This window comes from Gorilla gorilla, chromosome 15 (genome assembly GCF_029281585.2).
Source record: "Gorilla gorilla gorilla isolate KB3781 chromosome 15, NHGRI_mGorGor1-v2.1_pri, whole genome shotgun sequence".
NCBI classification, from domain to species: Eukaryota; Metazoa; Chordata; class Mammalia; order Primates; family Hominidae; genus Gorilla; species Gorilla gorilla.
This window is the reverse complement of record NC_073239.2, coordinates 126653834-127230549: the sequence shown is the minus strand read 5'-3', so window position 1 is coordinate 127230549 and position 576716 is coordinate 126653834.

Genomic DNA, 576716 nt, shown 5'->3' with positions numbered 1-576716 from the left:
TATTAAGAAGGAGATATCTACACCGCTATCTGTATAAACATGGAAATATCTACACCGCTATGTGTATAAACATGGAAATATCTACACCGCTATCTGTATAAACATGGAAATATCTACACTGCTACCTGTATAAACATTGAAATATCAGCCCCGCTATCTGTATGAACATGGAAATATCTACACCGCCATCTGTATGAACATGGAAAAATCTTCACCGCCATCTGTATGAACATGGATATGTCTACACAGCCGTCTGGATGAACATGGAAATATCTACACCGCTATCTGTATGAACATGAAAATATCTACACCGCTATCTGTGTAAACATGCATACGTCTTCACCGCTATCTGTAAAAACATGGAAATATCCACACCGCTATCTGTATGAACATGGAAATATCTACACCGCTACCTGTATAAACACGGAAATATATACACCGCTATCTGCATGAAAATGGAAATATCTACAAAGCTATCTGCATATACATGGAAATATTTACACAGCTATCTCTTTGCACATGGAAATAACTACACCGCTATCTCTATAAACATGTAAATATCTACACCACCATCTGTATGAACATGGAATTATCTGCACTGCCATCTGTATGAACATATAAATATCTACACCGCCATCTGTATTAAGAAGGAGATATCTACACCGCTATCTGTATAAACATGGAAATATCTACACCGCTAACTGTATGAACATGGAAATATCTACACCGCTACCTGTATAAACACGGAAATATGTACACCGCTACCTGTATAAACATGGAAGTATCAGCAGTGCTATCGGTATGAACATGGCAATATCTACACGGCTATCTGTATGAACATGGAAATATCTAAACCGCTATCTGTATTAACATGGAAATATCTACACCACTATCTGTATGGACATGGAAATAGCTACACAGCCATCTGGATGAACATGGAAATATCTACACCGCTATCTGTATGAACATGGATATATCTACCCAGCCATCAGGATGAACATGGAAATATCTACACCGCTATCTGTATGAACATGGAAATACATACACCGCTATCTGTATGAACATGGAAATATCTACACCGCTATCTGCATGAACATGGAAACATCTACACTGCTATCCTTGTAAACATGCATACATCTTCACCGCTATCTGTACAAAAATGGAAATATCTACACCGCTATCTGTATGAACATGGAAATAGCTACACCGCTATCTGTATGAACATGGAAATATCTACACCACTATCTGTATGAACATGGAAATATCTACACCGCTATCTGTATGAACATGGATATATCTACACAGCCATCTGGATGAACATGGAAATATCTACACCGCTATCTGTATGAACATGGAAAAATCTACACCACTATCTGTATGAACATGGAAATATCTACACCGCCATATGTATGAACATGGAAATATCTGCACCGCCATCTGTATGAACATGGATATATCTACACCGCTATCTGTATGAACATGGAAATAGCTACACAGCCATCTGGATGAACATGGAAATATCTACACCGCTATCGGTATGAACATGGCAATATCTACACGGCTATCTGTATGAACATGGAAATATCTACACCGCTATCTTTATGAACATGGAAATGTCTTCACCGCCATCTGTATGAACATTGATATATCTACACAGCCATCTGAATGAACATGGAAATACCTACACCGCTATCTGTATGAACATGGAAATATCTACACAGCCATCTGGATGAACATGGAAATATCCACACCGCTATCTGTATGAACGTGGAAATACATACACCGCTATCTGTATGAACATGGAAATATCTACACCGCTATCTGTATGAACATGGAAATATCTACACCGCTATCTGTATGAACATGGAAATATCTACACCGCTATCTGTATGAACTTGGAAATATCTTCACCGCCATCTGTATGAACATGGATATATCATCACAGCCATCTGGATGAACGTGGAAATATCTACACCGCTATCTGTATGAACATGGAAATATCTACACCGCTATCTGCATGAAAATGGAAATATCTAAACAACTATCTGCATATAAATGGAAATATCTACACAGCTATCTCTTTGCACATGGAAATAACTACACCGCTATCTCTATAAACATGGAAATATCTACACCACCATCTGTATGAACATGGAAATATATACACCGCCATCTGTATTAAGAAGGAGATATCTACACCGCTATCTGTATAAACATGGAAATATCTACACCGCTATCTGTATAAACCCGGAAATATGTACCTCGCTACCTGTATAAACATGGAAGTATCAGCACCGCTATCGGTATGAACATGGCAATATCTACACGGTTATCTGTATGAACATGGAAATATCTACACCGCTATCTGTATAAACATGGAAATATCTACACCGCTATCTTTATGAACATGGAAATATCTACACCGCTAACTGTTTGAACAGGGAAATATATACACCGCTATATGCATGAAAACGGAAATATCTACACAGCTATCTGCTTATACATGGAAATATCTACACAGCTATCTCTTTACACATGGAAATAACTACACCGCTATCTGTGTGAACATGGAAATATCTACACCGCCATCTGTATGAACATGGAAATATCTGCACCGCCAACTGTATGAACATTTAAATATCTACACCGCCATCTGTATTAAGATGGAGATATCTACACCACTATCTGCATAAACATGGAAATATCTACACCGCTATCTGTATAAACATGGAAATATCTACACCGCTATATGCATAAACATGGAAATAACTACACTGCTATCTGTATAAACATGGAAATATCTACACCGCTACCTGTGTAAACATGGAAATGTCAGCACCGTTATCAGTATGAACATGGAAGTTTCTACACCGCCATCTGTATGAACATGGAAATATCTTCACCGCCATCCATATGAACATGGAAATATCTGCTCCGCCATCTGTATGAACATATAAATATCTACACCGCCATCTGTATTAAGATGGAGATATCTACACCGCTATCTGTATAAACATGGAAATATCTACACCGCTATGTGTATAAACATGGAAATATCTACACCGCTACCTGTATAAACATGGAAGTATCAGCACTGCTATCAGTATGAACATGGCAATATCTACACGGTTATCTGTATGAACATGGAAATATCTACACCGCTATCTGTATGAACATGGAAATGTCTTCACCGCCGTCTGTATTAACATGGATATATCTACACAGCCATCTGGATGAACATGGAAATATCTACACCACTATCTGTATAAACATGGAAATATCTACACCGCTACCTGTATAAACATGGAAATATCAGCACCGCTATCTGTATGTACATGGAAATATCTACACCGCCGTCTGTATGAGCATGGAAATATCGTCACCGCCATCTCTATGAACATGGATATATCTACACAGCCATCTGTATGAACATGGAAATATCTTCACCGCCATCTGTATGAACATGGATATGTCTACACAGCCGTCTGTATGAACATTGAAATATCTACACCGCTATCTGTGTAAACATGCATATATCTTCACCGCTATCTGTATAAACATGGAAATATCTACACCGCTATCTGTATGGACATGGAAATATCTACACCGCTATCTGTTTGAACATGGAAATATCTACACCGCTATCTGCATGAAAATGGAAGTATCTACACAACTATCTGCATATAAATGGAAATATCTACAGAGCTATCTCTTTGCACATGGAAATAACTACACCGCTATCTCTATAAACATGGAAATATCTACACCGCCATCTGTATGAACATGGAAATATCTACACCGCCATCTGTATTAAGAAGGAGATATCTACACCACTATCTGTATAAACATGGAAATATCTACACCGCTATCTGTATGAACATGGAAATATCTTCACCGCCATCTGTATGAACATGGATATATCTACACAGCCATCTGGATGAACATGGAAATATCTGCACCGCTATCTGTATGAAGATGGAGATATCTACACCGCTATCTGTACAAACATCGAAATATCTACACCACTATCTGTATGAACATGGAAATATCTACACCGCTATCTGTTTGAACAGGGAAGTATATACACCGCTATCTGCTTGAAAATTGAAATACCTACACAGCTATCTGCATATACTTGGGAATATCTACACAGCTATCTCTTTACACATGGAAATAACTACACCGCTATCTGTATGAACATGGAAATTGATACACCGCCATCTGTATGAACATGGAAATATCTGCACCACCATCTGAATGAACATATAAATATCTACACCGCCATCTGTATTAAGATGGAGATATCTACACCGCTATCTGTATAAACATGGAAATATCTACACCGCTATGTGTATAAACATGGAAATATCTACACCGCTACCTGTATAAACATGGAAATATCAGCACCGCTATCAGTATGAACATGGAAGTAACTACACCGCCATCTATATGAACATGGAAATAACTTCACCGCCATCTGTATGAACATGGAAATATCTGCACCGACATCTGTATGAACATATAAATATATACACCGCCATCTGTATTAAGATGGAGATATCTACACCGCTATCTGTATGAACATGGAAATATCTACACCGCTATGTGTATAAACATGGAAATATCTACAATGCTACCTGTATAAACATGGAAATATCAGCACCGCTATCTGTATGAAGATGGAAATATCTACACCGCCATCAGTACGAACTTGGAAATATCTGCACCGCCATCTGAATGAACATATAAATATCTACACCGCCATCTGTATTAAGATGGAGATATCTACACCGCTATCTGTATAAACATGGAAATATCTACACCGCTATGTGTATAAACATGGAAATATCTACACCGCTATCTGCATAAACATGGAAATATCTACACCGCTACCTGTATAAACATGGAAATATCAGCACCGCTATCAGTATGAACATGGAAGTATCTACACCGCCATCTGTATGAACATGGAAATATCTTCACCGCCATCTGTATGAACATGGAAATAACTGCACCGCCATCTGTATGAACATATAAATATCTACACCGCCATGTGTATTAAGATGGAGATATCTACACCGCTATCTGTATAAACATGGAAATATCTACACCGCTATGTGTATAAACATGGAAATATCTACACCACTATCTGTATAAACATGGAAATATCTACACTGCTACCTGTATAAACATGGAAATATCAGCACCGCTATCTGCATGAACATGGAATTATCTACACCGCCATCTGTATGAACCTGGAAAAATCTTCACCGCCATCTGTATGAACATGGATATATCTACACAGCCATCTGTATGAACATGGAAATATCTTCACCGCCATCTGTATGAACATGGATATGTCTACACAGCCGTCAGGATGAACATGGAAATATCTACACCGCTATCTGTATGAACATGGAAATATCTACACCGCAATCTGTGTAAACATGCATACATCTTCACCGCTATCTGTATAAACATGGAAATATCCACAACGCTATCTGTATGAACATGGAAATATCTACACCGCTATCTGTTTGAACATGGAAATATCTACACCGCTATTTGCATTAAAATGGAAATATCTACACAGCTATCTGCATTTACATGGAAATATCAACACAGCTATCTCTTTGCACATGGAAATAACTACACCGCTATCTCTATAAACATGGAAATATCTACACCACCATCTGTATGAACATGGAAATATCTGCACCGCCATCTGTATGAACATATAAATATCTACACCGCCATCTGTATTAAGAAGGAGATATCTACACCGCAATCTGTATAAACATGGAAATATCTACACCGCTATCTGTATGAACATGGAAATATCTACACCGCTACCTGTAGAAACACGGAAATATGTACACCGCTACCTGTATAAACATGGAAGTATCAGTACCGCAATCGGTATGAACATGGCAATATCTACATGGCTATCTGTATGAACATGGAAATAGCTACACCGCTATCTGTATGAACATGGAAATATCTACACCACTATCTGTATGAACATGGAAATAGCTACACAGCCATCTGGATGAACATGGAAATATCTTCACCGCTATCTGTATGAACATGGAAATACATACACCTCTATCTGTATGAACATGGAAATATCTACACCGCTATCTGTATGAACATGGAAATATCTACACCGCCATCTGTATGAACATGGAAATATCTTCACCGCCATCTGTATGAACATGGATATATCTACACAGCCATCTGGATGAACATGGAAATATATGCACCGCTATCTGTATGAACATGGAAATATCTACACCGCTATCTGTATGAACATGGATATATCTACACAGCCATCTGGATGAACATGGATATATCTACACCGCTATCTGTGTAAACATGCATACATCTTCACCGCTATCTGTATAAACATGGAAATATCTACACTGCTATCTTTATGAACATGGAAATATCTACACCTCTAACTGTTTGAACAGGGAAATATATACACCGCTATCTGCATGAAAATGGAAATGTCTACACAGCTATCTGCATATACATGGAAATATCTACACAGCTATCTCTTTACACATGGAAATAACTACACCGCTATCTGTATGAACATGGAAATATCTACACCGCCATCTGTATGAACATGGAAATATCTGCACCGCCATCTGAATGAACATATAAATATCTACACCGCCATCTGTATTAAGATGGAGATATCTACACCGCTATCTGTATAAACATGGAAATATCTACACCGCTATGTGTATAAACATGGAAATATCTACACCGCTACCTGTATAAACATGGAAATATCAGCACCGCTATCAGTATGAACATGGAAGTATCTACACCGCCATCTGTATGAACATGGAAATATCTTCACCGCCATCTGTATGAACATGGAAATATCTGCACCGCCATCTGTATGAACATATAAATATCTACACCGCCATCTGCATTAAGATGGAGATATCTACACCGCTATCTGTTTGAACATGGAAATATCTACACTGCTATCTGTATGAACATATAAATATCTGCACCGCCATCTGTATTAAGAAGGAAATATCTACACCGCTATCTGTATAAACATGGAAATATCTACACCGCTATCTGTATGAACATGGAAATATCTACACCGCTACCTGTATGAACACGGAAATATGTACACCGCTACCTGTATAAACATGGAAGTATCAGCAGCGCTATCGGTATGAACATGGCAATATCTACACTGCTTTCTGTATGAACATGGAAATATCTACACCGCTACCTGTATGAACATGGAAATATCAACACCACTATCTGTATGAACATGGAAATAGCTACACAGCCATCTGGATGAACATGGAAATATGTACACCGCTATCTGTATGAACATGGATATACCTACACAGGCATCTGGATGAACATGAAAATATCTACACCGCTATCTGTATGAACATGGGAATACATTCACCGCTATCTGTATGAACATGGAAATATCTACACCGCTATCTGTATGAACATGGAAATATCTACACCGCTATCAGTATGAACATGGAAATATCTACACAGCTATCTGTATGAACATGGAAATATGTTCACTGCCGTCTGTATGAACATGGATATATCTACACAGCCATCTGGATGAACATGGAAATATCTACACCGCTATATATATGAACATGGAAATACATTCACCGCTATCTGTATGAACATGGAAATATCTACACCGATATCTGTATGAACATGGAAATATCTACACCGCTATCTGTATGAACACGGAAATATCTTCACCGCCATCTGTATGAACATGGATATATCTACACAGCCATCTGGATGAACATGGAAATATCTACACCGCCATCTGTATGAACATGGATATATCTGCACCGCCATCAGTAAGAACATTTAAATATCTACACCGCCATCTGTATTAAGATGGAGATATCTACACCACTATCTGCATAAACATGGAAATATCTACACCGCTATGTCTATAAACATGGAAATATCTAGACTGCTATCTGTATAAACATGGAAATATCTACACCGCTACCTGTATAAACATGGAAATTGCACCGCTATCAGTATGAACATGGAAGTTTCTACACCGCCATCTGTATGAACATGGAAATATCTTCACCGCCATCCGTATGAACATGGAAATATCTGCACCGCCATCTGTATGAACATATAAATATCTACACCGCCATCTGTATTAAGATGGAGATATCTACACCGCTATCTGTACAAACATGGAAATATCTACACCGCTATGTGTATAAACATGGAAATATCTACACCGCTACCTGTATCAACACGGAAGTATCAGCACCGCTATCAGTATGAATTTGGCAATATCTACACGGCTATCTGTATGAACATGGAAATATCTACACCGCTATCTGTATGAACATGGAAATGTCTTCACCGCCATCTGTATGAACATGAATATATCTACACAGCCATCTGGATGAACATGGAAATATCTACACCGCTATCTGTATGAACATGGAAATATCTACACCGCTATCTGTATGAACATGGAAATATCTACACAGCCATCTGGATGAACATGGAAATATCTACACCGCTATCTGTATGAACATGGAAATACATACACCGATATCTGTATGAACATGGAAATATCTACACCTCTATCTGTATGAACATGGAAATATCTACACCGCTATCTGTATGAACATGGAAATATCTACACCGCTATCTGTATGAACATGGATATATCTACACAGCCATCTGGATGAACGTGGAAATATCTACACCGCTATCTGTGTAAACATGCATACAACTTCAGCGCTATCTGTATAAACATGGAATCTACATCGCTATCTTTATGAACATGGAAATATCTACACCGCTTACTGTTTGAACAGGGAAATATATACACCGCTATCTGCATGAAAATGGAAATATCTACACCGCTATCTGTATGAAAATGGAAATACATACACCGCTATCTGTATGAACATGGAAATATCTACACCGCTATGTGTATAAACATGGAAATATCTACACCGCTATCTGTATAAACATGGAAATATCTACACCGCTACATGTATAAACATGGAAATATCAGCCCCGCTATCTGTATGAACATGGAAATATCTACAAGGCCATCTGTATGAACATGGAAATATCTTCACCGCCATCTGTAGGAACATGGATATATCTACACAGCCATCTGTATGAACATGGAAATATCTACACCGCTATCTGTATGAACATGGAAATATCTACACCGCTATCTGTATGAACATGGAAATATCTTCACTGACATCTGTATGAACATGGATATGTCTACACAGCCATCTGTATGAACATTTAAATATCTACACCGCCATCTGTATTAAGAATTAGATATCTACACAACGATCTGCATAAACATGGAAGTATCTACACCGCTATGTGTATAAGCATGGAAATATCTACACCGCTATCTGTATAAACATGGAAATATCTACACCGCTACCTGTATAAACATGGAAATATCAGCACCGCTATCAGTATGAACATGGAAGTTTCTACACCGCCATCTGTATGAACATGGAAATATCTTCACCGCCATCCGTATGAACATGGAAATATCGTCACCGCCATCTGTATGAACATGGATATATCTACACAGCCATCTGTATGAACATGGAAATATCTTCACTGCCATCTGTATGAACATGGATATGTCTACACAGCCGTCTGGATGAACATGGAAATATCTACCCCGCTATCTGTGTAAACATGCATACATCTTCACCGCTATCAGTATAAACATGGAAATATCTACACCGCTATCTGTATCAACATGGAGATATCTACTCCGCTATCTGTTTGAACATGGAAATATCTACACCGCTATCTGCATGAAAATGGAAATATCTACACAGCTATCTGCATATACATGGAAATATCTACACAGCTATCTCTTTACACATGGAAATAACTACACCGCTATCTGTATGAACATGGAAATATCTACACCGCCATCTGTATGAACATGGAAATATCTGCACCGCCATCTGTATGAACATGTAAATATCTACACCGCCATCTGTATTAAGATGGAGATATCTACACCGCTATCTGAAACAACATGGAAATGTCTACACTACTATCTGTATAAACATGGAAATATCTACACCACTATCTGTATAAACATGGAAATATCTACACCGCTACCTGTATAAACTTGGAAATATCAGCATCGCTATCTGTATGAACATGGAAATATCTACACCGCTATCTGTATGAACATGGAAATATCTACACCGCTATCTGTATGAACATGGAAATATCTACAAAGATGTCTGAATCAACATGGAAATTTCTGCACCGCTATCTGTTTGAACATGTAAATATCTACACCGCTATCTGCATGAAAATGGAAATATCTACAAAGCAATCTGCATATACATGGAAATATCTACACAGCCATCTCTTTACACATGGAAATAACTACACCGCTATATCTATAAACATGGAAATATCTACACTGCCATCTGTATAAACATGGAAATAGCCTCAATGCCATATGTATGAACATATAGATATCTACACCGCCATCTGAATTAAGATGGAGATATCTACACCGCTATCTGTATAAACATGGAAATATCTACACCGCTGCCTGTATAAACATGGAAATATCAGCACCGCTATCTGTATGAACATGGAAATATCTTCACCGCTTCCTGTATGAACATGGAAATATCTACACCGCTATCTGTATGAACATGGAAATATCTACACCGCTATCTGTATGAACATGGATATATCTACACAGCCATCTGGATGAACATGGAAATATCTACTCCGCTATCTGTATGAACATGGAAATATCTACACAGCTATCTGTATGAACATGGACATATCTACACAGCCAACTGGATGAACATGGAAAGATCTACACCGCTATCTGTGTAAACATGCATACATCTTCACCGCAGTCTGTATAAACATGGAAATATCTACACCGCTATCTGTATGAACATGGAGATATCTACACCGCTATCTGTATGAACATGGAAATATCTACACTGCTATCTGTTTGAACATGGAAATATCTACACCGCTATCTGCTTGAAAATGGAAATATCTACACTGCTATCTGCATATACATGGAAATATCTACACAGCTATCTCTTTACACATGGAAATAACTACACCGCTTTCTGTATGAACATGGAAATATCTACACCGCCATCTGTATGAACATGGAAATATCTGCACCGCCATCTGTATGAACATATAAAAATCTACACCGCCATCTGTATTAAGATGGAGATATCTACACCGCTATCTGCATAAACATGGAAATATCTACACCGCTATCTGTATAAACATGGAAATATCTACACCGCTATCTGTATAAACATGGAAATATCTAAACAGCTATCTGCATGAAAATGGAAATATCTACACAGCTATCTGCATATACATGTAAATATCTACACAGCTATCTCTTTGCACATGGAAATAACTACACCGCTATCTCTATAAACATGGAAATATCTACAGCGCCATCTGTATGAACATGGATATATCTACACAGCCCTCTGGATGATCATGGAAATCTCCACAACGCTATCTGTTGAAATATTCATACATCTTCACCGCTGTCTGTATAAACTTGGAAATATCTACACCGCTATCTGTATGAACATGGAAATATCTACACCGCTATCTGTATGAACATGGAAATATCTACTCCTCTATCTGAATGAACATGGAAATATCTACACCGCTATCGGTTTGAACATGGAAATATCTACACCGCTATCTGTATGAACATTGAAATACCTTCACCGCCATCTGTATGAACATGGATATGTCTACTCAGCCATCTAGATGAACATGGAAATATCTACACCGCGATCTGTATGAACATGGAAATATCTACACCGCTATCTGTTTAAACATGCATACATCATCACCGCTATCTGTATAAACATGGAAATATCTACACCGCTATCTGTATGAACATGGAAATATCTACACCGCTATCTGTTTGAACATGGAAATATCTAAACCGCTATCTGCATGAAAATGGAAATATCTACAGAGCTATCTGCATATACATGGAAATACCTACGCATATATCTCTTTTCACATGGAAATAACTACACCGCTATCTGTATGAACATGGAAATATCTACACCGCCATCTGTATGAACATGGAAATATCTGCACCGCAATCTGTATGAACATATAAATAACTACACGGCCATCTGTATTAAGATAGAAATATCTACACCGCTATCTGTATAAACATTGAAATATCTACTCCGCTATCTGTATAAACATGGAAATATCTACACCGCTACCTGTATAATCATGGAAATATCTACACCGCTACCTGTATAAACATGGAAATATCAGCACCGCTATCTGTATGAACATGGAAATATCTGCCCCTCTATCAATATGAACATGGAAATATCTTCACCGCCATCTGTATGAACATGGATATATCTACACAGCCATCTGGATGAACATGGAAATATCTACACCGCTATCTGCATGAACATGGAAATATCTACACCGCTACCTGTATAAACCTGGAAATATCAGCACCGCTATCTGTATGAACATGGAAATATCTACACCGCTATCTCTATGAACATGGAAATATCTACACCGCTATCTGTATGAACATGGAAATAGCTACAACGCTATCTGTATGAACACGGAAATATCTACACCACTATCTGTATGAACATGTAAATATCTACACCGCCATCTGTATGAACATGGATATATCTACACAGCCATCTGGATGAACATGGAAATATCTACACCGCTATCTGCATGAACATGGAAATATCTACACTGCTATCTGTGTAAATATGCATACATCTTCGCAATCTGTATAAGCATGGAGATATCTACACCGCTATCGTATGAACATGGAAATATCTACACCGCTATCTGTTTGAACATTTAAATATCTAAACCGTTATCAGCATGAAAATGGAAATCTCTAAACAGCTATCTGCAAATACATGGAAATATCTACACAGCTATCTCTTTACACATGGAAATAACTACACCGCTATCTGTATGAACATGGAAATATCTACACCGCCACCTGTATGAACATGGAAATATCTGCACAGCCATCTGTATGAACATATAAATATCTACACCGCCATCTGTATTAAGATGGAGATATCTACACCGCTATCTGTAAAAACATGGAAATATCTACACTGCTATCTGTATAAACATGGAAATATCTACACTGCTATCTGTATAAACATGGAAATATCTACACCGCCACCTGTATAAACATGGAAATATCAGCACCGCTATCTGTAAGAACATGGAAATAACCCGTCTATCTGTATGAACATGGAAATATCAACACCGGTATCTCTATGAACATGGAAATATTTACACCGCTATCTGTTTGAACATGGAAATATCTAAACCGCTATCTGCATGAAAATGGAAATATCTACACAGCTATCTGCATATACATGGAAATATCTACACAGCTATCTCTTTACAAATGGAAATAACTACACCGCTATCTGTATGAACATGGAAATATCTTCACCGCCATCTGTATGAACATGGATATATCTACACAGCCATCTGGATGAACATGGGAATATCTACACCGCTATCTGTATGAACATGGAAATATCTACACCGCTATGTGTGTAAACATGCATACATCTTCACCGCTATCTGTATAAACATGGAAATATCTGCACTGCTATCTGCATGAACATGGAAATATCTACACCGCTATCTGTTTGAACATGGAAATATCTACACCGCTATCTGCATGAAAATGGAAATATCTACACAGCGATCTGCATATACATGGAAATATCTACAAAGCTATATCTTTACACATGGAAATAACTACAGCGCTATCTCCATAAACATGGAAATATCTACTCCACCATCTGTATGAACATGGAAATATCTGCACCGCCATCTGTATGAACATATAAATATCTACTCCGCCATCTATATTAAGATGGAGATATCTACACCGCTATCTGTATAAACTTGGAAATATCTACACCGCTATATGTATAAACATGGAAATATCTACACCGCTATCTGTATGAACATGGAAATATCTACACCGCTATCTGTATAAACATTTAAATATCAGCACCGCTATCTGTATGAACATGGAAATATCTACACCGCTATCTGTATGAACATGGAAATAACTACACCGCTATATCTATAAACATGGAAATATCTACACCGCCATCTGTATGAACATGGAAGTATCTGCACCGCCATCTGTATGAACATATAAATATCTACACCGCCATCTGTATTAAGAAGGAAATATCTAAACCGCTATCTGTATAAACATGGAAATATCTACACCGCTTCCTGCATAAACATGGAAATATCAGCACCGCTATCTGTATGAACATGGAAATATCTACACCGCTATCTGTATGAACATGGAAATATCTACACAGCTATCTGTATAAACATGGAAATAACTACACCGCTATCTGTATGAACATGGAAATATCTACACCGCTATCCGTTTGAACATGGAAATATCTACACCGCTATCTGCATGAAAATGGAAATTTCTACACTGCTATCTGCATATACATTTAAACACCTACACAGCTATCTCTTTACACATGGAAATAACTACACCGCTATCTGTATGAACATGGAAATATCTACACCGCCATCTGTATGAACATGGAAATATCTGCACCGCCATCTGTATGAACTTATAAATATCTACACCGCCATCTGTATTAAGATGGAGATATCTATACTTCTATCTGTATAAACATGGAAATATCTACACCGCTATCTGTATAAACATGGAAATATCTACACCGCTATCTGTATAAACATGGAAATATCTACAACACTACCTGTATAAACATGGAAATATCTACACCGCTATCTCTATAACCATGGAAATATCTACACCGCTATCTGTATAAACATGGAAATATCCACACTGCTATCTGTATAGACATGGAAATATCTACACCGCTACCTGTATAAACATGGAAATATCAGCACCGCTATCTGTATGAACATGGAAATATCAGCCACCCTATCTGTATGAACATGGAAATATCTACACCACTATCTGTATGAACATGGAAATATCTACACCGCTATCTGTATGAACATGGAAATATCTTCACCGCCATCTGTATGAACATGGATATATCTACACAGCCATATGGATGAACATGGAAATATCTACACCGCTATCTGCATGAACATGGAAATAGCTACACCGTTATCTGTATGAACATGGAAATAGCTACACCGCCATCTGTATAAACATGGAAATATCTACACCACTATCTGAATGAACATGGAAATATCTACACCGCTATCTGTGTAAACATGCATACATCTTCACCGCTATCTGTATAAACATGGAAATATCTACACCGCTATCTGTATGAACATGGAAATATCTACACCGCTATCTGTTTGAACATGGAAATATCTAAACCGCTATCTGCAGGAAAATGGAAATATCTACACAGCTATCTGCATATACATGTAAATATCTACACAGCTAACTCTTTGCACATGGAAATAACTACAACGCTATCTGTATGAACATGGAAATATCTGCACCGCCATCTGTATGAACATGGAAATATCTGCACGGCCATCTGTATGAACATATAAATATCTACACTGCCATCTGTATTAAGATGGAGATATCTACACCGCTATCTGTATAAACATGGAAATCTCTACACCGCTATCTGTATAAACGTGGAAATATCTACACCGCTACCTGTATAAACATGGAAATATCAGCACCGCTTTCTGTATGAACATGGAAATATCAGCCCCTCCATCTGTATGAACATGGAAATATCTACACCACAATCTGTATGAACATGGAAATATCTACACCGCTATCTGTATGAACATGGAAATATCCACACCGCTATCTGTATAGACATGGAAATATCTACACCGCTATCTGTATAAACATGGAAATATCTCCACCGCTATCTGTGTAAACATGGAAATATCTCCACTGCTATCTGTGTAAACATGGAAATATCTACACCGCTATCTGTACAAACAAGGAAATATCTACACAGCCATCTATAGGTATATGTAAATATCTACACCGTTATCTGTATACACATGGAATTATCTACACCGCTATCTGTATGAACATGGAAATGTCTACACCTCTATCTGTGTAAACATGGAAATATCTACACCGCTATCTGTGTAAACATGGAAATATCTACACCGCTATCTCTATAAACATGGAAATATCCACAGAGCCATCTATATAAACATGGAAATATCTACACTACGCTCTGTATAAACATGGAAATATCTACACTGATATCTCTATAAACATGGAAATAACTACACCGCTATCTCTATAAACATGGAAATATCTACACCGCTATCTGTGTAAACATGGAAATATCTACACCGCTGTCTGTGTAAACATGGAAATACCTACACCGCTATATTTATAAACATGGAAATATCTACACCGCCATCTGTATGGGTATGGAAATATCTACACCGCCATCTGTATAAACATGGAAATATCGACACCCTTATGTGTATAAAGATGGAAATATCTACACTGCTATCTGTAAAAACATGGAAATATCTACAACGCCATCTGTATGAACATGGAAATGTCTAAACCGCTAACTCTATAAACATGGAAATATCTACAGCGCTATGTGTTGGAACATAGAAATATCTACACCGCTTTCTGTATAAACATGGAAATATCTACACCGCTATCTGCATAAAAGTGGAAATATCTTCACCGCTATCTGCATAAACTTGGAAATATCTACACCACACTCTTGTAAACATGGAAATATCTAAAAAAACAACTGCGGGAACATGGAAATATCTACACCGCTATCTCTATAAACATGGAAATATCTACACCGCTATCTGTATAAACTTGGAAATATCTACACAGCCATCTGTAGGAACATGTAAATATCTACACAGTTATCTGTATACACATGGAAATATCTACACCGCTATCTGTATAAACATGGAAATATCTACACCGCTATCTGTGTAAACTTGGAAATATCTACACCGCTATCTGTGTAAACATGGAAATATCTACACCGCTATCTCTAAAAACATGGAAAGATCTACACCATTATGGGTATAAAGATGGAAATATCTACACGGCTATCTGTATAAACATGGAAATATCTACACCGCCATCTGTATGAACGTGGAAATGTCTAAACCGCCATCTCTATAAACATGTAAATATCTACACCGCCCTCTGTAGGAACATGGAAATATCTACAACGCTATCTGTTTAAACATTGAAATATCTACACCGCTATGTGCCTAAAAGTGGAAATATCTACACCGCTATCTGCATAAACTTGGAAATACCTACACCGCTATCTGTGTAAACATGGAAATATCTAAACCACCAACTGTAGGAACATGGAAATATCTACACCACTATCTCCACAAACATTGACATATCTACACCGCTATCTGTATAAACATGGAAATATCTACACAGCCATCTGTAGGAACATGTAAATATCTACACCACTATCTCTATAAACATGGAAATATCTACACTGCTATCTGTATAAACATGGAATTATCTACACCGCTATCTGTGTAAACATGGAAAGATCTACACCGCTATCTCTGAAAACATGGAAAGATCTACACCATTATGTGTATAAAGACGGAAATATCTACACCGCTATCTGTATAAACATGGAACTATCTACGCAGCCATCTGTAGGAACATGTAAATATCTACACAGTTATCTGTATACACATGGAAATATCTACACCGCTATCTGTATAAACATGGAAATATCTACACCGCTATCTGTGTAAACATGGAAATATCTACACCGCTATCTGTGTAAACATGGAAATATCTACACCGCCGTCTCTTAAAACTTGGAAATATCTTCACCGTTATGTGTATAAACATGGAAATATCTTCACCGTCATCTGTATGAACATGGAAATATCTACACTGCCATCGATATAAACATGGAAATATCTACACCGCCATCTGTTTGAACATGAAAATATCTACACCGCCAACTCTATAAACATTGAAATATCTACACCGCTATCTGTATAAACATGGAAATATCTACACCACTCTCTGTGTAAACATGGAAATATCTACACTGCTATCTGTGTAAACATGGAAGTATCTACACCGCTATCTCTATAAACATGGAAATATCTTCACCGCCTTCTGTATGAACATGGAAATATCTACATCGCCATCTGTATAAACATGGAAATATCTACACTGCTGTCTCTATAAACATGGAAATATCAACAATGCTATCTGTATAAACATGGAAATATCTACACCGCTATCTGTATAAACATGGAAATATCTACACCGCTATCTGTATAAACATGGAAATATCTAAACCGCTATCTCTATAAACATGGAAATATCTACACCGCTATCTGTATAAACATGGAAATATCTACACCGCTATCTGTGTAAACATGGAAATATCTACACCACTATCTGTGTAAACATGGAAATATCTACACCGCTATCTGTACAAACATGGAAATATCTACACAGCCATCTGTAGGAATATGTAAATATCTACACCGTTATCTCTATACACATGGAATTATCTACACAGCTATCTGTATGAAGATGGAAATATCTACACCGCTATCTGTGTAAACATTGAAATATCTACACCGCTATCTGTGTAAACATGGAGATATCTACACCGCTATCTCTATAAACATGGAAATATCCTCACAGCCATCCACATAAACATGGAAATATCTACACTACGCTCTGTATAAACCTGGAAATATCTACACTGATATCTCTATTAACATGGAAACATCTACACCGCTATCTCTATAAACATGGAAATATCTACACCGCTATCTGTGTAAACATGGAAATATCTACACCGCTTTCTGTGTAAACATGGAAATACCTACACCGCTATATCTATAAACATGGAAATATCTACAGCGCCATCTGTATGGGTATGGAAATATCTACACCGCCATCTGTATAAACATGGAAATATCTACACCGTTATCTGTGTACACATGGAATTATCTACACCGCTATCTGTATAAACTTGGAAATATCTACAATGCTATCTGCGTAAACATGGAAAATCTACACCGCTATCTCTATATACATGCAAATATCTACACCGCTATCTGTGTAAACATGGCAATATCTACACCGATATCTCTGTAAACATGGAAATATCTACACCGCTATCTCTGTAAACATGGAAATATCTACAGAGTCATCTGTATAAACATGGAAATATCTACACCGCTATCTGTGTAAACATGGAAATATCTACACCGCTATCTCTAAAAACATGGAAAGATCTACACCATTATGTGTATAAAGACGGAAATATCTACACCGGTATCTGTATAAACATGGAAATATCTACACCGCCATCTATATGAACGTGGAAATGTCTAAACCGCCATCTCTATAAACATGTAAATATCTACACCGCCCTCTGTAGGAACATGGAAATATCTACAACGCTATCTGTTTAAACATTGAAATATCTACACGGCTATATGCCAAAAAGTGGAAATATCTACAACGCTATCTGCACAAACTTGGAAATACCTACACCGCTATCTGTGTACACATGGAAATATCTACACCACCAACTGTAGGAACATGAAAATATCTACACCGCTATCTGTATGAACATGGAAATACCTTCACCGCCATCTGTATGAACAAGGATATATCTACACAGCCATATGGATGAACATGGAAATATCTACACCGCTATCTGCATGAACATGGAAATAGCTACGCTATCTGTATGAACATGGAAATAGCTACACCGCCATCTGTATGAACATGGAAATATCTGCACCGCCATCTGTATGAACATATAAATATCTACACCGCCATCCGTATTAAGATGGAGATATGTACACCTCTATCTGTATACACCTGGAAATATCTACAGCGCTCTCTGTATAAACATGGAAATATCCACACCGCTATCTGTATAAACATGGAAATATCCACACCGCTACCTGTATAAACATGGAAATATCAGCACCGCTATCTGTATGAACATGGAAATATCTACACCGCTATCTGTACGAACATGGAAATATCTACACCGCTTTCTGTATGAACATGGAAATAGCTACACCGCTATCTGTATGAACATGGAAATATCTACACCACTATCTGTATGAACATGGAAATATCTACACCGCTATCTGTATGAACATGGATATATCTACACAGCCATCTGGATGAACATGGAAATATCTACACCACTATCTGTATGAACATGGAAATATCTACACCGCTATCTGTGTAAACATGCATACATCTTCACCGCTATCTGTATAAACATGGAAATATCTACACCGCTATCTGTATGAACATGGAAATATCTACACCGCTATCTGTTTGAACATGGAAATATCTAAACCGCTATCTGCATGAAAATGGAAATATCTACACAGCTATCTGCATATACATGTAAATATCTACACAGCTATCTCTTTGCACATGGAAATAACTACACCGCTATCTGTATGAACATGGAAATATCTACACCGCCATCTGTATGAACATGGAAATATCTGCACGGCCATCTGTATGAACACATAAATATCTACACTGCCATCTGTATTAAGATGGAGATATCTACACCGCTATCTGTATAAACATGGAAATATCTACACCGCTATCTGTATAAACATGGAAATATCTACACCGCTACCTGTATAAACATGGACATATCAGCACCGCTTTCTGTATAAACATGGAAATATCAGCCCCTCTATCTGAATGAACATAGAAATATCTACACCACTATCTGTATGAACATGGAAATATCTACACCGCTATCTGTATGAACATGGAAATATCCACACTGCTATCTGTATAGACATGGAAATATCTACACCGCTATCTGTATAAACATGGAAATATCTACACCGCTATCTGTGTAAACATGGAAATATCTACACCGCTATCTGTGTAAACATGGAAATATCTACACCGCTATCTGTACAAACATGGAAATATCTACACAGCCCTCTGTAGGAATATGTAAATATCTACACCGTTATCTGTGTAAACATGGAAATATCTACACCGCTATCTGTGTAAACATGGAGATATCTACACCGCTATCTCTATAAACATGGAAATATCCACACAGCCATCCATATAAACATGGAAATATCTACACTACGCTCTGTATAAACATGGAAATATCTACACCGCTTTCTGTGTAAACATGGAAATACCTACACCGCTATATCTATAAACATGGAAATATCTACACCGCCATCTGTATGGGTATGGAAATATCTACACCGCCATCTGTATAAACATGGAAATATCTACACCGTTATCTGTGTACACATGGAATTATCTACACCGCTTTCTGTATAAGCTTGGAAATATCTACAATGCTATCTGCGTAAACATGGAAATATCTACACCGCTATCTCTATATACATGCAAATATCTACACCGCTATCTGTGTAAACATGGTAATATCTACACCGATATCTCTGTAAACATGGAAATATCTACACCGCTATCTCTGTTAACATGGAAATATCTACAGAGTCATCTGTATAAACATGGAAATATCTACACCGCTATCTGTGTAAACATGGAAATATCTACACCGCTATCTCTAAAAACATGGAAAGATCTACACCATTATGTGTATAAAGACGGAAATATCTACACCGCTATCTGTATAAACATGGAAATATCTACTCCGCCATCTGTATGAACGTGGAAATGTCTAAACCGCCATCTCTATAAACATGTAAATATCTACACCGCCCTCTGTAGGAACATGGAAATATCTACAACGCTATCTGTTTAAACATTGAAATATCTACACTGCTATCTGCCTAAAAGTGGAAATATCTACACCGCTATCTGCATAAACTTGGAAATACCTACACCGCTATCTGTGTACACATGGAAATATCTGCACCACCAACTGTAGGAACATGAAAGTATCTACACCGCCAACTCTATAAACATTGAAATATCTACACCGCTATCTGTATAAACATGGAAATACCTACACCGCCTTCTGTGTAAACATGGAAATATCTACAGCGCCATATGTATAAACATGGAAATATCTTCAACTCCATCTGTATGAACATGGAATTATCTACACTGCCATCTGTATGAACATGGATACATCTACACCGCTATCTGTATAAACATGGAAATATCTACACCGCCATCGGTAGGAAAATGAAAATATCTACACCGCCATCTGTATGAACAGGGAACTATGTACACCACCATCTGTATCAACATGAAAATACCTACACCGCCATCTGTATCACAATGGAAATATCTGCACCGCCATCTCTATAACAATGTAAATATCTAAACCGCCGTCTGTATGGAAATGGAAAAATCTACACCACCATCTGTATAAAGGTGGAAATAACTACACTGCTATCTGTGTGAACATGGATATATCTACAACGCTATCTGTAAAAACATGGAAATATCTACACCTCCATCTGTATAATCATGGAAATATCTACACCGCCATCTGTAGAAACATGGAAATATCTACACCGCCATCTCTATAAACATGGGAATATCTTCACAGCTATCTGTATAAACATTTAAATATCTACACCGCCATCTCTATAAACATAGAAATATCTACACCGCCATCTGTATGAACATGGAAATATGTACACCGCCATCTGTATAAATGTGGAAATATCTACACCGCTATCTGTATGAACATGGCAATATGTACACCGCTACCTGTATTAACATGGAAAATCTACACCGCTATCTGTATAAACATGGAATTATCTACATCGCTGTCTCTATAAACATGGAAATATGTGCGCCGCTATCTCTATAAATATTGAAATATATACACCTCTGTCTCTATAAACATGGAAATATCTACAATGCTATCTGTATAAACATGGAAATATCTACACCGCTATCTGTATAAACATGGAAATATCTACACCGCTATCTCTATAAACATGGATATATCTACACCGCTATCTCTATTAACATGGAAATATCTACACCACTATCTGTATGAACATGGAAATATCCACACCGCTATCTGTATAGACATGGAAGTATCTACACCGGTAACTGTATAAACATGGAAATATCTACACCGCTATCGGTATAAATGTCTGTATTTGCTCTTAATTTATACCCAAGGCTGGGATGTTTCATATGATAAAAAGACCAAATACAGAAATAGACTATATTTGGTCTGGCAATTGATCTCTGCAATAATCAAACCTCAAAGACAATCAAACCTGAAATCTAAGCTACATATTAAATAGCTTGGTTTTTAGGTTGCACGTTGCTGTGTATGCTGGCTTCATAGAAAATGCAAGTAGCAATGGCCATTTTTTAATAGTCATTAGCCTTGAAGCTCTCCTACTTTTGAATCACATAGAAATAGAAATCAAATCTCACTATATTTTTTTTTTGAAACAGGGTCTGGCTTGGTTGCCCAGGCTGAAGAGCAGGGCATGATCTTGGCTCACACCTCTGCCTCTCGGACTCAAGCCATCCTCCCACCTCAGCCTTGGAGTAGCTGGGACCACAGGCATGTGCCACCATACCCAGCTAATATTTTTATTTTTGTACAAATGGGGTTTGTCATCTTTCCCAGGCAGGCCTCAAACTCCAAGACTCAAGCAATCCACCTGCCTTGAATTCCCAAAGTACTGGGTTTACAGGCGACAGCCACTACGCCCAGCAACTAAACTTCTAAAAATCAATTTAACATAAAATTATCTAAGCGTGCAAGGAAAGATAAGAAGCCTAAGGAACCAGTGAGTTGAAGAATAAATGCAGTTTAAATCATACATGTAAACAACATGATGTGATGTGGTAGGAATCATCTAACATGCTTTAAAGCATGAGTAAAAGGTCTTTACTTAGAAAACTGGATCTTAGTTTAGGATATCTTTAGATAAGAGTATGAAAAGTCATATCATATTGATAAGTAAAGTGCTTCCTTTGGCTAATTTTAAGGATAGGACATTTACTTTCATATAATTCATAGGAATCTTAGACTTAAAAATAAAATTTCCCTTCTCAAATCCTTACTTTCATACATTTTTTGCATTTCTTTCACTTTTGTGTTAATGGCCTATGTCTCAACATATTCTATTAAGCCTTCTGGAAACACATACTTTGTTTCCAGCCTCTTCAGAGAACCATCACTCCAATTCCTAGGCTTCTGAAGAAGCAGACCCAAGCTTATAGTTATTACATATTTCCAAATCTAGGTGACCAACAAAAATTGATACTTTTCCCATCATACCTTTAAGTTAATAATCAGGTGTATGCTGAGAGGTAAGGACCCAAGAGTGTTGGTTGTCTAATTCTGCAGCTGTATAAACAAATCTTAATGCTTGAAAATATTCAAAGGTTATTCTCACGTTGATTGTTGGTAACTATGTGTAACAACATGAAAAGAAAAAAAAATCAAAGAATTACGTCTGAGGATAATACACAATCTCTAAGGGTAAGAAGAGCAACAAAAATTCTGCTTCAATTACCACTGAAATAATATATTTATCCTGTAAAATCTATGGTGGCTGGTTGTAAAAACTAGGCATTAGCAAACTGATAAAGACTTTTTAATGAAACCATTATGAAACATAGTTTTTAAAAAGTTAAATACACCCACACCAGTTTTTCACATTCTTTGGGCTGCTTTAATGCTGCCATTAAATAATTGATTTAGTTGTGACATAGATCCTATGTTCCATGGAGTCTACCATTCATAAAGATGCAATGTAAGGTAACAAAAATATAAATTGTGTGTGTGGGGGGGAGAAGTCAAGAGTATTTTTATGTGACAGAAGTTAAGTTGTTATCAGTGTAAAATAGTCTGTTACAAATACAGGACTCTGTATGTTAGTTTCACTAACCAGAAAGAAAGAAATTACAGCAGATACACACACACACACCAAAAAAGGGAAAAGAAACAAAGCTTAGCACCACAGAAAACCACCAAACTAGAGGGATAAACAATAAGAAAGGAAGAAGTGAACAAGTAATCTAAAAAACAACTAATGAAATGATAGAAGGAAGTCCTAATTTATCAATAATAAACTTGAATAGAAGTGGATTAAACTCTACTTAAAAGATATAAAGTGGATGAATGGATTCAGATAGCAAAACCCACCTATATGCTGCCTACATGATACTTACCTCACTATTAAAGACAAATAGACTGAAAGTGAAGAGATGGAAAAATATATTTTATGCAAACAAATGAAAAGCAAGCAGGAGTAGCCACAGTCATGTCATATTTTAAAAGGCTTTAAATAAAAAAACTATATAAAAAAAGAATGTCACTGTATAATGAAATGATAAAAGGCCCAATTCAATAAGAGGACATAACATATATATTACTTAGGTGTAACTATATATGTACCCAACACCAGAACAACCAGATATATAAAGCAAATATTAGATTTAAAGGTAGAGATAGACTGCAATACAATATTAGTAGGAAATTTCAACACTCCACTTTAAAAATGGACAGATTCTATGAAGAGAAAATCAACCAAAAAATGACAGACTCAAACTATACCATAGACCAAATGGACCTAGCAGGTAAAGAAGATCTCACCTGATATGGTTTGGCTGTATATCCCCACCGAAATCTCATCTTGATTATAGCTCCCATAATTCATACATGTTGTGGGAGGGAACCAGTGGGAGATAATTGAATCATGGGGGCGGTTCCCCCATACTGTTCTTGTGGTAGTGAATACGTCTAACAAGATCTGATGGTTTTATAAGGGGGAACCCTTTCACTTGGTTCTCAATTCTATTTTGTTTGCTACCATGTAAGATGTGTCTTTCGCCTTCCATCATGATTGGGAGACCTCCCCAGCCACGTGGAACTATGAGTCCACTAAACCTCTTTTTCTCTGTAAATTACCCAGTCTCGGGTATGTCTTTATCAGCAGTATGAAAACAGACTAATACATCATCCAACAGCTGCAGAATACAAATTATTCTCAACTGTACACCAAACATTCTCTAGGACCAATCATACATTATGACACATAATAAGTCTTAACAAACTTAAGAAGACAGATATCATATGAAGTATCTTTTCTGATTCCAGGGATATAAAGCCAGAAATCAACAACAGGAAAGCCCTTGGAAATTTTATAAAAACATGGAAATTAAATAGCACGCACCCAAGAAATCAATAGGTCTCATTAAGACATTAATAGGAAAATTTCAAAAGTCACTGAGACAAGTAAGAATGAAAATCCAACATACCCAAACCTATGGAACGTAGCAAAAGCAGTTCTAAGAGGGAAATTTATAGCAATAAAAGCCTACACCAAAAAAGAAGAAAGATTTTCAAATCACAAAGCAAAATTATACACTTCAAGTAACTAGAACATCAAAAACAAACTAAACCCAAAATTGGTAGAAGGAAGGAAATAATAAAGCTCACAGCAGATATAAATGAAACAGACACTAAAAAATATTTCAAAAGATAAATAAGACAAAGTGTAAAGGTAAAACTGACAAACCTTTAGCTAAACTAAGACAAAAGGAGAGAAAATTCAAATAAATAAAAGATGAAAAAGGAGACATTACAACTGATACACCACAGAAATAGAAGGGATTGTAAGACATTACTCATAACTATATGCCAACAAATTTGATAGTGTAGAATAAAATGAATAAATTTCTGCACACATACAACTACCCAGATTAAATTGTGAGGAAATATAACATCTGAACACATCAAGAATGAGTTTGGAAATTGAATCAATAATAAAACATCTTCCATCAAAACAACAACAACAACAACCAACACCCAGGACCTGATGTCTTCACTGCTGAATTCTACCAAACAGTTAAAGAATAACTACCAATTCTCCACAAACTTTTCCACAAAAGTAATGAGGAAGGAATACTTCCATACTCATCTTATGAGGCTCGCAACATCCTGATTCTAAAACCAGACAAAGACACGCACAAAATGAAAATAACAGGCCAATATTCCTGAAGAACATAGATACAAAAGTTCTCAACAAGATACAAGTGAACTGACTTCGACAGCACACTAAAAAGAGTATTCACTATAATCAAGTGGGGTTCATCCCAGGGATGAAAGGATGGCTTAACATGCACAAATCAGTAAATATGATACACCACCACAATAGAAAGAAGAACAAAAACCATGTGATCATTTCAACAGATGCAAAAAGAACACTTGACAAAAGTCAACATTCCTTTATGATAAAAACTGTCAAGAAAGTAGGTATAGGAGTGTACCTCAACGCAGTAAAGGCCATAGGTGACAAACCCACAGCTAACATCTTATTTATGGTGAATAGTTAAATGCTTTTCCTCTTTGATATGGAGGAAGACAAGGATGTCAACTTCTACCACTTCTATTTAGCATAGTACTGGAGGTCAGAGCCAGAGCAATTAGACAAAAGAAATAAATAAGAGGGATCCAAACTGGAAAGAAGGAAGTCAGATTGTTTCTGTTTGTAGAAAATGTGATCTCACATACATATGTATACATCTATATATATGATCATATAGATATATATGATCTCTCTCTCTTTAGGGTTCTTTCTATATATACTTATATAGAGTGAGAACCCTAAAGACTTGACCAAAAACTACTAGAAATCATAAATAAATTCAGTAAAGTTGTAGTATACAAAATCAACACAGAAAATTCCGTGGTGTTTCTATACACTAATAGTGAACTATCTGAAAAAGTCATCAAGAAAGGAATTCCATTTACAATAGCTACCAATAAATCTGCAGATAAATTTAATCAAGGTCGTGAAAGATCTCTTCAATGAAAACTATAACACACTGATGGAAAAATTTACGATCCACAAAAAATGGACACTATATACTCATGGAATGGAAGAATTGATACTATTGAAATGACCATACTAACAAAATGCCCTACAGATTCAATGCAATCCCTATCAAAATACCAATGAAATTCTTCACAGAAATAGAAAAAAATACCCTAAAATTTGTATGAAACCAGAAAAGACCCCAAATAACCAAAGCAATCCTGTGCAAAAATAACAAAGCTGGAGGCACCACACTACCTGACTTCAAAATATACTACAAAGCCATAGTAAGCAAAACAGCATGGCACTGCCATAAAGCAAACACATAGACCAATGGAAGAGAATATACAGCTCAGAAATAAATTCTCATACCTAAAGTCAACTGATTTTCAAAAAAGGAGTCAAGAGCACACACAGGGGTAAAGACAGTCTCTTCATTAAATGGTACTGAGAAGATTGGATATCTACATGTGGGATAATGAAATTAGACCCCTATCTTTTACCTTATACAAAAATCAACTCAAATGCGATTAAAGACCTAAAGGTAAGATTGAAAACTATGAAAAACTACTAGAAGATAACATGTGGGAAATTCTCTATAACTTTGGGTTCTACAAGGATTTTTTAAATGAGACGTCAAAAGCACAGGCAACAAAAGCAAAAAGAGATAAATGGGGTTTCATCAAACTAAAATGCTTTTGCACAGCAAAGGAAACTTAACAGAGTGAAAAAACAACTTACAGAATGGGATACAATATTTGCAAACTATACATCTGCTAAGGAGTTAATGCCCAGATTATATAACAAACTTAAACAACTCAACAGCAAAAACATAAATAACTTATTTAAAAATGGGCAAAACTGGGAGGCTGAGGCAGGCGGATTGCCTGAGGTCAGGAGTTTGAGACCAGCCTGACCAATATGGTGAAATCATTTCTCTACTAAAAATACAAAAATTTAGCCAAACATGATGGCGTGTGCCTGTAACCCCAGCTACTCAGCAGGCTGAGGCAGGGGAATTGCTTGAACCAGGGAGATGGAGGTTGCCGTGAGCCCCGATTGCACCACTGCACTCCAGCTTGGGCAACAGACCAAGACTCCTTCGCAAAAAAAAAAAAAAAAAAAAGGACAAAATAAACTAAAAGAAATGCCACAAGAGAAAATATAGAAAGGGTCAAGACGAATATATAATAAAATCATGTTCAACATCACTAACCATCAGAGAAATGCAAATCAAAACCGCAATGAGATACCAGTTCACCCATTAGAATGGCTATTAGCAAAAAGGTAAAAGATAACAAGAGTTGGCAAGGAAGTGGAGAAAACGGAACACTTACGCACTGTTGATGGGGTTGTAAACTAGTACAACCATTAAGCAAAACTTTATGGAAGTTCGCTAAAAAATAAAAAATAAAAAAAAAAACAATCATTCGATCACATAACCCAGCAATCCCACTACTGGGTATATATCCATAGGAAATGAAATCATTGTGTTTGAAAAATATCTGCACTCTTATGTTTACTGTAGCACTATTTCTAATAATCAGATATGGAATCAACCTATGTGTATAAAAACAAACAAGTGAATTATATATATATAATATATATTATGTATATTATATATAATACATATTATGTATATTATATATAATATATTATGTATAATATATAATATATTATATATTAATATATTATTAATATTAATGTATTATATATTAATATTAATAATATTAATAATAAATAATAAGTATTATTTAATAATTATTAATAATTAATAATAATTAATAATAATTAATACTAATATTAATTATTATTAATATATAACATATATTATATGTATAATATACATTATATATTATGTATATTTTATATATAATACATATTATGTATATTATATACATAATATATATTATGTATATTATAATATATATAATGTATAATGTATATAATATACGTTATGTATATTATATATAATATACATTATGTATGTTATGTATATTATATATCACATATAATATATATTATTATTATATATAATTATATATAATTATAATTATAATTATATATAATTTTATGTGTAATTATAATTATGCATAAAATTAATTATAATTACATATAATTTTATGTGTAATTATAATTATACATAAAATTATATATGTATATATATATATATATATATGGACACACAATGAAATACTATTCAGCCATAAAAAAAGAATGAAATTCTGCCAGTTGCAACAACATGGATGACCCTGTAGGATACAATGTTAAGTGAAATAAGCCAGACACAGAAAGCAAATACCGCATGATCTTGCTCATATGTGGAATCTTAAAAAAAAAAATGTTAATAGAGAAGTAGAGTAGAATAGTGGTTACCAAACAGTGAGGAAGAAGCGGGGAGGGCAAAATGGAGATAGATTGGTTAACAGTTATGAAATCACAATTATATAGGAAGAATAAGTTGTAGTGTTCTTTGCAAAGCAGGGTGACTATAGTTAAAAGTAAAGTATTGTATATTACAAAGTATCTAGAAGAAAGGATTTTGAAATTTCTTATTAAAAAGAAATGATGAATGCATGAGGTAATTAATACACTAACTATCCTTATTGGATCATTAGACAACATACATATTCATTGAAACATCAAATTGTATCCTATAAATCTATATAATTACAATGTGAAAATTTTTTAAAAATAAATTAATGAATTAAATAACAATTTTAAAATGTTCTCAATCACCAATGCAAAGTTTAGGAGCTTTGTTCTTGACTCAGCCTTAAGACTGAAAACTAATGTGTTAGAAATATTTGTAGATCCTCTCAATTTTGAAAGAATCCTAGCTAAACTACTGAAATATAAAATATATTCTATGTAATATGCTCTTAGGTATATTCTTAGGTGAACTCTGCTTTTAGATGAAGCTTATAAAAATGAAAAACGTATCTGAAATAAAATTTTAAAGTATTTGGAAAATTACAGCTTAATCTCTTAAAGACAAATTTTCTGTACAGTAACCTTTTTATGTGCTTTTGAAATGGGGTATACAATTATTTTCCCTGATGTGAGACAAAATATAGAAAGTTGGCATTTTATCTAAGAAGTTAACTTAGGAAGAAAGAGTGAGAGGCAGAGGAATGAGGGAAGAAAGGAAGGCTGATGATGGGATACCTTATCAAGTTGCCTAATGCTGTATTGGAACCTAATAGGCCTTCTAAGGAGTTTTATTACATAATGCAAGACTCCTCAATCTGGGAGGAGGAAAGGGACACCTACATGAGCATCCCACCTGCTTAAGTAAGAGCAGCCACAAACTGTGGGCCATTCCAGGTAAGTATCATATCACACCTGCACCAACTAGTCAAAGCCTGGGTCAAAGCCTGTGCAGAACTGATCGCTACAGCAGAGGCTAAAACAAGAAATGGGGCTAAGAGAGTGAAAAGCAGTGCCCATATGTATCCAAAAACAGGTTGAAGATATCTTTAGGAAGGAACAGATAATTTTTTTTATTCATACAATAACAGATGCATATGAACTCCTCGACTAGTCACCCATTCCTGTCAGCCCTTGGGCTTCATAACTAAATCATTCTTCCTTTGTAATCCAGTCCCACATTTTCAGCTATCTCTATATGTTTATTATCTGAAATATTTCTTTGCTCTATACTCTTCCCCTAGTCTTCAACCAATTTCTTTCTTTATTGTCCCAACCCACAGACTGTTATTTCCACTTTGATGTCCCATAGAAGCTTCAAGGGTTTGAAATACCTAAAAAAACAACTCATCTTTCTCCCTAAAACTCCCTCTCCTTCTCCCACTTCAAAATTTCAACTAATGGCTCCCCCTGTTATTCCCACCAGAATCCTGAATGATCCCTGTTTCTCCTCATTCACTCCATACATGTAAATCTCATTAACGTTACTTTCTAGATATTTCATGAATCCTTTCCATTCATTCTGTACTAGAAAGTGTTCCCAGTTTAGACCCTGGTGGTTGGTGGCCTCTTACCTAGGCGCTCTCTCTCTCTCTCTCTCTCTCTCTCTCTCTCTGTGGGTGTGGGTGTGGGTGTGTGTGTCCTGAGAATTTATTTACTTCTGGTTTTTGTTTGTTTTTTAGTATCCAGAATCTACAGGGAACTTAAATCAATTAGAAAAAAAAATAACCCAATTAAAAAATGGGCAAAGGACATGAACAAACACTTCTCAAAAGAACACATACAAATGGCCAACAAATACACGAAAAAAAAAATGCTTAGAATCACTAATCATCAGAAAAATGCAAATCAAAACACAATGAGATACCATTTCATACTGGTTGGAATGGCTATTATTAAAAAGTCAAAATACAACAGATGCCAGCAGGGCTGTAGACAAGAGGAAGTGTCTGTATATTTTTAGCTATAGCCCTACTTCAAACGTGTCCCCATTACAGCCAAAAGAGCGGCCTATCTAAAGGACTGTTCTGATCAGCTCACTTACCTGACTGAAACCTTCAGTGACTCCCATGGCCTGCAGGTCAATGCACTAATTCATGACTATAACATCTGAGATATCCTTGATCTGGCTACTGGTCTAGCCCTCTCTGACTCACGCTTTATAAACCATGCATTCTGGAACTTTTTAGTTGTTTCCCACATCAGCATGCTACTTCCCATCCATGTAGATTTGCAGAGACCTCCTCATCTTTTTAATTCCCAGTTCCCACTCTCAACATGGGCCATCTCCTACCCACACTTCAAAACCTAAGCAAAACAACACCTTCCGTGACACCTCCATGCTGAGTCAGATGCCATCCCCTTTGTATTGTAGTTCTTTGCTTGTGTGCCTTTGTCTCACTTTGTTCTCTTTAAAATAAACTCCATGAGGACAATGATCACCTGCTATTTGTGTTAATATCTGCACCTAGTGGCATAGTGTCTGGAGTATAGTAGGATCTATTTTCAAGGAAAAAAAGATTATATCTATACCAATAGACATGAATTAGCGCTTTTTTTTTTTTTAAAGATAAGCTCCCTTTGAACTAAGTCAATGTTTACAAGAAGAGTTATACTAAAAAGTTCACTTTTGCTGCTTACGTTTCATTTATTTCAGGCAATTAATTCATTGTTATTGGTAAATCGATACTTTTTATTGATACTGAAAGAGAGAAATAAACTAATGACTATCTCTGTTAGAGTAGATTTGTTCATATCTATCAGTAAAATGTTAATTATCTGAAAGTCAATAATAAAACATAAACTGTGATCTTAAATGTTTTTTAGGGGCTCAAAAATAATTAGAATTCATGTCAGCATATAAAAAAAGATCAGAGTATTTTTAAGATATGATAAAATTTTATTTTAGTTTCTTAATAGGGATTTTTGTGACCTTATAGAGTTCAACTAATTATAATTTTAAAAATAGGATTTATAGAGTTTTAGAATTAGAAACAATTTATAGATTATTTTATTTTTCTTTTGAGTAATCAGGTCATCAGAAGATCAAGGAACACCTATAATGTCACTAGATCCTAATTTAATTTAAATTTTAGAATCCAGGTATTCTAACTCCTGTCTTGATACTATTTCTACTTTATTATGTTGCTTCCCAGGGCTTTAAAAAATAAAAGCTGGGAAATTACATTTGCTTTGCATATACAGCACCAATTATCAAATTCAGCATAAAAGCATAACATGTATACATCAAAAAGAAAACATAAAAACTTCAAATTAAAAGCATCTCAAAACAATTGAATATAATAGGGAAACCTTATACAAATGCAACACTCACCCATTAATAAAAAGAAACCAATTGGAGAAAAAAGAAATTCAATATAAACATGTTTGAATATAACCTAATTCATTTTAATCCAATGCTTCAAATTGAAAAAAATTAGCACTAGTGTTATTTTCCTTTATCATTACAATCTTGCTTTTCATTACATTATGCTATGTTTTGTATTAAACATAAAATCAATTTTTCACCTAGCATGTGTTAACATGCTAGAAATACAGAGTCACCATATTGGAAATCAGTAGAAAGTGTCTTTGTTTCTACTTTTTTTTCTTTGAAAAAGCTTTGGGAAAAAAAATCATTTACAATGTTTAATTTTAATAACTTAAAGAATGTAATTGATTTTTGTTTGTTTTTGACATGGAGTTTCACTCTTGTCACTCAGGCTGGAGTACAATGGCATGATCTCGGCTCACTGTAACCTCCACCTCCCAGGTTCAAATGATTCTCCTGTCTCAGCCTCCCGAGTAGCTGGGATGACAGGCACTGGCCACCACACCCGGCTAATTTTTGTATTTTTAGTAGAGATGGGGTTTCATCATGTTGGCCAGGCTGGTCTCAAACTCCTGACCTCAGGCGATCCGCCAACCTCGGCCTCCCAAAGAGCTGGGACTACAGGCGTGAGCCACCGTGCCCAGCCAATTGAATAGTTTTTAACTCAGAGGATAAATGCTTGAGGGGATGGAAAGCCCATTCCTCATGACGTGATTATTTCACACTGCATGCCTGTATCAAAACATCTCATGTACCCCACAAATATATAAACCTCCTATGTACCCACAAAAATTTTATAAAATAATGAAAATATTTTAAAACTAAAAAAAGGGTTTTTTAATTAAGCAACTTTATTTAAATAAAATCATTCTTCCTCATCCTCAGTCCTGGGATCTACCAGAAAGAATTAGCAACATCTTAAAGATGACAAAGTGTTAAAGATAAGCTGCTATTAAGTAAAAGTGTGAAGTGTGGAGGGGACAAGCTGGATGCCTGAACCATTTTGTTCTATCTTTAGGACAGTGAAAGAGCAAGAAGCAGGGTTGGGTGGGGGACACATATTCTGTTGAGCATTGTCAACACTATATTCACTGAAATTCATCTGCATGCTTGTATGTATACTTTTGATTCGCCTGATACACTGAAAATTATATGAAATTGTTCTCTATTCTTTAGATAATTATAATCTAAGTGCTAATATGAAGCTTAGAATTTATATGAAATATGTATGCCCACAACAAGACATTTCAGCTATTTCCTAGATAATAATCTCACTTCACCCTGCACAAAACAGGCACATGATCATGTCACTCTGACCTGGTTTGAGTCCAAGGAGGCTTTTGTTTTTAAAATAATTTAGGTTAGTAGTTAAAATATGAACTTTGGGCCAGGAGTGGGAGCTCATGCCTATAATCCCAGCACTTCGGGAGGCTGAGGCGGGCGGATGACTTGAAGTCAGGAGTAGGAGACTGGACTGGCCAACATGCTGAAACCCCATCTCTACTAAAAAAAAAAAATAGAAAACTTAGCTGGGTGTGGTGGCGGGCACCTATAATCCCAGCTACTTGGGAGACTGAGGCAGGAGAATTGCTTGAGCCTGGGAAGTGGAGGTTGCAGTGAGCAGAGATCTTACCACTACACTCCAAAACAAACAACAAACAAAAAAATTCTAGAGTCACACTGAAAATCTTAACAACCTGCTTCTACTACCCATTTTTTAATTTTTATTTTGACCTGATTTTAGATTGATAGCAAAATGCACAAATAACACAAAGTGCCCCCTATGTCCCTCACCCTACTTCCCCTAATGCTAACATTTTCAGAGCCATCCTTATTTGCTCTATAAAAGAGCAGAGTTCTCCTTTTAGAGATTTGGAAAGATTATTAAAAGATAAGTTACAAAATACAGTACCTGACACGTATAAAATATTAAATAAATACTAGCCATGCTTAATTATTTTGTTTTAAGTCTATATGAGTCAAGTTTTAGTAGAAATATGGGCTAGAAAAAAAAACAGAAAGCGGGACTCTGTGATCCGACTTGGGCTTATAGAACAGAATGCACTAGTTTGTTCTCATGCTGCTAATAAAGTCATACCCAAGACCGGGTAATTTAGAAAGGAAAGAGGTTTAAGGAACTCACAATTCCACATGGCTGGGGAGGCCTCACAGTCACGGCAGAAGGCAAAAAAGAAGCAAAGGCACATCTTAAATGGTAGCAGAGAAGAAAGCTTGTGTAGAGAAGCTCCCATTTTAAAAGCATCAGATCTCGTGAGACTTATTCGCTACCAGGAGAACAGTAGGGGGAACCCGCCCCTATGATTCAATGATCTCCACCTGACTCCATCCTTGACATGCGGGGATAATTACAATCAAGGTGAGATTCGGGTGGAGACACAGCCGAATCATATCAATGACTAATGAGAGTTACGTCCAGAACCTAATGAAAACCTGTCTGAGGCCACATTCCCTGTAAAGCAGATTTGAGATAGAGATTTGTGTAGAGAATATTTAACTGGGTAAAATCCTAGGAACCAACAACTGTGGCGAAAAAGCTGAATTGGATAAAGGGAGTTGAGATGTGAGGCAGTCACAACAAATACCTCAGCTAATCTCAAGGGGGAGCTGAGAAGCTGGGGCGACCCTTCAGAGTTGCCCTAAATTGAGGCAGGAGTATGGAGTTTTAATACCTTTCACTGGCCATTCTTCAGATACGAGTTGTCCCCAAGGATGGACATCAGCTTGACAAGTTATTAATTAGATCTCCTGAGAATAAATTCTAGAGAGAATCAGCTGAGAGGCATGATTTGCCAACACTCCCAATAGCTGGGCAAACTTCAGTTTTGAGGGAGGATTTGGGTCACACACAAAAGTCTCCACAACCAATTATTCATGGGAAATTCTATGTAGGCAGAGCTATTTCATGGCCAGTTAATCAAAACTACATAATCTATTTGGTTAAGCAAAAGAAATTAAAAAGATAAAATAAAACCTATATATTAACACTCAAAAGTTTTTAATGCATTTCCCTTGCATTTCATATGTTTTGCCTTGCATTTCATATGTTTTGCCTTGCATTTGTTTATTTGCTTTCAAGAACCTTTAGAGAACAATAATTACTAATATAATATGGAGTAGCACAGCATAGACGAGGGAAGCTAACTCTCTCCCTTTTCCCAGAACCTGGAACAGCTAAAGATCCTAAGCATTGTCAGCTTTGGTATCTGACATAGTTTGGATGTTTGTCCCCTTCAAATCTCACGTTAAAATGTGATCCCCAATGTTGGAGATAGATGCCTCCTGAATGGCTTGGTGCTGTCCTCTTGGTAATGAATGAGTTCTTACCCTGTGAGTTCATGCGATATCTGGTTGTTTAAAAGAGACTGACACCTCCTCCCTGTCTCTCTTGCTTCCTCTCTCACCATGTGATATGCTGGTTTCCCTTCACCTTCCACCATGATTGGAAGGTTCCTGAGACCCTCCCTGGAAGCAGGTGCCAGTACTATGCTTCATGTACAGTCTTCACAACAAGGAGCCAAATAAACCGCATTTCTTTATAAATTACCCAGCCTCAGGTATTTCTTTATAACAATGCAAATGGGCTAACAGAGTATCATTCATGGACAGTGAGTGTATTAGTCAATTTTCATGCTGCTGATAAAGACATACCCAAGACTGGGTCATTTATAAAGAAAAAGAGGTTTAATGAATTCACAGTTCCACATGGCTGAGGAGGCCTCACAGTTATGGCAGAAGGCGAAAGGCGCATCTTACATGGCAGCAGGCAAACAGCAAATGAGAACCAAGTGAAAGGCGAAAGGGGTTTCCCCTTATAAAACCATCAGATCTCATGAGACTTATTCACTACCACTAGAACAGTGTGGGGAAAACTGCCCCCATGATCCACTTACCTCTCACTGGGTCCCTCCCACAACATGTGAATTATGGGAGCTACAGTGCAAGATGAGATTTCAGTGGGGACACAGCCAAACCATATCAGACAGTAATAACTTTCAATTAAATATAGCTAGACTTTCTGTCAGTGGGTCACAGCAGTCTAGAGAACACATTGAAAAACTCTGGGAACAGCAGATATAGAGGTCAGATCTAGAGATTTTGAACAAAGTTTAGTGCTACAATGCATTGGTGACCACAGACAAAAGGTGTCTGTTGTTGTTATAGTTTGTTTTCTGTCTTGTTTTTCATCATGGGAGGACAAAAAGAAAAAATGGGGGCAATGGTGAAGGAGAAATGAAAAAGACCTGCTTTTCTATGGGTGGAAGTGACTAAACGAGAGAATAAATTTGGATCACACAACAAATGCAAATCAAGTTAGAAGCATGAAAGGCATGATTAAGGCCATGGTTCTAATAGAGATCAGCCAGCGGAACCAGGATCATGCCACACCGAGAGAGGCTGCAGAGCCATTGCCTTCTCTCCTGTCAAAGCTAAATTAATGAAATGGAACTCACAGAAGCACTATGTAATCAAATATTGGTGGGACACAAGCAAATTCTGAAAAAGTTTCATTGATCAGTGATAATATCTTTTGGTGTAAATATCTCCTCAAAACATTTCAGGAAAAAAAAATAAAGCTATAATTTTACTTTAGAAATATTTAACTTTGTTATACTAGTTTACTTATTTTTTACCTAATACTTCTGATATATTGTTATGTAGGTTAAAGATGCTCGATTCATGCCACTGTGGAAACCACACATAATTTAGGCAATAATGCAAATTCTTTTCAAATTCTTTTATCAGTGTATTCACTTTATTTTTATTTCAAACACAATACAAAATTACAGGATGCTATCAAAGTGATGCTACAAAACCCCACTAAAATTTTTTCAATTCTTCAAATCACACACTTACACACACACACACACACACACCACATGCATTCCCCGTACAGACCTTTTTTTGGGGGGCCTGAGTAAATAATTGCATTTTATTTTCAATTTTTCATTTTGAAATAATTAAAGACTTACCAAAAATGTTGCAAAACTACGTGCCTCTTTGAAGTAAAGTCTTGAAAAAGTTGTTTGGTATATCCTTTATAGTAATAAAAGAAAACACGTGTATATTCTGTTGATTAAAGGCATGCTGAGATCGTCAGACATGTGACTTCATCAGAGACTCCAATATAGAGCGCAGCTGTAACGACATCCTAAGAGTGTTCTAACTGAAATGTGTTGGAAGAAGGTTCTAATTTTTTTCAACCCTTCTCAAGTTGGCACTCAGCAGATTTCCACTCTATAAAAGTAACTCCTGCTCTGCAACTAATGTTCACAGATAAGCTCCAAACATATTTACAGCTCCATTTAAGTATAATGTACACACAGTAAAATTCACCCTTTTCAATGTGCAATTTAATGGGTTATGGCAGATGAATATCATCATTTGACCACAATCATGATCAAGATACAGAAAATCTGCATCATCACAAAACGTTTTCTTTTGCTGTTTTGCATTTGATCTTTTCTCCATTCCTGAACACAGGCAACCACTAATCTGCTTCTGTTTCTACAGTTTGCATTTTCTAGAGTATCCTATTAGTGGAATGATACATTGGTGTCTTTCATGTCTAGCTTCTTTCACTGAGCATAATGCTTTTGATATTCATTTATATTGCTGTTGTATCAGTTTGCTCCTTTTTATTGTTGAGTGGTACTCCATCTACAACTGGTTTATCCATTTACAAGTTGATGGACACATCTGCTATGAACTTCAAGGATGAGGCTTGGTACGGATATGTTTTTATTTATTTTGAGTCGCAGTGGAATTATTTGGCTATATGATCAGTACTAAGTTTAACATTAAAAGAAACTGCCAAACTGCTTTCCAAAATGTCTGTACCATTTTGAAGTCCCACTAGCCAGGTGTGAATAGCAATTCTTCACATCATGTGGTATGGTCAGTTCTGCTCGTGTCAGCCACTCCAGTGGGTGTACAGTGGTACCTCAATGTGGTTTTAACTTGCATTTCCCTGATGACGGGTAACGTTAAGTATCTTTTCATTTGTGTATTGGACATCATCTCTTTTTAAATTAAAATATCTGTACAAATATTTGGCCCATTTAGGTCAAAATATTACGTTAAATGAGTTATTTGTGTTTTGTTATTTAGTTTTTTAGTTATGTGTACATTCTAGATGAAAGTTCTTTATCAGACATATTTAAAATTATTCTGTCCCAATCTGTGGTTTGCCTTTTCATTTTTTGATGCTATGTTTTAAGTTGCAAAAGTCTTAATTTCATGAAGTCCAACTTACTATTTTTTTCCATTTTCATCCATCCTTTTCTTATCTAAAAAATTTTTAGCTATAGTAAGATTATTAAAAATTTTTCCTATTCAGTAAGCTTTATACATTTTATATTTACATTATGTATAAAATACATGTTGAGTTAATTTGAGGATATGGTGTGAGGTAATTCTGAAGTTCATATTCTCCATTTAATATCCAATTTTAATAGTACCATCTTTATAAAGACATTGATTTCCTTATTGAAATATTTTGGCAACTTTGGCCATGTAAGGCAGGATATATTTCTAAATTATTTATTCTGTTTCACTGATATATATGTCTTCTTCATGCCAGTAAGTTTACTGTACTGTTTAGTGTAGCTTTACAATATGTCTTGAAATTTGGAAAGTTTTCCAACTTTATTCTTCTTTCTAAAACATGCTCTGGCTATTCTAGGACTTCTGCATTTAAAAAAAAAATTAGAATCAGCTTTGTAATTTCTCCAAAAAGGCCTATAGGTTTGACTGGGATTGTGCCAAATCTGGAGATCAGTTTCAGAAGAATTATCATCTAATAAGTATGACATGTATATTTACCAATGAACTTGATACATATTTCTACCTATTCAATCTCTCGTATTAGTGATTTAGAAATTTTGGATCAGCATACCTTTTATTAAATTTATTCTCAATTATTTTATTATTTTTGAGGCTATTATAAGTTAAATTGCTTACATAATTTTATTTTCTAATTGGTGTTGATTGTGTATAGAAACACAATTGATTTTATTTATTGATCTTTCATCCTACAACTTTGTTAAATTCACTTCATACCTCTAGCACACTTCTGCAGATGCCTAAGGATTTTCTATGTATATGTTTACATCACGTGAGAATAGTATTTTTCTTTCTTCCCAACTTGGGTGTCACTTATTTCTTATTTTCTTTTCTTTTCTCTTTATTTCTTTCTTCTTTCTGTCCATTCCTCCTTCCTTCCCTTCTTTCTTTCTCCCTGTTTTAGAATCATTTTTGTAATTTATCCAAAAGGACCTATAAGGTTTCATGGGAATTCCACTAAATCTAGAGATCAATTTCAGGAGAATTATCATCTCATAAGTATTAAATATTTATCAATGAACTTGGTATATATTTCCACTTATTTAATATTGAATGCAATACTTTAAAGAACTAGGGAGAGAGGACATCATTGCATTTTTCATAATCTTATGTAGAAAGTATTAAGGCTTTCACCATTTTAAGTAAGATGTTTGCTATAGATTTTTTGTAAACACATAATCAGTTTGAAAATGTACTTTTCTATCCTCAGTTTGCTGGGAGTTTTTAATTTAAAAAATGTGTTACATTTTGTAAATTCCTTTTTTGCATCTATTGAGAGTGTCACGTGATTTTTCTTTTTTCTGTCAGCATGGTAGATTTTCAGTTGTTGAAACCAACTTGAGATAAACCCCACTTGGTTAAAACACATTATCATTTTTAAATATTCCTAGACTCAATTTGCTAATATTGTATTAAGAATGTTGCATCTAAGTTCATAATGGTTATCAGTCTGTCATTTTTGAGTTGTGATATCTGTATTTGTTTCTGATATCGAGAGAATCCACGTAAAACATCTACTTCTGTCATCAGTAATAATCTGACCAGGGATAACACCAACAGTTAGAGAGGAACCTGTCATTACCTGTGGCAGCAGAGATATCAGAGATTCCAAAAAGAAAAGCAAGGTTAAAATTTCAAATATAATCACATGAAATATCAGAAAGCCAGGGGATAGAAATATAGGAGAGCAAAATCTTAGAGGTCAAAACAAGTGGTTAAGTACTGCACATGATAATAAAAAGTAAAATCTTTTCCTAAGGCAGAGCCTGGCTGCTGCCTAGCTTCTTTGACAATTCTTGGTAGGCTTTCATGGCTTTATAAGGGCTTATACTTTAGGTAAAGTTATAGTCAGGGAAACGGTGGGTGTAGGTTGGCTCTGTAGAAATGAAGCATTACAGGAGCACTGCAGTGAGAAAGAAACTGATACTGATGATACTTCGGTCACACTAATAATACATGCTAATGATAATCATAGCAATCATGGTAATGACAGAAAATATATATATAATATTAATATGCTTCTATTTGCACATATACATATGTGAATAGAAACATTGATTTAAAGACATGAAAGTATAGAAATAGCCTACACCTGATAAAGATATGCTCATACACAATAACAAACCTCAGTATAAACAGAGATTTTGATGTATCACAGAATTCTGCAATAGATCACAATTTTGACACTATGGGAAGTGTCATTTTCAGAACTTTTCTTTATCTCCATTATCTCCATTCTCTATTTCCAACATTCCTGGAGACTGAACTCAAGGATCAGTAAATATTCTCAACCTTAACCATAGCAGACTTCATTCATCCCATATATGCTTGTTATTTTTCCCCATTGACAGAAGGCATTGTACCATGAAATATACAACATATCTCTGACACACCTGACGAAAACAAACAATGGGGAAAGATTGACTATTTAATAAATGGTGATGGGAAAACTGGCTAGCCAAATGAAGAAAGCTGAAAGTGGACCCCTTCCTTACACCTTATAAAATAATTAACTCAAGATGGATTAAAGACTTAAACATAAGATCTAAAACCATAAAAACTCTAGAAGACAACCTAGCCAATACCATTCAGAACATAGGCATAGGCAAAGACTTCACGACTAAAACACCAAAAGCAGTGGCAACAAAAGCCAAAATTGAGAAATGGGATCTAATTAAACTAAAGATAGCTTCTGCACAGCAAAAGACACTATCATCGGAGTGAACACACAACCTACAGAGTGGGAGAAAATTTTTGCAATCTATCCATCTAACAAAGGGCTAATATCCAGAATCTACAAGGAACTTAAACAAATTTACAAGAAAAAAACAACCCCATCAAAAAGTGGGAAAAGGATATGAACAGACACTTCTCAAAAGAAGACATTTATGCGGCCAATAAACACATGAGAAAAAGCTCATCATAGGCTGGGCGTGGTGGCTCACGCCTGTAATCCCATCACTTTGGGAGGCCAAGGCGAGTGGATCACAAGGTCAGGAGTTTGAGACTTGCCTGGCCACTATGGTGAAACTCTGTCTCTACCAAAAACACACAAAAAAACTTTAGCCAGGCGTGGTGGTATATATCTGTAATCCCAGCTACTCAAGAGGCTAAGGCAGGAGAATTGCTTGAACCCATTAGGTGGAGGTTGCAGTGAGCCGAAATTGTGCCACTGCACTCCACCCTGGGTGACAGAGTGAGGCTGTCTCGAAGAAAAAAAAAAAAAGCTCATCACCCCTGGTCCAATGAGATACCATCTCGCGCCAGTTAGAATGGCAATCATTAAAAAGTCAGGAAACAACAGGTGCTAGAGAGGATGTGGAGAAATAGGAATGCTTTTACACTGTTGGTGGGAGTGTAAATTAGTTCAACCATTGTGGAAGACAGTGTAGCAATTCCTCAAGGATCCAGAACTAGAAATATCATTTGACCTAACAGTCTCATTACTAGGTACACATCCAAAGGATTATAAATCATTCTACTATAAAGACACATTCACACATATGTTTATTGCAGCACTATTCACAAGAGCAAAGACTAGGAACCAACCCAAATGCCCATCAATGATAGACTGGATAAAGAATATGTGGCACATATACACCATGAAATACCATGCAGCTATAAAAAAGGATGGATTAATGTCTTTTGCAGAGACATGGATGAAGCTGGAAACCATCATTCTCAGCAAACTATCACAAGAACAGAAAACCAAACACCACATGTTCTCACTCATAAGTGGGAGTTGAACAATGAGAACACATAGACACAGGGAGGGGAACATCACACACTGGGGCCTGTCAGTGGGTAGGAAGGAAAGAGGAGGGATAGCATTAGGAGAAATACTTAATGTAGATGACGAGTTGATGGGTGCAGCAAACCACGACAGCACATGTATACCTATTTCACAAAACTGCAAGTTCTGCAAATGTATCCCAGAACTTAAAGTGTATGTATGTGTGTATATATATATACACACAAATGTAAATGTAAATGTAAATAAATTGAAAATGGTAAAAATAGAAATATGTTTCCTACACAAATAGTGACATAATAAAGCAAGATAGAATGTATGTTTGAGTTAAACAAAATTGCTTAGAAGACAACTTGAATTCCATTCCAAGGAACTAGTTTTCAAAAGTTTACAACCAGATTTCAGTTTGGCAAAAGGCAACAATGCTGTTTTGAAAATAATTTCTGAAAAGAGCTTCCCCAGCAGTTCCAAATGGCAGTCCTGATACAAGGAAGTAGGGGCAATTTTGTTACCACCAGGAACACTGAATTTATTTTCAGACCTTGAAATTCTGGGAGGCCCTCGAATAATAATCAACTACAATATTTTACTTTACATAGAAATATTGTTTTAATGTTAATATAAAAGCTTGTATATGAACTAAAATTGTCAATCTGCCACTTTTAAGAAAGAAGAATCCATTATGTCCCTAATCTATAGTGAGTTGATATGTTCCATAAGCAGTTCTGGAAGGAGGCTACACTTAGAGCATAAATTGGTATAGATCGCTTTGCTCTCACAGATAGCGACACAATATTTTCTGCTGAATGGGAAAAAGTTTGAAGGCATAAATCAAGATAAAGCAATCATCTGACAAAGAATTACAAAGAGGCCCCATACCTTTTTCTTAGTGAACTCCATGTGACACATTGATTTTCCACTGAAGATAAAAGCCAAAATCATGTGTCATCAATAGAAAGCAAGCAAAACTATTTGGTTCAATATGTTATGGTACTTAACAAAAAAAACTTGCAGAGAAAAGACAAATCTAAAATGTTGCACATGATTCAAACAAGTCTGGATCAGAAGAGACATTTCAGAGGTCACTGCTAGAGAGTCAAGGATACATTAGAGAGAAATAAACTCCTGCTTTTTTGTTTATCTACTTACATACACAGATACTGTCTGATGAAGATGATTGATATCAGGTATGGTATTTGATGGTATAGTCATTTACAAAATAATTCATCCCTTATGATCTAATGCAATTTTCTTCATATTACACGTGTATATTTAAATACTTCCTTGTGAAGTGGAGGCTAGCCAGGCTGCTGTTAGCATATCCAGTACATTTCTGCAAATTCCAAAATGGCAAATCCCACAGTTGAAATTTCAACCTCTCTAGCGTCCCTCGGCTGGAGTGCATAATCACGGCAAAAGTCTGCAACATCAGAGGTGGCCGCCACAGACACAAAGTCTATGTTTCTCATTCCATTCTACCAAATCTATTCAGCAGTATGGGTGAGGGGGCTTGGCAGTATCTATGAGCAGAAACCATTCAAATGGCTGGTATATGTGCTTCCGGGGAAACTAAGGGGAAAAAAGAGAGAGGGAGGGAGGGAGGGAACAAGAAAGAAGAAGGAAACTCAAGGAGAGAGGAAGGGAAGGAGGCTGGCAAGAAGGGATGGAGGGAGCAAGGGAGGGAGGAATAAAGGAAGGAAGTAACACCAAGTTTCAAAATTGGCCACGGACTGAGAAGGATTAAGAGACAAACGGAATTGAAAGCATTTATGTTCATACTCGGTATTTTTCTTACCCATTCTTGCAAATTAGTAATTTAAAAATTTTCATTTCCACAAATCCACGTGTTTTCTTGTTCCTCTCTCTCCGCTCTTTTTCCTTCTTTCCTTCCTGCCTTTCTTCTTTCTTTTCAACATAGGTTATATAAATGTGTGAGAGCTATCACTAGTCTACATTAATCATCAGGATTTTCCTGTATATTTCCAATTAAGATGACCCATAATAATATTCTACTGTAATTTTGGAGGGTCCAAAATACTAGATGGCATTTAGTGTTTTGGAAATCATGACAAGTCTAACAGGACTTTAAAAAACCTATCAAGACATCTGATGTGTTTTCTTGCCCATACACTCTTTAATGAGGTCTGCTTGACCCTTTCTTCTTCCCTTCTCTAGTCATGGGTTCTTCACACTGAAAACTAAGCTTTGCATCAGTGTTTGACGAACAGGTGACATAATAAACTTCAGTTACATTTTAAATTCAGCTCAAGATGGTAGATGAGAAATCTAAGATTGTGAAGTGAGATTTAGCATGCTGTTCAGTATGCAACAAATCTGAGTGTTGCTCACACAGGATTCATACCAACAGGCTCCTTCCAAAACCTTTCAATGCAAATTCTAGCAAATGCACACTTGGAAGAAAAATGTTCCATGAAGTTGTATATGTAAATTTATACTTTCAGCATTTATGTATATAATTTCAGGGGAAGTGGGATCAACTTAACATTATTAAACATAGTCCAATGATATTTACAACATAACTTCAGAAACATTTTATTACTAGAAGTATTTTAAAAAGGATGTACCATTTAGGATTTAAGACACACCTCACAAATGAAAAAACAAATGAGATTATAAACAACATTTTTAAAAAAATTATGCCATCTTTTCACTACAAAATCCTCCTGGGGGAAAAATATCTTTTCCTTCATTATTAAAGGATGTTATCAGAGCACAGTGGAATTCTTTCAGATTTAGTCAGAAGGTTCTCTGGAGTTGACAGATCTATTGGAGAATATTTTCTTTGAAAGTCCATGTCCTTTCCCCAGGCCTACATCATATATAAATAAACATTTCAGAAAAGGGGCCATGTTAAGAAAAAGTGGGTTGAAGATTGTAAGACCTGGTTCCTGGGTGCCAAATAATTCACAAGTTGGAATAAGCTGGGTTTCTGTAACACTTCTCTATGACTGCCATTGATACTGAACTATGCCAAGGAACTAAGTCCTACCAAGGAAAAGCAGGAGGAAAACAGGTGTAAGAAAACATTTCCTGTCAGTGTGTCCAGAGATAGCATGAGTCAACAGCGGCTCCTCATGAAGCCATCGATTCGTAACACTGGAGTATCTAGAATGCATCTGGGTCGAATTATTAAAAAGAAAGTTCTTCTCAAGCTAGTTGTAATGGTAGCTAATTTAAAAAATTAATGTTCTGCGATTCTGATAAAAACCTATGTGGTGAACCAACAATAAAGGCGGCTGGAGATATTGGTATGAAATAGTTATTTTTCCTTATATACCTGGACGTTCATGTAAGAAATTATACTTTTGGAAGGTCTGTCATATTCTCAGTGTATAAGAGTTGAATCATTTTTAGAAGTTATTGTCAGAATTTTGCTTTAATAGTGCAGTAAAGTGTGCATTCTCTCTCTCTCATTTTCATTCAACAGCCTCTACAAATTGAGCCTGGCTCAAAGGTCTTTCCCTCTTGGAATATGACTCCTCCCCTGTCCCTCTACATAGGCTGTTCTATAACAAATTATTTTGCTGTCTTGATTTTTCAGAGACCTCATGCTAGTAGTAGAGAGCCAGGAGAAAGTGAGATGTCCTATATAAAAGGCCTGCTAGAAAAAGAAATCAGCACTGAGTTCTAAGGATACTGAACAACTTTTTAAAAAACAAGCAAGCCATATTAAACACATTAGTTACAACCAAATTAGATAAAACCATGAAAATTATCCAAGAAGAAAAAGTACATCACCTGTCTAGGTTTAAAATTGCTTAAGGCTGCCATCCAAGGACCATCTATGATAACAAATACAGTAGTCTGTATTGACACAAAGTTTTAGTGATAGACGTAATTACATTCTTCTGCTGGTGGTGTTCTAGAATAAATGGAATATCTGCTGATCAAATCTGAATGCATCCCATAATATTAGCATGTAGGATCCCAGATCTGCAGGCACTATCTCTTTCTCAGATCTACACTTTGAATATTATGTTAGTTAAAATGAGAAGTATGTTAGAAAATGTCTTTTACAAAAGAAATATTGGCTGAGTATGGTGGCTCATGCCTGTAATCCCAACACTCTGGGAGGCCAAGGTGAGAAGATCTCTTGAGCTCAAGAATTTGAGAGCAGCTTGGGCAACATATCTATAAAAAATTTTAAAACTTAGCCGGTGTGGTGGTGCACACCTATAGGCACAGCTACTTCAGAGGCTGAATCAAGAGGATCACTTGAGCTTGGGAGTTTGAGGTTGCAGTGAACTATGAACATGGCACTGAACTCCAGTCTGGGCAACAGAGTGAGAACTTGTCTTCAAAAAAATAAAAAAGAAGAAAAAAATAGGAAATATTGTGTTCACATATGCTATGGTACTCTTTCTTATATAAACTATTTCTTTGCAGTATTCTAGAGGATTTAAGACAAATTTACCACTGAATAATTTCATATGGTATATTATTGCATTAGTATAGTATGTTATTATATAATTAGTATAAGTGACCAGTGCTGCAACAACCACATTCCAAAAAGTATTGTGATCCTCCAAAATTACAATGTCTAAATGACATTATTCTCCTTCATGAGACCATTATACCTTAATTTTTCAGCACCATGAAAATCTACAAATGCCCTCTAAAATATATTTAGAAAACGTGGGGAAAAAATAGATACAGTTTCAGAAGATACATATATTTTGAAAATTAGCCTTTTTGGAATAAATTATTCTTTATGACATATAAATAAACACATTTTTCAGACTGGCGGGGTAACATTTGCATCAGTCAAAATAATTAGATTACTAAAACCTGTAATCTTATTAGAAAAATGGTTTATTCAGAGAATCATTGGAATTATTAGCCTTCAAGCTGCTATAGATTGAATCTGATCAAAATAATTAAGATAATATTATTTCATTTTTCAGTATAATATCTCCTTAGTATTTTTGTTTCTTATTTAATATGTGATTATATTTACTTCTGTGAATAATATGGATGAAGATCATTACAGTGTCAAGATCACTGGGTTCAGAGCACAGAAACCTCAAGTCTATTCTTTTTTCTTAAATACCTGTAAGACTTTAAAGAAGACAGAGTTTCTGGACTCTAATTTCTCTATCTGTAGAATAAATGGGTTAGACCAAATAACTCCTTTCTGCTTATAAATTTTCTAATTATATGACTGAGCTTACACCTGGAAAACAGTCTATCTCCTGTATAAATTAATGATAGAAATGAAAACCACCACGTTTCATGAAATTAACCACATAAATATCAACATCAACTGCTCAGAAGGACTTAAGTGCAAGTATCACAGGAATTCTGAAGCACAGAGAACTAAATATAAGAAATGTAACACTCTTCGTATTTTCAAAGAAGATTTTAATAATATATGTAAACACAGTAGCCTGTTCATAAGAAAAAAGAAAAGGGACGTCTTAGCATATTCAGGGTTCAACCAAAACTACTACTGGAATGTAAGTCAAAGTAATATTCACCTAACTGTCATAATTGGCATGAATAATTTTAAGTAAAACACTTTTATTTGATATTAAATGTGAACAATAAGCCAAAACAGAGAAAATTAATAAATTGATCATTTATTGAAACTGAAATAAAAATATATAATTATTGAAGCCTCTTATATACATAAACCAATCATTGCTTAAATGAGCTGACATACTGGCTCCATAGTTTTATGTCACTAAGGAACTCTTTTGAACACAATAAAGAAACCAGAATTGAGCACAGAGAATGATGAACTGGGAAGTTCATGGCTTTCTATCTACTAATTAGGAGTACAATCATTCAGTCAAACAGCCACTCAACAAACATTTAGCATACAGCTTCTGGATACCAGGTACTGGTGTAGGTGCTAGAGCAACAAGGAAATAGTCCCTGCATTCAGTGAGCTCACAGGCAAGTAAACAAGTAAGTATAAAGACTGCATGACTGATTGGGAGCGGTGGTTCATGCCTGTAATCCCAGCACTTTGGGAGGCCATCGTGGGCAGATCACGAGGTCAAGAGATCGAGACCATCCTGGCCAACATAGTGAAACCCCGTCTCTACTAAAAATACAAAAATTAGCTGGGCACGGTGGTGCACGCCTGTAGTTACTTGGGAGGCTGAGGCAAGAGAATCAGTTGAACCTGGAAGGCAAAGGTTGCAGTGAGCTGAGATCACACCACTGCACTCCAGCCTGGTGACAGAGTGAGACTCTGTCTCAAAAAAAAAAAAAGACTCCATGATAAATGTGTATCTACAAAGGGCACAAAGGAATGAGTAGCTAATCCCCAAAGCCATATGGAGCAGTCAGTATAAGCTTCAGGAAAAGAAACTGAAGTAAAAAGCTAACCTGAATCTGAAAAAAATGAGTAGGTATTTTCCAAGCACGTTTCAGGGGAAAAGTTGCAGGATGCAGAAGTCCTCCCAAGTACAAAAAGAGAATGAACTCTGGACAACTGGCAATTTATGGCACACAGGAATCAGTAAATGTAGGGATGAGAGGCACACAGAAACATGGGCAAAAACAGGAATTTTGACTTTATTCCATAAATCATGGAAAGCCACCAATGGGTTTTAAGTAATAAAATACTAAGACCAGGTTTGCATTTTAGAAAGATCAATTTGATTTCAGTGAGGAGGTCCAAAAATGAGAGCAGCAAGGCCAGATAGAAGTCCTGCTGCAACTAGCTATGGTTAGAGATGCAGACCAAAACTAAGGTGAAATCATTTAGAAGAAAGAACGTGGATATAAGAGCCATTGGTTTGGCCTCTCCACATCATTTTTCTAATTTTATTTTCATTTATTTATTTATTTATTTTTTGAGACAGAGTCTCGCTCTGTCACCCAGGCTGGAGTGCAGTGGCGTGATCTTGGCTCACTGCAAGTTCTGCCTCCCGGGTTCACACTATTCTCCTGCCTCAGCCTCCCGAGTAGCTGGGACTACAGGCACGCGCCACCACGCCCAGCTAATTTTTTCTATTTTTTAGTAGAGATGGGGTTTCACCGTGTTAGCCAGGATGGTCTCGATCTCCTGACCTCGTGATCCACCCACCTCGGCCTCCCAATGTGCTGGGATTACAGGCTTGAGCCACCATGCCCAGCTGGCCTCTCCACATCTTTACTGTTATACTGATAACATGGGGATGAAAATAAATATTATTTGTATTTAAACTATTATTGTTATGTGAAAATTAAACAAATAACATACTATGATAACATCGGAGGTTCAAGAAATATTAAGTCTTGAAAATAGGAAAGATGAAAGGAAGGAAACAGGGAGTGGGGAGGAAAGTAGGAGAAAGGAGAGAATATAGGAATGAGAGAGGAGGAAAATAATAAGAAAGAAGTAGAAAGCTAGGTACGGTGGCTCATGACTGTAATCCCAGCGCTTTGGGAGGCCGAGTCAGGCAGATCACAAGGTCAGGAGTTCAAGACCAGCCTGGCCAATATGGTGAAACCTTGTCTCCACTAAAAATACAAAAATTAGCTGGGTGTGGTGGCAGGCACCTATAGTCCCAGCTACTCGGGAGGCTGAGGCAGGAGAATCACTTGACCCTGGGAGGCAGAGGTTGCAGTGAGCTGAGATCACACCACTGCACTCCAGCCTGGGTGACAGAGAAAGATGCTGTCTCAAAAAAAAAAAAAAAAGAAAAAAAAAAAAGAAAGAAGTAGAAAAAGATATAGTATTTCTTAATCAGAAGAAGCTACTCTTATTTTTCAATACTCTACCTTTCTAATGTATCACTGACAAGGAAAGGTCTTGAATAATTGACTGAAGTCAGAATAGGTAAGGCACTCTACCTGTGGATACATGAGAGGCCTTAAAAAGTTCATGGAAAATGTATATTATGAAAAAAACTATGCAAAGGTTTCAAGTTTGGCAGCAAAATAAACTCATACTAATTTATTATAGCATGTTTGAACAGGATCTAGTTTGAGACAGTAAGAAGGAGTAGACATTAGTTTGAAAAGAGCCCCTAGCAGAGCAATGTAAATTCTGCTAAAATTGAAGCAAGAACAAACATTAGATTATGATGAAGCTTGAGTGAAAGAATGGTGAAATCACTGATGCTTTACAAGAAGCTTGAGGGGACAATGCACCAAAGAAATCAGTAGTTCACAAGCGGACAGCTTTTTTAAAGAAGAAACGAGATGATGTGGAAGATGAAGTCCACAGGGACAGATCATCCATATCAATTTGCAAGGAAAAAAATTAATCTTGTTTGTGCCCTAATTGAAGAGGACTGATAATCAACAGCACAAACAATAGCCAACATCATAGACATCTTAATTGGTTCAGCTTACACAGTTCTGACTAAAAAATTAAAGTTGAACCAACTTTCCACTGCATGGGTGCCAAAAGTGTTGTGCTCAGATCAGCTGCAGACAAGAGGAGAGCTCTCAATGGAAATTTTAAAGAACTAGGGTCAAGATCCTGAAGGATTTCTTTGAAGAATTGTAACAGAAGATAAAACATGGCTTTCCCAGTATGATCCTGAGGGCAAAAGACAATCAAAGCAATGGCTACCAAAGGTGGAAGTGGTCCAGTCAAAGCTAAAGGGGATCACTCAAGAGCAAAGGTCACGGCAACAGTTTTTTGGGGACATTCCAGGCATTTTGCTTGTTGACTTTGTGGAAGGTCAAAGAACAATAATATCTGCATATCATGAGAGTGTTTTGAATAAGTTAGCCAAAGTTTTAGGGCAAAATACCTGGGAAAGCTTTAGCAGACAGTCCTCTAACACCACAATGTTTCTGCTCATTCCTGTCATCAAGCAAAGGCAATTTTGTGAGAGTCTCAATGGGAAATTGTCAGGCATCCACCTTACAGCTCTGATTTGGCTCCTTCTGACTTCTTTTTGTTTCCCAATCTCAACAAATGTGGAAAGGGCACCCATTTTTCTTAAGTTAATAATGTATAAGAGACTGCATTGACATTGTTAAGTTCCCAGGACCATCAGTTCTTTAGGGATGAAAACCGAAGATCACATTTTCAATGTTTATCTTTTAACTTCATTTTTCCACAAACTTTTTGAAGTTTCTCCATACAAATGTCTCCATACAAATGAGCACTTGCAAAATAAGCAGAGAGTCTCATTCAATGGACAGAAAGTTCTGTGCCATCTAAAAATTATCTTAAGCAAGTTCAATGTGTAGCAACAGACTGTATTGAGAAATATCAGTTAGGTTGACTTCTGCAATGACCATGATGGAGTAACAAGAACTAGACTTTCTCTCCCTCCTGAAACAACCAAAAAAATGGCCAAAATGTATGCCACAAAAGTTTGCAAGACCCTGTAAAGTCAGTCTCAAACAAGGTGAGCCTATCAACTGCCCTAATTTACGCCTGGAGAAAGTTTTCCAGCCCACTACTGCAGGAGAAAAGCCCAAGAGGAGCCCATTGTTCTCCCTGAGCTGAGGGGACAGAGCTCAGAGTCCACAGAAACCATGTTGACATGAGCTCTCAGGACAAGGTTTCCGAGAAGAAGGGGCTGCACAGAAAGAGAACTCCAGAGCTCTGCAAAGGGTCCCCCTAAAGTACATAGCTAAGTAATTGTTAGGACAGGCCTAGAGAAAAGTACCTACGGTTGGGGAAACAACACCCAGATAAGATGAAAAGTAACAGTACACATGCTCACCAAGGTCCAGTAATAGTGCTTATTTTATCAGCCAAACCAGAAACACCTCAAGATTCCCAGGGATACCCAGAAGGATCTTGCCTCACTAGTTGGGAGTGATTAGCTCTAAAATGAGAACTGGTCTGATCCCACCTAATGAATTTTTAAAGCAAGACCAAAAAGAGTCAAACTCTTTCCAACTAAACTTAAATACATACCAATACAAAGATCAAGAATATTTATATATACTTCCAGCACTCAATAAGATAAAAGTCACCATATCTGACATCCAGACACAGTTTAGCAGAGACACAACAGTAACAACAAAAGACAGAAGAACGTGGCTCATAATAAGGAGAAAAATCACTGAGTCAGAACTGATCCAGAGTAAATCAAGGTGCCAGAGTTATAAGTTAAGAACATTCAAATGCTTATTGAAACAGTATTCTATATGTTCTAAAATAGAGACATGCAAGATACACTAAAGGAGGCTGGGCGCAGTGGCTCACGCCTGTAATCTCAGCATTTTGCGAGGCCGAGGCAGGTGGATCACGAAGTCAGGAGTTCAGGACCAGCCTGACCAATATGGTGAAATCCCATCTCTACTAAAAATACAAAAATTAGCGGGGCATAGTAGCATGCGGCTGTAGTCCCAGCTACATGGTAGGCTGATAGCACGTTAGTCATTAAAGAAGAAAAGATAGACACCTCTCAAAATAAAATAGAGAGAGAAAATAAATTTTTAAAAAACATGAACAGAGCAATAGTAGACAGTACATTTCAAGTAACTGAATTTACGTGTAATCTCAGTTCCCAAAGGAGAGGAGAGGGAAGATGTGAAAACATTTGGGACTTTGAGTCAGGCAAAGCTTTCTTTGATATGACCCCACAGCATGATTTATATAATAATATATTGATAAGAAGAACTCATCAAATTTAAAAAAAAGAATCTGCTCTTCAAAAGAATCTATTAAGAGACTGAAAAGACAAGCTGCAGGCTGGGAGAAAATATTTGCAATTCATATATCTGATGAAAGGCTTGCATCAAAAATATATTTTAAAAGCTCAAAATTTAATAATGAAAAACAAACAACCCCATTTAAAACTTGGGTGAAAGACTGGAACAGACATTTCAAAGTAGACATTTGTTTGGTAAATAAGCACATATGCTCAACATAATTCATGCTTAGGGCAATGCAAATTAAAACCAAAATGAGACGCCACTATCTATTTTTAAATAGCTAAGATTAGCATGACTGATAACAGCCAAGCACTGGCTTGGATGTGGAGAAGCTGAAACTCTCATACACTGCTGATGGGAATACAAAAAAGTGTAACCTTTGAAAAACAGTTTAAGAGTCCCTTAAAAAGTTAAACATACTTCTGCCGTAAGACTCAGCCATTGCACTCCTGGGTATTTACCCAAGAGAGATAAAAGTAGGTGTTCATATAATGATATCAACACAAATGTTCATAGCACATGTATTCATAATAGCCCAAACTAGAAACAGTCTAAATATCAATCAATACATTAATGAATTAACTTGCTTTATCCGAATTAATTATGGATACATACTATAACATGAATGAATCTCAAAATAACTATACTAAGTGAAACAAGGCAGACTCTAGAGGTAAAACATGCAGAGAAAAAAACATAAAATGTCAGACAAAAAAGTGCATAGTGTAAAATTTTATTTATATACATTTTTTGACTGTATAAATTACTGTCCAGTGACAGAAAGCAGTTTGGTGGTTTTTAAGGGCCAGGAATGAGGGGCCAGAGAAATGTATTATAAAGAGGCATCAGGAAACTGGAGGTGAAGTATATTTCCATCACCTCGATTGTGTGCTGATGGTTTCTAAACTTTCAATATTTTTAGTTTATTATATGTTATACAAAATAAAGCTTGTAATAAAAATCAAAAGATTGAGCCATCCTTATTTTCTCTATAAAAGAGCAGAATTCTCCTTTTAGAGATTTGGAAAGATTATTAAAAGGTAAGTTACAAAATACAGTACCTGACACGTATAAAATATTAAATAAATACTAGCCATGCTTAATTATTTTGTTTTAAGTCTATATGAGTCAAGTTTTAGTAGAAATATGGGCTAGAAAAAAAAAAACAGAAAGCGGGACTCTGTGATCCGACTTGGGCTTATAGAACAGAATGCACTAGTTTGTTCTCATGCTGCTAATAAAGTCATACCCAAGACCGGGTAATTTAGAAAGGAAAGAGGTTTAAGGAACTCACAATTCCACATGGCTGGGGAGGCCTCATAGTCACGGCAGAAGGCAAAAAAGAAGCAAAGGCACATCTTAAATGGTAGCAGAGAAGAAAGCTTGTGTAGGGAAACTCCCATTTTAAAAGCATAAGATCTCGTGAGACTTATTCGCTACCAGGAGAACAGTAGGGGGAACCCGCCCCTATGATTCAATGATCTCCACCTGACTCCATCCTTGACATGCGGGGATAATTACAATCAAGGTGAGATTCGGGTGGAGACACAGCCGAATCATATCAATGACTAATGAGAGTTATGTCCAGAACCTAATGAAAACCTGTCTGAGGCCACATTCCCTGTAAAGCAGATTTGAGATAGAGATTTGTGTAGAGAACATTTAACTGGGTAAAATCCTAGGAGCCAACAACTGTGGCGAAAAAGCTGAATTGGACAAAGGGAGTTGAGGTGTGAGGCAGTCACAACAAATACCTCAGCTAATCTCAAGGGGGAGCAGAGAAGCAGGGGTGACCCTTCAGAGTTGCCCTAAATTGAGGCAGGAGTATGGAGTTTTAATACCTTTCACTGGCCATTCTTCAGATACGAGTTGTCCCCAAGGATGGACATCAGCTTGACAAGTTATTAATTAGATCTCCTGAGAATAAATTCTAGAGAGAATCAGCTGAGAGGCATGATTTGCCAACACTCCCAATAGCTGGGCAAACTTCAGTTTTGAGGGAGGATTTGGGTCACACACAAAAGTCTCCACAACCAATTATTCATGGGAAATTCTATGTAGGCAGAGCTATTTCATGGCCAGTTAATCAAAACTACATAATCTATTTGGTTAAGCAAAAGAAATTAAAAAGATAAAATAAAACCTATATATTAACACTCAAAAGTTTTTAATGCATTTCCCTTGCATTTCATATGTTTTGCCTTGCATTTCATATGTTTTGCCTTGCATTTGTTTATTTGCTTTCAAGAACCTTTAGAGAACAATAATTACTAATATAATATGGAGTAGCACAGCATAGACGAGGGAAGCTAACTCTCTCCCTTTTCCCAGAACCTGGAACAGCTAAAGATCCTAAGCATTGTCAGCTTTGGTATCTGACATAGTTTGGATGTTTGTCCCCTTCAAATCTCACGTTAAAATGTGATCCCCAATGTTGGAGATAGATGCCTCCTGAATGGCTTGGTGCTGTCCTCTTGGTAATGAATGAGTTCTTACCCTGTGAGTTCATGCGATATCTGGTTGTTTAAAAGAGACTGACACCTCCTCCCTGTCTCTCTTGCTTCCTCTCTCACCATGTGATATGCTGGTTTCCCTTCACCTTCCACCATGATTGGAAGGTTCCTGAGGCCCTCCCTGGAAGCAGGTGCCAGTACTATGCTTCACGTACAGCCTTCAGAACAAGGAGCCAAATAAACCTCATTTCTTTATTAATTACCCAACCTCAGGTATTTCTTTATAACAATGCAAATGGGATAACAGAGTATCATTCATGGGCAGTGAGTGTATTAGTCAATTTTCATGCTGCTGATAAAGACATACCCAAGACTGGGTCATTTATAAAGAAAAAGAGGTTTAATGAATTCACATATCTGCACCGCTAGCTGTATAAATATGGAAATATCTTCACTGCTACCTGTACAAATATGGAAATATCTACAGCGCTACCTGTATAAACATGGAAATATCTACACCGCTATCTGTATAAACATGGAAATATCTACACCGCTATCTCTAAACATGGAAATATCTACAGCGCTATCCGTATGAACATGGAAATATCTACACCGCTATCTGTATAAACAAGGAAATAACTACACCGCCATCTCTATAAACATGGATATACCTACAGGGCCATCTGTATAAACATGGAAATAACTACACCGCTATCTGTATATACATGGAAATATATACACCGCTATCTCTATAAACATGGAAATATCTACACCGTTATCTATATAAACATGGAAATAACTACACCTCTATCTCTATAAACATGGAAATATCTACACTGCTATCTGCATAAACATGGAAATATCTAAACCGCTACCTGTAAAACAGGGAAATATCTACACCGCTATCTCTATAAACATTGAAACATCTACACTGCTATCTTTATAAACATTGAAATACCTACACTGCTATTTGTATAAACATGGAAATATCTACAACGCTATCTCTATAAACATGGAAATAACTACACCGCTATCTCTATAAACGTGGAAATATCTACACCACCATCTGTATGAACATGGAATTATCTACAACGTCATCTGTATGAACATTGAAATATCTTCACCGCTATCTGTATAAACATGGAAATATCTACACCGCTATCTGTATATACATGGAAATATCAACACCGCTATCTCTATCAACATGGAAATATCTACACCGCTATCTCTATAAACATTGAAATACCTACACCGCCATCTGGATCGACATGAAAATATCTACACCGCCATCTGTATAAACATGGAAATATCTACACTGCTATCTGTATTAAGATGGAAATAACTACACCGCCATCGATATAAACATGGAAATATCTAAACCGCCATCTGTATGAACATGGAAATATCTACAGGGCAATTTCTATAAAGATGGAAGTATCTACACCGCAATCTGTTTAAACATGGAAATATCTACACCTCTATCTGTATTAAGATGGAAATATCTACACTGCCATCTCTATAAAGATGGAAATATCTACACCGCCATCTGTATGAACATGGAAATATCTACACCGCTATCTGAATATATATGGAAATATCTACACGGCTATCTCTATAAACATGGAAATATCTAAACTGCTACCTGTAAAACAGGGAAATATCTACACCACTATCTCTATAAACATTGAAATATCTACACTGCAATCTTTATAAACATTGAAATACCTACACTGCTATTTGTATAAACATGGAAATATCTGCAACGCTATCTCTATAAACTTGGAAATAACTACACCGCTATCTCTATAAACGTGGAAATATCTACACCGCCAACTGTATGAACATGGAAATATCTACAACGCCATCTGTATGAACATTGAAATATCTACACCGCTATCTGTATAAACATGGAAATATCTACACCGCTATCTGTATATACATGGAAATATCTACACCGCTATCTCTATCAACTTGGAAATATCTACACCGCTCTCTCTATAAACATGGAAATACCTACACCGCCATCTGTATCGACATGAAAATATCTACACCGCCATCTGCATAAACATAGAAATATCTACACCGCTATCTGTATTAAGATGGAAATATCTACACCGCCATCTTTATAAACATGGAAATATCTACACCACCATCTGTATGAATATGGAAATATCTACAGCGCAATCTCTATAAAGATGGAAATATCTACACCGCCGTCTGTTTAAACATGGAAATATCTACACCTCTATCTGTATTAAGATGGAAATATCTACACTGCCATCTCTATAAAGATGGAAATATCTACAACGCCATCCCTATGAACATGGAAATATCTACACTGCCATCTGTATAAACATGGAAATATCTACACAGCTATCTGTAAAAACATGGAAATATCTACAGCGTAATGTGTATAAACATGGAAATACCTGCCCCGCTATCTGTATTAACATGGAAATATCTACACCGCCATCTGTATGAACGTGGAAATATCTACACCGCCAACTCTGTAAACATGGAAATATCTACACCGCCATCTGTAGGAACATGGAAATATCTACAACGCTATCACTATAAACATGGAAATGTCTACAACGCCATCTGTATATACATGGAAATATGTACACCGCTATCTGTATAAACATGGAAATATCTACACCGCTATCTGTATATACATGGAAATATCTACACCGCTATCTCTATCAACTTGGAAATATCTACACCGCTCTCTCTATAAACATGGAAATACCTACACCGCCATCTGTATCGACATGAAAATATCTACACCGCCATCTGCATAAACATAGAAATATCTACACTGCTATCTGTATTAAGATGGAAATATCTACACCGCCATCTATATAAACATGGAAATATCTACACCGCCATCTGTATGAATATGGAAATATCTACAGCGCAATCTCTATAAAGATGGAAATATCTACACCGCCATCTGTTTAAACATGGAAATATCTACAACTCTATCTGTATTAAGATGGAAATATCTACACTGCCACCTCTATAAAGATGGAAATATATACAACGCCATCCCTATGAACATGGAAATATCTACACCGCCATCTGTATAAACATGGAAATATCTACACAGCTATCTGTAAAAACATGGAAATATCTACAGCGTAATGTGTATAAACATGGAAATACCTGCCCCGCTATCTGTATTAACATGGAAATATCTACACCGCCATCTGTATGAACGTGGAAATATCTACACCGCCAACTCTGTAAACATGGAAATATCCACACCGCCATCTGTAGGAACATGGAAATATCTACAACGCTATCTCTATAAACTTGGAAATGTCTGCAACGCCATCTGTATATACATGGAAATACGTACACCGCTATCTGGATAAACATGGAAATATCTACACCGCTATATTTATAAACACGGAAATATCTACACCGCAATTTGTATGCACATGGAAATATCTACAGCACCATCTGTAGGAACATGGAAATGTCTAAACCGCTATCTCTATAAACTTGGAAATACCTACACGGCTATCTGTATAAACATGGAAATATCTACACCACAATCTCTATAAACGTGGAAATGTCTACACCGATATCTGTATAAACAAGGAAATACATACAAAGCTATTTGTATAAACATGGAAATATCTACTCCGCTATCTGTGTAAACATGGAAATATCTACACCGCTATCAGTATAAACATGGAAATATCTACAATGCTATCTGTATAAACATGGAAATATCTACACCGCTGTCTCTGTAAACATGGAAATATCTACACCGCTATCTCTTAAAACATGGAAATATCTACAACGTAATGTGTACAAACATGGAAATACCTACACCGCTATCTGTATAAACATAGAAATATCTACACCGCCATCTGTATGAACATGCAAATATCTTCACCGCCATCTGTATGAACATGGAAATATCTACACCGCCATCTGTATGAACATGCAAATATCTTCACCGCCATCTGTATGAACATGGAAATATCTACACTGTCATCTGTATGAACATGGAAATATCCACACTGCTATCTGTATGAACATGGAAATATCTGCTACTCTATCTCTATAAACATGGAAATGTCTACACCGCTAACTGTGTAAAGAAGGAAATATCTACACTGCCATCTCTATAAACATGGAAATATCTACACTTCCATCTGTATAAACACGGAAATATCTACACAGCCATGTGTACATACATGGAAATATTTACTCCGCTATCCGTATAAACATGGAAATATCTACAGCGTTATCTATATAAACATGGAAATAACTACAACGCTATCTCTATAAACATGGATATATCTACACCGCTATCTGTATAAACATGGAAATATCTACACTGCTATCTGCGAAACAGAGAAATACCTACACCGCTATCTGAATAAGCATGGAAATATCTTCACCACCATCTTTATTAACATGGAAATATCTACACAGCCATCTGTATAAACATGGAAATACCTACACCGCTATGTGTATAAACATGGAAATATCTAGAACGCCTTCTATATAAACATGGAAATATCTACACCGCCATCTCTATAAACATGGAAATATCTACACCGCCATGTGTATAAACATGGAAATATCTACACCGCTATCTGTATGAACATGGAAATATCTACACAGCCTCTGTATAAACATGGAAATATCTACACCGCCATCTCTATAAACATGGAAATATCTACACCGCCATCTGTATGAAAATGGAAATATCTACACCGCCAACCGTATAAACATGGAAATATCTACACCGCTATCAGTATGAACATGGAAATATCTACACCACTATCTGTATAAACGTGGAAGTATCTACACCGCTATCTGTGTAAACATGGAAATATCTACATCGCTGTCTGTTAAAACTTGGAAATATCTGAACCGTTATGTGTGTAAACATGGAAATATCTTCACCGCCATCTGTATGAACATGGAATTATCTACACTGCCATCTATATAAACATGGAAATTTCTACACCGCCATCTGTAGGAACATGGAAATATCTACACCACCATCTGAATGAACATGCAAATATCTTCACCGCCATCTGTATGAACATGGAAATATCTATACCGCCATCTGCATGAATTTGGAAATATCTACACCGCTAACTGTATGAACATGGAAATATCTGCACCGCTATCTCTATGAACATGGAAATATCTACACCGCTATCTGTATAAAAAAGGAAATATCTACACTGCCATCTCTATAAACATGGAAATATCTTCACCGCCATTTGTATGAACATGGAAACATTTACATCGCCATGTGTATGAACATGGAAATATCTACACCGCTATCTGTATAAAAATTGAAATATCTACACCGATATCTCTAAAAACATGGAAATATCTACACCGCTTTCTGTATAAACATGGAAATATCTACACAGCCATCTGTATAAACATGGAAATATCTACACCGCTATCTGTGTAAACATGGAAATATCTACACCGATATCTCTGTAAACATGGAAATATCTACACCGATTTCTGTATAAACATGAAAATATCTACACCACTATCTGTGTGAACATGGAAATAACTACACCGTTATCTGTGTGAACATGGAAATATCTACACCGCTATCTCTATAAACATGGAAATATCCTCACCTCCATCGGTAAGAACATGGAAATATCTACACTGCCATCTGTATGAACATGGAAATATCTACACCACTATCTCTCTAAACATGGAGATATCTACACCGCTATTTGTATAAACATATAAAAATCTACACAGCCATCTGTAGGAATATGTAAATATCTACACCTTTATCTGTATACACATGGAATTATCTACAATGCTATCTGTATGAACATGGAAATATCTACACCGCTATATGTGCACACATGGAAATATCTACACCGCTATCTCCATAAACATGGAAATATCTACAACGCTATCCGTATAAACATGGAAATATCTACACAGCCATCTGTAGGAACATGTAAATATCTACACCGTGATCTGTATACACATGGAAATATGTACACCGCTATCTGTATAAACATGAAATATCTACTGCGCTATCTGTGTAAACATGGAAATATCTACACCGCTATCTGTGTAAACATGGAATTATCTACACTGCTATCTGTATGAAGATGGATATATCTACACAGCCATCTGTAGGAATATGTAAATATCTACACCGTTATCTATATACACATGGAATTATCTACATCGCTATCTGTATGAACATGGAAATATCTACACCGCTATCTGTGTAAACATGGAAATATCTACACCGCTTTCTCTATAAACATGGAAATATCTACACAGCCATCCATATAAACATGGAAATATCTACACTGCGATCTGTATAAACCTGGAAATATCTACACCGATATCTCTATAAACATGGAAATATCTTCACCGCTACCTGTATAAACATGGAAATATCTGCAACGTTATGTGTATAAACATGGAACTATCTACACCGCTATCTCTATAAACATGGAAATAACTACAGTGCTCTGTGTATAAACATGGAAATATCTAGCCCGCCTTCTTTATAAACATGGCAATATCTACACCGCCATCTCTATATACATGGCAATATCTAAACCGCCATCTCTATGAACATTTAAATATGTACACCGCCATCTCTATAAAGATTTAAATATGTACACCGCCATCAGTATGAACTTAGAAATATCTACACAGCTATGTGTAAAAACGTGGAAATATCTACTCCGCTATCTCTATATACATGGCAATATCTACACTACTCTCTGTATAAACATGGAAATATCTACACTGATATCCCTATAAAGATGGAAATACCTACACCGCTATGTGTATAAAGATGGAAATATCTACACTGCTATCTCTATAAACATGGAAATATCTACACCGATATCCCTATAAACGTGGAAATATCTACACCGCTATGTGTATAAAGATGGAAATATCTACTCCGCTGTCTGTGTAAACATGGAAATATCTACACCGCTTTCTGTGTAAACATGGAAATATCTACACCGCTATCTCCACAAACATGGAAATATCTTCACTGCCATCTCTATAAACATGGAAATATCTACACCGCAATCTGCATAAAGATGGAAATATCTACAACGCCATCAGTATAAACATGGAAATATCTACACCGCCATCTGTATGAACATGGAAATATCTACACAGCCATCTGTATGAACATGGAAATATCTACACCGCCATCTGTATGAACATGCAAATATCTTCACTGCCACCTGTATGAAGATGGAAATAACAACGCCGTCTGTATGAACATGGAAATATCTACACTGATATCTGTATGAACTTGGAAATATCTACACCGCTATCTCTATATTCATGGACATATCTACAGCATTATCTGTATAAGCATGGAAATAACTTCACCGCTATCTCTATAAACATGAATACATCTACACCGTTATCTGTATAAATATGGAAATATCTACACCGCTATCCGTGAAACTGGGAAATATCCACACCGCTATCTCTATAAACACGGAAATATCTACACCACTATCTCTACAATCATGGAAATATCAACAACACTACCACTATAAACATGGAAATATCTAGAGAGCAATGTGTATGAAATGGAAATATCTACACCGCTATCTCTATAAACATGTAAATATCTACACCGCCTTCTGTATGAACATGGAAATATCTACCCGCCATCTGTATAAACACAGAAATATTTATACCGCCATCTCTATACACATGGAAATATCTACACCGCTATCTGTGTAAACATGGAAATATCTACACCGCTATCTGTATGAACATGGAAATATCTACACCGCTATCTGTATAAACATGGAAATATCTACACCGCTATCTGTATAAAGATGTAAATATCTACACCGCTATCTTCATAAACATGGAAATACCTACACCGCCATCTGTATGAACATGGAAATATCTACACAGCCATCTGTATGAACATGGAAATATCTACACCGCCATCTGTATGAACATGCAAATATCTTCACTGCCACCTGTATGAAGATGGAAATATCAACAACGCCATCTGTATGAACATGGAAATATCTACACTGATATCTGTATGAACTTGGAAATATCTACACCGCTATCTCTATAAACATGGACATATCTACAGCGTTATCTGTATAAGCATGGAAATAACTACACCGCTATCTCTATATACATGAATATATCTACACCGTTATCTGTATAAACATGGAAATATCTACACCGCTATCTGTGAAACTGGGAAATATCCACACCGCTATCTCTATAAACACGGAAATATCTACACCACTATCTCTACAATCATGGAAATACCTACAACACTACCTCCATAAACATGCAAATATATAGAGAGCAATGTGTATAAACAAGGAAATATCTACACCGCTATCTCTATAAACACGGAAATATCTACACCGCCATCTGTATGAACATGGAAATATCTACCCGCCATCTGTATAAACACAGAAATATTTATACCGCCATCTCTATACACATGGAAGTATCTACACTGCTATCTGTTTAAACATGGAAATATCCACACCGCTATGTGTATGAACATGGAAATATCTACACCGCTATCTGTATAAACATGGAAATATCTACACCGCTATCTATATAAAGATGTAAATATCTACACCGCTATCTTCATAAACATGGAAATATCTACACCGCCATCTGTATGAACATGGAAATATCTACACAGCCATCTGTGTGAACATGGAAATATCTACACTGCCATCTGTATGAACATGCAAATATCTTCACTGCCACCTGTATGAAGATGGAAATATCAACAACGCCATCTGTATGAACATGGAAATATCTACACTGATATCTGTATGAACTTGGAAATATCTACACCGCTATCTCTATAAACATGGACATATCTACAGCGTTATCTGAATAAGCATGGAAATAACTACACCGCTATCTCTATAAATATGAATATATCTACACCGTTATCTGTATAAACATTGAAATATCTACACTGCTATCCGTGAAACTGGGAAATATCCACACCGCTATCTCTATAAACACGGAAATATCTACACTGCTATCTGTATAAACATGGAAATATCTACACTGCTATCTGTATAACGAAGTAAATATCTACACCGCTATCTTCATAAACATGGGAATATCTACACCGCCATCTTAATAAACATGGAAATATCTACACTGCAATCTGTATGAACATGGAAATATCTACACTTCCATCTCTATAAACATGGAAATATCTACACCGTTCTCTGTGTAACCATCGAAATATCTACACTGCTATCTGTCTAAACGTGGAAATATCTACACCGCTATCTGTGTAAACATGGAAATATCTACACAGCTATCTCTAAAAACATGGAAATATCTACACCCCTATCTGTTTAAATATGGAAATATCTACACCGCAATGTCTATGAACATGGAAATATCTACACAGCCATCTGTATGAACATGGAAATGTCTAAACCGCCAGCTGTATAAACATGGAAATATCTACAACGCTATCTGCATAAAAGTGGAAATATCTCCACCGCTATCTGCATAAACTTGGAAATATCTACACCACTATCTGTGTAAACATTGAAATGGCTACACCACCAATTATAGGAACATGGAAATATCTACACAGCTATCTCTATAACCATGGAAATATGTACAAAGCTAACTGTATAAAGATGGAAATATCTACACAGCCATCTGTAGGAACATGTAAATATCTACACCATTATCTGTATACACATGGAAATATCTACACCGCTATCTGTATAAAGATGGAAATATCTACTCCGCTATCTGTGTAAACATGGAAATATCTACACTGCTATCTGTGTAAACATGGAAATATGTACACCGCTATCTCCATAAACATGGAAATACGTACACCGCCATCTGTATGAACATGGAAATATCTACACCGTCATCTGTATGAACATGGATACATCTACACCGCTATCTGTATAAACATGGAAATATCTACACCGATATCTCTATAAACATGGAAATATCTACACCGCCATCTATATGAACATGGAAATGTCCAAACCGCCAACTCTATAAACATGGAAATATCTACAGCGCCTTGTGTAGGAACATGGAAATATCTGCACCGCTTTCTGTTTAAACATGGAAATACCTACACCGCTATCTGCATAAAATTGGAAATATCTACACCGCTATCTGCATAAACTTGGAAATATCTACAGCACTATCTGTGTAAACATGGAAATATCTACCCCACCAACTGTAGGAACATGGAAATACCTACACCGCTATCTCTATAATCATGAGAATATCTACACCGCTATGTGTATAAACATGGAAATACCTACACAGCCATCTGTAGGAACATGTAAATATCTACACCATTATCTGTATACACATGTAAATATCTACACCGCTATCTGTATACACATGGAAATATCTACACCGCTATCTCTTAAAACTTGGAAATATCTACACCGTTATGTGTATAAACAAGGAAATATCTTCACCGCCATCTGTATGAACATGGAAATATCTCCACTGCCAACTATATAAACATGGAAATATCTACACCGCCAACTCTATTAACATGGAAATATCTACACCACTATCTGTATAAACATGGAAACATCTACACCGCTATCTGTGTAAACATGGAAATGTCTACACCGCTATCTGTGTAAACATGGAAATGTCTACACCGCTATCTGTGTAAACATGGAAATATCTACACCACGAATTGCAGGAACATGGAAATATCTACACCGCTATCTCTGTAAACATGGAAATATCTACACTGCTATCTGTATAAACATGGAAATATCTACACAGCCACTTGTAGGAATATGTAAATATCTACACCGTTATCTGTGTACACATGGAAGTATCTACACTGCTATCTGTATAAACATGGAAATATCTACACCGCTATCTCTATAACCATGGAAATATCTACACCGCTATCTGTATAAACATGGAAATATCCACACCGATATCTGTATAGACATGGAAATATCTACACCGCTATCTGTATAAACATGGAAATATCTACACCGCTATCTGTGTAAACATGGAAATATCTACACCGCTATCTGTGTAAACATGGAAATAGCTACACCGCTATCTGTACAAACATGGAAATATCTACACAGCCATCTGTAGGAATATGTAAATATATACACCGTTATCTGTATACACATGGAATTACCTACACCGCTATCTGTATGAACATGGAAATGTCTACACCGCTATCTGTGTAAACATGGAAATATCTACACCGCTATCTGTGTAAACATGGAGATATCTACACCGCTATCTCTATAAACATGGAAATATCCACACAGCCATCTATATAAACATGGAAATATCTACACCACTCTCTGTATAAACCTGGAAATATCTACACTGATATCTCAATAAACATGGAAATATCTACACCGCTATCTCTATAAACATGGAAATATCTACACCGCTATCTGTGTAAACGTGGAAATATCTACACCGCTGTCAGTGTAAACATGGAAATACCTATACCGCTATATCTATAAACATGGAAATATCTACACCGCCATCAGTATGAACATGGAAATATCTACACCGTTATGTGTATAAAGATGGAAATATCTACACTGCTATCTGTAAAAACATGGAAATATCTACACCGCCATCTGTATGGGTATGGAAATATCTACACCGCCATCTGTATAAACATGGAAATATCTACACCGTTATGTGTATAAAGATGGAAATATCTACACTGCTATCTGTAAAAACATGGAAATATCTACACCGCCATCTGTATGAACATGGAAATATCTACACCGCTATCAGTGTAAACATGCATACATCTTTACCGCTATCTGTATAAACATGGAAATATCTACACCGCTATCTGAATGAACATGGAAATATCTACACCGCTATCTGCTTGAACATGGAAATGTCTACACCGCTATCTGCATGAAAATGTAAATATCTACACAGCTATCTGCATATACATGGAAATATCTACAAAGCTATCTGTTTACACATGGAAATAACTACACCACTATCTCTATAAACATGGAAATATCTACACCGCCATCTGTATGAACATGGAAATATCTGCACCGCCATCTGTATGAACATATAAATATCTACACCGCCATCTCTATTAAGATGGAGATATCTACACCGCTATCTGTATAAACGTGGAAATATCCACACCGCTATCTGTATAAACATGGAAGTATCTACACCGCCATCTGTATTAAGATGGAGATATCTACACCGCTATCTGTACGAACATGGAAATATCTACACCGCTATCTGTATGAACATGGAAATAGCAGCACCGCTATCTGTATGAACATGGAAATATCTACAGCACTATCTGTATGAACATGGAAATATGTACACCGCAATCTGTATGAACATGGATATATCTACACAGCCATCTGGATGAACATGGAAATATCTACACCGCTATCTGTATGAACATGGAAATATCTACACCGCTATCTGTGTAAACATGCATATATCTTCACCGCTATCTGTATAAACATGGATATATCTACACCGCTATCTGTATGAACATGGAAATATCTACACCGCTATCTGACCATGTAAATATCTAAACCGCTATCTGCATGAAAATGGAAATATCTACACAGCTGTCTGCATATACATGGAAATATCTACACAGCTATCTCTTAAAACATGGAAATAACTACACCGCTATCTGTATGAACATGGAAATATCTACACCGCCATCTGTATGAACATGGAAATATCTGCACGAACATCTCTATGAACATGGAAATATTTTCACCGCCATCTCTATGAACATGGATATGTCTACACAGCCATCTGGATGAACATGGAAATATCTACACCGCGATCTGTATGAACATGGAAATATCTACACCGCTATCTGTGTAAACATGCATACGCCTTCACTGCTATCTACATAAACATGGAAATATCTACACCGCTATCTGTATGAACATGGAAATATCTACACCGCAATCTGTTTGAACATGGAAATATCTAAACCGATATCTGTATGAACATGGAAATCTCTTCACCGCCATCTGTATGAACATGGATATGTCTACACAGCCATCTGGATTAACATGGAAATATCTACACCGTGATCTGTATGAACATGGAAATATCTACACCGCTATCTGTGTAAACATGCATACATCTTCACCGCTATATGTATAAACATGGAAATATCTACACCGCTATCTGTATGAACATGGAAATATCTACACCGCTATCTTTTTGAACGTGGAAATATCTACACCGCTATCTGCATGAAAATAGAAATATCTACACAGCTATCTGCATATACATGGAAATATCTACAAAGCTATCTCTATACACGTGGAAATAACTACACCGCTATCTCTATAAACATGGAAATATCTACACCACCATCTTTACGAACATGGAAATAACTGCACCGCCATCTGTATGAACATATAAATATCTACACCGCTATCTGTATTGAGATGGAGTTATCTTCACCTCTATCTGTATAAACTTGGAAATATCAGCACCGCTATCTGTATGAACATGGAAATATCTACACCACTATCTCTATGAACATGGAAATATCTACACCGCTATCTGTATGAACATGGAAATATCTACACCACTATCTCTATGAACATGGAACTACATACACCGCTATCTGTATGAACATGGAAATATCTACACCGCTATCTGTATGAACATGGAAATACATACACCGCCATCTGTATGAACATGGAAATAGCTACACCGCAATCTGTATAAACATGGAAATATCTACACCGCTATCTGTTTAAACATGGAAATATCTACACCGCTATCTGTATAAACATGGAAATATCAGCACCGCTATCAGTATGAACATGGAAATATCTGCACCGCTATCTGTATAAACATGGAAATATCAGCACCGCTATCAGTATGAACATGGAAATATCTGCACCGCTATCTGTATGAACATGGAAATATCTTCACCGCCATCAGTATGAACATGGATATATCTACACAGCCATCTGTATGCACATAGAAATATCTACACCGCTATCTGAATGAACATGGAAATATCTACACCGCTATCTCCATGAACATGGAAATATCTACACCGCTATCTGTTTGAACATGGAAATATCTAAACCGCTATCTGCATGAAAATGGAAATATCTACACAGCTATCTGCATATACATGGAAATATCTACACAGCTATCTCTTTACACATGGAAATAACTACACCGCTATCTGTATGAACATGGAAATATCTTCACCGCCATCTGTATGAACATGGATATATCTACACAGCCATCTGGATGAGCATGGAAATATCTACACTGCTATCTGTATGAACATGGAAATATCTACACCGCCATCTGTATGAACATGGAAATATCTGCAACGACATCTGTATGAACATATAAATATCTACACGGCCATCTGTATTAATATTGAGATATCTACACCGTTATCTGTATAAACATGGAAATATCTACACCGCTATCTGTATAAACATGGAAATATCTACACAGCTATCTGTATAAACATGGAAATATCTACCCCGCTACCTGTAGAAACATGGAAATATCAGCACCGCTATCTGTATGAACATGGAAATATCAGCCCCTCTATCTGTATGAACATGGAAATATCTACACCGCTATCTGTATGAACATGGAAATATCTACACCGCTATCTGTATGAACATGGAAATATCTTCACCGCCATCTGTATGAACATGGATATGTCTACACAGCCATCTGGATGTACATGGAAATATCTACACCGCTATCTGTATGAACATGGAAATAGCTACACCGCTATCTGTATAAACATGGAAATATCTACTCCGCTACCTGTATAAACATGGAAATATCAGCACCGCTATCGGTATGAACATGGAAATATCTACACCGCTATCTGTATGAACATGGAAATATCTACACCGCTATCTCTATGAACATGGAAATATCTTCAACGTCATCTGTATGAACATGGATATATATACACAGCCATCTGTATGAACATGGAAATATCTACACTGCTATCTGTATGAACATGGAAATATCTAAACCGATATCTGTATGAACATGGAAATCTCTTCACCGCCATCTGTATGAACATGGATATGTCTACACAGCCATCTGGATTAACATGGAAATATCTACACCGTGATCTGTATGAACATGGAAATATCTACACCGCTATCTGTGTAAACATGCATACATCTTCACCGCTATCTGTATAAACATGGAAATATCTACACCGCTATCTGTATGAACATGGAAATATCTACACCGCTATCTGTTTGAACATGGAAATATCTACACCGCTATCTGCATGAAAATAGAAATATCTACACAGCTATCTGCATATACATGGTAATATCTACAATGCTATCTCTATACACGTGGAAATAACTACACCGCTATCTCTATAACCATGGAAATATCTACACCGCCATCTGTACGAACATGGAAATAACTGCACCGCCATCTGTATGAACATATAAATATCTACACCGCCATCTGTATTAAGATGGAGTTATCTTCACCTCTATCTGTATAAACTTGGAAATATCAGCACCGCTATCTGTATGAACATGGAAATATCTACACCACTATCTCTATGAACATGGAAATATCTACACCGCTATCTGTATGAACATGGAAATATCTTCACCGCTATCTGTATGAACATGGAAATACATACACCGCTATCTGTATGAACATGGAAATATCTACAACGCTATCTGTATGAACATGGAAATACATACACCGCCATCTGTATGAACATGGAAATAGCTACACCGCAATCTGTATAAACATGGAAATATCTACACCGCTATCTGTTTAAACATGGAAATATCTACACCGCTATCTGTATAAACATGGAAATATCAGCACCGCTATCAGTATGAACATGGAAATATCTGCACCGCTATCTGTATGAACATGGAAATATCTACACTGCTATCTGTATGAACATGGAAATATCTTCACCGCCATCAATATGAACATGGATAGATCTACACAGCCATCTGTATGCACATAGAAATATCTACACCGCTATCTGAATGAACATGGAAATATCTACACCGCTATCTCTATGAACATGGAAATATCTACACCGCTATCTGTTTGAACATGGAAATATCTAAACCGCTATCTGCATGAAAATGGAAATATCTACACAGCTATCTGCATATACATGGAAATATCTACACAGCTATCTCTTTACACATGGAAATAACTACACCGCTATCTGTACGAACATGGAAATATCTTCACCGCCATCTGTATGAACATTGATATATCTACACAGCCATCTGGATGAGCATGGAAATATCTACACCGCTATCTGTATGCACATGGAAATATCTACACCGCCATCTGTATGAACATGGAAATATCTGCAATGACATCTGTATGAACATATAAATATCTACACGGCCATCTGTATTAAGATGGAGATATCTACACCGTTATCTGTATAAACATGGAAATATCTACACGGCTATCTGTATAAACATGGAAATATCTACACCGCTATCTGTATAAACATGGAAAGATCTACCCCGCTACCTGTAGAAACATGGAAATATCAGCACCGCTATCTGTATGAACATGTAAATATCAGCCCCTCTATCTGTATGAACATGGAAATATCTACACCGCTATCTGTATGAACATGGAAATATCTACACCGCTATCTGTATGAACATGGAAAAATCTTCACCGCCATCTGTATGAACATGGATAAATCTACACAGCCATCTGGATGAACATGGAAATATCCACACCGCTATCTGTATGAACATGGAAATAGCTACACCGCTATCTGTATAAACATGGAAATATCTACACCGCTACCTGTATAAACATGGAAATATCAGCACCGCTATCTGTATGAACAAGGAAATATCTACACCGCCATCTGTATGAACATGGAAATATCTGCAACGACATCTGTATGAACATATAAATATCTACACGGCCATCTGTATTAAGATGGAGATATCTACAGCGTTATCTGTATAAACATGGAAATATCTACACCGCTATCTGTATAAACATGGAAATACCTACACCGCTATCTGTATAAACATGGAAATATCTACCCCGCTACCTGTAGAAACATGGAAATATCAGCACCGCTATCTGTATGAACATGGATATATCTACACAGCCATCTGGATGTACAGGGAAATATCTACACCGCTATCTGTATGAACATGGAAATATCTACACCGCTATCTGTATGAACATGGAAATATCATCACCGCCATCTGTATGAACATGGATATATCTACACAGCCATCTGGATGTACAGGGAAATATCTACACCGCTATCTGTATGAACATGGAAATAGCTACACCGCTATCTGTATAAACATGGAAATATCTACTCCGCTACCTGTATAAACATGGAAATATCAGCACCGCTATCGGTATGAACATGGAAATATCTACACCGCTATCTGTGTGAACATGGAAATATCTACACCGCTATCTCTATGAACATGGAAATAACTTCAACGTCATCTGTATGAACCTGGATATATACACACAGCCATCTGTATGAACACGGAAACATCTACACCGCTATCTGTTTGAACATGGAAATATCTAAACCGCTATCTGCATGAAAATGGAAATATCTACACAGCTATCTGCATACACATGGAAATATCTACACAGCTATCTCTTTACACATGGAAATAACTACACCGCTATCTGTATGAACATGGAAATATCTTCACCGCCATCTGTATGAACATGGATATATCTACACAGCCATCTGGATGAGCATGGAAATATCTACACCGCTATCTGTATGAACATGGAAATATCTACACCGCCATCTGTATGAACATGGAAATATCTGCAACGACATCTGTATGAACATATAAATATCTACACGGCCATCTGTATTAAGATGGAGATATCTACACCGTTATCTGTATAAACATGGAAATATCTACACGGCTATCTGTATAAACATGGAAATATCTACACCGCTATCTGTATAAACATGGAAATATCTACCCCGCTACCTGAAGAAACATGGAAATATCAGCACCGCTATCTGTATGAACATGTAAATATCAGCCCCTCTATCTGTATGAACATGGAAATATCTACACCGCTATCTGTATGAACATGGAAATATCTACACCGCTATCTGTATGAACATGGAAAAATCTTCACCGCCATCTGTATGAACATGGATATATCTACACAGCCATCTGGATGAACATGGAAATATCCACACCGCTATCTGTATGAACATGGAAATAGCTACACCGCTATCTGTATAAACATGGAAATATCTACCCCGCTACCTGTAGAAACATGGAAATATCAGCACCGCTATCTGTATGAACATGGAAATATCAGCCCCTCTATCTGTATGAACATGGAAATATCTACACCGCTATCTGTATGAACATGGAAATATCTACACCGCTATCTGTATGAACATGGAAATATCTTCACAGCCATCTGTATGAACATGCATATATCTACACAGCCATCTGGATGTACATGGAAATATCTACACCGCTATCTGTATGAACATGGAAATAGCTACACCGCAATCTGTATAAACATGGAAATATCTACTCCGCTACCTGTATAAACATGGAAATATCAGCACCGCTATCGGTATGAACATGGAAATATGTACACCGCTATCTGTAGGAACATGGAAATATCTACACCGCTATCTCTATGAACATGGAAATAACTTCAACGTCATCTGTATGAACCTGGACATATATACACAGCCATCTGTATGAACACGGAAATATCTACACCGCTATCTGTATGAACATGGAAATATCTAAACCGATATCTGTATGAACATGGAAATATCTTCACCGCCATCTGTATGAACATGGATATGTCTACACAGCCATCTGGATTAACATGGAAATATCTACACCGTGATCTGTATGAACATGGAAATATCTTCACCGCTATCTGTATAAACATGGAAATATCTACACCTCCGTCTGTATGAACATGGAAATATCTACACCGCTATCTGTTTGAACATGGAAATATCTAAACCGCTATCTGCATGAAAATAGAAATATCTACACAGCTATCTACATATACATGGAAATATCTACAAAGCTATCTCTATACACATGGAAATAACTACACCGCTATCTCTATAAACATGGAAATATCTACACCGCCATCTGAATGAACATGGAAATAACTGCACCGCCATCTGTATGAACATATAAATATCTACACCGCCATCTGTATTAAGATGGAGATATCTTCACCGCTATCTGTATAAACTTGGAAATATCAGCACCGCTATCTGTACGAACATGGAAATATCAACACCGCTATCTCTATTAACATGGAAATATCTACACCGCTATCTGTATGAACATGGAAATATCTACACCGCTATCTGTATGAACATGGAAATACATACACCGCTATCTGTATGAACATGGAAATATCTACACCGCTATCTGTATGAACATGGAAATACATACACTGCTATCTGTATGAACATGGAAATATCTACACCGCTATCTGTATAAACATGGAAATATCTACACCGCTATCTGTTTAAACATGGAAATATCTACACCGCTATCTGTATAAACTTGGAAATATCAGCACCGCTATCAGTATGAACATGGAAATATCTGCACCGCTATCTGTATGAACATGGAAATATCTACACCGCTATCTGTTTGAACATGGAAATATCTTCACCGCCATCAGTATGAACATGGATATATCTACACAGCCATCTGTATGCACATGGAAATATCTACGCCGCTATCTGTATGAACATGGAAATTTCTACACCGCTATCTCTATGAACATGGAAATATCTACACCGCTATGTGTTTGAACATGGAAATATATAAACCGCTATCTGCATGAAAATGGAAATATCTACACAGCTATCTGCATATGCATGGAAATATCTACACAGCTATCTCTTTACACATGGAAATAACTACACCGCTATCTGTATGAACATGGAAATATCTTCACCGCCATCTGTATGAACATGGAAATATCTACACCGCTATCTGTATGAACATGGAAATATATACACGGCTATCTGTGTAAACATGCATACGTCTTCACCGCTATCTGTATAAACATGGAAATATCTACACTGCTATCTGCATGAACATGGAAATATCTACACCGCTATCTGTTTGAACATGGAAATATCTTCACCGCTTTCTGCATGAACATGGAAATATCTACACCGCTATCTGTACGAACATGGAAATATCTACACCGCTATCTGTACAAAGATGGAAATATCTACACCGCCATCTGTGTAAACATGGAAATATCTACACTGCTATCTGCATAAGGATGGAAATGTCTACACCACCACCTGTATGAACATGGAAATATCTACACCGCTATCTGTATGATCATGGAAATATCTACACCGCTATCTGTGTAAACATGCATACATCTTCACCGCTATCTGTATAAACATGGAAATATCTACACCGCTATCTGTATGAACATGGAAATATCTACACCGCTATCTGTATGAACACGGAAATATCTACACCGCTATCTGTGTAAACATGCATACATCTTCACCGCTATCTGTATAAACATGGAAATATCTACACCGCTATCTGTATGAACATGGAAATATCTACACTGCTATCTGTTTGAACATGGAAATATCTAAACCGCTATCTGCATGAAAATGGAAATATCTACACAACTATCTGCATATACATGGAAGTATCTATACAGCTATATCTTTACACATGGAAATAACTACACCGCTATCTGTATGAACATGGAAATATCTGCACGGCCATCTGTATGAACATATAAATATCTACACCGCCATCTGTATTAAGATGGAGATATCTACACCGCTATCTGTATAAACATGGAAATATCTACACCGCTATCTGTATAAACATGGAAATATCTACACCGCTATCTGTATAAACATGGAAATATCTACACCGCTACCTGTAAAAACATGGAAATATCAGCACTGCTATCTGTATGAACATGGAAATATCAGCCCCTCTATCTGTATGAATATGGAAATATCTACACCACACTCTGTATGAACATGGAAATATCTACACCGCCAACTCTATAAACATGGAAATATCTAAACCGCTATCTGTATAAACATGGAAATATTTACTTCGCCATCTGTGTAAACATGGAAATATCTACACTGCTATCTTTGTAAACATGGAAAAATATACAACTCTATCTCTGTAAACATGGAAATATATACACCGTTATGTATATAACCATGGAAATATCTACACCGAAATGTGTAAGAGCATGAAAATATCTACACTGCTATCTGTATAAACATGGAAATATCTACACCGATATCTCTATAAACATGGAAATATCTACAACGCTTTCTGTGTAAACATAGAAACTTCTACACTGCTATCTGTGTAAACATGGAAATATCTACACCGCTATCTGTATAAACATGGAAATATCTACACCGATATCTCTATAAGCATGGAAATACCTACACCACTATCTCTAAAAACATGGAAATATCTACACCGCTACCTGTGTAAACATGGAAATATCTACACCGATATCTCTATAATCATGGAAATACCTTCAACGCCATCTGTTTGAACATGGAATTATCTACACCGCAATCTGTATGAACATGGATACATCTACACCGCTATCTGTATAAACATGGAAATATCTACACCGATATCTCTATAAACATGGAAATATCTACACCGCCATCTGTATGAACATGGAAATGTCCAAACCGCCAACTCTATAAACATGGAAATATCTACAGCGCCTTGTGTAGGAACATGGAAATATCTGCACAGCTTTCTGTTTAAACATGGAAATACCTACACCGCTATCTGCATAAATTTGGAAATATCTACACCGCTATCTGCATAAACTTGGAAATATCTACAGCACTATCTGTGTAAACATGGAAATATCTACAACACCAACTGTAGGAACATGGAAATACTTACACCGCTATCTCTATAATCATGGGAATATCTAAACCGCTATTTGTATAAACAAGGAAATACCTACACAGCCATCTGTAGGAACATGTATATATCTACACCATTATCTGTATACACATGTAAATATCTACACCGCTATCTGTATACACATGGAAATATCTACACCGCTATCTCTTAAAACTTGGAAATATCTACACCGTTATGTGTATAAACATGGAAATATCTTCACCGCCATCTGTATGAACATGGAAATATCTCCGCTGCCAACTATATAAACATGGAAATATCTACACCGCCAACTCTATTAACATGGAAATATCAACACCACTATCTGTATAAACATGTAAACATCTACACGGCTATCTGTGTAAACATGGAAATGTCTACACCGCTATCTGTGAAAACATGGAAATGTCTACACCGCTATCTGAGTAAACATGGAAATATCTACACCACCAATTGTAGGAACATGGAAATATCTACACCGCTATCTCCGTAAACATGGAAATATCTACACTGCTATCTGTATAAACATGGAAATATCTACACAGCCACTTGTAGGAATATGTAAATGTCTACACCGTTATCTGTGTACACATGGAATTATCTACACTGCTATCTGTATAAACATGGAAATATCTACACCGCTATCTCTATAACCATGGAAATATCTACACCGCTATCTGTATAAACATGGAAATATCCACACCGCTATCTGTATAGACATGGAAATATCTACACCGCTATCTGTATAAACATGGAAATATCTACACCGCTATCTGTGTAAACATGGAAATATCTACACCACTATCTGTGTAAACATGGAAATATCTACACTGCTATCTGTACAAACATGGAAATATCTACACAGCCCTCTGTAGGAATATGTAAATATCTACACCGTTATCTGTATACACATGGAATTATCTACACCGCAATCTGTATGAACATGGAAATGTCTACACCGCTGTCTGTGTAAACATGGAAATATCTACACCGCTATCTGTGTAAACATGGAGATATCTACACCGCTATCTCTATAAACATGGAAATATCCACACAGCCATCTATATAAACATGGAAATATCTACACTACTCTCTGTATAAACCTGGAAATATCTACACTGATATCTCTATAAACATGGAAATATCTACACCGCTATCTCTATAAACATGGAAATATCTACACCGCTATCTGGGTAAACATGGAAATATCTACACCGCTGTCTGTGTAAACATGGAAATACCTACACCGCTATATCTATAAACATGGAAATATCTACACCGCCATCTGTATGGGTATGGAAATATCTACACAGCCATCTGTATAAACATCGAAATATCTACACCGTTATGTGTATAAAGATGGAAATATCTACACTGCTATCTGTAAAAACATGGAAATATCTACACCGCCATCTGTATGAACATGGAAATATCTACACCGCTATCAGTGTAAACATGCATACATCTTCCCCGCTATCTGTATAAACATGGAAATATCTACAACGCTATCTGAATGAACATGGAAATATCTGCACCGCTATCTGCATGAAAATGTAAATATCTACACAGCTATCTGCATATACATGGAAATATCTACAAAGCTATCTCTTTACACATGGAAATAACTACACCACTATCTCTATAAACATGAAAATATCTACACCGCCATCTGTATGAACATGGAAATATCTGCACCGCCATCTGTATGAACATATAAATATCTACACCGCCATCTCTATTAAGATGGAGATATCTACACCGCTATCTGTATAAACGTGGAAATATCTACACCGCTATCTGTACGAACATGGAAATATCTACACCGCTATCTGTATGAACATGGAAATAGCTGCACCGCTATCTGTATGAACATGGAAATATCTACAGCACTATCTGTATGAACATGGAAATATGTACACCGCTATCTGTATGAACATGGATATATCTACACAGCCATCTGGATGAACATGGAAATATCTACACCGCTATCTGTATGAACATGGAAATATCTACACCGCTATCTGTGTAAACATGCATACATCTTCACTGCTATCTGTATAAACATGGATATATCTACACCGCTATCTGTATGAACATGGAAATATCTACACCGCTATCTGTTTGACCATGTAAATATCTAAACCTCTATCTGCATGAAAATGGAATTATCTACACAGCTATCTGCATATACATGGAAATATCTACACAGCTATCTCTTTAAACATGGAAATAACTACACCGCTATCTGTATGAACATGGAAATATCTACACCGCCATCTGTATGAACATGGAAATATCTGCACGAACATCTGTATGAACATGGAAATATCTTCACCGCCATCTGCATGAACTTGGATATGTCTACACAGCCATCTGGATGAACATGGAAATATCTACACCGCGATCTGTGTGAACATGGAAATATCTGCAACGACATCTGTATGAACATATAAATATCTGCATGGCCATCTGTATTAAGATGGAGATATCTACACCGTTATCTGTATAAACATGGAAATATCTACACCGCTATCTGTATAAACATGGAAATATCTACACCGCTATCTGTACAAACATGGAAATATCTACCCAGCTACCTGTAGAAACATGGAAATATCAGCACCGCTATCTGTATGAACATGGAAATATCAGCCCCTCTATCTGTATGAACATGGAAATATCTACACCGCTATCTGTATGAACATGGAAATATCTACACCGCTATCTGTATGAACATGGAAATATCTTCACCGACATCTGTATGAACATGGATATATCTACACAGCCATCTGGATGAACATGGAAATATCTACACCGCTATCTGTATGAACATGGAAATAGCTACACCGCTATCTGTATAAACATGGAAATATCTACACCGCTACCTGTATAAACATGGAAATATCAGCACCGCTATCGGTATGAACATGGAAATATCTACCCCGCTATCTGTATGAACATGGAAATATCTACACCGCTATCTCTATGAACATGGAAATATCTTCAACGCCATCTGTATGAACATGGATATATATACACAGCCATCTGTATGAACATGGAAATATCTACACAGCTATCTGTATGAACATGGAAATATCTACACCGATATCTGTATGAACATGGAAATATCTTCACCGCCATCTGTATGAACATGGATATGTCTACACAGCCAACTGGATTAACATGGAAATATCTACACCGTGATCTGTATGAACATGGAAATATCTACACCGCTATCTGTGGAAACATGCATACATCTTCACCGCTATCTGTATGAACATGGAAATATCTACACCGCTATCTGTTTGAACATGGAAATATCTAAACCGTTATCTGCATGAAAATAGAAATATCTACACAGCTATCTGCATATACATGGAAATATCTACAAAGCTATCTCTATACACATGGAAATAACTACACCGCTATCTCTATAAACATGGAAATATCTACACCGCCATCTGTATGAACATGGAAATAACTGCACCGCCATCTGTATGAACATATAAATATCTACACCGCCATCTGTATTAAGATGGAGATATCTTCACCGCTATCTGTATAAACTTGGAAATATCAGCACCGCTATCTGTATGAACATGGAAATATCTACACCGCTATCTCTATGAACATGGAAATATCTACACCGCTATCTGTATGAACATGGAAATATCTACACCGCTATCTGTATGAACATGGAAATACATACACCGCTATCTGTATGAACATGGAAATATCTACACCGCAATCTGTATGAACATGGAAATACATACACCGCTATCTGTATGAACATGGAAATAGCTACACCGCAATCAGTATAAAAATGGAAATATCTACACCGCTATCTGTTTAAACATGGAAATATCTACACCGCTATCTGTATAAACATGGAAATATCGGCACCGATATCAGTATGAACATGGAAATATCTGCACCGCTATCTGTATGAACATGGAAATATCTACACCGCTATCTGTATGAACATGGAAATATCTTCACCGCCATCAGTATGGACATGGATATATCTACACAGCCATTTGTATGCACATGGAAATATCTACACCGCTATCTGTATGAACATGGAAATATCTACACCGCTATCTCTATGAACATGGAAATATCTACACCGCTATCTGTTTGAACATGGAAATATCTAAACCGCTATCTGCATGAAAATGGAAATATCTACACAGCTATCTGCATATACATGGAAATAACTACACAGCTATCTCCTTACACATGGAAATAACTACACCGCTATCTGTATGAACTTGGAAATATCTTCACCGCCATCTGTATGAACATGGATATATCTACACAGCCATCTGGATGAGCATGGAAATATCTACACCGCTATCTGTATGAACATGGAAATATTTACACGGCTATCTGTGTAAACATGCATACATCTTCACCGCTATCTGTATAAACATGGAAATATCTACACTGCTATCTGCATGAACATGGAAATATCTACACCGCTATCTGTTTGAACATGGAAATATCTACACTGCTATCTGCATGAAAATGGAAATATCTACACAGCGATCTGCATATAGATGGAAATATCTACAAAGCTATCTCTTTACACATGGAAATAACTACAGCGCTATCTCTATAAACATGCAAATATCTACACCGCCATCTGTATGAACATGGAAATATCTGCACCGCCATCTGTATGAAGATATAAATATCTACACCCCCATCTATATTAAGATGGAGATATCTACACCGCTATCTGTATAAACTTGGAAATATCTACACCGCTATAAGTATAAACATGGAAATATCTACACTGCTATCTGTATAAACATGGAAATAGCTACACCGCTACCTGTATAAACATGGAAATATCAGCACCGTTATCTGTATGAACATGGAAATATCTACACCGCTATCTCTATGAAGATGGAAATATCTACACCGCTATCTGTACGAACATGGAAATATCTACACTGCTATCTGTATGAACATGGAAATATCTACACCACTATCTGTATGAACATGGAAATATCTACACTGCTATCTGTATGAACATGGAAATATCTACACCGCTATCTGTATGAACATGGATATGTCTACACAGCCATCTGGATGAACATGGAAATATCTACGCCGCTATTGGTATGAACATGGAAATAGCTACACCGCTATCAGTATGAACATGGAAATATCTGCACCGCCATCTGTATGTACATATAAATATCTACTCCGCCATCTGTATTAAGAAGGAGATATCTACACCGCTATCAGTATAAACATGGAAATATCTACACCGCTATCTGTATAAACATGGAAATATCTACACCGCTATCTGTATGAACATGGAAATATCAGCACCGCTATCAGTATGAACATGGAAATATCTGCACCGCTATCTGGATGAACATGGAAATATCTACACCGCTATCTGTATAAACATGGAAATATCTACACCGCTATCTGTATAAACATGGAAATATCTACACCGCTATCTGTATAAACATGGAAATATCTACACCGCTATCTGTTTGAACATGGAAATATCTTCACCGCCATCTGTATGAACATGGATACATCTACACAGCCATCTGGATGAGCATGGAAATATCTACACCGCAATCTGAATGAACATGGAAATATCTACAACGCTATCTTTGTAAACATGCATACATCTTCACCGCTATCTGTATAAACATGGAAATATCTACACTGATATCTGCATGAACATGGATATATCTACACAGCCATCTGGATGAACATGGAAATATCTACACCGCTATCTGTATGGACATGGAAATATCTACACCGCTATCTGTTTGAACATGGAAATATCTAAACCGCTATCTGCATGAAAATGGAAATATCTACAAAGCTATCTGCATATACATGGAAATATCTACACAGCTATCTCTTTACACATGGAAATAACTACACCGCTATCTGTATGAACATGGAAATATCTTCACCGCCATCTGTATGAACATGGATATATCTACACAGCCATCTGGAAGAGCATGGAAATATCTACACCGCTATCTGTATGAACATGGAAATATATACACCGCTATCTGTGTAAACATGCATACATCTTCACCGCTATCTGTATAAACATGGAAATATCTACACTGCTATCTGCATGAACATGGAAATATCTACACCGCTATCTGCATGAAAATGGAACTATCTACACAGCGATCTGCATATACATGGAAATATCTACAAAGCTATCTCTTTACACATGGAAATAACTACAGCGCTATCTCTATAAACATGCAAATATCTACACTGCCATCTGTATGAACATATAAATATCTGCACCGCCATCTGTATGAAGATATAAATATCTACACCCCCATCTATATTAAGATGGAAATATCTACACCACTATCTGTATGAACATGGAAATATCTACACCGCTATCTGTATGAACATGGAAATATCTACACCGCTATCTGTGTAAACATGCATACATCTTCACCGCTATCTGTATAAACATGGAAATATCTACAACGCTATCTGTATGAACATGGAAATATCTACACCGCTATCTGTATGAACACGGAAATATCTACACCGCTATCTGTGTAAACATGCATACATCTTCACCGCTATCTGTATAAACATGGAAATATCTACACCGCTATCTGTTTGAACATGGAAATATCTAAACCGCTATCTGCATGAAAATGGAAATATCTACACAACTATCTGCATATACATGGAAGTATCTACACAGCTATATCTTTACACATGGAAATAACTACACCGCTATCTGTATGAACATGGAAATATCTGCACGGCCATCTGTATGAACATATAAATATCTACACCGCCATCTGTATTAAGATGGAGATATCTACACCGCTATCTGTATAAACATGGAAATATCTACACCGCTATCTGTATAAACATGGAAATATCTACACCGCTTTCTGTATAAACATGGAAATATCTATACCGCTACCTGTAAAAACATGGAAATATCAGCACCGCTATCTGTATGAACATGGAAATATCAGCCCCTCTATCTGTATGAATATGGAAATATCTACACCACACTCTGTATGAACATGGAAATATCTACACCGCTACCTGTATAAACATGGAAATATCAGCCCCACTATCTGTATGAACTTGGAAATATCTACACCGCTTTCTCTATGAACATGGAAATATCTACACGGCTATCTGTATGAACATGGAAATAGCTACAACGCTATCTGTATGAACATGGAAATATCTACACCGCTATCTGTATGAACATGGATATATCTACACAGCCATCTGAATGAACATGGAAATATCTACACCGCTATCTGCATGAACATGGAAATATCTACACGGCTATCTGGATGAAAATGGAAATATCTACACAGCGATCTGCATATACATGGAAATATCCACAAAGCTATATATTTACACATGGAAATAACTACAGCGCTATCTCTCTAAACATGGAAATATCTACTCCACCATCTGTATGAACATGGAAATATCTGCACCGCCATCTGTATGAACATATAAATATCTACACCACCATCTATATTAAGATGGAGATATCTACACTGCTATCTGTGTAAACTTGGAAATATCTACACCGCTATCTGTATAAACATGGAAATATCTACACCGCTATCTGTATAAACTTGGAAATATCTACACCGCTACCTGTATAAACATTTAAATATCAGCACCGCTATCTGTATGAACATGGAAATACCTACACCGCTATCTCTATGAACATGGAAATATCTACACCGCTATCTGTATGAACATGGAAATAGCTACACCGCTATCTGTATGAACATGGAAATATCTACACCACTACCTGTATGAACATGGAAATATCTACACCTCTATCTCTATGAACATGGATATATCTACACAGCCATCTGGATGAACATGGAAATATCTACACCGCTATCTGTTTGAACATGTAAATATCTTCACCGCTATCTGCATGAAAGTGGAAATATCTACACAGCTATCTGCATATACATGGAAATATCTACACAGCTATCTCTTTACACATGGAAATAACTACACCGCTATATCTATAAACATGGAAATATCTACACCGCCATCTGTATGAACATGGAAGTATCTGCACCGCCATGTGTATTAAGAGGGAAATATCTAAACCGCTATCTGTATAAACATGGAAATATCTTCACCGCTACCTGTATAAACATGGAAATATCAGCACCGCTATCTGTATGAACATGGAAATACCTTCACCGCCATCTGTATGAACATGGATATGTCTACTCAGCCATCTAGATGAACATGGAAATATCTAAACCGCGATCTGTATGAACATGGAAATATCTAAACCGCTATCTGTGTAAACATGCATACATCATCACCGCTATCTGTATAAACATGGAAATATCTACACCGCTATCTGTATGAACATGGAAATATCTTCCCCGCCATCTGTATGAACATGGATATATCTACACAGCCATCTGGATGAACATGGAAATATCTACACCGCCCTCTGTATTAAGATGGAGATATCTACACCACTATCTGCATAAACATGGAAATATCTACACCGCTATCTGTATAGACATGGAAATATCTACACCGCTATCTGTTTGAACATGGAAATATCTAAACCGCTATCTGCAAAATTATGGGAATATCTACAGAGCTATCTGCATATACATGGAAATACCTACACATCTATCTCTTTACACATGGAAATAACTACACCGCTATCTATATGAACATGGAAATATCTACCCCGCCATCTGTATGAACATGGAAATATCTGCACCACCATCTGTATGAGCATATAAATAACTACACGGCCATCTGTATTAAGATAGAAATATCTACACCGCTGTCTGTATAAACATGGAAATATCTACACAGCTATCTGTATAAACATGGAAATATCTACACCGCTACCTGTATAAACATGGAAATATCTACACCGCTACCTGTATAAACATGGAAATATCAGCACCGCTATCTGTATGAACATGGAAATATCAGCCCCTCTATCTGTACGAACATGGAAATATCTTCACCGCCATCTGTATGAACATGGATATATCTACACAGCCATCTGGATGAACATGGAAATATCTACACCGCTATCTGTATGAACATGGAAATAGCTACACCGCTATCTGTATGAAGATGTAAATATCTACACCGCTACCTGTATAAACATGGAAATAGCACCACCGCTATCTGTATGAACATGGCAATATCTACACCGCTATCTGTATGAACATGGAAATATCTACACCGCTATCTGTATGAACATGGAAACAGCTACACCGCTATCTGTATGAACATGGAAATATCTACACCACTATCTGTATGAACATGGAAATATCTACACCGCTATCTGTATGAACATGGATATAACTACACAGCCATCTGGATGAACATGGAAATATCTACACCGCTATCTGTATGAACATGGAAATATCTACACTGCTATCTGTGTAAACATGCATACATATTCACCGCTATCTGTATAAACATGGAAATATCTACACCGCTATCTGTATGAACATGGAAATATCTACATCGCTATCTGTTTGAACATGGAAATATCTAAACCGCTCTCTGCATGAAAATAGAAATATCTACACAGCTATCTGCATATACATGGAAATATCTACAAAGCTATCTCTTTACACATGGAAATAACTACACCGCTATCTCTATAAACATGGAAATATCTACACCGCCATCTGTATGAACATGGAAATATCTGCACCGCCATCTGTATGAACATATAAATAGCTACACCGCCATCTGTATTAAGATGGAGATATCTTCACCGCTATCTGTATAAACTTGGAAATACCTACACCGCTATCTGTATAAACATGGAAATATCTACACCGCTATCTGAATAAAGATGGAAATAACTACACCGCTACCTGTATAAACATGGAAATATCAGCACCGCTATCTGTATGAACATGGAAATATCTACACCGCTATCTCTATCAGCATGGAAATATCTACACCGCTATCTGTAAGAACATGGAAATATCTACACCGCTATCTGCATGAACATGGAAATATCTACACCGCTATCTGTGTATATATGCATATATCTTCGCAATCTGTATAAGCATGGAAATATCTACACCGCTATCTGTATGAACATGGAAATATCTACACCGCTATCTGTTTGAACATTTAAATATCTAAACCGCTATCAGCATGAAAATGGAAATCTCTACACAGCTATCTGCAAATACATGGAAATATCTACACCGCTATCTCTTTACACATGGAAATAACTACACCGCTATCTGTATGAACATGGAAATATCTACTCCGCTATCTGTTTGAACATTTAAATATCTAAACCGCTATCAGCATGAAAATGGAAATCTCTACACAGCTATCTGCAAATACATGGAAATATCTACACCGCTATCTCTTTACACATGGAAATAACTACACCGCTATCTCTATAAACATGGAAATATCTACACCGCCATCTGTATGAACATGGAAATATCTGCACCGCCATCTGTATGAACATATAAATAGCTACACCGCCATCTGCATTAAGATGGAGATATCTTCACCGCTATCTGTATAAACTTGGAAATACCTACAAAGCTATCTGTATAAACATGGAAATATCTACACCGCTATCTGAATAAACATGGAAATAACTACACCGCTACCTGTATAAACATGGAAATATCAGCACCGCTATCTGTAAGAACATGGAAATATCTACACCGCTATCTGCATGAACATGGAAATATCTACACCGCTATCTGTGTATATATGCATATATCTTCGCAATCTGTATAAGCATGGAAATATCTACACCGCTATCTGTATGAACATGGAAATATCTACACCGCTATCTGTTTGAACATTTAAATATCTAAACCGCTATCAGCATGAAAATGGAAATCTCTACACAGCTATCTGCAAATACATGGAAATATCTACACCGCTATCTCTTTACACATGGAAATAACTACACCGCTATCTGTATGAACATGGAAATATCTACACCGCCATCTGTATGAACATGGAAATATCTGCACCGCCATCTGTATGAACATATAAATATCTACTCCGCCATCTGTATTAAGATGGAGATATCTACAGCGCTATCTGTAAAAACATGGAAATATCTACACCGCCATCTGTATAAACATGGAAATATCTACACTGCTATCTGTATAAACATGGAAGTATCTACACCGCTACCTGTATAAATATGGAAATATCAGCACCGCTATCTGTAACAACATGGAAATAACCCCTCTATCTATATGAACATGGATATATCTACACCGGTATCTCAATGAACATGGAAATATCTACACCGCTATCTGTTTGAACATGGAAATATCTAAACCGCTATCTGCAGGAAAATGGAAATATCTACACAGCTATCTGCATATACATGGAAATATCTACACAGCTATCTCTTTACAAATGGAAATAACTACACCGCTATCTGTATGAACATGGAAATATCTTCACCGCCATCTGTATGAACATGGATATATCTACACCGCTATCTGTATGAACATGGAAATAGCTACACCGCTATCTGTATGAACATGGAAATATCTACACCACTACCTGTATGAACATGGAAATATCTACACCTCTATCTCTATGAACTTGGATATATCTAAACAGCCATCTGGATGACCATGGAAATATCTACACCGCTATCTGTTTGAACATGTAAATATCTACACCACTATCTGCATGAAAGTGGAAATATCTACACAGCTATCTGCATATACATGGAAATATCTACACAGCTATCTCTTTACACATGGAAATAACTACACCGCTATATCTATAAACATGGAAGTATCTGCACCGCCATCTGTATGAACATATAAATATCTACACCGCCATCTGTATTAAGAAGGAAATATCTAAACCGCTATCTGTATAAACATGGAAATATCTACAGCGCTGCCTGTATAAACATGGAAATATCAGCACCGCTATCTGTATGAACATGGTAATATCTACACCGCTATCTGTATGAACATGGAAATATCTACACCGCTATCTGTTTGAACATGGAAATATCAGCACCGCTATCTGTATGAACATGGAAATATCAGCCCCTCTATCTGTATGAATATGGAAATATCTACACCACACTCTGCATGAACATGGAAATATCTACACCGCTATCTGTATGAACATGGAATTATCTTCACCGCCATCTGTATGAACATGGATATGTCTACACAGCCATCTGGATGAACATGGAAATATCTACGCAGCTATCGCTATGAACATGGAAATAGCTACACCGCTATCTGTATGAACATGGAAATATCTGCACCGCCATCTGTATGTACATATAAATATCTACTCCGCCATCTGTATTAAGAAGGAGATATCTACACAGCTATCTGTATAAACATGGAAATATCTACACCACTACCTGTATAAACATGGAAATAGCACCGCTATCTGTATGAACATGGAAATATCTACACCGCTATCTGTTTGAACTTGGAAATATCTACACCGCTATCTGTATAAACATGGAAATATCTACACCACTATCTGTATAAACATGGAAATATCTACACCGCTATCTGTATAAACGTGGAAATATCTACAACGCTACCTGTATAAACATGGAAATATCAGCAGCGCTATCTGCATGAACATGGAAATAGCCCCTCTATCTGTATGAACATGGAGATATCTACAACGCTATGTGTATGAACATGGAAATATCTACACCGCTATCTGTATGAATATGGATATATCTACACAGCCATCTGGATGAACATGGAAATATCTACACAGCTATCTGTATGAACATGGAAATATCTACACCGCTATCTGTGTAAATATGCATACATCTTCACCGCAATCTGTATAAACATGGAAATATCTACACCTCTATCTGTATGAACATGGAAATATCTACACCGCTGTCTTTTTGAACATGGAAATATCTACACCGCTATCTGTGTAAACATGCATACATCTTCACCGCTATCTGTATAAACATGGAAATATCTACACTGCTATCTGTATGAACATGGAAATATCTACACCGCTATCTGTATGAACATGGAAATATCTACACCGCTATCTGTGTAAACATGCATACATCTTCACCGCTATCTGTATAAACATGGAAATATCTACACTGCTACCTGTATAAACAAGGAAATATCAGCACCGCTATATGTATGAACACGGAAATAACTACACCGCTATCTGTATGAACATGGAAATATCTACACCGCTATCTGTATGAACATGGAAATATCTACACCGCTATCTGTATGAACATGGAAATATCTACACCGCTATCTGTTTGAACATGGAAATATCTACACCGCTGTGTGCATGAAAATGGAAATATCTACACAGCTATCTGCATATGCATGGAAATATCTACACAGCTACCTCTTTACACATGGAAATAACTACACCACTATCTGTATGAACATGGAAATATCTGCACGGCCATCTGTATGAACATATATATATCTACACAGCCATCTGTATTAAGATGGAGATATCTACACCGCTATCTGTATAAACATGGAAATATCTACACAGCTATCTGTATAAACATGGAAATATCTACACCGTTATCTGTATAAACATGGAAATATCTACACCGCTACCTGTAAAAACATGGAAATATCAGCACCGCTATCTGTATGAACATGGAAATATCAGCCCCTGTATCTGTGTGAACATGGAAATATCTACACCACTATCTGAACATGGAATTATCTTCACCGCCATCTGTATGAACATGGATATGTCTACACAGCCATCTGGATGAACATGGAAATATCTACACCGCTATCTGTATGAACATGGAAATAGCTACACCGCTATCTGTATGAACATGGAAATATCTGAACCGCAATCTGTATGTACATATAAATATCTACTCCGCCATCTGTATTAAGATGGAGATATCTACACCGCTATCTGTATAAACATGGAAATATCTACACCGCTATCAGTATAAACATGGAAATATCTACACCGCTATGTGTATAAACATGGAAATATCTACACCGCTACCTGTATAAACATGGAAATATCTACACCGCTATCTGTATGAACATGGAAATATCTACACCGCTATCTGTATGAACATGGAAATATCTACACCGCTATCTGTACGAACATGGAAATATCTACACCGCTATCTGTATGAACATGGAAATATCTTCACCGCTATCTGTATGAACATGGAAATATCTACACCGCTATCTGTATTAACATGGAAATATATACACCGCTATCTGTATGAACATGGAAATATCTACACCGCTATCTGAACATGGAAATATCTACACCGCTGTCTGCATGAAAATGGAAATATCTACACAGCTATCTGCATATACATGTAAATATGTACACAGCTGTCTCTTTACACGTGGAAATAACTACACCGCTATCTCTATAAACATGGAAATATCTACTCCACCATCTGTATGAACATGGAAATATCTTCACTGCCATCTGTATGAACATATAAATATCTACCCCGCCATATGTATTAAGGAGATATCTACACCGCTATCTGTATAAACATGGAAATATCTACACCGCTATCTATATAAACATGGAAATATCTACACCGCTATCTGTATAAAAATGGAAATATCAGCACCGCTATCAGTATGAACATGGAAATATCTGCACCGCCATCTGTGTGAACATGGAAATATCTACACCGCTATCTGTATTAACATGGAGATATCTACACCGCTATCTGTATGAACATGGAAATATCTACACCACTATCTGTATGAACATGGATATATCTACACAGCCATCTGGATGAACATGGAAATATCTACACCGCTATCTGTTTGAACATGGAAATACCTAAACCGCTATCTGCATGAAAATAGAAATATCTACACAGCTCTCTGCATTTACATGGAAATATCTACAAACCTATCTCTTTACACATGGAAATAACTACACCGCTATCTCTATAAACATGGAAATATCTACACCGCCATCTGTATGAACATGGAAATATCTGCACTGCCATCTGTATGAACATATAAATATCTACACCGCCATCTGTATTAAGATGGAGATATCTACACCGCTATCTGCTTGAACATGTAAATATCTACACTGCTATCTGTATGAACATGGAAATATCTACACCGCTATCTGTATGAACATGGAAATATCTACACCGCTATCTGTATGAGCATGGATATATCTACACAGCCATCTGGATGAACATGGAAATATCTACACCGCTATCTGTATGAAAATGAAAATATCTACACCGCTATCTGTATAAACATGGAAATATCTACACAGCCATCTGGATGAACATGGAAATATCTACACCGCTATCTGTGTAAACATGCATACATCTTCACCGCAGTCTGTATAAACATGGAAATATCTACACCGCTGTCTGTATGAACATGGAAATATCTGCACCGCCATCTGTGTGAACATGGAAATATCTACACCGCTATCTGTATGAACATGGAGATATCTACACCGCTATCTGTATGAACATGGAAATATCTACACCACAAACTGTATGAACATGGAAATATCTTCACCGCCATCTGTATGAATATGGATATGTCTACACAGCGATCTGGATGAACATGGAAATATCTACACCGCGATCTGTATGAACATGGAAATATCTACACCGCTATCTGTGTAAACATGCATACATTTCACCGCTATCTGTATAAACATGGAAATATCTACACCGCTATCTGTATGAACATGGAAATATCTACACCGCTATCTGTATGAACATGGATATATCTACACAGCCATCTGGATGAACATGGAAATATCTACACCGCTATCTGTTTGAACATGGAAATATCTAAACCGCTATCTGCATGAAAATAGAAATATCTACACAGCTCTCTGCATATACATGGAAATATCTACAAACCTATCTCTTTACACATGGAAATAACTACACCGCTATCTCTATAAACATGGAAATATCTACACCGCCATCTGTATGAACGTGGAAATATCTGCACTGCCATCTGTATGAACATATAAATATCTACACCGCCATCTGTATTAAGATGGAGATATCTACACCGCTATCTGTTTGAACATGTAAATATCTACACTGCTATCTGTATGAACATGGAAATATCTACACCGCTATCTGTATGAACATGGAAATATCTACACTGCTATCTGTATTTAGAAGGAGATACCTACACCGCTATCTGTATAAACATGGAAATATCTACACCGCTATCTGTATAAACATGGAAATATCTACAATGCTATCTGTATAAACATGGAAATATCTACACCGCTTCCTGTATAAACATGGAAATATCAGCTCCGCTATCGGTATTAACATGGAAATATCTACACCGCTATCTGTATGAACATGGAAATATCTACACCACTATCTGTATGAACCTGGAAATATCTTCACCGTCATCTGTATGAACATGGATATATCTACACAGCCATCTGTATGAACATGGAAATATCTACACCGATATATGTATGAACATGGAAATATCTACACCGTTATCTGTATGAACATGGAAATATCTTCACCGCCATCTGTATGAACATGGATATATCTACACAGCCATCTGGATGAACATGGAAATACCAACACAGCTATCTGTATGAACATGGAAATATATACACCGCTATCTGTGTAAACATGCATACATCTTCACTGCTATCTGTATAAACATGGAAATATCTACACTGCTATCTGTATGAACATGGAAATATCTACACCGCTATCTGTATTAACATGGATATATCTACACAACCATCTGGATGAACATGGAAATATCTACACCGCTATCTGTATGAACATGGAAATAGCTACACCACTATCTGTTTGAAAATGGAAATATCTAAACCGCTATCTGCATGAAAATGGAAATATCTACACAGCTATCTGCATATACATGGAAATATCTGCACAGCTATCTCTTTACACATGGAAATAACTACACCGCTATCTGTATGAACATGGAAATATCTGCACGGCCATCTGTATGAACATATAAATATCTACACCGCCATCTGTATTAAGATGGAGATATCTACACCGCTATCTGTTTGAACATGGAAATATCTACACTGCTATCTGTATGAACATGGAAATATCTACACCGCTATCTGTATGAACATGGATATATCTACACAGCCATCTGGATGAACATGGAAATATCTACACCGCTATCTGTATGAAAATGAAAATATCTACACCGCTATCTGTATAAACATGGAAATATCTACACAGCCATCTGGATGAACATGGAAATATCTACACCGCTATCTGTGTAAACATGCATACATCTTCACCGCAGTCTGTATAAACATGGAAATATCTACACCGCTGTCTGTATGAACATGGAAATATCTACACCGCTATCTCTATGAACATGGAAATATCTACACCGCTATCTGTTTGAAGATGGAAATATCTACACTGCTATCTGCATATACATGGAAATATCTACACAGCTATCTGTTTACACATGGAAATAACTACACCGCTATTTGTATGAACATGGAAATATCTACACCGCCATCTGTATGAACATGGAAATATCTGCACTGCCATCTGTATGAACATATAAATATCTACACCGCCATCTGTATTAAGATGGAGATATCTACACCGCTATCTGCATAAACATGGAAATATCTACACCGCTATCTGTATAAACATGGAAATAACTACACCGCTATCTGTACAAACATGGAAATATCTACACTGCTACCTGTATAAACATGGATATATCAGCACCACTATTTGTATGAACATGGAAATATATACAACGCTATCTGTATGAACATGGAAATATCTACACCGCTATCAGTATGAACATGGAAATAGCTACACCGCTATCTGTATGAACATGGAAATATCTACACCGCTATCTATTTGAACAAGGAAATATCTACACCGCTGTCTGCATGAAAACGGAAATATCTACACAGCTATCTGCATATACATGGAAATATCTACACAGCTATCTCTTTACACATGGAAATAACTACACCGCTATCTCTATAAGCATGGAAATATCTACTTCGCCATCTGTATGAACATGGAAATATCTGCACCGACATCTGTATGAACTTATAAATATCTACACTGCCATCTGTATTAAGAAGGAGATACCTACACCGCTATCTGTATAAACATGGAAATATCTACACCGCTATCTGTATAAACATGGAAATATCTACAACGCTATCTGTATAAACATGGAAATATCTACACCGCTTCCTGTATAAACATAGAAATATCAGCACCGCTATCGGTATTAACATGGAAATATCTACACCGCTATCTGTATGAACATGGAAATATCTACACCGCTATCTGTATGAACCTGGAAATATCTTCACCGTCATCTGTATGAACATGGATATATCTACACAGCCATCTGTATGAACATGGAAATATCTACACCGATATCTGTATGAACATGGAAATATCTACACCGTTATCTGTATGAACATGGAAATATCTTCACCGCCATCTGTATGAACATTGATATATCTACACAGCCATCTGGATGAACATGGAAATACCTACACAGCTATCTGTATGAACATAGAAATATATACACCGCTATCTGTGTAAACATGCATACATCTTCACCGCTATCTGTATAAACATGGAAATATCTACACTGCTATCTGTATGAACATGGAAATATCTACACCGCTATCTGTATTAACATGGATATATCTACACAACCATCTGGATGAACATGGAAATATCTACACCGCTATCTGTATGAACATGGAAATAGCTACACCGCTATCAGTTTGAAAGTGGAAATATCTAAACCGCTATCTGCATGAAAATGGAAATATCTACACAGCTATCTGCATATACATGGAAATATCTGCACAGCTATCTCTTTACACATGGAAATAACTACACCGCTATCTGTATGAACATGGAAATATCTGCACGGCCATCTGTATGAACATATAAATATCTACACCCCCATCTGTATTAAGATGGAATTACCTACACCGATATCTGTATAAACATGGAAATATCTACACCGCTATCTGTATAAACATGATAATATCTACACCGCTACCTGTATAAACATGGAAATATCAGCACCGCTATCTGTATGAACATGGAAATATCAGCCCCTCTATCTGTATGAACATGGAAATATCTACAACGCTATCTGTATGAACATGGAAATATCTACACCGCTAGATGTATGAACATGGAATTATCTACAACGCCATCTGTGTGAACATGGATATGTCTACACAGCCATCTGGAGGAACATGGAATTATCTACACCGCTATCTGTATGAACATGGAAATAGCTGCTCCGCTAACTGTATGAACATGGAAATAGCTGCTCCGCTATGTGTATGAACATGGAAATATCTGCACCGCTATATGTATGAACATGGAAATATCTACACCGCTATCTGTTTGAACATGGAAATATCTACACCGCTGTCTGCATGAAAATGTAAATATCTACACAGATATCTGCATATACATGGAAATATCTACACAGCTATCTCTATACACATGGAAATAACTACACCGCTATCTCTAAAAACATGGAAATATCTACACCGCCATCTGTTTGAACATGGAAATATCTGCACCGCCATCTGTATGAACATATAAATATCTACACCGCCATCTGTATTAAGAAGGAGATATCTGCACCGCTATCTGTATAAACCTGGAAATATCTACACCGCTATCTGTATAAACATGGAAATATCTACCCCGCTATCTGTATAAACCTGGAAATATCTACACCGCTACCTGTATAAACATGGAAATAGCTACACCGCTATCTGTATGAACATGGAAATATCTACACCACTATCTGTATGAACATGGAAATAACTACACCGCTATCTGTATGAACATGGATATATCTACACAGCCATCTGGATGGACATGGAAATATCTACACCGCTATCTGTATGAACATGGAAATATCTACACCGCTATCTGTATGAACATGGAAATATCTACACCGCTATCTGTATGAACATGGAAATATCTACACCGCTGTTTGAACTTGGAAATATCTAAACCGCTATCTGCATGAAAATGGAAATATCTACAGAACTATCTGCATATACGTGGAAATATCTACACAGCTATCTCTTTACACATGGAAATACCTACACCGCTATCTGTATGAACATGGAAATATCTGCACAGCCATCTGTATGAACATATAAATATCTACACCGCCATCTGTATTAAGATGGAGATATCTACACCGCTATCTGTATAAACATGGAAATATCTACACCGCTATCTGTATAAACATGGAAATATCTACACAGTTATCTGTAAAAACATGGAAATTTCTACACCGCTACCTGTAAAAACATGGAAATATCAGCACCGCTATCTGTATGAACATGGAAATATCAGCCCCTCTATCTGTGTGAACATGGAAATATCTGCACCACTATCTGTATGAACATGGAAATATCTACACCGCTATCTGTATGGACATGGAATTATCTTCACCGCCATCTGTATGAACATGGATAAGTCTACACAGCCATCTGGATGAACATGGAAATATCTACACCGCTATCTGTATGAACATGGAAATAGCTACACCGCTATCTGTATGAACATGGAAATATCTGCACCGCCATCTGTATGTACATATAAATATCTACTCCGCCATCTGTATTAAGATGGAGATATCTACACCGCTATCTGTATAAACATGGAAATACCTACACCGCTATCTGTATGAACATGGAAATACCTACACCGCTATCTGTATGAACATGGAAATATATACACCGCTATCTGTATGAACATGGAAATATCTACACCGCTATCTGTTTGAACATGGAAATATCTAAACCGCTTTCTGCATGAAAATGGAAATATCTACACAGCTGTCTGCATATACATGGAAATATCTATACAGCTATCTCTTTACACGGGGAAATAACTGCAACGCTATCTCTATAATCATGGAAATTTCTACACCGCCATCTGTATGAACATGGAAATATCTTCACTGCCATCTGTATGAACATATAAATATCTACACCGCCATCTGTATTAAGATGGAGATATCTACACCGCTATCTGTTTGAACATGGAAATATCTACACTGCTATCTGTATGAACATGGAAATATCTGCACCGCTATCTGTATGAACATGATAATATCTACACCGCTACCTGTATACACATGGAAATATCAGCACCGCTATCTGTATGAACATGGAAATATCAGCCCCTCTATCTGTATGAACATGGAAATATCTACAACGCTATCTGTATGAACATGGAAATATCTACACCGCAATCTGTATGAACATGGAAATATCTTCACCGCCATCTGTATGAATATGGATATGTCTACACAGCGATCTGGATGAACATGGAAATATCTACACCGCGATCTGTATGAACATGGAAATATCTACACCGCTATCTGTGTAAACATGCATACATTTCACCGCTATCTGTATAAACATGGAAATATCTACACCGCTATCTGTATGAACATGGAAATATCTACACCGCTATCTGTATGAACATGGATATATCTACACAGCCATCTGGATGAACATGGAAATATCTACACCGCTATCTGTTTGAACATGGAAATATCTAAACCGCTTTCTGCATGAAAATAGAAATATCTAAACAGCTATCTGCATATACATGGAAATAACTACAAACCTATCTCTTTACACATGGAAATAACTACACCGCTATCTCTATAAACATGGAAATATCTACACGGCCATCTGTATGAACATGGAAATATCTGCACTGCCATCTGTATGAACATATAAATATCTACACAGCCATCTGTATTAAGATGGAGATATCTACACCGCTATCTGTTTGAACATGGAAATATCTACACTGCTATCTGTATGAACATGGAAATATCTGCACCGCTATCTGTATGAACATGGATATATCTACACAGCCATCTGGATGAACTTGGAAATATCTGCACCGCTATATGTATGAACATGGAAATATCTACACCGCTATCTGTTTGAACATGGAAATATCTACACCGCTGTCTGCATGAAAATGTAAATATCTACACAGATATCTGCATATACATGGAAATATCTACACAGCTATCTCTATACACATGGAAATAACTACACCGCTATCTCTAAAAACATGGAAATATCTACACCGCCATCTGTTTGAACATGGAAATATCTGCACCGCCATCTCTATGAACATATAAATATCTACACCGCCATCTGTATTAAGAAGGAGATATCTGCACCGCTATCTGTATAAACCTGGAAATATCTACACCGCTATCTGTATAAACATGGAAATATCTACCCCGCTATCTGTATAAACCTGGAAATATCTACACCGCTACCTGTATAAACATGGAAATAGCTACACCGCTATCTGTATGAACATGGAAATATCTACACCACTATCTGTATGAACATGGAAATAACTACACTGCTATCTGTATGAACATGGATATATCTACACAGCCATCTGGATGGACATGGAAATATCTACACCGCTATCTGTATGAACATGGAAATATCTACACCGCTATCTGTATGAACATGGAAATATCTACACCGCTATCTGTATGAACATGGAAATATCAAAACCGCTGTTTGAACTTGGAAATATCTAAACCGCTATCTGCATGAAAATGGAAATATCTACAGAACTATCTGCATATACGTGGAAATATCTACACAGCTATCTCTTTACACATGGAAATAACTACACCGCTATCTGTATGAACATGGAAATATCTGCACAGCCATCTGTATGAACATATAAATATCTACACCGCCATCTGTATTAAGATGGAGATATCTACACCGCTATCTGTATAAACATGGAAATATCTACACCGCTATCTGTAAAAACATGGAAATATCTACACCGCTACCTGTAAAAACATGGAAATATCAGCACCGCTATCTGTATGAACATGGAAATATCAGCCCCTCTATCTGTGTTAACATGGAAATATCTGCACAACTATCTGTATGAACAGGGAAATATCTACACCGCTATCTGTATGGACATGGAATTATCTTCACCGCCATCTGTATGAACATGGATATGTCTACACAGCCATCTGGATGAACATGGAAATATCTACACCGCTATCTGTATGAACATGGAAATAGCTACACCGCTATCTGTATGAACATGGAAATATCTACACCGCCATCTGTATGTACATATAAATATGTACTCCGCCATCTGTATTAAGATGGAGATATCTACACCGCTATCTGTATGAACATGGAAATACCTACACCGCTATCTGTATGAACATGGAAATATCTACACCGCTATCTGTATGAACATGGAAATATATACACCGCTATCTGTATGAACATGGAAATATCTACACCGCTATCTGTTTGAACATGGAAATATCTAAACCGCTGTCTGCATGAAAATGGAAATATCTACACAGCTGTCTGCATATACATGGAAATATCTATACAGCTATCTCTTTACACGGGGAAATAACTGCACCGCTATCTCTATAAACATGGAAATTTCTACACCGCCATCTGTATGAACATGGAAATATCTTCACTGCCATCTGTATGAACATATAAATATCTACACCGCCATCTGTATTAAGATGGAGATATCTACACCGCTATCTGTTTGAACATGGACATATCTACACTGCTATCTGTATGAACATGGAAATATCTGCACCGCTATCTGTATGAACATGATAATATCTACACCGCTACCTGTATACACATGGAAATATCAGCACCGCTATCTGTATGAACATGGAAATATCAGCCCCTCTATCTGTATGAACATGGAAATATCTACAACGCTATCTGTATGAACATGGAAATATCTACACCGCAATCTGTATGAACATGGAAATATATTCACCGCCATCTGTATGAATATGGATATGTCTACACAGCGATCTGGATGAACATGGAAATATCTACACCGCGATCTGTATGAACATGGAAATATCTACACCGCTATCTGTATGCACATGGATATATCTACACAGCCATCTGGATGAACATGGAAATATCTACACCGCTATCTGTTTGAACATGGAAATATCTAAACCGCTTTATGCATGAAAAGAGAAATATCTAAACAGCTATCTGCATATACGTGGAAATAACTACAAACCTATCTCTTTACACATGGAAATAACTACACCGCTATCTCTATAAACATGGAAATATCTACACCGCCATCTGTATTAACATGGAAATATCTGCACTGCCATCTGTATGAACATATAAATATCTACACAGCCATCTGTATTAAGATGGAAATATCTACACCGCTATCTGTTTGAACATGGAAATATCTACACTGCTATCTGTATGAACATGGAAATATCTGCACCGCTATCTGTATGAACATGGAAAAATCTACACCGCTATCTGTATGAACATGGATATATCTACACAGCCATCTGGATGAACTTGGAAATATCTACACCGCTATCTGTATGAACATGGAAATATCTATACCGCTATCTGTATAAACATGGAAATATCTACACAGCCATCTGGATGAACATGGAAATATCTACACCGCTATCTGTGTAAACATGCATACATCTTCACCGCAGTCTGTATCAACATGGAAATATCTACACCGCTATCTGTATGAACATGGAAATATCTACACCGCTATCTGTTTGAAGATGGAAATATCTACACCGCTATCTGTATGAACATGGATATATCTACACCGCTATCTACATGAACATGGAAATATCGACTCCGCTATCTGTGTAAACATGCATACATCTTCACTGCAATCTGTATAAGCATGGAAATATCTACACCGCTATCTTTATGAACATGGAAATATCTACACTGCTATCTGTATGGACATGGAATTATCTTCACCGCCATCTGTATGAACATGGATATGTCTACACAGCCATCTGGATGAACATGGAAATATCTACACCGCTATCTGTATGAACATGGAAATAGCTACACCGCTATCTGTATGAACATGGAAATATCTGCACCGCCATCTGTATGTACATATAAATATCTACTCCGACATCTGTATTAAGATGGAGATATCTACACCGCTATCTGTATAAACATGGAAATACCTACACCGCTATCTGTATGAACATGGAAATATCTACACCGCTATCTGTATGAACATGGAAATATCTAGACCGCTATCTGTTTGAACATGGAAATATCTAAACCGCTGTCTGCATGAAAATGGAAATATCTACACAGTTGTCTGCATATACATGGAAATATCTATACAGCTATCTCTTTACACGGGGAAATAACTGCACCGCTATCTCTATAAACATGGAAATTTCTACACCGCCATCTGTATGAACATGGAAATATCTTCACTGCCATCTGTATGGACATATAACTATCTACACCGCCATCTGTAATAAGATGGAGATATCTACACCGCTATCTGTTTGAACATGGAAATATCTACACTGCTATCTGTATGAACATGGAAATATCTGCACCGCTATCTGTATGAACATGATAATATCTACACCGCTAACTGTATACACATGGAAATATCAGCACCGCTATCTGTATGAACATGGAAATATCAGCCCCTCTATCTGTATGAACATGGAAATATCTACAACGCTATCTGTATGAACATGGAAATATCTACACCGCAATCTGTATGAACATGGAAATATCTTCACCGCCATCTGTATGAATATGGATATGTCTACACAGCGATCTGGATGAACATGGAAATATCTACACCGCGATCTGTATGAACATGGAAATATCTACACCGCTATCTGAGTAAACATGCATACATTTCACCGCTATCTGTATAAACATGGAAATATCTACACCGCTATCTGTATGAACATGGAAATATCTACACCGCTATCTGTATGAACATGGATATATCTACACAGCCATCTGGATGAACATGGAAATATCTACACCGCTATCTGTTTGAACATGGAAATATCTAAACCACTTTCTGCATGAAAAGAGAAATATCTAAACAGCTATCTGCATATACGTGGAAATAACTACAAACCTATCTCTTTACACATGGAAATAACTACACCGCTATCTCTATAAACATGGAAATATCTACACCGCCATCTGTATGAACATGGAAATATCTGCACTGCCATCTGTATGAACATATAAATATCTACACAGCCATCTGTATTAAGATGGAGATATCTACACCGCTATCTGTTTGAACATGGAAATATCTACACTGCTATCTGTATGAACATGGAAATATCTGCACCGCTATCTGTATGAACATGGAAAAATCTACACCGCTATCTGTATGAACATGGATATATCTACACAGCCATCTGGATGAACTTGGAAATATCTACACCGCTATCTGTATGAACATGGAAATATCTATACCGCTATCTGTATAAACATGGAAATATCTACACAGCCATCTGGATGAACATGGAAATATCTACACCGCTATCTGTGTAAACATGCATACATCTTCACCGCAGTCTGTATCAACATGGAAATATCTACACCGCTATCTGTATGAACATGGAAATATCTACACCGCTATCTGTTTGAAGATGGAAATATCTACACCGCTATCTGTATGAACATGGATATATCTACACCGCTATCTACATGAACATGGAAATATCAACTCCGCTATCTGTGTAAACATGCATACATCTTCACTGCAATCTGTATAAGCATGGAAATATCTACACCGCTATCTTTATGAACATGGAAATATCTACACTGCTATCTGTATGAACATGGAAATATCTGCACCGCTATCTGTATGAACATGGAAATATCTACACCGCTATCTGTATGAACATGGATATATCTACACAGCCATCTGGATGAACTTGGAAATATCTGCACCGCTATATGTATGATCATGGAAATATCTACACCGCTATCTGTTTGAACATGGAAATATCTACACCGCTGTCTGCATGAAAATGTAAATATCTACAGAGATATCTGCATATACATGGAAATATCTACACAGCTATCTCTATACACATGGAAATAACTACACCGCTATCTCTAAAAACATGGAAATATCTACACCGCCATCTGTTTGAACATGGAAATATCTGCACCGCCATCTGTATGAACATATAAATATCTACACCGCCATCTGTATTAAGAAGGAGATATCTGCACCGCTATCTGTATAAACCTGGAAATATCTACACCGCTATCTGTATAAACATGGAAATATCTACCCCGCTATCTGTATAAACCTGGAAATATCTACACCGCTACCTGTATAAACATGAAAATAGCTACACCGCTATCTGTATGAACATGGAAATATCTACACCACTATCTGTATGAACATGGAAATAACTACACTGCTATCTGTATGAACATGGACATATCTACACAGCCATCTGGATGGACATGGAAATATCTACACCGCTATCTGTATGAACATGGAAATATCTACACCGCTATCTGTATGAACATGGAAGTATCTACACCGCTATCTGTATGAACATGGAAATATCTACACCGCTGTTTGAACTTGGAAATATCTAAACCGCTATCTGCATGAAAATGGAAATATCTACAGAACTATCTGCATATACGTGGAAATATCTACACAGCTATCTCTTTACGCATGGAAATAACTACACCGCTATCTGTATGAACATGGAAATATCTGCACAGCCATCTGTATGAGCATATAAATATCTACACCGCCATCTGTATTAAGATGGAGATATCTACACCGCTATCTGTATAAACATGGAAATATCTACACCGCTATCTGTATAAACATGGAAATATCTACACAGTTATCTGTAAAAACATGGAAATATCTACACCGCTACCTGTAAAAACATGGAAATATCAGCACCGCTATCTGTATGAACATGGAAATATCAGCCCCTCTATCTGTGTGAACATGGAAATATCTGCACCACTATCTGTATGAACATGGAAATATCTACACCGCTATCTGTATGGACATGGAATTATCTTCACCGCCATCTGTATGAACATGGATATGTCTACACAGCCATCTGGATGAACATGGAAATATCTACACCGCTATCTGTATGAACATGGAAATAGCTACACCGCTATCTGTATGAACATGGAAATATCTGCACCGCCCTCTGTATGTACATATAAATATCTACTCCGCCATCTGTATTAAGATGGAGATATCTACACCGCTATCTGTATAAACATGGAAATACCTACACCGCTATCTGTATGAACATGGAAATATCTACACCGCTATCTGTATGAACATGGAAATATATACACCGCTATCTGTATGAACATGGAAATATCTACACCGCTATCTGTTTGAACATGGAAATATCAAAACCGCTGTCTGCATGAAAATGGAAATATCTACACAGATGTCTGCATATACATGGAAATATCTATACAGCTATCTCTTTACACGGGGAAATGACTGCACCGCTATCTCTATAAACATGGAAATTTCTACACCGCCATCTGTATGAACATGGAAATATCTTCACTGCCATCTGTATGAACATATAAATATCTACACCGCCATCTGTATTAAGATGCAGATATCTACACCGCTATCTGTTTGAAGATGGAAATATCTACACTGCTATCTGTATGAACATGGAAATATCTGCACCGCTATCTGTATGAACATGATAATATCTACACCGCTACCTGTATACACATGGAAATATCAGCACCGCTATCTGTATGAACATGGAAATATCAGCCCCTCTATCTGTATGAACATGGAAATATCTACAACGCTATCTGTATGAACATGGAAATATCTTCACCGCCATCTGTATGAATATGGATATGTCTACACAGCGATCTGGATGAACATGGAAATATCTACACCGCGATCTGTATGAACATGGAAATATCTACACCGCTATCTGAGTAAACATGCATACATTTCACCGCTATCTGTATAAACATGGAAATATCTACACCGCTATCTGTATGAACATGGAAATATCTACACCGCTATCTGTATGAACATGGATATATCTACACAGCCATCTGGATGAACATGGAAATATCTACACCGCTATCTGTTTGAACATGGAAATATCTAAACCGCTTTCTGCATGAAAAGAGAAATATCTAAACAGCTATCTGCATATACGTGGAAATAACTACAAACCTATCTCTTTACACATGGAAATAACTACACCGCTATCTCTATAAACATGGAAATGTCTACACCGCCATCTGTATGAACATATAAATATCTACACAGCCATCTGTATTAAGATGGAGATATCTACACCGCTATCTGTTTGAACATGGAAATATCTACACTGCTATCTGTATGAACATGGAAATATCTGCACCGCTATCTGTATGAACATGGAAATATCTACACCGCTATCTGTATGAACATGGATATATCTACACAGCCATCTGGATGAACTTGGAAATATCTACACCGCTATCTGTATGAACATGGAAATATCTATACCGCTATCTGTATAAACATGGAAATATCTACACAGCCATCTGGATGAACATGGAAATATCTACACCGCTATCTGTGTAAACATGCATACATCTTCACCGCAGTCTGTATCAACATGGAAATATCTACACCGCTATCTGAACATGGAAATATCTACACCGCTATCTGTTTGAAGATGGAAATATCTACACCGCCATCTGTATGAACATGGATATATCTACACCGCTATCTACATGAACATGGAAATATCAACTCCGCTATCTGTGTAAACATGCATACATCTTCACTGCAATCTGTATAAGCATGGAAATATCTACACCGCTATCTTTATGAACATGGAAATATCTACACCGCTATCTGTTTGAACATGGAAATATCTAAACCGCTATCAGCATGAAAATGGAAATATCTACACAGCAATCTCTTTACACATGGAAATAACTACACTGCTATCTGTATGAACATGGAAATATCTACTCCGCCATCTGTATTAAGATGGAGATATCTACACTGCTATCTGTAAAAACATGGAAATATCTACACCGCTATCTGTATAAACATGGAAATATCTACACTGCTATCTGTATAAACATGGAAATATCTACACCGCTACCTGTATAAACATGGAAATATCAGCACCGCTATCTGTAAGAACATGGAAATAACCCCTCTATCTGTATGAACATGGAAATATCTACACCGGTATCTCTATGAACATGGAAATATCTACACCGCTATCTGTTTGAACATGGAAATATCTAAACCGCTATCTGCATGAAAGTGGAAATATCTACACAGCTATCTGCATATACATGGAAATATCTACACCGCTATCTCTTTATACATGGAAATAACTACACTGCTATCTGTATGAACATGGAAATATCTACACCGCTATCTGCATGAAAATGGAAATATCTACACAGCGATCTGCATATACATGGAAATATCTACAAAGCTATCTCTTTACACATGGAAATAACTACAGCGCTATCTCTATAAACATGCAAATATCTACACTGCCATCTGTATGAACTTGGAAATATCTGCACCGCCATCTGTATGAAGATATAAATATCTACACTCCCATCTATATTAAGATGGAGATATCTACACCGCTATCTGTATAAACTTGGAAATATCTACACCGCTATATGTATAAACATGGAAATATCTACACCGCTATCTGTATAAACATGGAAATATCTACACCGTTATCTGTATGAACATGGAAATATCTACACCGCTATCTCTATGAAGATGGAAATATCTACACCGCTATCTGTATAAACATGGAAATATCTACACCGCTATCTGTATGAACATGGAAATATCTACACCGCTATCTGTATGAACATGGAAATGTCTACACCGCTATCTGTATGAACATGGAAATATCTACACCGCTATCTGTATGAACATGGAAATATCTACACCGCTATCTGTATGAACATGGAAATATCTACACCGCCATCTGTATGAACATCTAAATATCTACACCGCCATCTGTATGAACATGGAAATATCTACACCGCTAACTGTTTGAACATGGAAATATTTACACCGCCATCTCTATAAACTTGGAAATATCTACACCGCTATCTGTATGAACTTGGAAATATCTACACTGCTATCTGTATAAAATTGAGATAATCTACACCACTATCTCTACAAACTTGGAAATATCTACACTGTTATCTGTATAAACATGAAAATATCTACACCGCTATCTGTATAAACATGGAAATATCTTCACCGCTATCTGTATAAACATGGAAATATCTACAACGCTGTCTCTATAAACTTGGAAATAACTACACCACTATCTCTATAAACATGGAAATAACTGGACCGCCATCTCCATAAACATGGAAATATATACACCACCATCTGTATAAACATGGAAATATCTATACCGCTAACTGTATGAACATGGAAATATCTACACCGCTATCTGTATGAACATGGAAATATCTACACCGCTATCTGTATGAACATGGAAATATCTACACCGCTATCTGTATGAACATGGAAATACCTACACCGCTATCTGTACGAAGATGGAAATAGCTACACGGCTATCTGTATGAACATGCACATATCTACACAGCTATCTGTATATCAATGGAAATATCTACACTGCTATCTCTATAAACATGGAAATAACTACACCGCTATCTGTATAAACATGGAAATGGCAACACCGCCACCTGTATGAACATGGAATTATCAACACTGTCATCCGTACGAACATGGAAATATCTACACAGCCATCACTATGAACATGTAAATATCTACACCGCCATCTGTATGAACAAGGAAATATGTACACCGCTAACTGTATGAACATGGAAATATCTGCACCGCTACCTGTATGAACATGGAAATATCTACACCACTATCTGTATGAACATGGAAATATCTACACCGCTATCTGTATGAACATGGAAATATCTACACCGCTATCTGTATGAACATGGAAATATCTACACCGCTATCTGTATGAACATGCAAATATCTACACAGCTATCTGTATATCAGTGGAAATATCTACACTGCTATCTCTATAAACATGGAAATTACTACACTGCTATCTGTATAAACGTGGAAATGTCTCCACCGCCATCTCTATGAACATGGAAATATCTACACCGCCATTTGTATGAACATGGAAATAACTACACCGCCATCTGTATGAACATGGAAATATCTAAACAGCCATCTCTATAAACGTGGAAATATCTACATCGCTATCTGTATGAACTTGGAAATATCTACACTGATCTCGGTATAAAATTGAAATTATCTACACCACTATCTCTATAAACATGGAAATATCTACACTGCTATCTGTATAAACGTGGAAATATCTACTCCGCTATCTGTATAAACATGGAAATATCTTCACCGCTATCTGTATAAACATGGAAATATCTAGACCGCCATCTCTATAAACATTGAAATATCTTCACCGCCATCTGTATAAACATGGAAATATCTATACCGCTATCTGCATAAACATGGAAATATCTTCACCGCTATCTGCATAAACATGGAAATACCTACACCGCCATCTCTATGAACATGGAAATATCTACACCGACATCCGAACGAACATGGAAATATCTACACCGCCATCTGTATGAACACGGAAATATCTACAACGCTAACTGTATGGACATGGAAATATCTACACCGCTATTGGTATGAACATGGAAATATCTACACCACTATCTGCATGAACATGGAAATATCTACACCGCTATCTGTATGAACATGGAAATATCTACACAGCTATCTGTATATAATTGAAATTATCTACACCACTATCTCTATAAACATGGAAATAACTACACTGCTATCTGTATAAACATGGAAATATCTACACCGCCATCTCTATGAACATGGTAATATCTACACCGCCATTTGTATGAACATGGAAATATCTACACTTCCATCTCTTTGAACTTGGAAATATCTACACCGCCATTTGTATGACCATGGAAATAACTACACCGCCATCTGTATGAACATGGAAATATCTTCAGCGCCCTCTGTATGAACATGGATATATCTACACTGGCATCTGGATGAACATGGAAATATCTACACAGCTATCTGCATATACACGGAAATATCTACACAGATTTCTCTATAAATATGGTAATAACTACAGCGCTATCTCTATAAACTTCGAAATATCTACACCGCCATCTGTATGAACATGGAAATATCTACACCGCCATCTGTACGAACAAGGACATATCTACACCGCCATCTGTATTTAGATGGAAATATCTACACCGCTATCAGTATAAACATGGAAATATCCGCACCGCTATCTGTATAAACATGGAAATATCTACACCGCTCTCTGCATAAACCTGGAAATATCCACACCGCTATCTGTGTAAACATGGAAATGTCTACACCGCTATCTCTGTAAACATGGAAATATCTACACCCCAATCTGTTTAAACATGAAAATATCTACACCGCCATCTCTATAAACATGGAAATATCTACACCGCCATCTGTATGAACATGGAAATATCTATACCGCAATCTCTATACACGTGGAAATATCTACACCGCTATCTGTATGAACTTGGAAATATCTACACTGCTATCTGTATAAAATTGAAATTATCTACACCCCTATCTCTATAAACATGGAAATATCTACACTCTTATATGTATAAACATGGAAATATCTACACCGCTATCTGTATAAACATGGAAATATCTTCACCGCTACATGTATAAACATGGAAATATCTATAACGCTGTCTCTATAAACTTGGAAATAACTACACCACTATGTCTATAAACATGGAAACATCTAGACCGCCATCTGTATAAACATGGAAATACCTACACCACCATCTGTATAAACATGGAAATATCTATACCGCTATCTGCATAAACATGGAAATATCTACACCGCCATCTCTATGAACATGGAAATATCTACACCGCCATCTGTACGAACATGGAAATATCTACACCGCCAGCTGTATGAACATGTAAATACCTACACCGCCATCTGTATGAACATGGAAATATCTACACCTCCAACTGTATGAACATGGAAATATCTACACCGCTATCTGTATGAACATGGAAATATCTACACCGTTATCTGTATGAACATGGAAATATCTACACCGCTATCTGTATGAACATGGAAATATCTACACCACTCTCTGTACGAACATGGAAATATCTACACCGCTATCGATATGAACATGCAAATATCTACACAGCTATCTGTATATCAATGGAAATATCTACACTGCTATCTCTATAAAGATAGAAATAACTACACTGCTATCTGTATAAACATGGAAATATCTACACCGCCACCTGTATGAACATGGAAATGTCTACACTGCCATCCGTACGAACATGGAAATATCTACACCGCCATCTCTATGAACATGGAAATATCTACACCGCCATTTGTATGAACATGGAAATATCTACACCGCCATCAGTATGAACATGGAAATATCTACACTGCCATCTCTATAAACGTGGAAATATCTACATCGCTATCTGTATGAACTTGGAAATATCTACACTGCTCTCGGTATAAAATTGAAATTATCTACACCACTATCTCTATAAACATGGAAATATCTACACTGCTATCTGTATAAACATGGAAATATCTACACTGCTATCTGTATAAACATGGAAATATCTTCACCGCTATCTGTATAAACATGGAAATATCTAGACCGCCATCTCTATGAACATTGAATTCTCTACACCACCATCTGTATAAACATGGAAATATCTATACCGCTATCTGCATAAACATGGAAATATCTACACCGCCATCTCTATGAACATGGAAATATCTACACCGACATCCGTACGAACATGGAAATATCTACACCGCCATCTGTATGAACATGGAAATATCTACAACGCTAACTGTATGGACATGGATATATCTATACTCCTATTGGTATGAACATGGAATTATCTACACTGCCATCCGTACGAACATGGAAATATCTACACCGCCATCACTATGAACATGTAAATATCTACACCGCCATCTGTATGAACATGGAAATATCTACACCGCTAACTGTATGAACATGGAAATATCTGCACCGCCATCTGTATGAACATGGAAATATCTACACCGCTATCTGTATGAACATGGAAATATCTACACCGCTATCTGTATGAACATGGAAATATCTACACCGCTATCTGTATGAACATGGAAATATCTACACCGCTATCTGTATGAACATGCAAATATCTACACAGCTATCTGTATATCAATGGAAATATCTACGCTGCTATCTCTATAAACATGGAAATTACTACACTGCTATCTGTATAAACATGGAAATGTCTCCACCGCCATCTCTATGAACATGGAAATATCTACACCGCCATTTGTATGAACATGGAAATAACTACACCGCCATCTGTATGAACATGGAAATATCTACACCGCCATCTCTATAAACGTGGAAATATCTACACCGCTATCTGTATGAACTTGGAAATATCTACACTGATCTCGGTATAAAATTGAAATTATCTACACCACTATCACCATAAACATGGAAATATCTACACTGCTATCTGTATAAACATGGAAATATCTACACCGCTATCTGTATAAACATGGAAATATCTTCACCGCTATCTGTATAAACATGGAAATATCTAGACCGCCATCTCTATAAACATTGAAATATCTACACCACCATCTGTGTAAACATGGAAATATCTGTACCGCTATCTGCATAAACATGGAAATATCTACACCGCCATCTCTATGAACATGGAAATACCTACACCGCCATCTGTACGAACATGGAAATATCTACACCGCCATCTGTATGAACATGTAAATATCTACACCGCCATCGGTATGAACATGGAAATATCTACAACGCTAACTGTATGGACATGGAAATATCTACACCGCTATTGGTATGAACATGGAAATATCTACACCACTATCTGCATGAACATGGAAATATCTACACCGCTATCTGTATGAACATGGAAATATCTACACAGCTATCTGTATATAATTGAAATTATCTACACCACTATCTCTATAAACATGGAAATAACTACACTGCTATCTGTATAAACATGGAAATATCTACACCGCCATCTCTATGAACATGGTAATATCTACACCGCCATTTGTATGAACATGGAAATATCTACACTGCCATCTCTATGAACATGGAAATATCTACACCGCCATTTGTATGACCATGGAAATAACTACACCGCCATCTGTATGAAGATGGAAATATCTTCACCGCCCTCTGTATGAACATGGATATATCTACACCGGCATCTGGATGAACATGGAAATATCTACACAGCTATCTGCATATACATGGAAATATCTACACAGATTTCTCTATAAATATGGTAATAACTACAGCGCTATCTCAATAAACTTCGAAATATCTACACCGCCATCTGTATGAACATGGAAATATCTACACCGCCATCTGTACGAACAAGGACATATCTACACCGCCATCTGTATTAAGATGGAAATATCTACACCGCTACCTGTATAAACATGGAAATATCCGCACCGCTATCTGTATAAACATGGAAATATCTACACCGCTATCTGCATAAATTTGGAAATATCCACACCGCTATCTGTGTAAACATGGAAATGTCTACACCGCTATCTCTGTAAACATGGAAATATCTACACCCCAATCTGTTTAAACATGAAAATATCTACACCGCCATCTGTGTAAACATGGGAATATCTACACCGCCATCTCTGTAAACATGGAAATATCTACACCGCCATCTCTTTGAACATGGAAATATCTACACCGCCATCTGTACAAACATGGACATATCTACAAAGCCATCTATATTAAGATGGAAATATCTACACCGCTATCTGTATAAACATGGAAATATCTTCTCCGCTATCTGTATAAACATGGAAATATCCACAGCGCTGTCTCTATAAACTTGGAAATAACTACACCACTATCTCTGTAAACATGGAAATATCTAGACCGCCATCTCTATAAACATGGAAATATCTACACCACCATCTGTATAAACATGGAAATATCTATACCGCTATCTGCATAAACAAGGAAATAACTACACCGCCATCTCTATGAAAATGGAAATATCTACACCGCCATCTGTACGAACATGGAAATATCTACACCGCCATCTGCATGAACATGTAAATATCTACACCGCCATCTGTATGAACATGGAAATATCTTCACCACCATCTGTACAAACATGGACATATCTACAAAGCCATCTGTATTAAGATGGAAATATCTACACCGCTATCTGTATAAACATGAAAATATCTGCCCAACTATCTGTATAAACATGGAAATATCCGCACCGCTATCTGTATAAACATGGAAATATCTACACCGCTATCTGCATAAACATGGAAATATCCACACCGCTATCTGTGTAAACATGGAAATGTCTACACCGCTATCTGTGTAAACATGGAAATATCTACACCGCCATCTGTGTAAACATGAAAATATCTACACCGCCATCTCTATAAACATGGAAATATCTACACCGCCATCTGTATGAACATGGAAATATCTACACCGCCATCTCTATAAACGTGGAAATATCTACACCGCTATCTGTATGAACTTGGAAATATCTACACTGCTATCTGTATAAAATTGAAATTATCTACACCACTATCTCTATAAACATGGAAATATCTACACTGTTATATGTATAAACATGGAAATATCTGCACCGCTATCTGTATAAACTTGGAAATATCTTCACCGCTATCTGTATAAACATGGAAATATCTACAACGCTGTCTCTATAAACTTGGAAATAACTACACCACTATCTCTATAAACATGGAAATATCTAGACCGCCATCTCTATAAACATGGAAATATCTACACCACCATCTGTATAAACATGGAAATATCTATACCGCTATCTGCATAAACATGGAAATATCTACACCGCCATCTCTATGAACAAGGTAATATCTACACCGCCATCTGTACAAACATGGACATATCTACAAAGCCATCTATATTTAGATGGAAATATCTACACCGCTATCTGTATAAACATGGAAATATATGCCCAACTATCTGTATAAACATGGAAATATCCGCACCTCTATCTGTATAAACATGGAAATTTCTACACCGCTATCTGCATAAACATGGAAATATCCACACCGCTCTCTGTGCAAACATGGAAATGTCTACACCGCTATCTGTGTAAACATGTAAATATCTACACCGCCATCTGTGTAAATATGAAAATATCTACACCGCCATCTCTATAAACATGGAAATATCTACACCGCCATCTGTATGAACATGGAGATATCTACACCGCCATCTCTATAAACGTGGAAATATCCACACCGCTATCTGTATGAACTTGGAAATAACTACAGTGCTCTCGGTATAAAATTGAAATTATCTACACCACTATCTCTATAAACATGGAAATATCTACTCTGCTATCTGTATAAACATGGAAATATCTACACCGCTATCTGTATAAACATGGAAATATCTTCACCGCTATCTGTATAAACATGGAAATATCTACAGCGCTGTCTCTATAAACCTGGAAATAACTACACCACTATCTCTGTAAACATGGAAATATCTAGACCGCCATCTCTATAAACATGGAAATATCTACACCACCATCTGTATAAACATGGAAATATCTACACCGCCATCTGTACGAACATGTAAATATCTACATCGCCATCTGTATGAACACGGGAATATCTACACCGCCAACTGTATGAACATGGAAATATCTACACCGCTATCTGTATGAACATGGAAATATCTACACCGTTATCTGTATGAACATCGAAATATCTACACCGCTATCTGTATGAACATGGAAATATCTACACTGCTATCTGTATGAACATGGAAATATCTACACCGCTATCTGTATGAACATGCAAATATCCACACAGCTATCTGTATATCAATGGAAATATCTACACTGCTATCTCTATAAACATGGAAATAACTACACTGCTATCTGCATAAACATGGAAATATCTACACTGCCACCTGAATGAACATGGAAATATCTACAATGCCATCCGTACGAACATGGAAATATCTACACCGCCATTTGTATGAACATGTAAATATCTACACCGCCATCTGTATGAACATGGAAATATCTATACCGCTAACTGTTTGGACATGGAAATATCTACACCGCCGTCTGTATGAACTTGGAAATATCTACACCACCATCTCTATAAACTTGGAAATATCTACACCGCTATCTGTATGAACTTGGAAATATCTACACTGCTATCTGTATAAAATTGAAATAATCTACACCACTATCTCTATAAACATGGACATATCTACATTGTTATCGGTAAATATGAAAATATCTACACCGCTATCTGTATAAACATGGAAATATCTTCACCGCTATCTGTATAAACATGGAAATATCTACAACGCTGTCTCTATAAACTTGGAAATAACTACACCACTATCTCTATAAACATGGAAATAACTGGACCGCCATCTCTATAAACATGGAAATATCTACACCACCATCTGTATAAACATGGAAATACCTATACCGCTAACTGTATGAACATGGAAATATCTACACAGCTATCTGTATGAACATGGAAATATCTACACCGTTATCTGTATGAACATGGAAATATCTACACCGCTATCTGTATGAACATGGAAATACCTACACCACTATCTGTACGAAGATGGAAATAGCTACACCGCTATCTCTATGAACATGCACATATCTACACAGCTATCTGTATATCAATGGAAATATCTACACTGCTGTCTCTATAAACATGGAAATAACTACACTGCTATCTGTATAAACATGGAAATGCCTACACCGCCACCTGTATGAACATGGAATTATCTATACTGCCATCCGTACGCACATGGAAATATCTACACCGCCATCACTATGAACATGTAAATATCTACACCGCCATCTGTATGAACATGGAAATATCTTCACCGCTAACTGTATGAACATGGAAATATCTGAAACGCTATCTGTATGAACATGGAAATATCTACACCGCTATCTGTATGAACATGGAAATATCTACAACGCTATCTGTATGAACATGGAAATATCTACACCGCTATCTGTATGAACATGGAAATATCTACACCGCTATCTGTATGAACATGCAAATATCTACACAGCTATCTGTATATCAATGGAAATATCTACACTGCTATCTCTATAAACATGGAAATTACTACACTGCTATCTGTATAACCATGGAAATGTCTCAACCGCCATCTCTATGAACATGGAAATATCTACACGGCCATTTGTATGAACACGGAAATAACTACACCGCCATCTGCATGAACATGGAAATAACTACACCGCCATCTCTATAAACGTGGAAATATCTACATCGCTATCTGTATGAACTTGGAAATATCTACACTGCTATCTGTATAAACATGGAAATATCTACACCGCTATCTGTATGAACATGGAAATATCTACACCGCTATCTGTATGAACTTGGAAATATCTACACCGCTATCTGTATGAACATGCAAATATCTACAGAGCTATCTGTATGTCAATGGAAATATCTACACTGCTATCTCTATAAACATGGAAATAACTACACTGCTATCTGTATAAACATGGAAATATCTACACCGCCACTTGTATGAACATGGAAATATCCACACTGCCATCCGTACGAACATGGAAATCTCTACACCGCCATCTGTATGAACATGTAAATATCTACACCGCCATCTGTATGAACATGGAAATATCTACAACGCTAAATGTATGGACATGGAAATATCTACACCGCTTTTGGTATGAACATGGAAATATCTACACCGCTATCTGCATGAACATGGAAATATCTACAGCGCTATCTGTATGAACATGGAAATATCTACACCGCTATCTGTATGAACATGGAAATATCTACACCGCTATCTGTATGAACATGCAAATATCTACACAGCTATCTGCATAAAATTGAAATTATATACACCACTATCTCTATAAACATGGAAATAACTGCACTGCTATCTGTATAAACATGGAAATATCTACACCGCCATCTCTATGAACATGGTAATACCTACACCGCCATTTGTATGAACATGGAAATATCTACACTGCCATCTCTATGAACATGGAAATATCAACACCGCCATTTGTATGAACATGGAAATAACTACACCGAAATCTGTATGAACATGGAAATATATTCACCGCCCTCTGTATGAACATGGATATGTCTACACCGGCATCTGGATGAACATGGAAATATCTACACAGCTATCTGCATATACATGGAAATATCTACACAGATTTCTCTATAAATATGGTAATAACTACAGCGCTATCTCTATAAACTTCGAAATATCTACACCGCCATCTGTATGAACATGGAAATATCTACACCGCCATCTTTACGAACAAGGACATATCTACACCGCCATCTGTATTAAGATGGAAATAACTACACCACTATCTGAATAAACATGGAAATATCCGCACCGCTATCTGTATAAACATGGAAATATCTACACCGCTATCTGCATAAACATGGAAATATCCACACCGCTATCTGTGTAAACATGGAAATGTCTACACCGCTATCTGTGTAAACATGGAAATATCTACACCGCCATCTGTGTAAACATGAAAATATCTACATTGCCATCTCTATAAACATGGAAATATCTACACCGCCATCTGTATGAACATGGAAATATCTACATCGCCTTCTCTATAAACGTGGAAATATCTACACCGCTATCTGTATGAACTTGGAAATATCTACACTGCTATCTGTATAAAATTGAAATTATCTACACCACTATCTCTATAAACATGGAAATATCTACACTGTTATCTGTATAAACATGGAAATATCTGCACCGCTATCTGTATAAACATGGAAATATCTACACCGCTATCTCTATAAACATGGAAATATCTACACCGCCATCTCTATAAACATTGAAATATCTACACCACCATCTGTATAAACATGGGAATATCTATACCGCTATCTGCATAAACATGGAAATATCTACAACGCCATCTCTATGAACATGGAAATAACTACACCGCCATCTGTACGAACAAGGAAATATCTACACCGCCATCTGTATGAACATGTAAATATCTACACCGCCATCTGTATGAACATGGAAATATCTACACCGCTAACTGTATGATCATGGAAATATCTACACCGCTATCTGTATGAACATGAAAATATCTACACCGTTATCTGTATGAACATGGAAATAACTACACTGCTATCTGTATGAACAAGGAAATATCTCCCCGCTATTTGTACGAACATGGAAATATCTACACCGCTATCTGTATGAACATGGAAATATCTACAGAGCTATCTGTATGTCAATGGAAATATCTACACTGCTATCTCTATAAACATGGAAATAACTACACTGCTATCTGTATAAACATGGAAATATCTATACCGCCACTTGTATGAACATGGAAATATCTACACTGCCATCCGTACGAACATGGAAATATCTACACCGCCATCTGTATGAACATGTAAATACCTTCACCGCCATCTGTATGAACATGGAAATATCTGCACCTCTAACTGTATGAACATGGAAATATCTACACCGCTATCTGAATGAACATGGAAATATCTACACAGCTATCTGCATATACACGGAAATATCTACACAGATTTCTCTATAAATATGGTAATAACTACAGCGCTATCTCAATAAACTTCGAAATATCTACACCGCCATCTGTATGAACATGGAAATATCTACACCGCCATCTGTAAGAACAAGGACATATCTACACCGCCATCTGTATTAAGATGGAAATATCTACACCGCTACCTGTATAAACATGGAAATATCCGCACCGCTATCTGTATAAACATGGAAATATCTACACCGCTATCTGCATAAATTTGGAAATATCCACACCGCTATCTGTGTAAACATGGAAATGTCTACACCGCTATCTCTGTAAACATGGAAATATCTACACCCCAATCTGTTTAAACATCATAATATCTACACCGCCATCTCTATAAACATGGAAATATCTACACCGCCATCTGTATGAACATGGAAATATCTATACCGCCATCTCTATACACGTGGAAATATCTACACCGCTATCTGTATGAACTTGGAAATATCTACACTGCTATCTGTATAAAATTGAAATTATCTACACCCCTATCTCTATAAACATGGAAATATCTACACTCTTATATGTATAAACATGGAAATATCTACACCGCTATCTGTATAAACATGGAAATATCTTCACCGCTACATGTATGAACATGGAAATAACTATAACGCTGTCTCTATAAACTTGGAAATAACTACACCACTATCTCTATAAACATGGAAACATCTAGACCGCCATCTGTATAAACATGGAAATACCTACACCACCATCTGTATAAACATGGAAATATCTATACCGCTATCTGCATAAACATGGAAATATCTACACCGCCATCTCTATGAACATGGAAATATCTACACCGCCATCTGTATGAACATGGAAATATCTACACCGCCATCTGTATGAACATGTAAATACCTACACCGCCATCTGTATGAACATGGAAATATCTACACCTCCAACTGTATGAACATGGAAATATCTACACCGCTATCTGTATGAACATGGAAATATCTACACCGTTATCTGTATGAACATGGAAATATCTACACCGCTATCTGTATGAACATGGAAATATCTACACCGCTCTCTGTACGAACATGGAAATATCTACACCGCTATCGATATGAACATGCAAATATCTACACAGCTATCTGTATATCAATGGAAATATCTACACTGCTATCTCTATAAAGATAGAAATAACTACACTGCTATCTGTATAAACATGGAAATATCTACACCGCCACCTGTATGAACATGGAAATGTCTACACTGCCATCCGTACGAACATGGAAACATCTACACCGCCATCTCTATGAAGATGGAAATATCTACACCGCCATTTGTATGAACATGGAAATATCTACACCGCCATCAGTATGAACATGGAAATATCTACACTGCCATCTCTATAAACGTGGAAATATCTACATCGCTATCTGTATGAACTTGGAAATACCTACACTGCTCTCGGTATAAAATTGAAATTATCTACACCACTATCTCTATAAACATGGAAATATCTACACTGCTATCGGTATAAACATGGAAATATCTACACTGCTATCTGTATAAACATGGAAATATCTTCACCGCTATCTGCATAAACATGGAAATATCTACACCGCCATCTCTATGAACATGGAAATATCTACAGCGACATCCGTACGAACATGGAAATATCTACACCGCCATCTGTATGAACATGGAAATATCTACAACGCTAACTGTATGGACATGGAAATATCTACACTCCTATTGGTATGAACATGGAAATATCTACACCACTATCTGCATGAACATGGAAATATCTACACCGCTATCTGTATGAACATGGAAATATATACACAGCTATCTGTATATAATTGAAATTATCTACACCACTATCTCTATAAACATGGAAATAACTACACTGCTATCTGTATAAACATGGAAATATCTACACGTCCATCTCTATGAACTTGGAAATATCTACACCGCCATTTGTATGACCATGGAAATAACTACACCGCCATCTGTATGAACATGGAAATATCTTCAGCGTCCTCTGTATGAACATGGATATATCTACACTGGCATCTGGATGAACATGGAAATATCTACACAGCTATCTGCATATACACGGAAATATCTACACAGATTTCTCTATAAATATGGTAATAACTACAGCGCTATCTCTATAAACTTCGAAATATCTACACCGCCATCTGTATGAACATGGAAATATCTACACCGCCATCTGTACGAACAAGGACATATCTACACCGCCATCTGTATTTAGATGGAAATATCTACACCGCTATCTGTATAAACATGGAAATATCCGCACCGCTATCTGTATAAACATGGAAATATCTACACCGCTCTCTGCATAAACCTGGAAATATCCACACCGCTATCTGTGTAAACATGGAAATGTCTACACCGCTATCTCTGTAAACATGGAAATATCTACACCCCAATCTGTTTAAACATGAAAATATCTACACCGCCATCTCTATAAACATGGAAATATCTACACCGCCATCTGTATGAACATGGAAATATCTATACCGCCATCTCTATACACGTGGAAATATCTACACCGCTATCTGTATGAACTTGGAAATATCTACACTGCTATCTGTATAAAATTGAAATTATCTACACCCCTATCTCTATAAACATGGAAATATCTACACTCTTATATGTATAAACATGGAAATATCTACACCGCTATCTGTATAAACATGGAAATATCTTCACCGCTACATGTATAAACATGGAAATATCTATAACGCTGTCTCTATAAACTTGGAAATAACTACACCACTATCTCTATAAACATGGAAACATCTAGACCGCCATCTGTATAAACATGGAAATACCTACACCACCATCTGTATAAACATGGAAATATCTATACCGCTATCTGCATAAACATGGAAATATCTACACCGCCATATCTATGAACATGGAAATATCTACACCGCCATCTGTACGAACATGGAAATATCTACACCGCCATCTGTATGAACATGTAAATACCTACACCGCCATCTGTATGAACATGGAAATATCTACACCTCCAACTGTATGAACATGGAAATATCTACACCGCTATCTGTATGAACATGGAAATATCTACACCGTTATCTGTGTGAACATGGAAATATCTACACCGCTATCTGTATGAACATGGAAATATCTACACCACTCTCTGTACGAACATGGAAATATCTACACCGCTATCGATATGAACATGCAAATATCTACACAGCTATCTGTATATCAATGGAAATATCTACACTGCTATCTCTATAAAGATAGAAATAACTACACTGCTATCTGTATAAACATGGAAATATCTACACCGCCACCTGTATGAACATGGAAATGTCTACACTGCCATCCGTACGAACATGGAAATATCTACACCGCCATCTCTATGAACATGGAAATATCTACACCGCCATTTGTATGAACATGGAAATATCTACACCGCCATCAGTATGAACATGGAAATATCTACACTGCCATCTCTATAAACGTGGAAATATCTACATCGCTATCTGTATGAACTTGGAAATATCTACACTGCTCTCGGTATAAAATTGAAATTATCTACACCACTATCTCTATAAACATGGAAATATCTACACTGCTATCTGTATAAACATGGAAATATCTACACTGCTATCTGTATAAACATGGAAATATCTTCACCGCTATCTGTATAAACATGGAAATATCTAGACCGCCATCTCTATGAACATTGAATTCTCTACACCACCATCTGTATAAACATGGAAATATCTATACCGCTATCTGCATAAACATGGAAATATCTACACCGCCATCTCTATGAACATGGAAATATCTACACCGACATCCGTACGAACATGGAAATATCTACACCGCCATCTGTATGAACATGGAAATATCTACAACGCTAACTGTATGGACATGGAAATATCTATACTCCTATTGGTATGAACATGGAATTATCTACACTGCCATCCGTACGAACATGGAAATATCTACACCGCCATCACTATGAACATGTAAATATCTACACCGCCATCTGTATGAACATGGAAATATCTACACCGCTAACTGTATGAACATGGAAATATCTGCACCGCCATCTGTATGAACATGGAAATATCTACACCGCTATCTGTATGAACATGGAAATATCTACACCGCTATCTGTATGAACATGGAAATATCTACACCGCTATCTGTATGAACATGGAAATATCTACACCGCTATCTGTATGAACATGCAAATATCTACACAGCTATCTGTATATCAATGGAAATATCAACGCTGCTATCTCTATAAACATGGAAATTACTACACTGCTATCTGTATAAACATGGAAATGTCTCCACCGCCATCTCTATGAACATGGAAATATCTACACCGCCATTTGTATGAACATGGAAATAACTACACCGCCATCTGTATGAACATGGAAATATCTACACCGCCATCTCTATAAACGTGGAAATATCTACACCGCTATCTGTATGAACTTGGAAATATCTACACTGATCTCGGTATAAAATTGAAATTATCTACACCACTATCACTATAAACATGGAAATATCTACACTGCTATCTGTATAAACATGGAAATATCTACACCGCTATCTGTATAAACATGGAAATATCTTCACCGCTATCTGTATAAACATGGAAATATCTAGACCGCCATCTCTATAAACATTGAAATATCTACACCACCATCTGTGTAAACATGGAAATATCTGTACTGCTATCTGCATAAACATGGAAATATCTACACCGCCATCTCTATGAACATGGAAATACCTACACCGCCATCTGTACGAACATGGAAATATCTACACCGCCATCTGTATGAACATGTAAATATCTACACCGCCATCGGTATGAACATGGAAATATCTACAACGCTAACTGTATGGACATGGAAATATCTACACCGCTATTGGTATGAACATGGAAATATCTACACCACTATCTGCATGAACATGGAAATATCTACACCGCTATCTGTATGAACATGGAAATATCTACACAGCTTTCTGTATATAATTGAAATTATCTACACCACTATCTCTATAAACATGGAAATAACTACACTGCTATCTGTATAAACATGGAAATATCTACACCGCCATCTCTATGAACATGGTAATATCTACACCGCCATTTGTATGAACATGGAAATATCTACACTGCCATCTCTATGAACATGGAAATATCTACACCGCCATTTGTATGACCATGGAAATAACTACACCGCCATCTGTATGAAGATGGAAATATCTTCACCGCCCTCTGTATGAACATGGATATATCTACACCGGCATCTGGATGAACATGGAAATATCTACACAGCTATCTGCATATACATGGAAATATCTACACAGATTTCTCTATAAATATGGTAATAACTACAGCGCTATCTCAATAAACTTCGAAATATCTACACCGCCATCTGTATGAACATGGAAATATCTACACCGCCATCTGTACGAACAAGGACATATCTACACCGCCATCTGTATTAAGATGGAAATATCTACACCGCTACCTGTATAAACATGGAAATATCCGCACCGCTATCTGTATAAACATGGAAATATCTACACCGCTATCTGCATAAATTTGGAAATATCCACACCGCTATCTGTGTAAACATGGAAATGTCTACAACGCTATCTCTGTAAACATGGAAATATCTACACCCCAATCTGTTTAAACATGAAAATATCTACACCGCCATCTGTGTAAACATGGGAATATCTACACCGCCATCTCTGTAAACATGGAAATATCTACACCGCCATCTCTTTGAACATGGAAATATCTACACCGCCATCTGTACAAACATGGACATATCTACAAAGCTATCTATATTAAGATGGAAATATCTACACCGCTATCTGTATAAACATGGAAATATCTTCTCCGCTATCTGTATAAACATGGAAATATCTACAGCGCTGTCTCTATAAACTTGGAAATAACTACACCACTATCTCTGTAAACATGGAAATATCTAGACCGCCATCTCTATAAACATGGAAATATCTACACCACCATCTGTATAAACATGGAAATATCTATACCGCTATCTGCATAAACAAGGAAATAACTACACCGCCATCTCTATGAAAATGGAAATATCTACACCGCCATCTGTACGAACATGGAAATATCTACACCGCCATCTGCATGAACATGTAAATATCTACACCGCCATCTGTATGAACATGGAAATATCTACACCGCCATCTGTACAAACATGGACATATCTACAAAGCCATCTGTATTAAGATGGAAATATCTACACCGCTATCTGTATAAACATGAAAATATCTGCCCAACTATCTGTAGAAACATGGAAATATCCGCACCGCTATCTGTATAAACATGGAAATATCTACACCGCTATCTGCATAAACATGGAAATATCCACACCGCTATCTGTGTAAACATGGAAATGTCTACACCGCTATCTGTGTAAACATGGAAATATCTACACCGCCATCTGTGTAAACATGAAAATATCTACACCGCCATCTCTATAAACATGGAAATATCTACACCGCCATCTGTATGAACATGGAAATATCTACACCGCCATCTCTATAAACGTGGAAATATCTACACCGCTATCTGTATGAACTTGGAAATATCTACACTGCTATCTGTATAAAATTGAAATTATCTACACCACTATCTCTATAAACATGGAAATATCTACACTGTTATCTGTATAAACATGGAAATATCTGCACCGCTATCTGTATAAACTTGGAAATATCTTCACCGCTATCTGTATAAACATGGAAATATCTACAACGCTGTCTCTATAAACTTGGAAATAACTACACCACTATCTCTATAAACATGGAAATATCTAGACCGCCATCTCTATAAACATGGAAATATCTACACCACCATCTGTATAAACATGGAAATATCTATACCGCTATCTGCATAAACATGGAAATATCTACACCGCCATCTCTATGAACAAGGTAATATCTACACCGCCATCTGTACAAACATGGACATATCTACAAAGCCATCTATATTTAGATGGAAATATCTACACCGCTATCTGTATAAACATGGAAATATCTGCCCAACTATCTGTATAAACATGGAAATATCCGCACCTCTATCTGTATAAACATGGAAATTTCTACACCGCTATCTGCATAAACATGGAAATATCCACACCGCTCTCTGTGCAAACATGGAAATGTCTACACCGCTATCTGTGTAAACATGTAAATATCGACACCGCCATCTGTGTAAATATGAAAATATCTACACCGCCATCTCTATAAACATGGAAATATCTACACCGCCATCTGTATGAACATGGAGATATCTACACCGCCATCTCTATAAACGTGGAAATATCCACACCGCTATCTGTATGAACTTGGAAATAACTACAGTGCTCTCGGTATAAAATTGAAATTATCTACACCACTATCTCTATAAACATGGAAATATCTACTCTGCTATCTGTATAAACATGGAAATATCTACACCGCTATCTGTATAAACATGGAAATATCTTCACCGCTATCTGTATAAACATGGAAATATCTACAGCGCTGTCTCTATAAACCTGGAAATAACTACACCACTATCTCTGTAAACATGGAAATATCTAGACCGCCATCTCTATAAACATGGAAATATCTACACCACCATCTGTATAAACATGGAAATATCTACACCGCCATCTGTACGAACATGTAAATATCTACATCGCCATCTGTATGAACACGGGAATATCTACACCGCCAACTGTATGAACATGGAAATATCTACACCGCTATCTGTATGAACATGGAAATATCTACACCGTTATCTGTATGAACATCGAAATATCTACACCGCTATCTGTATGAACATGGAAATATCTACACCGCTATCTGTATGAACATGGAAATATCTACACCGCTATCTGTATGAACATGCAAATATCCACACAGCTATCTGTATATCAATGGAAATATCTACACTGCTATCTCTATAAACATGGAAATAACTACACTGCTATCTGCATAAACATGGAAATATCTACACTGCCACCTGAATGAACATGGAAATATCTACAATGCCATCCGTACGAACATGGAAATATCTACACCGCCATTTGTATGAACATGTAAATATCTACACCGCCATCTGTATGAACATGGAAATATCTATACCGCTAACTGTTTGGACATGGAAATATCTACACCGCCGTCTGTATGAACTTGGAAATATCTACACCACCATCTCTATAAACTTGGAAATATCTACACCGCTATCTGTATGAACTTGGAAATATCTACACTGCTATCTGTATAAAATTGAAATAATCTACACCACTATCTCTATAAACATGGACATATCTACACTGTTATCGGTAAATATGAAAATATCTACACCGCTATCTGTATAAACATGGAAATATCTTCACCGCTATCTGTATAAACATGGAAATATCTACAACGCTGTCTCTATAAACATTGAAATATCTACACCACCATCTGTGTAAACATGGAAATATCTGTACTGCTATCTGCATAAACATGGAAATATCTACACCGCCATCTCTATGAACATGGAAATACCTACACCGCCATCTGTACGAACATGGAAATATCTACACCGCCATCTGTATGAACATGTAAATATCTACACCGCCATCGGTATGAACATGGAAATATCTACAACGCTAACTGTATGGACATGGAAATATCTACACCGCTATTGGTATGAACATGGAAATATCTACACCACTATCTGCATGAACATGGAAATATCTACACCGCTATCTGTATGAACATGGAAATATCTACACAGCTTTCTGTATATAATTGAAATTATCTACACCACTATCTCTATAAACATGGAAATAACTACACTGCTATCTGTATAAACATGGAAATATCTACACCGCCATCTCTATGAACATGGTAATATCTACACCGCCATTTGTATGAACATGGAAATATCTACACTGCCATCTCTATGAACATGGAAATATCTACACCGCCATTTGTATGACCATGGAAATAACTACACCGCCATCTGTATGAAGATGGAAATATCTTCACCGCCCTCTGTATGAACATGGATATATCTACACCGGCATCTGGATGAACATGGAAATATCTACACAGCTATCTGCATATACATGGAAATATCTACACAGATTTCTCTATAAATATGGTAATAACTACAGCGCTATCTCAATAAACTTCGAAATATCTACACCGCCATCTGTATGAACGTGGAAATATCTACACCGCCATCTGTACGAACAAGGACATATCTACACCGCCATCTGTATTAAGATGGAAATATCTACACCGCTACCTGTATAAACATGGAAATATCCGCACCGCTATCTGTATAAACATGGAAATATCTACACCGCTATCTGCATAAATTTGGAAATATCCACACCGCTATCTGTGTAAACATGGAAATGTCTACAACGCTATCTCTGTAAACATGGAAATATCTACACCCCAATCTGTTTAAACATGAAAATATCTACACCGCCATCTGTGTAAACATGGGAATATCTACACCGCCATCTCTGTAAACATGGAAATATCTACACCGCCATCTCTTTGAACATGGAAATATCTACACCGCCATCTGTACAAACATGGACATATCTACAAAGCCATCTATATTAAGATGGAAATATCTACACCGCTATCTGTATAAACATGGAAATATCTTCTCCGCTATCTGTATAAACATGGAAATATCTACAGCGCTGTCTCTATAAACTTGGAAATAACTACACCACTATCTCTGTAAACATGGAAATATCTAGACCGCCATCTCTATAAACATGGAAATATCTACACCACCATCTGTATAAACATGGAAATATCTATACCGCTATCTGCATAAACAAGGAAATAACTACACCGCCATCTCTATGAAAATGGAAATATCTACACCGCCATCTGTACGAACATGGAAATATCTACACCGCCATCTGCATGAACATGTAAATATCTACACCGCCATCTGTATGAACATGGAAATATCTACACCGCCATCTGTACAAACATGGACATATCTACAAAGCCATCTGTATTAAGATGGAAATATCTACACCGCTATCTGTATAAACATGAAAATATCTGCCCAACTATCTGTAGAAACATGGAAATATCCGCACCGCTATCTGTATAAACATGGAAATATCTACACCGCTATCTGCATAAACATGGAAATATCCACACCGCTATCTGTGTAAACATGGAAATGTCTACACCGCTATCTGTGTAAACATGGAAATATCTACACCGCCATCTGTGTAAACATGAAAATATCTACACCGCCATCTCTATAAACATGGAAATATCTACACCGCCATCTGTATGAACATGGAAATATCTACACCGCCATCTCTATAAACGTGGAAATATCTACACCGCTATCTGTATGAACTTGGAAATATCTACACTGCTATCTGTATAAAATTGAAATTATCTACACCACTATCTCTATAAACATGGAAATATCTACACTGTTATCTGTATAAACATGGAAATATCTGCACCGCTATCTGTATAAACTTGGAAATATCTTCACCGCTATCTGTATAAACATGGAAATATCTACAACGCTGTCTCTATAAACTTGGAAATAACTACACCACTATCTCTATAAACATGGAAATATCTAGACCGCCATCTCTATAAACATGGAAATATCTACACCACCATCTGTATAAACATGGAAATATCTATACCGCTATCTGCATAAACATGGAAATATCTACACCGCCATCTCTATGAACAAGGTAATATCTACACCGCCATCTGTACAAACATGGACATATCTACAAAGCCATCTATATTTAGATGGAAATATCTACACCGCTATCTGTATAAACATGGAAATATCTGCCCAACTATCTGTATAAACATGGAAATATCCGCACCTCTATCTGTATAAACATGGAAATTTCTACACCGCTATCTGCATAAACATGGAAATATCCACACCGCTCTCTGTGCAAACATGGAAATGTCTACACCGCTATCTGTGTAAACATGTAAATATCTACACCGCCATCTGTGTAAATATGAAAATATCTACACCGCCATCTCTATAAACATGGAAATATCTACACCGCCATCTGTATGAACATGGAGATATCTACACCGCCATCTCTATAAACGTGGAAATATCCACACCGCTATCTGTATGAACTTGGAAATAACTACAGTGCTCTCGGTATAAAATTGAAATTATCTACACCACTATCTCTATAAACATGGAAATATCTACTCTGCTATCTGTATAAACATGGAAATATCTACACCGCTATCTGTATAAACATGGAAATATCTTCACCGCTATCTGTATAAACATGGAAATATCTACAGCGCTGTCTCTATAAACCTGGAAATAACTACACCACTATCTCTGTAAACATGGAAATATCTAGACCGCCATCTCTATAAACATGGAAATATCTACACCACCATCTGTATAAACATGGAAATATCTACACCGCCATCTGTACGAACATGTAAATATCTACATCGCCATCTGTATGAACACGGGAATATCTACACCGCCAACTGTATGAACATGGAAATATCTACACCGCTATCTGTATGAACATGGAAATATCTACACCGTTATCTGTATGAACATCGAAATATCTACACCGCTATCTGTATGAACATGGAAATATCTACACCGCTATCTGTATGAACATGGAAATATCTACACCGCTATCTGTATGAACATGCAAATATCCACACAGCTATCTGTATATCAATGGAAATATCTACACTGCTATCTCTATAAACATGGAAATAACTACACTGCTATCTGCATAAACATGGAAATATCTACACTGCCACCTGAATGAACATGGAAATATCTACAATGCCATCCGTACGAACATGGAAATATCTACACCGCCATTTGTATGAACATGTAAATATCTACACCGCCATCTGTATGAACATGGAAATATCTATACCGCTAACTGTTTGGACATGGAAATATCTACACCGCCGTCTGTATGAACTTGGAAATATCTACACCACCATCTCTATAAACTTGGAAATATCTACACCGCTATCTGTATGAACTTGGAAATATCTACACTGCTATCTGTATAAAATTGAAATAATCTACACCACTATCTCTATAAACATGGACATATCTACACTGTTATCGGTAAATATGAAAATATCTACACCGCTATCTGTATAAACATGGAAATATCTTCACCGCTATCTGTATAAACATGGAAATATCTACAACGCTGTCTCTATAAACTTGGAAATAACTACACCACTATCTCTATAAACATGGAAATAACTGGACCGCCATCTCTATAAACATGGAAATATCTACACCACCATCTGTATAAACATGGAAATATCTATACCGCTAACTGTATGAACATGGAAATATCTACACAGCTATCTGTATGAACATGGAAATATCTACACCGTTATCTGTATGAACATGGAAATATCTACACCGCTATCTGTATGAACATGGAAATACCTACACCGCTATCTGTACGAAGATGGAAATAGCTACACCGCTATCTCTATGAACATGCACATATCTACACAGCTATCTGTATATCAATGGAAATATCTACACTGCTGTCTCTATAAACATGGAAATAACTACACTGCTATCTGTATAAACATGGAAATGCCTACACCGCCACCTGTATGAACATGGAATTATCTATACTGCCATCCGTACGAACATGGAAATATCTACACCGCCATCACTATGAACATGTAAATATCTACACCGCCATCTGTATGAACATGGAAATATCTTCACCGCTAACTGTATGAACATGGAAATATCTGAACCGCTATCTGTATGAACATGGAAATATCTACACCGCTATCTGTATGAACATGGAAATATCTACAACGCTTTCTGTATGAACATGGAAATATCTACACCGCTATCTGTATGAACATGGAAATATCTACACCGCTATCTGTATGAACATGCAAATATCTACACAGCTATCTGTATATCAATGGAAATATCTACACTGCTATCTCTATAAACATGGAAATTACTACACTGCTATCTGTATAAACATGGAAATGTCTCAACCGCCATCTCTATGAACATGGAAATATCTACACGGCCATTTGTATGAACACGGAAATAACTACACCGCCATCTGCATGAACATGGAAATAACTACATCGCCATCTCTATAAACGTGGAAATATCTACATCGCTATCTGTATGAACTTGGAAATATCTACACTGCTATCTGTATAAACATGGAAATATCTACACCGCTATCTGTATGAACATGGAAATATCTACACCGCTATCTGTATGAACATGGAAATATCTACACCGCTATCTGTATGAACATGCAAATATCTACAGAGCTATCTGTATGTCAATGGAAATATCTACACTGCTATCTCTATAAACATGGAAATAACTACACTGCTATCTGTATAAACATGGAAATATCTACACCGCCACTTGTATGAACATGGAAATATCTACACTGCCATCCGTACGAACATGGAAATATCTACACCGCCATCTGTATGAACATGTAAATATCTACACCGCCATCTGTATGAACAAGGAAATATCTACAACGCTAAATGTATGGACATGGAAATATCTACACCGCTTTTGGTATGAACATGGAAATATCTACACCGCTATCTGCATGAACATGGAAATATCTACACCGCTATCTGTATGAACATGGAAATATCTACACCGCTATCTGTATGAACATGGAAATATCTACACCGCCATCTGAGGAAACATGAAAATATCTACACCGCCATCTCTATAAACATGGAAATATCTACACCGCTATCTGTACGAACATGGAAATACCTACACTGCAATCTGTATGAACATGCAAATATCTACACAGCTATCTGTATATCCATGGAAATATCTACACTGCTATCTCTAAAAACATGGAAATAACTACACTGCTATCTGAATAAACATGGAAATATCTACACCGCCACCTGTATGAACATGGAAATATCTACACCGCTAACTGTATGGACATTGAAATATCTACACCGGTATTGGTATAAACCTGGAATTATCTACACCACTGTCTGCATGAACATGGAATTATCTACACCGCTATCTGTATGAAAATGGAAATATCTACAAGGCTATCTGTATGAAAATGGAAATATCTACACCGCTATCTGTATGAACATGCAAATATCTACACCTCTATCTCTATAAACATGGAAATAACTACTCTGCTATCTGTATAAACATGGAAATATCTACACCGCCATCTCTATGAACATGGAAATATCCACACTGCCATTTGTATGAACATGGAAATATCTACACCGCCATCTCTGTGAACATGGAAATACCTACACCGCCATTTGTATGAACAAGGAAATATCTACACCGCCATCTGTATGAACATGGATATATCTTCCCCGCCATCTGTATGATGATGGATATATCTACACGGGAATCTGGATGAACATGGAAATATCTACACCGCTATCTGCATGAACATGGAAATATCTACACAGCTATCTGCATATACATGGAAATATCTGCACAGATTTCTCTATAAACATGGAAATAACTTCAGCGCTATCTCTATAAACTTCAAAATATCTAAACCGCCATCTGTATGAACATGGAAATATCTGCACCGCCATCGGAACAAACATGGACATATCTACACCACCATCTGTATAAACATGGAAATATCTGCCCATGTGTATAAACATGGAAATATCAGCATCGCTATCTGTATAAACATGGAAATATCTACGCCACTATCTGCATAAACATGGAAATATCCACACCGCTATCTGTGTAAACATGGAAATGCCTACACCGCTATCCGTGTAAACATAGAAATACCTATACCGCCGTCTGTGTAAACATGAAAATATCTACACCGCCATCAATATAAACATGGAAATATCTACACCGCCATCTGTATGAACATGGAAATGTCTACACCGCCATCTCTATAAACGTGGAAATATCTACACCGCTATCTGTATGAACTTGGAAATATCTACACTGCTATCTGTATAAATTTGGAATTATCTACACTATTATCTCTATAAACATGGAAATATCTACACCGCTATCTGTATAAACATGGAAATATCTACACCGCTATCTGTATAAACATGGAAATATCTTCACCGCTATCTGTATAAACATGGAAATATCTACAACGATGTCACTATAAACTTGGAAATAACTACACCACTATCTCTATAAACATGGAAATATCTAGACCGCCATCTCTATAAACATGGAAATACCTACACCGCCAACTGTATGAACATGGAAATATCTATACCGTTATCTGCATAAACATGGAAATATGTACACCGCCATCTCCATGAACATGGAAATATCTACACCGCCATCTGTACGAACATGGAAATATCTACACCGCCATCTGTATGAACATGTAAATATCTACACCGCCATCTGTATGAACATGGGAATATCTACACCGCTATCAGCATGAACATGGAAATATCTACACCGCTATCTTTATGAATATGCAAATATCTACACAGCTATCTGTATATCAATGGAAATATCTACACTGCTATCTCTATAAACATGGAAACAACTACATAGCTATCTGTATAAACATGGAAATATCTACACCGCCATCTCTATGAACATGGAAATATCTACACCGCCATTTGTATGAACATGGAAATATCTACACTGCCATCTCCATGAACATGGAAATATCTACACCGACATCTGTACAAACATGGAAATATCTACACCGCCATCTGTATCAACATGTGAATATCTACACCGCCATCTGTATGAACATGGAAATATCTACACCGCTAACTGTATGAACATGGAAATATCTACACCGATATCTGTATGAACATGGAAATATCTACACCGCTATCTGTATGAACATGGAAATATCTACACTGCTATCTGTATGAACATGCAAATATCTACACAGCTCTCTGTATATCAATGGAAATATCTACACTGCTATCTCTATAAACATGGAAATGTCTACACAGCTATCTGTAAAAACATGGAAATATCTACACCGCCACTGGTATCAACATGGAAATATCTACACTGCCATCCGTACGAACATGGAAACATCTACACCGCCATCTGTATGAACATGGAAATATCTACACGGCCATCAGTAGGAACATGGAAATATCTACACCGCCATCTGTATGAACATGGAAATATCTACACCACCATCTGTATGAACATGGAAATATCGACACCCCTAACTGTATGAACATGGAAATATCGACACCGCTATCAGCATGAACATGGAAATATGTACACCGCTATCAGCATGAACATGGAAATATCTACACCGCTATCTGTATGAACATGCAAATATCTACACAGCTATCTGTATATCAATGGAAATATCTACACTACTATCTCTATAAACATGGAAATATCTGCACCGCCATCTCTATAAACATGGAAATATGTACACCGCCATCTGTATGAACATGTAAATATCTACACCGCCATCTGTATGAACATGGAAATATCTACACCGCTAACTGTATGAACATGGAAATATCTACACCGCTATCTGTATGAACATGGAAATATCTACACCGCCGTTTGTATGAACATGGAAATATCTACACCGCTATCTGCATGAACATGGAAATATATACAAAGCTATCTGCATATACATGGAAATATCTACACAGATTTCTATGTAAATATAGAAGTAACTACAGCGCTATCTCAATAAACTTCGAAATATCTACACCACCATCTGTATGAACATGGAAATATCTACACCGCCATCTGTACGAACATGGACATATCTACACCATTAACTGTAATAAGATGGAAATATCTACACCGCTATCTGTATAAACATGGAAATATCTGCACCACTATCTGTATAAACATGGAAATATCCGCACCGCTATCTGTATAAACATGGAAATATCTACACCGCTATCTGCATAAACATGGAAATATCCACAGAGCTATCTGTGTTAACATGGAAATGTCTACACCGCTATCTGTGTAAACATGGAAATATCTACACCGCCATCTGTATAAACATGAAAATATCTACACCGCCATCTCTATAAATATGGAAATATCTACACCGCCATCAGTATGAACATGGAAATATCTACACCGCCATCTCTATAAACGTGGAAATATCTACACAGCTATCTGTATGAACTTGGAAATATCTACACTGCTGTCTGTATAAAATTGAAATTATCTACACCCCTATCTCTATCAACATGGAAATATCTACACCGCTATCTGTATAAACATGTAAATATCTACACTGCTATCTGTATAAACATGGAAATATCTTCACCGCTATCTGTATAAACATGGAAATATCTACAACGCTGTCTCTATAAACTTGGAAATAACTACACCACTATCTCTATAAACATGGAAATATCTACACCGCCATCTCTATAAACATGGAAATATCTACACCACCATCTGTATAAACATGGAAATATCTATACCGCTATCTGCATAAACATGGAAATATCTACACCGCCATCTCTATGAACATGGAAATATCTACACCGCCATCTGTAAGAACATGGAAATATCTACACCGCCATCTGTATGAACATGTAAATATCTAGACCGCCATCTGTAGGAACACGGAAATATCTACACCGCCATCTGAGGAAACATGAAAATATCTACACCGCCATCTCTATAAACATGGAAATATCTACACCGCTATCTGTACGAACATGGAAATACCTACACTGCAATCTGTATGAACATGCAAATATCTACACAGCTATCTGTATATCCATGGAAATATCTACACTGCTATCTCTATAAACATGGAAATAACTACACTGCTATCTGAATAAACATGGAAATATCTACACCGCCACCTGTATGAACATGGAAATATCTACACCGCTAACTGTATGGACATTGAAATATCTACACCGGTATTGGTATAAACCTGGAATTATCTACACCGCTGTCTGCATGAACATGGAATTATCTACACCGCTATCTGTATGAACATGGAAATATCTACAAGGCTATCTGTATGAAAATGGAAATATCTACACCGCTATCTGTATGAACATGCAAATATCTACACCTCTATCTCTATAAACATGGAAATAACTACTCTGCTATCTGTATAAACATGGAAATATCTACACCGCCATCTCTATGAACATGGAAATATCTACACTGCCATTTGTATGAACATGGAAATATCTACACCGCCATCTCTGTGAACATGGAAATACCTACACCGCCATTTGTATGAACAAGGAAATATCTACACCGCCATCTGTATGAACATGGATATATCTTCCCCACCATCTGTATGATGATGGATATATCTACACGGGAATCTGGATGAACATGGAAATATCTACACCGCTATCTGCATGAACATGGAAATATCTACACAGCTATCTGCATATACATGGAAATATCTGCACAGATTTCTCTATAAACATGGAAATAACTTCAGCGCTATCTCTATAAACTTCAAAATATCTACACCGCCATCTGTATGAACATGGAAATATCTGCACCGCCATCGGAACAAACATGGACATATCTACACCGCCATCTGTATAAACATTGAAATATCTGCCCATCTGTATAAACATGGAAATATCAGCATCGCTATCTGTATAAACATGGAAATATCTACGCCACTATCTGCATAAACATGGAAATATCCACACCGCTATCTGTGTAAACATGGAAATGCCTACACCGCTATCCGTGTAAACATGGAAATACCTATACCGCCGTCTGTGTAAACATGAAAATATCTACACCGCCATCTCTATAAACATGGAAATATCTACACCGCCATCTGTATGAACATGGAAATGTCTACACCGCCATCTCTATAAACGTGGAAATATCTACACCGCTATCTGTATGAACTTGGAAATATCTACACTGCTATCTGTATAAATTTGGAATTATCTACACTATTATCTCTATAAACATGGAAATATCTACACCGCTATCTGTATAAACATGGAAATATCTACACCGCTATCTGTATAAACATGGAAATATCTTCACCGCTATCTGTATAAACATGGAAATATCTACAACGATGTCACTATAAACTTGGAAATAACTACACCACTATCTCTATAAACATGGAAATATCTAGACCGCCATCTCAATAAACATGGAAATACCTACACCGACATCTGTATGAACATGGAAATATCTATACCGTTATCTGCATAAACATGGAAATATGTACACCGCCATCTCCATGAACATGGAAATATCTACACCGCCATCTGTACGAACATGGAAATATCTACACCGCCATCTGTATGAACATGTAAATATCTACACCGCCATCTGTATGAACATGGAAATATCTACACCTCTATCAGCATGAACATGGAAATATCTACACCGCTATCTTTATGAACATGCAAATATCTACACAGCTATCTGTATAACAATGGAAATATCTACACTGCTATCTCTATAAACATGGAAACAACTACATAGCTATCTGTATAAACATGGAAATATCTACACCGCCATCTCTATGAACATGGAAATATCTACACCGCCATTTGTATGAACATGGAAATATCTACACTGCCATCTCCATGAACATGGAAATATCTACACCGACATCTGTACGAACATGGAAATATCTACACCGCCATCTGTATCAACATGTGAATATCTACACCGCCATCTGTATGAACATGGAAATATCTACACCGCTAACTGTATGAACATGGAAATATCTACACCGATATCTGTATGAACATGGAAATATCTACACCGCTATCTGTATGAACATGGAAATATCTACACTGCTATCTGTATGAACATGCAAATATCTACACAGCTCTCTGTATATCAATGGAAATATCTACACTGCTATCTCTATAAACATGGAAATGTCTACACAGCTATCTGTAAAAACATGGAAATATCTACACCGCCACTGGTATCAACATGGAAATATCTACACTGCCATCCGTACGAACATGGAAACATCTACACCGCCATCTGTATGAACATGGAAATATCTACACGGCCATCAGTATGAACATGGAAATATCTACACCGCCATCTGTATGAACATGGAAATATCTACACCACCATCTGTATGAACATGGAAATATCGACACCCCTAACTGTATGAACATGGAAATATCGACACCGCTATCAGCATGAACATGGAAATATGTACACCGCTATCAGCATGAACATGGAAATATCTACACCGCTATCTGTATGAACATGCAAATATCTACACAGCTATCTGTATATCAATGGAAATATCTACACTACTATCTCTATAAACATGGAAATATCTGCACCGCCATCTCTATAAACATGGAAATATGTACACCGCCATCTGTATGAACATGTAAATATCTACACCGCCATCTGTATGAACATGGAAATATCTACACCGCTAACTGTATGAACATGGAAGTATCTACACCGCTATCTGTATGAACATGGAAATATCTACACCGCCGTTTTTATGAACATGGAAATATCTACACCGCCATCTCTATGAACATGGAAATATCTAAACCTCCATGTGTATGAACATGGAAATATCTACACCGCCATCTGTATGAACATGGAAATATCTACACCGCCATCTCTACAAAGATGAAAATATCTATACCGCAATCTGTAAGAACATGGAAAAAATCACACTGCTATCTGTATATACATGCAAATATCTACACCGCTATCTCCATAAACATGGAAATAACTACAACGCTATCTCTATAAACATGGAAATAACTACACCGCTATCTCTATAAACATGGAAATAACTACAGCGCCATCTCTATGAACATGCAAATAACTACACCGCCATTTGTATGAACATGGAAATATCTACACCGCCATCTGTTTGAACATGGAATTATCTTCACCGCCATCTGTATGAACATGGAAATATCTACACCGCTATCTGTATGAACATGGAAATATCTACACAGTTAACTGCATATACATCGAAATATCTACACAGCTTTCTCTATAAACAAGGAAATAACTACACCGCTATCTCTAAACACATGGAAATATCTACACCGCTATGTGTATCAACATGGAAATATCTACACCGCTATCTGTGTAAACATGGAAATATCTACACCGCCATCTGTATGAACATGGAAATATCTACACCACCATCTCTATAAACGTTGAAATTTCTACACCGCTATTTGTATGAACATGGAAATATCTACACTGCTATCTGTATAAAATTGGAATAATCTACACCGCTATCTCTATAAACATGGAAATATCTACACCGCTATCTGTATAAACAAGACAATATCTAGACCGCCATCTCTATAAACTTGTAAATATCTACACCGCTATCTGTATAAACATGGAAATATCTTCACCGCTATCTGTATAAACACGGAAAGAACTACAGCACTGTCTCTACAAACTTGGAAATAACTACACCACTATCTCTATAAACATGGAAATATCTAGACCGCCATCTCTATAAACATGGAAATATCTACACTGCTATCTGTAAAAACATGGAAATATCTCCACCGCTATCTGTATGAATATGGAGATATCTACACCGCTATCTGTATAAACATGGAAATATCTACACTGCTATCTGTATAAACATGAAAATATCCACACCACTATATGCATAAACATGGAAATATCCACACCACTATCTGTATAAACATGGAAATATCAACACCGCTATCTGTATAAACATGGAAATATCTACCCCGCTCTCTGTATAATCATTGAAATATCCACACCGCTGTCTGTGTAAACATGGAAATAACTTCACCGCTATCTGTATAAACATGGAAATAACTACACCATTATCTCTACAAACATGTAAATATCTACAACGCTATCTGTGTAAACATGGAAAGGTCTACACCACTATCTGTGTAAACATGGAAATATCTACACCGCTTTCTGTATAAACATGGAAATATCTACACCGCCATCAGTATAAACATGGAAATATCTACACCGCCATCTCTATAAACATAGAAATATCTACACCGCCATCTGTATGAACATGGAAATATCTGCACCACCATCTATATTGACATGGAAATATCTACACCGTCATCTGTATTAAGATGCAAATATCCACACCGCTATCTGTAGAAACATGGAAATATCTAAACCGATATCTGTATAAACATGGAAATATCTACACCGCTATCTGTATAAACATGGAAATATCTATACAGCTTTCTCTATAAACATGGAAATATCTACACCGCTATCTCTATAAACATGGAAATATCTTCAAAGCTGTCTGTATAAACTTGGAAATAACTACACCGCTATCTCTATCTACATGTAAATATAATAATGCTATCTGTGTAAACATGGAAATATCTACACTGCTATCTGTGGAAAAATTGAAATGTCTACACCGTTATCAGTGTAAACATGGAAATATCTACACAGCTAACTGCATACACATGGAAATATCTACACAGCTTTCTCTATAAACAAGGAAATAACTACACCGCTATCTCTATTGACACGGAAATATCTACACCGCTATGTGTATCAGCATGGAAATATCTACAATGCTATCTGTGTAAACATGGAAATGTCTACCCCGCCATCTGTATGAACATGGAAATATCTACACCGCCATCTCTATAAACGTGGAAATATCTACACCGCTATTTGTATGAACATGGAAATATCTACACAGCTAACTGCGTATACATGGAAATATCTACACAGCTTTCTCTATAAACAAGGAAATTACTACACCGCTATCTCTATGAACATTTAAATATCCACACTGCCATTTGTATGAACATGGAAATATCTACACTGCCATCTCTAGGAACATGGAAATATCTACAACGCCATCTGTATTAAGATGCAAATATCTGCACCGCTATCTGTATAAACATGGAAATATCTGCACCGCTATCTCAATGAACATGGAAATATCTACACAGCTATCTGTATGAACATGGAAATATCTACACCGCCATCTCTACGAAGATGGAAATATTTACACCGCCATCTGTATGAACATGGTAATATCTACACCGTTATCTGTATGAACATGGAAATATCTACACCGCTATCTGTATGAACATGGAAATATCAACACCGCTAACTGGATGAACACGGAAATATCAACACCGCTATCTGTATGAACATGGAAATATCAACACCGCTATCTGTATGAACATGGAAATATCTACACGGCTATCTGTATGAACGTGGAAATGTCTTCACCGCTATCTGTATGAACGTGGAAATATCTACACAGCTATCTGTATGTCAATGGAAATGTCTACACTGATATCTCTATAAACGTGGAAATAACTACACCGCCATCTGTATGAACATGTAAATATCTACACCGCCATCTGTATGAACATGGAAATATCTACACCGCTATCAGCATGAACATGGAAATATCTACACCGCTATCTTTATGAACATGCAAATATCTACACAGCTATCTGTATATCAATGGAAATATCTACACTGCTATCTCTATAAACATGGAAACAACTACATAGCTATCTGTATAAACATGGAAATATCTACACCGCCATCTCTATGAACATGGAAATATCTACACCGCCATTTGTATGAACATGGAAATATCTACACTGCCATCTCCATGAACATGGAAATATCTACACCGACATCTGTACGAACATGGAAATATCTACACCGCCATCTGTATCAACATGTGAATATCTACACCGCCATCTGTATGAACATGGAAATATCTACACCGCTAACTGTATGAACATGGAAATATCTACACCGATATCTGTATGAACATGGAAATATCTACACCGCTATCTGTATGAACATGGAAATATCTACACTGCTATCTGTATGAACATGCAAATATCTACACAGCTCTCTGTATATCAATGGAAATATCTACACTGCTATCTCTATAAACATGGAAATGTCTACACAGCTATCTGTAAAAACATGGAAATATCTACACCGCCACTGGTATCAACATGGAAATATCTACACTGCCATCCGTACGAACATGGAAACATCTACACCGCCATCTGTATGAACATGGAAATATCTACACGGCCAGCAGTATGAACATGGAAATATCTACACCGCCATCTGTATGAACATGGAAATATCTACACCACCATCTGTATGAACATGGAAATATCGACACCCCTAACTGTATGAACATGGAAATATCGACACCGCTATCAGCATGAACATGGAAATATGTACACCGCTATCAGCATGAACATGGAAATATCTACACCGCTATCTGTATGAACATGCAAATATCTACACAGCTATCTGTATATCAATGGAAATATCTACACTACTATCTCTATAAACATGGAAATATCTGCACCGCCATCTCTATAAACATGGAAATATGTACACCGCCATCTGTATGAACATGTAAATATCTACACCGCCATCTGTATGAACATGGAAATATCTACACCGCTAACTGTATGAACATGGAAGTATCTACACCGCTATCTGTATGAACATGGAAATATCTACACCGCCGTTTTTATGAACATGGAAATATCTACACCGCCATCTCTATGAACATGGAAATATCTAAACCTCCATGTGTATGAACATGGAAATATCTACACCGCCATCTGTATGAACATGGAAATATCTACACCGCCATCTCTACAAAGATGAAAATATCTATACCGCAATCTGTAAGAACATGGAAAAAATCACACTGCTATCTGTATATACATGCAAATATCTACACCGCTATCTCCATAAACATGGAAATAACTACAACGCTATCTCTATAAACATGGAAATAACTACACCGCTATCTCTATAAACATGGAAATAACTACAGCGCCATCTCTATGAACATGCAAATAACTACACCGCCATTTGTATGAACATGGAAATATCTACACCGCCATCTGTTTGAACATGGAATTATCTTCACCGCCATCTGTATGAACATGGAAATATCTACACCGCTATCTGTATGAACATGGAAATATCTACACAGTTAACTGCATATACATCGAAATATCTACACAGCTTTCTCTATAAACAAGGAAATAACTACACCGCTATCTCTAAACACATGGAAATATCTACACCGCTATGTGTATCAACATGGAAATATCTACACCGCTATCTGTGTAAACATGGAAATATCTACACCGCCATCTGTATGAACATGGAAATATCTACACCACCATCTTTATAAACGTTGAAATTTCTACACCGCTATTTGTATGAACATGGAAATATCTACACTGCTATCTGTATAAAATTGGAATAATCTACACCGCTATCTCTATAAACATGGAAATATCTACACCGCTATCTGTATAAACAAGACAATATCTAGACCGCCATCTCTATAAACTTGTAAATATCTACACCGCTATCTGTATAAACATGGAAATATCTTCACCGCTATCTGTATAAACACGGAAAGAACTACAGCACTGTCTCTACAAACTTGGAAATAACTACACCACTATCTCTATAAACATGGAAATATCTAGACCGCCATCTCTATAAACATGGAAATATCTACACCGCTATCTGTAAAAACATGGAAATATCTCCACCGCTATCTGTATGAATATGGAGATATCTACACCGCTATCTGTATAAACATGGAAATATCTACACTGCTATCTGTATAAACATGAAAATATCCACACCACTATATGCATAAACATGGAAATATCCACACCACTATCTGTATAAACATGGAAATATCAACACCGCTATCTGTATAAACATGGAAATATCTACCCCGCTCTCTGTATAATCATTGAAATATCCACACCGCTGTCTGTGTAAACATGGAAATAACTTCACCGCTATCTGTATAAACATGGAAATAACTACACCATTATCTCTACAAACATGTAAATATCTACAACGCTATCTGTGTAAACATGGAAAGGTCTACACCACTATCTGTGTAAACATGGAAATATCTACACCGCTTTCTGTATAAACATGGAAATATCTACACCGCCATCAGTATAAACATGGAAATATCTACACCGCCATCTCTATAAACATAGAAATATCTACACCGCCATCTGTATGAACATGGAAATATCTGCACCACCATCTATATTGACATGGAAATATCTACACCGTCATCTGTATTAAGATGCAAATATCCACACCGCTATCTGTAGAAACATGGAAATATCTAAACCGATATCTGTATAAACATGGAAATATCTACACCGCTATCTGTATAAACATGGAAATATCTATACAGCTTTCTCTATAAACATGGAAATATCTACACCGCTATCTCTATAAACATGGAAATATCTTCAAAGCTGTCTGTATAAACTTGGAAATAACTACACCGCTATCTCTATCTACATGTAAATATAATAATGCTATCTGTGTAAACATGGAAATATCTACACTGCTATCTGTGGAAAAATTGAAATGTCTACACCGTTATCAGTGTAAACATGGAAATATCTACACAGCTAACTGCATACACATGGAAATATCTACACAGCTTTCTCTATAAACAAGGAAATAACTACACCGCTATCTCTATTGACACGGAAATATCTACACCGCTATGTGTATCAGCATGGAAATATCTACAATGCTATCTGTGTAAACATGGAAATGTCTACCCCGCCATCTGTATGAACATGGAAATATCTACACCGCCATCTCTATAAACGTGGAAATATCTACACCGCTATTTGTATGAACATGGAAATATCTACACAGCTAACTGCGTATACATGGAAATATCTACACAGCTTTCTCTATAAACAAGGAAATTACTACACCGCTATCTCTATGAACATTTAAATATCCACACTGCCATTTGTATGAACATGGAAATATCTACACTGCCATCTCTAGGAACATGGAAATATCTACAACGCCATCTGTATTAAGATGCAAATATCTGCACCGCTATCTGTATAAACATGGAAATATCTGCACCACTATCTCAATGAACATGGAAATATCTACACAGCTATCTGTATGAACATGGAAATATCTACACCGCCATCTGTACGAAGATGGAAATATTTACACCGCCATCTGTATGAACATGGTAATATCTACACCGTTATCTGTATGAACATGGAAATATCTACACCGCTATCTGTATGAACATGGAAATATCAACACCGCTAACTGGATGAACACGGAAATATCAACACCGCTATCTGTATGAACATGGAAATATCAACACCGCTATCTGTATGAACATGGAAATATCTACACGGCTATCTGTATGAACGTGGAAATGTCTTCACCGCTATCTGTATGAACGTGGAAATATCTACACAGCTATCTGTATGTCAATGGAAATGTCTACACTGATATCTCTATAAACGTGGAAATAACTACACCACCATCTGTATGAACATGGAAATACCTACAACGCCATCTCTAAGAACATGGAAATATCTACACCGCCATCTGTATAAACATGAAAATATCTACACCGCCATCACTATAAACATGGAAATATCTACACCGCCATCTGTATGAACATGGAAATATCTACACCGCCATCTCTATAAACGTGGAAATATCTACACTGCTATCTGTAGGAACTTGGAAATATCTACACTGCTATCTGTACAAAATTGTAATTATCTACACCACTATCTCTATAAACATGGAAATATCTACAATGCTATGTGTATAAACATGGAAATATCTACACCACTATCTGTATAAACATGGAAATATCTTCACCGCTATCAGTATATACACGGAAATATCTACAACGCTGTCTCTATAAACTTGGAAATAACTACACCGCTATCTCTATAAACATGGAAATATCTACACTGCCGTCTGTATAAACATGGAAATATCTACACCACCATCTGTATAAACATGGAAATATCTATACCGCTATCTGCATAAACATGGAAATATCTAAACCGCCATCTCTATGAACATGGAAATATCTACACCGCTAACTGTATGAACATGGAAATATCTACACCGGTATCTGTGAACATGGAAATATCTACACCGTTATCTGTATGAACATGGAAATATCTACACCGTTATCTGTATGAACATGGAAATAACTACACCGCAATCTGTATGAACATGGAAATATCTACACCTCTATCTGTACGAACATGTAAACATCTACACCGCTATCTGTATGAACATGCAAATATCTACACAGCTATCTGTATATCAATGGAAATATCTACACTGCTATCTCTATAAACATGGAAATAACTAAACTGCTATCTGTATAAACATGGAAATATCTACACCGCCACCTGTATGAACATGGGAATATCTACACTGCCATCCGTATGAACATGGAAATATCTACACCGCCATCTGTATGAACATGTAAATATCTACACCGCCATCTGCATGAACATGGAAATATCTTAACCGCTAACTGTATGAAGATGGAAATATCTACACCGCTATTGGTATGAACATGGAAATATGTACACCGCTATCTGTATGAACATGGAAATATCTACTCCGCTATCTGTATGAACATGGAAATATCTACACCGCTATCTGTATGTACATGGAAATATCTACACCGCTATCTGTATGAACATCCAAATATCTACACAGCTATCTGTATATCAATGGAAATATCTACACTTCTATCTCTATAAACATGGAAATAACTACACTGCTATCTGTATAAACATGGAAATATCAACACCGCCATCTCTATGAACATGGAAATATCTACACCGCCATTTGTATGAACGTGGAAATATCTACACCGCCATCTGTATGAACATGGAAATATCTTCACCGCCATCTGTATGAACGTGGATATATCTACACCGGCATCTGGATGAACATCGAAATATCTACACCGCTATCTGCATGAACATGGAAATATCTACACAGCTATCTGCATATACATGGAAATATCTACACAGATTTCTCTATAAATATGGAAATAACTACAGAGCTATCTCTATAAACTTCGAAATACCTACTCCGCCATCTGTATGAACATGGAAATATCTACACCGCCATCTGTATGAACATGGACATGTCTTCACCGCCATCTGTATTAAGATGGAAATATCTACACCGCTATCTGTATAAACATGGAAATATCTTCACCGCTATCTGTATAAACATGGAAATATCTACAACGATGTCACTATAAACTTGGAAATAACTACACCACTATCTCTATAAACATGGAAATATCTAGACCGCCATCTCAATAAACATGGAAATACCTACACCGACATCTGTATGAACATGGAAATATCTATACCGTTATCTGCATAAACATGGAAATATGTACACCGCCATCTCCATGAACATGGAAATATCTACACCGCCATCTGTACGAACATGGAAATATCTACACCGCCATCTGTATGAACATGTAAATATCTACACCGCCATCTGTATGAACATGGAAATATCTACACCGCTATCAGCATGAACATGGAAATATCTACACCGCTATCTTTATGAACATGCAAATATCTACACAGCTATCTGTATATCAATGGAAATATCTACACTGCTATCTCTATAAACATGGAAACAACTACATAGCTATCTGTATAAACATGGAAATATCTACACCGCCATCTCTATGAACATGGAAATATCTACACCGCCATTTGTATGAACATGGAAATATCTACACTGCCATCTCCATGAACATGGAAATATCTACACCGACATCTGTACGAACATGGAAATATCTACACCGCCATCTGTATCAGCATGTGAATATCTACACCGCCATCTGTATGAACATGGAAATATCTACACCGCTAACTGTATGAACATGGAAATATCTACACCGATATCTGTATGAACATGGAAATATCTACACCGCTATCTGTATGAACATGGAAATATCTACACTGCTATCTGTATGAACATGCAAATATCTACACAGCTCTCTGTATATCAATGGAAATATCTACACTGCTATCTCTATAAACATGGAAATGTCTACACAGCTATCTGTAAAAACATGGAAATATCTACACCGCCACTGGTATCAACATGGAAATATCTACACTGCCATCCGTACGAACATGGAAACATCTACACCGCCATCTGTATGAACATGGAAATATCTACACGGCCATCAGTATGAACATGGAAATATCTACACCGCCATCTGTATGAACATGGAAATATCTACACCACCATCTGTATGAACATGGAAATATCGACACCCCTAACTGTATGAACATGGAAATATCGACACCGCTATCAGCATGAACATGGAAATATGTACACCGCTATCAGCATGAACATGGAAATATCTACACCGCTATCTGTATGAACATGCAAATATCTACACAGCTATCTGTATATCAATGGAAATATCTACACTACTATCTCTATAAACATGGAAATATCTGCACCGCCATCTCTATAAACATGGAAATATGTACACCGCCATCTGTATGAACATGTAAATATCTACACCGCCATCTGTATGAACATGGAAATATCTACACCGCTAACTGTATGAACATGGAAGTATCTACACCGCTATCTGTATGAACATGGAAATATCTACACCGCCGTTTTTATGAACATGGAAATATCTACACCGCCATCTCTATGAACATGGAAATATCTAAACCTCCATGTGTATGAACATGGAAATATCTACACCGCCATCTGTATGAACATGGAAATATCTACACCGCCATCTCTACAAAGATGAAAATATCTATACCGCAATCTGTAAGAACATGGAAAAAATCACACTGCTATCTGTATATACATGCAAATATCTACACCGCTATCTCCATAAACATGGAAATAACTACAACGCTATCTCTATAAACATGGAAATAACTACACCGCTATCTCTATAAACATGGAAATAACTACAGCGCCATCTCTATGAACATGCAAATAACTACACCGCCATTTGTATGAACATGGAAATATCTACACCGCCATCTGTTTGAACATGGAATTATCTTCACCGCCATCTGTATGAACATGGAAATATCTACACCGCTATCTGTATGAACATGGAAATATCTACACAGTTAACTGCATATACATCGAAATATCTACACAGCTTTCTCTATAAACAAGGAAATAACTACACCGCTATCTCTAAACACATGGAAATATCTACACCGCTATGTGTATCAACATGGAAATATCTACACCGCTATCTGTGTAAACATGGAAATATCTACACCGCCATCTGTATGAACATGGAAATATCTACACCACCATCTCTATAAACGTTGAAATTTCTACACCGCTATTTGTATGAACATGGAAATATCTACACTGCTATCTGTATAAAATTGGAATAATCTACACCGCTATCTCTATAAACATGGAAATATCTACACCGCTATCTGTATAAACAAGACAATATCTAGACCGCCATCTCTATAAACTTGTAAATATCTACACCGCTATCTGTATAAACATGGAAATATCTTCACCGCTATCTGTATAAACACGGAAAGAACTACAGCACTGTCTCTACAAACTTGGAAATAACTACACCACTATCTCTATAAACATGGAAATATCTAGACCGCCATCTCTATAAACATGGAAATATCTACACCGCTATCTGTAAAAACATGGAAATATCTCCACCGCTATCTGTATGAATATGGAGATATCTACACCGCTATCTGTATAAACATGGAAATATCTACACTGCTATCTGTATAAACATGAAAATATCCACACCACTATATGCATAAACATGGAAATATCCACACCACTATCTGTATAAACATGGAAATATCAACACCGCTATCTGTATAAACATGGAAATATCTACCCCGCTCTCTGTATAATCATTGAAATATCCACACCGCTGTCTGTGTAAACATGGAAATAACTTCACCGCTATCTGTATAAACATGGAAATAACTACACCATTATCTCTACAAACATGTAAATATCTACAACGCTATCTGTGTAAACATGGAAAGGTCTACACCACTATCTGTGTAAACATGGAAATATCTACACCGCTTTCTGTATAAACATGGAAATATCTACACCGCCATCAGTATAAACATGGAAATATCTACACCGCCATCTCTATAAACATAGAAATATCTACACCGCCATCTGTATGAACATGGAAATATCTGCACCACCATCTATATTGACATGGAAATATCTACACCGTCATCTGTATTAAGATGCAAATATCCACACCGCTATCTGTAGAAACATGGAAATATCTAAACCGATATCTGTATAAACATGGAAATATCTACACCGCTATCTGTATAAACATGGAAATATCTATACAGCTTTCTCTATAAACATGGAAATATCTACACCGCTATCTCTATAAACATGGAAATATCTTCAAAGCTGTCTGTATAAACTTGGAAATAACTACACCGCTATCTCTATCTACATGTAAATATAATAATGCTATCTGTGTAAACATGGAAATATCTACACTGCTATCTGTGGAAAAATTGAAATGTCTACACCGTTATCAGTGTAAACATGGAAATATCTACACAGCTAACTGCATACACATGGAAATATCTACACAGCTTTCTCTATAAACAAGGAAATAACTACACCGCTATCTCTATTGACACGGAAATATCTACACCGCTATGTGTATCAGCATGGAAATATCTACAATGCTATCTGTGTAAACATGGAAATGTCTACCCCGCCATCTGTATGAACATGGAAATATCTACACCGCCATCTCTATAAACGTGGAAATATCTACACCGCTATTTGTATGAACATGGAAATATCTACACAGCTAACTGCGTATACATGGAAATATCTACACAGCTTTCTCTATAAACAAGGAAATTACTACACCGCTATCTCTATGAACATTTAAATATCCACACTGCCATTTGTATGAACATGGAAATATCTACACTGCCATCTCTAGGAACATGGAAATATCTACAACGCCATCTGTATTAAGATGCAAATATCTGCACCGCTATCTGTATAAACATGGAAATATCTGCACCGCTATCTCAATGAACATGGAAATATCTACACAGCTATCTGTATGAACATGGAAATATCTACACCGCCATCTGTACGAAGATGGAAATATTTACACCGCCATCTGTATGAACATGGTAATATCTACACCGTTATCTGTATGAACATGGAAATATCTACACCGCTATCTGTATGAACATGGAAATATCAACACCGCTAACTGGATGAACACGGAAATATCAACACCGCTATCTGTATGAACATGGAAATATCAACACCGCTATCTGTATGAACATGGAAATATCTACACGGCTATCTGTATGAACGTGGAAATGTCTTCACCGCTATCTGTATGAACGTGGAAATATCTACACAGCTATCTGTATGTCAATGGAAATGTCTACACTGATATCTCTATAAACGTGGAAATAACTACACCACCATCTGTATGAACATGGAAATACCTACAACGCCATCTCTAAGAACATGGAAATATCTACACCGCCATCTGTATAAACATGAAAATATCTACACCGCCATCACTATAAACATGGAAATATCTACACCGCCATCTGTATGAACATGGAAATATCTACACCGCCATCTCTATAAACGTGGAAATATCTACACTGCTATCTGTAGGAACTTGGAAATATCTACACTGCTATCTGTACAAAATTGTAATTATCTACACCACTATCTCTATAAACATGGAAATATCTACAATGCTATGTGTATAAACATGGAAATATCTACACCACTATCTGTATAAACATGGAAATATCTTCACCGCTATCAGTATAAACACGGAAATATCTACAACGCTGTCTCTATAAACTTGGAAATAACTACACCGCTATCTCTATAAACATGGAAATATCTACACTGCCGTCTGTATAAACATGGAAATATCTACACCACCATCTGTATAAACATGGAAATATCTATACCGCTATCTGCATAAACATGGAAATATCTAAACCGCCATCTCTATGAACATGGAAATATCTACACCGCTAACTGTATGAACATGGAAATATCTACACCGGTATCTGTGAACATGGAAATATCTACACCGTTATCTGTATGAACATGGAAATATCTACACCGTTATCTGTATGAACATGGAAATAACTACACCGCAATCTGTATGAACATGGAAATATCTACACCTCTATCTGTACGAACATGTAAACATCTACACCGCTATCTGTATGAACATGCAAATATCTACACAGCTATCTGTATATCAATGGAAATATCTACACTGCTATCTCTATAAACATGGAAATAACTAAACTGCTATCTGTATAAACATGGAAATATCTACACCGCCACCTGTATGAACATGGGAATATCTACACTGCCATCCGTATGAACATGGAAATAACTACACCGCCATCTGTATGAACATGTAAATATCTACACCGCCATCTGCATGAACATGGAAATATCTTAACCGCTAACTGTATGAAGATGGAAATATCTACACCGCTATTGGTATGAACATGGAAATATGTACACCGCTATCTGTATGAACATGGAAATATCTACTCCGCTATCTGTATGAACATGGAAATATCTACACCGCTATCTGTATGTACATGGAAATATCTACACCGCTATCTGTATGAACATCCAAATATCTACACAGCTATCTGTATATCAATGGAAATATCTACACTTCTATCTCTATAAACATGGAAATAACTACACTGCTATCTGTATAAACATGGAAATATCAACACCGCCATCTCTATGAACATGGAAATATATACACCGCCATTTGTATGAACGTGGAAATATCTACACCGCCATCTGTATGAACATGGAAATATCTTCACCGCCATCTGTATGAACGTGGATATATCTACACCGGCATCTGGATGAACATCGAAATATCTACACCGCTATCTGCATGAACATGGAAATATCTACACAGCTATCTGCATATACATGGAAATATCTACACAGATTTCTCTATAAATATGGAAATAACTACAGAGCTATCTCTATAAACTTCGAAATACCTACTCCGCCATCTGTATGAACATGGAAATATCTACACCGCCATCTGTATGAACATGGACATGTCTTCACCGCCATCTGTATTAAGATGGAAATATCTACACCGCTATCTGTATAAACATGGAAATATCTTCACCGCTATCTGTATAAACATGGAAATATCTACAACGATGTCACTATAAACTTGGAAATAACTACACCACTATCTCTATAAACATGGAAATATCTAGACCGCCATCTCAATAAACATGGAAATACCTACACCGACATCTGTATGAACATGGAAATATCTATACCGTTATCTGCATAAACATGGAAATATGTACACCGCCATCTCCATGAACATGGAAATATCTACACCGCCATCTGTACGAACATGGAAATATCTACACCGCCATCTGTATGAACATGTAAATATCTACACCGCCATCTGTATGAACATGGAAATATCTACACCGCTATCAGCATGAACATGGAAATATCTACACCGCTATCTTTATGAACATGCAAATATCTACACAGCTATCTGTATATCAATGGAAATATCTACACTGCTATCTCTATAAACATGGAAACAACTACATAGCTATCTGTATAAACATGGAAATATCTACACCGCCATCTCTATGAACATGGAAATATCTACACCGCCATTTGTATGAACATGGAAATATCTACACTGCCATCTCCATGAACATGGAAATATCTACACCGACATCTGTACGAACATGGAAATATCTACACCGCCATCTGTATCAACATGTGAATATCTACACCGCCATCTGTATGAACATGGAAATATCTACACCGCTAACTGTATGAACATGGAAATATCTACACCGATATCTGTATGAACATGGAAATATCTACACCGCTATCTGTATGAACATGGAAATATCTACACTGCTATCTGTATGAACATGCAAATATCTACACAGCTCTCTGTATATCAATGGAAATATCTACACTGCTATCTCTATAAACATGGAAATGTCTACACAGCTATCAGTAAAAACATGGAAATATCTACACCGCCACTGGTATCAACATGGAAATATCTACACTGCCATCCGTACGAACATGGAAACATCTACACCGCCATCTGTATGAACATGGAAATATCTACACGGCCATCAGTATGAACATGGAAATATCTACACCGCCATCTGTATGAACATGGAAATATCTACACCACCATCTGTATGAACATGGAAATATCGACACCCCTAACTGTATGAACATGGAAATACCGACACCGCTATCAGCATGAACATGGAAATATGTACACCGCTATCAGCATGAACATGGAAATATCTACACCGCTATCTGTATGAACATGCAAATATCTACACAGCTATCTGTATATCAATGGAAATATCTACACTACTATCTCTATAAACATGGAAATATCTGCACCGCCATCTCTATAAACATGGAAATATGTACACCGCCATCTGTATGAACATGTAAATATCTACACCGCCATCTGTATGAACATGGAAATATCTACACCGCTAACTGTATGAACATGGAAGTATCTACACCGCTATCTGTATGAACATGGAAATATCTACACCGCCGTTTTTATGAACATGGAAATATCTACACCGCCATCTCTATGAACATGGAAATATCTAAACCTCCATGTGTATGAACATGGAAATATCTACACCGCCATCTGTATGAACATGGAAATATCTACACCGCCATCTCTACAAAGATGAAAATATCTATACCGCAATCTGTAAGAACATGGAAAAAATCACACTGCTATCTGTATATACATGCAAATATCTACACCGCTATCTCCATAAACATGGAAATAACTACAACGCTATCTCTATAAACATGGAAATAACTACACCGCTATCTCTATAAACATGGAAATAACTACAGCGCCATCTCTATGAACATGCAAATAACTACACCGCCATCTGTATGAACATGGAAATATCTACACCGCCATCTCTATAAACGTGGAAATATCTACACTGCTATCTGTAGGAACTTGGAAATATCTACACTGCTATCTGTACAAAATTGTAATTATCTACACCACTATCTCTATAAACATGGAAATATCTACAATGCTATGTGTATAAACATGGAAATATCTACACCGCTATCTGTATAAACATGGAAATATCTTCACCGCTATCAGTATAAACACGGAAATATCTACAACGCTGTCTCTATAAACTTGGAAATAACTACACCGCTATCTCTATAAACATGGAAATATCTACACTGCCGTCTGTATAAACATGGAAATATCTACACCACCATCTGTATAAACATGGAAATATCTATACCGCTATCTGCATAAACATGGAAATATCTAAACCGCCATCTCTATGAACATGGAAATATCTACACCGCTAACTGTATGAACATGGAAATATCTACACCGGTATCTGTGAACATGGAAATATCTACACCGTTATCTGTATGAACATGGAAATATCTACACCGTTATCTGTATGAACATGGAAATAACTACACCGCAATCTGTATGAACATGGAAATATCTACACCTCTATCTGTACGAACATGTAAACATCTACACCGCTATCTGTATGAACATGCAAATATCTACACAGCTATCTGTATATCAATGGAAATATCTACACTGCTATCTCTATAAACATGGAAATAACTAAACTGCTATCTGTATAAACATGGAAATATCTACACCGCCACCTGTATGAACATGGGAATATCTACACTGCCATCCGTATGAACATGGAAATATCTACACCGCCATCTGTATGAACATGTAAATATCTACACCGCCATCTGCATGAACATGGAAATATCTTAACCGCTAACTGTATGAAGATGGAAATATCTACACCGCTATTGGTATGAACATGGAAATATGTACACCGCTATCTGTATGAACATGGAAATATCTACTCCGCTATCTGTATGAACATGGAAATATCTACACCGCTATCTGTATGTACATGGAAATATCTACACCGCTATCTGTATGAACATCCAAATATCTACACAGCTATCTGTATATCAATGGAAATATCTACACTTCTATCTATATAAACATGGAAATAACAACACTGCTATCTGTATAAACATGGAAATATCAACACCGCCATCTCTATGAACATGGAAATATCTACACCGCCATTTGTATGAACGTGGAAATATCTACACCGCCATCTGTATGAACATGGAAATATCTTCACCGCCATCTGTATGAACGTGGATATATCTACACCGGCATCTGGATGAACATCGAAATATCTACACCGCTATCTGCATGAACATGGAAATATCTACACAGCTATCTGCATATACATGGAAATATCTACACAGATTTCTCTATAAATATGGAAATAACTACAGAGCTATCTCTATAAACTTCGAAATACCTACTCCGCCATCTGTATGAACATGGAAATATCTACACCGCCATCTGTATGAACATGGACATGTCTTCACCGCCATCTGTATTAAGATGGAAATATCTACACCGCTATCTGTATAAACATGGAAATATCTTCACCGCTATCTGTATAAACATGGAAATATCTACAACGATGTCACTATAAACTTGGAAATAACTACACCACTATCTCTATAAACATGGAAATATCTAGACCGCCATCTCAATAAACATGGAAATACCTACACCGACATCTGTATGAACATGGAAATATCTATACCGTTATCTGCATAAACATGGAAATATGTACACCGCCATCTCCATGAACATGGAAATATCTACACCGCCATCTGTACGAACATGGAAATATCTACACCGCCATCTGTATGAACATGTAAATATCTACACCGCCATCTGTATGAACATGGAAATATCTACACCGCTATCAGCATGAACATGGAAATATCTACACCGCTATCTTTATGAACATGCAAATATCTACACAGCTATCTGTATATCAATGGAAATATCTACACTGCTATCTCTATAAACATGGAAACAACTACATAGCTATCTGTATAAACATGGAAATATCTACACCGCCATCTCTATGAACATGGAAATATCTACACCGCCATTTGTATGAACATGGAAATATCTACACTGCCATCTCCATGAACATGGAAATATCTACACCGACATCTGTACGAACATGGAAATATCTACACCGCCATCTGTATCAACATGTGAATATCTACACCGCCATCTGTATGAACATGGAAATATCTACACCGCTAACTGTATGAACATGGAAATATCTACACCGATATCTGTATGAACATGGAAATATCTACACCGCTATCTGTATGAACATGGAAATATCTACACTGCTATCTGTATGAACATGCAAATATCTACACAGCTCTCTGTATATCAATGGAAATATCTACACTGCTATCTCTATAAACATGGAAATGTCTACACAGCTATCTGTAAAAACATGGAAATATCTACACCGCCACTGGTATCAACATGGAAATATCTACACTGCCATCCGTACGAACATGGAAACATCTACACCGCCATCTGTATGAACATGGAAATATCTACACGGCCATCAGTATGAACATGGAAATATCTACACCGCCATCTGTATGAACATGGAAATATCTACACCACCATCTGTATGAACATGGAAATATCGACACCCCTAACTGTATGAACATGGAAATATCGACACCGCTATCAGCATGAACATGGAAATATGTACACCGCTATCAGCATGAACATGGAAATATCTACACCGCTATCTGTATGAACATGCAAATATCTACACAGCTATCTGTATATCAATGGAAATATCTACACTACTATCTCTATAAACATGGAAATATCTGCACCGCCATCTCTATAAACATGGAAATATGTACACCGCCATCTGTATGAACATGTAAATATCTACACCGCCATCTGTATGAACATGGAAATATCTACACCGCTAACTGTATGAACATGGAAGTATCTACACCGCTATCTGTATGAACATGGAAATATCTACACCGCCGTTTTTATGAACATGGAAATATCTACACCGCCATCTCTATGAACATGGAAATATCTAAACCTCCATGTGTATGAACATGGAAATATCTACACCGCCATCTGTATGAACATGGAAATATCTACACCGCCATCTCTACAAAGATGAAAATATCTATACCGCAATCTGTAAGAACATGGAAAAAATCACACTGCTATCTGTATATACATGCAAATATCTACACCGCTATCTCCATAAACATGGAAATAACTACAACGCTATCTCTATAAACATGGAAATAACTACACCGCTATCTCTATAAACATGGAAATAACTACAGCGCCATCTCTATGAACATGCAAATAACTACACCGCCATTTGTATGAACATGGAAATATCTACACCGCCATCTGTTTGAACATGGAATTATCTTCACCGCCATCTGTATGAACATGGAAATATCTACACCGCTATCTGTATGAACATGGAAATATCTACACAGTTAACTGCATATACATCGAAATATCTACACAGCTTTCTCTATAAACAAGGAAATAACTACACCGCTATCTCTAAACACATGGAAATATCTACACCGCTATGTGTATCAACAAGGAAATATCTACACCGCTATCTGTGTAAACATGGAAATATCTACACCGCCATCTGTATGAACATGGAAATATCTACACCACCATCTCTATAAACGTTGAAATTTCTACACCGCTATTTGTATGAACATGGAAATATCTACACTGCTATCTGTATAAAATTGGAATAATCTACACCGCTATCTCTATAAACATGGAAATATCTACACCGCTATCTGTATAAACAAGACAATATCTAGACCGCCATCTCTATAAACTTGTAAATATCTACACCGCTATCTGTATAAACATGGAAATATCTTCACCGCTATCTGTATAAACACGGAAAGAACTACAGCACTGTCTCTACAAACTTGGAAATAACTACACCACTATCTCTATAAACATGGAAATATCTAGACCGCCATCTCTATAAACATGGAAATATCTACACCGCTATCTGTAAAAACATGGAAATATCTCCACCGCTATCTGTATGAATATGGAGATATCTACACCGCTATCTGTATAAACATGGAAATATCTACACTGCTATCTGTATAAACATGAAAATATCCACACCACTATATGCATAAACATGGAAATATCCACACCACTATCTGTATAAACATGGAAATATCAACACCGCTATCTGTATAAACATGGAAATATCTACCCCGCTCTCTGTATAATCATTGAAATATCCACACCGCTGTCTGTGTAAACATGGAAATAACTTCACCGCTATCTGTATAAACATGGAAATAACTACACCATTATCTCTACAAACATGTAAATATCTACAACGCTATCTGTGTAAACATGGAAAGGTCTACACCACTATCTGTGTAAACATGGAAATATCTACAACGCTTTCTGTATAAACATGGAAATATCTACACCGCCATCAGTATAAACATGGAAATATCTACACCGCCATCTCTATAAACATAGAAATATCTACACCGCCATCTGTATGAACATGGAAATATCTGCACCACCATCTATATTGACATGGAAATATCTACACCGTCATCTGTATTAAGATGCAAATATCCACACCGCTATCTGTAGAAACATGGAAATATCTAAACCGATATCTGTATAAACATGGAAATATCTACACCGCTATCTGTATAAACATGGAAATATCTATACAGCTTTCTCTATAAACATGGAAATATCTACACCGCTACCTCTATAAACATGGAAATATCTTCAAAGCTGTCTGTATAAACTTGGAAATAACTACACCGCTATCTCTATCTACATGTAAATATAATAATGCTATCTGTGTAAACATGGAAATATCTACACTGCTATCTGTGGAAAAATTGAAATGTCTACACCGTTATCAGTGTAAACATGGAAATATCTACACAGCTAACTGCATACACATGGAAATATCTACACAGCTTTCTCTATAAACAAGGAAATAACTACACCGCTATCTCTATTGACACGGAAATATCTACACCGCTATGTGTATCAGCATGGAAATATCTACAATGCTATCTGTGTAAACATGGAAATGTCTACCCCGCCATCTGTATGAACATGGAAATATCTACACCGCCATCTCTATAAACGTGGAAATATCTACACCGCTATTTGTATGAACATGGAAATATCTACACAGCTAACTGCGTATACATGGAAATATCTACACAGCTTTCTCTATAAACAAGGAAATTACTACACCGCTATCTCTATGAACATTTAAATATCCACACTGCCATTTGTATGAACATGGAAATATCTACACTGCCATCTCTAGGAACATGGAAATATCTACAACGCCATCTGTATTAAGATGCAAATATCTGCACCGCTATCTGTATAAACATGGAAATATCTGCACCGCTATCTCAATGAACATGGAAATATCTACACAGCTATCTGTATGAACATGGAAATATCTACACCGCCATCTGTACGAAGATGGAAATATTTACACCGCCATCTGTATGAACATGGTAATATCTACACCGTTATCTGTATGAACATGGAAATATCTACACCGCTATCTGTATGAACATGGAAATATCAACACCGCTAACTGGATGAACACGGAAATATCAACACCGCTATCTGTATGAACATGGAAATATCAACACCGCTATCTGTATGAACATGGAAATATCTACACGGCTATCTGTATGAACGTGGAAATGTCTTCACCGCTATCTGTATGAACGTGGAAATATCTACACAGCTATCTGTATGTCAATGGAAATGTCTACACTGATATCTCTATAAACGTGGAAATAACTACACCACCATCTGTATGAACATGGAAATACCTACAACGCCATCTCTAAGAACATGGAAATATCTACACCGCCATCTGTATAAACATGAAAATATCTACACCGCCATCACTATAAACATGGAAATATCTACACCGCCATCTGTATGAACATGGAAATATCTACACCGCCATCTCTATAAACGTGGAAATATCTACACTGCTATCTGTAGGAACTTGGAAATATCTACACTGCTATCTGTACAAAATTGTAATTATCTACACCACTATCTCTATAAACATGGAAATATCTACAATGCTATGTGTATAAACATGGAAATATCTACACCGCTATCTGTATAAACATGGAAATATCTTCACCGCTATCAGTATAAACACGGAAATATCTACAACGCTGTCTCTATAAACTTGGAAATAACTACACCGCTATCTCTATAAACATGGAAATATCTACACTGCCGTCTGTATAAACATGGAAATATCTACACCACCATCTGTATAAACATGGAAATATCTATACCGCTATCTGCATAAACATGGAAATATCTACACCGCCATCTCTATGAACATGGAAATATCTACACCGCTAACTGTATGAACATGGAAATATCTACACCGGTATCTGTGAACATGGAAATATCTACACCGTTATCTGTATGAACATGGAAATATCTACACCACCATCTGTATGAACATGGAAATAACTACACCGCAATCTGTATGAACATGGAAATATCTACAGCTCTATCTGTACGAACATGTAAACATCTACACCGCTATCTGTATGAACATGCAAATATCTACACAGCTATCTGTATATCAATGGAAATATCTACACTGCTATCTCTATAAACATGGAAATAACTAAACTGCTATCTGTATAAACATGGAAATATCTACACCGCCACCTGTATGAACATGGGAATATCTACACTGCCATCCGTATGAACATGGAAATATCTACACCGCCATCTGTATGAACATGTAAATATCTACACCGCCATCTGCATGAACATGGAAATATCTTAACCGCTAACTGTATGAAGATGGAAATATCTACACCGCTATTGGTATGAACATGGAAATATGTACACCGCTATCTGTATGAACATGGAAATATCTACTCCGCTATCTGTATGAACATGGAAATATCTACACCGCTATCTGTATGTACATGGAAATATCTACACCGCTATCTGTATGAACATCCAAATATCTACACAGCTATCTGTATATCAATGGAAATATCTACACTTCTATCTCTATAAACATGGAAATAACTACACTGCTATCTGTATAAACATGGAAATATCAACACCGCCATCTCTATGAACATGGAAATATCTACACCGCCATTTGTATGAACGTGGAAATATCTACACCGCCATCTGTATGAACATGGAAATATCTTCACCGCCATCTGTATGAACGTGGATATATCTACACCGGCATCTGGATGAACATCGAAATATCTACACCGCTATCTGCATGAACATGGAAATATCTACACAGCTATCTGCATATACATGGAAATATCTACACAGATTTCTCTATAAATATGGAAATAACTACAGAGCTATCTCTATAAATTTCGAAATACCTACACCGCCATCTGTAAGAACATGGAAATATCTACACCGCCATCTGTATGAACATGGACATGTCTTCACCGCCATCTGTATTAAGATGGAAATATCTACACCGCTATCTGTATAAACGTGGAAATATCTACACCGCTATCTGTATAAACATGGAAATACCTACACCGCTATCTCTATAAACTTGGAAATATCTACACCGCTATGTGTATCAACATGGAAATATCTACACCGCTACATCAGTAAACATGGAAATATCTAAACCACCCTCTGTATAAACATGGAAATATCTACACCGCCATCTCTATAAACATTTAAATATCTTCACCACCATCTGTATGAACACGGAAATATCTACACCGTCATCTCTCTAAAGGTGGAAATATCTAAACCGCTACTTGTATATACATGGAAATATCTACACTGCTATCTGTATAAAAATGGAAATATCTACACCGCTATCTCTATAAACATGGAAATATCTACAATGCTATCTGTATAAACAAGGAACTATCTAGACCGCCATCTCTATAAACATATAAATATCTACACCACTATCTGTATAAACATGGAAATACCTACACCGCTATGTCTATAAACTTGGTAATAACCACACCACTATCTCTATATACATGGAAATATCTAGACCGCCATCTCTATAAACATGGAAATACCCATACCACCATCGGGATGAACGTGGAAATATCTACACAGATATCTCTATGTATATGGAAATATCTACACCGCTATCTGTATGAGCATGGAAATATCTACACCGCTATCTGTATGAACATGCAAATACCTACACAGCAATCTGTATATCAATGGAAATATCTGCACTGCTATCTCTATAAACATGGAAATAACTACACTGCTATCTGTATAAACATGGAAATAACTACACCGCCACCTGTATGAACATGGAAATATCTACACTGCCATCCGTACGAACATGGAAATATCTACACCGCCATCTGTATGAACATGGAAATATCTACACCGCCATTTGTATGAACATGGAAATATCTACACCGCAAACTGTATGAACATGGAAACATCTACACCTCTCTCTGTATGAACATGGAAATATCTACACCACTATCTGTATGAACATGGAAATATCTACACCGTTATCTGTATGAACATGGAAATATCTACACCGCTATCTGAATGAAAATGGAAATATCTACACCGCAATCTGTATGAACATGGAAATATCTACACCGCTATCTGTATGAACATGCAAATATCTACACAGCTATCTGTATATCAATGGAAATATCTACACTGCTATCTCTATAAACATGGAAATATCTACACTGCTATCTGTATAAACATGGAAATATTTACACCGCCACCTGTATGAACATGGAAATATCTACACTGCCATCCGTACTAACATGGAAATATCTACACCGTCATCTGTATGAACATGTAAATATCTACACCGCCATCTGTAGGAACATGGAAATATCTACACTGCCATCTGTATGAACATGGATATACCTACACCGCTATCTGTATGAACGTGGAAATATCTACACCGCTATCTTTATGAACAAGGAAATATCTACACCGCTCTATGTATGAACATGGAAATATCTACACTGCTATCTGTATGAACACGGAAATATCTACACCGCTAACTGTATGAACATGGAAATATCTACACCGCTTTCTGTATGAAGATGCAAATATCTACACAGCTATCTGTATATCAATGGAAATATCTACACTGCTATCTCTATAAACATGGAAATAACTACACTGCTATCTGTATAAACATGGAAATATCTACACCACCATCTCTTTGAACATGGAAATATCTACACCGCCATTTGTATGAGCATGGAAATATTTACACCGCCATCTCTATGAACATGGAAATATCTACACCGCCGTCTCTATGAACATGGAAATATCTTCACCGCCATCTGTATGAACCTGGATATATCTACACCGGCATCTGGATGAACATGGAAATATCTACTCCGCTCTCTGCATGAACATGTAAATATCTACACAGCTATCTGCATATACATGGAAATATCTACACAGATTTCTCTATAAATATGGAAATAACTACAGCGCTATCCCTATAAACATCGAAATATCTACACCGCCATCTGTATGAACATGGAAATATCTACACCGCCATCTGTACGAACATGGACATACCTACACCGACATCTGTATTAAGATGGAAATATCTACACCGCTATCTGTATAAACATGGAAATATCTGCCCTACTATCTGTATAAACATGGAAATATCCACACCGCTATCTGTGTAAACATGGAAATGACTACACCGCTATCTGTGTAAACATGGAAATATCTACACCGCCATCTGTGTAAACATGAAAATATCTACACCGCCATCTCTATAAACATGGAAATATCTACACCGCCATCCGTATGAACATGGAAATATCTACACCGCCATCCCTATAAACGTGGAAATATCTACACCGCTATCTGTATGAACTTGGAAATAACTACACTGCTATCTGTATAAAATTGGAAATATCTACACCACTATCTCTATCAACATGGAACTATCTACACCGCTATCTGTATAAACATGGAAATATCCACACCGCTATCTGTATAAACATGGAAATACCTTCAACGCTATCTGTAAAAACATGGAAATATCTACAACGCTGTCTCTATAAACTTGGAAATAACTACACCACTATCTCTTTAAACATGGAAATATCTAGACCGCCATCTCTATAAACATGGATATATCTACACCACCATCTGTATAAACATGGAAATATCTATACCGCTATCTGCATAAACATGGAAATAGCTACACCACCATCTCTATGAACATGGAAATATCTACACCGCCATCTGTACGAACATGGAAATATCTACACCGCCATCTGTATGAACATGTAAATATCTACACCGCCATCAGTATGAACATGGAAATATCTACACCGCTAACTGTATGAACATGGAAATATCAACACCGCTATCTGTAAGAACATGGAAATATCTATACCCTTATCTGTATGAACATGGAAATATCTACACCACTATCTGTATGAACATGGAAATATCTACACCGCTATCTGTATGAACTTGGAAATATCAACACCGCCCTCTGTATGAACATGGAAATATCTACACCGCTATCTGTATGAACATGCAAATATCTGCACAGCTATCTATATATCAATGGAAATATCTACACTACTATCTCTATAAACATGGAAATAACTACACTGCTATCTGTATAAACATGGAAACACCTACAACGCCATCTCTATGAACATGGAAATATCTACACCGCCATTTGTATGAACATGGAAATATCTACACCGCCATCTGTATGAACATGGAAATATCTTCACCGCCATCTGTATGAGTATGGATATATCTACACCGGCATCTGGATGAACATGGAAATGTCTACACCGCTATCTGCATGAACATGGAAATATCTACACAGCTCTCTGCATATACATGGAAATATCTACACAGATTTCTCTATAAAAATGGAAATAACTACAGCGCTATCTCTATAAACTTCGAAATATCTACACCGCCATCTGTATGAACATGGAAATATCTACACGGCCATCTGTATGAACATGGAAATATCTACACCGCCATCTGTATGAACATGCAAATATCTACACAGCTATCTGTATATCAACGTAAATATCTACACTGCTATCTCTATAAACATGGAAATAACTACACTGCTATCTGTATAAACATGGAAATATCTACACCGCCACCTGCATGAACATGGAAATATCTACACTGCCATCCGTATGAACAAGGAAATATCTACACCGCCATCTGTATGAACATGGAAATATCTAAACCGCCATCTGTATGAACATGGAAATATCTACACCGCTAACTGTATGAACATGGAAATATCTACACCGCTATCTGTGTGAACATGCAAATATCTACACAGCTATCTGTAAGAACATGGAAATATCTACACCACTATCTGTATGAACATGGAATTATCTACACAGCTATCTGCATATACATGGGAATATCTGCCCAACTATCTGTATAATCATGGAAATATCCGCACCGCTATCTGTATAAACATGGAAATATCTACACCACTATCTGCATAAACATGGAAATATCCACACTGCTATCTGTGTAAACATGGAAATGTCTACAACGCTATCTGTGTAAACATGGAAATATCTACACCACCATCTGTGTAAACATGAAAATATCTACACCGCCATCTCTATAAACATGGAAATATCTACACCGCCGTATGTATGAACATGGAAATATCTACACCGCCATCTCTATAAACGTGGAAATATCCACACCGCTATCTGTATGAACTTGGAAATATCTACAGTGCTCTCGGTATAAAATTGAAATTATCTACACCATTATCTCTATAAACATGGAAATATCTACTCTGCTATCTGTATAAACATGGAAATATCTACACCACTATCTGTATAAACATGGAAATATCTTCACCGCTATCTGTATAAACATGGAAATATCTACAGCGCTGTCTCTATAAACTTTGAAATAACTACACCACTATCTATATAAACATGGAAATATCTAGACCGCCATCTCTATAAACATGGAAATATCTACACCACCATCTGTATAAACATGGAAATATCTATACCGCTATCTGCATAAACATGGAAATATCTACACCGCCATCTCTATGAACATGGAAATATCTACACCGCCATCTGTACAAACATGGACATATCTACAAAGCCATCTTTGTTAAGACGGAAATATCTACACCGCTATCTGTATAAACATGCAAATATCTGCCCAACTATCTGTACAAAGATGGAAATATCCGCACCGCTATCTGTATAAACATGGAAATATCTACACCGCTATCTGCATAAACATGGAAATATCCACACCGCTATCTGTGTAAACATGGAAATGTCTACACCGCTATCTGTGTAAACATGGAAATATCTACACCACCATATGTGTAAACATGAAAATATCTACACTGCCATCTCTATAAACATGGAAATATCTACACCGCAATCTGTATGAACATGGAAATATCTACACCGCCATCTCTATAAATGTGGAAATATCTACACCGCTATCGGTATGAACTTGGAAATATCTAAACTGCTATCTGTATAAAATTGAAATTATCTACCCCACTATCTCTATAAACATGGAAATATCTACTCTGTTATCTGTATAAACATGGAAATATCAACACCGATATCTGTATAAACATGGAAATATCTTCACCGCTATCTGTATAAACATGGAAATATCTACAACGCTGTCTCTATAAACTTGGAAATAACTACACCACTATCTATATAAACATGGAAATATCTAGACCGCCATCTCTATAAACATGGAAATATCTACACCACCATCTGTATAAACATGGAAATATCTATACCGCTATCTGCATAAACATGGAAATATCTACACCGCCATCTCTATGAACATGGAAATATCTACACCGCCATCTGTACAAACATGGACATATCTACAAAGCCATCTATATTAAGATGGAAATAACTACACCGATATCTGTATGAACATGGAAATATCTACACCGCTATCTGTATGAACGTGGAAATATCTACACCGCTATCTGTATGAACATGGAAATATCTACACCGCTATCTGTATAAACATGGAAATAACTAAACAGCTATCTGTATATCAATGGAAATATCTACACTGCTATCTCTATAAACATGCAAATAACTACACTGCTATCTGTATAAACATGGAAATATCTACACCGCCATCTCTATGAACATGGAAATATCTACACCGCCGTCTGTTCGAACATGGACATATCTACACCGCCATCTGTATTAAGATGGAAATATCTACACCGCTATCTGTATAAACATGGAAATATCTGCCTATCTGTATAAACATGGAAATATCTGCACCGATATCTGTATAAACATGGAAATATCTACACCGCTATATGTATAAACATGGAAATATCCACAACGCTATCTATGTAAACATGGAAATGTCTACACTGCTATCTGTGTAAACATGGAAATATCTACACCGCCATCTGTGTAAACATGAAAATATCTACACCGCCATCTATATAAACATGGAAATATCTACACCGCCATCTGTATGAATATGGAAATATCTAAACCGCCATCTCTATAAATGTGGAAATATCTACACCGATCTCTGTATGAACTTGGAAATATCTACCCTGCTATCTGGATAAAATTGAAATTATCTACACCACTATCTCTACATACATGGAAATATCTACACTGTTATCTGTATAAAAATGGAAATATCTACACCGCTGTCTCTATAAACTTGGAAATAACTACACCACTATCTCTATAAACATGGAAATATCTTCCCCGCTAACTGTATGAACATGGAAATATCTACCCCGCTATATGTATGAACATGGAAATATCTACACCGCTATCTGTATGAACATTTAAATATCTACACCGCTATCTGTATGAACATGGAAATATCTACACCGCTGTCTCTATAAACTTGGAAATAACTACACCACTATCTCTATAAACATGGAAATATCTTCCCCGCTAACTGTATGAACATGGAAATATCTACCCCGCTATATGTATGAACATGGAAATATCTACACCGCTATCTGTATGAACATGGAAATATCTACACCGCTATCTGTATGAACATGGAAATATCTACACCGCTATCTGTATAAACATGCAAATATCTACATTGCTATCTGTATATCAATGGAAATATCTACACTGCTATCTCTATAAACATGGAAATAACAACACTGCTATCTGTATAAACATGGAAATATCTACACCGCCATCTCTATGAACATGGAAATATCTACACCGCCATTTGTATGAACATGGAAATATCTACACCGCCATCTCTATGAACATGGAAATATCTACACCGCCATTTGTATGAACATGGAAATATCTACACCGCCATCTGTATGAACATGGAAATATCTTCACCGCCATCTGTATGAACATGTATATATCTACACCGGCATCTGGATGAACATGGAAATATCTACACCGCTATCTACATGAACATGGAAATATCTACACAGCTATCTAAATATACATGGAAATATCTACACAGATTTCTCTATAAATATGGAAATAACTACAGCGCTATCTGTATAAACTTCGAAATATCTACACCGCCGTCTGTATGAACATGGAAATATCTACACTGGCATCTGTACAAACATGGACATATCTACACCGCCATCTGTATTAAGATGGAAATATCTACACCGCTATCTGTATGAACATGGAAATATCTACACCGCCCTCTGTATGAACATGGAAATATCTACACCGCTATCTGTATGAACATGCAAATATCTACACAGCTATCTGTATATCAATGTAAATATCTACACTGCTATCTCAATAAACATGGAAATATCTACACTGCTATCTGTATAAACATGGAAATATCAACACTACCATCTATATGAACATGAAAATATCTACAACGCCATTTGTATGAACATGGAAATATCTACACCGCCATCTCTATGAACATGGAAATATCTACACCGCCGTCTCTATGAACATGGAAATATCTTCACCGCCATCTGTATGAACCTGGATATATCTACACCGGCATCTGGATGAACATGGAAATATCTACTCCGCTCTCTGCATGAACATGTAAATATCTACACAGCTATCTGCATATACATGGAAATATCTACACAGATTTCTCTATAAATATGGAAATAACTACAGCGCTATCCCTATAAACATCGAAATATCTACACCGCCATCTGTATGAACATGGAAATATCTACACCGCCATCTGTACGAACATGGACATACCTACACCGACATCTGTATTAAGATGGAAATATCTACACCGCTATCTGTATAAACATGGAAATATCTGCCCTACTATCTGTATAAACATGGAAATATCCACACCGCTATCTGTGTAAACATGGAAATGACTACACCGCTATCTGTGTAAACATGGAAATATCTACACCGCCATCTGTGTAAACATGAAAATATCTACACCGCCATCTCTATAAACATGGAAATATCTACACCGCCATCCGTATGAACATGGAAATATCTACACCGCCATCCCTATAAACGTGGAAATATCTACACCGCTATCTGTATGAACTTGGAAATAACTACACTGCTATCTGTATAAAATTGGAAATATCTACACCACTATCTCTATCAACATGGAACTATCTACACCGCTATCTGTATAAACATGGAAATATCCACACCGCTATCTGTATAAACATGGAAATACCTTCAACGCTATCTGTAAAAACATGGAAATATCTACAACGCTGTCTCTATAAACTTGGAAATAACTACACCACTATCTCTTTAAACATGGAAATATCTAGACCGCCATCTCTATAAACATGGATATATCTACACCACCATCTGTATAAACATGGAAATATCTATACCGCTATCTGCATAAACATGGAAATAGCTACACCACCATCTCTATGAACATGGAAATATCTACACCGCCATCTGTACGAACATGGAAATATCTACACCGCCATCTGTATGAACATGTAAATATCTACACCGCCATCAGTATGAACATGGAAATATCTACACCGCTAACTGTATGAACATGGAAATATCAACACCGCTATCTGTAAGAACATGGAAATATCTATACCCTTATCTGTATGAACATGGAAATATCTACACCACTATCTGTATGAACATGGAAATATCTACACCGCTATCTGTATGAACTTGGAAATATCAACACCGCCCTCTGTATGAACATGGAAATATCTACACCGCTATCTGTATGAACATGCAAATATCTGCACAGCTATCTATATATCAATGGAAATATCTACACTACTATCTCTATAAACATGGAAATAACTACACTGCTATCTGTATAAACATGGAAACACCTACAACGCCATCTCTATGAACATGGAAATATCTACACCGCCATTTGTATGAACATGGAAATATCTACACCGCCATCTGTATGAACATGGAAATATCTTCACCGCCATCTGTATGAGTATGGATATATCTACACCGGCATCTGGATGAACATGGAAATGTCTACACCGCTATCTGCATGAACATGGAAATATCTACACAGCTCTCTGCATATACATGGAAATATCTACACAGATTTCTCTATAAAAATGGAAATAACTACAGCGCTATCTCTATAAACTTCGAAATATCTACACCGCCATCTGTATGAACATGGAAATATCTACACGGCCATCTGTATGAACATGGAAATATCTACACCGCCATCTGTATGAACATGCAAATATCTACACAGCTATCTGTATATCAACGTAAATATCTACACTGCTATCTCTATAAACATGGAAATAACTACACTGCTATCTGTATAAACATGGAAATATCTACACCGCCACCTGCATGAACATGGAAATATCTACACTGCCATCCGTATGAACAAGGAAATATCTACACCGCCATCTGTATGAACATGGAAATATCTAAACCGCCATCTGTATGAACATGGAAATATCTACACCGCTAACTGTATGAACATGGAAATATCTACACCGCTATCTGTGTGAACATGCAAATATCTACACAGCTATCTGTAAGAACATGGAAATATCTACACCACTATCTGTATGAACATGGAATTATCTACACAGCTATCTGCATATACATGGGAATATCTGCCCAACTATCTGTATAATCATGGAAATATCCGCACCGCTATCTGTATAAACATGGAAATATCTACACCACTATCTGCATAAACATGGAAATATCCACACTGCTATCTGTGTAAACATGGAAATGTCTACAACGCTATCTGTGTAAACATGGAAATATCTACACCACCATCTGTGTAAACATGAAAATATCTACACCGCCATCTCTATAAACATGGAAATATCTACACCGCCGTATGTATGAACATGGAAATATCTACACCGCCATCTCTATAAACGTGGAAATATCCACACCGCTATCTGTATGAACTTGGAAATATCTACAGTGCTCTCGGTATAAAATTGAAATTATCTACACCATTATCTCTATAAACATGGAAATATCTACTCTGCTATCTGTATAAACATGGAAATATCTACACCACTATCTGTATAAACATGGAAATATCTTCACCGCTATCTGTATAAACATGGAAATATCTACAGCGCTGTCTCTATAAACTTTGAAATAACTACACCACTATCTATATAAACATGGAAATATCTAGACCGCCATCTCTATAAACATGGAAATATCTACACCACCATCTGTATAAACATGGAAATATCTATACCGCTATCTGCATAAACATGGAAATATCTACACCGCCATCTCTATGAACATGGAAATATCTACACCGCCATCTGTACAAACATGGACATATCTACAAAGCCATCTTTGTTAAGACGGAAATATCTACACCGCTATCTGTATAAACATGCAAATATCTGCCCAACTATCTGTACAAAGATGGAAATATCCGCACCGCTATCTGTATAAACATGGAAATATCTACACCGCTATCTGCATAAACATGGAAATATCCACACCGCTATCTGTGTAAACATGGAAATGTCTACACCGCTATCTGTGTAAACATGGAAATATCTACACCACCATATGTGTAAACATGAAAATATCTACACTGCCATCTCTATAAACATGGAAATATCTACACCGCAATCTGTATGAACATGGAAATATCTACACCGCCATCTCTATAAATGTGGAAATATCTACACCGCTATCGGTATGAACTTGGAAATATCTAAACTGCTATCTGTATAAAATTGAAATTATCTACCCCACTATCTCTATAAACATGGAAATATCTACTCTGTTATCTGTATAAACATGGAAATATCAACACCGATATCTGTATAAACATGGAAATATCTTCACCGCTATCTGTATAAACATGGAAATATCTACAACGCTGTCTCTATAAACTTGGAAATAACTACACCACTATCTATATAAACATGGAAATATCTAGACCGCCATCTCTATAAACATGGAAATATCTACACCACCATCTGTATAAACATGGAAATATCTATACCGCTATCTGCATAAACATGGAAATATCTACACCGCCATCTCTATGAACATGGAAATATCTACACCGCCATCTGTACAAACATGGACATATCTACAAAGCCATCTATATTAAGATGGAAATAACTACACCGATATCTGTATGAACATGGAAATATCTACACCGCTATCTGTATGAACGTGGAAATATCTACACCGCTATCTGTATGAACATGGAAATATCTACACCGCTATCTGTATAAACATGGAAATAACTAAACAGCTATCTGTATATCAATGGAAATATCTACACTGCTATCTCTATAAACATGCAAATAACTACACTGCTATCTGTATAAACATGGAAATATCTACACCGCCATCTCTATGAACATGGAAATATCTACACCGCCGTCTGTTCGAACATGGACATATCTACACCGCCATCTGTATTAAGATGGAAATATCTACACCGCTATCTGTATAAACATGGAAATATCTGCCTATCTGTATAAACATGGAAATATCTGCACCGATATCTGTATAAACATGGAAATATCTACACCGCTATATGTATAAACATGGAAATATCCACAACGCTATCTATGTAAACATGGAAATGTCTACACTGCTATCTGTGTAAACATGGAAATATCTACACCGCCATCTGTGTAAACATGAAAATATCTACACCGCCATCTATATAAACATGGAAATATCTACACCGCCATCTGTATGAATATGGAAATATCTAAACCGCCATCTCTATAAATGTGGAAATATCTACACCGATCTCTGTATGAACTTGGAAATATCTACCCTGCTATCTGGATAAAATTGAAATTATCTACACCACTATCTCTACATACATGGAAATATCTACACTGTTATCTGTATAAAAATGGAAATATCTACACCGCTGTCTCTATAAACTTGGAAATAACTACACCACTATCTCTATAAACATGGAAATATCTTCCCCGCTAACTGTATGAACATGGAAATATCTACCCCGCTATATGTATGAACATGGAAATATCTACACCGCTATCTGTATGAACATTTAAATATCTACACCGCTATCTGTATGAACATGGAAATATCTACACCGCTGTCTCTATAAACTTGGAAATAACTACACCACTATCTCTATAAACATGGAAATATCTTCCCCGCTAACTGTATGAACATGGAAATATCTACCCCGCTATATGTATGAACATGGAAATATCTACACCGCTATCTGTATGAACATGGAAATATCTACACCGCTATCTGTATGAACATGGAAATATCTACACCGCTATCTGTATAAACATGCAAATATCTACATTGCTATCTGTATATCAATGGAAATATCTACACTGCTATCTCTATAAACATGGAAATAACAACACTGCTATCTGTATAAACATGGAAATATCTACACCGCCATCTCTATGAACATGGAAATATCTACACCGCCATTTGTATGAACATGGAAATATCTACACCGCCATCTCTATGAACATGGAAATATCTACACCGCCATTTGTATGAACATGGAAATATCTACACCGCCATCTGTATGAACATGGAAATATCTTCACCGCCATCTGTATGAACATGTATATATCTACACCGGCATCTGGATGAACATGGAAATATCTACACCGCTATCTACATGAACATGGAAATATCTACACAGCTATCTAAATATACATGGAAATATCTACACAGATTTCTCTATAAATATGGAAATAACTACAGCGCTATCTGTATAAACTTCGAAATATCTACACCGCCGTCTGTATGAACATGGAAATATCTACACTGGCATCTGTACAAACATGGACATATCTACACCGCCATCTGTATTAAGATGGAAATATCTACACCGCTATCTGTATGAACATGGAAATATCTACACCGCCCTCTGTATGAACATGGAAATATCTACACCGCTATCTGTATGAACATGCAAATATCTACACAGCTATCTGTATATCAATGTAAATATCTACACTGCTATCTCAATAAACATGGAAATATCTACACTGCTATCTGTATAAACATGGAAATATCAACACTACCATCTATATGAACATGAAAATATCTACAACGCCATTTGTATGAACATGGAAATATCTACACCGCCATCTCTATGAACATGGAAATATCTACACCGCCGTCTCTATGAACATGGAAATATCTACACCGCCCTCTGTATGAACATGGAAATATCTTCACCTCCATCTGTATGAGCCTGGATATATCTACACCGGCATCTGGCTGAACATGGAAATATCTACAGCGCTATCTGCATGAACATGGAAATATCTACACAGCTATATCCATATACATGGAAATACCTACACAGATTTCTCTATAAATATGGAAATAACTACAGCGCTATCTGTATAAACTTCGAAATATCTACACCGCCATCTGTATGAACATGGAAATATCTACACCGCCATCTGTACGAACATGGACATATCTACACCGCCATCTGTATTAAGATGGAAATATCTACACCGCTATCTGCATAAACATGGAAATATCCACACCGCTATCTGTGTAAACATGGAAATGTCTACTCCGCTGTCTGTGTAAACATGGAAATATCTACACCTACACCGCCATCTGTGTAAACATGGAAATATCTTCACCGCCATCTCTATAAACTTGGAAATATCTACACTGCTATCTGTTTGAACTTGGAAATATCTACACTGCTATCTATATAAAATTGAAATTATCTACACCACTATCTCTATAAACATGGAAATATCTACACTGTTATCTGTATAAACATGAAAATATCTACACCGCTATCTGTATAAACATGGAAATATCTTCACCGCTATCTGTATAAACATGGAAATATCTACAACGCTGTCTCCATAAACTTGGAAATAACTACACCACTGTCTCTATAAACATGGAAATATCTGGACCGCCATCTCTATAAACATGGAAATATCTACACCACCATCTCTATGAACATGGAAATATCTACACCGCCATCTGTACGAACATGGAAATATCTACACCGCTATCTGTATGAACATGGAAATATCTACACTGCTATCTGTATGAACATGGAAATATTTACACCGCTGTCTGTATGAACATGGAAATATCTACACCGCTATCTGTATGAACATGGAAATATCTACACAGCTATCTGTATATCAATGGAAATATCTACACTGCTATCTCTATAAACATGGAAATTACTACATTGCTATCTGTATAGACATGGAAATATCTCCACCGCCATCTCTATGAACATGGAAATATCTACACCGCCATTTGTATAAACGTGGAAATATCTACACCGCCATCTGTATGAACATGGAAATATCTACACCGCCATTTGTATGAACATGGAAATATCTACACCGCCATCTGTATGAACATGGAAATATCTACACCACCATCTCTATAAACGTGGAAATATCTACACCGCCATCTGTATGAACATGGAAATATCTACACCGCCATCTGTTCGAACATGGACATATCTACACCGCCATCTGTATTAAGATGGAAATATCTTCACCGCTATCTGTATGAACATGGAAATCCCTACACCGCCATTTGTATGAACATGGAAATATCTACAAAGCCATCTGTATGAACATGGAAATATCTTCACCGCTATCTGTATAAACATGGAAATATCTACACCGCTATCTGCATAAACATGGAAATATCCACACCGCTCTCTGTGTAAACATGGAAATGTCTACACCGCTATCTGTGTTAACATGGAAATATCTACATCGCCATCTGTGTAAACATGAAAATATCTACTCCGCCATCTCTATAAACATGGAAATATCTACACCGCCATCTGTATGAACATGTAAATATCTACACCGCCATCTCTATAAACGTGGAAATACCTACACCGCTATCGGTATGAACTTGGAAATATCTACACTGCTATCTGTATAAAACTGAAATTATCTACAACACTATCTCCATAAACATGGAAATATCTACACTGTTATCTGTATAAACATGGAAATATCTACACTGCTATCTGTTTATACATGGAAATATCTTCACCACTATCTGTATAAACATGGAAATATCTACACCGCTATCAGCATAAACATGGAAATATCTACACTGCCATTCGTATGAACATGGAAATATCTACACGGCCATCTGTATGAACATGAAAATATCTACACCGCCACCTGTATGAACATGGAAATATCTTCACCGCTATCTGTATAAACATGGAAATATCTACAACGCTGTCTCTATTAACTTGGAAATAACTACACCACTATCTATATAAACATGGAAATATCTAGACCGCCATCTCTATAAACATGGAAATATCTACACCACCATCTGTATAAACATGGAAATATCTATACCGCTATCTGCATAAACATGGAAATATCTACACCGCCATCTCTATGAACATGGAAATATCTACACCGCCATCTGTACAAACATGGACATATCTACAAAGCCATCTATATTAAGATGGAAATATCTACACCGATATCTGTATGAACATGGAAATATCTACACCGCTATCTGTATGAACGTGGAAATATCTACACCGCTATCTGTATGAACATGGAAATATCTACACCGCTATCTGTATAAACATGGAAATAACTAAACAGCTATCTGTATATCAATGGAAATATCTACACTGCTATCTCTATAAACATGCAAATAACTACACTGCTATCTGTATAAACATGGAAATATCTACACCGCCATCTCTATGAACATGAAAATATCTACAATGCCATTTGTATGAACATGCAAATATCTACACCGCCATCTCTATGAACATGGAAATATCCACACCGCCATTTGTATGAACATGGAAATATCTTCACCGCCATCTGTAGGAACATGGAAATATCTTCACCGCCATCTGTATGAACATGGATATATCTACACCGGCTTCTGGATGAACATGGAAATATCTACACCGCTATCTGCATGAACATGGAAGTATCTACACAGCTATCTGCATGCACATTGAAATATCTGCACAGATTTTTTTATAAATATGGAAATAACTACAGCGCTATCTCTATAAACTTCGAAACATCTACACCGCCATCTGTATGAACATGGAAATATCTACACCGCCATCTGTACAAACATGGACATTTCTACAAAGCCATCTGTATTAAGATGGAAATATCTACACCGCTATCTGTATAAACATGGAAATATCTGCCCAACTATCTGTATAAACATGGAAATATCCACACCGCTATCTGTATAAACATGGAAATACCTACACCGCTATCTGCATAAACATGGAAATATCCACTCCGCTATCTGTCTAAACATGGAAATGTCTACACCGCTCTCTGTGTAAACATGGAAATATCTACACCGCCATCTGTGTAAACATGAAAATATCTACACCGCCATCTCTGTAAACATGGAAATATCTACACCGCCATCTGTATGAACATGGAAATATCTACACCGCCATCTCTATAAACGTGGAAATATCTACACCGCTATCTGTATGAACTTGGAAATATCTACACTGCTATCTGTATAAAATTGAAATTATCTACACCACTATCTCTATAAACATGGAAATATCTACACTGTTATCTGTATAAACATGGAAATAACTACACCGCTATCTGTATAAACATGGAAATACCTTCACCGCTACCTGTATAAACATGGAAATATCTACAACGCTGTCTCTATAAACTTGGAAATAACTACACCACTATCTCTCTAAACATGGAAATATCTAGACCGCCATCTCTATAAACATGGAAATATCTACACCACCATCTGTATAAACATGGAAATATCTATACCGCTATCTGCATAAACATGGAAATATCTACACCGCCATCTGTACAAACATGGACATATCTACAAAGCCATCTATATTAAGATAGAAATATCTACACCGCTATCTGTATAAACACGGAAATATCTGCCCAACTATCTGTATAAACATGGAACTATCCGCACTGCTATCTGTATAAACAGGGAAATATCTACACCGCTATCTGCATAAACATGGAAATATCCACACGGCTATCTGTGTAAACTTGGAAATATCTACACCGCCATCTGTGTAAACATGAAAATATCTACACCGCCATCTCTATAAACATGGAAATATCTAAACCGCCGTCTGTATGAACATGGAAATATCTACACCGCCATCTCTATAAACGTGGAAATATCCACACCGCTATCTGTATGAACTTGGAAATATCTACAGTGCTTTCGGTATAAAATTGAAATTATCTACACCACTATCTCTATAAACATGGAAATATCTACTCTGCTATCTGTATAAACATGGAAATATCTACACCACTATCTGTATAAACATGGAAATATCTTCACAGCTATCTGTATAAACATGGAAATATCTACAGCGCTGTCTCTATAAACTTGGAAATAACTACACGAATCTCTCTGTAAACATGGAAATATCTAGACCGCCATCTCTATAAACATGGAAATATCTACACCACCATCTGTATAAACATGGAAATATCTATACCGCTATCTGCATAAACATGGAAATATCTACACAGCCATCACTATGAACTTGGAAATATCTACACCGCCATCTGTACGAACTTGGAAATATCTACTCCGCCATCTGTATGAACATGTAAATATCTACACCGCCATCTGTATGAACATGGAAATATCTACACCGCTATCTGTATGAACATGGAAATATCTACACCGCTATCTGTATGAACATGGAAATATCTACACCGCTATCTGTAAGAACATGCAAATATCTACACAGCTATCTGTATATCAGTGGAAATATCTACACTGCTATCTCTATAAACATGGAAATAACTACACTGCTATCTGTATAAACATGGAAATATCTACACCGCCATCTCTATGAGCATGGAAATATCTACACCGCCATTTGTATGAACACGGAAATATCTACACTGTCATCTCTATGAACATGGAACTATATACACCGCCATTTGTATGAACATGGAAATATCTTCACCGCCATCTGTATGAACATGGATATATCTACAACAGCATCTGCATGAACATGGAAATATCTACACCGCCGTCTGTATGAACATGGAAATATCTACACCGCCATCTCTATAAACGTGGAAATATCCACACCGCTATCTGTATGAACTTGGAAATATCTACAGTGCTTTCGGTATAAAATTGAAATTATCTACACCACTATCTCTATAAACATGGAAATGACTACTCTGCTATCTGTATAAACATGGAAATATCTACACCACTATCTGTATAAACATGGAAATATCTTCACCGCTATCTGTATAAACATGGAAATATCTACAGCGCTGTCTCTATAAACTTGGAAATAACTACACCACTCTCTCTGTAAACTTGGAAATATCTAGAGCATCATCTCTATAAACATGGAAATATCTACACCTCCATCTGTATAAACATGGAAATATCTATACCGCTATCTGCATAAACATGGAAATATCTTCACTGCCATCTCTATGAACATGGAAATATCTACAACGCTATCTGTGCGAACATGGAAATATCTACACCGCCATTTGTATGAACATGGAAATATCTTCACCGCCATCTGTATGAACATGGATATATCTACACCGGCATCTGGATGATCATGGAAATATCTACACCGCTATCTGCATGAACATAGAAATATCTACACAGCTGTCTGCATATGCATGGAAATATCTACACAGATTTCTCTATAAATATGGAAATAACTACAGCGCTGTCTCTATAAACTTCGAAATACCTACACCGCCATCTGTATGAACATGGAAATATCTTCACCGCCATCTGTACGAACATGGACATATCCACACCGCCATATGTATTAAGATGGAAACTTCTACACCGGTATCTGTATAAACATGGAAATATCTGCCAAACTATCTGTATAAACATGGAAATATCCGCACCGCTACCTGTATAAACATGGAAATATCTACACAGCTATCTGCATAAACATGGAAATGTCCGCACCGCTATCTGTGTAAACATGGAAATGTCTACAACGCTATCTGTGTAAACATGGAAATATCTACAAAGCCATCTGTGTAAACATGAAAATATCTACACCGCCATCTCTATAAACATGGAAATATCTACACCGCCATCAGAATGAACATGGAAATATCTACACCGCCATCTCTATAAACGTGGAAATATCTACACCGCTATCTGTATGAACTTGGAAATATCTACACTGCTCTCGCTAAAAATTTGAAATTATCTACACCACTATCTCTATAAACATGGAAATATCTACACTGCTATCTGTAAAAACATGGAAATATCTACACCGCTATCTGTATAAACATGGAAATATCTTCACCGCTATCTGTATAAACATGGAAATATCTACAATGCTCTCTCTATAAACTTGGAAATAACTACAACACTATCTCTATAAACATGGAAATATCTAGACCGCCATCTCTATAAACATGGAAATATCTACACCACCATCTGTATAAACATGGAAATATCTATACCGCTATCTGCATAAACATGGAAATATCTACACCGCCATCTGTATGAACATGGAAATATCTACACCTCTAACTGTATGAACATGGAAATATCTACACCGATATCTGTACGAACATGGAAATATCTACACCGCTATCTGTATGAACATGGAAATATTTACACCGCTATCTGTATGAACATGCAAATATCTACACAGCTGTCTGTATATCAATGGAAATATCTACACTGCTATCTCAAAAAACATGGAAATATCTACACTGCTATCTGTATAAACATGGAAATATCTACACCACCATCCCTATGAACATGGAAATATCTACAACGCCATTTGTATGAACATGGAAATATCTACACCGCCATCTCTATCAACATGGAAATATCTACACCGCCATCTGTATGAACATGGAAATATCTACACCGCCCTCTGTATGAACATGGAAATATCTTCACCTCCATCTGTATGAGCACGGATATATGTACACCGGCATCTGGATGAACATGGAAATATCTACAGCGCTATCTGCATGAGCATGGAAATATCTACACAGCTATATCCATATACATGGAAATAACTACACAGATTTCTCTATAAATATGGAAATAACTACAGTGCTATCTGTATAAACTTCGAAATATCTACACCGCCATCTGTACGAACATGGACAAATCTACACCGCCATCTGTATTAAGATGGAAATATCTACACCGCTATCTGTATAAACATGAAAATATCTGCCCAACTATCTGTATAAACATGGAAATATCCGCACCGCTATCTTTATAGACATGGAAATGTCTACAAAGCTATCTGCATAAACATGGAAATATCCACACCGCTATCTGTGTAAACATGGAAATGTCTACACCGCTGTCTGTGTAAACATGGAAATATCTACACCGCCGTCTGTGTAAACATGGAAATAACTACACCGCCATCTCTATAAACATGGAAATATCTACACCGCCGTCTGTATGAACATGGAAATATCTATACCGCTATCTGCATAAACATGGAAATATCTACACAGCCATCTCTATGAACATGGAAATATATACACTGCCATCCGTAAGAACATGGAAATATCAACACCGCCATCTGTATGAACTTGTAAATATCTACACCGCCATCTGTATGAACATGGAAATATCTACACCTCTAACTGTATGAACATGGAAATATCTACACCGATATCTGTACGAACATGGAAATAACTACACCGCTATCTGTATGAACATGGAAATATCTACACCGCTATCTGTATGAACATGGAAATATCTACACCGCCCTCTGTATGAACATGAAAATATCTACACCGCTATCTGTATGAACATGCAAATATCTACACAGCTATCTGTATATCAATGGAAATATCTACACTGCTATCTCAATAAACATGGAAATATCTACACTGCTATCTGTATAAACATAGAAATATCTACACCACCATCTCTATGAACATGAAAATACCTACAACTCCATTTGTATGAACATGGAAATATCTACACCGCCATCTCTATGAACATGAAAATATCTACAACGCCATTTGTATGAACATGCAAATATCTACACCGCCATCTCTATGAACATGGAAATATCCACACCGCCATTTGTATGAACATGGAAATATCTTCACCGCCATCTGTAGGAACATGGAAATATCTTCACCGCCATCTGTATGAACATGGATATATCTACACCGGCTTCTGGATGAACATGGAAATATCTACACCGCTATCTGCATGAACATGGAAGTATCTACACAGCTATCTGCATGCACATTGAAATATCTGCACAGATTTTTTTATAAATCTGGAAATAACTACAGCGCTATCTCTATAAACTTCAAAACATCTACACCGCCATCTGTATGAACATGGAAATATCTACACCGCCATCTGTACAAACATGGATATTTCTACAAAGCCATCTGTATTAAGATGGAAATGTCTACACCGCTATCTGTATAAACATGGAAATATCTGCCCAACTATCTGTATAAACATGGAAATATCCACACCGCTATCTGTATAAACATGGAAATACCTACACCGCTATCTGCATAAACATGGAAATATCCACACCGCTATCTGTCTAAACATGGAAATGTCTACACCGCTCTCTGTGTAAACATGGAAATATCTACACCGCCATCTGTGTAAACATGAAAATATCTACACCGCCATCTCTGTAAACATGGAAATATCTATACCGCCATCTGTATGAACATGGAAATATCTACACCGCCATCTCTATAAACGTGGAAATATCTACACCGCTATCTGTATGAACTTGGAAATATCTACACTGCTATCTGTATAAAATTGAAATTATCTACACCACTATCTCTATAAACATGGAAATATCTACACTGTTATCTGTATAAACATGGAAATAACTACACCGCTATCTGTATAAACATGGAAATATCTTCACCGCTACCTGTATAAACATGGTAATATCTACAACGCTGTCTCTATAAACTTGGAAATAACTACACCACTATCTCTCTAAACATGGAAATATCTAGACCGCCATCTCTATAAACATGGAAATATCTACACCACCATCTGTATAAACATGGAAATATCTATACCGCTATCTGCATAAACATGGAAATATCTACACCGCCATCTCTATGAACATGGAAATATCTACACCGCCATCTGTACAAACATGGACATATCTACAAAGCCATCTATATTAAGATAGAAATATCTACACCGCTATCTGTATAAACACGGAAATATCTGCCCAACTATCTGTATAAACATGGAACTATCCGCACTGCTATCTGTATAAACAGGGAAATATCTACACCGCTATCTGCATAAACATGGAAATATCCACACGGCTATCTGTGTAAACTTGGAAATATCTACACCGCCATCTGTGTAAACATGAAAATATCTACACCGCCATCTCTATAAACATGGAAATATCTAAACCGCCGTCTGTATGAACATGGAAATATCTACACCGCCATCTCTATAAACGTGGAAATATCCACACCGCTATCTGTATGAACTTGGAAATATCTACAGTGCTTTCGGTATAAAATTGAAATTATCTACACCACTATCTCTATAAACATGGAAATATCTACTCTGCTATCTGTATAAACATGGAAATATCTACACCACTATCTGTATAAACATGGAAATATCTTCACAGCTATCTGTATAAACATGGAAATATCTACAGCGCTGTCTCTATAAACTTGGAAATAACTACACGAATCTCTCTGTAAACATGGAAATATCTAGACCGCCATCTCTATAAACATGGAAATATCTACACCACCATCTGTATAAACATGGAAATATCTATACCGCTATCTGCATAAACATGGAAATATCTACACAGCCATCACTATGAACTTGGAAATATCTACACCGCCATCTGTACGAACATGGAAATATCTACTCCGCCATCTGTATGAACATGTAAATATCTACACCGCCATCTGTATGAACATGGAAATATCTACACCGCTATCTGTATGAACATGGAAATATCTACACCGCTATCTGTATGAACATGGAAATATCTACACCGCTATCTGTAAGAACATGCAAATATCTACACAGCTATCTGTATATCAGTGGAAATATCTACACTGCTATCTCTATAAACATGGAAATAACTACACTGCTATCTGTATAAACATGGAAATATCTACACCGCCATCTCTATGAGCATGGAAATATCTACACCGCCATTTGTATGAACACGGAAATATCTACACTGTCATCTCTATGAACATGGAACTATATACACCGCCATTTGTATGAACATGGAAATATCTTCACCGCCATCTGTATGAACATGGATATATCTACAACGGCATCTGCATGAACATGGAAATATCTACACCGCCGTCTGTATGAACATGGAAATATCTACACCGCCATCTCTATAAACGTGGAAATATCCACACCGCTATCTGTATGAACTTGGAAATATCTACAGTGCTTTCGGTATAAAATTGAAATTATCTACACCACTATCTCTATAAACATGGAAATGACTACTCTGCTATCTGTATAAACATGGAAATATCTACACCACTATCTGTATAAACATGGAAATATCTTCACCGCTATCTGTATTAACATGGAAATATCTACAGCGCTGTCTCTATAAACTTGGAAATAACTACACCACTCTCTCTGTAAACTTGGAAATATCTAGAGCATCATCTCTATAAACATGGAAATATCTACACCTCCATCTGTATAAACATGGAAATATCTATACCGCTATCTGCATAAACATGGAAATATCTTCACTGCCATCTCTATGAACATGGAAATATCTACAACGCCATCTGTGCGAACATGGAAATATCTACACCGCCATTTGTATGAACATGGAAATATCTTCACCGCCATCTGTATGAACATGGATATATCTACACCGGCATCTGGATGATCATGGAAATATCTACACCGCTATCTGCATGAACATAGAAATATCTACACAGCTGTCTGCATATGCATGGAAATATCTACACAGATTTCTCTATAAATATGGAAATAACTAAAGCGCTGTCTCTATAAACTTCGAAATACCTACACCGCCATCTGTATGAACATGGAAATATCTTCACCGCCATCTGTACGAACATGGACATATCCACACCGCCATATGTATTAAGATGGAAACTTCTACACCGGTATCTGTATAAACATGGAAATATCTGCCAAACTATCTGTATAAACATGGAAATATCCGCACCGCTACCTGTATAAACATGGAAATATCTACACAGCTATCTGCATAAACATGGAAATGTCCGCAGCGCTATCTGTGTAAACATGGAAATGTCTACAACGCTATCTGTGTAAACATGGAAATATCTACAAAGCCATCTGTTTAAACATGAAAATATCTACACCGCCATCTCTATAAACATGGAAATATCTACACCACCATCAGAATGAACATGGAAATATCTACACCGCCATCTCTATAAACGTGGAAATATCTACACCGCTATCTGTATGAACTTGGAAATATCTACACTGCTCTCGCTAAAAATTTGAAATTATCTACACCACTATCTCTATAAACATGGAAATATCTACACTGCTATCTGTAAAAACATGGAAATATCTACACCGCTATCTGTATAAACATGGAAATATCTTCACCGCTATCTGTATAAACATGGAAATATCTACAATGCTCTCTCTATAAACTTGGAAATAACTACAACACTATCTCTATAAACATGGAAATATCTAGACCGCCATCTCTATAAACATGGAAATATCTACACCACCATCTGTATAAACATGGAAATATCTATACCGCTATCTGCATAAACATGGAAATATCTACACCGCCATCTCTATGAACATGGAAATATCTACACCGCCATCTGTACAAACATTGACATATCTACAAAGCCATCTATATTAAGATAGAAATATCTACACCGCTATCTGTATAAACACGGAAATATCTGCCCAACTATCTGTATAAACATGGAACTATCCGCACTGCTATCTGTATAAACAGGGAAATATCTACACCGCTATCTGCATAAACATGGAAATATCCACACGGCTATCTGTGTAAACTTGGAAATATCTACACCGCCATCTGTGTAAACATGAAAATATCTACACCGCCATCTCTATAAACATGGAAATATCTAAACCGCCGTCTGTATGAACATGGAAATATCTACACCGCCATCTCTATAAACGTGGAAATATCCACACCGCTATCTGTATGAACTTGGAAATATCTACAGTGCTTTCGGTATAAAATTGAAATTATCTACACCACTATCTCTATAAACATGGAAATATCTACTCTGCTATCTGTATAAACATGGAAATATCTACACCACTATCTGTATAAACATGGAAATATCTTCACAGCTATCTGTATAAACATGGAAATATCTACAGCGCTGTCTCTATAAACTTGGAAATAACTACACGAATCTCTCTGTAAACATGGAAATATCTAGACCGCCATCTCTATAAACATGGAAATATCTACACCACCATCTGTATAAACATGGAAATATCTATACCGCTATCTGCATAAACATGGAAATATCTACACAGCCATCACTATGAACTTGGAAATATCTACACCGCCATCTGTACGAACATGGAAATATCTACTCCGCCATCTGTATGAACATGTAAATATCTACACCGCCATCTGTATGAACATGGAAATATCTACACCGCTATCTGTATGAACATGGAAATATCTACACCGCTATCTGTATGAACATGGAAATATCTACACCGCTATCTGTAAGAACATGCAAATATCTACACAGCTATCTGTATATCAGTGGAAATATCTACACTGCTATCTCTATAAACATGGAAATAACTACACTGCTATCTGTATAAACATGGAAATATCTACACCGCCATCTCTATGAGCATGGAAATATCTACACCGCCATTTGTATGAACACGGAAATATCTACACTGTCATCTCTATGAACATGGAACTATATACACCGCCATTTGTATGAACATGGAAATATCTTCACCGCCATCTGTATGAACATGGATATATCTACAACGGCATCTGCATGAACATGGAAATATCTACACCGCCGTCTGTATGAACATGGAAATATCTACACCGCCATCTCTATAAACGTGGAAATATCCACACCGCTATCTGTATGAACTTGGAAATATCTACAGTGCTTTCGGTATAAAATTGAAATTATCTACACCACTATCTCTATAAACATGGAAATGACTACTCTGCTATCTGTATAAACATGGAAATATCTACACCACTATCTGTATAAACATGGAAATATCTTCACCGCTATCTGTATTAACATGGAAATATCTACAGCGCTGTCTCTATAAACTTGGAAATAACTACACCACTCTCTCTGTAAACTTGGAAATATCTAGAGCATCATCTCTATAAACATGGAAATATCTACACCTCCATCTGTATAAACATGGAAATATCTATACCGCTATCTGCATAAACATGGAAATATCTTCACTGCCATCTCTATGAACATGGAAATATCTACAACGCCATCTGTGCGAACATGGAAATATCTACACCGCCATTTGTATGAACATGGAAATATCTTCACCGCCATCTGTATGAACATGGATATATCTACACCGGCATCTGGATGATCATGGAAATATCTACACCGCTATCTGCATGAACATAGAAATATCTACACAGCTGTCTGCATTTGCATGGAAATATCTACACAGATTTCTCTATAAATATGGAAATAACTAAAGCGCTGTCTCTATAAACTTCGAAATACCTACACCGCCATCTGTATGAACATGGAAATATCTTCACCGCCATCTGTACGAACATGGACATATCCACACCGCCATATGTATTAAGATGGAAACTTCTACACCGGTATCTGTATAAACATGGAAATATCTGCCAAACTATCTGTATAAACATGGAAATATCCGCACCGCTACCTGTATAAACATGGAAATATCTACACAGCTATCTGCATAAACATGGAAATGTCCGCAGCGCTATCTGTGTAAACATGGAAATGTCTACAACGCTATCTGTGTAAACATGGAAATATCTACAAAGCCATCTGTGTAAACATGAAAATATCTACACCGCCATCTCTATAAACATGGAAATATCTACACCACCATCAGAATGAACATGGAAATATCTACACCGCCATCTCTATAAACGTGGAAATATCTACACCGCTATCTGTATGAACTTGGAAATATCTACACTGCTCTCGCTAAAAATTTGAAATTATCTACACCACTATCTCTATAAACATGGAAATATCTACACTGCTATCTGTAAAAACATGGAAATATCTACACCGCTATCTGTATAAACATGGAAATATCTTCACCGCTATCTGTATAAACATGGAAATATCTACAATGCTCTCTCTATAAACTTGGAAATAACTACAACACTATCTCTATAAACATGGAAATATCTAGACCGCCATCTCTATAAACATGGAAATATCTACACCACCATCTGTATAAACATGGAAATATCTATACCGCTATCTGCATAAACATGGAAATATCTACACCGCCATCTGTATGAACATGGAAATATCTACACCTCTAACTGTATGAACATGGAAATATCTACACCGATATCTGTACGAACATGGAAATATCTACACCGCTATCTGTATGAACATGGAAATATTTACACCGCTATCTGTATGAACATGCAAATATCTACACAGCTGTCTGTATATCAATGGAAATATCTACACTGCTATCTCAAAAAACATGGAAATATCTACACTGCTATCTGTATAAACATGGAAATATCTACACCACCATCCCTATGAACATGGAAATATCTACAACGCCATTTGTATGAACATGGAAATATCTACACCGCCATCTATATCAACATGGAAATATCTACACCGCCATTTGTACGAACATGGAAATATCTACACCGCCCTCTGTATGAACATGGAAATATCTTCACCTCCATCTCTATGAGCATGGATATATCTACACCGGCATCTGGATGAACATGGAAATATCTACAGCGCTATCTGCATGAGCATGGAAATATCTACACAGCTATATCCATATACATGGAAATAACTACACAGATTTCTCTATAAATATGGAAATAACTACAGTGCTATCTGTATAAACTTCGAAATATCTACACCGCCATCTGTACGAACATGGACAAATCTACACCGCCATCTGTATTAAGATGGAAATATCTACACCGCTATCTGTATAAACATGAAAATATCTGCCCAACTATCTGTATAAACATGGAAATATCCGCACCGCTATCTTTATAGACATGGAAATGTCTACACAGCTATCTGCATAAACATGGAAATATCCACACCGCTATCTGTGTAAACATGGAAATGTCTACACCGCTGTCTGTGTAAACATGGAAATATCTACACCGCCGTCTGTGTAAACATGGAAATAACTACACCGCCATCTCTATAAACATGGAAATATCTACACCGCCGTCTGTATGAACATGGAAATATCTATACCGCTATCTGCATAAACATGGAAATATCTACACCGCCATCTCTATGAACATGGAAATATATACACTGCCATCCGTAAGAACATGGAAATATCAACACCGCCATCTGTATGAACTTGTAAATATCTACACCGCCATCTGTATGAACATGGAAATATCTACACCTCTAACTGTATGAACATGGAAATATCTACACCGATATCTGTACGAACATGGAAATATCTACACCGCTATCTGTATGAACATGGAAATATCTACACCGCTATCTGTATGAACATGGAAATATCTACACCGCCCTCTGTATGAACATGAAAATATCTACACCGCTATCTGTATGAACATGCAAATATCTACACAGCTATCTGTATATCAATGGAAATATCTACACTGCTATCTCAATAAACATGGAAATATCTACACTGCTATCTGTATAAACATAGAAATATCTACACCACCATCTCTATGAACATGAAAATACCTACAACTCCATTTGTATGAACATGGAAATATCTACACCGCCATCTCTATGAACATGGAAATATCTTCACCGCCATTTGAACATGGAAATATCTACACCGCCCTCTGTATGAACATGGAAATATCTTCACCGCCATCTGTATGAGCATGGATATATCTACACCGGCATCTGGATGAACATGGAAATATCTACTGCGCTATCTGCATAAACATGGAAATATCTACACAGCTATATCCATATACATGGAAGTTCCTACACAGATTTCTCTATAAATATTTAAATAACTACAGCGCTATCTGTATAAACTTCGAAATATCTACACCGCCATCTGTATGAACATGGAAATATCTACACCGCCATCTGTACGAACATGGACATATCTACACCGCCATCTGTATTAAGATGGAAATATCTACACCGCAATCTGTATAAACATGAAAATATCTGCCCAACTATCTGTATAAACATGGAAATATCCGCACCGCTATCTGTGTAGACATTGAAATATCTACACCGCTATCTGCATAAACATGGAAATATCCACACCGCTATCTTTGTAAACATAGAAATGTCTACACCGCTGTCTGTGTAAACATGGAAATATCTACACCGCCATCTGTGTAAACATGGAAATAACTACACCGCCATCTCTATAAACATGGAAATATCTACACCGCCGTCTGTATGAACATGGAAATATCTATACCGCTATCTGCATAAACATGGAAATATCTACACCGCGTTCTCCATGAACATGGAAATATCTACACTGCCATCTGTACGAACATGGAAATATCTACACCGCCATCTGTATGAACATGTAAATATCTACACCGCCATCTGTATGAACATGGAAATATCTACACCTCTAACTGTATGAACATGGAAATATCTACACCGATATCTGTACGAACATGGAAATATCTACACCGCTATCTGTATGAACATGGAAATATCTACACCGCAATCTGTATGAACATGGAAATATCTACACCGCCCTCTGTATGAACATGGAAATATCTACACCGCTATCTGTATGAACATGGAAATATCTACACCGCTATCTGTATGAACATGGAAATATCTACACCGCTATCTGTATAAACATGCAAATATCTACATTGCTATCTGTATATCAATGGAAATATCTACACTGCTATCTCTATAAACATGGAAATAACAACACTGCTATCTGTATAAACATGGAAATACCTACACCGCCATCTCTATGAACATGGAAATATCTACACCGCCATTTGTATGAACATGGAAATATCTACACCGCCATCTCTATGAACATGGAAATATCTACACCGCCATTTGTATGAACATGGAAATATCTACACCGCCATCTGTATGAACATGTATATATCTACACCGGCATCTGGATGAACATGGAAACATCTACACAGCTATCTACATGAACATGGAAATATCTACACAGCTATCTAAATATACATGGAAATATCTACACAGATTTCTCTATAAATATGGAAATAACTACAGCGCTATCTGTATAAACTTCGAAATATCTACACCGCCGTCTGTATGAACATGGAAATATCTACACTGCCATCTGTACAAAAATAGACATATCAACACCGCCATCTGTATTAAGATGGAAATATCTACACTGCTATCTGTATAACCATGGAAATATCTGCCCAACTATCTCTATAAACATGGAAAAATCCGCACCGCTATCTGTATAAACATGGAAATATCTACACTGCTATCTGCATAAACATGGAAATATCCACACCGCTATCTGTGTAAACATGGAAAAGTCTACAGCGCTATCTGTGTAAATATGGAAATATCTATACCTCTATCTGCATAAACATGGAAATATCTACACCGCCATCTCTATGAACATGGAAATATCTACACCGCCATCTGTACGAACATGGAAATATCTACACCGCCATCTGTATGAACATGTAAGTATCTACACCGCCATGTGTATGAACATGGAAATATCTACACCGCTAACTGTATGAACATGGAAATATCTACACCGCTATCGGTATGAACATGGAAATATCTACACCGTCATCTGTATGAACATCGAAATATCTACACCGCTATCTGTATGAACATGGAAATATCTACACCGCTATCTGTTCGAACATGGAAATATCTACACCGCTATCTGTATGAACATGCAAATATCTACACAGCTATCTGTATATCAATGGAAATATCTACATTGCTATCTCTATAAATATGGAAATATCTACACTGCTATCTGTATGAACATGAAAATATCTACACAGCCACCTGTACAAACATGGAAATATCTACACTGCCATCCGTACGAACATGGAAGTATCTACACCGCCATCTGTATGAACATGTAAATATCTACACCGCTAACTGTATGAACATGGAAATATCTACACCGCTATCTGTATGAACATGGATATATCTACACAGCCATCTGGATGAACATGGAAATATCTACACCGCTATCTGTATGAACATGGAAATATCTACACCACTATGTGTGTAAACTTGCATACATCTTCACCGCTATCTATATAAACATGGAAATATCTACACCGCTATCTGTTTGAACATGGAAATATCTACACCGCTATCTGCATGAAAATGGAAATATCTACAGAGCTATCTGCATATACATGGAAATATCTACACAGCTATCTCTTTACACATGGAAATAACTACACCGCTATCTGTATGAACATGGAAATATCTACACCGCCATCTGTATGAACATGGAAATATCTGCACCGCCATCTTTATGAACATATAAATATCTACACGGCCATCTGTATTAAGATGGAGATATCTACACCGTTATCAGTATAAACATGGAAATATCTACACCGCTATCTGTATAAACATGGAAATAACTACACCGCTATCTGTATAAACATGGAAATATCTACACCGCTACCTGTATAAACATGGAAATATCAGCACCGCTATCAGTATGAACATGGAAATATCAGCCCCTCTATCTGTATGAACATGGAAATACCTACACCGCTATCTGTATGAACATGGAAATATCTACACCGCTATCCGTATGAACATGGAAATATCTACAACGCCATCTGTGTGAACATGGATATATCTACACAGCCATCTGGATGAACATGGAAATATCTACACCGCTATCTGTATGAACATGGAAATAGCTACACCGCTATCTGTATGAACATGGAAATAGCAACACAGCTATCTGTATGAACATGGAAATATCTACACCACTACCTGTATAAACATGGAAATATCAGCACCGCTATCTGTATGAACATGGAAATATCAGCCCCTCTATCTGTATGAACATGGAAATACCTACACCGCTATATGTATGAACATGGAAATATCTACACCGCTATCCGTATGAACATGGAAATATCTACAACGCCATCTGTTTGAACATGGATATATCTGTACAGCCATCTGGATGAACATGGAAATATCTACACCACTATCTGTATGAACATGGAAATAGCTACACAGCTATCTGTATGAACATGGAAATATCAACACCGCTACCTGTATAAACATGGAAATATCAGCACAGCTATCTGTATGAACATGGAAATATCTACACCGCTATGTGTATGAAGATGGAAATATCTACACCGCTATCTGTATGAACATGGAAATAGCTACACCGCTATCTGTATGAACATGGAAATATCTACACCACTATCTGTATGAACATGGAAATATCTACACCGCTATCTGTATGAACATGGATATATCTACACAGCCATCTGGATGAACATGGAAATATCTACACCGCTATCTGTATGAACATGGAAATATCTACACCACTATGTGTGTAAACTTGCATACATCTTCACCGCTATCTGTATAAACATGGAAATATCTACACCGCTATCTGTTTGAACATGGAAATATCTACACCGCTATCTGCATGAAAATGGAAATATCTACAGAGCTATCTGCATATACATGGAAATATCTACACAGCTATCTCTTTACACATGGAAATAACTACACCGCTATCTGTATGAACATGGAAATATCTACACCGCCATCTGTATGAACATGGAAATATCTGCACCGCCATCTTTATGAACATAAAAATATCTACACGGCCATCTGTATTAAGATGGAGATATCTACACCGTTATCAGTATAAACATGGAAATATCTACACCGCTATCTGTATAAACATGGAAATAACTACACCGCTATCTGTATAAACATGGAAATATCTACACCGCTACCTGTATAAACATGGAAATATCAGCACCGCTATCAGTATGAACATGGAAATATCAGCCCCTCTATCTGTATGAACATGGAAATACCTACACTGCTATCTGTATGAACATGGAAATATCTACACCGCTATCCGTATGAATATGGAAATATCTACAACGCCATCTGTGTGAACATGGATATATCTACACAGCCATCTGGATGAACATGGAAATATCTACACCGCTATCTGTATGAACATGGAAATAGCTACACCGCTATCTGTATTAACATGGAAATAGCAACACAGCTATCTGTATGAACATGGAAATATCTACACCGCTACCTGTATAAACATGGAAATATCAGCACCGCTATCTGTATGAACATGGAAATACCTACACCGCTATATGTATGAACATGGAAATATCTACACCGCTATCCGTATGAACATGGAAATATCTACAACGCCATCTGTTTGAACATGGATATATCTACACAGCCATCTGGATGAACATGGAAATATCTACACCGCTATCTGTATGAACATGGAAATAGCTACACCGCTATCTGTATGAACATGGAAATATCTACACCACTATCTGTATGAACATGGAAATATCTACACCGCTATCTGTATGAACATGGAATTATCTTCACCGCCATCTGTATGAACATGGATATATCTGTACAGCCATCTGGATGAACATGGAAATATCTACACCACTATCTGTATGAACATGGAAATAGCTACACAGCTATCTGTATGAACATGGAAATATCTACACCGCTACCTGTATAAACATGGAAATATCAGCACAGCTATCTGTATGAACATGGAAATATCTACACCGCTATGTGTATGAAGATGGAAATATCTACACCGCTATCTGTATGAACATGGAAATAGCTACACCGCTATCTGTATGAACATGGAAATATCTACACCACTATCTGTATGAACATGGAAATATCTACACCACTATGTGTTTAAACTTGCATACATCTTCACCGCTATCTGTATAAACATGGAAATATCTACACCGCTATCTGTCTGAACATGGAAATATCTACACCGCTATCTGCATGAAAATGGAAATATCTACAGAGCTATCTGCATATACATGGAAATATCTACTCAGCTATCTCTTTACACATGGAAATAACTACACCACTATCTGTATGAACATGGAAATATCTACACCGCCATCTTTATGAACATGGAAATATCTGCACCGCCATCTTTATGAACATATAAATATCTACACGGCCATCTGTATTAAGATGGAGATATCTACACCGCTATCAGTATAAACATGGAAATATCTACACCGCTATCTGAATAAACATGGAAATAACTACACCGCTATCTGTATAAACATGGAAATATCTACACCGCTACCTGTATAAACATGGAAATATCATCACCGCTATCTGTATGAACATGGAAATATCAGCCCCTCTATCTGTATGAACATGGAAATACCTACACCGCTATCTGTATGAACATGGAAATATCTACAACGCTATCCGTATGAACATGGAAATATCTACAACGCCATCTGTGTGAACATGGATATATCTACACAGCCATCTGGATGAACATGGAAATATCTACACCGCTATCTGTATGAACATGGAAATAGCAACACCGCTATCTGTATGAACATGGAAATAGCTACACAGCTATCTGTATGAACATGGAAATATCTACACCGCTACCTGTATAAACATGGAAATATCAGCACAGCTATCTGTATGAACATGGAAATAGCTACACAACTATCTGTATGAACATGGAAATATCTACACCGCTACCTGTATAAACATGGAAATATCAGCACAGCTATCTGTATGAACGTGGAAATATCTACACCGCTATGTGTACGAAGATGGAAATATCTACACCGCTATCTGTATCAACATGGAAATAGCTACACCGCTATCTGTATGAACATGGAAATATCTACACCACTATGTGTGTAAACATGCGTACATCTTCACCGCTATCTGTATAAACATGGAAATATCTACACCGCTATCTGTTTGAACATGGAAATATCTAAACCGCTATCTGCATGAAAATGGAAATATCTACACAGCTATCTGCATATACATGGAAATATCTACGCAGCTATCTCTTTACACATGGAAATAACTACACCGCTATCTGTATGAACATGGAAATATCTGCACGGCCATCTGTATGATCATATAAATATCTACACCGCCATCTGTATTAAGATGGAGATATCTACACCGCTATCTGTATAAACATGGAAATATCTACACCGCTATCTGTATAAACATGGAAATATCTACACCGCTACCTGTATAAACATGGAAATAACAGCACCGCTATCTGTATAAACATGGAAATATCAGCACCACTATCTATATGAACATGGATATATCTACACCACTATCTGTATGAACATGGAAATATCTACACCGCTAGATGTATAAACATGGAATTATCTTCACTGCCATCTGTATGAACATGGATATGTCTACACAGCCATCTGGATGAACATGGAAATATCTACACCGCTATCTGTATGAACATGGAAATAGCTACACCGCTATCTGTATGAACATGGAAATATCTGCACCGCCATCTTTATAAACATATAAATATCTACACCGCCATCTGTATTAACATGGAGATATCTACACCGCTATCTGTATAAACATGGAAATATCTACACCGCTATCTGTATAAACATGGAAATATCTACACCACTATCTGTATAAACATGGAAATATCTACACCGCTACCTGTATAAACATGGAAATAACAGCACCGCTATCTGTAAGAACATGGAAATATCTACACCGCTATCTGTATGAACATGGAAATATCTACACCGCTATCTGTATGAACATGGAAATATCTACACCGCTATATGTATGAACATGGAAATATCTACACCGCTATCTGTTTGAACATGGAAATATCTATACCGCTGTCTGCATGAAAATGGAAATATCTACACAGCTATCTGCATATACATGGAAATATCTACACAGCTATCTCTTTACACATGGATATAACCTCACCGCTATCTCTATAAACATGGAAATATCTACACCGCTATCTGTATGAACTTGGAAATATCTGCACCGCCATCTGTATGAACATATAAATATCTACACCGCCATCTGTATTAAGAAGCAGATATCTACACCTCTATCTGTATAAACCTGGAAATATCTACACCGCTATCTGTATAAACATGGAAATATCTACACCGCTATCTGTATAAACATGGAAATATCTACACCGCTACCTGTATAAACATGGAAATATCAGCACAGCTATCTGTATGAACATGGAAATATATACACCGCTATCTGTACGAACATTGAAATATCTACACCGCTATCTTTATGAACATGGAAATAGCTACACCGCTATCTGTATGAACATGGAAATATCTACACCACTATCTGTACGAATATGGAAATAACTACACCGCTATCTGTATGAACATGGATATATCTACACAGCCATCTGGATGAACATGGAAATATCTACACCGCTATCTGTATGAACATGGAAATATCTACACCGATATCTGTTTGAACATGGAAATATCTAAACCGCTATCTGCATGAAAATGGAAATATCTACACAGCTATCTGCATATACATGGAAATATCTACACAGCTATCTCTTTAAACATGGAAATAACTACACCGCTATCTGTATGAACATGGAAATATCTGCACCGCCATCTGCATGTACATAGAAATATCTACTCCGCCATCTGTATTTAGATGGAGATATCTACACCGCTATCTGTATAAACATGGAAATATCTACAACGCTATCTGTATAAACATGGAAATATCTACACTGCTATTTGTATAAACATGGAAATATCTACACCGCTACCTGTATAAACTTGGAAATATCATCACCGCTATCTGTATGAACATGGAAATATCTACACCGCAATCTGTATTAACATGGAAATACCTTCACCGCTATCTGTATGAACATGGAAATATATACACGGCTATCTGTATGAACATGGAAATATCTACAACGCTGTCTCTATAAACTTGGAAATAACTACACCACTATCTCTATAAACATGGAAATATCTACACCGCTATCTGTATGAACATGGAAATATCTACACCGCTATCTGTATGAACATGGAAATATCTACACCGCTATCTGTATGAACATGGAAATATCTACACAGCTATCTGTATATCAATGGAAATATCTACACTGCTATCTCTATAAACATGGAAATAACTACACTGCTATCTGTATAAACATGGAAATATCTACACCGCCATCTCTATGAACATGGAAATATCTACACCGCCATTTGTATGAACATGGAAATATCTACACCGCCATCCCTATGAACATGGAAATATCTACACCGCCATCTGTATGAACATGGAAATATCTTCACCACCATCTGTATGAACATGGATATATCTACACCGGCATCTGGATGAACATGGAAATATGTACACCGCTATCTGCATGAACATGGAAATATCTACACAGCTATCTGCATATACATGGGAATATCTGCCCAACTATCTGTATAATCATGGAAATATCCGCACCGCTATCTGTATAAACATGGAAATATCTACACCACTATCTGCATAAACATGGAAATATCCACACTGCTATCTGTGTAAACATGGAAATGTCTACACCGCTATCTGTGTAAACATGGAAATATCTACACCACCATATGTGTAAACATGAAAATATCTACACCGCCATCTCTATAAACATGGAAATATCTACACCGCCGTATGTATGAACATGGAAATATCTACACCGCCATCTCTATAAACGTGGAAATATCCACACCGCTATCTGTATGAACTTGGAAATATCTACAGTGCTCTCGGTATAAAATTGAAATTATCTACACCACTATCTCTATAAACATGGAAATATCTACACTGCTATCTGTATAAACATGGAAATATCTACACCACTATCTGTATAAACATGGAAATATCTTCACCGCTATCTGTATAAACATGGAAATATCTACAGCGCTGTCTCTATAAACTTGGAAATAACTACACCACTATCTATATAAACATGGAAATATCTAGACCGCCATCTCTATAAACATGGAAATATCTACACCACCATCTGTATAAACATGGAAATATCTATACCGCTATCTGCATAAACATGGAAATATCTACACCGCCATCTCTATGAACATGGAAATATCTACACCGCTAACTGTATGAACATGGAAATATCTACACCGGTATCTGTGAACATGGAAATATCTACACCGTTATCTGTATGAACATGGAAATATCTACACCACCATCTGTATGAACATGGAAATAACTACACCGCAATCTGTATGAACATGGAAATATCTACAGCTCTATCTGTACGAACATGTAAACATCTACACCGCTATCTGTATGAACATGCAAATATCTACACAGCTATCTGTATATCAATGGAAATATCTACACTGCTATCTCTATAAACATGGAAATAACTAAACTGCTATCTGTATAAACATGGAAATATCTACACCGCCACCTGTATGAACATGGGAATATCTACACTGCCATCCGTATGAACATGGAAATATCTACACCGCCATCTGTATGAACATGTAAATATCTACACCGCCATCTGCATGAACATGGAAATATCTTAACCGCTAACTGTATGAAGATGGAAATATCTACACCGCTATTGGTATGAACATGGAAATATGTACACCGCTATCTGTATGAACATGGAAATATCTACTCCGCTATCTGTATGAACATGGAAATATCTACACCGCTATCTGTATGTACATGGAAATATCTACACCGCTATCTGTATGAACATCCAAATATCTACACAGCTATCTGTATATCAATGGAAATATCTACACTTCTATCTCTATAAACATGGAAATAACTACACTGCTATCTGTATAAACATGGAAATATCAACACCGCCATCTCTATGAACATGGAAATATCTACACCGCCATTTGTATGAACGTGGAAATATCTACACCGCCATCTGTATGAACATGGAAATATCTTCACCGCCATCTGTATGAACGTGGATATATCTACACCGGCATCTGGATGAACATCGAAATATCTACACCGCTATCTGCATGAACATGGAAATATCTACACAGCTATCTGCATATACATGGAAATATCTACACAGATTTCTCTATAAATATGGAAATAACTACAGAGCTATCTCTATAAATTTCGAAATACCTACACCGCCATCTGTAAGAACATGGAAATATCTACACCGCCATCTGTATGAACATGGACATGTCTTCACCGCCATCTGTATTAAGATGGAAATATCTACACCGCTATCTGTATAAACGTGGAAATATCTACACCGCTATCTGTATAAACATGGAAATACCTACACCGCTATCTCTATAAACTTGGAAATATCTACACCGCTATGTGTATCAACATGGAAATATCTACACCGCTACATCAGTAAACATGGAAATATCTAAACCACCCTCTGTATAAACATGGAAATATCTACAACGCCATCTCTATAAACATTTAAATATCTTCACCACCATCTGTATGAACACGGAAATATCTACACCGTCATCTCTCTAAAGGTGGAAATATCTAAACCGCTACTTGTATATACATGGAAATATCTACACTGCTATCTGTATAAAAATGGAAATATCTACACCGCTATCTCTATAAACATGGAAATATCTACAATGCTATCTGTATAAACAAGGAACTATCTAGACCGCCATCTCTATAAACATATAAATATCTACACCACTATCTGTATAAACATGGAAATACCTACACCGCTATGTCTATAAACTTGGTAATAACCACACCACTATCTCTATATACATGGAAATATCTAGACCGCCATCTCTATAAACATGGAAATACCCATACCACCATCGGGATGAACGTGGAAATATCTACACAGATATCTCTATGTATATGGAAATATCTACACCGCTATCTGTATGAGCATGGAAATATCTACACCGCTATCTGTATGAACATGCAAATACCTACACAGCAATCTGTATATCAATGGAAATATCTGCACTGCTATCTCTATAAACATGGAAATAACTACACTGCTATCTGTATAAACATGGAAATAACTACACCGCCACCTGTATGAACATGGAAATATCTACACTGCCATCCGTACGAACATGGAAATATCTACACCGCCATCTGTATGAACATGGAAATATCTACACCGCCATTTGTATGAACATGGAAATATCTACACCGCAAACTGTATGAACATGGAAACATCTACACCTCTCTCTGTATGAACATGGAAATATCTACACCACTATCTGTATGAACATGGAAATATCTACACCGTTATCTGTATGAACATGGAAATATCTACACCGCTATCTGAATGAAAATGGAAATATCTACACCGCAATCTGTATGAACATGGAAATATCTACACCGCTATCTGTATGAACATGCAAATATCTACACAGCTATCTGTATATCAATGGAAATATCTACACTGCTATCTCTATAAACATGGAAATATCTACACTGCTATCTGTATAAACATGGAAATATTTACACCGCCACCTGTATGAACATGGAAATATCTACACTGCCATCCGTACTAACATGGAAATATCTACACCGTCATCTGTATGAACATGTAAATATCTACACCGCCATCTGTAGGAACATGGAAATATCTACACTGCCATCTGTATGAACATGGATATACCTACACCGCTATCTGTATGAACGTGGAAATATCTACACCGCTATCTTTATGAACAAGGAAATATCTACACCGCTCTCTGTATGAACATGGAAATATCTACACTGCTATCTGTATGAACACGGAAATATCTACACCGCTAACTGTATGAACATGGAAATATCTACACCGCTTTCTGTATGAAGATGCAAATATCTACACAGCTATCTGTATATCAATGGAAATATCTACACTGCTATCTCTATAAACATGGAAATAACTACACTGCTATCTGTATAAACATGGAAATATCTACACCACCATCTCTTTGAACATGGAAATATCTACACCGCCATTTGTATGAGCATGGAAATATTTACACCGCCATCTCTATGAACATGGAAATATCTACACCGCCGTCTCTATGAACATGGAAATATCTTCACCGCCATCTGTATGAACCTGGATATATCTACACCGGCATCTGGATGAACATGGAAATATCTACTCCGCTCTCTGCATGAACATGTAAATATCTACACAGCTATCTGCATATACATGGAAATATCTACACAGATTTCTCTATAAATATGGAAATAACTACAGCGCTATCCCTATAAACATCGAAATATCTACACCGCCATCTGTATGAACATGGAAATATCTACACCGCCATCTGTACGAACATGGACATACCTACACCGACATCTGTATTAAGATGGAAATATCTACACCGCTATCTGTATAAACATGGAAATATCTGCCCTACTATCTGTATAAACATGGAAATATCCACACCGCTATCTGTGTAAACATGGAAATGACTACACCGCTATCTGTGTAAACATGGAAATATCTACACCGCCATCTGTGTAAACATGAAAATATCTACACCGCCATCTCTATAAACATGGAAATATCTACACCGCCATCCGTATGAACATGGAAATATCTACACCGCCATCCCTATAAACGTGGAAATATCTACACCGCTATCTGTATGAACTTGGAAATAACTACACTGCTATCTGTATAAAATTGGAAATATCTACACCACTATCTCTATCAACATGGAACTATCTACACCGCTATCTGTATAAACATGGAAATATCCACACCGCTATCTGTATAAACATGGAAATACCTTCAACGCTATCTGTAAAAACATGGAAATATCTACAACGCTGTCTCTATAAACTTGGAAATAACTACACCACTATCTCTTTAAACATGGAAATATCTAGACCGCCATCTCTATAAACATGGATATATCTACACCACCATCTGTATAAACATGGAAATATCTATACCGCTATCTGCATAAACATGGAAATAGCTACACCGCCATCTCTATGAACATGGAAATATCTACACCGCCATCTGTATGAACATGGAAATATCTACACCGCCATCTGTATGAACATGTAAATATCTACACCGCCATCAGTATGAACATGGAAATATCTACACCGCTAACTGTATGAACATGGAAATATCAACACCGCTATCTGTAAGAACATGGAAATATCTATACCCTTATCTGTATGAACATGGAAATATCTACACCACTATCTGTATGAACATGGAAATATCTACACCGCTATCTGTATGAACTTGGAAATATCAACACCGCCCTCTGTATGAACATGGAAATATCTACACCGCTATCTGTATGAACATGCAAATATCTGCACAGCTATCTATATATCAATGGAAATATCTACACTACTATCTCTATAAACATGGAAATAACTACACTGCTATCTGTATAAACATGGAAACACCTACAACGCCATCTCTATGAACATGGAAATATCTACACCGCCATTTGTATGAACATGGAAATATCTACACCGCCATCTGTATGAACATGGAAATATCTTCACCGCCATCTGTATGAGTATGGATATATCTACACCGGCATCTGGATGAACATGGAAATGTCTACACCGCTATCTGCATGAACATGGAAATATCTACACAGCTCTCTGCATATACATGGAAATATCTACACAGATTTCTCTATAAAAATGGAAATAACTACAGCGCTATCTCTATAAACTTCGAAATATCTACACCGCCATCTGTATGAACATGGAAATATCTACACGGCCATCTGTATGAACATGGAAATATCTACACCGCCATCTGTATGAACATGCAAATATCTACACAGCTATCTGTATATCAACGTAAATATCTACACTGCTATCTCTATAAACATGGAAATAACTACACTGCTATCTGTATAAACATGGAAATATCTACACCGCCACCTGCATGAACATGGAAATATCTACACTGCCATCCGTATGAACAAGGAAATATCTACACCGCCATCTGTATGAACATGGAAATATCTAAACCGCCATCTGTATGAACATGGAAATATCTACACCGCTAACTGTATGAACATGGAAATATCTACACCGCTATCTGTGTGAACATGCAAATATCTACACAGCTATCTGTAAGAACATGGAAATATCTACACCACTATCTGTATGAACATGGAATTATCTACACAGCTATCTGCATATACATGGGAATATCTGCCCAACTATCTGTATAATCATGGAAATATCCGCACCGCTATCTGTATAAACATGGAAATATCTACACCACTATCTGCATAAACATGGAAATATCCACACTGCTATCTGTGTAAACATGGAAATGTCTACAACGCTATCTGTGTAAACATGGAAATATCTACACCACCATCTGTGTAAACATGAAAATATCTACACCGCCATCTCTATAAACATGGAAATATCTACACCGCCGTATGTATGAACATGGAAATATCTACACCGCCATCTCTATAAACGTGGAAATATCCACACCGCTATCTGTATGAACTTGGAAATATCTACAGTGCTCTCGGTATAAAATTGAAATTATCTACACCATTATCTCTATAAACATGGAAATATCTACTCTGCTATCTGTATAAACATGGAAATATCTACACCACTATCTGTATAAACATGGAAATATCTTCACCGCTATCTGTATAAACATGGAAATATCTACAGCGCTGTCTCTATAAACTTTGAAATAACTACACCACTATCTATATAAACATGGAAATATCTAGACCGCCATCTCTATAAACATGGAAATATCTACACCACCATCTGTATAAACATGGAAATATCTATACCGCTATCTGCATAAACATGGAAATATCTACACCGCCATCTCTATGAACATGGAAATATCTACACCGCCATCTGTACAAACATGGACATATCTACAAAGCCATCTTTGTTAAGACGGAAATATCTACACCGCTATCTGTATAAACATGCAAATATCTGCCCAACTATCTGTACAAAGATGGAAATATCCGCGCCGCTATCTGTATAAACATGGAAATATCTACACCGCTATCTGCATAAACATGGAAATATCCACACCGCTATCTGTGTAAACATGGAAATGTCTACACCGCTATCTGTGTAAACATGGAAATATCTACACCACCATATGTGTAAACATGAAAATATCTACACTGCCATCTCTATAAACATGGAAATATCTACACCGCAATCTGTATGAACATGGAAATATCTACACCGCCATCTCTATAAATGTGGAAATATCTACACCGCTATCGGTATGAACTTGGAAATATCTAAACTGCTATCTGTATAAAATTGAAATTATCTACCCCACTATCTCTATAAACATGGAAATATCTACTCTGTTATCTGTATAAACATGGAAATATCAACACCGATATCTGTATAAACATGGAAATATCTTCACCGCTATCTGTATAAACATGGAAATATCTACAACGCTGTCTCTATAAACTTGGAAATAACTACACCACTATCTATATAAACATGGAAATATCTAGACCGCCATCTCTATAAACATGGAAATATCTACACCACCATCTGTATAAACATGGAAATATCTATACCGCTATCTGCATAAACATGGAAATATCTACACCGCCATCTCTATGAACATGGAAATATCTACACCGCCATCTGTACAAACATGGACATATCTACAAAGCCATCTATATTAAGATGGAAATAACTACACCGATATCTGTATGAACATGGAAATATCTACACCGCTATCTGTATGAACGTGGAAATATCTACACCGCTATCTGTATGAACATGGAAATATCTACACCGCTATCTGTATAAACATGGAAATAACTAAACAGCTATCTGTATATCAATGGAAATATCTACACTGCTATCTCTATAAACATGCAAATAACTACACTGCTATCTGTATAAACATGGAAATATCTACACCGCCATCTCTATGAACATGGAAATATCTACACCGCCGTCTGTTCGAACATGGACATATCTACACCGCCATCTGTATTAAGATGGAAATATCTACACCGCTATCTGTATAAACATGGAAATATCTGCCTATCTGTATAAACATGGAAATATCTGCACCGATATCTGTATAAACATGGAAATATCTACACCGCTATATGTATAAACATGGAAATATCCACAACGCTATCTATGTAAACATGGAAATGTCTACACTGCTATCTGTGTAAACATGGAAATATCTACACCGCCATCTGTGTAAACATGAAAATATCTACACCGCCATCTATATAAACATGGAAATATCTACACCGCCATCTGTATGAATATGGAAATATCTAAACCGCCATCTCTATAAATGTGGAAATATCTACACCGATCTCTGTATGAACTTGGAAATATCTACCCTGCTATCTGGATAAAATTGAAATTATCTACACCACTATCTCTACATACATGGAAATATCTACACTGTTATCTGTATAAAAATGGAAATATCTACACCGCTGTCTCTATAAACTTGGAAATAACTACACCACTATCTCTATAAACATGGAAATATCTTCCCCGCTAACTGTATGAACATGGAAATATCTACCCCGCTATATGTATGAACATGGAAATATCTACACCGCTATCTGTATGAACATTTAAATATCTACACCGCTATCTGTATGAACATGGAAATATCTACACCGCTGTCTCTATAAACTTGGAAATAACTACACCACTATCTCTATAAACATGGAAATATCTTCCCCGCTAACTGTATGAACATGGAAATATCTACCCCGCTATATGTATGAACATGGAAATATCTACACCGCTATCTGTATGAACATGGAAATATCTACACCGCTATCTGTATGAACATGGAAATATCTACACCGCTATCTGTATAAACATGCAAATATCTACATTGCTATCTGTATATCAATGGAAATATCTACACTGCTATCTCTATAAACATGGAAATAACAACACTGCTATCTGTATAAACATGGAAATATCTACACCGCCATCTCTATGAACATGGAAATATCTACACCGCCATTTGTATGAACATGGAAATATCTACACCGCCATCTCTATGAACATGGAAATATCTACACCGCCATTTGTATGAACATGGAAATATCTACACCGCCATCTGTATGAACATGGAAATATCTTCACCGCCATCTGTATGAACATGTATATATCTACACCGGCATCTGGATGAACATGGAAATATCTACACCGCTATCTACATGAACATGGAAATATCTACACAGCTATCTAAATATACATGGAAATATCTACACAGATTTCTCTATAAATATGGAAATAACTACAGCGCTATCTGTATAAACTTCGAAATATCTACACCGCCGTCTGTATGAACATGGAAATATCTACACTGGCATCTGTACAAACATGGACATATCTACACCGCCATCTGTATTAAGATGGAAATATCTACACCGCTATCTGTATGAACATGGAAATATCTACACCGCCCTCTGTATGAACATGGAAATATCTACACCGCTATCTGTATGAACATGCAAATATCTACACAGCTATCTGTATATCAATGTAAATATCTACACTGCTATCTCAATAAACATGGAAATATCTACACTGCTATCTGTATAAACATGGAAATATCAACACTACCATCTATATGAACATGAAAATATCTACAACGCCATTTGTATGAACATGGAAATATCTACACCGCCATCTCTATGAACATGGAAATATCTACACCGCCATTTGTATGAACATGGAAATATCTACACCGCCCTCTGTATGAACATGGAAATATCTTCACCTCCATCTGTATGAGCCTGGATATATCTACACCGGCATCTGGCTGAACATGGAAATATCTACAGCGCTATCTGCATGAACATGGAAATATCTACACAGCTATATCCATATACATGGAAATACCTACACAGATTTCTCTATAAATATGGAAATAACTACAGCGCTATCTGTATAAACTTCGAAATATCTACACCGCCATCTGTATGAACATGGAAATATCTACACCGCCATCTGTACGAACATGGACATATCTACACCGCCATCTGTATTAAGATGGAAATATCTACACCGCTATCTGCATAAACATGGAAATATCCACACCGCTATCTGTGTAAACATGGAAATGTCTACTCCGCTGTCTGTGTAAACATGGAAATATCTACACCTACACCGCCATCTGTGTAAACATGGAAATATCTTCACCGCCATCTCTATAAACTTGGAAATATCTACACTGCTATCTGTTTGAACTTGGAAATATCTACACTGCTATCTATATAAAATTGAAATTATCTACACCACTATCTCTATAAACATGGAAATATCTACACTGTTATCTGTATAAACATGAAAATATCTACACCGCTATCTGTATAAACATGGAAATATCTTCACCGCTATCTGTATAAACATGGAAATATCTACAACGCTGTCTCCATAAACTTGGAAATAACTACACCACTGTCTCTATAAACATGGAAATATCTGGACCGCCATCTCTATAAACATGGAAATATCTACACCACCATCTCTATGAACATGGAAATATCTACACCGCCATCTGTACGAACATGGAAATATCTACACCGCTATCTGTATGAACATGGAAATATCTACACTGCTATCTGTATGAACATGGAAATATTTACACCGCTGTCTGTATGAACATGGAAATATCTACACCGCTATCTGTATGAACATGGAAATATCTACACAGCTATCTGTATATCAATGGAAATATCTACACTGCTATCTCTATAAACATGGAAATTACTACATTGCTATCTGTATAGACATGGAAATATCTCCACCGCCATCTCTATGAACATGGAAATATCTACACCGCCATTTGTATAAACGTGGAAATATCTACACCGCCATCTGTATGAACATGGAAATATCTACACCGCCATTTGTATGAACATGGAAATATCTACACCGCCATCTGTATGAACATGGAAATATCTACACCACCATCTCTATAAACGTGGAAATATCTACACCGCCATCTGTATGAACATGGAAATATCTACACCGCCATCTGTTCGAACATGGACATATCTACACCGCCATCTGTATTAAGATGGAAATATCTTCACCGCTATCTGTATGAACATGGAAATCCCTACACCGCCATTTGTATGAACATGGAAATATCTACAAAGCCATCTGTATGAACATGGAAATATCTTCACCGCTATCTGTATAAACATGGAAATATCTACACCGCTATCTTCATAAACATGGAAATATCCACACCGCTCTCTGTGTAAACATGGAAATGTCTACACCGCTATCTGTGTTAACATGGAAATATCTACATCGCCATCTGTGTAAACATGAAAATATCTACTCCGCCATCTCTATAAACATGGAAATATCTACACCGCCATCTGTATGAACATGTAAATATCTACACCGCCATCTCTATAAACGTGGAAATACCTACACCGCTATCGGTATGAACTTGGAAATATCTACACTGCTATCTGTATAAAACTGAAATTATCTACAACACTATCTCCATAAACATGGAAATATCTACACTGTTATCTGTATAAACATGGAAATATCTACACTGCTATCTGTTTATACATGGAAATATCTTCACCACTATCTGTATAAACATGGAAATATCTACACCGCTATCAGCATAAACATGGAAATATCTACACTGCCATTCGTATGAACATGGAAATATCTACACGGCCATCTGTATGAACATGAAAATATCTACACCGCCACCTGTATGAACATGGAAATATCTTCACCGCTATCTGTATAAACATGGAAATATCTACAACGCTGTCTCTATTAACTTGGAAATAACTACACCACTATCTATATAAACATGGAAATATCTAGACCGCCATCTCTATAAACATGGAAATATCTACACCACCATCTGTATAAACATGGAAATATCTATACCGCTATCTGCATAAACATGGAAATATCTACACCGCCATCTCTATGAACATGGAAATATCTACACCGCCATCTGTACAAACATGGACATATCTACAAAGCCATCTATATTAAGATGGAAATATCTACACCGATATCTGTATGAACATGGAAATATCTACACCGCTATCTGTATGAACGTGGAAATATCTACACCGCTATCTGTATGAACATGGAAATATCTACACCGCTATCTGTATAAACATGGAAATAACTAAACAGCTATCTGTATATCAATGGAAATATCTACACTGCTATCTCTATAAACATGCAAATAACTACACTGCTATCTGTATAAACATGGAAATATCTACACCGCCATCTCTATGAACATGAAAATATCTACAATGCCATTTGTATGAACATGCAAATATCTACACCGCCATCTCTATGAACATGGAAATATCCACACCGCCATTTGTATGAACATGGAAATATCTTCACCGCCATCTGTAGGAACATGGAAATATCTTCACCGCCATCTGTATGAACATGGATATATCTACACCGGCTTCTGGATGAACATGGAAATATCTACACCGCTATCTGCATGAACATGGAAGTATCTACACAGCTATCTGCATGCACATTGAAATATCTGCACAGATTTTTTTATAAATATGGAAATAACTACAGCGCTATCTCTATAAACTTCGAAACATCTACACCGCCATCTGTATGAACATGGAAATATCTACACCGCCATCTGTACAAACATGGACATTTCTACAAAGCCATCTGTATTAAGATGGAAATATCTACACCGCTATCTGTATAAACATGGAAATATCTGCCCAACTATCTGTATAAACATGGAAATATCCACACCGCTATCTGTATAAACATGGAAATACCTACACCGCTATCTGCATAAACATGGAAATATCCACTCCGCTATCTGTCTAAACATGGAAATGTCTACACCGCTCTCTGTGTAAACATGGAAATATCTACACCGCCATCTGTGTAAACATGAAAATATCTACACCGCCATCTCTGTAAACATGGAAATATCTACACCGCCATCTGTATGAACATGGAAATATCTACACCGCCATCTCTATAAACGTGGAAATATCTACACCGCTATCTGTATGAACTTGGAAATATCTACACTGCTATCTGTATAAAATTGAAATTATCTACACCACTATCTCTATAAACATGGAAATATCTACACTGTTATCTGTATAAACATGGAAATAACTACACCGCTATCTGTATAAACATGGAAATACCTTCACCGCTACCTGTATAAACATGGAAATATCTACAACGCTGTCTCTATAAACTTGGAAATAACTACACCACTATCTCTCTAAACATGGAAATATCTAGACCGCCATCTCTATAAACATGGAAATATCTACACCACCATCTGTATAAACATGGAAATATCTATACCGCTATCTGCATAAACATGGAAATATCTACACCGCCATCTGTACAAACATGGACATATCTACAAAGCCATCTATATTAAGATAGAAATATCTACACCGCTATCTGTATAAACACGGAAATATCTGCCCAACTATCTGTATAAACATGGAACTATCCGCACTGCTATCTGTATAAACAGGGAAATATCTACACCGCTATCTGCATAAACATGGAAATATCCACACGGCTATCTGTGTAAACTTGGAAATATCTACACCGCCATCTGTGTAAACATGAAAATATCTACACCGCCATCTCTATAAACATGGAAATATCTAAACCGCCGTCTGTATGAACATGGAAATATCTACACCGCCATCTCTATAAACGTGGAAATATCCACACCGCTATCTGTATGAACTTGGAAATATCTACAGTGCTTTCGGTATAAAATTGAAATTATCTACACCACTATCTCTATAAACATGGAAATATCTACTCTGCTATCTGTATAAACATGGAAATATCTACACCACTATCTGTATAAACATGGAAATATCTTCACAGCTATCTGTATAAACATGGAAATATCTACAGCGCTGTCTCTATAAACTTGGAAATAACTACACGAATCTCTCTGTAAACATGGAAATATCTAGACCGCCATCTCTATAAACATGGAAATATCTACACCACCATCTGTATAAACATGGAAATATCTATACCGCTATCTGCATAAACATGGAAATATCTACACAGCCATCACTATGAACTTGGAAATATCTACACCGCCATCTGTACGAACTTGGAAATATCTACTCCGCCATCTGTATGAACATGTAAATATCTACACCGCCATCTGTATGAACATGGAAATATCTACACCGCTATCTGTATGAACATGGAAATATCTACACCGCTATCTGTATGAACATGGAAATATCTACACCGCTATCTGTAAGAACATGCAAATATCTACACAGCTATCTGTATATCAGTGGAAATATCTACACTGCTATCTCTATAAACATGGAAATAACTACACTGCTATCTGTATAAACATGGAAATATCTACACCGCCATCTCTATGAGCATGGAAATATCTACACCGCCATTTGTATGAACACGGAAATATCTACACTGTCATCTCTATGAACATGGAACTATATACACCGCCATTTGTATGAACATGGAAATATCTTCACCGCCATCTGTATGAACATGGATATATCTACAACAGCATCTGCATGAACATGGAAATATCTACACCGCCGTCTGTATGAACATGGAAATATCTACACCGCCATCTCTATAAACGTGGAAATATCCACACCGCTATCTGTATGAACTTGGAAATATCTACAGTGCTTTCGGTATAAAATTGAAATTATCTACACCACTATCTCTATAAACATGGAAATGACTACTCTGCTATCTGTATAAACATGGAAATATCTACACCACTATCTGTATAAACATGGAAATATCTTCACCGCTATCTGTATAAACATGGAAATATCTACAGCGCTGTCTCTATAAACTTGGAAATAACTACACCACTCTCTCTGTAAACTTGGAAATATCTAGAGCATCATCTCTATAAACATGGAAATATCTACACCTCCATCTGTATAAACATGGAAATATCTATACCGCTATCTGCATAAACATGGAAATATCTTCACTGCCATCTCTATGAACATGGAAATATCTACAACGCTATCTGTGCGAACATGGAAATATCTACACCGCCATTTGTATGAACATGGAAATATCTTCACCGCCATCTGTATGAACATGGATATATCTACACCGGCATCTGGATGATCATGGAAATATCTACACCGCTATCTGCATGAACATAGAAATATCTACACAGCTGTCTGCATATGCATGGAAATATCTACACAGATTTCTCTATAAATATGGAAATAACTACAGCGCTGTCTCTATAAACTTCGAAATACCTACACCGCCATCTGTATGAACATGGAAATATCTTCACCGCCATCTGTACGAACATGGACATATCCACACCGCCATATGTATTAAGATGGAAACTTCTACACCGGTATCTGTATAAACATGGAAATATCTGCCAAACTATCTGTATAAACATGGAAATATCCGCACCGCTACCTGTATAAACATGGAAATATCTACACAGCTATCTGCATAAACATGGAAATGTCCGCACCGCTATCTGTGTAAACATGGAAATGTCTACAACGCTATCTGTGTAAACATGGAAATATCTACAAAGCCATCTGTGTAAACATGAAAATATCTACACCGCCATCTCTATAAACATGGAAATATCTACACCGCCATCAGAATGAACATGGAAATATCTACACCGCCATCTCTATAAACGTGGAAATATCTACACCGCTATCTGTATGAACTTGGAAATATCTACACTGCTCTCGCTAAAAATTTGAAATTATCTACACCACTATCTCTATAAACATGGAAATATCTACACTGCTATCTGTAAAAACATGGAAATATCTACACCGCTATCTGTATAAACATGGAAATATCTTCACCGCTATCTGTATAAACATGGAAATATCTACAATGCTCTCTCTATAAACTTGGAAATAACTACAACACTATCTCTATAAACATGGAAATATCTAGACCGCCATCTCTATAAACATGGAAATATCTACACCACCATCTGTATAAACATGGAAATATCTATACCGCTATCTGCATAAACATGGAAATATCTACACCGCCATCTGTATGAACATGGAAATATCTACACCTCTAACTGTATGAACATGGAAATATCTACACCGATATCTGTACGAACATGGAAATATCTACACCGCTATCTGTATGAACATGGAAATATTTACACCGCTATCTGTATGAACATGCAAATATCTACACAGCTGTCTGTATATCAATGGAAATATCTACACTGCTATCTCAAAAAACATGGAAATATCTACACTGCTATCTGTATAAACATGGAAATATCTACACCACCATCCCTATGAACATGGAAATATCTACAACGCCATTTGTATGAACATGGAAATATCTACACCGCCATCTCTATCAACATGGAAATATCTACACCGCCATCTGTATGAACATGGAAATATCTACACCGCCCTCTGTATGAACATGGAAATATCTTCACCTCCATCTGTATGAGCACGGATATATGTACACCGGCATCTGGATGAACATGGAAATATCTACAGCGCTATCTGCATGAGCATGGAAATATCTACACAGCTATATCCATATACATGGAAATAACTACACAGATTTCTCTATAAATATGGAAATAACTACAGTGCTATCTGTATAAACTTCGAAATATCTACACCGCCATCTGTACGAACATGGACAAATCTACACCGCCATCTGTATTAAGATGGAAATATCTACACCGCTATCTGTATAAACATGAAAATATCTGCCCAACTATCTGTATAAACATGGAAATATCCGCACCGCTATCTTTATAGACATGGAAATGTCTACAAAGCTATCTGCATAAACATGGAAATATCCACACCGCTATCTGTGTAAACATGGAAATGTCTACACCGCTGTCTGTGTAAACATGGAAATATCTACACCGCCGTCTGTGTAAACATGGAAATAACTACACCGCCATCTCTATAAACATGGAAATATCTACACCGCCGTCTGTATGAACATGGAAATATCTATACCGCTATCTGCATAAACATGGAAATATCTACACAGCCATCTCTATGAACATGGAAATATATACACTGCCATCCGTAAGAACATGGAAATATCAACACCGCCATCTGTATGAACTTGTAAATATCTACACCGCCATCTGTATGAACATGGAAATATCTACACCTCTAACTGTATGAACATGGAAATATCTACACCGATATCTGTACGAACATGGAAATAACTACACCGCTATCTGTATGAACATGGAAATATCTACACCGCTATCTGTATGAACATGGAAATATCTACACCGCCCTCTGTATGAACATGAAAATATCTACACCGCTATCTGTATGAACATGCAAATATCTACACAGCTATCTGTATATCAATGGAAATATCTACACTGCTATCTCAATAAACATGGAAATATCTACACTGCTATCTGTATAAACATAGAAATATCTACACCACCATCTCTATGAACATGAAAATACCTACAACTCCATTTGTATGAACATGGAAATATCTACACCGCCATCTCTATGAACATGAAAATATCTACAACGCCATTTGTATGAACATGCAAATATCTACACCGCCATCTCTATGAACATGGAAATATCCACACCGCCATTTGTATGAACATGGAAATATCTTCACCGCCATCTGTAGGAACATGGAAATATCTTCACCGCCATCTGTATGAACATGGATATATCTACACCGGCTTCTGGATGAACATGGAAATATCTACACCGCTATCTGCATGAACATGGAAGTATCTACACAGCTATCTGCATGCACATTGAAATATCTGCACAGATTTTTTTATAAATCTGGAAATAACTACAGCGCTATCTCTATAAACTTCAAAACATCTACACCGCCATCTGTATGAACATGGAAATATCTACACCGCCATCTGTACAAACATGGATATTTCTACAAAGCCATCTGTATTAAGATGGAAATATCTACACCGCTATCTGTATAAACATGGAAATATCTGCCCAACTATCTGTATAAACATGGAAATATCCACACCGCTATCTGTATAAACATGGAAATACCTACACCGCTATCTGCATAAACATGGAAATATCCACACCGCTATCTGTCTAAACATGGAAATGTCTACACCGCTCTCTGTGTAAACATGGAAATATCTACACCGCCATCTGTGTAAACATGAAAATATCTACACCGCCATCTCTGTAAACATGGAAATATCTATACCGCCATCTGTATGAACATGGAAATATCTACACCGCCATCTCTATAAACGTGGAAATATCTACACCGCTATCTGTATGAACTTGGAAATATCTACACTGCTATCTGTATAAAATTGAAATTATCTACACCACTATCTCTATAAACATGGAAATATCTACACTGTTATCTGTATAAACATGGAAATAACTACACCGCTATCTGTATAAACATGGAAATATCTTCACCGCTACCTGTATAAACATGGTAATATCTACAACGCTGTCTCTATAAACTTGGAAATAACTACACCACTATCTCTCTAAACATGGAAATATCTAGACCGCCATCTCTATAAACATGGAAATATCTACACCACCATCTGTATAAACATGGAAATATCTATACCGCTATCTGCATAAACATGGAAATATCTACACCGCCATCTCTATGAACATGGAAATATCTACACCGCCATCTGTACAAACATGGACATATCTACAAAGCCATCTATATTAAGATAGAAATATCTACACCGCTATCTGTATAAACACGGAAATATCTGCCCAACTATCTGTATAAACATGGAACTATCCGCACTGCTATCTGTATAAACAGGGAAATATCTACACCGCTATCTGCATAAACATGGAAATATCCACACGGCTATCTGTGTAAACTTGGAAATATCTACACCGCCATCTGTGTAAACATGAAAATATCTACACCGCCATCTCTATAAACATGGAAATATCTAAACCGCCGTCTGTATGAACATGGAAATATCTACACCGCCATCTCTATAAACGTGGAAATATCCACACCGCTATCTGTATGAACTTGGAAATATCTACAGTGCTTTCGGTATAAAATTGAAATTATCTACACCACTATCTCTATAAACATGGAAATATCTACTCTGCTATCTGTATAAACATGGAAATATCTACACCACTATCTGTATAAACATGGAAATATCTTCACAGCTATCTGTATAAACATGGAAATATCTACAGCGCTGTCTCTATAAACTTGGAAATAACTACACGAATCTCTCTGTAAACATGGAAATATCTAGACCGCCATCTCTATAAACATGGAAATATCTACACCACCATCTGTATAAACATGGAAATATCTATACCGCTATCTGCATAAACATGGAAATATCTACACAGCCATCACTATGAACTTGGAAATATCTACACCGCCATCTGTACGAACATGGAAATATCTACTCCGCCATCTGTATGAACATGTAAATATCTACACCGCCATCTGTATGAACATGGAAATATCTACACCGCTATCTGTATGAACATGGAAATATCTACACCGCTATCTGTATGAACATGGAAATATCTACACCGCTATCTGTAAGAACATGCAAATATCTACACAGCTATCTGTATATCAGTGGAAATATCTACACTGCTATCTCTATAAACATGGAAATAACTACACTGCTATCTGTATAAACATGGAAATATCTACACCGCCATCTCTATGAGCATGGAAATATCTACACCGCCATTTGTATGAACACGGAAATATCTACACTGTCATCTCTATGAACATGGAACTATATACACCGCCATTTGTATGAACATGGAAATATCTTCACCGCCATCTGTATGAACATGGATATATCTACAACGGCATCTGCATGAACATGGAAATATCTACACCGCCGTCTGTATGAACATGGAAATATCTACACCGCCATCTCTATAAACGTGGAAATATCCACACCGCTATCTGTATGAACTTGGAAATATCTACAGTGCTTTCGGTATAAAATTGAAATTATCTACACCACTATCTCTATAAACATGGAAATGACTACTCTGCTATCTGTATAAACATGGAAATATCTACACCACTATCTGTATAAACATGGAAATATCTTCACCGCTATCTGTATTAACATGGAAATATCTACAGCGCTGTCTCTATAAACTTGGAAATAACTACACCACTCTCTCTGTAAACTTGGAAATATCTAGAGCATCATCTCTATAAACATGGAAATATCTACACCTCCATCTGTATAAACATGGAAATATCTATACCGCTATCTGCATAAACATGGAAATATCTTCACTGCCATCTCTATGAACATGGAAATATCTACAACGCCATCTGTGCGAACATGGAAATATCTACACCGCCATTTGTATGAACATGGAAATATCTTCACCGCCATCTGTATGAACATGGATATATCTACACCGGCATCTGGATGATCATGGAAATATCTACACCGCTATCTGCATGAACATAGAAATATCTACACAGCTGTCTGCATATGCATGGAAATATCTACACAGATTTCTCTATAAATATGGAAATAACTAAAGCGCTGTCTCTATAAACTTCGAAATACCTACACCGCCATCTGTATGAACATGGAAATATCTTCACCGCCATCTGTACGAACATGGACATATCCACACCGCCATATGTATTAAGATGGAAACTTCTACACCGGTATCTGTATAAACATGGAAATATCTGCCAAACTATCTGTATAAACATGGAAATATCCGCACCGCTACCTGTATAAACATGGAAATATCTACACAGCTATCTGCATAAACATGGAAATGTCCGCAGCGCTATCTGTGTAAACATGGAAATGTCTACAACGCTATCTGTGTAAACATGGAAATATCTACAAAGCCATCTGTGTAAACATGAAAATATCTACACCGCCATCTCTATAAACATGGAAATATCTACACCACCATCAGAATGAACATGGAAATATCTACACCGCCATCTCTATAAACGTGGAAATATCTACACCGCTATCTGTATGAACTTGGAAATATCTACACTGCTCTCGCTAAAAATTTGAAATTATCTACACCACTATCTCTATAAACATGGAAATATCTACACTGCTATCTGTAAAAACATGGAAATATCTACACCGCTATCTGTATAAACATGGAAATATCTTCACCGCTATCTGTATAAACATGGAAATATCTACAATGCTCTCTCTATAAACTTGGAAATAACTACAACACTATCTCTATAAACATGGAAATATCTAGACCGCCATCTCTATAAACATGGAAATATCTACACCACCATCTGTATAAACATGGAAATATCTATACCGCTATCTGCATAAACATGGAAATATCTACACCGCCATCTGTATGAACATGGAAATATCTACACCTCTAACTGTATGAACATGGAAATATCTACACCGATATCTGTACGAACATGGAAATATCTACACCGCTATCTGTATGAACATGGAAATATTTACACCGCTATCTGTATGAACATGCAAATATCTACACAGCTGTCTGTATATCAATGGAAATATCTACACTGCTATCTCAAAAAACATGGAAATATCTACACTGCTATCTGTATAAACATGGAAATATCTACACCACCATCCCTATGAACATGGAAATATCTACAACGCCATTTGTATGAACATGGAAATATCTACACCGCCATCTATATCAAGATGGAAATATCTACACCGCCATTTGTACGAACATGGAAATATCTACACCGCCCTCTGTATGAACATGGAAATATCTTCACCTCCATCTGTATGAGCATGGATATATCTACACCGGCATCTGGATGAACATGGAAATATCTACAGCGCTATCTGCATGAGCATGGAAATATCTACACAGCTATATCCATATACATGGAAATAACTACACAGATTTCTCTATAAATATGGAAATAACTACAGTGCTATCTGTATAAACTTCGAAATATCTACACCGCCATCTGTACGAACATGGACAAATCTACACCGCCATCTGTATTAAGATGGAAATATCTACACCGCTATCTGTATAAACATGAAAATATCTGCCCAACTATCTGTATAAACATGGAAATATCCGCACCGCTATCTTTATAGACATGGAAATGTCTACACAGCTATCTGCATAAACATGGAAATATCCACACCGCTATCTGTGTAAACATGGAAATGTCTACACCGCTGTCTGTGTAAACATGGAAATATCTACACCGCCGTCTGTGTAAACATGGAAATAACTACACCGCCATCTCTATAAACATGGAAATATCTACACCGCCGTCTGTATGAACATGGAAATATCTATACCGCTATCTGCATAAACATGGAAATATCTACACCGCCATCTCTATGAACATGGAAATATATACACTGCCATCCGTAAGAACATGGAAATATCAACACCGCCATCTGTATGAACTTGTAAATATCTACACCGCCATCTGTATGAACATGGAAATATCTACACCTCTAACTGTATGAACATGGAAATATCTACACCGATATCTGTACGAACATGGAAATATCTACACCGCTATCTGTATGAACATGGAAATATCTACACCGCTATCTGTATGAACATGGAAATATCTACACCGCCCTCTGTATGAACATGAAAATATCTACACCGCTATCTGTATGAACATGCAAATATCTACACAGCTATCTGTATATCAATGGAAATATCTACACTGCTATCTCAATAAACATGGAAATATCTACACTGCTATCTGTATAAACATAGAAATATCTACACCACCATCTCTATGAACATGAAAATACCTACAACTCCATTTGTATGAACATGGAAATATCTACACCGCCATCTCTATGAACATGGAAATATCTTCACCGCCATTTGAACATGGAAATATCTACACCGCCCTCTGTATGAACATGGAAATATCTTCACCGCCATCTGTATGAGCATGGATATATCTACACCGGCATCTGGATGAACATGGAAATATCTACTGCGCTATCTGCATAAACATGGAAATATCTACACAGCTATATCCATATACATGGAAGTTCCTACACAGATTTCTCTATAAATATTTAAATAACTACAGCGCTATCTGTATAAACTTCGAAATATCTACACCGCCATCTGTATGAACATGGAAATATCTACACCGCCATCTGTACGAACATGGACATATCTACACCGCCATCTGTATTAAGATGGAAATATCTACACCGCAATCTGTATAAACATGAAAATATCTGCCCAACTATCTGTATAAACATGGAAATATCCGCACCGCTATCTGTGTAGACATTGAAATATCTACACCGCTATCTGCATAAACATGGAAATATCCACACCGCTATCTTTGTAAACATAGAAATGTCTACACCGCTGTCTGTGTAAACATGGAAATATCTACACCGCCATCTGTGTAAACATGGAAATAACTACACCGCCATCTCTATAAACATGGAAATATCTACACCGCCGTCTGTATGAACATGGAAATATCTATACCGCTATCTGCATAAACATGGAAATATCTACACCGCGTTCTCCATGAACATGGAAATATCTACACTGCCATCTGTACGAACATGGAAATATCTACACCGCCATCTGTATGAACATGTAAATATCTACACCGCCATCTGTATGAACATGGAAATATCTACACCTCTAACTGTATGAACATGGAAATATCTACACCGATATCTGTACGAACATGGAAATATCTACACCGCTATCTGTATGAACATGGAAATATCTACACCGCAATCTGTATGAACATGGAAATATCTACACCGCCCTCTGTATGAACATGGAAATATCTACACCGCTATCTGTATGAACATGGAAATATCTACACCGCTATCTGTATGAACATGGAAATATCTACACCGCTATCTGTATAAACATGCAAATATCTACATTGCTATCTGTATATCAATGGAAATATCTACACTGCTATCTCTATAAACATGGAAATAACAACACTGCTATCTGTATAAACATGGAAATACCTACACCGCCATCTCTATGAACATGGAAATATCTACACCGCCATTTGTATGAACATGGAAATATCTACACCGCCATCTCTATGAACATGGAAATATCTACACCGCCATTTGTATGAACATGGAAATATCTACACCGCCATCTGTATGAACATGTATATATCTACACCGGCATCTGGATGAACATGGAAACATCTACACAGCTATCTACATGAACATGGAAATATCTACACAGCTATCTAAATATACATGGAAATATCTACACAGATTTCTCTATAAATATGGAAATAACTACAGCGCTATCTGTATAAACTTCGAAATATCTACACCGCCGTCTGTATGAACATGGAAATATCTACACTGCCATCTGTACAAACATAGACATATCAACACCGCCATCTGTATTAAGATGGAAATATCTACACTGCTATCTGTATAACCATGGAAATATCTGCCCAACTATCTCTATAAACATGGAAAAATCCGCACCGCTATCTGTATAAACATGGAAATATCTACACTGCTATCTGCATAAACATGGAAATATCCACACCGCTATCTGTGTAAACATGGAAAAGTCTACAGCGCTATCTGTGTAAATATGGAAATATCTATACCTCTATCTGCATAAACATGGAAATATCTACACCGCCATCTCTATGAACATGGAAATATCTACACCGCCATCTGTACGAACATGGAAATATCTACACCGCCATCTGTATGAACATGTAAGTATCTACACCGCCATGTGTATGAACATGGAAATATCTACACCGCTAACTGTATGAACATGGAAATATCTACACCGCTATCGGTATGAACATGGAAATATCTACACCGTCATCTGTATGAACATCGAAATATCTACACCGCTATCTGTATGAACATGGAAATATCTACACCGCTATCTGTTCGAACATGGAAATATCTACACCGCTATCTGTATGAACATGCAAATATCTACACAGCTATCTGTATATCAATGGAAATATCTACATTGCTATCTCTATAAATATGGAAATATCTACACTGCTATCTGTATGAACATGAAAATATCTACACAGCCACCTGTACAAACATGGAAATATCTACACTGCCATCCGTACGAACATGGAAGTATCTACACCGCCATCTGTATGAACATGTAAATATCTACACCGCTAACTGTATGAACATGGAAATATCTACACCGCTATCTGTATGAACATGGATATATCTACACAGCCATCTGGATGAACATGGAAATATCTACACCGCTATCTGTATGAACATGGAAATATCTACACCACTATGTGTGTAAACTTGCATACATCTTCACCGCTATCTATATAAACATGGAAATATCTACACCGCTATCTGTTTGAACATGGAAATATCTACACCGCTATCTGCATGAAAATGGAAATATCTACAGAGCTATCTGCATATACATGGAAATATCTACACAGCTATCTCTTTACACATGGAAATAACTACACCGCTATCTGTATGAACATGGAAATATCTACACCGCCATCTGTATGAACATGGAAATATCTGCACCGCCATCTTTATGAACATATAAATATCTACACGGCCATCTGTATTAAGATGGAGATATCTACACCGTTATCAGTATAAACATGGAAATATCTACACCGCTATCTGTATAAACATGGAAATAACTACACCGCTATCTGTATAAACATGGAAATATCTACACCGCTACCTGTATAAACATGGAAATATCAGCACCGCTATCAGTATGAACATGGAAATATCAGCCCCTCTATCTGTATGAACATGGAAATACCTACACCGCTATCTGTATGAACATGGAAATATCTACACCGCTATCCGTATGAACATGGAAATATCTACAACGCCATCTGTGTGAACATGGATATATCTACACAGCCATCTGGATGAACATGGAAATATCTACACCGCTATCTGTATGAACATGGAAATAGCTACACCGCTATCTGTATGAACATGGAAATAGCAACACAGCTATCTGTATGAACATGGAAATATCTACACCACTACCTGTATAAACATGGAAATATCAGCACCGCTATCTGTATGAACATGGAAATATCAGCCCCTCTATCTGTATGAACATGGAAATACCTACACCGCTATATGTATGAACATGGAAATATCTACACCGCTATCCGTATGAACATGGAAATATCTACAACGCCATCTGTTTGAACATGGATATATCTGTACAGCCATCTGGATGAACATGGAAATATCTACACCACTATCTGTATGAACATGGAAATAGCTACACAGCTATCTGTATGAACATGGAAATATCAACACCGCTACCTGTATAAACATGGAAATATCAGCACAGCTATCTGTATGAACATGGAAATATCTACACCGCTATGTGTATGAAGATGGAAATATCTACACCGCTATCTGTATGAACATGGAAATAGCTACACCGCTATCTGTATGAACATGGAAATATCTACACCACTATCTGTATGAACATGGAAATATCTACACCGCTATCTGTATGAACATGGATATATCTACACAGCCATCTGGATGAACATGGAAATATCTACACCGCTATCTGTATGAACATGGAAATATCTACACCACTATGTGTGTAAACTTGCATACATCTTCACCGCTATCTGTATAAACATGGAAATATCTACACCGCTATCTGTTTGAACATGGAAATATCTACACCGCTATCTGCATGAAAATGGAAATATCTACAGAGCTATCTGCATATACATGGAAATATCTACACAGCTATCTCTTTACACATGGAAATAACTACACCGCTATCTGTATGAACATGGAAATATCTACACCGCCATCTGTATGAACATGGAAATATCTGCACCGCCATCTTTATGAACATAAAAATATCTACACGGCCATCTGTATTAAGATGGAGATATCTACACCGTTATCAGTATAAACATGGAAATATCTACACCGCTATCTGTATAAACATGGAAATAACTACACCGCTATCCTGATAAACATGGAAATATCTACACCGCTACCTGTATAAACATGGAAATATCAGCACCGCTATCGGTATGAACATGGAAATATCAGCCCCTCTATCTGTATGAACATGGAAATACCTACACTGCTATCTGTATGAACATGGAAATATCTACACCGCTATCCGTATGAATATGGAAATATCTACAACGCCATCTGTGTGAACATGGATATATCTACACAGCCATCTGGATGAACATGGAAATATCTACACCGCTATCTGTATGAACATGGAAATAGCTACACCGCTATCTGTATTAACATGGAAATAGCAACACAGCTATCTGTATGAACATGGAAATATCTACACCGCTACCTGTATAAACATGGAAATATCAGCACCGCTATCTGTATGAACATGGAAATACCTACACCGCTATATGTATGAACATGGAAATATCTACACCGCTATCCGTATGAACATGGAAATATCTACAACGCCATCTGTTTGAACATGGATATATCTACACAGCCATCTGGATGAACATGGAAATATCTACACCGCTATCTGTATGAACATGGAAATAGCTACACCGCTATCTGTATGAACATGGAAATATCTACACCACTATCTGTATGAACATGGAAATATCTACACCGCTATCTGTATGAACATGGAATTATCTTCACCGCCATCTGTATGAACATGGATATATCTGTACAGCCATCTGGATGAACATGGAAATATCTACACCACTATCTGTATGAACATGGAAATAGCTACACAGCTATCTGTATGAACATGGAAATATCTACACCGCTACCTGTATAAACATGGAAATATCAGCACAGCTATCTGTATGAACATGGAAATATCTACACCGCTATGTGTATGAAGATGGAAATATCTACACCGCTATCTGTATGAACATGGAAATAGCTACACCGCTATCTGTATGAACATGGAAATATCTACACCACTATCTGTATGAACATGGAAATATCTACACCACTATGTGTTTAAACTTGCATACATCTTCACCGCTATCTGTATAAACATGGAAATATCTACACCGCTATCTGTCTGAACATGGAAATATCTACACCGCTATCTGCATGAAAATGGAAATATCTACAGAGCTATCTGCATATACATGGAAATATCTACTCAGCTATCTCTTTACACATGGAAATAACTACACCACTATCTGTATGAACATGGAAATATCTACACCGCCATCTTTATGAACATGGAAATATCTGCACCGCCATCTTTATGAACATATAAATATCTACACGGCCATCTGTATTAAGATGGAGATATCTACACCGCTATCAGTATAAACATGGAAATATCTACACCGCTATCTGAATAAACATGGAAATAACTACACCGCTATCTGTATAAACATGGAAATATCTACACCGCTACCTGTATAAACATGGAAATATCATCACCGCTATCTGTATGAACATGGAAATATCAGCCCCTCTATCTGTATGAACATGGAAATACCTACACCGCTATCTGTATGAACATGGAAATATCTACAACGCTATCCGTATGAACATGGAAATATCTACAACGCCATCTGTGTGAACATGGATATATCTACACAGCCATCTGGATGAACATGGAAATATCTACACCGCTATCTGTATGAACATGGAAATAGCAACACCGCTATCTGTATGAACATGGAAATAGCTACACAGCTATCTGTATGAACATGGAAATATCTACACCGCTACCTGTATAAACATGGAAATATCAGCACAGCTATCTGTATGAACATGGAAATAGCTACACAACTATCTGTATGAACATGGAAATATCTACACCGCTACCTGTATAAACATGGAAATATCAGCACAGCTATCTGTATGAACGTGGAAATATCTACACCGCTATGTGTACGAAGATGGAAATATCTACACCGCTATCTGTATCAACATGGAAATAGCTACACCGCTATCTGTATGAACATGGAAATATCTACACCACTATGTGTGTAAACATGCGTACATCTTCACCGCTATCTGTATAAACATGGAAATATCTACACCGCTATCTGTTTGAACATGGAAATATCTAAACCGCTATCTGCATGAAAATGGAAATATCTACACAGCTATCTGCATATACATGGAAATATCTACGCAGCTATCTCTTTACACATGGAAATAACTACACCGCTATCTGTATGAACATGGAAATATCTGCACGGCCATCTGTATGATCATATAAATATCTACACCGCCATCTGTATTAAGATGGAGATATCTACACCGCTATCTGTATAAACATGGAAATATCTACACCGCTATCTGTATAAACATGGAAATATCTACACCGCTACCTGTATAAACATGGAAATAACAGCACCGCTATCTGTATAAACATGGAAATATCAGCACCACTATCTATATGAACATGGATATATCTACACCACTATCTGTATGAACATGGAAATATCTACACCGCTAGATGTATAAACATGGAATTATCTTCACTGCCATCTGTATGAACATGGATATGTCTACACAGCCATCTGGATGAACATGGAAATATCTACACCGCTATCTGTATGAACATGGAAATAGCTACACCGCTATCTGTATGAACATGGAAATATCTGCACCGCCATCTTTATAAACATATAAATATCTACACCGCCATCTGTATTAACATGGAGATATCTACACCGCTATCTGTATAAACATGGAAATATCTACACCGCTATCTGTATAAACATGGAAATATCTACACCACTATCTGTATAAACATGGAAATATCTACACCGCTACCTGTATAAACATGGAAATAACAGCACCGCTATCTGTAAGAACATGGAAATATCTACACCGCTATCTGTATGAACATGGAAATATCTACACCGCTATCTGTATGAACATGGAAATATCTACACCGCTATATGTATGAACATGGAAATATCTACACCGCTATCTGTTTGAACATGGAAATATCTATACCGCTGTCTGCATGAAAATGGAAATATCTACACAGCTATCTGCATATACATGGAAATATCTACACAGCTATCTCTTTACACATGGATATAACCTCACCGCTATCTCTATAAACATGGAAATATCTACACCGCTATCTGTATGAACTTGGAAATATCTGCACCGCCATCTGTATGAACATATAAATATCTACACCGCCATCTGTATTAAGAAGCAGATATCTACACCTCTATCTGTATAAACCTGGAAATATCTACACCGCTATCTGTATAAACATGGAAATATCTACACCGCTATCTGTATAAACATGGAAATATCTACACCGCTACCTGTATAAACATGGAAATATCAGCACAGCTATCTGTATGAACATGGAAATATATACACCGCTATCTGTACGAACATTGAAATATCTACACCGCTATCTTTATGAACATGGAAATAGCTACACCGCTATCTGTATGAACATGGAAATATCTACACCACTATCTGTACGAATATGGAAATAACTACACCGCTATCTGTATGAACATGGATATATCTACACAGCCATCTGGATGAACATGGAAATATCTACACCGCTATCTGTATGAACATGGAAATATCTACACCGATATCTGTTTGAACATGGAAATATCTAAACCGCTATCTGCATGAAAATGGAAATATCTACACAGCTATCTGCATATACATGGAAATATCTACACAGCTATCTCTTTAAACATGGAAATAACTACACCGCTATCTGTATGAACATGGAAATATCTGCACCGCCATCTGCATGTACATAGAAATATCTACTCCGCCATCTGTATTTAGATGGAGATATCTACACCGCTATCTGTATAAACATGGAAATATCTACAACGCTATCTGTATAAACATGGAAATATCTACACTGCTATTTGTATAAACATGGAAATATCTACACCGCTACCTGTATAAACTTGGAAATATCATCACCGCTATCTGTATGAACATGGAAATATCTACACCGCAATCTGTATTAACATGGAAATACCTTCACCGCTATCTGTATGAACATGGAAATATATACACGGCTATCTGTATGAACATGGAAATATCTACAACGCTGTCTCTATAAACTTGGAAATAACTACACCACTATCTCTATAAACATGGAAATATCTACACCGCTAACTGTATGAACATGGAAATATCTACACTGCTATCTGTATGAACATGGAAATATCTACACCGCTATCTGTATGAACATGGAAATATCTACACCGCTATCTGTATGAACATGGAAATATCTACACAGCTATCTGTATATCAATGGAAATACCTACACTGCTATCTCTATAAACATGGAAATAACTACACTGCTATCTGTATAAACATGGAAATATCTACACCGCCATCTCTATGAACATGGAAATATCTACACCGCCATTTGTATGAACATGGAAATATCTACACCGCCATCCCTATGAACATGGAAATATCTACACCGCCATCTGTATGAACATGGAAATATCTTCACCACCATCTGTATGAACATGGATATATCTACACCGGCATCTGGATGAACATGGAAATATGTACACCGCTATCTGCATGAACATGGAAATATCTACACAGCTATCTGCATATACATGGGAATATCTGCCCAACTATCTGTATAATCATGGAAATATCCGCACCGCTATCTGTATAAACATGGAAATATCTACACCACTATCTGCATAAACATGGAAATATCCACACTGCTATCTGTGTAAACATGGAAATGTCTACACCGCTATCTGTGTAAACATGGAAATATCTACACCACCATATGTGTAAACATGAAAATATCTACACCGCCATCTCTATAAACATGGAAATATCTACACCGCCGTATGCATGAACATGGAAATATCTACACCGCCATCTCTATAAACGTGGAAATATCCACACCGCTATCTGTATGAACTTGGAAATATCTACAGTGCTCTCGGTATAAAATTGAAATTATCTACACCACTATCTCTATAAACATGGAAATATCTACACTGCTATCTGTATAAACATGGAAATATCTACACCACTATCTGTATAAACATGGAAATATCTTCACCGCTATCTGTATAAACATGGAAATATCTACAGCGCTGTCTCTATAAACTTGGAAATAACTACACCACTATCTATATAAACATGGAAATATCTAGACCGCCATCTCTATAAACATGGAAATATCTACACCACCATCTGTATAAACATGGAAATATCTATACCGCTATCTGCATAAACATGGAAATATCTACACCGCCATTTCTATGAACATGGAAATATCTACACCGCCATCTGTACAAACATGGACATATCTACAAAGCCATCTTTATTAAGACGGAAATATCTACACCGCTATCTGTATAAACATGGAAATATCTGCCCAACTATCTGTACAAAGATGGAAATATCCGCACCGCTATCTGTATAAACATGGAAATATCTACACCGCTATCTGCATAAACATGGAAATATCCACACCGCTATCTGTGTAAACATGGAAATGTCTACACCGCTATCTGTGTAAACATGGAAATATCTACACCACCATATGTGTAAACATGAAAATATCTACACTGCCATCTCTATAAACATGGAAATATCTACACCGCCATCTGTATGAACATGGAAATATCTACACCGCCATCTCTATAAATGTGGAAATATCTACACCGCTATCGGTATCAACTTGGAAATATCTAAACTGCTATCTGTATAAAATTGAAATTATCTACCCCACTATCTCTATAAACATGGAAATATCTACTCTGTTATCTGTATAAACATGGAAATATCAACACCGATATCTGTATAAACATGGAAATATCTTCACCGCTATCTGTATAAACATGGAAATATCTACAACGCTGTCTCTATAAACTTGGAAATAACTACACCACTATCTATATAAACATGGAAATATCTAGACCGCCATCTCTATAAACATGGAAATATCTACACCACCATCTGTATAAACATGGAAATATCTATACCGCTATCTGCATAAACATGGAAATATCTACACCGCCATCTCTATGAACATGGAAATATCTACACCGCCATCTGTACAAACATGGACATATCTACAAAGCCATCTATATTAAGATGGAAATAACTACACCGATATCTGTATGAACATGGAAATATCTACACCGCTATCTGTATGAACGTGGAAATATCTACACCGCTATCTGTATGAACATGGAAATATCTACACCGCTATCTGTATAAACATGGAAATAACTAAACAGCTATCTGTATATCAATGGAAATATCTACACTGCTATCTCTATAAACATGCAAATAACTACACTGCTATCTGTATAAACATGGAAATATCTACACCGCCATCTCTATGAACATGGAAATATCTACACCGCCATCTGTTCGAACATGGACATATCTACACCGCCATCTGTATTAAGATGGAAATATCTACACCGCTATCTGTATAAACATGGAAATATCTGCCTATCTGTATAAACATGGAAATATCTGCACCGATATCTGTATAAACATGGAAATATCTACACCGCTATATGTATAAACATGGAAATATCCACAACGCTATCTATGTAAACATGGAAATGTCTACACTGCTATCTGTGTAAACATGGAAATATCTACACCACCATCTGTGTAAACATGAAAATATCTACACCGCCATCTATATAAACATGGAAATATCTACACCGCCATCTGTATGAATATGGAAATATCTAAACCGCCATCTCTATAAACGTGGAAATAACTACACCGATCTCTGTATGAACTTGGAAATATCTACACTGCTATCTGGATAAAATTGAAATTATCTACACCACTATCTCTACATACATGGAAATATCTACACTGTTATCTGTATAAAAATGGAAATATCTACACCGCTGTCTCTATAAACTTGGAAATAACTACACCACTATCTCTATAAACATGGAAATATCTTCCCCGCTAACTGTATGAACATGGAAATATCTACCCCGCTATATGTATGAACATGGAAATATCTACACCGCTATCTGTATGAACATGGAAATATCTACACCGCTATCTGTATGAACATGGAAATATCTACACCGCTGTCTCTATAAACTTGGAAATAACTACACCACTATCTCTATAAACATGGAAATATCTTCCCCGCTAACTGTATGAACATGGAAATATCTACCCCGCTATATGTATGAACATGGAAATATCTACACCGCTATCTGTATGAACATGGAAATATCTACACCGCTATCTGTATGAACATGGAAATATCTACACCGCTATCTGTATAAACATGCAAATATCTATATTGCTATCTGTATATCAATGGAAATATCTACACTGCTCTCTCTATAAACATGGAAATAACAACACTGCTATCTGTATAAACATGGAAATATCTACACCGCCATCTCTATGAACATGGAAATATCTACACCGCCATTTGTATGAATATGGAAATATCTACACCGCCATCTCTATGAACATGGAAATATCTACACCGCCATTTGTATGAACATGGAAATATCTACACCGCCATCTGTATGAACATGGAAATATCTTCACCGCCATCTGTATGAACATGTATATATCTACACCGGCATCTGGATGAACATGGAAATATCTACACCGCTATCTACATGAACATGGAAATATCTACACAGCTATCTAAATATACATGGAAATATCTACACAGATTTCTCTATAAATATGGAAATAACTACAGCGCTATCTGTATAAACTTCGAAATATCTACAACGCCGTCTGTATGAACATGGAAATATCTACACTGCCATCTGTACAAACATGGACATATCTACACCGCCATCTGTATTAAGATGGAAATATCTACACCGCTATCTGTATGAACATGGAAATATCTACACCGCCCTCTGTATGAACATGGAAATATCTACACCGCTATCTGTATGAACATGCAAATATCTACACAGCTATCTGTATATCAATGTAAATATCTACACTGCTATCTCAATAAACATGGAAATATCTACACTGCTATCTGTATAAACATGGAAATATCAACACTACCATCTATATGAACATGAAAATATCTACAACGCCATTTGTATGAACATGGAAATATCTACACCGCCATCTCTATGAACATGGAAATATCTACACCGCCATTTGTATGAACATGGAAATATCTACACCGCCCTCTGTATGAACATGGAAATATCTTCACCGCCATCTGTATGAGCCTGGATATATCTACACCGGCATCTGGATGAACATGGAAATATCTACAGCGCTATCTGCATGAACATGGAAATATCTACACAGCTATATCCATATACATGGAAATACCTACACAGATTTCTCTATAAATATGGAAATAACTACAGCGCTATCTGTGTAAACTTCGAAATATCTACACCGCCATCTGTATGAACATGGAATTATCTACACCGCCATCTGTACGAACATGGACATATCTAAACCGCCATCTGTATTAAGATGGAAATATCTACACCGCTATCTGCATAAACATGAAAATATCTGCCCAACTATCTGTATAAACATGGAAATATCTGCACCGCTATCTTTATAGACATGGAAATATCTACACCGCTATCTGCATAAACATGGAAATATCCACACCGCTATCTGTGTAAACATGGAAATGTCTACTCCGCTGTCTGTGTAAACATGGAAGTATCTACACCGCCATCTGTGTAAAGATGGAAATATCTTCACCGCCATCTCTATCAACTTGGAAATATCTACACTGCTATCTGTTTGAACTTGGAAATATCTAAACTGCTATCTATATAAAATTGAAATTATCTACACCACTATCCCTATAAACATGGAAATATCTACACTGTTATCTGTATAAACATGAAAATATCTACACCGCTATCTGTATAAACATGGAAATATCTTCACCGCTATCTGTATAAACATGGAAATATCTACAACGCTGTCTCCATAAACTTGGAAATAACTACACCACTATCTCTATAAACATGGAAATATCTGGACCGCCATCTCTATAAACATGGAAATATCTACACCACCATCTCTATGAACATGGAAATATCTACACCGCCATCTGTACGAACATGGAAATATCTACAACGCTATCTGTATGAACATGGAAATATCTACACTGCTATCTGTATGAACATGGAAATATTTACACCGCTGTCTGTATGAACATGGAAATATCTACACAGTTATCTGTATGAACATGGAAATATCTACACCGCTCTCTCTATGAACATGGAAATATCTACACCGCTATCTGCATGAACATGGAAATATCTAGACCGCTATCTGTATGAACATGCAAATATCTACACAGCTATCTGTATATCAATGGAAATATCTACACTGCTATCTCTATAAACATGGAAATAACTACACTGCTATCTGTATAAATATGGAAATATCTACACCGCCACTTGTATGAACATGGAAATATCTACACTGCCATCCGTACGAACATGGAAATATCGTCACCGCCATCTGTATGAACATGTAAATATCTACACCGCCATCTGTATGAACATGGAAATATCTACAATGCTAACTGTATGGACATGGAAATATCTACACCGCTATTGGTATGAACATGGAAATATCTACACCGCTATCTGCATGAACATGGAAATATCTACACCGCTATCTGTATGAACATGGAAATATCTACACCGCTATCTGTATGAACATGGAAATATATACACCGCTATCTGTATTAACATGCAAATACCTACACAGCTATCTGTATAAAATTGGAATTATCTACACCACTATCTCTATAAACATGGAAATATCTACACCGCCATCTCTATGAACATGGAAATATCTACACCGCCATTTGTATGAACATGGAAATATCTACACCGCCATCTCTATGAACATGGAAATATCTACACCGCCATTTGTATGAACATGGAAATATCTACACCACCATCTGTATGAACATGGAAATATCTTCACCGCCAACTGTATGAACGTGGATATATCTACACCGCCATCTGGATGATCATGGAAATATGTACACAGCTATCTGCATATGCATGGAAATATCTACACAGATTTCTCTATAAATATGGAAATAACTACAGCGCTATCTCTATAAACTTCGAAATATCTACACCGCCATCTGTATGAACATGGAAATATCTACAAAGCCATCTGTACGAACAAGGACATATCTACACTGCCATCTGTATTAAGATGTAAATATCTACACCGCTATCTGTATAAACATGGAAATATCTGCCCATCTGTATAAACATGGAAATATCCGCACCGCTATCTGTATAAACATGGAAATATCTACACCGCTATCTGCAAAAACATGGAAATATCCACATCGCTATCTGTGTAAAAATGGAAATGTCTACACCGCTATCTGTGTAAACATGGAAATATCTTCACCCCAAGCTGTCTAAACATGAATATATCTACACCGCCTTCTCTATAAACATGGAAATATCTACACCGCCATCTCTATAAACGTGGAAATATATACACCGCTATCTGTATGAACTTGGAAATATCTCCACTGCTATCTGTATATAATTGAAATTATCTACACCCCTATTTCTTTAAACATGGAAATAACTACACTGTTATCTGTATAAACATGGAAATATCTACACCGCTATGTGTATAAACATGGAAATATCTTCACCGCTATCTGTATAAACATGGAAATATCTACAACGCTGTCTCTATAAACTTGGAAATAACTACACCACTATCTCTATAAACATGGAAATAACTAGACCGCCATCTCTATAAACATGGAAATACCTACACCACCATCTGTATAAACATGGAAATATCTATACCGCTATCTGCATAAACATGGAAATATCTACACCGCCATCTCTATGAACATGGAAATATCTACACCACCATCTGTACGAACATGGAAATATCTACACCGCCATCTGTATGAACATGTAAATATCTACACCACCATCTGTATGAACATGGAAATATCTACACCGCTAACTGTATGAACATGGAAATATCTACACCGCTATCTGTATGAACATGGAAATATCTACACCACTATCTGTATAAACATGGAAATATCTTCACCGCTATCTGTATAAACATGGAAATATCTACAGCGCTGTCTCTATAAACTTGGAAATAACTACACCACTATCTATATAAACATGGAAATATCTAGACCGCCATCTCTATAAACATGGAAATATCTACACCACCATCTGTATAAACATGGAAATATCTATACCGCTATCTGCATAAACATGGAAATATCTACACCGCCATCTCTATGAACATGGAAATATCTACACCGCCATCTGTACAAACATGGACATATCTACAAAGCCATCTTTATTAAGACGGAAATATCTACACCGCTATCTGTATAAACATGGAAATATCTGCCCAACTATCTGTAAAAAGATGGAAATATCCGCACCGCTATCTGCATAAACATGGAAATATCCACACCGCTATCTGTGTAAACATGGAAATGTCTACACCACTATCTGTGTAAACATGGAAATATCTACACCACCATATGTGTAAACATGAAAATATCTACACTGCCATCTCTATAAACATGGAAATATCTACACCGCCATCTGTATGAACTTGGAAATATCTACACCGCCATCTCTATAAATGTGGAAATATCTACACCGCTATCGGTATGAACTTGGAAATATCTAAACTGCTATCTGTATAAAATTGAAATTATCTACCCCACTATCTCTATAAACATGGAAATATCTACTCTGTTATCTGTATAAACATGGAAATATCAACACCGATATCTGTATAAACATGGAAATATCTTCACCGCTATCTGTATAAACATGGAAATATCTACAACGCTGTCTCTATAAACTTGGAAATAACTACACCACTATCTATATAAACATGGAAATATCTAGACCGCCATCTCTATAAACATGGAAATATCTACACCACTATCTGTATAAACATGGAAATATCTATACCGCTATCTGCATAAACATGGAAATATCTACACCGCCATCTCTATGAACATGGAAATATCTACACCGCCATCTGTACAAACATGGACATATCTACAAAGCCATCTATATTAAGATGGAAATAACTACACCGATATCTGTATGAACATGGAAATATGTACACCGCTATCTGTATGAACGTGGAAATATCTACACCGCTATCTGTATGAACATGGAAATATCTACACCGCTATCTGTATAAACATGGAAATAACTAAACAGCTATCTGTATATCAATGGAAATATCTACACTGCTATCTCTATAAACATGCAAATAACTACACTGCTATCTGTATAAACATGGAAATATCTACACCTCCATCTCTATGAACATGGAAATATCTACACCGCCATCTGTTCGAACATGGACATATCTACACCGCCATCTGTATTAAGATGGAAATATCTTCACCGCTATCTGTATGAACATGGAAATCCCTACACCGCCATTTGTAAGAACATGGAAATATCTACAAAGCCATCTGTATGAACATGGAAATATCTTCACCGCTATCTGTATAAACATGGAAATATCTACACCGCTATCTGCATAAACATGGAAATATCCACACCGATCTCTGTGTAAACATGGAAATGTCTACACCGCTATCTGTGTTAACATGGAAATATCTACATCGCCATCTGTGTAAACATGAAAATATCTACTCCGCCATCTCTATAAACATGGAAATATCTACACCGCCATCTGTATGAACATGTAAATATCTACACCGCCATCTCTATAAACGTGGAAATACCTACACCGCTATCGGTATGAACTTGGAAATATCTACACTGCTATCTGTATAAAATTGAAATTATCTACAACACTATCTCCATAAACATGGAAATATCTACACTGTTATCTGTATAAACATGGAAATATCTACACTGCTATCTGTTTATACATGGAAATATCTTCACCGCTATCTGTATAAACATGGAAATATCTACACCGCTATCAGCATAAACATGGAAATATCTACACTGCCATTCGTATGAACATGGAAATATCTACACGGCCATCTGTATGAACATGAAAATATCTACACCGCCACCTGTATGAACATGGAAATATCTTCACCGCTATCTGTATAAACATGGAAATATCTACAACGCTGTCTCTATAAACTTGGAAATAACTACACCACTATCTATATAAACATGGAAATATCTAGACCGCCATCTCTATAAACATGGAAATATCTACACCACCATCTGTATAAACATGGAAATATCTATACCGCTATCTGCATAAACATGGAAATATCTACACCGCCATCTCTATGAACATGGAAATATCTACACCGCCATCTGTACAAACATGGACATATCTACAAAGCCATCTATATTAAGATGGAAATATCTACACCGATATCTGTATGAACATGGAAATATCTACACCGCTATCTGTATGAACGTGGAAATATCTACACCGCTATCTGTATGAACATGGAAATATCTACACCGCTATCTGTATAAACATGGAAATAACTAAACAGCTATCTGTATATCAATGGAAATATCTACACTGCTATCTCTATAAACATGCAAATAACTACACTGCTATCTGTATAAACATGGAAATATCTACACCGCCATCTCTATGAACATGAAAATATCTACAACGCCATTTGTATGAACATGCAAATATCTACACCGCCATCTCTATGAACATGGAAATATCCACACCGCCATTTGTATGAACATGGAAATATCTTCACCGCCATCTGTAGGAACATGGAAATATCTTCACCGACATCTGTATGAACATGGATATATCTACACCGGCATCTGGATGAACATGGAAATATCTACACCGCTATCTGCATGAACATGGAAATATCTACACAGGTATCTGAATATACATGGAAATATCTGCACAGATTTCCCTATAAATATGGAAATAACTACAGCACTGTCTCTATAAACTTGGAAATATCTACACCGTCATCTGTATGAACATGGAAATATCTACACTGCCATCTGTACAAACATGGACATATCTACACCGCCATCTGTATTAAGATGGAAATATCTACACCGCTATCTGTATAAAGATGGAAATATCTGCCCAACTCTCTGTATAAACATGGAAATATCCGCACCACTATCTGTGTAAACATGGAAATGTCTACAGCGCTATCTGTGTAAACATGGAAATATCTACACCACCATCAGTGTAAACATGAAAATACCTACACCGCCATCCCCATAAACATGGAAATATCTACACCACAATCTGTATAAGCATGGAAATATCTATACCCCTATCTGCATAAACATGGAAATATCTACACCGCCACCTCTATGAACATGGAAATATCTACACCGCCATCTGTATGAACATGGAAATATCTACCCCGTTATCTGTATGAACATGGAAATATCTACACCGCTATCTGTATGAACATGGAAATATCTACACCGCTATCTGTACGAACATGGAAATATCTACACCGCTATCTGTATGAACATGCAAATATCTACACAGCTATCTGTATATCAATGGAAATATCTACATTGCTATCTCTATAAACATGGAAATAAAGACAATGCTATCTGTATAAACATGGAAATATCTACACCGCCACCTGTACGAACATGGAAATATCTACACGGCCATCCGTACGAACATGGAAATATCTACACCGCCATCTGTATGAACATGTAAATATTTACACCGCCATCTGTACGAACATGGAAATATCTACACCGCTAACTGTATGAACATGGAAATATCTACACCGCTATCTGTGTGAACATGGAAATATCTACACCGCTAGCTGTATGAACATGGAAATATCTACACCGCTATCTGTGTGAACATGGAAATATCTAAACAGCTATCTGTATGAACAAGGAAATATCTACACCGCTATCTGTATGAACATGGAAACATCTACACCGCTATCTGTATGAATATGGAAATATCTACACCGCTATCTGTAAGAACATGCAAATATCTACACAGCTTTCTGGATATCAATGGAAATATCTACAATGCTATCTCTATAAACATGGAAATAACTACACTGCTATCTGTATAAAAAAGGAAATATCTACACCGCCATCTCTATGAACTTGGAAATATCTACACCGCCATTTGTATGAACACGGAAATATCTACACCGCCATCTCTATGAACATGGAAATATATACACCGCCATTTGTATGAACATGGAAATATCTTCACCGCCATCTGTATGAACATGGATATATCTACACCGGCTTCTGGATGAACATGGAAATATCTACACCGCTATCTGCATGAACATGGAAGTATCTACACAGCTATCTGCATGCACATTGAAATATCTGCACAGATTTTTTTATAAATATGGAAATAACTACAGCGCTATCTCTATAAACTTCGAAACATCTACACCGCCATCTGTATGAACATGGAAATATCTACACCGCCATCTGTACAAACATGGACATTTCTACAAAGCCATCTGTATTAAGATGGAAATATCTACACCGTTATCTGTATAAACATGGAAATATCTGCCCAACTATCTGTATAAACATGGAAATATCCACACCGCTATCTGTATAAACATGGAAATACCTACACCGCTATCTGCATAAACATGGAAATATCCACACCGCTATCTGTCTAAACATGGAAATGTCTACACCGCTCTCTGTGTAAACATGGAAATATCTACACCGCCATCTGTGTAAACATGAAAATATCTACACCGCCATCTCTGTAAACATGGAAATATCTACACCGCCATCTGTATGAACATGGAAATATCTACACCGCCATCTCTATAAACGTGGAAATATCTACACCGCTATCTGTATGAACTTGGAAATATCTACACTGCTATCTGTATAAAATTGAAATTATCTACACCACTATCTCTATAAACATGGAAATATCTACACTGTTATCTGTATAAACATGGAAATAACTACACCGCTATCTGTATAAACATGGAAATATCTTCACCGCTACCAGTATAAACATGGAAATATCTACAACGCTGTCTCTATAAACTTGGAAATAACTACACCACTATCTCTCTAAACATGGAAATATCTAGACCGCCATCTCTATAAACATGGAAATATCTACACCACCATCTGTATAAACATGGAAATATCTATACCGCTATCTGCATAAACATGGAAATATCTACACCGCCATCTCTATGAACATGGAAATATCTACACCGCCATCTGTACAAACATGGACATATCTACAAAGCCATCTATATTAAGATAGAAATATCTACACCGCTATCTGTATAAACACGGAAATATCTGCCCAACTATCTGTATAAACATGGAACTATCCGCACTGCTATCTGTATAAACAGGGAAATATCTACACCGCTATCTGCATAAACATGGAAATATCCACACGGCTATCTGTGTAAACTTGGAAATATCTACACCGCCATCTGTGTAAACATGAAAATATCTACACCGCCATCTCTATAAACATGGAAATATCTAAACCGCCGTCTGTATGAACATGGAAATATCTACACCGCCATCTCTATAAACGTGGAAATATCCACACCGCTATCTGTATGAACTTGGAAATATCTACAGTGCTTTCGGTATAAAATTGAAATTATCTACACCACTATCTCTATAAACATGGAAATATCTACTCTGCTATCTGTATAAACATGGAAATATCTACACCACTATCTGTATAAACATGGAAATATCTTCACAGCTATCTGTATAAACATGGAAATATCTACAGCGCTGTCTCTATAAACTTGGAAATAACTACACGAATCTCTCTGTAAACATGGAAATATCTAGACCGCCATCTCTATAAACATGGAAATATCTACACCACCATCTGTATAAACATGGAAATATCTATACCGCTATCTGCATAAACATGGAAATATCTACACAGCCATCTCTATGAACTTGGAAATATCTACACCGCCATCTGTACGAACATGGAAATATCTACTCCGCCATCTTTATGAACATGTAAATATCTACACCGCCATCTGTATGAACATGGAAATATCTACACCGCTATCTGTATGAACATGGAAATATCTACACCGCTATCTGTATGAACATGGAAATATCTACACCGCTATCTGTAAGAACATGCAAATATCTACACAGCTATCTGTATATCAGTGGAAATATCTACACTGCTATCTCTATAAACATGGAAATAACTACACTGCTATCTGTATAAACATGGAAATATCTACACCGCCATCTCTATGAGCATGGAAATATCTACACCGCCATTTGTATGAACACGGAAATATCTTCACTGTCATCTCTATGAACATGGAAATATATACACCGCCATTTGTATGAACATGGAAATATCTTCACCGCCATCTGTATGAACATGGATATATCTACAACGGCATCTGCATGAACATGGAAATATCTACACCGCTATCTGCATGAACATGGAAATGTCTACACAGCTATCTGCATATACATGGAAATATCTGCACAGATTTCTTTATAAATATGGAAATAACTACAGCGCTATCTCTATAAACTTCGAAACATCTACACCACCATCTGTATGAACATGGAAATATCTACACCGCCATCTGTACAAACATGGACATAACTACAAAGCCATCTGTATTAAGATGGAAATATCTACACCGCTATCTGTATAAACATGGAAATATCTGCCCAACTATCTGAATAAACATGGAAATATCTGCACCGCTATCTGAATAAACATGGAAATACCTACACCGCTATCTGCATAAACATGGAAATATCCACACCGCTATCTGTCTAAACATGGAAATGTCTACACCGCTATCTGTGTAAACATGGAAATATCTACACCGCCATCTGTGTAAACATGAAAATATCTACACCGCCATCTCTATAAACATGGAAATATCTACACCGCCATCTGTATGAACATGGAAATATCTACACCGCCATCTCTATAAACGTGGAAATATCTACACCGCTATCTGTATGAACTTGGAAATATCTACACTGCTATCTGTATGAAATTGAAATTATCTACACCACTATCTCTATAAACATGGAAATACCTACACTGTTATCTGTATAAACATGGAAATATCTACACCGCTATCTGTATAAACATGGAAATATCGTCACCGCTATCTGTATAAACATGGAAATATCTACAACGCTGTCTCTATAAACTTGGAAATAACTACACCACTATCTCTCTAAACATGGAAATATCTAGACCGCCATCTCCATAAACATGGAAATATCTACACCACCATCTGTATAAACATGGAAATATCTATACCGCTATCTGCATAAACATGGAAATATCTACACCGCCATCTCTATGAACATGGAAATATCTACAGCGCCATCTGTACAAACATGGACATATCTACAAAGCCATCTATATTAAGATGGAAATATCTACACCGCTATCTGTATAAACATGGAAATATCTGCCCAACTATCTGTATAAACATGGAACTATCCGCACCGCTATCTGTATAAACATGGAAATATCTACACCGCTATCTGCATAAACATGGAAATATCCACACCGCTATCTGTGTAAACATGAAAATATCTACACCGCCATCTCTATAAACATGGAAATATCTACACCGCCGTCTGTGTGAACATGGAAATATCTACACCGCCATCTCTATAAACGTGGAAATATCCACACCGCTATCTGTATGAACTTGGAAATATCTACAGTACTCTCGGTATAAAATTGAAATTATCTACACCACTATCTCTATAAACATGGAAATGACTACTCTGCTATCTGTATAAACATGGAAATATCTACACCACTATCTGTATAAACATGGAAATATCTTCACCGCTATCTGTATAAACATGGAAATATCTACAGCGCTGTCTCTATAAACTTGGAAATAACTACACCACTCTCTCTGTAAACTTGGAAATATCTAGAGCATCATCTCTATAAACATGGAAATATCTACACCTCCACCTGTATAAACATGGAAATATCTATACCGCTATCTGCATAAACATGGAAATATCTTCACTGCCATCTCTATGAACATGGAAATATCTACAACGCCATCTGTGCGAACATGGAAATATCTACACCGCCATTTGTATGAACATGGAAATATCTTCACCGCCATCTGTATGAACATGGATATATCTACACCGGCATCTGGATGATCATGGAAATATCTACACCGCTATCTGCATGAACATAGAAATATCTACACAGCTGTCTGCATATGCATGGAAATATCTACACAGATTTCTCTATAAATATGGAAATAACTACAGCGCTGTCTCTATAAACTTCGAAATACCTACACCGCCATCTGTATGAACATGGAAATATCTACACCGCCATCTGTACGAACATGGACATATCCACACCGCCATATGTATTAAGATGGAAACTTCTACACCGGTATCTGTATAAACATGGAAATATCTGCCAAACTATCTGTATAAACATGGAAATATCCGCACCGCTACCTGTATAAACATGGAAATATCTACACAGCTATCTGCATAAACATGGAAATGTCCGCACCGCTATCTGTGTAAACATGGAAATGTCTACAGCGCTATCTGTGTAAACATGGAAATATCTACAAAGCCATCTGTGTAAACATGAAAATATCTACACCGCCATCTCTATAAACATGGAAATATCTACACCGCCATCAGAATGAACATGGAAATATCTACACCGCCATCTCTATAAACGTGGAAATATCTACACCGCTATCTGTATGAACTTGGAAATATCTACACTGCTCTCGCTAAAAATTTGAAATTATCTACACCACTATCTCTATAAACATGGAAATATCTACACTGCTATCTGTAAAAACATGGAAATATCTACACCGCTATCTGTAGAAACATGGAAATATCTTCACCGCTATCTGTATAAACATGGAAATATCTACAATGCTCTCTCTATAAACTTGGAAATAACTACAACACTATCTCTATAAACATGGAAATATCTAGACCGCCATCTCTATAAACATGGAAATATCTACACCACCATCTGTATAAACATGGAAATATCTATACCGCTATCTGCATAAACATGGAAATATCTACACCGCCATCTGTATGAACATGGAAATATCTACACCTCTAACTGTATGAACATGGAAATATCTACACCGATATCTGTACGAACATGGAAATATCTACACCGCTATCTGTATGAACATGGAAATATTTACACCGCTATCTGTATGAACATGCAAATATCTACACAGCTGTCTGTATATCAATGGAAATATCTACACTGCTATCTCAATAAACATGGAAATATCTACACTGCTATCTGTATAAACATGGAAATATCTACACCACCATCCCTATGAACATGGAAATATCTACAACGCCATTTGTATGAACATGGAAATATCTACACCGCCATCTCTATCAACATGGAAATATCTACACCGCCATTTGTATGAACATGGAAATATCTACACCGCCCTCTGTATGAACATGGAAATATCTTCACCTCCATCTGTATGAGCATGGATATATCTACACCGGCATCTGGATGAACATGGAAATATCTACAGCGCTATCTGCATGAGCATGGAAATATCTACACAGCTATATCCATATACATGGAAATAACTACACAGATTTCTCTATAAATATGGAAATAACTACAGTGCTATCTGTATAAACTTCGAAATATCTACACCGCCATCTGTACGAACATGGACAAATCTACACCGCCATCTGTATTAAGATGGAAATATCTACACCGCTATCTGTATAAACATGAAAATATCTGCCCAACTATCTGTATAAACATGGAAATATCCGCACCGCTATCTTTATAGACATGGAAATGTCTACACAGCTATCTGCATAAACATGGAAATATCCACACCGCTATCTGTGTAAACATGGAAATGTCTACACCGCTGTCTGTGTAAACATGGAAATATCTACACCGCCGTCTGTGTAAACATGGAAATAACTACACCGCCATCTCTATAAACATGGAAATATCTACACCGCCGTCTGTATGAACATGGAAATATCTATACCGCTATCTGCATAAACATGGAAATATCTACACCGCCATCTCTATGAACATGGAAATATATACACTGCCATCCGTAAGAACATGGAAATATCAACACCGCCATCTGTATGAACTTGTAAATATCTACACCGCCATCTGTATGAACCTGGAAATATCTACACCTCTAACTGTATGAACATGGAAATATCTACACCGATATCTGTACGAACATGGAAATATCTACACCGCTATCTGTATGAACATGGAAATATCTACACCGCTATCTGTATGAACATGGAAATATCCACACCGCCCTCTGTATGAACATGAAAATATCTACACCGCTATCTGTATGAACATGCAAATATCTACACAGCTATCTGTATATCAATGGAAATATCCAAACTGCTATCTCAATAAACATGGAAATATCTACACTGCTATCTGTATAAACATAGAAATATCTGCACCACCATCTCTATGAACATGAAAATACCTACAACTCCATTTGTATGAACATGGAAATATCTACACCGCCATCTCTATGAACATGGAAATATCTTCACCGCCATTTGAACATGGAAATATCTACACCGCCCTCTGTATGAACATGGAAATATCTTCACCGCCATCTGTATGAGCATGGATATATCTACACCGGCATCTGGATGAACATGGAAATATCTACTGCGCTATCTGCATAAACATGGAAATATCTACACAGCTATATCCATATACATGGAAGTTCCTACACAGATTTCTCTATAAATATTTAAATAACTACAGCGCTATCTGTATAAACTTCGAAATATCTACACCGCCATCTGTATGAACATGGAAATATCTACACCGCCATCTGTACGAACATGGACATATCTACACCGCCATCTGTATTAAGATGGAAATATCTACACCGCAATCTGTATAAACATGAAAATATCTGCCCAACTATCTGTATAAACATGGAAATATCCGCACCGCTATCTGTGTAGACATTGAAATATCTACACCGCTATCTGCATAAACATGGAAATATCCACACCGCTATCTTTGTAAACATAGAAATGTCTACACCGCTGTCTGTGTAAACATGGAAATATCTACACCGCCATCTGTGTAAACATGGAAATAACTACACCGCCATCTCTATAAACATGGAAATATCTACACCGCCGTCTGTATGAACATGGAAATATCTATACCGCTATCTGCATTAACATGGAAATATCTACACCGCGTTCTCCATGAACATGGAAATATCTACACTGCCATCTGTACGAACATGGAAATATCTACACCGCCATCTGTATGAACATGTAAATATGTACACCGCCATCTGTATGAACATGGAAATATCTACACCTCTAACTGTATGAACATGGAAATATCTACACCGATATCTGTACGAACATGGAAATATCTACACCGCTATCTGTATGAACATGGAAATATCTACACCGCAATCTGTATGAACATGGAAATATCTACACCGCCCTCCGTATGAACATGGAAATATCTACACCGCTATCTGTATGAACATGGAAATATCTACACCGCTATCTGTATGAACATGGAAATATCTACACCGCTATCTGTATAAACATGCAAATATCTACATTGCTATCTGTATATCAATGGAAATATCTACACTGCTATCTCTATAAACATGGAAATAACAACACTGCTATCTGTATAAACATGGAAATATCTACACCGCCATCTCTATGAACATGGAAATATCTACACCGCTATTTGTATGAAGATGGAAATATCTACACCGCCATCTCTATGAACATGGAAATATCTACACCGCCATTTGTATGAACATGGAAATATCTACACCGCCATCTGTATGAACATGTATATATCTACACCGGCATCTGGATGAACATGGAAATATCTACACCGCTATCTACATGAACACGGAAATATCTACACAGCTATCTAAATATACATGGAAATATCTACACAGATTTCTCTATAAATATGGAAATAACTACAGCGATATCTGTATAAACTTCGAAATATCTACACCGCCGTCTGTATGAACATGGAAATATCTACACTGCCATCTGTACAAACATGGACATATCTACACCGCCATCTGTATTAAGATGGAAATATCTACACCGCTATCTGTATAACCATGGAAATATCTGCCCAACTATCTGTATAAACATGGAAAAATCCGCACCGCTATCTGTATAAACATGGAAATATCTACACTGCTATCTGCATAAACATGGAAATATCCACACCGCTATCTGTGTAAACATGGAAAAGTCTACAGCGCTATCTGTGTAAACATGGAAATATCTATACCGCTATCTGCATAAACATGGAAATATCTACACCGCCATCTCTATGAACATGGAAATATCTACACCGCCATCTGTACGAACATGGAAATATCTACACCGCCATCTGTATGAACATGTATGTATCTACACCGCCATGTGTATGAACATGGAAATATCTACACCGCTAACTGTATGAACATGGAAATATCTACACCGCTATCGGTATGAACATGGAAATATCTACACCATCATCTGTATGAACATCGAAATATCTACACCGCTATCTGTATGAACATGGAAATATCTACACCGCTATCTGTTCGAACATGGAAATATCTACACCGCTATCTGTATGAACATGCAAATATCTACACAGCTATCTGTATATCAATGGAAATATCTACATTGCTATCTCTATAAATATGGAAATATCTACACTGCTATCTGTATGAACATGAAAATATCTACACAGCCACCTGTACAAACATGGAAATATCTACACTGCCATCCGTACGAACATGGAAGTATCTACACCGCCATCTGTATGAACATGTAAATATATACACCGCTAACTGTATGAACATGGAAATATCTACACCGCTATCTGTGTGAACATGGAAATATCTACACCACTATCTGTATGAACATGGAAATATCTACACCGCTATCCGTATGAACATGGAAATATCTACACCGCTATCTGTAAGAACATGCAAATATGTACACAGCTATCTGTATATCAATGGAAATATCTACACTGCTATCTCTATAAACATGGAAATAACTACACTGCTTTCTGTATAAACATGGAAATATCTACACTGCCATCTCTATGAACATGGAAATATCTACAGTGCCATTTGTATGAACACGGAAATATCTCAACCGCCATCTCCATGAACATGGAAATATCTACACCGCCATTTGTATGAACATGGAAATATCTACACCGCCATCTGTATCAACATGGAAATATCTTCACCGCTATCTGTATGAACATGGAAATACCTACACCGCCATTTGTATGAACATGGAAATATCTACAAAGCCATCTGTATGAACATGGAAATACCTTCACCGCTATCTGTATAAACATGGAAATATCTACACCGCTATCTGCATAAACATGGATATATCCACACCGCTATCTGTGTAATCATGGAAATGTCTACACCGCTATCTGTGTTGACATGGAAATATCTACATCGCCATCTGTGTAAACATGAAAATATCTACTCCGCCATCTCTATAAACATGGAAATATCTACACCGCCATCTGTATGAACATGTAAATATCTACACCGCCATCTCTATAAACGTGGAAATACCTACACCGCTATCGGTATGAACTTGGAAATATCTACACTGCTATCTGTATAAAATTGAAATTATCTACAACACTATCTCCATAAACATGGAAGTATCTACACAGCTATCTGCATATTCATGGAAATATCTACACAGCTATCTCTTTACACATGGAAATAACTACACCGCTATCTGTATGAACATGGAAATAACTACACCGCCATCTGTATGAACATGGAAATATCTGCACCGCCAACTGTATGAACATATAAATATCTACACCGCCATCTGTATTAAGATGGAGTTATCTACACCGCTATCTGTATAAACATGGAAATATCTACACCGCTATCTGTATAAACATGGAAATATCTACACCGCTATCTGTATAAACATGGAAATATCTATAGCGCTACTTGTATAAACATGGAAATATCAGCACCGCTATCAGTATGAACATGGAAATATCTACACCGCTATCTGTATGAACATGGAAATATCTACACCGCTATCTGTATGAACATGGAAATAACTTCACCGCCATCAGTATGAACATGGATATATCTACACCGCTATCTGTATAAACATGGATATATCTACACCGCTCTCTGTATAAACATGGAAATATCTACACTGCTACCTGTATAAACATGGAAATATCTAAACCGCTACCTGTATAAACATGGAAATAGCACCGCTATCTGTATGAACATGGAAATATCAGCCCCTCTATCTGTATGAACATGGAAATATCTACACCGCTATCTCTATGAACATGGAAATATCTACACCGCTATCTGTTTGGACATGGAAATATCTAAACCGCTATCTGCATGAAAATGGAAATATCCACACAGCTATCTGCATATACATGGAAATATCTACACAGCTATCTCTTTACACATGGAAATAACTACACCGCTATCTGTATAAACATGGAAATATCTACACCGCTATCTGTATGAACATAGAAAAATCTACACCGCTACCTGTATGAACATGGAAATATCTACACCGCTATCTGTATGAAAATGGAAATATCTACACCGCTATCTGTATGAACATGGAAATATCTACACCGCTATCTGAACATGGAAATATCTACACCGCCATTTGTATGAACATGGAAATATCTGCACCGCCATCTGTATGAACATATAAATATCTACACCAACATCTGTTTTAAGATGGAGATATCTATACCGCTATCTGAATAAACATGGAAATATCTACACCGCTATCTGCATAAACATGGAAATATCTACACCGCTATCTGTATAAACATGGAAATATCTACACCGCTACCTGTATAAACATGGAAATATCAGCACCGCTATCTGTATGAACATGGAAATATCTACACCGCTATCTGTATGAACATGGAAATATATACACCGCTACCTGTATGAACATGGAAATATCTACAAAGCTATCTGAATGAACATGGAAATACCTACACCGCTATCTGTTTGAACATGTAAATATCTACACCGCTAACTGCATGAAAATGGAAATATCTACAAAGCTATCTGCATATACATGGAAATATATACACAGCTATATCCTAACACACGGAAATAACTACACCGCTATATTTATAAACATGGAAATATCTACACCACCATCTGTATGAACATGGAAATATCTGCACCGCCATCTGTATGAACATATAAATATCTACACCGCCATCGGTATTAAGAAGGAGATATCTACACCGCTATCTGTATAATCATGGAAATATCTACACCGCTGCCTGTATAAACATGGAAATATCAGCACCGCTATCTGTATGAACATGGAAATATCTACACCGCTACCTGTATGAACGTGGAAATATCTACAACGCTATCTGTATGAACATGGAATTATCTACACCGCTATCTGTATGAACATGGAAACATCTACACCGCTATCTGTATGAACATGGAAATATCTACACCGCTATCTGTATGAACAAGGATATAACTACACAGCCATCTGGATGAACATGGAAATATCTACACCGCTATCTGTATGAACATGGAAATATCTTCACCGCCATCTGTATGAACATGGATATGTCTACACAGCCATCTGGATGAACATGGAAATATCTACACCGCTATCTGTATGAACATGGAAATATCTACACCGCTATCTGTGTAAACATGCATACATCTTCACCACTATCTGTATAAACATGGAAATATCTACACCGCTATCTCTATGAACATGGAAATATCTACACCGCTATCTGTATAAACATGGAAATATCTACTCCGCTACCTGTATAAACACGGAAATATCAGCACCGCTATGTCTATGAACACGGAAATATCTACACCGCTATCTCTATTAACATGGAAATATCTACACGGCTATCTGTATGAACATGGAAATGGCTACACCGCTATCTGTATGAACATGGAAATATCTACACCACTACCTGTATGAACATGGAAATATCTACACCGCTATCTGTATGAACATGGATATATCTACACAGCCATCTGGATGACCACGGAAATATCAGCACCGCTATCTGTATGAACATGGAAATATCTACACCGCTATCTGTGTAAATATGCATACATCTTCACCGCAATCTGTATAAACATGGAAATATCTTCACCGCTATCTGAATGAACATGGAAATGTCTACACCGCTACCTGTTTGAACATGGAAATATATACACCGCTATCTGCATGAAAATGGATATATCTACAGAGCTATCTGCATATACATGGAAATATCTACACAGCTATCTCTTTACACATGGAAATAACTACACCGCTATCTGTATGAACATGGAAATATCTACACCGCCATCTGTATGAACATGGAAATATCTGCACCGCCATCTGTATGAACATATAAATATCTACACGGCCATCTGTATTAAGATGGAGATATCTACACCGCTATCAGTATAAACATGGAAATTTCTACACCGCTATCTGTATAAACATGGAAATAACTACACCGCTATCTGTATAAACATGGAAATATCTACACCGCTACCTGTATAAACATGGAAATATCAGCACCGCTATCTGTATGAACATGGAAATATCAGCCCCTCTATCTGTATGAACATGGAAATACCTACACCGCTATATGTATGAACATGGAAATATCTACACCGCTATCCGTATGAACATGGAAATATCTACAACGCCATCTGTTTGAACATGGATATATCTACACAGCCATCTGGATGAACATGGAAATATCTACACCGCTATCTGTATGAACATGGAAATAGCTACACCGCTATCTGTATGAACATGGAAATATCTACACCGCTATCTGTATGAACATGGAAATATCTACACCGCTATCTGTATGAACATGGAATTATCTTCACCGCCATCTGTATGAACATGGATATATCTGTACAGCCATCTGGATGAACATGGAAATATCTACACCACTATCTGTATGAACATGGAAATAGCTACACAGCTATCTGTATGAACATGGAAATATCAACACCGCTACCTGTATAAACATGGAAATATCAGCACAGCTATCTGTATGAACATGGAAATATCTACACCGCTATGTGTATGAAGATGGAAATATCTACACCGCTATCTGTATGAACATGGAAATAGCTACACCGCTATCTGTATGAACATGGAAATATCTACACCACTATCTGTATGAACATGGAAATATCTACACCGCTATCTGTATGAACATGGATATATCTACACAGCCATCTGGATGAACATGGAAATATCTACACCGCTATCTGTATGAACATGGAAATATCTACACCACTATGTGTGTAAACTTGCATACATCTTCACCGCTATCTTTATAAACATGGAAATATCTACACCGCTATCTGAACATGGAAATATCTACACCGCTATCTGCATGAAAATGGAAATATCTACAGAGCTATCTGCATATACATGGAAATATCTACACAGCTATCTCTTTACACATGGAAATAACTACACCGCTATCTGTATGAACATGGAAATATCTACACAGCCATCTGTATGAACATGGAAATATCTGCACCGCCATCTTTATGAACATATAAATATCTACACGGCCATCTGTATTAAGATGGAGATATCTACACCGTTATCAGTATAAACATGGAAATATCTACACCGCTATCTGTATAAAAATGGAAATAACTACACCGCTATCTGTATAAACATGGAAATATCTACACCGCTACCTGTATAAACATGGAAATATCAGCACCGCTATCAGTATGAACATGGAAATATCAGCCCCTCTATCTGTATGAACATGGAAATACCTACACCGCTATCTGTATGAACATGGAAATATCTACACCGCTATCCGTATGAACATGGAAATATCTACAACGCCATCTGTGTGAACATGGATATATCTACACAGCCATCTGGATGAACATGGAAATATCTACACCGCTATCTGTATGAACATGGAAATAGCTACACCGCTATCTGTATGAACATGGAAATAGCAACACAGCTATCTGTATGAACATGGAAATATCTACACCGCTACCTGTATAAACATGGAAATATCAGCACCGCTATCTGTATGAACATGGAAATATCAGCCCCTCTATCTGTATGAACATGGAAATACCTACACCGCTATATGTATGAACATGGAAATATCTACACCGCTATACGTATGAACATGGAAATATCTACAACGCCATCTGTTTGAACATGGATATATCTACACAGCCATCTGGATGAACATGGAAATATCTACACCGCTATCTGTATGAACAGGGAAATAGCTACACCGCTATCTGTATGAACATGGAAATATCTACACCACTATCTGTATGAACATGGAAATATCTACACCGCTATCTGTATGAACATGGAATTATCTTCACCGCCATCTGTATGAACATGGATATATCTGTACAGCCATCTGGATGAACATGGAAATATCTACACCACTATCTGTATGAACATGGAAATAGCTACACAGCTATCTGTATGAACATGGAAATATCTACACCGCTACCTGTATAAACATGGAAATATCAGCACAGCTATCTGTATGAACATGGAAATATCTACACCGCTATGTGTATGAAGATGGAAATATCTACACCGCTATCTGTATGAACATGGAAATAGCTACACCGCTATCTGTATGAACATGGAAATATCTACACCACTATCTGTATGAACATGGAAATATCTACACCGCTATCTGTATGAACATGGATATATCTACAAAGCCATCTGGATGAACATGGAAATATCTACACCGCTATCTGTATGAACATGGAAATATCTACACCACTATGTGTGTAAACTTGCATACATCTTCACCGCTATCTGTATAAACATGGAAATATCTACACCGCTATCTGTCTGAACATGGAAATACTTACACCGCTATCTGCATGAAAATGGAAATATCTACAGAGCTATCTGCATATACATGGAAATATCTACACAGCTATCTCTTTACACATGGAAATAACTACACCACTATCTGTATGAACATGGAAATATCTACACCGCCATCTGTATGAACATGGAAATATCTGCACCGCCATCTTTATGAACATATAAATATCTACACGGCCATCTGTATTAAGATGGAGATATCTACACCGCTATCAGTATAAACATGGAAATATCTACACCGCTATCTGTATAAACATGGAAATAACTACACCGCTATCTGTATAAACATGGAAATATCTACACCGCTACCTGTATAAACATGGAAATATCAGCACCGCTATCTGTATGAACATGGAAATATCAGCCCCTCTATCTGTATGAACATGGAAATACCTACACCGCTATCTGTATGAACATGGAAATATCTACAACGCTATCCGTGTGAACATGGAAATATCTACAACGCCATCTGTGTGAACATGGATATATCTACACAGCCATCTGGATGAACATGGAAATATCTACACCGCTATCTGTATGAACATGGAAATAGCAACACCGCTATCTGTATGAACATGGAAATAGCTACACAGCTATCTGTATGAACATGGAAATATCTACACCGCTACCTGAATAAACATGGAAATATCAGCACAGCTATGTGTATGAACATGGAAATAGCTACACAACTATCTGTATGAACATGGAAATATCTACACCGCTACCTGTATAAACATGGAAATATCAGCACAGCTATCTGTATGAACATGGAAATATCTACACCGCTATGTGTACGAAGATGGAAATATCTACACCGCTATCTGTATCAACATGGAAATAGCTACACCGCTATCTGTATGAACATGGAAATATCTACACCACTATGTGTGTAAACATGCGTACATCTTCACCGCTATCTGTATAAACATGGAAATATCTACACTGCTATCTGTTTGAACATGGAAATATCTAAACCGCTATCTGCATGAAAATGGAAATATCTACACAGCTATCTGCATATACATGGAAATATCTACACGACTATCTCTTTACACATGGAAATAACTACAACGTTATCTCTATTAACATGGAAGTATCTACACCGCCATCTGTATGAACTTGGAAATATCTGCACCGCCATCTGTATGAACATATAAATATCAACACCGCTATCTGTATAAACATGGAAATATCTTCACCGCTATCTGTATAAACATGGAAATATCTACACCGCTACCTGTATAAACATGGAAATATCAGCACCGCTATCTGTATGAACATGGAAACACCTACACAGCTATATGTATAAACATGGAAATATGTACACCGCCATCTGTAAAACATGGAAATATCTTCAACGCCATCTGTATGAACATGGATATATCTACACAGCCATCTGGATGAACATGGAAATATCAGCACCGCTATCTGTATGAACATGGAAATAGCTACACCGCTATCTCTATGAACGTGGAAATACCTACACCGCTATCTGTATGAACATATAAATAGCAACACCGCTATCTGTATGAACATGGAAATATCTACACCACTATCTGTAGGAACATGGAAATATCTACACCGCCAGCTGTATGAACATGGAAATATCTGCACCGCCATCTGTATGAACATATAAATATCTACACCGCCATCTGTTCTAAGATGGAGATATCTACACCGCTATCTGTATAAACATGGAAATATCTACACCGCTACCTGTATAAACATGGAAATATCAGCACCGCTATCTGTATGAACATGGAAATATCTACACCGCTATCTCTATGAACGTGGAAATACCTACACCGCTATCTGTATGAACATATAAATTGCTACACCGCTATCTATATGAACATGGAAATATCTACACCACTATCTGTATAAACATGGAAATATCTACACCGCTATCTGTATGAACATGGATATATCTACACAGCCATCTGGATGAACATGGAAATATCTACACTGCTATCTGCATGAACATGGAAATATCTACACCGCTCTCTGTGTAAAGAAGCATACATCTTCACCGCAATCTGTATAAGCATGGAAATATCAACACCGCTTTCTGTATGAACGTGGAAATATCTACACCGCTATATGTTTGAACATGGAAATATCTTCACAGCTATCTGCATGAAAATGGAAATATCTACAATGCTATCTGCATATACATGGAAGTATCTACACAGCTATCCCTTTACACATGGAAATTACTACAACGCTATCTGTATGAACATGGAAATACCTACACCGCAATCTGTATGAACATGGAAATATCTGCACCGCCATCTGTATGAACATATAAATATCTTCACGGCCATCTGTATTAAGATGGAGATATCTACAACGCTATCTGTATAAACATGGAAATATCTACACCGCTATCTTTATAAACATGGAAATATCTACACTGCTATCTGTATAAACATGGAAATATCTACACCGTTACCTGTATAAACATGGAAATATCAGCACCGCTATCTGTATGAAGATGGAAATATCTACAACGCTATCTGTATGTACATGGAAATACCTACACCGCTATCTGCATGAACATGGAAATATCTACACCGCCATCTGTATGAACATGTAAATATCTACACCGCTATCTGTTTAAACATGGAAATATCTACACCGCTGTATGCATGAAAATGGAAATATCTACACAGCTATCTGCATATACATGGAAATATCTACACAGCTATCTCTTTACACATGGAAATAACTACACCGCTATCTCTATTAACATGGAAGTATCTACACCGCCATCTGTATGAACATGGAAATATCTGCACCGCCATCTGTATGAACATATAAATATCTACACCGCCATCTGTATTAAGAAGGAGATATCTACACCGCTATCTGTATAAACATATAAATATCAACACCGCTATCTGTATAAACATGGAAATATCTACACCGCTATCTGTATAATCATGGAAATATCTACACCGCTACCTGTATATACATGGAAATATCAGCACCGCTCTCGGTATGAACATGGAAATATCAGCCCCTCTATCTCTATGAACACGGAAATATCTACACCGCTATGTGTGAACATGGAAATATCTTCACCGCCATCTGTATGAACATGGATATATCTACACAGCCATCTGTATGAACATGGAAATATCTAAACCTCTATCTATATGAACATGGAAACATCTACACCGCGATCTGTATGAACATGGAAATATCTACACCGCAATCTGTGTAAACATGCATACATCTTCACCGCTATCTGCATAAAATTGGAAATATCGACACCGCTATCTGTATAAACATGGAAATATCTACACCGCTATTTGTATAAACATGGAAATATCTATGCCGCTACCTGTATGAACATGGAAATATCAGCACCGCTATCTGTATGAACATGGAAACACCTACACAGCTATATGTATGAACATGGAAATATGTACAGCGCCATCTGTATGAACATGGAAATATCTTCACCGCCATCTGTATGAACATGGATATATCTACACAGCCATCTGGATGAACATGGAAATATCAGCACCACCATCTGTATTAAGATGGAGATATCTACACCACTATCTGTATAAACATGGAAATATCTACACCGCTACCTGTATAAACATGGAAATATCAGCACCGCTATCTGTATGAACATGGAAATATCTACACCGCTATCTCTATGAACATGGAAATACCTACACCGCTATCTGTATGAACATATAAATAGCTACACCGCTATCTGTATGAACATGGAAATATCTACACCACTATCTGTATAAACATGGAAATATCTACACCGGTATCTGTATGAACATGGATATATCTACACAGCCATCTGGATGAACATGGAAATATCTACACCGCTATCTGCATGAACATGGAAATATCTACACCGCAATCTGTGTAAAGAAGCATACATCTTCACCGCAATCTGTATAAGCATGGAAATATCAACACCGCTTTCTGTATGAACGTGGAAATAACTACACCGCTATCTGTTTGAACATGGAAATATCTAAACCGCTATCAGCATGAAAATGGAAATATCTACACAGCTATCTGCATATACATGGAAATATCTACACAGCTATCTCTTTACACATTGAAATAACTACACCGCTATTTGTATGAACATGGAAACATCTACACTGCCATCTGTAAGAACATGGAAATATCTGCACAACCATCCGTATGAACATATAAATATCTACACCGCGAACTGTTTTAAGATGGAGATATCTACACCGCTATCTGTATAAATGTGGAAATATCTACACCGCTATCTGTATAAACATGGAAATATCTACACCGCTGTCTGTATAAACATGGAAATATCCACACCGCTATCTGTATAAACATGGAAATATCAGCACCGCTATCTGTATGAAGATGGAAATATCAGCCCCTCTATCTGTATGAACATGGAAATATCTACACCACTATCTGTACGAACATTGATATATCTACACCGCTATCTGTATGAACATGGAATTATCTTCACCGCCATCTGTATGAACATAGATATGTCTACACACCCATCTGGATGAACATGGAAATATCTACACCGCTATCTGTATGAACACGGAAATAGCTACACCGCTATCTGTATGAACATGGAAATATCTACACCACTATCTGTATGAACATGGAAATATCTACACCGCTATGTGTATGAACATGGAAATATCTTCACCGCCATCTGTATGAACATGGAAATATCTACACCATTATCTGTATGAACATGGAAATATCTACACCCCTATCTGTATGAACATGGAAATATCTTCACCGCCATCTGTATGAACATGGAAATATCTACACCGCTACCTGTATAAACATGTAAATATCAGCACCGCTATCTGTATGAACATGGAAATATCTACACCGCTATCTCTATGAACATGGAAATTTCTACACCGCTATCTGTATGAACATGGAAATAGCTACACCGCTATCTGTATGAACATGGAAATATCTACACCACTACCTGTATGAACATGGAAATATCTACACCGCTATCAGTATGAACATGGATATACCTACACAGCCATCTGGATGAACACGGAAATATCTACACTGCTATCTGTGTGAACATGGAAATATCTACACCGCTATCTGTGTAAATATGCATACATCTTCACTGCAATCTGTATAAACATGGAAATATCTACACCGCTATCTGTATGAACATGGAAATATCTACAACGCTATCTGTATGAACATGGAAGTATCTACACCGCTATCTGTATGAACATGGAAATATCTTCACCGCCATCTGTATGAACATGGATATATCCACACACCCATCTGGATGAACATGGAAATATCTACACCGCTATCTGTATGAACATGGAAATATCTACAGTGCTATCTGTGTAAACATGCATACATCTTCACCGCTATCTGCATGAAAATGGAAATATCTACACAGCTATCTGCATATACATGGAAATATCTACAAAGCTATCTCTTTACACATGGAAATAAATACACTGCTATCTCTATAAACATGGAAATATCTACACCGCCATCTGTATGAACATGGAAATATCTGCACCACCATCTGTATGAACATACAAATATCTACACCGCCATCTGTATTAAGATGGAGATATCTTCACCGCTATCTGTATAAACTTGGAAATATCTACACCGCTATCTGTATAAACATGGAAATAACTACACCGCTATCTGTATGAAGATGGAAATATCTACACCGCTATCTGTATGAACATGGATATATCTACACAGCCATCTGGATGAACACGGAAATATCTGCACCGCTATCTGTATGAACATGGAAATATCTACACCGCTATCTGTGTAAATATGCATACATCTTCACCGCAATCTGTATAAACATGGAAATATCTACACCGCTATCTGTATGAACACGGAAATATCTACACCGCTATCTGTTTGAACATGGAAATATCTACACCGCTATCTGCTTGAAAATGGAATTATCTACACTGCTATCTGCATATACATGGAAATATCAGCACCGCTATCTGCATGAACATGGAATTATCTACACCGCCATCTGTATGAACCTGGAAAAATCTTCACCGCCATCTGTATGAACATGGATATATCTACACAGCCATCTGTATGAACATGGAAATATCTGCACCGACATCTGTATGAACGTATACATATCTACACGGCCATCTATATTAAGATGGAGATATCTACACCGATATCTGTATAAACATGGAAATATCTACACCGCTAACTGTATAATCATGGAAATATCTACACCGCTATCTGTATAAACATGGAAATATCTACACCGCTACCTGTATAAACATGGAAATATCAGCACCGCTATCTGTATGAACATGGAAATATCAGCCCCTCTATCTGTATGAACATGGAAATATCTACACCACTATATGTATGAAGATGGAAATATCTACACCACTATCCATATGAGCATGGAAATATCTTCACCGCCATCTGTATGAACATGGATATATCTACAGAGCCATCTGGATGAACATGGAAATATCTACAAGGCTATCTGTATGAACATGGAAATAGCTACACCTCTATCTGTATGAACATGGAAATATCTACACCACTATCTGTATGAACATGGAAATATCTACACCGCTATCTGTATGAACATGGAAATATCTTCACCGCCATCTGTATGAAAATGGATATATCTACACAGCCATATGGATGAACATGGAAATATCTACACTGCTATCTGTATGAACATGGAAATAGCTACACCGCTATCTGTATGTACATGGAAATAGCTACACCGCCATCTGTATGAACATGGAAATATCTGCACCGCCATCTGTATGAACATATAAATATCTACACCGCCATCTGTATTAAGATGGAGATATCTACACCGCTATCTGTATAAACCTGGAAATATCTACACCGCTATCTGTATAAACGTGGAAATATCCACACCGCTATCTGTATAAACATGGAAATATCCACACCGCTACCTGTATAAACATGGAAATATCAGCACGGCTATCTGTATGAACATGGAAATATCTACACCGCTATCTGCAAGAAAATGGAAATATCTACACAGCTATCTGCATATACATGGAAATATCTACACAGCTATCTCTTTACGCATGGAAATAACTACACCGCTATCTGTATGAACATGGAAATATCTACACCGCCATCTGTATGAACATGGGAATATCTGCACGGCCATCTGTATGGACATATAAATATCTACACCGCCATCTGTATTAAGATGGATATATCTACACCGCTATCTGTATAAACATGGAAATATCTACACCGCTATCTGTATAAACATGGAAATATCTACACCGCTATCTGTATAAACATGGAAATATCTACGCCGCTACCTGTGTAAACGTGGAAATATCAGCACCGCTCTCTGTATGAACATGGAAATATCAGCCCCTCTATCTGTATGGACATGGAAATATCTACACCACTATTTGTATGAACATGGAAATATCTACACCGCATTCTGTATGAACATGGAAATATCTGCACCGCCATCTGTATGAACATGGATATATCAACACAGCCATATGGATGAACATGGAAATATCTACACCGCTATCTGCATGAACATGGAAATAGCTACACCGCTATCTGTATGAACATGGAAATAGCTACACCGCCATCTGTATGAACATGGAAATATCTGCACCGCCATCTGTATGAACATATAAATATCTACACCGCCATCAGTATTAAGATCGAGATATCTACACCGCTATCTGTATAAACCTGGAAATATCTACACCGCTATCTGTATAAACATGGAAATATCCACACTGCTATCTGTATAAACATGGAAATATCCACACCGCTACCTATATAAACATGGAAATATCAGCACCGCTATCTGTATGAACATGGAAATATCTACACCGCCATCTGTATGAACATGGAAATATCTGCACGGCCATCTGTATGAACATATAAATATCTACACCGCCATCTGTATTAAGATGGAGAAATCTACACCGCTATCTGTATAAACATGGAAATATCTACACCGCTATCTGTATAAACATGGAAATATCTACACCACTATCTGTATAAACATTGAAATATCTACACTGCTACCTGTATAAACATGTAAATATCAGCACCGCTATCTGTATGAACATGGAAATATCAGCCCCTCTATCTGTATGAACATGGAAATATCTACACCACTATATGTATGAACATGGAAATATCTACACCGCTATCCATATGAGCATGGAAATATCTTCACCGCCATCTGTATGAACATGGATATATCTACACAGCCATCTGGATGAACATGGAAATATCTACACGGCTATCGGTATGAACATGGAAATAGCTACACCGCTATCTGTATGAACATGGAAATATCTACAGCACTATCTGTATGAACATGGAAATATCTACACCGCTATCTGTAAGAACATGGAAATATCTTCACCACCATCTGTATGAAAATGGATATGTATACACAGCCATATGGATGAACATGGAAATATCTACTCCGCTATCTGCGTGAACATGGAAATAGCTACACCGCCATCTGTATGAACATGGAAATATCTGCACCGCCATCTGTATGAACATACAAATATCTACACCGCCATCTGTATTAAGATGGAGATATCAACACCGCTATCTGTATAAACCTGGAAATATCTACACCGCTATCTGTATAAACATGGAAATATCCACACCGCTATCTGTATAAACATGGAAATATCCACACCGCTACCTGTATAAACATGGAAATATCAGCACCGCTATCTGTATGAACTTGGAAATATCTACACCGCTATCTGTATGAAGATGGAAATATCTACACCGCTATCTGTATGAACATGGAAATAGCTACACCGCTATCTGTATGAACATGGAAATATCTACACCACTATCTGTATGAACATGGAAATATCTACACCGCTATCTGTATGAACATGGATATATCTACACAGCCATCTGGATGAACATTTAAATATCTACACCGCTATCTGTATGAACATGGAAATATCTTCACCGCTATCTGTGTAAACTTGCATACACCTTCACCGCTATCTGTATGAACATGGAAATATCTACACCACTATCTGTATGAACATGGAAATATCTACACCGCTATCTGTATGAACATGGAAATATCTTCACCGCCATCTGTATGAAAATGGATATATCTACACAGCCATATGGATGAACATGGAAATATCTACACTGCTATCTGTATGAACATGGAAATAGCTACACCGCTATCTGTATGTACATGGAAATAGCTACACCGCCATCTGTATGAACATGGAAATATCTGCACCGCCATCTGTATGAACATATAAATATCTACACCGGCATCTGTATTAAGATGGAGATATCTACACCGCTATCTGTATAAACCTGGAAATATCTACACCGCTATCTGTATAAACATGGAAATATCCACACCGCTATCTGTATAAACATGGAAATATCCACACCGCTACCTGTATAAACATGGAAATATCAGCACCGCTATCTGTATGAACATGGAAATATCTACACCGCTATCTGCAAGAAAATGGAAATATCTACACAGCTATCTGCATATACATGGAAATATCTACACAGCTATCTCTTTACGCATGGAAATAACTACACCGCTATCTGTATGAACATGGAAATATCTACACCGCCATCTGTATGAACATGGAAATATCTGCATGGCCATCTGTATGGACATATAAATATCTACACCGCCATCTGTATTAAGATGGATATATCTACACCGCTATCTGTATAAACATGGAAATATCTACACCGCTATCTGTATAAACATGGAAATATCTACACCGCTATCTGTATAAACATGGAAATATCTACTCCGCTACCTGTGTAAACGTGGAAATATCAGCACCGCTCTCTGTATGAACATGGAAATATCAGCCCCTCTATCTGTATGGACATGGAAATATCTACACCACTATCTGTATGAACATGGAAATATCTACACCGCATTCTGTATGAACATGGAAATATCTGCACTGTCATCTTTATGAACATGGATATATCAACACAGCCATATGGATGAACATGGAAATATCTACACCGCTATCTGCATGAACATGGAAATAGCTACACCGCTATCTGTATGAACATGGAAATAGCTACACCGCCATCTGTATGAACATGGAAATATCTGCACCGCCATCTGTATGAACATATAAATATCTACACCGCCATCAGTATTAAGATCGAGATATCTACACCGCTATCTGTATAAACCTGGAAATATCTACACCGCTATCTGTATAAACATGGAAATATCCACACTGCTATCTGTATAAACATGGAAATATCCACACCGCTACCTATATAAACATGGAAATATCAGCACCGCTATCTGTATGAACATGGAAATATCTACACCGCCATCTGCATGAACATGGAAATATCTGCACGGCCATCTGTATGAACATATAAATATCTACACCGCCATCTGTATTAAGATGGAGAAATCTACACCGCTATCTGTATAAACATGGAAATATCTACACCGCTATCTGTATAAACATGGAAATATCTACACCGCTATCTGTATAAACATGGAAATATCTACACCGCTACCTGTATAAACATGTAAATATCAGCACCGCTATCTGTATGAACATGGAAATATCAGCCCCTCTATCTGTATGAACATGGAAATATCTACACCACTATATGTATGAACATGGAAATATCTACACCGCTATCCATATGAGCATGGAAATATCTTCACCGCCATCTGTATGAACATGGATATATCTACACAGCCATCTGGATGAACATGGAAATATCTACACGGCTATCTGTATGAACATGGAAATAGCTACACCGCTATCTGTATGAACATGGAAATATCTACAGCACTATCTGTATGAACATGGAAATATCTACACCGCTATCTGTAAGAACATGGAAATATCTTCACCACCATCTGTATGAAAATGGATATGTATACACAGCCATATGGATGAACATGGAAATATCTACTCCGCTACCTCCGTGAACATGGAAATAGCTACACCGCCATCTGTATGAACATGGAAATATCTGCATCGCCATCTGTATGAACATACAAATATCTACACCGCCATCTGTATTAAGATGGAGATATCTACACCGCTATCTGTATAAACCTGGAAATATCTACACCGCTATCTGTATAAACATGGAAATATCCACACCGCTATCTGTATAAACATGGAAATATCCACACCGCTACCTGTATAAACATGGAAATATCAGCACCGCTATCTGTATGAACTTGGAAATACCTACACCGCTATCTGTACGAAGATGGAAATATCTACACCTCTATCTGTATGAACATGGAAATAGCTACACCGCTATCTGTATGAACATGGAAATATCTACACCACTATCTGTATGAACATGGAAATATCTACACCGCTATCTGTATGAACATGGATATATCTACACAGCCATCTGGATGAACATTTAAATATCTACACCGCTATCTGTATGAACATGGAAATATCTTAACCGCTATCTGTGTAAATTTGCATACACCTCCACCGCTATCTGTATAAACATGGAAATATCTACACCGCTATCTGTATGAACATGGAAATATCTGCACCGCTATCTGTTTGAACATGGAATTATCTAAACCGCTATCTGCCAGAAAATGGAAATATCTACTCAGCTATCTGCATATACATGGAAATATCTACACAGCTATCTCTTTACACATGGAAATAACTAAACTGCTATCTGTATGAACATGGAAATATCTACACCGCCGTCTGTATGAACATGGAAATATCTGCACCGCCATCAGTATGAACATATAAATATCTACACCGCCATGTGTATTAAGATGGAGATATCTACACCGCTATCAGTATAAACATGGAAATATCTACACTGCTGTCTGTATAAACATGGAAATATCTACACCGCTATCTGTATAAACATGGAAATATCTACACCGCTACCTGTATAAACGTGGAAATAGCACCGCTTTCTGTATGAACATGGAAATATCAGCCCCTCTATCTGTATGAACATGGAAATATCTACACCACTATCTGTATGAACATGGAAATATCTACACCGCTATCCGTATGAACATGGAAATATCTTCACCGCCATCTGTATGAACATGGATATATCTACACATCCATCTGGATGAACATGGAAATATCTACACCGCTATCTGTACGAACATGGAAATAGCTACACCGCCATCTGTATGAACATGGAAATATCTACAACACTATCTGAATGAACATGGAAATATCTACACCACTTTCTGTATGAACATGGAAATATCTTCACTGCCATCTGTATGAACATGGATATATCTACACAGCCATATGGATGAACATGGAAATATCTACACCGCTATCTGCATGAACATGGCAATAGCTACACCGCTATCTGTATGAACATGGAAATAGCTACACCGCCATCTGTATGAACATGGAAATATCTGCACCGCCATCTGTATGAACATATAAATATCTACACCGCCATCTGTATTAAGATCGAGATATCTACACCGCTATTTGTATAAACCTGGAAATATCTACACCGCTATCTGTATAAACATGGAAATATCCACACTGCTATCTGTATAAACATGGAAATATCCACACCACTACCTATATAAACATGGAAATATCAGCACAGCTATCTGTATGAACATGGAAATATCTACACCGCCATCTGTAAAACATGGAAATATGTGCACGGCCATCTGTATGAACATATAAATATCTGCACCGAAATCTGTATTAAGATGGAGAAATCTAAACCGCTATCTGTATAAACATGGAAATATCTACACCGCTATCTGTAGAAACATGGAAATATCTACACCGCTACCTGTATAAACATGTAAATATCAGCACCGCTATCTGTATGAACATGGAAATATCAGCCCCTCTATCTGTATGAACATGGAAATATCTACACCACTACATGTATGAACATGGAAATATCTACACCACTATCCATATGAGCATGGAAATATCTTCACCGCCATCTGTATGAACATGGATATATCTACACAGCCATCTGGATGAACATGGAAATATCTACAAGGCTATCTGTATGAACATGGAAATAGCTACACCGCTGTCTGTATGAACATGGAAATATCTACACCACTATCTGTATGAACATGGAAATATCTACACCGCTATCTGTATGAACATGGAAATATCTTCACCGCCATCTGTATGAAAATGGATATATCTACACAGCCATATGGATGAACATGGAAATATCTACACCGCTATCTGTATGAACATGGAAATAGCTACACCGCTATCTGTATGAACATGGAAATAGCTACACCGCCATCTGTATGAACATGGAAATGTCTGCACCGCCATCTGTATGAACATATAAATATCTACACCGCCATCTGTATTAAGATGGAGATATCTACACCGCTATCTGTATAATCCTGGAAATATCTACACCGCTATCTGTATAAACATGGAAATATCCGCACCGCTATCTGTATAAACATGGAAATATCCACACCGATACCTGTATAAACATGGAAATATCAGCACCGCTATCTGTATGAACATGGAAATATCTTCACCGCTATCTGTACGAACATGGAAATATCTACAACGCTATCTGTATGAACATGGAAATAGCTACACCGCTATCTGTATGAACATGGAAATATCTACACCGCTATCTGTATGAACATGGAAATATCTACACCGCTATCTGTATGAACATGGATATATCTACACAGCCATCTGGATGAACATTTAAATATCTACACCGCTATCTGTATGAACATGGAAATATCTTCACCGCTATCTGGGTAAACTTGCATACATCTTCAAAGCTATCTGAATAAACATGGAAATATCTACACCGCTATCTGTATGAACATGGAAATATCTACACCGCAATCTGTTTGAACATGGAAATATCTAAACCGCTACCTGCAAGAAAATGGAAATATCTACACAGCTATCTGCATATACATGGAAATATGTACACAGCTATCTATTTACACATGGAAATAACTACACCGCTATCTGTATGAACATGGAAATATCTACACCGCCATCTGTATGAACATGGAAATATCTGCACGGCCATCTGTATGGACATATAAATATCTACACCGCCATCTGTATTAAGATGCATATATCTACACCGCTATCTGTATAAACATGGAAATATCTACACCGCTATCTGTATAAACATGGAAATATCTACACCGCTATCTGTATAAACATGGAAATATCTACTCCGCTACCTGTGTAAACGTGGAAATATCAGCACCGCTCTCTGTATGAACATGGAAATATCAGCCCCTCTATCTGTATGGACATGGAAATATCTACACCACTATCTGTATGAACATGGAAATATCTACACCGCTTTCTGTATGAACATGGAAATATCTTCACCGCCACCTGTATGAACATGGATATATCAACACAGCCATATGGATGAACATGGAAATATCTACACCGCTATCTGCATGAACATGGAAATAGCTACACCGCTATCTGTATGAACATGGAAATAGCTACACCGCCATCTGTATGAACATGGAAATATCTGCACCGCCATCTGTATGAACATATAAATATCTACACCGCCATCAGTATTAAGATCGAGATATCTACACCGCTATCTGTATAAACCTGGAAATATCTACACCGCTATCTGTATAAACATGGAAATATCCACACTGCTATCTGTATAAACATGGAAATATCCACACCGCTACCTATATAAACATGGAAATATCAGCACCGCTATCTGTATGATCATGGAAGTATCTACACCGCCATCTGTATGAACATGGAAATATCTGCACGGCCATCTGTATGAACATATAAATATCTACACCGCCATCTGTATTAAGATGGAGAAATCTACACCGCTATCTGTATAAACATGGAAATATCTACACCGCTATCTGTATAAACATGGAAATATCTACACCGCTATCTGTATAAACATGGAAATATCTACACCGCTACCTGTATAAACATGTAAATATCAGCACCGCTATCTGTATGAACATGGAAATATCAGCCCCTCTATCTGTATGAACTTGGAAATATCTACACCACTATATGTATGAACATGGAAATATCTACACCGCTATCCATATGAGCATGGAAATATCTTCACCGCCATCTGTATGAACATGGATATATCTACACAGCCATCTGGATGAACATGGAAATATCTACACGGCTATCTGTATGAACATGGAAATAGCTACACCGCTATCTGTATGAACATGGAAATATCTACAGCACTATCTGTATGAACATGGAAATACCTACACCGCTATCTGTAAGAACATGGAAATATCTTCACCACCATCTGTATGAAAATGGATATGTATACACAGCCATATTGATGAACATGGAAATATCTACACCGCTATCTGTGTGAACATGGAAATAGCTACTCCGCCATCTGTATGAACATGGAAATATCTGCACCGCCATCTGTATGAACATACAAATATCTACACCACCATCTGTATTAAGATGGAGATATATACACCGCTATCTGTATAAACCTGGAAATATCTACACCGCTATCTGTATAAACATGGAAATATCCACACCGCTACCTGTATAAACATGGAAATATCCACACCGCTACCTGTATAAACATGGAAATATCAGCACCGCTATCTGTATGAACTTGGAAATATCTACACCGCTATCTGTACGAACATGGAAATATCTACACCGCTATCTGTATGAACATGGAAATAGCTACACCGCTATCTGTATGAACATGGAAATATCTACACCACTATCTGTATGAACACGGAAATATCTACACCGCTATCTGTATGAACATGGATATATCTACACAGCCATCTGGATGAACATTTAAATATCTACACCGCTATCTGTATGAACATGGAAATATCTTCACCGCTATCTGTTTAAACTTGCATACATCTTCACCGCTATCTGTATAAACATGGAAATATCTACACCGCTATCTGTATGAACATGGAAATATCTACACCGCTATCTGTTTGAACATGGAAATATCTAAACCGCTATCTGCCAGAAAATGGAAATATCTACTCAGCTATCTGCATATACATGGAAATATCTACACAGCTATCTCTTTACAGATGGAAATAACTACACCGCTATCTGTATGAACATGGAAATATCTACACCGCCGTCTGTATGAACATGGAAATATCTGCACCGCCATCAGTATGAACATATAAATATCTACACCGCCATGTGTATTAAGATGGAGATATCTACACAGCTATCAGTATAAACATGGAAATATCTACACTGCTGTCTGTATAAACATGGAAATATCTACACCGCTATCTGTATAAACATAGAAATATCTACACCGCTACCTGTATAAACGTGGAAATATCAGCACCGCTATCTGTATGAACATGGAAATATCAGCCCCTCTATCTGTATGAACATGGAAATATCTACACCACTATCTGTATGAACATGGAAATATCTACACCGCTATCCGTATGAACATGGAAATATCTTCACCGCCATCTGTATGAACATGGATATATCTACACAGCCATCTGGATGAACATGGAAATATCTACACCGCTATCTGTATGAACATGGAAATAGCTACACCGCTATCTGTATGAACATGGAAATATCTACAACACTAACTGTATGAATATGGAAATATCTACACCACTTTCTGTATGAACATGGAAATATCTTCACTGCCATCTGTATGAACATGGATATCTACACAGCCATATGGATGAACATGGAAATATCTACACCGCTATCTGCATGAACATGGAAATAGCTACACCGCTATCTGCATGAACATGGAAATAGCTACACCGCCATCTGTATGAACATGGAAATATCTGCACCGCCATCTGTATGAACATATAAATATCTACACCGCCATCTGTATTAAGATGGAGAAATCTACACCGCTATCTGTATAAACCTGGAAATATCTACACCGCTATCTGAATAAACATGGAAATATCTACACCGCTACCTGTATAAACATGGAAATATCAGCACCGCTATCTGTATGAACATGGAAATATCTACACCGCTATCTGTACGAACATGGAAATATCTACACCGCTATCTCTATGAACATGGAAATATCTACACCGCTATCTGTGTAAATATGCATACATCTTCACCGCAATCTGTATCAACATGGAAATATCTACACCGCTACCTGTATGAACATGGAAATATCTACACCACTACCTGTTTGAACATCTAAATATCTACACTGCTATCTGTGTAAACATGCATACATCTTCACCGCTATCTGTATAAACATGGACATATCCACACTGCTATCTGTATGAAAATGGAAATATCTACACCGCTATCTGTATGAACATGGAAATATGTACACGGCTATCTGTATGAACATGGAAATATCTACACCGCTATCTGTATGAACATGGTTATAACTACACAGCCATCTGGATGAACATGGAAATATCTACAATGCTATCTGTATGAACATGGAAATATCTACACCGGTATCTGTATGAACATGGATATATCTACACAGCCATCTGGATGAACATGGAAATATCTACACCGCTATCTGTGTAAACATGCATACATCTTCACCGCTATCTGTATAAACATGGAAATATCTACTCCGCTATCTGAACATGGAAATATCTACACCGCTATCTGTATGAACATGGAAATATCTACACTGCTATCTGTTTGAACATGGAAATATCTTCACCGCTATCTGCATGAAAATGGAAATATCTATACTGCTATCTGCATATACATGGAAATATCTACTCAGCTATCTCTTTACACATGGAAATCACTACACCGCTATCTGTATGAACATGGAAATATCTACACCGCCATCTGTATGAACATGGAAATATCTGCACCGCCAACTTTATGAACATATAAATAACTACACCGCCATCTTTATTAACATGGAGATATCTACACCGCTATCTGTATAAACATTATATATCTACACCGCTATCTGTATAAACATGGAAATATCTACACCGCTATCTGTATAAACATGGAAATATCTACACCGCTACCTGTATAAACATGGAAATATCAGCACCGCTATCTGTATGAACATGGAAATATCTACACCGCTATCTGTATGAACATGGAAATATCTACACCGCTATCTGTATGAACATGGAAATATCTACACCGCTATCTGTATGAACGTGGAAATAACTACACCGCTATCTGTTTGAACATGGAAATATCTACACCGATATCTGCATGAAAATGGAAATATCTACACAGCGATCTGCATATACATGGAAATATCTACAAAGCTATCTCTTTACACATGGAAATAACTACAGCGCTATCTCTATAAACATGCAAATATCTACACCGCCATCTGTATGAACATGGAAATATCTGCACCGCCATCTGTATGAAGATATAAATATTTACACCCCCATCTATATTAAGATGGAGATATCTACACCGCTATCTGTATAACTTGGAAATATCTACACCGCTATATGTATAAACATGGAAATATCTACACCGCTATCTGTATAAACATGGAAATATCTACACCGCTACCTGTATAAACATGGAAATATCAGCACCGCTATCTGTATGAACATGGAAATATCTACACCACTACCTGTATGAAAATGGAAATATGTACACCGCTATCTGTATGATCATGGATATATCTACACAGCCATCTGGATGAACATGGAAATATCTACACCGCTATCTGTATGAACATGGAAATATCTACACAGCTATCTGTGTAAATATGCATACATCTTCACCGCAATCTGTATAAACATGGAAATATCTACACCTCTATCTGTATGAACATGGAAATATCTACACCGCTATCTGTTTGAACATGGAAATATCTACACCGCTATCTGTGTAAACATGCATACATCTTCACCGCTATCTGTATAAACATGGAAATAACTACACTGCTATCTGTATGAACATGGAAATATCTACACCGCTATCTGCATGAAAATGGAAATATCTACACTGCTATCTGCATATACATGGAAATATCTACACAGCTATCTCTTTACACATGGAAATAACTACACAGCTATCTGTATGAACATGGAAATATCTAAACCGCCATCTGTATGAACATGGAAATATATGCACCGCCAACTGTATGAACATATAAATAACTACACCGCCATCTGTATTAAGATGGAGATATCTACACCGCTATCTGTATAAACATGGAAATATCTACACCGCTATCTGTATAAACATGGAAATATCTACACCGCTACCTGTATAAACAAGGAAATATCAGCACCGCTATATGTATGAACATGGAAATATCTACACCGCTATCTCTATGAACATGGAAATATCTACACCGCTATCTGTATGAACATGGAAATATCTACACCGCTATCTGTATGAACATGGAAATATCTAAACTGCTATCTGTTTGAACATGGAAATATCTACACCGCTGTCTGCATGGAAATGGAAATATCTACACAGCTATCTGCATATACATGGAAATATCTACACAGCTACCTCTTTACACATGGAAATAACTACACCGCTATCCCTATAAACTTGGAAATATCTACACCGCCATCTGTGTGCACATGGAAATATCTGCACCGCCATCTGTATGAACATATAAACATCTACACCGCCATCTGTATTAAGAAGGAGATATCTACACCACTATCTGTATAAACATGGAAATATCTACACCGCTATCTGTATAAACATGGAAATTTCTACACCGCTATCTGTATAAACATGGAAATATCTACACCGCTACCTGTATAAACATGGAAATATCAGCACCGCTTTCGGTATGAACATGGAAATATCTACACCGCTATCTGTATGAACATGGAAATATCTACACCGCTATCTGTATGAACATGGAAATATCTTCACCGTCATCTGTATGAACATGGATATATCTACACAGCCATCTGTATGAACATGGAAATATCTACACCGCTATCTGTATGAACATGGAAATATCTATACCGCTGTCTGTGTGAACATGGAAATATCTTCACCGCCATCTGTATGAACATGGATATGTCTACACAGCCATCTGGATGAACATGGAAATATCTACACCGCTATCTGTATGAACATGGAAATATCTACACTGCTATCTGTTTGAACATGGAAATATCTACACCGCTATCTGCATGAAAATGGAAATATCTATACTGCTATCTGCATATACATGGAAATATCTACTCAGCTATCTCTTTACACATGGAAATAACTACACCGCTATCTGTATGAACATGGAAATATCTACACCGCCATCTGTATGAACATGGAAATATCTGCACCGCCAACTTTATGAACATATAAATAACTACACCGCCATCTTTATTAACATGGAGATATCTACACCGCTATCTGTATAAACATTTAAATATCTAAACCGCTATCTGTATAAACATGGAAATATCTACACCGCTATCTGTATAAACATGGAAATATCTACACCGCTACCTGTATAAACATGGAAATATCAGCACCGCTATCTGTATGAACATGGAAATATCTACACCGCTATCTGTATGAACATGGAAATATCTACACCGCTATCTGTATGAACATGGAAATATCTGCACCGTTATCTGTATGAACGTGGAAATAACTACACCGCTATCTGTTTGAACATGGAAATATCTACACCGATATCTGCATGAAAATGGAAATATCTAGACAGCAATCTGCATATACATGGAAATATCTACAAAGCTATCTCTTTACACATGGAAATAACTACAGCGCTATCTCTATAAACATGCAAATATCTACACCGCCATCTGTATGAACATGGAAATATCTGCACCGCCATCTGTATGAAGATATAAATATTTACACCCCCATCTATATTAAGATGGAGATATCTACACCGCTATCTGTATAACTTGGAAATATCTACACCGCTATATGTATAAACATGGAAATATCTACACCGCTATCTGTATAAACATGGAAATATCTACACCGCTACCTGTATAAACATGGAAATATCAGCACCGCTATCTGTATGAACATGGAAATATCTACACCACTACCTGTATGAAAATGGAAATATGTACACCGCTATCTGTATGATCATGGATATATCTACACAGCCATCTGGATGAACATGGAAATATCTACACCGCTATCTGTATGAACATGGAAATATCTACACAGCTATCTGTGTAAATATGCATACATCTTCACCGCATTCTGTATAAACATGGAAATATCTACACCTCTATCTGTATGAACATGGAAATATCTACACCGCTATCTGTTTGAACATGGAAATATCTACACCGCTATCTGTGTAAACATGCATACATCTTCACCGCTATCTGTATAAACATGGAAATATCTACACTGCTATCTGTATGAACATGGAAATATCTACACCGCTATCTGCATGAAAATGGAAATATCTACACTGCTATCTGCATATACATGGAAATATCTACACAGCTATCTCTTTACACATGGAAATAACTACACAGCTATCTGTATGAACATGGAAATATCTACACCGCCATGTGTATGAACATGGAAATATATGCACCGCCAACTGTATGAACATATAAATAACTACACCGCCATCTGTATTAAGATGGAGATATCTACACCGCTATCTGTATAAACATGGAAATATCTACACCGCTACCTGTATAAACAAGGAAATATCAGCACCGCTATATGTATGAACATGGAAATATCTACACCGCTATCTCTATGAACATGAAAATATCTACACCGCTATCTGTATGAACATGGAAATATCTACACCGCTATCTGTATGAACATGGAAATATCTACACTGCTATCTGCATGAAAATGGAAATATCTACACCGCTGTCTGCATGGAAATGGAAATATCTACACAGCTATCTGCATATACATGGAAATATCTACACAGCTACCTCTTTACACATAGAAATAACTACACCGCTATCCCTATAAACTTGGAAATATCTACACCGCCATCTGTGTGCACATGGAAATATCTGCACCGCCATCTGTATGAACATATAAACATCTACACCGCCATCTGTATTAAGAAGGAGATATCTACACCGCTATCTGTATAAACATGGAAATATCTACACCGCTATCTGTATAAACATGGAAATTTCTACACCGCTATCTGTATAAACATGGAAATATCTACACCGCTATCTGTATGAACATGGAAGTATCTTCATCGTCATCTGTATGAACATGGATATATCTACACAGCCATCTGTATGAACATGGAAATATCTACACCGCTACCTGTATGAACATGGAAATATCTATACCGCCGTCTGTATGAACATGGAAATATCTTCACCGCCATCTGTATGAACATGGATATGTCTACACAGCCATCTGGATGAACATGGAAATATCTACACCGCGATCTGTATGAACATGGAAATATCTACACCGCTATCTGTTTGAACATGGAAATATCTAAACCCCTATCTGCATAAAAATAGAAATATCTACACAGCTATCTGCATATACATGGAAATATCTACAAAGCTATCTCTATACGCATGGAAATAACTGCACCACTATCTCTATAAACATGGAAATATCTACAGCGCCATCTGTATGAACATGGAAATATCTGCACCGCCATCTGTATGAACATATAAATATCTACACCGCCATCTGCCTTAAGATGGAGATATCTTCACCGCTCTCTGTATAAACTTGGAAATATCTACACCGCTACCTGTATAAACATGGAAATATCAGCACCGCTATCTGTATGAACATGGAAATATCTACACCGCTATCTCTACGAACATGGAAATATCTACACCGCTATCTGTTTAAACATGGAAATAACTAAACCGCTATCTGCATGAAAATGGAAATATCTACACAGCAATCTGCATATACATGGGAATATCTTCACAGCTATCTCTTTACACATGGAAATAACTACACCGCTATCTGTATGAACATGGAAATATCTTCACCGCCAACTGTATGAACATGGATATATCTACACAGCCATCTGGATGAACATGGAAATATCTACACCGCTATCTGTATGAACATGGAAATATCTACACCGCTATCTGTGTAAATATGCACACATCTTCACCGCAATCTGTATAAACATGGAAATATCTACACCGCTATCTGTATGAACATGGAAATATCTACACCGCTGTTTGAACATGGAAATATCTACACCGCTATCTGTGTAAACATGCATACATCTTCACCGCAATCTGTATAAACATGGAAATATCTACACTGATATCTGTATGAACATGGAAATATCTACACCGCTATCTGTATGAACACGGAAATATCTACACCGCTATCTGTTTGAACATGGAAATATCTACACCGCTATCTGCATGAAAATGGAAATATCTACACTGCTATCTGCATATTCATGGAAATATCTACACCGCTATCTCTTTACACATGGAAATAACTACACCGCTATCTGTATAAACATGGAAATATCTACACCGCCATCTGTAAGAACTTGGAAATATCTGCACCGCCAACTGTATGAACATATAAATATCTACACCGCCATCTGTATTAAGATGGAGATATCTACACCGCTATCTGTATAAACATGGAAATATCTACACCGCTATCTGTATAAACATGGAAATATCTACACCGCTATCTGTATAAACATGGAAATATCTACACCGCTACCTGTATAAACATGGAAATATCAGCACCGCTATCAGTATGAACATGGAAATATCTTCACCGCTATCTGTATGAACATGGAAATATCTACACCGCTATCTGTATGAACATGGAAATAACTTAACCGCCATCAGTTTGAACATGGATATATCTACAGTGCTATCTGTATGCAAATGGAAATATCTACACCGCTATCTGTATGAACATGGAAATATGTACACGGCTATCTGTATGAACATGGAAATATCTACACCGCTATCTGTATGAACATGGATATATCTACACAGCCATCTGGATGAACATGGAAATATCTACACCGCTATCTGTATGAACATGGAAATATCTACACCGTTATCTCTATGAACATGGATATATCTACACAGCCATCTGGATGAACATGGAAATATCTACACCGCTATCTGTGTAAACATGCATACATCTTCACCGCTATCTGTATAAACATGGAAATATCTACACCACTACCTGTATGAACATGGAAATATCTACACCGCTATCTGTATGAACATGGAAATATCTTCACTGCTATCTGTTTGAACATGGAAATATCTACACCGCAATCTGCATGAAAATGGAAATATCTACACTGCTATCTGCATATACATGGAAATAACTACTCAGCTATCTCTTTACACATGGAAATAACTACACCGCTATCTGTATGAACATGGAAATATCTACACCGCCATCTGTATGAACATGGAAATATCTGCACCGCCAACTGTATGAACATATAACTATCTACACCGCCATCTTTATTAAGATGGAGATATCTACACCGCTATCTGTATAAACATGGAAATATCTGCACCGCTATCTGTATAAACATGGAAATATCTACAACGCTATCTGTATAAACATGGAAATATCTACACCGCTACCTGTATAAACATGGAAATATCAGCACCGCTATCTGAATGAACATGGAAATATCTACACCGCTATCTGTATGAACATGGAAATATCTACACCGCTATCTGTATGAACATGGAAATATCTACACCGCTATCTGTGTAAATATGCATACATCTTCACCGCAATCTGTATAAACATGGAAATATCTACACCGCTACCTGTATGAACATGGAAATATCTACACCGCTATATGTTTGAACATGGAAATATCTACACCGCTATCTGTGTAAACATGCATACAACTTCACCGCTATCTGTATAAACATGGAAATATCTACACTGCTATCTGTGTGAAAATGGAAATATCTACACCGCTTTCTGTATGAACATGGATATATCTACACAGCCATCTGGATGAACATGGAAATATCTACACCGCTATCTGTATGAACATGGAAATATCTACACCGTTATCTGTAAGAACATGGATATATCTACACAGCCATCTGGATGAACATGGAAATATCTACACCGCTATCTGTGCAAACATGCATACATCTTCAGAGCTATATGTATAAACATGGAAATATCTACACCGCTATCTGAACATGGAAATACCTACACAGCTATCTGTATGAACATGGAAATATCTACACTGCTATCTGTTTGAACATGGAAATATCTACACCGCTATCTGCATGAAAATGGAAATATCTATACTGCTATCTGCATATTCATGGAAATATCTACTCAGCTATCCCTTTACACATGGAAATAACTACACCGCTATCAGTATGAACATGGATATATCTACACAGCCATCTGGATGAACATGGAAGTATCTACACCGCTATCTGTATGAACATGGATATATCTACACCGTTATCTGTAAGAACATGGATATATCTACACAGCCATCTGGATGAACATGGAAATATCTACACCGCTATCTGAGTAAACATGCATACATCTTCACCGCTATCTGTATAAACATGGAAATATCTACACCGCTATCTGAACATGGAAATATCTACACCGCTATCTGTATGAACATGGAAATATCTACACTGCTATCTGTTTGAACATGGAAATATCTACACCGCTATCTGCATGAAAATGGAAATATCTATACTGCTATCTGCATATACATGGAAATATCTACTCAGCTATCTCTTTACACATGGAAATAACTACACCGCTGTCTGTATGAACATGGAAATATCTACACCGCCATCTGTATGAACATGGAAATATCTGCACCGCCAACTTTATGAACATATAAATAACTACACCGCCATCTTTATTAACATGGAGATATCTACACCGCTATCTGTATAAATATTTAAATATCTACACCGCTATCTGTATAAACATGGAAATATCTACACCGCTATCTGTATAAACATGGAAATATCTACACCGCTACCTGTATAAACATGGAAATATCAGCACCGCTATCTGTATGAACATGGAAATATCTACACCGCAATCTGTATGAAAATGGAAATATCTACACCGCTATCTGTATGAACATGGAAATATCTACACCGCTATCTGTATGAACGTGGAAATAACTACACCGCTATCTGTTTGAACATGGAAATATCTACACCGATATCTGCATGAAAATGGAAATATCTACACAGCGATCTGCAAATACATGGAAATATCTACACCACTATCTGTATGAACATGGAAATATCTACACCGCTACCAGTATAAACATGGAAATATCAGCACCGCTATCTGTATGAACATGGAAATATCTACACCGCTATCTGTGTAAACATGCATACATCTTCACCGCTATCTGTATAAACATGGAAATATCTGCACCGCTATCTGTATAAACATTTAAATATCTACACCGCTATCTTTATAAACATGGAAATATCTACACCGCTATCTGTATAAACATAGAAATATCTACACCGCTACCTGTATAAACATGGAAATATCAGCACCGCTATCTGTATGAACATGGAAATATCTACACCGCTATCTGTGTAAATATGCATACATCTTCACCGCAATCTGTATAAACATGGAAATATCTACACCGCTACCTGTATGAACATGGAAATATCTACACCGCTATCTGTTTGAACATGGAAATATCTACACCGCTATCTGTGTAAACATGCATACATCTTCACCGCTATCTGTATAAACATGGAAATATCTACACTGCTATCTGTATGAAAACGGAAATATCTACACCGCTATCTGTATGAACATGGAAATATGTACACGGCTATCTTTATGAACATGGAAATATCTACACCGCTATCTGTATGAACATGGATATATCTACACAGCCATCTGGATGAACATGGAAATATCTACACCGCTATCTGTATGAACATGGAAATATGTACACCGTTATCTGTAAGAACATGGATATATCTACACAGCCATCTGGATGAACATGGAAATATCTACACCGCTATCTGTGTAAACATGCATACATCTTCACCGCTATCTGTATAAACATGGAAATATCTACACCGCTATCTGAACATGGAAATATCTACACCGCTATCTGTATGAACATGGAAATATCTACACTGCTATCTGTTTGAACATGGAAATATCTACACCACTATCTGCATGAAAATGGAAATATCTATACTGCTATCTGCATATACATGGAAATATCTACTCAGCTATCCCTTTACACATGGAAATAACTACATTGCTATCTGTATGAACATGGATATATCTACACAGCCATCTGGATGAACATGGAAATATCTGCACCGCCAACTTTATGAACATATAAATAACTACACCGCCATCTTTATTAACATGGAGATATCTACTCCGCTATCTGTATAAACATTTAAATATCTACACCGCTATCTGTATAAACATGGAAATATCTACACCGCTATCTGTATAAACATGGAAGTATCTACACCGCTACCTGTATAACCATGGAAATATCAGCACCGCTATCTGTATGAACATGGAAATATCTACACCGCTATCTGTATGAACATGGAAATATCTACACCGCTATCTGTATGAACGTGGAAATAACTACACCGCTATCTGTTTGAACATGGAAATATCTACACCGATATCTGCATGAAAATGGAAATATCTACACAGCGATCTGCATATACATGGAAATATCTACAAAGCTATCTCTTTACACATGGAAATAACTACAGCGCTATCTCTATAAACATGCAAATATCTACACCGCCATCTGTATGAACATGGAAATATCTGCACCGCCATCTGTATGAAGATATAAATATCTACACCCCAATCTATATTAAGATGGAGATATCTTCACCGCTATCTGTATAACTTGGAAATATCTACACCGCTATATGTATAAACATGGAAATATCTACACCGCCATCTGTATAAACATGGAAATATCTACACCGCTACCTGTATAAACATGGAAATATCAGCACCGCTATCTGTTTGAACATGGGAATATCTACACCGCTATCTCTATGAACATGGAAATATCTACACCGCTATCTGTATGAACATGGAAATAGCTACACCGCTATCTGTATGACCATGGAAATATCTACACCACTACCTGTATGAACATGGAAATATGTACACCGCTATCTGTATGATCATGGATATATCTACACAGCCATCTGGATGAACATGGAAATATCTACACCGCTATCTGTATGAACATGGAAATATCTACACCGCTATCTGTGTAAATATGCATACATCTTCACCGCAATCTGTATAAACATGGAAATATCTACACCGCTATCTGTATGAACATGGAAATATCTACACCGCTATCTGTTTAAACATGGAAATATCTACACCGCTATCTGTGTAAACATGCATACATCTTCACCGCTATCTGTATAAACATGGAAATATCTACACTGCTATCTGTATGCAAATGGAAATATCTACACCGCTATCTGTATGAACATGGAAATATGTACACGGCTATCTGTATGAACATGGAAATATCTACACCGCTATCTGTATGAACATGGATATATCTACACAGCCATCTGGATGAACATGGAAATATCTACACCGCTATCTGTATGAACATGGGAATATCTACACCGTTATCTGTATGAACATGGATATATCTACACAGCCATCTGGATGAACATGGAAATATCTACACCGCTATCTGTGTAAACATGCATACATCTTCACCGCTATCTGTATAAACATGGAAATATCTACACTGCTATCTGTATGAACATGGAAATATCTACACCGCTATCTGTATGAACATGGAAATATCTACACTGCTATCTGTTTGAACATGGAAATATCTACACCGCTATCTGCATGAAAATGGAAATATCTACACTGCTATCTGCATATACATGGAAATAACTACTCAGCTATCTCTTTACACATGGAAATAACTACACCGCTATCTGTATGAACATGGAAATATCTACACCGCCATCTGTATGTACATGGAAATATCTGCACCGCCAATTGTATGAACATATAACTATCTACACCACCATCTTTATTAAGATGGAGATATCTACACCGCTATCTGTATAAACATGGAAATATCTACACCGCTATCTGTATAAACATGGAAATATCTACACCGCTATCTGTATAAACATGGAAATATCTACACCGCTACCTGTATAAACATGGAAATATCAGCACCGCTATCTGTATGAACATGGAAATATCTACACCGCTATCTGTATGATCATGGAAATATCTACAGCGCTATCTGTATGAACATGGAAATATCTACACCGCTATCTGCATGAACGTGGAAATAACTACACCGCTATCTGTTAGAACATGGAAATATCTACACCGATATCTGCATGAAAATGGAAATATATACACAGCGATCTGCATATACATGGAAATATCTACAAAGCTATCTCTTTACACATGGAAATAACTACAGCGCTATCTCTATAAAGATGCAAATATCTACACCGCCATCTGTATGAACATGGAAATATCTGCACCGCCATCTGTATGAAGATATAAATATCTACACCCCCATCTATATTAAGATGGAGATATCTACACCGCTATCTGCAAAAACTTGGAAATATCTACACCGCTATATGTATAAACATGGAAATATCTACACCGATATCTGTATAAACATGGAAATATCTACACCGCTACCAGTATAAACATGGAAATATCAGCACCGCTATCTGTATGAACATGGAAATATCTACACCGCTATCTCTATGAACATGGAAATATCTACACCGCTATCTGTATGAACATGGAAATAGCTACACCGCTATCTGTATGAACATGGAAATATCTACACAGCCATCTGGATGAACATGGAAATATATACACCGCTATCTGTATGAACATGGAAATATCTACACCGCTATCTGTGTAAATATGAATACATCTTCACCGCAATCTGTATAAACATGGAAATATCTACACCGCTATCTGTATGAACATGGAAATATCTACACCGCTATCTGTTTAAACATGGAAATATCTACACCGCTATCTGTGTAAACATGCATACATCTTCACCGCTATCTGTATAAACATGGAAATATCTACACTGCTATCTGTATGCAAATGGAAATATCTACACCGCTATCTGTATGAACATGGAAATATGTACACGGCTATCTGTATGAACATGGAAATATCTACACCGCTATCTGTATGAACATGGATATATCTACACAGCCATCTGGATGAACATGGAAATATCTACACCGCTATCTGTATGAACATGGAAATATCTACACCGTTATCTGTATGAACATGGATATATCTACACAGCCATCTGGATGAACATGGAAATATCTACACCGCTATCTGTGTAAACATGCATACATCTTCACCGCAATCTGTATAAACATGGAAATATCTACACTGCTATCTGTATGAACATGGAAATATCTACACCGCTATGTGTATGAACATGGAAATATCTACACTGCTATCTGTTTGAACATGGAAATATCTACACCGCTATCTGCATGAAAATGGAAATATCTACACTGCTATCTGCATATACATGGAAATAACTACTCAGCTATCTCTTTACACATGGAAATAACTACACCGCTATCTGTATGAACATGGAAATATCTACACCGCCATCTGTATGTACATGGAAATATCTGCACCGCCAATTGTATAAACATATAACTATCTACACCGCCATCTTTATTAAGATGGAGATATCTACACCGCTATCTGTATAAACATGGAAATATCTACACCGCTATCTGTATAAACATGGAAATATCTACACCGCTATCTGTATAAACATGGAAATATCTACACCGCTACCTGTATGAACATGGAAATATCTACACCGCTATCTGTTTGAACATGGAAATATCTACACCGCTATCTATGTAAACATGCATACATCTTCACCGCTATCTGTATAAACATGGACATATCTACACTGCTATCTGTATGAAAATGGAAATATCTACACCGCTATCTGTAAGAACATGGAAATATCTACACCGCTATCTGTATGAACATGGAAATATCTACACCGCTATCTGTATGAACATGGATATATCTACACAGCCATCTGGATGAACATGGAAATATCTACACCGCTATCTGTATGAACATGGAAATATCTACCCCGTTATCTGTAAGAACATGGATATATCTACAAAGCCATCTGGATGAACATGGAAATATCTACACCGCTATCTGTGTAAACATGCATACAACTTCACCACTATCTGTATAAACATGGAAATATCTACACCGCTATCTGAACATGGAAATATCTACACCGCTATCTGTATGAACATGGAAATATCTACACTGCTATCTGTTTGAACATGGAAATATCTACACCGCTATCTGCATGAAAATGGAAATATCTATACTGCTATCTGCATATACATGGAAATATCTACTCAGCTATTTCTTTACACATGGAAATAACTACACCGCTATCTGTATGAACATGGAAATATCTACACCGCCATCTGTATGAACATGGAAATATCTGCACCGCCAACTTTATGAACATATAAATAACTACACCGCCATCTTTATTAACATGGAGATATCTACACCGCTATCTGAATAAACATTTAAATATCTACACCGCTATCTGTATAAACATGGAAATATCTACACCGCTATCTGTATAAACATGGAAATATCTACACCGCTACCTGTATAAACATGGAAATATCAGCACCGCTATCTGTATGAACATGGAAATATCTACACCGCTATCTGTATGAACATGGAAATATCTACACCGCTATCTGTATGAACATGGAAATATCTACACCGCTATCTGTATGAACGTGGAAATATCTACACCGCTATCTGTATGAACATGGAAATATCTACACCGATATCTGCATGAAAATGGAAATATCTACACAGCGATCTGCATATACATGGAAATATCTACACCACTATCTGTATGAACATGGAAATATCTACACCGCTACCAGTATAAACATGGAAATATCAGCACCGCTATCTGTATGAACATGGAAATATCTACACCGCTATCTCTATGAACATGGAAATATCTACACCGCTATCTGTATGAACATGGAAATAGCTACACCGCTATCTGTATGAACATGGAAATATCTACACAGCCATCTGCATGAACATGGAAATATATACACCGCTATCTGTATGAACATGGAAATATCTACACCGCTATCTGTGTAAATATGCATACATCTTCACCGCAATCTGTATAAACATGGAAATATCTACACCGCTATCTGTATGAACATGGAAATATCTACACCGCTATCAGTTTAAACATGGAAATATCTACACCGCTATCTGTGTAAACATGCATACATCTTCACCGCTATCTGTATAAACATGGAAATATCTACACTGCTATCTGTATGCAAATGGAAATATCTACACCGCTATCTGTATGAATATGGAAATATGTACACGGCTATCTGTATGAACATGGAAATATCTACACCGCTATCTGTATGAACATGGATATATCTACACAGCCATCTGGATGAACATGAAAATATCTACACCGCTATCTGTATGAACATGGAAATATCTACACCGTTATCTGTATGAACATGGATATATCTACACAGCCATCTGGATGAACATGGAAATATCTACACCGCTATCTGTGTAAACATGCATACATCTTCACCGCTATCTGTATAAACATGGAAATATCTGCACCGCTATCTGTATAAACATTTAAATATCTACACCGCTATCCTTATAAACATGGAAATATCTACACCGCTATCTGTATAAACATAGAAATATCTACACCGCTACCTGTATAAACATGGAAATATCAGCACCGCTTATCTGTATGAACATGGAAATATCTACACCGCTATCTGTGTAAATATGCATACATCTTCACCGCAATCTGTATAAACATGGAAATATCTACACCGCTACCTGTATGAACATGGAAATATCTACACCGCTATCTGTTTGAACATGGAAATATCTACACCGCTATCTGTGTAAACATGCATACATCTTCACCGCTATCTGTATAAACATGGAAATATCTACACTGCTATCTGTATGAAAACGGAAATATCTACACCGCTATCTGTATGAACATGGAAATATGTACACGGCTATCTGTATGAACATGGAAATATCTACACCGCTATCTGTATGAACATGGATATAACTACACAGCCATCTGGATGAACATGGAAATATCTACACCGCTATCTGTATGAACATGGAAATATGTACACCGTTATCTGTAAGAACATGGATATATCTACACAGCCATCTGGATGAACATGGAAATATCTACACCGCTATCTGTGTAAACATGCATACATCTTCACCGCTATCTGTATAAACATGGAAATATCTACACCGCTATCTGAACATGGAAATATCTACACCGCTATCTGTATGAACATGGAAATATCTACACTGCTATCTGTTTGAACATGGAAATATCTACACCACTATCTGCATGAAAATGGAAATATCTATACTGCTATCTGCATATACATGGAAATATCTACTCAGCTATCCCTTTACACATGGAAATAACTACATTGCTATCTGTATGAACATGGATATATCTACACAGCCATCTGGATGAACATGGAAATATCTGCACCGCCAACTTTATGAACATATAAATAACTACACCGCCATCTTTATTAACATGGAGATATCTACACCACTATCTGTATAAACATTTAAATATCTACACCGCTATCTGTATAAACATGGAAATATCTACACCGCTATCTGTATAAACATGGAAATATCTACACCGCTACCTGTATAACCATGGAAATATCAGCACTGCTATCTGTATGAACATGGAAATATCTACACCGCTATCTGTATGAACATGGAAATATCTACACCGCTATATGTATGAACGTGGAAATAACTACACCGCTATCTGTTTGAACATGGAAATATCTACACCGATATCTGCATGAAAATGGAAATATCTACACAGCGATCTGCATATACATGGAAATATCTACAAAGCTATCTCTTTACACATGGAAATAACTACAGCGCTATCTCTATAAACATGCAAATATCTACACCGCCATCTGTATGAACATGGAAATATCTGCACCGCCATCTGTATGAAGATATAAATATCTACACCCCAATCTATATTAAGATGGAGATATCTACACCGCTATCTGTATAACTTGGAAATATCTACACCGCTATATGTATAAACATGGAAATATCTACACCGCCATCTGTATAAACATGGAAATATCTACACCGCTACCTGTATAAACATGGAAATATCAGCACCGCTATCTGTTTGAACATGGGAATATCTACACCGCTATCTCTATGAACATGGAAATATCTACACCGCTATCTGTATGAACATGGAAATAGCTACACCGCTATCTGTATGAACATGGAAATATCTACACCACTACCTGTATGAACATGGAAATATGTACACCGCTATCTGTATGATCATGGATATATCTACACAGCCATCTGGATGAACATGGAAATATCTACACCGCTATCTGTATGAACATGGAAATATCTACACCGCTATCTGTGTAAATATGCATACATCTTCACCGCAATCTGTATAAACATGGAAATATCTACACCGCTATCTGTATGAACATGGAAATATCTACACCGCTATCTGTTTAAACATGGAAATATCTACACCGCTATCTGTGTAAACATGCATACATCTTCACCGCTATCTGTATAAACATGGAAATATCTACACTGCTATCTGTATGCAAATGGAAATATCTACACCGCTATCTGTATGAACATGGAAATATGTACACGGCTATCTGTATGAACATGGAAATATCTACACCGCTATCTGTATGAACATGGATATATCTACACAGCCATCTGGATGAACATGGAAATATCTACACCGCTATCTGTATGAACATGGGAATATCTACACCGTTATCTGTATGAACATGGATATATCTACACAGCCATCTGGAAGAACATGGAAATATCTACACCGCTATCTGTGTAAACATGCATACATCTTCACCGCTATCTGTATAAACATGGAAATATCTACACTGCTATCTGTATGAACATGGAAATATCTACACCGCTATCTGTATGAACATGGAAATATCTACACTGCTATCTGTTTGAACGTGGAAATATCTACACCGCTATCTGCATGAAAATGGAAATATCTACACTGCTATCTGCATATACATGGAAATAACTACTCAGCTATCTCTTTACACATGGAAATAACTACACCGCTATCTGTATGAACATGGAAATATCTACACCGCCATCTGTATGTACATGGAAATATCTGCACCGCCAATTGTATGAACATATAACTATCTACACCACCATCTTTATTAAGATGGAGATATCTACACCGCTATCTGTATAAACATGGAAATATCTACACCGCTGTCTGTATAAACATGGAAATATCTACACCGCTATCTGTATAAACATGGAAATATCTACACCGCTACCTGTATAAACATGGAAATATCAGCACCGCTATCTGTATGAACATGGAAATATCTACACCGCTATCTGTATGATCATGGAAATATCTACACCGCTATCTGTATGAACATGGAAATATCTACACCGCTATCTGCATGAACGTGGAAATAACTACACCGCTATCTGTTAGAACATGGAAATATCTACACCGATATCTGCATGAAAATGGAAATATATACACAGCGATCTGCATATACATGGAAATATCTACAAAGCTATGTCTTTACACATGGAAATAACTACAGCGCTATGTCTATAAAGATGCAAATATCTACACCGCCATCTGTATGAACATGGAAATATCTGCACCGCCATCTGTATGAAGATATAAATATCTACACCCCCATCTATATTAAGATGGAGATATCTACACCTCTATCTGCATAAACTTGGAAATATCTACACCGCTATATGTATAAACATGGAAATATCTACAACGATATCTGTATAAACATGGAAATATCTACACCGCTACCAGTATAAACATGGAAATATCAGCACCGCTATCTGTATGAACATGGAAATATCTACACCGCTATCTCTATGAACATGGAAATATCTACACCGCTATCTGTATGAACATGGAAATAGCTACACCGCTATCTGTATGAACATGGAAATATCTACACAGCCATCTGGATGAACATGGAAATATATACACCGCTATCTGTATGAACATGGAAATATCTACACCGCTATCTGTGTAAATATGAATACATCTTCACCGCAATCTGTATAAACATGGAAATATCTACACCGCTATCTGTATGAACATGGAAATATCTACACCGCTATCTGTTTAAACATGGAAATATCTACACCGCTATCTGTGTAAACATGCATACATCTTCACCGCTATCTGTATAAACATGGAAATATCTACACTGCTATCTGTATGCAAATGGAAATATCTACACCGCTATCTGTATGAACATGGAAATATGTACACGGCTATCTGTATGAACATGGAAATATCTACACCGCTATCTGTATGAACATGGATATATCTACACAGCCATCTGGATGAACATGGAAATATCTACACCGCTATCTGTATGAACATGGAAATATCCACACCGTTATCTGTATGAATATGGATATATCTACACAGCCATCTTGATGAACATGGAAATATCTACACCGCTATCTGTGTAAACATGCATACATCTTCACCGCAATCTGTATAAACATGGAAATATCTACACTGCTATCTGTATGAACATGGAAATATCTACACCGCTATGTGTATGAACATGGAAATATCTACACTGCTATCTGTTTGAACATGGAAATATCTACACCGCTATCTGCATGAAAATGGAAATATCTACACTGCTATCTGCATATACATGGAAATAACTACTCAGCTATCTCTTTACACATGGAAATAACTACACCGCTATCTGTATGAACATGGAAATATCTACACCGCCATCTGTATGTACATGGAAATATCTGCACCGCCAATTGTATAAACATATAACTATCTACACCGCCATCTTTATTAAGATGGAGATATCTACACCGCTATCTGTATAAACATGGAAATATCTACACCGCTATCTGTATAAACATGGAAATATCTACACCGCTATCTGTATAAACATGGAAATATCTACACCGCTACCTGTATGAACATGGAAATATCTACACCGCTATCTGTTTGAACATGGAAATATCTACACCGCTATCTATGTAAACATGCATACATCTTCACCGCTATCTGTATAAACATGGACATATCTACACTGCTATCTGTATGAAAATGGAAATATCTACACCGCTATCTGTAAGAACATGGAAATATCTACACCGCTATCTGTATGAACATGGAAATATCTACACCGCTATCTGTATGAACATGGATATATCTACACAGCCATCTGGATGAACATGGAAATATCTACACCGCTATCTGTATGAACATGGAAATATCTACCCCGTTATCTGTAAGAACATGGATATATCTACAAAGCCATCTGGATGAACATGGAAATATCTACACCGCTATCTGTGTAAACATGCATACAACTTCACCGCTATCTGTATAAACATGGAAATATCTACACCGCTATCTGAACATGGAAATATCTACACCGCTATCTGTATGAACATGGAAATATCTACACTGCTATCTGTTTGAACATGGAAATATCTACACCGCTATCTGCATGAAAATGGAAATATCTATACTGCTATCTGCATATACATGGAAATATCTACTCAGCTATTTCTTTACACATGGAAATAACTACACCGCTATCTGTATGAACATGGAAATATCTACACCGCCATCTGTATGAACATGGAAATATCTGCACCGCCAACTTTATGAACATATAAATAACTACACCGCCATCTTTATTAACATGGAGATATCTACACCGCTATCTGAATAAACATTTAAATATCTACACCGCTATCTGTATAAACATGGAAATATCTACACCGCTATCTGTATAAACATGGAAATATCTACACCGCTACCTGTATAAACATGGAAATATCAGCACCGCTATCTGTATGAACATGGAAATATCTACACCGCTATCTGTATGAACATGGAAATATCTACACCGCTATCTGTATGAACATGGAAATATCTACACCGCTATCTGTATGAACGTGGAAATATCTACACCGCTATCTGTATGAACATGGAAATATCTACACCGATATCTGCATGAAAATGGAAATATCTACACAGCGATCTGCATATACATGGAAATATCTACACCACTATCTGTATGAACATGGAAATATCTACACCGCTACCAGTATAAACATGGAAATATCAGCACCGCTATCTGTATGAACATGGAAATATCTACACCGCTATCTCTATGAACATGGAAATATCTACACCGCTATCTGTATGAACATGGAAATAGCTACACCGCTATCTGTATGAACATGGAAATATCTACACAGCCATCTGCATGAACATGGAAATATATACACCGCTATCTGTATGAACATGGAAATATCTACACCGCTATCTGTGTAAATATGCATACATCTTCACCGCAATCTGTATAAACATGGAAATATCTACACCGCTATCTGTATGAACATGGAAATATCTACACCGCTATCAGTTTAAACATGGAAATATCTACACCGCTATCTGTGTAAACATGCATACATCTTCACCGCTATCTGTATAAACATGGAAATATCTACACTGCTATCTGTATGCAAATGGAAATATCTACACCGCTATCTGTATGAATATGGAAATATGTACACGGCTATCTGTATGAACATGGAAATATCTACACCGCTATCTGTATGAACATGGATATATCTACACAGCCATCTGGATGAACATGAAAATATCTACACCGCTATCTGTATGAACATGGAAATATCTACACCGTTATCTGTATGAACATGGATATATCTACACAGCCATCTGGATGAACATGGAAATATCTACACCGCTATCTGTGTAAACATGCATACATCTTCACCGCTATCTGTATAAACATGGAAATATCTGCACCGCTATCTGTATAAACATTTAAATATCTACACCGCTATCCTTATAAACATGGAAATATCTACACCGCTATCTGTATAAACATAGAAATATCTACACCGCTACCTGTATAAACATGGAAATATCAGCACCGCTATCTGTATGAACATGGAAATATCTACACCGCTATCTGTGTAAATATGCATACATCTTCACCGCAATCTGTATAAACATGGAAATATCTACACCGCTACCTGTATGAACATGGAAATATCTACACCGCTATCTGTTTGAACATGGAAATATCTACACCGCTATCTGTGTAAACATGCATACATCTTCACCGCTATCTGTATAAACATGGAAATATCTACACTGCTATCTGTATGAAAACGGAAATATCTACACCGCTATCTGTATGAACATGGAAATATGTACACGGCTATCTGTATGAACATGGAAATATCTACACCGCTATCTGTATGAACATGGATATAACTACACAGCCATCTGGATGAACATGGAAATATCTACACCGCTGTCTGTATGAACATGGAAATATGTACACCGTTATCTGTAAGAACATGGATATATCTACACAGCCATCTGGATGAACATGGAAATATCTACACCGCTATCTGTGTAAACATGCATACATCTTCACCGCTATCTGTATAAACATGGAAATATCTACACCGCTATCTGAACATGGAAATATCTACACCGCTATCTGTATGAACATGGAAATATCTACACTGCTATCTGTTTGAACATGGAAATATCTACACCACTATCTGCATGAAAATGGAAATATCTATACTGCTATCTGCATATACATGGAAATATCTACTCAGCTATCCCTTTACACATGGAAATAACTACATTGCTATCTGTATGAACATGGATATATCTACACAGCCATCTGGATGAACATGGAAATATCTGCACCGCCAACTTTATGAACATATAAATAACTACACCGCCATCTTTATTAACATGGAGATATCTACACCACTATCTGTATAAACATTTAAATATCTACACCGCTATCTGTATAAACATGGAAATATCTACACCGCTATCTGTATAAACATGGAAATATCTACACCGCTACCTGTATAACCATGGAAATATCAGCACTGCTATCTGTATGAACATGGAAATATCTACACCGCTATCTGTATGAACATGGAAATATCTACACCGCTATATGTATGAACGTGGAAATAACTACACCGCTATCTGTTTGAACATGGAAATATCTACACCGATATCTGCATGAAAATGGAAATATCTACACAGCGATCTGCATATACATGGAAATATCTACAAAGCTATCTCTTTACACATGGAAATAACTACAGCGCTATCTCTATAAACATGCAAATATCTACACCGCCATCTGTATGAACATGGAAATATCTGCACCGCCATCTGTATGAAGATATAAATATCTACACCCCAATCTATATTAAGATGGAGATATCTACACCGCTATCTGTATAACTTGGAAATATCTACACCGCTATATGTATAAACATGGAAATATCTACACCGCCATCTGTATAAACATGGAAATATCTACACCGCTACCTGTATAAACATGGAAATATCAGCACCGCTATCTGTTTGAACATGGGAATATCTACACCGCTATCTCTATGAACATGGAAATATCTACACCGCTATCTGTATGAACATGGAAATAGCTACACCGCTATCTGTATGAACATGGAAATATCTACACCACTACCTGTATGAACATGGAAATATGTACACCGCTATCTGTATGATCATGGATATATCTACACAGCCATCTGGATGAACATGGAAATATCTACACCGCTATCTGTATGAACATGGAAATATCTACACCGCTATCTGTGTAAATATGCATACATCTTCACCGCAATCTGTATAAACATGGAAATATCTACACCGCTATCTGTATGAACATGGAAATATCTACACCGCTATCTGTTTAAACATGGAAATATCTACACCGCTATCTGTGTAAACATGCATACATCTTCACCGCTATCTGTATAAACATGGAAATATCTACACTGCTATCTGTATGCAAATGGAAATATCTACACCGCTATCTGTATGAACATGGAAATATGTACACGGCTATCTGTATGAACATGGAAATATCTACACCGCTATCTGTATGAACATGGATATATCTACACAGCCATCTGGATGAACATGGAAATATCTACACCGCTATCTGTATGAACATGGGAATATCTACACCGTTATCTGTATGAACATGGATATATCTACACAGCCATCTGGAAGAACATGGAAATATCTACACCGCTATCTGTGTAAACATGCATACATCTTCACCGCTATCTGTATAAACATGGAAATATCTACACTGCTATCTGTATGAACATGGAAATATCTACACCGCTATCTGTATGAACATGGAAATATCTACACTGCTATCTGTTTGAACGTGGAAATATCTACACCGCTATCTGCATGAAAATGGAAATATCTACACTGCTATCTGCATATACATGGAAATAACTACTCAGCTATCTCTTTACACATGGAAATAACTACACCGCTATCTGTATGAACATGGAAATATCTACACCGCCATCTGTATGTACATGGAAATATCTGCACCGCCAATTGTATGAACATATAACTATCTACACCACCATCTTTATTAAGATGGAGATATCTACACCGCTATCTGTATAAACATGGAAATATCTACACCGCTGTCTGTATAAACATGGAAATATCTACACCGCTATCTGTATAAACATGGAAATATCTACACCGCTACCTGTATAAACATGGAAATATCAGCACCGCTATCTGTATGAACATGGAAATATCTACACCGCTATCTGTATGATCATGGAAATATCTACACCGCTATCTGTATGAACATGGAAATATCTACACCGCTATCTGCATGAACGTGGAAATAACTACACCGCTATCTGTTAGAACATGGAAATATCTACACCGATATCTGCATGAAAATGGAAATATATACACAGCGATCTGCATATACATGGAAATATCTACAAAGCTATGTCTTTACACATGGAAATAACTACAGCGCTATGTCTATAAAGATGCAAATATCTACACCGCCATCTGTATGAACATGGAAATATCTGCACCGCCATCTGTATGAAGATATAAATATCTACACCCCCATCTATATTAAGATGGAGATATCTACACCTCTATCTGCATAAACTTGGAAATATCTACACCGCTATATGTATAAACATGGAAATATCTACAACGATATCTGTATAAACATGGAAATATCTACACCGCTACCAGTATAAACATGGAAATATCAGCACCGCTATCTGTATGAACATGGAAATATCTACACCGCTATCTCTATGAACATGGAAATATCTACACCGCTATCTGTATGAACATGGAAATAGCTACACCGCTATCTGTATGAACATGGAAATATCTACACAGCCATCTGGATGAACATGGAAATATATACACCGCTATCTGTATGAACATGGAAATATCTACACCGCTATCTGTGTAAATATGAATACATCTTCACCGCAATCTGTATAAACATGGAAATATCTACACCGCTATCTGTATGAACATGGAAATATCTACACCGCTATCTGTTTAAACATGGAAATATCTACACCGCTATCTGTGTAAACATGCATACATCTTCACCGCTATCTGTATAAACATGGAAATATCTACACTGCTATCTGTATGCAAATGGAAATATCTACACCGCTATCTGTATGAACATGGAAATATGTACACGGCTATCTGTATGAACATGGAAATATCTACACCGCTATCTGTATGAACATGGATATATCTACACAGCCATCTGGATGAACATGGAAATATCTACACTGCTATCTGTATGAACATGGAAATATCCACACCGTTATCTGTATGAATATGGATATATCTACACAGCCATCTTGATGAACATGGAAATATCTACACCGCTATCTGTGTAAACATGCATACATCTTCACCGCTATCTGTATAAACATGGAAATATCTACACTGCTATCTGTATGAACATGGAAATATCTACACCGCTATGTGTATGAACATGGAAATATCTACACTGCTATCTGTTTGAACATGGAAATATCTACACCGCTATCTGCATGAAAATGGAAATATCTACACTGCTATCTGCATATACATGGAAATAACTACTCAGCTATCTCTTTACACATGGAAATAACTACACCGCTATCTGTATGAACATGGAAATATCTACACCGCCATCTGTATGTACATGGAAATATCTGCACCGCCAATTGTATAAACATATAACTATCTACACCGCCATCTTTATTAAGATGGAGATATCTACACCGCTATCTGTATAAACATGGAAATATCTACACTGCTATCTGTATAAACATGGAAATATCTACACCGCTATCTGTATAAACATGGAAATATCTACACCGCTACCTGTATGAACATGGAAATATCTACACCGCTATCTGTTTGAACATGGAAATATCTACACCGCTATCTATGTAAACATGCATACATCTTCACCGCTATCTGTATAAACATGGACATATCTACACTGCTATCTGTATGAAAATGGAAATATCTACACCGCTATCTGTAAGAACATGGAAATATCTACACCGCTATCTGTATGAACATGGAAATATCTACACCGCTATCTGTATGAACATGGATATATCTACACAGCCATCTGGATGAACATGGAAATATCTACACCGCTATCTGTATGAACATGGAAATATCTACCCCGTTATCTGTAAGAACATGGATATATCTACAAAGCCATCTGGATGAAAATGGAAATATCTACACCGCTATCTGTGTAAACATGCATACATCTTCACCGCTATCTGTATAAACATGGAAATATCTACACCGCTATCTGAACATGGAAATATCTACACCGCTATCTGTATGAACATGGAAATATCTACACTGCTATCTGTTTGAACATGGAAATATCTACACCGCTATCTGCATGAAAATGGAAATATCTATACTGCTATCTGCATATACATGGAAATATCTACTCAGCTATCTCTTTACACATGGAAATAACTACACCGCTATCTGTATGAACATGGAAATATCTACACCGCCATCTGTATGAACATGGAAATATCTGCACCGCCAACTTTATGAACATATAAATAACTACACCGCCATCTTTATTAACATGGAGATATCTACACCGCTATCTGTATAAACATTTAAATATCTACACCGCTATCGGTATAAACATGGAAATATCTACACCGCTATCTGTATAAACATGGAAATATCTACACCGCTACCTGTATAAACATGGAAATATCAGCACCGCTATCTGTATGAACATGGAAATATCTACACCGCTATCTGTATGAACATGGAAATATCTACACCGCTATCTGTATGAACATGGAAATATCTACACCGCTATCTGTATGAACGTGGAAATATCTACACCGCTATCTGTATGAACGTGGAAATAACTACACCGCTATCTGTTTGAACATGGAAATATCTACACCGATATCTGCATGAAAATGGAAATATCTACACAGCGATCTGCATATACATGGAAATATCTACAAAGCTATCTCTTTACACATGGAAATAACTACAGCGCTATCTCTATAAACATGCAAATATCTAAACCGCCATCTGTATGAACATGGAAATATCTGCACCGCCATCTGTATGAAGATATAAATATTTACACCCCCATCTATATTAAGATGGAGATATCTACACCGCTATCTGTATAACTTGGAAATATCTACACCGCTATATGTATAAACATGGAAATATCTACAGCGCTATCTCTATAAACATGCAAATATCTACACCGCCATCTGTATGAACATGGAAATATCTACACCGCTATCAGTTTAAACATGGAAATATCTACACCGCTATCTGTGTAAACATGCATACATCTTCACCGCTATCTGTATAAACATGGAAATATCTATACTGCTATCTGTATGCAAATGGAAATATCTACACCGCTATCTGTATGAATATGGAAATATGTACACGGCTATCTGTATGAACATGGAAATATCTACACCGCTATCTGTATGAACATGGATATATCTACACAGCCATCTGGATGAACATGAAAATATCTACACCGCTATCTGTATGAACATGGAAATATCTACACCGTTATCTGTATGAACATGGATATATCTACACAGCCATCTGGATGAACATGGAAATATCTACACCGCTATCTGTGTAAACATGCATACATCTTCACCGCTATCTGTATAAACATGGAAATATCTGCACCGCTATCTGTATAAACATTTAAATATCTACACCGCTATCTGTATAAACATGGAAATATCTACACCGCTATCTGTATAAACATGGAAATATCTACACCGCTACCTGTATAACCATGGAAATATCAGCACCGCTATCTGTATGAACATGGAAATATCTACACCGCTATCTGTATGAACATGGAAATATCTACACCGCTATATGTATGTACGTGGAAATAACTACACCGATATCTGTTTGAACATGGAAATATCTACACCGATATCTGCATGAAAATGGAAATATCTACACAGCGATGTGCATATACATGGAAATATCTACAAAGCTATCTCTTTACACATGGAAATAACTACAGTGCTATCTCTATAAACATGCAAATATCTACACCGCCATCTGTATGAACATGGAAATATCTGCACCGCCATCTGTATGAAGATATAAATATCTACACCCCAATCTATATTAAGATGGAGATATCTACACCGCTATCTGTATAACTTGGAAATATCTACACCGCTATATGTATAAACATGGAAATATCTACACCGCCATCTGTATAAACATGGAAATATCTACACCGCTACCTGTATAAACATGGAAATATCAGCACCGCTATCTGTTTGAACATGGGAATATCTACACCGCTATCTCTATGAACATGGAAATATCTACACCGCTATCTGTATGAACATGGAAATAGCTACACCGCTATCTGTATGAACATGGAAATATCTACACCACTACCTGTATGAACATGGAAATATGTACACCGCTATCTGTATGATCATGGATATATCTACACAGCCATCTGGATGAACATGGAAATATCTACACCGCTATCTGTATGAACATGGAAATATCTACACCGCTATCTGTGTAAATATGCATACATCTCCACCGCAATCTGTATAAACATGGAAATATCTACACCGCTATCTGTATGAACATGGAAATATCTACACCGCTATCTGTTTAAACATGAAAATATCTACACCGCTATCTGTGTAAACATGCATACATCTTCACCGCTATCTGTATAAACATGGAAATATCTACACTGCTATCTGTATGCAAATGGAAATATCTACACCGCTATCTGTATGAACATGGAAATATGTACACGGCTATCTGTATGAACATGGAAATATCTACACCGCTATCTGTATGAACATGGATATATCTACACAGCCATCTGGATGAACATGGAAATATCTACACCGCTATCTGTATGAACATGGGAATATCTACACCGTTATCTGTATGAACATGGATATATCTACACAGCCATCTGGATGAACATGGAAATATCTACACCGCTATCTGTGTAAACATGCATACATCTTCACCGCTATCTGTATAAACATGGAAATATTTACACTGCTATCTGTATGAACATGGAAATATCTACACCGCTATCTGTATGAACATGGAAATATCTACACTGCTATCTGTTTGAACATGGAAATATCTACACCGCTATCTGCATGAAAATGGAAATATCTACACTGCTATCTGCATATACATGGAAATAACTACTCAGCTATCTCTTTACACATGGAAAAAACTACACCGCTATCTGTATGAACATGGAAATATCTACACCGCCATCTGTATGTACATGGAAATATCTGCACCGCCAATTGTATGAACATATAACTATCTACACCACCATCTTTATTAAGATGGAGATATCTACACCGCTATCTGTATAAACATGGAAATATCTACACCGCTATCTGTATAAACATGGAAATATCTACACCGCTATCTGTATAAACATGGAAATATCTACACCGCTACCTGTATAAACATGGAAATATCAGCACCGCTATCTGTATGAACATGGCAATATCTACACCGCTATCTGTATGATCATGGAAATATCTACACCGCTATCTGTATGAACATGGAAATATCTACACCGCTATCTGCATGAACGTGGAAATAACTACACCACTATCTGTTAGAACATGGAAATATCTACACCGATATCTGCATGAAAATGGAAATATATACACAGCGATCTGCATATACATGGAAATATCTACAAAGCTATGTCTTTACACATGGAAATAACTACAGCGCTATCTCTATAAAGATGCAAATATCTACACCGCCATCTGTATGAACATGGAAATATCTGCACCGCCATCTGTATGAAGATATAAATATCTACACCCCCATCTATATTAAGATGGAGATATCTACACCGCTATCTGCATAAACTTGGAAATATCTACACCGCTATATGTATAAACATGGAAATATCTACACCGATATCTGTATAAACATGGAAATATCTACACCGCTACCAGTATAAACATGGAAATATCAGCACCGCTATCTGTATGAACATGGAAATATCTACACCGCTATCTGTATGAACATGGAAATATCTACACCGCTATCTGTATGAACATGGAAATAGCTACACTGCTATCTGTATGAACATGGAAATATCTACACAGCCATCTGGATGAACATGGAAATATATACACAGCTATCTGTATGAACATGGAAATATCTACACCGCTATCTGTGTAAATATGAATACATCTTCACCGCAATCTGTATAAACATGGAAATATCTACACCGCTATCTGTATGAACATGGAAATATCTACACCGCTATCTGTTTAAACATGGAAATATCTACACCGCTATCTGTGTAAACATGCATACATCTTCACCGCTATCTGTATAAACATGGAAATATCTACACTGCTATCTGTATGCAAATGGAAATATCTACACCGCTATCTGTATGAACATGGAAATATGTACACGGCTATCTGTATGAACATGGAAATATCTACACCGCTATCTGTATGAACATGGATATATCTACACAGCCATCTGGATGAACATGGAAATATCTACACCGCTATCTGTATGAACATGGAAATATCTACACCGTTATCTGTATGAACATGGATATATCTACACAGCCATCTGGATGAACATGGAAATATCTACACCGCTATCTGTGTAAACATGCATACATCTTCACCGCTATCTGTATAAACATGGAAATATCTACACTGCTATCTGTATGAACATGGAAACAACTACACCGCTATGTGTATGAACATGGAAATATCTACACTGCTATCTGTTTGAACATGGAAATATCTACACCGCTATCTGCATGAAAATGGAAATATCTACACTGCTATCTGCATATACATGGAAATAACTACTCAGCTATCTCTTTACACATGGAAATAACTACAACGCTATCTGTATGAACATGGAAATATCTACACCGCCATCTGTATGTACATGGAAATATCTGCACCGCCAATTGTATAAACATATAACTATCTACACCGCCATCTTTATTAAGATGGAGATATCTACACCGCTATCTGTATAAACATGGAAATATCTACACTGCTATCTGTATAAACATGGAAATATCTACACCGCTATCTGTATAAACATGGAAATATCTACACCGCTACCTGTGTGAACATGGAAATATCTACACCGCTATCTGTTTGAACATGGAAATATCTACACCGCTATCTATGTAAACATGCATACATCTTGACCGCTATCTGTATAAACATGGACTTATCTACACTGCTATCTGTATGAAAATGGAAATATCTACACCGCTATCTGTAAGAACATGGAAATATCTACACCGCTATCTGTATGAACGTGGAAATATCTACACCGCTATCTGTATGAACATGGATATATCTACACAGCCATCTGGATGAACATGGAAATATCTACACCGCTATCTGTATGAACATGGAAATATCTACCCCGTTATCTGTAAGAACATGGATATATCTACACAGCCATCTGGATGAACATGGAAATATCTACACCGCTATCTGTGTAAACATGCATACATCTTCACCGCTATCTGTATAAACATGGAAATATCTACACCGCTATCTGAACATGGAAATATCTACACCGCTATCTGTATGAACATGGAAATATCTACACTGATATCTGTTTGAACAAGGAAATATCTACACCGCTATCTGCATGAAAATGGAAATATCTATACTGCTATCTGCATATTCATGGAAATATCTACTCAGCTATCTCTTTACACATGGAAATAACTACACCGCTATCTGTATGACCATGGAAATATCTACACAGCCATCTGGATGAACATGGAAATATATACACCGCTATCTGTATGAACATGGAAATATCTTCACCGCTATCTGTGTAAATATGAATACATCTTCACCGCAATCTGTATAAACATGGAAATATCTACACCGCTATCTGTATGAACATGGAAATATCTACACCGCTATCTGTTTAAACATGGAAATATCTACACCGCTATCTGTGTAAACATGCATACATCTTCACCGCTATCTGTATAAACATGGAAATATCTACACTGCTATCTGTATGCAAATGGAAATATCTACACCGCTATCTGTATGAACATGGAAATATGTACACGGCTATCTGTATGAACATGGAAATATCTACACCGCTATCTGTATGAACATGGATATATCTACACAGCCATCTGGATGAACATGGAAATATCTACACCGCTATCTGTATGAACATGGAAATATCTACACCGTTATCTGTATGAACATGGATATATCTACACAGCCATCTGGATGAACATGGAAATATCTACACCGCTATCTGTGTAAACATGCATACATCTTCACCGCTATCTGTATAAACATGGAAATATCTACACTGCTATCTGTATGAACATGGAAATAACTACACCGCTATGTGTATGAACATGGAAATATCTACACTGCTATCTGTTTGAACATGGAAATATCTACACCGCTATCTGCATGAAAATGGAAATATCTACCCTGCTATCTGCATATACATGGAAATAACTACTCAGCTATCTCTTTACACATGGAAATAACTACACCGCTATCTGTATGAACATGGAAATATCTACGCCGCCATCTGTATGTACATGGAAATATCTGCACCGCCAATTGTATAAACATATAACTATCTACACCGCCATCTTTATTAAGATGGAGATATCTACACCGCTATCTGTATAAACATGGAAATATCTACACTGCTATCTGTATAAACATGGAAATATCTACACCGCTATCTGTATAAACATGGAAATATCTACACCGCTACCTGTGTGAACATGGAAATATCTACACCGCTATCTGTTTGAACATGGAAATATCTACACCGCTATCTATGTAAACATGCATACATCTTCACCGCTATCTGTATAAACATGGACATATCTACACTTCTATCTGTATGAAAATGGAAATATCTACACCGCTATCTGTAAGAACATTGAAATATCTACACCGCTATCTGTATGAACATGGAAATATCTAGACCGCTATCTGTATGAACATGGATATATCTACACAGCCATCTGGATGAACATGGAAATATCTACACCGCTATCTGTATGAACATGGAAATATCTACCCCGTTATCTGTAAGAACATGGATATATCTACAAAGCCATCTGGATGAACATGGAAATATCTACACCGCTATCTGTGTAAACATGCATACATCTTCACCGCTATCTGTATAAACATGGAAATATCTACACCGCTATCTGAACATGGAAATATCTACACCGCTATCTGTAAGAACATGGAAATATCTACACTGCTATCTGTTTGAACATGGAAATATCTACACCGCTATCTGCATGAAAATGGAAATATCTATACTGCTATCTGCATATACATGGAAATATCTACTCAGCTATCTCTTTACACATGGAAATAACTACACCGCTATCTGTATGAACATGGAAATATCTACACCGCCATCTGTATGAACATGGAAATATCTGCACCGCCAACTTTATGAACATATAAATAACTACACCGCCATCTTTATTAACATGGAGATATCTACACCGCTATCTGTATAAACATTTAAATATCTACACCGCTATCTGTATAAACATGGAAATATCTACACCGCTATCTGTATAAACATGGAAATATCTACACCGCTACCTGTATAAACATGGAAATATCAGCACCGCTATCTGTATGAACATGGAAATATCTACACCGCTATCTGTATGAACATGGAAATATCTACACCGCTATCTGTATGAACATGGAAATAGCTACACCGCTATCTGTATGAACATGGAAATAACTACACCACTACCTGTATGAAAATGGAAATATGTACACCGCTATCTGTATGATCATGGATATATCTACACAGCCATCTGGATGAACATGGAAATATCTACACCGCTATCTGTATGAACATGGAAATATCTACACCGCTATCTGTATGAACGTGGAAATAACTACACCGCTATCTGTTTGAACATGGAAATATCTACACCGATATCTGCATGAAAATGGAAATATCTACACAGCGATCTGCATATACATGGAAATATCTACAAAGCTATCTCTTTACCCATGGAAATAACTACAGCGCTATCTCTATAAACATGCAAATATCTACACCACGATCTGTATGAACATGGAAATATCTGCACCGCCATCTGTATGAAGATATAAATATTTACACCCCCATCTATATTAAGATGGAGATATCTACACCGCTATCTGTATAACTTGGAAATATCTACACCGCTATATGTATAAACATGGAAATATCTACACCGCTATCTGTATAAACATGGAAATATCTACACCGCTACCTGTATGAACATGGAAATATCATCACCGCTATCTGTATGAACATGGAAATATCTACACCACTACCTGTATGAAAATGGAAATATGTACACCGCTATCTGTATGATCATGGATATATCTACACAGCCATCTGGATGAACATGGAAATATCTACACCGCTATCTGTATGAACATGGAAATATCTACACCGCTATCTGTATGAACATGGATATATCTACACAGCCATCTGGATGAACATGGAAATATCTACACCGCTATCTGTATGAACATGGAAATATCTACCCCGTTATCTGTAAGAACATGGATATATCTACAAAGCCATCTGGATGAACATGGAAATATCTACACCGCTATCTGTGTAAACATGCATACATCTTCACCGCTATCTGTATAAACATGGAAATATCTACACCGCTATCTGAACATGGAAATATCTACACCGCTATCTGTATGAACATGGAAATATCTACACTGCTATCTGTTTGAACATGGAAATATCTACACCGCTATCTGCATGAAAATGGAAATATCTATACTGCTATCTGCATATACATGGAAATATCTACTCAGCTATCTCTTTACACATGGAAATAACTACCCCGCTATCTGTATGAACATGGAAATATCTACACAGCCATCTGTATGAACATGGAAATATCTACACCGCTATCTGTTTGAACATGGAAATATCTACACCGCTATCTGAACATGGAAATATCTACACTGCCACCTGTATGAACATGGAAATATCTACACTGCTATCTGTATGAACATGGAAATATCTACACCGCTATCTGTATGAACATGGAAATACCTAAACCACTATCTGTATGAACATGGAAATAACTTCACCGCCATCAGTATGAACATGGATATATCTACACAGCCATCTGTATGATCATGGAAATATCTACACCGCTATCTGTATGAACATGGATATGTCTACACAGCCATCTGGATGAACATGGAAATATCTACACCGCCATCTGTATGAACATGGAAATATATGCACCGCCAACTGTATGAACATATAAATAACTACACCGCCATCTGTATTAAGATGGAGATAACTACACCGCTATCTGTATAAACATGGAAATATCTACACCACTATCTGTATAAACATGGAAATATCTACACCGCTACCTGTATAAACAAGGAAATATCAGCACCGCTATATGTATGAACATGGAAATATCTACACCGCTATCTGTATGAACATGGAAATATCTACACCGCTATCTGTATGAACATGGAAATATCTACACCGCTATCTGTATGAACATGGAAATATCTACACCGCTATCTGTTTGAACATGGAAATATCTACACCGCTGTCTGCATGGAAATGGAAATATCTACACAGCTATCTGCATATACATGGAAATATCTACACAGCTACCTCTTTACACATGGAAATAACTACACCGCTATCCCTATAAACTTGGAAATATCTACACCTCCATCTGTGTGCACATGGAAATATCTGCACCGCCATCTGTACGAACATATAAACATCTACACCGCCATCTGTATTAAGTAGGAGATATCTACACCGCTATCTGTATAAACATGGAAATATCTACACCGCTACCTGTATAAACATGGAAATATCTACACCGCTACCTGTATAAACATGGAAATATCAGCACCGCTATCTGTATGAACATGGAAATATCTACACCGCTATCTCTATGAACATGGAAATATCTACACCGCTATCTGTTTGAACATGGAAATATCTAAACCGCTATCTGCATGAAAATGGAAATATGTACACAGCTAACTGCATATATATGGAAATATCTACACAGCTATCTCTTTACACATGGAAATAATTACACCGCTATCTGTATGAACATGGAAATATCTTCACCGCCATCTGTATGAAGATGGATATATATACACAGCCATCTGGATGAACATGGTAATATCTACACCGCTATCTGTATGAACATGGAAATATCTACTCCGCTATCTGTGTAAACATGCATACATCTTCACCGCCATCTGTATAAACATGGAAATATGTACACTGCTATCTGCATGAACATGGAAATATCTACACCGCTATCTGTTTGAACATGGAAATATCTACACCGCTATCTGCATGAAAATGGAAATATCTACACAGCGATCTGCACATACATGGAAATATCTACACAGCTATCTCTTTACACATGGAAATAACTACAGCGCTATCTCTATAAACATGCAAATATCTACACAACCATCTGTATGAACATGGAAATATATGCACCGCCAACTGTATGAACATATAAATAACTACACCGCCATCTGTATTAAGATGGAGATATCTACACCGCTATCTGTATAAACATGGAAATATCTACACCGCTATCTGTATAAACATGGAAATATCTACACCTCTACCTGTATAAACAAGGAAATATCAGCACCGCTATATGTATGAATCTGGAAATATCTACACCGCTATCTGTATGAACATGGAAATATCTACACCGCTATCTGAAGGAACATGGAAATATCTACACCGCTATCTGTTTGAACATGGAAATATCTAAAACGCTATCTGCATGAAAATGGAAATATCTACACAGCTATCTGCATATACATGGAAATATCTACACAGCTATCTCTTTACACACGGAAATAACTACACCGATATCTGTATGAACATGGAAATATCTTCACCGCCATCTGTATGAACATGGATATATCAACACAGCCATCTGGATGAACATGGAAATATCTACACCGCTATCTGTATAAACATGCATACATCTTCACCGCTATCTGTATAAACATGGAAATATCTACACTGCTACCTGCATGAACATGGAAATATCTACACCGCTATCTGAACATGGAAATATCTACAATGCTATCTGCATGAAAATGGAAATATCTACCCAGCGATCTGCATATACATGGAAATATCTACAAAGCTATCTCTTTACACATGGAAATAACTACAGCGCTATCTCTATATACATGCAAATATCTACACTGCCATCTGTATGAACATGGAAATATCTGCACCGACATCTGTATGAACATATAAATATCTACACCAACCTCTGTATTAAGATGGAGATATCTACACCGCTATATGTATAAACATGGAAATATCTACACCGCTATCTGTATAAACATGGAAATATCTACACCGCTATCTGTATAAACATGGAAATATCTACACCGCTACCTGTATAAACATGGAAATATCAGCACCGCTATCTGAATGAACACGGAAATATCTACACCGCTATCTCTATGAACATGGAAATATCTACACCGCTATCTGTATGAACATGGAAATAGCTACACCGCTATCTGTATGAACATGGAAATATCTACACCACTACCTGTATGAACATGGAAATATCTACACCGCTATCTGTATGAACATGGATATATCTACACAGCCATCTGGATGACCATGGAAATATCTACACCGCTATCTGTATGAACATGGAAATATCTACACCGCTATCTGTGTAAATATGCATACATCTTCACCGCAATCTGTATAAACATGGAAATATCTTCACCGCTATCTGAATGAACATGGGAATGTCTACACCGCTATCTGTTTGAACATGGAAATATCTACACCGCTATGTGTACGAAAATGGAAATATCTACACCGCTATCTGTATCAACATGGAAATAGCTACACCGCTATCTGTATGAACATGGAAATATCTACACCACTCTCTGTATGAACATGGAAATAACTACACCGCTATCTGTATGAACATGGATATATCTAAACAGCCATCTGGATGAACATGGAAATATCTACTCCGCTATCTGTATGAACATGGAAATATCTACACCACTATGTGTGTAAACATGCGTACATCTTCACCGCTATCTGTATAAACATGGAAATATCTACACCGCTATCTGTTTGAACATGGAAATATCTAAACCGCTATCTGCATGAAAATGGAAATATCTACACAGCTATCTGCATATACATGGAAATATCTACACAGCTATCTCTTTACACATGGAAATAACTACACCGCTATCTGTATGAACATGGAAATATCTGCACGGCCATCTGTATGATCATATAAATATCTACAACGCCATCTGTATTAAGATGGAGATATCTACACCGCTATCTGTATAAACATGGAAATATGTACACCGCTATCTGTATAAACATGGAAATATCTACACCGCTACCTGTATAAACATGGAAATAACAGCACCGCTACCTGTATAAACATGGAAATATCAGCACCACTATCTGTATGAACATGGATATATCTACACCACTATCTGTATGAACATGGAAATATCTACACCGCTAGATGTATAAACATGGAATTATCTTCACTGCCATCTGTATGAACATGGATATGTCTACACAGCCATCTGGATGAACATGGAAATATCTACACCGCTATCTGTATGAACATGGAAATAGCTACACCGCTATCTGTATGAACATGGAAATATCTGCACCGCCATCTTTATAAACATATAAATATCTACACCGCCATCTGTATTAACATTGAGATATCTACACCGCTATCTGTATAAACATGGAAATATCGACACCGCTATCTGTATAAACATGGAAATATCTACACCGCTACCTGTATAAACATGGAAATAACAGCACCGCTATCTGTATGAACATGGAAATATCTACACCGCTATCTGTATGAACATGGAAATATCTACACCGCTTTATGTATGAACATGGAAATATCTACACCGCTATCTGTTTGAACATGGAAATATCTATACCGCTGTCTGCATGAAAATGGAAATATCTACACAGCTATCTGCATATACATGGAAATATCTACACAGCAATCTCTTTACACATGGATATAACCTCACCGCTATCTCTATAAACATGGAAATATCTACACCGCTATCTGTATGAACATGGAAATATCTGCACCGCCATCTGTATGAACATATAAATATCTACACCGCCATCTGTATTAAGAAGCAGATATCTACACCTCTATCTGTATAAACCTGGAAATATCTACACCGCTATCTGTATAAACATGGAAATATCTACACCGCTATCTGTATAAACATGGAAATATCTACACCGCTACCTGTATAAACATGGAAATATCAGCACAGCTATCTGTATGAACATGGAAATATATACACCGCTATCTGTACGAACATTGAAATATCTACACTGCTATCTTTATGAACATGGAAATAGCTACACCTCTATCTGTATGAACATGGAAATATCTACACCACTATCTGTACGAATATGGAAATAACTACACCGCTATCTGTATGAACATGGATATATCTACACAGCCATCTGAATGAACATGGAAATATCTACACCGCTATCTGTATGAACATGGAAATATCTACACCGATATCTGTTTGAACATGGAAATATCTAAACCGCTATCTGCATGAAAATTGAAATATCTACACAGCTATCTGCATATACATGGAAATATCTACACAGCTATCTCTTTACACATGGAAATAACTACACCGCTATCTGTATGAACATGGAAATATCTGCACCGCCATCTGCATGTACATAGAAATATCTACTCCGCCATCTGTATTAAGATGGAGATATCTACACCGCTATCTGTATAAACATGGAAATATCTACAACGCTATCTGTATAAACATGGAAATATCTACACCGCTATTTGTATAAACATGGAAATATCTACACCGCTACCTGTATAAACTTGGAAATATCAGCACCGCTATCTGTGTGAACACGGAAATATCTACACCGCAATCTGTATTAAAATGGAAATATCTTCACCGCTATCTGTATGAACATGGATATATATACACCGCTATCTGTATGAACATGGAAATATCTACACCGCTATCTGTTTGAACATGGAAATATCTACACCGCTGTCTGCATGAAAATGGAAATATCTACACAGCTATCTGCATATACATGGAAATATCTACACAGCTATCTCTTTACACATGGAAATAACTACACCGCTATCTCTATAAACATGGAAATATCTATACCGCCATCTGTATGAACCTGGAAATATCTTCACAGCCATCTGTATGAACATATAAATATGTACACCTCCATCTGTATTAAGAAGGAGATATCTACACCGCTATCTGTATAAACATGGAAATATCTACATCGCTATCTGTATAAACATGGAAATATCAGCACCGCTATCTGTATGAACATGGAAATATCTGCACCGCTATATGTATGAACATGGAAATATCTACAACGCTATCTGTATGAACATGGAAATATATTCACCGCCATCTGTATGAACATGGATATATCTACACAGCCATCTGTATGAACATGGAAATATCTACACCGCTATCTGTATGAACATGGAAATATCTACACCACTATCTGTATGAACATGGAAATATCTTCACCGCCATCTGTATGAACATGGATATGTCTACACAGCCATCTGGATGAACATGGAAATATCTACACCACGATCTGTATGAACATGGAAATATCTACACCGCTATCTGTGTAAACTTGCAAACGTTTCACCGCTATCTGTATAAACATGGAAATATCCACACCGCTATCTGTATGAACATGGAAATATCTACACCGCTATCTGAACATGGAAATATCTAAACCGCTATCTGCATGAAAATAGAAATATCTACACAGCTATCTGCATATACATGGAAATATCTACAAACCTATCTCTTTACACATGGAAATAACTAAACCGCTATGTCTATAAACATGGAAATATCTGCACCGCCATCTGTATGAACATGGAAATATCTGCACTGCCATCTGTATGAACATATAAATATCTTCACCGCCATCTGTATTAAGATGGAGATACCTTCACTGCTATCTGTATAAACTTGGAAATATCTACACCGCTATCTTTATAAACCTGGAAATATCTACACCGCTATCTGTATAAACATGGAAATATCTACACCGCTACCTGTATAAACATGGATATATCAGCACCGCTATTTGTATGAACATGGAAATATCTACACCGCTATCTCTATGAACATGGAAGTATCTACACCGCTACCTGCATGAACTTGGAAATAGCTACACCGCTATCTGTACGAACATGGAAATATCTACACTTCTATCTGTATGAACATGGAAATATCTACACCGCTCTCTGTATGAACATGGATATATCTACACAGACATCTGGAGGAACATGGAAATATCTGCAGCGCTATCTGCATGAACATGGGAATATCTACACCGCTATCTGTGTAAACATGCATACATCTTCACTGCAATCTGTATAAGCATGGAAATATCTACAACGTTATCTGTATGAACATGGAAATATCTACACCGCTATATGTTTGAACATGGAAATATCTAAACCGCTATCAGCATGAAAATAGTAATATCTACACAGCTATCTGCATATACATGGAAATATCTACACAGCTATCTCTTTACACATGGAAATAACTACACCGCTATCTGTATGAACATGGAAATATCTACACCGCCATCTGTATGAACATGGAAATATCTGCACCGCCATCTGAATGAACATATAAATATCTACACCGCCATCTGTATTAAGATGGAGATATCTACACCGCTATCTGTATAAACATGGAAATATCCACACCACTACCTGTATAAACATGGAAATATCAGCACCGCTATCTGTATGAACATGGAAATATCAGCCCCTCTATCTGTATGAACGTGTTAATATCTACACCGCTATCTCTATGAACATGGAAATATCTACACCGCCATCTGTATGAACATGGATATATCTACACAGCCATCTGGATGAACATGGAAATATCTACACCGCTATCTGTATGAACTTGGAAATACATACACCGCTATCTGTATGAACATGGAAATAGCTACACCGCTATCTGTATGGACATGGAAATTTCTTCACCGCCATCTGTCTGAACATGGATATATCTACACAGCCATCTGGATGAACATGGAAATATCTACACCGCTATCTGTATGAACATGGAAATATCTACACCGCTATCTGTATGAACATGGAAATACCTTCACCGCCATCTGTATGAACATGGATATGTCTACACAGCCATCTGGATGAACATGGAAATATCTACACCGCTATCTGTGTAAACATGCATACGTTTCACCGCTATCTGTATAAACATGGAAATATCTACACCGCTATCTGTATGAACATGGAAATATCTACTCCGCTATCTGTTTGAACATGGAAATATCTAAACCGCTATCTGCATGAAAATAGAAATATCTACACAGCTATCTGCATATACATGGAAATATCTACAAACCTATCTCTTTACACATGGAAATAACTACACCGCTTTCTCTATAAACATGGAAATATCTACACCGCCATCTGTATGAACATGGAAATATCTGCACTGCCATCTGTATGAACATATAAATATCTACACCGCCATCTGTATTAAGATGGAGATATCTTCACCGCTATCTGTAAAAACTTGGAAATATTTACACCGCTATCTTTATAAACCTGGAAATATCTACACCGCTATCTGTATAAACATGGAAATATCTACACCGCTACCTGTATAAACATGGTAATATCAGCACCGCTAACTGTATGAACATGGAAATATCTACACCGCTATCTCTATGAACATGGAAATATCTACACCGCTATCTGCATGAACATGGAAATAGCTACACCGCTATCTGTACGAACATGGAAATATCTACACCTCTATCTATATGAACATGGAAATATCTACACCGCTATCTGTATGAACATGGATATGTCTACACAGCCATCTGGATGAACATGGAAATATCTACACCGCTATCTGTATGAACATGGAAATATCTACACCGCTATCTGTGTAAATATGCATACATCTTCACAGCAATCTGTATAAACATGGAAATATCTTCACCGCTATCTGAATGAACATGGAAATGTCTACACCGCTATCTGTTTGAACATGGAAATATCTACACCGCTATCTGCATGAAGATGGAAATATCTACAGAGCTATCTGCATATACATGGAAATATCTACACAGCTATCTCTTTACACATGGAAATAACTACACCGCTATCTGTATGAACATGGAAATATCTACACCGCCATCTGTATGAACATGGAAATATCTGCACCGCCATCTGTATGAACATATAAATATCTACACGGCCATCTGTATTAAGATGGAGATATCTACACCGCTATCTGTATAAACATGGAAATATCTACACTGCTATCTGTATAAACATGGAAATATCTACACCGCTATCTGTATAAACATGGAAATATCTACACCGCTACCTGTATAAACATGGAAATATCAGTACCGCTATCTGTATGAAGATGGAAATATCTACACCGCTATCTGTATGAACATGGAAATACCTACACCGCTATCTGCATGAACAGGGAAATATCTACACCGCTATCTGTATGAACATGTAAATATCTACACCACTATCTGTTTGAACATGGAAATATCTACACCGCTGTATGCATGAAAATGGAAATATCTACACAGCTATCTGCATATACATGGAAATATCTACACAGCTATCTCTTTACACATGGAAATAACTACAACGTTATCTCTATTAACATGGAAGTATCTACACCGCCATCTGTATGAACATGGAAATATCTGCATCGCCATCTGTATGAACATATAAATATCAACACCACTATCTGTATAAACTTGGAAATATCTTCACCGCTATCTGTATAAACATGGAAATATCTACACCGCTACCTGTATAAACATGGAAATATCAGCACCGCTCTCGGTATGAACATGGAAATATCAGCACCCCTATCTCTATGAACATGGAAATATCTACACCGCTATCTGTATGAACATATAAATAGCTACACCGCTATCTGTATGAACATGGAAATATCTACACCACTATCTGTAGGAACATGGAAATATCTACACCGCCAGCTGTATGAACATGGAAATATCTGCACCACCATCTGTATGAACATATAAATATCTACACCGCCATCTGTACTAAGATGGAGATATCTACACCGCTATCTGTATAAACATGGAAATATCTACACCGCTACCTGTATAAACATGGAAATATCAGCACCGCTATCTGTATGAACATGGAAATATCTACACCGCTATCTCTATCAACGTGGAAATACCTACACTGCTATCTGTATGAACATATAAATAGCTACACCGCTATCTGTATGAACATGGAAATATCTACACCACTATCTGTATAAACATGGAAATATCTACACCGCTATCTGTATGAACATGGATATATCTACACAGCCATCTGGATGAACATGGAAATATCTACACCGCTATCTGCATGAACATGGAAATATCTACACCGCTATCTGTGTAAAGAAGCATACATCTTCACCGCAATCTGTATAAGCATGGAAATATCAACACCGCTTTCTGTATGAACGTGGAAATATCTACACCGCTATCTGTTTGAACATGGAAATATCTTCACCGCTATCTGCATGAAAATGGAAATATCTACACTGCTATCTGCATATACATGGAAATATCTACACAGCTATCCCTTTACACATGGAAATTACTACACCGCTATCTGTATGAACATGGAAATATCTACACCGCCATCTGTATGAACATGGAAATATCTGCACCGCCATCTGTATGAACATATAAATATCTACACGGCCATCTGTATTAAGATGGAGATATCTACACCGCTATCTGTATAAACATGGAAATATCTACACCGCTATCTTTATAAACATGGAAATATCTACACTGCTATCTGTATAAACATGGAAATATCTACACCGCTACCTGTATAAACATGGAAATATCATCACCGCTATCTGTATGAAGATGGAAATATCTACACCGCTATCTGTATGTACATGGAAATACCTACACCGCTATCTGCATGAACATGGAAATATCTACACCGCTATCTGTATGAACATGTAAATATCTACACCGCTATCTGTTTGAACATGGAAATATCAGCACCGCTATCTGTATGAATATGGAAATATCTACAACGCTATCTCTATGAACATGGAAATATCTACACCGCTATCTGCATGAACATGGAAATAGCTACACCGCTATCTGTACGAACATGGAAATATCTACACCTCTATCTGTATGAACATGGAAATATCAGTACCGCTATCTGTACGAAGATGGAAATATCTACACCGCTATCTGTATGAACATGGAAATACCTACACCGCTATCTGCTTGAACATGGAAATATCTACACCGCTATCTGTATGAACATGGAAATATCTACACCGCTATCTGTATAAACATGGAAATATCTACACCGCTGTCTGTACAAACATGGAAATATCTACACCGCTACCTGTATAAACATGGAAATATCTACACCGCTATCTGTATAAACACGGAAATATCTACGCCGCTACCTGTATGAACATGGAAATATCAGCACCGCTATCTGTATGAAAATGGAAACACCTACACAGCTATATGTATGAACATGGAAATATGTACACCGCCATCTGTAAAACATGGAAATATCTTCACCGCCATCTGTATGAACATGGATATATCTACACAGCCATCTGGATGAACATGGAAATATCAGCACCGCTATCTGTATGAACATGGAAATAGCTACACCGCTATCTCTATGAACGTGGAAATACCTACACCGCTATCTGTATGAACATATAAACAGCTACACCGCTATCTGTATGAACATGGAAATATCTACACCACTATCTGTAGGAACATGGAAATATCTACACCGCCAGCTGCATGAACATGGAAATATCTGCACCGCCGTCTGTATGAACATATAAATATCTACACCGCCATCTCTACTAAGATGGAGATATCTACACCGCTATCTGTATAAACATGGAAATATCTACACCGCTACCTGTATAAACATGGAAATATCAGCACCGCTATCTGTATGAACATGGAAATATCTACACCGCTATCTCTATGAACGTGGAAATACCTACACCGCTATCTGTATGAACATATAAATAGCTACACCGCTATCTGTATGAACATGGAAATATCTACACCACTATCTGTATAAACATGGAAATATCTACACCGCTATCTGTATGAAAATGGATATATCTACACAGCCATCTGGATGAACATGGAAATATCTACACCGCTATCTGCATGAACATGGAAATATCTACACCGCTATCTGTGTAAAGAAGCATACATCTTCACCGCAATCTGTATAAGCATGGAAATATCAACACCGCTTTCTGTATGAACGTGGAAATATCTACACCGCTATCTGTTTGAACATGGAAATATCTTCACCGCTATCTGCATGAAAATGGAAATATCTACACTGCTATCTGCATATACATGGAAATATCTACACAGCTATCCCTTTACACATGGAAATTACTACACCGCTATCTGTATGAACATGGAAATATCTACACCGCCATCTGTATGAACATGGAAATATCTGCACCGCCATCTGTATTAACATATAAATATCTACAGGGCCATCTGTATTAAGATGGAGATATCTACACCGCTATCTGTATAAACATGGAAATATCTACACCGCTATCTTTATAAACATGGAAATATCTACACTGCTATCTGTATAAACATGGAAATATCAGCACCGCTATCTGTATGAAGATGGAAATATCTACACCGCTATCTGTATGTACATGGAAATACCTACACCGCTATCTGCATGAACATGGAAATATCTATACCCCTATCTGTATGAACATGTAAATATCTACACCGCTATCTGTTTGAACATGGAAATATCTACACCGCTGTATGCATGAAAATGGAAATATCTACACAGCTATCTGCATATACTTGGAAATATCTACACAGCTATCTCTTAACACATGGAAATAACTATACCGCTATCTCTATTGACATGGAAGTATCTACACCGCCATCTGTATAAACATGGAAATATCTACACCGCTATCTGTATAAACATGGAAATATCTACACCGCTACCTGTATAAACATGGAAATATCAGCACCGCTCTCGGTATGAACATGGAAATATCAGCACCGCTATCTCTATGAACATGGAAATATCTTCACCGCTATGTGTGAACATGGAAATACCTTCACCGCCATCTGTATGAACATGGATATACCTACACAGCCATCTGTATGAACATGGAAATATCTACACCTCTATCTATATGAACATGGAAACATCTACACTGCGATCTGTATGAACATGGAAATATCTACACCGCAATCTGTGTAAACATGCATACATCTTCAGCGCTATCTGCATAAACTTGGAAATATCGACACCGCTATCTGTATAAACATGGAAATATCTATGCCGCTACCTGTATGAACATGGAAATATCAGCACCGCTATCTGTATGAACATGGAAACACCTACACAGCTATATGTATGAACATGGAAATATGTACAGCGCCATCTGTATGAACATGGAAATACCTTCACCGCCATCTGTATGAACATGGATATATCTACACAGCCATCTGAATGAACATGGAAATATCAGCACCGCCATCTGTATTAAGATGGAGATATCTACACCGCTATCTGTATAAACATGGAAATATCTACACCGCTACCTGTATAAACATGGGAATATCAGCACCGCTATCTGTATGAACATGGAAATATCTACGCCGCTATCTCTATGAACGTGGAAATACCTACACCGCTATCTGTATGAACATATAAATAGCTACACCGCTATCTGTATGAACGTGGAAATATCTACACCACTATCTGTATAAACATGGAAATATCTACACCGCTATCTGTATGAACATGGATATATCTACACAGCCATCTGGATGAACATGGAAATATCTACACCGCTATCTGCATGAACATGGAAATATCTACACCGCAATCTGTGTAAAGAACCATACATCTTCACCGCAATCTGTATAAGCATGGAAATATCAACACCGATTTCTGTATGAACGTGGAAACATCTACACCGCTATCTGTGTGAACATGGAAATATCTAAACCGCTATCAGCATGAAAATGGAAATATCTACACAGCTATCTGCATATACATGGAAATATCTACACAGCTATCTCTTTACACATGGAAATAACTACACCGTTATCTGTATTAACATGGAAATATCTACACCGCCATCTGTAAGAACATGGAAATATATGCACAACCATCTGTATGAACATATAAATATCTACACCGCGAACTGTATTAAGATGGAGATATCTACACCGCTATCTGTATAAATATGGAAATATCTACACCGCTATCTGTATAAACATGGAAATATCTACACCGCTATCTGTATAAACATGGAAATATCCACACCGCTATCTGTATAAACATGGAAATATCAGCACCGCTATCTGTATGAAGATGGAAATATCAGCCCCTCTATCTGTATGAACATGGAAATATCTACACCACTATCTGTACGAACATTGAAATATCTACACCGCTATCTGTATGAACATGGAATTATCTTCACCGCCATCCGTATGAACATAGATATGTCTACACACCCATCTGGATGAACATGGAAATATCTACACCGCTATCTGTATGAACATGGAAATAGCTACACCGCTATCTGCATGAACATGGAAATATCTACACCACTATCTGTATGAACATGGAAATATCTGCACCGCTATCTGTATGAACATGGAAATATCTTCACCGCCATCTGTATGAACATGGAAATATCTACACCGCTACCTGTATAAACATGGAAATATCAGCACCGCTATCTGTATGAACATGGAAATATCTACACCGCTATCTCTATGAACATGGAAATTTCTACACCGCTATCTGTATGAACATGGAAATAGCTACACCGCTATCTGTATGAACATGGAAATATCTACACCACTACCTGTATGAACATGGAAATATCTACACCGCTATCTGTATGAACATGGATATATCTACACAGCCATTTGGATGAACACGGAAATATCTACACCGCTATCTGTGTGAACATGGAAATATCTACAACGCTATCTGTGTAAATATGCATACATCTTCACCGCAATCTGTATAAACATGGAAATATCTACACCGCTATCTGTATGAACATGGAAATATCTACAACGCTATCTGTATGAACATGGAAGTATCTACACCGCTATCTGTATGAACATGGAAATATCTTCACCGCCATCTGTATGAACATGGATATATCCACACACCCATCTGGATGAACTTGGAAATATCTACACCGCTATCTGTATGAACATGGAAATATCTACAGTGCTATCTGGGTAAACATGCATACATCTTCACCGCTATCTGCATGAAAATGGAAATATCTACACAGCTATCTGCATATACATGGAAATATCTACAAAGCTATCTCTTTACACATGGAAATAACTACAATACTATCTCTATAAACATAGAAATATCTACACCGCCATCTGTATGAACATGGAAATATGTACTCCGCTACCTCTGTAAACGTGGAAATATCAGCACCGCTCTCTGTATGAACATGGAAATATCAGCCCCTCTATCTGTATGGACATGGAAATATCTACACCACTATCTGTATGAACATGGAAATATCTACACCGCTTTCTGTATGAACATGGCAATATCTTCACCGCCATCTGTATGAACATGGATATATCAACACAGCCATATGGATGAACATGGAAATATCTACACCGCTATCTGCATGAACATGGAAATAGCTACACCGCTATCTGTATGAACATGGAAATAGCTACACCGCCATCTGTACGAACATGGAAATATCTGCACCGCCATCTGTATGAACATATAAATATCTACACCGCCATCAGTATTAAGATCGAGATATCTACACCGCTATCTGTATAAACCTGGAAATATCTACACCGCTATCTGTATAAACATGGAAATATCCACACTGCTATCTGTATAAACATGGAAATATCCACACCGCTACCTATATAAACATGGAAATATCAGCACCGCTATCTGTATGAACATGGAAATAGCTACACCGCCATCTGTATGAACATGGAAATATCTGCACGGCCATCTGTATGAACATATAAATATCTACACCGCCATCTGTATTAAGATGGAGAAATCTACACCGCTATCTGTATAAACATGGAAATATCTACACCGCTATCTGTATAAACATGGAAATATCTACACCGCTATCTGTATAAACATGGAAATATCTACACCGCTACCTGTATAAACATGTAAATATCAGCACCGCTATCTGTATGAACATGGAAATATCAGCCCCTCTATCTGTATGAACATGGAAATATCTACACCACTATATGTATGAATATGGAAATATCTACACCGCTATCCATATGAGCATGGAAATATCTTCACCGCCATCTGTATGAACATGGATATATCTACACAGCCATCTGGATGAACATGGAAATATCTACACGGCTATCTGTATGAACATGGAAATAGCTACACCGCTATCTGTATGAACATGGAAATATCTACAGCACTATCTGTATGAACATGGAAATATCTACACCGCTATCTGTAAGAACATGGAAATATCTTCACCACCATCTGTATGAAAATGGATATGTATACACAGCCATATGGATGAACATGGAAATATCTACACCGCTATCTGCGTGAACATGGAAATAGCTACACCGCCATCTGTATGAACATGGAAATATCTGCACCGCCATCTATATGAACATACAAATATCTACACCGCCATCTGTATTCAGATGGAGATATCTACACCGCTATCTGTATAAACCTGGAAATATCTACACCGCTATCTGTAAAAACATGGAAATATCCACACCGCTATCTGTATAAACATGGAAATATCCACACCGCTACCTGTATAAACATGGAAATATCAGCACCGCTATCTGTATGAACTTGGAAATATCTACACCGCTATCTGTACGAACATGGAAATATCTACACCGCTATCTGTATGAACATGGAAATAGCTACACCGCTATCTGTATGAACATGGAAATATCTACACCGCTATCTGTATGAACATGTAAATATCTACACCGCTATCTGTTTGAACATGGAAATATCTACACCGATCTCTGTTTGAACATGGAAATATCTAAACCGCTATCTGCCAGAAAATGGAAATATCTACTCAGCTATCTGCATATACATGGAAATATCTACACAGCTATCTCTTTACACATGGAAATAACTACACCGCTATCTGTATGAACATGGAAATAGCTTCACCGCTATCTGTATGAACATGGAAATAGCTACACCGCTATCTGTATGAACATGGAAATATCTACACCGCTATCTGTATGAACATGGATATATCTACACAGCCATCTGGATGAACATTTAAATATCTACACCGCTATCTGTATGAACATGGAAATATCTTCACCGCTATCTGTTTAAACTTGCATACATCTTCACCGCTATCTGTATAAACATGGAAATATCTACACCACTATCTGTATGAACATGGAAATATCTACACCGCTATCTGAACATGGAAATATCTAAACCGCTATCTGCCAGAAAATGGAAATATCTACTCAGCTATCTGCATATACATGGAAATATCTACACAGCTATCTCTTTACACATGGAAATAACTACACCGCTATCTGTATGAACATGGAAATATCTACACCGCCGTCTGTATGAACATGGAAATATCTGCACCGCCATCAGTATGAACATATAAATATCTATACCGCCATGTGTATTAAGATGGAGATATCTACACCGCTATCAGTATAAACATGGAAATATCTACACTGTTGTCTGTATAAACATGGAAATATCTACACCGCTATCTGTATAAACATGGAAATATCTACACCGCTACCTGTATAAACGTGGAAATATCAGCACCGCTATCTGTATGAACATGGAAATATCAGCCCCTCTATCTGTATGAACATGGAAATATCTACACCACTATCTGTATGAACATGGAAATATCTACACCGCTATCCGTATGAACATGGAAATATCTTCACCGCCATCTGTATGAACATGGATATATCTACACAGCCATCTGGATGAACATGGAAATATCTACACCGCTATCTGTATGAACATGGAAATAGCTACACCGCCATCTGTATGAACATGGAAATATCTACAACACTATCTGTATGAACATGGAAATATCTACACCACTTTCTGTATGAACATGGAAATATCTTCACTGCCATCTGTATGAACATGGATATATCGACACAGCCATATGGATGAACATGGAAATATCTACACCGCTATCTGTATGAACATGGAAATAGCTACACCGCTATCTGTATGAACATGGAAATAGCTACACCGCTATCTGTATGAACATGGAAATATATACACCGCTATCTGTATGAACATGGATATATCTACACAGCCATCTGGATGAACATTTAAATATCTACACCGCTATCTGTATGAACATGGAAATATCTTCACCGCTATCTGTGTAAACTTGCATACATCTTCACCGCTATCTGAATAAACATGGAAATATCTACACCGCTATCTGTATGAACATGGAAATATCTACACCTCTATCTGTTTGAACATGGAAATATCTAAACAGCTATCTGCAAGAAGATGGAAATATATACACCGTTATCTGTATGAACATGAAAATAGCTACGCCACCATCTGTATGAACATGGAAATATCTACAGCACTATCTGTATGAACATGGAAAAATCTACACAGCTTTCTGTATGAACATGGAAATATATTCACCGCCATCTGTATGAACATGGATATATCTACACAGCCATATGGATGAATATGGAAATATCTACACCGCTATCTGCATGAACATGGAAATAGCTACACCGCTATCTGTACGAACATGGAAATAGCTACACCGCCATCTGTATGAACATGGAAATATCTGCACCGCCATCTGTATGAACATATAAATATCTACACCGCCATCTGTATTAAGATCGAGATATCTACACCGCTATCTGTATAAACCTGGAAATATCTACACCGCTATCTGTATAAACATGGAAATATCCACACTGCTATCTGTATAAACATGGAAATATCCATTCCGCTACCTATATAAACATGGAAATATCAGCACCGCTATCTGTATGAACATGGAAATATCTACACCGCTCTCTGTGTGAACACGGAAATAGCTACACCGCTATCTGTATGAACATGGAAATATCTACACCACTATCTGTATGAACATGGAAATATCTACACCGCTATCTGTATGAACATGGATATATCTACACAGCCATCTGGATGAACATTTAAATATCTACGCCGCTATCTGTATGAACATGGAAATATCTTCACCGCTATCTGTGTAAACTTGCATATATCTTCACCGCTATCTGTATAAACATGAAAATATCTACACCACTATCTGTATGAAAATGGAAATATCTAAACCGCTATCTGTTTGAACATGGAAATATCTAAACCGCTATCTGCATGAAAATGGAGATATCTACACAGCTATCTCCATGGTCATGGAAATATCTACACCGCTATCTGTGTAAACATGGAAATATCTACACCGCCATCTGTATGAACATGGAAATATCTTCAACGCCATCTGTATGAACATGGAAATATCTAAACCGCTGTCTGCATGAAAATGGAGATATCTACACAGCTATCTGCATATACATGGAAATATCTACACCGCTATCTCTTTACACATGGAAATAACTACACCGCTATCTGTATGACCATGGAAATATCTCCACCGCCCTTTGTATGTACATGGAAATATCTGCAAGGCCATCTGTATGAACATATAAATATCTACACCGCCATCTGTATTAAGATGGAGATATCTACACCGCTATCTCTATAAACATGGAAATATCTACATCGCTATCTATATGAACATGGAAATATCTACACCGCTACCTGTATAAACATGGAAATATCAGCACCGCTATCTGTATGAACATTGAAATATCAGACCCTCTATCTGTATGAACATGGAAATATCTACACCACTATCTGTATGAACATGGAAATATCTACACCGCAATCTGTATGAACATGGAATTATCTTCACCGCCATCTGTATGACCATGGATATGTCTACACAGCCATCTGGATGAACATGGAAATATCTAGACCGCTATCTGAATGAACATGGAAATAGCTACACCGCTATCTGAATGAACATGGAAATATCTACACCACTATCTGTATAAACATGGAAATATCTACACCGCTATCTGTATGAACATGGAAATATCTTCACCGCCATCTGTAGGAACATGGATATATCTGCACAGCCATCTGGATGAACATGGAAATATCTACACCGCTATCTCCATGAACATGGAAATAGCTACACCGCTATCTGTATGGACATGGGAATATCTACACCAATATCTCTATGAACATGGAAATATCTACACCGCTATCTGTATGAACATGGAAATGTCTTCACCGCCATCTGTATGAACATGGATATATCTACACAGCCGTCTGGATGAACATGGAAATATCTACACTGCTATCTGTATGAACATGGAAATATCTACACTGCTACCTGTATAAACATGGAAATATAAGCACCGCTATCTGTATGAACATGGAAATATCTACACCGCTATCTGTACGAACATGGAAATATCTACACCGCTATCTGTATGAACATGGAAATAGCTGCACCGCTATCTGTATGAACATGGAAATATCTACAGCACTACCTGTATGAACATGGAAATATCTACACCGCTATCTGTATGAACATGGATATATCTACACAGCCATCTGGATGAACATGGAAATATCTACACCGCTATCTGTATGAACATGGAAATATCTACACCGCTATCTGTGTAAACCTGCATACATCTTCACCGCTATCTGTATAAACATGGATATACCTACACCGCTATCTGTATGAACATGGAAATATCTACACCGCTATCTGTTTCAGCATGGAAATATCTAAACCGCTATCTGCATGAAAATGGAAATATCTACACAGCTATCTCTTTACACATGGAAATAACTACACCGCTATCTGTATGAACATGGAAATATCTACACCGCCATCTGTATAAACATGGAAATATCTACACCGCTATCTGTATAAACATGGAAATGTCTACACTGCTATCTGTATAAACTTGGAAATATCTACACCACTACCTGTATAAACGTGGAAATATCAGCACCGCTATCTGTATGAACATGGAAATATCAGCCCCTCTAACTGTAAGAACATGGAAATAGCTACACCGCTATCTGTGTAAACATGGAAATATCTACACCGCCATCTGTTAAAACTTGGAAATATCTTCACCGTTATTTGAATAAACATGGAAATATCTTCACCGTCATCTGTATGAACATGGAATTATCTACACTGCCATATATATAAACATGGAAATATCTACACCGCCATCTGTTTGAACATGAAAATATCTACACCGCCAACTCTATAAACATTGAAATATCTTCACCACTATCTGTATAAACATGGAAATATGTACACTGCTATCTGTGTAAACATGGAAATATCTACACCACTATCTGTGTAAACATGGAAGTATCTACACGGCTATCTCTATAAACATGGAAATATCTTCACCGCCATCTGTATGAACATGGAAATATCTACATCGCCATGTGTATAAACATGGAAATATCTACACTGCTGTCTCTATAAACATGGAAATATCTACAACGCTATCTGTATAAACATGGAAATATCTACACCGCCATCTGTATAAACATGGAAATATCTACACCGCCATCTGTATGAACATGGAAATGCCCAAACCGCCAACTCTAAAAACATGGAAATATCTGCAGAGCCTTGTGTAGGAACATGGAAATATCTACACCGCTTTCTGTTTAAACATGGAAATATCTACACCGCTATCTGCATAAAAGTGGAAATATCTACACCGCTATCAGCATAAACTTGGAAATATCTACACCGCTATCTGTGTAAACATGGAAATATCTACCGCACCAACTGTAGGAACATGGAAATACCTACACCGCTATCTCCATAATCATCAGAATATCTACACCGCTATCTGTATAAACATGGAAATACCTACACAGCCATCTGTAGGAACATGTAAATATCTACACCATTATCTGTATACACATGTAAATATCTACACCGCTATCTGTATACACATGGAAATATCTACACCGCTATCTCTTAAAACTTGGAAGTATCTACACCGTTATGTGAATAAACATGGAAATATCTTCACCGCCATCTGTATGAACATGGAAATATCTCCGCTGCCAACAATATAAACATGGAAATATCTACACCCCCAACTCTATAAACATGGAAATGTCTACACCACTATCTGTACAAACATGGAAACATCTACACCGCTATCTGTGTAAACATGGAAATATCTACACCGCTATCTGTGTAAACATGGAAATGTCTACACCGCTATCTGTTTAAACATGGAAATATCTACACCACCAATTGTAGGAACATGGAAATATCTACACCGCTATCTCTGTAAACATGGAAATATCTACACTGCTATCTGTATAAACATGGAAATATCTACACAGCCACATGTAGGAATATGTAAATATCTACACCGTTATCTGTGTACACATGGAATTATCTACACTGCTATCTGTATAAACATGGAAATATCTACAACGCTATCTGTATGAACTTGGAAATATCTACACCGCTATCTGTATGAACATGGAAATATCTAAACAGCTATCTGTATGAACATGGAAATATCTTCACCGCCATCTGTATGAACATGAATATATCTACACGGCCATCTGGATGAACATGGAAGTATCTACACCGCTATCTGTATGAACATGGAAATATCTACACCGCTATCTGTGTAAACATGCATACATCTTCACCGCTATATGTATAAACATGGAAATATCTACACCGCTATCTGTATAAAAATGGCAATATCTACACCGCTACCTGTATAAACATGGAAATATCAGCACCGCTATCTGTATGAACATGGAAATATCTACACAGCCATCTGTATGAACATGGAAATATCTACACCGCTATCTGTATGAACATGTATATATCTACACAGCCATCTGGATGAACATGGAAATATCTACACCGCTATCTGTGTGAACACGGAAATATCTACACAGCTATCTGTGCAAATATGCATACACCTTCACTGCAATCTGTATAAACATGGAAATATCTACACCGCTATCTGTATGAACATGGAAATATCTACACCGCTATCTGTTTGAACATGGAAATATCTACACCGCTATCTGCATGAAAATGGAAATATCTACACAGCTATCTGCATATACATGGAAATATCTACACAGCTATCTCTTTACACATGGAAATAACTACACCGCTATCTGTATGAACATGGAAATATCTACACAACCATGTGTTTGAACATGGAAATAGCTGCACCGACATCTGTATGAACATATAAATATCTACACGGCCATCTGTATTAAGATGGAGATATCTACTTCGTTATCTGTATAAACATGGAAATATCTACACCGCTATCTGTATAAACATGGCAATATCTACACCGCTATCTGTATAAACATGGAAATATCTACACCGCTACCAGTATAAACATGGAAATATCAACACCGCTATCTTTATGAACATGGAAATATCAGCCCCTCTATCTGTATGAACATGGAAATACCTACACCGCTATCTCTATGAACATGGAAATATATACACTGCTATCTGTATGAACATGGAAATAACTACAGCGCTATCTCTATAAACATGCAAATATCTACACCGCCATCTGTATGAACATGGAAATATCTGCACCGCCATCTATATGAAGATATAAATATCTACACCCCCATCTATATTAAGATGGAGATATCTACACCGCTATCTGTATAAACTTGGAAATATCTACACCGCTATATGTATAAACATGGAAATATCTACACCGAAATCTGTATAAACATGGAAATATCTACACCGCTACCAGTATAAACATGGAAATATCAGCACCGCTATCTGTATGAACATGGAAATATCTACAGCGCTATCTCTATGAACATGGAAATATCTACACTGCTATCTGTATGAACATGGAAATAGCTACACCGCTATCTGTATGAACATGGAAATACCTACACCACTACCTGTATGAAAATGGAAGTATCTACACCGCTATCTGTATGAACATGGATATATCTACACAGCCATCTGGATGAACATGGAAATATCTACACCGCTATCTGTATGAATATGGAAATATCTACACCGCTATCTGTTTAAACATGGAAATATCTACACCGCTATCTGTGTAAACATGCATACATCTTCACCGCTATCTGTATAAACATGGAAATATCTACACTGCTATCTGTATGCAAATGGAAATATCTACACCGCTATCTGTATGAACATGGAAATATGTACACGGCTATCTATATGAACATGGAAATATCTACACCGCTATCTGTATGAACATGGATATATCTACACAGCCATCTGGATGAACATGGAAATATCTACACCGCTATCTGTATGAACATGGAAATATCTACACCGTTATCTGTATGAACATGGATATATCTACACAGCCATCTGGATGAACATGGAAATATCTACACCGCTATCTGTGTAAACATGCATACATCTTCACCGCTATCTGTATAAACATGGAAATATCTACACCACTACCTGTATGAACATGGAAATAACTACACCGCTATCTGTATGAACATGGAAATATCTACACTGCTATCTGTTTGAACATGGAAATATCTACACAACTATCTGCATGAAAATGGAAATATCTACACTGCTATCTGCATATACATGGAAATAACTACTCAGCTATCTCTTTACACATGGAAATAACTACACCGCTATCTGTATGAACATGGAAATATCTACACCGCCATCTGTATGAACATGGAAATATCTGCACCGCCAACTGTATGAACATATAACTATCTACACCGCCATCTTTATTAAGATCGAGATATCTACACCGCTATCTGTATAAACATGGAAATATCTACACCGCTATCTGTATAAACATGGAAATATCTACACCGCTATCTATATAAACATGGAAATATCTACACCGCTACCTGTATAAACATGGAAATATCAGCACCGCTATCTGAATGAACATGGAAATACCTACACCGCTATCTGTATGAACATGGAAATATCTACACCGCTATCTGTATGAACATGGAAATATCTACACCGCTATCTGTGTAAATATGCATACATCTTCACCGCAATCTGTATAAAGATGGAAATATCTACACCGCTACCTGTATGAACATGGAAATATCTACACTGCTATCTGTTTGAACTTGGAAATATCTACACCGCTATCTGTGTAAACATGCATACATCTTCACCGCTATCTGTATAAACATGGAAATATCTACACTGCTATCTGTATGAAAATGGAAATATCTACACCGCTATCTGTATGAACATGGAAATATGTACACGGCTATCTGTATGAACATGGAAATATCTACACCGCTATCTGTATGAACATGGATATATCTACACAGCCATCTGGATGAACATGGAAATATCTACACCGCTATCTGTATGAACATGGAAATATCTACACCGTCATCTGTAAGAACATGGATATATCTACACAGCCATCTGGATGAACATGGAAATATCTACACCGCTATCTGTGTAAACATGCATACATCTTCACCGCTATCTGTATAAACATGGAAATATCTACACCGCTATCTGAACATGGAAATACCTACACCGCTATCTGTATGAACATGGAAATATCTACACTGCTATCTGTTTGAACATGGAAATATCTACACCGCTATCTGCATGAAAATGGAAATATCTATACTGCTATCTGCATATACATGGAAATATCTACTCAGCTATCCCTTTACACATGGAAATAACTACACCGCTATCTGTATAAACATGGATATATCTACACAGCCATCTGGATGAACATGGAAGTATCTACACCGCTATCTGTATGAACATGGATATATCTACACCGTTATCTGTAAGAACATGGATATATCTAAACAGCCATCTGGATGAACATGGAAATATCTACACCGCTATCTGTGTAAACATGCATACATTTTCACCGCTATCTGTATAAACATGGAAATATCTTCACCGCTATCTGAACATGGAAATATCTACACCGCTATCTGTATGAACATGGAAATATCTACACTGCTATCTGTTTGAACATGGAAATATCTACACCGCTATCTGCATGAAAATGGAAATATCTATACTGCTATCTGCATATACATGGAAATATCTACTCAGCTATCTCTTTACACATGGAAATAACTACACCGCTGTCTGTATGAACATGGAAATATCTACACCGCCATCTGTATGAACATGGAAATATCTGCACCGCCAACTTTATGAACATATAAATAACTACACCGCCAACTTTATTAACATGGAGATATCTACACCGCTATCTGTATAAACATTTAAATATCTACACCGCTATCTGTATAAACATGGAAATATCTACACCGCTATCTGTATAAACATGGAAATATCTACACCGCTACCTGTATAAACATGGAAATATCAGCACCGCTATCTGTATGAACATGGAAATATCTACACCGCTATCTGTATGAACGTGGAAATAACTACACCGCTATCTGTTTGAACATGGAAATATCTACACCGATATCTGCATGAAAATGGAAATATCTACACAGTGATCTGCATACACATGGAAATATCTACACCGCTATCTGTATGAAAATGGAAATATCTACAAAGCTATCTGCATATACATGGAAATATCTACACAGCTATATCTTTACACATGGAAATAACTACACCGCTATATCTATAAACATGGAAATATCTACACCGCCATCTGTATGAACATGGAAATATCTTCACTGCCATCTGTATGAACATATAAATATCTACACCGCCATCTGTATAAACATGGAAATATCTACACCGCTATCTGTATAAACATGGAAATATCTACACCGCTATCTGTATAAAAATGGAAATATCATCACCGCTATCAGTATGAACATGGAAATTTCTGCACCGCCATCTGTATGAACATGGAAATATCTACACCGCTATCTGTGTGAACATGGAGATATCTACACCGCTATCTGTATGAACATGGAAATATCTACACCGCCATCTGTATGAACATGGAAATATCTGCACCGCCGTGTGTATGAACATATAAATATCTCTACCGCCATCTGTATTAAGAAGGAGATATCTACACCGCTATCTGTATAAACATGGAAATATCTACACCGCTATCTGTATAAACATGGAAATATCTACACCACTACCTGTATAAACATGGAAATATCAGCACCGCTATCTGTATGAACATGGAAATATCTACACCGCTATCTGTATGAACATGGAAATATCTACACCGCTATCTGTATGAACATGGAAATATCTACACCGCTATCTGTTTGAACATGGAAATATATACACCGCTGTCTGCATGAAAATGGAAATATCTACACAGCTATCTGCATATACATGGAAATATCTACACAGCTACCTCTTTACACATGCAAATAACTACACCGCTATCTCTATAAACTTGGAAATATCTACACCGCCATCTGTATGAACATGGAAATATCTGCACCGCCATCTGTATGAACATATAAACATCTACACCGCCATCTGTATTAAGGAGATATCTACACCTCTATCTGTATAAACATGGAAATATCTACACCGCTATCTGTATAAACATGGAAATATCTACACCGCTATCTGTATAAACATGGAAATATCTACACCGCTATCTGTATAAACATGGAAATATCTACACCGCCATCTGTATGAAAATGGAAATATCTTCACTGCCATCTGTATGAACATATAAATATCTACACCGCCATCTGTATAAACATGGAAATATCTACACCGCTATCTGTATAAACATGGAAATATCTACACCGCTATCTGTATAAAAATGTAAATATCATCACCGCTATCAGTATGAACATGGAAATTTCTGCACCGCCATCTGTATGAACATGGAAATATCTACACCGCTATCTGTGTGAACATGGAGATATCTACACCGCTATCTGTATGAACATGGAAATATCTACACCGCCATCTGTATGAACATGGAAATATCTGCACCGCCGTGTGTATGAACATATAAATATCTCTACCGCCATCTGTATTAAGAAGGAGATATCTACACCGCTATCTGTATAAACATGGAAATATCTACACCGCTATCTGTATAAACATGGAAATATCTACACCACTACCTGTATAAACATGGAAATATCAGCACCGCTATCTGTATGAACATGGAAATATCTACACCGCTATCTGTATGAACATGGAAATATCTACACCGCTATCTGTATGAACATGGAAATATCTACACCGCTATCTGTATGAACATGGAAATATCTACACCGCTATCTGTTTGAACACGGAAATATATACACCGCTGTCTGCATGAAAATGGAAATATCTACACAGCTATCTGCATATACATGGAAATATCTACACAGCTACCTCTTTACACATGCAAATAACTACACCGCTATCTCTATAAACTTGGAAATATCTACACCGCCATCTGTATGAACATGGAAATATCTGCACCGCCATCTGTATGAACATATAAACATCTACACCGCCATCTGTATTAAGGAGATATCTACACCTCTATCTGTATAAACATGGAAATATCTACAGCGCTATCTGTATAAACATGGAAATATCTACACCGCTATCTGTATAAACATGGAAATATCTACACCGCTATCTGTATAAACATGGAAATATCTACACTGCTACCTGTATGAACATGGAAATATCAGCACCGCTATCGGTATGAACATGGAAATATCTACACCGCTATCTGTATGAACATGGAAATATCTACACCGCTATCTGTATGAACATGGAAATATCTTCACCGTCATCTGTATGAACATGGATATATCTACACAGACATCTGTATGAACATGGAAATATCTACACCGCTATCTGTATGAACATGGAAATATCTACACCGCTGTCTGTATGAACATGGAAATATCTTCACCGCCATCTTTATGAACATGGATATGTCTACACAGCCATCTGGATGAACATGGAAATATCTACACCGCGATCTCTATGAACACGGAAATATCTACACCGCTATCTGTGCAAACATGCATACATCTTCACCGCTATCTGTATAAACATGGAAATATCTACACCGCTATCTGTATGAACATGGAAATATGTACACCGCTATCTGTTTGAACATGGAAATATCTAAACCCCTATCTGCATGAAAATAGAAATATCTACACAGCTATCTGCATATACATGGAAATATCTACAAAGTTATCTCTATACACATGGAAATATTGACACCGCTATATCTATAAACATACAAATATCTACAGCGTCACCTGTATGAACATGGAAATATCTGCAACGCCATCTCTATGAACATATATATATCTACACCGCCAACTGCTTTAAGATGGTGATATCTTCACCGCTCTCTGTATAAACTTGGAAATATCTACACCGCTATATGTATAAACATGGAAATATCTACACCGCTACCTGTATAAACATGGAAATATCTACACCGCTACCTGTATAAACATGGAAATATCAGCACCGATATCTGTATGAACATGGAAATATCTACACCGCTATCTCTATGAACATGGAAATATCTACACCGCTATCTGTTTGAGCATGTAAATATCTAAACCGCTATCTGCATGAAAATGGAAATATCTACACAGCTATCTGCATATTCATGGATATATCTACACAGCTATCTCTTTACACATGGAAATAACTACTCCGCTATCTGTATGAATATGGAAATATCTTCACCGCCATCTGTATGAACGTGGATATATCTACACAGCCATCTGGATGAACATGGAAATATCTACACCGCTATCTCTATGAACATGGAAATATCTACACCGCTATCTTTGTAAACATGCATACATCTTCACCGCCATCTGTATAAACATGGAAATATCTACACTGCTATCTGCATGAACATGGAAATAACTACACCGCTATCTGTTTGAACATGGAAATATCTACACCGACATCTGCATTAAAATGGAAATATCTACACAGCGATCTGCATATACATGGAAATATCTACAAAGCTATCTCTTTACACATGGAAATAACTACAGCGCTATCTCTATAAACATGCAAATATCTACACCGCCATCTGTATGAACATGGAAATATCTGCACCGCCATCTGTATGAAGATATAAATATCTACACCCCCATCTATATTAAGATGGAGATATCTACACCGCTATCTGTATAAACTTGGAAATATCTACACCGCTATCTGTATAAACATGGAAATATCTACACCGCTATCTGTGTAAACATGCATACATCTACACCGCTATCTGTATAAACATGGAAATATCTACACTGCTATCTGTATGAAAATGGAAATATCTACACCGCTATCTGTATGAACATGGAAATATGTACACGGCTATCTGTATGAACATGGAAATATCTACACCGCTATCTGCATGAACATGGATATATCTACACAGCCATCTGGATGAACATGGAAATATCTACACCGCTATCTGTATGAACATGGAAATATCTACACCGTTATCTGTAAGAACATGGATATATCTACACAGCCATCTGGATGAACATGGAAATATCTACACCGCTATCTGTGTAAACATGCATACATCTTCACCGCTATCTGTATAAACATGGAAATATCTACACCGCTATCTGAACATGGAAATATCTACACCGCTATCTGTATGAACATGGAAATATCTACACTGCTATCTGTTTGAACATGGAAATATCTACACCGCTATCTGCATGAAAATGGAAATAGCTATACTGCTATCTGCATATACATGGAAATATCTACTCAGCTATCTCTTTGCACATGGAAATAACTACACCGCTATCTGTATGAACATGGAAATATCTACACCGCTATCTGTTTGAACATGGAAATATCTACACCGCTATCTGTATAAACATGGAAATATCTACACCGCTACCTGTATAAACATGGAAATATCAGCACCGCTATCTGTTTGAACATGGGAATATCTACACCGCTATCTCTATGAACATGGAAATATCTACACCGCTATCTGTATGAACATGGAAATAGCTACACCGCTATCTGTATGAACATGGAAATATCTACACCACTACCTGTATGAAAATGGAAATATGTACACCGCTATCTGTATGATCATGGATATATCTACACAGCCATCTGGATGAACATGGAAATATCTACACCGCTATCTGTATGAACATGGAAATATCTACACCGCTATCTGTGTAAATATGCATACATCTTCACCGCAATCTGGATAAACATGGAAATATCTACACCGCTATCTGTATAAACATTGAAATATCTACACTGCTATCTGTATAAACATGGAAATATCTACACCGCTACCTGTATAAACATGGAAATATCAGCACCGCAATCTGTATGAACATGGAAATATCTACACCTCTATCTGTATGAACATGGAAATATCTACACCGCTATCTGTATGAACATGGAAATATCTACACCGCTATCTGTGTAAATATGCATACATCTTCACGGCAATCTGTATAAACATGGAAATATCTACACCGCTACCTGTATGAACATGGAAATATCTACACCGCTATCTGTTTGAACATGGAAATATCTAAACCGCTATCTGTGTAAACATGCATACATCTTCACCGCTATCTGTATAAACATGGAAATATCTACAATGCTATCTGTATGAAAATGGAAATATCTACACCGCCATCTGTATGAACATATAAACATCTACACAGCCATCTGTATTAAGAAGGAGATATCTACACCGCTATCTGTATAAACATGGAAATATCTACACCGCTATCTGTATAAACATGGAAATATCTACACCGCTATCTGTGTAAACATGCATACATCTTCACCGCTATCTGTATAAACATGGAAATATCTACACTGCTATCTGTATGAAAATGGAAATATCTACACCGCTATCTGTATGAACATGGAAATATCTACACCGCTATCTGCATGAACATGGATATATCTACACAGCCATCTGGATGAACATGGAAATATCTACACCGCTATCTGTATGAACATGGAAATATCTACACCGTTATCTGTAAGAACATGGATGTATCTACACAGCCATCTGGATGAACATGGAAATATCTACACCGCTATCTGTGTAAACATGCATACATCTTCACCGCTATCTGTATAAACATGGAAATATCTACACCGCTATCTGAACATGGAAATATCTACACCGCTATCTGTATGAACATGGAAATATCTACACTGCTATCTGTTTGAACATGGAAATATCTACACCGCTATCTGCATGAAAATGGAAATATCTATACTGCTATCTGCATATACATGGAAATATCTACTCAGCTATCTCTTTGCACATGGAAATAACTACACCGCTATCTGTATGAACATGGAAATATCTGCACCGCCATCTGTATGAACATGGAAATATCTGCACCGCCAACTGTATGAACATATAACTATCTACACCGCCATCTTTATTAAGATGGAGATATCTACACCGCTATCTGTATAAACATGGAAATATCTACACCGCTATCTGTATAAACATGGAAATATCTACACCGCTATCTGTATAAACAGGGAAATATCTACACCGCTACCTGTATAAACATGGAAATATCAGCACCGCAATCTGTATGAACATGGAAATATCTACACCGCTATCTGTATGAACATGGAAATACCTACACCGCTATCTGTATGAACATGGAAATATCTACACCGCTATCTGTGTAAATATGCATACATCTTCACCGCAATCTGTATAAACATGGAAATATCTACACCGCTACCTGTATGAACATGGAAATATCTACACCGCTATCTGTTTGAACATGGAAATATCTACACCGCTATCTGTGTAAACATGCATACATCTTCACCGCTATCTGTATAAACATGGAAATATCTACACTGCTATCTGTATGAAAATGGAAATATCTACACCGCTATCTGTATGAACATGGAAATATGTACACGGCTATCTGTATGAACATGGAAATATCTACACCGCTATCTGTATGAACATGGATATATCTACACAGCCATCTGGATGAACATGGAAATATCTACACCACCACCTGTATGAACATGGAAATATCTACACCGTTATCTGTAAGAACATGGATATATCTACACAGCCATCTGGATGAACATGGAAATATCTACACCGATATCTGCATGAAAATGGAAGTATCTACACAGCGATCTGCATATACATGGAAATATCTACAAAGCTATCTCTTTGCACATGGAAATAACTATAGCGCTATCTCTATAAACATGGAAATATCTACACCGCCATCTGTATGAACATGGAAATATCTGCACCACCATCTGTATGAAGATATAAATATCTACACCCCCATCTATATTAAGATGGAGATATCTACACCGCTATCTGTATAACTTGGAAATATCTACACCGCTATATGTATAAACATGGAAATATCTACACCGCTATCTGTATAAACATGGAAATATCTACACCGCTACCCGTATAAACATGGAAATATCAGCACCGCTATCTGTTTGAACATGGGAATATCTACACCGCTATCTCTATGAACATGGAAATATCTACACCGCTATCTGTATGAACATGGAAATAGCTACACCGCTATCTGTATGAACATGGAAATAACTACACCACTACCTGTATGAAAATGGAAATATGTACACCGCTATCTGTATGATCATGGATATATCTACACAGCCATCTGGATGAACATGGAAATATCTACACCGCTATCTGTATGAACATGGAAATATCTACACCGCTATCTGTGTAAATATGCATACATCTTCACCGCAATCTGTATAAACATGGAAATATCTACACCTCTATCTGTATGAACATGGAAATATCTACACCGCTATCTGTTTGAACATGGAAATATCTACACCGCTATCTGTGTAAACATGCATACATCTTCACCGTCATCTGTATGAACATGGATATATCTACACAGACATCTGTATGAACATGGAAATATCTACACCGCTATCTGTATGAACATGGAAATATCTACACCGCTGTCTGTATGAACATGGAAATATCTTCACCGCCATCTTTATGAACATGGATATGTCTACACAGCCATCTGGATGAACATGGAAATATCTACACCGCGATCTCTATGAACACGGAAATATCTACACCGATATCTGTGCAAACATGCATACATCTTCACCGCTATCTGTATAAACATGGAAATATCTACACCGCTATCTGTATGAACATGGAAATATGTACACCGCTATCTGTTTGAACATGGAAATATCTAAACCCCTATCTGCATGAAAATAGAAATATCTACACAGCTATCTGCATATACATGGAAATATCTACAAAGTTATCTCTATACACATGGAAATATTGACACCGCTGTATCTATAAACATGCAAATATCTACAGCGTCACCTGTATGAACATTGAAATATCTGCACCGCCATCTCTATGAACATATATATATCTACACCGCCAACTGCTTTAAGATGGTGATATCTTCACCGCTCTCTGTATAAACTTGGAAATATCTACACCGCTATATGTATAAACATGGAAATATCTACACCGCTACCTGTATAAACATGGAAATATCTACACCGCTACCTGTATAAACATGGAAATATCAGCACCGATATCTGTATGAACATGGAAATATCTACACCGCTATCTCTATGAACATGGAAATATCTACACCGCTATCTGTTTGAGCATGTAAATATCTAAACCGCTATCTGCATGAAAATGGAAATATCTACACAGCTATCTGCATATTCATGGATATATCTACACAGCTATCTCTTTACACTTGGAAATAACTACTCCGCTATCTGTATGAATATGGAAATATCTTCACCGCCATCTGTATGAACATGGATATATCTACACAGCCATCTGGATGAACATGGAAATATCTACACCGCTATCTCTATGAACATGGAAATATCTACACCGCTATCTTTGTAAACATGCATACATCTTCACCGCCATCTGTATAAACATGGAAATATCTACACTGCTATCTGCATGAACATGGAAATAACTACACCGCTATCTGTTTGAACATGGAAATATCTACACCGATATCTGCATTAAAATGGAAATATCTACACAGCGATCTGCATATACATGGAAATATCTACAAAGCTATCTCTTTACACATGGAAATAACTACAGCGCTATCTCTATAAACATGCAAATATCTACACCGCCATCTGTATGAACATGGAAATATCTGCACCGCCATCTGTATGAAGATATAAATATCTACACCCCCATCTATATTAAGATGGAGATATCTACACCGCTATCTGTATAAACTTGGAAATATCTACACCGCTATCTGTATAAACATGGAAATATCTACACCGCTATCTGTGTAAACATGCATACATCTACACCGCTATCTGTATAAACATGGAAATATCTACACTGCTATCTGTATGAAAATGGAAATATCTACACCGCTATCTGTATGAACATGGAAATATGTACACGGCTATCTGTATGAACATGGAAATATCTACACCGCTATCTGCATGAACATGGATATATCTACACAGCCATCTGGATGAACATGGAAATATCTACACCGCTATCTGTATAAACATGGAAATATCTACACCGCTACCTGTATAAACATGGAAATATCAGCACCGCTATCTGTTTGAACATGGGAATATCTACACCGCTATCTCTATGAACATGGAAATATCTACACCGCTATCTGTATGAACATGGAAATAGCTACACCGCTATCTGTATGAACATGGAAATAACTACACCACTACCTGTATGAAAATGGAAATATGTACACCGCTATCTGTATGATCATGGATATATCTACACAGCCATCTGGATGAACATGGAAATATCTACACCGCTATCTGTATGAACATGGAAATATCTACACCGCTATCTGTGTAAATATGCATACATCTTCACCGCAATCTGTATAAACATGGAAATATCTACACCTCTATCTGTATGAACATGGAAATATCTACACCGCTATCTGTTTGAACATGGAAATATCTACACCGCTATCTGTGTAAACATGCATACATCTTCACCGTCATCTGTATGAACATGGATATATCTACACAGACATCTGTATGAACATGGAAATATCTACACCGCTATCTGTATGAACATGGAAATATCTACACCGCTGTCTGTATGAACATGGAAATATCTTCACCGCCATCTTTATGAACATGGATATGTCTACACAGCCATCTGGATGAACATGGAAATATCTACACCGCGATCTCTATGAACACGGAAATATCTACACCGATATCTGTGCAAACATGCATACATCTTCACCGCTATCTGTATAAACATGGAAATATCTACACCGCTATCTGTATGAACATGGAAATATGTACACCGCTATCTGTTTGAACATGGAAATATCTAAACCCCTATCTGCATGAAAATAGAAATATCTACACAGCTATCTGCATATACATGGAAATATCTACAAAGTTATCTCTATACACATGGAAATATTGACACCGCTGTATCTATAAACATGCAAATATCTACAGCGTCACCTGTATGAACATTGAAATATCTGCACCGCCATCTCTATGAACATATATATATCTACACCGCCAACTGCTTTAAGATGGTGATATCTTCACCGCTCTCTGTATAAACTTGGAAATATCTACACCGCTATATGTATAAACATGGAAATATCTACACCGCTACCTGTATAAACATGGAAATATCTACACCGCTACCTGTATAAACATGGAAATATCAGCACCGATATCTGTATGAACATGGAAATATCTACACCGCTATCTCTATGAACATGGAAATATCTACACCGCTATCTGTTTGAGCATGTAAATATCTAAACCGCTATCTGCATGAAAATGGAAATATCTACACAGCTATCTGCATATTCATGGATATATCTACACAGCTATCTCTTTACACTTGGAAATAACTACTCCGCTATCTGTATGAATATGGAAATATCTTCACCGCCATCTGTATGAACATGGATATGTCTACACAGCCATCTGGATGAACATGGAAATATCTACACCGCTATCTCTATGAACATGGAAATATCTACACCGCTATCTTTGTAAACATGCATACATCTTCACCGCCATCTGTATAAACATGGAAATATCTACACTGCTATCTGCATGAACATGGAAATAACTACACCGCTATCTGTTTGAACATGGAAATATCTACACCGATATCTGCATTAAAATGGAAATATCTACACAGCGATCTGCATATACATGGAAATATCTACAAAGCTATCTCTTTACACATGGAAATAACTACAGCGCTATCTCTATAAACATGCAAATATCTACACCGCCATCTGTATGAACATGGAAATATCTGCACCGCCATCTGTATGAAGATATAAATATCTACACCCCCATCTATATTAAGATGGAGATATCTACACCGCTATCTGTATAAACTTGGAAATATCTACACCGCTATCTGTATAAACATGGAAATATCTACACCGCTATCTGTGTAAACATGCATACATCTACACCGCTATCTGTATAAACATGGAAATATCTACACTGCTATCTGTATGAAAATGGAAATATCTACACCGCTATCTGTATGAACATGGAAATATGTACACGGCTATCTGTATGAACATGGAAATATCTACACCGCTATCTGCATGAACATGGATATATCTACACAGCCATCTGGATGAACATGGAAATATCTACACCGCTATCTGTATGAACATGGAAATATCTACACCGTTATCTGTAAGAACATGGATATATCTACACAGCCATCTGGATGAACATGGAAATATCTACACCGCTATCTGTGTAAACATGCATACATCTTCACCGCTATCTGTATAAACATGGAAATATCTACACCGCTATCTGAACATGGAAATATCTACACCGCTATCTGTATGAACATGGAAATATCTACACTGCTATCTGTTTGAACATGGAAATATCTACACCGCTATCTGCATGAAAATGGAAATAGCTATACTGCTATCTGCATATACATGGAAATATCTACTCAGCTATCTCTTTGCACATGGAAATAACTACACCGCTATCTGTATGAACATGGAAATATCTACACCGCTATCTGTTTGAACATGGAAATATCTACACCGCTATCTGTATAAACATGGAAATATCTACACCGCTACCTGTATAAACATGGAAATATCAGCACCGCTATCTGTTTGAACATGGGAATATCTACACCGCTATCTCTATGAACATGGAAATATCTACACCGCTATCTGTATGAACATGGAAATAGCTACACCGCTATCTGTATGAACATGGAAATATCTACACCACTACCTGTATGAAAATGGAAATATGTACACCGCTATCTGTATGATCATGGATATATCTACACAGCCATCTGGATGAACATGGAAATATCTACACCGCTATCTGTATGAACATGGAAATATCTACACCGCTATCTGTGTAAATATGCATACATCTTCACCGCAATCTGGATAAACATGGAAATATCTACACCGCTATCTGTATAAACATTGAAATATCTACACCGCTATCTGTATAAACATGGAAATATCTACACCGCTACCTTTATAAACATGGAAATATCAGCACCGCAATCTGTATGAACATGGAAATATCTACACCGCTATCTGTATGAACATGGAAATATCTACACCGCTATCTGTATGAACATGGAAATATCTACACCGCTATCTGTGTAAATATGCATACATCTTCACGGCAATCTGTATAAACATGGAAATATCTACACCGCTACCTGTATGAACATGGAAATATCTACACCGCTATCTGTTTGAACATGGAAATATCTAAACCGCTATCTGTGTAAACATGCATACATCTTCACCGCTATCTGTATAAACATGGAAATATCTACAATGCTATCTGTATGAAAATGGAAATATCTACACCGCCATCTGTATGAACATATAAACATCTACACAGCCATCTGTATTAAGAAGGAGATATCTACACCGCTATCTGTATAAACATGGAAATATCTACACCGCTATCTGTATAAACATGGAAATATCTACACCGCTATCTGTGTAAACATGCATACATCTTCACCGCTATCTGTATAAACATGGAAATATCTACACTGCTATCTGTATGAAAATGGAAATATCTACACCGCTATCTGTATGAACATGGAAATATCTACACCGCTATCTGCATGAACATGGATATATCTACACAGCCATCTGGATGAACATGGAAATATCTACACCGCTATCTGTATGAACATGGAAATATCTACACCGTTATCTGTAAGAACATGGATGTATCTACACAGCCATCTGGATGAACATGGAAATATCTACACCGCTATCTGTGTAAACATGCATACATCTTCACCGCTATCTGTATAAACATGGAAATATCTACACCGCTATCTGAACATGGAAATATCTACACCGCTATCTGTATGAACATGGAAATATCTACACTGCTATCTGTTTGAACATGGAAATATCTACACCGCTATCTGCATGAAAATGGAAATATCTATACTGCTATCTGCATATACATGGAAATATCTACTCAGCTATCTCTTTGCACATGGAAATAACTACACCGCTATCTGTATGAACATGGAAATATCTACACCGCCATCTGTATGAACATGGAAATATCTGCACCGCCAACTGTATGAACATATAACTATCTACACCGCCATCTTTATTAAGATGGAGATATCTACACCGCTATCTGTATAAACATGGAAATATCTACACCGCTATCTGTATAAACATGGAAATATCTACACCGCTATCTGTATAAACAGGGAAATATCTACACCGCTACCTGTATAAACATGGAAATATCAGCACCGCAATCTGTATGAACATGGAAATATCTACACCGCTACCTGTATGAACATGGAAATATCTACACCGCTATCTGTTTGAACATGGAAATATCTACACCGCTATCTGTGTAAACATGCATACATCTTCACCGCTATCTGTATAAACATGGAAATATCTACACTGCTATCTGTATGAAAATGGAAATATCTACACCGCTATCTGTATGAACATGGAAATATGTACACGGCTATCTGTATGAACATGGAAATATCTACACCGCTATCTGTATGAACATGGATATATCTACACAGCCATCTGGATGAACATGGAAATATCTACACCACCACCTGTATGAACATGGAAATATCTACACCGTTATCTGTAAGAACATGGATATATCTACACAGCCATCTGGATGAACATGGAAATATCTACACCGATATCTGCATGAAAATGGAAATATCTACACAGCGATCTGCATATACATGGAAATATCTACAAAGCTATCTCTTTGCACATGGAAATAACTATAGCGCTATCTCTATAAACATGGAAATATCTACACCGCCATCTGTATGAACATGGAAATATCTGCACCACCATCTGTATGAAGATATAAATATCTACACCCCCATCTATATTAAGATGGAGATATCTACACCGCTATCTGTATAACTTGGAAATATCTACACCGCTATATGTATAAACATGGAAATATCTACACCGCTATCTGTATAAACATGGAAATATCTACACCGCTACCTGTATAAACATGGAAATATCAGCACCGCTATCTGTTTGAACATGGGAATATCTACACCGCTATCTCTATGAACATGGAAATATCTACACCGCTATCTGTATGAACATGGAAATAGCTACACCGCTATCTGTATGAACATGGAAATAACTACACCACTACCTGTATGAAAATGGAAATATGTACACCGCTATCTGTATGATCATGGATATATCTACACAGCCATCTGGATGAACATGGAAATATCTACACCGCTATCTGTATGAACATGGAAATATCTACACCGCTATCTGTGTAAATATGCATACATCTTCACCGCAATCTGTATAAACATGGAAATATCTACACCTCGATCTGTATGAACATGGAAATATCTACACCGCTATCTGTTTGAACATGGAAATATCTACACCGCTATCTGTGTAAACATGCATACATCTTCACCGCTATCTGTATAAACATGGAAAAATCTACACTGCTATCTGTATGAACATGGAAATATCTACACCGCTATCTGTATGAAGGTGGAAATATCTACACCGCTATCTGTTTGAACATATAATTATCTACACCGCTATCTGCATGAAAATGGAAATATCTACACTGCTATCTGCATATACATGGAAATATCTACACAGTTATCTCTTTACACATGGAAATAACTACACCGCTATCTGTATGAACATGGAAATATCTACACCGCCATCTGTATGAACATGGAAATATATGCACCGCCAACTGTATGAACATATAAATAACTAAACCACCATCTGTATTAAGATGGAGATATCTACACCGCTATCTGTATAAACATGGAAATATCTACACCGCTATCTGTATAAACATGGAAATATCTACACCGCTACCTGTATAAACAAGGAAATATCAGCACCGCTATATGTATGAACATGGAAATATCTACACCGCTATCTGTATGAACATGGAAATATCTACACCGCTATCTGTATGAACATGGAAATATCTACACCGCTATCTGTATGAACATGGAAATATCTACACCTCTATCTGTTTGAACATGGAAATATCTACACCGCTGTCTGCATGGAAATGGAAATATCTACACAGATATCTGCATATACATGGAAATATCTACACAGCTACCTCTTTACACATGGAAATAACTACACCGCTATCCCTATAAACTTGGAAATATCTACACCGCTATCTGTATGAACATGGAAATATCTACACCGCCATCTGTATGAACATGGAAATATCTGCACCGCCATGTGTATGAACATATAAATATCTGCACCGCCATCTGTATTAAGAAGGAGATATCTACACCGCTATCTGTATAAACATGGAAATATCTACACCGCTATCTGTATAAACATGGAAATATCTACACCGCTATCTGTATAAACATGGAAATATCTACACCGCTACCTGTATAAACATGGAAATATCAGCACCGCTATCAGTATGAACATGGAAATATCTACACCGCTATCTGTATGAACATGGAAATATCTACACCGCTATGTGTATGAACATGGAAATAACTTCACCGCCATCTGTATGAACATGGATATATCTACACAGCCATCTGTATGATCATGGAAATATCTACACCGCTATATGTATGAACATGGAAATATCTACACCGCTATCTGTATGAACATGGAAATATCTTCACCGCCATCTGTATGAACATGGATATGTCTACACAGCCTTCTGGATGAACATGGAAATATCTACACCGCCATCTGTATGAACATGGAAATATCTGCACTGCCATCTGTATGAACATATAAATATCTACACCGCCATCTGTATTAAGATGGAGATACCTTCCCCGCTATCTGTATAAACTTGGAAATATCTACACCGCTATCTGTATAAACATGGAAATACCTACACCGCTACCTTTATAAACATGGAAATATCTACACCGCTGTCTGTATGAACATGGAAATATCTACACCGCTATCTGTATGAACATGGATATATCTACACAGCCATCTGGATGAACATGCAAATATCTACACCGCTATCTGCATGAACATGGAAATATCTACACCGCTATTTGTGTAAACATGCATACATCTTCAACGCAATCTGCAAAAGCATGGAAATAGCTACACCGCTATCTGAATGAACATGGAAATATCTACACCGCTATCTGTTTGATCATGGAAATATCTAAACCGCTATCAGCATGAAAATGGAAATATCTACACCGCTATCTGCATATACATGGAAATATCTACACAGCTATCTCTTTACACATGGAAATAGCTACACCGCTATCTGTATGAACATGGAAATATCTACACAGCCATCTGTATGAACATGGAAATATCTGCACCGCCATCTGTATGAACATATAAATATCTACACCGCCATCTGTATTAAGAAGGAGATATCTACACTGCTATCTGTATAAACATGGATATATCTACACCGCTCTCTGTATAAACATGGAAATATCTACACTGCTACCTGTATAAACATGGAAATATCTAAACCGCTACCTGTATAAACATGGAAATAGCACCGCTATCTGTATGAACATGGAAATAACAGCCCCTCTATCTGTATGAACATGGAAATATCTACACCGCTATCTCTATGAACATGGAAATAACTACACCGCTATCTGTTTGAACATGGAAATATGTAAACCGCTATCTGCATGAAAATGGAAATATCCACACAGCTATCTGCATATACATGGAAATATCTACACAGCTATCTCTTTACACATGGAAATAACTACACCGCTATCTGTATAAACATGGAAATATCTACACCGCTATCTGTATGAACATAGAAAAATATACACCGCTACCTGTATGAACATGGAATTATCTACACCGCTATCTGTATGAACATGGAAATATCTACACCGCTATCTGTATGAACATGGAAATATCTACACCGCTATCTGAACATGGAAATATCTACACTGCCATCTGTATGAACATGGAAATATCTGCACCGCCATCTGTATGAACATATAAATATCTACACCAACATCTGTATTAAGATGGAAATATCTATACCGCTATCTGAATAAACATGGAAATATCTACACCGCTATCTGTATAAACATGGAAATATCTACACCGCTAACTGTATAAACATGGAAATATCTACACCGCTACCTGTATAAACATGGAAATATCAGCACCGCTATCTGTATGAACATGGAAATATCTACACCGCTATCTCTATGAACATGGAAAAATCTGCACCGCTATCTGTATGAACATGGAAATAGCTACACCGCTATCTGTATGAACATGGAAATATCTACACCACTAAATGTATGAAAATGGAAGTATCTACACCGCTATCTGTATGAATATGGATATATCTACACAGCCATCTGGATGAACATGGAAATATAAACACCGCTATCTGTATGAACATGGAAATATCTACACCGCTATCTGTGTAAATATGCATACATCTTCACCGCAATCTGTATAAACATGGAAGTATCTACACCGCTATCTGTATGAACATGGAAATATCTACACCGCTATCTGTTTAAACATGGAAATATCTACACCGCTATCTGTGTAAACATGCATACATCTTCACCGCTATCTGTATAAACATGGAAATATCTACACTGCTATCTGTATGCAAATGGAAATATCTACACCGCTATCTGTGTGAACATGGAAATATGTACACGGCTATCTGTATGAACATGGAAATATCTACACCGCTATCTGTATGAGCATGGATATATCTACACAGCCTTCTGGATGAACATGGAAATATCTACACCGCTATCTGTATGAACATGGAAATATCTACACCGTTATCTGTATGAACATGGATATATCTACACAGCCATCTGGATGAACATGGAAATATCTACACCGCTATCTGTGTAAACATGCATACATCTTCACCGCTATCTGTATAAACATGGAAATATCTACACCGCTATCTGTATGAACATGGAAATAACTACACCGCTATCTGTATGAACATGGAAATATCTACACTGCTATCTGTTTGAACATGGAAATATCTACACCGCTATCTGCATGAAAATGGAAATATCTACACTGCTATCTGCATATACATGGAAATAACTACTCAGCTATCTCTTTACACATGGAAATAACTACACCGCTATCTGTATGAACATGGAAATATCTACACCGCCATCTGTATGAACATGGAAATATCTGCACCGCCAACTGTATGAACATATAACTATCTACACCGTCATCTTTATTAAGATGGAGATATCTACACCGCTATCTGTATAAACATGGAAATAACTACACCGCTATCTGTATAAACATGGAAATATCTACACCGCTATCTGTATAAACATGGAAATATCTACACCGCTACCTGTATAAACATGGAAATATCAGCACCGCAATCTGTATGAACATGGAAATATCTACACCGCTATCTGTATGAACATGGAAATATCTACACCGCTATCTGTATGAACATGGAAATATCTACACCGCTATCTGTGTAAATATGCATACATCTTCACCGCAATCTGTATAAACATGGAAATATCTACACCGCTACCTGTATGAACATGGAAATATTTACACCGCTATCTGTTTGAACATGGAAATATCTACACCGCTATCTGTGTAAACATGCATACATCTTCACCGCTATCTGTATAAACATGGAAATATCTACACTGCTATCTGTATGAAAATGGAAATATCTACACCGCTATCTGTATGAACATGGAAATACGTACACGGCTATCTGTATGAACATGGAAATATCTAGACCGCTATCTGTATGAACATGGATATATCTACGCAGCCATCTGGATGAACATGGAATTATCTACAACGCTATCTGTATGAACATGGAAATATCTACACCGTTATCTGTAAGAACATGGATATATCTACACAGCCATCTGGATGAACATGGAAATATCTACACCGCTATCTGTGTAAACATGCATACATCTTCACCGCTATCTGTATAAACATGGAAATATCTACACCGCTATCTGAACATGGAAATATCTACACCGCTATCTGTATGAACATGGAAATATCTACACTGCTATCTGTTTGAACATGCAAATATCTACACCGCTATCTGCATGAAAATGGAAATATCTATAATGCTATCTGCATATACATGGAAATATCTACTCAGCTATCTCTTTGCACTTGGAAATAACTACACAGCTATCTGTATGAACATGGAAATATCTACACCGCCATCTGTATGAACATGGAAATATCTGCACCGCCAACTGTATGAACATATAACTATCTACACCGCCATCTTTATTAAGATGGAGATGTCTACACCGCTATCTGTATAAACATGGAAATATCTACACCGCTATCTGTATAAACATGGAAATATCTACACCGCTATCTGTATAAACATGGAAATATCTACACCGCTACCTGTATAAACATGGAAATATCAGCACCGCAATCTGTATGAACATGGAAATATCTACACCGCTATCTGTATGAACATGGAAATATGTACACCGCTATCTGTATGAACATGGAAATATCTACACCGCTATCTGTGTAAATATGCATACATCATCACCGCAATCTGTATAAACATGGAAATATCTACACCGCTACCTGTATGAACATGGAAATATCTACACCGCTATCTGTTTGAAGATGGAAATATCTATACCGCTATCTGTGTAAACATGCATACATCTTCACCGCTATCTGTATAAACATGGAAATATCTACACTGCTATCTGTATGAAAATGGAAATATCTACACCGCTATCTGTATGAACATGGAAATATGTACACCGCTATCCGTATGAACATGGAAATATCTACACCGCTATCTGTATGAACATGGATATATCTACACAGCCATCTGGATGAACATGGAAATATCTACACCGCTATCTGTATGAACATGGAAATATCTACACCGTTATCTGTAAGAACATGGATATATCTACACAGCCATCTGGATGAACATGGAAATATCTACACCGCTATCTGTGTAAACATGCATACATCTTCACCGCTATCTGTATAAACATGGAAATATCTACACCGCTATCTGAACATGGAAATATCTACACCGCTATCTGTATGAACATGGAAATATCTACACTGCTATCTGTTTGAACATGGAAATATCTACACCGCTATCTGCATGAAAATGGAAATATCTATACTGCTATGTGCATATACATGGAAATATCTACTCAGCTATCTCTTTGCACATGGAAATAACTCCACCGCTATCTGTATGAACATGGAAATATCTACACCGCCATCTGTATGAACATGGAAATATCTACACCGCTATCTGTATGAACATGGAAATATCTACACCACTATGTGTGTAAACATGCATACATGTTCACCGCTATCTGTATAAACATGGAAATATCTACACCGCTATCTGTATAAACATTTAAATATCTACACCGCTATCTGTATAAACATGGAAATATCTACACCGCTATCTGTATAAACATGGAAATATCTACACCGCTACCTGTATAAACATGGGAATATCAGCACCGCTATCTGTATGAACATAGAAATATCTACACCGCTACCTGTATAAACATGGAAATATCTACACCGCTACCTGTATAAACATGGGAATATCAGCACCGCTATCTGTATGAACATGGAAATATCTACACCGCTATCTGTATAAACATGGAAATATCTACACCGCTACCTGTATAAACATGGGAATATCAGCACCGCTATCTGTATGAACATGGAAATATCTACACCGCTATCTGTATGAACATGGAAATATCTACACCGCTATCTGTATGAACATGGAAATATCTACACTGCTATCTGTATGAACGTGGAAATATCTACACCGCTATCTGTTTGAACATGGAAATATCTACACCGCTGTCTGCATGAAAATGGAAATATCTAGACAGCTATCTGCATATACATGGAAATATCTACACAGCTACCTCTTTACACATGCAAATAACTACACCGCAATCTCTATAAACTTGGAAATATCTACACTGCCATCTGTATGCACATGGAAATATCTGCACCGCCATCTGTATGAACATATAAACATCTACACAGCCATCTGTATTAAGAAGGAGATATCTACACCGCTATCTGTATAAACATGGAAATATCTACACCGCTATCTGTATAAACATGGAAATATCTACACCGCTATCTCTTTAAACATGGATATAACCTCACCGCTATCTCTATAAACATGGAAATATCTACACCGCTATCTGTATGAACATGGAAATATCTGCACCACCATCTGTATGAACATATAAATTTCTACACCGCCATCTGTATTAAGAAGCAGATATCTACACCTCTATCTGTATAAACCTTTAAATATCTACACCGGTATCTGTATAAACATGGAAATATCTACACCGCTATCTGTATAAACATGGAAATATCTACACCGCTACCTGTATAAACATGGAAATATCAGCACAGCTATCTGTATGAACATGGAAATATATACACCGCTATCTGTACGAACATTGAAATATCTACACCGCTATCTTTATGAACATGGAAATAGCTACACCGCTATCTGTATGAACATGGAAATATCTACACCACTATCTGTACGAATATGGAAATAACTACACCGCTATCTGTATGAACATGGATATACCTACACAGCCATCTGGATGAACATGGAAATATCTACACCGTTATCTGTATGAACATGGAAATATCTACACCGATATCTGTTTGAACATGGAAATATCTAAACCGCTATCTGCATGAAAATGGAAATATCTACACAGCTATCTGCATATACATGGAAATATCTACACAGCTATCTCTTTACACATGGAAATAACTACACCGCAATCTGTGTGAACATGGAAATATCTGCACCGCCATCTGCATGTACATAGAAATATCTCCTCCGCCATCTGTATTAAGATGGGGATATCTACACTGCTATCTGTATAAACATGGAAATATCTACAACGCTATCTGTATAAACATGGAAATATCTACACCGCTATTTGTATAAACATGGAAATATCTACACCGCTACCTGTATAAACTTGGAAATATCAGCACCGCTATCTGTATGAACATGGAAATATCTACACCGCAATCTGTATTAACATGGAAACATCTACACCGCTATCTGTTTGAACATGGAAATATCTACACCGCTGTCTGCATGAAAATGGAAATATCTACACAGCTATCTGCATATACATGGAAATATCTACACAGCTATCTCTTTACACATGGAAATAACTACACCGCTATCTCTATAAACATGGAAATATCTACACCGCCATCTGTATGAACATGGAAATATCTTCAAAGCCATCTGTATGAACATATAAATATGTACACCGCCATCTGTATTAAGAAGGAGATATCTACACCGCTATCTGTATAAACATGGAAATACCTACATCGCTATCTGTATAAACATGGAAATATCAGCACCGCTATCTGTATGAACATGGAAATATCTGCACCGCTATCTGTATGAACATGGAAATATCTACACCGCTATCTGTATGAACATGGAAATATATTCACCGCCATCTGTATGAACATGGATATATCTACACAGCCATCTGTATGAACATGGAAATATCTACACCGCTATCTGTATGAACATGGAAATATCTACACCGCTATCTGTATGAACATGGAAATATCTTCACCGCCATCTGTATGAACATGGATATGTCTACACAGCCATCTGGATGAACATGGAAATATCTACACCACGATCTGTATGAACATGGAAATTTCTACACCGCTATCTGTGTAAACTTGCATACGTTTCACCGCTATCTGTAAAAACATGGAAATATCCACACCGCTATCTGTATGAACATGGAAATATCTACACCGCTATCTGTTTGAACATGGAAATATCTAAACCGCTATCTGCATGAAAATAGAAATATCTACACAGCTATCTGCATATACATGGAAATATCTACAAACCTATCTCTTTACACATGGAAATAACTAAACCGCTATCTCTATAAACATGGAAATATCTGCACCGCCATCTGTATGAACATGGAAATATCTGCACTGCCATCTGTATGAACATATAAATATCTTCACCGCCATCTGCATTAAGATGGAGATACCTTCACTGCTATCTGTATAAACTTGGAAATATCTACACCGCTATCTTTATAAACCTGGAAATATCTACACCGCTATCTGTATAAACATGGAAATATCTACACCGCTACCTGTATAAACATGGAAATATCAGCACCGCTATCTGTATGAACATGGAAATATCTACACCGCTATCTCTATGAACATGGAAGTATCTACACCGCTATCTGCATGAACATGGAAATAGCTACACCGCTATCTGTACGAACATGGAAATATCTACACTTCTATCTGTATGAACATGGAAATATCTACACCGCTCTCTGTATGAACATGGATATATCTACACAGCCATCTGGATGAACATGGAAATATCTACAGCGCTATCTGCATGAACATGGAAATATCTACACCGCTATCTGTGTAAACATGCATACATCTTCACTGCAATCTGTATAAGCATGGAAATATCTACAACGTTATCTGCAAGAACATGGAAATATCTACACCACTATATGTTTGAACATGGAAATATCTAAACCGCTATCAGCATGAAAATAGAAATATCTACACAGCTATCTGCATATACATGGAAATATCTACACAGCTATCTCTTTACACATGGCAATAACTACACCGCTATCTGTATGAACATGGAAATATCTACACCGCCATCTGTATGAACATGGAAATATCTGCACCGCCATCTGAATGAACATATAAATATCTACACCGCCATCTGTATTAAAATGGAGATATCTACACCGCTATCTGTATAAACATGGAAATATCCACACCGCTATCTGTATAAACATGGAATTATCTACACTGCTACCTGTATAAACATGGAAATATCTACACCACTACCTGTATAAACATGGAAATATCAGCACCGCTATCTGTATGAACATGGAAATATCAGCCCCTCTATCTGTATGAACATGGAAATATCTACACCGCTATCTCTATGAACATGGAAATATCTACACCGCCATCTGTATGAACATGGATATATCTACACAGCCATCTGGATGAACATGGAAATATCTACACCGCTATCTGTATGAACTTGGAAATACATACACCGCTATCTGTATGAACATGGAAATAGCTACACCGCTATCTGTATGGACATGGAAATTTCTTCACCGCCATCTGTATGAACATGGATATATCTACACAGCCATCTGGATGAACATGGAAATATCTACACCGCTATCTGTATGAACATGGAAATATCTACACCGCTATCTGTATGAACATGGAAGTACCTTCACCGCCATCTGTATGAACATGGATATGTCTACACAGCCATCTGGATGAACATGGAAATATCTACACCGCTATCTGTGTAAACATGCATACGTTTCACCGCTATCTGTATAAACATGGAAATATCTACACCGATATCTGTATGAACATGGAAATATCTACACCGCTATCTGTTTGAACATGGAAATATCTAAACCGCTATCTGCATGAAAATAGAAATATCTACACAGCTATCTGCATATACATGGAAATATCTACAAACCTATCTCTTTACACATGGAAATAACTACACCGCTTTCTCTATAAACATGGAAATATCTACACCGCCATCTGTATGAACATGGAAATATCTGCACTGCCATCTGTATGAACATATAAATATCTACACCGCCATCTGTATTAAGATGGAGATATCTTCACAGCTATCTGTATAAACTTGGAAATATCTACACCGCTATCTTTATAAACCTGTAAATATCTACACCGCTATCTGTATAAACATGGAAATATCTACACCGCTACCTGTATAAACATGGAAGTATCAGCACCGCTATCTGTATGAACATGGAAATATCTACACCGCTATCTCTATGAACATGGAAATATCTACACCGCTATCTGCATGAACATGGAAATAGCTACACCGCTATCTGTACGAACATGGAAATATCTACACCTCTATCTGTATGAACATGGAAATATCTACACCGCTATCTGTATGAACATGGATATGTCTACACAGCCATCTGGATGAACATGGAAATATCTACACCGCTATCTGTATGAACATGGAAATATCTACACAGCTATCTGTGTAAATATGCATACATTTTCACCGCAATATGTATAAACATGGAAATATCTTCACCGCTATCTGAATGAACATGGAAATGTCTACACCGCTATCTGTTTGAACATGGAAATATCTACACCGCTATCTGCATGAAAATGGAAATATCTACAGAGCTATCTGCATATACATGGAAATATCTACACAGCTATCTCTTTACACATGGAAATAACTACACCGCTATCTGTATGAACATGGAAATATCTACACCGCCATCTGTATGAACATGGAAATATCTGCACCGCCATCTGTATGAACATATAAATATCTACACGGCCATCTGTATTAAGATGGAGATATCTACACCGCTATCTGTATAAACATGGAAATATCTACACCGCTATCTGTATAAACATGGAAATATCTACACCGCTATCTGTATAAACATGGAAATATCTACACCGCTACCTGTATAAACATGGAAATATCGGTACCGCTATCTGTATGAAGATGGAAATATCTACACCGCTATCTGTATGAACATGGAAATACCTTCACCGCTATCTGCATGAACATGGAAATATCTACACCGCTATCTGTATGAACATGTAAATATCTACACCACTATCTGTTTGAACATGGAAATATCTACACCGCTGTATGCATGAAAATGGAAATATCTACACAGCTATCTGCATATACATGGAAATATCTACACAGCTATCTCTTTACACATGGAAATAACTACAACGTTATCTCTATTAACATGGAAGTATCTACACCGCCATCTGTATGAACATGGAAATATCTGCACCGCCATCTGTATGAACATATGAATATCAACACCGCTATCTGTATAAACATGGAAATATCTTCACCGCTATCTGTATAAACATGGAAATATCTACACCGCTACCTGTATAAACATGGAAATATCAGCACCGCTCTCGGTATTAACATGGAAATATCAGCACCCCTATCTCTATGAACATGGAAATATGTACACCGCTATCTGTATGAACATGGAAATATCTTCACCGCCATCTGTATGAACATGGATATATCTACACAGCCATCTGTATGAACATGGAAATATCTACACCGATATCTGTATGAACATGGGAATATCTACACCGCTATCTGTATGAACGTGGAAATATCTTCACCGCCATCTGTATGAACATGGAAATATCTGCACTGCCATCTGTATGAACATATAAATATCTTCACCGCCATCTGCATTAAGATGGAGATATCTTCACTGCTATCTGTATAAACTTGGAAATATCTACACCGCTATCTTTATAAACCTGGAAATATCTACACCGCTATCTGTATAAACATGGAAATATCTACACCGCTACCTGTATAAACATGGAAATATCAGCTCCGCTATCTGTATGAACATGGAAATATCTACACCGCTATCTCTATGAACATGGAAGTATCTACACCGCTATCTGCATGAACATGGAAATAGCTACACCGCTATCTGTAAGAACATGGAAATATCTACACTTCTATCTGTATGAACATGGAAATATCTACACCGCTCTCTGTATGAACATGGATATATCTACACAGCCATCTGGATGAACATGGAAATATCTACAGCGCTATCTGCATGAACATGGAAATATCTACACCGCTATCTGTGTAAACATGCATACATCTTCACTGCAATCTGTATAAGCATGGAAATATCTACAACGTTATCTGTATGAACATGGAAATATCTACACCGATATATGTTTGAACATGGAAATATCTAAACCGCTATCAGCATGAAAATAGAAATATCTACACAGCTTTCTGCATATACATGGAAATATCTACACAGCTATCACTTTACACATGGAAATAACTACACCGCTATCTGTATGAACATGGAAATATCTACACCGCCATCTGTATGAACATGGAAATATCTGCACCGCCATCTGAATGAACGTATAAATATCTACACCGCCATCTGTATTAAAATGGAGATATCTACACCGCTATCTGTATAAACATGGAAATATCCACACCGCTATCTGTATAAACATGGAAATATCTACACTGCTACCTGTATAAACATGGAAATATCTACACCACTACCTGTATAAACATGGAAATATCAGCACCGCTATCTGTATGAACATGGAAATATCAGCCCCTCTATCTGTATGAACATGGAAATATCTACACCGCTATCTCTATGAACATGGAAATATCTACACCGCCATCTGTATGAACATGGATATATCTACACAGCCATCTGGATGAACATGGAAATATCTACAGCGCTATCTGTATGAACTTGGAAATACATACACCGCTATCTGTATGAACATGGAAATAGCTACACCGCTATCTGTATGGACATGGAAATTTCTTCACCGCCATCTGTATGAACATGGATATATCTACACAGCCATCTGGATGAACATGGAAATATCTACACCGCTATCTGTATGAACATGGAAATATCTACACCGCTATCTGTATGAACATGGAAGTACCTTCACCGCCATCTGTATGAACATGGATATGTCTACACAGCCATCTGGATGAACATGGAAATATCTACACCGCTATCTGTGTAAACATGCATACGTTTCACCGCTATCTGTATAAACATGGAAATATCTACACCGCTATCTGTATGAACATGGAAATATCTACACCGCTATCTGTTTGAACATGGAAATATCTAAACCGCTATCTGCATGAAAATAGAAATATCTACACAGCTATCTGCATATACATGGAAATATCTACAAACCTATCTCTTTACACATGGAAATAACTACACCGCTTTCTCTATAAACATGGAAATATCTACACCGCCATCTGTATGAACATGGAAATATCTGCACTGCCATCTGTATGAACATATAAATATCTACACCGCTATCTGTATTAAGATGGAGATATCTTCACAGCTATCTGTATAAACTTGGAAATATCTACACCGCTATCTTTATAAACCTGTAAATATCTACACCGCTATCTGTATAAACATGGAAATATCTACACCGCTACCTGTATAAACATGGAAGTATCAGCACCGCTATCTGTATGAACATGGAAATATCTACACAGCTATCTCTATGAACATGGAAATATCTACACCGCTATCTGCATGAACATGGAAATAGCTACACCGCTATCTGTACGAACATGGAAATATCTACACCTCTATCTGTATGAACATGGAAATATCTACACCGCTATCTGTATGAACATGGATATGTCTACACAGCCATCTGGATGAACATGGAAATATCTACACCGCTATCTGTATGAACATGGAAATATCTACACAGCTATCTGTGTAAATATGCATACATTTTCACCGCAATATGTATAAACATGGAAATATCTTCACCGCTATCTGAATGAACATGGAAATGTCTACACCGCTATCTGTTTGAACATGGAAATATCTACACCGCTATCTGCATGAAAATGGAAATATCTACAGAGCTATCTGCATATACATGGAAATATCTACACAGCTATCTCTTTACACATGGAAATAACTACACCGCTATCTGTATGAACATGGAAATATCTACACCGCCATCTGTATGAACATGGAAATATCTGCACCGCCATCTGTATGAACATATAAATATCTACACGGCCATCTGTATTAAGATGGAGATATCTACACCGCTATCTGTATAAACATGGAAATATCTACACCGCTATCTGTATAAACATGGAAATATCTACACCGCTATCAGTATAAACATGGAAATATCTACACCGCTACCTGTATAAACATGGAAATATCGGTACCGCTATCTGTATGAAGATGGAAATATCTACACCGCTATCTGTATGAACATGGAAATACCTACACCGCTATCTGCATGAACATGGAAATATCTACACCGCTATCTGTATGAACATGTAAATATCTACACCACTATCTGTTTGAACATGGAAATATCTACACCGCTGTATGCATGAAAATGGAAATATCTACACAGCTATCTGCATATACATGGAAATATCTACACAGCTATCTCTTTACACATGGAAATAACTACAACGTTATCTCTATTAACATGGAAGTATCTACACCGCCATCTGTATGAACATGGAAATATCTGCACCGCCATCTGTATGAACATATGAATATCAACACCGCTATCTGTATAAACATGGAAATATCTTCACCGCTATCTGTATAAACATGGAAATATCTACACCGCTACCTGTATAAACATGGAAATATCAGCACCGCTCTCGGTATTAACATGGAAATATCAGCACCCCTATCTCTATGAACATGGAAATATGTACACCGCTATCTGTATGAACATGGAAATATCTTCACCGCCATCTGTATGAACATGGATATATCTACACAGCCATCTGTATGAACATGGAAATATCTACACCGATATCTGTATGAACATGGGAATATCTACACCGCTATCTGTATGAACGTGGAAATATCATCACCGCCATCTGTATGAACATGGATATGTCTACACAGCCATCTGAATGAACATGGAAATATCTACACCGCGATCTGTATGAACATGGAAATATCTACACCGCAATCTGTTTAAACATGCATACATCTTCACCACTATCTGTATAAACATGGAAATATCTACACCGCTATCTGTATAAACATGGAAATATCTACACCGCTATCTGTATAAACACGGAAATATCTACGCCGCTACTGTATGAACATGGAAATATCAGCACCGCTATCTGTATGAACATGGAAACACCTACACAGCTATATGTATGAACATGGAAATATGTACACCGCCATCTGTAAAACATGGAAATATCTTCACCGCCATCTGTATGAACATGGATATATCTACACAGCCATCTGGATGAACATGGAAATATAAGCACCGCTATCTGTATGAACATGGAAATAGCTAAACCGCTATCTCTATGAACGTGGAAATACCTACACCGCTATCTGTATGAACATATAAATAGCTACACCGCTATCTGTATGAACATGGAAATATCTACACCACTATCTGTAGGAACATGGAAATATCTACACCGCCAGCTGTATGAACATGGAAATATCTGCACCGCCATCTGTATGAACATATAAATATCTACACCACCATCTGTACTAAGATGGAGATATCTACACCGCTATCTGTATAAACATGGAAATATCTACACCGCTACCTGTATAAACATGGAAATATCAGCACCGCTATCTGTATGAACATGGAAATATCTACACCGCTATCTCTATGAACGTGGAAATACCTACACCGCTATCTGTATGAACATATAAATAGCTACACCGCTATCTGTATGAACATGGAAATATCTACACCACTATCTGTATAAACATGGAAATATCTACACCGCTATCTGTATGAACATGGATATATCTACACAGCCATCTGGATGAACATGGAAATATCTACACCGCTATCTGCATGAACATGGAAATATCTACACCGCTATCTGTGTAAAGAAGCCTACATCTTCACCGCAATCTGTATAAGCATGGAAATATCAACACCGCTTTCTGTATGAACGTGGAAATATCTACACCGCTATCTGTTTGAACATGGAAATATCTTCACCGCTATCTGCATGAAAATGGAAATATCTACACTGCTATCTGCATATACATGGAAATATCTACACAGCTATCCCTTTACACATGGAAATTACTACACCGCTATCTGTATGAACATGGAAATATCTACACCGCCATCTGTATGAACACGGAAATATCTGCACCGCCATCTGTATGAACATATAAATATCTACACGGCCATCTGTATTAAGATGGAGATATCTACACCGCTATCTGTATAAACATGGAAATATCTACACCGCTATCTTTATAAACATGGAAATATCTACACTGCTATCTGTATAAACATGGAAATATCTACACCGCTACCCGTATAAACATGGAAATATCAGCACCGCTATCTGTATGAAGATGGAAATATCTACACCGCTATCTGTATGTACATGGAAATACCTACACCGCTATCTGCATGAACATGGAAATATCTACACCGCTATCTGTATGAACATGTAAATATCTACACCGCTATCTGTTTGAACATGGAAATATCTACACCGCTGTATGCATGAAAATGGAAATATCTACACAGCTATCTGCATATACATGGAAATATCTACACAGCTATCTCTTTACACATGGAAATAACTACACCGCTATCTCTATTAACATGGAAGTATCTACACCGCCATCTGTATGAACATGGAAATATCTGCACCGCCATCTGTATGAACATATAAATATCTACACCGCCATCTGTATTAAGAAGGAGATATCTACACCGCTATCTGTATAAACATATAAATATCAACACCGCTATCTGTATAAACATGGAAATATCTACACCGCTACCTGTATAAACATGGAAATATCAGCACCGCTCTCGGTATGAACATGGAAATATCAGCACCGCTATCTCTATGAACATGGAAATATCTACACCGCTATGTGTGAACATGGAAATATCTTCACCGCCATCTGTATGAACATGGATATATCTACACAGCCATCTGTATGAACATGGAAATATCTACACCTGTATCTATATGAACAGGGAAACATCTACACCGCGATCTGTATGAACATGGAAATATCTACACCGCAATCTGTGTAAACATGCATACATCTTCACCGCTATCTGCATAAACTTGGAAATATCGACACCGCTATCTGTATAAACATGGAAATATCTACACCGCTATCTGTATAAACATGGAAATATCTATGCCTCTACCTGTATGAACATGGAAATATCAGCACCGCTATCTGTATGAACATGGAAACACCTACACAGCTATATTTATGAACATGGAAATATGTACAGCGCCATCTGTATGAACATGGAAATATCTTCACCGCCATCTGTATGAACATGGATATATCTACACAGCCATCTGGATGAACATGGAAATATCAGCACCGCCATCTGTATTAAGATGGAGATATCTACACCGCTATCTGTATAAACATGGAAATATCTACACCGCTACCTGTATAAACATGGAAATATCAGCACCGCTATCTGTATGAACATGGAAATATCTACACCGCTATCTCTATGAACGTGGAAATACCTACACCGCTATCTGTATGAACATATAAATAGCTACACCGCTATCTGTATGAACATGGAAATATCTACACCACTATCTGTATAAACATGGAAATATCTACACCGGTATCTGTATGAACATGGATATATCTACACAGCCATCTGGATGAACATGGAAATATCTACACCGCTATCTGCATGAACATGGAAATATCTACACCGCTATCTGTTTGAACATGGAAATATCTAAACCGCTATCAGCTTGAAAATGGAAATATCTACACAGCTATCTGCATATACATGGAAATATCTACACAGCTATCTCTTTACACATGGAAATAACTACACCGCTATCTGTATGAACATGGAAATATCTACACCGCCATCTGTAAGAACATGGAAATATATGCACAACCATCTGTATGAACATATAAATATCTACACCGCGAACTGTTTTAAGATGGAGATATCTACACCGATATCTGTATAAATATGGAAATATCTACACCGCTATCTGTATAAACATGGAAATATCTACACCGCTATCTGTATAAACATGGAAATATCCACACCGCTATCTGTATAAACATGGAAATATCAGCACCGCTATCTGTATGAAGATGGAAATATCAGCCCCTCTATCTGTATGAACATGGAAATATCTACACCACTATCTGTACGAACATTGAAATATCTACACCGCTATCTGTATGAACATGGAATTATCTTCACCGCCATCTGTATGAACATAGATATGTCTACACACCCATCTGGATGAACATGGAAATATCTACACCACTATCTGTATGAACATGGAAATAGCTACACCGCTATCTGTATGAACATGGAAATATCTACACCACTATCTGTATGAACATGGAAATATCTACACCGCTATCTGTATGAACATGGAAATATCTTCACCGCCATCTGTATGAACATGGAAATATCTACACCGCTACCTGTATAAACATGGAAATATCAGCACCGCTATCTGTATGAACATGGAAATATCTACACCGCTATCTCTATGAACATGGAAATTTCTACACCGCTATCTGTATGAACATGGAAATAGCTCCACCGCTATCTGTATGAACATGGAAATATCTACACCACTATCTGTATGAACATGGAAATATCTACACCGCTATCTGTATGAACATGGATATATCTACACAGCCATCTGGATGAACACGGAAATATCTACACTGCTATCTGTGCGAACATGGAAATATCTACACCGCTATCTGTGTAAATATGCATACATCTTCACCGCAATCTGTATAAACATGGAAATATCTACACCGCTATCTGTATGAACATGGAAATATCTACAACGCTATCTGTATGAACATGGAAGTATCTACACCGCTATCTTTATGAACATGGAAATATCTTCACCGCCATCTGTTTGAACATGGATATATCCACACACCCATCTGGATGAACATGGAAATATCTACACCGCTATCTGTATGAACATGGAAATATCTACAGTGCTATCTGTGTAAACATGCATACATCTTCACCGCTATCTGCATGAAAATGGAAATATCTACACAGCTATCTGCATATACATGGAAATATCTACAAAGCTATCTCTTTACACATGGAAATAAATACACTGCTATCTCTATAAACATGGAAATATCTACACCGCCATCTGTATGAACATGGAAATATCTGCACCACCATCTGTATGAACATACAAATATCTACACCGCCATCTGTATTAAGATGGAGATATTTACACCGCTATCTGTATAAACTTGGAAATATCTACACCGCTATCTGTATAAACATGGAAATATCTACACCGCTATCTGTATGAACATGGAAATATCTACACCGCTATCTGTATGAACATGGATATATCTACACAGCCATCTGGATGAACATGGAAATATCTGCACCGCTATCTGTATGAACATGGAAATATCTACACCGCTATCTGTGTAAATATGCATATATCTTCACCGCAATCTGTATAAACATGGAAATATCTACACCGCTATCTGTATGAACATGGAAATATCTACACCGCCATCTGTATGAACATGGAAATATCTGCACCGACATCTGTATGAACGTATACATATCTACACGGCCATCTATATTAAGATGGAGATATCTACACCGATATCTGTATAAACATGGAAATATCTACACCGCTAACTGTATAATCATGGAAATATCTACACCGCTATCTGTATGAACATGGAAATATCTTCACCGCTATCTGTGTAAACTTGCATACATCTTCACCGCTATCTGAATAAACATGGAAATATCTACACCGCTATCTGTATGAACATGGAAACATCTACACCGCAATCTGTTTGAACATGGAAATATCTAAACCGCTATCTGCAAGAAAATGGAAATATCTACACAGCTATCTGCATATACATGCAAATATCTACACAGCTATCTCTTTACACATGGAAATAACTACACTGCTATCTGTATGAACATGGAAATATCTACACCGCCATCTGTATGAACATGGAAATATCTGCACGGCCATCTGTATGGACATATAAATATCTACACCGCCATCTGTATTAAGATGGATATGTCTACACCGCTATCTGTATAAACATGGAAATATCTACACCGCTATCAGTATAAACATGGAAATATCTACACCGCTATCTGTATAAACATGGAAATATCTACTCCGCTACCTGTGTAAATGTGGAAATATCAGCACCGCTCTCTGTATGAACATGGAAATATCAGCCCCTCTATCTGTATGGACATGGAAATATCTACACCACTATCTGTATGAACATGGAAATATCTACACCGCTTTCTGTATGAACATGGAAATATCTTCACCGCCATCTGTATGAACATGGATATATCAACACAGCCATATGGATGAACATGGAAATATCTACACCGCTATCTGCATGAACATGGAAATAGCTACACCGCTATCTGTATGAACATGGAAATAGCTACACCGCCATCTGTATGAACATGGAAATATCTGCACCGCCATCTGTATGAACATATAAGTATCTACACCGCCATCAGTATTAAGATCGAGATGTCTACACCACTATCTGTATAAACCTGGAAATATCTACACCGCTATCTGTATAAACATGGAAATATCAACACTGCTATCTGTATAAACATGGAAATATCCACACCGCTACCTATATAAACATGGAAATATCAGCACCGCTATCTGTATGAACATGGAAATAACTACACCGCCATCTGTATGAACATGGAAATATCTGCACGGCCATCTGTATGAACATATAAATATCTACACCGCCGTCTGTATTAAGATGGAGAAATCTACACCGCTATCTGTATAAACATGGAAATATCTACACCGCTATCTGTATAAACATGGAAATATCTACACCGCTATCTGTATAAACATGGAAATATCTACACCGCTACCTGTATAAACATGTAAATATCAGCACCGCTATCTGTATGAACATGGAAATATCAGCCCCTCTATCTGTATGAACATGGAAATATCTACACCACTATATGTATGAACATGGAAATATCTACACCGCTATCCATATGAGCATGGAAATATCTTTACCGCCATCTGTATGAACATGAATATATCTACACAGCCATCTGGATGAACATGGAAATATCTACACGGCTATCTGTATGAACATAGAAATAGCTACACCGCTATCTCTATGAACATGGAAATATCTACAGCACTATCTGTATGAATATGGAAATATCTACACCGCTATCTGTAAGAACATGGAAATATCTACACCACCATCTGTATGAAAATGTATATGTATACACAGCCATATGGATGAACATGGAAATATCTACACCGCTATCTGCGAGAACATGGAAATAGCTACACCGCCATCTGTATGAACATGGAAATATCTGCACCGCCATCTTTATGAACATACAAATATCTACACCGCCATCTGTATTAAGATGGAGATATCTACACCGCTATCTGTATAAACCTGGAAATATCTACACCGCTATCTGTATAAACATGGAAATATCCACACCGCTATCTGTATAAACATGGAAATATCCACACCGCTACCTGTATAAACATGGAAATATCAGCACCGCTATCTGTATGAACTTGGAAATATCTACACCGCTATCTGTACGAACATGGAAATATCTACACCGCTATCTGTATGAACATGGAAATATCTACACCGCTATGTGTATGAACATGGATATATCTACACAGCCATCTGGATGAACATTTAAATATCTACACCGCTATCTGTATGAACATGGAAATATCTTCACCGCTATCTGTGTAAACTTGCATACACCTTCACTGCTATCTGTATAAACATGGAAATATCTACACCGCTATCTGTATGAACATGGAAATATCTACACCGCTATCTGTTTGAACATGGAAATATCTAAACCGCTATCTGCCAGAAAATGGAAATATCTACTCAGCTATCTGCATATACATGGAAATATCTACACAGCTATCTCTTTACATATGGAAATAACTACACCGCTATCTGTATGAACATGGAAATATCTACACCGCCGTCTGTATGAACATGGAAATATCTGCACCGCCATCAGTATGAACATATAAATATCTACACCGCCATGTGTATTAAGATGGAGATATATACACCGCTATCAGTATAAACATGGAAATATCTACACTGCTGTCTGTATAAACATGGAAATATCTACACCGCTATCTGTATAAACATGGAAATATCTACACCGCTACCTGTATAAACGTGGAAATATCAGCACCGCTATCTGTATGAACATGGAAATATCAGCCCCTCTATCTGTATGAACATGGAAATATCTACACCTCTATCTGTATGAACATGGAAATATCTACACCGCTATCCGTATGAACATAGAAATATCTTCACCGCCATCTGTATGAACATGGATATATCTACACAGCCATCTGGATGAACATGGAAATATCTACACCGCTATCTGTATGAACATGGAAATAGCTACACCGCCATCTGTATGAACATGGAAATATCTACAACACTATCTGAATGAACATGGAAATATCTACACCACTTTCTGTATGAACATGGAAATATCTTCACTGCCATCTGTATGAACATGGATATATCTACACAGCCATATGGATGAACATGGAAATATCTACACCGCTATCTGCATGAACATGGAAATAGCTACACCGCTATCTGTATGAACATGGAAATAGCTACACCGCCATCTGTATGAACATGGAATTATCTGCACCGCCATCTGTATGAACATATAAATATCTACACCGCCATCTGTATTAAGATCGAGATATCTACACCGCTATCTGTATATACCTGGAAATATCTACACCGCTATCTGTATAAACATGGAAATATCCACACTGCTATCTGTATAAACATGGAAATATCCACACCGCTACCTATATAAACATGGAAATATCAGCACAGCTATCTGTATGAACATGGAAATATCTACACCGCCATCTGTAAAACATGGAAATATCTGCACGGCCATCTGTATGAACATATAAATATCTGCACCGAAATCTGTATTAAGATGGAGAAATCTACACCGCTATCTGTATAAACATGGAAATATCTACACCGCTTTCTGTAGAAACATGGAAATATCTACACCGCTACCTGTATAAACATGTAAATATCAGCACCGCTATCTGTATGAACATGGAAATATCAGCCCCTCTATCTGAATGAACATGGAAATATCTACACCACTATATGTATGAACATGGAAATATCTACACCACTATCCATATGAGCATGGAAATATCTTCACCGCCATCTGTATGAACATGGATATATCTACACAGCCATCTGGATGAACATGGAAATATCTACAAGGCTATCTGTATGAACATGGAAATAGCTACACCGCTATCTGTATGAACATGGAAATATCTACACCACTATCTGTATAAACATGGAAATATCTACACCGCTATCTGTATGAACATGGAAATATCTTCACCGCCATCTGTATGAAAATGGATATATCTACACAGCCATATGGATGAACATGGAAATATCTACACTGCTATCTGTATGAACATGGAAATAGCTACACCACTATCTGTATGAACATGGAAATAGCTACACCGCCATCTGTATGAACATGGAAATATCTGCACCGCCATCTGTATGAACATATAAATATCTACACCGCCATCTCTATTAAGATGGAGATATCTACACCGCTATCTGTATAAACCTGGAAATATCTACACCGCTATCTGTATAAACATGGAAATATCAGCACCGCTATCTGTATAAACATGGAAATATCCACACCGCTACCTGTATAAACATGGAAATATCAGCACCGCTATCTGTATGAACATGGAAATATCTTCACCGCTATCGGTACGAACATGGAAATATCTACACCGCTATCTGTATGAACATGGAAATAGCTACACCGCTATCTGTATGAACATTGAAATATCTACACCGCTATCTGTATGAACATGGAAATATCTACACCGCTATCTGTATGAACATGGATATATCTACACAGCCATCTGGATGAACATTTAAATATCTACACCGCTATCTGTATGAACATGGAAATATCTTCACCGCTATCTGTGTAAACTTGCATACATCTTCAAAGCTATCTGAATAAACATGGAAATATCTACACCGCTATCTGTATGAACATGGAAACATCTACACCGCAATCTGTTTGAACATGGAAATATCTAAACCGCTATCTGCAAGAAAATGGAAATATCTACACAGCTATCTGCATATACATGGAAATATCTACACAGCTATCTCTTTACACATGGAAATAACTACACCGCTATCTGTATGAACATGGAAATATCTACACCGCCATCTGTATGAACATGGAAATATCTGCACGGCCATCTGTATGGACATATAAATATCTACAACGCCATCTGTATTAAGATGGATATATCTACACCGCTATCTGTATAAACATGGAAATATCTACACCGCTATCTGTATAAACATGGAAATATCTACACCGCTATCTGTATAAACATGGAAATATCTACTCCGCTACCTGTGTAAACGTGGAAATATCAGCACCGCTCTCTGTATGAACATGGAAATATCAGCCCCTCTATCTGTATGGACATGGAAATATCTACACCACTATCTATATGAACATGGAAATATCTACACCGCTTTCTGTATGAACATGGAAATATCTTCACCGCCATCTGTATGAACATGGATATATCAACACAGCCATATGGATGAACATGGAAATATCTACACCGCTATCTGCATGAACATGGAAATAACTACACCGCTATCTGTATGAACATGGAAATATCTACACCGCCATCTGTATGAACATGGAAATATCTGCACGGCCATCTGTATGAACATATAAATATCTACACCGCCATCTGTATTAAGATGGAGAAATCTACACCGCTATCTGTATAAACATGGAAATATCTACACCGCTATCTGTATAAACATGGAAATATCTACACCGCTATCTGTATAAACATGGAAATATCTACACCGCTACCTATATAAACATGTAAATATCAGCACCGCTATCTGTATGAACATGGAAATATCAGCCCCTCTATCTGTATGAACATGGAAATATCTACACAACTATATGTATGAACATGGAAATATCTACACCGCTATCCATATGAGCATGGAAATATCTTCACCGCCATCTGTATGAACATGGATATATCTACACAGCCATCTGGATGAACATGGAAATATCTACCCGGCTATCTGTATGAAAATGGAAATAGCTACACCGCTATCTGTATGAACATGGAAATATCTACAGCACTATCTGTATGAACATGGAAATATCTACACCGCTATCTGTAAGAACATGGAAATATCTTCACCACCATCTGTATGAAAATGGATATGTATACACAGCCATATGGATGAACATGGAAATATCTACACCGCTATCTGCGTGAACATGGAAATAGCTACACCGCCATCTGTATGAACATGGAAATATCTGCACCGCCATCTGTATGAACATACAAATATCTACACCGCCATCTGTATTAAGATGGAGATATCTACACCGCTATCTGTATAAACCTGGAAATATCTACACCGCTATCTGTATAAACATGGAAATATCCACACCGCTATCTGTATAAACATGGAAATATCCACACCGCTACCTGTATAAACATGGAAATATCAGCACCGCTATATGTATGAACTTGGAAATATCTACACCGCTATCTGTACGAACATGGAAATATCTACACCGCTATCTGTATGAACATGGAAATAGCTACACCGCTATCTGTATGAACATGGAAATATCTACACCGCTATCTGTATGAACATGGAAATATCTACACCGCGATCTGTTTGAACATGGAAATATCTACACCGCTATCTGTTTGAACATGGAAATATCTAAACCGCTATCTGCCAGAAAATGGAAATATCTACTCAGCTATCTGCATATACATGGAGATATCTACACAGCTATCTCTTTACACATGGAAATAACTACACCGCTATCTGTATGAACATGGAAATAGCTACACCGCTATCTGTATGAACATGGAAATAGCTACACCGCTATCTGTATGAACATGGAAATATCTACACCGCTATCTGTATGAACATGGATATATCTACACAGCCATCTAGATGAACATTCAAATATCTACACCGCTATCTGTATGAACATGGAAATATCTTCACCGCTATCTGTTTAAACTTGCATACATCTTCACCGCTATCTGTATAAACATGGAAATATCTACACTGCTATCTGTATGAACAGGGAAATATCTACACCGCTATCTGTTTGAACATGGAAATATCTAAATCGCTATCTGCCAGAAAATGGAAATATCTACTCAGCTATCTGCATATACATGGAAATATCTACACAGCTATCTCTTTACACATGGAAATAACTACACCGCTATCTGTATGAACATGGAAATATCTACACCGCCGTCTGTATGTACATGGAAATATCTGCACCGCCATCAGTATGAACATATAAATATCTACACCGCCATGTGTATTAAGGTGGAGATATCTACACCGCTATCAGTATAAACATGGAAATATCTACACTGCTGTCTGTATAAACATGGAAATATCTACACCGCTATCTGTATAAACATGGAAATATCTACACCGCTACCTGTATAAACGTGGAAATATCAGCACCGCTATCTGTATGAACATGGAAATATCAGCCCCTCTATCTGTATGAACATGGAAATATCTACACCACTATCTGTATGAACATGGAAATATCTACACCGCTATCCGTATGAACATGGAAATATCTTCACCGCCATCTGTATGAACATGGATATATCTACACAGCCATCTGGATGAACATGGAAATATCTACACCGCTATCTGTATGAACATGGAAATAGCTACACCGCCATCTGTATAAACATGGAAATATCTACAACACTATCTGTATGAACATGGAAATATCTACACCACTTTCTGTATGAACATGGAAATATCTTCACTGCCATCTGTATGAACATGGATATATCTACACAGCCATATGGATGAACATGGAAATATCTACACCGCTATCTGCATGAACATGGAAATAGCTACACCGCTATCTGTATGAACATGGAAATAGCTACACTGCCATCTGTATGAACATGGAAATATCTGCACCGCCATCTGTATGAACATATAAATATCTACACCGCCATCTGTATTAAGATCGAGATATCTACACCGCTATTTGTATAAACCTGGAAATATCTACACCGCTATCTGTATAAACATGGAAATATCCATACTGCTATCTGTATAAACATGGAAATATCCACACCGCTACCTATATAAACATGGAAATATCAGCACAGCTATCTGTATGAACATGGAAATATCTACACCGCCATCTGTATGAACATGGAAATATCTGCACGGCCATCTGTATGAACATATAAATATCTGCACCGAAATCTGTATTAAGATGGAGAAATCTACACCGCTATCTGTATAAACATGGAAATATCTACACCGCTATCTGTAGAAACATGGAAATATCTACACCACTACCTGTATAAACATGTAAATATCAGCACCGCTATCTGTATGAACATGGAAATATCAGCCCCTATATCTGTATGAACATGGAAATATCTACACCACTATATGTATGAACATGGAAATATCTACACCGCTATCCGTATGAGCATGGAAATATCTTCAACATCATCTGTATGAAAATGGATATATATACACAGCCATATGGATGAACATGGAAATATCTACACCGCTATCTGCATGAAGATGGAAATAGCTACACCGCCATCTGTATGAACATGGAAATATCTGCACCGCCATCTGTATGAACATATAAATATCTACACCGCCATCTGTATTAAGATGGAGAAATCTACACCGCTATCTGTATAAACCTGGAAATATCTACACCGCTATCTGAATAAACATGGAAATATCCACACCGCTATCTGTATAAAAATGGAAATATCCACACCGCTACCTGTATAAACATAGAAATATCAGCACCGCTATCTGTATGAACATGGAAATATCTACACCGCTATCTGTACGAACATGGAAATATCTACACCGCTATCTGTATGAACATGGAAATAGCTACACCGCTATCTGTATGAACATGGAAATAGCTACACCGCTATCTGTATGAACATGGAAATATCTACACCGCTATGTCTATGAACATGGATATATCTACACAGCCATCTGGATGAACATTTAAATATCTACACTGCTATCTGTATGAACATGGAAATATCTACACCGCTATCTGTACGAACATGGAAATATCTACACCGCTATCTGTATGAACATGGAAATAACTGCACCGCTATCTGTATGAACATGGAAATATCTACAGCACTACCTGTATGAACATGGAAATATCTACACCGCTATCTGTATGAACATGGATATATCTACACAGCCATCTGGATGAACATGGAAATATCTACACCGCTATCTGTATGAACATGGAAATATCTACACCGCTATCTGTGTAAACATGCATACATCTTCACCGCTATCTGTGTAAACATGGATATAATTACACCGCTATCTGTATGAACATGGAAATATCTACACCGCTATCTGTTTCAGCATGGAAATATCTAAACCGCTATCTGCATGAAAATGGAAATATCTACACAGCTATCTCTTTACACATGGAAATAACTACACCGCTATCTGTATGAACATGGAAATATCTACACCGCCATCTGTATGAACATGGAAATATCTGCACGGCCATCTGTATGAACATATAAATATCTACACCGCCATTTGTATTAAGATGGAGATATCTACACCGCTATCTGTATAAACATGGAAATATCTACACCGCTATCTGTATAAACATGGAAATGTCTACACTGCTATCTGTATAAACTTGGAAATATCTACACCACTACCTGTATAAACGTGGAAATATCAGCACCGCTATCTGTATGAACATGGAAATATCAGCCCCTCTAACTGTAAGAACATGGAAATAGCTACACCGCTATCTGTGTAAACATGGAAATATCTACACCGCCATCTGTTAAAACTTGGAAATATCTTCACCGTTATGTGAATAAACATGGAAATATCTTCACCGTCATCTGTATGAACATGGAATTATCTACACTGCCATATATATAAACATGGAAATATCTACACCGCTATCTGTATGAACATGGAAATATCTACACCGCTATCTGTGTAAACATGCATTCATCTTCACCGCTATCTGTACAAACATGGAAATATCTACACTGCTATCTGTTTGAACATGGAAATATCTACACCGCTATCTGTTTGAACATGGAAATATCTACACCGCTATCTGCATGAAAATGGAAATATCTACACAGCAATCTGCATATACATGGAAATATCTACAAAGCTATCTCTTTACACATGGAAATAACTACAGCGCTATCTCTATAATCATACAAATATCTACACCGCCATCTGTATGAACATGGAAATATCTGCACCGTGATCTGTATGAACATATAAATAACTACACCACCATCTATATTAAGATGGAGATATCTACACCGCTATCTGTATAAACTTGGAAATATCTACACCGCTATCTGTATAAACATGGAAATATCTACACCGCAATCTGTATAAACATGGAAATATCTACACCGCTATCTGTATGAACATGGAAATATCTACAACGCTATCTGTATGAACATGGAAGTATCTACACCGCTATCTGTATGAACATGGAAATATCTTCACCGCCATCTGTATGAACATGGATATATCCACACACCCATCTGGATGAACATGGAAATATCTACAACGCTATCTGTATGAACATAGAAATATCTACAGCGCTATCTGTGTAAACATGCATACATCTTCACCGCTATCTGCATGAAAATGGAAATATCTACACAGCTATCTGCATATACATGGAAATATCTACAAAGCTATCTCTTTACACATGGAAATAAATACACTGCTATCTCTATAAACATGGAAATATCTACACCGCCATCTGTATGAACATGGAAATATCTGCACCACCATCTGAATGAACATACAAATATCTACACCGCCATCTGTATTAAGATGGAGATATCTACAACGCTATCTGTATAAACTTGGAAATATCTACACCGCTATCTGTTTAAACATGGAAATATCTACACCACTATCTGTATGAACATGGAAATATCCTCACCGCCATCTGTATGAACATGGATATATCTACACAGCCATCTGGATGAACATGGAAATATCAACACCGCTATCTGTATGAACATGGAAATATCTACACCGCTATCTGTGTTAACATGCTTACATCTTCACCGCTATCTGAATAAACATGGAAATATCTACACCGCTATCTGTATGAACATGGAAATATCTACACAGCTATCTGTTTGAACATGGAAATATCTACACCGCTATCTGTATAATCATGGAAATATCTACACCGCTATCTGTATGAACATGGAAATATCTACACCGCTATCTGTATGAACATGGAAAAATTTAAACCGATATCTGTATGAACATGGAAATATCTTCACCGCCATCTGTATGAACATGGATATATCTACACCGCTATCTGTATAATCATGGAAATATCTACACCGCTATCTGTATGAACATGGAAATATCTACACCGCTATCTGTTTAAACATGGAAATATCTACACCGCTATCTGTGTAAACATGTATACATCTTCACCGCTATCTGTATAAACATGGAAATATCTACACTGCTATCTGTATGAAAATGGAAATATCTACACCGCTATCTGTATGAACATGGAAATATGTACACGGCTATCTGTATGAACATGGAAATATCTACACCGCTATCTGTATGAACATGGATATATCTACACAGCCATCTGGATGAACATGGAAATATCTACACCGCTATCTGTATGAACATGGAAATATCTACACCGTTATCTGTATGAACATGGATATATCTACACAGCCATCTGGATGAACATGGAAATATCTACACCGCTATCTGTGTAAACATGCATACATCTTCACCGCTATCTGTATAAACATGGAAATATCTACACCGCTATCTGTATGAACATGGAAATATCTACACCGCTATCTGTATGAACATGGAAATATCTACACTGCTATCTGTTTGAACATGGAAATATCTACACCGCTATCTGCATGAAAATGGAAATATCTACACTGCTATCTGCATATACATGGAAATAACTACTCAGCTATCTCTTTACACATGGAAATAACTACACCGCTATCTGTATGAACATGGAAATATCTACACCGCCATCTGTATGAACATGGAAATATCTGCACCGCCAACTGTATGAACATATAACTATCTACACCGCCATCTTTATTAAGATGGAGATATCTACACCGCTATCTGTATAAACATGGAAATATCTACACCGCTATCTGTATAAACATGGAAATATCTACACCGCTATCTGTATAAACATGGAAATATCTACACCGCTACCTGTATAAACATGGAAATATCAGCACCGCTATCTGTATGAACATGGAAATATCTACACCGCTATCTGTATGAACATGGAAATATCTACACCGCTATCTCTATGAACATGGAAATATCTACACCGCTATCTGTGTAAATATGCATACATCTTCACCGCAATCTGTATAAACATGGAAATATCTACACCGCTACCTGTATGAACATGGAAATATCTACACCGCTATCTGTTTGAACATGGAAATATCTAAACCGCTGTCTGTGTAAACATGCATACATCTTCACCGCTATCTGTATAAACATGGACATATCTACACTGCTATCTGTATGAAAATGGAAATATCTACACCGCTATCTGTATGAACATGGAAATATGTACACGGCTATCTGTATGAACATGGAAATATCTACACCGCTATCTGTATGAACATGGATATATCTACACAGCCATCTGGATGAACATGGAAATATCTACACCGCTATCTGTATGAACATGGAAATATCTACACCGGTATCTGTAAGAACATGGATATATCTACACAGCCATCTGGATGAACATGGAAATATCTACACCGCTATCTGTGTAAACATGCATACATCTTCACCGCTATCTGTATAAACATGGAAATATCTACACCGCTATCTGAACATGGAAATATCTACACCGCTATCTGTATGAACATGGAAATATCTACACTGCTATCTGTTTGAACATGGAAATATCTACACCGCTATCTGCATGAAAATGGAAATATCTATACTGCTATCTGCATATACATGGAAATATCTACTCAGCTATCTCTTTACACATGGAAATAACTACACCGCTATCTGTATGAACATGGAAATATCTACACCGCCATCTGTATGAACATGGAAATATCTGCACCGCCAACTTTATGAACATATAAATACCTACACCGCCATCTTTATTAACATGGAGATATCTACACCGCTATCTGTATAAACATTTAAATATCTACACCGCTATCTGTATAAACATGGAAATATCTACACCGCTATCTGTATAAGCATGGAAATATCTACACCGCTACCTGTATAAACATGGAAATATCAGCACCGCTATCTGTATGAACATGGAAATATCTACACCGCTATCTGTATGAACATGGAAATATCTACACCGCTATCTGTATGAACATGGAAATATCTACACCGCTATCTGTATGAACGTGGAAATAACTACACCGCTATCTGTTTGAACATGGAAATATCTACACCGATATCTGTATGAAAATGGAAATATCTACACAGCGATCTGCATATTCATGGAAATATCTACAAAGCTATCTCTTTACACATGGAAATAACTACAGCGCTATCTCTATAAACATGCAAATATCTACACCGCCATCTGTATGAACATGGAAATATCTGCACCGACATCTGTATGAAGATATAAATATTTACACCCCCATCTATATTAAAATGCAGATATCTACACCGCTATCTGTATAACTTGGAAATATCTTCACCGCTATATGTATAAACATGGAAATATCTACACCGCTATCCGTATAAACATGGAAATATCTACACCGCTACCTGTATAAACATGGAAATATCAGCACCGCTATCTGTATGAACATGGACATATCTACACCACTACCTGTATGAAAATGGAAATATGTACACCGCTATCTGTATGATCATGGATATATCTACACAGCCATCTGGATGAACATGGAAATATCTACACCGCTATCTGTATGAACATGGAAATATCTACACCGCTATCTGTATGAACATGGAAATATCTACACCGCCATCTGTAAAACATGGAAATATCTGCACGGCCATCTGTATGAACATATAAATATCTGCACCGAAATCTGTATTAAGATGGAGAAATCTACACCGCTATCTGTATAAACATGGAAATATCTACACCGCTTTCTGTAGAAACATGGAAATATCTACACCGCTACCTGTATAAACATGTAAATATCAGCACCGCTATCTGTATGAACATGGAAATATCAGCCCCTCTATCTGTATGAACATGGAAATATCTACACCACTATATGTATGAACATGGAAATATCTACACCACTATCCATATGAGCATGGAAATATCTTCACCGCCATCTGTATGAACATGGATATATCTACACAGCCATCTGGATGAACATGGAAATATCTACAAGGCTATCTGTATGAACATGGAAATAGCTACACCGCTATCTGTATGAACATGGAAATATCTACACCACTATCTGTATGAACATGGAAATATCTACACCGCTATCTGTATGAAAATGGATATGTATACCCAGCCATATGGATGAACATGGAAATATCTACACCGCTATCTGCGTGAACATGGAAATAGCTACACCGCCATCTGTATGAACATGGAAATATCTGCACCGCCATCTGTATGAACATACAAATATCTACACCGCCATCTGTATTAAGATGGAGATATCTACACCGCTATCTGTATAAACCTGGAAATATCTACACCGCTATCTGTATAAACATGGAAATATCCACACCGCTATCTGTATAAACATGGAAATATCCACACCGCTACCTGTATAAACATGGAAATATCAGCACCGCTATCTGTATGAACTTGGAAATATCTACACCGCTATCTGTACGAACATGGAAATATCTACACCGCTATCTGTATGAACATGGAAATAGCTACACCGCTATCTGTATGAACATGGAAATATCTACACCGCTATCTGTATGAACATGGAAATATCTACACCGCTATCTGTTTGAACATGGAAATATCTACACCGCTATCTGTTTGAACATGGAAATATCTAAACCTCTATCTGCCAGAAAATGGAAATATCTACTCAGCTATCTGCATATACATGGAGATATCTACACAGCTATCTCTTTACACATGGAAATAACTACACCGCTATCTGTATGAACATGGAAATAGCTACACCGCTATCTGTATGAACATGGAAATAGCTACACCGCTATCTGTATGAACATGGAAATAGCTACACCGCTATCTGTATGAACATGGATATATCTACACAGCCATCTGGATGAACATGGAAATATCTACACCGCTATCTGTATTAACATGGAAATAGCTACACCGCCATCTGTATGAACATGGAAATATCTACAACACTATCTGTATGAACATGGAAATATCTACACCACTTTCTGTATGAACATGGAAATATCTTCACCGCCATCTGTATGAACCTGCATATATCTACACAGCTATCTGGATGAACATGGAAATATCTACACGGCTATCCATGAACATGGAAATAGCTACACCGCTATCTGTATGAACATGGAAATATCTACACCCCTATCTGTATGAACATGGAAATATCTACACCGCTATCTGTATGAACATGGAAATATCTTCAACGCCATCTGTATGAAAATGGATATATATACACAGCCATATGGATGAACATGGAAATATCTACACCGCTATCTGCATGAACATGGAAATAGCTACACCGCCATCTGTATGAACATGGAAATATCTGCACCGCCATCTGTATGAACATATAAATATCTACACCGCCATCTGTATTAAGATGGAGAAATCTACACCGCTATGTGTATAAACCTGGAAATATCTACACCGCTATCTGAATAAACATGGAAATATCCACACCGCTATCTGTATAAAAATGGAAATATCCACACCGCTACCTGTATAAACATGGAAATATCAGCACCGCTATCTGTATGAACATGGAAATATCTACACCGCTATCTGTACGAACATGGAAATATCTACACCGCTATCTGTATGAACATGGAAATAGCTACACCGCTATCTGTATGAACATGGAAATAGCTACACCGCTATCTGTATGAACATGGAAATATCTACACCGCTATCTGTATGAACATGGATATATCTACACAGCCATCTGGATGAACATTTAAATATCTACACCGCTATCTGTATGAACATGGAAATATCTTCACCGCTATCTGTGTAAACTTGCATACATCTTCACCGCTATCTGTATAAACATGGAAATATCTACACCGCTATCTGTATGAACATGGAAATATCTACACCGCTATCTGTTTGAACATGGAAATATCTAAACAGCTATCTGCAAGAAGATGGAAATATCTACACAGCTATCTGCAAGTACATCGAAATATCTACACATCTATCTCTTTACACATGGAAATAACTACACCGCTATCTGTATGAACATGGAAATATCTACACCGCCATCTGTATGAACATGGAAGTATCTGCACGGCCATCAGTATGAACATATAAATATCTACACCGCCATGAGTATTAAGATGGAGATATCTACACCGCTATCAGTATAAACATGGAAAAATCTACACCGCTATCTGTATGAACATGGAAATATCTACACCGCTATCTGTATAAACATGGAAATATCTACACCGCTACCTGTATAAACGTGGAAATATCAGCACCGCTCTCTGTATGAACATGGAAATATCAGCCCCTCTGTCTGTATGAACATGGAAATATCTACACCACTATCAGTATGAACATGGAAATATCTACAACGCTATCTGTATGAAAATGGAAATATCTTCACCGCCATCTGTATGAACATGGATATATCTACACAGCCATCTGGAAGAACATGGAAATATCTACACCGCTATCTGTATGAACATGGAAATAGCTACACCGCCATCTGTATGAACATGGAAATATCTACAGCACTATCTGTATGAACATGGAAAAATCTACACCGCTTTCTGTATGAACATGGAAATATATTCACCGCCATCTGTATGACCATGGATATATGTACACAGCCCTATGGATGAACATGGAAATATCTACACCGCTATCTGCATGAACATGGAAATAGCTACACCGCTATCTGTACGAACATGGAAATAGCTACACCGCCATCTGTATGAACATGGAAATATCTGCACCGCCGTCTGTATGAACATATAAATATCTACACCGCCATCTGTATTAAGATCGAGATATCTACACCGCTATCTGTATAAACCTGGAAATATCTACACCGCTATCTGTATAAACATGGAAATATCCACACTGCTATCTGTATAAACATGGAAATATCCATTCCGCTACCTATATAAACATGGAAATATGAGCACCGCTATCTGTATGAACATGGAAATATCTACACCGCTATCTGTGTGAACACGGAAATAGCTACACCGCTATCTGTATGAACATGGAAATATCTACACCACTATCTGTATGAACATGGAAATATCTACACCGCTATCTGTATGAACATGGATATATCTACACAGCCATCTGGATGAACATTTAAATATCTACACCGCTATCTGTATGAACATGGAAATATCTTCACCGCTATCTGTGTAAACTTGCATATATCTTCACCGCTATCTGTATAAACATGGAAATATCTACACTGCTATCTGTATGAACATGGAAATATCTAAACCGCTATCTGTTTTAACATGGAAATATCTAAACCGCTATCTGCATGAAAATGGAGATATCTACACAGCTATCTCCATGGTCATGGAAATATCTACACCGCTATCTGTGTAAACATGGAAATATCTACACCGCCATCTGTATGAACATGGAAATATCTTCAACGCCATCTGTATGAACATGGAAATATCTAAACCGCTGTCTGCATGAAAATGGAGATATCTACACAGCTATCTGCATATACATGGAAATATCTACACCGCTATCTCTTTACACATGGAAATAACTACACCGCTATCTGTATGACCATGGAAATATCTCCACCGCCCTTTGTATGTACATGGAAATATCTGCACGGCCATCTGTATGAACATATAAATATCTACAACGCCATCTGTATTAAGATGGAGATATCTACACCGCTATCTCTATAAACATGGAAATATCTACATCGCTATCTGTATGAACATGGAAATATCTACACCGCTACCTGTATAAACATGGAAATATCAGCACCGCTATCTGTATGAACATTGAAATATCAGCACCTCTATCTGTATGAACATTGAAATATCTACACCACTATCTGTATGAACATGGAAATATCTACACCGCTATATGTATGAACATGGAATTATCTTCACCGCCATCTGTATGAACATGGATATGTCTACACAGCCATCTGGATGAACATGGAAATATCTAGACCGCTATCTGAATGAACATGGAAATAGCTACACCGCTATCTGAATGAACATGGAAATATCTACACCGCTATCTGTATAAACATGGAAATATCTACACCGCTATCTGTATGAACATGGAAATATCTTCACCGCCATCTGTAGGAACATGGATATATCTGCACAGCCATCTGGATGAACATGGAAATATCTACACCGCTATCTCCATGAACATGGAAATAGCTACACCGCTATCTGTATGGACATGGGAATATCTACACCAATATCTCTATGAACATGGAAATATCTACACCGCTATCTGTATGAACATGGAAATATCTTCACCGCCATCTGTATGAACATGGATATATCTACACAGCCATCTGGATGAACATGGAAATATCTACACTGCTATCTGTATGAACATGGAAATATCTACACTGCTACCTGTATAAACATGGAAATATAAGAACCGCTATCTGTATGAACATGGAAATATCTACACCGCTATCTGTACGAAAATGGAAATATCTACACCGCTATCTGTATGAACATGGAAATAGCTGCACCGCTATCTGTATGAACATGGAAATATCTACAGCACTACCTGTATGAACATGGAAATATCTACACCGCTATCTGTATGAACATGGATATATCTACACAGCCATCTTGATGAACATGGAAATATCTACACCGCTATCTGTATGAACATGGAAATATCTACACCGCTATCTGTGTAAACATGCATACATCTTCACCGCTATCTGTATAAACATGGATATACCTACACCGCTATCTGTATGAACATGGAAATATCTACACCGCTATCTGTTTCAGCATGGAAATATCTAAACCGCTATCTGCATGAAAATGGAAATATCTACACAGCTATCTCTTTACACATGGAAATAACTACACCGCTATCTGTATGAACATGGAAATATCTACACCGCCATCTGTATGAACATGGAAATATCTGCACGGCCATCTGTATGAACATATAAATATCTACACCGCCATGTGTATTAAGATGGAGATATCTACACCGCTATCTGTATAAACATGGAAATATCTACACCGCTATCTGTATAAACATGGAAATGTCTACACTGCTATCTGTATAAACTTGGAAATATCTACACCACTACCTGTATAAACGTGGAAATATCAGCACCGCTATCTGTATGAACATGGAAATATCTACACCGCTATCTGTATGAACATGGATATATCTACACAGCCATCTGGATGAACATTTAAATATCTACACCGCTATCTGTATGAACATGGAAATATCTTCACCGCTATCTGTGTAAACTTGCATATATCTTCACCGCTATCTGTATAAACATGGAAATATCTACACCGCTATCTGTATGAACATGGAAATATCTAAACCGCTATCTGTTTGAACATGGAAATATCTAAACCTCTATCTGCATGAAAATGGAGATATCTACACAGCTATCTCCATGGACATGGAAATATCTACACCGCTATCTGTGTAAACATGGAAATATCTACACCGCCATCTGTATGAACATGGAAATATCTTCAACGCCATCTGTATGAACATGGAAATATCTAAACCGCTGTCTGCATGAAAATGGAGATATCTACACAGCTATCTGCATATACATGGAAATATCTACACCGCTATCTCTTTACACATGGAAATAACTACACCGCTATCTGTATGACCATGGAAATATCTCCACCGCCCTTTGTATGTACATGGAAATATCTGCACGGCCATCTGTATGAACATATAAATATCTACAACGCCATCTGTATTAAGATGGAGATATCTACACCGCTATCTCTATAAACATGGAAATATCTACATCGCTATCTGTATGAACATGGAAATATCTACACCGCTACCTGTATAAACATGGAAATATCAGCACCGCTATCTGTATGAACATTGAAATATCAGCCCCTCTATCTGTATGAACATTGAAATATCTACACCACTATCTGTATGAACATGGAAATATCTACACCGCTATCTGTATGAACATGGAATTATCTTCACCGCCATCTGTATGAACATGGATATGTCTACACAGCCATCTGGATGAACATGGAAATATCTAGACCGCTATCTGAATGAACATGGAAATAGCTACACCGCTATCTGAATGAACATGGAAATATCTACACCGCTATCTGTATAAACATGGAAATATCTACACCGCTATCTGTATTAACATGGAAATATCTTCACCGCCATCTGTAGGAACATGGATATATCTGCACAGCCATCTGGATGAACATGGAAATATCTACACCACTATCTCCATGAACATGGAAATAGCTACACCGCTATCTGTATGGACATGGGAATATCTACAACAATATCTCTATGAACATGGAAATATCTACACCGCTATCTGTATGAACATGGAAATATCTTCAACGCCATCTGTATGAACATGGATATATCTACACAGCCATCTGGATGAACATGGAAATATCTACACTGCTATCTGTATGAACATGGAAATATCTACACTGCTACCTGTATAAACATGGAAATATAAGCACCGCTATCTGTATGAACATGGAAATATCTACACCGCTATCTGTACGAACATGGAAATATCTACACCGCTATCTGTATGAACATGGAAATAGCTGCACCGCTATCTGTATGAACATGGAAATATCTACACCGCTATCTGTATGAACATGGATATATCTACACAGCCATCTGGATGAACATGGAAATATCTACACCGCTATCTGTATGAACATGGAAATATCTACACCGCTATCTGTGTAAACATGCATACATCTTCACCGCTATCTGTATAAACATGGATATACCTACACCGCTATCTGTATGAACATGGAAATATCTACACCGCTATCTGTTTCAGCATGGAAATATCTAAACCGCTATCTGCATGAAAATGGAAATATCTACACAGCTATCTCTTTACACATGGAAATAACTACACCGCTATCTGTATGAACATGGAAATATCTACACCGCCATCTGTATGAACATGGAAATATCTGCACGGCCATCTGTATGAACATATAAATATCTACACCGCCATGTGTATTAAGATGGAGATATCTACACCGCTATCTGTATAAACATGGAAATGTCTACACTGCTATCTGTATAAACTTGGAAATATCTACACCACTACCTGTATAAACGTGGAAATATAAGCACCGCTATCTGTATGAACATGGAAATATCAGCCCCTCTAACTGTAAGAACATGGAAATAGCTACACCGCTATCTGTGTAAACATGGAAATATCTACACCGCCATCTGTTAAAACTTGGAAATATCTTCACCGTTATGTGAATAAACATGGAAATATCTTCACCGTCATCTGTATGAACATGGAATTATCTACACTGCCATATATATAAACATGGAAATATCTACACCGCCATCTGTTTGAACATGAAAATATCTACACCGCCAACTCTATAAACATTGAAATATCTTCACCACTATCTGTATAAACATGGAAATATGTACACTGCTATCTGTGTAAACATGGAAATATCTACACCGCTATCTGTGTAAACATGGAAGTATCTACACGGCTATCTCTATAAACATGGAAATATCTTCACCGCCATCTGTATGAACATGGAAATATCTACATCGCCATGTGTATAAACATGGAAATGTCTACACTGCTGTCTCTATAAACATGGAAATATCTACAACGCTATCTGTATAAACATGGAAATATCTACACCGCCATCTGTATAAACATGGAAATATCTACACCGCCATCTGTATGAACATGGAAATGCCCAAACCGCCAACTCTAAAAACATGGAAATATCTGCAGAGCCTTGTGTAGGAACATGGAAATATCTACACCGCTTTCTGTTTAAACATGGAAATATCTACACCGCTATCTGCATAAAAGTGGAAATATCTACACCGCTATCAGCATAAACTTGGAAATATCTACACCGCTATCTGTGTAAACATGGAAATATCTACCTCACCAACTGTAGGAACATGGAAATACCTACACCGCTATCTCCATATTCATCGGAATATCTACACCGCTATCTGTATAAACATGGAAATACCTACACAGCCATCTGTAGGAACATGTAAATATCTACACCATTATCTGTATACACATGTAAATATCTACACCGCTATCTGTATACACATGGAAATATCTACACCGCTATCTCTTAAAACTTGGAAGTATCTACACCGTTATGTGAATAAACATGGAAATATCTTCACCGCCATCTGTATGAACATGGAAATATCTCCGCTGCCAACTATATAAACATGGAAATATCTACACCCCCAACTCTATAAACATGGAAATATCTACACCACTATCTGTATAAACATGGAAACATCTACACCGCTATCTGTGTAAACATGGAAATATCTACACCGCTATCTGTGTAAACATGGAAATGTCTACACCGCTATCTGTGTAAACATGGAAATATCTACACCACCAATTGTAGGAACATGGAAATATCTACACCGCTATCTCGGTAAACATGGAAATATCTACAGTGCTATCTGTATAAACATGGAAATATCTACACAGCCACATGTAGGAATATGTAAATATCTACACCGTTATCTGTGTACACATGGAATTATCTACACTGCTATCTGTATAAACATGGAAATATCTACAATGCTATCTGTGTAAACATGGAAATATCTACACCGCTATCACTTAAAACTTGGAAATATCTACACCGTTATGTGTATAAAGATGGACATATCTTTACCACCTTCTGCATGAACATGGTAATATTTCCACTGCCAACTATATAAACATGGAAATATCTACACCGCTATCTATATATACATGCAAATATGTACACCGCTATCTGTGTAAACATGGAAATATCTACATCGATATCTGTGTAAACATGGAAATATCTACACCACAATTTCTGTAAACATGGAAATATCTACAGAGTCATCTGTATACATCTGTATAAACATGGAAATATCTACACCGTTATCTGTGTAAACATGGAAATATCTACACTGCTATCTCTAAAAACATGGAAAGACCTACACCATTATGTGTATAAAGACGGAAATATCTACACCGCTATCTGTATAAACTTGGAAATATCTACACCGCCATCAGTATGAACGTGGAAATGTCTAAACCGCCATCTCTTTAAACATGTAAATATCTACACCTCCCTCTGAAGGAACATGGAAATATCTACAATGTTATCTGTTTAAACATTGAAATATCTACACCGCTATCTGCCTAAAAGTGGAAATATCTACACCGCTATCTGCATAAACTTGGAAATATCTACACCGCTGTCTGTGTAAACATGGAAATATCTAAACCACAAACTGTAGGAACATGGAAATATCTACACGACTATCTCCATAAACATGGAAATATCTACACCGCTATCTGTATAAACATGGAAATATCTACACAGCCATCTGTAGGAAGATGTAAATATCTACAGCATTATCTCTATAAACATGGAAATATCTACACTGCTATCTGTATAAACATGGAAATATCTACACCGCTATCTGTGTAAACATGGAAAGATCTACACCGCTATCTCTGAAAACATGGAAAGATCTACAACATTATGTGTTTAAAGACGTAAATATCTACACCGCTATCTGTAAAAACATGGAAATATCTACACAGCTATCTCTTTACACACGGAAATAACTACACCGCTATCTGTATGAACATGGAAATATCTTCACCGCCATCTGTATGAACATTGATATATCAAAACAGCCATCTGGATGAACATGGAAATATCTACACCGCTATCTGCATAAACATGCATACATCTTCACCGCTATCTGTATAAACTTGGAAATATCTACACTGCTATCTGCATGAACATGGAAATATCTACACCGCTATCTGAACATGGAAATATCTACACCGCTATCTGCATGAAAATGGAAATATCTACACAGCGATCTGCATATACATGGAAATATCTACCAAGCTATCTCTTTACACATGGAAATAACTACAGCGCTATCTCTATATACATGCAAATATCTACACTGCCATCTGTATGAACATGGAAATATCTGCACCGACATCTGTATGAAGATATAAATATCTACAACCCAATCTATATTAAGATGGAGATATCTACACCGCTATCTGTGTAAACATGCATACATCCTCACCGCTATCTGTATAAACATGGAAATATCTACACCGCTATCTGAACATGGAAATATCTACACCGCTATCTGTATGAACATGGAAATATCTACACTGCTATCTGTTTGAACATGGAAATATCTACACCGCTATCTGCATGAAAATGGAAATATCTATACTGCTATCTGCATATACATGGAAATATCTACTCAGCTATCTCTTTGCACATGGAAATAACTACACCGCTATCTGTATGAACATGGAAATATCTACACCGCCATCTGTATGAACATGGAAATATCTGCACCGCCAACTGTATGAACATATAACTATCTACACCGCCATCTTTATTAAGATGGAGATATCTACACCGCTATCTGTATAAACATGGAAATATCTACACCGCTATCTGTATAAACATGGAAATATCTACACCGCTATCTGTATAAACATGGAAATATCTACACCGCTACCTGTATAAACATGGAAATATCAGCACCGCAATCTGTATGAACATGGAAATATCTACACCGCTATCTGTATGAACATGGAAATATCTACACCGCTATCTGTATGAACATGGAAATAACTTCACCGCCATCTGTATGAACATGGATATATCTACACAGCCATCTGTATGATCATGGAAATATCTACACCGCTATATGTATGAACATGGAAATATCTACACCGCTATCTGTATGAACATGGAAATATCTTCACCGCCATCTGTATGAACATGGATATGTCTACACATCCTTCTGGATGAACATGGAAATATCTACACCGCCATCTGTATGAACATGGAAATATCTGCACTGCCATCTGTATGAACATATAAATATCTACACCGCCATCTGTATTAAGATGGAGATACCTTCCCCGCTATCTGTATAAACTTGGAAATATCTACACCGCTATCTGTATAAACATGGAAATACCTACACCGCTACCTTTATAAACATGGAAATATCAGCACTGCTATCTGTATGAACATGGAAATATCTACACCGCAATCTCAATGAACATGGAAATATCTACACCGCTATCTGTATGAACATGGATATATCTACACAGCCATCTGGATGAACATGGAAATATCTACACCGCTATCTGCATGAACATGGAAATATCTACACCGCTATTTGTGTAAACATGCAAACATCTTCAACGCAATCTGCAAAAGCATGGAAATAGCTACACCGCTATCTGAATGAACATGGAAATATCTACACCGCTATCTGTTTGATCATGGAAATATCTAAACCGCTATCAGAATGAAAATGGAAATATCTACACCGCTATCTGCATATACATGGAAATATCTCCACAGCTATCTCTTTACACATGGAAATAACTACACCGCTATCTGTATGAACATGGAAATATCTACACAGCCATCTGTATGAACATGGAAATATCTGCACCGCCATCTGTATGAACATATAAATATCTACACCGCCATCTGTATTAAGAAGGAGATATCTACACCGCTATCTGTATAAACATGGATATATCTAAACCGCTCTCTGTATAAACATGGAAATATCTACACTGCTACCTGTATAAACATGGAAATATCTAAACCGCTACCTGTATAAACATGGAAATAGCACCGCTATCTGTATGAACATGGAAATATCTACACCTCTATCTCTATGAACATGGAAATAACTACACCGCTATCTGTTTGAACATGGAAATACCTAAACCGCTATCTGCATGAAAATGGAAATATCCGCACAGCTATCTGCATATACATGGAAATATCTACACAGCTATCTCTTTACACATGGAAATAACTACACCGCTATCTGTATGAACATGGAAATATCTACACCGTTATCTGTATGAACATAGAAAAATATACACCGCTACCTGTATGAACATGGAATTATCTACACCACTATCTGTATGAACATGGAAATATCTACACTGCTATCTGTATGAACATGGAAATATCTACACCGCTATCTGAACATGGAAATATCTACACTGCCATCTGTATGAACATGGAAATATCTGCACCGCCATCTGTATGAACATATAAATATCTACACCAACATCTGTATTAAGATGGAGATATCTATACCACTATCTGAATAAACATGGAAATATCTACACCGCTATCTGCATGAAAATGGAAATATCTACAAAGCTATCTGCATATACATGGAAATATATACACAGCTATCTCTTTACACATGGAAATAACTACACCGCTATATCTATAAACATGGAAATATCTACACCACCATCTGTATGAACATGGAAATATCTGCACCGCCATCTGTATGAACATATAAATATCTACACCGCCATCTGTATTAAGAAGGAGATATCTACACCGCTATCTGTATGAACATGGAAATATCTACACCGCTATCTGTATGAACATGGAAATATCTACACCGCTATCTGTATGAACATGGAAATATCTACACCGCTATCTGTATGAACATGGATATAACTACACAGCCATCTGGATGAACATGGAAATATCTACACCGCTATCTGTATGAACATGGAAATATCTTCACCGCCATCTGTATGAACATGGATATGTCTACACAGCCATCTGGATGAAGATGGAAATATCTACACCGCTATCTCTATGAACATGTAAATATCTACACCGCTATCTGTGTAAACATGCATACATCTTCACCACTATCTGTATAAACATGGAAATATCTACACCGCTATCTGTATGAACATGGAAATATCAACACCGCTCTCTCTATGAACATGGAAATATCTACACCGCTATCTGTTTGAACATGGAAATATCTAAAACGCTATCTGCATGAAAATGGAAATATCTACACAGCAATCTGCATATACATGGAAATATCTACACAGCTATCTCTTTACACACGGAAATAACTACACCGCTATCTGTATGAACATGGAAATATCTTCACCGCCATCTGTATGAACATTGATATATCAACACAGCCATCTGGATGAACATGGAAATATCTACACCGCTATCTGCATAAACATGCATACATCTTCACCACTATCTGTATAAACATGGAAATATCTACACTGCTATCTGCATGAACATGGAAATATCTACACCGCTATCTGAACATGGAAATATCTACACCGCTATCTGCATGAAAATGGAAATATCTACACAGCGATCTGCATATACATGGAAATATCTACCAAGCTATCTCTTTACACATGGAAATAACTACAGCGCTATCTCTATATACATGCAAATATCTACACTGCCATCTGTATGAACATGGAAATATCTGCACCGATATCTGTATGAAGATATAAATATCTACAACCCAATCTATATTAAGATGGAGATATCTACACCGCTATCTGTGTAAACATGCATACATCCTCACCGCTATCTGTATAAACATGGAAATATCTACACCGCTATCTGAACATGGAAATATCTACACCGCTATCTGTATGAACATGGAAATATCTTCACTGCTATCTGTTTGAACATGGAAATATCTACACCGCTATCTGCATGAAAATGGAAATATCTATACTGCTATCTGCATATACATGGAAATATCTACTCAGCTATCTCTTTGCACATGGAAATAACTACACCGCTATCTGTATGAACATGGAAATATCTACACCGCCATCTGTATGAACATGGAAATATCTGCACCGCCAACTGTATGAACATATAACTATCTACACCGCCATCTTTATTAAGATGGAGATATCTACACCGCTATCTGTATAAACATGGAAATATCTACACCGCTATCTGTATAAACATGGAAATATCTACACCGCTATCTGTATAAACATGGAAATATCTACACCGCTACCTGTATAAACATGGAAATATCAGCACCGCAATCTGTATGAACATGGAAATATCTACACCGCTATCTGTATGAACATGGAAATATCTACACCGCTATCTGTATGAACATGGAAATATCTACACCGCTATCTGTGTAAATATGCATACATCTTCACCGCAATCTGTATAAACATGGAAATATCTACACCTCTATCTGTATGAACATGGAAATATCTACACCGCTATCTGTTTGAACATGGAAATATCTACACCGCTATCTCTGTAAACATGCATACATCTTCACCGCTATCTGTATAAACATGGAAATATCTACACTGCTATCTGTATGAACATGGAAATATCTACACCGCTATCTGTATGAACGTGGAAATATCTACACCGCTATCTGTTTGAACATGGAAATATCTACACCGCTATCTGCATGAAAATGGAAATATCTACACTGCTATCTGCATATACATGGAAATATCTACACAGCTATCTCTTTACACATGGAAATAACTACACCGCTATCTGTATGAACATGGAAATATCTACACCGCCATCTGTATGAACATGGAAATATATGCACTGCCAACTGTATGAACATATAAATAACTACACCGCCATTTGTATTAAGATGGAGATATCTACACCGCTATCTGTATAAACATGGAAATATCTACACCGCTATCTGTATAAACATGGAAATATCTACACCGCTACCTGTATAAACAAGGAAATATCAGCACCCCTATATGTATGAACATGGAAATATCTACACCGCTATGTGTATGAACATGGAAATATCTACACCGCTATCTGTATGAACATGGAAATATCTACACCGCTATCTGTTTGAACATGGAAATATCTACACCGCTGTCTGCATGGAAATGGAAATATCTACACAGCTATCTGCATATACATGGAAATATCTACACAGCTACCTCTTTACACATGGAAATAACTACACCGCTTTCCCTATAAACTTGGAAATATCTACACCGCTATCTGTATGAACATGGAAATATCTACACCGCCATCTGTATGAACATGGAAATATCTGCACCGCCATCTGTATTAAGAAGGAGATATCTACACCGCTATCTGTATAAACATGGAAATATCTACACTGCTATCTGTATAAACATGGAAATATCTACACCGCTATCTGTATAAACATGGAAATATCTACACCGCTATCTGTATGAAAATGGAAATATCTACACCGCTATCTGTATGAACATGGAAATATATACACGGCTATCTGTATGAACATGGAAATATCTACACCGCCATCTGTATGAACATGGAAATATCTACACCGTTATCTGTAAGAACATGGATATATCTACACAGCCATCTGGATGAACATGGAAATATCTACACCGATATCTGCATGAAAATGGAAATATCTACACAGCGATCTGCATATACATGGAAATATCTACAAAGCTATCTCTTTGCACATGGAAATAACTATAGCGCTATCTCTATAAACATGCAAATATCTACACCGCCATTTGTATGAACATGGAAATATCTACACCGCTACCTGTATAAACATGGAAATATCAGCACCGCTATCTGTTTGAACATGGGAATATCTACACCGCTATCTCTATGAACATGGAAATATCTACACCGCTATCTGCATGAATATGGAAATAGCTACACCGCTATCTGTATGAACATGGAAATATCTACACCACTACCTGTATGAAAATGGAAATATATACACCGCTATCTGTATGATCATGGATATATCTACACAGCCATCTGGATGAACATGGAAATATCTACACCGCTATCTGTATGAACATGGAAATATCTACACCGCTATCAGTGTAAATATGCATACATCTTCACCGCAATCTGTATAAACATGGAAATATCTACACCTCTATCTGTATGAACATGGAAATATCTACACCGCTATCTGTTTGAACATGGAAATATCTACACCGCTATCTCTGTAAACATGCATACATCTTCACCGCTATCTGTATAAACATGGAAATATCTACACTGCTATCTGTATGAACATGGAAATATCTACACCGCTATCTGTATGAACGTGGAAATATCTACACCGCTATCTGTTTGAACATGGAAATATCTACACCGCTATCTGCATGAAAATGGAAATATCTACACTGCTATCTGCATATACATGGAAATATCTACACAGCTATCTCTTTACACATGGAAATAACTACACCGCTATCTGTATGAACATGGAAATATCTACACCGCCATCTGTATGAACATGGAAATATATGCACTGCCAACTGTATGAACATATAAATAACTACACCGCCATCTGTATTAAGATGGAGATATCTACACCGCTATCTGTATAAACATGGAAATATCTACACCGCTATCTGTATAAACATGGAAATATCTACACCGCTACCTGTATAAACAAGGAAATATCAGCACCCCTATATGTATGAACATGGAAATATCTACACCGCTATGTGTATGAACATGGAAATATCTACACCGCTATCTGTATGAACATGGAAATATCTACACCGCTATCTGTATGAACATGGAAATATCTACACCGCTATCTGTTTGAACATGGAAATATCTACACCGCTGTCTGCATGGAAATGGAAATATCTACACAGCTATCTGCACATACATGGAAATATCTACACAGCTACCTCTTTACACATGGAAATAACTACACCGCTTTCCCTATAAACTTGGAAATATCTACACCGCTATCTGTATGAACATGGAAATATCTACACCGCCATCTGTATGAACATGGAAATATCTGCACCGCCATGTGTATGAACATATAAATATCTGCACCGCCATCTGTATTAAGAAGGAGATATCTACACCGCTATCTGTATAAACATGGAAATATCTACACTGCTATCTATATAAACATGGAAATACCTACACCGCTATATGTATGAACATGGAAATATCTACACCGCTATCTGTATGAACATGGAAATATCTTCACCGCCATCTGTATGAACATGGATATGTCTACACAGCCTTCTGGATGAACATGGAAATATCTACACCGCCATCTGTATGAACATGGAAATATCTGCACTGCCATCTGTATGAACATATAAATATCTACACCGCCATCTGTATTAAGATGGAGATACCTTCCCCGCTATCTGTATAAACTTGGAAATATCTACACCGCTATCTGTATAAACATGGAAATACCTACACCGCTACCTTTATAAACATGGAAATATGAGCACTGCTATCTGTATGAACATGGAAATATCTACACCGCAATCTCAATGAACATGGAAATATCTACACCGCTATCTGTATGAAGATGGATATATCTACACAGCCATCTGGATGAACATGGAAATATCTACACCGCTATTTGTGTAAACATGCATACATCTTCAACGCAATCTGCAAAAGCATGGAAATAGCTACACCGCTATCTGAATGAACATGGAAATATCTACACCGCTATCTGTTTGATCATGGAAATATCTAAACCGCTATCAGAATGAAAATGGAAATATCTACACCGCTATCTGCATATACATGGAAATATCTACACAGCTATCTCTTTACACATGGAAATAACTACACCGCTATCTGTATGAACATGGAAATATCTACACAGCCATCTGTATGAACATGGAAATATCTGCACCGCCATCTGTATGAACATATAAATATCTACACCGCCATCTGTATTAAGACGGAGATATCTACAGCGCTATCTGTATAAACATGGATATATCTACACCGCTCTCTGTATAAACATGGAAATATCTACACTGCTACCTGTATAAACATGGAAATATCTAAACCGCTACCTGTATAAACATGGAAATAGCACCGCTATCTGTATGAACATGGAAATATCATCCCCTCTATCTGTATGAACATGGAAATATCTACACCGCTATCTCTATGAACATGGAAATAACTACACCGCTATCTGTTTGAACATGGAAATACCTAAACCGCTATCTGCATGAAAATGGAAATATCCGCACAGCTATCTGCATATACATGGAAATATCTAGACAGCTATCTCTTTACACATGGAAATAACTACACCGCTATCTGTACGAACATAGAAAAATATACACCGCTACCTGTATGAACATGGAATTATCTACACCGCTATCTGTATGAAAATGGAAATATCTACACCGCTATCTGTATGAACATGGAAATATCTACACCGCTATCTGAACATGGAAATATCTACACTGCCATCTGTATGAACATGGAAATATCTGCACCGCCATCTGTATGAACATATAAATATCTACACCAACATCTGTATTAAGATGGAGATATCTATACCGCTATCTGAATAAACATGGAAATATCTACACCGCTATCTGTATAAACATGGAAATATCTACACCGCTAACTGTATAAACATGGAAATATCTACACCGCTACCTGTATAAACATGGAAATATCAGCCCCTCTATCTGTATGAACATGGAAATATCTACACCGCTATCTGTATGAACATGGAAATATCTACAACGCTATCTGTATGAACATGGAAATATCTACAAAGCTATCTGAATGAACATGGGAATACCTACACCGCTATCTGTTTGAACATGTAAATATCTACACCGCTAACTGCATGAAAATGGAAATATCTACAAAGCTATCTGCATATACATGGAAATATATACACAGCTATCTCTTTACACATGGAAATAACTACACCGCTATATCTATAAACATGGAAATATCTACACCACCATCTGTATGAACATGGAAATATCTGCACCGCCATCTGTATGAACATATAAATATCTACACCGCCATATGTATTAAGAAGGAGATATCTACACCGCTATGTATATAAACATGGAAATATCTACACCGCTGCCTGTATAAACATGGAAATATCAGCACCGCTATCTGTATGAACATGGAAATATCTACACCGCTACCTGTATGAACATGGAAATATCTACACCGCTATCTGTATGAACATGGAAATAACTACACCGCTATCTGTATGAACATGGAAATATCTACACCGCTATCTGTATGAACATGGAAATATCTTCACCGCCATCTGTATGAACATGCATATGTCTACACAGCCATCTGGATGAAGATGGAAATATCTACACCGCTATCTCTATGAACATGTAAATATCTACACCGCTATCTGTGTAAACATGCATACATCTTCACCACTATCTGTATAAACATGGAAATATCTACACCGCTATCTGTATGAACATGGAAATATCAACACCGGTATCTGTTTGAACATGGAAATATCTAAAAGGCTATCTGCATGAAAATGGAAATATCTACACAGCAATCTGCATATACATGGAAATATCTACACAGCTATCTCTTTACACACGGAAATAACTACACCGCTATCTGTATGAACATGGAAATATCTTCACCGCCATCTGTATGAACATGGATATATCAACACAGCCATCTGGATGAACATGGAAATATCTACACCGCTATCTGCATAAACATGCATACATCTTCACCGCTATCTGTATAAACATGGAAATATCTACACTGCTATCTGCATGAACATGGAAATATCTACACCGCTATCTGAACATGGAAATATCTACACCGCTATCTGCATGAAAATGGAAATATCTACACAGCGATCTGCATATACATGGAAATATCTACCAAGCTATCTCTTTACTCATGGAAATAACTACAGCGCTATCTCTATATACATGCAAATATCTACACTGCCATCTGTATGAACATGGAAATATCTGCACCGACATCTGTATGAACATATAAATATCTACAACCCAATCTATATTAAGATGGAGATATCTACACCGCTATCTGTATAAACATTTAAATATCTACACCGCTATCTGTATAAACATGGAAATATCTACACCGCTATCTGTATAAACATGGAAATATCTACACCGCTACCTGTATAATCATGGAAATATCAGCACCGCTATCTGTATGAACATGGAAATATCTACACCGCCATCTGTATGAACATGGAAATATCTACACCGCTATCTGTATGAACATGGAAATATCTACACCGCTATCTGTATGAACGTGGAAATATCTACACCGCTATCTGTTTGAACATGGAAATATCTACACCGCTGTCTGCATGAAAATGGAAGTATCTACACAGCTATCTGCATATACATGGAAATATCTACACAGCTACCTCTTTACACATGCAAATAACTACACCGCAATCTCTATAAACTTGGAAATATCTACACTGCCATCTGTATGCACATGGAAATATCTGCACCGCCATCTGTATGAACATATAAACATCTACACAGCCATCTGTATTAAGAAGGAGATATCTACACAGCTATCTGTATAAACATGGAAATATCTACACCGCTATCTGTATAAACATGGAAATATCTACACCGCTATCTGTATAAACATGGAAATATCTACACCGCTACCTGTATAAACATGGAAATATCAGCACCGCTATCGGTATGAACATTGAAATATCTACACCGCTATCTGTATGAACATGGAAATATCTACACCGCTATCTGTATGAACATGGATATATCTACACAGACATCTGGATGAACATGGAAATATCTACACCGCTATCTGTATGAACATGGAAATATCTACACTGCTATCTGTGTAAACATGCATACATCTTCACCGCTATCTGTATAAACACGGAAATATCTACACCGCTATCTCTATGAACATGGAAATATCTACACCGCTATCTCTTTGAACATGGAAATATCTATACCGCTATCTGCATGAAAATGGAAATATCTACACAGCTATCTGCATATACATGGAAATATCTACACAGCTATCTCTTTACACATGGAAATAACTACACCGCTATCTGTACGAACATGGAAATATCTACACCGCCATCTGTATGAACATGGAAATATCTGCACCGCCAACTGTATGAACATATAAATATCTACACTGCCATCTTTATTAAGATGGAGATATCTACACCGCTATCTGTATAAACATGGAAATATCTACACCGCTATCTGTATAAACATGGAAATATCTACACCGCTACCTGTATGAACATGGAAATATCAGCACCGCTATCTGTATGAACATGGAAATATCTACACCGCTATCTGTATGAACATGGAAATATCTACACCGCTATCTGTATGAACATGGAAATATCTACACCGCTATCTGTATGAACATGGAAATATCTACACCGCTATCTGTTTGAACATGGAAATATCTACACCGCTGTCTGCATGAAAATGGAAATATCTACACAGCTATCTGCATATACATGGAAATATCTACACAGCTACCTCTTTACACATGCAAATAACTACACCGCTATTTCTATAAACTTGGAAATATCTACACCGTCATCTGTATGAACATGGAAATATCTGCACCGCCATCTGTATGAACATATAAACTTCTACACCGCCATCTGTACTAAGGAGATATCTACACCGCTATCTGTATATACATGGAAATATCTACACCGCTATCTGTATAAACATGGAAATATCTACACCGCTATCTGTATAAACATGGAAATATCTACACCGCTATCTGTATAAACATGGAAATATCTACACCGCTACATGTATGAACATGGAAATATCAGCACCGCTATCAGTATGAACATGGAAATATCTACACCGCTATCTGTATGAACATGGAAATATCAACTCCGGTATCTGTTTGAACATGGAAATATCTAAAACGCTATCTGCATGAAAATGGAAATATCTACACAGCAATCTGCATATACATGGAAATATCTACACAGCTATCTCTTTACACACGGAAATAACTACACCGCTATCTGTATGAACATGGAAATATCTTCACCGCCATCTGTATGAACATGGATATATCAACACAGCCATCTGGATGAACATGGAAATATCTACACCGCTATCTGCATAAACATGCATACATCTTCACCGCTATCTGTATAAACATGGAAATATCTACACTGCTATCTGCATGAACATGGAAATATCTACACCGCTATCTGAACATGGAAATATCTACACCGCTATCTGCATGAAAATGGAAATATCTACACAGCGATCTGCATATACATGGAAATATCTACCAAGCTATCTCTTTACACATGGAAATAACTACAGCGCTATCTCTATATACATGCAAATATCTACACTGCCATCTGTATGAACATGGAAATATCTGCACCGACATCTGTATGAACATATAAATATCTACAACCCAATCTATATTAAGATGGAGATATCTACACCGCTATCTGTATAAACATTTAAATATCTACACCGCTATCTGTATAAACATGGAAATATCTACACCGCTATCTGTATAAACATGGAAATATCTACACCGCTACCTGTATGAACATGGAAATATCAGCACCGCTATCTGTATGAACATGGAAATATATACACCGCCATCTGTATGAACATGGAAATATCTACACCGCTATCTGTATGAACATGGAAATATCTACACCGCTATCTGTATGAATATGGAAATATCTACACCGCTATCTGTTTGAACATGGAAATATCTACACCGCTGTCTGCATGAAAATGGAAATATCTACACAGCTATCTGCATATACATGGAAATATCTACACAGCTACCTCTTTACACATGCAAATAACTACACCGCAATCTCTATAAACTTGGAAATATCTACACTGCCATCTGTATGCACATGGAAATATCTGCACCGCCATCTGTATGAACATATAAACATCTACACAGCCATCTGTATTAAGAAGGAGATATCTACACAGCTATCTGTATAAACATGGAAATATCTACACCGCTATCTGTATAAACATGGAAATATCTACACCGCTATCTGTATAAACATGGAAATATCTACACCGCTACCTGTATAAACATGGAAATATCAGCACCGCTATCGGTATGAACATGGAAATATCTACACCGCTATCTGTATGAACATGGAAATATCTACACCGCTATCTGTATGAACATGGATATATCTACACAGACATCTGGATGAACATGGAAATATCTACACCGCTATCTGTATGAACATGGAAATATCTACACTGCTATCTGTGTAAACATGCATACATCTTCACCGCTATCTGTATAAACACGGAAATATCTACACCGCTATCTCTATGAACATGGAAATATCTACACCGCTATCTCTTTGAACATGGAAATATCTAAACCGCTATCTGCATGAAAATGGAAATATCTACACAGCTATCTGCATATACATGGAAATATCTACACAGCTATCTCTTTACACATGGAAATAACTACACCGCTATCTGTACGAACATGGAAATATCTACACCGCCATCTGTATGAACATGGAAATATCTGCACCGCCAACTGTATGAACATATAAATATCTACACTGCCATCTTTATTAAGATGGAGATATCTACACCGCTATCTGTATAAACATGGAAATATCTACACCGCTATCTGTATAAACATGGAAATATCTACACCGCTACCTGTATGAACATGGAAATATCAGCACCGCTATCTGTATGAACATGGAAATATCTACACCGCTATCTGTATGAACATGGAAATATCTACACCGCTATCTGTATGAACATGGAAATATCTACACCGCTATCTGTATGAACATGGAAATATCTACACCGCTATCTGTTTGAACATGGAAATATCTACACCGCTGTCTGCATGAAAATGGAAATATCTACACAGCTATCTGCATATACATGGAAATATCTACACAGCTACCTCTTTACACATGCAAATAACTACACCGCTATCTCTATAAACTTGGAAATATCTACACCGTCATCTGTATGAACATGGAAATATCTGCACCGCCATCTGTATGAACATATAAACTTCTACACCGCCATCTGTATTAAGGAGATATCTACACCGCTATCTGTATATACATGGAAATATCTACACCGCTATCTGTATAAACATGGAAATATCTACACCGCCATCTGTATAAACATGGAAATATCTACACCGCTATCTGTATAAACATGGAAATATCTACACCGCTACATGTATGAACATGGAAATATCAGCACCGCTATCAGTATGAACATGGAAATATCTACACCGCTATCTGTATGAACATGGAAATATCTACACCGCTATCTGTATGAACATGGAAATATCTTCACCGTCATCTGTATGAACATGGATATATCTACACAGACATCTGTATGAACATGGAAATATCTACACCGCTATCTGTATGAACATGGAAATATCTACACCGCTGTCTGTATGAGCATGGAAATATCTTCACCGCCATCTGTATGAACATGGATATGTCTACACAGCCATCTGGATGAACATGGAAATATCTACACCGCGATCTGTATGAACACGGAAATATCTACACCGCTATCTGTGTAAACATGCATACATCTTCACCGCTATCTGTATGAACATGGAAATATCTACACCGCTATCTGTATGAACATGGAAATATCTACACCACTATCTGTTTGAACATGGAAATATCTAAACCCCTATCTGCATGAAAATAGAAATATCTACACAGCTATCTGCATATACATGGAAATATCTACAAAGCTATCTCTATACACATGGAAATATTGACACCGCTATATCTATAAACATGCAAATATCTACAGCGCCATCTGTATGAACATGGAAATATCTGCACCGCCATCTGTATGAACATATATATATTTCTACACCGCCAACTGCTTTAAGATGGTGATATCTTCACCGCTCTCTGTATAAACTTGGAAATATCTACACCGGTATATGTATAAACATGGAAATATCTAAACCGCTACCTGTATAAACATGGAAATATCTACACCGCTACCTGTATAAACATGGAAATATCAGCACCGCTATCGGTATGAACATGGAAATATCTACACCGCTATCTGTATGAACATGGAAATAACTACACCGCTATCTGTATGAACATGGAAATATATTCACCGTCATCTGTATGAACATGGATATATCTACACAGCCATCTGTATGAACATGGAAATATCTACACCGCTATCTGTATGAACATGGAAATATCTACACCGCTGTCTGTATGAACATGGAAATATCTTCACCGCCATCTGTATGAACATGGATATGTCTACACAGCCATCTGGCTGAACATGGAATTATCTACACCGCGATCTGTATGAACATGGAAATATCTACACCGCTATCTGTGTAAACATGCATACATCTTCACCGCTATCTGTATAAACATGTAAATATCTAAACCGCTATCTGTATGAACATGGAAATATCTACACCGCTATCTGTTTGAACATGGAAATATCTAAACCGCTATCTGCATGAAAATGGAAATATCCACACAGCTATCTGCATATACATGGAAATATCTACACAGCTATCTCTTTACACATGGAAATAACTACACCGCTATCTGTATGAACATGGAAATATCTACACCGCTATCTGTATGAACATAGAAAAATCTACACCGCTACCTGTATGAACATGGAATTATCTACACCGCTATCTGTATGAACATGGAAATATATACACCGCTATCTGTATGAACATGGAAATATCTACACCGCTATCTGAACATGGAAATATCTACACCGCCATCTGTATGAACATGGAAATATCTGCACCGCCATCTGTATGAACATATAAATATCTACACCAACATCTGTATTAAGATGGAGATATCAATACCGCTATCTCAATAAACATGGAAATATCTACACCGCTATCTGTATGAACATGGAAATATCTACACCGCTATCTGTATGAACATGGAAATATCTTCACCGCCATCTGTATGAACATGGATATGTCTACACAGCCATCTGGATGAAGATGGAAATATCTACACCGCTATCTCTATGAACATGTAAATATCTACACCGCTATCTGTGTAAACATGCATACATCTTCACCACTATCTGTATAAACATGGGAATATCTACACCGCTATCTGTATGAACATGGAAATATCAACACCGCTCTCTCTATGAACATGGAAATATCTACACCGGTATCTGTTTGAACATGGAAATATCTAAAACGCTATCTGCATGAAAATGGAAATATCTACACAGCAATCTGCATATACATGGAAATATCTACACAGCTATCTCTTTACACACGGAAATAACTACACCGCTATCGGTATGAACATGGAAATATCTTCACCGCCATCTGTATGAACATGGATATATCAACACAGCCATCTGGATGAACATGGAAATATCTACACCGCTATCTGCATAAACATGCATACATCTTCACCGCTATCTGTATAAACATGGAAATATCTACACTGCTATCTGCATGAACATGGAAATATCTACACCGCTATCTGAACATGGAAATATCTACACCGCTATCTGCATGAAAATGGAAATATCTACACAGCGATCTGCATATACATGGAAATATCTACCAAGCTATCTCTTTACTCATGGAAATAACTACAGCGCTATCTCTATATACATGCAAATATCTACACTGCCATCTGTATGAACATGGAAATATCTGCACCGACATCTGTATGAACATATAAATATCTACAACCCAATCTATATTAAGATGGAGATATCTACACCGCTATCTGTATAAACATTTAAATATCTACACCGCTATCTGTATAAACATGGAAATATCTACACCGCTATCTGTATAAACATGGAAATATCTACAATGCTACCTGTATAATCATGGAAATATCAGCACCGCTATCTGTATGAACATGGAAATATCTACACCGCCATCTGTATGAACATGGAAATATCAACACCGCTATCTGTATGAACATGGAAATATCTACACCACTACCTGTATGAAAATGGAAATATATACACCGCTATCTGTATGATCATGGATATATCTACACAGCCATCTGGATGAACATGGAAATATCTACACCGCTATCTGTATGAACATGGAAATATCTACACCGCTATCAGTGTAAATATGCATACATCTTCACCGCAATCTGTATAAACATGGAAATATCTACACCTCTATCTGTATGAACATGGAAATATCTACACCGCTATCTGTTTGAACATGGAAATATCTACACCGCTATCTCTGTAAACATGCATACATCTTCACCGCTATCTGTATAAACATGGAAATATCTACACTGCTATCTGTATGAACATGGAAATATCTACACCGCTATCTGTATGAACGTGGAAATATCTACACCGCTATCTGTTTGAACATGGAAATATCTACACCGCTATCTGCATGAAAATGGAAATATCTACACTGCTATCTGCATATACATGGAAATATCTACACAGCTATCTCTTTACACATGGAAATAACTACATCGCTATCTGTATGAACATGGAAATATCTACACCGCCATCTGTATGAACATGGAAATATATGCACTGCCAACTGTATGAACATATAAATAACTACACCGCCATCTGTATTAAGATGGAGATATCTACACCGCTATCTGTATAAACATGGAAATATCTACACCGCTATCTGTATAAACATGGAAATATCTACACCGCTACCTGTATAAACAAGGAAATATCAGCACCCCTATATGTATGAACATGGAAATATCTACACCGCTATGTGTATGAACATGGAAATATCTACACCGCTATCTGTATGAACATGGAAATATCTACACCGCTATCTGTATGAACATGGAAATATCTACACCGCTATCTGTTTGAACATGGAAATATCTACACCGCTGTCTGCATGGAAATGGAAATATCTACACAGCTATCTGCACATACATGGAAATATCTACACAGCTACCTCTTTACACATGGAAATAACTACACCGCTTTCCCTATAAACTTGGAAATATCTACACCGCTATCTGTATGAACATGGAAATATCTACACCGCCATCTGTATGAACATGGAAATATCTGCACCGCCATGTGTATGAACATATAAATATCTGCACCGCCATCTGTATTAAGAAGGAGATATCTACACCGCTATCTGTATAAACATGGAAATATCTACACTGCTATCTGTATAAACATGGAAATACCTACACCGCTATCTGTATAAACATGGAAATATCTACACCGCTACCTGTATAAACATGGAAATATCATCACCGCTATCAGTATGAACATGGAAATATCTACACCGCCATCTGTATGAACATGGAAATATCTACACCGCTATCTGTATGAACATGGAAATAACTTCACCGCCATCTGTATGAACATGGATATATCTACACAGCCATCTGTATGATCATGGAAATATCTACACCGCTATATGTATGAACATGGAAATATCTACACCGCTATCTGTATGAACATGGAAATATCTTCACCGCCATCTGTATGAACATGGATATGTCTACACAGCCTTCTGGATGAACATGGAAATATCTACACCGCCATCTGTATGAACATGGAAATATCTGCACTGCCATCTGTATGAACATATAAATATCTACACCGCCATCTGTATTAAGATGGAGATACCTTCCCCGCTATCTGTATAAACTTGGAAATATCTACACCGCTATCTGTATAAACATGGAAATACCTACACCGCTACCTTTATAAACATGGAAATATGAGCACTGCTATCTGTATGAACATGGAAATATCTACACCGCAATCTCAATGAACATGGAAATATCTACACCGCTATCTGTATGAACATGGATATATCTACACAGCCATCTGGATGAACATGGAAATATCTACACCGCTATTTGTGTAAACATGCATACATCTTCAACGCAATCTGCAAAAGCATGGAAATAGCTACACCGCTATCTGAATGAACATGGAAATATCTACACCGCTATCTGTTTGATCATGGAAATATCTAAACCGCTATCAGAATGAAAATGGAAATATCTACACCGCTATCTGCATATACATGGAAATATCTACACAGCTATCTCTTTACACATGGAAATAACTACACCGCTATCTGTATGAACATGGAAATATCTACACAGCCATCTGTATGAACATGGAAATATCTGCACCGCCATCTGTATGAACATATAAATATCTACACCGCCATCTGTATTAAGAAGGAGATATCTACAGCGCTATCTGTATAAACATGGATATATCTACACCGCTCTCTGTATAAACATGGAAATATCTACACTGCTACCTGTATAAACATGGAAATATCTAAACCGCTACCTGTATAAACATGGAAATAGCACCGCTATCTGTATGAACATGGAAATATCATCCCCTCTATCTGTATGAACATGGAAATATCTACACCGCTATCTCTATGAACATGGAAATAACTACACCGCTATCTGTTTGAACATGGAAATACCTAAACCGCTATCTGCATGAAAATGGAAATATCCGCACAGCTATCTGCATATACATGGAAATATCTAGACAGCTATCTCTTTACACATGGAAATAACTACACCGCTATCTGTACGAACATAGAAAAATATACACCGCTACCTGTATGAACATGGAATTATCTACACCGCTATCTGTATGAAAATGGAAATATCTACACCGCTATCTGTATGAACATGGAAATATCTACACCGCTATCTGAACATGGAAATATCTACACTGCCATCTGTATGAACATGGAAATATCTGCACCGCCATCTGTATGAACATATAAATATCTACACCAACATCTGTATTAAGATGGAGATATCTATACCGCTATCTGAATAAACATGGAAATATCTACACCGCTATCTGTATAAACATGGAAATATCTACACCGCTAACTGTATAAACATGGAAATATCTACACCGCTACCTGTATAAACATGGAAATATCAGCCCCTCTATCTGTATGAACATGGAAATATCTACACCGCTATCTGTATGAACATGGAAATATCTACAACGCTATCTGTATGAACATGGAAATATCTACAAAGCTATCTGAATGAACATGGGAATACCTACACCGCTATCTGTTTGAACATGTAAATATCTACACCGCTAACTGCATGAAAATGGAAATATCTACAAAGCTATCTGCATATACATGGAAATATATACACAGCTATCTCTTTACACATTGAAATAACTACACCGCTATATCTATAAACATGGAAATATCTACACCACCATCTGTATGAACATGGAAATATCTGCACCGCCATCTGTATGAACATATAAATATCTACACTGCCATCTGTATTAAGAAGGAGATATCTACACTGCTATCTGTATAAACATGGAAATATCTACACCGCTGCCTGTATAAAAATGGAAATATCAGCACCGCTATCTGTATGAACATGGAAATATCTACACCGCTACCTGTATGAACATGGAAATATCTACACCGCTATCTGTATGAACATGGAAATATCTATACCGCTATCTGTATGAACATGGAAATATCTACACCGCTATCTGTATGAACATGGAAATATCTACACCGCTATCTGTATGAACATGGATATAACTACACAGCCATCTGGATGAACATGGAAATATCTACACCGCTATCTGAATGAACATGGAAATATCTTCACCGCCATCTGTATGAACATGGATATGTCTACACAGCCATCTGGATGAACATGGAAATATCTACACCGCTATCTGTATGAACATGGAAATATCTACACCGCTATCTGTGTAAACATGCATACATCTTCACCGCTATCTGTATAAACATGGAAATATCTACACCGCTATCTGTATGAACATGGAAATATCTACACCGCTCTCTCTATGAACATGGAAATATCTACACCGCTATCTGTTTGAACATGGAAATATCTAAAACGCTATCTGCGTGAAAATGGAAATATCAACACAGCTATCTGCATATACATGGAAATATCTACACAGCTACCTCTTTACACATGCAAATAACTACACCGCAATCTCTATAAACTTGGAAATATCTACACTGCCGTCTGTATGCACATGGAAATATCTGCACCGCCATCTGTATGAACATATAAACATCTACACAGCCATCTGTATTAAGAAGGAGATATCTACACCGCTATCTGTATAAACATGGAAATATCTACAGCACTATCTGTATAAACATGGAAATATCTACACCGCTATCTGTATAAACATGGAAATATCTACACCGCTACCTGTATAAACATGGAAATATCAGCACCGCTATCGGTATGAACATGGAGATATCTACACCGCTATCTGTATGAACATGGAAATATCTACACCGCTATCTGTATGAACATGGAAATCTATTCACCGTCATCTGTATGAACATGGATATATCTACACAGCCATCTGTATGAACATGGAAATATCTACACCGCTATCTGTATGAACATGGAAATATCTACACCGCTGTCTGTATGAACATGGAAATATCTTCACCGCCATCTGTATGAACATGGATATGTCTACACAGCCATCTGGATGAACATGGAAATATCTACACCGCGATCTGTGTGAACATGGAAATATCTACTCCGCTATCTGTGTAAACATGCATACATCTTCACCGCTATCTGTATAAACATGGAAATATCTGCACCGCTATCTCTATGAACATGGAAATATCTACACCGCTATCTGTTTGAACATGGAAATATCTAAACCGCTATCTGCATGAAAATGGAAATATCCACACAGCTATCTGCATATACATGGAAATATCTACAAAGCTATCTCTTTACACATGGAAATAACTACACCGCTATCTGTATGAACATGGAAATATCTACACCGCTATCTGTATGAACATAGAAAAATCTACACCGCTACCTGTATGAACATGGAATTATCTACACCGCTATCTGTATGAGCATGGAAATATCTAAACCGCTATCTGTATGAACATGGAAATATCTACACCGCTATCTGAACATGGAAATATCTACACCGCCATCTGTATGAACATGGAAATATCTGCACCGCCATCTGTATGAACATATAAATATCTACACCAACATCTGTATTAAGATGGAGATATCTATACCGCTATCTCAATAAACATGGAAATATCTACACCGCTATCTGTATAAACATGGAAATATCTACACCGCTATCTGTATAAACATGGAAATATCTACACCTCTACCTGTATAAACATGGAAATATCAGCACCGCTATCTGTATGAACATGGAAATATCTACACCGCTATCTGTATGAACATGGAAATATCTACAACGCTATCTGTATGAACATGGAAATATCTACAAAGCTATCTGAATGAACATGGAAATACCTACACCGCTATCTGTTTGAACATGTAAATATCTACACCGCTAACTGCATGAAAATGGAAATATCTACAAAGCTATCTGCATATACATGGAAATATATACACAGCTATCTCTTTACACATGGAAATAACTACACCGCTATATCTATAAACATGGAAATATCTACACCACCATCTGTATGAACATGGAAATATCTGCACCGCCATCTGTATTAACATATAAATATCTACACCGCCATCTGTATTAAGAAGGAGATATCTAAACCGCTATCTGTATAAACATGGAAATATCTACACCGCTGCCTGTATAAACATGGAAATATCAGCACCGCTATCTGTATGAACATGGAAATATCTACACCGCTACCTGTATGAACATGGAAATATCTACACCGCTATCTGTATGAACATGGAAATATCTACACCGCTATCTGTATGAACATGGAAATATCTACACCGCTATCTGTATGAACATGGAAATATCTACACCGCTATCTGTATGAACATGGATATAACTACACAGCCATCTGGATGAACATGGAAATATCTACACCGCTATCTGTATGAACATGGAAATATCTTCACCGCCATCTGTATGAACATGGATATGTCTACACAGCCATCTGGATGAACATGGAAATATCTACACCGCTATCTGTATGAACATGGAAATATCTACACCGCTATCTGTGTAAACATGCATACATCTTCACCACTATCTGTATAAACATGGAAATATCTACACCGCTATCTGTATGAACATGGAAATATCTACACCGCTCTCTCTATGAACATGGAAATATCTACACCGCTATCTGTTTGAACATGGAAATATCTAAAACGCTATCTGCATGAAAATGGAAATATCTACACAGCTATCTGCATATACATGGAAATATCTACACAGCTATCTCTTTACACATGGAAATAACTAAACCGCTATCTGTATGAACATGGAAATATCTTCACCGCCATCTGTATGAACATGGATATATCAACACAGCCATCTGGATGAACATGGAAATATCTACACCGCTATCTGTATAAACATGCATACATCTTCACCGCTATCTGTATAAACATGGAAATATCTACACTGCTATCTGCATGAACATGGAAATATCTACACCGCTATCTGAACATGGAAATATCTACACCGCTATCTGCATGAAAATGGAAATATCTACACAGCGATCTGCATATACATGGAAATATCTACAAAGCTATCTCTTTACACATGGAAATAACTACACCGCTATCTCTATATACATGCAAATATCTACACTGCCATCTGTATGAACATGGAAATATCTGCACCGACATCTGTATGAAGATATAAATATCTACACCCCAATCTATATTAAGATGGAGATATCTACACCGCTAAATGTATAAACATAGAAATATCTACACCGCTATCTGTATAAACATGGAAATATCTACACCGCTATCTGTATAAACATGGAAATATCCACACCGCTATCTGTATGAACACGGAAATATCTACACCGCTATCTCTATGAACATGGAAATATCTACACCGCTATCTGTATGAACATGGATATATCTACACAGCCATCTGGATGAACATGGAAATAACTACACCGCTACCTGTATGAACATGGAAATATCTACACCGCTATCTGTTTAAATATGCATACAGCTTCACCGCAATCTGTATAAACATGGAAATATCTTCACCGTTATCTGAATGAACATGGAAATGTCTACACCGCTATCTGTTTGAACATGGAAATACCTACACCGCTATCTGCATGAAAATGGAAATATCTACAGAGCTATCTGCATATACATGGAAATATCTACACAGCTATCTCTTTACACATGGAAATAACTACACCGCTATCTGTATGAACATGGAAATATCTACACCGCCATCTGTATGAACATGGAAATATCTGCAACGCCATCCGTATGAACATGGAAATATCTACACCGCTATCTGTATGGACATGGAAATATCTTCACCGCCATCGGTATGAACATGGATATATCTACGCAGCCATCTGGATGAACATGGAAATATCTACACCGCTATCTGTATGAACATGGAAATATCTACACCGCTATCTGTATGAACATGGATATATCTACACAGCCCACTGTATGAACATGGAAATCTCCACACCGCTATCTGTGTAAACATGCATACATCTTCACCGCTGTCTGTATAAACTTGGAAATATCTACACCGCTATCTGTATGAACATGGAAATATCTACACCGCTATCTGTTTGAAGATGGAAATATATACACCACTATCTGCTTGAAAATGGAAATATCTACACAGCTATCTGCATATACATGGAAATATCTACACAGCTATCTCTTTACACATGGAAATAACTACACCGCTATCTGTATAAACATGGAAATATCTACACCGCTACCTGTATAAACATGGAAATATCAGCACCGCTATCTGTATGAACATGGAAATATCTACACCGCTATCTGTATGAACATGGAAATATCTACACCGCTATCTGTATGAACATGGAAATATCTACAAAGCTATCTGAATGAACATGGAAATACCTACACCGCTATCTGTTTGGACATGTAAATATCTACACCGCTAACTGCATGAAAATGGAAATATCTACAAATCTATCTGCATATACATGGAAATATATACACAGCTATCTCTTTACACACGGAAATAACTACACCGCTATATTTATAAACATGGAAATATCTACACCACCATCTGTATGAACATGGAAATATCTGCACCGCCATCTGTATGAACATATAAATATCTACACCGCCATCTGTATTAAGAAGGAGATATCTACACCGCTATCTGTATAATCATGGAAATATCTACACCGCTGCCTGTATAAACATGGAAATATCAGCACCGCTATCTGTATGAACATGGAAATATCTACACCGATACCTGTATGAACATGGAAATATCTACACCGCTATCTTTATGAACATGGAATTATCTACACCGCTATCTGTATGAACATGGAAATATCTACACCGCTATCTGTATGAACATGGAAATATCTACACCGCTATCTGTATGAACATGGATATAACTACACAGCCATCTGGATGAACATGGAAATATCTACACCGCTATCTGTATGATCATGGAAATATCTTCACCGCCATCTGTATGAACATGGATATGTCTACACAGCCATCTGTATGAACATGGAAATATCTACACCGCTATCTGTATGAACATGGAAATATCTACACCGCTATCTGTGTAAACATGCATGCATCTTCACCACTATCTGTATAAACATGGAAATATCTACACCGCTATCTCTATGAACATGGAAATATCTACACCGCTCTCTCTATGAACATGGAAATATCTACACCGCTATCTGTTTGAACATGGAAATATCTAAAACGCTATCTGCATGAAAATGGAAATATCTACACAGCTATCTGCATATACATGGAAATATCTACACAGCTATCTCTTTACACACGGAAATAACTACACCGCTATCTGTATGAACATGGAAATATCTTCACCGCCATCTGTATGAACATGGATATATCAACACAGCCATCTGGATGAACATGGAAATATCTACACCGCTATCTGTATAAACATGCATACATCTTCACCGCTATCTGTATAAACATGGAAATATCTACACTGCTATCTGCATGAACATGGAAATATCTACACCGCTATCTGAACATGGAAATATCTACACCGCTATCTGCATGAAAATGGAAATATCTACACAGCGATCTGCATATACATGGAAATATCTACAAAGCTATCTCTTTACACATGGAAATAACTACAGCGCTATCTCTATATACATGCAAATATCTACACTGCCATCTGTATGAACATGGAAATATCTGCACCGACATCTGTATGAAGACATAAATATCTACACCCCAATCTATATTAAGATGGAGATACCTACACCGCTATATGTATAAACATAGAAATATCTACACCGCTATCTGTATAAACATGGAAATATCTACACCGCTATCTGTATAAACATGGAAATATCTACACTGCTACCTGTATAAACATGGAAATATCAGCACCGCTATCTGTATGAACACGGAAATATCTACACCGCTATCTCTATGAACATGGAAATATCTACACCGCTATCTGTATGAACATGGAAATATCTACACCGCTATCTGTATGAACATGGAAATATCTTCACCGCCATCTGTATGAACATGGATATGTCTACACAGCCATCTGGATGAACATGGAAATATCTACACCGCCATCTGTATGAACATGGAAATATCTGCACTGCCATCTGTATGAACATATAAATATCTACACCGCCATCTGTATTAAGATGGAGATATCTTCCCCGCTATCTGTATAAACTTGGAAATATCAACACCGCTATCTGTATAAACATGGAAATACCTACACCGCTACCTGTATAAACATGGAAATATCAGCACTGCTATCTGTATGAAAATGGAAATATCTACACCGCAATCTCAATGAACATGGAAATATCTACACCGCTATCTGTATGAACATGGATATATCTACACAGCCATCTGGATGAACATGGAAATATCTACACCGCTATCTGCATGAACATGGAAATATCTACACCGCTATTTGTGTAAACATGCATACATCTGCACCGCAATCTGCAAAAGCATGGAAAGAGCTACACCGCTATCTGAATGAACATGGAAATATCTACACCGCTATCTGTTTGATCATGGAAATATCTAAACCGCTATCAGCATAAAAATGGAAATATCTACACCGCTATCTGCATATACATGGAAATATCTACACAGCTATCTCTTTACACATGGAAATAACTACACCGCTATCTGTATGAACATGGAAATATCTACACAGCCATCTGTACATGGAAATATCTGCACCGCCATCTGTATGAACATATAAATATCTACACCTCCATCTGTATTAAGAAGGAGATATCTACACCGCTATCTGTATAAACATGGATATATCTACACCGCTCTCTGTATAAACATGGAAATATCAACACTGCTACCTGTATAAACATGGAAATATCTAAACCGCTACCTGTATAAACATGGAAATAGCACCGCTATCTTTATGAACATGGAAATATCAGCCCCTCTATCTGTATGAACATGGAAATATCTACACCGCTATCTCTTTGAACATGGAAATATCTACACCGCTATCTGTTTGAACATGGAAATATCTAAACCGCTATCTGCATGAAAATGGAAATATCCACACAGCTATCTGCATATACATGGAAATATCTACACAGCTATCTCTTTACACATGGAAATAACTACACAGCTATCTGTATGAGCATGGAAATATCTACACCGCTATCTGTATGAACATAGAAAAATCTACACCGCTACCTGTATGAACATGGAAATATCTACACCGCTATCTGTATGAACATAGAAATATCTACTCCGCTATCTGTATGAACATGGAAATATCTACACCGCTATCTGAACATGGAAATATCTACACCGCCATCTGTATGAACATGGAAATATCTGCACCGCCATCTGTATGAACATATAAATATCTACACCAACATCTGTATTAAGATGGAGATATCTATACCGCTATCTGAATAAACATGGAAATATCTACACCGCTATCTGTATAAACATGCAAATATCTACACCGATATCTGTATAAACATGGAAATATTTACACCGCTACCTGTATAAACATGGAAATATCAGCACCGCTATCTGTATGAACATGGAAATATCTACACCGCTATCTGTATGAACATGGAAATATCTACACCGCTATCTGTATGAACATGGAAATATCTACAAAGCTATCTGAATGAACATGGAAATACCTACACCGCTATCTGTTTGAACATGTAAATATCTACACCGCTCACTGCATGAAAATGGAAATATCTACAAAGCTATCTGCATATACATGGAAATATATACACAGCTATCTCTTTACACACGGAAATAACTACACCGCTATATTTATAAACATGGAAATATCTACACCACCATCTCTATGAACATGGAAATATCTGCACCGCCATCTGTATGAACATATAAATATCTACACCGCCATCTGTATTAAGAAGGAGATATCTACACCGCTATCTGTATAATCATGGAAATATCTACACCGCTGCCTGTATAAACATGGAAATATCAGCACCGCTATCTGTATGAACATGGAAATATCTACACCGATACCTGTATGAACATGGAAATATCTACACCGCTATCTTTATGAACATGGAATTATCTACACCGCTATCTGTATGAACATGGAAATATCTACACCGCTATCTGTATGAACATGGAAATATCTACACCGCTATCTGTATGAACATGGATATATCTACACAGCCATCTGGATGAACATGGAAATATCTACACCGCTATCTGTATGATCATGGAAATATCTTCACCGCCATCTGTATGAACATGGATATGTCTACACAGCCATCTGGATGAAAATGGAAATATCTACACCGCTATCTGTATGAACATGGAAATATCTACACCGCTATCTGTGTAAACATGCATACATCTTCACCACTATCTGTATAAACATGGAAATATCTACACCGCTATCTCTATGAACATGGAAATATCTACACCGCTCTCTCTATGAACATGGAAATATCTACACCGCTATCTGTTTGAACATGGAAATATCTAAAACGCTATCTGCATGAAAATGGAAATATCTACACAGCTATCTGCATATACATGGAAATATCTACACAGCTATCTCTTTACACACGGAAATAACTACACCGCTATCTGTATGAACATGGAAATATCTTCACCGCCATCTGTATGAACATGGATATATCAACACAGCCATCTGGATGAACATGGAAATATCTACACCGCTATCTGTATAAACATGCATACATCTTCACCGCTATCTGTATAAACATGGAAATATCTACACTGCTATCTGCATGAACATGGAAATATCTACACCGCTATCTGAACATGGAAATATCTACACCGCTATCTGCATGAAAATGGAAATATCTACACAGCGATCTGCATATACATGGAAATATCTACAAAGCTATCTCTTTACACATGGAAATAACTACACCGCTATCTCTATATACATGCAAATATCTACACTGCCATCTGTATGAACATGGAAATATCTGCACCGACATCTGTATGAAGACATAAATATCTACACCCCAATCTATATTAAGATGGAGATACCTACACCGCTATATGTATAAACATAGAAATATCTACACCGCTATCTGTATAAACATGGAAATATCTACACCGCTATCTGTATAAACATGGAAATATCTACACCGCTACCTGTATAAACATGGAAATATCAGCACCGCTATCTGTATGAACACGGAAATATCTACACCGCTATCTCTATGAACATGGAAATATCTACACCGCTATCTGTATGAACATGGAAATAGCTACACCGCTATCTGTATGAACATGGAAATATCTACACCACTACCTGTATGAACATGGAAATATCTACACCGCTATCTGTATGAACATGGATATTTCTACACAGCCATCTGGATGACCATGGAAATATCTACACCGCTATTTGTAGGAACATGGAAATATCTACACCGCTATCTGTGTAAATATGCATACATCTTCACCGCAATCTGTATAAACATGGAAATATCTTCACCGCTATCTGAATGAACTTGGAAATGTCTACACCGCTATCTGTTTGAACATGGAAATATCTACACCGCTATCTGCATGAAAATGGAAATATCTACAGAGCTATCTGCATATGCATGGAAATATCTACACAGCTATCTCTTTACACATGGAAATAACTACACCGCTATCTGTATTAACATGGAAATATCTACACCGCCATCTGTATGAACATGGAAATATCTGCACCGCCATCTGTATGAACATATAAATATCTACACGGCCATCTGTATTAAGATGGAGATATCTACACAGCTATCAGTATAAACATGGAAATATCTACACCGCTATCTGTATAAACATGGAAATAACTACACCGCTATCTGTATAAACATGGAAATATCTACACCGCTACCTGTATAAACATGGAAATATCAGCACCGCTATCTGTATGAACATGGAAATATCTACACCGCAATCTGTATTAACATGGAAATATCTACACCGCTATCTGTATGAACATGGATATATATACACCGCTATCAGTATGAACATGGAAATATCTACACCGCTATCTGTTGCACATGGAAATATCTACACCGCTGTCTGCATGAAAATGGAAATATCTACACAGCTATCTGCATATACATGGAAATATCTACACAGCTATATCTTTACACATGGAAATAACTACACCGCTATCTCTATAAACATGGAAATATCTACACCGCCATCTGTATGAACATGGAAATATCTTCACAGCCATCTGTATGAACATATAAATATGTACATCGCCATCTGTATTAAGAAGGAGATATCTACACCGCTATCTGTATAAACATGGAAATATCTACATCGCTATCTGTATAAACTTGGAAATATCTACACCGCCATCTGTATAAACCTGGAAATATCTACACCGTTATCTGTGTACACATGGAATTATCTACACCGCTATCTGTATAAACTTGGAAATATCTACAATGCTATCTGCGTAAACATGGAAAATCTACACCGCTATCTCTATATACATGCAAATATCTACACCGCTATCTGTGTAAACATGGCAATATCTACACCGATATCTCTGTAAACATGGAAATATCTACACCGCTATCTCTGTAAACATGGAAATATCTACAGAGTCATCTGTATAAACATGGAAATATCTACACCGCTATCTGTGTAAACATGGAAATATCTACACCGCTATCTCTAAAAACATGGAAAGATCTACACCATTATGTGTATAAAGACGGAAATATCTACACCGGTATCTGTATAAACATGGAAATATCTACACCGCCATCTATATGAACGTGGAAATGTCTAAACCGCCATCTCTATAAACATGTAAATATCTACACCGCCCTCTGTAGGAACATGGAAATATCTACAACGCTATCTGTTTAAACATTGAAATATCTACACGGCTATATGCCTAAAAGTGGAAATATCTACAACGCTATCTGCACAAACTTGGAAATACCTACACCGCTATCTGTGTACACATGGAAATATCTACACCACCAACTGTAGGAACATGAAAATATCTACACCGCTATCTGTATGAACATGGAAATACCTTCACCGCCATCTGTATGAACAAGGATATATCTACACAGCCATATGGATGAACATGGAAATATCTACACCGCTATCTGCATGAACATGGAAATAGCTACGCTATCTGTATGAACATGGAAATAGCTACACCGCCATCTGTATGAACATGGAAATATCTGCACCGCCATCTGTATGAACATATAAATATCTACACCGCCATCCGTATTAAGATGGAGATATCTACACCGCTATCTGTATACACCTGGAAATATCTACAGCGCTCTCTGTATAAACATGGAAATATCCACACCGCTATCTGTATAAACATGGAAATATCCACACCGCTACCTGTATAAACATGGAAATATCAGCACCGCTATCTGTATGAACATGGAAATACCTACACCGCTATCTGTACGAACATGGATATATCTACACCGCTTTCTGTATGAACATGGAAATAGCTACACCGCTATCTGTATGAACATGGAAATATCTACACCACTATCTGTATGAACATGGAAATATCTACACCGCTATCTGTATGAACATGGATATATCTACACAGCCATCTGGATGAACATGGAAATATCTACACCACTATCTGTATGAACATGGAAATATCTACACCGCTATCTGTGTAAACATGCATACATCTTCACCGCTATCTGTATAAACATGGAAATATCTACACCGCTATCTGTATGAACATGGAAATATCTACACCGCTATCTGTTTGAACATGGAAATATCTAAACCGCTATCTGCATGAAAATGGAAATATCTACACAGCTATCTGCATATACATGTAAATATCTACACAGCTATCTCTTTGCACATGGAAATAACTACAGCGCTATCTCTATATACATGCAAATATCTACACTGCCATCTGTATGAACATGGAAATATCTGCACCGACATCTGTATGAAGACATAAATATCTACACCCCAATCTATATTAAGATGGAGATACCTACACCGCTATATGTATAAACATAGAAATATCTACACCGCTATCTGTATAAACATGGAAATATCTACACCGCTATCTGTATAAACATGGAAATATCTACACTGCTACCTGTATAAACATGGAAATATCAGCACCGCTATCTGTATGAACACGGAAATATCTACACCGCTATCTCTATGAACATGGAAATATCTACACCGCTATCTGTATGAACATGGAAATATCTACACCGCTATCTGTATGAACATGGAAATATCTTCACCGCCATCTGTATGAACATGGATATGTCTACACAGCCATCTGGATGAACATGGAAATATCTACACCGCCATCTGTATGAACATGGAAATATCTGCACTGCCATCTGTATGAACATATAAATATCTACACCGCCATCTGTATTAAGATGGAGATATCTTCCCCGCTATCTGTATAAACTTGGAAATATCAACACCGCTATCTGTATAAACATGGAAATACCTACACCGCTACCTGTATAAACATGGAAATATCAGCACTGCTATCTGTATGAAAATGGAAATATCTACACCGCAATCTCAATGAACATGGAAATATCTACACCGCTATCTGTATGAACATGGATATATCTACACAGCCATCTGGATGAACATGGAAATATCTACACCGCTATCTGCATGAACATGGAAATATCTACACCGCTATTTGTGTAAACATGCATACATCTGCACCGCAATCTGCAAAAGCATGGAAAGAGCTACACCGCTATCTGAATGAACATGGAAATATCTACACCGCTATCTGTTTGATCATGGAAATATCTAAACCGCTATCAGCATAAAAATGGAAATATCTACACCGCTATCTGCATATACATGGAAATATCTACACAGCTATCTCTTTACACATGGAAATAACTACACCGCTATCTGTATGAACATGGAAATATCTACACAGCCATCTGTACATGGAAATATCTGCACCGCCATCTGTATGAACATATAAATATCTACACCTCCATCTGTATTAAGAAGGAGATATCTACACCGCTATCTGTATAAACATGGATATATCTACACCGCTCTCTGTATAAACATGGAAATATCAACACTGCTACCTGTATAAACATGGAAATATCTAAACCGCTACCTGTATAAACATGGAAATAGCACCGCTATCTTTATGAACATGGAAATATCAGCCCCTCTATCTGTATGAACATGGAAATATCTACACCGCTATCTCTTTGAACATGGAAATATCTACACCGCTATCTGTTTGAACATGGAAATATCTAAACCGCTATCTGCATGAAAATGGAAATATCCACACAGCTATCTGCATATACATGGAAATATCTACACAGCTATCTCTTTACACATGGAAATAACTACACAGCTATCTGTATGAGCATGGAAATATCTACACCGCTATCTGTATGAACATAGAAAAATCTACACCGCTACCTGTATGAACATGGAAATATCTACACCGCTATCTGTATGAACATAGAAATATCTACTCCGCTATCTGTATGAACATGGAAATATCTACACCGCTATCTGAACATGGAAATATCTACACCGCCATCTGTATGAACATGGAAATATCTGCACCGCCATCTGTATGAACATATAAATATCTACACCAACATCTGTATTAAGATGGAGATATCTATACCGCTATCTGAATAAACATGGAAATATCTACACCGCTATCTGTATAAACATGCAAATATCTACACCGATATCTGTATAAACATGGAAATATTTACACCGCTACCTGTATAAACATGGAAATATCAGCACCGCTATCTGTATGAACATGGAAATATCTACACCGCTATCTGTATGAACATGGAAATATCTACACCGCTATCTGTATGAACATGGAAATATCTACAAAGCTATCTGAATGAACATGGAAATACCTACACCGCTATCTGTTTGAACATGTAAATATCTACACCGCTCACTGCATGAAAATGGAAATATCTACAAAGCTATCTGCATATACATGGAAATATATACACAGCTATCTCTTTACACACGGAAATAACTACACCGCTATATTTATAAACATGGAAATATCTACACCACCATCTCTATGAACATGGAAATATCTGCACCGCCATCTGTATGAACATATAAATATCTACACCGCCATCTGTATTAAGAAGGAGATATCTACACCGCTATCTGTATAATCATGGAAATATCTACACCGCTGCCTGTATAAACATGGAAATATCAGCACCGCTATCTGTATGAACATGGAAATATCTACACCGATACCTGTATGAACATGGAAATATCTACACCGCTATCTTTATGAACATGGAATTATCTACACCGCTATCTGTATGAACATGGAAATATCTACACCGCTATCTGTATGAACATGGAAATATCTACACCGCTATCTGTATGAACATGGATATATCTACACAGCCATCTGGATGAACATGGAAATATCTACACCGCTATCTGTATGATCATGGAAATATCTTCACCGCCATCTGTATGAACATGGATATGTCTACACAGCCATCTGGATGAAAATGGAAATATCTACACCGCTATCTGTATGAACATGGAAATATCTACACCGCTATCTGTGTAAACATGCATACATCTTCACCACTATCTGTATAAACATGGAAATATCTACACCGCTATCTCTATGAACATGGAAATATCTACACCGCTCTCTCTATGAACATGGAAATATCTACACCGCTATCTGTTTGAACATGGAAATATCTAAAACGCTATCTGCATGAAAATGGAAATATCTACACAGCTATCTGCATATACATGGAAATATCTACACAGCTATCTCTTTACACACGGAAATAACTACACCGCTATCTGTATGAACATGGAAATATCTTCACCGCCATCTGTATGAACATGGATATATCAACACAGCCATCTGGATGAACATGGAAATATCTACACCGCTATCTGTATAAACATGCATACATCTTCACCGCTATCTGTATAAACATGGAAATATCTACACTGCTATCTGCATGAACATGGAAATATCTACACCGCTATCTGAACATGGAAATATCTACACCGCTATCTGCATGAAAATGGAAATATCTACACAGCGATCTGCATATACATGGAAATATCTACAAAGCTATCTCTTTACACATGGAAATAACTACACCGCTATCTCTATATACATGCAAATATCTACACTGCCATCTGTATGAACATGGAAATATCTGCACCGACATCTGTATGAAGACATAAATATCTACACCCCAATCTATATTAAGATGGAGATACCTACACCGCTATATGTATAAACATAGAAATATCTACACCGCTATCTGTATAAACATGGAAATATCTACACCGCTATCTGTATAAACATGGAAATATCTACACCGCTACCTGTATAAACATGGAAATATCAGCACCGCTATCTGTATGAACACGGAAATATCTACACCGCTATCTCTATGAACATGGAAATATCTACACCGCTATCTGTATGAACATGGAAATAGCTACACCGCTATCTGTATGAACATGGAAATATCTACACCACTACCTGTATGAACATGGAAATATCTACACCGCTATCTGTATGAACATGGATATTTCTACACAGCCATCTGGATGACCATGGAAATATCTACACCGCTATTTGTAGGAACATGGAAATATCTACACCGCTATCTGTGTAAATATGCATACATCTTCACCGCAATCTGTATAAACATGGAAATATCTTCACCGCTATCTGAATGAACTTGGAAATGTCTACACCGCTATCTGTTTGAACATGGAAATATCTACACCGCTATCTGCATGAAAATGGAAATATCTACAGAGCTATCTGCATATGCATGGAAATATCTACACAGCTATCTCTTTACACATGGAAATAACTACACCGCTATCTGTATTAACATGGAAATATCTACACCGCCATCTGTATGAACATGGAAATATCTGCACCGCCATCTGTATGAACATATAAATATCTACACGGCCATCTGTATTAAGATGGAGATATCTACACAGCTATCAGTATAAACATGGAAATATCTACACCGCTATCTGTATAAACATGGAAATAACTACACCGCTATCTGTATAAACATGGAAATATCTACACCGCTACCTGTATAAACATGGAAATATCAGCACCGCTATCTGTATGAACATGGAAATATCTACACCGCAATCTGTATTAACATGGAAATATCTACACCGCTATCTGTATGAACATGGATATATATACACCGCTATCAGTATGAACATGGAAATATCTACACCGCTATCTGTTGCACATGGAAATATCTACACCGCTGTCTGCATGAAAATGGAAATATCTACACAGCTATCTGCATATACATGGAAATATCTACACAGCTATATCTTTACACATGGAAATAACTACACCGCTATCTCTATAAACATGGAAATATCTACACCGCCATCTGTATGAACATGGAAATATCTTCACAGCCATCTGTATGAACATATAAATATGTACATCGCCATCTGTATTAAGAAGGAGATATCTACACCGCTATCTGTATAAACATGGAAATATCTACATCGCTATCTGTATAAACTTGGAAATATCTACACCGCCATCTGTATAAACCTGGAAATATCTACACCGTTATCTGTGTACACATGGAATTATCTACACCGCTATCTGTATAAACTTGGAAATATCTACAATGCTATCTGCGTAAACATGGAAAATCTACACCGCTATCTCTATATACATGCAAATATCTACACCGCTATCTGTGTAAACATGGCAATATCTACACCGATATCTCTGTAAACATGGAAATATCTACACCGCTATCTCTGTAAACATGGAAATATCTACAGAGTCATCTGTATAAACATGGAAATATCTACACCGCTATCTGTGTAAACATGGAAATATCTACACCGCTATCTCTAAAAACATGGAAAGATCTACACCATTATGTGTATAAAGACGGAAATATCTACACCGGTATCTGTATAAACATGGAAATATCTACACCGCCATCTATATGAACGTGGAAATGTCTAAACCGCCATCTCTATAAACATGTAAATATCTACACCGCCCTCTGTAGGAACATGGAAATATCTACAACGCTATCTGTTTAAACATTGAAATATCTACACGGCTATATGCCTAAAAGTGGAAATATCTACAACGCTATCTGCACAAACTTGGAAATACCTACACCGCTATCTGTGTACACATGGAAATATCTACACCACCAACTGTAGGAACATGAAAATATCTACACCGCTATCTGTATGAACATGGAAATACCTTCACCGCCATCTGTATGAACAAGGATATATCTACACAGCCATATGGATGAACATGGAAATATCTACACCGCTATCTGCATGAACATGGAAATAGCTACGCTATCTGTATGAACATGGAAATAGCTACACCGCCATCTGTATGAACATGGAAATATCTGCACCGCCATCTGTATGAACATATAAATATCTACACCGCCATCCGTATTAAGATGGAGATATCTACACCGCTATCTGTATACACCTGGAAATATCTACAGCGCTCTCTGTATAAACATGGAAATATCCACACCGCTATCTGTATAAACATGGAAATATCCACACCGCTACCTGTATAAACATGGAAATATCAGCACCGCTATCTGTATGAACATGGAAATACCTACACCGCTATCTGTACGAACATGGATATATCTACACCGCTTTCTGTATGAACATGGAAATAGCTACACCGCTATCTGTATGAACATGGAAATATCTACACCACTATCTGTATGAACATGGAAATATCTACACCGCTATCTGTATGAACATGGATATATCTACACAGCCATCTGGATGAACATGGAAATATCTACACCACTATCTGTATGAACATGGAAATATCTACACCGCTATCTGTGTAAACATGCATACATCTTCACCGCTATCTGTATAAACATGGAAATATCTACACCGCTATCTGTATGAACATGGAAATATCTACACCGCTATCTGTTTGAACATGGAAATATCTAAACCGCTATCTGCATGAAAATGGAAATATCTACACAGCTATCTGCATATACATGTAAATATCTACACAGCTATCTCTTTGCACATGGAAATAACTACACCGCTATCTGTATGAACATGGAAATATCTACACCGCCATCTGTATGAACATGGAAATATCTGCACGGCCATCTGTATGAACACATAAATATCTACACTGCCATCTGTATTAAGATGGAGATATGTACACCGCTATCTGTATAAACATGGAAATATCTACACCGCTATCTGTATAAACATGGAAATATCTACACCACTACCTGTATAAACATGGACATATCAGCACCGCTTTCTGTGTAAACATGGAAATATCAGCCCCTCTATCTGAATGAACATAGAAATATCTACACCTCTATCTGTGTAAACATGGAAATATCTACACTGCTATCTGTGTAAACATGGAGATATCTACACCGCTATCTCTATAAACATGGAAATATCCACACAGCCATCTATATAAACATGGAAATATCTACACTACGCTCTGTATAAACCTGGAAATATCTACACTGTTATCTCTATAAACATGGAAATAACTACGCCGCTGTCTCTATAAACATGGAAATATCTACACCGCTATCTGTGTAAACATGGAAATATCTACACCGCTGTCTGTGTAAACATGGAAATACCTATACCGCTATATCTATAAACATGGAAATATCTAAACCGCCATCTGTATGGGTATGGAAATATCTACACCGCCATCTGTATAAACATGGAAATATCTACACCGTTATGTGTATAAAGATGGAAATACCTACACAGCTATCTGTAAAAACATGGAAATATCTACACCGCCATCTGTATGAACATGGAAATGTCTAAACCGCCAACTCTATAAACATGGAAATATCTACAGCGCTATGTGTTGGAACATAGAAATATCTACACCGCTTTCTGTATAAACATGGAAATATCTACACCGCTATCTGCATAAAAGTGGAAATATCTTCACCGCTATCTGCATAAACTTGGAAATATCTACACCACTATCTTGTAAACATGGAAATATCTAAAAAAACTACTGTGGGAACATGGAAATATCTACACCGCTATCTATATAAACATGGAAATATCTACACTGCTATCTGTATAAACTTGGAAATATCTACACAGCCATCTGTAGGAACATGTAAATATCTACACAGTTATCTGTATACACATGGAAATATCTACACCGCTATCTGTATAAGCATGGAAATATCTACACCGCCATCTGTATGAACGTGGAAATGTCTAAACCGCCATCTCTATAAACATGTAAATATCTACACCGCCCTCTGTAGGAACATGGAAATATCTACAACGCTATCTGTTTAAACATTGAAATATCTACACCGCTATGTGCCTAAAAGTGGAAATATCTACACCGCTATCTGCATAAACTTGGAAATACCTACACCGCTATCTGTGTAAACATGGAAATATCTAAGCCACCAACTGTAGGAACATGGAAATATCTACACCACTATCTCCACAAACATTGACATATCTACACCGCTATCTGTATAAACATGGAAATATCTACACAGCCATCTGTAGGAACATGTAAATATCTACACCACTATCTCTATAAACATGGAAATATCTACACTGCTATCTGTATAAACATGGAAATATCTACACCGCTATCTGTATAAACATGGAAATATCTACACCGCTATCTGTGTAAACATGGAAATATCTACACCGCTATCTGTGTAAACATGGAAATATCTACACCGCCATCTCTTAAAACTTGGAAATATCTTCACCGTTATGTGTATAAACATGGAAATATCTTCACCGTCATCTGTATGAACTTGGAAATATCTACACTACCATCGATATAAACATGGAAATATCTACACCGCCATCTGAACATGAAAATATCTACACCGCCAACTCTATAAACATTGAAATATCTACACCGCTATCTGTATAAACATGGAAATATCTACACCGCTATCTGTGTAAACATGGAAATATCTACACCGCTATCTGTGTAAACATGGAAGTATCTACACCGCTATCTCTATAAACATGGAAATATCTTCACCGCCATCTGTATGAACATGGAAATATCTACATCGCCATCTGTATAAACATGGAAATATCTACACTGCTGTCTCTATAAACATGGAAATATCAACAACGCTATCTGTATAAACATGGAAATATCTACACCGCTAACTGTATAAACATGGAAATTTCTACACCGCTATCTCTATAAACATGGAAATATCTACACCGCTATCTGTATAAACATGGAAATATCTACACCACTATCTGTGTAAACATGGAAATATCTACACCGCTATCTGTACAAACATGGAAATATCTACACAGCCATCTGTAGGAATATGTAAATATCTACACCGTTATCTCTATACACATGGAATTATCTACACCGCTATCTGTATGAACATGGAAATATCTACACCGCTATCTGTGTAAACATGGAAATATCTACACCGCTATCTGTGTAAACATGGAGATATCTACAACGCTATCTCTATAAACATGGAAATATCCACACAGCCATCCATATAAACATGGAAATATCTACACTACGCTCTGTATAAACATGGAAATATCTACACCGCTTTCTGTGTAAACATGGAAATACCTACACCGCTATATCTATAAACATGGAAATATCTACACCGCCATCTGTATGGGTATGGAAATATCTACACCGCCATCTGTATAAACATGGAAATATCTACACCGTTATCTGTGTACACATGGAATTATCTACACCGCTATCTGTATAAGCTTGGAAATATCTACAATGCTATCTGCGTAAACATGGAAATATCTACACCGCTATCTCTATATACATGCAAATATCTACACCGCTATCTGTGTAAACATGGTAATATCTACACCGATATCTCTGTAAACATGGAAATATCTACACCGCTATCTCTGTAAACATGGAAATATCTACAGAGTCATCTGTATAAACATGGAAATATCTACACCGCTATCTGTGTAAACATGGAAATATCTACATCGCTATCTCTAAAAACATGGAAAGATCTACACCATTATGTGTATAAAGACGGAAATATCTACACCGCTATCTGTATAAACATGGAAATATCTACTCCGCCATCTGTATGAACGTGGAAATGTCTAAACCGCCATCTCTATAAACATGTAAATATCTACACCGCCCTCTGTAGGAACATGGAAATATCTACAACGCTATCTGTTTAAACATTGAAATATCTACACTGCTATCTGCCTAAAAGTGGAAATATCTACACCGCTATCTGCATAAACTTGGAAATACCTACACCGCTATCTGTGTACACATGGAAATATCTGCACCACCAACTGTAGGAACATGAAAGTATCTACACCGCCAACTCTATAAACATTGAAATATCTACACCGCTATCTGTATAAACATGGAAATATCTACACCGCTATCTGTGTAAACATGGAACTACCTACACCGCCTTCTGTGTAAACATGGAAATATCTACAGCGCCATATGTATAAACATGGAAATATCTTCAACTCCATCTGTATGAACATGGAATTATCTACACTGCCATCTGTATGAACATGGATACATCTACACCGCTATCTGTATAAACATGGAAATATCTACACCGCCATCGGTAGGAAAATGAAAATATCTACACCGCCATCTGTATGAACAGGGAACTATGTACACCACCATCTGTATCAACATGAAAATACCTACACCGCCATCTGTATCACTATGGAAATATCTGCACCGCCATCTCTATAACAATGGAAATATCTAAACTGCCGTCTGTATGGAAATGGAAAAATCTACACCACCATCTGTATAAAGGTGGAAATATCTACACCGCTATCTGTGTGAACATGGATATGTCTACAACGCTATCTGTAAAAACATGGAAATATCTACACCTCCATCTGTATAAACATGGAAATATCTACACCGCCATCTGTAGAAACATGGAAATATCTACACCGCCATCTCTATAAACATGGAAATATCTTCACAGCTATCTGTATAAACATTTAAATATCTACACCGCCATCTCTATAAACATAGAAATATCTACACCGCCATCTGTATGAACATGGAAATATGTACACCGCCATCTGTATAAATGTGGAAATATCTACACCGCTATCTGTATGAACATGGCAATATGTACACCGCTACCTGTATTAACATGGAAAATCTACACCGCTATCTGTATAAACATGGAAATATCTTCATCGCTGTCTCTATAAACATGGAAATATGTACGCCGCTATCTCTATAAATATTGAAATATATACACCTCTGTCTCTATAAACATGGAAATATCTACAATGCTATCTGTATAAACATGGAAATATCTACACTGCTATCTGTATAAACATGGAAATATCTACACCGCTATCTCTATAAACATGGATATATCTACACCGCTATCTCTATTAACATGGAAATATCTACACCACTATCTGTATGAACATGGAAATATCCACACCGCTATCTGTATAGACATGGAAGTATCTACACCGGTAACTGTATAAACATGGAAATATCTACACCGCTATCGGTATAAATGTCTGTATTTGCTCTTAATTTATACCCAAGGCTGGGATGTTTCATATGATAAAAAGACCAAATACAGAAATAGACTTTATTTGGTCTGGCAATTGATCTCTGCAATAATCAAACCTCAAAGACAATCAAACCTGAAATCTAAGCTACATATTAAATAGCTTGGTTTTTAGGTTGCACGTTGCTGTGTATGCTGGCTTCATAGAAAATGCAAGTAGCAATGGCCATTTTTTAATAGTCATTAGCCTTGAAGCTCTCCTACTTTTGAATCACATAGAAATAGAAATCAAATCTCACTATATTTTTTTTTTGAAACAGGGTCTGGCTTGGTTGCCCAGGCTGAAGAGCAGGGCATGATCTTGGCTCACACCTCTGCCTCTCGGACTCAAGCCATCCTCCCACCTCAGCCTTGGAGTAGCTGGGACCACAGGCATGTGCCACCATACCCAGCTAATATTTTTATTTTTGTACAAATGGGGTTTGTCATCTTTCCCAGGCAGGCCTCAAACTCCAAGACTCAAGCAATCCACCTGCCTTGAATTCCCAAAGTACTGGGTTTACAGGCGACAGCCACTACGCCCAGCATCTAAACTTCTAAAAATCAATTTAACATAAAATTATCTAAGCGTGCAAGGAAAGATAAGAAGCCTAAGGAACCAGTGAGTTGAAGAATAAATGCAGTTTAAATCATACATGTAAACAACATGATGTGATGTGGTAGGAATCATCTAACATGCTTTAAAGCATGAGTAAAAGGTCTTTACTTAGAAAACTGGATCTTAGTTTAGGATATCTTTAGATAAGAGTATGAAAAGTCATATCATATTGATAAGTAAAGTGCTTCCTTTGGCTAATTTTAAGGATAGGACATTTACTTTCATATAATTCATAGGAATCTTAGACTTAAAAATAAAATTTCCCTTCTCAAATCCTTACTTTCATACATTTTTTGCATTTCTTTCACTTTTGTGTTAATGGCCTATGTCTCAACATATTCTATTAAGCCTTCTGGAAACACATACTTTGTTTCCAGCCTCTTCAGAGAACCATCACTCCAATTCCTAGGCTTCTGAAGAAGCAGACCCAAGCTTATAGTTATTACATATTTCCAAATCTAGGTGACCAACAAAAATTGATACTTTTCCCATCATACCTTTAAGTTAATAATCAGGTGTATGCTGAGAGGTAAGGACCCAAGAGTGTTGGTTGTCTAATTCTGCAGCTGTATAAACAAATCTTAATGCTTGAAAATATTCAAAGGTTATTCTCACGTTGATTGTTGGTAACTATGTGTAACAACATGAAAAGAAAAAAAAATCAAAGAATTACGTCTGAGGATAATACACAATCTCTAAGGGTAAGAAGAGCAACAAAAATTCTGCTTCAATTACCACTGAAATAATATATTTATCCTGTAAAATCTATGGTGGCTGGTTGTAAAAACTAGGCATTAGCAAACTGATAAAGACTTTTTAATGAAACCATTATGAAACATAGTTTTTAAAAAGTTAAATACACCCACACCAGTTTTTCACATTCTTTGGGCTGCTTTAATGCTGCCATTAAATAATTGATTTAGTTGTGACATAGATCCTATGTTCCATGGAGTCTACCATTCATAAAGATGCAATGTAAGGTAACAAAAATATAAATTGTGTGTGTGGGGGGGAGAAGTCAAGAGTATTTTTATGTGACAGAAGTTAAGTTGTTATCAGTGTAAAATAGTCTGTTACAAATACAGGACTCTGTATGTTAGTTTCACTAACCAGAAAGAAAGAAATTACAGCAGATACACACACACACACCAAAAAAGGGAAAAGAAACAAAGCTTAGCACCACAGAAAACCACCAAACTAGAGGGATAAACAATAAGAAAGGAAGAAGTGAACAAGTAATCTAAAAAACAACTAATGAAATGATAGAAGGAAGTCCTAATTTATCAATAATAAACTTGAATAGAAGTGGATTAAACTCTACTTAAAAGATATAAAGTGGATGAATGGATTCAGATAGCAAAACCCACCTATATGCTGCCTACATGATACTTACCTCACTATTAAAGACAAATAGACTGAAAGTGAAGAGATGGAAAAATATATTTTATGCAAACAAATGAAAAGCAAGCAGGAGTAGCCACAGTCATGTCATATTTTAAAAGGCTTTAAATAAAAAAACTATATAAAAAAAGAATGTCACTGTATAATGAAATGATAAAAGGCCCAATTCAATACGAGGACATAACATATATATTACTTAGGTGTAACTATATATGTACCCAACACCAGAACAACCAGATATATAAAGCAAATATTAGATTTAAAGGTAGAGATAGACTGCAATACAATATTAGTAGGAAATTTCAACACTCCACTTTAAAAATGGACAGATTCTATGAAGAGAAAATCAACCAAAAAATGACAGACTCAAACTATACCATAGACCAAATGGACCTAGCAGGTAAAGAAGATCTCACCTGATATGGTTTGGCTGTATATCCCCACCGAAATCTCATCTTGATTATAGCTCCCATAATTCATACATGTTGTGGGAGGGAACCAGTGGGAGATAATTGAATCATGGGGGCGGTTCCCCCATACTGTTCTTGTGGTAGTGAATACGTCTAACAAGATCTGATGGTTTTATAAGGGGGAACCCTTTCACTTGGTTCTCAATTCTATTTTGTTTGCTACCATGTAAGATGTGTCTTTCGCCTTCCATCATGATTGGGAGACCTCCCCAGCCACGTGGAACTATGAGTCCACTAAACCTCTTTTTCTCTGTAAATTACCCAGTCTCGGGTATGTCTTTATCAGCAGTATGAAAACAGACTAATACATCATCCAACAGCTGCAGAATACAAATTATTCTCAACTGTACACCAAACATTCTCTAGGACCAATCATACATTATGACACATAATAAGTCTTAACAAACTTAAGAAGACAGATATCATATGAAGTATCTTTTCTGATTCCAGGGATATAAAGCCAGAAATCAACAACAGGAAAGCCCTTGGAAATTTTATAAAAACATGGAAATTAAATAGCACGCACCCAAGAAATCAATAGGTCTCATTAAGACATTAATAGGAAAATTTCAAAAGTCACTGAGACAAGTAAGAATGAAAATCCAACATACCCAAACCTATGGAACGTAGCAAAAGCAGTTCTAAGAGGGAAATTTATAGCAATAAAAGCCTACACCAAAAAAGAAGAAAGATTTTCAAATCACAAAGCAAAATTATACACTTCAAGTAACTAGAACATCAAAAACAAACTAAACCCAAAATTGGTAGAAGGAAGGAAATAATAAAGCTCACAGCAGATATAAATGAAACAGACACTAAAAAATATTTCAAAAGATAAATAAGACAAAGTGTAAAGGTAAAACTGACAAACCTTTAGCTAAACTAAGACAAAAGGAGAGAAAATTCAAATAAATAAAAGATGAAAAAGGAGACATTACAACTGATACACCACAGAAATAGAAGGGATTGTAAGACATTACTCATAACTATATGCCAACAAATTTGATAGTGTAGAATAAAATGAATAAATTTCTGCACACATACAACTACCCAGATTAAATTGTGAGGAAATATAACATCTGAACACATCAAGAATGAGTTTGGAAATTGAATCAATAATAAAACATCTTCCATCAAAACAACAACAACAACAACCAACACCCAGGACCTGATGTCTTCACTGCTGAATTCTACCAAACAGTTAAAGAATAACTACCAATTCTCCACAAACTTTTCCACAAAAGTAATGAGGAAGGAATACTTCCATACTCATCTTATGAGGCTCGCAACATCCTGATTCTAAAACCAGACAAAGACACGCACAAAATGAAAATAACAGGCCAATATTCCTGAAGAACATAGATACAAAAGTTCTCAACAAGATACAAGTGAACTGACTTCGACAGCACACTAAAAAGAGTATTCACTATAATCAAGTGGGGTTCATCCCAGGGATGAAAGGATGGCTTAACATGCACAAATCAGTAAATATGATACACCACCACAATAGAAAGAAGAACAAAAACCATGTGATCATTTCAACAGATGCAAAAAGAACACTTGACAAAAGTCAACATTCCTTTATGATAAAAACTGTCAAGAAAGTAGGTATAGGAGTGTACCTCAACGCAGTAAAGGCCATAGGTGACAAACCCACAGCTAACATCTTATTTATGGTGAATAGTTAAATGCTTTTCCTCTTTGATATGGAGGAAGACAAGGATGTCAACTTCTACCACTTCTATTTAGCATAGTACTGGAGGTCAGAGCCAGAGCAATTAGACAAAAGAAATAAATAAGAGGGATCCAAACTGGAAAGAAGGAAGTCAGATTGTTTCTGTTTGTAGAAAATGTGATCTCACATACATATGTATACATCTATATATATGATCATATAGATATATATGATCTCTCTCTCTTTAGGGTTCTTTCTATATATACTTATATAGAGTGAGAACCCTAAAGACTTGACCAAAAACTACTAGAAATCATAAATAAATTCAGTAAAGTTGTAGTATACAAAATCAACACAGAAAATTCCGTGGTGTTTCTATACACTAATAGTGAACTATCTGAAAAAGTCATCAAGAAAGGAATTCCATTTACAATAGCTACCAATAAATCTGCAGATAAATTTAATCAAGGTCGTGAAAGATCTCTTCAATGAAAACTATAACACACTGATGGAAAAATTTACGATCCACAAAAAATGGACACTATATACTCATGGAATGGAAGAATTGATACTATTGAAATGACCATACTAACAAAATGCCCTACAGATTCAATGCAATCCCTATCAAAATACCAATGAAATTCTTCACAGAAATAGAAAAAAATACCCTAAAATTTGTATGAAACCAGAAAAGACCCCAAATAACCAAAGCAATCCTGTGCAAAAATAACAAAGCTGGAGGCACCACACTACCTGACTTCAAAATATACTACAAAGCCATAGTAAGCAAAACAGCATGGCACTGCCATAAAGCAAACACATAGACCAATGGAAGAGAATATACAGCTCAGAAATAAATTCTCATACCTAAAGTCAACTGATTTTCAAAAAAGGAGTCAAGAGCACACACAGGGGTAAAGACAGTCTCTTCATTAAATGGTACTGAGAAGATTGGATATCTACATGTGGGATAATGAAATTAGACCCCTATCTTTTACCTTATACAAAAATCAACTCAAATGCGATTAAAGACCTAAAGGTAAGATTGAAAACTATGAAAAACTACTAGAAGATAACATGTGGGAAATTCTCTATAACTTTGGGTTCTACAAGGATTTTTTAAATGAGACGTCAAAAGCACAGGCAACAAAAGCAAAAAGAGATAAATGGGGTTTCATCAAACTAAAATGCTTTTGCACAGCAAAGGAAACTTAACAGAGTGAAAAAACAACTTACAGAATGGGATACAATATTTGCAAACTATACATCTGCTAAGGAGTTAATGCCCAGATTATATAACAAACTTAAACAACTCAACAGCAAAAACATAAATAACTTATTTAAAAATGGGCAAAACTGGGAGGCTGAGGCAGGCGGATTGCCTGAGGTCAGGAGTTTGAGACCAGCCTGACCAATATGGTGAAATCATTTCTCTACTAAAAATACAAAAATTTAGCCAAACATGATGGCGTGTGCCTGTAACCCCAGCTACTCAGCAGGCTGAGGCAGGGGAATTGCTTGAACCAGGGAGATGGAGGTTGCCGTGAGCCCCGATTGCACCACTGCACTCCAGCTTGGGCAACAGAGCAAGACTCCTTTGCAAAAAAAAAAAAAAAAAAAGGACAAAATAAACTAAAAGAAATGCCACAAGAGAAAATATAGAAAGGGTCAAGACGAATATATAATAAAATCATGTTCAACATCACTAACCATCAGAGAAATGCAAATCAAAACCGCAATGAGATACCAGTTCACCCATTAGAATGGCTATTAGCAAAAAGGTAAAAGATAACAAGAGTTGGCAAGGAAGTGGAGAAAACGGAACACTTACGCACTGTTGATGGGGTTGTAAACTAGTACAACCATTAAGCAAAACTTTATGGAAGTTCGCTAAAAAATAAAAAATAAAAAAAAAAACAATCATTCGATCACATAACCCAGCAATCCCACTACTGGGTATATATCCATAGGAAATGAAATCATTGTGTTTGAAAAATATCTGCACTCTTATGTTTACTGTAGCACTATTTCTAATAATCAGATATGGAATCAACCTATGTGTATAAAAACAAACAAGTGAATTATATATATATAATATATATTATGTATATTATATATAATACATATTATGTATATTATATATAATATATTATGTATAATATATTATATATTAATATATTATTAATATTAATGTATTATATATTAATATTAATAATATTAATAATAAATAATAAGTATTATTTAATAATTATTAATAATTAATAATAATTAATAATAATTAATACTAATATTAATATATTATTAATATATAACATATATTATATGTATAATATACATTATATATTATGTATATTTTATATATAATACATATTATGTATATTATATACATAATATATATTATGTATATTATAATATATATAATGTATAATGTATATAATATACGTTATGTATATTATATATAATATACATTATGTATGTTATGTATATTATATATCACATATAATATATATTATTATTATATATAATTATATATAATTATAATTATAATTATATATAATTTTATGTGTAATTATAATTATGCATAAAATTAATTATAATTATATATAATTTTATGTGTAATTATAATTATACATAAAATTATATATGTATATATATATATATATATATATGGACACACAATGAAATACTATTCAGCCATAAAAAAAGAATGAAATTCTGCCAGTTGCAACAACATGGATGACCCTGTAGGATACAATGTTAAGTGAAATAAGCCAGACACAGAAAGCAAATACCGCATGATCTTGCTCATATGTGGAATCTTAAAAAAAAAAATGTTAATAGAGAAGTAGAGTAGAATAGTGGTTACCAAACAGTGAGGAAGAAGCGGGGAGGGCAAAATGGAGATAGATTGGTTAACAGTTATGAAATCACAATTATATAGGAAGAATAAGTTGTAGTGTTCTTTGCAAAGCAGGGTGACTATAGTTAAAAGTAAAGTATTGTATATTACAAAGTATCTAGAAGAAAGGATTTTGAAATTTCTTATTAAAAAGAAATGATGAATGCATGAGGTAATTAATACACTAACTATCCTTATTGGATCATTAGACAACATACATATTCATTGAAACATCAAATTGTATCCTATAAATCTATATAATTACAATGTGAAAATTTTTTAAAAATAAATTAATGAATTAAATAACAATTTTAAAATGTTCTCAATCACCAATGCAAAGTTTAGGAGCTTTGTTCTTGACTCAGCCTTAAGACTGAAAACTAATGTGTTAGAAATATTTGTAGATCCTCTCAATTTTGAAAGAATCCTAGCTAAACTACTGAAATATAAAATATATTCTATGTAATATGCTCTTAGGTATATTCTTAGGTGAACTCTGCTTTTAGATGAAGCTTATAAAAATGAAAAACGTATCTGAAATAAAATTTTAAAGTATTTGGAAAATTACAGCTTAATCTCTTAAAGACAAATTTTCTGTACAGTAACCTTTTTATGTGCTTTTGAAATGGGGTATACAATTATTTTCCCTGATGTGAGACAAAATATAGAAAGTTGGCATTTTATCTAAGAAGTTAACTTAGGAAGAAAGAGTGAGAGGCAGAGGAATGAGGGAAGAAAGGAAGGCTGATGATGGGATACCTTATCAAGTTGCCTAATGCTGTATTGGAACCTAATAGGCCTTCTAAGGAGTTTTATTACATAATGCAAGACTCCTCAATCTGGGAGGAGGAAAGGGACACCTACATGAGCATCCCACCTGCTTAAGTAAGAGCAGCCACAAACTGTGGGCCATTCCAGGTAAGTATCATATCACACCTGCACCAACTAGTCAAAGCCTGGGTCAAAGCCTGTGCAGAACTGATCGCTACAGCAGAGGCTAAAACAAGAAATGGGGCTAAGAGAGTGAAAAGCAGTGCCCATATGTATCCAAAAACAGGTTGAAGATATCTTTAGGAAGGAACAGATAATTTTTTTTATTCATACAATAACAGATGCATATGAACTCCTCGACTAGTCACCCATTCCTGTCAGCCCTTGGGCTTCATAACTAAATCATTCTTCCTTTGTAATCCAGTCCCACATTTTCAGCTATCTCTATATGTTTATTATCTGAAATATTTCTTTGCTCTATACTCTTCCCCTAGTCTTCAACCAATTTCTTTCTTTATTGTCCCAACCCACAGACTGTTATCTCCACTTTGATGTCCCATAGAAGCTTCAAGGGTTTGAAATACCTAAAAAAACAACTCATCTTTCTCCCTAAAACTCCCTCTCCTTCTCCCACTTCAAAATTTCAACTAATGGCTCCCCCTGTTATTCCCACCAGAATCCTGAATGATCCCTGTTTCTCCTCATTCACTCCATACATGTAAATCTCATTAACGTTACTTTCTAGATATTTCATGAATCCTTTCCATTCATTCTGTACTAGAAAGTGTTCCCAGTTTAGACCCTGGTGGTTGGTGGCCTCTTACCTAGGCTCTCTCTCTCTCTCTCTCTCTCTCTCTCTGTGGGTGTGGGTGTGGGTGTGTGTGTCCTGAGAATTTATTTACTTCTGGTTTTTGTTTGTTTTTTAGTATCCAGAATCTACAGGGAACTTAAATCAATTAGAAAAAAAAATAACCCAATTAAAAAATGGGCAAAGGACATGAACAAACACTTCTCAAAAGAACACATACAAATGGCCAACAAATACACGAAAAAAAAAATGCTTAGAATCACTAATCATCAGAAAAATGCAAATCAAAACACAATGAGATACCATTTCATACTGGTTGGAATGGCTATTATTAAAAAGTCAAAATACAACAGATGCCAGCAGGGCTGTAGACAAGAGGAAGTGTCTGTATATTTTTAGCTATAGCCCTACTTCAAACGTGTCCCCATTACAGCCAAAAGAGCGGCCTATCTAAAGGACTGTTCTGATCAGCTCACTTACCTGACTGAAACCTTCAGTGACTCCCATGGCCTGCAGGTCAATGCACTAATTCATGACTATAACATCTGAGATATCCTTGATCTGGCTACTGGTCTAGCCCTCTCTGACTCACGCTTTATAAACCATGCATTCTGGAACTTTTTAGTTGTTTCCCACATCAGCATGCTACTTCCCATCCATGTAGATTTGCAGAGACCTCCTCATCTTTTTAATTCCCAGTTCCCACTCTCAACATGGGCCATCTCCTACCCACACTTCAAAACCTAAGCAAAACAACACCTTCCGTGACACCTCCATGCTGAGTCAGATGCCATCCCCTTTGTATTGTAGTTCTTTGCTTGTGTGCCTTTGTCTCACTTTGTTCTCTTTAAAATAAACTCCATGAGGACAATGATCACCTGCTATTTGTGTTAATATCTGCACCTAGTGGCATAGTGTCTGGAGTATAGTAGGATCTATTTTCAAGGAAAAAAAGATTATATCTATACCAATAGACATGAATTAGCGCTTTTTTTTTTTTTTAAAGATAAGCTCCCTTTGAACTAAGTCAATGTTTACAAGAAGAGTTATACTAAAAAGTTCACTTTTGCTGCTTACGTTTCATTTATTTCAGGCAATTAATTCATTGTTATTGGTAAATCGATACTTTTTATTGATACTGAAAGAGAGAAATAAACTAATGACTATCTCTGTTAGAGTAGATTTGTTCATATCTATCAGTAAAATGTTAATTATCTGAAAGTCAATAATAAAACATAAACTGTGATCTTAAATGTTTTTTAGGGGCTCAAAAATAATTAGAATTCATGTCAGCATATAAAAAAAGATCAGAGTATTTTTAAGATATGATAAAATTTTATTTTAGTTTCTTAATAGGGATTTTTGTGACCTTATAGAGTTCAACTAATTATAATTTTAAAAATAGGATTTATAGAGTTTTAGAATTAGAAACAATTTATAGATTATTTTATTTTTCTTTTGAGTAATCAGGTCATCAGAAGATCAAGGAACACCTATAATGTCACTAGATCCTAATTTAATTTAAATTTTAGAATCCAGGTATTCTAACTCCTGTCTTGATACTATTTCTACTTTATTATGTTGCTTCCCAGGGCTTTAAAAAATAAAAGCTGGGAAATTACATTTGCTTTGCATATACAGCACCAATTATCAAATTCAGCATAAAAGCATAACATGTATACATCAAAAAGAAAACATAAAAACTTCAAATTAAAAGCATCTCAAAACAATTGAATATAATAGGGAAACCTTATACAAATGCAACACTCACCCATTAATAAAAAGAAACCAATTGGAGAAAAAAGAAATTCAATATAAACATGTTTGAATATAACCTAATTCATTTTAATCCAATGCTTCAAATTGAAAAAAATTAGCACTAGTGTTATTTTCCTTTATCATTACAATCTTGCTTTTCATTACATTATGCTATGTTTTGTATTAAACATAAAATCAATTTTTCACCTAGCATGTGTTAACATGCTAGAAATACAGAGTCACCATATTGGAAATCAGTAGAAAGTGTCTTTGTTTCTACTTTTTTTTCTTTGAAAAAGCTTTGGGAAAAAAAATCATTTACAATGTTTAATTTTAATAACTTAAAGAATGTAATTGATTTTTGTTTGTTTTTGACATGGAGTTTCACTCTTGTCACTCAGGCTGGAGTACAATGGCATGATCTCGGCTCACTGTAACCTCCACCTCCCAGGTTCAAATGATTCTCCTGTCTCAGCCTCCCGAGTAGCTGGGATGACAGGCACTGGCCACCACACCCGGCTAATTTTTGTATTTTTAGTAGAGATGGGGTTTCATCATGTTGGCCAGGCTGGTCTCAAACTCCTGACCTCAGGCGATCCGCCAACCTCGGCCTCCCAAAGAGCTGGGACTACAGGCGTGAGCCACCGTGCCCAGCCAATTGAATAGTTTTTAACTCAGAGGATAAATGCTTGAGGGGATGGAAAGCCCATTCCTCATGACGTGATTATTTCACACTGCATGCCTGTATCAAAACATCTCATGTACCCCACAAATATATAAACCTCCTATGTACCCACAAAAATTTTATAAAATAATGAAAATATTTTAAAACTAAAAAAAGGGTTTTTTAATTAAGCAACTTTATTTAAATAAAATCATTCTTCCTCATCCTCAGTCCTGGGATCTACCAGAAAGAATTAGCAACATCTTAAAGATGACAAAGTGTTAAAGATAAGCTGCTATTAAGTAAAAGTGTGAAGTGTGGAGGGGACAAGCTGGATGCCTGAACCATTTTGTTCTATCTTTAGGACAGTGAAAGAGCAAGAAGCAGGGTTGGGTGGGGGACACATATTCTGTTGAGCATTGTCACCACTATATTCACTGAAATTCATCTGCATGCTTGTATGTATACTTTTGATTCGCCTGATACACTGAAAATTATATGAAATTGTTCTCTATTCTTTAGATAATTATAATCTAAGTGCTAATATGAAGCTTAGAATTTATATGAAATATGTATGCCCACAACAAGACATTTCAGCTATTTCCTAGATAATAATCTCACTTCACCCTGCACAAAACAGGCACATGATCATGTCACTCTGACCTGGTTTGAGTCCAAGGAGGCTTTTGTTTTTAAAATAATTTAGGTTAGTAGTTAAAATATGAACTTTGGGCCAGGAGTGGGAGCTCATGCCTATAATCCCAGCACTTCGGGAGGCTGAGGCGGGCGGATGACTTGAAGTCAGGAGTAGGAGACTGGACTGGCCAACATGCTGAAACCCCATCTCTACTAAAAAAAAAAAAATAGAAAACTTAGCTGGGTGTGGTGGCGGGCACCTATAATCCCAGCTACTTGGGAGACTGAGGCAGGAGAATTGCTTGAGCCTGGGAAGTGGAGGTTGCAGTGAGCAGAGATCTTACCACTACACTCCAAAACAAACAACAAACAAAAAAATTCTAGAGTCACACTGAAAATCTTAACAACCTGCTTCTACTACCCATTTTTTAATTTTTATTTTGACCTGATTTTAGATTGATAGCAAAATGCACAAATAACACAAAGTGCCCCCTATGTCCCTCACCCTACTTCCCCTAATGCTAACATTTTCAGAGCCATCCTTATTTGCTCTATAAAAGAGCAGAGTTCTCCTTTTAGAGATTTGGAAAGATTATTAAAAGATAAGTTACAAAATACAGTACCTGACACGTATAAAATATTAAATAAATACTAGCCATGCTTAATTATTTTGTTTTAAGTCTATATGAGTCAAGTTTTAGTAGAAATATGGGCTAGAAAAAAAAACAGAAAGCGGGACTCTGTGATCCGACTTGGGCTTATAGAACAGAATGCACTAGTTTGTTCTCATGCTGCTAATAAAGTCATACCCAAGACCGGGTAATTTAGAAAGGAAAGAGGTTTAAGGAACTCACAATTCCACATGGCTGGGGAGGCCTCACAGTCACGGCAGAAGGCAAAAAAGAAGCAAAGGCACATCTTAAATGGTAGCAGAGAAGAAAGCTTGTGTAGAGAAGCTCCCATTTTAAAAGCATCAGATCTCGTGAGACTTATTCGCTACCAGGAGAACAGTAGGGGGAACCCGCCCCTATGATTCAATGATCTCCACCTGACTCCATCCTTGACATGCGGGGATAATTACAATCAAGGTGAGATTCGGGTGGAGACACAGCCGAATCATATCAATGACTAATGAGAGTTACGTCCAGAACCTAATGAAAACCTGTCTGAGGCCACATTCCCTGTAAAGCAGATTTGAGATAGAGATTTGTGTAGAGAATATTTAACTGGGTAAAATCCTAGGAACCAACAACTGTGGCGAAAAAGCTGAATTGGATAAAGGGAGTTGAGATGTGAGGCAGTCACAACAAATACCTCAGCTAATCTCAAGGGGGAGCTGAGAAGCTGGGGCGACCCTTCAGAGTTGCCCTAAATTGAGGCAGGAGTATGGAGTTTTAATACCTTTCACTGGCCATTCTTCAGATACGAGTTGTCCCCAAGGATGGACATCAGCTTGACAAGTTATTAATTAGATCTCCTGAGAATAAATTCTAGAGAGAATCAGCTGAGAGGCATGATTTGCCAACACTCCCAATAGCTGGGCAAACTTCAGTTTTGAGGGAGGATTTGGGTCACACACAAAAGTCTCCACAACCAATTATTCATGGGAAATTCTATGTAGGCAGAGCTATTTCATGGCCAGTTAATCAAAACTACATAATCTATTTGGTTAAGCAAAAGAAATTAAAAAGATAAAATAAAACCTATATATTAACACTCAAAAGTTTTTTAATGCATTTGCCTTGCATTTCATATGTTTTGCCTTGCCTTTTATATGTTTTGCCTTGCATTTGTTTATTTGCTTTTAAGAACCTTTAGAGAACAATAATTACTAATATAATATGGAGTAGCACAGCATAGACGAGGGAAGCTAACTCTCTCCCTTTTCCCAGAACCTGGAACAGCTAAAGATCCTAAGCATTGTCAGCTTTGGTATCTGACATAGTTTGGATGTTTGTCCCCTTCAAATCTCACGTTAAAATGTGATCCCCAATGTTGGAGATAGATGCCTCCTGAATGGCTTGGTGCTGTCCTCTTGGTAATGAATGAGTTCTTACCCTGTGAGTTCATGCGATATCTGGTTGTTTAAAAGAGACTGACACCTCCTCCCTGTCTCTCTTGCTTCCTCTCTCACCATGTGATATGCTGGTTTCCCTTCACCTTCCACCATGATTGGAAGGTTCCTGAGACCCTCCCTGGAAGCAGGTGCCAGTACTATGCTTCATGTACAGTCTTCACAACAAGGAGCCAAATAAACCGCATTTCTTTATAAATTACCCAGCCTCAGGTATTTCTTTATAACAATGCAAATGGGCTAACAGAGTATCATTCATGGACAGTGAGTGTATTAGTCAATTTTCATGCTGCTGATAAAGACATACCCAAGACTGGGTCATTTATAAAGAAAAAGAGGTTTAATGAATTCACAGTTCCACATGGCTGAGGAGGCCTCACAGTTATGGCAGAAGGCGAAAGGCGCATCTTACATGGCAGCAGGCAAACAGCAAATGAGAACCAAGTGAAAGGCGAAAGGGGTTTCCCCTTATAAAACCATCAGATCTCATGAGACTTATTCACTACCACTAGAACAGTGTGGGGAAAACTGCCCCCATGATCCACTTACCTCTCACTGGGTCCCTCCCACAACATGTGAATTATGGGAGCTACAGTGCAAGATGAGATTTCAGTGGGGACACAGCCAAACCATATCAGACAGTAATAACTTTCAATTAAATATAGCTAGACTTTCTGTCAGTGGGTCACAGCAGTCTAGAGAACACATTGAAAAACTCTGGGAACAGCAGATATAGAGGTCAGATCTAGAGATTTTGAACAAAGTTTAGTGCTACAATGCATTGGTGACCACAGACAAAAGGTGTCTGTTGTTGTTATAGTTTGTTTTCTGTCTTGTTTTTCATCATGGGAGGACAAAAAGAAAAAATGGGGGCAATGGTGAAGGAGAAATGAAAAAGACCTGCTTTTCTATGGGTGGAAGTGACTAAACGAGAGAATAAATTTGGATCACACAACAAATGCAAATCAAGTTAGAAGCATGAAAGGCATGATTAAGGCCATGGTTCTAATAGAGATCAGCCAGCGGAACCAGGATCATGCCACACCGAGAGAGGCTGCAGAGCCATTGCCTTCTCTCCTGTCAAAGCTAAATTAATGAAATGGAACTCACAGAAGCACTATGTAATCAAATATTGGTGGGACACAAGCAAATTCTGAAAAAGTTTCATTGATCAGTGATAATATCTTTTGGTGTAAATATCTCCTCAAAACATTTCAGGAAAAAAAAATAAAGCTATAATTTTACTTTAGAAATATTTAACTTTGTTATACTAGTTTACTTATTTTTTACCTAATACTTCTGATATATTGTTATGTAGGTTAAAGATGCTCGATTCATGCCACTGTGGAAACCACACATAATTTAGGCAATAATGCAAATTCTTTTCAAATTCTTTTATCAGTGTATTCACTTTATTTTTATTTCAAACACAATACAAAATTACAGGATGCTATCAAAGTGATGCTACAAAACCCCACTAAAATTTTTTCAATTCTTCAAATCACACACTTACACACACACACACACACACACCACATGCATTCCCCGTACAGACCTTTTTTTGGGGGGCCTGAGTAAATAATTGCATTTTATTTTCAATTTTTCATTTTGAAATAATTAAAGACTTACCAAAAATGTTGCAAAACTACGTGCCTTTTTGAAGTAAAGTCTTGAAAAAGTTGTTTGGTATATCCTTTATAGTAATAAAAGAAAACACGTGTATATTCTGTTGATTAAAGGCATGCTGAGATCGTCAGACATGTGACTTCATCAGAGACTCCAATATAGAGCGCAGCTGTAACGACATCCTAAGAGTGTTCTAACTGAAATGTGTTGGAAGAAGGTTCTAATTTTTTTCAACCCTTCTCAAGTTGGCACTCAGCAGATTTCCACTCTATAAAAGTAACTCCTGCTCTGCAACTAATGTTCACAGATAAGCTCCAAACATATTTACAGCTCCATTTAAGTATAATGTACACACAGTAAAATTCACCCTTTTCAATGTGCAATTTAATGGGTTATGGCAGATGAATATCATCATTTGACCACAATCATGATCAAGATACAGAAAATCTGCATCATCACAAAACGTTTTCTTTTGCTGTTTTGCATTTGATCTTTTCTCCATTCCTGAACACAGGCAACCACTAATCTGCTTCTGTTTCTACAGTTTGCATTTTCTAGAGTATCCTATTAGTGGAATGATACATTGGTGTCTTTCATGTCTAGCTTCTTTCACTGAGCATAATGCTTTTGATATTCATTTATATTGCTGTTGTATCAGTTTGCTCCTTTTTATTGTTGAGTGGTACTCCATCTACAACTGGTTTATCCATTTACAAGTTGATGGACACATCTGCTATGAACTTCAAGGATGAGGCTTGGTACGGATATGTTTTTATTTATTTTGAGTCGCAGTGGAATTATTTGGCTATATGATCAGTACTAAGTTTAACATTAAAAGAAACTGCCAAACTGCTTTCCAAAATGTCTGTACCATTTTGAAGTCCCACTAGCCAGGTGTGAATAGCAATTCTTCACATCATGTGGTATGGTCAGTTCTGCTCGTGTCAGCCACTCCAGTGGGTGTACAGTGGTACCTCAATGTGGTTTTAACTTGCATTTCCCTGATGACGGGTAACGTTAAGTATCTTTTCATTTGTGTATTGGACATCATCTCTTTTTAAATTAAAATATCTGTACAAATATTTGGCCCATTTAGGTCAAAATATTACGTTAAATGAGTTATTTGTGTTTTGTTATTTAGTTTTTTAGTTATGTGTACATTCTAGATGAAAGTTCTTTATCAGACATATTTAAAATTATTCTGTCCCAATCTGTGGTTTGCCTTTTCATTTTTTGATGCTATGTTTTAAGTTGCAAAAGTCTTAATTTCATGAAGTCCAACTTACTATTTTTTTCCATTTTCATCCATCCTTTTCTTATCTAAAAAATTTTTAGCTATAGTAAGATTATTAAAAATTTTTCCTATTCAGTAAGCTTTATACATTTTATATTTACATTATGTATAAAATACATGTTGAGTTAATTTGAGGATATGGTGTGAGGTAATTCTGAAGTTCATATTCTCCATTTAATATCCAATTTTAATAGTACCATCTTTATAAAGACATTGATTTCCTTATTGAAATATTTTGGCAACTTTGGCCATGTAAGGCAGGATATATTTCTAAATTATTTATTCTGTTTCACTGATATATATGTCTTCTTCATGCCAGTAAGTTTACTGTACTGTTTAGTGTAGCTTTACAATATGTCTTGAAATTTGGAAAGTTTTCCAACTTTATTCTTCTTTCTAAAACATGCTCTGGCTATTCTAGGACTTCTGCATTTAAAAAAAAAATTAGAATCAGCTTTGTAATTTCTCCAAAAAGGCCTATAGGTTTGACTGGGATTGTGCCAAATCTGGAGATCAGTTTCAGAAGAATTATCATCTAATAAGTATGACATGTATATTTACCAATGAACTTGATACATATTTCTACCTATTCAATCTCTCGTATTAGTGATTTAGAAATTTTGGATCAGCATACCTTTTATTAAATTTATTCTCAATTATTTTATTATTTTTGAGGCTATTATAAGTTAAATTGCTTACATAATTTTATTTTCTAATTGGTGTTGATTGTGTATAGAAACACAATTGATTTTATTTATTGATCTTTCATCCTACAACTTTGTTAAATTCACTTCATACCTCTAGCACACTTCTGCAGATGCCTAAGGATTTTCTATGTATATGTTTACATCACGTGAGAATAGTATTTTTCTTTCTTCCCAACTTGGGTGTCACTTATTTCTTATTTTCTTTTCTTTTCTCTTTATTTCTTTCTTCTTTCTGTCCATTCCTCCTTCCTTCCCTTCTTTCTTTCTCCCTGTTTTAGAATCATTTTTGTAATTTATCCAAAAGGACCTATAAGGTTTCATGGGAATTCCACTGAATCTAGAGATCAATTTCAGGAGAATTATCATCTCATAAGTATTAAATATTTATCAATGAACTTGGTATATATTTCCACTTATTTAATATTGAATGCAATACTTTAAAGAACTAGGGAGAGAGGACATCATTGCATTTTTCATAATCTTATGTAGAAAGTATTAAGGCTTTCACCATTTTAAGTAAGATGTTTGCTATAGATTTTTTGTAAACACATAATCAGTTTGAAAATGTACTTTTCTATCCTCAGTTTGCTGGGAGTTTTTAATTTAAAAAATGTGTTACATTTTGTAAATTCCTTTTTTGCATCTATTGAGAGTGTCACGTGATTTTTCTTTTTTCTGTCAGCATGGTAGATTTTCAGTTGTTGAAACCAACTTGAGATAAACCCCACTTGGTTAAAACACATTATCATTTTTAAATATTCCTAGACTCAATTTGCTAATATTGTATTAAGAATGTTGCATCTAAGTTCATAATGGTTATCAGTCTGTCATTTTTGAGTTGTGATATCTGTATTTGTTTCTGATATCGAGAGAATCCACGTAAAACATCTACTTCTGTCATCAGTAATAATCTGACCAGGGATAACACCAACAGTTAGAGAGGAACCTGTCATTACCTGTGGCAGCAGAGATATCAGAGATTCCAAAAAGAAAAGCAAGGTTAAAATTTCAAATATAATCACATGAAATATCAGAAAGCCAGGGGATAGAAATATAGGAGAGCAAAATCTTAGAGGTCAAAACAAGTGGTTAAGTACTGCACATGATAATAAAAAGTAAAATCTTTTCCTAAGGCAGAGCCTGGCTGCTGCCTAGCTTCTTTGACAATTCTTGGTAGGCTTTCATGGCTTTATAAGGGCTTATACTTTAGGTAAAGTTATAGTCAGGGAAACGGTGGGTGTAGGTTGGCTCTGTAGAAATGAAGCATTACAGGAGCACTGCAGTGAGAAAGAAACTGATACTGATGATACTTCGGTCACACTAATAATACATGCTAATGATAATCATAGCAATCATGGTAATGACAGAAAATATATATATAATATTAACATGCTTCTATTTGCACATATACATATGTGAATAGAAACATTGATTTAAAGACATGAAAGTATAGAAATAGCCTACACCTGATAAAGATATGCTCATACACAATAACAAACCTCAGTATAAACAGAGATTTTGATGTATCACAGAATTCTGCAATAGATCACAATTTTGACACTATGGGAAGTGTCATTTTCAGAACTTTTCTTTATCTCCATTATCTCCATTCTCTATTTCCAACATTCCTGGAGACTGAACTCAAGGATCAGTAAATATTCTCAACCTTAACCATAGCAGACTTCATTCATCCCATATATGCTTGTTATTTTTCCCCATTGACAGAAGGCATTGTACCATGAAATATACAACATATCTCTGACACACCTGACGAAAACAAACAATGGGGAAAGATTGACTATTTAATAAATGGTGATGGGAAAACTGGCTAGCCAAATGAAGAAAGCTGAAAGTGGACCCCTTCCTTACACCTTATAAAATAATTAACTCAAGATGGATTAAAGACTTAAACATAAGATCTAAAACCATAAAAACTCTAGAAGACAACCTAGCCAATACCATTCAGAACATAGGCATAGGCAAAGACTTCACGACTAAAACACCAAAAGCAGTGGCAACAAAAGCCAAAATTGAGAAATGGGATCTAATTAAACTAAAGATAGCTTCTGCACAGCAAAAGACACTATCATCGGAGTGAACACACAACCTACAGAGTGGGAGAAAATTTTTGCAATCTATCCATCTAACAAAGGGCTAATATCCAGAATCTACAAGGAACTTAAACAAATTTACAAGAAAAAAACAACCCCATCAAAAAGTGGGAAAAGGATATGAACAGACACTTCTCAAAAGAAGACATTTATGCGGCCAATAAACACATGAGAAAAAGCTCATCATAGGCTGGGCGTGGTGGCTCACGCCTGTAATCCCATCACTTTGGGAGGCCAAGGCGAGTGGATCACAAGGTCAGGAGTTTGAGACTTGCCTGGCCACTATGGTGAAACTCTGTCTCTACCAAAAACACACAAAAAAACTTTAGCCAGGCGTGGTGGTATATATCTGTAATCCCAGCTACTCAAGAGGCTAAGGCAGGAGAATTGCTTGAACCCATTAGGTGGAGGTTGCAGTGAGCCGAAATTGTGCCACTGCACTCCACCCTGGGTGACAGAGTGAGGCTGTCTCGAAGAAAAAAAAAAAAAGCTCATCACCCCTGGTCCAATGAGATACCATCTCGCGCCAGTTAGAATGGCAATCATTAAAAAGTCAGGAAACAACAGGTGCTAGAGAGGATGTGGAGAAATAGGAATGCTTTTACACTGTTGGTGGGAGTGTAAATTAGTTCAACCATTGTGGAAGACAGTGTAGCAATTCCTCAAGGATCCAGAACTAGAAATATCATTTGACCTAACAGTCTCATTACTAGGTACACATCCAAAGGATTATAAATCATTCTACTATAAAGACACATTCACACATATGTTTATTGCAGCACTATTCACAAGAGCAAAGACTAGGAACCAACCCAAATGCCCATCAATGATAGACTGGATAAAGAATATGTGGCACATATACACCATGAAATACCATGCAGCTATAAAAAAGGATGGATTAATGTCTTTTGCAGAGACATGGATGAAGCTGGAAACCATCATTCTCAGCAAACTATCACAAGAACAGAAAACCAAACACCACATGTTCTCACTCATAAGTGGGAGTTGAACAATGAGAACACATAGACACAGGGAGGGGAACATCACACACTGGGGCCTGTCAGTGGGTAGGAAGGAAAGAGGAGGGATAGCATTAGGAGAAATACTTAATGTAGATGACGAGTTGATGGGTGCAGCAAACCACGACAGCACATGTATACCTATTTCACAAAACTGCAAGTTCTGCAAATGTATCCCAGAACTTAAAGTGTATGTATGTGTGTATATATATATACACACAAATGTAAATGTAAATGTAAATAAATTGAAAATGGTAAAAATAGAAATATGTTTCCTACACAAATAGTGACATAATAAAGCAAGATAGAATGTATGTTTGAGTTAAACAAAATTGCTTAGAAGACAACTTGAATTCCATTCCAAGGAACTAGTTTTCAAAAGTTTACAACCAGATTTCAGTTTGGCAAAAGGCAACAATGCTGTTTTGAAAATAATTTCTGAAAAGAGCTTCCCCAGCAGTTCCAAATGGCAGTCCTGATACAAGGAAGTAGGGGCAATTTTGTTACCACCAGGAACACTGAATTTATTTTCAGACCTTGAAATTCTGGGAGGCCCTCGAATAATAATCAACTACAATATTTTACTTTACATAGAAATATTGTTTTAATGTTAATATAAAAGCTTGTATATGAACTAAAATTGTCAATCTGCCACTTTTAAGAAAGAAGAATCCATTATGTCCCTAATCTATAGTGAGTTGATATGTTCCATAAGCAGTTCTGGAAGGAGGCTACACTTAGAGCATAAATTGGTATAGATCGCTTTGCTCTCACAGATAGCGACACAATATTTTCTGCTGAATGGGAAAAAGTTTGAAGGCATAAATCAAGATAAAGCAATCATCTGACAAAGAATTACAAAGAGGCCCCATACCTTTTTCTTAGTGAACTCCATGTGACACATTGATTTTCCACTGAAGATAAAAGCCAAAATCATGTGTCATCAATAGAAAGCAAGCAAAACTATTTGGTTCAATATGTTATGGTACTTAACAAAAAAAACTTGCAGAGAAAAGACAAATCTAAAATGTTGCACATGATTCAAACAAGTCTGGATCAGAAGAGACATTTCAGAGGTCACTGCTAGAGAGTCAAGGATACATTAGAGAGAAATAAACTCCTGCTTTTTTGTTTATCTACTTACATACACAGATACTGTCTGATGAAGATGATTGATATCAGGTATGGTATTTGATGGTATAGTCATTTACAAAATAATTCATCCCTTATGATCTAATGCAATTTTCTTCATATTACACGTGTATATTTAAATACTTCCTTGTGAAGTGGAGGCTAGCCAGGCTGCTGTTAGCATATCCAGTACATTTCTGCAAATTCCAAAATGGCAAATCCCACAGTTGAAATTTCAACCTCTCTAGCGTCCCTCGGCTGGAGTGCATAATCACGGCAAAAGTCTGCAACATCAGAGGTGGCCGCCACAGACACAAAGTCTATGTTTCTCATTCCATTCTACCAAATCTATTCAGCAGTATGGGTGAGGGGGCTTGGCAGTATCTATGAGCAGAAAGCATTCAAATGGCTGGTATATGTGCTTCCGGGGAAACTAAGGGGAAAAAAGAGAGAGGGAGGGAGGGAGGGAACAAGAAAGAAGAAGGAAACTCAAGGAGAGAGGAAGGGAAGGAGGCTGGCAAGAAGGGATGGAGGGAGCAAGGGAGGGAGGAATAAAGGAAGGAAGTTACACCAAGTTTCAAAACTGGCCACGGACTGAGAAGGATTAAGAGACAAACGGAATTGAAAGCATTTATGTTCATACTCGGTATTTTTCTTACCCATTCTTGCAAATTAGTAATTTAAAAATTTTCATTTCCACAAATCCACGTGTTTTCTTGTTCCTCTCTCTCCGCTCTTTTTCCTTCTTTCCTTCCTGCCTTTCTTCTTTCTTTTCAACATAGGTTATATAAATGTGTGAGAGCTATCACTAGTCTACATTAATCATCAGGATTTTCCTGTATATTTCCAATTAAGATGACCCATAATAATATTCTACTGTAATTTTGGAGGGTCCAAAATACTAGATGGCATTTAGTGTTTTGGAAATCATGACAAGTCTAACAGGACTTTAAAAAACCTATCAAGACATCTGATGTGTTTTCTTGCCCATACACTCTTTAATGAGGTCTGCTTGACCCTTTCTTCTTCCCTTCTCTAGTCATGGGTTCTTCACACTGAAAACTAAGCTTTGCATCAGTGTTTGACGAACAGGTGACATAATAAACTGCAGTTACATTTTAAATTCAGCTCAAGATGGTAGATGAGAAATCTAAGATTGTGAAGTGAGATTTAGCATGCTGTTCAGTATGCAACAAATCTGAGTGTTGCTCACACAGGATTCATACCAACAGGCTCCTTCCAAAACCTTTCAATGCAAATTCTAGCAAATGCACACTTGGAAGAAAAATGTTCCATGAAGTTGTATATGGAAATTTATACTTTCAGCATTTATGTATATAATTTCAGGGGAAGTGGGATCAACTTAACATTATTAAACATAGTCCAATGATATTTACAACATAACTTCAGAAACATTTTATTACTAGAAGTATTTTAAAAAGGATGTACCATTTAGGATTTAAGACACACCTCACAAATGAAAAAACAAATGAGATTATAAACAACATTTTTAAAAAAATTATGCCATCTTTTCACTACAAAATCCTCCTGGGGGAAAAATATCTTTTCCTTCATTATTAAAGGATGTTATCAGAGCACAGTGGAATTCTTTCAGATTTAATCAGAAGGTTCTCTGGAGTTGACAGATCTATTGGAGAATATTTTCTTTGAAAGTCCATGTCCTTTCCCCAGGCCTACATCATATATAAATAAACATTTCAGAAAAGGGGCCATGTTAAGAAAAAGTGGGTTGAAGATTGTAAGACCTGGTTCCTGGGTGCCAAATAATTCACAAGTTGGAATAAGCTGGGTTTCTGTAACACTTCTCTATGACTGCCATTGATACTGAACTATGCCAAGGAACTAAGTCCTACCAAGGAAAAGCAGGAGGAAAACAGGTGTAAGAAAACATTTCCTGTCAGTGTGTCCAGAGATAGCATGAGTCAACAGCGGCTCCTCATGAAGCCATCGATTCGTAACACTGGAGTATCTAGAATGCATCTGGGTGGAATTATTAAAAAGAAAGTTCTTCTCAAGCTAGTTGTAATGGTAGCTAATTTAAAAAATTAATGTTCTGCGATTCTGATAAAAACCTATGTGGTGAACCAACAATAAAGGCGGCTGGAGATATTGGTATGAAATAGTTATTTTTCCTTATATACCTGGACGTTCATGTAAGAAATTATACTTTTGGAAGGTCTGTCATATTCTCAGTGTATAAGAGTTGAATCATTTTTAGAAGTTATTGTCAGAATTTTGCTTTAATAGTGCAGTAAAGTGTGCATTCTCTCTCTCTCATTTTCATTCAACAACCTCTACAAATTGAGCCTGGCTCAAAGGTCTTTCCCTCTTGGAATATGACTCCTCCCCTGTCCCTCTACATAGGCTGTTCTATAACAAATTATTTTGCTGTCTTGATTTTTCAGAGACCTCATGCTAGTAGTAGAGAGCCAGGAGAAAGTGAGATGTCCTATATAAAAGGCCTGCTAGAAAAAGAAATCAGCACTGAGTTCTAAGGATACTGAACAACTTTTTAAAAAACAAGCAAGCCATATTAAACACATTAGTTACAACCAAATTAGATAAAACCATGAAAATTATCCAAGAAGAAAAAGTACATCACCTGTCTAGGTTTAAAATTGCTTAAGGCTGCCATCCAAGGACCATCTATGATAACAAATACAGTAGTCTGTATTGACACAAAGTTTTAGTGATAGACGTAATTACATTCTTCTGCTGGTGGTGTTCTAGAATAAATGGAATATCTGCTGATCAAATCTGAATGCATCCCATAATATTAGCATGTAGGATCCCAGATCTGCAGGCACTATCTCTTTCTCAGATCTACACTTTGAATATTATGTTAGTTAAAATGAGAAGTATGTTAGAAAATGTCTTTTACAAAAGAAATATTGGCTGAGTATGGTGGCTCATGCCTGTAATCCCAACACTCTGGGAGGCCAAGGTGAGAAGATCTCTTGAGCTCAAGAATTTGAGAGCAGCTTGGGCAACATATCTATAAAAAATTTTAAAACTTAGCCGGTGTGGTGGTGCACACCTATAGGCACAGCTACTTCAGAGGCTGAATCAAGAGGATCACTTGAGCTTGGGAGTTTGAGGTTGCAGTGAACTATGAACATGGCACTGAACTCCAGTCTGGGCAACAGAGTGAGAACTTGTCTTCAAAAAAATAAAAAAGAAGAAAAAAATAGGAAATATTGTGTTCACATATGCTATGGTACTCTTTCTTATATAAACTATTTCTTTGCAGTATTCTAGAGGATTTAAGACAAATTTACCACTGAATAATTTCATATGGTATATTATTGCATTAGTATAGTATGTTATTATATAATTAGTATAAGTGACCAGTGCTGCAACAACCACATTCCAAAAAGTATTGTGATCCTCCAAAATTACAATGTCTAAATGACATTATTCTCCTTCATGAGACCATTATACCTTAATTTTTCAGCACCATGAAAATCTACAAATGCCCTCTAAAATATATTTAGAAAACGTGGGGAAAAAATAGATACAGTTTCAGAAGATACATATATTTTGAAAATTAGCCTTTTTGGAATAAATTATTCTTTATGACATATAAATAAACACATTTTTCAGACTGGCGGGGTAACATTTGCATCAGTCAAAATAATTAGATTACTAAAACCTGTAATCTTATTAGAAAAATGGTTTATTCAGAGAATCATTGGAATTATTAGCCTTCAAGCTGCTATAGATTGAATCTGATCAAAATAATTAAGATAATATTATTTCATTTTTCAGTATAATATCTCCTTAGTATTTTTGTTTCTTATTTAATATGTGATTATATTTACTTCTGTGAATAATATGGATGAAGATCATTACAGTGTCAAGATCACTGGGTTCAGAGCACAGAAACCTCAAGTCTATTCTTTTTTCTTAAATACCTGTAAGACTTTAAAGAAGACAGAGTTTCTGGACTCTAATTTCTCTATCTGTAGAATAAATGGGTTAGACCAAATAACTCCTTTCTGCTTATAAATTTTCTAATTATATGACTGAGCTTACACCTGGAAAACAGTCTATCTCCTGTATAAATTAATGATAGAAATGAAAACCACCACGTTTCATGAAATTAACCACATAAATATCAACATCAACTGCTCAGAAGGACTTAAGTGCAAGTATCACAGGAATTCTGAAGCACAGAGAACTAAATATAAGAAATGTAACACTCTTCGTATTTTCAAAGAAGATTTTAATAATATATGTAAACACAGTAGCCTGTTCATAAGAAAAAAGAAAAGGGACGTCTTAGCATATTCAGGGTTCAACCAAAACTACTACTGGAATGTAAGTCAAAGTAATATTCACCTAACTGTCATAATTGGCATGAATAATTTTAAGTAAAACACTTTTATTTGATATTAAATGTGAACAATAAGCCAAAACAGAGAAAATTAATAAATTGATCATTTATTGAAACTGAAATAAAAATATATAATTATTGAAGCCTCTTATATACATAAACCAATCATTGCTTAAATGAGCTGACATACTGGCTCCATAGTTTTATGTCACTAAGGAACTCTTTTGAACACAATAAAGAAACCAGAATTGAGCACAGAGAATGATGAACTGGGAAGTTCATGGCTTTCTATCTACTAATTAGGAGTACAATCATTCAGTCAAACAGCCACTCAACAAACATTTAGCATACAGCTTCTGGATACCAGGTACTGGTGTAGGTGCTAGAGCAACAAGGAAATAGTCCCTGCATTCAGTGAGCTCACAGGCAAGTAAACAAGTAAGTATAAAGACTGCATGACTGATTGGGAGCGGTGGTTCATGCCTGTAATCCCAGCACTTTGGGAGGCCATCGTGGGCAGATCACGAGGTCAAGAGATCGAGACCATCCTGGCCAACATAGTGAAACCCCGTCTCTACTAAAAATACAAAAATTAGCTGGGCACGGTGGTGCACGCCTGTAGTTACTTGGGAGGCTGAGGCAAGAGAATCAGTTGAACCTGGAAGGCAAAGGTTGCAGTGAGCTGAGATCACACCACTGCACTCCAGCCTGGTGACAGAGTGAGACTCTGTCTCAAAAAAAAAAAAAAAAGACTCCATGATAAATGTGTATCTACAAAGGGCACAAAGGAATGAGTAGCTAATCCCCAAAGCCATATGGAGCAGTCAGTATAAGCTTCAGGAAAAGAAACTGAAGTAAAAAGCTAACCTGAATCTGAAAAAAATGAGTAGGTATTTTCCAAGCACGTTTCAGGGGAAAAGTTGCAGGATGCAGAAGTCCTCCCAAGTACAAAAAGAGAATGAACTCTGGACAACTGGCAATTTATGGCACACAGGAATCAGTAAATGTAGGGATGAGAGGCACACAGAAACATGGGCAAAAACAGGAATTTTGACTTTATTCCATAAATCATGGAAAGCCACCAATGGGTTTTAAGTAATAAAATACTAAGACCAGGTTTGCATTTTAGAAAGATCAATTTGATTTCAGTGAGGAGGTCCAAAAATGAGAGCAGCAAGGCCAGATAGAAGTCCTGCTGCAACTAGCTATGGTTAGAGATGCAGACCAAAACTAAGGTGAAATCATTTAGAAGAAAGAACGTGGATATAAGAGCCATTGGTTTGGCCTCTCCACATCATTTTTCTAATTTTATTTTCATTTATTTATTTATTTATTTTTTGAGACAGAGTCTCGCTCTGTCACCCAGGCTGGAGTGCAGTGGCGTGATCTTGGCTCACTGCAAGTTCTGCCTCCCGGGTTCACACTATTCTCCTGCCTCAGCCTCCCGAGTAGCTGGGACTACAGGCACGCGCCACCACGCCCAGCTAATTTTTTCTATTTTTTAGTAGAGATGGGGTTTCACCGTGTTAGCCAGGATGGTCTCGATCTCCTGACCTCGTGATCCACCCACCTCGGCCTCCCAATGTGCTGGGATTACAGGCTTGAGCCACCATGCCCAGCTGGCCTCTCCACATCTTTACTGTTATACTGATAACATGGGGATGAAAATAAATATTATTTGTATTTAAACTATTATTGTTATGTGAAAATTAAACAAATAACATACTATGATAACATCGGAGGTTCAAGAAATATTAAGTCTTGAAAATAGGAAAGATGAAAGGAAGGAAACAGGGAGTGGGGAGGAAAGTAGGAGAAAGGAGAGAATATAGGAATGAGAGAGGAGGAAAATAATAAGAAAGAAGTAGAAAGCTAGGTACGGTGGCTCATGACTGTAATCCCAGCGCTTTGGGAGGCCGAGTCAGGCAGATCACAAGGTCAGGAGTTCAAGACCAGCCTGGCCAATATGGTGAAACCTTGTCTCCACTAAAAATACAAAAATTAGCTGGGTGTGGTGGCAGGCACCTATAGTCCCAGCTACTCGGGAGGCTGAGGCAGGAGAATCACTTGACCCTGGGAGGCAGAGGTTGCAGTGAGCTGAGATCACACCACTGCACTCCAGCCTGGGTGACAGAGAAAGATGCTGTCTCAAAAAAAAAAAAAAAAAAGAAAAAAAAAAAGAAAGAAGTAGAAAAAGATATAGTATTTCTTAATCAGCAGAAGCTACTCTTATTTTTCAATACTCTACCTTTCTAATGTATCACTGACAAGGAAAGGTCTTGAATAATTGACTGAAGTCAGAATAGGTAAGGCACTCTACCTGTGGATACATGAGAGGCCTTAAAAAGTTCATGGAAAATGTATATTATGAAAAAAACTATGCAAAGGTTTCAAGTTTGGCAGCAAAATAAACTCATACTAATTTATTATAGCATGTTTGAACAGGATCTAGTTTGAGACAGTAAGAAGGAGTAGACATTAGTTTGAAAAGCGCCCCTAGCAGAGCAATGTAAATTCTGCTAAAATTGAAGCAAGAACAAACATTAGATTATGATGAAGCTTGAGTGAAAGAATGGTGAAATCACTGATGCTTTACAAGAAGCTTGAGGGGACAATGCACCAAAGAAATCAGTAGTTCACAAGCGGACAGCTTTTTTAAAGAAGAAACGAGATGATGTGGAAGATGAAGTCCACAGGGACAGATCATCCATATCAATTTGCAAGGAAAAAAATTAATCTTGTTTGTGCCCTAATTGAAGAGGACTGATAATCAACAGCACAAACAATAGCCAACATCATAGACATCTTAATTGGTTCAGCTTACACAGTTCTGACTAAAAAATTAAAGTTGAACCAACTTTCCACTGCATGGGTGCCAAAAGTGTTGTGCTCAGATCAGCTGCAGACAAGAGGAGAGCTCTCAATGGAAATTTTAAAGAACTAGGGTCAAGATCCTGAAGGATTTCTTTGAAGAATTGTAACAGAAGATAAAACATGGCTTTCCCAGTATGATCCTGAGGGCAAAAGACAATCAAAGCAATGGCTACCAAAGGTGGAAGTGGTCCAGTCAAAGCTAAAGGGGATCACTCAAGAGCAAAGGTCACGGCAACAGTTTTTTGGGGACATTCCAGGCATTTTGCTTGTTGACTTTGTGGAAGGTCAAAGAACAATAATATCTGCATATCATGAGAGTGTTTTGAATAAGTTAGCCAAAGTTTTAGGGCAAAATACCTGGGAAAGCTTTAGCAGACAGTCCTCTAACACCACAATGTTTCTGCTCATTCCTGTCATCAAGCAAAGGCAATTTTGTGAGAGTCTCAATGGGAAATTGTCAGGCATCCACCTTACAGCTCTGATTTGGCTCCTTCTGACTTCTTTTTGTTTCCCAATCTCAACAAATGTGGAAAGGGCACCCATTTTTCTTAAGTTAATAATGTATAAGAGACTGCATTGACATTGTTAAGTTCCCAGGACCATCAGTTCTTTAGGGATGAAAACCGAAGATCACATTTTCAATGTTTATCTTTTAACTTCATTTTTCCACAAACTTTTTGAAGTTTCTCCATACAAATGTCTCCATACAAATGAGCACTTGCAAAATAAGCAGAGAGTCTCATTCAATGGACAGAAAGTTCTGTGCCATCTAAAAATTATCTTAAGCAAGTTCAATGTGTAGCAACAGACTGTATTGATAAATATCAGTTAGGTTGACTTCTGCAATGACCATGATGGAGTAACAAGAACTAGACTTTCTCTCCCTCCTGAAACAACCAAAAAAATGGCCAAAATGTATGCCACAAAAGTTTGCAAGACCCTGTAAAGTCAGTCTCAAACAAGGTGAGCCTATCAACTGCCCTAATTTATGCCTGGAGAAAGTTTTCCAGCCCACTACTGCAGGAGAAAAGCCCAAGAGGAGCCCATTGTTCTCCCTGAGCTGAGGGGACAGAGCTCAGAGTCCACAGAAACCATGTTGACATGAGCTCTCAGGACAAGGTTTCCGAGAAGAAGGGGCTGCACAGAAAGAGAACTCCAGAGCTCTGCAAAGGGTCCCCCTAAAGTACATAGCTAAGTAATTGTTAGGACAGGCCTAGAGAAAAGTACCTACGGTTGGGGAAACAACACCCAGATAAGATGAAAAGTAACAGTACACATGCTCACCAAGGTCCAGTAATAGTGCTTATTTTATCAGCCAAACCAGAAACACCTCAAGATTCCCAGGGATACCCAGAAGGATCTTGCCTCACTAGTTGGGAGTGATTAGCTCTAAAATGAGAACTGGTCTGATCCCACCTAATGAATTTTTAAAGCAAGACCAAAAAGAGTCAAACTCTTTCCAACTAAACTTAAATACATACCAATACAAAGATCAAGAATATTTATATATACTTCCAGCACTCAATAAGATAAAAGTCACCATATCTGACATCCAGACACAGTTTAGCAGAGACACAACAGTAACAACAAAAGACAGAAGAACGTGGCTCATAATAAGGAGAAAAATCACTGAGTCAGAACTGATCCAGAGTAAATCAAGGTGCCAGAGTTATAAGTTAAGAACATTCAAATGCTTATTGAAACAGTATTCTATATGTTCTAAAATAGAGACATGCAAGATACACTAAAGGAGGCTGGGCGCAGTGGCTCACGCCTGTAATCTCAGCATTTTGCGAGGCTGAGGCAGGTGGATCACGAAGTCAGGAGTTCAGGACCAGCCTGACCAATATGGTGAAATCCCATCTCTACTAAAAATACAAAAATTAGCGGGGCATAGTAGCATGCGGCTATAGTCCCAGCTACATGGTAGGCTGATAGCACGTTAGTCATTAAAGAAGAAAAGATAGACACCTCTCAAAATAAAATAGAGAGAGAAAATAAATTTTTAAAAAACATGAACAGAGCAATAGTAGACAGTACATTTCAAGTAACTGAATTTACGTGTAATCTCAGTTCCCAAAGGAGAGGAGAGGGAAGATGTGAAAACATTTGGGACTTTGAGTCAGGCAAAGCTTTCTTTGATATGACCCCACAGCATGATTTATATAATAATATATTGATAAGAAGAACTCATCAAATTTAAAAAAAAGAATCTGCTCTTCAAAAGAATCTATTAAGAGACTGAAAAGACAAGCTGCAGGCTGGGAGAAAATATTTGCAATTCATATATCTGATGAAAGGCTTGCATCAAAAATATATTTTAAAAGCTCAAAATTTAATAATGAAAAACAAACAACCCCATTTAAAACTTGGGTGAAAGACTGGAACAGACATTTCAAAGTAGACATTTGTTTGGTAAATAAGCACATATGCTCAACATAATTCATGCTTAGGGCAATGCAAATTAAAACCAAAATGAGACGCCACTATCTATTTTTAAATAGCTAAGATTAGCATGACTGATAACAGCCAAGCACTGGCTTGGATGTGGAGAAGCTGAAACTCTCATACACTGCTGATGGGAATACAAAAAAGTGTAACCTTTGAAAAACAGTTTAAGAGTCCCTTAAAAAGTTAAACATACTTCTGCCGTAAGACTCAGCCATTGCACTCCTGGGTATTTACCCAAGAGAGATAAAAGTAGGTGTTCATATAATGATATCAACACAAATGTTCATAGCACATGTATTCATAATAGCCCAAACTAGAAACAGTCTAAATATCAATCAATACATTAATGAATTAACTTGCTTTATCCGAATTAATTATGGATACATACTATAACATGAATGAATCTCAAAATAACTATACTAAGTGAAACAAGGCAGACTCTAGAGGTAAAACATGCAGAGAAAAAAACATAAAATGTCAGACAAAAAAGTGCATAGTGTAAAATTTTATTTATATACATTTTTTGACTGTATAAATTACTGTCCAGTGACAGAAAGCAGTTTGGTGGTTTTTAAGGGCCAGGAATGAGGGGCCAGAGAAATGTATTATAAAGAGGCATCAGGAAACTGGAGGTGAAGTATATTTCCATCACCTCGATTGTGTGCTGATGGTTTCTAAACTTTCAATATTTTTAGTTTATTATATGTTATACAAAATAAAGCTTGTAATAAAAATCAAAAGATTGAGCCATCCTTATTTTCTCTATAAAAGAGCAGAATTCTCCTTTTAGAGATTTGGAAAGATTATTAAAAGGTAAGTTACAAAATACAGTACCTGACACGTATAAAATATTAAATAAATACTAGCCATGCTTAATTATTTTGTTTTAAGTCTATATGAGTCAAGTTTTAGTAGAAATATGGGCTAGAAAAAAAAAAACAGAAAGCGGGACTCTGTGATCCGACTTGGGCTTATAGAACAGAATGCACTAGTTTGTTCTCATGCTGCTAATAAAGTCATACCCAAGACCGGGTAATTTAGAAAGGAAAGAGGTTTAAGGAACTCACAATTCCACATGGCTGGGGAGGCCTCATAGTCACGGCAGAAGGCAAAAAAGAAGCAAAGGCACATCTTAAATGGTAGCAGAGAAGAAAGCTTGTGTAGGGAAACTCCCATTTTAAAAGCATAAGATCTCGTGAGACTTATTCGCTACCAGGAGAACAGTAGGGGGAACCCGCCCCTATGATTCAATGATCTCCACCTGACTCCATCCTTGACATGCGGGGATAATTACAATCAAGGTGAGATTCGGGTGGAGACACAGCCGAATCATATCAATGACTAATGAGAGTTATGTCCAGAACCTAATGAAAACCTGTCTGAGGCCACATTCCCTGTAAAGCAGATTTGAGATAGAGATTTGTGTAGAGAACATTTAACTGGGTAAAATCCTAGGAGCCAACAACTGTGGCGAAAAAGCTGAATTGGACAAAGGGAGTTGAGATGTGAGGCAGTCACAACAAATACCTCAGCTAATCTCAAGGGGGAGCTGAGAAGCAGGGGTGACCCTTCAGAGTTGCCCTAAATTGAGGCAGGAGTATGGAGTTTTAATACCTTTCACTGGCCATTCTTCAGATACGAGTTGTCCCCAAGGATGGACATCAGCTTGACAAGTTATTAATTAGATCTCCTGAGAATAAATTCTAGAGAGAATCAGCTGAGAGGCATGATTTGCCAACACTCCCAATAGCTGGGCAAACTTCAGTTTTGAGGGAGGATTTGGGTCACACACAAAAGTCTCCACAACCAATTATTCATGGGAAATTCTATGTAGGCAGAGCTATTTCATGGCCAGTTAATCAAAACTACATAATCTATTTGGTTAAGCAAAAGAAATTAAAAAGATAAAATAAAACCTATATATTAACACTCAAAAGTTTTTAATGCATTTCCCTTGCATTTCATATGTTTTGCCTTGCATTTCATATGTTTTGCCTTGCATTTGTTTATTTGCTTTCAAGAACCTTTAGAGAACAATAATTACTAATATAATATGGAGTAGCACAGCATAGACGAGGGAAGCTAACTCTCTCCCTTTTCCCAGAACCTGGAACAGCTAAAGATCCTAAGCATTGTCAGCTTTGGTATCTGACATAGTTTGGATGTTTGTCCCCTTCAAATCTCACGTTAAAATGTGATCCCCAATGTTGGAGATAGATGCCTCCTGAATGGCTTGGTGCTGTCCTCTTGGTAATGAATGAGTTCTTACCCTGTGAGTTCATGCGATATCTGGTTGTTTAAAAGAGACTGACACCTCCTCCCTGTCTCTCTTGCTTCCTCTCTCACCATGTGATATGCTGGTTTCCCTTCACCTTCCACCATGATTGGAAGGTTCCTGAGGCCCTCCCTGGAAGCAGGTGCCAGTACTATGCTTCACGTACAGCCTTCAGAACAAGGAGCCAAATAAACCTCATTTCTTTATTAATTACCCAACCTCAGGTATTTTTTATAACAATGCAAATGGGATAACAGAGTATCATTCATGGGCAGTGAGTGTATTAGTCAATTTTCATGCTGCTGATAAAGACATACCCAAGACTGGGTCATTTATAAAGAAAAAGAGGTTTAATGAATTCACATATCTGCACCGCTAGCTGTATAAATATGGAAATATCTTCACTGCTACCTGTACAAATATGGAAATATCTACAGCGCTACCTGTATAAACATGGAAATATCTACACCGCTATCTGTATAAACATGGAAATATCTACACCGCTATCTCTAAACATGGAAATATCTACAGCGCTATCCGTATGAACATGGAAATATCTACACCGCTATCTGTATAAACAAGGAAATAACTACACCGCCATCTCTATAAACATGGATATACCTACAGGGCCATCTGTATAAACATGGAAATAACTACACCGCTATCTGTATATACATGGAAATATATACACCGCTATCCCTATAAACATGGAAATATCTACACCGTTATCTATATAAACATGGAAATAACTACACCTCTATCTCTATAAACATGGAAATATCTACACTGCTATCTGCATAAACATGGAAATATCTAAACCGCTACCTGTAAAACAGGGAAATATCTACACCGCTATCTCTATAAACATTGAAACATCTACACTGCTATCTTTATAAACATTGAAATACCTACACTGCTATTTGTATAAACATGGAAATATCTACAACGCTATCTCTATAAACATGGAAATAACTACACCGCTATCTCTATAAACGTGGAAATATCTACACCGCCAACTGTATGAACATGGAAATATCTACAACGCCATCTGTATGAACATTGAAATATCTACACCGCTATCTGTATAAACATGGAAATATCTACACCGCTATCTGTATATACATGGAAATATCTACACCGCTATCTCTATCAACTTGGAAATATCTACACCGCTCTCTCTATAAACATGGAAATACCTACACCGCCATCTGTATCGACATGAAAATATCTACACCGCCATCTGCATAAACATAGAAATATCTACACCGCTATCTGTATTAAGATGGAAATATCTACACCGCCATCTTTATAAACATGGAAATATCTACACCACCATCTGTATGAATATGGAAATATCTACAGCGCAATCTCTATAAAGATGGAAATATCTACACCGCCATCTGTTTAAACATGGAAATATCTACACCTCTATCTGTATTAAGATGGAAATATCTACACTGCCATCTCTATAAAGATGGAAATATCTACAACGCCATCCCTATGAACATGGAAATATCTACACTGCCATCTGTATAAACATGGAAATATCTACACAGCTATCTGTAAAAACATGGAAATATCTACAGCGTAATGTGTATAAACATGGAAATACCTGCCCCGCTATCTGTATTAACATGGAAATATCTACACCGCCATCTGTATGAACGTGGAAATATCTACACCGCCAACTCTGTAAACATGGAAATATCTACACCGCCATCTGTAGGAACATGGAAATATCTACAACGCTATCACTATAAACATGGAAATGTCTACAACGCCATCTGTATATACATGGAAATATGTACACCGCTATCTGTATAAACATGGAAATATCTACACTGCTATCTGTATATACATGGAAATATCTACACCGCTATCTCTATCAACTTGGAAATATCTACACCGCTCTCTCTATAAACATGGAAATACCTACACTGCCATCTGTATCGACATGAAAATATCTACACCGCCATCTGCATAAACATAGAAATATGTACACTGCTATCTGTATTAAGATGGAAATATCTACACCGCCATCTATATAAACATGGAAATATCTACACCGCCATCTGTATGAATATGGAAATATCTACAGCGCAATCTCTATAAAGATGGAAATATCTACACCGCCATCTGTTTAAACATGGAAATATCTACACCTCTATCTGTATTAAGATGGAAATATCTACACTGCCACCTCTATAAAGATGGAAATATATACAACGCCATCCCTATGAACATGGAAATATCTACACCGCCATCTGTATAAACATGGAAATATCTACACAGCTATCTGTAAAAACATGGAAATATCTACAGCGTAATGTGTATAAACATGGAAATACCTGCCCCGCTATCTGTATTAACATGGAAATATCTACACCGCCATCTGTATGAACGTGGAAATATCTACACCGCCAACTCTGTAAACATGGAAATATCCACACCGCCATCTGTAGGAACATGGAAATATCTACAACGCTATCTCTATAAACTTGGAAATGTCTGCAACGCCATCTGTATATACATGGAAATACGTACACCGCTATCTGGATAAACATGGAAATATATACACCGCTATATTTATAAACACAGAAATATCTACACCGCAATTTGTATGCACATGGAAATATCTACAGCACCATCTGTAGGAACATGGAAATGTCTAAACCGCTATCTCTATAAACTTGGAAATACCTACACCGCTATATGTATAAACATGGAAATATCTACACCACAATCTCTATAAACGTGGAAATGTCTACACCGATATCTGTATAAACAAGGAAATACATACAAAGCTATTTGTATAAACATGGAAATATCTACTCCGCTATCTGTGTAAACATGGAAATATCTACACCGCTATCAGTATAAACATGGAAATATCTACAATGCTATATGTATAAACATGGAAATATCTACACCGATGTCTCTGTAAACATGGAAATATCTACACCGCTATCTCTTAAAACATGGAAATATCTACAACGTAATGTGTACAAACATGGAAATACCTACACCGCTATCTGTATAAACATGGAAATATCTACACCGCCATCTGTATGAACATGCAAATATCTTCACCGCCATCTGTATGAACATGGAAATATCTACACCGCCATCTGTATGAACATGCAAATATCTTCACCGCCATCTGTATGAACATGGAAATATCTACACTGTCATCTGTATGAACATGGAAATATCCACACTGCTATCTGTATGAACATGGAAATATCTACTACTCTATCTCTATAAACATGGAAATGTCTACACCGCTAACTGTGTAAAGAAGGAAATATCTACACTGCCATCTCTATAAACATGGAAATATCTACACTTCCATCTGTATAAACACGGAAATATCTACACAGCCATGTGTACATACATGGAAATATTTACTCCGCTATCCGTATAAACATGGAAATATCTACAGCGTTATCTATATAAACATGGAAATAACTACAACGCTATCTCTATAAACATGGATATATCTACACCGCTATCTGTATAAACATGGAAATATCTACACTGCTATCTGCGAAACAGAGAAATACCTACACCGCTATCTGAATAAGCATGGAAATATCTTCACCACCATCTTTATTAACATGGAAATATCTACACAGCCATCTGTATAAACATGGAAATACCTACACCGCTATGTGTATAAACATGGAAATATCTAGAACGCCTTCTATATAAACATGGAAATATCTACACCGCCATCTCTATAAACATGGAAATATCTACACTGCCATGTGTATAAACATGGAAATATCTATACCGCTATCTGTATGAACATGGACATATCTACACCGCTTTCTGAATAAACATGGAAATATCTACACAGCCTCTGTATAAACATGGAAATATCTACACCGCCATCTCTATAAACATGGAAATATCTACACCGCCATCTGTATGAAAATGGAAATATCTACACCGCCAACCGTATAAACATGGAAATATCTACACCGCTATCAGTATGAACATGGAAATATCTACACCACTATCTGTATAAACGTGGAAGTATCTACACCGCTATCTGTGTAAACATGGAAATATCTACATCGCTGTCTGTTAAAACTTGGAAATATCTGCACCGTTATGTGTGTAAACATGGAAATATCTTCACCGCCATCTGTATGAACATGGAATTATCTACACTGCCATCTATATAAACATGGAAATTTCTACACCGCCATCTGTAGGAACATGGAAATATCTACACCACCATCTGAATGAACATGCAAATATCTTCACCGCCATCTGTATGAACATGGAAATATCTATACCGCCATCTGCATGAATTTGGAAATATCTACACCGCTAACTGTATGAACATGGAAATATCTGCACCGCTATCTCTATGAACATGGAAATATCTACACCGCTATCTGTATAAAGAAGGAAATATCTACACTGCCATCTCTATAAACATGGAAATATCTTCACCGCCATTTGTATGAACATGGAAACATTTACATCGCCATGTGTATGAACATGGAAATATCTACACCGCTATCTGTATAAAAATTGAAATATCTACACCGATATCTCTAAAAACATGGAAATATCTACACCGCTTTCTGTATAAACATGGAAATATCTACACAGCCATCTGTATAAACATGGAAATATCTACACCGCTATCTGTGTAAACATGGAAATATCTACACCGATATCTCTGTAAACATGGAAATATCTACACCGATTTCTGTATAAACATGAAAATATCTACACCACTATCTGTGTGAACATGGAAATATCTACACCGTTATCTGTGTGAACATGGAAATATCTACACCGCTATCTCTATAAACATGGAAATATCCTCACCTCCATCGGTAAGAACATGGAAATATCTACACTGCCATCTGTATGAACCTGGAAATATCTACACCGCTATCTCTCTAAACATGGAGATATCTACACCGCTATTTGTATAAACATATAAAAATCTACACAGCCATCTGTAGGAATATGTAAATATCTACACCTTTATCTGTATACACATGGAATTATCTACAATGCTATCTGTATGAACATGGAAATATCTACACCGCTATATGTGCACACATGGAAATATCTACACCGCTATCTCCATAAACATGGAAATATCTACAACGCTATCCGTATAAACATGGAAATATCTACACAGCCATCTGTAGGAACATGTAAATATCTACACCGTGATCTGTATACACATGGAAATATGTACACCGCTATCTGTATAAACATGAAATATCTACTGCGCTATCTGTGTAAACATGGAAATATCTACACCGCTATCTGTGTAAACATGGAATTATCTACACTGCTATCTGTATGAAGATGGATATATCTACACAGCCATCTGTAGGAATATGTAAATATCTACACCGTTATCTATATACACATGGAATTATCTACATCGCTATCTGTATGAACATGGAAATATCTACACCGCTATCTGTGTAAACATGGAAATATCTAGACCGCTATCCGTGTATACAACGAAATATCTACACCGCTTTCTCTATAAACATGGAAATATCTACACAGCCATCCATATAAACATGGAAATATCTACACTGCGATCTGTATAAACCTGGAAATATCTACACCGATATCTCTATAAACATGGAAATATCTTCACCGCTATCTGTATAAACATGGAAATATCTGCAAAGTTATGTGTATAAACATGGAACTATCTACACCGCTATCTCTATAAACATGGAAATAACTACAGTGCTCTGTGTATAAACATGGAAATATCTAGCCCGCCATCTTTATAAACATGGCAATATCTACACCGCCATCTCTATATACATGGCAATATCTAAACCGCCATCTCTATGAACATTTAAATATGTACACCGCCATCTCTATAAAGATTTCAATATGTACACCGCCATCAGTATGAACTTAGAAATATCTACACAGCTATGTGTAAAAACGTGGAAATATCTACTCCGCTATCTCTATATACATGGCAATATCTACACCACTCTCTGTATAAACATGGAAATATCTACACTGATATCCCTATAAAGATGGAAATACCTACACCGCTATGTGTATAAAGATGGAAATATCTACACTGCTATCTCTATAAACATGGAAATATCTACACCGATATCCCTATAAACATGGAAATATCTACACCGCTATGTGTATAAAGATGGAAATATCTACTCCGCTGTCTGTGTAAACATGGAAATATCTACACCGCTATCTGTGTAAACATGGAAATATCTACACCGCTATCTCCACAAACATGGAAATATCTTCACTGCCATCTCTATAAACGTGGAAATATCTACACCGCAATCTGCATAAAGATGGAAATATCTACAACGCCATCAGTATAAACATGGAAATATGTACACCGCCATCTGTATGAACATGGAAATATCTACACAGCCATCTGTATGAACATGGAAATATCTACACCGCCATCTGTATGAACATGCAAATATCTTCACTGCCACCTGTATGAAGATGGAAATAACAACGCCGTCTGTATGAACATGGAAATATCTACACTGATATCTGTATGAACTTGGAAATATCTACACCGCTATCTCTATATTCATGGACATATCTACAGCATTATCTGTATAAGCATGGAAATAACTTCACCGCTATCTCTATAAACATGAATACATCTACACCGTTATCTGTATAAACATGGAAATATCTACACCGCTATCCGTGAAACTGGGAAATATCCACACCGCTATCTCTATAAACACGGAAATATCTACACCACTATCTCTACAATCATGGAAATATCAACAACACTACCACTATAAACATGGAAATATCTAGAGAGCAATGTGTATGAAATGGAAATATCTACACCGCTATCTCTATAAACATGTAAATATCTACACCGCCTTCTGTATGAACATGGAAATATCTACCCGCCATCTGTATAAACACAGAAATATTTATACCGCCATCTCTATACACATGGAAATATCTACACCGCTATCTGTGTAAACATGGAAATATCTACACCGCTATCTGTATGAACATGGAAATATCTACACCGCTATCTGTATAAACATGGAAATATCTACACCGCTATCTGTATAAAGATGTAAATATCTACACCGCTATCTTCATAAACATGGAAATACCTACACCGCCATCTGTATGAACATGGAAATATCTACACAGCCATCTGTATGAACATGGAAATATCTACACCGCCATCTGTATGAACATGCAAATATCTTCACTGCCACCTGTATGAAGATGGAAATATCAACAACGCCATCTGTATGAACATGGAAATATCTACACTGATATCTGTATGAACTTGGAAATATCTACACCTCTATCTCTATAAACATGGACATATCTACAGCGTTATCTGTATAAGCATGGAAATAACTACACCGCTATCTCTATATACATGAATATATCTACACCGTTATCTGTATAAACATGGAAATATCTACACCGCTATCTGTGAAACTGGGAAATATCCACACCGCTATCTCTATAAACACGGAAATATCTACACCACTATCTCTACAATCATGGAAATACCTACAACACTACCTCCATAAACATGCAAATATCTAGAGAGCAATGTGTATAAACAAGGAAATATCTACACCGCTATCTCTATAAACATGGAAATATCTACACCGCCATCTGTATGAACATGGAAATATCTACCCGCCATCTGTATAAACACAGAAATATTTATACCGCCATCTCTATACACATGGAAGTATCTACACTGCTATCTGTTTAAACATGGAAATATCTACACCGCTATCTGTATAAACATGGAAATATCTACACCGCTATCTGTATAAAGATGTAAATATCTACACCGCTATCTTCATAAACATGGAAATATCTACACCGCCATCTGTATGAACATGGAAATATCTACACAGCCATCTGTGTGAACATGGAAATATCTACACTGCCATCTGTATGAACATGCAAATATCTTCACTGCCACCTGTATGAAGATGGAAATATCAACAACGCCATCTGTATGAACATGGTAATATCTACACTGATATCTGTATGAACTTGGAAATATCTACACCGCTATCTCTATAAACATGGACATATCTACAGCGTTATCTGAATAAGCATGGAAATAACTACACCGCTATCTCTATAAATATGAATATATCTACACCGTTATCTGTATAAACATTGAAATATCTACACTGCTATCCGTGAAACTGGGAAATATCCACACCGCTATCTCTATAAACACGGAAATATCTACACTGCTATCTGTATAAACATTGAAATATCTACACTGCTATCTGTATAACGAAGTAAATATCTACACCGCTATCTTCATAAACATGGGAATATCTACACCGCCATCTTAATAAACATGGAAATATCTACACTGCAATCTGTATGAACATGGAAATATCTACACTTCCATCTCTATAAACATGGAAATATCTACACCGTTCTCTGTGTAACCATCGAAATATCTACACTGCTATCTGTCTAAACGTGGAAATATCTACACCGCTATCTGTGTAAACATGGAAATATCTACACAGCTATCTCTAAAAACATGGAAATATCTACACCCGTATCTGTTTAAATATGGAAATATCTACACCGCAATGTCTATGAACATGGAAATATCTACACAGCCATCTGTATGAACATGGAAATGTCTAAACCGCCAGCTGTATAAACATGGAAATATCTACAACGCTATCTGCATAAAAGTGGAAATATCTCCACCGCTATCTGCATAAACTTGGAAATATCTACACCACTATCTGTGTAAACATTGAAATGGCTACACCACCAATTATAGGAACATGGAAATATCTACACAGCTATCTCTATAAGCATGGAAATATCTACAAAGCTATCTGTATAAAGATGGAAATATCTACACAGCCATCTGTAGGAACATGTAAATATCTACACCGTTATCTGTATACACATGGAAATATCTACACCGCTATCTGTATAAAGATGGAAATATCTACTCCGCTATCTGTGTAAACATGGAAATATCTACACTGCTATCTGTGTAAACATGGAAATATGTACACCGCTATCTCCATAAACATGGAAATACGTACACCGCCATCTGTATGAACATGGAAATATCTACACCGTCATCTGTATGAACATGGAAATATCTACACCGACATCTGTAGGAACATGGAAATATCTACACCGCTATCTACACCGCCCTCTGTATGAACATGGAAATATCTACACCACACTCTGTATGAACATGGAAATATCTACACCGCCATCTGCATGAACATGGAAATACCTACACTGCCATCTCTATAAAGATGGAATTATCTACACCGCCGTCTGTATAGCATGGAAATATCTACACCGCCATCTCTATATACATGGAAATATCTACTCCACCATCTGTATGAAAATGGAAATATCTACACAGCCATCTGTATAAAGATGGAAATATCTACTCAACTATCTGTATGAACATGGAAATATCTACAACGCTATCTGTATAAACATGGAAATATCTACACCGCTATCTGTATAACGATGTAAATATCTACACCGCTATCTTCATAAACATGGAAATACCTACACCGCCATCTTAATAAACATGGAAATATCTACACTGCAATCTGTATGAACATGGAAATATCTACACTGCCATCTCTATAAACATGGAAATATCTACACCGTTCTCTGTATAACCATCGAAATATCTACACTGCTATCTGTCTATACATGGAAATATCTACACCGCTATCTGTGTAAACATGGAAATATCTACACAGCTATCTCTAAAAACATGGAAATATCTACACCGCTATCTGTTTATATATGGAAATATCTACACCGCAATGTCTATGAACATGGAAATATCTACACAGCCATCTGTATGAACATGGAAATGTCTAAACCGCCAGCTGTATAAACATGCAAATATCTACACGGCTATCTGCATAAAAGTGGAAATATCTCCACAGCTATCTGCATAAACTTGGAAATATCTACACCACTATCTGTGTAAACATTGAAATAGCTACACCACCAACTATAGGAACATGGAAATATCTACACAGCTATCTCTATAAACATGGAAATATCTACACCGCTATCTGTATAAAGATGGAGATATCTACACAGCCCTCTGCAGGAACATGTAAATATCTACACCGTTATCCGTAAACACATGGAAATATCTACACCGCTATCTGTATAAAGATGGAAATATCTACTCCGCTATCTGTGTAAACATGGAAATATCTACACTGCTATCTGTGTAAACATGGAAATATGTACACCGCTATCTCTATAAACATGGAAATACGTACACCGCCATCTGTATGAACATGGAAATATCTACAGCGTCATCTGTATGAACATGGAAATATTTACACCGACATCTGTAGGAACATGGAAATATCTACACCGCTATCTACACCGCCCTATGTAGGAACATGGAAATATCTACACCGCCATCTGTATGAACATGGAAATACCTACACTGCCATCTCTATAAAGATGGAATTATCTACACCGCCGTCTGTATAAACATGGAAATATCTACACCGCCATCTCTATAAACATGGAAATATCGACTCCGCCATCTGTATGAAAATGGAAATATCTACACAGCCATCTGTATAAAGATGTAAATATCTACTCAACTATCTGTATGAACACGGAAATATCTACACGCTATCTTTATAAACATGGAAATATCTACACCGCTATCTGAATAAACTTGGAAATATCTACACCGCAATCTCTTTAAACATGGAAATAACTACAGCGCAATGTGTAAACATGGAAATATCTAGAACGCCATCTTTATGAACATGGAAATATCTAAACCGCCATATGTATGAACATGGAAATATCTACACTGCCACCTCTATAAACATGCAAATAACCACACTGCTATCTGTTTGAACATGGAAATATCTACACCGCTATCTGTATAAACATGGAAATATCTACACCGCTATCTCTATAAACTTGGCAATATCTTCACCGCTATCTCTATAAACATGGAAATATCTACAATGCTCTCTATAAACTTGGAAATAAGTACAATACTATCTCTATAGACATGGAAATATGCAGACCGCCATCTCTATAAACATGGTAATATCTACACCGCCATCTGTATAAACATGGAAATATCTACACCGCTATCTGTATAAACATGGAAATATCTACACCGCTACCTGTATAAACATGGAAATATCAGCACCGCTATCAGTATGAACATGGATATATCTACACAGCCATCTGGATGAACATGGATATATCGACACAGCCCTCTGGATGAACATGGAAATATCCACACCGCTATCTGTGTAAACATGCATACATCTTCACCGCTATCTGTATAAACATGGAAATATCTATACCGCTATCTGCATAAACATGGAAATATCTACACCGCCATCTCTATGAACATGGAAATATCTACACCGTGATCTGTATGAACATGGAAATATCTACACCGCTATCTGTGTAAACATGCATACATCTTCACCGCTATCTGTATAAACATGGAAATATCTACACCGCTATCTGTATGAACATGGAAATATCTACACCGCTATCTGTTTGAACATGGAAATATCTACACCGCTATCTGCATGAAAATTGAAATATCTACACAGCTATCTGCATATACATGGTAATATCTACAAAGCTATCTCTATACACGTGGAAATAACTACACCGCTATCTCTATAAACATGGAAATATCTACACCGCCATCTGTACGAACATGGAAATAACTGCACCGCCATCTGTATGAACATATAAATATCTACACCGCCATCTGTATTAAGATGGAGTTATCTTCACCTCTATCTGTATAAACTTGGAAATATCAGCACCGCTATCTGTATGAACATGGAAATATCTACACCACTATCTCTATGAACATGGAAATATCTACACCGCTATCTGTATGAACATGGAAATATCTACACCGCTATCTGTATGAACATGGAAATACATACACCGCTATCTGTATGAACATGGAAATATCTACACCGCTATCTGTATGAACATGGAAATACATACACCGCCATCTGTATAAACATGGAAATATCTACACCGCTATCTGTTTAAACATGGAAATATCTACACCGTTATCTGTATAAACATGGAAATATCTACACCGCTATCTGTATGAACATGGAAATATCTTCACCGCCATCAATATGAACATGGATATATCTACACAGCCATCTGTATGCACATAGAAATATCTACACCGCTATCTGAATGAACATGGAAATATCTACACCGCTATCTCTATGAACATGGAAATATCTACACCGCTATCTGTTTGAACATGGAAATATCTAAACCGCTATCTGCATGAAAATGGAAATATCTACACAGCTATCTGCATATACATGGAAATATCTACACAGCTATCTCTTTACTCATGGAAATAACTACACCGCTATCTGTACGAACATGGAAATATCTTCACCGCAATCTGTATGAACATGGATATATCTACACAGCCATCTGGATGAGCATGGAAATATCTACACCGCTATCTGTATGAACATGGAAATATCTACACCGCCATCTGTATGAACATGGAAATATCTGCAATGACATCTGTATGAACATATAAATATCTACACGGCCATCTGTAGTAAGATGGAGATATCTACACCGTTATCTGTATAAACATGGAAATATCTACACGGCTATCTGTATAAACATGGAAATGTCTACACCGCTATCTGTATAAACATGGAAATATCTACCCCGCTACCTGTAGAAACATGGAAATATCAGCACCGCTATCTGTATGAACATGTAAATATCAGCCCCTCTATCTGTATGAACATGGAAATATCTACACCGCTATCTGTATGAACATGGAAATATCTACACCGCTATCTGTATGAACATGGAAAAATCTTCACCGCCATCTGTAAGAACATGGATATATCTACACAGCCATCTGGATGAACATGGAAATATCCACACCGATATGTGTATGAACATGGAAATAGCTACACCGCTATCTGTATAAACATGGAAATATCTACACCGCTACCTGTATAAACATGGAAATATCAGCACCGCTATCTGTATGAACATGGAAATACCTACACCGCCATCTGTATGAACATGGAAATATCTGAAACGACATCTGTATGAACATATAAATATCTACACGGCCATCTGTATTAAGATGGAGATATCTACACCGTTATCTGTATAAACATGGAAATATCTACACCGCTATCTGTATAAACATGGAAATACCTACACTGCTATCTGTATAAACATGGAAATATCTACCCCGCTACCTGTAGAAACATGGAAATATCAGCACCGCTATCTGTATGAACATGGATATATCTACACAGCCATCTGGATGTACAGGGAAATATCTACACCGCTATCTGTATGAACATGGAAATATCTACACCGCTATCTGTATGAACATGGAAATATCTTCACCGCCATCTGTATGAACATGGATATATCTACACAGCCATCTGGATGTACAGGGAAATATCTACACCGCTATCTGTATGAACATGGAAATAGCTACACCGCTATCTGTATAAACATGGAAATATCTACTCCGCTACCTGTATAAACATGGAAATATCAGCACCGCTATCGGTATGAACATGGAAATATCTACACCGCTATCTGTATGAACATGGAAAAATCTTCACCGCCATCTGTATGAACATGGATATATCTACACAGCCATCTGGATGAACATGGAAATATCCACACCGATATGTGTATGAACATGGAAATAGCTACACCGCTATCTGTATAAACATGGAAATATCTACACCGCTACCTGTATAAACATGGAAATATCAGCACCGCTATCTGTATGAACATGGAAATACCTACACCGCCATCTGTATGAACATGGAAATATCTGCAACGACATCTGTATGAACATATAAATATCTACACGGCCATCTGTATTAAGATGGAGATATCTACACCGTTATCTGTATAAACATGGAAATATCTACACCGCTATCTGTATAAACATGGAAATACCTACACTCTTATCTGTATAAACATGGAAATATCTACACCGCTATCTGTGTAAACATGCATACATCTTCACTGCTATCTGTATAAACATGGATATATCTACACCGCTATCTGTATGAACATGGAAATATCTACACCGCTATCTGTTTGACCATGGAAATATCTAAACCTCTATCTGCATGAAAATGGAAATATCTACACAGCTCTCTGCATATACATGGAAATATCTACACAGCTATCTCTTTAAACATGGAAATAACTACACCGCTATCTGTATGAACATGGAAATATCTACACCGCCATCTGTATGAACATGGAAATATCTGCACGAACATCTGTATGAACATGGAAATATCTTCACCGCCATCTGCATGAACATGGATATGTCTACACAGCCATCTGGATGAACATGGAAATATCTACACCGCGATCTGTATGAACATGGAGATATCTACTCCGCTATCTGTGTAAACATGCATACATCTTCACCGCTATCTATATAAACATGGAAATATCTACACCGCTACCTGTATAAACATGGAAATATCAGCACCGCTATCTGTATGAACATGGAAATATCTACACCGCTATCTCTATGAAGATGGAAATATCTACACCACTATCTGAATGAACATGGAAATATCTACACCGCTATCTGTATAAACATGGAAATATCTACACCGCTACCTGTAAAAACATGGAAATATCAGCACTGCTATCTGTATGAACATGGAAATATCAGCCCCTCTATCTGTATGAATATGGAAATATCTACACCACACTCTGTATGAACATGGAAATATCTTTCCTGCCAACTCTATAAACATGGAAATATCTAAACCGCTATCTGTATAAACATTTAAATATTTACTTCGCCATCTGTGTAAACATGGAAATATCTACACTGCTATCTTTGTAAACATGGAAAAATATACACCTCTATCTCTGTAAACATGGAAATATATACACCGTTATGTATATAACCATGGAAATATCTACACCGAAATGTGTAAGAGCATGAAAATATCTACACTGCTATCTGTATAAACATGGAAATATCTACACCGATATCTCTATAAACATGGAAATATCTACAACGCTTTCTGTGTAAAGATGGAAACTTCTACACTGCTATCTGTGTAAACATGGAAATATCTACTCCGCTATCTGTATAAACATGGAAATATCTACACCGATATCTCTATAAGCATGGAAATACCTACACCACTATCTCTATAAACATGGAAATATCTACACCGCTACCTGTGTAAACATGGAAATATCTACACCGATATCTCTATAAACATGGAAATACCTTCAACGCCATCTGTTTGAACATGGAATTATCTACACCGCAATCTGTATGAACATGGATACATCTACACCGCTATCTGTATAAACATGGAAATATCTACACCGATATCTCTATAAACATGGAAATATCTACACCGCCATCTGTATGAACATGGAAATGTCCAAACCGCCAACTCTATAAACATGGAAATATCTACAGCGCCTTGTGTAGGAACATGGAAATATCTGCACAGCTTTCTGTTTAAACATGGAAATACCTACACCGCTATCTGCATAAATTTGGAAATATCTACACCGCTATCTGCATAAACTTGGAAATATCTAAAGCACTATCTGTGTAAACATGGAAATATCTACACCACCAACTGTAGGAACATGGAAATACTTACACCGCTATCTCTATAATCATGGGAATATCTACACCGCTATTTGTATAAACATGGAAATACCTACACAGCCATCTGTAGGAACATGTAAATATCTACACCATTATCTCTATACACATGTAAATATCTACACCGCTATCTGTATACACATGGAAATATCTACACCGCTATCTCTTAAAACTTGGAAATATCTACACCGTTATGTGTATAAACATGGAAATATCTTCACCGCCATCAGTATGAACATGGAAATATCTCCGCTGCCAACTATATAAACATGGAAATATCTACACCGCCAACTCTATTAACATGGAAATATCAACACCACTATCTGTATAAACATGGAAACATCTACACGGCTATCTGTGTAAACATGGAAATGTCTACACCGCTATCTGTGAAAACATGGAAATGTCTACACCGCTATCTGAGTAAACATGGAAATATCTACACCACCAATTGTAGGAACATGGAAATATCTACACCGCTATCTCCGTAAACATGGAAATATCTACACTGCTATCTGTATAAACATGGAAATATCTACACAGCCACTTGTAGGAATATGTAAATATCTACACCGTTATCTGTGTACACATGGAATTATCTACACTGCTATCTGTATAAACATGGAAATATCTACACCGCTATCTCTATAACCATGGAAATATCTACACCGCTATCTGTATAAACATGGAAATATCCACACCGCTATCTGTATAGACATGGAAATATCTACACCGCTATCTGTATAAACATGGAAATATCTACACCGCTATCTGTGTAAACATGGAAATATCTACACCACTATCTGTGTAAACATGGAAATATCTACACCGCTATCTGTACAAACATGGAAATATCTACACAGCCCTCTGTAGGAATATGTAAATATCTACACCGTTATCTGTATACACATGGAATTATCTACACCGCAATCTGTATGAACATGGAAATGTCTACACCGCTATCTGTGTAAACATGGAAATATCTACACCGCTATCTGTGTAAACATGGAGATATCTACACCGCTATCTCTATAAACATGGAAATATCCACACAGCCATCTATATAAACATGGAAATATCTACACTACTCTCTGTATAAACCTGGAAATATCTACACTGATATCTCTATAAACATGGAAATATCTACACCGCTATCTCTATAAACATGGAAATATCTACACCGCTATCTGGGTAAACATGGAAATATCTACACCGCTGTCTGTGTAAACATGGAAATACCTACACCGCTATATCTATAAACATGGAAATATCTACACCGCCATCTGTATGGGTATGGAAATATCTACACAGCCATCTGTATAAACATCGAAATATCTACACCGTTATGTGTATAAAGATGGAAATATCTACACTGCTATCTGTAAAAACATGGAAATATCGACACCGCCATCTGTATGAACATGGAAATATCTACACCGCTATCAGTGTAAACATGCATACATCTTCCCCGCTATCTGTATAAACATGGAAATATCTACACCGCTATCTGAATGAACATGGAAATATCTGCACCGCTATCTGCATGAAAATGTAAATATCTACACAGCTATCTGCATATACATGGAAATATCTACAAAGCTATCTCTTTACACATGGAAATAACTACACCACTATCTCTATAAACATGAAAATATCTACACAGCCATCTGTATGAACATGGAAATATCTGCACCGCCATCTGTATGAACTTATAAATATCTACACCGCCATCTCTATTATGATGGAGATATCTACACCGCTACCTGTATAAACGTGGAAATATCTACACCGCTATCTGTACGAACATGGAAATATCTACACCGCTATCTGTATGAACATGGAAATAGCTGCACCGCTATCTGTATCAACATGGAAATATCTACAGCACTATCTGTATGAACATGGAAATATGTACACCGCTATCTGTATGAACATGGATATATCTACACAGCCATCTGGATGAACATGGAAATATCTACACCGCTATCTGTATGAACATGGAAATATCTACACCGCTATCTGTGTAAACATGCATACATCTTCACTGCTATCTGTATAAACATGGATATATCTACACCGCTATCTGTATGAACATGGAAATATCTACACCGCTATCTGTTTGACCATGGAAATATCTAAACCTCTATCTGCATGAAAATGGAAATATCTACACAGCTCTCTGCATATACATGGAAATATCTACACAGCTATCTCTTTAAACATGGAAATAACTACACCGCTATCTGTATGAACATGGAAATATCTACACCGCCATCTGTATGAACATGGAAATATCTGCACGAACATCTGTATGAACATGGAAATATCTTCACCGCCATCTGCATGAACATGGATATGTCTACACAGCCATCTGGATGAACATGGAAATATCTACACCGCGATCTGTATGAACATGGAGATATCTACTCCGCTATCTGTGTAAACATGCATACATCTTCACCGCTATCTATATAAACATGGAAATATCTACACCGCTACCTGTATAAACATGGAAATATCAGCACCGCTATCTGTATGAACATGGAAATATCTACACCGCTATCTCTATGAAGATGGAAATATCTACACCACTATCTGAATGAACATGGAAATATCTACACCGCTATCTGTATGAACATGGATATATCTTCACCGCTATCTGTTTGAACATGGAAATATCTACAACGCTATCTGCATGAAAATGGAAATATCAACACAGCTATCTGCATAAACATGGAAATATCTACACAGCAATCTCTTTACACATGGAAATAACTACACAGCTATCTGTATGAACATGGAAATATTTACGCTGCCATCTGTATGAACATGGAAATATCGACACCGCTATCTGTATAAACATGGAAATATCTACACCACTATCTGTATGAACATGGAAATACATACACCGCTATCTGTATGAACATGGAATTATCTACACCGCTATCTGTATGAACATGGAAATACATACACCGCTATCTGTATGAACATGGAAATTGCTACACCGCTATCTGTATAAACATGGAAATATCTACACCGCTATCTGTTTAAACAGGGAAATATCTACACCGCTATCTGTATAAACATGGAAATATCAGCACCGCTATCAGTATGAACATGGAAATATCTTCACCGCTATCTGTATGAACATGGAAATATCTACACCGCTATCTGTATGAACATGGAAATACCTACACCGCTATCTGTATGAACATGGAAATATCTACACCGCTATCTGTATGAACATGGAAATATCTACACCGCTATCTGTATGAACATGCATACATCTTCACCGCTATCTGTATAAACATGGAAATATCTACACCGCTATCTGTATGAACATGGAAATATCTACACCGCTATCTGTATGAACATGGAAATATCTACACCTCTATCTGTGTAAACATGCATACATCTTCACCGCTATCTGTATAAACAAGGAAATATCTACACCGCTATCTGTATGAACATGGAAATATATACACCGCTATCTGTATGAAGATGGAAATATCTACACCACTATCTGTGTAAACATGCATACATATTCACCGCTATCTGAATAAACAAGGAAATATCTACACCGCTATCTGTATCAACATGGAAATATCTACACCGCTATCTGTGTAAACATGCATACATCTTCACCGCTATCTGTATAAACATGGAAATATCTACACTGCTATCTGCATGAACATGGAAATATCTACACCGCTATCTGTTTGAACATGGAAATATCTACACCGCTATCTGCATGAAAATTTAAATATCTACACAGCGATATGCATATACATGGAAATATCTACAAAGCTATCTCTTTACACATGGAAATAACTACAGTGCTATCTCTATAAACATGCAAATATCTACACCGCCATCTGTATGAACATGGATACATCTACACAGACATCTGGATGAGCATGGAAATATCTACACCGCTATCTGTATGAACATGGAAATATCTACACCGCTATCTGTGTAAACATGCATACATCTTCACCACTATCTGTATAAACATGGAAATATCTGCACTGCTATCTGCATGAACATGGAAATATCTACACCGCTATCTGTTTGAACATGGATATATCTACACCGCTATCTGCATGAAAATTTAAATATCTACACAGCGATCTGCATATACATGGAAATATCTACAAAGCTATCTCTTTACAATTGGAAATAACTACAGAACTATCTCTATAAACATGCAAATATCTACACCGCCATCTGTATGAACATGGAAATATCTGCACCGACATCTGTATGAAGATATAAATAGCTACACCCCCATCTATATTAAGATGGAGATATCTACACCGCTATCTGCATAAACTTGGAAATATCTACACTGCTATATGTATAAACATGGAAATATCTACACCGCTATCTGTATAAACATGGAAATATCTACACTGCTACCTGTATAAACATGGATATATCAGCACCGTTATCTGTATGAACATGGAAGTACCTACACCGCTATCTCTATGAAGATGGAAATATCTACACCGCTATCTGTATGAACATGGATATATCTACACAGCCATCTGGATGAACATGGAAATATCTACAACGCTATCTGTATGAACATGGAAATATCTACACCGCTATCTGTGTAAATATGCATACATCTTCACCACACTCTGTATGAACATGGAAATATCTACACCGCTATCTGTATGAACATGGAAATATCTACACCGCTATCTGTTTGAACATGGAAATATCTACACCGCTATCTGCATGAAAATGGAAATATCTACAGAGCTAACTCCATATACATGGAAATATATACACAGCTATCTCTTTACACATGGAAATATCTACACCGCTATCTGTATGAACATGGAAATATCTACACCGCCATCTGTATGAACATGGAAATATCTGCAACGACATCTGTATGAACATATAAATATTTACATGGCCGTCTGTATTAAGATGGAGATATCTACACCGTTCTCTGTATAAACATGGAAATATCTACACCGCTATCTGTATAAACATGGAAATATCTACACCGCTATCTGTATAAACATGGAAATATCTACCCCGCTACCTGTAGAAACATGGAAATATCAGCACCGCTATCTGTATGAACATGGAAATATCAGCCCCTCTATCTGTATGAACATGGAAATATCTACACCGCTATCTGTTTGAACATGGAAATATCTACACCGCTATCTGCATGAAAATTTAAATATCTACACAGCGATCTGCATATACATGGAAATATCTACAAAGCTATCTCTTTACACATGGAAATAACTACAGTGCCATCTCTATAAACATGCAAATATCTACACCGCCATCTGTATGAACATGGATACATCTACACAGACATCTGGATGAGCATGGAAATATCTACACCGCTATCTGTATGAACATGGAAATATCTACACCGCTATCTGTGTAAACATGCATACATCTTCACCACTATCTGTATAAACATGGAAATATCTACACTGCTATCTGCATGAACATGGAAATATCTACACCGCTATCTGTTTGAACATGGATATATCTACACCGCTATCTGCATGAAAATTTAAATATCTACACAGCGATCTGCATATACATGGAAATATCTACAAAGCTATCTCTTTACAAATGGAAATAACTACAGCGCTATCTCTATAAACATGCAAATATCTACACCGCCATCTGTATGAACATGGAAATATCTGCACCGCCATCTGTATGAAGATATAAATACCTACACCCCCATCTATATTAAGATGGAGATATCTACACCGCTATCTGCATAAACTTGGAAATATCTACACTGCTATATGTATAAACATGGAAATATCTACACCGCTATCTGTATAAACATGGAAATATCTACACCGCTACCTGTATAAACATGGAAATATCAGCACCGTTATCTGTATGAACATGGAAGTACGTACACCGCTATCTCTATGAAGATGGAATTATCTACACCGCTATCTGTATGAACATGGAAATAGCTACACCGCTATCTGTATGAACATGGAAATATCTACACCACTACCTGTATGAACATGGAAATATCTACACAGCTATCTGTATTAACATGGATATATCTACACAGCCATCAGGATGAACATGGGAATATCTACACCGCTATCTGTATGAACATGGAAATATCTACACCGCTATCTGTGTAAATATGCATACATCTTCACCGCAATCTGTATAAACATGGAAATACCTACACCGCTATCTGTATAAACATGGAAATATCTACTCCGCTACCTGTAAAAACTTGGAAATATCAGCACCGCTATCTGTATCAACATGGAAATATCAGCCCCTCTATCTGTATGAATATGGAAATATCTACACCACACTCTGTTTGAACAAGGAAATATCTACACCGCTATGTCTATGAACATGGAAATATCTTCACCGCCATCTGTATGAACATGGATATGTCTACACAGCCATCTGGATGAACATGGAAATATCTACGCCGCTATCGGTATGAACATGGAAATAGCTACACCGCTATCTGTATGCACATGGAAATATCTGCACCGCCATCTGTATGTACATATAAATATCTACTCCGCCATGTGTATTAAGAAGTAGATATCTACACCGCTATATGTATAAACATGGAAATATCTACACCGCTATCTGTATAAACATGGAAATATCAGCACCACTATCAGTATGAACATGGAAATATCTACACCGCTATCTGTATGAACATGGAAATATCTACACCGCTATCAGTATGAACATGGAAATATCTTCACCGCCATCAGTATGAACATGGATATATCTACACAGCCATCTGTATGAACCTGGAAATATCTACACCGCTATCTGTATGAACATGGAAATATCTACACCGCTATCTCTATGAACATGGAAATATCTACACCGCTATCTGTTTGAACATGGAAATATCTAAACCGCTATCTGCATGAAAATGGAAATATCTACACAGCTATCTGCATATACATGGAAATATCTACACAGATATCTCTTTACACATGGAAATAACTACACCGCAATCTCTAAGAACGTGGAAATACCTTCACCGCCATCTGTATGAACATGGATATATCTACACAGCCATCTGGATGAGCATGGAAATATCTACACCGCTTTCTGTATGAACATGGAAATATCTACACCGCTATCTGTGTAAACATGCATACATCTTCACAGCTATCTGTATAAACATGGAAATACCTACACTGCTATCTGCATGAACAAGGAAATATCTACACCGCTATCTGAACATGGAAATATCTACACCGCTATCTGCATGAAAATGGAAATATCTACACAGCGATCTGCATGTATATGGAAATATCTACAAAGCTATCTCTTTACACATGGAAATAACTACAGCGCTATCTCTATAAACATGCAAATATCTACACCGCCATCTGTATGAACATGGTAATATCTGCACCGCCATCTGTATGAAGATATAAATATCTACACCCCCATGTATATTAAGATGGAGATATCTACACCGCTATCTGCATAAACTTGGAAATATCTACAACGCTATATGTATAAACATGGAAATATCTACACCGCTATCTGTATAAACATGGAAATATCTACACCGCTACCTGTATAAACATGGAAATATCAGCACCGTTATCTGTATGAACATGGAAATATCTACACCGCTATCTGTATGAACATGGAAATATCTAAACCGCTATCTGTATGAACATGGAAATGGCTACACCGCTATCTGTATGAACATGGAAATATCTACACCACTACCTGTATGAACATGGAAATATCTACACCGCTATCTGTATGAACATGGATATATCTACACAGCCATCTGGATGAACATGGAAATATCTACAACGCTATCTGTATGAACATGGAAATATCTACACCGCTATCTGTGTAAATATGCATACATCTTCACCGCACTCTGTATAAACATGGAAATATCTACACCGCTATCTGTATGAACATGGAAATATCTACACCGCTATCTGTTTGAACATGGAAATATCTACACCGCTATCTGCATGAAAATGGAAATATCTACAGAGCTATCTCCATATACATGGAAATATCTACACAGCTATCTCTTTACACATGGAAATATCTACACCGCTATCTGTATGAACATGGAAATATCTACACCGCCATCTGTATGAACATGGAAATATCTGCAACGACATCTGTATGAACATATAAATATCTACATGGCCATCTGTATTAAGATGGAGATATCTACACCGTTATCTGTATAAACATGGAAATATCTACACCGCTATCTGTATAAACATGGAAATATCTACTCCGCTATCTGTATAAACATGGAAATATCTACCCCGCTACCTGTAGAAACATGGAAATATCAGCACCGCTATCTGTATGAACATGGAAATCTCAGCCCCTCTATCTGTATGAACATGGAAATATCTACACCGCTATCTGTATGAACATGGAAATATCTACACCGCCATCTGTATGAACATGGAAATATCTTCACCGCCATCTGTATGAACATGGATATATCTACACAGCCATCTGGATGAACATGGAAATATCTACACCGCTATCTGTATGAACATGGAAATAGCTACACCGCTATCTGTATAAACATGGAAATATCTACACCGCCATCTGTATGAACATATAAATATCTGCACCGCCATCTGTATGAAGATATAAATATCTACACCCCCGTCTATATTAAGATGGAAATATCTGCACCACTATCTGTATGAACATGGAAATATCTACACCGCTATCTGTATGAACATGGAAATATCTACACCGCTATCTGTGTAAACATGCATACATCTTCACCGCTATCTGTATTAGCATGGAAATATCTACAACGCTATCTGTATGAACATGGAAATATCTACACCGCTATCTGTATGAACACGGAAATATCTACACCGCTATCTGTGTAAACATGCATACATCTTCACCGCTATCTGTATAAACATGGAAATATCTACACCGCTATCTGTATGAACATGGAAATATCTACACCGCTATCTGTTTGAACATGGAAATATCTAAACCGCTATCTGCATGAAAATGGAAGTATCTACACAACTATCTGCATATACATGGAAGTATCTACACAGCTATATCTTTACACATGGAAATAACTACACCACTATCTGTATGAACATGGAAATATCTGCACGGCCATCTGTATGAACATATAAATATCTACACCGCCATCTGTATTAAGATGGAGATATCTACATCGCTATCTGTATAAACATGGAAATATCTACACCGCTATCTGTATAAACATGGAAATATCTACACCGCTTTCTGTATAAACATGGAAATATCTACACCGCTACATGTAAAAACATGGAAATATCAGCACCGCTATCTGTATGAACATGGAAATATCAGCCCCTGTATCTGTATGAATATGGAAATATCTACACCACACTCTGTATGAACATGGAAATATCTACACCGCTATCTGTATGAACATGGAATTATCTTCACCGCCATCTGTATGAACATGGATATGTCTACACAGCCATCTGGATGAACATGGAAATATCTACGCCGCTATTGGTATGAACATGGAAATAGCTACACCGCTATCTGTATGAACATGGAAATATCTGCACCGCCATCTGTATGTACATATAAATATCTACTCCGCCATCTGTATTAAGAAGGAGATATCTACACCGCTATCTGTATAAACATGGAAATATCTACACCGCTATCTGTATAAACATGGAAATATCTACACCGCTATCTGTATGAACATGGAAATATCAGCACCGCTATCAGTATGAACATGGAAATATCTGCACCGCTATCTGTATGAACATGGAAATATCTACACCGCTATCTGTATAAACATGGAAATATCTACACCGCTATCTGTATAAACATGGAAATATCTACACCGCTATCAGTATGAACATGGAAATATCTACACCGCTATCTCTATGAACATGGAAATATCTATTCCGCTATCTGTTTGAACATGGAAATATCTAAACCGCTATCTGCATGAAAATGGAAATATCTACACAGCTATCTGCATATACATGGAAATATCTACACAGCTATCTCTTTACACATGGAAATAACTACACCGCTATCTGTATGAACATGGAAATATCTTCACCGCCATCTGTATGAACATGGATACATCTACACAGCCATCTGGATGAGCATGGAAATATCTACACCGCAATCTGAATGAACATGGAAATATCTACAATGCTATCTTTGTAAACATGCATACATCTTCACCGCTATCTGTATAAACATGGAAATATCTACACTGCTATCTGCATGAACATGGATATATCTACACAGCCATCTGGATGAACATGGAAATATCTACACCGCTATCTGTATGGACATGGAAATATCTGCACCGCAATCTCTATGAACATGGAAATATCTACACCGCTATCTGTTTGAACATGGAAATATCTAAACCGCTATCTGCATGAAAATGGAAATATCTACAAAGCTATCTGCATATACATGGAAATATCTACACAGCTATCTCTTTACACATGGAAATAACTACACCGCTATCTGTATGAACATGGAAATATCTTCACCGCCATCTGTATGAACATGGATATATCTACACAGCCATCTGGAAGAGCATGGAAATATCTACACCGCTATCTGTATGAACATGGAAATATATACACCTCTATCTGTGTAAACATGCATACATCTTCACCGCTATCTGTATAAACATGGAAATATCTACACTGCTATCTGCATGAACATGGAAATATCTACACCGCTATCTGCATGAAAATGGAACTATCTACACAGCAATCTGCATATACATGGAAATATCTACAAAGCTATCTCTTTACACATGGAAATAACTACAGCGCTATCTCTATAAACATGCAAATATCTACACCGCCATCTGTATGAACATATAAATATCTGCACCGCCATCTGTATGAAGATATAAATATCTACACCCCCATCTATATTAAGATGGAGATATCTACACCGCTATCTGTATAAACTTGGAAATATCTACACCGCTATATGTATAAACATGGAAATATCTACACTGCTATCTGTATAAACATGGAAATATCTACACCCCTACCTGTATAAACATGGAAATATCAGCACCGTTATCTGTATTAACAAGGAAATATCTACACCGCTATCTGTATGAACATGGAAATATCTACTCCACCATCTGTATGAACATGGAAATATCTGTACCGCCATCTGTATGAACATATAAATATCTACACCGCCATCTATAATAAGATGGAGATATCTACACCGCTATCTGTATAAACTTGGAAATATCTACACCGCTATCTGTATAAACATTTAAATATCAGCACCGCTATCTGTATGAACATGGAAATACCTACACCGCTGTCTCTATGAACATGGAAATCTCTACACCGCTATCTGTATGAACATGGAAATATCTACACCGCTATCTGTATGAACATGGAAATATCTACACCACTACCTGTATGAACATGGAAATATCTACACCTCTATCTCTGTGAACATGGATATATCTACACAGACAACTGGATGAACATGGAAATATCTACACCGCTATCTGTTTCAACATGTAAATATCTACACCGCTATCTGCATGAAAGTGGAAATATCTACACAGCTATCTGCATATACATGGAAATATCTATACAGCTATCTCTTTACACATGGAAATAACTACACCGCTATATCTATAAACATGGAAATATCTACACCGCCATCTGTATGAACATGGAAGTATCTGCACCGCCATCTGTATGAACATATAAATATCTACACCGCCATCTGTATTAAGAAGGAAATATCTAAACCGCTATCTGTATAAACATCGAAATATCTTCACCGCTGCCTGTATAAACATGGAAGTATCAGCACCGCTATCTGTATGAACATGAAAATATCTACACCGCTATCTGTATGAACAAGGAAATATCTACACCGCTATCTGTATGAACATGGAAATATCTACACCTCTATCTGTATGAACATGGAAATATCTACACCGCTATCGGTTTGAACATGGAAATATCTACACCGCGATCTGTATGAACATGGAAATATCTACACCGCTATCTGTGTAAACATGCATACATCATCACCGCTATCTGTATAAACATGGAAATATCTACACCGCTATCTGTATGAACATGGAAATATCTACACCGCTATCTGTTTGACCATGGAAATATCTAAACCGCTATCTGCATGAAAATGGAAATATCTACAGAGCTATCTGCATATACATGGAAATACCTACACATCTATCTCTTTACACATGGAAATAACTACACCGCTATCTGTATGAACATGGAAATATCTACGCCGCCATCTGTATGAACATGGGAATAACTGCACAGCCATCTGTATGTACATATAAATAACCACACGGCCATCTGTATTAAGATAGAAATATCTACACCACTGTCTGTATAAACATGGAAATATCTACACCGCTACCTGTATAAACATGGAAATATCTACACCGCTACCTGTATAAACATGGAAATATCTACATCGCTACCTGCATAAACATGGAAATATCAGCACCGCTATCTGAATGAACATGGAAATATCAGACCCTCTATCTCTATGACCATGGAAATACCTTCACCGCCATCTGTATGAACATGGATATATCTACACAGCCATCTGGATGAACATGGAAATATCTACACCGCTATCTGCATGAACATGGAAATATCTACACCGCTACCTGTATAAACCTGGAAATATCAGCACCGCTATCTGTATGAATATGGAAATATCTACACCGCTCTCTCTATGAACATGGAAATATCTACACCGCTATCTGTATGAACATGGAAATACCTACACCACTATCTGTATGAACATGGAAATATCTACACCGCCACCTGTATGAACATGGATATATCTTTACAGCCATCTGGATGAACATGGAAATATCTACACCGCTATCTGCATGAACATGGAAATATCTACACCGCTATCTGTGTAAATATGCATACATCTTCGCAGTCTGTATAAGCTTGGAAATATCTACACCGCTATCTGTATGAACGTGGAAATATCTACACCGCTATCTGTTTGAACATTTAAATATCTAAACCGCTATCAGCATGAAAATGGAAATCTCTACACAGACATCTGCAAATACTTGGAAATATCTACACAGCTATCTCTTTACACATGGAAATAACTACACCGCTATCTGTATGAACATGGGAATATCTACACCGCCATCTGTATGAACATGGAAATATCTGCACCGCCATCTGAATGAACATATAAATATCTACTCCGCCATCTGTATTAAGATGGAGATATCTACACCGCTATCTGTAAAAACATGGAAATATCTACACCGCTATCTGTATAAACATGGAAATATCTACACTGCTATCTGTATAAACATGGAAATATCTACACCGCTACCTGTATAAACATGGAAATATCAGCACCGCTATCTGTAAGAACATGGAAATAACCCCTCTATCTGTATGAACATGGAAATATCTACACCGGTATCTCTATGAACATGGAAATATCTACACCGCTATCTGTTTGAACATGGAAATATCTATACCGCTATCTGCATGAAAATGGAAATATCTACACAGCTATCTGCATATACATGGAAATATCTACACAGCTATCTCTTTACAAAGGGAAATAACTACACCGCTATCTGTTGAACATGGAAATATCTTCACCGCCATCTGTATAAACATGGATATATCTACACAGCCATCTGGATGAACATGGGAATATCTACACCGCTATCTGTATGAACATGGAAAGATCTACACCGCTATCTGTGTAAACATGCATACATCTTCACCGCTATCTGTATAAACATGGAAATAGCTGCACTGCTATCTGCATGAACATGGAAATATCTACACCGCTATCTGTTTGAACATGGAAATATCTACACCGCTATCTGCATCAAAATGGAAATATCTACACAGCGATCTGCATATACATGGAAATATCTACAAAGCTATATCTTTAAACATGGAAATAACTACAGCGCTATCTCTATAAACATGGAAATATCTACTCCACCATCTGTATGAACATGGAAATATCTGCACCGCCATCTGTATGAACATATAAATATCTACACCGCCATCTATATTAAGATGGAGATATCTACACAGCTATCTGTATAAACTTGGAAATAACTACACCGCTATATGTATAAACATGGAAATATCTACACCGCTATCTGTAGGAACATGGAAATATCTACACCGCTACCTGTATAAACATTGAAATATCAGCACCGCTATCTGTATGAAAATGGAAATATCTACCCCACTATCTCTATGAACATGGAAATATCTGCACTGCCATCTGTATGAACAAATAAATATCTACACCGCCATCTATATTAAGATGGAGATATCTACACTGCTATCTGTATAAACTTGGAAATATCTACACCGCTATCTGTATGAACATGGAAATAGCTACACCGCTATCTGTATGAACATGGAAATATCTACACCACTACCTGTATGAACATGGAAATATCTACACCTCTATCTCTATGAACATGGATATATCTAAACAGCCATCTGGATGAACATGGAAATATCTACACCGCTATCTGTTTGAATATGTAAATATCTACACCGCAATCTGCATGAAAGTGGAAATATCTACACAGCTATCTGCATATACATGGAAATATCTACACAGCTATCTCTTTACACATGGAAATAACTACACCGCTATCTCTATAAACATGGAAATATCTACACCGACATCTGTATGAACATGGAAGTATCTGCACCGCCATCTGTATGAACATATAAATATCTACACCGCCATCTGTATTAAGAAGGAAATATCTAAACCGCTATCTGTATAAACATGGAAATATCTACACCGCTGCCTGTATAAACATGGAAATATCAGCACCGCTATCTGTATGAACATGGTAATATCTACACCGCTATCTGTATGAACATGGAAATATCTACACCGCTATCTGTGTAAACATGGAAATATCTACACCGCTATCTGTATGAACATGGAAATATCTACACCGCTATCTGCATGAACATGGAAATATCTACACCGCTATCTGCATGAAAATCGAAATATCAACACTGCTATCTGCATATACATTTAAATATCTACACAGCTATCTCTTTACACATGGAAATAACTACACCGTTATCTGTATGAACATGGAAATATCTACACCGCCATCTTTATGAACATGGAAATATCTGCACCGCCATCTCTATGAACATATAAATATCTACACCGCCATCTGTATTAAGATGGAGATATCTATACTGCTATCTGTATAAACATGGAAATACCTACACCGCTATCTGTATAAACATGGAAATATCTACACCACTACCTGTATAAACGTGGAAATATCAGCACCGCTATCTGTATGAACATGAAAATATCTACACCGCTACCTGTATAAACATGGAAATATCAGCCCCGCTATCTGTATGAACTTGGAAATATCTACACCGCTATCTCTATGAACATGGAAATATCTACACCGCTATCTGTATGAACATGGAAATAGCTACAACGCTATCTGTATGAACATGGAAATATCTACACCGCTATCTGTATGAACATGGATATATCTACACAGCCATCTGAATGAACATGGAAATATCTACACCGCTATCTGCATGAACATGGAAATATCTACACGGCTATCTGCATGAAAATGGAAATATCTACACAGCGATCTGCATATACATGGAAATATCCACAAAGCTATATATTTACACATGGAAATAACTACAGCGCTATCTCTATAAACATGGAAATATCTACTCCACCATCTGTATGAACATGGAAATATCTGCACCGCCATCTGTATGAACATATAAATATCTACACCACCATCTATATTAAGATGGAGATATCTACACTGCTATCTGTATAAACTTGGAAATATCTACACCGCTATCTGTATAAACATGGAAATATCTACACCGCTATCTGTATAAACTTGGAAATATCTACACCGCTACCTGTATAAACATTTAAATATCAGCACCGCTATCTGTATGAACATGGAAATACCTACACCGCTATCTCTATGAACATGGAAATATCTACACCGCTATCTGTATGAACATTGAAATAGCTACACCGCTATCTGTATGAACATGGAAATATCTACACCACTACCTGTATGAACATGGAAATATCTACACCTCTATCTCTATGAACATGGGTATATCTACACAGCCGTCTGGATGAACATGGAAATATCTACACCGCTATCTGTTTGAACATGTAAATATCTACACCGCTATCTGCATGAAAGTGGAAATATCTACACAGCTATCTGCATATACATGGAAATATCTACACAGCTATCTCTTTACACATGGAAATAACTACACCGCTATGTCTATAAACATGGAAATATCTACACCGCCATATGTATGAACATGGAAGTATCTGCACCGCCATGTGTATTAAGAGGGAAATATCTAAACCGCTATCTGTATAAACATGGAAATATCTTCACCACTACCTGTATAAACATGGAAATATCAGCACCGCTATCTGTATGAACATGAAAATATCTACACCGCTATCTGTATGAACATGGAAATATCTACACCGCTATCTGTATGAACATGGAAATATCTACACCGCTATCTGTATGAACATGGAAATACCTACACCGCTATCGGTTTGAACATGGAAATATCTACACCGCAATCTGTATGAACATGGAAATACCTTCACCGCCATCTGTATGAACATGGATATGTCTACTCAGCCATCTAGATGAACATGGAAATATCTAAACCGCGATCTGTATGAACATGGAAATATCTAAACCGCTATCTGTGTAAACATGCATACATCATCACCGCTATCTGTATAAACATGGAAATATCTACACCGCTATCTCTATGAACATGGAAATATCTACACCGCTATCTGTTTGAACATGGAAATATCTAAACCGCTATCTGCAAAATTATGGAAATATCTACAGAGCTATCTGCATATACATGGAAATACCTACACATCTATCTCTTTACACATGGAAATAACTACACCGCTATCTATATGAACATGGAAATATCTACCCCGCCATCTGTATGAACATGGAAATATCTGCACCACCATCTGTATGAACATATAAATAACTACACGGCCATCTGTATTAAGATAGAAATATCTACACCGCTGTCTGTATAAACATGGAAATATCTACACAGCTATCTGTATAAACATGGAAATATCTACACCGCTACCTGTATAAACATGGAAATATCTACACCGCTACCTGTATAAACATGGAAATATCAGCACCGCTATCTGTATGAACATGGAAATATCAGCCCCTCTATCTGTACGAACACGGAAATATCTTCACAGCCATCTGTATGAACATGGATATATCTACACAGCCATCTGGATGAACATGGAAATATCTACACCGCTATCTGTATGAACATGGAAATAGCTACACCGCTATCTGTATGAAGATGGAAATATCTACACCGCTACCTGTATAAACATGGAAATAGCACCACCGCTATCTGTATGAACATGGCAATATCTACACCGCTATCTGTATGAACATGGAAATATCTACACCGCTATCTGTATGAACATGGAAACATCTACACCGCTATCTGTATGAAGATGGAAATATCTACACCACTATCTGTATGAACATGGAAATATCTACACCGCTATCTGTATGAACATGGATATAACCACACAGCCATCTGGATGAACATGGAAATATCTACACCGCTATCTGTATGAACATGGAAATATCTACACTGCTATCTGTGTAAACATGCATACTTCTTCACCGCTATCTGTATCAACATGGAAATATCTACACCGCTATCTGTATGAACATGGAAATATCTACATCGCTATCTGTTTGGACATGGAAATATCTAAACCGCTCTCTGCATGAAAATAGAAATATCTACACAGCTATCTGCATATACATGGAAATATCTACAAAGCTATCTCTTTACACATGGAAATAACTACACCGCTATCTCCATAAACATGGAAATATCTACACCGCCATCTGTATGAACATGGAAATATCTGCACCGCCATCTGTATGAACATATAAATAGCTACACCGCCATCTGTATTAAGATGGAGATATCTTCACCGCTATCTGTATAAACTTGGAAATACCTACACCGCTATCTGTATAAACATGGAAATATCTACACCACTATCTGAATAAACATGGAAATAACTACACAGCTACCTGTATAAACATGGAAATATCAGCACCGCTATCTGTATGAACATGGAAATATCTACACCGCTATTTCTATCAGCATGGAAATATCTACACCGCTATCTGTAAGCACATGGAAATATCTACACCGCTATCTGCATGAACATGGAAATATCTACATCGCTATCTGTGTATATATGCATATATCTTCGCAATCTGTATGAGCATGGAAATATCTACACCGCTATCTGTATGAACATGGAAATATCTACACCGCTATCTGTATAAACATGGAAATATCTACACCACTATCTGAATAAACATGGAAATAACTACACAGCTACCTGTATAAACATGGAAATATCAGCACCGCTATCTGTATGAACATGGAAATATCTACACCGCTATCTCTATCAGCATGGAAATATCTACACCGCTATCTGTAAGCACATGGAAATATCTACACCGCTATCTGCATGAACATGGAAATATCTACATCGCTATCTGTGTATATATGCATATATCTTCGCAATCTGTATGAGCATGGAAATATCTACACCGCTATCTGTATGAACATGGAAATATCTACACCGCTATCTGTTTGAACATTTAAATATCTAAACCGCTATCAGCATGAAAATGGAAATCTCTACACAGCTATCTGCAAATACATGGAAATATCTACACCGCTATCTCTTTACACATGGAAATAACTACACCGCTATCTGTATGAACATGGAAATATCTACACCGCCATCTGTATGAACATGGAAATATCTGCACCGCCATCTGTATGAACTTATAAATATCTACTCCGCCATCTGTATTAAGATGGAGATATCTACACCGCTATCTGTAAAAACATGGAAATATCTACACCGCTATCTGTATAAACATGGAAATATCTACACTGCTATCTGTATAAACATGGAAGTATCTAAACCGCTACCTGTATAAACATGGAAATATCAGCACCGCTATCTGTAAGAACATGGAAATAACCCCTCTATCTGTATGAACATGGATATATCTACACCGGTATCTCAATGAACATGGAAATATCTACACCGCTATCTGTTTGAACATGGAAATATCTAAACCGCTATCTGCAGGAAAATGGAAATATCTACACAGCTATCTGCATATACATGGAAATATCTACACAGCTATCTCTTTACAAATGGAAATAACTACACCGCTATCTGTATGAACATGGAAATATCTTCACCGCCATCTGTATGAAGATGGATATATCTACACAGCCATCTGGATGAACATGGGAATATCTACACCGCTATCTGTATGAACATGGAAATATCTACACCGCTATCTGTGTAAACATGCATACATCTTCACCGCTATCTGTATAAACATGGAAATATCTGCACTGCTATCTGCATGAACATGGAAATATCTACACCGCTATCTGTTTGAACATGGAAATATCTACACCGCTATCTGCATGAAAATGGAAATATCTACACAGCGATCTGCATATACATGGAAATATCTACAAAGCTATATCTTTACACATGGAAATAACTACAGCGCTATCTCTATAAACATGGAAATATCTACTCCACCATCTGTATGAACATGGAAATATCTGCACTGCCATCTGTATGAACATATAAATATCTACACCGCCATCTATATTAAGATGGAGGTGTCTACACCGCTATCTGTATAAACTTGGAAATATCTACACCGCTATATGTATAAACATGGAAATATCTACACCGCTATCTGTATGAACATGGAAATCTCTACACCGCTACCTGTATAAACATTTAAATATCAGCACCGCTATCTGTATGAACATGGAAGTATCTACACCGCTATCTCTATGAACATGGAAATATCTACACCGCTATCTGTATGAACATGGAAATAGCTACACCGCTATCTGTATGAACATGGAAATATCTACACCACTACCTGTATGAACATGGAAATATCTACACCTCTATCTCTATGAACTTGGATATATCTAAACAGCCATCTGGATGACCATGGAAATATCTACACCGCTATCTGTTTGAACATGTAAATATCTACACCACTATCTGCATGAAAGTGGAAATATCTACACAGCTATCTGCATATACATGGAAATATCTACACAGCTATCTCTTTACACATGGAAATAACTACACCGCTATATCTCTAAACATGGAAATATCTACACCGCCATCTGTATGAACATGGAAGTATCTGCACCGCCATCTGTATGAACATATAAATATATACACCGCCATTTGAATTAAGAAGGAAATATCTAAACCGCTATCTGTATAAACATGGAAATATCTACACCGCTGCCTGTATAAACATGGAAATATCAGCACCGCTATCTGTATGAACATGGTAATATCTACACCGCTATCTGTATGAACTTGGAAATATCTACAGAACTGTCTGCATATACGTGGAAATATCTACACAGCTATCTCTTTACACATGGAAATAACTACACCGCTATCTGTATGAACATGGAAATATCTGCACAGCCATCTGTATGAACATATAAATATCTACACCACCATCTGTATTAAGATGGAGATATCTACACCGCTATCTGTATAAACATGGAAATATCTACAAAGCTATCTGTATAAACATGGAAATATCTACACAGTTATCTGTAAAAACATGGAAATATCTACACCGCTACCTGTAAAAACATGGAAATATCAGCACCGCTATCTGTATGAACATGGAAATATCAGCCCCTCTATGTGTGTGAACATGGAAATATCTACACCGCTATCTCTATGAACATGGAAATAACTTCAACGTCATCTGTATGAACCTGGATATATCTACACAGCCATCTGGATGTACAGGGAAATATCTACACCGCTATCTGTATGAACATGGAAATATCTACACCGCTATCTGTATGAACATGGAAATATCTTCACCGCCATCTGTATGAACATGGATATATCTACACAGCCATCTGGATGTACAGGGAAATATCTACACCGCTATCTGTATGAACATGGAAATAGCTACACCGCTATCTGTATAAACATGGAAATATCTACTCCGCTACCTGTATAAACATGGAAATATCAGCACCGCTATCGGTATGAACATGGAAATATCTACACCGCTATCTGTATGAACATGGAAATATCTACACCGCTATCTCTATGAACATGGAAATAACTTCAACGTCATCTGTATGAACCTGGATATATATACACAGCCATCTGTATGAACACGGAAATATCTACACCGCTATCTGTTTGAACATGGAAATATCTAAACCGCTATCTGCATGAAAATGGAAATATCTACACAGCTATCTGCATATACATGGAAATATCTACACAGCTATCTCTTTACACATGGAAATAACTACACCGCTATCTGTATGAACATGGAAATATCTTCACCGCCATCTGTATGAACATGGATATATCTACACAGCCATCTGGATGAGCATGGAAATATCTACACCGCTATCTGTATGAACATGGAAATATCTACACCGCCATCTGTATGAACATGGAAATATCTGCAACGACATCTGTATGAACATATAAATATTTACACGGCCATCTGTATTAAGATGGAGATATCTACACCGTTATCTGTATAAACATGGAAATATCTACACGGCTATATGTATAAACATGGAAATACCTACACCGCTATCTGTATAAACATGGAAATATCTACCCCGCTACCTGTAGAAACATGGAAATATCAGCACCGCTATATGTATGAACATGTAAATATCAGCCCCTCTATCTGTATGAACATGGAAATATCTACACCGCTATCTGTATGAACATGGAAATATCTACACCGCTATCTGTATGAACATGGAAAAATCTTCACCGCCATCTGTATGAACATGGATATATCTACACAGCCATCTGGATGAACATGGAAATATCCACACCGCTATCTGTATGAACATGGAAATAGCTACACCGCTATCTGTATAAACATGGAAATATCTACACCGCTACCTGTATAAACATGGAAATATCAGCACCGCTATCGGTATTAACATGGAAATATCTACACCGCTATCTGTATGAACATGGAAATATCTACATCGCTATCTCTATGAACATGGAAATAACTTCAACGTCATCTGTATGAACCTGGATATATATACACAGCCATCTGTATGAACACGGAAATATCTACACCGCTATCTGTATGAACATGGAAATATCTAAACCGATATCTGTATGAACATGGAAATATCTTCACCGCCATCTGTATGAACATGGATATGTCTACACAGCCATCTGGATTAACATGGAAATATCTACACCGTGATCTGTATGAACATGGAAATATCTACACCGCTATCTGTGTAAACATGCATACATCTTCACCGCTATCTGTATAAACATGGAAATATCTACACCGCCGTCTGTATGAACATGGAAATATCTACACCGCTATCTGTTTGAACATGGAAATATCTAAAACGCTATCTGCATGAAAATAGAAATATCTACACAGCTATCTGCATATACATGGAAATATCTACAAAGCTATCTCTATACACATGGAAATAACTACACCGCTATCTCTATAAACATGGAAATATCTACACCGCCATCTGAATGAACATTGAAATAACTGCACCGCCATCTGTATGAACATATAAATATCTACACCGCCATCTGTATTAAGATGGAGATATCTTCACCGCTATCTGTATAAACTTGGAAATATCAGCAACACAATCTGTATGAACATGGAAATATCAACACCGCTATCTCTATTATCATGGAAATATCTACACCGCTATCTGTATGAACATGGAAATATCTACACCGCTATCTGTATGAACATGGAAATACATACACCACTATCTGTATGAACATGGAAATATCTACACCGCTATCTGTATGAACATGGAAATACCTACACTGCTATCTGTATGAACATGGAAATAGCTACACCGCAATCTGTATAAACATGGAAATATCTACACCGCTATCTGTTTAAACATGGAAATATCTACACCGCTATCTGTATAAACTTGGAAATATCAGCACCGCTATCAGTATGAACATGGAAATATCTGCACCGCTATCTGTATGAACATGGAAATATCTACACCGCTATCTGTATGAACATGGAAATATCTTCACCGCCATCAGTATGAACATGGATATATCTACACAACCATCTGTATGCACATGGAAATATCTACGCCGCTATCTGTATGAACATGGAAATATCTACACCACTATCTCTATGAACATGGAAATATCTACACCGCTATGTGTTTGAACATGGAAATATCTAAACCGCTATCTGCATGAAAATGGAAATATCTACACAGCTATCTGCATATGCATGGAAATATCTGCACAGCTATCTCTTTACACATGGAAATAACTACACCGCTATCTGTATGAACATGGAAATATCTTCACCGCCATCTGTATGAACATGGATATATCTACACAGCCATCTGGATGAGCATGGAAATATCTACACCGCTATCTGTATGAACATGGAAATATATACACGGCTATCTGTGTAAACATGCATACGTCTTCACCGCTATCTGTATAAACATGGAAATATCTACACTGCTATCTGCATGAACATGGAAATATCTACACCGCTATCTGTTTGAACATGGAAATATCTTCACCGCTATCTGCATGAACATGGAAATATCTACACCGCTATCTGTACGAACATGGAAATATCTACACCGCTATCTGTATAAAGATGGAAATATCTACACCGCCATCAGTGTAAACATGGAAATATCTACACTGCTATCTGCATAAGGATGGAAATGTCTACACCACCACCTGTATGAACATGGAAATATCTACACCGCTATCTGTATGATCATGGAAATATCTACACCGCTATCTGTATGAACATGGAAATATCTACACCGCTATCTGTGTAAACATGCATACATCTTCATCGCTATCTGTATAAACATGGAAATATCTACACCTCTATCTGTATGAACATGGAAATATATACACCGCTATCTGTATGAACACGGAAATATCTACACCGCTATCTGTGTAAACATGCATACATCTTCACCGCTATCTGTATAAACATGGAAATATCTACACCGCTATCTGTATGAACATGGAAATATCTACACTGCTATCTGTTTGAACATGGAAATATCTAAACCGCTATCTGCATGAAAATGGAAATATCTACACAACTATCTGCATATACATGGAAGTATCTACACAGCTATATCTTTACACATGGAAATAACTACACCGCTATCTGTATGAACATGGAAATATCTGCACGGCCATCTGTATGAACATATAAATATCTACACCGCCATCTGTATTAAGATGGAGATATCTACACCGCTATCTGTATAAACATGGAAATATCTACACCGCTATCTGTATAAACATGGAAATATCTACACCGCTACCTGTAAAAACATGGAAATATCAGCACTGCTATCTGTATGAACATGGAAATATCAGCCCCTCTATCTGTATGAATATGGAAATATCTACACCACACTCTGTATGAACATGGAAATATCTTTCCTGCCAACTCTATAAACATGGAAATATCTAAACCGCTATCTGTATAAACATTTAAATATTTACTTCGCCATCTGTGTAAACATGGAAATATCTACACTGCTATCTTTGTAAACATGGAAAAATATACACCTCTATCTCTGTAAACATGGAAATATATACACCGTTATGTATATAACCATGGAAATATCTACACCGAAATGTGTAAGAGCATGAAAATATCTACACTGCTATCTGTATAAACATGGAAATATCTACACCGATATCTCTATAAACATGGAAATATCTACAACGCTTTCTGTGTAAACATGGAAACTTCTACACTGCTATCTGTGTAAACATGGAAATATCTACTCCGCTATCTGTATAAACATGGAAATATCTACACCGATATCTCTATAAGCATGGAAATACCTACACCACTATCTCTATAAACATGGAAATATCTACACCGCTACCTGTGTAAACATGGAAATATCTACACCGATATCTCTATAAACATGGAAATACCTTCAACGCCATCTGTTTGAACATGGAATTATCTACACCGCAATCTGTATGAACATGGATACATCTACACCGCTATCTGTATAAACATGGAAATATCTACACCGATATCTCTATAAACATGGAAATATCTACACCGCCATCTGTATGAACATGGAAATGTCCAAACCGCCAACTCTATAAACATGGAAATATCTACAGCGCCTTGTGTAGGAACATGGAAATATCTGCACAGCTTTCTGTTTAAACATGGAAATACCTACACCGCTATCTGCATAAATTTGGAAATATCTACACCGCTATCTGCATAAACTTGGAAATATCTAAAGCACTATCTGTGTAAACATGGAAATATCTACACCACCAACTGTAGGAACATGGAAATACTTACACCGCTATCTCTATAATCATGGGAATATCTACACCGCTATTTGTATAAACATGGAAATACCTACACAGCCATCTGTAGGAACATGTAAATATCTACACCATTATCTCTATACACATGTAAATATCTACACCGCTATCTGTATACACATGGAAATATCTACACCGCTATCTCTTAAAACTTGGAAATATCTACACCGTTATGTGTATAAACATGGAAATATCTTCACCGCCATCAGTATGAACATGGAAATATCTCCGCTGCCAACTATATAAACATGGAAATATCTACACCGCCAACTCTATTAACATGGAAATATCAACACCACTATCTGTATAAACATGGAAACATCTACACGGCTATCTGTGTAAACATGGAAATGTCTACACCGCTATCTGTGAAAACATGGAAATGTCTACACCGCTATCTGAGTAAACATGGAAATATCTACACCACCAATTGTAGGAACATGGAAATATCTACACCGCTATCTCCGTAAACATGGAAATATCTACACTGCTATCTGTATAAACATGGAAATATCTACACAGCCACTTGTAGGAATATGTAAATATCTACACCGTTATCTGTGTACACATGGAATTATCTACACTGCTATCTGTATAAACATGGAAATATCTACACCGCTATCTCTATAACCATGGAAATATCTACACCGCTATCTGTATAAACATGGAAATATCCACACCGCTATCTGTATAGACATGGAAATATCTACACCGCTATCTGTATAAACATGGAAATATCTACACCGCTATCTGTGTAAACATGGAAATATCTACACCACTATCTGTGTAAACATGGAAATATCTACACCGCTATCTGTACAAACATGGAAATATCTACACAGCCCTCTGTAGGAATATGTAAATATCTACACCGTTATCTGTATACACATGGAATTATCTACACCGCAATCTGTATGAACATGGAAATGTCTACACCGCTATCTGTGTAAACATGGAAATATCTACACCGCTATCTGTGTAAACATGGAGATATCTACACTGCTATCTCTATAAACATGGAAATATCCACACAGCCATCTATATAAACATGGAAATATCTACACTACTCTCTGTATAAACCTGGAAATATCTACACTGATATCTCTATAAACATGGAAATATCTACACCGCTATCTCTATAAACATGGAAATATCTACACCGCTATCTGGGTAAACATGGAAATATCTACACCGCTGTCTGTGTAAACATGGAAATACCTACACCGCTATATCTATAAACATGGAAATATCTACACCGCCATCTGTATGGGTATGGAAATATCTACACAGCCATCTGTATAAACATCGAAATATCTACACCGTTATGTGTATAAAGATGGAAATATCTACACTGCTATCTGTAAAAACATGGAAATAACGACACCGCCATCTGTATGAACATGGAAATATCTACACCGCTATCAGTGTAAACATGCATACATCTTCCCCGCTATCTGTATAAACATGGAAATATCTACACCGCTATCTGAATGAACATGGAAATATCTGCACCGCTATCTGCATGAAAATGTAAATATCTACACAGCTATCTGCATATACATGGAAATATCTACAAAGCTATCTCTTTACACATGGAAATAACTACACCACTATCTCTATAAACATGAAAATATCTACACAGCCATCTGTATGAACATGGAAATATCTGCACCGCCATCTGTATGAACTTATAAATATCTACACCGCCATCTCTATTAAGATGGAGATATCTACACCGCTACCTGTATAAACGTGGAAATATCTACACCGCTATCTGTACGAACATGGAAATATCTACACCGCTATCTGTATGAACATGGAAATAGCTGCACCGCTATCTGTATGAACATGGAAATATCTACAGCACTATCTGTATGAACATGGAAATATGTACACCGCTATCTGTATGAACATGGATATATCTACACAGCCATCTGGATGAACATGGAAATATCTACACCGCTATCTGTATGAACATGGAAATATCTACACCGCTATCTGTGTAAACATGCATACATCTTCACTGCTATCTGTATAAACATGGATATATCTACACCGCTATCTGTATGAACATGGAAATATCTACACCGCTATCTGTTTGACCATGGAAATATCTAAACCTCTATCTGCATGAAAATGGAAATATCTACACAGCTATCTGCATATACATGGAAATATCTACACAGCTATCTCTTTAAACATGGAAATAACTACACCGCTATCTGTATGAACATGGAAATATCTACACCGCCATCTGTATGAACATGGAAATATCTGCACGAACATCTGTATGAACATGGAAATATCTTCACCGCCATCTGCATGAACATGGATATGTCTACACAGCCATCTGGATGAACATGGAAATATCTACACCGCGATCTGTATGAACCTGGAGATATCTACTCCGCTATCTGTGTAAACATGCATACATCTTCACCGCTATCTATATAAACATGGAAATATCTACACCGCTACCTGTATAAACATGGAAATATCAGCACCGCTATCTGTATGAACATGGAAATATCTACACCGCTATCTCTATGAAGATGGAAATATCTACACCACTATCTGAATGAACATGGAAATATCTACACCGCTATCTGTATGAACATGGATATATCTTCACCGCTATCTGTTTGAACATGGAAATATCTACAACGCTATCTGCATGAAAATGGAAATATCAACACAGCTATCTGCATAAACATGGAAATATCTACACAGCAATCTCTTTACACATGGAAATAACTACACAGCTATCTGTATGAACATGGAAATATTTACGCTGCCATCTGTATGAACATGGAAATATCGACACCGCTATCTGTATAAACATGGAAATATCTACACCACTATCTGTATGAACATGGAAATACATACACCGCTATCTGTATGAACATGGAATTATCTACACCGCTATCTGTATGAACATGGAAATACATACACCGCTATCTGTATGAACATGGAAATAGCTACACCGCTATCTGTATAAACATGGAAATATCTACACCGCTATCTGTTTAAACAGGGAAATATCTACACCGCTATCTGTATAAACATGGAAATATCAGCACCGCTATCAGTATGAACATGGAAATATCTTCACCGCTATCTGTATGAACATGGAAATATCTACACCGCTATCTGTATGAACATGGAAATATCTACACCGCTATCTGTATGAACATGCATACATCTTCACCGCTATCTGTATAAACATGGAAATATCTACACCGCTATCTGTATGAACATGGAAATATCTACACCGCTATCTGTATGAACATGGAAATATCTACACCTCTATCTGTGTAAACATGCATACATCTTCACCGCTATCTGTATAAACAAGGAAATATCTACACCGCTATCTGTATGAACATGGAAATATATACACCGCTATCTGTATGAAGATGGAAATATCTACACCACTATCTGTGTAAACATGCATACATATTCACCGCTATCTGAATAAACAAGGAAATATCTACACCGCTATCTGTATCAACATGGAAATATCTACACCGCTATCTGTGTAAACATGCATACATCTTCACCGCTATCTGTATAAACATGGAAATATCTACACTGCTATCTGCATGAACATGGAAATATCTACACCGCTATCTGTTTGAACATGGAAATATCTACACCGCTATCTGCATGAAAATTTAAATATCTACACAGCGATATGCATATACATGGAAATATCTACAAAGCTATCTCTTTACACATGGAAATAACTACAGTGTTATCTCAATAACATGCAAATATCTACACCGCCATCTGTATGAACATGGATACATCTACACAGACATCTGGATGAGCATGGAAATATCTACACCGCTATCTGTATGAACATGGAAATATCTACACCGCTATCTGTGTAAACATGCATACATCTTCACCACTATCTGTATAAACATGGAAATATCTACACTGCTATCTGCATGAACATGGAAATATCTACACCGCTATCTGTTTGAACATGGATATATCTACACCGCTATCTGCATGAAAATTTAAATATCTACACAGCGATCTGCATATACATGGAAATATCTACAAAGCTATCTCTTTACAATTGGAAATAACTACAGAACTATCTCTATAAACATGCAAATATCTACACCGCCATCTGTATGAACATGGAAATATCTGCACCGCCATCTGTATGAAGATATAAATAGCTACACCCCCATCTATATTAAGATGGAGATATCTACACCGCTATCTGCATAAACTTGGAAATATCTACACTGCTATATGTATAAACATGGAAATATCTACACCGCTATCTGTATAAACATGGAAATATCTACACTGCTACCTGTATAAACATGGATATATCAGCACCGTTATCTGTATGAACATGGAAGTACCTACACCGCTACCTCTATGAAGATGGAAATATCTACACCGCTATCTGTATGAACATGGATATATCTACACAGCCATCTGGATGAACATGGAAATATCTACAACGCTATCTGTATGAACATGGAAATATCTACACCGCTATCTGTGTAAATATGCATACATCTTCACCACACTCTGTATGAACATGGAAATATCTACACCGCTATCTGTATGAACATGGAAATATCTACACCGCTATCTGTTTGAACATGGAAATATCTACACCGCTATCTGCATGAAAATGGAAATATCTACAGAGCTATCTCCATATACATGGAAATATATACACAGCTATCTCTTTACACATGGAAATATCTACACCGCTATCTGTATGAACATGGAAATATCTACACCGCCATCTGTATGAACATGGAAATATCTGCAACGACATCTGTATGAACATATAAATATTTACATGGCCATCTGTATTAAGATGGAGATATCTACACCGTTCTCTGTATAAACATGGAAATATCTACACCGCTATCTGTATAAACATGGAAATATCTACACCGCTATCTGTATAAACATGGAAATATCTACCCCGCTACCTGTAGAAACATGGAAATATCAGCACCGCTATCTGTATGAACATGGAAATATCAGCCCCTCTATCTGTATGAACATGGAAATATCTACACCGCTATCTGTTTGAACATGGAAATATCTACACCGCTATCTGCATGAAAATTTAAATATCTACACAGCGATCTGCATATACATGGAAATATCTACAAAGCTATCTCTTTACACATGGAAATAACTACAGTGCCATCTCTATAAACATGCAAATATCTACACCGCCATCTGTATGAACATGGATACATCTACACAGACATCTGGATGAGCATGGAAATATCTACACCGCTATCTGTATGAACATGGAAATATCTACACCGCTATCTGTGTAAACATGCATACATCTTCACCACTATCTGTATAAACATGGAAATATCTACACTGCTATCTGCATGAACATGGAAATATCTACACCGCTATCTGTTTGAACATGGATATATCTACACCGCTATCTGCATGAAAATTTAAATATCTACACAGCGATCTGCATATACATGGAAATATCTACAAAGCTATCTCTTTACAAATGGAAATAACTACAGCGCTATCTCTATAAACATGCAAATATCTACACCGCCATCTGTATGAAGATATAAATACCTACACCCCCATCTATATTAAGATGGAGATATCTACACCGCTATCTGCATAAACTTGGAAATATCTACACTGCTATATGTATAAACATGGAAATATCTACACCGCTATCTGTATAAACATGGAAATATCTACACCGCTACCTGTATAAACATGGAAATATCAGCACCGTTATCTGTATGAACATGGAAGTACCTACACCGCTATCTCTATGAAGATGGAATTATCTACACCGCTATCTGTATGAACATGGAAATAGCTACACCGCTATCTGTATGAACATGGAAATATCTACACCACTACCTGTATGAACATGGAAATATCTACACAGCTATCTGTATTAACATGGATATATCTACACAGCCATCAGGATGAACATGGAAATATCTACACCGCTATCTGTATGAACATGGAAATATCTACACCGCTATCTGTGTAAATATGCATACATCTTCACCGCAATCTGTATAAACATGGAAATACCTACACCGCTATCTGTATAAACATGGAAATATCTACTCCGCTACCTGTAAAAACATGGAAATATCAGCACCGCTATCTGTATCAACATGGAAATATCAGCCCCTCTATCTGTATGAATATGGAAATATCTACACCACACTCTGTTTGAACAAGGAAATATCTACACCGCTATGTGTATTAACATGGAAATATCTTCACCGCCATCTGTATGAACATGGATATGTCTACACAGCCATCTGGATGAACATGGAAATATCTACGCCGCTATCGGTATGAACATGGAAGTAGCTACACCGCTATCTGTATGCAAATGGAAATATCTGCACCGCCATCTGTATGTACATATAAATATCAACTCCGCCATGTGTATTAAGAAGTAGATATCTACACCGCTATATGTATAAACATGGAAATATCTACACCGCTATCTGTATAAACATGGAAATATCAGCACCACTATCAGTATGAACATGGAAATATCTACACCGCTATCTGTATGAACATGGAAATATCTACACCGCTATCTGTATGAACATGGAAATATCTTCACCGCCATCAGTATGAACATGGATATATCTACACAGCCATCTGTATGAACCTGGAAATATCTACACCGCTATCTGTATGAACATGGAAATATCTACACCGCTATCTCTATGAACATGGAAATATCTACACCGCTATCTGTTTGAACATGGAAATATCTAAACCTCTATCTGCATGAAAATGGAAATATCTACACAGCTATCTGCATATACATGGAAATATCTACACAGATATCTCTTTACACATGGAAATAACTACACCGCAATCTCTAAGAACGTGGAAATACCTTCACCGCCATCTGTATGAACATGGATATATCTACACAGCCATCTGGATGAGCATGGAAATATCTACACCGCTTTCTGTATGAACATGGAAATATCTACACCGCTATCTGTGTAAACATGCATACATCTTCACAGCTATCTGTATAAACATGGAAATACCTACACTGCTATCTGCATGAACAAGGAAATATCTAAACCGCTATCTGAACATGGAAATATCTACACCGCTATCTGCATGAAAATGGAAATATCTACACAGCGATCTGCATTTATATGGAAATATCTACAAAGCTATCTCTTTACACATGGAAATAACTACAGCGCTATCTCTATAAACATGCAAATATCTACACCGCCATCTGTATGAACATGGAAATATCTGCACCGCCATCTGTATGAAGATATAAATATCTACACCCCCATGTATATTAAGATGGAGATATCTACACCGCTATCTGCATAAACTTGGAAATATCTACAACGCTATATGTATAAACATGGAAATATCTACACCGCTATCTGTATAAACATGGAAATATCTACACCGCTACCTGTATAAACATGGAAATATCAGCACCGTTATCTGTATGAACATGGAAATATCTACACCGCTATCTGTATGAACATGGAAATATCTAAACCGCTATCTGTATGAACATGGAAATGGCTACACCGCTATCTGTATGAACATGGAAATATCTACACCACTACCTGTATGAACATGGAAATATCTACACCGCTATCTGTATGAACATGGATATATCTACACAGCCATCTGGATGAACATGGAAATATCTACAACGCTATCTGTATGAACATGGAAATATCTACACCGCTATCTGTGTAAATATGCATACATCTTCACCGCACTCTGTATAAACATGGAAATATCTACACCGCTATCTGTATGAACATGGAAATATCTACACCGCTATCTGTTTGAACATGGAAATATCTACACCGCTATCTGCATGAAAATGGAAATATCTACAGAGCTATCTCCATATACATGGAAATATCTACACAGCTATCTCTTTACACATGGAAATATCTACACCGCTATCTGTATGAACATGGAAATATCTACACCGCCATCTGTATGAACATGGAAATATCTGCAACGACATCTGTATGAACATATAAATATCTACATGGCCATCTGTATTAAGATGGAGATATCTACACCGTTATCTGTATAAACATGGAAATATCTACACCGCTATCTGTATAAACATGGAAATATCTACTCCGCTATCTGTATAAACATGGAAATATCTACCCCGCTACCTGTAGAAACATGGAAATATCAGCACCGCTATCTGTATGAACATGGAAATCTCAGCCCCTCTATCTGTATGAACATGGAAATATCTACACCGCTATCTGTATGAACATGGAAATATCTACACCGCTATCTCTATGAACATGGAAATATCTTCACCGCCATCTGTATGAACATGGATATATCTACACAGCCATCTGGATGAACATGGAAATATCTACACCGCTATCTGTATGAACATGGAAATAGCTACACCGCTATCTGTATAAACATGGAAATATCTACACCGCCATCTGTATGAACATATAAATATCTGCACCGCCATCTGTATGAAGATATAAATATCTACACCCCCGTCTATATTAAGATGGAAATATCTACACCACTATCTGTATGAACATGGAAATATCTACACCGCTATCTGTATGAACATGCATACATCTTCACAGCTATCTGTATAAACATGGAAATACCTACACTGCTATCTGCATGAACAAGGAAATATCTAAACCGCTATCTGAACATGGAAATATCTACACCGCTATCTGCATGAAAATGGAAATATCTACACAGCGATCTGCATTTATATGGAAATATCTACAAAGCTATCTCTTTACACATGGAAATAACTACAGCGCTATCTCTATAAACATGCAAATATCTACACCGCCATCTGTATGAACATGGAAATATCTGCACCGCCATCTGTATGAAGATATAAATATCTACACCCCCATGTATATTAAGATGGAGATATCTACACCGCTATCTGCATAAACTTGGAAATATCTACAACGCTATATGTATAAACATGGAAATATCTACACCGCTATCTGTATAAACATGGAAATATCTACACCGCTACCTGTATAAACATGGAAATATCAGCACCGTTATCTGTATGAACATGGAAATATCTACACCGCTATCTGTATGAACATGGAAATATCTAAACCGCTATCTGTATGAACATGGAAATGGCTACACCGCTATCTGTATGAACATGGAAATATCTACACCACTACCTGTATGAACATGGAAATATCTACACCGCTATCTGTATGAACATGGATATATCTACACAGCCATCTGGATGAACATGGAAATATCTACAACGCTATCTGTATGAACATGGAAATATCTACACCGCTATCTGTGTAAATATGCATACATCTTCACCGCACTCTGTATAAACATGGAAATATCTACACCGCTATCTGTATGAACATGGAAATATCTACACCGCTATCTGTTTGAACATGGAAATATCTACACCGCTATCTGCATGAAAATGGAAATATCTACAGAGCTATCTCCATATACATGGAAATATCTACACAGCTATCTCTTTACACATGGAAATATCTACACCGCTATCTGTATGAACATGGAAATATCTACACCGCCATCTGTATGAACATGGAAATATCTGCAACGACATCTGTATGAACATATAAATATCTACATGGCCATCTGTATTAAGATGGAGATATCTACACCGTTATCTGTATAAACATGGAAATATCTACACCGCTATCTGTATAAACATGGAAATATCTACTCCGCTATCTGTATAAACATGGAAATATCTACCCCGCTACCTGTAGAAACATGGAAATATCAGCACCGCTATCTGTATGAACATGGAAATCTCAGCCCCTCTATCTGTATGAACATGGAAATATCTACACCGCTATCTGTATGAACATGGAAATATCTACACCGCTATCTCTATGAACATGGAAATATCTTCACCGCCATCTGTATGAACATGGATATATCTACACAGCCATCTGGATGAACATGGAAATATCTACACCGCTATCTGTATGAACATGGAAATAGCTACACCGCTATCTGTATAAACATGGAAATATCTACACCGCCATCTGTATGAACATATAAATATCTGCACCGCCATCTGTATGAAGATATAAATATCTACACCCCCGTCTATATTAAGATGGAAATATCTACACCACTATCTGTATGAACATGGAAATATCTACACCGCTATCTGTATGAACATGGAAATATCTACACCGCAATCTGTGTAAACATGCATACATCTTCACCGCTATCTGTATTAGCATGGAAATATCTACAACGCTATCTGTATGAACATGGAAATATCTACACCGCTATCTGTATGAACACGGAAATATCTACACCGCTATCTGTGTAAACATGCATACATCTTCACCGCTATCTGTATAAACATGGAAATATCTACACCGCTATCTGTATGAACATGGAAATATCTACACCGCTATCTGTTTGAACATGGAAATATCTAAACTGCTATCTGCATGAAAATGGAAGTATCTACACAACTATCTGCATATACATGGAAGTATCTACACAGCTATATCTTTACACATGGAAATAACTACACCACTATCTGTATGAACATGGAAATATCTGCACGGCCATCTGTATGAACATATAAATATCTACACCGCCATCTGTATTAAGATGGAGATATCTACATCGCTATCTGTATAAACATGGAAATATCTACACCGCTATCTGTATAAACATGGAAATATCTACACCGCTTTCTGTATAAACATGGAAATATCTACACCGCTACCTGTAAAAACATGGAAATATCTGCACCGCTATCTGTATGAACATGGAAATATCTACACCGCTATCTGTATAAACATGGAAATATCTACACCGCTATCTGTATAAACATGGAAATATCTACACCGCTATCAGTATGAACATGGAAATATCTACACCGCTATCTCTATGAACATGGAAATATCTATTCCGCTATCTGTTTGAACATGGAAATATCTAAACCGCTATCTGCATGAAAATGGAAATATCTACACAGCTATCTGCATATACATGGAAATATCTACACAGCTATCTCTTTACACATGGAAATAACTACACCGCTATCTGTATGAACATGGAAATATCTTCACCGCCATCTGTATGAACATGGATACATCTACACAGCCATCTGGATGAGCATGGAAATATCTACACCGCAATCTGAATGAACATGGAAATATCTACAATGCTATCTTTGTAAACATGCATACATCTTCACCGCTATCTGTATAAACATGGAAATATCTACACTGCTATCTGCATGAACATGGATATATCTACACAGCCATCTGGATGAACATGGAAATATCTACACCGCTATCTGTATGGACATGGAAATATCTGCACCGCAATCTCTATGAACATGGAAATATCTACACCGCTATCTGTTTGAACATGGAAATATCTAAACCGCTATCTGCATGAAAATGGAAATATCTACAAAGCTATCTGCATATACATGGAAATATCTACACAGCTATCTCTTTACACATGGAAATAACTACACCGCTATCTGTATGAACATGGAAATATCTTCACCGCCATCTGTATGAACATGGATATATCTACACAGCCATCTGGAAGAGCATGGAAATATCTACACCGCTATCTGTATGAACATGGAAATATATACACCTCTATCTGTGTAAACATGCATACATCTTCACCGCTATCTGTATAAACATGGAAATATCTACACTGCTATCTGCATGAACATGGAAATATCTACACCGCTATCTGCATGAAAATGGAACTATCTACACAGCAATCTGCATATACATGGAAATATCTACAAAGCTATCTCTTTACACATGGAAATAACTACAGCGCTATCTCTATAAACATGCAAATATCTACACCGCCATCTGTATGAACATATAAATATCTGCACCGCCATCTGTATGAAGATATAAATATCTACACCCCCATCTATATTAAGATGGAGATATCTACACCGCTATCTGTATAAACTTGGAAATATCTACACCGCTATATGTATAAACATGGAAATATCTACACTGCTATCTGTATAAACATGGAAATATCTACACCCCTACCTGTATAAACATGGAAATATCAGCACCGTTATCTGTATGAACAAGGAAATATCTACACCGCTATCTGTATGAACATGGAAATATCTACTCCACCATCTGTATGAACATGGAAATATCTGTACCGCCATCTGTATGAACATATAAATATCTACACCGCCATCTATAATAAGATGGAGATATCTACACCGCTATCTGTATAAACTTGGAAATATCTACACCGCTACCTGTATAAACATGGAAATATCTACACCACTATCTGTATGAACATGGAAATATCTACACCGCTATCTGTATGAACATGGAAATATCTACTCCACCATCTGTATGAACATGGAAATATCTGCACCGCCATCTGTATGAACATATAAATATCTACACCGCCATCTATAATAAGATGGAGATATCTACACCGCTATCTGTATAAACTTGGAAATATCTACACCGCTATCTGTATAAACACTTAAATATCAGCACCGCTATCTGTATGAACATGGAAATACCTACACCGCTATCTCTATGAACATGGAAATCTCTACACCGCTATCTGTATGAACATGGAAATATCTACACCGCTATCTGTATGAACATGGAAATATCTACACCACTACCTGTATGAACATGGAAATATCTACACCTCTATCTCTGTGAACATGGATATATCTACACAGACAACTGGATGAACATGGAAATATCTACACCGCTATCTGTTTCAACATGTAAATATCTACACCGCTATCTGCATGAAAGTGGAAATATCTACACAGCTATCTGCATATACATGGAAATATCTACACAGCTATCTCTTTACACATGGAAATAACTACACCGCTATATCTATAAACATGGAAATATCTACACCGCCATCTGTATGAACATGGAAGTATCTGCACCGCCATCTGTATGAACATATAAATATCTACACCGCCATCTGTATTAAGAAGGAAATATCTAAACCGCTATCTGTATAAACATCGAAATATCTTCACCGCTGCCTGTATAAACATGGAAGTATCAGCACCGCTATCTGTATGAACATGAAAATATCTACACCGCTATCTGTATGAACAAGGAAATATCTACACCGCTATCTGTATGAACATGGAAATATCTACACCTCTATCTGTATGAACATGGAAATATCTACACCGCTATCGGTTTGAACATGGAAATATCTACACCGCGATCTGTATGAACATGGAAATATCTACACCGCTATCTGTGTAAACATGCATACATCATCACCGCTATCTGTATAAACATGGAAATATCTACACCGCTATCTGTATGAACATGGAAATATCTACACCGCTATCTGTTTGACCATGGAAATATCTAAACCGCTATCTGCATGAAAATGGAAATATCTACAGAGCTATCTGCATATACATGGAAATACCTACACATCTATCTCTTTACACATGGAAATAACTACACCGCTATCTGTATGAACATGGAAATATCTACGCCGCCATCTGTATGAACATGGGAATATCTGCACCGCCATCTGTATGTACATATAAATAACCACACGGCCATCTGTATTAAGATAGAAATATCTACACCACTGTCTGTATAAACATGGAAATATCTACACCGCTACCTGTATAAACATGGAAATATCTACACCGCTACCTGTATAAACATGGAAATATCTACATCGCTACCTGCATAAACATGGAAATATCAGCACCGCTATCTGAATGAACATGGAAATATCAGACCCTCTATCTCTATGACCATGGAAATATCTTCACCGCCATCTGTATGAACATGGATATATCTACACAGCCATCTGGATGAACATGGAAATATCTACACCGCTATCTGCATGAACATGGAAATATCTACACCGCTACCTGTATAAACCTGGAAATATCAGCACCGCTATCTGTATGAATATGGAAATATCTACACCGCTCTCTCTATGAACATGGAAATATCTACACCGCTATCTGTATGAACATGGAAATACCTACACCACTATCTGTATGAACATGGAAATATCTACACCGCCACCTGTATGAACATGGATATATCTTTACAGCCATCTGGATGAACATGGAAATATCTACACCGCTATCTGCATGAACATGGAAATATGTACACCGCTATCTGTGTAAATATGCATACATCTTCGCAGTCTGTATAAGCTTGGAAATATCTACACCGCTATCTGTATGAACGTGGAAATATCTACACCGCTATCTGTTTGAACATTTAAATATCTAAACCGCTATCAGCATGAAAATGGAAATCTCTACACAGACATCTGCAAATACTTGGAAATATCTACACAGCTATCTCTTTACACATGGAAATAACTACACCGCTATCTGTATGAACATGGGAATATCTACACCGCCATCTGTATGAACATGGAAATATCTGCACCGCCATCTGAATGAACATATAAATATCTACTCCGCCATCTGTATTAAGATGGAGATATCTACACCGCTATCTGTAAAAACATGGAAATATCTACACCGCTATCTGTATAAACATGGAAATATCTACACTGCTATCTGTATAAACATGGAAATATCTACACCGCTACCTGTATAAACATGGAAATATCAGCACCGCTATCTGTAAGAACATGGAAATAACCCCTCTATCTGTATGAACATGGAAATATCTACACCGGTATCTCTATGAACATGGAAATATCTACACCGCTATCTGTTTTAACATGGAAATATCTATACCGCTATCTGCATGAACATGGAAATATCTACACAGCTATCTGCATATACATGGAAATATCTACACAGCTATCTCTTTACAAAGGGAAATAACTACACCGCTATCTGTTGAACATGGAAATATCTTCACCGCCATCTCTATAAACATGGATATATCTACACAGCCATCTGGATGAACATGGGAATATCTACACCGCTATCTGTATGAACATGGAAAGATCTACACCGCTATCTGTGTAAACATGCATACATCTTCACCGCTATCTGTATAAACATGGAAATAGCTGCACTGCTATCTGCATGAACATGGAAATATCTACACCGCTATCTGTTTGAACATGGAAATATCTACACCGCTATCTGCATCAAAATGGAAATATCTACACAGCGATCTGCATATACATGGAAATATCTACAAAGCTATATCTTTAAACATGGAAATAACTACAGCGCTATCTCTATAAACATGGAAATATCTACTCCACCATCTGTATGAACATGGAAATATCTGCACCGCCATCTGTATGAACATATAAATATCTACACCGCCATCTATATTAAGATGGAGATATCTACACCGCTATCTGTATAAACTTGGAAATAACTACACCGCTATATGTATAAACATGGAAATATCTACACCGCTATCTGTAGGAACATGGAAATATCTACACCGCTACCTGTATAAACATTGAAATAACAGCACCGCTATCTGTATGAAAATGGAAATATCTACCCCACTATCTCTATGAACATGGAAATATCTGCACTGCCATCTGTATGAACAAATAAATATCTACACCGCCATCTATATTAAGATGGAGATATCTACACTGCTATCTGTATAAACTTGGAAATATCTACACCGCTATCTGTATGAACATGGAAATATCTACACCGCTATCTGTGTAAACATGGAAATATCTACACCGCTATCTGTATGAACATGGAAATATCTACACCGCTATCTGCATGAACATGGAAATATCTACACCGCTATCTGCATGAAAATCGAAATATCAACACTGCTATCTGCATATACATTTAAATATCTACACAGCTATCTCTTTACACATGGAAATAACTACAACGTTATCTGTATGAACATGGAAATATCTACACCGCCATCTTTATGAACATGGAAATATCTGCACCGCCATCTCTATGAACATATAAATATCTACACCGCCATCTGTATTAAGATGGAGATATCTATACTGCTATCTGTATAAACATGGAAATACCTACACCGCTATCTGTATAAACATGGAAATATCTACACCACTACCTGTATAAACGTGGAAATATCAGCACCGCTATCTGTATGAACATGGAAATATCTACACCGCTACCTGTATAAACATGGAAATATCAGCCCCGCTATCTGTATGAACTTGGAAATATCTACACCGCTATCTCTATGAACATGGAAATATCTACACCGCTATCTGTATGAACATGGAAATAGCTACAACGCTATCTGTATGAACATGGAAATATCTACACCGCTATCTGTATGAACATGGATATATCTACACAGCCATCTGAATGAACATGGAAATATCTACACCGCTATCTGCATGAACATGGAAATATCTACACGGCTATCTGCATGAAAATGGAAATATCTACACAGCGATCTGCATATACATGGAAATATCCACAAAGCTATATATTTACACATGGAAATAACTACAGCGCTATCTCTATAAACATGGAAATATCTACTCCACCATCTGTATGAACATGGAAATATCTGCACCGCCATCTGTATGAACATATAAATATCTACACCACCATCTATATTAAGATGGAGATATCTACACTGCTATCTGTATAAACTTGGAAATATCTACACCGCTATCTGTATAAACATGGAAATATCTACACCGCTATCTGTATAAACTTGGAAATATCTACACCGCTACCTGTATAAACATTTAAATATCAGCACCGCTATCTGTATGAACATGGAAATACCTACAAAGCTATCTCTATGAACATGGAAATATCTACACCGCTATCTGTATGAACATTGAAATAGCTACACCGCTATCTGTATGAACATGGAAATATCTACACCACTACCTGTATGAACATGGAAATATCTACACCTCTATCTCTATGAACATGGATATATCTACACAGCCGTCTGGATGAACATGGAAATATCAGCACCGCTATCTGTATGAACATGAAAATATCTACACCGCTATCTGTATGAACATGGAAATATCTACACCGCTATCTGTATGAACATGGAAATATCTACACCGCTATCTGTATGAACATGGAAATACCTACACCGCTATCGGTTTGAACATGGAAATATCTACACCGCAATCTGTATGAACATGGAAATACCTTCACCGCCATCTGTATGAACATGGATATGTCTACTCAGCCATCTAGATGAACATGGAAATATCTAAACCGCGATCTGTATGAACATGGAAATATCTAAACCGCTATCTGTGTAAACATGCATACATCATCACCGCTATCTGTATAAACATGGAAATATCTACACCGCTATCTCTATGAACATGGAAATATCTACACCGCTATCTGTTTGAACATGGAAATATCTAAACCGCTATCTGCAAAATTATGGAAATATCTACAGAGCTATCTGCATATACATGGAAATACCTACACATCTATCTCTTTACACATGGAAATAACTACACCGCTATCTATATGAACATGGAAATATCTACCCCGCCATCTGTATGAACATGGAAATATCTGCACCACCATCTGTATGAACATATAAATAACTACACGGCCATCTGTATTAAGATAGAAATATCTACACCGCTGTCTGTATAAACATGGAAATATCTACACAGCTATCTGTATAAACATGGAAATATCTACACCGCTACCTGTATAAACATGGAAATATCTACACCGCTACCTGTATAAACATGGAAATATCAGCACCGCTATCTGTATGAACATGGAAATATCAGCCCCTCTATCTGTACGAACACGGAAATATCTTCACCGCCATCTGTATGAACATGGATATATCTACACAGCCATCTGGATGAACATGGAAATATCTACACCGCTATCTGTATGAACATGGAAATAGCTACACCGCTATCTGTATGAAGATGGAAATATCTACACCGCTACCTGTATAAACATGGAAATAGCACCACCGCTATCTGTATGAACATGGCAATATCTACACCGCTATCTGTATGAACATGGAAATATCTACACCGCTATCTGTATGAACATGGAAACAGCTACACCGCTATCTGTATGAACATGGAAATATCTACACCACTATCTGTATGAACATGGAAATATCTACACCGCTATCTGTATGAACATGGATATAACTACACAGCCATCTGGATGAACATGGAAATATCTACACCGCTATCTGTATGAACATGGAAATATCTACACTGCTATCTGTGTAAACATGCATACATCTTCACCGCTATCTGTATAAACATGGAAATATCTACACCGCTATCTGTATGAACATGGAAATATCTACATCGCTATCTGTTTGGACATGGAAATATCTAAACCGCTCTCTGCATGAAAATAGAAATATCTACACAGCTATCTGCATATACATGGAAATATCTACAAAGCTATCTCTTTACACATGGAAATAACTACACCGCTATCTCTATAAACATGGAAATATCTACACCGCCATCTGTATGAACATGGAAATATCTGCACCGCCATCTGTATGAACATATAAATAGCTACACCGCCATCTGTATTAAGATGGAGATATCTTCACCGCTATCTGTATAAACTTGGAAATACCTACACCGCTATCTGTATAAACATGGAAATATCTACACCACTATCTGAATAAACATGGAAATAACTACACAGCTACCTGTATAAACATGGAAATATCAGCACCGCTATCTGTATGAACATGGAAATATCTACACCGCTATCTCTATCAGCATGGAAATATCTACACCGCTATCTGTAAGCACATGGAAATATCTACACCGCTATCTGCATGAACATGGAAATATCTACATCGCTATCTGTGTATATATGCATATATCTTCGCAATCTGTATGAGCATGGAAATATCTACACCGCTATCTGTATGAACATGGAAATATCTACACCGCTATCTGTTTGAACATTTAAATATCTAAACCGCTATCAGCATGAAAATGGAAATCTCTACACAGCTATCTGCAAATACATGGAAATATCTACACCGCTATCTCTTTACACATGGAAATAACTACACCGCTATCTGTATGAACATGGAAATATCTACACCGCCATCTGTATGAACATGGAAATATCTGCACCGCCATCTGTATGAACTTATAAATATCTACTCCGCCATCTGTATTAAGATGGAGATATCTACACCGCTATCTGTAAAAACATGGAAATATCTACACCGCTATCTGTATAAACATGGAAATATCTACACTGCTATCTGTATAAACATGGAAGTATCTAAACCGCTACCTGTATAAACATGGAAATATCAGCACCGCTATCTGTAAGAACATGGAAATAACCCCTCTATCTGTATGAACATGGATATATCTACACCGGTATCTCAATGAACATGGAAATATCTACACCGCTATCTGTTTGAACATGGAAATATCTAAACCGCTATCTGCAGGAAAATGGAAATATCTACACAGCTATCTGCATATACATGGAAATATCTACACAGCTATCTCTTTACAAATGGAAATAACTACACCGCTATCTGTATGAACATGGAAATATCTTCACCGCCATCTGTATGAACATGGATATATCTACACAGCCATCTGGATGAACATGGGAATATCTACACCGCTATCTGTATGAACATGGAAATATCTACACCGCTATCTGTGTAAACATGCATACATCTTCACCGCTATCTGTATAAACATGGAAATATCTGCACTGCTATCTGCATGAACATGGAAATATCTACACCGCTATCTGTTTGAACATGGAAATATCTACACCGCTATCTGCATGAAAATGGAAATATCTACACAGCGATCTGCATATACATGGAAATATCTACAAAGCTATATCTTTACACATGGAAATAACTACAGCGCTATCTCTATAAACATGGAAATATCTACTCCACCATCTGTATGAACATGGAAATATCTGCACTGCCATCTGTATGAACATATAAATATCTACACCGCCATCTATATTAAGATGGAGGTGTCTACACCGCTATCTGTATAAACTTGGAAATATCTACACCGCTATATGTATAAACATGGAAATGTCTACACCGCTATCTGTATGAACATGGAAATCTCTACACCGCTACCTGTATAAACATTTAAATATCAGCACCGCTATCTGTATGAACATGGAAGTATCTACACCGCTATCTCTATGAACATGGAAATATCTACACCGCTATCTGTATGAACATGGAAATAGCTACACCGCTATCTGTATGAACATGGAAATATCTACACCACTACCTGTATGAACATGGAAATATCTACACCTCTATCTCTATGAACTTGGATATATCTAAACAGCCATCTGGATGACCATGGAAATATCTACACCGCTATCTGTTTGAACATGTAAATATCTACACCACTATCTGCATGAAAGTGGAAATATCTACACAGCTATCTGCATATACATGGAAATATCTACACAGCTATCTCTTTACACATGGAAATAACTACACCGCTATATCTCTAAACATGGAAATATCTACACCGCCATCTGTATGAACATGGAAGTATCTGCACCGCCATCTGTATGAACATATAAATATATACACCGCCATTTGTATTAAGAAGGAAATATCTAAACCGCTATCTGTATAAACATGGAAATATCTACACCGCTGCCTGTATAAACATGGAAATATCAGCACCGCTATCTGTATGAACATGGTAATATCTACACCGCTATCTGTATGAACATGGAAATATCTACAGAACTGTCTGCATATACGTGGAAATATCTACACAGCTATCTCTTTACACATGGAAATAACTACACCGCTATCTGTATGAACATGGAAATATCTGCACAGCCATCTGTATGAACATATAAATATCTACACCACCATCTGTATTAAGATGGAGATATCTACACCGCTATCTGTATAAACATGGAAATATCTACAAAGCTATCTGTATAAACATGGAAATATCTACACAGTTATCTGTAAAAACATGGAAATATCTACATCGCTACCTGTAAAAACATGGAAATATCAGCAGTGCTATCTGTATGAACATGGAAATATCAGCCCCTCTATGTGTGTGAACATGGAAATATCTGCACCACTATCTGTATGAACATGGAAATATCTACACCGCTATCTGTATGGACATGGAATTATCTTCACCGCCATCTGTATGAACATGGATAAGTCTACACAGCCATCTAGATGAACATGGAAATATCTACACCGCTATCTGTATGAACATGGAAATAGCTACACCGCTATCTGTATGAACATGGAAATATCTGCACCGCCATCTGTATGTACATATAAATATCTACTCCGCCATCTGTATTAAGATGGAGATATCTACACCGCTATCTGTATAAACATGGAAATACCTACACCGCTATCTGTATGAACATGGAAATATCTACACCGCTATCTGTATGAACATGGAAATATATACACTGCTATCTGTATGAACATGGAAATATCTATACCGCTATCTGTTTGAACATGGAAATATCTAAACCGCTGTCTGCATGAAAATGGAAATATCTACACAGCTGTCTGCATATACATGGAAATATCTATACAGCTATCTCTTTACACGGGGAAATAACTGCACCGCTATCTCTATAAACATGGAAATTTCTACACCGCCATCTGTATGAACATGGAAATATCTTCACTGCCATCTGTATGATCATATAAATATCTACACCGCCATCTGTATTAAGATGGAGATATCTACACCGCTATCTGTTTGAACATGGAAATATCTACACTGCTATCTGTATGAACATGGAAATATCTGCACCGCTATCTGTATGAACATGATAATATCTACACCGCTACCTGTATACACATGGAAATATCAGCACCGCTATCTGTATGAACATGGAAATATCAGCCCCTCTATCTGTATGAACATGGAAATATCTACAACGCTATCTGTATGAACATGGAAATATCTACACCGCAATCTGTATGAACATGGAAATATCTTCACCGCCATCTGTATGAATATGGATATGTCTACACAGCGATCTGGATGAACATGGAAATATCTACACCGCGATCTGTATGAACATGGAAATATCTACACCGCTATCTGTGTAAACATGCATACATTTCACCGCTATCTGTATAAACATGGAAATATCTACACCGCTATCTGTATGAACATGGAAATATCTACACCGCTATCTGTATGAACATGGATATATCTACACAGCCATCTGGATGAACATGGAAATATCTACACCGCTATCTGTTTGAACATGGAAATATCTAAACCGCTTTCTGCATGAAAATAGAAATATCTAAACAGCTATCTGCATATACATGGAAATATCTACAAACCTATCTCTTTACACATGGAAATAACTACACCGCTATCTCTATAAACATGGAAATATCTACACCGCCATCTGTATGAACATGGAAATATCTGCACTGCCATCTGTATGAACATATAAATATCTACACAGCCATCTGTATTAAGATGGAGATATCTACACCGCTATCTGTTTGAACATGGAAATATCTACACTGCTATCTGTATGAACATGGAAATATCTGCACCGCTATCTGTATGAACATGGAAATATCTACACCGCTATCTGTATGAACATGGATATATCTACACAGCCATCTGGATGAACTTGGAAATATCTGCACCGCAATATGTATGAACATGGAAATATCTACACCGCTATCTCTTTGAACATGGAAATATCTACACCGCTGTCTGCATGAAAATGTAAATATCTACACAGATATCTGCATATACATGGAAATATCTACACAGCTATCTCTATACACATGGAAATAACTACACCGCTATCTCTAAAAACATGGAAATATCTACACCGCCATCTGTTTGAACATGGAAATATCTGCACCGCCATCTGTATGAACATATGAATATCTACACCGCCATCTGTATTAAGAAGGAGATATCTGCACCGCTATCTGTATAAACCTGGAAATATCTACACCGCTATCTGTATAAACATGGAAATATCTACCCCGCTATCTGTATAAACCTGGAAATATCTACACCGCTACCTGTATAAACATGGAAATAGCTACACCGCTATCTGTATGAACATGGAAATATCTACACCACTATCTGTATGAACATGGAAATAACTACACTGCTATCTGTATGAACATGGATATATCTACACAGCCATCTGGATGGACATGGAAATATCTACACCGCTATCTGTATGAACATGGAAATATCTACACCGCTATCTGTATGAACATGGAAATATCTACACCGCTATCTGTATGAACATGGAAATATCTACTCCGCTGTTTGAACTTGGAAATATCTAAACCGCTATCTGCATGAAAATGGAAATATCTACAGAACTATCTGCATATACGTGGAAATATCTACACAGCTATCTCTTTACACATGGAAATAACTACACCGCTATCTGTATGAACATGGAAATATCTGCACAGCCATCTGTATGAACATATAAATATCTACACCGCCATCTGTATTAAGATGGAGATATCTACACCGCTATCTGTATAAACATGGAAATATCTACACCGCTATCTGTATAAACGTGGAAATATCTACACAGTTATCTGTAAAAACATGGAAATATCTACACCGCTACCTGTAAAAACATGGAAATATCAGCACCGCTATCTGTATGAACATGGAAATATCAGCCCCTCTATCTGTGTGAACATGGAAATATCTGCACCACTATCTTTATGAACATGGAAATATCTACACCGCTATCTGTATGGACATGGAATTATCTTCACCGCCATCTGTATGAACATGGATATGTCTACACAGCCATCTGGATGAACATGGAAATATCTACACCGCTATCTGTATGAACATGGAAATAGCTACACCGCTATCTGTATGAACATGGAAATATCTGCACCGCCATCTGTATGTACATATAAATATCTACTCCGCCATCTGTATTAAGATGGAGATATCTACACCGCTATCTGTATAAACATGGAAATACCTACACCGCTATCTGTATGAACATGGAAATATCTACACCGCTATCTGTATGAACATGGAAATATATACACCGCTATCTGTATGAACATGGAAATATCTACACCGCTATCTGTTTGAACATGGAAATATCTAAACCGCTGTCTGCATGAAAATGGAAATATCTACACAGTTGTCTGCATATACATGGAAATATCTATACAGCTATCTCTTTACACGGGGAAATAACTGCACCGCTATCTCTATAAACATGGAAATTTCTACACCGCCATCTGTATGAACATGGAAATATCTTCACTGCCATCTGTATGGACATATAAATATCTACACCGCCATCTGTATTAAGATGGAGATATCTACACCGCTATCTGTTTGAACATGGAAATATCTACACTGCTATCTGTATGAACATGGAAATATCTGCACCGCTATCTTTATGAACATGATAATATCTACACCGCTACCTGTATACACATGGAAATATCAGCACCGCTATCTGTATGAACATGGAAATATCAGCCCCTCTATCTGTATGAACATGGAAATATCTACAATGCTATCTGTATGAACATGGAAATATCTACACCGCAATCTGTATGAACATGGAAATATCTTCACCGCCATCTGTATGAATATGGATATGTCTACACAGCGATCTGGATGAACATGGAAATATCTACACCGCGATCTGTATGAACATGGAAATATCTACACCGCTATCTGTGTAAACATGCATTCATTTCACCGCTATCTGTATAAACATGGAAATATCTACACCGCTATCTGTATGAACATGGAAATACCTACACCGCTATCTGTATGAACATGGATATATCTACACAGCCATCTGGATGAACATGGAAATATCTACACCGCTATCTGTTTGAACATGGAAATATCTAAACCGCTTTCTGCATGAAAAGAGAAATATCTAAACAGCTATCTGCATATACGTGGAAATAACTACAAACCTATCTCTTTACACATGGAAATAACTACACCGCTATCTCTATAAACATGGAAATATCTACACCGCCATCTGTATGAACATGGAAATATCTGCACTGCCATCTGTATGAACATATAAATATCTACACAGCCATCTGTATTAAGATGGAGATATCTACACCGCTATCTGTTTGAACATGGAAATATCTACACTGCTATCTGTATGAACATGGAAATATCTGCACCGCTATCTGTATGAACATGGAAATATCTACACCGCTATCTGTATGAACATGGATATATCTACACAGCCATCTGGATGAACTTGGAAATATCTGCACCGCTATATGTATGAACATGGAAATATCTACACCGCTATCTCTTTGAACATGGAAATATCTACACCGCTGTCTGCATGAAAATGTAAATATCTACACAGATATCTGCATATACATGGAAATATCTACACAGCTATCTCTATACACATGGAAATAACTACACCGCTATCTCTAAAAACATGGAAATATCTACACCGCCATCTGTTTGAACATGGAAATATCTGCACCGCCATCTGTATGAACATATAAATATCTACACCGCCATCTGTATTAAGAAGGAGATATCTGCACCGCTATCTGTATAAACCTGGAAATATCTACACCGCTATCTGTATAAACATGGAAATATCTACCCCGCTATCTGTATAAACCTGGAAATATCTACACCGCTACCTGTATAAACATGGAAATAGCTACACCGCTATCTGTATGAACATGGAAATATCTACACCACTATCTGTATGAACATGGAAATAACTACACTGCTATCTGTATGAACATGGATATATCTACACAGCCATCTGGATGGACATGGAAATATCTACACCGCTATCTGTATGAACATGGAAATATCTACACCGCTATCTGTATGAACATGGAAATATCTACACCGCTATCTGTATGAACATGGAAATATCTACTCCGCTGTTTGAACTTGGAAATATCTAAACCGCTATCTGCATGAAAATGGAAATATCTACAGAACTATCTGCATATACGTGGAAATATCTACACAGCTATCTCTTTACACATGGAAATAACTACACCGCTATCTGTATGAACATGGAAATATCTGCACAGCCATCTGTATGAACATATAAATATCTACACCGCCATCTGTATTAAGATGGAGATATCTACACCGCTATCTGTATAAACATGGAAATATCTACACCGCTATCTGTATAAACGTGGAAATATCTACACAGTTATCTGTAAAAACATGGAAATATCTACACCGCTACCTGTAAAAACATGGAAATATCAGCACCGCTATCTGTATGAACATGGAAATATCAGCCCCTCTATCTGTGTGAACATGGAAATATCTGCACCACTATCTTTATGAACATGGAAATATCTACACCGCTATCTGTATGGACATGGAATTATCTTCACCGCCATCTGTATGAACATGGATATGTCTACACAGCCATCTGGATGAACATGGAAATATCTACACCGCTATCTGTATGAACATGGAAATAGCTACACCGCTATCTGTATGAACATGGAAATATCTGCACCGCCATCTGTATGTACATATAAATATCTACTCCGCCATCTGTATTAAGATGGAGATATCTACACCGCTATCTGTATAAACATGGAAATACCTACACCGCTATCTGTATGAACATGGAAATATCTACACCGCTATCTGTATGAACATGGAAATATATACACCGCTATCTGTATGAACATGGAAATATCTACACCGCTATCTGTTTGAACATGGAAATATCTAAACCGCTGTCTGCATGAAAATGGAAATATCTACACAGTTGTCTGCATATACATGGAAATATCTATACAGCTATCTCTTTACACGGGGAAATAACTGCACCGCTATCTCTATAAACATGGAAATTTCTACACCGCCATCTGTATGAACATGGAAATATCTTCACTGCCATCTGTATGGACATATAAATATCTACACCGCCATCTGTATTAAGATGGAGATATCTACACCGCTATCTGTTTGAAGATGGAAATATCTACACTGCTATCTGTATGAACATGGAAATATCTGCACCGCTATCTTTATGAACATGATAATATCTACACCGCTACCTGTATACACATGGAAATATCAGCACCGCTATCTGTATGAACATGGAAATATCAGCCCCTCTATCTGTATGAACATGGAAATATCTACAATGCTATCTGTATGAACATGGAAATATCTACACCGCAATCTGTATGAACATGGAAATATCTTCACCGCCATCTGTATGAAGATGGATATGTCTACACAGCGATCTGGATGAACATGGAAATATCTACACCGCGATCTGTATGAACATGGAAATATCTACACCGCTATCTGTGTAAACATGCATACATTTCACCGCTATCAGTATAAACATGGAAATATCTACACCGCTATCTGTATGAACATGGAAATATCTACACCGCTATCTGTATGAACATGGATATATCTACACAGCCATCTGGATGAACATGGAAATATCTACACCGCTATCTGTTTGAACATGGAAATATCTAAACCGCTTTCTGCATGAAAAGAGAAATATCTAAACAGCTATCTGCATATACGTGGAAATAACTACAAACCTATCTCTTTACACATGGAAATAACTACACCGCTATCTCTATAAACATGGAAATATCTACACCGCCATCTGTATGAACATGGAAATATCTGCACTGCCATCTGTATGAACATATAAATATCTACACAGCCATCTGTATTAAGATGGAGATATCTACACCGCTATCTGTTTGAACATGGAAATATCTACACTGCTATCTGTATGAACATGGAAATATCAGCACCGCTATCTGTATGAACATGGAAATATCTACACCGCTATCTGTATGAACATGGATATATCTACACAGCCATCTGGATGAACTTGGAAATATCTACACCGCTATCTGTATGAACATGGAAATATCTATACCGCTATCTGTATAAACATGGAAATATCTACACAGCCATCTGGATGAACATGGAAATATCTACACCGCTATCTGTGTAAACATGCATACATCTTCACCGCAGACTGTATCAACATGGAAATATCTACACCGCTATCTGTATGAACATGGAAATATCTACACCGCTATCTGTTTGAAGATGGAAATATCTACACCGCTATCTGTATGAACATGGATATATCTACACCGCTATCTACATGAACATGGAAATATCAACTCCGCTATCTGTGTAAACATGCATACATCTTCACTGCAATCTGTATAAGCATGGAAATATCTACACCGCTATCTTTATGAACATGGAAATATCTACACCGCTATCTGCTTGAACATGGAAATATCTACACTGCTATCTGTATGAACATGGAAATATCTGCACCGCTATCTGTATGAACATAGAAATATCTACACCGCTATCTGTATGAACATGGATATATCTACACAGCCATCTGGATGAACTTGGAAATATCTGCACCGCTATATGTATGAACATGGAAATATCTACACCGCTATCTGTTTGAACATGGAAATATCTACACCGCTGCCTGCATGAAAATGTAAATATCTACACAGATATCTGCATATACATGGAAATATCTACACAGCTATCTCTATACACATGGAAATAACTACACGGCTATCTCTAAAAACATGGAAATATCTACACCGCCATCTGTTTGAACATGGAAATATCTGCACCGCCATCTGTATGAACATATAAATATCTACACCGCCATCTGTATTAAGAAGGAGATATCTGCACCGCTATCTGTATAAACCTGGAAATATCTACACCGCTATCTGTATAACCATGGAAATATCTACCCCGCTATCTGTATAAACCTGGAAATATCTACACCGCTACCTGTATAAACATGGAAATAGCTACACCGCTATCTGTATGAACATGGAAATATCTACACCACTATCTGTATGAACATGGAAATAACTACACTGCTATCTGTATGAACATGGATATATCTACACAGCCATCTGGATGGACATGGAAATATCTACACCGCTATCTGTATGAACATGGAAATATCTACACCGCTATCTGTATGAACATGGAAATATCTACACCGCTATCTGTATGAACATGGAAATATCTACACCGCTGTTTGAACTTGGAAATATCTAAACCGCTATCTGCATGAAAATGGAAATATCTACAGAACTATCTGCATATACCTGGAAATATCTACACAGCTATCTCTTTACACATGGAAATAACTACACCGCTATCTGTATGAACATGGAAATATCTGCACAGCCATCTGTATGAACATATAAATATCTACACCGCCATCTGTATTAAGATGGAGATATCTACACCGCTATCTGTATAAACATGGAAATATCTACACCGCTATCTGTATAAACATGGAAATATCTACACAGTTATCTGTAAAAACATGGAAATATCTACACCGCTACCTGTAAAAACATGGAAATATCAGCAACGCTATCTGTATGAACATGGAAATATCAGCCCCTCTATCTGTGTGAACATGGAAATATCTGCACCACTATCTGTATGAACATGGAAATATCTACACCGCTATCTGTATGGACATGGAATTATCTTCACCGCCATCTGTATGAACATGGATATGTCTACACAGCCATCTGGATGAACATGGAAATATCTACACCGCTATCTGTATGAACATGGAAATAGCTACACCGCTATCTGTATGAACATGGAAATATCTGCACCGCCATCTGTATGTACATATAAATATCTACTCCGCCATCTGTATTAAGATGGAGATATCTACACCGCTATCTGTATAAACATGGAAATACCTACACCGCTATCTGTATGAACATGGAAATATCTACACCGCTATCTGTATGAACATGGAAATATATACACCGCTATCTGTATGAACATGGAAATATCTACACCGCTATCTGTTTGAACATGGAAATATCTAAACCGCTGTCTGCATGAAAATGGAAATATCTACACAGCTGTCTGCATATACATGGAAATATCTATACAGCTATCTCTTTACACGGGGAAATAACTGCACCTCTATCTCTATAAACATGGAAATTTCTACACCGCCATCTGTATGAACATGGAAATATCTTCACTGCCATCTGTATGAACATATAAATATCTACACCGCCATCTGTATTAAGATGGAGATATCTACACCGCTATCTGTTTGAACATGGAAATATCTACACTGCTATCTGTATGAACATGGAAATATCTGCACCGCTATCTGTATGAACATGATAATATCTACACCGCTACCTGTATACACATGGAAATATCAGCACCGCTATCTGTATGAACATGGAAATATCAGCCCCTCTATCTGTATGAACATGGAAATATCTACAACGCTATCTGTATGAACATGGAAATATCTACACCGCTATCTGTATGAACATGGAAATATCTTCACCGCCATCTGTATGAATATGGATATGTCTACACAGCGATCTGGATGAACATGGAAATATCTACACCGCGATCTGTATGAACATGGAAATATCTACACCGCTATCTGTGTAAACATGCATACATTTCACCGCTATCTGTATAAACATGGAAATATCTACACCGCTATCTGTATGAACATGGAAATATCTACACCGCTATCTGTATGAACATGGATATATCTACACAGCCATCTGGATGAACATGGAAATATCTACACCGCTATCTGTTTGAACATGGAAATATCTAAACCGCTTTCTGCATGAAAATAGAAATATCTAAACAGCTATCTGAATATACGTGGAAATAACTACAAACCTATCTCTTTACACATGGAAATAACTACACCGCTATCTCTATAAACATGGAAATATCTACACCGCCATCTGTATGAACATGGAAATATCTGCACTGCCATCTGTATGAACATATAAATATCTACACAGCCATCTGTATTAAGATGGAGATATCTACACCGCTATCTGTTTGAACATGGAAATATCTACACTGCTATCTGTATGAACATGGAAATATCTGCACCGCTATCTGTATGAACATGGAAATATCTACACCGCTATCTGTATGAACATGGATATATCTACACAGCCATCTGGATGAACTTGGAAATATCTACACCGCTATCTGTATGAACATGGAAATATCTATACCGCTATCTGTATAAACATGGAAATATCTACACAGCCATCTCGATGAACATGGAAATATCTACACCGCTATCTGTGTAAACATGCATACATCTTCACCGCAGTCTGTATCAACATGGAAATATCTACACCGCTATCTGTATGAACATGGAAATATCTACACCGCTATCTGTTTGAAGATGGAAATATCTACACCGCTATCTGTATGAACATGGATATATCTACACCGCTATCTACATGAACATGGAAATATCAACTCCGCTATCTGTGTAAACATGCATACATCTTCACTGCAATCTGTATAAGCATGGAAATATCTACACCGCTATCTTTATGAACATGGAAATATCTACACCGCTATCTGTTTGAACATGGAAATATCTAAACCGCTATCAGCATGAAAATGGAAATATCTACACAGCAATCTCTTTACACATGGAAATAACTACACCGCTATCTGTATGAACATGGAAATATCTACACCGCCATCTGTATGAACATGGAAATATCTGCACCGCCATCTGTATGAACATATAAATATCTACCCCGCCATCTGTATTAAGATGGAGATATCTATACCGCTATCTGTAAAAACATGGAAATATCTACACCGCTATCTGTATAAACATGGAAATATCTACACTGCTATCTATATAAACATGGAAATATCTACACCGCTACCTGTATAAACATGGAAATATCAGCACCGCTATCTGTAAGAACATGGAAATAACCCCTCTATCTCTATGAACATGGAAATATCTACACCGGTATCTCTATGAACATGGAAATATCTACACCGCTATCTGTTTGAACATGGAAATATCTAAACCGCTATCTGCATGAAAGTGGAAATATCTACACAGCTATCTGCATATACATGGAAATATCTACACCGCTATCTCTTTATACATGGAAATAACTACACTGCTATCTGTATGAACATGGAAATATCTACACCGCTATCTGCATGAAAATGGAAATATCTACACAGCGATCTGCATATACATGGAAATATCTACAAAGCTATCTCTTTACACATGGAAATAACTACACCGCTATCTCTATAAACATGCAAATATCTACACTGCCATCTGTATGAACTCGGAAATATCTGCACCGCCATCTGTATGAAGATATAAATATCTACACTCCCATCTATATTAAGATGGAGATATCTACAACGCTATCTGTATAAACTTGGAAATATCTACACCGCTATATGTATAAACATGGAAATATCTACACCGCTATCTGTATAAACATGGAAATATCTACACCGTTATCCGTATGAACATGGAAATATCTACACCGCTATCTCTATGAAGATGGAAATATCTACACCGCTATCTGTATAAACATGGAAATATCTACACCGCTATCTGTATGAACATGGAAATATCTACACCGCTATCTGTATGAACATGGAAATGTCTACACCGCTATCTGTATGAACATGGAAATATCTACACCGCTATCTGTATGAAGATGGAAATATCTACACCGCTATCTGTATGAACATGGAAATATCTACACCGCTATCTGTGTAAACATGCATACATCTTCACCGCTATCTGCATAAACATGGAAATAACTACACCGCTATCTGAATGAACATGGAAATATCTACACCGCTATCTGTATGAACACGGAAATATCTACACCGCAATCTGTGTAAACATGCATACATCTTCACCGCTATCTGTATAAACATGGAAATATCTACTCCGCTATCTGTATAAACATGGAAATATCTACACCGCTATCTGTTTAAACATGGAAATATCTGCTCCGCTATCTGTATAAACATGGAAATATCTACACCGCTATCTGTTTGAACATGGAAATATCTAAACCGCTATCTGCATGAAAATGGAAATATCTACACAACTATCTGCATATACATGGAAGTATCTACACAGCTATCTCTTTACACATGGAAATAACTACACCGCTATCTGTATGAACATGGAAATATCTGCACGGCCATCTGTATGAACATATAAATATCTACACCGCCATCTGTATTAAGATGGAGATATCTACACCGCTATCTGTATATACATGGAAATATCCACACCGCTATCTGTAAAAACATGGAAATATCTACACCGCTACCTGTAAAAACATGGAAATATCAGCACCGCTATCTGTATGAACATGGAAATATCAGCCCCTCTATCTGTATGAATATAGAAATATCTACACCACACTCTGTATGAACATGGAAATATCTACACCGCTATCTGTATGAACATGGAATTATCTTCACCGCCATCTGTATGAACATGGATATGTCTACACAGCCATCTGGATGAACATGGAAATATCTACGCAGCTATCGGTATGAACATGGAAATAGCTACACCCCTATCTGTATGAACATGGAAATATCTGCACCGCCATCAGTATGTACATATAAATATCTACTCCGCCATCTGTATTAAGAAGGAGATATCTACACCGCTATCTGTATAAACATGGAAATATCTACACCGCTATCTGTATAAACATGGAAATATCTACACCCCTACCTGTATAAACATGGAAATATCAGCACCGCTATCTGTATGAACATGGAAATATCTACACCGCTATCTGTTTGAACATGGAAATATCTACACCGCTATCTGTATGAACATGGAAATACCTTCACCGCCATCTGTATGAACATGGATATGTGTACACAGCCATCTAGATGAACATGGAAATATCTACACCGCGATCTGTACGAACATGGAAATATCTACACCGCTATCTGTGTAAACATGCATACATCATCACCGCTACCTGTATAAACATGGAAATATCTACACCGCTGTCTGTATGAACATGGAAATATCTACACCGCTATCTGTTTGAACATGGAAATATCTAAACCGCTATCTGCATGAAAATGGAAATATCTACAGAGCTATCTGCATATACATATAAATATCTACACAGCTATCTCTTTACACATGGAAATAACTACACCGCTATCTGTATGAACATGTAAATATTTACACGGCCATCTGTATGAACATGGAAATATCTGCACCGACATCTGTATGAACATATACATATCTACACGGCCATCTGTATTAAGATGGAGATATCTACACCGCTATCTCTATAAACATGGAAATATCTACACCGCTATCTGTATAAACATGGAAATATCTACACCGCTATCTGTATAAATATGGAAATATCTACAACGCTACCTGTGTAAACATGGAAATATCAGCACCGCTATCTGCATCAACATGGAAATAGCCCCTCTATCTGTATGAACATGGAGATATCTACAACGCTATGTGTATGAACATGGAAATATCTACACCGCTATCTGTATGAACATGGAAATATCTTCACTGCCATCTGTATGAACATGGATACATCTACAAAGCCATCTGGATGAACATGGAAATATCTACACCGCAATCTGTATGAACATGGAAATAGCTACACCGCTATCTGTATGAACATGGAAATATCTACACCGCTATCTGTATGAACATGGAAATATCTACACCGCTATCTGTATGAACAAGGAAATATCTTCACCGCCATCTGTATGAACATGGATATATCTACAGAGCCATCTGGATGAACATGGAAATATATACACCGTTATCTGTATGAACATGGAAATATATACACCGCTATATGTGTAAACATGCATACATCTTCACCGCTATCTGTATGAACATGGAAATATCTCCACCGCTATCTGTATGAACATGGAAATATCTACACCGCTATCTGTTTGAACATGGAAATATCTACACGTCTATCTGCATGAAAATTGAAATAACTACACAGGTATCTGCATATACATGGAAATATCTACAAAGCTATCTCTTTACACATGGAAATAACTACACCGCTATCTCTATAAACATGGAAATATCTACACTGCTATCTGTATGAACATGGAAATATCTGCACCGCCATCTTTATGAAGATATAAATATCTACACCACCATCTGTATTAAGATTGAGATATCTACACCGCTATCTGTATAAACCTGGAAATATGTACACCGCCATCTGTATAAACATGGAAATATCTACACCGCTATCTGTATAAACATGGAAATATCTACACCGCTACCTGTATTAACATGGAAATATCAGCACCGCTATCTGTATGAACATGGAAATATCTACACCACTATCTGCATGAACATGGAAATATCTACACCGCTATCTGTATGAACATGGAAATATCCACACCGCTATCTGTATGAACATGGAAATATCTACACATCTATCTGTTTGAACATGGAAATATCTACACCGCTGTCAGCATGAAAATGGAAATATCTACACAACTATCTGCATATACATGGAAATATCTACACAGCTATCTCTTTACACATGGAAATAACTACACCGCTATCTCTATAAACATGGAAATATCTACTCCGCCTTCTCTATGAACATGGAAATATCTGCAGCGCCATGTGTATGAACATATAAATATCTACAGCGCCAACTGTATTAAGAAGGAGATATCTACACCGCTATCTGTATAAACATGGAAATATCTACACCGCTATCTATATAAACTTGGAAATATCTACACCGCTATCTGAATAAACATGGAAATATCAGCACCGCTATCAGTATGAACATGGAAATATCTACACCGCTATCTGTATGAACATGGAAATATCTACACCGCTGTCTGTATGAACATGGAAATATCTTCACCGCCATCTGTATGAACATGGATATATGTACACAGCCATCTGTATGAACATGGAAATATCTACACCGCTATCTGTATGAACATGGAAATATCTACACCGCTATCTGTATGAATATGGAAATATCTTCACTGCCATCTGTATGATCATGGATATGTCTACACAGCCATCTTGGTGAACATGGAAATATCTACACCGCGATCTGTATGAACATGGAAATATCTACACCACTATCTGTGTAAACATGCATACATTTCACCGCTATCTGTATAAACATGGAAATATCTACACCGCTATCTGTATGAACATGGAAATATCTACAAAGCTATCTGTTTGAACATTGAAATATCTACACCACTATCTGTATAAACATGGAAATATCTACACCGCTACCTGTATAAACATGGAAATATCAGCACCGCTATCTGCATGAACATGGCAATATCAGCCCCTCTATCTGTATTAACATGGAGATATCTACACCGCTCTCTGTAAGAACATGGAAATATCTACACCGCTATCTGTATGAACATGGAAATATCTTCACCGCCATCTGTATGAACATGGATATATCTACACAGCCATCTGGATGAACATGGAAATCTCTACACCGCTATCTGTATGAGCATGGAAATAGCTACACCGCTATCTGTATGAACATGGAAATACCTACAACACTATCTGTATGAACATGGAAATATATACACCGCTATCTGTATGAACATGGAAATATCTTCACTGCTATCTGTATGAACATGGATATATCTACACAGCCATCTGGATGAACATGAAAATATCTACACCGCTATCTGTATGAACATGGAAATAGCTACACTGCTATCTGTATGAACTTGGAAATATCTACACAGCTATCTGTATGAACATGGAAATATCTACACCGCTGTCTGTATGAACATGGAAATATCTTCACCGCCATCTGTATGAACATGGATATATCTACAGAGCCATCTGGATGAACATGGAAATATCTACACCGCTATCTGTATGAACATGGAAATATATACACCGCTATCTGTGTAAACATGCATACATCTTCACCGCTATCTGTATGAACATGGAAATATCTACACCGCTATCTGTATGAACATGGAAATATCTACACCGCTATCTGTTTGAACATGGAAATATCTACACCGCTATTTGCATGAAAATGGAAACATCTACACAGCTATCTGCATATACATGGAAATATCTACAAAGCTATATCTTTACACATGGAAATAACTACACCGCTATCTCTATAAACATGGAAATATCTACACCGCCATCTGTATGAACATGGAAATATCTGCACCGCCATCTGTATGAACATATAAATATCTACACTGCCATCTGTATTAAGATGGAGATATGTACACCGCTATCTGTATAAACCTGGAAATATCTACACCGCTATCTGTATGAACATGGAAATAGCTACACCGCTATCTGTATCAACATGGAAATATCTACACCACTATCTGTATGAACATGGAAATATCTACACCGCTATCTGTATGAACATGGAAATATCTACACCGCTATCTGTGTAAACATGCATACATCTTCACCGCTATCTGTATGAACATGGAAATATCTACACCTCTATCTGTATGAACATGGAAATAGCTACACCGCTATCTGTATGAACATGGAAATAGATACACTGCTATATTTATGAACATGGATATATCTACACAGCCATCTGGATGAAGATGGAAATATCTACACCGCTATCTGTGTAAACATGAATATATCTTCACCGCTATCTATATAAACTTGGAAATATCTACACCGCTATCTGAATAAACATGGAAATATCAGCACCGCTATCAGTATGAACATGGAAATATCTACACCGCTATCTGTATGAACATGGAAATATCTACACCGCTGTCTGTATGAACATGGAAATATCTTCACCGCTATCTGTATGAACATGGATATATGTACACAGCCATCTGTATGAACATGGAAATATCTACACCGCTATCTGTATGAACATGGAAATATCTACACCGCTATCTGTATGAATATGGAAATATCTTCACTGCCATCTGTATGATCATGGATATGTCTACACAGCCATCTTGGTGAACATGGAAATATCTACACCGCGATCTGTATGAACATGGAAATATCTACACCACTATCTGTGTAAACATGCATACATTTCACCGCTATCTGTATAAACATGGAAATATCTACACCGCTATCTGTATGAACATAGAAATATCTACAAAGCTATCTGTTTGAACATTGAAATATCTACACCACTATCTGTATAAACATGGAAATATCTACACCGCTACCTGTATAAACATGGAAATATCAGCACCGCTATCTGCATGAACATGGCAATATCAGCCCCTCTATCTGTATTAACATGGAGATATCTACACCGCTATCTGTAAGAACATGGAAATATCTACACCGCTATCTGTATGAACATGGAAATATCTTCACCGCCATCTGTATGAACATGGATATATCTACACAGCCATCTGGATGAACATGGAAATCTCTACACCGCTATCTGTATGAGCATGGAAATAGCTACACCGCTATCTGTATGAACATGGAAATACCTACAACACTATCTGTATGAACATGGAAATATATACACCGCTATCTGCATGAACATGGAAATATCTTCACCGCTATCTGTATGAACATGGATATATCTACACAGCCATCTGGATGAACATGAAAATATCTACACCGCTATCTGTATGAACATGGAAATAGCTACACTGCTATCTGTATGAACTTGGAAATATCTACACAGCTATCTGTATGAACATGGAAATATCTACACCGCTGTCTGTATGAACATGGAAATATCTTCACCGCCATCTGTATGAACATGGATATATCTACAGAGCCATCTGGATGAACATGGAAATATCTACACCGCTATCTGTATGAACATGTAAATATTTACACGGCCATCTGTATGAACATGGAAATATCTGCACCGACATCTGTATGAACATATACATATCTACACGGCCATCTGTATTAAGATGGAGATATCTACACCGCTATCTCTATAAACATGGAAATATCTACACCGCTATCTGTATAAACATGGAAATATCTACACCGCTATCTGTATAAATATGGAAATATCTACAACGCTACCTGTGTAAACATGGAAATATCAGCACCGCTATCTGCATGAACATGGAAATAGCCCCTCTATCTGTATGAACATGGAGATATCTACAACGCTATGTGTATGAACATGGAAATATCTACACCGCTATCTGTATGAACATGGAAATATCTTCACTGCCATCTGTATGAACATGGATACATCTACAAAGCCATCTGGATGAACATGGAAATATCTACACCGCAATCTGTATGAACATGGAAATAGCTACACCGCTATCTGTATGAACATGGAAATATCTACACCGCTATCTGTATGAACATGGAAATATCTACACCGCTATCTGTATGAACATGGAAATATCTTCACCGCCATCTGTATGAACATGGATATATCTACAGAGCCATCTGGATGAACATGGAAATATATACACCGTTATCTGTATGAACATGGAAATATATACACCGCTATCTGTGTAAACATGCATACATCTTCACCGCTATCTGTATGAACATGGAAATACCTACAACACTATCTGTATGAACATGGAAATATATACACCGCTATCTGTATGAACATGGAAATATCTTCACCGCTATCTGCATAAACATGGAAATATCTACACCGCCATCTCTATGAACATGGAAATACCTACACCGCCATCTGTACGAACATGGAAATATCTACACCGCCATCTGTATGAACATGCACATATCTACACAGCTATCTGTATATCAATGGAAATATCTACACTGCTATCTCTATAAACATGGAAATAACTACACTGCTATCTGTATAAACATGGAAATGCCTACACCGCCACCTGTATGAACATGGAATTATCTACACTGCCATCCGTACGAACATGGGAATATCCACACCGCCATCACTATGAACATGTAAATATCTACACCGCCATCTGTATGAACATGGAAATATCTTCACCGCTAACTGTATGAACATGGAAATATCTGCACCGCTATCTGGATGAACATGGAAATATCTACACCGCTATCTATATGAACATGGAAATATCTACAACGCTATCTGTATGAACATGGAAATATCTACACCGCTATCTGTATGAACATGGAAATATCTACACCGCTATCTGTATGAACATGCAAATATCTGCACAGCTATCTGTATATCAATGGAAATATCTACACTGCTATCTCTATAAACATGGAAATTACTACACTGCTATCTGTATAAACATGGAAATGTCTCCACCGCCATCTCTATGAACATGGAAATATCTACACCGCCATTTGTATGAACATGGAAATAACTACACCGCCATCTGCATGAACATGGAAATATCTACACCGCCATCTCTATAAACGTGGAAATATCTACATCGCTATCTGTATGAACTTGGAAATATCTACACTGCTCTCAGTATAAAATTGAAATTATCTACACCACTATCTCTATAAACATGGAAATATCTACACTGCTATCTGTATAAACATGGAAATATTTACACCGCTATCTGTATAAACATGGAAATATCTTCACCGCTATCTGTATAAACATGGAAATATCTAGACAGCCATCTCTATAAACATTGAAATATCTACACCACCATCTGTATAAACATGGGAATATCTATACCGCTATCTGCATAAACATGGAAATATCTACACCGCCATCTCTATGAACATGGAAATACCTACACCGCCATCTGTACGAACATGGAAATATCTACAACGCCATCTGTATGAACATGTAAATATCTACACCGCCATCTGTATGAACATGGAAATATCTACACCGCTAACTGTATGATCATGGAAATATCTACACCGCTATCTGTATGAACATGAAATTATCTACACCGTTATCTGTATGAACATGGAAATAACTACACTGCTATCTGTATAAACATGGAAATATCCGCCCAACTATCTGTATAAACATGGAAATATCCGCACCGCTATCTGTATGAACATGGAAATATCTACATCGCCATCTGTGTAAACATGAAAATATCTACACCGCCATCTCTATAAATATGGAAATATCTACACCGCCATCAGTATGAACATGTAAATATCTACACGGCCACCTCTATAAACGTGGAAATATTCACACCGCTATCTGTATGAACTTGGAAATATCTACAGTGCTCTCGGTATAAAATTGAAATTATCTACACCACTATCTCTATAAACATGGAAATATCTTCTCTGCTATCTGTATAAACATGGAAGTATCTTCACCGCTATCTGTATAAACATGGAAATATCTACAGCGCTGTCTCTATGAACTTGGAAATAACTACACCACTATCTCTGTAAACATGGAAATATCTAGACCGCCATCTCTATAAACATGGAAATATCTACACCACCATCTGTATAAACATGGAAATATCTATACCGCTATCTGCATAAACATGGAAATATCTACACCGCCATCTCTATGAAAATGGAAATATCTACACCGCCATCTGTACGAACATGGAAATATCTACACCGCCATCTGTACAAACATGGACATATCTACAAAGCCATCTGTATTAAGATGGAAATATCTACACCGCTATCTGTATAAACATGGAAATATCTCCCCAACTATCTGTATAAACATGGAAATATCCGCACCGCTCTCTGTATAAACATGGAAATATCTACACCGCTATCTGCATAAACATGGAAATATCCACACCGCTATCTGTGTAAACATGGAAATGTCTACACCGCTATCTGTTTAAACATGGAAATATCTACACCGCCATCTGTGTAAACATGAAAATATCTACACCGCCATCTCTATAAACATGGAAATATCTACACCGCCATCTGTATGAACATGGAAATATATACACCGCCATCTCTATAAACGTGGAAATATCTACACCGCTATCTGTATGAACTTGGAAGTATCTACACTGCTATCTGTATAAAATTGAAATTATCTACACCACTATCTCTATAAACATGGAAATATCTACACTGTTATCTGTATAAACATGGAAATATCTACACCGCTATCTGTATAAACATGGAAATATCTTCACCGTTATCTGTATAAACATGGAAATATCTACAACGCTGTCTCTATAAACTTGGAAATAACTACACCACTATCTCTATAAACATGGAAATATCTAGACCACCATCTCTATAAACATGGAAATATCTATACCACGATCTGTATAAACATGGAAATATCTATACCGATATCTGCATAAACATGGAAATATCTACACCGCCATCTCTCTGAACATGGAAATATCTACACCGCCATCTGTACAAACATGGATATATCTAGAAAGCCATCTATATTAAGATGGAAATATCTACACCGCTATCTGTATAAACATGGAAGTATCTGCCCAACTATCTGTATAAACATGGAAATATCCGCACCTCTATCTGTATAAACATGGAAATATCTACACCGCTATCTGCATAAACATGGAAATATCCACACCGCTATCAGTGCAAACATGGAAATGTCTACACCGCTATCTGTGTAAACATGGAAATATCTACACCGCCTTCTGTGTAAATATGAAAATATCTACACCGCCATCTCTATAAACATGGAAATATCTACACCGACATCTGTATGAACATGGAGATATCTACACCGCCATCTCTATAAACGTGGAAATATCCACACCGCTATCTGTATGAACTTGGAAATATCTACAGTGCTCTCGGTATAAAATTGAAATTATCTACCCCACTATCTCTATAAACATGGAAATATTTACTCTGCTATCTGTATAAACATGGAAATATCTACACCGCTATCTGTATGAACATGGAAATATCTTCACCGCTATCTGTATAAACATGGAAATATCTACAACGCTGTCTCTATAAACTTGGAGATAACTACACCACTATCTCTGTAAACATGGAAATATCTAGACCGCCATCTCTATAAACATGGAAATATCTACACCACGATCTGTATAAACATGGAAATATCTATACCGCTATCTGCATAAACATGGAAATATATACACCGCCATCTCTATGAACATGGAAATATCTACACCGCCATCTGTACGAACATGGAAATATCTACACCGCCATCTGCATGAACATGTAAATATCTACATCGCCATCTGTATGAACACGGGAATATCTACACCGCCAACTGTATGAACATGGAAATATCTACACTGCTATCTGTATGAACATGGAAATACCTACACCGTTATCTGTATGAACATCGAAATATCTACACCGCTATCTGTATGAACATGGAAATATCTACACCGCTATCTGTATGAACATGGAAATATCTACAAAGCTATCTGTATAAACATGCAAATATCCACACAGCTATCTGTATGTCAATGGAAATATCTACACTGCTATCTCTATAAACATGGAAATAACTACACTGCTATCTGTATAAACATGGAAATATCTACACTGCCACCTGTATGAACATGGAAATATCTACAATGCCATCCGTACGAACATGGAAATATCTACACCGCCATCTGTATGAACATCTAAATATCTACACCGCCATCTGTATGAACATGGAAATATCTACACCGCTAACTGTTTGAACATGGAAATATTTACACCGCCATCTCTTTAAACTTGGAAATATCTACACCGCTATCTGTATGAACTTGGAAATATCTACACTGCTATCTGTATAAAATTGAAATAATCTACACCACTATCTCTATAAACATGGAAATATCTACACTGTTATCTGTATAAACATGAAAATATCTACACCGCTATCTGTATAAACATGGAAATATCTTCACCGCTATCTGTATAAACATGGAAATATCTACAACGCTGTCTCTATAAACTTGGAAATAACTACACCACTATCTCTATAAACATGGAAATAACTGGACCGCCATCTCCATAAACATGGAAATATATACACCACCATCTGTATAAACATGGAAATATCTATACCGCTAACTGCATGAACATGGAAATATCTACACCGCTATCTGTATGAACATGGAAATATCTACACCGCTATCTGTATTAACATGGAAATATCTACACCGCTATCTGTATGAACATGGAAATACCTACACCGCTATCTGGACGAAGATGGAAATAGCTACACGGCTATCTGTATGAACATGCACATATCTACACAGCTATCTGTATATCAATGGAAATATCTACACTGCTATCTCTATAAACATGGAAATAACTACACTGCTATCTGTATAAACATGGAAATGCCAACACCGCCACCTGTATGAACATGGAATTAACAACACTGTCATCCGTATGAACATGGAAATACCTACACCGCCATCACTATGAACATGTAAATATCTACACCGCCATCTGTATGAACAAGGAAATAAGTACACCGCTAACTGTATGAACATGGAAATATCTGCACCGCTACCTGTATGAACATGGAAATATCTACACCACTATCTGTATGAACATGGAAATATCTACACCGCTATCTGTATGAACATGGAAATATCTACACCGCTATCTGTATGAACATGGAAATATCTACACCGCTATCTGTATGAACATGCAAATATCTACACAGCTATCTGTATATCAGTGGAAATATCTACACTGCAATCTCTATAAACATGGAAATTACTACACTGCTATCTGTATAAACATGGAAATGTCTCCACCGCCATTTCTATGAACATGGAAATATCTACACCGCCATCTGTATTAAGATGGAAATTTCTACACCGCTATCTGTATAAACATGGAAATATCCGCCCAACTATCTGTATAAACATGGAAATATCCGCACCGCTATCTGTATAAACATGGAAATATCTACACCGCTATCTGCATAAACATGGAAATATCCACACCGCTATCTGTGTAAACATGGAAATGTCTACACCGCTATCTGTGTAAACATGGAAATATCTACATCGCCATCTGTGTAAACATGAAAATATCTACACCGCCATCTCTATGAACATGGAAATATCTACACCGCCATTTGTAGGAACATGGAAATATCTACACCGCCATCAGTATGAACATGGAAATATCTACACTGCCATCTCTATAAACGTGGAAATATCTACATCGCTATCTGTATGAACTTGGAAATATCTACACTGCTCTCGGTATAAAATTGAAATTATCTACACCACTATCTCTATAAACATGGAAATATCTACACTGCTATCTGTATAAACATGGAAATATCTACACTGCTATCTGTATAAACATGGAAATATCTTCACCGCTATCTGCATAAACATGGAAATATCTACACCGCCATCTCTATGAACATGGAAATATCTACAGCGACATCCGTACGAACATGGAAATATCTACACCGCCATCTGTATGAACATGGAAATATCTACAACGCTAACTGTATGGACATGGAAATATCTACACTCCTATTGGTATGAACATGGAAATATCTACACCGCTATCTGCATGAACATGGAAATATCTACACCGCTATCTGAAGGAACATTGAAATATCTACACCGCTATCTGTATGAACATGGAAATATCTACACCGCTATCTGTATGAACATGCAAATATCTACACAGCTATCTGTATAAAATTGAAAATATCTACACCGCTATCTCTATAAACATGGAAATAACTACACTGCTATCTGTATAAACATGGAAATATCTACACCGCCATCTCTATGAACATGGAAATATCTACACCGCCATTTGTATGAACATGGAAATATCTACACCGCCATCTATATGAACATGGAAATATCTACACCGCCATTTGTATTAACATGGAAATATCTACACCGCCATCTGAAAGAACATGGAAATATCTTCACCGCCATCTGTATGAACATGGATATAACTACACCGCTATCTGCATGAACATGGAAATATCTTCACAGCTATCTGCAAATACATGGAAATATCTACAAAGATTTCTCTATAAATATGGAAATAACTACAGCGCTATCTCTATAAACTTCGAAATATCTACACCGCCATCTCTATGAACATGGAAATATCTACACCGCCATCTGTACGAACGTGGACATATCTACACCGCCATCTGTATTAAGATGGAAATATCTACACCGCTATCTGTATAAACATGGAAATATCTGCCCATCTGTATAAACATGGAAATATCCACACCGCTATCTGTATAAACATGGAAATATCTACACCGCTATCTGCATAAACATGGAAATATCCACACCGCTATCTGTGTAAACATGGAAATGTCTACACCTCTATCTGTGTAAACATGGAAATATCTACACCGCCATCTGTGTAAACATGAAAATATCTACACCGCCATCTCTATAAACATGGAAATATCTACACCGCCATCTGTATGAACATGGAAATATCTACACCGCCATCTCTATAAACGTGGAAATATCTACACCGCTATCTGTATGAACTTGGAAATATCTACACTGCTATCTGTATAAAATTGAAATTATCTACACCCCTATCTCTATAAACATGGAAATATCTACACTGTTATCTGTATAAACATGGAAATATCTACACCGCTATCTGTATAAACATGGAAATATCTTCCCCGCTGCCTGTATAAACATGGAAATATCTACAACGCTGTCTCTATAAACTTGGAAATAACTACACCACTATCTCTATAAACATGGAAATATCTATACCGCAATCTCTATAAACATGGAAATACCTACACCACCATCTGTATAAACATGGAAATATCTATACCGCTATCTGCATAAACATGGAAATATCTACAGCGCCATCTCTATGAACATGGAAATATCTACACTGCCATCTGTACGAAGATGGAAATATATACACCGCCATCTGTATGAACATGTAAATACCTACACCGCCATCTGTATGAACATGGAAATATCTACACCGCTAACTGTATGAACATGGAAATATCTTCACCGCTATCTGTATGAACATGGAAATATCTACATCGTTATCTGTATGAACAGGGAAATATCTACACCGCTATCTGTATGAACATGGAAATATCTACACCGCTATCTGTATGAACATGGAAATATCTACACCGCTATCTGAATCAACATGCAAATATCTACACAGCTATCTGTATATCAATGGAAATATCTACACTGCTATCTCTATAAACATGGAAATAACTACACTGCTATCTGTATAAACATGGAAATATGTACACCGCCACCTGTATGATCATGGAAATGACGACACTGCCATCCGTACAAAGATGGAAATATCAACACCGCCATCTGTATGAACATGTAAATATCTACACCGCAATCTGTGTGAACATGGAAATATCTACACCGCTAACTGTATGAACATGGAAATATCTACACCGCTATCTGTATGAAAATGGAAATATCTACACCGCTATCTGTATGAACATGGAAATATCTACACTGCTATCTGTATGAACTTGGAAATATCTACACTGCTCTCTGTATAAAGTTGAAATTATCGACACCACTATCTCTATAAACATGTAAATATCTACACCGCTATCTGTGTAAACATGGAAATATCTACACCGCCATCTGTGTAAACATGAAAATATCTACACCGCCATCCCCATTAACATGGAAATATCTACACCGCCATCTGTATGAACATGGAAATATCTACACCGCCATCTCTATAAACGTGGAAATATCTACACCGCTATTTGTATGAACTTGGAAATATCTACACTGATCTCTGTATAAAACTGAAATTATCTACACCACTATCTCTATAAACATGGAAATATCTAAACTGCTATCTGTATAAACATGGAAATATCTACACCGCTATCTGTATAAACATGGAAATATCTCCACCGCTATCTGTATAAACATGGAAATATCTACAACGCTGTCTCTATAAACTTGGAAATAACGACACCACTATCTCTGTAAACATGGAAATATCTAGAACGCCATCTCTATAAACATGGAAATATCTACACCACAATCTGTATAAACATGGAAATATCTATGCCGCTATCTTCATAAACTTGGAAATATCTACACCGCCTTCTCTATGAACATGGAAATATCTACACCGCCATCTGTAAGAACATGGAAACATCTATACCACCATCTGTATGAACATGTAAATATCTACACCACCGTCTGTATGAACATGGAAATATCTACACCGCTAACTGTATGAACATGGAAATATCTACACCGCTATCTGTATGAACATGGAAATACCTACACCGTTATCTGTATGAACATGGAAATATCTAAACTGCTATCTTTATGAACATGGAAATATCTACACCGTTATCTGTACGAACATGGAAATATCTACACCGCTATCTGTACGAACATGCAAATATCTACACAGCTATCTGTATATCAATGTAAATATCTACACTGCTATCTCCATAAACATGGAAATAACTACAATGCTATCTGTATAAACATGGAAATGTCTACACCGCCACCTGTATGAACATGGAAATATCTACACTGCAATCCGTACGAACATGGAAATATCTACACTGCCATCTGTATGAACATGTAAATATCTAAACCACCATCTGTATGAACATGGAAATATCTACACCGCTAAGTGTATGAACAAGGAAATATCTACACCGCTATTGGTATGAACATGGAAATATCTACACCGCTATCTGTATGAACATGGAAATATCTACACCGCTATCTGTATGAACATGGACATATCTACACCGCCATCTGTATTAAGATGGAAATATCTACACCGCTATCTGTATAAACATGGAAATATCTGCCCAACTATCTGTATAAACATGGAAATATCCGCACCGCTATCTGTATAAACATGGAAATATGTACACCGCTATCTGCATAAACATGGAAATATCCACACCGCTATCTGTGTAAAGATGGAAATGACAACACCGCTATCTGTGTAAACATGGAAATATCTACACCGCCATCTGTGTAAACATGGGAATATCTACACCGCCATCTCTGTAAACATGGAAATATCTACACCGCCATCTGTATGAACATGGAAATATCTACACCGCCATCTCTATAAACGAGGAAATATCTACACCGCTATCTGTATGAACTTGGAAATATCAACACTGCTATCTGTATAAAATTGAAATTATCTACACCACTATCTCTATAAACATGGAAATATCTACACTGATATCTGTATAAACATGAAAATATCTACACCGCTATCTGTATAAACATGGAAATAACTTCACCGCTATCTGTATAAACATGGAAATATCTACCCAACTATCTGTATAAACATGGAAATATCCACACCGCTATCTGTATAAACATGGAAATATCTACAAGGCTATCTGCATGAACATGGAAATATCTTAACAGCTATCTGAATATACATGGAAATGTCTACACAGATTTCTCTATATATATGGAAATAACTACAGCGCTATCTCTATAAACTTCGAAATATCTACACCTCCGTCTGTATGAACATGGAAATATCTACACTGCCATCTGTACAAACATGGACATATCTACACCACCATCTGTATTAAGATGGAAATATCTACACCGCTATCTGTATAAACATGGAAATATCTACCCAACTATCTGTATAAACATGGAAATATCCACACCGCTATCTGTATAAACATGGAAATATCTACACCGCTATCTGCATAAACATGGAAATATCCACACCGCTATCTGTGAAAACATGGAAATGTCTACATCGCTATCTGTGTAAACATGGAAATGTCTACACCGCTATCTGTGTAAACATGGAAATATCTACACCGCCATCTGTGTAAACATGAAAATATCTACACCGCCATCTCTATAAACATGGAAATATCTACTCCGCCATCTGTATGAACATGGAAATATCTACACCGCCGTCTCTATAAAAGTGGAAATATCTACACCGCTATCTGTATGAACTTGGAAATATCTACACTGCTATCTGTATAAAATTGAAATTATCTACACCACTATCTCTATAAACATGGAAATATCTACACTGTTATCTGTATAAACATGGAAATATGTACACCGATATCTGTATAAACATGGAAATATCTTCACCGCTATCTGTATAAACATGGAAATATCTACAACGCTGTCTCTATAAACTTGGAAATAACTACACCACTATCTCTATAAACATGGAAATATCTAGACCGCCATCTCTATAAACATGGAAATATCTACACCACCATCTTTATAAACATGGAAATATCTATACCGCTATCTGCATAAACATGGAAATATCTACAGCGCCATCTCTATGAACATGGAAATATCTACACCGCCATCTGTACAAACATGGACATATCTACAAAGCCATCTATATTAAGATGGAAATATCAACACCGCTATCTGTATGAACATGGAAATATCTACACCGCTATCTGTATGAACATGGAAATATCTACACTGCCATCTGTATGAACATGGAAATATCTACACCGCTATCTGTATGAACATGCAAATATCTACACAGCTATCTGTATATCAATGGAAATATCTTCACTGATATCTCTAAAAACATGGAAATAACTACACTGCTATCTGTATAAACATGGAAATATCTACACCGCCACCTGTATGAACATGGAAATATCTACAATGCCAACCGTAAGAACATGGAAATATCTACACCGCCATCTCTATGAACATGCAAATATCTACACCGCCATTTGTATGAACATGGAAATATCTACACCGCCATCTGTATGAACATGGAAATATCTTCACCGCCATCTGTATGAACATGGATATATCTACACCGGCATCTGGATGAACATGGAAATATCTACACCGCTATCTGCATGAACATGGAAATATCTACACAGCTGTGTGCATATGCATGGAAATATCTACACAGATTTCTCTATAAATATGGAAATAACTACAGCGCTGTCTCTATAAACTTCGAAATATCTACACCGCCATCTGTATGAACATGGAAATATCTACACCGTCATCTGTACGAACATTGACATATCTACACCGCCATCTGTATTAAGATGGAAATTTCTACACCGCTATCTGTATAAACATGGAAATATCCGCCCAACTATCTGTATAAACATGGAAACATCCGCACCGCTATCTGTATAAACATGGAAATATCTACACCGCTATTTGCATAAACATGGAAATATCCACACGGCTATCTGTGTAAACATGGAAATGTCTACACCGCTATCTGTGTAAACATGGAAATATCTACATCGCCATCTGTGTAAACATGAAAATATCTACACCGCCATCTCTATGAACATGGAAATATCTACACCGCCATTTGTAGGAACATGGAAATATCTACACCGCCATCAGTATGACCATGGAAATATCTACACTGCCATCTCTATAAACGTGGAAATAACTACATCGCTATCTGTATGAACTTGGAAATATCTACACTGCTCTCGGTATAAAATTGAAATTATCTACACCACTATCTCTATAAACATGGAAATATCTACACTGCTATCTGTATAAACATGGAAATATCTACACTGCTATCTGTATAAACATGGAAATATCTTCACCGCTATCTGCATAAACATGGAAATATCTACACCGCCATCTCTATGAACATGGAAATATCTACAGCGACATCCGTACGAACATGGAAATATCTACACCGCCATCTGTATGAACATGGAAATATCTACAACGCTAACTGTATGGACATGGAAATATCTACACTCCTATTGGTATGAACATGGAAATATCTACACCGCTATCTGCATGAACATGGAAATATCTACACCGCTATCTGAAGGAACATTGAAATATCTACACCGCTATCTGTATGAACATGGAAATATCTACACCGCTATCTGTATGAACATGCAAATATCTACACAGCTATCTGTATAAAATTGAAAATATCTACACCGCTATCTCTATAAACATGGAAATAACTACACTGCTATCTGTATAAACATGGAAATATCTACACCGCCATCTCTATGAACATGGAAATATCTACACCGCCATTTGTATTAACATGGAAATATCTACACCGCCATTTATATGAACATGGAAATATCTACACCGCCATTTGTATTAACATGGAGATATCTACACCGCCATCTGAAAGAACATGGAAATATCTTCACCGCCATCTGTATGAACATGGATATAACTACACCGCTATCTACATGAACATGGAAATATCTACACAGCTATCTGCATATACATGGAAATATCTACAAAGATTTCTCTATAAATATGGAAATAACTACAGCGCTATCTCTATAAACTTCGAAATATCTACACCGCCATCTCTATGAACATGGAAATATCTACACCGCCATCTGTACGAACGTGGACATATCTACACCGCCATCTGTATTAAGATGGAAATATCTACACCGCTATCTGTATAAACATGGAAATATCTGCCCATCTGAATAAACATGGAAATATCCACACCGCTATCTGTATAAACATGGAAATATCTACACCGCTATCTGCATAAACATGGAAATATCCACACCGCTATCTGTGTAAACATGGAAATGTCTACAGCGCTATCTGTGTAAACATGGAAATATCTACACCGCCATCTGTGTAAACATGAAAATATCTACACCGCCATCTCTATAAACATGGAAATATCTACACCACCATCTGTATGAACATGGAAATATCTACACCGCCATCTCTATAAACGTGGAAATATCTACACCGCTATCTGTATGAACTTGGAAATATCTACACTGCTATCTGTATAAAATTGAAATTATCTACACCCCTATCTCTATAAACATGGAAATATCTACACTGTTATCTGTATTAACATGGAAATATCTACACCGCTATCTGTATAAACATGGAAATATCTTCCCCGCTGCCTGTATAAACATGGAAATATCTACAACGCTGTCTCTATAAACTTGGAAATAACTACACCACTATCTCTATAAACATGGAAATATCTATACCGCAATCTCTATAAACATGGAAATACCTACACCACCATCTGTATAAACATGGAAATATCTATACCGCTATCTGCATAAACATGGAAATATCTACAGCGCCATCTCTATGAACATGGAAATATCTACACTGCCATCTGTACGAAGATGGAAATATATACACCGCCATCTGTATGAACATGTAAATACCTACACCGCCATCTGTATGAACATGGAAATATCTACACCGCTAACTGTATGAACATGGAAGTATCTTCACCGCTATCTGTATGAACATGGAAATATCTACATCGTTATCTGTATGAACAGGGAAATATCTACACCGCTATCTGTATGAACATGGAAATATCTACACCGCTATCTGTATGAACATGGAAATATCTACACCGCTATCTGAATCAACATGCAAATATCTACAAAGCTATCTGTATATCAATGGAAATATCTACACTGCTATCTCTATAAACATGGAAATAACTACACTGCTATCTGTATAAACATGGAAATATCTACACCGCCACCTGTATGATCATGGAAATGACGACACTGCCATCCGTACAAACATGGAAATATCAACACCGCCATCTGTATGAACATGTAAATATCTACACCGCAATCTGTGTGAACATGGAAATATCTACACCGCTAACTGTATGAACATGGAAATATCTACACCGCTATCTGTATGAAAATGGAAATATCTACACCGCTATCTGTATGAACATGGAAATATCTACACTGCTATCTGTATGAACTTGGAAATATCTACACTGCTCTCTGTATAAAATTGAAATTATCGACACCACTATCTCTATAAACATGTAAATATCTACACCGCTATCTGTGTAAACATGGAAATATCTACACCGCCATCTGTGTAAACATGAAAATATCTACACCGCCATCCCCATTAACATGGAAATATCTACACCGCCATCTGTATGAACATGGAAATATCTACACCGCCATCTCTATAAACGTGGAAATATCTACACCGCTATTTGTATGAACTTGGAAATATCTACACTGCTCTCTGTATAAAACTGAAATTATCTACACCACTATCTCTATAAACATGGAAATATCTAAACTGCTATCTGTATAACCATGGAAATATCTACACCGCTATCTGTATAAACATGGAAATATCTCCACCGCTATCTGTATAAACATGGAAATATCTACAACGCTGTCTCTATAAACTTGGAAATAACGACACCACTATCTCTGTAAACATGGAAATATCTAGAACGCCATCTCTATAAACATGGAATTATCTACACCACAATCTGTATAAACATGGAAATATCTATGCCGCTATCTTCATAAACTTGGAAATATCTACACCGCCTTCTCTATGAACATGGAAATATCTACACCGCCATCTGTAAGAACATGGAAATATCTATACCACCATCTGTATGAACATGTAAATATCTACACCACCGTCTGTATGAACATGGAAATATCTACACCGCTAACTGTATGAACATGGAAATATCTACACCGCTATCTGTATGAACATGGAAATACCTACACCGTTATCTGTATGAACATGGAAATATCTAAACTGCTATCTTTATGAACATGGAAATATCTACACCGTTATCTGTACGAACATGGAAATATCTACACCGCTATCTGTACGAACATGCCAATATCTACACAGCTATCTGTATATCAATGTAAATATCTACACTGCTATCTCCATAAACATGGAAATAACTACAATGCTATCTGTATAAACATGGAAATGTCTACACCGCCACCTGTATGAACATGGAAATATCTACACTGCAATCCGTACGAACATGGAAATATCTACACTGCCATCTGTATGAACATGTAAATATCTAAACCACCATCTGTATGAACATGGAAATATCTACACCGCTAAGTGTATGAACAAGGAAATATCTACACCGCTATTGGTATGAACATGGAAATATCTACACCGCTATCTGTATGAACATGGAAATATCTACACCGCTATCTGTATGAACATGGACATATCTACACCGCCATCTGTATTAAGATGGAAATATCTACACCGCTATCTGTATAAACATGGAAATATCTGCCCAACTATCTGTATAAACACGGAAATATCCGCACCGCTATCTGTATAAACATGGAAATATGTACACCGCTATCTGCATAAACATGGAAATATCCACACCGCTATCTGTGTAAAGATGGAAATGACAACACCGCTATCTGTGTAAACATGGAAATATCTACACCGCCATCTGTGTAAACATGGGAATATCTACACCGCCATCTCTGTAAACATGGAAATATCTACACCGCCATCTGTATGAACATGGAAATATCTACACCGCCATCTCTATAAACGAGGAAATATCTACACCGCTATCTGTATGAACTTGGAAATATCAACACTGCTATCTGTATAAAATTGAAATTATCTACACCACTATCTCAATAAACATGGAAATATCTACACTGATATCTGTATAAACATGAAAATATCTACACCGCTATCTGTATAAACATGGAAATAACTTCACCGCTATCTGTATAAACATGGAAATATCTACCCAACTATCTGTATAAACATGGAAATATCCACACCGCTATCTGTATAAACATGGAAATATCTACAAGGCTATCTGCATGAACATGGAAATATCTTAACAGCTATCTGAATGTACATGGAAATGTCTACACAGATTTCTCTATATATATGGAAATAACTACAGCGCTATCTCTATAAACTTCGAAATATCTACACCTCCGTCTGTATGAACATGGAAATATCTACACTGCCATCTGTACAAACATGGACATATCTACACCACCATCTGTATTAAGATGGAAATATCTACACCGCTATCTGTATAAACATGGAAATATCTACCCAACTATCTGTATAAACATGGAAATATCCACACCGCTATCTGTATAAACATGGAAATATCTACACCGCTATCTGCATAAACATGGAAATATCCACACCGCTATCTGTGAAAACATGGAAATGTCTACATCGCTATCTGTGTAAACATGGAAATGTCTACACCGCTATCTGTGTAAACATGGAAATATCTACACCGCCATCTGTGTAAACATGAAAATATCTACACCGCCATCTCTATAAACATGGAAATATCTACTCCGCCATCTGTATGAACATGGAAATATCTACACCGCCGTCTCTATAAAAGGGGAAATATCTACACCGCTATCTGTATGAACTTGGAAATATCTACACTGCTATCTGTATAAAATTGAAATTATCTACACCACTATCTCTATAAACATGGAAATATCTACACTGTTATCTGTATAAACATGGAAATATGTACACCGATATCTGTATAAACATGGAAATATCTTCACCGCTATCTGTATAAACATGGAAATATCTACAACGCTGTCTCTATAAACTTGGAAATAACTACACCACTATCTCTATAAACATGGAAATATCTAGACCGCCATCTCTATAAACATGGAAATATCTACACCACCATCTTTATAAACATGGAAATATCTATACCGCTATCTGCATAAACATGGAAATATCTACAGCGCCATCTCTATGAACATGGAAATATCTACACCGCCATCTGTACAAACATGGACATATCTACAAAGCCATCTATATTAAGATGGAAATATCTACACCGCTATCTGTATGAACATGGAAATATCTACACCGCTATCTGTACGAACATGGAAATATCTACACTGCCATCTGTATGAACATGGAAATATCTACACCGCTATCTGTATGAACATGCAAATATCTACACAGCTATCTGTATATCAATGGAAATATCTTCACTGATATCTCTATAAACATGGAAATAACTACACTGCTATCTGTATAAACATGGAAATATCTACACCGCCACCTGTATTAACATGGAAATATCTACAATGCCATCCGTAAGAACATGGAAATATCTACACCGCCATCTCTATGAACATGGATATAACTACACCGCTATCTGCATGAACATGGAAATATCTACACAGCTATCTGCATATACATGGAAATATCTACAAAGATTTCTCTATAAATATGGAAATAACTACAGCGCTATCTCTATAAACTTCGAAATATCTACACCGCCATCTCTATGAACATGGAAATATCTACACCGCCATCTGTACGAACGTGGACATATCTACACCGCCATCTGTATTAAGATGGAAATATCTACACCGCTATCTGTATAAACATGGAAATATCTGCCCATCTGTATAAACATGGAAATATCCACACCGCTATCTGTATAAACATGGAAATATCTACACCGCTATCTGCATAAACATGGAAATATCCACACCGCTATCTGTGTAAACATGGAAATGTCTACACCGCTATCTGTGTAAACATGGAAATATCTACACCGCCATCTGTGTAAACATGAAAATATCTACACCGCCATCTCTATAAACATGGAAATATCTACACCGCCATCTGTATGAACATGGAAATATCTACACCGCCATCTCTATAAACGTGGAAATATCTACACCGCTATCTGTATGAACTTGGAAATATCTACACTGCTATCTGTATAGAATTGAAATTATCTACACCCCTATCTCTATAAACATGGAAATATCTACACTGTTATCTGTATAAACATGGAAATATCTACACCGCTATCTGTATAAACATGGAAATATCTTCCCCGCTGCCTGTATAAACATGGAAATATCTACAACGCTGTCTCTATAAACTTGGAAATAACTACACCACTATCTCTATAAACATGGAAATATCTATACCGCAATCTCTATAAACATGGAAATACCTACACCACCATCTGTATAAACATGGAAATATCTATACCGCTATCTGCATAAACATGGAAATATCTACAGCGCCATCTCTATGAACATGGAAATATCTACACTGCCATCTGTACGAAGATGGAAATATATACACCGCCATCTGTATGAACATGTAAATACCTACACCGCCATCTGTATGAACATGGAAATATCTACACCGCTAACTGTATGAACATGGAAATATCTTCACCGCTATCTGTATGAACATGGAAATATCTACACGGCTATCTGTATGAACATGGAAATATCTACACCGCTATCTGAATCAACATGCAAATATCTACACAGCTATCTGTATATCAATGGAAATATCTACACTGCTATCTCTATAAACATGGAAATAACTACACTGCTATCTGTATAAACATGGAAATATCTACACCGCCACCTGTATGATCATGGAAATGACGACACTGCCATCCGTACAAACATGGAAATATCAACACCGCCATCTGTATGAACATGTAAATATCTACACCGCAATCTGTGTGAACATGGAAATATCTACACCGCTAACTGTATGAACATGGAAATATCTACACCGCTATCTGTATGAAAATGGAAATATCTACACCGCTATCTGTATGAACATGGAAATATCTACACTGCTATCTGTATGAACTTGGAAATATCTACACTGCTCTCTGTATAAAGTTGAAATTATCGACACCACTATCTCTATAAACATGTAAATATCTACACCGCTATCTGTGTAAACATGGAAATATCTACACCGCCATCTGTGTAAACATGAAAATATCTACACCGCCATCCCCATTAACATGGAAATATCTACACCGCCATCTGTATGAACATGGAAATATCTACACCGCCATCTCTATAAACGTGGAAATATCTACACCGCTATTTGTATGAACTTGTAAATATCTACACTGCTCTCTGTATAAAACTGAAATTATCTACACCACTATCTCTATAAACATGGAAATATCTAAACTGCTATCTGTATAAACATGGAAATATCTACACCGCTATCTGTATAAACATGGAAATATCTCCACCGCTATCTGTATAAACATGGAAATATCTACAACGCTGTCTCTAGAAACTTGGAAATAACGACACCACTATCTCTGTAAACATGGAAATATCTAGAACGCCATCTCTATAAACATGGAAATATCTACACCACAATCTGTATAAACATGGAAATATCTATGCCGCTATCTTCATAAACTTGGAAATATCTACACCGCCTTCTCTATGAACATGGAAATATCTACACCGCCATCTGTAAGAACATGGAAACATCTATACCACCATCTGTATGAACATGTAAATATCTACACCACCGTCTGTATGAACATGGAAATATCTACACCGCTAACTGTATGAACATGGAAATATCTACACCGCTATCTGTATGAACATGGAAATACCTACACCGTTATCTGTATGAACATGGAAATATCTAAACTGCTATCTTTATGAACATGGAAATATCTACACCGTTATCTGTACGAACATGGAAATATCTACACCGCTATCTGTACGAACATGCAAATATCTACACAGCTATCTGTATATCAATGTAAATATCTACACTGCTATCTCCATAAACATGGAAATAACTACAATGCTATCTGTATAAACATGGAAATGTCTACACCGCCACCTGTATGAACATGGAAATATCTACACTGCAATCCGTACGAACATGGAAATATCTACACTGCCATCTGTATGAACATGTAAATATCTAAACCACCATCTGTATGAACATGGAAATATCTACACCGCTAAGTGTATGAACAAGGAAATATCTACACCGCTATTGGTATGAACATGGAAATATCTACACCGCTATCTGTATGAACATGGAAATATCTACACCGCTATCTGTATGAACATGGACATATCTACACCGCCATCTGTATTAAGATGGAAATATCTACACCGCTATCTGTATAAACATGGAAATATCTGCCCAACTATCTGTATAAACATGGAAATATCCGCACCGCTATCTGTATAAACATGGAAATATGTACACCGCTATCTGCATAAACATGGAAATATCCACACCGCTATCTGTGTAAAGATGGAAATGACAACACCGCTATCTGTGTAAACATGGAAATATCTACACCGCCATCTGTGTAAACATGGGAATATCTACACCGCCATCTCTGTAAACATGGAAATATCTACACCGTCATCTGTATGAACATGGAAATATCTACACCGCCATCTCTATAAACGAGGAAATATCTACACCGCTATCTGTATGAACTTGGAAATATCAACACTGCTATCTGTATAAAATTGAAATTATCTACACCACTATCTCTATAAACATGGAAATATCTACACTGATATCTGTATAAACATGAAAATATCTACACCGCTATCTGTATAAACATGGAAATAACTTCACCGCTATCTGTATAAACATGGAAATATCTACCCAACTATCTGTATAAACATGGAAATATCCACACCGCTATCTGTATAAACATGGAAATATCTACAAGGCTATCTGCATGAACATGGAAATATCTTAACAGCTATCTGAATATACATGGAAATGTCTACACAGATTTCTCTATATATATGGAAATAACTACAGCGCTATCTCTATAAACTTCGAAATATCTACACCTCCGTCTGTATGAACATGGAAATATCTACACTGCCATCTGTACAAACATGGACATATCTACACCACCATCTGTATTAAGATGGAAATATCTACACCGCTATCTGTATAAACATGGAAATATCTACCCAACTATCTGTATAAACATGGAAATATCCACACCGCTATCTGTATAAACATGGAAATATCTACACCGCTATCTGCATAAACATGGAAATATCCACACCGCTATCTGTGAAAACATGGAAATGTCTACATCGCTATCTGTGTAAACATGGAAATGTCTACACCGCTATCTGTGTAAACATGGAAATATCTACACCGCCATCTGTGTAAACATGAAAATATCTACACCGCCATCTCTATAAACATGGAAATATCTACTCCGCCATCTGTATGAACATGGAAATATCTACACCGCCGTCTCTATAAAAGTGGAAATATCTACACCGCTATCTGTATGAACTTGGAAATATCTACACTGCTATCTGTATAAAATTGAAATTATCTACACCACTATCTCTATAAACATGGAAATATCTACACTGTTATCTGTATAAACATGGAAATATGTACACCGATATCTGTATAAACATGGAAATATCTTCACCGCTATCTGTATAAACATGGAAATATCTACAACGCTGTCTCTATAAACTTGGAAATAACTACACCACTATCTCTATAAACATGGAAATATCTAGACAGCCATCTCTATAAACATGGAAATATCTACACCACCATCTTTATAAACATGGAAATATCTATACCGCTATCTGCATAAACATGGAAATATCTACAGCGCCATCTCTATGAACATGGAAATATCTACACCGCCATCTGTACAAACATGGACATATCTACAAAGCCATCTATATTAAGATGGAAATATCAACACCGCTATCTGTATGAACATGGAAATATCTACACCGCTATCTGTATGAACATGGAAATATCTACACTGCCATCTGTATGAACATGGAAATATCTACACCGCTATCTGTATGAACATGCAAATATCTACACAGCTATCTGTATATCAATGGAAATATCTTCACTGATATCTCTATAAACATGGAAATAACTACACTGCTATCTGTATAAACATGGAAATATCTACACCGCCACCTGTATGAACATGGAAATATCTACAATGCCATCCGTAAGAACATGGAAATATCTACACCGCCATCTCTATGAACATGGAAATATCTACACCGCCATTTGTATGAACATGGAAATATCTACACCGCCATCTGTATGAACATGGAAATATCTTCACCGCCATCTGTATGAACATGGATATATCTAC